At 38.5% G+C, this 476,076-nt stretch overlaps 2 protein-coding genes, 1 long non-coding RNA gene, 1 other non-coding gene and 1 pseudogene across 33 annotated transcripts; 3 read left to right on the top strand and 2 right to left on the bottom strand.

The window, feature by feature from the left end:
- Positions 1–18,895: 18,895 nt before the first annotated feature.
- On the bottom strand, positions 18,896–22,206 carry LOC101699060 (F-box/LRR-repeat protein 17 pseudogene; annotated as a pseudogene).
- Positions 22,207–47,500: 25,294 nt separating this feature from the next.
- On the top strand, positions 47,501–431,634 carry Plcb4 (phospholipase C beta 4). Of its 30 annotated transcripts, XM_087188655.1 has the most exons (40): positions 47,632–47,754; positions 74,466–74,520; positions 196,114–196,187; positions 277,585–277,689; positions 303,577–303,657; positions 304,467–304,526; positions 305,821–305,964; positions 329,171–329,250; positions 331,111–331,164; positions 337,532–337,613; positions 338,497–338,597; positions 339,228–339,285; positions 346,168–346,276; positions 351,064–351,274; positions 352,719–352,812; positions 354,990–355,069; positions 355,577–355,661; positions 358,025–358,115; positions 358,954–359,049; positions 362,566–362,666; positions 368,319–368,354; positions 370,942–371,095; positions 372,041–372,125; positions 372,479–372,603; positions 374,383–374,434; positions 375,849–375,951; positions 377,508–377,672; positions 382,552–382,756; positions 396,880–396,968; positions 397,631–397,781; positions 402,587–402,636; positions 402,774–402,839; positions 410,920–411,035; positions 415,039–415,114; positions 419,647–419,822; positions 422,050–422,151; positions 424,172–424,229; positions 424,662–424,748; positions 427,959–427,995; positions 430,087–431,634. In XM_087188655.1, exons 4-40 carry the CDS (start codon positions 277,606–277,608, stop codon positions 430,173–430,175), a joined length of 3,633 nt encoding a protein of 1,210 aa, XP_087044781.1. In that variant the 5' UTR covers positions 47,632–47,754; positions 74,466–74,520; positions 196,114–196,187; positions 277,585–277,605; the 3' UTR covers positions 430,176–431,634. The 30 variants fall into 30 exon arrangements, with proteins under 30 accessions (XP_087044776.1, XP_087044778.1, XP_087044779.1 ...); XM_021255055.2 differs by lacking the exon at positions 74,466–74,520 and having other exon boundaries at positions 47,558–47,754; positions 370,942–371,083; XM_087188665.1 differs by lacking the exon at positions 368,319–368,354 and having other exon boundaries at positions 47,562–47,754; positions 370,942–371,083.
- LOC147824653 (uncharacterized) lies at positions 48,003–133,180 on the top strand. The gene is made up of 2 exons (XR_015441967.1): positions 48,003–92,440; positions 104,473–133,180. It is a non-coding gene; the product is annotated as an uncharacterized LOC147824653 (long non-coding RNA).
- Positions 235,628–235,734, bottom strand: LOC147824652 (U6 spliceosomal RNA). Its single transcript, XR_015442124.1, has one exon. It is a non-coding gene; the product is annotated as a U6 spliceosomal RNA (small nuclear RNA).
- A 22,376-nt stretch (positions 431,635–454,010) lies between the features above and the next one.
- Lamp5 (lysosome associated membrane protein 5) lies at positions 454,011–468,514 on the top strand. The gene is made up of 6 exons (XM_013070730.3): positions 454,011–454,378; positions 454,892–455,064; positions 455,439–455,570; positions 455,701–455,806; positions 457,188–457,376; positions 467,655–468,514. The coding sequence occupies exons 1-6, from the start codon at positions 454,315–454,317 to the stop codon at positions 467,831–467,833; spliced, it is 843 nt and encodes a 280-aa protein (XP_012926184.1). The 5' UTR covers positions 454,011–454,314; the 3' UTR covers positions 467,834–468,514.
- The last annotated feature ends 7,562 nt before the right edge of the window (positions 468,515–476,076 follow it).

The raw sequence follows: 476,076 nt of genomic DNA, 5'->3' as shown, positions 1-476,076 counted from the left end.
GTTAATCAGCTTTTCATCACTGATCAAATACCTGAGAAAACAACCAATTGGAGGAAAGATTTACTTGGGCTCACAGTTTCAGGGTTGCAGTGGCTCCATTTCTTTAGGTTTTCAGTGAAGTAGATCAAGATGGAAAGGCCTGGCAAAGGAAAACTGTTCGCTTCATAGCATCCATGAAGTAGGAAAGTGAAAAAGATCCAGAAAGGAAGAGGCTGAGGACCAGATTAGTACAGTCACCAGCATCACACCCCAAAGAACACTCCTTTCAAATAGGCCCCACTTAGGCTTAGGGTCCATCACTTCCCAATAATGCCTTCAAATTATGGTCTTGTCAATGGATTAATCCATTGATGATGTTAGAGCCCTTATGATCCAATCCTTTCCAAAAGTACCGTCTCGGGAACACATGAGACTTCAGGAGACATCTTAGATCCAAATGATTACAGGAGGTGATTGGGTCATGGGGTTTTTGCTTTTATGAATTGATTAATCTATTAGTTGATTAACATATTAATGGATTTTTAATTTTTGTTTTTTGTTCTTTTGTTCTTGAGATAAAGCCTTATTATATAGTCCAGACTGCCCTCAAACTCAAGATCCTCCTGTCTCAGCCTCCCAAGTGCTACATTATGGGCATGCACCACCATGCCCAGGTATTAATAGGTCATTAAGGAGTAGCTTTGTTATAAAAGCACATATCTCTGGCACAAGGGTTCTGCCTCACCATGCAGTGCTCTTTGCTGTATGTATTACAATCCATCAAAATGGACAACACACGAAGCAGCACCTTAGTAGGCCCACCTCCAAAACTGAGCTAAGTAAAATTTTATTTCATATGAATTACACAGTCTATGGTATTCAATCATATTAACAAAAAAATAAATTAAAAGATTAGGGATGTAGCTTAGTGATAGAGCACATTCTTAGTATTCTTTTGAGGCCTCATGTTGGATCCCACCACCACAAAAAATAAAACAAAATTTAAAAAGCAAAGAAAATGGATTGATCCATCATCTTCCCTGTTACTGTAGTCCAAGTGACCACCATCCCTTGCCTGTATTATTAGGATATCTCCCTACATGTTCCTTTTACCTCTGCCCTTGGCGCACAACACTTCCAACAGCAACAAGAGTGATTCTTTGAAGATGCAAAAGATGTCTGTCTTGTTTCTCTTTTAGAAATTCTCCAGTGATCCTATCTCACTTGTTATGGTTTGAATGTCACTCAGAGAAAAACAGAAGGCTTTAAAAACTACCAAACAAATGAACAAATAAACCCTACCATGCCCTACAGAGCACCCTCCCCCATGCACATATACCACATTACCCTTTTAACTTATTTATCTATCATCCCTCCCAACATACGCATCTCATTGTTTCTGGAACATTCCAGACATGAGTCTATCTTGGGATCTTTTTTGGGGGGAACAATATTCCCTATCAGTGGGGCTAACTCCCATGCCTCAGGCAAGTCTTTACTCAAATATCACTGTTCTATTACAAGATCTCCCTGTGTAAATAACGATCCCCAACCCTAACACTCATACTCCGTATTATCCTCTTGATTTGGTTTTCTCCATTAATTCTTACCATCAAACATACTGAAAATTTTACTCTAATGTTCTTTGTGTAGTTCCCTTAAGAGAACATAAGCACTAGGAGAACAGTGATTTGTACCTGCTGTGTTCATATGTTGATGCCCAGTATCGAGCACAGTGCCTGGTAAATTAGTGACCAGAAAATACTTACAGGAATCTTGCAACCTACCAGCACTAAGCCAGATGCATATTAGGCCCTGAGAGTAGATAATCAGCAAGGTAAACACGGCTCCTGCTTTTACAAGCCTTATAATCAAGAGTTTCACTGTTTAATACAACAGTCACAAGTCACATGGGCTATTTAAATTCATTAAAATTAAGTAGAATTGGAGATTCCATTTTTCAATCACATCAGCCTCATTACAAATACTTAACCATCTCTTTGGTTAGTGATCTTTTGGTTGGACATCACAGATGAAGAACACTTCCAACCCCATAGATAATTCTATCAGGGAGTGTAGATAGAGATTTTGTTTCTTTATAAATAATTTAGGCTTCATCTGTTCCAATTCCCTCATGTTACCAGTGAAGAAACTGAAGTTCAAGAAAACAGTAATTTGACTAAGTTCACACAGCTGATCAATAACAAATCCAGTATCAAACCCAGTACAACTCTTGTGATTCCACAGATCAATGTGTATGTAAACACAGTACTGACGTGCTATCCTCTTTTTTAAGATCAATCAAAATATGAAATAAGCACACAAAACAAAAAAAGCTCCCCCTTTGACTTATAGTGTAAATATACCCAATTATAAAGATGCTCAAATCTAGTGGGCATATGTCTTTTTCCCTGTTAATGCCTGCAATCAATTCCTGTCTAGGAAGTGCTTCTTGCTGCATAAAGCTTGGTGAAATGTACAGCTTAACTTCTTTTGAGAACCTCAAAAAATATAATGGATATTTTCCTCTCCTCTATCTACTGACTAGGACATGGATTTGTGAACAGCTTTGGTTAATCTGATGTTCCTACACAGGAATTTTCATGGGAAACTACAGAGACAAAAGAGATGTGGCAAACTGGCTGGGCAAATGGGTGTGACACATCAGTCATAGAGATCCAGGTGGCCTGTTTTCAACTGCTGCATCTGGATCCAATCAGAAAGTGCTATATTCAGTTCTTTTCACAAGAAATCAAGCAGGTTTTTGATAGGATGGTCTAGATCTAACGTTAGCGTGAGGAATGGACAATACAAAAGACGGCTGCCATTAAGCTCACAGCCACTGTGCTCTCTTTCACAGCAGTCTGTTCTCACTCTGTAGAGTGTACTTCTCCTACTTTTAATTGGCACATACTCACTTCACCCAGCATGTTTCTTTTCTGACCTTTAGTAAATGTAAAACCTCGCTACCTTTTGTGCTTGTTCTGTCCAGTTATTCATTTAGGACAAGAACCTAGGAAGAATCTCTAGGAGTCCCCAGAACTTCAGAACCCAGTAACAGAAGTACGTGAGCCACTGCAACTGTGGTGTGGTAGAATAATGCCCAATCCCAGGCTTCCCTTGCTCTTGTCCCTTATTAAATCCCAGTTGTCTATCCTTCCTGCCATTTTTGCATGAACTCTCTCTCTCTCTCTCTCTCTCTCTCTCTGTCTGCTATCCTAAATGGCTTTTTTTCAGCTCAGATCATCCAGAGTTCATCTGTGTTTCTTGCAGCTAAAAATCTTGCCTACTAAAATGTGTCAATCAAATTAAATTTCATTTGATTTTGTAAAGGAGGAAAACAAAATCTTTTCTTCTGTGCCCTTTTAGAGTGTTTGGCTGGGGCCCTGTAAAGTAGACTGACAAAGGTCAGGTTAACAAGAGAAACAGTTTATTTATATATGCATTGAACATGTATGTGGGAATGGCCCCAGCGGTCCCCTAAATAGGGATGGGGACCTTAACTTGCCCTGGCTTTCAGGACACACCAGTGAGAGACAGACATGCTTGTTAGGCAGAATCAAAAAACAAACACTCAGAGAAAAGGGATTGTGAGTGTTGGAAGTGCAAGCACAATAAGTAAGGGCTGTGGTTGGGGGTTTTTATGTAGTTTTAGATCATCCTTAAGACAGATGATCTGGGATCCTTATCGATCAAGTTATTTATTATTTTCCTAGTCTCTGTTTCCTTAACATAATGTTGCTCATTAGTGAGCTAAAGCAAAACTGGCTTTATCAACTAGATTAAAATGCAAACTCTGTGTATGGAGAGAAATGGTACCCAGTTAGGATTACTGTTTCTTTGAGAGTGGAAGTCCTTGGAATTTATGAATTTAAATAGGGAGGAAAAAAACAGAGGTTAACTTTACGACTATATTATAACTTTAAGACTTAGGAATTTAGGAGTAAGGACCTGGAGGAAAAACAGGCCTAGTGGTAGAAAAGGCATTGTAACCTTGGGTAGCTTTCATTGTGACTTTAAGCTGCAGTTTTTAAAAAGTACAGTTTTTTTTAATTACTTAAATTATTTTATTGGTACATTTTAGATATGCAACACATTTACATTTCTCATTGGGAACTTGTACCTTTACATGATGCATTTTGGCTCTTATTTTTTCCCCATTCCTAGCCCTCCCTTCACGCCCTCCACCCTTCCCTATTTACAAAGACTTTATTTCCACTTTTTCCATTTCTCATCATTTTTCCTTTCCCTTCTTTCCTTTCCCTTGCCCCTCCCACTACCCCTACCCCTTTGGACCTTTTCTTCCTATTTTGCATTATCAATTATTCTTTATAATCATTGGTACATTTTAGGTATACAATATAATGACATTCATCATTGGAAATTTGCACCTTTCCATAGTCTCTCTTGGTTCTTATTTTTCACCCTTCCCCAGCCCTCCCTTCAACCCCTCCAGTCCTCCCTATTTACAAAGATTTTGTTCCTATTTTTCCATTTCCTCATATTAATTCGATTCCCTTCTTTCATTTCCCCTACCCCTCATACTTCCCCTTCCCCTTTGCCCCTTTTCTTCCTATTTCACATTATCTATTATACCTTTTAGTCCTTATTTACACTTTCAGTTTCTCACATCAGAGAAACTATTCAGAATTTACACATGTGTGTCCTATTTATTTCACTTAAGAGTATTCCCTCAATGTGCATCCATTTAGCTATAAATGTCTCTAATTTCTCATTTTTTATGGCTGAGTAGTACTTCATTTTATAAAAAACCCACATTTTCTTGATCCAGTCTCCACTTGATGGGCATTTGGGCTGTTTCCAAGTTTTAGCTACTACAAATTGTGCTGCTATGAACATGGGTGCACATATATCACTGTGGTATGATTCTTTTAATTCTTTCGGGAAGATACCCAGCAGGGGAATATCTGGGTCAAATGGGACTTCCAGTCCTAGTTCTTTGAGATCTCTCCATACAGATTTCCACAGTGGTTGCACCAGTCTACAGTCCCACCAACAGTGGAGCAGGGTTCCTCTTTCCCCACAGCCCCACCAGCATTTGTTATTGGCTGATTTCATATTAGCAGCCATTCTTTCTGGAGTGAAGTGGAATCTCAGCCTTGTTTTCATTTGCATCTCTCGAATGACCAGTGATGCTGAACATTTTTTCATGTATTTATTTGCTATTTCTACTTCTTTGTCTGAGAAATGTCTGTTCATTTCAGATGCCCATTTTTTGATTGGGTCTTTAAATTTGGGAGGTCTGATCTTTTTAAGTTACTTATAGATTTGAGATAGTAGACCTTTGTCTGAGGAACAGCAGGTGAAGATTTTTTCCCACATTGTGGGTTGACTCTTCACACTGCTGGTGGTTTCTCTTGCTGTGCAGAAGCCTTTTAATGAGAAGAGATCCCACTTGTTGATTGTTTGTGCTAGTTCATGGGCAACTGAGGTTTTGTTCATAAAATCTTTTCCTACACCAATATCTTCAAGAGTTCTACCTAACCTCTGTTCCAGCTGGTTCAGTGTTTCTATTTTAATATTTAGATCTTTAATCCATTTTGATTTTAGTTTAGTGCATGGTGAGGGATATAGGTCTAGTTTTAATCTTTGGCATGATGAAATCCAATTTTTACAATACCATTTATTAAAGAGGCTATCTTTCCTCCAGTGAGGGTGTTTGGCTCCTTTATTGAAGATGACATGGCTGAGTGTGTCTGGCATTGTTTCTGCATCTTCTAATCTGTCCCACTGGTCCTCAGGTCTGTTTCTTTGCCAGTACCATGCTGTTTTTATGACCATAGCTTTGCAATATAGTTTCAAGTTGGGGGTTGTGACACCCCCTGCCATGTCTCTGTTACCTAGAATTGCTTTTGTTATTCTGGGTCTCTTCTTGTTCCAAATGAATTTGTGGATTGTTTTCTCAAGGTCCGTGAAGTATGCTGCTGGAATTTCAATTGGGATTGCATTGAATCTATATAGTAATTTTGGAAGTATGACCAATTTCACTATGTTTATCCTTCCTAACCAGGAGCAAGGGATGTCTGTCCATTTTCTGATATCATCTTCAATCTGTCTTTTTAGAGTGCTATAGTTTTCAGAGAAGAGGTCTTTGATTTCTTTCATTAGGTTGATTCCTAGGTATTTCAGTTTTTTGGATGCTATTGTGAAAGGAATTATTTGCCCTAGTTCTCTCTCAGTGAGTCTGTTATTCGTGTGGAGGAAAGCTACTGATTTTTGTGTGTTGACCTTGTAACCAGCTACTTGACTGAATTTGGTTATTAAGTCTAGAAGACTTTTAGTGGAGTTCTTAGGGTCTTCTATATAGAGTATCATGTCATCTGCAAATAATGACAATTTGACTTTTTCATTTCCTCTCTTTATTCCTTTTATTTCTTTCTCTTGTCTAATTGCCGTGGCTAATGTTTCCAAAACTATATTGAACAGGAGTGGTGATAGTGGACATCCTTGTCTTGTTCCTGATTTTAGTGTGAAGGATTTCAGTTTTTGACCATTTAGTATGATACTGTTGGTTATTTATAGATGGCTTTTATCAGTTTGATGTAGAGACCATCTATTCCAATATTTTGTAGGGTATTCATCATAAATGAATGTTGGATTTTGTCAAATGCTTTATCTGCATTTATGGAGATAATCATATGGTTTTTGTCCTTGGCTCTGTTGATATAGTGTATTGCATTGATTGATTTGCATATGTTGAGCCATCCCTGCATACCTGGGATGAATCCCACTTGATCAGGATGTATGATCTTCTTGATGATCTTCTCCATTCTATTTGCCAGTATTTTATTAAGGATTTTTGCATCTATGTTCACTAATGAGGTTGGCCTATAGTTCTCCTTTTCAGTTAGGTCTTTCCCAGCTTTGGGAATCAAGGTGATGCTTGCTTCCAGGAATGAATTTGGGAGTATTGCTTTCCTTTCAATTTCATTGAAGAGTTTAAATAGTAGTGGCAGTAGTTCCTCTCTAAATGTCTTGTAGAATTCAGCAGTGAAGCCATCAGGGCCCGGGCTTTTCTTAGTTGATAAGTTCTTAATTACATTTTCAATTTCATTGGTGGATATTGGGTAGTTTAAAATTTTTAGGTCTTCTTCATTCAACTTTGATAATTCATATGTATCTAGTAATCTGTCCATTTCTTCTGTGTTTTCCATCTTATCGGCATACAAGTTCTGGAAGTAGGTATTGGTGATCATCTGTATTTCTGCTGGGCCTGTTGTAATTTTACCCTTTTCATTCCTAATTGCATGGATTTGGGCCCTTTTTTTCCCTTTTTCTGACAAGGTTGGCTAAGGGTTTGTCAATTTTTTTGATTCTTATGAAAAACTAACTCTTAGCTTCATTGATTTTTTGTATCATTCTCTTAGTCTCTATTGCATTGATTTCTCCTCTGATCTTTATAATTTCCTCCCTTGTATGAGCTTTGGGGTTGTCCTGCTCTTCTTTTTCTAGAAGCTTGAGGTCCAGCATCAGGTTGTTTAATTGTGCTCATTCTGTTTTCCTAATATGTGTATTCACTGCTACGAATTTCCCTTGTAAGACTGCTTTCATTGTGTCCCATAGATTCCGATATGTTGTATTGTCATTGTCATTTAATTGAAGGAACTGTCTGATTTCTTCTTTAATTTCCTCTGTGACCCATTGGTTATTCAGAAGTGTGTTGTTCATTCCACGTGTTTATGAAATTTTTCCAGTTTCTTTTGCTATGGGTCTCCAATTTCATTGCACTATGGTCTGATAATATACAGGGGATAACTTCAATTCCTTTGCACTTACTTAAACATGTTGTATTTGTGAGTATGTGGTCTATTTTGGAGAATGACCCATGTGCAGCTGAGAAGAATGTGTATTCTGATTTTGTGGGGTGGAACACTCTGTAAACATCTGTTAAGTTTATTTGTTCAAGAGTTGGATTGGGTTCTAGTATTTCATTACTTATTTTTAGTCTAGTTGATCTATCTATGTGTGACAGTGGGGTGTTGAGGTCCCCCACTACAATTGTATTAGTGCATATATGACTTTTCATGTCCATTAGTATTTGTTTTATATAGTTGGGCACACTAGTGTTTGGTGCATAGATATTTATGATTGTCATCTCTTCCTCTTGGATTGTTCCCTTTACAAGGACGTAGCGTCCTTCTTCATCTCCCTTAATCAGTGTTGGTTTGAAATCTACTTGATCTGCTAAGAGGATAGCTCCTCCTGCTTTTTGGGGGGTTCCTGTCGCACGGAGTACTGTTTTCCACCCTTTAACTTTCAGTCTATGAGTTTCCTTTTGAATTAAGTGTGTTTCTTGTATGCAGCATATTGTTGGATTTTGCTTCTTGACCCATTCTGCCAGTCTATTTCTTTTGATTGGTGAATTGAGACCATTAACATTGATGGTTATAATTGAAACGTATTGACTTGTTATTGCCATGACTTTTTCTTTTTGTTGTGTTCTCCTCCTTTACATTTAATTTCTTGTCATGCCAGATGGGTTCATTCTGCTTTTCTTCCTGGGGTTGTGATCCTCAGTGTCTGTTCCTAGGATATTGTGTAAAATTTTTTGGAGTGCTGGTTTGGTATTCATGAAGTTCCTAAGGTACTCTTTGTCATGATAGTATCTTATTTCTCCATCAATTTTGAAAGATAGTTTTGCAGGGTACACCAATCTGGGTTGGAGACTGTTTTCTTTTAGGGCTTGAAATATGTCACTCCAAGCTCTTCTTGCCTTGATGGTTTGTGTTGAGAAGTCTGCTGTGATTCTGATGGGCTTTCCTTTGTACGTGATTTGTTTCTTTTCTCTAACTTCTTGTAGAACTTTGTTCTTCTGTTGAGTTTCTGGAATCTTAACAATTATATGCCTATGTGTAGATTTTTTTTATCAAGGCTATTTGGAGTCCTATATACCTCACTTATCTGTATGTCAAGTTCTTTTTCCTGCTTGGGAAGTTTTCTGCCATTACTTCTGTGAAGAGTCTTGCACTCTCTCCTGTTGCTTCTTTGACTCCAATCAGTCTTATGTTATTCTTCTTTGCATCATCTAGCAGCTGCTGGATTGATTTCTCATGTTCCCTTACAATTTTGAAGCAATTTTTCTTTTCCTGGTCACTAATTGCAATCTTATCTTCTATATCTGAAATTCTGGCCTCACATTGGCTCATTCTGCTGTGTAGACTTTCAATGGAGTTTTTCATCTCTTGGAAATCTATTTGCATCTGTTTTATGGATTCCATTTGTTTCCTATGTTGGGATTCCATCATGTTCCTCAGCTACTCTCTAGGTTTATTAATCATGTCTGCACTAGGAGCACAATCTCTGCTGTTATGTAAGAAATTATTTCTGATTTCATTTTTTCCAGATCCTCTTTTGTTGCCAGTTCAGGGGGTCCAGGTTGTTGAGTATCAGAGTGTTCCATCTCATTTCCCTTTGGGGTTGCTGTAGGTGATCTGGAAGTCTGGTTTTGAGACTTATTTATGTGTCTTCTCATTTCGACCTGGGCTGGAGGGGTGGTGTGGTGCTGTTGGCGCCCATGCAGCTCACCTCCTCTGAGCTGGGAGAGGTGGGACAGTGGCTCAGAAGCCCATTCCTCTGGACCAGGAGCAGTGGGATGGATGGAGGCCCAAAAGCCCTTTCCTCTGGGCTGGGAGTGGCGGGCTGGTTGGTGGCCCAGAAACCCCTTCCTCTGGGCTGGGAGAGGCAGGATGGATGGCGGCCCAAAAGCCCTTTCAGAAGTACAATTTTTTAAAAATAGTAGTAGTTTTAAAAGTACAATTTCTAAATTATAATCTCCTTGTCTCTTTTCTACCTACCTGTATTCCTTCTACCTCAGGATCATTCATTGATGAGTGGTCCAAAGGAGTGGTCAGAACTTGAGTTTGTAGGTCATCTTAACTAAAGAACAATAAATGTATAAAGAAGTAACAAGAATAAGAAAAAGACTTTGAGCCTTCAGGGGTGGCAAACCGTGGGACTGCAAATTTATGGGGGAAATAAATGGAGATAAGAGCTAGTTTTCACAAGGTTAGTTATGTATATCCCTTGTGCCTCTCTGGTTGATACAGGTCTGGAGTTGTATCTGGTCGTTAACTTCTGTTCTTCCTGGTACAAAAGAGGGGCACTTTTGCAAACTTAAGTCATGTTTTTAGGCAAATAGAGGGAGGGTAAATATATTTTCTTGTATTTGCTTTTCCTTAACTGCCTTCAGCTCAAAATAATCCTTATGCCAAACTGACGTATTTTGGGGAGGCATATTCTGCTGCATTTCAATTATAAATACATTTTTCCTGGTGTTTGTGTTTATACTGAGTGTGACCGTCAGACACTCATATTCTGTCCTATGTGGAAAATGTAACTCAAACGTGAATGTCACAGCAGTAGAAAATAGACTGCTCAGACCCCGTGGCTTCTTGTTTGTCTAGAGGAATTAGCTGATTGAATAGATTATGCTTTTCAATAATTAGGAAGGGAAAAATGTAAGCATTTCCAAATTCATAGGTCACTCAAGCTTAAATAGGCCTTCAAGAAAATTCTAGGAAAGCTGAAGCTTAAGGTGTTGTGACATTTTAAGAGTTTTGATAATAAATATTTCTTTGTGTTTTGTACAAACATAGGCATTAATAACTGTATCTAGCCATTCTCATCCACTCAGGAACAGGTTCTGAAAGGGGGTTGTGAAAATGAGCTATGTGGAGCTAATGAGAGCATTTCCCGTTTGAAAAAGTCAACAAAGTAAAATTGTTCATGAGTACTCAGCAATAAAATAGCCTTGTCTATGAATTTACCATATTTAATTTCTATTCCCCAAATGATTAGGCATTTAATTTTTTCTAAAACTAAAGAGTCTGTATCAACCACCTTGACCCAGTTGATATTTATAGATCATCTTACCCAATAACTGCAAAATATGTTCTTTTCAGTATAAACTGTAAGTTCACGAAGATAGATCAAATTCTGTGGTATTAAAAAAACAACTTTTGATAAATTTCAAATGACTGAAATTCTACAGAATGTATCCTCTACCCATGATGGAATTATATTAATAATGTAACATTAAAATTCAAGTATTTCTAACTGAATTATGGAAATAGACTTTAAAGGAATTCACATGGAGAAATCTTCTAACATCATACCTCAAGATAACAGTGAAAAACATACCTAGGGTTTATATGGTGATTTACAGTTTACATATAGGCTTTTTGCCATAACCAGTGTGGAGAAGATATTAATACAATAGATGTTATTATATACTGAGAACAGCACATTGAACATTTCTATGCTTTTGAGGAATGGTAAAGAGGCCTGTCAAACTTCGGTCAACCCCAAGGGAGGATGACCTTGTTCTTCTGTCCTGGATCCCAGCCTTGGCACAAGCAAGCTCTGCTCTTCCCAAATAACCCCCCACCTTTCTGCACTGAGCCTGTTCTGTTGATTCCTTTTCAATACATAATAGTACTCAAGAATCTGTATGCACGAACTGTACTTGTGTGTTGGGGAGTCCAAAGTTAGCTGTGATTTACCCTCCACTCCTCAGTTAATGGGCAAACACATGTCCAGGCCTTTTCAGTCCAAGTACAGCGCTTGTTCACAATAGGAGAACCTGCAATTCAAACACATGCGGTACTGAAAATTTTCATCTTGCTAAACGTAATGACCAACATTTCCTAAGAAGTAGTGAAAAAAGGTTTGATGACAAAGTAAGCCTAATAAATGAAAGATAAAAAAAATCACTAAAAAAAAATCAAAAAACAAACAAACAAAAACAAACAAACAAACAAAAAATCACTAACTTGCTTTTTTAATTTATATTTAGGTAAAAATAATAGTTTTGTACTAGCTATTAGATCAGATAGTGAATAGTTCAAATGTCACCTTTTATGTACATGTATTATATGTTGAGTTATCTGTGATATACCTCTCTTCCAATTGCATCTGACTTTTGTAGGATGATCATGAAAAGATAAATTAAATAATAAAATTGAGGGCACCACCGACTTTCTCAATGCTATCCCTTAACCTTTGATATTTTAATTATTCATCTAAAGTATATATCTAGCAAAACCCTGTCTCATTTCTCTTCTTCACTTGTTAATGCTATCAACTTCCCTTTATCAGATCGGCAGGAGAGGACTGAGAGTCAAAAGTTCAATACCATGTTTATTGATAGCATAAAATCTAGCACCTTCTGCAAAATTTGTAATTCTCTTTGGCAACTATTTGCAGTATGTTATAGTATTGAAACATTCCATTAGATGACTGAGAATGAAAAATAGTATGAAGTAAGGAGAAATGTGTGACTCAGAATTAATTTTATATGTGGTCATAGTGATCTCTGTAACTATAGGAAAGTGAATCCTAGTATTCAGACAGCAAAGATCTCTGTCCATTCCTTCCTACAACTTTCTCAGTAAGAAACATTCAACACAGAAGAAAGACATGTTTTAATTAAATATAATATTACTAAATGAGTACCTTCTCAAAAGTTATGCATGAGACCACATTATGGCTGAAATTGTACGTACTCACTAATTTCCATATTCTTTTCTACATAGCCACACAGCTAGACCACCCTTCTCAAACCTTCCCCATCAGGTGGAGCCATATAAGAAGTTCTTCCAATGGAACATAAGCAAAGTGATATGGGTCACTTCCGGCCTAAGGTAATGAAGAGGTGGTGAATGCTGACCATGTCATCTTGCTTCTCTATCTACCAGCTAAATGCAAAGGGGCACTGAAGTGGGCACTGAAGACTCTATGCCCCAAGAAAATGGTAGTTCTCTCAATAAATCTTTATTGGGTCAAGACACAAAGATTTTAGAATTTTCTTGTTATAATAATTAGTCTACCTTGAATAGTATCCTGAGTAAATTTATATGCTGAATTACCGTATCTATGTGGAATTACTTTTAATGGAGTAAATTTGTCACTGAATCTGGCAAACTTTGAACAGTTATAGAGATTCCATTGAACAAGAATACATTAAGTATATGCTTAGAAGTACAGTGGATCCTTGAGTTACAACTGGCCTGACATATGACCAACTTGGGTTACAACTAGAATTTACTTTTTAACTTAGACCAAAGTCTTGAGTTACAGCCTGAATTCTGTCTGCTTATGCTTCCTGGTGGTCTCAGATACAGATTTAATCCTTAAAGAGTTCTGGAAGGAACATTACAACATCCTTTCCTGGGTGGGAGATTGAGAAATCCTGGGCCAATGTCTCTCTCTAAGGACACTGAGATCTGCCTGTATTCAGGAGAGAGACTTTGAAGGCTGTGTAGAGAAGCCTGAGCCTTCAGTTGACCAACTTGAATTACAACCAGCCCTCAGGAACAAATTGAGTTTGTAAGTCAAGGGTCCACTATACATTGTAGGAACTATATCTAGAGAGGAGAAGTTAGAAGTACAGGAGAAATCATTATTGAGTTCCCTTCTTACCTGCTCACCCACTATCATCTCTTTCCTAGGTCACTGCTAGTTCCCATTCACTGTTCTTCCTGAGACCACGCTGATCTAACTCTATACTATAAAGTACTGCACAGTGACTTTTCCAAAGCTTCGATATGGTCATATCTTACTCAGTAGACAACCTTTCCAAAGTGCTCTCTACTGATCTGGTGTCTCTTCAGCCCTCCAGCCTCATGTCTTGTGAGTCTCCAACCCATTCACTCTATCTACTCCAGTTCCATCTGGAGCCATTTGTAGTTCTTAGTAGAAAGCATGGTTGTGAGAACATCTACAGCTTTGCACATTCTACTCATCCTGTCCATATCATTTCTCACTCCCTGTGTTGTGTCTTCATTCATTTTTTGTTGTTATAAATGAATACCACAGGCTAGGCCATTTATAAAGAATTGAAGTTTTGCTGGGGATGTGGCTTTTGCCTACCATGCATGAGGCTATGAATTTGATCTCCAGCACTATAAATAAAAGAATAGTGGTTTATAAGTTTATTTAATTCATAGTTCCACAGTTCTGGAGGCTAGGAAGTCCAAGAGCAAAGGGCTGGTGTCTTGTTTGGGCATTTCAGTTGCAATCTAACATGAGAGAGGTCATCATGTGATAAGACAGAGCAAGTATGCTAGCTCAGGTTCCTCCTCTTATAAATCCACTAATGCCATTATGGGGGCCTCACACTCAGGATCTCATCTACTCCTAATTACTTCTCAAAGGTCCCACTTCCAATTACCATTAACACACGAATCTGGAGAAAGTTTCCAACACATCACTTCTAGGGGACATATTCAATCCATAATACCCCTTTACCAGAGGACTCCTTTCAGGTCTAACTTATCTTTCCCACTTACCCCACTACATATTGTACCTCTCAGTCACTCTCTTGAGAGTGATGTGGCCAATCCCCAGGGCCATATCTGGGGAGTGTATTAAACAGTATTCCTTCCCTGGGGGATACACAGCTTTCATAGCCAGATTCTACCTGTAAGTTTTAGATCTCTGGAAGATGTATTTTTGTGGGATTTTCCCCCTCAGTATATATTTATTAAGTTTATACTCTACATGAGCGTCTGAGTGCAGTGGATAGGAGCAAAAAGGTCCTTTTCTCATGCATCTTACATTCTAGTGCAAGAGACAGGTTGGAGATTGTTACAATGTTGGAACAACGCAAAGTACATCAGCCATGGCTCACAGTTTCTTTGGCAATGCAAGTACTTCAAAATGTACTATGCTCATGTTATTACATAGTTCTGAGCCTAAACATAGTTCTTATATCTGTTTTTGTCAGTTTGTGTTCTAGCCCAATGTCTTTCTTTTTAGCTAAGGCCGGTCACTTTGTAGACATGGGAGAATAGGAGCAGGTGGGAAGAAGCCAGGGCCATTGATCTAACTTTTGTCTCCAGCTGAATCATTCTGTTTAAATATGAAGATTTCCTGGAACTATTCCAATCAAAGCTTTTTTAGCTCTATCTATTACTATGGAAGGTCCAGTCTTGTACAGAGGATTCTTTCGATTTCCTGTGATATTTGCTTTAAAACAAGCCACTTCTTGTTTAAGCCTGTTGTGACCTTCTAATACCTTTCTAAAAGCCATCCGTAGTTGCCAACACACAAGCATGCTGACTTTTCCATCCACTTTCCCCAGAGCAATGCTTCTTAGAATTTGTTTGCTAGGCCAGAAGCAACTGCATCATATTAAAAGCTGTTAGAAGTACAAATTCTCAGCCCAGACCTACTGAATCCGAAACTACAGGGGTGGCACCCAGGAACTCATGTTTTCACAATTCCCCCAGGGCAGTCTGATGAACACTGCTCCGGAGTGACAGGAACTGGCCATTTTGAGACAGGTGGAAGCACATCGGATTGGAATCAAGAGTATATGTTGGCAGGTAGAGAAACACAAAAATCATCCCAAAGAATGAGAGACAACCCACTTCTAGGTCAAGGTGATTATTTTCAGACATTAAGAAAGTCAACATGGGGGCTGGGGATTTAGCTCAGTGGTTTCGTTGCCTGCTGTGCAAGTGCAAGGACCAGAGTTCGATCCCCGGTACCAAAAAAATAAATAAATAAAATAAAAAAGAAAGTCAACATGGGGCCAGAGATTTAGCTCAGTGGGACTGCCGCCTGCCTCTAAAGTGCAAGTTCATGAGTTCAATCCTTGGTACCAAAAACAAACAAAAGAAAAGTCAACATGGTTTTTCCTGACCCACAATTTTAAAGCACAAATTCCAGCCTCCTTGAAGACGCCTTCTGCTTCTGTGCATGTGATCAGCATCAAGGGTTACACGTTAGGTGATGTCATTGCATTGTGCCTTTGTCTGCAGAGCAGTTCCTTCTCCATTCTGTGTGGCCTCAGGGGTGCCATCAATCATGGAGTCCATGTGTTTGGTTATAAGAGAAGGTGCATGATTAAGGCCCAGCAGAATCTGATAATCTATCCCTGTGACATAAACAGTTTTTATGGGCAAAGAAGTATGACTCAAGCACAATCAAAATCCAATCAGAGCCAGTAACTAAGCTACACTTGGCACCAAAGCCCACAGTTTTCTTTACACCTGTGCACAAGGCTGGGCACAAACCCCACGTAAGTTGCAGCAAGAAATACTAGCTGTTGTAATACCCACCCACCCAAATTCAAGGCCTTAACAGAGGCAAACTTTATTTTATGCCCATGTTAGAGCCAAGATGTTTGTTTCTGGACAAGAGGCAGTCTTTCATACATGCATCTGAGGATCTAGACTCCTTCCATCTTTTCCCTATATCATGTCCTCAACCTCAGGATCTTTGCCTGGTCCTCTGCATCTGTCCAGTCCACAAGGAAGAGTACGTGAAAGAGTTCACATTCCATTGGCAGGAACACAGTCACTTGGCCATATCATGTGGAAAAGGAAGTCTGGATCTGTCCTAGGAGGCAAGGTAAAGCTGTATTTGTCAATCCAGACCACATACCCTCCTTATAGTGGCTGACATGTGACACAAGCAGCTAATAAGAGTTCTTCCTTGGGATTTACCTATGCCGCAATGGAGTATAAGAAGGCCTGTCACAACTGTGTGGTCTTTAGTTACCATAAGCCTGGAGTTCTCTGCTCAACATTGTTCCCTTCCATCCTATACACACAGTTAAAGAAAGAGACAAACACATAAAGAACAAGTGCCAAGCTACTGAGCAAGTCTTGACCACTTTGTTTTGGGTCTCACATCAATTACAGGTTAGGTCCAAACTCACTCTTTCCAGTGACCTGAGCTAATAGATCTCTCTTTTCAAGCAAGTTTAAATTTGAGGACTAACACAGAAATTCAGGATTTGGTGAAATGCAGGACTTCTCTGACATAGCTTATAAAGTCCTACAATTCTGTATCTTACCTGGAGAGGAGAGATAGAGGGAAGACAGTTTTGGCATATATATTTGAAACAAGTAAATCACTCCCATTCTCTGCTTTATAATATGTTGCCTTATAGTTTAAAAACACATACATCTGTAGTATACAGAAATAAAAACAGAACATGGAACCAAATTGAGAAAATCATTTCAAAAACCATCATCTAATGTCTCTGAATTTTATAAAAATTCTTTTCCTAGTGATGATGAGACACCTGGATGATTAAAGTGTTGCTGCACCTAGTACAGAGCCGTATCCTTCATTGGAGAGTCGCCCTGACTTATGGGAGCTAGCTTACCTGGAAGGTCTGGGAAGCTATGTCTTGTTCTAGGGCAGCCCCGAGTCAGTGGTCTATAAGAGTATGAAAAGTTCACCTTCTTAATTTAAGGGAAAACAGCTGTGGTGCTGGTCATTCTCCATGCTCCCTGTAGGATCAGACTAGGGCCAGACTTTAGCTGAAACTGACCCTATTTTCCATCTCCCCTGGTGCCTTGCTGAATGTTTCTGCTGAGGACGTGTGTTTCTGCTTCTAGGAAATCTAACCAAAAGCATCATCTTTGACCTCTTAGTACTTCTTACTCATCTCTTTCTTTTGATTTTTATTGAAACTACCCTAACTTCCCCCTCCAAAGTGTCTAACTTTAGTCTTTCCCATGTAAAATAGTCAGTTTTAGTATATCAGCCCCCTACTAAAAATGCTTTGGAAGAACCTGGCTCTATTTAAAGACTTTTTAAAGCCTTTTTGAATACTCATTCCTATTCCCTGCCCTAACCAGGTTTATAAAGCATTCTGCTTTGACCTTACTGTGTTCTGCATTTAGCTGAGTAGATATTTGAGTTTCTCTCTTACTTAAGAGATAATGTATATGCTCCATCCTTCAAGTCTCTTTTGTAACGTTCCCCTCAGGATTCACACCAATAACATGCACCAGCAAGGGTGCCTTCTCTACAGCTTCCAATCCCTTAATATTTCCCTGGCTACTGGCAGGGCTGGCACAAGAGCCCAGACCAGAGCCCAGATAGAGCAGAAGAACTGAGTGACGTCAATTCACCATGGTGGTATTGAGCTTGTGAGGGCAAAGAAAATAGGGGGCGGGATAAATTGGAAAGAGACAGTAATTTGCATGAGCCTAACAGTATGTTCCTGGACAGCAAAGGCTTTGCTTGTGTGTGAAGAAAGGCTCTATATCTCATCCTGGGTCAATCAGATAGCAATAGTTTCGGCTGCCTTTGTGCTTATGTGTAAGTGTGATACACTCATGACCTGGCCAGTGTTAGGTTGTATGTGGTAGGCACCATGGTCTATAGGAAGCTGAGACCAGGAGGGGCAGCAAGAACTGGCAGGGCTCTCTGCTTATTTCACCAAACATTTTTTTTTCTCCTGGTACTGGGAATTGAACTCAGGACCTTGTGCTTTTGAGGCAGGCTCCGTGCCGCTGAGCTAAATCCCCATCCCTGCCCACACATTTTTAAGGTACAGTACAGGGGAAGAGATAACTTCCAATGAGGGTGTCTCTATGGGTTTAAACTCAAAAGGAAGAATATGTCACTAGAGTATTCAACCATGATTTGTGCCTAGTCTTGCCCCTTGCTTCATCAACCAGGAGCAAGAGCAACCCGAAGAGGGTCTTTCCACTGGTATTTTGGATACATGGGCTGGATAAACTGGTTATCACATTTTAAAATCCTACTTTAACCTGGAAGTCTAATACTTCATCCCAGCTATGCCTTTGATTCTAAGACACATTATTTTGTGTACCTTTAAGGGAAAAGAAAGGCTGGCAGAGAAATAATAAAACATGATTGTTGTTCCTTGCTTTCTAATTTAGAGATATTAAAATGTGAAAAGGTATTAACTAACAATCAAGAGAATGATAGAATAGCTAGACTTTGGTGAAGAACTCTTGCTTTGGAACTCAATTTTTTTAATTCGTTAAGTTTATTGATACATTTTAGGTATACAATATGATGATATTCATCATTGGGAATTTGCACCTTCACATGATATATCTTTTTTTTTTTTTGAAGTGGGACCAAATGCAATTTACTGCATGTGTCTAGATTTCAGTATTTCTCAGAACCACAGGATCACAGAACATGAGTTCAGGAACACACACACCCCACAGTCCTGTCCCTCCCCAGAGCAGGGATAACACTGACAAGATTCTTGATTGGGGGTTAACTGTGTAGTTGCTGAGTGCTTCTGCTCCTCCACTGGCTCCAGTTTATCACATCTTATCAGCCCCACATATCTCAGAGATTTGCTGCTTTGTGCAATCAGAGTGGCTCCTTGATCTGTAATTTCTTTACACCATTCAACATCCACTGTCTCTATTGTCATACTGTATCACCCAATGGCTATCAGTGCATAATCTGTGATTTTACAGGACACCAAATACAGCTCTTTCAGGTTCCGTCCTTCCTTTGCAATGACCTCCACACACCTGTCATTTATGATCCAATTCAGACAGAGATTGAGAGAGCTAAGATTTTTGCACCTCTTGACAATTTCCATCACTGTTTCATTGTCCAATTCAGAGATGTGACGTAGGTCTAACCTGGAAAGATTTCTTAGCTTGGTTAGGTGGATGAGTCCTTTAGAAGTCACTGAACAACCCATGAAGCCAACATACTGAAGTTCAGGACAGTGTTCAGCAAATGCTTTCACTGACTGATCTGTCACTAATTTGTTTTCCTCGATATATATTCTTTGTAGTTTCAGGCAGCCCTTAGCTATGATGATCATGCCTTCATCTGAGATCTTGTAACACTGGCCAAAATGAATATCTTTGAGTTCTCTGCATTTTGATCCCAGCTGTTTGAGTCCGTCATCAGTAAGTTTGCCCTGGTTGCCTACATGTACTTTCTGAAGTAAAGGGCAGTGAGAGGCAACAGCAATAATAGAGGTGTCAGAAAGCTGTTTACACCTGTAGGCTGTATACCTAAGTAGTCCAGGACACTTAAATGCTAGAACACATATGCCGGTATCAGACATACTGCGACAATCAGAAATGTTGATTTCTATTATATTCTGACTTCTTGATGCAATTTTTTCCAATAATTCACCAGTGACCTGTTGTTGACTACTGAGATCCAACTGCTTCCAAAACTGGCAATCTGAACAAAGGTCACCCCAGTACTTGCAAACTAATGATGCAGAAAGGCAACGTTCATCCAGGGATAAATTCGAAAATATCTTAAGCAGGATGGACGGCGGTAGCTGGTTGATGTTTGGGGTTTCGGGGGGCGGCTCCCTCTGAGAATCGCAAGGGTTTTGGGGGGGCTCCTGACCATTCATGTCGCCGCATTCAGGTTGCTGCTTGGCAGACGAGGGGGCGGTGCCCCCGGCCCTGACCGAGTCCCCTCCGGCCTCGATGGAGGCGCTTTCGGAAGGTGGGGACGAGGGCTGAGAGCAGAGCGGCTGCGGCTTGGGCTGCTCGGGGCCTGGCAACAGCCGGCCTCGGGGGGTCGCGGCGGAGAGGCCCATGTGATACATCTTGATTCTATTATTTTTCCTCATTCCCCTGCCCTCCCTTCAGCCCCTCCACCCCTCCCTATTTACAAAGACTTTGTTCCCAGTTTTTCCTTTTATCATATTTCTTTCTTTCCCTTCTTTCCTTTCCCCTACCCCTCCCACTTCCCCTTCCCCTTCCCCTTTGGCCCTTTCCTTCCTATTTCACATGACCTATTATACATTTTGATCCTTGTTTACACTTTCATTTTCTCACACCAGAGAAACTATTTGGTATTTACACATGTGTGTTCTATTTATTTCACTTAAAAGTATGGCCTCAATGTGTATTCATTTAGCTTTAAATGTCTCTAGTTTCTTGTTCTTTATGGCTGAGTAGTACTCCGTTTTATAAAAAAAAAAAAACCCACATCTCCTTTATCCAGTCTCCAGTCGATGGGCAATTGGGCTGTTTCTGCACAGCAAGAGAAACCACCAACAGAGTGAAGAGACAACCCATGATGTAGAAAAACATTTTTACTAGCTGTTCCTCAGACAAAAGTCTACTATCTAGAATATATAAAGAACTTTAAATAATCAGACCTCTGAAATGAATAGATATTTCTCAAAGAAGTAGAAATAGCAAATAAACATATGAAAAAATGTTCAACATCACTGGTCATTGAAGAGATGCAAATGAAAACAACGCTCAGATTCCACCTCACCCCAGAAAGAATGGCTGCTACCAAGAAATCAACCAAAAACAAATGCTGGTGATGGGGCTGGGGATTTAGTTCAGTGGTTTCATCGCCTGCTGCACAAGCGCAAGGACCCAAGTTTGATCCCTGGTACCAAAAAAAACCCCCAACAAATGCTGTTGAGGCTGTGGGGAAAAAGGAACCCTTCACTGTTGGTGGGAGTGTAGACTGGTGCAACCACTGTGGAAATCAATATGGAGATAATCTCAAAAAACTAGAATTGGAGGTCCCATTTGACCCCACTATTCCCCTCCTGGGTATCTTCCCAAAAGAATTAAAGGAATCATACCACAACAATATATGTGCACCCATGTTTATACAGGCACAGTTTGTAATAGCTAAAACTTGGAAACAGGCCAATTGCCCATCAGCTGGAGACTGGATAAAGAACTCTTGTTTTGGAACTCAATTTTGATTCAGAACTCAAATTTTGGCTCTATAATTTATTAGCTGAATGATTCTGGAGAATTTACTTCAACTTTCAGAGAGAAATCTACAATGTGAGCCTCATAACAACCTTTAAAAAGAGCAGTCATTGGACATATTTGATAACAGGATGCCCAGTACAACAGCAGACACAAAGTAAGAGATGCCAATAGGCATTTTAGTTGCCTTCCCAGCCTTTCTTCTTCACAGAACCTTGATTTTATTTACCTGTTTCAGAGAACCTTGTCTGTTAGGAAGGCTTCCCCCAACCCTACAGAGGTGAATCATAATCATGTCTAGGTCAATCTGAGTGTTTTACCTCTTGTTCACTGATTGGTTTAGTCTTAAATATGTGATGTGATTCTGGCCAATGAGTTATGAGAAGTATGTCAATGAGATATGTGATAGGAATGCTTTTGATGTTGTCATCTGCATGAAGCCTGGAATTGTTGTAGCCATTTTGGCACCATGAGAGTGGAATACCAATATGCTAAGGAAAATAGGACAGAAACAAGGAAGCTCTTGGGTATTTGGGGATAATAACGAACCACTGGGATCCAAACCTGACATCTCCTTGCTCTACACTTCTTGAACAGTAAGTAATGACATCATTAAAGCAACTTTAGTTCAATTATCTATTATTTCTAGCTAAAAGGCCTAAAATTGCAGTATGCAGTAACTATAAACTCTTGTAACACTGAACATTTTTGCCATTGTTGGTACTTACTTGAAATCTCTGTTCAATGCCATCATCTATGAAGCAGGAAATAAAAAGACATTTATCTTGAAAGTTGTCAATAGGGTAGATGAGTATTTGGTCCATTAGCTAGCCCAAAGAAAGCACAAGTGTTCTGCTTCCAGGCTGCCATGAATTGAACAGCTTTCCTCTGCAAGACCTTTCTGCCATAATGTTTCTGCTTTTAGCCTTGGACTGAAACCATAAGTAAAAATAAACCTTTCTTCCTTTAAGTTGTGTATATCTGGTATTCGGTCACCGTGATGAAAAGCTGACTATTACACCATTTCTTGATTACTCTGAATGGAAAGTATATGGGAAGTGAGTGTGAGAAGCTAGAACCAGAGCCAGAGGTAGAGAATAGAAGGAAGTCAACTGGTGAAAAATAGAAATGGACTAGGACAGGGACTAAAGGTGGGAACCTGGGAAGGATGGTGAGAAGATCAATGATCAAAATGTTCCAATATCACACACTGAAGAAACTTAGAACAAAGAGCTGAATGTAGATAGGCAAATAGACAATCAAGGTTATGTGCACATCAAATTTGTGGCCCACTTACTCTAAACTGTTTGGGTGGGATACTACCATTCTTGAGTAAGCAGTGGGACCAAAAAGTTGGAAAGTTCCATCACTAAAGTCCCAGGTGTCACTTTGGCTTCTGGCTAGATGCCCAGGCCTCTGAGATTCAGCTTAGAATTTCTACCCTGGTTCTCTGAAAAACTAAACCTCAAAAACCCTCACCAGAAACCATACTTCCTGGCACTGCTGCTCCTTGTCTGGATGTCTACCGATTGCCTGTTGCCAGACTTCCCCGTGTCTGCCAAGGCTGCTGCTGGCTTTTCCCTTGCTAGGCCTGCCCTGCACTGACCTTTGGAGGAGCTGGATCACTGGCTTCTACCTGCCACCAAGCCTGCTTATTCTGTGTTCTGCCTCCCTCTTTGCTCTAGCTTACCCAGGGGATCCACAGTATTCTGCCTAGTCCCAATTTCCTGGCTCTTCCTCCAGACCTTACTGTGTGCCAATGCCCAGCACCTGACAAATATATAAGGTTGAAAAGTGCCTACAGCCTCCTTGAGTGACCTTTTCTACTTAACTTTCGATCCTTGAAATTATGCTTTTATAGATGTGGTCCTTTGGTTCACATTAAAATATCAATTCCCCTTGGGAGAGACCCTATTAAGACTTGCAGGGAATTACTAATTTACATCTTAATGTGAATGAGGTTATTGGTCCCCATCCCCCGCCCCTTGTGCTTAAAGCAATCTTTGATGGGAAGGAAGGAAAGACAGATAGAATGATTACCAGATGGTGATGTAAGAGGGTCACAGGGAAAAGACACAAGAGGAGAAATTTTGGAGGACTAGTTTGTGTGGGGCATTTAGTGTGAATAATTTTTCTAGTTGTTTCTTGTAACCTTAAAGGATAAAGTATTTTGCTTTGCTTTGTTTTATTTGAAATTTCACTAAATAAAATTTCAGTAGTGCTGTGTTGTAAAGCATTTTGAAAGCAAAAGAATTAATGGTGTCTTAGTCATTTTCTGCTGCTATAACAGAACACTACCAACAGGATAAATTATAAACGATAGAAGGTTATTTGCCACACAGTTTGAAGACTGGGGAGTCCATGACAGAAAGATCATACCTGGTAAAGACCTGCTTGCTGTAAAATAACATGGCAGAAGGGATCATCACGCAAGGGAAGTACAGAGATTGAGGGCTTAACTTGAGCTTTCATTTAGGAACCAACTCCTGTGATAAAGGCATTAATCCATTAATGAGTGCAGAATCTGCATGACCTAATCATCTCTTAAAGTCTTAAAGGCTGATTTCTTTAGTAAGATAATACAGTAAGTATCTTATTTAATATTCTACTTGGGGGGCTGATCCTAGATGTGCATTTTCAAAACTGAATTTTGCTGGTGAATGCACTAGATCAGCCTCAAAAAACTGACTCATGTTTTTCAAACTCACAAGAGTATGATGAGAGACAGACCTTACTAGTGTGTGTAATATTTTATACACTGTCAGACACCTGCTTCCTGGAACCAAGATGGTTGGGAAACCAAAGCAGCAGCAAGATGGTAGCCGGTGAAAATGAATGCTATTGAAAGGCTCATCCCCAAAGCTCCTGCCAGGCAGGAACCATGCTGAACACTTTATTTCTTATTTAATTTTCAAAATAACCCATAAGCAAGTTCTTTTATTATCTTCTTTACATATAAGTAAGTGCACCTCCAAGAATTTCAATCTTTACTCCAGGTCACAGAGCTAGAAAGAGTCTTTGTTAGCTTTTCAGTGCTGTGACAAATACCAGGCAGGCACAATGCCATTGAGCTACATCCCAGCCCTGTTGTGACAAATACCTAAAAAAAAGAACTTAAGGGAAAAAAAATCAATGGAATATATATAATATTCAATTTGTTATACTATATATTGAATGCATATTGTAATATACAAATGATGTGGCCCCGGTCTGACCCTGAAGGCCTGTATATCCCCTGGAGAGCCACCGGTATGAGTCTGCCTTAAAAAGTAGAAAAAGCTGAAGTCTAGGGACACCAGTAATGGTGGCATCAAGAGATGCACTGCTCTAACAGAACTGAGCTCACAAGTGCAAGCTGACTTCCTCTTCCTGCTTTTGTTCCATCCAGACTGGCGGCTCATTGGATGGATGGTGCTGCCCACAATCAGCAAGAGGGGCAGGGATCATTTCCTCCTCAGTTCACTGGCCTACGTGACAGTCATCTCTGGAAACACCCTTACTGACACACACACCCAGAAGTGTGCCTTCCACATCTCCTAGATGTCTTTCAATCCAATCAAGTTGACAATGTAGCTTTAGTCAGTAAAAACGTGCCTGCTTAATGAAAACCAAAAGTGGAGATTTTTTTTTTAATATAAAAGCCTTTGACATATAATATCCATGAACCTTAGACATTGTTGTTCCCATTTTTCAGATGATAAGACTGATATTAAGAGAGAGTAAATATTTTGCCAAAGGTTTTACAGCTAGGATGTCAATTAGGAGTGGAATATGAAAAGCTCATCATTTTCTAAGTGTCTGGCTGGTGTGTAAGGCATGTAATTAAGCTTCTATTGTTGGAATTTATGTTGGCTTCACTTTTTTATAGTTCAGAACTCATATTCATTGAAGTAAATATTTTAGAATATAAGTTACTGTCTATACAATTACATATTTTAAAGATACTACTATGAATGTATTCATAATAGAAAATAGAAGTATTACAAGTTATTTTCAAGATATTGTTTACTTTTTATTAGTATATATTCACAATACATAATAAACACATGCATCCTGGGAAACTGGCCTATCTGTCTATCTATCTATCTAACCCATCTTTGTCCTTTTAACTTCCTCTTCCCCTCCTTTCCCTCCATCCCTATCTCTCCTTCCCATCTCCATAAAATCTGGCTCCCAATTTTCAGGAATGCTTATAGTCCCACCGGCCAGATCACAGAGTGTTTCATCCACCGTGTGGCCCTTTAAGGATGTGTATGCTAGTTCAAAGACTGAAAGATATCTCATTTAGGATTTTGTGTTTATTCAATTACCAAAGCGAGACTGAACATCGTTTTATCTATTTCTTCTGTAAGTTGTCTATTCCTATCCCTTTTTGAAACCGTAATATTTTCCCTCCTGAGGCCTCCTAGGTTGTGTATCTTCAGAAGCTACAAACTGCTGGAAATGTATTTAAGAAAAGCCAACCTTTTACTTTCTTCATAAGGCTGTTTGAATTCAGAGGCATAACTATTAAACTTTGGCGAGTTCTATGGACAGCTGCCTAAATGTTTAGGAACCATCACCAATTTTTCTGTTCCTGGAATTCTAAGAACAAGGAAACTTTTATTTTATTTTATATTTTTTGGTGCTAGGAATTGAACCCAAGGCTTCACCGTACTAAGCATGTGCTCTACCAAGAGCTACAACCCCAGCTACTAGCAGAAGAAGAAGCTTGTTGATATACAACCAGAAAGCTAAATAATAATAGAGAAGAATAAAAAATCAGCAATTGACAGTGATTCTACTACATAATAATTAAAAATTAACTATATTAGTATATTTAAATGTTTACTTAGATTCTTAACTCCTTGATGGGTTAACTTAGGGACAGGAAAATGTATCAGTTCCAGTTATGTTGACATATGAATAAGGGAGAAAATAAACAGCACTAAAACATAATTTTCCAGCAAAATAATACAATTTTATAAAATATCAGAAATATATGACTGAATAAAGTGAGTTTCATCTATGGGTTGGAATTCAGCAATGATGACAGAGGACCACTTCATCCTGGGGCTGATCACTAATTAGTGAATTTCAAGTCATAATTCCTATGAGATGAAAACAACATGACACTGAGAAAATCAGCCCTCATCCCCTGGCTTCTCAATCATCTCAACAGGAAATGATATATTGGGTCACTGCTCATCACCTTGCTCAAACTAAGGTTCCTGAAGAGAGAAAATATATTTTGAAACAAATTAAAAGGCTTATATTTGATATTACCTCATCTGATTTATTCAGAAGGAAACCTTACTGCATGAGAGTGTTGTGGTTCCCAAGGAAAATCCATCTTCTAGATTCTCCGGTTAATGCTTCAGCATCATTGTATTTTTTAAACAACATTTTGTAAGAAGTATAAATGTTCATTTTTAGAAAATTTTTCTTTTGGATTTCTTAAAATTTTATACATAGAAAACAGGAACTCTTGTTCATTGCTAGAGTGGGCACAAAATTGTCCAACCACTTTGGAAGACAGTTTGGCAGTTTCTTAGAAAAGTAAACAAACTCTAACCAGCAGTGTTTCTTGGTTTTCATCCAACAAAGCTGAAAACATATTTTTACACAAAAATCTGCACTTGGATGTTTATAGCAGCTCTATCCTTAATTGCCATGTCTTATAAGAAACTAAGATATCCTTTGATAGGTGAGCAGAAAAATAAACAGTGGTGCATCCAGACAATGGAATATGAATCATCACTACAAAGAAATGAACTATCAGGCCACGAAAAGACATGAAGAAATCACAAATGCATAATATTAAGTGAAGAAAACAATATAAAAGACTACAATATATGACTCCAACTATGCGATATTCTGAAAAAGATCAGAGGTTGATTGCTAGGGGTTAGGATAGTCAAGACTTGCATGGAGCAGAGAGGATTTCTAAGGTAGTTAAAATGCACTATATGAAACCATAGTGGTGATACATGTCACTGTCCCATTGAATGTACAACTCTCAGAGTGAATTGTCATGTGAGCCATGGGCTTTGGGTAATGACTATGATGTGTGTAGATTTATTAACTGTACTCACGGGGTATTTTGGTGGAAGGTGTTGATAAACATGTATGGGGCAAAGGGTAGATGGGAAATCTCTGTATTTTCCTTTCAACTTTGTGATGAACTTTAACTGCTATAAAGATACAGTGAAAAAATATTCATAAATGATATAAATATATATCTTCTTATTAGCTATACTACATGTTTGTAGTACATAGTATTTACATTCCTCGTGGGAAATTGGTACATGTACACAGCATATATTAATTTCTTTTTTTCCACCCCTTTTCTTTCCTTCTCTCCCCTCTGCCTCATCTCTTGATTCCTTTTTCCTTTGAGAAAGATCTATCTCATTACTTCCTATTAACTATCTTTTATCTCTCTATTTATAGTTTCGGTTTCTCATGTAAGAGAAACCATGTGATATTAAGCTTGTATGTCTGATTTATTTCACATACTATTATGGTCTCAAGGTGCATCTATTTTCCTACATGTGACTTAAATTTATCTTTTTTCTTTTCTTTTCTTTTCTGTTTTTTTTTTTTTGGTGCTGGAGATCAAATCTGGGACCTTGCACTTATCAGGCAGGCAGGGGAACCACTAAGCTAAATCCCTGGCTCAAGGTTATCTTTCTTTATGGCAAAGTCCTATTCCATTGTGTGTAAATACCACATCTTTATCTAGTCATCTGTTGATGGACAAATAGGCCATTCCCAAAATTTGGCTATTATGAATTGTGTTGCTATGAACATGGGTATGCACATATCCCTGCAGTATGATGACTTTAACTCTTTTGAGAAGATACCTAGAAAGGGAATATCTGAGTCAAATGGAATTTCTAGTTTTAAGTTTTTGAGAAATCTCCCTACTGATTTCCTCTTCTGGTAGATACTCTCAAATAGAAGTACAAACGACATGATTTCCATTTTTTCTGGTCTCACCATTCAATGTTCTGGGCCAATTTGCTCCTGGCATCCTGGATGGATTCTAAAATCATCAGCCACCTTCTGATTAGTCAGCATAGGCTGAGCTAGGCCAGAATAACAGATGAAACTTACAATATCGGTGACTTAGCACATCAAAGGTGCATGTTTCCCTTGCGCATGGTCTGTTAAAAGAAGGTGATAGTCAAGAGGGCACCCGTCCCAGTGTTGGCTGGAGAGTCTGCCTGCTTCCACACCGGCGTTCTAGCTTTTGACATAGGGTCTGCAACAAACAGGGCCGAGAGACCTGCATGGCTCTGTGCTACCCTAGGAGTTCTGTCTTTATTTCAAATGTTTATATTTTATTTATCATGGGTTTCTTTGCATTGATTTTTATTTTATAAAATATTGCATTAAAATATTTATTATTCAGATTAGAGAGGTTTTTTCTTCATAGTCCCATAAACTTTGTGCCTTAGGCAAATGCCTCCCTTGTCTCTCCCTGGTCCAGGCCCTGCATTGAATAGAAACACTCTTATCAGCAACCTGTGGCCACTGGCTCTGACAACTAGAGCTTCTTCCTATTCCACATTCTTTTCAGCCACATTTGAAACTGACATTTGGGAGAGACCTTCCTTAGGTTGCTTCATATCTGAAGCAGTCCCAGGCTTATGCTTTCTTGGCTTTGAATTTCTTCCCTAAACCTAGCTGGCTTACGATCTAGTCACAATTGGTTATTTTCATGTGACCAATGACCACAATCCAGATCTTTCTTGATAGTGCTTCTTAAACCCTATTTTACTTTGCCCACTAGTGTGCCCCACCCCATTTTCAACTTCATGGGGCTTAGGCAAAGAGTACAGGCAGTCCAGAAGAAGGAAACCACTCTCACTTATCTTTGCTTTGAGTTGTTTTATCCAACTGAAAAGTTTTGTGGAGCACCAGATACTTTATCATTGTTTTTGTCTTAAAGGTCCTTTAATTAATGGAAAGTTTGTTCTGCTGGGCACATTAGTGCACACCTATAATCCTGAGTATTCAGGAGGATAAGGCAGGAGAATCACAAGGTTGAGGTCAGCTTGGACAATTTAGCATTTAAATTTAGCAATTTAAATGGTCTAGGAGTGTAGCTCAGTAGTAGTGCACCTGCCTAGCATGCATGAAACCTTGGCTTCATTTCTTAGTACTGGAAAAAAAAAAGAAAAAAATGAATGTGAAAAAGAAAATGTATCCTAAATTTGTTGTAAAATGCCTTATTTATTCAAATTTCATCTCTTTCTTTGAGCACTGAAAACAGAGGGCTTTCTCAAACCTGCAGGGCTCTGAATTTCTAGAACATCTCTATTTCCTTTCATTTCTACTTGCAAATTGTCATGTTTTCTGAGCTCATGCCTTTTGTGGAAAACCTTTCGCTAACATCAATCAACTCATAAGGTTCTATTTTCCAGTTCTTCTGGAATTATAAATCCATCTGGCTGGTATGGCACCTGTGTTAGGCACACTAACAGCTTTGAGAAATGTCCACATCCTAATCCCCAGAAACTGTGAATGTGTTATTTTATATGGCAAAGGAAATCAAGGTAGCAGATGGAAAAAGATTGTTAATGAGGTAACCTTTGTGGTGTCATGATATTTATTTTTTGGGTTTTACCCATGTTTCCTGGCTTATAATGCCCTCCCCAAAGGAGGAAATCAAAACTAGAATTCCTCTTCCTCAAAGCAAGTCATACATAGATCCTTGAATCTTCCCATCTTTTTGTCTTAGAGCTGGCTCTAAAGAAATTTTCTGACCTACCCTTGTCCAATAGTCTAAGTCCCTCTCTATTCCTGAGGGGTTTTGCCCAATACCCTGGAGGTAGGAATGCTGTAGAAAGAAGCTAAGAATCTGACCAGACAGGCCTGCCTGGCTTCCTCATTCAGTCTGTTAGCATCAGACCATGCTCTTTTTGTTCAATCACATTTCAACATTCTTATTCATCCTTCAATCAGCTATGCAAAGAAGTCTCCATCAAATCTCCATAGGGTTTGGAGCGACTCCAGAGAGCTGACCGCGGGAGGTTCCTGAAACGTGGTACCTGGAGAGGACATGGAAGCTCTGCAGCCCTCTTCTAGCCTCCCCTTGCCTATCTTTTGATCTATACCTTTATGATATTTTCAGAATAAACCAATGAACATGTTTCCCTGAGTTCTGTAAGCCACTTGGGAGAAATTAATTTAATATGAGGGCACAGTTGTAAGAACTCCCAATTTGTAGCCTATGGGGCAGAAGCACAAGTAAAACAAGTGGGGATTGTAATTGGCATCTAAGTGTGGGGAGGAGCAGTCTTGGTGACTGAGTCTTCAATCTGTGGGATCCATCACTCACTGGTAGAGAGTGTCAGAACTAAATTGGAGTAAAGGACACACAGCTGGCATCCACTGCAGAATTGTTTGCTGGTGCCCTTTTGAGGTCCCAGAAATCTGTGCCAAAATAAATAAATAAAAGGGAAACATGTAGGAAAGGATGAAGTCAAAGTACTATTATTTGCAGGTGACATGATCCTCTACTTATAAGACCCAGAAAATTCTGCCAAAAGATTCCTAGATTTAATAATGAAACTCAGCAAGATAGCAGGATACAAAATAAAGACCCCCAAAACAATAGTGTCCCTATACACCAATAATGATACCTGAGAAAGAAAGGAAAACAATACCATTTACAATAACAATGGCAACTAGAAAAATTATACACTTAGGAGTTAACCTAAGCAAGGAAGTGAAAGATCTCTACAATGAAAATTACACCACCCTGAAAAAGGAAATCAAGGAGGATATCAGAAAAATGGAAAGATATCCCCTGTTCCTGGATAAGCAAAACTAATGTAATCAAAATGGTTATATTTACAAAATTGGTATATGGATTTAATGCAATCTCAATTAAAATACCAACAGCATTTCTCACAGATCTAGAGAAAACAATCCTAAAATTTCTGTGGATCCAAAAGAGACCCAGAATAGGAAAAGCCATCCTGGATAACAAAGCAAAGCAGGAGGCATCACAGTCCCAGATTTGAAGTTATACTACAAAGCTACTACAATTGAAACAGCATGGTACTGGCACAAATGACCAGTAAATACATGAAAAAATGTTCAACTGCCCTTGTCTTTACAGAAACACAAATTAAAACAACATTGATATACCATCTTACTCCAGAAAGAATCGCTATCATCGAAAAAAATCAAATAATAACAAATGCTGGAGAGGATGTGGGGCAAAACAAATTCTTCTACCTTGTTGGTGGGAATGTAAACTAGTACAACCACTATGGAAATCAGTGTAGAGATTTCTCAAAAAACTAAAAATAGAAATTCTATTTGACCCAGCTATTCCCCTTCTATGTACCTTCCTGAAAGAGTTTAAGTCAAGGATAAAGAGTTAAAGGATATCTGCATACCAATGTTCATAGCAGCACATTTTGTAATAGCTAAATCTTGCAGATAGACTATATGGCCATCAATAGATGAATGGATGAGAAAAATGTGATATTTATACACAACAGAGTACTACTCTTCCATAAAGAAAAATAAACTTTAGGAGTTTATAGCTAAATGGATGCAACTTGAGACCATAATATTAAGTGAAATCAGTCAGACATATATGCTTAAGTATCACATGGTTTCTCTTATATGAGAAAATCATATATATATTATATATATATTTTATACATATATATATGATGAATGACAGATACATAGGAAAATAGCAAGTAGGGAGATCTCTTTCAAAGAGATGGGGGAATAAGAGATGGAGGAAGAGTAAGAGAGGGGAGGGACAGGAAATGAGAACAAAAGAACTGAAGGGGGAAAATGATGAAAATAGAGCTTTTACAAATGGGAAAGAGACCAAGAGTTGAAAAGAGCATGGAGGGAAGGGAAGGGTAGGGGATTAAAAAAAAAAGAATTACGATGTGTTATGTACATGTATCAACTCCCCAAATATGTACTAATAAAAAGATCCAGGAGACAGAGAGATACATATGAAACATGCTTGAGCTGGGTGTGGTGGTGCACACCTGTAATCCCACCACCTGGGAGGCTGAGGCAGAAGGCCTATAGCAAGTTGGAGGCCATCCTAAATTATACAGTGTGATCTTGTCTCAAAAATCAAAGTAGAAAAAAGAGAAAGAAAGAAGGAAGGAAGGAAGGAAGGAAGGAAAGAAAGAAAGAAGGAAAGAAAGAAAGAAAGAAAGAAAGAAAGAAAGAAAGAAAGAAAGAAAGAAAGAAAGAAAGGAAGAAAGAAAGAAAGAAGAGAGAGAGAAGAAAGAAGCTTGAGCCATGGCTCGATCAGAGTTGAAGCTGGGTGATGGGTACATGCCATACATTACACTATTCTCTCCCTTTCTGCAAATGTTTGAGACTTTCAAGGACAAAAAGAGTTAGCAATTGAAAATATGAACATTAAAAAAAGAAATCTTCTGTGCTGACTAAGATGTTAAAACAGAGGCCAAACATGACAAGACACTTTGTGTTTCTTCATGACATACAAATTTAAATAGGGAAATGACCCTGCATTATTTAGGTGGCTGAGATCTAATCCTATGAGTTACTAAAGAGGGAGGCAGAAGATGAGTCAGAGAGATGCAACATGTAAACCTGGTCTCTGCTGTGCTGGGTTGGTGGAAAGAATGCCATGGCCACTGGAAGCCAGCAGAGCTCAGTGCTGAGTTAACAGTCACTAAGGAAATGTAGCTCTCATCTGCAAGGAACTGGATTCTGCCAACAACTTAACTGAAAAGAAGATGCTTTCTCTCCAGACCCTACAGGAGAAAATGCAGCCCACTGACACCAGGTAAGACTCATATAGGATTTTTGCTCTAAAGCACTTTAATTAATTTGTATTGTTTTAAGGCTAAGTTTGTTGTAATTCCGTTAGCAATAATAGAAATCCAGTGATTTCTTCTACTTCTGCCAGGTGTTTTAGGTTTCTGTTTTGGCAGCATCCCCCCTGTCCCCACTATCAATTCCTACATTAGTCAGAATAGGTCAAATTACCCTGTGGTTATGAATTAACTGAGAATTCCAGTGACTCTACCAAGGTTTATTTCTTACTCATGGAAAACCTGGACTGGCTGCTGCCTTTGAAGGGGTGACTGGGAGAGGCACCCTGCTAACATCTTCTGACTCTGTTTAGAGTAGACATTTTCAGGGGTCCACAGCATGGGGAGAAAACCCTGGAGGAACTTTCATCTCTAAAGTGACATTGCCACTCCTGCTCATATCTGTTAGTGCACAGCCCTGCCCAACTCCAAGGGGGATAAGATGTGTAGTTTTTTTGTGTTCTCAGAGGATAGAATTAGATATTTGACATTGCTGTTACTGTCTTTGTGTGTTTTGTTATTTTAAAATAGTCAAGACTGGTCCAATATATAATTCCAGTTTAAATTGGTTTTAACTTGAACCTAGTGAAGAGCTCTTTTCACCTCTTGACTTGGAAACTCTGAGACTTAGAGAGAGAGAAGCATTTTAACTTTTGCTCCTGCATTAGCACCATAAGTGGAGGAATGAAAATTAATAGTCTTTTGGGGAAATGTTTCCTTCCCCTCTACCCAGGTTCCAAATCCTTTGTTTTATGGGCATGAAGAGGGATGGGGGAAAAATGGAAAGAGAAATGGCTGTCTTTTGGTGGTGAAATGTGTCCCTGTCTCCCTCACAATGGGGATGCTGCTGACAGCCTGTTTGAGGTGATCTGCTCAGAATGGAGACAGTTGTTTGTTGGAGGAATGTCAAGCATTATTCTGCTCTGCCCACTGGGGACCCCCTGGAGAGGAGCAGCCAAGAGTCCACTGGTCTCTAATTTGTTCTGTGGGTTAGGTATTGCAATGCTTGAAGTGGCTGGTGGCTTTCTTTCTTTTCTTTTCTTTTTTTTTTTATCTTTCATCCTTCTTCAAGAGTGGGATTACCGAAACCTTTTTTTTGCGCCCTCTCAGAGTCTCAAAGGAGTGGGATATAGTGCAGATTGCTGCCATCTTCTTACGAGCACACTACAGTCCCTTCCTATCTGTCCTCAAAGCTCTTCCTACCTGCCCCCTCAGCTCTTGTGCTTGGTGCCTATTTCTATGAGATAAGTAGGCTTTATACATAATGTCTAACCTACCCCCCAACTCTGGGGCAGGCTACCTCTCAGGCTCTCCTAAGAACTTGTTCCCAAACTACAGTTAGCTATAATGGCACAAACTGGGCCAACCAGTTATATAGCCTAGCGATCTTCCAACTAGATGTTCAACAAGATACCAATCTTCCTCACTAATGGACAAACTCAGATCTTTAGGAATGGTTTACTCAGAGCATCTTCCTTTCTTTGGCATGATGTGGGACAAGATCCCTTTCCTTTTTCTAATGACCAGGAAGGGAAAAGCCAGGGTTCGCCTAACTAATTTGGCTATTAATGATGCCAATGATTTTCTTTTTTTCTTCCTAATCTTTGGGAAAACAAACTGGACATAAACAATCAATAAAATGCATTGTGCTGCCTTAAGTGCTATGTAAATTCATTCCTTTACGATACCACAGTTAAGACATTAGAAAAGTTTAAAGAAAGAAAGAGATTAATGAGACCTGTAAAGGTGCAAATTTCCAATGATGAATGTCATTATATTGTATGCCTAAAATGTATCAATGATTAAAATGAATAATAGATAATGTGAAATCAGAAGAAAAGGTCCAAAGGGGTAGGGGAAGTGGGAGGGGCAGGGGAAAGGAAAGAAGGAAAAGGAAAAATTATGAGAAATGGAAAAAGTGGAAACAAAGTCTCTGTAAATAGGGAAAGGTGGAGGGGGTAAAGGGAGGGCTGGGAATGGGGAGAAAATAAGAACCAAGATACATCATGTAAAGGTACAAGTTCCCAGTGAGAAATGTAAATGTATTGTATACCTAAAATGTACCAATAGATGAATTAAAAAAAAAAAAAAGAAATAGTCTGAAAAGGCCCTTGCATTAGCATCCACTCAATTCTTAAAAGTATCAGGTAAAATGCTAAGATCTTGTGATTGTTAATGGGATATCCAGACATTTGGCCAAACGCTATTGTGGTAGTGTCTGTGAGAGTGTTTCTGAATGCAATAATATTGGGATTAGTGTACTAAATAAAGCAAATTTCTCTCCTAAATTCTAATTTGAGTGGGCCTCACCCAATCAGTTGAAAACCTGAATAGAACAAAGAGCAGAGTAAGGGAAAACTCATCCTGTCTGACTGCTGAGCTGGGATACTGGTCTATTTCAACTTTCAACATCAGCTGTTCTTGGGTCTCCAGCTGGCCAACTTTCACACTGGAAGTTACACCATCAGCTCTCCTGGTTCTCAGGTCTTCTGGCTTGGACTGGAAAAACAACAATGGCCCTCTTGGGTCTTCAGGTTGCTGGTGGCTGATCTTGGGATTTCTCAACCTCTGTAGTCATGTGAGCCAACTCCTTATCTGTCTCCCATCTCTTTGTCTGTCTGTCTGTCTCTGTGTTCACATTTCTCTGGAAAATGCTGTCTAATAGAGTACTTTGTCTCATTTCATCCTTAGACAAACCTGATGAAGAAGATAATTTGATTATCCCTTTGTTTTACAAATGAGAAAATGGATCTTTCTACATACCGGTAGAAAAGCCCTCCACAAGTTGATCTCTAGAGCCTCCTGGCCATCAATCCCTGGGTGTATGAAAAGGGAAGAAAGGGCCAGGGATTTAGTTCAGTGGTTTCACTGCCTGCTGCGCAAGAGCAAGGACCTGAGTTCGATCCCAGTACCAAAAAAAAAGAAAAGAAAAGGGAAGAAAGTCCCAGAGGCGATGTGAACTAGGGTGGGAAGGGAGGTAAAGCTTTCCTGGTTCAAGGATTCTAGGATAATGCCCTTCCAGAGAGGTTCCCATGGAACTCATAATGATGCCTACTGGGAGAAAACTTGTGTAAAGGGGAAAAACACACTTTATAATAATTTGCTGTAGAATTACAAGAAGAAAAAATTAATCAAGCAATATTATATGAAAATGAATGTTCTTTTGAGGATAAAACTTTGTTAAGACATGATCTGTATGATCTTCATAGAGCATAGGTCTGGGCATATAATTAAAGGACCACTATTTTTCCTGACATTAAGAAAATTTTGGATAAGCAGAAGTGAAAGAAGCCACCTTGATGATCCTTACCTAGATTCATTAAAGCTGAACCTAGAAAACGCTGTTGCACTAGCGAGTGGCTCATCTGCTCCTACATTAAACGCTACTTAACTCATTTCTGCTTCTATTTATTTTTATTTTTCTAAATTTAGCCCAAAGGCTGAGTCAACCCAGCCTTAATGCCCATAATCAGTTGGGCCTGGCTCCTTGAAAAAATACTGCTGTGTCCTCATGGAAATGGCATTAAAGTAGGCAAAAGGAAAATGTGCCTAAAGCCATAAACCTGATGAAACTAGAGTCATGCTTCCTTGGAAAAGCATCAGGGGTGCAGTGTTAAACAATAGTGAGGCACAGTGGGTAATAGATGCCATCCAGATGCCACCTTCAAGGTCCTAGATCTGCATTTGGGGCTGGAAGCAATAGAACCCCCTTTAGGAGCATCACAGAAGCTATTGACATTTTGAATAGGACTTTAAAAAGAAAAACCTTTCCCACCTTCTGTCCTATGCAGTTTCAAAGACATAATTTGCCTTGAGATTTTCATCATTTAATCTACATAATTCATCATAATTTCATCATTTAATCTACATAATTCTCAGAGCTATGAATTTATTTCTTCAAAGTGTCAGCTAATCCAAGTTTTAACCAGTTGTTTACCTCTTCACAGACTATTTACAACTAGTTTTTAGATGTTTCAATTTTCATAAATTCTGAATGTCACTTTTATTAACTTCATATTTTCTATAAAGTCTCAGTTATCAAAAGCTTTCCACATCTCATAAATTTGAGTTTCAAAAGATAATTTTAGAAATGTCTCACTCATCATCATAAATTTTAAATATTTCCTTCTTTATTCTCAAGACTTAGTGTTTATCATTTTTATATCATGTGCCTTTCCATCTACTGTAGCATAATATTTTTACATATTTATATCTATATTTAGCTTTTATATCCACATATGTACCTTTTCATCTACTATATAGTATATTTGAATTTATACTTTATATTTAAACTATATATTATTTTATTTTTATACTTATATTTATACCTAATCTCATACTACTTATTAGATTGACAATTATTATATTTTGGAAATTCTTAATAGACATTTCAAATGATGTTTTATGTTATGTATTTTATTCTTCTTAAAAAAGAGAATTAGTCATGGAATCTATCTATTTATATGAGCCATTAATGTCATTTCAGCCTCACTTTGTAAGGGACAAGATTTTCACTTATCTCACCCATAGACCAAATACTTGAGTACTGTGGAAATCTAAAACTTTTATTAATATAAAATAGAATCTTACTACTGCAGTATAGAATTCAGCTGGAATAAGAACAAGTAACATATGGTAGATGGAATAATACTCCAAACCACCCACATTCTGATTTCCAGAATCTATGAATCTTCCTTCTAAGTCAAGAGGGACTTTGTAGATGTGATTAAACTGAAGTTTCTGTGATGTTGGAGATTATCTTGGACTATCTTTGTGGGCCAAATATAATTACATGTTTCCTTGGAAGTGTTAGAGAAGGAAGAAAAGGAGTCCAGAGTGAGGCCATGTAGAGTATTGGCCCTGTAACCAGGGTTCCTGGCTTTGATCCAAGGTGTGTAAACTGCCTAGAAGGTGGAGAGACCGTTGGAGTAAACTCTCATCCAGCAAGTCCAGAAGGTGATGCTCCCCTGCTGGCACCCAGGGAGGCACGTTTTGATCTTCTAACCTATGGGATAGTGAGATAGTAAATGGATGTTGTTTTATAAGAAATTTGTTACAGCAGTAAATGGAAAACTGATACAATTTTATTTCTTTTCACAAATATTTATTAAGTGCATACCATCCTAGATCTCAATGATTAATAGAAAAAGGAAAAAGAAGGTAGAATTTCTTTCTTTTGTTTGAAAACTTCCTAGTTAAGAAATATATCCCTTCTCCTCTTGCAAATCCCTCTATCACACATAAGAAAATGAGAATAAGAAATTTGATGCCCTAACCCTTAACAAATGCATAAGCAGGGGCTGCAAGTCAATAAAGATCAAATAATGGTCCAGGAAGATGCTGAAATGAAATACTGCATTGCAACAGATCTAAGACTGTGATAGCACAGGTCTCTAAAGAGATTAGAGTTTACACTTGATTTTATTTTGACCAATAGGAAGAAGGGTTATCAAAGGTAGTGTGAGCTTCCCTACACAAATTTGTTCCTAAGCATCAGGGTCAAGGAAGACTCACACTGACCAAATTTGTAAGAAGCTGGCTCTCATTGTAGCAGAGAGAGATTTTGCTTTGAGAATAAGCTGAAGCTGCCTTTTGTGGACTGGGGAGAGAAATGCAATCCTGTTTCACAAAGACCTCAGAGAAGAGCTCAGGAGACTGAACTAAGACCTGAGTTGGCATTGGTAAGGGAAAATGATGGCAGGACAAAAAAAATCACAAAAATGAAGGCCTTTATGGGAAGTACAAAAAGAAAAATATATTCATCACTGACACCATGGTGGACCTGGAAGATAAGACTAAGAGAAGCAAAATAAAATAGAGAAGAACAAAGACACAACAAGGTTTAGAAAGAAAATGATAAATGCATGGCCAACAAAGTCAATCTAATGGCCATGAAATTCATCTCTGAAATAGAAAATGGAAATAACAAAACAAAACATTTAAATATATATTCTGCCTAAATGTTAGTCTTATAATAACTTCGAATTTAAAATTTGAAAAGGTATGCTATCTCTCATCATTAAATATTACGCTGAATGTAAAAATAATCCCTTAAAATTATGTAGCTTCAGAGACAAAGAAAGAATTTTTTGGGAATCTTAATAAAAGAATTCCTCATAGCAGCATTACATGCTAGAAACAATGCCTATAGTGTCCTCAGGGAAAGAAAAGAAAAGGAAAAGGAAAGCTAAAACAAACATTTTTTACAAAGCCAAGCCATTGTCTAAGCATACAATGAACAGACAGACATCTTGACATAAAATCTTTAAGAACTATGGATCTCATAGTCAGTCCTCTTAAAAAGAAATTATAGGCCAAATGTCAGCAAACCAACATACGAATGGAGAAAATACAGTAGATGAACTGTCAGTGAAACCATTTAACTGTAAGACTAAGACTAATTCAGATGCCAATTAAACTCAGAAAATGTAGGAATAGTATAAGTAATATTTAGGAAAGGAAGGAGAAGAAAAGTGGAAAATAACAGAGTATATTGATGATATTTAGAGCTAGATGTCAAATATATTATCAAAATCAAATAAAGCAAGTAATAAAAATGCAGAAATATTTAAATTCACAAAGATAAATACTAAAAAAAATAATATCACCAACTAAAATTTTGGAAGAGAAGTGAAGAGGAAGTGAAAATATATTACTTTCATTATTGTTTATAATAAGGAGGTGCTGTTAATCCCACAGATATAATAAATTATGGAACATCTAAAAGCCAGAGGTGATGGCACATGCCTGCAGTCCTAGCAACTCAAGAGGCTGAGGCAGAACAATCACTTGAGCCCACAAGTTCAAGATCAGCCTGGCCAACATAGCAAGGCTGTGTCTCAAAAAAAAAAAAGTCGGGCTGGGGATTTAGCTCAGTGGTTCCACCGCCTGCCTCGCAAGCTGAGGACCTGGGTTCGATCTCCGGTACCAAAAAAACACAAAAATAGCATATCCTTGCAATGGAGTAATAGGAAGATATTAAAAAGATTGAGGTTGCTGTATATGCATAGATATAATTTATAGACTATATTAAATTTAAAAAGAATAATGTATATGAAGAATAATATATATAGTATTGTATATTATATATATGTATATATATATTATATCCCACAGACACACAGACATGCCAAATAAAGCACAGGAATAAAGCAATTTTATTTCTGTACTTGAACGCTTGGAGAGAGGTAATTCTTTTCATTGTATACCTTGGTTTTGCCTTTTGAATTTTGTACCTAGTGCAAGTATTGCCTATTTTAACATATACACTGTTAATTCTTCTCTAAAAAATGGTGAGTTAGAATTCTGATTTTAGGTTCCAAAGTTTTACACTCCTTTGAGTGGAGATAAATGGATAACTCTAAAACAATGAAGCAACTGCTATAAAATAGGAATATATCTAGTGCTTTGGAGAAACATTTAAGAGGCTAAGTTTCTCCTAAAGGGTTACAGAAGCTGACTTTTGAATGGAAAGAATGATTTAAGAGATATTTATAAAATGATGTCAATCAATACTACTTATTGACGGACTGGAGGTGTAATGGGAGACTGCAGAAGAAGTTGAAAATGACTCACCACTTTAGTTCAGCAAACACTTATTAGCACCTCAATAAATTCAAGCCCTACATTGAGGCCTGGGCATTAGAAGTTAAATAAGCAATGGTACCTGTCTTCAAGGAAAGTAGAGTCTAATAATGTGGCTGGTAGATGTCAACGATGACATCAATTATTCATGGCTTTCTATATCCATATCCTACACAGCACTCTTCTACCATGGGAAATCTTTTACTGAATATATATATAACAAAAGTTGATTTTTTTTTTTACTTTTCCCTGTACCTAAACAGTGAGTGACCTGCTTTGGGCAATGAGATGTCAGTAGACGTGACATAGACCAGGGGAGGCATGAAACAGGCTTCTGCCATTATATGAACTAGAGATAGGATAAAGCCCTTTATGAAAGAGCCCAAATGAACACTCATTTCTGGTTGTATTAACATGATTTTGAAAGGGAGATACAACACACAGACCCTTTGCTGTTCATTACTTGCAAATCTGCTCTCATGAACAGATAACTATATCTATGAAGGAAGAATGATAGCTGCAGCTGTTCCCTAGAGTCACCCTTAGGCCATGGGTTTCAGAAAAAATTGTCCTGGAAAAAGGCTTGGCAAGAGGACCATCTCAGTCAGCCTCCTTGGCTGATATCCTTGTGCAGTGGGCAAGATGTCCCTAATCCTATGTAGGACTTTATTTAGTGTCAAAATCTTGTGTGGATGCTAAAAACACAGTCTTCTCATAGTTAAATGATAGAGAACTTATGGGTTCATCTTGTAAAGCTAGGAAAAGAAACTTTTTGAAGACCTATATAATGCAAAGAGGGATCATCTCTCCCTCCACCCCTCCCTCCCTCCCTTGGTTCTTTTCCATCCTTTCCCCCTTTCCATGAGCTAAAATATAAGCTGTATAGAATTTGGTTATTATTCAATTAATCTTGTCTTCCTTGTTCCAGATTGTGTTAGCCTGAAGAGACTACAGCTTCTGGAGAGGAAGTTGAAGTCCCAGGATGATATCCATGAGACAGGCAACCTGAGCAAGTTATCAGGGGTTGAGTGATGGGTTCCCATGATCCTCTAAGTCATTGCTTGGAGGAAAGCTGTAAAAATTTACTATTTTATCTTGGTCATTATAAATTACAAGTATAAAAATGACTGAAAAAGGAAGGTCAAGAAATTATTTTTGCGTGGGTGAAAATTTCAGGTTTTCTGATGCACAGAGGAAGAATAAATTTCACTGAATTGTGGTTTTGTTGTGATTCCAACCACACAGAGTCAATGAAGGAAAGCAAAGAACATTGAATCTTGTGGAGTGTGCAATTGATATTTATATTGTAAGTTAATGTATTTTTCTAACCTTATTGCAGCATAAATGAAATGGCAGGAACAAGTCATTGTATTTACAAAACTGATTTGTTCACATTTGAAGAATGCAGAGAAACATAAAATTGTGCAATTAGGCCAGCAGTTGAGCAGCCTCATTAAATAGTGTGTATATTTCCCATATGGTCCCATTTCTTTTTATGTAATCTTGTCATAAACATCAGGTAAGAAGGAACAGTGCACTCATTTAAAAATCATGTCCCATAAGTTAAATGTGACATCCACATTTGAGGCTTTCTAATATAAATGAACACCACATATCCCTCTCATTTCAAGGGCCTGAGTACAGATACTTTGGCATTAGAAAGATAACTTAACTGCCCCCTGATATATTTGGGAAAAACCTTTTATATTTTATCCAGAAATATGCCATCATGTTATTTGTGCTTTTTTCATAAAACACAGGAATTCACTTCACATGACACAGAGTAATCTTTCTTCTCGCAGAACAAATCCATTAACAGGAGTATTGGGTACGTAGTGTACTATATTGTGCAAGTCAGAGGGAAAATATGAAGAAGTAAAATATTTGGATAGTAACAGCTTTCATGGACTTTACAGTGGATTTAAAAAACTCACAATTTTTTTCCACCACAACAAATTGGATAAATTCATTTTATTATATTCAAACAATGCTATACTAGACAATAAAAAAGGAAGAAACCACAGACGCAAGATGCAACTTGGATGAATCTCTCAGACATAATAATGAAGGAAAAAAGCCAGACACAAAAGACCATTTTCTACATGATTTCATTTATAAGAAGTTCAAAAACAAGAGAAAGTAATTCTAGCTGTTAGAATGGTGATTACTGGTGCTGGGTTGGCGATAGTGTGGGTGGACATGGGAAGGGTACTGCCTGTGAAAGAACAGAAGAGAACTTTGTAGAGTGTTCAAAGTATTTTACAACTTGATCTGGAATTTGTCCACAAAAATATTTTGTAGAAGTGACGATTCCCTGGGCTCCTATTTAAGATTGTACACATTTTATGTCTTCATAATAACAATCACCATTACCAACACTGCCATAGTACATTTGAATCTCAGCAGTCATATCGTAGGCCAGGCTCACATATAGAAAATTCTATTTTTAAGCCAGTAGTTTGGAATGCAATAAAACTATCTTCTCCATTTTATTTTTCTTTCAACTCTCCCTTCATACTTTCATAGACAATTGATTTCATAGAAAGTATAGTGTTTTGTTTTGTTTTTCCTGACTGCCATTACATTGTGCATAGGTTCAATCCTTGGGCAATTTTCTTTATCATCATTTTCTTTGGATCTCAGTGCCTCCAGCAAGTTGTTTTAGTTTCTCAGCATCCAGTGGAACAAGACACAAGGGTTGGGAGGGATACCCTGGGGGCAAGGCAGCTCATGTCAGGCCTGTCAGTGAGCCACCCACTTATCAAAGGTATATATCTCTAATTAAGACAAATTGGACAAATGGGCCAGTGGTGACCTCTTCATAGCGAAAGGACAGCACGTAAAGGACTAGGTGGAAGCTGTGACTAATGAGTCCCTCTAAATCGGGACAAGAGATGTACTGCTCATCCTCTAAGTAGGATACAATGTGGTCTTTTGCCAATACAGCCCAGACTTTTGACCCAAGAGTCCTTGTTGTCATCATCTTTTCCTATTCTGCAAATAATAACAAATAAGGCTTTGAAATAAGGAGCTGGTTGCACTGGTAAATGCTTTCACCCTGCTCCCTTGGTCAGGTTTCTCTGTGCTGGGACATAATACCTGACGCCCACAATTTAAAGGAGGACAGGTTTATTTTGGTTTATGTTTCAGAAATTCCAGTTCATGTTTGGCAGGCTTAAACACAGAAACAGCATGGCCCAGAGCCTGGGCAGAGGAAAGCTGCTCAGTTTATGGTGTCCAGGAAGCAGAGAGTGAGGGAGGAATGGGGAGGGAGATAAACTCTTCTAGGCTACACCCTAGTGACCCCTCTCTTCCGATCAGCCCAGACCTCCTAAAAGCAAGTCAGGCAAAACCCCCCATAATCCAGTCACCTTCAAAAGCTCCACCTATAAGCACATGTGGCCGTGGGGGACATGTAGGTATAAGCCATAACATTCATCTAAGAAGATGTTGCCAGGGAACTGGTAACTGGAGTTTGCAGCTGAACACAAAGAGCTGTTCAGGAATCTGTATTCTAGAGAAAGCTTCATAATTGCATCCAGGAAGCTTCCTACAGCAGGAACAGCTCCATTTTACCTGCCTTTCACCTGGCTGCTTTCTCCATGCATCCCATGGACACTTTGAAAGGCTGCTGGGCTTAACTTTTGGGGGGATGCCACATCTGACAGGGTAGTCTATCTGGCATGTGAGCTCCAGCACTGAGTTACTGTGGAACTTAGAAAAAAAGGGGGGGGGGGCAGAACCCAATGGTGGAGTTGCAGGAGGACCTTCTTAAGGGCTTCCTTGAGTTTTCTATGGGAGACAGCTGGCATTAGACACTTGCTAGAGAGCTGAGCCAACCTCCTGTCACAGAGGGGACCATTTACTCCTTTCCTTGTCCTTAAAGAGTCTGCCCCTGCTCCTTCCATGAGCCCAATTCTGCTCAGTCCTTGCCTTGCTCGGCCGCTCTGGCCTCCTTTCTCTTACTTGAATGTGCCAAGCACATTCTTGTCTTGGAGCATTTGCTGTTCCCTCTGCTGGAAACACTGCTTCCTGGATATTTGCATCTCTCTCTTCATTTGAGTTCCACTAAATTGTCATGTCCTTAGAGAGGCCCTATCCAAAGTAGCAGCCCACCATCCCACATCAGGAAGCCTTCTCCTTCTTCCTATGGCTCTCAGCTCTACTCTGTGTTTCGTGTTTCAAATAAGCCATTGCCTATCTCCTCTGACAGTACCTAAGCTTCACAGGGGCAGTGGTTTTGTCTTTAGTTTATCTTAGTGTCCTGGGCAGAAAATGGTGCCCACCTCATTAAAGATTTCAAACATATTTACTAAATGAATGACTAAGATCTCATTAAAGGGAGGGAAAGAGGCCTTCACTGATCTTTATATTCCACTAAGTAGATATTCATTTATTAACTCAATATTAGATCAAAGACCTAACATAACAAAAGATTTCTGTGATTTGGCTTACCAATATATAAAATGTGAGGCTTACCCCAACAAGCTTTTCATGAACTCTAAGGTAAAGGGTTAGTTTTGTGGAAGCTGACGCATGTGGTAGATTTTTTAAAAGATCCTTCTATTTTGCAACTGCTCCCATCAAAGGTGAAGTTTATTTTTCCATGCTTTGAAACTGGACATGGGCATGTGGCTTTCTTTGACCAACAAAATATGAAGGTAAGAAATGATATTTTTAACTGTGACTTGTCCTTTTTGCTGCTGGGAAACATAATCTCACCATATGAAGTAGCCATATAAAAACACTGTCATGCTGGCCCTCAAGTTGAGGCTCCAAGCTACATTTGTGGATTCATGAGTGGGCCCAGGTGAAACAGAAACAGAACTGCTTAATTGATTCCAGCCCAAATTGCTAATTCACAGAACTATGAGCTAATTGATAACTGTTTTTTGAAGCTACTAAGCTACTGAATTTTTGGTGTGTTTCTTACACAACGAAGACTAACTGATTCAGTATGCCATATGTACTAAGCCAGGTTTTACCACTAAAAGCTATAAAGACATAGATGACAGCTTCCAGCTTCTCTGTCTACAAGGAAACATAGGAACATACAAAAGGAAGCCCAAAGAGCTGGGTTAGAACCTAGCTACACTATTTACTGGTCATGGAACCTGGGGGAATTGCTTAGCCTTTCTGAACCTCAATTTTCTCATATATAAAATAGAGAATAGGGCTAAACTACTACTGCCTTTCATCTCTTGCTACTCGAAGTTTCATCTAAAGCCCAGCGGCATCAGCATGATATATGGAGACTTGTCAGAAGTGGAGAATCTCAGGCTCTAACTGCTGAATCAAGTCTGCACTTTAACAAGATGCCATGCAATCTGTGAGTCCACTCCAGCGTGAGAAGCACTGACTTATCACCCTGACAAGGATCACAACCACCATCTCTCACAGACCCCTGCAGAGTAAAGAATAGGTTTTCTCTGGGATCTGTTTTTGCTTTCCAATCTTCTGGGGAAACTTGATCTAGTATATTTTTCTTGGCTTCCTCAAAGGCAGACCGGCTCAGCTGCTGAGGAGCTGTTTTTCAGAGCACAGCTAAAACCCTAGCTTAGTAGTGGTCAGTGGGCCCTCAGGCCCCTCCTGCTTAAGGATGCCCAGCCGGTAACGTTTGATGATGATCACCCTGTCTTAGCCCTGCCTGGAAGAGACCAGGCAGTGAGCCTTTTGCTGCTCCAACCCCTAGGAACCTTGACCAGTGCTTGCACGCACATCCCCCTCCCGCAATTCTTAAGCTACCCGCGCAGGCAGGCTCTTTGCTTCCTCCTGACCAGCCTGACCTGTTCAGGCGGCTGAGCATGCCCAGTTCATCTGCGAGGGTGGCCCCAGTCCCCAATGCGCAGGTGCCACGTCTCCGGGTTTTGGTGGCCGCCGGCCTGGAGAAGGAGGCGGCAGAGCGCTTGGGGAGGAGGGAGCCCTCTGGGAGTCCTGGAGCAGCTCTCCGAGGGTCCACACAAAGGGCGAAGATACACCAAACCCCGTTAGGGCCTGAGTGTGAGTGTGACTCCGAGGCAGCTGGGGTCCGGTGTAGGGCGAGGAAGAGGTGGAAATTGGCTGGAGCAGCCCTCAGCGTCTTAGAGACCAAGATTATTGGGGGGCCGGGGGGTATGTTTCAGGTTGCGCTTGGGGGAAGACTTTTGGGAATCACTTTTTCTTTCGGTGGCTCAGGGAAGCCTTGATTAAGAGAGATCCTAGTAGTACTTGCTTTGGAAGATTGTTTTACGGATTAAATGAATAAAAAGCATTTAGAACAGTGCCTGGAGCAGTGTTTATTAAACAAAATAGAAACAAATCACCCACCCGCTGGCCCTCATCCGGAACAGCGGGTCTGGGCATTTTCCTTCAGTCCTGACCCCTTGGCCCACTGCCAGCCCCCCGTCTGAGGAGGGATCCTCCACTCCCAGTCTAGCGAGCAAGTATGCACCCCGACCCTCAGGCACCGGGCAGGTGCTGCGGGGGGCCGCCGGTGGGACCCCAGGAGCGCGCGGCTGGGCGGCCCATTCGACGCCCCACCCACCTCCAGCGCGGCCCGCCTCGGCCCCGGCCGGCCCGGCCCGGCCCGCCTGGCCCTCCTGGCCCGCCCGGCGCCCCCTCCCCGCCCTGCGGCTCCCGGCAGCCGGAGGCCGGCCCGGCCCTTGCCCACCCCCAGCCCAGCCGGGCGCGCCGCACTGGGCATGCTCCGTAGCCCTGGCAGGTTGGGGCTGCGAGGCAGGCGACAGCTCGGGCTCCGGAGCCGGGCAGCGAGAGCAAGGAGGGATACTCGGGGGCCAGGGAGGAGGAGCGGCGGGCCCGGGGCCGGGGCGCGCAGAGCCCGGCTGGCTGCGTATCGGGCCGGCGCTGCCCCGTGGGCTCCGGGAGGCTACTGCGGGGACCCCCCGCCTGGGGAGGAGGTAAGGACCTCGCTGCTGGGAGGCGGGAGGCCGGGCGGGGGGCGGAGGCAGGCGGAGGGCGGGGCTGGGCGCCGGAGGGGCTCAGCGGCTCTCTCGATGGCGGGGAGGGGGTTGGTGGCGCTGGGAGCAATAAGTGAGCTTCACGGCCAACAAGAGCTCGCACACGCGCGCGCACACACTGGCTCTCCAGGCAGCGGGCCGCGGCCGCATCCCGGCGGCAGCTCCAGGCAAAGTGACAGGTAGGAAAAGGCATTCCGGATCGCGCCCGAGGATGCTCCCGTGCGCCCCGGCCCGTGGGCTGGGTTCGCTCTCGGCGGGTGCGTCCGGGACGCGCGCGCGCACCCGGATGCCCTGCCGGGGACTCGGTGCAGGTGCGGGGTGCCAGGCTCCCTGCGCGCGCGGAAGGCAGGGGACCCCGGCGCCACCCCCTTCCCTTGTAGTCATCGCCTGCTGGGTTTCCTCAGACCATCCAGACATTCACCCACTTTGGGGCTCGGAATAGCTTGGCTCGACGTGTATATGATTATTTTGGTTGGAAATAGTTGGCGCCGTGCAACGCATGTAAATGTGTACGCGAGTGAATATTCTTAACCTCTCCCGGGGAAATCGGAAACGATGGACCATTTCCACTTAAAACAACATTGATAGCCTTGGCATTCCTTGGGGACAGTATTTGGGCCTTCTAAAAGCATATAGATGAAGAAGAATAAAGGTTGCCTTAAATTTACAATTTTAAAGTTGCTTTTTTCCTTAACCAATTAGATCCCGTCTTTATAGTACAGTACTTCTGAGCGTAGACTTTGTAGACAACTGAGCAGAAGTATGAAAATGTGAAATTCTCCAGTTTCCAAGTGTGTCTAAGTGCAGCCTTATCTAGAATTTAGAAACTATCGTTTTTCTAGAAACAAAGGTAAAATGCCTGTTATATTTCCATCGATATGCATGTAGCAGAGAAATGACTTTTTAAAAAACTCCTGTACTGATTCAAGCTCTTGTTGTAAAGCACAGTGTTTGAGATTTAATTTTCGGCAAAGCATTCATGGATGGTCACTATATATATATATATATATATATTAATCGTGAATGCGATAGTCTGTAAATTTAACTTACAGATATGTGGAGATAGCTGTTTAACAATTTTGTTGGATTAGCAATACTGTCGCCCAAACAGACAGCTATAATAACGTCTCAAAACGGAATTTACATTTTCTCTTTCAAGAGAAATCAGATTCATAAAGTATGCATGACCAAGAAAAGCAACTGGTGACTTTACCTGGGCATTCTCCAAAGAGGCTAAGAAAGTGTCAGAGGACACTCTGCTCTTTAAATAGAATTGCATGTTGTGCATAAAAATTTAACTTTTAAAAAAATTGTTTATGCCACCTGCTGCGTAAGCACAAGGACCCAAGTTCGATTCCCGGTACCAAAACAAAACAAAACAAAACAAAAAACAAAATTGTTTACAAGATTGTTGGTTTCAAAACTATGTGGTTGAACTGAGAACCTAATATTTTGTATTCTTCAAACTTCAGTGGCCTAAGTTACAGAATCATACAGAAAATCAAAAATCTAACCCAGCAGGAGTGTGTGGTGTAATCCCTGAATATCTGTGTTATGTAATCTAGAATGCTGTTTTTCATAGGACTGTCTTGCATGGTTTTCAGCTGGTGTATTGCTCTATTATGTCATCCTTTTAACTGTAGAAGTTTAACAAATGACTGCTGTCTTGAGAGAACACCTGTTTTCATAAAAATTCACTTTTTAAATGGAATAGCATTTTGATTAGCATTTTTGTGTAGATGAGACTTTTGCTGCTATAACTGGTAACCTTTTGAAGGTAATGTATTAAAACATATCTCAAGGCATCGTATATTAGATAACTGATTATGGTTCCCTCCAATGATATTATTCAGCCATCAGAATTTAGTTTTGATTTAGCTTTGATGATATCACTACTCAGCTCTGACTTAATCGGAGTGGAAATGCTGTTCTACAAGTAACTGTCAAAACAGAAATTCAAAGATTTCATTTGATCACTAGGTGCACATTTACATCTGTTGGAATAATTGTACCTTTATTTTTACAAATGCACACCCATGCAGAAGAGCTTTGCTCTAAAATACGCTTTTGGAAGTTTTATATTTGTGTGCCTGAAAATATGAGTGATGTTAAACTACCCACATGATCTGGAACCCTGGGCAGTGTGTTTTTGTCTTATGAAATAGTGAAATAGGAGAGTTTAAAAAGTGATAAGGGTTACCAAAAAGCTTTTGCAGAATGGATTTTTAGGTCTGTGTCACCTTTGAAATATTTTGTCCCCAGCAGAGACCAGACTTTTCCAAGAACATATCCAACCTCCCTTTAGGTTAATGTATACTGCTGATTTTGGCAACAGGGGATAGTTTTCTTTGGCAATCTCAGTGAATGTGGCATTTTCCTAGGATTCTCCTCTGTCTGTTTTAGGGTTTGATCCATTAAGAATAGAGATGATGGAAAAAAAAAAAAGAATTGAGATGATGACTAACTGCTTGCCTTACATGCGTCTTCTATTCAGCCATGCGAGTGAAATTGAGATGGCCCTGAGCTGTGGCACTGCTGTACTGTTTCAGCTGAACTCATCACAGGGCCGTGCTAATTTGTGAAAGGTCCTGTTGTAAGGGAAGTTAGCTTCTGTGTTTAGGGTATTCGCATCTCCAGTTTTTCGTATGCAGCTGGAGAGCTCAAATATCAGAATGAATGAACAATTTTTGCAGATTATTTGCTAAAAGTTAGCAATTTGCTGTCACCTTTGATCTTTTAATTTTAAAAATTTGCGCTGAGATTCAGTTGCATCTTTTTGGGATCCGAACACCTAGGGAATATAATCATGGGAAGGAAAGAGTATAGGTATTTCTTGTGTTTTCCACAAATGTCCTTAATAGTGAATGCAGATATTTTTGCAGAAGCACACATATTCTTTGAAATGTAAACTTATTTAGCAAATTGGGATCAAATTATTGTCATTTATGACCCCCTTCTAAAGTCAGGATGAACCAGATGTTTATTAGCACTGATGATGCAAGTTTTTAATAAACCATCTTATCACTGTGAGTCCTTCTAAAATCAAGAACTTGTGTGTTTACTATGTGGAATGAGGTCAAGGACTGATGGAAACACTTTAATGAAGTTGGTATTTCATGTCCAGACTGAAATTTCTAAAATAGTTTCTTTTCACTTTATAATATGAACTTGTAGGCATATTCATGTTTGTCAGAAAGACTAATCCACCTATTGTGAAATAAATATGGCTTTCCAGCCCTGATGGGCATCAGCAGTGGCTGTCTGATTTTGCTGTTGGTGTTTAAATGTTAGCTGTGATTGCAGGTATACTGTTAATTCTCAGGGCTGTCCATTTCACAGTCTCCTCTTTCTGTCACACACAGGAAATAGTATAACCTTGCTTGTATTCCTTAGTGTTTGTTTTTCTGTTTAATAGTTTTTCTTTTGATAAAGACTCCCTCTCTAAAATAGAAATACTTTCAAGTTGTAATATTATTTATCCAGCTATTCCTTAGAACGATATAAAGGTTTTGCCGGTTACAGGCTGTGATTCTTTAGTTTACCAAATATGAAAGCGGGTGTACTTAGCCCACTGTGGAGATAGACCCAGGAAATAATAGATTACTGAGTGGGTGAGTCAGAAGTTTGCATGATCTTTGTTAGAATTAAGCCTGCTGTCAAAAAATCACCCCACAGTTTCACTGGATTGCAACAACCACCTCCATACTCCACTTTCTAAAACCTGGCTGGATGCTCAGGCCTTTGGATTCTTTTGCTGTGCTGAAGGTATCTCCCAAGTTCCTAGAGGAGATGAAAGTAAAATGCCCTACCTGTTAAATCTCAGCTAGGAGAACATTATGTTCAAGGGAATGAATGACCGGCTGAATTTTGTTTTCCCTTCTCTCTACTTTCTCTTTCCTGTACTCTATGGAATCAAAGGAGTTGCAAGGGTCATAAATCAGGAAGTTTTTCTCTGAAGACTTCTCTGTCTACTATGTATAAAACCTTCAATGAGGATGTCATACCCCATGTGACCGCAAGATAGTGTTATCTTCTCCCCCTGACTTGGAGTTTCTTTCACAGTCCTCCTGTGATCCTTTGGGAAACTGCACCTGTAGAGACTGAAACACCCTTGGGCCAGGCATCATTGCTTGAGAATACATTACCCTTCTCAAGGTCCTTTTCCTCCAGAACAATTAGAAGATGACTGTGGCTTTCTTGACTATATAGGAATTTGAAGTAGCCATTTCCTTAGAAACAAGAAAACAATTAACTTACATTAATTACGAGGAGCTCTTCTGGAAGGACACCACAGACCACTCATTTTACATTTACCATCTCCCTTTCTCTCCAAAATCAGGAATTTCTCTCCTCAGGTCCATCCCACCAAATTCTGTGGATGTGCTTTAGTGGGTCCATAAATACAGCTGGCAAATTTTACCTCCAGGTAAGAATTAGGGCAAGAGCCACTTCTAGACCTCGACATTTAATAGGTTGAAAAGAAACACATGTATTGCTATGCAAGTTTAAGAATTATTACCTTGCTTTGTTTATTTCAATATGATTAGTTTTTATTGCACTTTTAATTATTTAACATCATGTATTAAAATATGGTGGGAGGGATTTAGAAGATTCACCAGGTTGCAAACTGTGTCCGTGACCCGTAGAAGGTACAAAACATCTCCTCTAGAAAAACTCTCTTTTGAAGCAGCTGGTGAGTGGCTGGGGGATGCTGCTATGGTTGCTTTTAGAAGTGTAAAGTTGCTGAGACCTCCAGGCATTTGGGTCTGACAGACCTGAGGTTGAATCCTGACAATGTCCTGTGATCCTGGGCATCTGCTCACAACATCAGTGCTTGTCATTAAAAGGTGAGAATAACCCTATGGACTAATGTGCCCACTATTATGTGCTGCCCTGTGAATGACTTAGGGTACCATGCCACTGCTGCTGCTGCTCCTCCTACTAATGCTGCTAATATTATTGCTCACCCTCTTCATTTGCTTCCATAAGGCAAATGACATTCATCTATCCACACAAACTGGGTGGAGGAGATTGTTTTAAAACTTCTAAAGAACACTTTTATATTGTCATCCTGTGTATACAGAAAGTTCTGGTTACCCCTAGGACAACCGTGAAGTACCAGATCTTCTCTTGGACTCACCTAACCCTATAACTGCATTTGAATTCAGGGATCCAACATTAGCTCAGCCCTCACAGCCTCAAGATTCTGTGACTGTGAGTTTTGAAACTATAACTGTTCCCAGGGCATATGTGTCTCCCAGCCAAGAGTTTAGAAAGACCACATCAACAAGCTATTTAGGCCTAGAAGGAAAGAAACATCCTTTAGAAGAATATGGGGATCACTGGTGTTTAAGAAGAGGCAGCACCAGTGTGGCTCCTGTTTTCCTCCTGGGCTTCAGTGAGAACACTCAGAATCTCTGCTTTGCATTTAAATAATGACACAAAACAAACCCACCCACCGATATTTATCAAACACTTGATAAGTGCTACTTTACTTATCTTCCCAACAGTCTGTTTTGGTGAGTCCTAACAGTCTCTGCAGTTTATGTTTGGGGAAGCTTAGGTTTGAGGAGGTTAAGTCAGGCACCCAAGGAAGATAAAGTTAGCGATGTGCCCAAGTGTGGCCAAGCAGGTGGCAGGGACCATAGGGAGTACAGGACTTGTGTCTGTTGAGGAACTATGTTGGGCCCCTTCCCAGAGAGCAGCTGCCACTCAGAGCCGCCAGATTCCTACCAGGTGGGCCTGGGGCTCAGGGTTGCTAGTGCCTATATATTTTCAAGAGAAGAGTGAAATCCAGACTTATCTGGAGTGTGAAATCTCATTTAAAAAATGTTTGGAAATAATTAAAATAAACACAAACCATGGCCAAACCCAACACATTTGTGGAATGAATTCAGCCTAAGAACTTTCATTTTGAGCCTTTTGTCAAATGTAAGTACTTGGAAACATAGTGTACTAGAAAATGTCAGTGGTTTTGTTTTGCCTTTTTTATTTTTGGGTTGATAGATTTCTTACAAAGGTTATTATTGTTATTTACTTTAAGCGTACATGGAATTCAGATCCTTAATTTCTGCCTGATTTTTTTCTCTCTTCCATTTTTCCAAGATGTTAGTAAATATACAAAGTTGAGAGGGGGAAGATCTGGTTTTCTCTATTTTATGGTGCTCCTTTAAAATAAGAGCAACCTAGCATGGAGAAACAGGTGAATTCCTTTATGGGGACATGGAAATTCTCTTTTCTGTGTCACTGATTTGAGCTCTAACCAGTCACAAGATGTCCCTTCTGCTGTTTGATAGTTGCTATATTTGTCCTGAATGTATAGAATGTAGATCCATTTCTGCAGGTCAGTGTTTCAAGGCCCAATCCACTTAACAGCCCTCATTTTCTTCATTTCTCTTAAATGGGGGGACCTGCTGGATCAAGTGAATGTGTGTGCTTCTAGATGGCTTTTCTTCACGTCTACTGATGCGCTATCCTTGGACAAATCACCCAAGTCTTCTCTGGAATTTAAAGTTTTGTTTTCAGTGGTTTTTAAAATGATGTGATACACTAATATGTTCCAGTTAAAAAAGACAATGTAGAAATACAGAAGAAAAATGTAAAGTACTCTTTCCCGCCTACACTTATCCCCAGTCCCCAGATATAACCATGGGAACAGTTTAGACTGCCTCTTCCTACCCCTTTTCTGTGCATTTACATATATAAATACATATATATGTCTTTTCTTATTACATAAACTGGATCATACTGTATATATATTTCCATGGCTTGCTTTTTTCCACTTAACTGTACATTGTGGATATGTAATCATGTTGGTATAGTAATTACCTCGGTCTTTCTAACATTGCATAAAATTTGGGAGTGTGCATATACCATACTTTACTTAATCATTTCTCTGTTTCCACTATTGCAAACTGAAAGATTAGAAAGTTCTTTCTTCATAGGTCTTTATGTATTTGTGACGGTTTTTTTAAAACTAGATTCCAAGAAACAGAACTATTTGATCAAAAGGATATGCACATTTTAAATTTTGAGAGGGTGCAGCCAAAAAAGTCCCCACAAAATTTCTATCTTGGGGATCCTTGATTTATGCACCTGTATGTGTCATCTAAGTGAAGCATGGCCCACATGATTACACTGCTTTACTAATTCACTAAGATACCAGTTGCATACAGTATCCTAGGGAATGACTTTAGAAATAGACTATGTCCTTAAAATGGCTCAAAAATACAATACTTAAAAAGAATATATCAGGTAATAGGCTAGTATAAAAGCCATTTAATAAAGAGCTGTCTTGTACAATCAGAATTGAAAATCTGTTGTCTGATCAGCTTGGTATCTGTGACTCTCTAAAGCCCTTCTAGCAGAGACAGGGCATGACCAGCAATGCCCTGTGCAGCCAACACACAACAGAGGTTGATATTGACCCAGAGACAGCTAAGTTTGTTTCACTGCAAACGCCTGTCCAGGTGTATTTGTAGCTCTAGACTTTCTGATACAATCAGCCCTCCAATCCAAATGTTCTACATTAGTTGGTTAAAATAACCACAGATTGAAAATAATTGGAAAAAACTGTGTCTGCTATTGAACGTGTTTAGATTTTTTCCTTATCATTACTCTCTAAACAATACAATATAACCATGACTTATATTTTATTAGATATTGTAGACAATGGGGAGATGATTTAAGGTTTAGGGGAGGATGTGGAACAGTTATATGTAAGTACTACAGCATTTATATCAAAGACTTGAGTATCTGTGGATTTTGATATCTGTGGAGCATCCTGGAACCAAACACTTGTCACTGAGGGAAAACTGCACTTAATTATATAAGGGCCCCTTTTACCTTCCACTTAGAGAATCAAGAGATTCCAAAACAATGCTGTTTTACTGGGTTTTCTATAATAGATACCTGGTTAATTATGATTTTTTAGAAATGATTTTTAGATAAAGAACTATATAAATTAGGAATTACACTATATTTTCATTTTAAAAGATAGTGAGAAAAATACAGAAAATCTAGGTTATCAGTTTAAAACTTTCTTCAGAACCGACTCCTTTGATAACCATAATTGTTATCAATAATATAAAATTAGAGAATGCTTTTCAGAATTTTATGACATTCACTACAGTGGTTGGAATCACCTTAAAGTATTACAGTATCAGGGTTAGTAAATCTTGATGTGGAAAAATGGCAGGAAAATAAAATCATGTTTCTGTTTTCCGGAGACAAATTTGCTTCTTTCATCTGTCTCTCTAGATACCCACTTGTTAAGAAAAATTCTGGTTAGGTTGGCAGTGACATTCAGATTCTGGTGTGTGCCTTCTCCATGTTTATTTTTACAGCACACTGTGAATTGTAGAAATATGATCGGATGCAGCCATATTTCCTTGGCATGGAAACCTTGCATAGTCCAGAAAGTCTCCACTTGGTGTGCTCAGGAAGGTGTTAGTGTTTCACAGTTTACAGTCACTTTCCTTTGATAATGTTGGTGAAAGTGCAGGGAAGGGCACCACCTGGTCACTCTTTAAACCCTTATCCTACAGAGGCACCTGGAGGGGAAGAGATGGCCCTGCAAACCAAGATCTCTGAGGAGGGCACAATAAAGGGATTGTTTAAAAGATGTGTGGGCTGATGTAGGGAACCAATCGAGGTAAGTGCCATGATGGGATGCTATTCCAGCTCCAAAGGACTGTCTCATTAGAGCTGTGTCCCTCTGTGGAGGACACAGTCTACCTGTAATATCTCAGCAGGGAGAGTGGGAAATGAGTACACCTACCTTTCTCGGCGCCTGACCCCCAGATTCCATGGATGCTTTCCAATAGCTGAACCTGGATAGAAACTGTAGGGCAAAGGTGAGAGTGGGAAGGGTTGGTGAGTGGGCCTGGGAAGGCAAATGACAGGTCCCACACCTGTGCCCTCACAGAGCAGATGTGTGCATAGGTGACAGACCAGGCTAGAAAGTTTGTTCCCTGGTTTGTGGGAAAGAAAACTGCAGCCACAATCGTTACTTTGAAAGTTGAAAATGTTCCATAGTGCCACAAGGTTGGTATCCGTAAGATTTGTGGTGAGATTTAGAGTAACATTTCAAAGAAATTGAGTGTCATTTGGAATGGATTGTGTTTCTTAGGAAATGCATAAAATGGGAAACTTTATGTATTTATCCAATGAGCCAAAAATGTAGCTTAGAGGTAGAGGGATTCATAAAATCTGTCACCATGGAGTTGGATACGGAAGATATAATTCCTTTGCTTTTAATATTTTATGAAAATATTTTGTCTAAAATGTCAGGTACCTGAGGGAAGAGACTAGGAGGAAATTAAGGTTATTAACAGTAATTTTCCTTCAAAGAAGTCAATTTAATTGAATCATTAGCATGACTGAGAAGAAACGAACAAGCTGTGTTTCCATTTGTTTGGCATGACAGTCAGAGTCTGAGGCTGCGGGCTCATCTCTTCTCTTGCTTCCTTGGTCCTGCCGATTGAAAAGGTGACGACTGCTCTGTTTGGTTTGTGTACTTGTTCTGAGTGAATGAGCAGTGAAACTTGGTGGAGATCATAAAATCAGAAGGCCAGAAGGAGTTCATCTCTTCTTACATCCAAACTTTATGACATAAGATACCAAGACTCCAGACATTAGCAGGTACTACTGTGCAAATTCCCAGAGCTGGTAACTTTGGGGAAGTCACATCAGCACTGCAACCTGAAGGAACTGCATTAGGTTAATTCATTTCTTTGGCTATCATTGGAGACATCTGAAGTTCCTGATTCTAAGGGTTTGCTTGTCTCCTACGCACACAATTATTTTCATATATTAGGGGAGAGCCTCGTAAGCATGACTTTTACCTTCCAGCATTTAGAATAGTGTTCTCTGGAGGTCTCCAGGTTGCTCTTGACCCTTTCTTTCTTTTTCTTTTTTTGTACTGGCGATCCAACTCGGGACCTTCTGCTTGTGAGACAGGCTGCAGAACCACTGAGCTAAATCTCCTCCAGCCCTATTGACCCTTTCTATTTCATAAACTTTCTGTAGGAGACGACTCATCACTTGTACCATTCTTATACCCACCTAGTCACTGAACATTCCTGTATCCCTGACTTCCTATCTGAGCTGCAGATATATCCTGTTTTCTGATAAAGATCTTACCCTTAAAGTCTTATGAGTGCTTCCAAATCAAAGTCTTCAGAACAGAGGTTCTCAACTTCACTCTAAATATGTGTCATCCTGGGTTCCAAATCTCTATGAAACAAGTCACTCACCTGTTCATTTAACCTATTAATGTCTCACATTTCTGTGTATTTTTTCCACCATCCTTGCTGCCACCTATGTTTATATCTTTATCCTTTCATGTCTTGGTTGTTCCGAGGACCTTTCAGTTGACCTTCATATCTCTTTCATTCATTCCATTATGCATTCTTTTGGCTGTTAAGTGAGCATCAAGTATCCTAACAGTGATGCAGTTGCAGCTCTTGACCTTGGGTTTATACTTTACTAGAGGAGACAGATGAATGAAAAGCTCCTTTGTAAGTTTATATCTTTGCCCCTTGACTACATCTTCCACACTCAGCTAAAGTACTTTGTACAAAACAAATCTTATTGTAGCATTACCTCTGAAATACTTGAACAATTCCCTGTTGCTATTAGGATTAGTTTTTTTCCTTAGTTTACCAAATGCAAGGCATCCATGGCTGACTTCTACAATGAAGTTTCAACTCCTTTTATTTGCATCATCTACACTAAGCTTTATCAAAATACAAGAACACAAAAGCCATGACCACTGTGCCTCTGGTGACTTGGTACTCAATCCCTCTCTTCAGCTGACTGAATCCTGTATAGGTCTTTGTAGACTCTGCGCAATTGCCTTTGTCTCTGCAAAGCCATCCTTGATTTCAACTCCAGTAAAGGTGGCGGTCCCACCTCAGTGCTCAGGTTGAATGGATGCAAATTTTAGCCACAACATAACTCTCTTGGAGAATGGAAAAATCTGGTGTATACTGCAAACTAAGTCATTGTGTCTTAAATGAACAAATAAGTGCCATTACTGCAAATTCTGCAGAGTGGGTAAAATAGAAAAGCAATGAATGAGTAAGCAAAAGAAGTGCCATATTTAATAGAATGAAGCCAGTATTCATTCCATGATTATTTATACTAGTGGCTGCAAAGTAGCAGAATGATCACTTTGGAAAAACAATAACTTGAAAACTCTGTATTTATTATTTCTTTTAACAGAGATGCTCATATTGTAATATATTAGTATACTACATTCAGAGGAGGTATTTCTCTGAAGACAGTTTATCATTTATCCCTGGTGGGTACACATTCATGCTGTTTTTTTCTATTTTATGTGTTCCATTTTAATGAAGTTATGCTTATTTTTTTGGTGTGTTAAGGCTTTGAATCAGAGAAATTTCTTTCATTCAAATTTGGTTCAAAATTTTGGGCAAAAAAGAATTTATTTAATCAGATTATTCTCTTGGTAATCTAAAATGCTTTGTATTTATTTTCTTGTAGCACTTTATTTTCAAAATGGCCTATGAATATAGCGGTGCCAAATAGAGAAAGCTATTAATTAATTGAAGTGAAATATTCCACTGAATATTGGTTTTGAAAGAGCATCTTTTAGAATTCCAAAATCAGGAGGGAGCATTCTATTTATAATAGTTTGAATTGTGTGAAAAGACTGGCTTTGAAAGTCTTAACTACCCCACCTCCAAGCTTGAAGTGTTAATAGTGTTTAAGAGGTTTTTCTTCGCAATTGGCATCTTTTTGATTTAGCAAATTTCTTTTAGTTTGTGTTGAAAAAGTGCTAGTTGGCTATGTTGATTCTTAAATATGTTATTATTCAAATTTCAATGGAGACAGCATTTAGGAGGATTACAGTTTAGTTATTGCAGCTGCTCAGAAAATACTTCATGATAGCACTTGGAGACACAGAGAATATTTCCTTTTATTTAGAGCATTTCTGGACCTGTGAGGCCCTCTGAGAATCATAAGCCTGGCCTCATTCTGTCCATTTTTCATTCCCTTTGAAAGAATTTCAAAGTCACTGGTTAAAGTTTCTCTCCATCTGTTACAAGTAACATACACGGATTTCTTGTGAAGCTACAAGAGGAAAGGAGAAAATTTAAACCTGTAGAGAGTTTGGGTATTAATACATATTCTGAAAGTGACTTTGCTAGAACCAGGCATTCTGAATTGTTCATTTACATATTAATTTTTATTTTCTGAGCTTGAGTTTTAAAAACAGAACAGACCAACATGTTTTCCAGTATGATTGATGACCAAGAGGAATCCAAGATCCCTAGATGTCTTTTCACTGAACCAAGGTGCTCTTAGTGTTGTTGGAGAGCATTAATTATCTGTAGAATTTCTGGTCTAGAATATTTCATGATAAATTTGTGCCCATTTCCTCCTAGAAGTGGGAACAGGTTTTTTATTGCAGAAGGGACAAGATGCCAGGAACACAAGTGCTGGTGAATCACGACTTCCTACCTTCCAAAAGGTCTGAATCCCACAGAATCGATCTCTCTCTCTCTGTCTCTCTGTCTCTCTGTCTCTCTCTGTCTCTCTCTCTCTCTCCACACACACACACACATGCACACACACACACACATACACACACACACACACACACATGCAAGCAAGCAACACTTGGATGTGGTAGGCACTTGAGCCACCCTGTGGAATGGGAGACATGAAAAGGCACACTGAAGGAAGAAATGGAGTCAGTTCTTTGATGTAGTTGTCTTTACACAGTAGCTTTGCAGTTTTTTAGAATGTTGTGATTTCCCAAGATACTTCTAAAATCAAGCCCAAACTCTACTGTTCTTTAGTCTTAGGTCATGTGCTGTGAGCCTTGTGAATGCAACCCTATTTCATTCTCTCAGCAATGTTGCAGTTTAGGTATAGTAATTAGCATTTGATACTAGGAAAACCGAGTGATTGAAGCATTTATTCAAGCTTACCTGGTTGATCAGTGGTACAGATTGGCTGCAAAATAAGGCTGACCTGAATTTATACAGCTCATCTGTGGCTGTCTGTGTACAGAGGAAAGGCCACACGAGGACACAATGAGAAGGTGAGAGTCCTCAAGCCAAAGAGAGAGGCCTCAGGACAAACCAAACCTAATGGCACCTTGGTCTTGGGATTCCAGCCTCCACAACTGTGAGAAAATAAATTTTCTGTTGTTTAAAACCCTCCCATTTTTGGTATTTTTATTATGACAGTAACAGGGAGCTGATACAGTAGGCGTTTATTTTATATGCATCTGAAAGCAGTCATCCTACTGAAATAGCAACAAAATAAATTACAGAATAAGATAAATAAATGATTTATTTATTTGTTTTACTTTTTCTTTTTAATCATTTTTTGAATGTTGTCTCTATGGTAGTACATGGTTTTTGTTTGTTTGTTTGTTTACTTGCTTTTATCCCATCCCTGTACACACACACACACACACACACACACACACACACACAATCACTCACATACACACTGAGCTTTCCCAGGCTAAGATTGCTGAGTTTTGTTTCCCCATTTATCTAGCACAACATTTAACACAGAGCAGGCACTTTATACTTGCTTGTTGAATAAGTTATTTAAGGAGTATAATTGGTACTTTAGGAAAACAGAATGGTCAAAGTAGATTATTGATAAATAATAAAAATCATATATACTCCGCCATTTCAAAATAAGAATTTTGGTATTTCAACATTATTCCTAATTTCAAAAGCCGATCATTGTCTCCAGTTGGCTTAGATGATAGAGTATTAGCTTTCACTGAGTTTTGATAAGAGTTAATTTGCTTTCAGGTAGAGATTAGGTAAGTCATGTATTTCTTTTAGTCTTTTATTTTTCTGTTGTGAGTTTCACACTCTTCCTTTAAGAAGTCTTAAAGGAGGTACATGAGCTTAAATCTTTTTCTATAGTTAGGAACTTGATTTCTTGCCTAATTTATAATTTGATAAATAATGTGTCCTAGTTGGATTTCTCTATCAACCTAAGTCCTAGGATAGTTTTCTAAAATGAAATAAGGATGTTTTTGACTCTTCTTTCTTAACATTTTAACAGTACTCCAGAAAATATTTTAATTTTTCTTTAGTCAGTTGATACTTTTCCTTTGTCGATTTTTTTGTGTGCAGAAGAAATTAGCATAATAATTTCATTAAATATAATACATTGTTTTGCTTGATTTGGTGCCTGTCAGGGGGAAAACCTAACAGCACAATTGAGGTGCCATGAGTTATTTTATTAATTCATAAGTAAGTTGCTGATCTAGAAATAAAATATTTGTGGAACTGAGGTTATAAAATAGTGAACATACCAGCCAATTTCTATTTATTACATTCTTGAAAATAAAGACTGGATATAGAGATATCTTAAACAGGAAGAATTACATTATATGCTTTAGTCAGCAAAAGAATACATTAATTTTTCTTTTTCGCAATAGTATTTGAGTGAGCTTTTTAAATGCTATAGTGCTATTTTGTTAGTTAATTCATGTAGGAATTTGATTGTGTAGGTATATGCTTTGTTTAAAATATCACCCAGAACCTGACATAGCTACAGTATAGAATGAGGTCAAGGTAGTAGGACATCTAGTTCTCTTTATGTATGTGGATAGAATGTCAGTGATTCACATACACTGATATGGTGATTTGAATGTATTGAATAAATTATTAGTTGTGTGTGGCTTTTTCAAACAGCTCTAACTTCTCAGTTTTTAAGTTAGATCTGTACAGTAGCTAGTACATAGTAGACTATAAAATATATTCTAAAATTAATATGTAAGATGAGGACACTGGCCACATCATGTTCTTCTACTTATGTTCCTGATTTCATGTTTTTTTACATCCTATTTTGGATTTGTATGCATTCTGCTGTTTCTAAAACTGGTATCTAAGCAATGCATTTTTTAACATTAATTATCAGGTTTTGTCTTACTCTTAAATTTCATATGATTATGTAAGGCAGCATAAATGGGCATTATCTACCTTGCTGACACATCCTTTCCTCAGTTGAAAATATATATTGACCTTGACTGTAACTTTGACATTTAAGATAATTGACTAGGTTCTGAAATGATAAAGCCGAATGTGATTGTAAATGCCTATTGCTATAAAATTCTCAATTACATAACAAAAATAATCCAAAAATTGTCAAAAGTTTTGATCAAGCATTGGCCTTAGCATAAACTGAGCCATGGGAAATAGTTTATTATCTGAAGAATCTTTCACCATGCTGAAGTTTGGGCATGCAATTCTAAGGATGTGACTCTTGGTTGTTATAACCACAAGACACAGGAATAGCTTTTTATTCCTTTGAACAAAATGCTATTTCTAACTTTTTAATTGATTAAATTAATTTTTATTATTACATGTTTGCAATACATGATTACAATTACCAGGAAGAGTTTGTACATGCATATAACACATCTTAATTCTTTTTTCTCTTTTTTTAGAAGAATATTGAAAAATATGTCCATTGCATGACTCAGTTTGGCACATAAGGGGAAATGAGGATGAAATTACCAATGACATTTTTACCTTGCCTGCATTGCTTCCTTGGACCTTTCAACCCTAAAAAGAGTGAGGCAAAGTCTTCAGGAATGATCCTGGCCAAGATACTGATTTCCTTCTCTTTAGCATCACTGTTTACATCTGTCCTGCAAGACAGGTGGTAATGTCCTCATTCTTTAGATAAGGAAACTGAGGCTCATGTAAGTAACTTGTTTAGGGCTACACAACTGGCACATTGCAGAGCTTGAGTCTGGAGTCAGATGCTACTCAAGACACCATCCTCTGTTTCCCATCTCCTTGTGGCTTTCTCCAAGGCTGTCTTTCCTCAACTGATTATTTTAACCTAATATCATTGTTGCTTTCCTGTTGAATCATTTCAGATTGGGGTCTTTATAATATAAAAGGCCCTGAAAAGACAATTGGGAGACGTGACTTGTGACTGGTCATCACCCTTGGTGACTGTGTGTACTTGAATAAGTCATGTCATTTCACCTGAATGTCTTTATCTAATAAGTAAAAGATGTAGGCTTGTACATCTCTTTTTCCAAATTATCCTTTTATGACACTGAAGTTTTCCTCTCCATCTATGGTAATACTCTGTGTTGAAGTCTATTTTGTCTTATTATTAATATAGCCAGCCAGATTGGCTTTCTTTTATTTAGTGTTTGCATGGTATAACTTTTCTGTCTTTGCAACTGTTTGTGTGTTTCTGTTTAAAAGGTGTCTCTTTGGAGAAAGCATAGTTAGGATTTCTACTTTTTAAATCTATTCTGATAGTCTTTGCTGTTTGAATGGAGTGTTTAGTCCATTTACATTTAAGGTCATTATTAATAATGGTTGTATCAGAAGTTAAAGTTTATTAGGCATGTTAAATATGAACTTTGATGATCTATATCTTCTGTTTGTTTTCATCTTAACTGTATGAAAAAAAAGCCTTTTATAGATTGGATAATTATACCAACCACTATAACTAGTCTGTTGAATAGGTCACATTTAGCAAGATACAAACAGAAATAGCTTTATTCTTCTCCCTCCTCTACTTTGGATGATATTTTTGACACATCTCATAGGTTTTTAGTCATTTTAAAATATTGCAACAACTTAATTTTTAAATATTAAAAAACTGTAGGAGAATATAATTAAAACACCCATTCTCTGATTCACTTTATGGCTTCTCTCCTTTTCAGTCTTCAGGCCTAATCCCAGCCTTGGTGATTAGTAGTAAGGAAGAAAGGTAATTCCTAGTTTAACTCTCGCATTGTCTCTTACTCACTGTCTCCAGCTTCTCCAGAGTTGGCAGGGGTGCAAAAGAGGCCAAGGCTGTTGAACTTAGCAGGTGCCGTTTGTATTACGGCCTGGCCATTCTTTCACATTCACACCTTGATGGATTCTTTGGAGATCCACTGAAAGGTCCACTGGCGCTATGACATTACTTGATATGGGCAATGCCATCCCTGAATGACTACTTGTGGCCTTCAGCTCCTTTTCTTTACTGATACATTATTGAAGTGTCCGTGTACCCTGTCCAGGCAGCCCACTTGGGTGAAAACCTTTCAATCAGACTTGACTACTCCCATGGTATTCACTTGGTCCAGGGAAACTCACAGCACCACTGGCTTTTGAAGCCCACATTGTTCCCATTGCCACTGAGCCTCTGTGGCATTGTTCTGTTATTGCAGGAAGCTTCAGCCAGGCTTGGAGACTCCATCATTACTCATGTCCCATGGAGCAGGCTATGAACTCCTACACTGAGGCAAACATTCAAGCAGGGAGTGGAATAGCAGTCTCCCTCATTACCTACAGCCTGTTGATGAAGGTTGCTTTGGCACTTGGACTACACTGGTAGAGAGGGGAGAAAAAGTAACTGTAAATGTTTTTTTTGAAGAATCATCTTTTGCAAAGTTCTTGTCATATATACATGCTGGGGGTGAGCTTTGGCCTGGGTTGGTCCCACGTAGCAACCAAGCCCTGTGGTTCTGTGACCAGAACTCACATGATTATCTGGAGCAATGAGATGTTAGCTGAAAATCTGAAACAACAATAGGTGAGTTCCTATTATACTTCTCTTTTAAAGAATTTGAGTTATTGGCTTAATAGCAGGGTACACAAATAAATGTTAAACCTTGAGCTACAGTTGTAGTTTGTAAACTGCTGCACTCTATAATTTCTGTTTGTAGTAACATGAAACATTAACCATCAATTAAATGCTTAATAAATAAACTCATGGTAAATATTGGATATTAGTTTCTGGGGAAGATAAGGATGGCTGATAAATAAAAGGAATGAGGTTTTTAATTTGTAGCTTTCTTTACTAATTTGGTTAAATAATTGGTCACTGAAGTGGAAAAACAACAATACAAAGTTATTGTTAGCTCAGTCAAACTAGTTGGCCAGGTTGGTCAAGGTAGATAATACCTGACACTAGATTGATAGCCATGTTTGGTGGAAATCTTTAAACAATGCAGAGATTTGTATTTATTTATGTTTCTTTTAAATCATATATATGCATTTTATCTTATACAGAGTCTGCCAAAAAGTATACACACTTCAGGAAAAGAAAAACTTGCATAAATATTTTAATACTAAATTTATTGAGACATCATGGGATTAACACAAATTTTCTTTGGCCTCTACAATTACAAGACGTGCTCAAAGTGGTGGCTATTAGCTTCCAGACTTTTATTAATATGGTGAACTTCTGCTTGGGTATCCTTGGTCATTGAGATTGCTGCACATACATTTTCAATTTCTTCTCTAAGGGCTAGCAATGTAATGGGCTTTCTGCAATATACAACATCCTGTAGGGTTTTCCATACAAGGGCAACACCATTTGTTGAAAAACCATCATACTATTTTTCTTTTCTCAAAGTGTGTATACATTTTGTACTGGACTGTATATATTCATATCTTTTATTTATATCTTTTCTATGTCATATAACTATGCATATATCAATGTGTACATACATATGCATGTTTATATGATGAATATGTATATGTCCTTCTGTGCAGATGTAGTCATAATATCTACATCTATATACACAATATATGCAATGTGTATAGACATAAATACATAAATGCTATAGTCCCATTACAGCTATTAGCGATGATATAGAATGTAATATATAATATATAAAATATAACAAGTATATTTTTATATTTGGCAAAGTTGGCACAGATGAAGGAGAATTTGGAACAAAACCCAGGTATTTGCCTTCATTTTTGAAACAGATATGGAAGTAAAATGTATATATCTGTTTGTTAGTTAGCTTATTTTAAATTAGAAAATAACTTCAAAACTTTTAATATATGTAATTTGTACCAGAGTCTGGTACAATATGATGACAGTAGTAGAAGTCATAAGTTGATTAGACTTAGTTAACAGTATATTTAAAAATGCATTAAAATGTAACATACAATAGTACTTTCTGTGAGCGAAAAGGAGACTACATCTCAGTAGTGTCTAAGAGTTTTTAAAATAACCCTGGAGCATGTAAAAGTGTTGCATAACCACTCTACAAACATTGGAGAATAACTGAAAACACAAAGAAGGTAAAAGTATCCTTAATCTAATCCTAATAGATAATCATTGTAGGCCAAAATGAGAAACACCATATTCTTTTTTATTTATTGATAGTTTTTCCCATGAGTGATAAAAATTGGTCTTTTCATAGTGGAAATTTTTTTAATCTAAATCCGTTCTCTTTTTTTCTTTTAAAGCTAATAAGAATTCCTTTTATGTCTAGACTTTTTATGTAGGAAGCTGTACCAAGATTGTGTCCAATATAATCAAAAACTGCTAAATATAACTCCTCAAACTTTATTTGTAGACTAGGTTTTTGTATAATTTGTTAAGCCTTAGTCGGTTGTTAAGAATTACTGTAAGATGCAGAAAAAGAAATAAGGAAAGTTAGCTGGTGCATAGAAAAGCATTATTTTAACACTTAAAGCTGTTTTTAGGTCTAGCCCTGGAATTGGTTGTGGCAGTTGATTTAACATGGACCTCAATATTTCATTTTGTAAATGGGGCAGTGTTTTTCTGATTGTGGGGTCAAATGCAAACTGGAATATCAATGCTTTTGGCATATTTTTTAAGGTACACTTTAGACAAGGAAAGCATTCATAAACCAGCCCTAATTTGCTAAGATGCTTGGAGAGTTGAGTCTAGGTTTTTAAAAAGTAAAATTGAGTACAGAATTCTTTACTGCCAGATGCTGTCTTTGTGAAAATACTTTCCTCCTCTTTCTTCTTCTTTTCCTTTTCCTTTCTTCTTTTCCTCCTCTTTTTTTCTCTGTGAAGGCCGATTTTTAAAATCATTGCCCTTTGGTGAAGATTGAATATACTGCAAAATAACTTCATAGAAGAAAAATTATGAGTGCTATTTAATTTAAAATCCTATTTTATTTGTATCACGGGGAAGTATTGAAACAGATTAGCAAAAAAAAAAAAAAAAAAAAAAGAATATGTTTACCTTCCAAAAGGAAATTGAGTCATTAATTGGAAATAGATTCAACATTAAATTATGATTGTTTTTGAAGATCTGCAAGTAAGAAATCCAAATAGATAAAATGAATTATCTTAAAATAATAATAAGATAATCAGTAGGAAAGAAAATGGAAACATGCTTTATTACCTAATAACTATCCCAAAGTAAGTTTGACTTCTAATACATTTTCAATCTACTTCCCCAAAGGGGGCTTGATAGCTTTTGCTACAGAAATGATGACTACTAAAATATGCTGAGTTGCTGTAGAGTTGCTGTATAGGTTAGACTGAAGTGGCAGAGCAATCATGTATAGGCTAACACACTACAGTTAATTTTTCCATCTATACACATACGTCATAAACTGTGCACATATTGTGTAAAAATAATTACCAAATGTTTCGGGGGTGGTGAGTCTATTTTTTCTCCATGAGAATTGATGAAGTTGTTAAATTATGTTTCTTTGGAGCCATAACAGTTTATTTCATTAAGTTATTTACTGGATAAATATTTTCACTAAGATTTTCATCAACTTGAAAGAGGTATTATTTATTCAATGAAAAGTGTTAGGAGTCTATTGCAGTCCGTGTCCAATTTTTTTTCTTTCTGCGTTAGATTTTCCCTCTTTTGGTTAACATGAGTAATCATTTGGGTAAAATGAGTACATATTTTAAGCTGCTTCAATTGATTTGATATCTAACATGTAAATAGAAGCAGGAAGTTATATTTTTAAGCCCACCCAGGGACCAACTATCTCTAAGCATGACAGGAGAGTTGTGATGTTGTATCATACATGGAGAAGGGACTGTGTTAGTCAGCTTTCCATCCCTCTGACAAAATAATTGAGATAATCAACTGACAAAGAGGAAAGGTTTATTTTGGTTGATGGCTTCAGTTCATGGTGGGAAGTGGCACATCATGATGGAAGTGAGTAACATAATGGAAGAAATTTATTCTTCTCATGATCAGGGGACAGAGACAAAAGAGAAAGAGGAGAGAGGGAGAGGGAGGAAGGGAGAGAGAGAGAAAGAGAGAGAGAGGGGGGAATGGATGGGTTCTCACTACCCTCTTTAAGGGTGTGCTTCCAGTGACCTAACTTTCTCCCACTGGGTTCTACCTCTTAAAGGTTTGACCACCTCCCAGTAGTGCTATTGTCTGGAGACCAAGCCTTCATTCAAAACATGAGCCTTTGGGGGACATTTAAGATCCAAACTATAGCATAGGTTGATTTCTGATAGTCTGAAACCAGATTCAGGTTTATTTTCATCATTTCTAGGTCATGGAAGCACATGGTAGCTTTTTCAAAAACATGCATAAATATGTAGAACCTTTGCAATTCCTTACAGCTGTAAGATAAGCTAGAGCAAATCCATGTCCATGTTATGTGGAACAATGTCTGGTTTATGATATGGGCAAGAGAGCAAGTGGGGAAGAGATTAAATGGGAAACTCTTCCTGCTCTGCTTTTGAAGCCATACATTGTGAATGTTCCCTGAGCTAATATCTGTGTGTAGTTTGTAAATAATATTTTAATAAAAACTAAAGTGAGGGGGCAACGTGATGAAATAGAAGAACAAAGGCTGACCTGCCTAGATTTGAATATCCAGTCTGCCTTGCCCCAAATGTGTGACCTTAGGTGACCTCTGTGTCTCCCTCTGAACTTGTCGTCACAGGAAGGGGACACATTAGTGATTAACTAGAGAGTTGTAAAGACTAAATGAAACATGAGGTGTAAAGTGCCTCACACATCAATTTACTTACAATAGCTACTCTTCTTTTCATTCTATAGGCATTTGACAATTAATATGCCATCATGGTTCACTTCAACTATTCATGCAACTCATTTTATATTTTTAGAAATGAAGACTATACTTTTCGTGAAGTCTCTTGGAAGAGTGATCTATAGGTTGTTTTGTTCATTCAGTCAGTGCTTGTCAATACTTACATGCCAGCTTCCGGAGCTTTAGAAGTTTGAGCTGTATCAGAGAGATGAGGAGATAAGAACAAAATTGCTGTAGAATTTTACATTTTGCACAAGGTACATTCCTGAGGACTTGAAGAAGTATAGTAGTAGCTTTTTAAATCAGGTCAATCTTAATTCCCTCCAAAGGGGTATCTTTGCGTTCTTGCTTTTGTTTTTCAGTGATGTTTCACTTCTTGTGTTCAATCTAGCCATACTTCCAGATAATAACTTTTCTTTGTGGAGACATACAGGTTTTGAAGACCATCTTAAATCAGAAGTTTCTCCATTTCTTTGTCCATTGGACTAGCTTTGCTCTTTTACTTTCCATCCTTGATAGGAGGGGACAGTGTAGCTAGGTAGAATGGCCTGGCCTTTTGTTTCTGAGGATTTTCCAACAATTCTTCACCCTGTTGGCTTTTAGTGTAAGACATGCTCTTCTGATGAATGGAAACTGTTGATGAGGTCAGTGATGTTGATGTAACTGTTATTACACAGGTGCATGGGAGCAAATTCTGAGCACACAGCAGGGGAGAAGATAAACTATTCCTGACATGTTCTGGAATAATTTTTGCTATGAATTATTGAAAACAGCAGCTTAAACTCACAGAAATTTGTCACTCCTAACATGAAATGCAGGCTCAAGAAAGCTAAGGATTTGGGGCCGATGTAGCATTTCCAAAATGCCATCAGAGTATCAGATTCTTTCTTTATACTCTTTGTGTTTTGACTTTTGTCTTCATGGATGTGAGGCAGCTCTGAACCTCCCAGAGATGAGAGAAGGGAATATTATGAGAAGAAGAAACTTTCTCAGAGCCCTCTCTCCAGCATCTTTTTGGTAAAAACTGTGTCACATGGATGCCCTTAGCTGCAAGAAGAGTCTGGGAAACAAGTCATGTTAGCTTGGTGTATTGCTTCTTAGAAGAAAACCAAGGTGGTGAATGCTGGATAGACAAATAATCATAATGTCATAAGTTGTGTATTTTATTTTTGTCACTTCTGATGGCTTTAGTCTTGGATTTCATAATTTGGTGAATAGTAGTTGCTACTTCATTCTCTTGTTTATGCGACAAATATTTACTAAATATATAAGACCCTGTGATATATCATTCTCAGTGTAATAAAATGAGACTTAAGTTATGGATAAATGAATGAAAAACATCTAAGTACGTATTTAAACTAATAGAAGTTTGTCTTAGCTCATGTTGTAAATTGGTGGAACTGTGATTTTTCAAATTGAAAACAACTGAATTTTGTTTAGCTGACCTCTGCCATGTAACTCGTTCATAATTATTACCCACACACTCCCTTCTCTGACCCTCGATCGTTTCACCAATAAATTTGGAAGTCTGCCTCAGAAGGCTGAGCTACTCTGGTTTTCCCATAATACTTCCCTTCCATCTAGCTTTTATATGCTTACCCATTAAGTCAGACAAATTTCCTTTTCAGAGTTTGGAATTTTTTTTTTTTTTTTTGGAAAGAAAACAGATTGTTTAGGTTAGGAAAACTTGGAAAAGAAAATAGAAAACCATGAACTTTTTTCTTTCTTTTTAAAATATCATATCTCATATTAGGATTCCTTGTTGGGTCTTAGGCATATTCTGATCAAAGGGAACCTGAGTTTGTTCTCATAATGGTATAGGAGTAGGCTATACACACGGTCTTTCCCCAAACCGCACCATAAGTCGTGATTGTTGTATATCCATGGTCAGTTTCCAGGAGTGGTGTCTGCCAGGGTCAGTAAGTCAAATTCTGAGCCTGGGAGGATGATTTTACGTGGAGCATGACTTTCCTTGCTTGTTGTGAAAGCTGAGCTCTAGCCTTGTATGACCTCTTCTTGTCTCTTGCAAATTTTAGCCAAAATTAGTGGTACAATCCATGTTGTACCCATCTTTTGGCTGTTTTCCAGGTACAGATTACTTAGCTAGTGCAAGCAGGGTGCAAATCTTACATTTCATAACTGTGGTTCAAAAGCTTGTGCCAATAAAGGATTTTTTAAATTTTTAAAATGGTTTCCTTTGTTATTTACAAAGATTTTGTTCATAAAATAGTTCACACTGACAGTAATTATGTCATCCATTTCCCCATCTATATTAATCAAAGGCATATTTAACTACCAGCAATTTCTCATAAACCTGAGATCACCAGTGCTTCTGTGTTGATATCACTATTAAAAGCAGATACTTGAAATAGTAAGAGAAGCTTTATTATAAGTAACCATATACTTGTTATTTTGCTTTTGGAATACTGAAATGAAGCTTTAAAGCCATTGTTATGATGTTTGTGAAACCATGACTGCAAGCTGTTCAATTTTCCCAGTGTGATACTTGATTTTTAAATTTTTTGCTTAGAGTATTTCCTTATTTTTTTCCTTTTTGGCTAGGGGTGTTTGAAAAATAGAAAAGTTGTGATATTTATGATCTGCGGATTTCTTTTCCTGTGTTTTCTTTGGAGGACTCTTTTAAAATTTCTTATTATGGAAAAATTTAAGTATACATAAAAGTAGTATAAATATTACAATGAATTTTCATGTATCTATCATTAAACTATAATAAACACATGGCCACTTTTATTTCATCTTTTACTGTCCTCACCAGCGACTCTAGGTGAATTGTTTTGAAGCAAATCCTAGATATCACACTATTTCTTGTTGAGTAGTTTTGAACTGAAGATCTGCAAGTGGCCTCCTTACATTTATAACCATACCATAGATTATAGTTAGGCTAATAGTACGCACAATGACCTTGTGTCCCTGTTCATCATCAATTTGTCTTATCTTTCTTTTGTTATCAGAGGTTGCCTGCAGCTATGATTTCAGGAAGTAGAATCAGCAGCTCATTATATTATACCCTCACCATATTATATACATTATGATTGAAAAATACGGTAAATGTTTAACTTTTAAAAATTCATTATAGTAGAAGACCATATTGCCATTAATCCCTCTCAAGATACTCCCCCTTTCTTCAAACGCTTATCCCATTGTTCCTGACACCTTCTGAAGCGGTTCTAGATGTTTAGTCTCTTGAGTATCTTTGGCTGAGTATCTTTGGCTGCCTCAATGGCCTTTATGGATTCAAAATGTTTAAGTTTCATGATGATTTTTGACTTTGGGAAAGAGCCAGAAGTTGCGAGGTACCAAATTGGGGAAATAAGGTGATGAGGACACACTGCAATGTTTTTACCAACCTGCTTTATGTTGGATGGCACTTGGAAGCAGCAGTCACTCTATTCTTGATCTATTCCTCTCAAGATACTCAGGAAAGAGGATAAATGGGTTCAAAGTTATGGGGAGTATTTTGAAGGGGATTATTGGCAACTTGCTTTTTCTATAATAAATTTTTAAAAATTTGTTCATTCAGTGTATATTTTGATCACCCCTTGTATTGGCAATGAGGAGGCCCAAGGAATGCTGGCTGACATCTTAAGTGATAAAAAGAAGAGAGGAAAGGCCTCAGATGCCCACTTTCTCTGAGGAGTCCATGTGCAGCACTATGTTGCTTGGAAATAAAGAGATTCTGGAGTTAAGTGTGAACAAGTTGGGTGGAAATCAAACTTGGTTATTTGCAGATGTGGAAGTGGTTTCATGTTCAGTAAGATGTTGTCCGAATTTCTTGTTTAAAGTTATCTTTGTCATCCAAAACTAAGGTGGTAGCAGAAAGAACCAAGAACAAGTTCAGATAGGAGTCACCATTTGATGTGTGTGTGTGTTGGGAGTGTGATTCTTCTGGAGTGTGGTCCCCTGAAATTGATGACTTGGAAGTCAGTTTAGATCCTGGGAGCTCATTGGGTCAGAATTCCAGACTTGTTTCAGAATCTGTACAGAATTATTTTCATCAAATGTTAAATGGCTTTCTTATGGATTGTAAGTGTCAGGTTCGGGCAGAGTCAGAATTACATGCTTATGGCATTATTCCATTGGCCAGTTTAATTAGACTTGAAACAGCGTACAGATGTGGATGGTGAACTTATGTTAAACTAAGGTAGTTATTTCCTTGTTTGGGTTTGAGTATTTAGATTTAAAATATTAAAAATTAACCTACATCCACAAGTAATTTTTAATAGAAAAGTCATTTACTCATATTTATTAGTATCTAGAGATTTCTCTATCATTTGTTTATTATAAGTAAAATTGGAGTAAAATTGGAGGTATCCTATAATAGTTTAATTTCCTTTACATAATTTTCTTGATTCAGAAGTATTAGCTAAGAAAAATAGACTCATGGAGTTCATTGGCTTGGACAGTTAAAAAAAATTCAACACAAGAAGCTAGCAGCTTATAGTTCTGCTCCTTTCTGTACCTACACCACCCATTCCAGCCTCTTCATCTCATCTTTGACTGGAAAAGTAGAAATAGGAGTGGAATTTCAAACATTTACTTCTTCATTTAAATTGAACAAGACCTTTGAAAACATGTTGTTGGGATAGATGTAAAGAAAATGCTTTAATACTGATTTTGGGGGGATTTCTACTTATTTTTACCCATTTCTCTTTGATTTTATCCTTTGCTTCTTAGAAATCAAACCACTGGAATTGAAAACTTTAAAATATTTCATTTATATAGAAATGAAGAAATACTTTAAAGTCTAATTTAAAGAATTCCATTTGCTTAATATTGTACGTGAAGCCACTAAAAATTAATCTTTGCTGCTTTCTGCTACTAGTGGATAGTCTTTCTTTTATTTTTTTCCTCACAGGAAGAGATGGTTTCTTTATGATCTGGAATCCTGAAATGTGATCTTTTTTGAAAAGGTAGGTGCATGTGCTTTTAAAATTTAATTTGTGACTTAAACATTTTTTGTTATTTAAAAATTATGTTATCTTGAATAAATTCTATCCCAGATTGTTTGAGAAGCAATTTTTATGACCCTAACACTATATGCCATTGTGAATTGAATTAAAACCTCGTATTTCTCAATTCAATATTTGAATTTTCCAGGCTTCTTAAGGAATAACTGTTTTGCCAGAATAGTTGATATTCACAGCTGTCAGCGCATGTAATGTGTAATAAGTGAATGCCTCTCTGTAGTAGATTTTTTCTTGGAATAGATTCATTTTGGCCTCTGTTGATGAAATGTGTTCCTCTTTTTAGTGGGTAACATCTTTCTAGGAAGCCCAGAGTATGGATGTATAAAATGACCTGTGTCCAGTACAAGTTGTTATAGCTTTCTTTTTTTCCTATGGGATTTCTTTTTCAGAGTGTGGATTGTGATTTGCTTCATACTTCATCAGCTGTAACAAGATTGTGAATAATTCTTGGGCATATTGTATTTTTCTGAGCTCCTGTTCGTTAGGCCAGCAGTTGCTTTTGTTTTCATATGATATATTTTACTCTCTAGTATCTGCTGGCTGCCCTGTCTGGAAAGGTGTATTTGGGGACTTTGATTCTGATAAGAGTGTGTATTTAAGGAAGTACCTATGGAGACTGGGAAAGCCATAGGCATGGATCTCATTGTATATCTGATGAAACTGATACTCCAAGCCACAGGATCCCCTCATATTTGGGGGCTGTTCCAAAATCATAGTGGTCGGAGGTAACCTGGTGCCATTATTCCTTAGTGTTACCCTCTAATTTGCTTTTAGATGGTAAGATTTTGAGCTCTTCAATCATTTTGAGGCAGAGAAGTTATGATGTGGAAACATTTTTTCCCCATTTTATTTATAATCACATATTTGTGATGCTGATGGGGGTCTTTTCTTATTCTTCTCTCATCTTCACAAAATTGACTTTCTGCTTATGCAGCTTCCAGACATCCTCATTCTGGGAATGGCTTCATTTTCCTTTTGGACAACTCTGAAAGTAGGTGCTCTCATATTATTTATTTATAAATCACCTGTCCACCTCTAGGTAGGAAAAAGAAAAGTTATGCACTAGATCTTTGGAAATATAGTGTGGAGCCGCATATGCATTCTAATTTCTGAATTGAAAATAGAGGAGTTAAAGCTGAGATGAAGTAAGGTAAATTGAATCATCAGTTTAACTCACCTTTGGATAGAAACACTGCCAGAGTGTGCTACAAAAGTGTACTTATTGAGACACCAGACGGGAGAGATTGTCACTTATTTGCTTCAAAATTGGACCTCAAAAATTTGCTACATGTAGATTACTCACAGTGAAATGACTATAAAATTATTAAGTGAATGTTTGCTTTTTTCCCCCCACAAATTATTTCTTTAGACTTTGGCTTCACAGATTACATGCAGAAAGGTGAATTATTCACAGGCAGAGAGTAAGGATAATTTTTGGCAAAATAATGATCAGAATAAAGCTGATAAGTATGATACAAACATCGAGTTACAAAAATGATATAAACACTGAGTTAAAAAATACACTTTTAAGAAATCCAAATTTTTAGACCTTTATCTTTGTTGAATCTAGAATGATAATTAGGCTTAACTGCAAAATAAATAATTCATGTTATGTATTAGCTACCAGATATACATTGAAAAAATATGATTATCAGGCACTAGCTTCGATCACTATGGTTCTTTTGCATTTCTCTATCTCCAGTCCAAACCTCCTCTTGGGAACAAAGAGTTACATATTTACAAGAGAGCTGAATATTTAGAGGCATGGCCTTCAGAAGAAGGCTCACCGTGAGTCATCATAACAAAATAGCTCAGAAAATAAGCTTTAGAAGAGAAAAGGTTTATTTTGGCTCATAGTTTTGGAAGTTTCAGTCCATGGTCAGTTGGCCTCCTTGGCTTTGGGCCTGTGACAAGGCAGTAATTAGATCATGGCAAGAGCCTATGCTGGTGGAAGCTGCTTACCTGCTTGCAGTGTCTCCATAAATGGTATATACCCCAGTGGCTGGAAAAAAGTCCCACTGGGCTCCACCTCTTTTGTCACCTCCCAAGAACACCATGAGTTGGAAAGCATACCTTTAACACATGGGCCTTTGAGAGACACTATCCAAACTAAAGGGGCCCCTGTGTAGGTCACAGAGCCCATGAGGCCATGGAATACTGGAGTCCATGGCAATACCAAGGATTCTCAGATATTAAATAAATAAAATCTCCTACACTTGTGTATTTGACACTTTAAAATTTTAAATAGCTGCTTGTATGAGGAAGCATATGTAAATGTAAAGGGTTACTGAATTAAGAGGCATTTTCTATTACAGTGTATTTTATTAATCAACAGGAATGAAAGCACCATTGTTGTAAGTGGTTAATAGTTCTTATTGACATTAAATAGGTTCTCGTAATTGAACAAATGGAGAATGATTGCTCTAGTTTAGAACATAGAAAAGGTGTCTAAATCAGGTTAGAATTGAATCAAGTCAGAGCTAGAGTTTTTAAACAGTTGAACAACCACATTTTTTTTTTTTTTTTTTTACATATTTGTGACTCTAGGGAAAACAAAATGCAATTGTTTTACTCTGTAGTCTCACACCACAGTTAACACAGACTTCTGGCATCACACATGTGGGGATTTCTCCCCACCATCTTGTAAGAAGTAAGTTCTGCAGAGGACTCTGGCCTAGGTGTCCTTTAACCCAGCTCAGTTCTGTTGCTATCTGCTGTACCTCTCAGCTTGAGCTCAGTCCTCAAGGTGCCCCTCACCATTTTGAATGCCAGTTGTGAGCCCCAAGTTGTTTTATTTGTGCTTCTGACCCACTCGCTAGAAGTTTCTCCTGAGTTTGATTAATCTGGTGGATCTCAGGGAATTTATTAAAGTGTACTTTTTATTACAAAGAATATTACCAAGGATACAGACAAAGCTGTGCCTAGGGCAAGACATGAGGAAAGGTCTGGGGCTTCCATGCTCTCTCTAGGTGTGCTATGCACCAGGTGGTCCATGCTGTGTGGAGGGTCTCTGAGCCCTGAAGGCTTGGGTTTTTATGGATAATTCATTGCATAGTCATGACTTCTGGGGAGTTCAGCAAGTCCTGTGTATTCAGACTCTTCTTGACCTCTCTATGCAGCTTTCCTTTCTCCATGGTATGGGACAGGACCCTTCTGGAATAAGAAGGAATGTATGACCTACTATTGGACAAGAGTACGTCAGAAAATTTCTTTAAGGACAGCTCCAAGACAGAAGGACAGTGGCAGATTACAGTTTCTATGACTTGCCTTGGGGAAGAGAAATTATAGTTTCTATGGCTGGCCTTGGGGAGGACATTTTGAGCAAGGAAGTGTGGCTGGAAACCAAACTATGTATGTCATGATATCACAGACCACACCCTGCTTTTAGAACAAGGGTCTCTTTGCAGCAAGCAGATATACAACTCAAGAGATGCTTCCACGTCACTAGAATTCCATTTAGTCATTAATAATTAGTCCAGTCTGTTATTGTACTGAATGAATATGTCTCTCAGGGAGAGGCCAGTCAGGTTTACAGACTTTCACTCAATCTCAGGTTCCAGAAAGCAAGAGATGTCTTGGTAAACATATGGCTTCTCTATCTCAGGCATCTACTATAATTGAGCTAAGAGACAATGTCATCTCTTGCTCTGAGCCTCTTTCCAGGTGTTAATGTAATATTGAATTTTCCTTCATTCATAACCCATTTATTCCTTCCTTTACCCAAATCACCTATTGTTCTTCTGTCACTTTATCAGTGCCGAAATCTTTCCACCTTTGGAATGGACATCAGGGTGGGCCACTTGGCTAGAAGGAACTGCAGGCAATGATACGAGTCTAACAGATGTCTCCCCTCAATCCATTCCCATTCAAATGGGGTGAGATTACACAGGGGCAGAACTAGTGGACCGTTGTTACCATGAGGCAGTAGAGCTTCATTCACTCTCAGCCCCATTTTTGCCAGATGGTGTGAAGGTTCCTCATCCCCCATCATCTTGTCCTTTCTCTTCCCAACCTGCGTATTCCTTGAACCAGAGCCACTCTAGCAAATCCCACCTTGCTGATTGTCAGGAAAACCAAAGTATTTTAGATTGAGTTTTTGGGGCACCGGGGAGGAGGAATGCTTTTCTGAATAACTTTGGACAGTCCATCTCTTATATGCTACAAGGGTTAGATGTAGTCATCAGGACAAAAGCCAGTAGCAATGTGTGGTTGTTTAAATTTACATTAAGAATTTTGTCAGTTGGCTGTGTCTAAGTGGCAGAATACTTACCTAGCAAGGGTTAGAGTCCAGCCCTGGAGAAAAACAGCAACAACAGCGACAGCAGCAGCAGTAGCAGCAGCAGCAGCAACAACAACAACAACAACAACAACAACAATGGAGTTCCTGCACACAGGAAATCCATCCTTGTATGCAGCTGGGTGGAGAGAATGCCTTATTCCTCTTCACTTCCTAAATGGAAGTGCTCACTTTTGTGTTTTTCCTGACCTCTGCCAGCTGGCGGGAACACTAACAGGACCTCAGGTTTGCCAGCCTGGTATTGTGGAATGATGACTTAGAGAGACAGATGGTGGCTTACAATTCTGTTCCTTGCTGGTGCAGGCAGCACCATGGTGGTCTTGTCCAGAACCAGCTGCGCTGACCAGTGCCAATGGCAATAGTAAACTGTTGAGAACAAAGCAGAAACACTAAGAAAAACAGCTTTTCTGTGTATGTAAGGAGGCCAGCCTAGCTTTCCTTATCCAACACACATCTCCTTCTATGTGGAATATGAACAGGATAATTTTATAAGCATTAAGAGAATCCACCTATCAGTGGTTCCTTAAATCAGTTATAGCATAAATAAGGTATCCTGACCTTCTGTAATGGAAAGGAATATCCATAATGAAAAAATATGTACATTAGAAATTCAGTCAACCCACATTGGTTTGGTAATGGAACAACTCTTGTGGCACGGAGTCATGTTTATAATTTTGTTTTTTATACTTAGAACCTAGTAAAAACTGTTGCCTGTGAATAATCACTCTGTTTCTGATTCCCACCAGCGAGGTTGATCTGCCTGTTAGATTTGTTTTCCAGAACAAATAAACTCACATATTGTTTTACGGTATGTTTTGAGTCCTCGAGCATATTGTCTGTTCTTCCCACTTGCTGAATCCCCACTGTGGCACACACAGCAGCTGTGTGACCGTCTGTGTTGTCTATAGTGCTGCAGTTTCCTCTGTGGAGTGCCGCATGTGTGGCCATTGGGGATTCCTCATCCCAAGTGCGATTTTGACATGGTGAGGCTGGCCACCTGTGAGGTGAAATCTCTTGTGGCTTATCTCTTCACATTCTGTGAGAAGTGTCAAAGACCTGCGTGGCAGTAGGACCATCACCCCAGGAACTGATTGCCAGCTGTCCATCATGGCTTATGCTCAGTCTCTTACAGAAAAGAGTTACTAGTGTGCATAGCTGCGCAACTGGGGGGCTGGTGAGCAGCCTCCGTTTAAATCTAGTGAGCCATGTGTGTTCTTTTACCAACAGAATATGAACAGAGTAGTATGTATCAACTCTGGGACAAGGATTCTAACCTCCATTCTCTCTTCTTTTTCCTTTTTTAGTTGGATATAGCTCACTATGAGGCCTTAGAGGATGATGGGAAACAGGATTGAGGGGATGTGGGTCTAAATCCTTGTATGACAGAGGGCCCTTCAATAAATATGAATACTCTATGTTTTTGTAGTGCTGGGGATCCAACCCAGGGCCCTGTGCATGCTAGGTAAGTCCTCTACTTTTTAGCTGTACCACTGACCCCTGAATAAAAAATATTTGATGGTTATATTTATAGTCTTTTCCACTAACAACTCTATACAGTGGGAGAGAGAGTATAAATTATGTGAGCAAGACAGAAACAAGTGAACTGTTATGTTGACTATATATTTTCAGATCTGTATATTACAGAAGCTGACATTATGCTTATATATACAATTTAGCATTTGGAGTGAATTTCTAGTTATCTGGGATCACCATGAAGATTGTGCCACCTGATCATCCAGGTTCGGTGACTAATTTTACTTCATAAGGTATAGAAAATGTTTGATAGTCTTACTATAAAACATTCCATGTGGTTAAGGGGTTTATCTATAAAATAGAGGCAGCCAGTGAAGATGGAAAAAGGAAATGATTACTTCATTTGAAGCCATTTTGTATTAAAACATGGAGAAAGTATTTGACATTCATCCCACAGTGTCAAATGTGGTGGTTCAAGATATTATCTGTTTTGCTTTTGGTATAATGTGTAAATGATTGTTTGGCAGAGGTGAGGAATTAGGAGTTTAAGGTTTTGCCTTCTCGTTTCCTGTGTATTAACATTTTCCTCTCGTAAAATGTGGAAATGACAACTATGTAGCTGTGAGATTAGTAATGGAGGTTTTACGTATGCTGATGTATTTGAAATGTTTTGGGTCCTTTGAGGGAAAATGTTCATAATAAACACAAATAACTGCTTATGGTAACAGTTTATTTCTGTTGTTGTACTTAGTAGACCTCCTTTTTTTTGGTTAATTACATAAAGGGTATGTAGCAATTTGAACACAAATAAAACATTTTAGTGTCATCATTATATACTTTGAGCTAGAAGATTTAATCTTCCCTCACATATTCTCTACCAATTGAAGGAGTTATTCAGCAAGACTATGATGAACAGAGTAAAAAGTTTGCACAAAAGACCTGGATGGCTCTGACATCCCCCTAGATTATGAAGGTGATGATGTTTAAGTATAAGACTTGCTCTCATAGGAACCTGCCAGTTATTCCTCCAAGTGTTTTAACCTCTACTCTTCCATTGTACTTTTTAACACACTGGCGTACTCTGTGCCACATTGTAAAATGTACCTCAAACCTTGTGGTCTCAGACCCTTCTATAGTCTTTTAAAAAGTTCAGGGTCCTAAACATAAATCTTTGCCACACTAGAAAGTAAAAGGAGGACATTAAAATATTAATTAATTATTTTTGTGGTTCTGAGTGTTGAACACATGGCCTTTGGACTGAGCTATACCCTCAATCCCTTTAAAGAATTTTTATTTTGAGATAGGGTCTTCCAAGCATGCAAAGTTGCCTAGGATGGGCTCAGACTTGCAATCCTGCTGCATTTCCTAGTGTGCTGGAATTATAGGAGTGCAACATTGTATCCAACTTAATTAATTCATTTAAAATGGCAGTAATATACCCATACATGTTAACACAGTTTTTTTACTGAGCAATCACAACATTTTTTCAGAGAGGTACCATTTTATGTTGTGCAAATCTCTTTAATGTCAACTCTATACCTTTTAAAGACCTTATAATTTCTGTTGTATACAATAATTTATATATGTATATGTTTTATATATGCTACTAGATTATGGGTGGGGATCCATATTTTAAATATAACTTAATTTTTACTTGTATGATATCTTGAGATACATGTGACAAGTGATTTCTTTTCAAATTAATGAATGGCGTTATGAATGGAGTTAATGGAGTATGTTTACACTCACCTGAGAGGTTATTAGGAATATTATGATTGTTGAGTAAGGCTGTGGTTGTTTATTAACTAAATAAGTAAAAATTAATTGATTATTTAACCACCAACATATTGTTAGAAAATATTAAAAAGATAATATACAATAACAATACATTGCAATGGTATAAAAATTGGAAGTAATTTACCTAGAAATATATAGGAATCAAGTGAAGGTAGCTATAAACTTAATTGCAGGATATACAATAAACTTCAAGTCAGTAGAGAGCCAGGGATTTAGCTCAGTGGTTCCACCATCTGCCTTGCAAGCCCAAGGTCCCGAGTTCGATCCCCAGTACAAAACAAACAAACAAAAAATCAGTAGAGAGACATAATTTGTTCTTAGAAAGACAGATGCAGTCGAGTAATGAAAAGATACCAATGTGTTCAAATGAATAGTATTCTCAATTCAACTCCTATCAAAACTGGAGAATTTGACAAAGTGATTCTGAATTTTATCTCCAAGAATGAGCCTATGAGGTCTCAGATTTATAAGAAATATTTATCTGGGACAGTTAGCATCTCAAGTATTAAAGAAGTCAATAATGACTGAACAGTGGTATTGATACAAGGTCACAATAATGAATAAAATATGGAGAATCTATTTTTGCACTCATATGTATGCTGATTTCTTAAGTGTTAAGGTTGGTATTTCAGATTGGTAGGAAAAAAGATGAATTATTCAATAAAAGGTGTTGGGACACCTGTCTAGTCATCTGGAAAAATAAAGCAGAATACCTACCAAAGCACTCATGGAAAAATAATTCTAGGGAATCAAAGTTGAAAATATTACTATGTAAATTATCAATATGAATAAATTATATAAATAGATATTTTGGTGGTGTTAGAGGGAAAGCATTTCTAAATAGAAACCATAAAGAAAAAAAATGTTTAAAAATGTGACTACAGACAACGTTTAAAAAATTTAAATTTTTAAACATTTTGGTATAGTGGAAAGCCATCACAAACTTGTCTGAGAGATATACACTATACCAGGAAGTATTTACAAACTGTATAATCAATAAAGGGCTGATTTCTATAAGATTCCAAGAGCTTTTAAAATAAGCTCTTATGTTCTTATCCATAAGATGAATCTCTTAATAGAGCCATGCAGAAAATATAAACAGGTAATTCAGAAAATAATGAATATGGGGTCAGCAACATATGAGAAGATGGGTAAACCTACTAGCAATTCAAAGTGCAAATTCACTGGGCATGATGGCACATGGCTTTAATCCTAGGAGCAAGACTGTGACAGGAGGATTACAAGTTCCAGTCTCTCCTGGGAGGCATAGAAAGACCTTGTCTCAAAATAAAAAATACAAAGGGTTAGGGATGTAGCTCAGAGCAAAGGCCCTTCAACAGTGTTATCTTTTTGCCCAGTAACTGAAATGATTGATAAAACAAAAAACAAAAATATTTTGCGGTTGGTAATGGGATAGGTAAACAAATAATGTATTTTTTTTCCCTCAAAGTATGGTGAAGGGTCACTTTTCCTAGTTTCTGACTGGTATGCTTGTAAAAAATACAGTAAAAATAAGGTAGAGAAAGAAAATGAAACATATACAAAATAAAATCTCAATCCATATGCATACAAATGTGTGCACACATATGTCTTCGTCATTTTCCTCATTGCTGAGACATAATACCAACACCTCCCATTTAAAGGAGGAGAGCTTTATTTTGAGACACAGTTTGTTGAGGTTTCAGTCTATAGTCCAGTGGCTCTAAGGCAGGACATCATGGTGGAGGGATGCAGCAGAGGAACAGTGCTCTCAGCATGGCATTCAAGAAGCAAAGGGAGTCAAAGGAAGACCAGGAAGGGAAATATAACTTTCTTGGCCAGTCACATCCGCAGTGACCCACCTCTCCCTTCCCACCAGGCCCTACCTCCACACACTAAGCCAGCTGTAAGTTCCCATAATCCAGTCACCGTTCAGAAGTCCCACTTCTGATCATGAGACTTGTGGGGTCATCTAGATGTAAGCCATAACAACATATAAAATGTCCACTAGTTCAGTAGATATAAAATTACCTTGCCAGATTGCTGTGAATGTTTCTAAATGTTTACTCTCCATTTCTGCGTCCTTCTCACTGTGGCCCCGTAGTGAGTGAATTGCAATTCAGCGCTATTCTCTGAACCACTCCTGGAATATACTGCTTTGATGTGCACATGGGAACATACATTGGTTCAGAATTTCTGAAGAAAAATTGGCAGTATGTGTAAAATTTTCAATGTTCAAACTTCTTTCTCCATATTCAGATAGTTGTATAAGAAGATTTATTTCTAGTACTTTTGATGATAGTGCAAAAGATGGAAGCCAAATATCTTACAGTAAGATAATGATTCCATAGTTATATATAACAGAATCAGAATGTAGATTTTTAATGTTGTCATTACAAATTCTTAAGCCAGTGCATATTCTATTTTTATTATAGAAAATTTTAAACATACACAAAGTAGAAAGATTAATATAATGAAGAATCTCTATATAAACATCATCCAGCTTCAACTGTTATTGTCTTGTTCACTGTTTTATCCTTGTGCTTTTCATTAGATGTCCATCAATTTACATGGGAAGATGACCATGACTATTTATAAATAAAAAAGAACAGAACATAGAGGAGCTGTCATTCAACAGTTAAGGTCTGTACTCCTGCCTCACTCTTCTAGGAGCTGGGGCTTCAGAATCGAATAAGTGTATTAAAAATCAGCTTGACATGACATTCTAGTGGGGAAGTCAGCCCACTAAAAATATCATAATTGTAGTAGATAATCACTGATAATTATTGCACAGGAAAACAGGACTAGAGAGCCTAGGGCATATTACAGTTTTACAAAAGATGGACAGGGAAGCCTCCCTGAAATGAAGGTCTTTGAGTCTAGGCCAAGTTGCTAAGCTAGAAGCCTGTGTCACACGGGAGAGGCCTCCCCAGGTTGCTGGGTGTGAGGGATGCCAGATGCAAACTCCCCAAGGTGAAGTGAGCCTGATGAGTATGAAGAGCAAGGAGGCCAGAGTGACTGGAGTAATCAGGCAGAGAAATTGGGGCAAACATGGGGGGTCTTAGAGACTTTGATTCCTACTCTAAGTGAAATGGGGAGCCACTGGGGATTAGAGCTTGAGAATAATATGATGTTGTTAGTTTTGAGAAGATTCATCTTGGCTGCTTTCCTCATCATAGACTGTGTGGCAAATTCAGATGAAGGAAAATCAGATAGGGTATTGCAACAGCAAAGAAGACCTAAGTGATAACAAGGGCCGGGAGGTGGTTTGAAAGGCTTGTAGACTCAGTCTGTTTTGAAGGTTGACCCCACTGGATTTTCTCATGAATTCTATGTAGGGTATGAGAAAGGGAGAGGTGCTGAGGTGGATTACAAGGTGTATGGCCTAAGCAACCAAAAAGATGGAGCTGTACTGATATTTACCACGATGGGGGAAGACTGCGTGACAAGAGGTTTGGATGGGAAAGCCCAGGAGTTGGCCTTTGGTCTGTAAGATTGGTGATTTTCCTTAGATGTCCAAAGGAAGAAAAAGAAAACTGATAGGTAGTTGGATATCAGAGTCTGGAATTCAGAGAGAGGTCAGGGCTAATGATGTGTAAATGTGGGAGTTTATCATCTGGGTGAGATCTCCAAACAAGTGAATGCAGGAGCCAGATGTGGTGGCACAGTCCTGTAATTCCAATGCTCTCGGAGGGTGAGGCAGGAGGATTATTAAGTTCTTTGTGGCCAGCCTGGCCAATATAGTGAGACTCTGTCCAAAACAAAACAAAACAAAACAAAACAAAAAAACCCCAAACCAAACCAAAACAAAACAAGATGCAAAGGCCCTGGGTTTAATTTCAAGTCAGTTTCTCTGTCTCTCTGTCTCTGTCCCCTGGCTCTCTCACACATGCCCTTTTTCTCTCTCTCCCTCAGCACAAAATGAATGCAGACCGAAAGCTAAGAAGTCTGAGGACAGACTCTAAGGGGACTTACTGTTGGAGGGCAGGGAGATTAGGTAGAATCAATATTAAAGATGAGAGATAAAAGAAAAATAATGAAGTAGGAAGAAAACCAAGGGCACAGTGTGTCTTGGAAACTTGACAAGTGCTTTAAGGAGACAGGAGAAATAAGAGGGCTGTCAAAGGTGCAGACTGAGACTTGACCAATTAAGATGGTGGTACAGAAATTGCCTTAACACAGCACATAAGCATGAGTTTTTTTGTTGGTATGTGAGTTTTGAAGCATGGAGATGATGGTGATGATGATGATGGGATTAATTACTATTATTTTAAGAATTCAAAAGAAACACTGTCTTCTTATCTTGTTATCAGGAGTGACAAAGGCACACCCTACCATTAAAATTGAATGTATCAGCCAAAAAAAGAAAGAAAGTAAAAGATAAAATTACTGAAAGGCAATTTTGGTGTATTCTGTGACATAGTTTAATTTAATTATAAACTTGGTTGATGCACCTGCCTAAGCTTGGTACCATGAGAAAGTAGTCAATTGAAGGAGGGGGTGGGGAGAGGAGAAAGGGAGGAAAAAAGTGAGACAGAGAGAGGAGAGGGGAATGGAAATAACAGAAGGAGGAGGGGAGAGGAGAAGAAAAGGCTACTGGGAATAGTTGTATAGGAAAAACTGGGTAAATGGCAAACTTTATTGAATCCCAGAAATGTAAGATGTCCCCCACCCGATTAGCTACATTCAACAATAGCCTTCTGCCACACAGGCTTGAAAATGTTTGCATTCTTTGTATGCATTTGTATCTCTAGGTTTGAAGGCATAAATGGTGATACTGTAGGAGTGCAGTTATGCCAGAATTTCTTCTCTGGACAGTTGATTTGATAAAAAAAAAAAAAAGAACTATTAAAAGCCAAGGGTAGCACATGCCTATAATTCTAGCACTGTGCAAGGCTGAGGTAGGAGGATAGAAGTTTTGAGGTCACCCTGGGCAATTTAGTGACTTAGTGATACTCTGTCTCAAAATAAAAAATAAAAGTGAGTGGGGGATGTAGCTCAGTGTGAAGGACCTGTATTCAATCCCCAGTGCTGCAGAAACCCAAAATATAAAAAGCTAACCCTCCCCTACCAAATATTTTCTCTAGGAAATATTAATAAATACATTAAAATAAAATTTTAGAATATACTTTCAACAGTTCTCCAGTTTGGAAGGAAAGAGCTTGCCATCTTTGCTGGTAGAGAATTCATGTGGAGTCTTAATGCACAATTTTGGGAAATAAAATAATTGTTTTTCTTTGGCAATGGGGAAAAATGATTGCTTCTTGATTTAATAAACCTTGCCCTTTCCCCATACATACACACAATACACATATTATAGTTCTTATCAAATTAAGAAAGCTGGGCTCAGATAGAATAACAAGAGGCTTCTTTTTCTGGCATCAGCCAAGGGTTGTTTGGAAAACAGGGGGAACAAGTTGAAGTGCATGCCTAATACAGTGCAGGGGAAGATTCGTGTGCTAGGCACAGATGGAGTAAGTTCCTTCCCACATAAATATTATCTCTTTGTTCTTGCCAGGGCTGAAACACACTCTTTGTCTTAATTAACTCAGGGAGTTTTCAGTTATGGCTCCAAAATCTTAGTCTTCTGGAAATTGTCAGCTGGCTTTATGTTGTCCCTAAGTAACACTGTGACCTTGAGTCGGCCACTTAACCAATTTAGGCCTGAGCATTGGTAGTGATGGGTGTAGAGGGCAAGTTCAGCTTATTCTTAGAACACTAACGTTCTGTGACTCCAGTATTCCAGTTTATGTATAAGTTTTAATGGAGAAGGTTACCAGCTTTTCTATGATTAATAAAGGGGCATTTCACTGAACAGTATTCAACTACTTTTTGTAGTGTGAGAATTTGTAGAACACTTTAACACTCAACATAGAAAGTAAATGCAGTGTTCAAGGTTGACATATAGCCTGACAATATTGTGTGTTAGTGTAGTGTTCAAAAAATATATATGTATAACTAAAATTATAGCTGAAGGATGTATGCAAATATATTTTTGTTTGGAAGAACATTTAAATTGATCAGTATTTATTTAAGTGAAACTCAGAAATCATTTAAAATATGATTTAGACATCTTTCAGATATATACATTATTGTCTCAGATACATAGAAATCCATTATTAGCCTTGTTGTATTCTTCGTTTACACCATCTCTTGTGGGGGGAAAACAAAGAGACTAAACAGTGTTTAGAGTATCTGTACACATTTAAAAGCTCTCCCAAAAGCTGCTGTGTAAGGGCTGGACTCAGAAAATAAACAGGAAATTAGCGAGGCTGAGTTTCCCTTCATCTTTTGCCAGGGCTGATCTCCTTACTTCATTTGTTTTCAAAGGACAATAGAAATCTGAGAATGGTATTTAAGCTGCCTACATGTCTTTGATAGAAGGTCTACATGTGGCAGACAGTAGGTTGGCAGATCTTTCTACTTTTCTGTAACCTACCATCTTGGCATTTCAACTCCTGAATGAACTTTTCATCAATGAATGGTTTAAAGTAAAGAAAGTCAAGTAGTGTGTCACTTTCATCGTCCTGAAACACTACTACTCCCCTTTTCCCTCAAATGATGAAAGTAATATGTTTTTTGTAGAAAATTTGGAAAAAAGTAATGTAATCTGCAATCTTACAACCAACAGATCACTCCTTTTGATATTTTATGGGCATTTTCTGTTTTTTTTTTAATCAATCTTTGGATCTATCTGTATCCATTAGGCAATTATGAAGATTGTTCTTAGGTAGTTTTGGAGGAAAAATCCCATCAAAACTTTCCATGTTTGGAAAATGACAGATTGAACAGTGTGGCCTTGGTTTTGTCATGGACACATCTTCAGCATCTTCAGGGCTAAACCTCTTCAGAGTGCTTTTCCTCTAGTCGAGGTATTTAGGGCACAGGCCCGTAAGTACTGGACACAGCGATAACTAATATTGTTTTGCTCAGGCCAATGTTTCATTCATATTTGTTTGTTTTATAAAATTGAGAGCTTTTGCTTTCTCTGCTTAATATACGGTGGATGTTTTCCACTGTAAAACCTATTTTGCAAAAAAAAAATTGCTTTCTCTCATTGTTATTTTTGGAAATATTCCATTTATAAAAATTCCATGTATAAAGCTGGGGCCCAACCTAGGTGATAGATCATTTCAGTCCTCAAGGACCATCTTGAAAGGTCTCCAAAGTATAAAATGTTTACACTTAGTTGGTTTCCAACTTGCACCCACCCATTCTGAAAAATCTTTAATTTTGGACAACTGTGGTCTGGATGTGGATTCACACTTTCCAAAACCATTGCTAACTTGTTTGCTTTGGAAAGATATTACAAAAATAGAACTCTTTTAATGTAAATAGATAATTTTCTCCTATTGGAGGGCAGTTTATTTAAGAATACTGTATTTATTTTAAGAGTAGCCTGTTTGGGAAAAATGATCTGCTACCGATAACTTTAATTGAACTTAGAGATTTCATTCTGTATAGAAATAATTGATTTAGAATGCTATATTGTCTTTTCAAAGCAGTTTTCCATTATGAAATAGACAAAAATGTTTATGTAATGTTTCTTAAAGTACATTAATGGAGAGAATTGTTATCACCTTTCCTTCAACGTTTATTGTCTAAAATATTTTTTCTATAATTAAAAGCAAACACTTACTTGTTTCACATTTAGATCAAATTAAAAGTTACCCTTATTTTGAATTCCCTTTTACATATTCTTTATTTCTGGTATCACGAGAATATTCTTGAATCTTAACATTTCACCATGAATTGTGGCCAATTTTCATTATCTAGTTGGAAATGTTAAGAAAGGCTTTTAAAAATGTATTTATAAACAAGGGTTTACATATATTTTGGAGACCCATTGAAACAAATGCTTAGCTCTTTCTCTGTTGTTTCAACCTGACTGGTAACTATCAGCTCCTCTGAGAAAGGCGATGCACTTTTTAAATATTATGAAATATTTCATAGAGCTCTTTATTTTATAAGTAGCATATCTGGGTCAGGCCTGTTGCTTGTTCATAGACTGTTCCTTGTATAATTCCTGAGCAAGTGCATTTCTTTAAAGATGAGCCGAAAAGCATAATTTGTACTTTTGGTCTGCCTGGGGATTCCTTATAGAGAATATGCAGATTTCCCCAAGGAAAACTGAATTTGCATGCAAAAGCTTTCACTATAATTATAACAATCCCCCCCCCCCTTTAAAAAAATTCAGCTACTCAGTGTGTTAAGTATAAGGTTTTTCCCTTTCCACAAAGGCAGGGCTTGCTGAAGGAATTGACTGCTGAACAACCTCATACCAGCTCCATGAACCAGCAACAATGAGATATTATAAGACCTGAATTGCACCGTGAGTGTGTGTGTGTGTGTGTGGTGGGGAGAGGACACTGGTCTGGTATGCCTTGATACAAATTCATGTAACATGCACATCAGCATGTGACAGCTTATACTTAGAAGAAAAATTAATGGACTCATTAAAGAAAATGTAGAGCTTAGTAAGGAAGTTTTCTTTTTTTCTAACGGCTGTGGTCCCACGGTTTAAATTGTAATAAAAATTGAAGTGCCTGAAATGTTTCTGAGTTGGAATTCTCTGCTGTTTTAGCTCCTGGGCCCCTCCCAGAATGCTTCCCCAGATACCAGCACAAAGCACTGGCAGCCCCCCAAAGGACATTCTTTCAGAACCTCACTGGCAGCAGGGAGAGGAAACTTCACATTCCTGTTGGGCAAAGTGCAGACAGGATGCATAGTCTATGTTTTAAGGTCTCTTCTTGTCCTCCATCGCTAGTGTTAGCATTTTATTTTTTATTTTGAGGTATGTTATAGATGGGACTATCCAAATAAACAGCTTTTTATCTTGATCAGGGAAAACGTCGGGGAAATCGCATATAACTGAGACACTTTAATTACTTTTGTGGATTATAGATTCTCTAGTAATCATAATTTTCAAAATGATTTATTTTATTTGTTTTTTAATAATCCAAATTGCTAAGTATTCTAATATACTTGATTGCTAAAATAATATCAAACATAGTTAAACTTCCATCTGATTCTGAACAGCTTTCAGTGTCCCCGGGTCATTCTCACTATTGCTGTAACATGAAATTCTAGTACTTTGGTGTCCCTGTTAATAGAATGCCAAGCACTCTGAGCTGGCACATCTACTTTGCATTGTGTTGTCTGCAGCAGAGTGGAAACAGAAGTCCCTGTGTCAAGGTCCCAGTGTGATTGCCTGAGTTGCTCCTGTTGAGGAGGATTTCTAATGAGGTAATTTGGGATTGGCAGAAGAAAATGTAATAAGGCATCTGGATGGGTGATACAGATTGGAAGATCAGAGAAGAGAGAGGAAGACAATGAAGATGTTTTGAGTTGGGCAGTGGCCTCATTACTGTGACCTTTGGAAGAGAAGTTAGAAGTGGAAAGAAACAGCATGGGTAGTGGCTTAGTGGTGTGTGTGAATGTTGAGTTTGTCAGGGAGGGTAATTACAGTCTGAGCTCACTGTATTGAGAGGAAGTGTTAAAAACTATTGTTGACTTCTATATATTCAAGATCACACTCCTTCCTTCTTCTCTTGAGTGATCCTCTAATGTAGGATTAACCAAAGAAGGAAGACTATCAAGTTTTTTTTGTGCATCCAGGGGAGAAGCCTCACAGAGCAGTGGACAGTTGTTGTCACTCCTCCAATCCCCCTTCAAGGCAGCTTTCTGGAAACATCTTGCAGCAGACGTGGAGTTTAACATAGATTCCTAAGATTCCTGTGCAAAGACATATCTTCCTGTCCAAGCATGCTGGACAGAGATGATGCTTCTTGCTGGCCTTGGTTGACCTTGTGTTTCCTGGCCTATGCATTCTCCTGTTGCCAGAAGGTGTGCTGTGACCTTTGGTAGCTAATGTTTGGCTACGAATCCACCCTGATGACTGTGAATGTCACAGGGCAACTGGTTACCACTTCCCCTCCCTGATTGTCATACCTGCTGAGGCATTAGTTGTGTACATAGTATCCTTTGTGGATCTTAGTTTGCTTGAACAAAGGTGGAGGACTTTGTGACAGTGAAGCTTGACTGTGTCAATCAGATTGGCTTGGGCCACCCATTGGATTGGTGGAGCTCACTTCTGGGTATTTCTGGGTGGATTATGGAGGTGTGACATTGGGAGTCTATATCTGGTCCCCGGCCCTTTCCTCTTTGGCACTGTTCCCTGGCTGTGTTTTTCAGACATCATGGACTGAGCAGCTCCTCCCAACCCTTCTGCCATGATGTTTTTGCCTTGGAGCCAGCATATCATGGACTAAATCCCTTGAAACTATAACGTAAATTAAACTTCTCCTCCTTTAAATAGTGAGTATCTGGAATTGTGTCCCAGTGTTGTGACAGCTGACCAAAACAGCCTATTTTATATATTCTCTCTAGATACTTTCTTATTTTAAGAAATAAGGGTCACAGAGGAAAGTAAAGAAGAAATCTGACAGTTCCTTCAATTAAATGACAATGACAATACAATATATCCGAATCTATGGGATACAATGAAATTCATAGCAGTGAAAACTCATATTAGGAAAACAGAGCGAGTCCAATTAAACAACCTGATGCTGAACCTCAAGCTTCTAGAAAAAGAAGAGCAGGACAAACCCAAAGCTCATACAAGGGGGGAAATTATAAAGATCAGAGCAGAAATCATTGCAACAGAAACTAAGAGAATGATACAAAAAAATCAATGAAGCCAAGAGTTGGTTCTTCGAAACAATAAACAATATTGACAAACCCTTAGCCAACCTTATCAGAAAAAGGAAAGAAAAGGCCCAAATCCATGCGATTAGGAATGAAAAGAATGAAATTACAACAGATCCAGCAGAAATCCAGAGGATCATCAATACCTACTTTGAGAAACTATATGCCAATAAGATGGAAAGCACAGAAGAAATGGACAGATTCCTAGATATGTATGAATTACCAAAGTTGAATGAAGAAGACCTAAAAATTCTAAACAACCTAACATCAATCAATGAAATTGAAAACGTAGTTAAAAACTTACAAACTAAGAAAAGCCCGGGTTCTGATGGCTTCACTGCTGAATTCTACAAGATATTTAGAGAGGAACTACTGCCACTACTGTTTAAACTCATCAATGAAATTGAAAGGAAAGCAGTACCCCAGAATTCATTCCTGGAAACAAGCATCACCTTGATTCCCAAAGCAGAGAAAGACCCAACCAAAAAAGAGAACTATAGGCCAAGCTCACTAATGAACATAGATGCAAAAACCCTTAATAAGATACTGGCAAATAGAATGCAGAAGATCATCAAGAAGATCATACACCCTGACCAAGTAGGATTCATCCCAGGGATGCAGGGATGGTTCAACATACACAAATCAATAAATGTAATACACTATATTAATAGAACCAAGACAAACACCATGTAATCATCTTAATAGGTGCAGAAAAAGCATTTAACAAAATCCAACACACATTTATGATAAAAACCCTACACAAAATTGGACTAGACTGTCTCTACCTCAATCTGACAAAACCAATCTATGAAAAAACCAACAGCCAATATTATACTAAATGTTCACTAAGTGAAATCCTTCAAACTAAAATCAGGAACAAGACAAGGATGTCCACTATCACCACTCCTGGTCAACATAGTTTTGGAAACATCAGCTATGATAATTAGACAAAAGAAAGAAATAAAAGGAATAAAGATAGGAAATGAAGAAGTCAAATTGTCATTATTTGCAGATGACATGATACTCTATATAGAAGACTCTACGAACTCCACCAAAAGTCTTCTAGATTTAATAACCAAATTCAGTAAAGTAGATAGATACAAGCTCAACACACAAAAATCAATAGCTTTCCTCTGCATGAACAACAGACTCACTTAGAGAGAAATAGGGCAAACAATTCCTTTCACAATAGCATCCAAAAAACTGAAATACCTAGGAATCAACCTAACAAAAAAAATCAAAGACCTCTTCTCTGAAAACTATAGCACTCTGAAAAGAGAGATTGAACACCATATCAGAAAATGGAAGGACATCCGTTGCTCCTGGGTAGGAAGGATCAACATAGTGAAAGTGGCCATACTTCCAAAATTACTATGTAGATTCAATGCAATCCCAATTGAAATCCTAGCAGCATACTTTATGGACCTTGAGAAAACAATCCACAAATTCATTTGGAACAAGAAGAGACCCAGAATAGCAAAAACAATTCTAGGTAACAGAGACATGGCAGGGGGTGTCACAACCCCCAACTTGAAACTATATTACAAAGCTATGGTCATAAAAACAGCATGGTACTGGCAAAAAACAGACCCGAGGACCAGTGGAACAGATTAGAAGATGAAGAAACAACTCCAGACACACTCAGCCAGCTCATCTTTGACAAAGGAACCAAACACCCTCACTGGAGGAAAGATAGCCTCTTTAATAAATGGTGCTGGAAAAATTGGATTTCATCTTGCCAAAGATTAAAACTAGCCCTATATCTCTCACCATGCTCTAAACTAAAATTGAAATGGGTTAAAGATCTAAATATTAAAATAGAAACACTGAACTAGCTGGAACAGAGGTTAGGTAGAACTCTTGAAGACATTGGGGTAGGAAAAGATTTTATGAACAAAACCTCAGTTGCCCATGAACTAGCACAAACAATCAACAAGTGGGATCTCTTCTTACTAAAAAGCTTCTGCACAGCAAGAGAAACCACCAACAGAGTGAAGAGACAACCTACAATGTGGAAACAAATTTTCACCAGCGGTCCCTCAGACAAAGGTCTACTCTCTGTAATCTATAAAGAATTTAAAAAAGTCAGACCTCCCAAATTTAAATACTCAGTCCAAAAATGGACATCTGAAATGGACAGACAAAGAAGTAGAAATAGCAAATAAACACATGAAAAAATGTTCAACCTCACTGGTCCTTGGAGAGATGCAAATGAAAACAACACTGAGATTGCACCTCATCCCAGAAAGAATGACTGCTATCATGAAATCAACCAATAACAAATGCTGGTGGGGCTGTGGGGAAAAGAGGAACCCTGCTCCACTGCTGGTGGGAATGTAGATTGGTGCAATCACTGTGGAAATCAGTATGGAGGAACCTCAAAGAACTAGGACTGGAAGTCCCATTTGACCCAGCTATTCCCCTGCTGGTTATCTTTCCCAAAGAATTAAAAGTATCATACCACAGTGATATATGTGTGCCCATATTCATAGCAGCACAATTTGTAATAGCTAAAACTTAGAACAGCCCAAATGCCCATCAACTGAAGACTGGATAAAGAAAATGTGGGTTTTTTATAAAATGGAGTACTACTCAGCCATAAAAAATGAGAAATTAGAGACATTTATAGCTAAATGGATGCACATTTCATTTAAGAGAAATAAATAGGACATACATGTTTAAATACGAAATAGTTTCTCTAGTATGAGAATCTGAAAGTGTAAATAAGGATTAAAAGGTATCATAGATAATGTGAAATAGGAAGAAAAGGGGCAAAGGGGAAGAGGAAGTGGGAGGAGTAGGGGAAAGGAGAGAAGGGAATGGAATTAATATAAGAAAATGAAAAAATGGAAAGAAAGTCTTTGTAAATAAGGAGGGATGGAGGCCTTCAAGGAAGGGCAGGAGAAGGGGGAAAAATAAGAACCAGGAGAAATTAGGTAAAGGTGTAAATTTCCAGTGATGAATTTCATTATACTGTATACCTAAAATGTACCAATAAAATTAAATTTAAACAATAAACATTATTCTAAGGCTTAGTTCATGTACTGTGAACACTGTGTCTATAGACTACATCAAAATTTCCAGGAATAATATTTTATTAAGTTTGTAAATCCTCAGGTAATAAATTGAAATCAACAGTCTTGATGGTTCTCCTGAAAATTGAAGTGAAGTATGAATAAATTTTTATTTAGGTAAATGAGGTAGTATATCTTATTTAATCATGAAAATCCCTCCATATTCCAGTGTTCTTTGAATAATAGAATATTTTAAAACTGCATATAGTACAATTAAGATGTAAGTTTAGTATAATGAATTCGGAGTTACTCATTTAATTTGAATTACTGGTGGACCTGGGCCTCCATCTTAGTGAATATTTGTGGGCAAGAATTTGTTTAGCTTTAATAAAGCTCATTGCATATTACATTAATTTAAGTATAATTTTTAGGCTCTTAATTTGTTCTTTTTCAGTTTATAATATGCTTTCTTTACCAAATATTTAATATCACTTTTGAAATAGTTAAAATGTGAATATACACAAAATTTTGTGTCATTCTTCACATATGATCACTAAATTAGTGCTTATGATGTTGTTCTACAGATGCACATGTATTCATGAATCGGTGTGTATGATTTTAAATCTTTTATGAAAGAAAATTATAAAATTACAAATATATGGTGCCCAATTCAGTTCTCTTCACTCCCCTCCATTTCTCATCCCCTAGAAGAAACTACTTAGTGTTCTGTTTTTATTTCTGTTTGTTTTTATATTTTGCCTCATATATTTGCTCATTGTATATATATATATAGGACATGTGTGTATACACATGCAAGAGTATTGTATAGTGCAAAAACTTACATATCGGAGATCATTTTGGCTGCCCAGTTCTGTTCCTTTAGTTAAGACTTGGAGGAGGCAGGCAGGGCCCAGGGCACCGAATTGGTGCTGGTATCTGTCCTCTGCCTTCTCTTTTCTTAGCCCATGATAGAACTTTATAGAAACCCCTGGTATTTGTTAGATTAAAGTCTTGGGATCTTTTCTCATCAAGTGAATTCTAAAAACAAAAAAACAAAAAACAAAAAAACCCAAACTTGCCAAGTTCTATGAGTAATGTGAAAAAATAGAAATAGAAATATGACATGACTTAAATGGAATTTATAGATCAAATGGTAGGGAGTGGACATCTTTAACACATTGAGTTTGCCCATCTATAAATATTTGAGCTCTAAGTATTTAACTATTGATTTAGGTTGCCATTGAAGAATTCCCATTGAAGAAATTGTTTTCTTTTCCCAATGATGTCAAGCATGCTTTTCATCCAACTTATTTCTGTGTGCCTTAAAGGTCTTGTTGTTGTGAATGTGATTTGTTTTAAAAATTATATTTTCTAATTGGTTGTAGTTGGTGTATATGAAACTGCTGATTTTTGAGCATTTTGTCTGTTTCTGCAACTTGCAGGACTCTCCTGACAATTCCAACTTGTACTTGTAATTTAATAGTTAGATGGTATTTCATCTATCATGTAGTTTAATGTTGAACACATGGGAAGTTGCTGGTATCTTCTGTTTCAAGTATAATTACAGTACACCTATTCATACATAGTGATTTTTCTTCTTTCTGAGTATTTTATCAGAATAGTTTCTGTAATTTCTGTTAAAGGGTGTGAACATGGATTTATAGCACAGGCTTTGTGTCACCAAATTGCTTTGCAGATAGTGTTGAATCCTTTCACATTGCCACCAGGAGTATAGGAGACCATCACTAATTCTGAATTCTGGGAATATTGCCTGAAACCTTGAGGAGTCTCCTGGTTGACTCTCAGTGTTTGCTATTACCCTGTTTAATCCTCCCCAGGCAGTGAGACTGATCCTCAAATATCAGATTGTACAATTCCTTTGCTGTCAGTTCTCTAATGGATTTCCTTTAGATGTAGATTTAACCTAAACTTCTTGCCAGGACTTATGTATTCTGGTCCTTTTCTGCCTTCTAATCTTCTCTCCTTCTGTTTCCTGTGTCTCAGCCATATTGTTTTGTTTGGTTTTTTTTTTTGGTACCAGGCATCGAACTCGGGTCCTTGCACTTGTGCAGCAGGCAGCGAAACCGCTGAGCTAAATCCCTGGCCCATATTCATTTTTTGCTTTTGCCCAGACTTGCTGACCTCAATCCTGCCTCAGGATCTTTGCACTGCAGTTCCACCTGCCTAAAACACACTCTATGTTCTTATATGACTGCCTCTTCTCATTGTTCTTGTTTCTTGCTCTGTTATTCTCTCCCCAGAGGAGAATTTCATGTCTACCCTACTTAAAATACTTCCCTTTGGGCACTCTCTTTTTATTTTACTTATTTTCTTTATGTAATTTCCATTATCTGAAATTATTATGTATCCCTTATTACTTGTTTGTTTTCTCTTAGTCTTCCAGCAGACTATTAAGGTCCTTGAAAAACTGGCTTTGTCTAAATTCTTTATTTTCACACTATATTGAAAAATTTGGCAGCATATTAAGAATGTAAAGTGAAAAGGAACAAATTAATACTAACAATGTTTTAAATCCATTACATCTAAAATATTATTTTCACATGGAATCATTGTAAACATTATAGATGAAATATTTTACCTTCCTTTTTTTCAGTTCAAGTCTTCAGAAGTGTTGTGTAATTTACATGTATAGCACACCTCAGTTTGGGGGAGCCACGTTTCCATGCTCAGTAGCCACACATGACCAGTAGCCATTTGGGAGAGTGGAGGGGTAGAACAATGGCTGAGTCATTGAAAGAAATCAACAGATACTTGCTGAATGGATGAAAAACTGAATGCACTAATGAATTTGCTGTTGCAGAGCCAGATGCTTTGTGACCTAAAATTGGTTTACTTCCTGAAAAACCCATCCTGAGTTGAAAATGTCATCCTTGGAAAATGCATTTAATACACCTAACCGATGAGAAATCACTGCCTACCAGCACAGTGCACCGGAGTGTGGGTTGTTTTTTCTGATCTCATGGCTAACAGGGGGCTACCCTTTGCTGCTGTTCTGCATCTGGAGAGAGTGTGGCACAGTGTGTAGAAAAAGGTAAAAAGGTAAAAAGTTGAAGTTTCAAAGTGCAGCTTCTGCTTTACAGTGGTGAATGCACCACCGTAAAGTTGAACCATTGTAAGTCGGGGACTACATAAGTAATGAAAACCTGAGTCCAATTAAGAGTAAAATTAAGATCTCTGAAAGAGTGACTTAGTATTGGAGGAAAGCAAGGCATTAGCACATATCCCTTATGAAACACTGTTGTGGGGTCTCGATGGTTTCAGTTACGAGTCATTTTTATTAAGATCCTCTTACACACTTTAGGGCCAGGCATGTAGCTCAGTGCCTGCCTGCCTCGCAAGCGCAAGGTCTGGAGTTTGATCCCCAGTACCAAAAAAAAAAAAAGATCCTTTTACACACTTTAGTAATACCCCTATATTAGGCACTGAAAACATGAGACCAACAAGACAAAGTCCTCAAGATGTCTCAAGTCTGGTGAGCCTATAAGAACTTGTTGCTTTGATGTCTTGTAGTTATGTGTTATTGAATAGTTGTGTGTATTATGGCTTAATTTTCCACAGTCTAAATTTTATTAATAATGCAAAACATATTCAGACAAATAGTTATGAGTGCAATTGTGCAAATAGTTATGAGTGCAACCACTTTTTATTAAACATACTTTATGGAAACTTATCATACTGCTCCAGTCCTAGCAGGAGCACATATGTGCCTATACTCTTATCAGATGTTTCTCTGGGTTACATTTTCAACTCACCTGATATATCCTTCAAGCATGAGTCTTAAAATCTTTTCAGCTGTATTGTAGGTGCATTGAAATTCTAAATGATATCCAATATGGTCTTTTCTTCGTTTTCACCTTATAATTGGCAAGATCCCATAGGAAAAAATCATTATTGGTGCTATAAAAGCACTTCTTGTCTGTCACAGTTGGGAAATGAAAGTTTCGTAAAGGTCAAAAGAAACTGCGCCCCCAATTATGGTGATGACTTGTACATCACAAATAGTTTAATAGCTTGGAACCTGTCTTGGTCTCCCTCACAGTGTAAAAAGGGAAAGGAAAAAGGAAAAAAAACCTCATCACTCTATAATGATTTTACTGTATAGTTTTAAGAAGCATGAAAAGGAGCTTATTTAAAAATGATTTGATCAACATCTATGTATATTGTCTGTGATTTGGAACTCTTTAAATTATATAAACCCCCAAGTTTATTAGTTCACCTTTATTAATTTGTCAAGGTTAATGTCTGCATAATGAGTTGAGGATAATTAAAGATTTGTTGGCAGCCATCTGCTAGTGTTTATGCAGGATAGTAAGTTTTATAACTCATCTTCGAATATTTCCTAAGGAGATTGTATGGCCACTGAACCAATTTTAAAAACACAAACCACGTCTTAGGTGAGCTAAGAATCTGTCAGCACATGCCAGCCTATTGGCAGGTCTGCTGATGGAGCTCCAAGGAGCATAGTGTGTGTTTGCAGACACTGTTGGTAGTGGATGATGCCAGCCAGCCCAACTCACGACCTAGCAGTTCCTTTTCCCAGCAATCTGCTTTGGCAGGCAGTCTGCTGCCAGCATCTGTGCTCCTTATTCTGCCCTAAGAAGGGCACCCTCCTTGTTCTCCTTATTCTGATCTGCATGACTGAAGGGAGCAAGCTGACTGAGCATGGTACTTTTCTGAGCACCTACTGTGTGTAGTTTCTCAATTGATGGATCATGCAGATGACCATGTCAAAGTTAAAGACAGGTTTGGTATAATGCAAGTGTTTCTGGGGTTATCTTACACAAATTCCCATTTCCTCTGCTCTCCTTTGACACACTTCTTTCCTAACTTTTCTTTCTTGCTCTGTCTCAGTGATGACTTGCCATCTCCTGCTTGAATAGCCGGTAATTACCAGCTGCACTCCATTCCAGTTTTAAAATCTCTCTCACCTCCAACCTCTTCGCTTTGTTTTCAGGGATTATATTACTCCTCCCCTGAATATATTTATTTGCCTCCTCCTGTGTTTTCCCCATATTCTCCTGCTTTCCCTGTCCCAAGCTCACCTCTGTTTAGCCATTTTCTAGGGGCACTGATCTGATGCCAGAGCCTCGTGTTGAAGCTTTTCATGGTATACTGTTGCCTGACAAATAACCAAAAATCCCCAAATTCCTTAACACTAAAGAAAAGGAAAATTAAAAAACCAAAAGTCCTTAATTGGGCTGTCAAGAAATTTCTCCTCCATGCCCTGAGGCTTCCACTTCCCTCATAGCTTTATTTACCTTCTTCAAATTGAATGGTCCCTAAACAGCATCAGCTGCTCTGCCACTGTGCATTTCCCCAATCTAAACTGCTTTTTGTCCCACCTGTGTGCACCCAACCTTCTCTGGATGTAATGTGGTCTCCCTGACCAGGGGGCTCACATCAAACCCTTGCCTGGATGATCTTCTTGTCTTAACAGTCTCCTGGCTCTTCAGACCTCTTCTGAAGTTCTCAAAGCTTTGCCCTTTGAAAGGCTTTATCCATTCACTGTCAGAAACTCTGCCCACTGTCCTGGGTCCTCTTGGTAGGCTGCCACACCCTGGCATTCTCAAAAGGCATGGGCAAATGCTTCTTGGACTTCTCCCTGCTATGGAACATTTCCACTTCTCTGTTCTTTTCCCGCTATTGTTTGCTCTGTAGCCACCACCCTCAGTGGTGATCTTGTCTTTTCCCTGCTGGCTTCTCCCAGGCTCTGGGCTCCTCTTTCATGTTGCTCCACCTGTTCCCCTAATTTTTGTTGTAATTTCTCATCACTTCCTCAAACTATTTATTCTGAGCTGCCTGTTTTCTTCCTTTTAATTTCATCAATATTGGTCCTGAATACTTAGTCTCCAGGCCTAGACCAACTTATGTCTGTTCTAAATCTAGGAACTGGTGAGTTTATAATTTCCTAGCACAAGTAGGCCAGTAATTGAATGCACAGTTATGAAGTATGCCGCTAGAATGTTCTGACAGTATTTAGGGAGTGTTGTTTTGCTTTCCTGTGAAAGACAAAAATGAGTCCTCATCAGAAAGAGCACTCTCATGCTGTGTTTTGAATCAAATATGTACAACACAGGCCACTCTGACCAATATGCGTAAACAACATCAGTCTCAGAAGTGTGATGTTTGTGATTATGGAAATTATTTTGGTGTTTTCCATTTATTTATATTAAAGTGATCATGCTTAATATTTCTGACATCAGATTTATGTCTTTTGGTCTAAAATTTGATAGTATTAGATGTGAAATCTTATAGCTTTCTATTTGAATTATCATTGACAGTGTTCCTCTCAATTTGTTTTTCCAAGAACTTTTGAACAGTAATGTTGCTTATTTAAGTATTTTCTTATGTCAGTGTTGGCACTGAAAGATAAAGTTTAAACATAAAATATGTTCTTTGGATTCTCTTTTTGTAGATAGACTGACATTTTAGTATTCAATGATTATTTTCTAATATAAATAGAGAATAGAGATGAAAGAACATTATTATATTTAACATTTTTTTCTGGTTAGAAAAATCATGCTTACTGTAGATAACTGAAAATTCAGGGAAATAGTAAAATGAGGATCATTGTTGTTTCAACATGCATACTATGAATCACTACTTTTTGTTACATACATCATATATAATACATTTTGTAATTTGTAAATAAAGTTGAGATGATAATGCACATGTACTTTTTAATCTTGCTTTTTCTGGTGATATTGTCTTGTGATTACTCCCTAGATAACTTTGTTTATATAATTTAGTTAAACATGGCTTTTAGCGCATGCATACTTTTAAATCATGAAGGATTGTAACTTATTTCAAGAATCTTCTGTTACTAGATAGTTAGATAATTTTTGTTTTATTCTTTAAAATCACTTCTGCTCCTTCCTCTTCAAGGTATGGATATTTAAAAATCATCACGTCACAGTATATTTCACAAGAAAACATAGATTAATTAAATATACACCTTTGATTTAAATAATGTAGCATCAAGACACCAGAAACAAAGGGATTAATTTTGTTTGATGAAGGAATATAACAATCAGATTCATGTAAGTAAAGGACCAGCTTCATGTGCCTTGATATTGGCCCAAGTTTGGAGAGTAACGTATTTACAGACCATTAGCTTTAATACTTTACTCTTGAGACCACTTGTCGTAGTGAATTGTCAGTTATTGTGCACCTAAGTGTTGATAAAGAGACCATTGGACTTGCAGTTTGAAAGCCAACATTTATAAATGTGCAGGAATTGAATTATACATGTGATAGTTCCATGAGGAACTACTGCATCATCCCCTGTCTGGACACAGTGTCTGGTCTTTGAAAGATTTTAGTGCCTATAAAAAATAAGAAATAATAAAAATGTACACTTGAGTAAATGAGTACACAATTTTATGTTTCTACAATGTAAACTGGGAAAAATGTTTCTTTTAAAAAACCCCCAAGAACTATGGACCTATATTTCTTTATTAGGCACGCACTGAATTAATTTATCTAATACCTTGGATTAAGAAGGACAGAAATTGGAGCTATATAAATATACTTACCTGAGTATTGTGGCACGAACCTGTAGTCCCAGGTGGGAGGCTGAACCAGGAGAACTGAGAGTATGAGGCCAGCCTAGGCAACATAGTGAGACTGCCTGTCTCAAGAAAAAGGGCCTTCTCTTTATATGCAACTGTGCTAGTCAGCTTTCTTGTTGCTGAGAAAGAATACCTGATGCCCACAACTTCAAGAAGAAAAGGATTTATTTTGGCTTACAGTTTCAGAGGTTATAATCCATGGTCAGCCGGCTCCAAGGCATAAACATTATGATACAGGGGGATGGCAGAGGAAATCTGCTCACCTCATGGCTGTTGAAGGGGGAGGGAGGGGAGAGGAGGGGAGGGGAGGGGAGGAGAAGAGAGGAGAGATCCAGAACAAGAGTACAGGTTACAGTCCCAGTAACTCACCTCCTCCAACCAGGCCCCACCGTGTAGCACCACATTCAGTTATGAACTGAGAATAGCATCTCCATGACCCAATCACCATGCAAAAGCATCAACTATGCACACATAAGACTTTTCTAAACCATAAGAGTGACTTAGTGAATGTATCAAAAACATGTATTCTTCATTGCTTATTTACCACTAATTTATAAACAATGTTTGCTATTTCAAAATCTGTGTACTTTAAAAAAAATCTTTTATTAGTACATTTTAGGTATACAATATGTTTACATTTATCATTGGGTGCTTGTACCTGTACATGATGTATCTTGGTTCTTATTTTTTTCCGCATTACCTGTGCATCTTTCACCCCCCGCCCACCCTTCCCTATTTACATAGATTTCGTTTCCATTTTTTCTTTTCTCCTAATTTTTCCTTTCCCTTCTTTCCTTTCCCCTTCCTTGTGTACTTTTAAAATACATATTACTATTCCATGACTAAGCAATATTTCCCATTTTATTGTAAAGATGCCTTTTGCTTTAAATATGCCTATTCTAAATAATCACTCTGAGAAACCCCTGGGAATCTTTTGTTTTCTTCGTTCCAACTGTTTAATTTTATATTGAACAGAAAGGTCAATATTTGTTACATGAAAAGTCCCCCTTAAATTTTATTTCTTCTTTTTTTTAAGCACAAAAGTAATACTTGCTTGCTGGAAGAAAAAAAATACAGATGACCAGAAGGTAAAGAGTTTATTTATTTTACCCTCTCTTTTCATTTCATATTCTTCCCAAGAGGCAAGTCATAAATAAAGTTCAGTGAGTGTTCTTCCAGACTTTTCATAAAAACTTTTACACAGGTAGGTAGGTAAATAGGTAGATGTTGTTAGGCAGATGATAGATTTTCCTAGATTAATTAACTCAGTTCTGTCAAATAGTATACTATTTGCAGTATAATACAGAATCTACAAGTCTGAATTGAGTGAAGTTGTCACATTGCATGTAGCTATTATGAGCAGGAATTGACAGACGTTTTCAGCAGAAGGCCAGAAAGTAAGGATTTTTGGCTTGGTGGGGTATATTGTTTCTGTCAAGACAATTCAGTGCTGTAAACCCTAAGGCAGCTGTAAACAATCCCCAAATGAATGGGTGTGTCTGAGTTCCAACAAACCTCTGAATTTTGAATTTCATATAATTATCGTGTGTCATGAAGTGTCATTCTTCTCTGGATTTTTTCACAGCTATTTACATGTGTAGAAGTCAGTCTTAGCTCATGGTCTCTACAAAAGCAGATGGCAAGCCTGATTTGTTTGTTGAGGGTAGCTTGCCAACCTCTGGTCTAGATATTTATTTTAGAATCATTTACGAAATTAAATCATACATTTTAAAGAGGTAAATGGCACAGAAGGATTGGTGAACTAAGGCAAATCAGTAAGAACAGCAAACCAAATATCTCTTTTCTGGAATAGTCACTTGATAATTTTGGACAGTGAAGAAAAAAGAACACATGTAAGAAAACTGCAACGAGAACAAAGAGGAAGAGAGTGAGTTGATGTAGAGTCAAGGGCTGGAGGACTAAAGGGTGTCTTGATGTTACTGCCAGTCCATCAACTCCTGTGCCCATTATCCAGCAAAAAACAGTCCTGATTCTTTTTAACATTCTGCTGCATGTGGAGACCTCTCTTAGCATCTATCATCTTCTATGAACTTTGCTTTACTGAGTTAGCTGAAAGTGTCATCTTTGTAATCAATGATTTTGTATGTCCTTTGAATTGAATTTTTAAAAGTTTATTAGTCATGAAATTTTTCTAATTATTAGAAGATAAAATGGCAATATTGAAGGTAGCTTAGGAGGCACATTTCATTTTAAACCTCCCCTGAATAAATGCTTTCTATGTTAATGCTGGCCCCATTAACTTATTTCAAGGGATGTTCTCTGAATGCTTCTGACCATCTTGACTTGATCAGTTCATTCGCTCAGTGTGTCTCTTGGTGGCAATTCTGTTTTCAGACTGGTGAGAACACTGTGATCCAGTTTTGTTCTCTTCTGGAGCAATTGTTTGTTTTATAATAGTAAAACAATAGGGAATGAATTGAGGTACCTGTGAAATTGTTGTTTTCCACCATAATTTAGGTAATGCAACATAAAACAAAAAAATTATTTTTCCTGCAAGAACTATCTGATTTTATGCTTTCTATGTGATTTAAAGTGTGTATGCTAAGTTTGTTGTGCTTTTTCAAAAACTCATTTGTCCCACATTTCGCTTTGCTTACGTGAAGTGGAGAATAAGATAGCATTGTATTTTTTCCAACATTTCAGTTGGCAGTTTTGGAGATTGAGGTATATTTTTATTAGAGAGTCAGAGTAAATGTTTATATATACATGTATAACATAAATATTTAAGTATATAAATGTATAAATATTTAAATATATTAAATATACACATTTAACAAATATATGTACATAAGTATATAAAATATAAATACACAAATATAATACATGCATATATACATACACACATGCACACATATGAAAAGAGATTATAACTTTTATTCTCTGAAGAAGTTTATAGTATAAAACTTAGAAACTGTAGACCAACTAAGAAGTAAATGAAAAAAGTAGATGTTTACCATGAGGCTCTAACCACTAGTGATATTTTGGGAAATAACCTTCTAGTCTCGTGTCTGTCTCTGTATGCATATGCTACATGAGGTGTGATCAAACAATGCAGTAAATGTTTTAATAAAGAATTATTCTACCAAAAGACATATTGTAATTAATTACCCTCAAAATACTCCCCCCTTGCTTTGAACACATTTACCCCATTTTTCTTGTCATTCCTGAAACAGTTCTAGAAGTCTTTTTTTTGTGAGTATTTTTAGTTGTACTGTCATCGCTGCCTTGATTGTGTGAAATGATTCAAAACTTTTACCATTTGTGGACATTTTGACTTTAGGGAAGAGCCAGAAGTCACATAAGGCCAGACTCAGTGACTAAGGCAAACGAGGATGTACTGTTATGTTTTTGTTTGACAGAAATTGCTGTAAATATTTTGAATTGATTCAGGACATCGAGGCAGCCATGAAAAGACACCCATGAAAGAGAACTTCCAGAGTGGCTGCAGAAAATGGCAAGAATGATGGGATAAGGTGTTCAAATCAAGAATTAACAGCAATGTGTCTTTTACTGGAATGTATTTTAAAACTTTTAATTAAAACATTCAGCATATCTTTTGATCACACATCATATGCACACTTACAAGATCCATTTTTTCCTTTATTTCCCAGACCATATTTGTTACTTGGCTTATGTGTGCCAGGCACAGTGTAAGGTGCTGGTGCAGAGCAGCGAACAGAGCAATCCCCTCTCTCCTGAAGTTTACTTTGTTCTAGTGTGAAATACACAGTAGCTCACAGGTCACTGTATATCTGGTGGTGGTGAAGGCTGTGAAGAAAATGAAACAAAGGAAAGGGACAGAAAGGGTCTGGAACGTGTGTGTGTGTGTGTGTGTGTGTGTGTGTGTGTAAAGGTAAGGATAGTGCTAGGATTGTACTATCCACATTCTTGACTAGCCTGCATTTCTAAAATGAAAAATATAGCATGCACATTTTCCATGTTTTTAAACATTCTTCTAAGCAAGCTTTATTTTGAATGGCATACTCTATTTAAATGAATAAATAAGTTTTCTTTAACTAGTTTTCTGGTATTAAAAACGATATCATTCTTTAAAAATTCCTATTATGGCTAAAGCGGTTAGAAATATCATTCACTGAAGATGCACTTTTGGCACATCTTTAGGATAAATTCCTTAGCATAAAATTATTAGATCAAAGAGTAATCCTGTTGAGCCAGGTGTGACGGTGGACGCTTGTAATTCCAGCACTAGAGGGGCTGAGCCAGGAGCATGATGGCAGGTTCGAATCACCTTGAGCTGCATAGTGAGTTCAAGGCCAGCTTGAACTGCAAAGGAACCCGATCTTCAAAAAGCAAACAAGCTAACAAAAACAAACAGAGGAATCATATTAAAGCTCTCAATATGCGCCCATAAAATTAAATAGATATAGCTATCTCATAACTGTTTTCCTTTCCTTAGACCCCTTTGCTCTTCCCTTCATATCTTCAAAGTTTCAAATCCAAGCAAAAGTAGGCAGTATTCTCACATTTAAAGAACTCTGCTGTGGTAACAAACAACTTTAGTGGCCAGTTTTATTTTTTTGTTTCTGAAGTCAGGTTCTTATTGTGGGTGAGCAAGCTAATACACTTACAACTGCATTATTTCACCAGCTAACAAAGCCCTATTGTTGCTCACAAAGTTGGTATGAAATGAAGAAAAAAGAAATTGAGCACAACAAACCAGCAGCCTTGGAGATGTGAGAGGGTCAGAGCAAGTTTCAACATGTCATTTCATTTGGGTTTTTTTAAGTCTGAAAAAAGTCTGAGAATATTGAACTGCAGTACAAAAGAAGCATTCAGTCTAGGAAGAAAATAATTTTATTCTTTTTAGCTTACCTTATGACAGATTTTTTAATTCTAGCCAAAACATGAAATTTATTATGTTTAGGTTAAAATTTCCTACTTTACTGTCACCTTTCACTGGTTTTCTTTCAGTTGACATTACATGTAATATTAATATGTATTAACAATATTGACGCACATGCTCGTACAGTATTTCTCTGTGCAGATAGTACTGCATTTCTTCATTTGAAAGCTGTATAGGGTAGAGGTCGGCACATAAAAATTAGTGGCTACTGCAAGTGCACAGGCCCTGAGGTAGGAATGAGGTTAGACCAGTTTGAAGAACAGCAAGGAGGCCAGTGTAGCTGAGGTGCAGCTTGGAGAAAAGGAGAAAGTGGAAGATTTGGCACCAAGGAATTAGTAATTTAGCAGCTTTAACCCTTTTCAGAAATCAAAGGCAAAAGTAGATGGTCTATGTTGAGACAGACCTCAAAATCTTGGGTGCACGGAAATCGTATCACATGGGATTCTGAGTAAGCAGGTCCAGGCTGGGGTGTGAGACTGCACCTCCCTAACAAGGCCCTGGGGAATATGCCTTACTACAGATAAAAGATGAATCACACTGCCTTCTTTTTACTTTTGTACATTTTCAGTGGTGATCATACATTAGTAACAGAAAAAAAGTAAATAAATCTAGTTTTTCGGTAGTATAGCCTTTACCTAGTGATGATTTTCCTTGTGTCTCCTTTGCCTAACCTGATCCTTTTGAAGATCTTTGAGTGAGATGTTAGAGAAGATAATCTAGTCACATTGTTTTGGGCATTTCTTCTTTAAAACTGATGGTTAAATACTCATCATCTTTCATGTTAGCTATTTTAAGTGAATAGATCAGTGGTATCAAGCACATTCACATTGTTGTGCAAACATCACCACCCTTCATCTGCAGGGTTTTTCCATTTGCAAAATGAAAACTATATCCATTGACCAATAACTTCCCATTCCTCTCCTTGGTCCCTGGAAACCACTGTTCTATATTCTACTTCATTGAAATTGGCTCAATCTTCATATAAGTGGACTCACAGTGTGTTTGACCTTTTGTAACGGGCTTACTTCACTTACATTATATCCTCAGAGTTCATTTCATCCATGTGGTTGGGCATGTGTCATAATTTCCTTGCTTTTTAAGGCTGAATAATATCCTATGTTATACATAAGCCACATGTTGTTCATTCATTCAGCTATTATGGACACTGGTTTGCTTCTAGTTTTTGGCTATTGCTGTGATCATGGATGTACAATAACACAGCTCTGGAAATGGGTGTGCAAATATCTCTAGGCATCCTTGCTTCGAACTACCTACATTTGTGTCTCATTGCTTTCTCTGGTCACCCACTCCACTCTTATTTGAGCTGAGAAATCTATGTCTCCCTCCATGTTTGAGGTAAGCATTGGTGTATGTATGACTACCTCAGCTCCCTTGCCTCTGGGGTGGGTTAACTGGAGAAGAGTATTCTGCACCATCTCCTAGGACTGATCAGTAAGGTCAACCAATCACCATGGTGATAATTTGCTGGATATCACACTTCATCTAGGACTCTTTCCCTGGCTCTTTCCCACACTCTCCTACTAGTGCTTCCTGGAGCCACCTCTCAAATAAACTTGTTCTCTGATCTTGATTTAGGCTATGCTTCAGGAAAACTCAAACTAAGAGTGCTGAGAAGGTACGCAGTGAATGCCTGATTATACTTAGGAGTATTTTAGTGCTGGCAAGCAGCAGTGAGATGTGGATATTTGTGGTGGATTCTTAGTTGTCTACATTTGCCTTTCTAACTCATTCAGCCACATGTTCAAGAAGACAAACCTGTTCACATTAGCATTTGAGCCTTGTGACTTTTTTTTTTGTATTAAATTCTTTTATTGGTACATTGCAGGTATACAACACAATTACATTTCTCATTGGGAATTGTACCTTTACATAATGCATCTTGGTTCTTATTTTTTCCCCATTCCTAGCCCTCCCTTCATGCCCTCCACCCTTCCCTATTTACAAAGACTTTATTTCCATTTTTTCCATTTCTCATCATTTTTTCCTTTCCCTTCTTTCCTTTCCCCTGCCCCTCCCACTACCCCTACCCCTTTGGACCTTTTCTTCCTACTTTACATTATCAATTATTCATTCTAATCATTGGTACATTTTAGGTATACAACATAATGACATTCATCATTGGAAATTTGCACCTTTCCATAGTCTCTCTTGGTTCTTATTTTTCACCCTTGCCCAGCCCTCCCTTTAACCCCTCCAGTCCTCCCTATTTACAAAGATTTTGTTCCTATTTTTCCATTTTTCTCATATTAATCCCATTCCGTTCTATCCTTTCCCCTAGCCCTCCCACTTCCTTCCCCTTTGCCCCTTTACTTCCTATTTCACATTACTTATTATACATTTAGTCCTTATTTACACTTTCATTTTCTCACACCAGAGAAACTATTCGGTATTTACACATGTGTGTCCTATTTATTTCACTTAAGAGTATTGCCTCAATGTGCATCCACTTAGCTATAAATGTCTCTAATTTTCTCATTTTTTATGGCTGAGTAGTACTCCATTTTATAAAAATCCCACATTTTCTTTATCCAGTCTCCAGTTGATGGGCATTTGGGCTGTTTCCAAGTTTTAGCTATTACAAACTGCGCTGCTATGAACATGGGTGCACATATATCACTGTGGTATGATTCTTTTAATTCTTTGGGGAAGAGCCCCAGCAGTGGAATAGCAGGGTCAAATGGGACTTCCAGTCCTAGTTCTTTGAGGTATCTCCATACTGATTTCCACAGTGGTTGCACCAGTCTACACTCCCAGCAGCAGTGGAGCAGGGTTCCTCTTTCCCCACAGCCCCGCCAACATTTGTTATTGGTTGATTTCATGATAGCAGCCATTCTTTCTGGAGTGAAGTGGAATTTCAGCATTGTTTTCATTTGCATCTCTCCAATGACCAGTGATGTTGAGCATTTTTTCATGTATTTATTTGCTATTTCTACTTCTTTGTGTGAGAAATGTCTGTTCATTTCAGATGCCCATTTTTTGATTGGGTCTTTAAATTTGAGAGGTCTGATCTTTTTAAGTTCTTTATAGATTAGAGATAGAAGTCAGGAAGAAGACAAGGATGTCCACTATCACCACTCTTGTTCAATATAGTTTTGGAAACATTAGCCACAGCAATTAGACAAGAGAAAGAAATAAAAGGAATAAAGATAGGAAATGAAGAAGTCAAATTGTCATTATTTGCAGATGACATGATACTCTATATAGAAGACCCCAAGAACTCCACCAAAAGTCTTCTAGACTTAATAACCAAATTCAGTCAAGTAGCTGGCTACAAGGTCAACACACAAAAATCAATAGCTTTCCTCTACACCAATGACAGACTCACTGAGAGAGAAATAGGGCAAATAATTCCTTTCACAATAGCATCCAAAAAACTGAAATACCTAGGAATCAGCCTAACAAAAGAAATCAAAGACCTCTTCTCTGAAAACTATGGCACTCTGAAAAGAGAGATTGAAGATGATATCAGTAAATGGACAGACATCCCCTGCTCCTGGGTAGGCAGGATTAATATAGTAAAAATGACCATACTTCCAAAACTGCTATATAGATTTAATGCAATTCCAATTGAGATCCCAGCAGCATACTTCATAGACCTTGAGAAAACAATCCACAAATTCATTTGGAACAAGAAGAGACCCAGAATAGCAAAAGCAATTCTAGGTAACAGAGACATGGCAGGGGGTATCACAATCCCCAACCTGCAACTAAACTACAAAGCTACTGTGATAAAAACAGCATGGTACTGGCAAAGAAACAGACCTGAGGACCAGTGGAACAGATGAGAAGATGCAGAAACAATGCCAGACACACTCAGCCATCTCATCTTTGACAAAGGAGCCAAACACCCTCACTGGAGAAAAGATAGCCTCTTTAATAAATGGTGGTGGAAAAAGTGGGCTTCAACTTGCCAAAGATTAAAACTAGACCTATATCTCTCACCATGCACTAAACTAAAATCAAAATGGATTAAAGATCTAAATATTAAAATAGAAAGTCTGAACCAGTTGGAACAGAGGTTAGGTAGAACCCTTGAAGACATCGGTGTAGGAAAAGATTTTATGAACAAAACCTCAGTTGCCTGTGAACTAGCACAAACAATCAACAAATGGGATCTCTTCTTATTAAAACACTTCTGCACAGCAAGAGAAACCACCAGCAGTGTGAAGAGACAACCCACAATGTGGGAAAAAATCTTCACCTGCTCTTCCTCAGACAAAGATCTATTATTTCGAATATATAAAGAACTTGTGACTTTTTATACCATGAAATATATTTTGAAAGCTCTTTTTGCCTCTCAACTATCTCAACAACACATTTTCCTAATTTAGTTGCCATACATGGAGCTATATCCCAAAGAAAGAAAAAGAGTTTTACAAACAAGTAGGTTTCCTGTTGGTTAAGACAGTCATTTTCTATATATAGATGCTTGTTTCTGGCTTTTGCTACCATATGTAGCCTCTGGGGCTCATGTTGATTGTATCTGGTTTGTTGTTCTTGGCCCCTTTAGACATTATCTGTGTATTGTATATTTAATATAAAATTTTGTCTTTTGCAATGAGCTTGGAAGCAGACTTAGTTTCTTTTACCAGAGGTGCTACTCAAAATGAAAATGCTGTGCAGTCAGCAGTGTAACTCAGAGCTGTGCTTCAGTGTCTTTGAAGGAGTTTGACTTCTAGTGAGGTGTGAACTTTCATTGATCTTTGAGGTTTTTGAATGTAGTTTCTAGTTAGCCTTTATGAGCCAGCTCTCTATAAAGGTAGTTACTGCAAAGCCAGAGTAAGCCCCAGTCTTGTGATTTCAACGAGAAAATGTGTATGTCTTTGAAGACTGCAGCTATCACCCTCCCTACACCAGAAATAAATCTTTAACTGTCTGTATGGCAAAACAGTAGACTTATGCAAAGCCCAGAATGTCTGCTTACATCTTCCTCTTTGGGGTTTAAAAGATAAATTGCTTTAATTGACATGTTATCTGGCTGGCTTATAGGAAATAAATAATTTTCACAGTAGAAAGCAGTTTCAGTTACAAAAAAATAGGCAGTAATGCCACTCTAAGTGTTTCCCTCTTAATGTTGTAATAATATCGCAGCTGATGTTTTCTTTTTGGATTGTTTTTCCATGGAACCCCAAGTGAACTTATCTGATTTTCTGTGTTAGAGGTTGGAAATCTTCTTTGTTGAATTTGCATGAAGGTAACTATTTGGAAAAAAAGAAATTAACCTGTTTCTCAGTAGGCTATATTGAAACTGTGAGATCAGATAAGCAAGAAATTAATATGAAACCCAAGCAAAGTAAAAGTCTCCATTGATTATCTGAATTGATACAGAACATAATATTCACTATGCCCATCAAAATGTAGGAGGGCTGATTTAGGATGAGAAAATAAAGGCAACACTTTGTGAAAGGAATCTCTCAGGGATTCCTGGAAAGGCAGCTCACTCTCTTGCTTTCAACTGTGTGCCTTCTAGCTGTCACACAACATGTATGAAATTACTCAAATTAGAGGACACTTAGGGATGATATTAATAGGATGTCTTGAGGATTTTTTCATGGTTCGAGGAGCAGTAACTAATTTCTGCTTTGAGCCTGATCTGCTTTGCTGGAGATCCCTGAGCATGATCAGTTATTTCTGTCTAGCTGTTAGTCTTTCTCATTGCTGAAACAAAATATCCAACATTCACAAGTTAAAGGAGAAAAGGTTTATTTTTAGTTCACAGTTTGCAGAGGTTTCAGTCTATAGTTGGCTGTCTCCAAAGCAAGGCGGCAAGGCACAGCACATAGACATGGTGAAACAGTCCATGGAGTGCAGGCAGGAGGCAGTGAAGCAGCAGCAGAGAGCCTTCCTTTATCCTTTTATTCCATCCAGGCTACCAGCCTATTGTTTGGTGCCACCCACACCCAGGGTGGGCTTTCCCATTATCCTCACCCAGAACTATGAACCAATCAGTGGACTAATCCAATTACCACACCTTCATTGGAGTATCACATACCTTAGATCCAGCCATCTCTCAAAAGCACAAGAGGCTTTGGAGGGACATCTAAATATAAGTCATAACAACATCCATTGACCAAACAATTGATTTATCAACCAATTGAATAACTGATCTGTCAATCTGTCCTCCCAGTTCCTCTCTGCTCTCCTCCCTTTTCAAAGCTCCTAGATGTTGAGCTCTGATTTCTAATCTTATCTTGGAACCTCACTAGTAAGAGAACAGAATCTCAGTGACCCATATCTTTTTTCACTTGTTGAATGAAAGAATGAGATTGGCCCACTCCAGTACAGGGAGTGACTACATACATAGGCTCTGGATCAGGTGCTTTAGTTTAGATCCCAGCTCCACCACTTCCTGTCTGTAGGACTGTGGGAAGATTAACCTCACTGTGTCTCTATTCATTTCTGAAACAAGATTCATCATCATACCTATCAGGTATTCAGAAGATTCCTGGAACATGCTAAGTGCTCACTAAACATTAACTTCATTATTATTCCTTTCATTATCTATCAATATAGATATATCAATATAGACCGTCATTTCTCTGTCCCTTTCCTATTTCCCTGCCTGTGTTCATAAAGCTCACAGTCTAGTGTCAAGGCAAGCTTAATTACTTTGCAGAAAAGAGGAAGAAGGTGACTAATATATACTGGGTATGAGAAGATAAAATTGTGTTTGCCAGGGAGAGCAGGCAGAAGGGCCATGATCACTCCAGGGAACTGCAATAGGAGGCAGGAAGGAGCTTGGCATTCCAGGCCTGGGTTGGCTTCTAACTGGTGGCATGCTGGGTCAACAGCAGTTAATGTGTTGTGTAGTGTGTAGGATACTTGCCATGTAATAGAGAGTCATGGTGATTCTATGCCTTTGTTTGCACTGACACATTTGAATGATACATATTCTCACCAGAGGTTCTGGCTGTCCACCATAGTGATTCCTCTCCATGTGTACTGGGATAACTGCAGTTCCCCAAGGAGTGAGGCTGAAATCTTGCAAGGGTATGAGAGACTTATGTATGCATTGTAAAATCTTCATCACTTTCCCCCCAGGGATATATACCCCTCCCTTTCCTTTATATTGGTTTTATTTAACCTCAGGGCTGCATATCAAGCCATGATATTGAAATACAGACTTGAAAGTAATCAATGAATTTGTCCCACAATAATGCATGTAGACCTCATTAACATATGAAATGATACATTAATAATGCTTGTAACTTTGAATTATAGACAGGCACAATGTTATCTTGTAATCTCTGCAACAATTCTAATGTGATATGAAAATACTTGAAATTTCCATGGAAAACAAATCATAGGCACTGCAAATCTTATTGTGATTGGTGATTTATATTCATAACTGGAGGAGATGCTAAACCTCAATTAGAGTTAGTGAAAATGATCACATGCTTACTCTTTCCATCCAAGTTTATGGAACCTTTGATATATTCATGGACCTCTTTGGTGATCTATGAAACTCAGGTTTTATTAATCCTTGGTCTAAGTGATTTCTATGATTTTTTTCCTTTCCTAATACTATGGCTATCAAATTAGGTAACATTTCCATAATGCTAAAAGATTTTCAAGCAAATTAAAAATGTTAAAATGCCTCTGTAATTGGTAAAGCTTATGTTGTTGACTATGAGAAAAATGAAGGTGTTTAAGGAATATGGTAGAGACTTTTAGCTTAGGTATTTAAGTCAAGTGTTTTCTCTTTAAGCTATTTCACAGTCACCTTGCAAGTTGGGACACCAGTCAGGACTTCAACACTAATCTTAGAAGCCATTTTAAACAGCAAAACCACTGTAAAAAAGCACTTATTAGGTTGGTGGGTTGGTGTACAACTCAATGGTAGAGTACTTCCCCAGAATGTGTGTAAGGCCCTGTGTTTGATAACCACAACAACAGCAACTAAAAAAAAAAAAAAAAAAAAAAAATTAAAGCAACACAAAATTGTGAAAAGCTTCACACTGAATAGACATCAAGAAGGACAGTTGTTTACAGCATGAGAGCTAAAATAGGAAGGCAAAGCGGTGCTTGTTTGACCTCAGCTGAGAACCCATGCAGCAGGCAACTTGAATTTCTGGCCTTTCTGTGCCTGTCTGCCAAAGACTGTGAGAATCCTGTATTGTTTTTTTTTTTGCTGTGTTTTTTTTTAAATAAGAAATAAATTCAGGCAAGTAGGGGAATATGCAAAACTGGGAATCATGAATAATATCAATTGACTGTATATATATGCTAATATTTCTCTGTGGCCCTGAGATCTAGTTGTGACATTGCCACTTTTGCTCTATGGTATTAGTTTTTTATTCAAAAAGGGAAGGTATTAGAATAGATCAGTAGCAATAGATTTAGAAAAAGTACCAGAAGGACATTTTATGTGAAAGTACAAATTATAAAGCAGTTGTTGGCTCCCCACCTCCACCTCCTCTGTACAGTTTGCTCTCTCATCTTTTATTTTTAGTTTTTCAATGCTGGCTATTGAACCCAGGACCTTACTATGCAAGACAAGTGCTTTACTACTGACTTACATCCCAACATTTTGTTTAACTTTGAGATAAGGTCTTCCTAACTTGCCCAGGTTGTTTCAGACTTATGATCCTCCTGCCTCAGCTTCTCCAGTAGCTGTTATTGCAGGCATGTACCACCACACCTGGCTCCTCCACCATTTTTACCAGAACACAAAAAAATCATTGGGTTTGATCTCCATAGCCACTTTCCCTTGGTCAATCAGATTATATTTTATTCATTTGACAAATATTTATTGAGTATGACACAATTCTAGATGCTGTTAGTACCTATGATCTTTCAGAAAAGTTTATTGAAGCTGTTTTGAAAAAGTGAACAACAAATACATTTTATTTGTAATTCTTAGTTTTTTAAAAGCCCTCTGCTAGTTCTGAGTCTTCTTTCTGCTCTCTGAATATTTATTGACCTAAATTAAAATTTCTGAAACTCATGAAACATGTCAGATTCATTTAGGAGGTCACCTGAGGCTTAGTTCTCCCTGATCTGGACATCCTTTGTCTCTGAAATTGGGACCAGGAATGCCCTCCTCATTGGTCATATCTGAGGATAGGCTGGTTGGAAAACAGTGTACCCGCCCATGAAACAAACCAATCAAATGGACTCTCAGTATTTTCGTGGGCATCCTTATCACCCTGAGGTTTGTGCCTACTACCCTGTGAAAAGGTTGCTGTAATCGAGATGCCTTTCCTTCTGGAGAATTCATATCGTATTCCACATGTACAGAAATAGTAAAATAGTTACATTGTCACTATATGTAAAAACATTCTTAAAAGATCTTCTGTTAGTTTAACTAATGAAAATTGGAACTTTTTTACATATGATAATTGGTGTGCAGTTTTTTATAGTCTTCACTGCATTAAAACTAAAAGCAAAATTTAAGATTGTGCCTTCAAAGGAGAGTTGTTCCTATAAGAAGAAAATTAGGAAGGGAAGTAAGAGATTTAGATAAGTTTTTCTAATCCCATGAGTGTGCATTTTAATCATAAAAGTCTTTAGATTTAACGAATTAATAGTATTTAATCTTTTGTGAGTAAATCTTTCATTGGTACTTCTATCCTTTGGGGAAAAAAAGGTTTTGCCTTTTCCTTAGTGTGACAGTTAAAGTGAACTGCCAGTTTGATTGGCTTGGGCTTCTCCCAGAGGATTAGTAAAGTCTACTTCCAGGTGTTCCTTAGTGGGTCATGGAGGTTTGACTACGGGGTATATATTTGGCATGATTCCCCTGCTCTGCTTCCTGCCCACCATGAACTAAGCAGTTTTTCTCTGCCATGCACTTCCTCCATGATATTTCTCCCTTGGAGGCAGCTTTCCATGGATTGAATCCCTAGAAACCATAAGCCAAATTAATCCTCTCTTTGTTTTAAATTGTGAGTGTTGGGTAGTTTGTTCCCAGCAATGGCAAAGCTGAGTGAATTTTTTGTGTGTACTGCGAACTACGTTAGGGAAGGCACTAAAGTTTTGCAATAACTTCAGTTTAATTTGGTATGGATTGTTTCAGGCCTGCAGTTGCTGGCTTCTAAAAAATAGCTTGATGCCTACTTCAGGAGGTCTGGTATACAAGGAAACCTAGTCCCAACTGTGGTGGACTATTTCAATTGGTGACCCCAGTGAACTCTGCCTCCCAACTCTTATGGTCTTATATCCGTTCTTCTTGTTGACTCTAGACTTGGGTGTATGACTTGATTTGGTTAATAGAACATTAACACACCTCATGCAAGCAGAGACTTGGTAAGTGCTTGGGCTGGCTCTCTTGGAGTGCGCTTCTTTGGAAGCCAACTTTGTGTCAAAGCTTAGAGTAGACTATTAAATCATGAGTGGAAAGAGACCTTGGGGGATGAGAGGCTGTTTTGAATGGTACAGCTCCATGCAAGCTCCCTGCTGAATACAGCCTGTTGAATGACCTCAGCTTCACCATGTGGATCAAAAAACTTCCCAGTTGAGGCCAGCCAGTGAATTTTGACGAAGTTGTTAAGTCACTAAATTGTACAGTGGTTAGTTACACAACAATAGACAACTAGAACTGGGTCATACTTAAGAGATCTGTGCCAAAGGATATATTCTGCAAGGAGACCTTGTGGATATTTTGGTTCATAGAAGATTATAGTTCAAAATGGTGTAATGCTATTAAAAACACAACAAGCAAGGGGATAATGTGCATGTTTGTGTTAAATTGTGGGACTATTTCTTCCATCTTTGCAACTGAGTGTCACTCATGCAATATTTTTATTTTCACAAAGGCTATACCTAATGAAGATACGTTGAAAAAAATTGTGCTTTATTCATTCAGATTGTAGTAGATACTGAAAAGTACAAGGAAAAGAGAAGTGACCCAAAATCTCACCATTGAAAAGTTAACTTTGGGAAATTTTAAAATTGTAAATTCATTTAATAAAAAGCTTTACTTGGTTCTTTGAAAACCTAGGTATACATTAGTAAATTAGACCCAAGTGAGAATGTAGACTCTGATATCCTTATAAAAGTGGTTATAAATGATTGTATAGTTCCCTGTATTAGATGTAGAGTTTATGATGCTCTACAACTCCATTTCATTCTCCACACTGCTTTTTCTGAAAGAGAAATCTCTCACTTAGTTTCTGCCTATGCAGTAGCTCCACACTGCCTCCAGGCCAGTGCTTCTCACCTAGGGACAGTTAGGTTCCCAGCTGCATTTGGCAATGTTTGGAGACATTATTGACAGAGGTGAAGAAAGTGTGTGTGTGTGTGTGTGTGTGTGTGTGTGTGGTGTACCGCTGTACTATACTATGAAGTGTGATCAAATAATGTTTAAATTTTTAAAAGATATTACCATAAATGACAAGTTGTTATTAATCCTCATCAAAATACAGCCCCTTATTTTGAACACACTTATCTCATCATTCTTGCCACTTTCTGAAGCAGTTCTGGAAATTCTTTGTCATAAGTGTCTTTAGTTTGGTGCACTGTCATGGCTACCTCGATGTCCTGAATCCATTTAAAATGTTTACTTTTTATGGCCATTTTGACTTTGGGGAAGAGCCAGAAGTGGCTCAGTGGCAGACCCAGTGAATAAAGTGGATAGGAACACACCGTTGTTTTTATTTAACAGAATTGTGGTAAACATTTGATCACTGATGGATGATAAAAAACATGGCGAATGTTTAAATTTTAAAAATGTATTACACTAAACGACATAGAATACCCTTCCTCCTCTTCAAACACACTTATCCTATTGTTCTTGGCAATGTGTCTTTTACTGTGATAAGTTCTTTTAAAAAAATTAAGCCTTCACCATATTGTTCAATCACCCCTATCTACTGACTGTAAAAGGTGTGCTGCCATTTTGTAAGTATAGAGTCCAGGAAAGGACCGCACATACTGCAATGTCCAGGACAAACTCCTACAACAAGACGTTATCCAGCCCATGCTAGTAACGCCACTTCTGAGAAATCTCACTGTAGGACAAAGAGCATGCTTTACCTATTGTTGCCCTTTCTGATCTCACACCTCTGACGTCCTGCCTCTCATGCATGCTCCTTTTGCAGTGCCAGGCGGTTTCCTGTTTTCATACCTTTTCTTTTTTTGTGGGTCTTCACTCATGTTGTTTCTAGAGTCTGGAGTACTTTTGCCCAGAGGTAATTCTTCCCTGTGATAGATTTATTACCTTGTTTTTTTTTGTTGTTGTTTTTTTTTTGCGTGCTTCCGTTTTTCTTATTGCATCAAATTACAATTATTTTTAAAAATCTTTTGTGCCTACCAACTTGTAAGTTCAAGGTGAGCCAGAACCAAGCCTCATGGCTAGTAAATATGTAAGTGAATGGATGAATGTTTGAATGAGTCCAGGACTGGTAAAGGAGCTGAAGCTGTTAGTGTTGTTGGCAGTGTGTGGCCTACCTTCAGCCAGTTTGTTTTCTAATGGAGGAATCAGTTATGCATAGACCCTGTGTGGACCACTTTTCCCTCTGCACATGTCACTGACTTCACAGTTACTCTTCCTCTGTCTTATTTATCCCATAGCAACCATTGGTTTTTGCTTCTAGGTGGGCTTGAAAGAGTAGAGAAAAAGCTTAAGACACACAAGGAGATTGTGCCCCAGGTGGCCAGCTGCAAGAATGAACAAAAGAGCAGTTACTTTTCAAGGTACTTCCTTAGCTAGACCTTTTATGAAATGATAGTATTTCTTACATGATAATGAAATTAAAAGATGGAAGCAATGATCCCACAATTTAATGGAACTGCACATACATTGTGCCTTTGCCACTGTGCTGAGAATAACATTACTGCATTATAAACAGCAGTGCTCCTGGGTAGGGGGAGTTTTAGAGAAGTGAAGGACTGTCTTTTGTCTCAAGTCACATTAATTAACTATAATATAGACCAGTTGATACCAGTCTTGTCTGCACCTTAATAGCACCCCAGTGGCACCTCAGAAAAAAAATACTGTTGTTGGTGGCCAGTCCCCAAAGATTTTGTACTAATTGGTCTTGGGTATGCCCTGGGCTTTGGAATTTTAAGTTTCCCAGATATTTTTATTATGCATCCAACTTTGAGAACCATTGATGTAGATAATTAGCTTGATTATAGTCATTCATGTTAACATTGCCAAAGTAATTTTAAAAAGTATTTTCTTTTTGGTAATGTAATAGTTCTTAACAATTTTATAATTTTAGTATACGTAATAAATTAGCACTTACAACTTTATGCAAATTTGTAATTCCAATAAGATAATTTAAAATCTGACCTTTTGGTAAATGACATCACATCACCTCATTTTTTTCTGTCCTTCACTCCCTGAAACTCAGGAGAAATATCATAGAAAAGCAGCTGACCATTGTTCCTGTTAGAGGGAGTTGGAGGGAAATCATTTTTTAAAAGATAATGTACCCATAAAGACACAGAATTATAACTGTTTTTCTTAGTTTCCATTCTGCCTCTCCTGGTTCCAGCATCCACAGATCTTTTTTTTTTTTTTTTTTTTTTTTGGTACCAGGGATCGAACTTGGGACCATATGCTTGCAAGGCAGGCAGCGGAACCACTGAGCTAAATCCCCAGCCCAACCACAGATCTTTTTGCCTAAGAGAATAAGTAGGACAGCCCCTGGTCTCAAATTGTCCTTTCAGGATATTTATTGTTCCTTTTAGTTTTTTTTATTACAGATGGTACATTTATTATTTATGTGTTGGTTAAGAAGAAAAGTAAAAGTTTTGAACCCCTTCTGATTATCTCCACCCCTCCCCACCTTCCCCATTCCTCTACATGCCTTTGCTTTGCTTGTCACATCACTGAGAAGAGGTCTTGACCACCTGTCCGAATGATCATGCTCATGACTGGTGGTTACAATGATTTTTGTCATTTTTTAAGATATGAGAGTAGAAATAGGAGTCTTATTCATTCCTTGGTACTGCGTGCTAGCAACAATTTTTTTAAAAAATCAATTTAGGAAAGTTTGGGATCTAATAACTTTTGCCAGTGGGTAGATAAGCACTACTATTGATTGGCTGCTTTTGAAGAAGACAGTAGCTTCTGAGTCTGAAATTTAATCATTTTAAGCTGTAGAATCTTAGGTTTCTGTATTCTGTTTTATTTTAAAAGGAAATATTACAGTAGGAAGAAACTGTCAAAATGATGTAGATAGCATAAATCTCCCATTTCTTCACAGTATGCATATATTGAATCATTTGGGTTGGACATACAGCTCAGTGGTAGCACCTGCTTAGCAAGTAGGAGGCTCTGGGTTCAATCCCCAGCACTACAAAAGACAAAACAAAGTAAAACAGTCAAACCAAACATCATGTGTATATTTTAAAAAGACAATTAAGGCTCATGGGGGTTCTTTAATTTGTCAATTGATAATATTCATGGAATGCCTCAGGTTCACCCCTCCTGGAGGTGTCCTGCTGGGTGTGGGGAATAGAAAGTGAAATGATTTGTCTAAAGAGATGTATAATGGATCCCATAATGGTTCACCATGGTTGTCGTTAGATGTTTTTGTGTGATTTACCAATTTGAAAGTAATTGATTATATTTATGGTGTCAAATCAAAGAAATTTGGTTAAAAATCTAATTGTCATTTGGTTGCTAGGTTAAATTCTTAATTTCTAAAAGTTATGATTTTTTTTTACTGTGATACAAAAAAACTTTTGCTTTTTTGAATAACTTAAGTTTTGGAAACTACTGTAAAGAAGGGAATTTTAAGTCCTAGGATTGGGGCCATGAGATTTATATTCCTTTAATAAATTTTAGTAAACTTTACAGCTGGAAGAGAACTTAGAGGTCATTCAGTTGACAGATGAGAAAATTGAGTCTCAAGCAAGTTGGCTTCTTTGCTGGTGTTCACTGAGCCAGTTCAAAGCCAAGCTGGTGACAAAAGTCAAACTTTTTTACTTGGTTTGAATATGTTTTTACTTTGGTTCAGACTAAAATCTGTAGGCATTGGTTTAGGTGGCTTTCTTCCAAAGCTGGTTTGAGACAGGGTTTGGGGTCCAGTTGTTTGTCTGGAAGGTGACCTAAGAAGCACTGGTGGGAGACTTGGGGAGATGAGAAAAAGGAAGGCAAGGTGGGCAATATAGCATGTGCCGACAAGCAGATCCCATCACCGGCAGTTGAGGCTCCTGTGTGCCAGGGACCTTTACAGTATGTGTGGGAGTTGCTCCACTGAGGAGGTAAGGAGTTGGGCTATTTATTTATCACTGTTTGTCACTGTTTGAGGGCATCTCTTAGAAGCCTCGCTCCTTGCTCCTAGCTCCTGTAGCTGAAAATGTACTGTCAAGAGAGTCTTGGATCCCAGAATAAGACTTCACTGTGCTTGGGAACTGAGTCAGTGGGAATGTGGAGGTGTCTGGCAGATCGCTGGCCGCAACTGTAAGCACTCACTCAGAAAGAAATAAAAAGGGATGCAGGTGGAGTTGCTCTGCACAGTGCTACCCTGACATGACAAAAGCTTTGTCTTGGCTCTTCCTTATTCTTCCCATCTGTATGTCTAGTGCTCTCCTGTGGGAAGGATGGGGCTGAGAAATAAGGAATGAACTGAGACCATCAGTGTGAGATCTTATCTGTTTGCCCCTCTTAAGCCACAATCCATGTTTCTCCAGCTTGCTCTTGTCCCAGGCTGGGTGTTAGTAGCTGCATCCATGGACTTCCTGGCCTCTTAGATCCTGGCAGCGTTCAAGCAATGGGAGGTTCTAGAGGAGATTGGAGGGAGGAGAGGAGTGAGCACAGGGTGTTCTTTCCCTGAGTTCTCTTCTTGCCAGCACGCTGGTGGTGGTCTTTGTCCTCCTTCTGGAAGCTACAGTCTGTCAAGTGGCCCTCTGCCAGCTGTTTTTTCTGGGTTCTTATAGTACTGTCCTCTTGCTCCTTCTTGTAGGATACTTCATGTTCTCTTGTTGATTTCCCTAAGCCCTGCCACGCCAGGTAAATATCCCCTTATTAAACTCCTTCGTCCCAGCATCCCAGCTGGGACCCTGACTGTGGTACTATCTTCGAGGCATTTGCTCTCTAGGTATAACTGGGTGAAATGGAGCAGCTAGAGGTATGAAGTATAAGATAATGGAGCATAAATTATACTTGAACCCTAAGGACACTTTGTATGTAGGATGCATTAACATAACAAGGGGTATTTACTGAAGAAGATATTTTTTGAGCTGCCTTATGTTGTAATTGATAATGTTTTCTTTTCTGCTCTGAGTAGTCCTCTTTGAGTATTGAATTGAAAATTAGAAGCTCTGCTTTATTATAACCATGAATGCAGTTAATTATAAAATATTTAACTCTGCAAGATGTAATAATATGTAATTCAGTGAAACAGAGGGCACAATGGATCTGTCCATCTGGAAATGTCAAAGATTTGTCTCAGGTATTCTAATGTTAGATAAGTGCTTTCCTCTTAACTCCTTGTATTTCTCATCTCTCTAGTGGGTTATAATTGACTTTTGGGGGAAGTTTTTTTAAAAAATAATCATTGTGAAAGGCATTTCAGACTGCTTAAAAGGCACTATAGCAACAGAAAATACTCCTTCTCCACATATTTACACAGGGCCTGTTGTGACTCAAGCACTGTTCTGAGCACCATGGACTCAATAATGAATAGTATTTGCTCATTGCTTTTCAGGAAATCACAATGTAGTTAGGAAAATAGAAGTTTGAACAAGTAATTATGATAAATATTTTAAAGCATTATTGGTAGATAGTGAGTTTTATGTGTATCTAAATGAGGGTGTAGTTAAGTCTATATTAAAAAAAAAAAAAGGCACAGAGGTTGGTGAGTGACAGAAAATGCTTCTTAGAGTAAGTGACCCTGAGTTGGTTCCTGAAGGATGATAATGAGCTTATCAGGGAGGTGAAGTAAGGGAGGATGCCATGAAAAGAAGTGCGGAGTTTCTTGATTGTTTGGAGATTCAGTGAGGCATGTGATTTAGTCAAGTTCTGGTGGCCTTTGGAGCAATGCCTGGACTTAAGTTTGAAGATACAATGGTAACTTAATCCTTAATGCTCACTGTCACCTAAAATAATGCTGATAATGCACATGCTCTAAAAATACTAGAGGAATGTGAACAAAGCAAAGACAAGTTTTTAAAGAATCGTTAGACTTTTAAGGGAAATATATTACTAGACCTCTTGTAGTTAATTCTTAAGTATGAAGCAATGCATGTTTTTGATTGATGAACATCTCAAAGGAGGGAGACAGACTTATCGTTATCTTTCTTAAGTATGTGCCTTTGCTCAGATTTGTAGGCCCTTTAAGTATACAATTACTCTCTATCACTATAAATTTTCCTCATATATGGAATTATGGTTTTCTTTGAAAATATGGTGGACTACCTTTGCAATCACCAGTGATTATGCTAGCATCCATATTTTAGTCTCCTCTCTAGCAGAATGTATCTGATACACATCATAAGAGATATGTGTTTCTCTTTTGTTCTAATTAGGCTAGTGCCTAAAACTTCAGGGTTCAGTAATCTTATTATTCTAAAGCAAGTTAATTGATGAAGACTGTTTTATCCATATTGCAGTTGTGGACAGATTGAACTTCTGAGTGCTGGCTTCCTCAGTAGCACACTGATAAATAAGAATTATGCTTCACAGGCATGATCAAAATGGTGACTAGACTGCATGAACATTAAAACCAAAGCCTTTGTGGAAAGGAACCCTTAAGCCTGGTGGCACCACAGGGCTATGGTTTACCTACATGGGAGGCTGAAATAAGAGAATCCCTTGAGCTTAGAAGTTTGATGCCAGGCTGGGCAACATAATGAGACTTTGTCTCAAGAAAAACAAAATCCTTAAACTTAAGCTGTATTGAAGGGTATCTTATTATCAGTAAACTTGGGGTTTCATAAATTTTAAGGACAGGGACAAAGTCCAGTCAGGTCTCATAGAACTCATGTGCCAAAGTCCAGATTTAAGCTCACATTCCCTGTCATAAGGGAGTTCCCGTCTCTTTGTTTATCAACTTATCTTTTCCTTCTCCTATTTGCTACTCTACTCTTTCTGTTTTGGCTCTCTTTTGCTTTGTAAAAAGCCATTCTAGAACTTATTAGCTTGACACAGCCATTATCGTTCAGAGTCCTTCATGAGTATATGCCTCATGGCTCAGCTAGACAGTTCTGCTCCTGTGAGATAGATTAGCCTGAATTGCAGTTCTCTGGGGTTCAGAGGAGCTGGAATGCTCACACCAACTAATGATATGATAAGCAGTTGCATTCAGCTAGAATGTCAAGTAGAGCACTTCTACTCTGTCCCATGGAGGACCTCTACATGTGCCTTGAGATTCTCCCAGCACGAGGGCTGGCTTCCAAGAGGGAGCATTACAAATGTGCAAAGGCAGAAAGAAGTTGCCACTTTTTAAAAATCAGGCAGGGCTTAGGAGACCTGGATGACCACCCCCAGTGCAATCTACAGGTCAGAGCTGTCACAAGACTAGACTTGTCATTTCAACAGCAAGAGTGACACATGATTTATAAGAACTTTTTTTGCACATGGGTCAACATGTGCAAGATGTCTCTCAGCTTCCACTGTTCATGGAAACATTTAGTTATGTATTCATGGCCTCTGTGGCTCTTAGTTCAAATGCCCCCAGGAGACGCTTGTGTTGGTTGGTGGCTGTGCAGTCATCTGTGGTTGAACAGGGTACATCTTATGCTACTAAGGATTTTCTTAGAGAAGTTAAGGTAGGATGAGTTGTCTCAGAGCAAACATTCTTCATGTTGGCAAAGGCAGATGCACAGAGACCATTAATGCACTACCATTTGTAGGAACTCTCAGCTCCTACCCACTCCATTGACACTTAAGATAACTTCCCTTTCATTGGTCCAGAAAGCTCTGCCTAACTTAACTTCTGCTTTGTCACTTTTTCTTGAGCCATTCTTTTTTTTGTTCTCCTGCATCATTTTTACTGTTTTTTACATTTTCTCCAGTGCACCTCTCCCTTTTTGCTCTGTGTCCTTCTATGTCCCTTAATCAAGAAGATTGTCTTCTTTCCCTGAGCCCTATTTGTCAGTTGAAGTCTGCCTTTTCAGATTTCAGCTCCAGTGTCACTTCCTGAGGGAGCATGGCACCCTCTGGATGGAGTGTCATCCCTCATTCCATCTCTGTTTCCTGCATCATTCTCATCACGCTTTGTAACTTTATGAGTGTGTGGCTACTTGACAACTCTGTGACTCTCCTTGTAGGATCTAGGAGGCAAAGGAAAGCTTCGGTCCTCCTCAGGAGTGCAGTGCTAGGTGAAGTATGTGTGAGATGAGGGCTTGTATTTGTCATTTACATCAGTTAAACATTGGAAATAGTCACCTTGAAAAAGAAAAGATTAAGGGAGAGATTATTTATTTTAATAAGAGAAGAGTAGTCCTGTCTTAAGGAATATCAGAGCATAGTTTCATGGGGACTCTCCCCTCTCCCAGTGGTAGATACCTTATGAGTCTGTCACCTCCTGCTGTGAAGAACATAATGATAGAAGCTATGTGATGCTTTGAAATATAGCATGAATCCTGCTTGGAGATAGACTGGAAGTGCCTGATTAAAATCTGACACATTTTTTTCTTTTTGCTTCCACAATCCTGTGGCCCCTGCTCTATACCCCGGGATCTTAGTGATGGGCACACTTTGTGAACATCAGGTCAGAACAACTCATTCCATTCCCACTTACTGTCCCATGATGCCAGTATCATGTTGGACTGTAGCCAAAGATTGGTTAGATTACAGTTTGAAATGTGATGCACCTATGAGCATAGTCTCCATGAGATAACTTCCTGTCCAGCTCTTTTGTGAAATCTTATCAAAATAGAAAGTTAGTAGAAGAATCACAGTGGCAGCAGGGACAAAGAAAGATGGCATAAGTAATTACTGAGATTCTGTTATTTAAAGATTTTTGAATTCTAAGATTTTTTTCTTAAATTCCAGCTTTCAGCCTGATATAAGATGTGAGGTAATATTATCTCAGTGTATTTATTCCACTGAAATTAATTCAGTAAATTTTTATTGACTACTCTATGTGTGTCTTCAAAGAAAGTATAAAAATGTATAGCAGTTGGCATATGATCATGAAGTTTATATCTTCTCAGCAAATACAGCATACATGGCATGAAGTCCTAATGAAAAAGTCACATCAAAGAGACATAATAGGACTAGAACTAGATCAGTCAGGGATATTTTTACAATGGGACCTGAATGTGAGCTGAGTCTCTGTGAATGAGCAGACTTAGGAAAAGTTGGAGAGAGAAAAAAGGGGAGAAGTGGGGAGGGAAGAGGAGGGAGAAGACAGTGAAAAAGACAGAGAGACAGGCATAAAGAGATGAGAGAGAGAGAGAGAGAGAGAGATTGATTTTAGGCTAGCAGAGCCCCATGCATGAAAGTTGAAGTGTCATAGTGAGCAAGAATGTTCTTTCACACCCTAAAGGCAGTGAAAGCCTAATCGGTAGGGATGGGAGGTTGTAAGGTGGAGGGCTATAAGCAAACCATTGGATGCAATCTTTGCTGGACAGGGTAGGGATTAGATGCTTGCAAGCAGAGGGCAGAACTTCAAAGACCTGTGATATGGGACATTATTTCTTCTATGGTTGGCAAGGTAGTTCTGATGAGGCAGAAGTTGCAGCAAGTGAGACTGTCTGCAAAATTATTGTGTCCACCCCCAAGGGGTGGCAGAAAGAATACAGAGAGAGGCGAATACACAGAACAGGGTTCCTGAAAAAAATATACCTCAATTCACAGTGGGAAAAACAGAGAAAGAAGAGATAAAGTGATCTTGAATCTGGATACATGGAAAATTATTTCTAATATCACCAATATCAAGGTTTGTAATCCAATGGTCATGCTAAGATTGAGTGGATCAGAGTGATAAGTATCTTAGAAACAATAGCAGATAACTGTGGGTTGATTGAAAAATAGAAGCTGAAAGAATAAATTGTTGGTATATCATCAGAAGTTATTGAACTAAATAAACCCAATGCAATCAAATTTGGAGTTGTATTTAGCATTGGTATTAGCTTTCCATCACTATGACAAAATACCTGAGATAATCAATTTAAAAGAAAGAAAAGCTTATTTTGGCTCACAGTTTCAGAGGTTCTGGTTTATGGTCACTAGATCCCAATGCCTTTGGGTATGGCTAGTCAGAACTTCATGGTGGGACTGCTTGGCAGAGCAAGCTCCTCACCTCCTGGTGGCCAGGAAGCAAAGAGAGAATCAGGAAGGAGCCAGGGTCTCAATATCCGGTCCAACAGTACATCTCCAATGACCTACCATCCTCCCCCTAAATCCCACCTCTCAAAGGTTCCACCCCCTCCCAATAGTGCCAAATTGAAGACCAGGCCTTTAACACATGAGCCTTTGAGGGATATTCCAGGTCTAAACTATGAAAGGATTTAAAGTAGGGAATTAAAAACCAGAATGTCTATCTTCAAATACTGACATCTAATTCATTTGTAAATTCTATTTGTTCTACATCCAAAGCATAACCCAAAATTAGCTAGTTTGGATTACCTGTGTCATCACCTGTTGGTCTGACATCCATCTTCCTTTGCTTAGATTCTGCAATACCTTCTAGCTGCCCCCTTCCATGCCCTTACCCACCTGCAATCTGTTCTTAACACAGCAGTCAGAGTGAGCGTTTTAAATATATCAGATTCTGCTCCAAGCCTACAGTAGTTTTCTACCTCACTTCAAACATAAGCCAGAACCCTTACAAGTGCCTCGGGGCCTGGCAAGATCCCTTCCTTGTTATCTGTGACTTCATCTGTTGCTACTGTCCTCCTTGTTCTCTCCATGTTGCCTGTCCTGGCCAGCTGCTATTCCTCACACATCATGCATGCCTCCTCCCCGGGCCTTTGCTTGTCTTCCCTCTAACTGCAAAGCTTTCTTTCCAATATCTGTAAGACTTGTTTCCTCCTCTCCTTGAAATCTTCACCACTTTGGGCCTGCTTTTACCTTTCTGTTTTAACACTGTCATCCCTATGACTTGTACTCCTGTATCCTTTTTCTTCCACAGCCTTTAATGTCTTTTAGTATCCAGAACAGTGTCTTATCTGTGTGCTATCAATCTCCCCCTCCAGGGTGGAAGTTTCATGAGAAAGGAGATTTCTGTCCATATCATGCACTAAGGGATCCCCAATGCCTAGAATATGGCCAGGTATTCAGTAAACATTTGCCGAGTGAATGGAACAAATTTTGCCTGAAATTTCTTTTGTGGTGGACTTGTGAGTTCTTTGAGAGCTTCTGTCAATGAATTTTATATTCAGGCATAGTGAGTGCTCAATATTGGATAAGTGAATAGAACACAAGTGTATAATCCTAACCTTTTACAGGATCTAGTTCCAGAAAGTTTCTTTACTGAATGGAACATTTAAGACATGATAGAGGGAAGGGCAGTGAAAGAATGGTTTATTAAAATAGCCAAGCTTCCACTTTTGACTTTAGCATACACATAGCAGTTTGGTAATTTTTTCATTATTCTTATTGTTATTAATTAGATGCTATTTAAAAATTTGCATGTTAAACGCCCAGCTGATGGTTTGGAGATCTTACTATACAGGGTGCAGAAATTGCTGAGGTTAACTGTAACTGTTCATGGCCAATTAGGGAAGAGCATTGGCAAGAGGCACAGGGTTAGGGTTGTCATGCTCTGAGGGAGTCCTGGTGGCTGTGCTTCACATGTGGGGGATTAGCTGGCTCTGCTTCCTTCCCTAAAGAGATCTCAATTTGGTTACACAGTGGGCACTTGTCTAAAGGAGAAGAATAAACAACCTCCAGGGGCTTAACTTCTTAAGGGAGCTAGGGAGGCAAAGGGAAGAATGAAAGTGAAGAAATAACTCTTTATTTGGGAGCATCTACTTGAAAATCCCTCTGAAATTTGGTTATCTTACTTGGTATCAGTTTTATTTCTTCCTAGGAGATGCAGATGTCTTTTGAAAGTATACATTCAGGAAAATAGTCCATAAGAGGCAAAAACAAATTGCAGAAAGTTTAAAAACTTTCCCAAGAACAGAACTGACCAGAGGAGCTGGGCTGGCCTGCACGCATCTTTAAGCGTGACATCTGGGAGTACTGACTGCTGTCTTCCTTGCTCTTCCCATTAGTATGTGTGCAGGTAAACAACTAATGGGCAGGTTCTTATTTATTTTTTGAGGTGAGACTTTTAAAAAGCTTTCAAACAGAAAGGAAATAAGACACAAAGGGAACTTGAAAAACAAGCAGCAGATTGTGTTTGATTCATTTAGGGTTAAAACAATCTGTAGGAAATTGTTTGGGACTTTTCTAGCTTGTGAAAATACTGTACAGCCCTTGTTTTGGGATGCAGTGTCTAAGGGTCAGAAGAAAGTTCAAATAAAATTAAATCTCAGAGAACAAGGCTGTACACATACACAGCCAAAAGTTCAACCATGTGACATTTCCTAAGGCTATGACATGTCAGTTGGAAAGATGTCTAAAGTCAATGACAGAGCTGCTAGGTCTGCCTAAAAGTGCTTGAGGTATATTGTGTACTGAGTTTGGGGTCAAAAGGCACATGAGAGGAACCATCAGAGCTGATCAGTCTTTATTGGTTTTAAAACATCTTAGCTGTATTTGCATTCATGTCTGTCCTCTCTAGAGAAAGTAATTCATGGGGTAACTGAAACTGAACTTGGTGTGCAAGGTGGATGAGAACAAAGTATTTCTCTGGTGAGTCACATGATGGGAACCAAGAAATCTGAACCACTGAGTTCTGAAAAATAATTTTGGCATGTCTCCTGCTTCAGAGGGTGCTTTCATTACATAGCACGAATCTTGGAGTGAATCCTCCACTCTCAACAAATAACCTAAAATGTTTATCTCTGGAAAATAAAAGACACTTCTCTAGAAAATAATTTTTTTCTCATTAGGAAAAGAAAGACACTACTATGTCCTCCTTTTCCCCCTTGGTAGTGTTTTATATTTTTGACAAGTGCTTTTGCATTAAAAAATATGAGTTTACATTATTTTCAAATTCATAAGCATCACTGTTATCCATCTGATACATTTATCTAGGTTGATTTTTTTTGTTTAATTTTTCTTTTTCCTGGTTGTTGCCTAGCATTTGTAATTATCTTTCCTTGAGGTTGGGAGGGGGGATAAGGAGAAAATTCACAGCAAAAATCAGCAGTGTTGTACTGAGTGGTCCATCCTATCTGTTCATTTGACCTTCCATGTATCCATTTACCCTTCTATTCATGTACCTACTTGTCCAGTATTCATTAATCTTCTACTATAAACTGCCTAAAATGAAACAAGCAGGAATATGTACTATCAGAGTCTAGACAAAATGATAAACATTTGTAATGAGAAAATGTTAGTACCAGGTGAATTATATCACGGGGATCTTGCATCCTGTTCTCAGGGGTTCCAGAGAGGAATACTGTGTCAATTGATACAGGAGGGATCAATGACATTAGGTGATGAACTTAGTGTGTATTTGGGCTTGTATGTGGCCAAGGGGTAAGGAAGAGTTTTCAGAACAAACCCCATATTTTAGAAGCTGCATTTTGTGTTAGAGTATTTCTGAAGTGCTTGAAAGTGTAGAATACCCACAATTTGAAGAATAATTCTATCCAAAGATGGTGGATATTTACATTTACCAGCTAATGTGGTGCCACCGTGTGGCCACTCTGCAAACACAGTTTAGAATTGAGGCCTTAACATTGATTCAAATGAATGAGACTATATTGATGACTTTATAACGTATTATTTTTCACAGTTGAATAATTCATGGCTCCATGACCAAACTCTGAAGAGTTTCAGAGGAGTGGCTCCCAGAAGACCCCTTTTATTTTTGCGACCCAGATGCCCAAACCCTTAATTTTTTTTTTTTTTTTTGACAGGTTCTTTCTAAGTCAGTAATCACTAAGTTGTCCAGGCTGGGCTTGAACTTGTGATCCTCCAGACCATTTGATTGAACTGACAGTAGTTCAGGCTATCAAGCACGGACACATGGGAGTAGGAGTAGGGTAGAAAGGAGGTGAAGCCGATAAGATCGTCTGAGGCTTATAAACCGTGTTAAAGACAAGCTTAGGCACATTACAATTTTAAAGACCTTATCTGAGCAGAAAAAGGCAGAAATTACACTGTATGGGGATTTCAGATATTTGTGGGACTTTCATCCTTCATTTTCAAGTAGCTTTTGCTTATAAACAATATAAGCTTTTATGGTGTCAGAGTGATTTTAAGTTCTTTTGTTGGTTTTTGAAAAGCTCACTAACCTTACCTTGAAAAGAAAAGAAAATATGTGCCCAAACTAGCAAGGAGGTTGGATAGAGGCTCAAGCCATACATGGGGTATAAGACTGGGGAAAATTTCATTAGGATCATACTTGGGGGTCTGTGGTGAAGTAAGTTGTGGGAAACATGGGCTCAGCAAGTTTAAATGAAGTTCCTTATTACGGGTCTTCTAGAGTCTTAGAAGCACTAGTATATGTTTAGTTTGAAGGGCATCCTAGACCTGTTTTACCACTTAGGAACTTGTGTTCTAGAAACAGTCTTTATAGTTGTCTGAGGACTACTTGTCCGAGGAATGTTATCTGTTCTCTTTTGCCACAATAATGGTGTGGAACCAGCAACCACAAAACTTTAGTGGTGTATGACAGTAAAAATGTATTTAGCTTAGAAGTTTGGGAGGCTCAGCTGATCTTAATTGGGGTGTGGTGGATTTCATCTGACTTGTGTCTGTAGTCCTCTTTTGGTGATCTCAGTTGTATTTGCCCACATGTCCAGGAACTCAACTGGCTTTTAGCTGACCTAGGATGGCTTGAGCAGGGAAGACTGAAATGACCCATCTTTGCTGTATGTTTCTCTCCTCTTCAAGGATGCTAGGCTTAGAATGTTCTCTTGAGTATGGCAGAGGAGCTGCAATGGGAGCAAGCTCCACCGTGTAAGCCATTTTAAAGCCTTTACTTGCATCATATTTACTAATATCACATTGGCTAAAGCTGGTTATAGCCAGTGGCCAGGTAGGAGGGCATTCAGAGGGCATTACAGGGAGGGAGAAGAATATAGCTCTTCCTGGAACCTGAAGAATCCTAGAACCCAAAGTAGGAGTTGCTGGTGAGATCAGAGTCAACTCAGCAAGGAATGAGTTCAGACTTTTTTTCTGCCCCAGCCACAGACTATACTTTTAATTCTGATAAGAATCCATACAAATAGATGTCTGGGCCATGTCAAGGAAGAAAGAATTCATCTGATTTTGCAAAGGGCTTTCACTGTTTCTCTGCGTGATCATTCCATTCATTTTTGGAAGGATTGTGAACCTGAGCTGGTTCCGGTTGCATCATATCCAAAATGAGAACACAGAGGCCCAGAGAAGATGATTGGCCTACTTAATCCCAACATCTACAAGCAAAGCTGGGGTTCAAACCTAGATCCTCTCTCAAGACATTTGAGTTTTATTGACCTCAAGAAAGCTTTGTTGGAAGGTGCAAGGCACTGAAATATATTTTCAATCTTTATTTGTGAGCAAATCACATTAGTCTTAGAAGAACTGTATTATAAGTAATTTTTTAATAGGGAGGTTAGAGTTGTCATGCCTTCCTGGGAGTCTTTGGAAGGACAAAGGGCAATGTCAGTTAAATATCTAGTGCTTGCTGAATAATGTGACTGGAGTTCTTTGGTGATATAGTTTTGTTTTCAGAATTTTTATCTTTTATTCCTTCCATTCTCCAAAGAATTTCTGCTGCACATTAAAGTCCACAGAAGTCCTTCTGAGAAGAGAGGAAAGAATTTGTACTCTAGCACCTACCTTGTTAAAAAGAAGATAAAATCACAAAGGCAGATCTAGTCTAGTCTTCTGGACTAGCAGGTACATTAACATCTAATTTAGTTGACAATGGTGGGGAACAGTCTGTTCCAGACAAGTAAAATTTTGTTACTGACCTTTTTCCTATTTAAGCACTATCAAATAAATTAGCTATTTTTACAATGGAAATACTTTTGGAGTATTAAATATATTTTGCTGACTCACTAAGCAGAATAATTGAAACCTTTCAGGCTCATCCTTTTAAATATCAATTATTAAACGGTGGCACCACACCATGTCTCATAAGGAGCCATGTAAATGTAAGGCATTATGCCTGTTATTATTTGCTTTGAACTGCTGGAGTATGTAGGGCTACTTGCCACTAAACCAATTGCTTTAGATCTGCTTTTTTAATTCTTGTATTTTATTCTCAGAGTGTTTTTCTGCATTTCTTCATTGTCAGTTACTAGCTGCTCAATTTCTGGGCTGCTTAAGTACAGATTCATTCTTAGATGTGTTCCACAACCTTCTCCTGCTCTACTGCATATTAGGAGACATTATGTTTTCCAGAGCCCCTTATCTCCTGGCCTCTTATTGGCCAGCAGATTACTGGTAGAAGGCTAGAGGGTAAGGCCAATTATGTGTGTCTCTCCCTCCCTGCTTTCTTGGGTATCTCCGGGAGTAGCTGTGCTTCTTCACTGGCTTCCCATCACCTCCACAGTAGCATGAGCGTTGCATCTCTAGTGCATCAGTTGACCCAGCCTCTGGGCTCTGGTAACACTGCATGCTCTGTCATCCTTCCTAGTAGGCAAACTAGCAGCTCTGCAGTTTCTGGCCTTTATATTGCCTCTGTACGCTTTGGTTTCTCACCTGTTTGGTTACCTTTATCACCAGGCCTTGGTGTGAGAGACCTAGAGTAGTTTCTATTTTCTGGTTGACTTTGGCTGTAACAGTGTATTGACTTTTGTAACTCTTTTTTTTCTCTCTCAGATTTGCTCTTTGAAGTCCACTGTGAGGATGACATCTAGGTTACCTAGTTTATTTTATTGGTCATATCTGTGGAAATGGCAGTGATGAGTAGAGCAGAGTGGCTTATGATGTGGGGTTCCAGTCCTAACTGCACCACTTATTAGTTAGGTAACTTGGGCCAAGTCTCTCTGAGACTTGCTTATTTCATGTAAAAAATGAAAGAAATTATAGCTCCTGGGTTTCCTGGGAAGCAGACCTCAAATTGCAAATGAGCATGCCCAGGTTATTCTGAGTACTTTTCAGATGAACACCTTGGAAGGGATGATTGGACTTAGCACCAGGTCGAAGGAGAAGCCCAGTGAGGTGCCTTGGCTGCCCCATGGAGCTCCAAGCAGGTTGGGCTTTTACTCACTGGTGCTGACCTTCAGAGGTGCATGACCTTGGGGGAGCAGCTTGTTTTCTAGAAGGAGCTGACAGTGTAAGTTGAGTGCCTGCACCTGTCATAGCAACAGAGAAGCCAGTTCTCCAGTCTGGAAGTGGGGTTTGAGCATTGTATCCCAGGGGTCCCACACACCTCCGGTGTGAAATGCTTAGTCTGTGAGAAGTGCATCCACTGGGGCTTGGCATTTGGTTAGTGCTCAACAGCATAGGGTTCAGGAATGAATAAAATATACGTGTTCCGGTTAATGAGTTTTATGGTGTCTAGCTTAGTTATTTGGAGAGGCTTTACTGTCTTTGTCTCTATAACCCTGTCCCAAAGAGTTGAGGAAAAGCAAAGTAAGTGGTTCGTAACTAAATAGGCCAGTATGTTCTAGCCACAGAGTGTGGAGCACATTTGAACTTTTATATTACTGTGAATGTGGTGTCTTGAAACACAGCCTACCCTTAAGTTCTTAGCTCTTCATTCCCTAAGGTATTCAGGGCACTTAGCATTAGTTTGATAAAAAATCAGTATAGCCCCTGTTTTTTGAACTCCTGTCATGTAACCACAGTGACAAACATGCACCACCTCATCATTTCACAGGGTGGCTCTTGTGGGTGCTGCAATTTCTGTTTGAAGATAAGGCCTGAGGTCAGTCAGGTTAAATGACCTGCTCTAGATCACCAAGCCCAGGAATGACGGAGAATTCCCATCGGGGCTGCCATCCTCAGGAAGTCTGTGCTTTTAACCACACATTTGAACGATTTAAATGGCAGTGAGGGAAACTTTCTCCTCTGAAAATAACTAGCAAAGCGTAGGTGTTGTTTTGGTAGAAACAGTTCAGCTGTTGCCATAAAAATCTTCCCCCAAATGGCTTTGCGAGAGTAAAGCTGTGCAGGCTCTGCTTGTGTTTATGACGGGAGCCGTATGGCTCAGCCTTGTTCCCTGGCCTTGTTGGCAAAGTGATTTAATTTCTGATTTCCTCAAGGAGGAGAAATCTGAATGCATAAATTTCTTTATAATTAGATGTTGAACAAGGAGCCATGAGGAAGACTCAAAATGGGAGGCCAGGTATGTTTCCATTCTGTGGGTGACACAGCCAGGCCTGGAAGGTACAGAGAGAATTCACCCTGTGTTTCCTCCTCTTAACGTTTTAGTTCTCAGAGCTTGACCAGGAAAGAGTACTATAGACAGCTGAAGCCCCCTGAGCAAGGCAGGTGTGTAAGTAGGTGTTCATGACTAATTTTGCAGGACCGAGCAAAGCCAGTCACATTTCTTTTTAGCTAAATTAAAGTCATACCACCTTTTCTATAGGAAAAAGTAAATTTTCAAAATCAGCTAATGATCTTGATGAGAGGTCTAGGGACCTGTAAGGTCAGGCATGGATTGAGTTTTAAAAGTGTGCTCTAAGGAATCCCAGTTCTTTCTTGAACTGTGGCTAGCTTTGGCTGTTCATAACAGAAAAATAAAATGTAAAATAAGAGTGACTTAAACAAGAGGGAGGTTCCTGGTAAGGTAATTCAGAGTAAGGCAGTCTATGATTTCACAGTGAAATCAAGAGCCAGTGTTCCCATCTTTCCAGCTACCCTCCAGATCGTGTAGTTTTATTTTCCACTGGTCTCTCGGGTCAGTTCAGTTTCGGCCATTGTGTCCACAGTCCAGATGTGCAGTGAAAGGATCAGACAGAGGAAAACGCCCCTCTTAGGTGAGGCAGCTCCTCACTTTCACTCTTCTTGGAGGTTCCATTTAACACTCTATTTTTAATTCATTGGCCAGTGTTTGGTCCCATGGTCAGACCTAGCTTCAAGAGAGCCTGGGAAATGTAGTGTTTAGGGGAGCACTCCTGAACAAGACTGAGGCTCTCTTACTGATGGAGAGGCAAGTGGATACTGGGTGGCAATTTTGGCTGCTTTTGGAATTGTAATACTAATGCCATAACTGGAGTTTTAGAAATGTTGGAGTTACCATGAAAAGCTGAATTATGATGGTCTGTGTTTCTCTGATAATTCTGAGTCTTTGATGGGCTAATGTGCATGATGAACTTGCATAGTTTCACTCCAGCCTCCTTTAAATTGGAGGAATGATGTTTGGAGAAGCTCACTTTCTTCATTTCCCTCAACAAATACTAATCAACTACCATGTGCCTTACACTGTGCCAGGTCTTAGCAGAATCAAAGCTCCAGAGAAGCATTTCTCATGTTTATTTGATCCACCCTCTTCCTCTACCCATGTAAAGGCTATTATTATTAAGAATAGTCTCAGCTTCCCAAGTGCAGCACCATCCTCAGCTCTAAAGCCTGTTAACATTCAGGGAAGTTGTGTGTAGTGTCTTAGCAACCTAGTGTGGAATGCTAACTTGCTGGTGCTCATCAGAAGGGATCGAGAGAGCAAGTGTCTATATTAGTTATGTACTATTGTATAAAAACTATAAGCTTTTAGTATTGCACACAAACCCATGGGTTGTCTGGGTGGTTTGTTTTAGCCTTGTCAGGGGTCACTCTGGCCACATCTGCAGTCAGTGGTGAGAGGTGCCCTTGCTTATTTTGGTTGTGTGTGCTCACTTGTTTGTATGTAGGGTGCTGGCCAGCCTGAGAAGACACCAGTTGAGTCTCTGGAATTTTCTCCATGTGGTTTCTCATCCTCCAGCAGGCCAGCCTGGGCTTTTCATGGGGGCTGAATGGTCCAAAAGAAAGAGAAAGTGAAGCTATGCAAGCTCGTCATGTACATTAGTCCAATGAAGACGCTGAGAATACTTGAGGCCCCTTCAGGCCAAGGCCTAGCTTCTGCTGGGGATTCTAATTGGGGAGGCAGACTTAATAAGACTAACCACTAGCCAACGTCATAAATGGAGACTGTTCATAAGTCAGTTTCCCTTGGTCTGTTAAATTATTTGGTTCATACATACTACAGAATAGCAGAATAACTTTATCAATACTTTTAACAATTGTGATAATCCTTAGGAAGGCCTTTCTCTATGTACTTTCAGTTTTCTGTGATGTATACTTTTGCTCTTAACCTCCAGTTTGTTTCAGGCACTGCAGATAGGCAGAACTAATACTGCACATTGGTTGATAAGGTCTGTAGGTCTGTAATTTTTGGCAAATGATGATTGTCCAAAATGTGCAGTCTACTCTACCATAAAATGGGCACATAGCAATGCCTCTCAGTGTACTCAAGAAATCATGTAAAGGACACATGACCATTACTCAGGATACCTAACACTTGCATGGCACAAACTGTGTGTTGGGTACAGTTCTCAACAGTCCTCCAAGTCAGGGACTGTTACAGTCCCCTGCTTAGCAGATGGAACCCAGAAAAGATGGAGTGAGTTGCCAGTGTTGCACAGACCCAAAGCCTGCCTGGTCTACAGTCGTGTCTCATGCCTCTGCTGAAGAATGGCCCCTTGGGTGCAAGCATGGTCCTCTGGATCATGAGAAAAGCAAAGGTCTAGTTTTGACAGAATTGAAAGAAGGTGGGGACAATGGCTTAGATTTTAGAAATTAACTTCAGACTTTTAGTACAGAGGCTGCCATGGCAATTACAGAGCTGTTTCTTGCAGGTACATTTGACATTCAAAAGCAATCAGATCATATTATCTGTTCTTTGAGGGATTACCGGGCTCTGGGCATCTTGAAGGTTACATTTGCAATCGGCGTTAATTTTATTGTTAACTTATCCTTCAGGTTAGTTTTCTCTTGTCCATTTTTTCTCCCTTTTTTGAGGGGTCTAGTTGGGTTCCATTGAGGTTGATAACTAAGGGGACGAGATGGATCAAGTCAGGTTTATTATTCAGGAAGTTATACTAGCCCACAGAGAGTGGATGTGGAATTTGGCTGAACCTTGTGGGTCACTGGTTCATGTCATCACACAATATCACCCTTCTGTCCTTCCTAGTTTGGGTCCAAAATGCCCATCAAATCGAGTGGAGTGAAGAAAGCACACACATTAATCTGAAGTGACTTTTCCAGTGCAGTTTATGATTCATTCAAGATGGTCATGTAAGCTAAGTGAACAAATGGAGGAATTTCCCTGGAAGCCAAGGATGGAGAAAAATCATCTAAAGAGAAGATAAATAAGAGATGCCCATTTTCCTTTTATATTCCAGCAGAATTTTAGACAGTCATTGCATGTGAGGTGGCTGTATTTTACTTGAAAAGCATTTACTATGGAAACATTTGAGAAAACAACAGTTCTCAGGATGCTGCTGGAACTAGGGAGAATGTTCAAATGCTGGAGGAACTGTATGCTGGATTATAAATACATGTTGGTTGGTGTCAGTGGATCAAGAATGACAGCTTCATTTTCAAATCTTAGTATTTAAACTATTGGAACCTAAAAGTAGAGAGTGGAAGAAATTATAATATGGGCTTCAAGTAGTACAGTTGATTTTTCTGCTTGGAGGGAGTATCACTTGGGTTTTAAACACTCCTCAATTGTTTGAATTTTAATTTAAAAAACCAAAACAAAACAGAAAAAGATTTCCTATGATTCACAGGCCATAGCATCAAGTTTGAAAATATAATTAGTTATCTAGACATGTTTATAAAATGCTAGTAATTTTACTGGTAATAATTATACTGAATTCTTTCTGAAGGCTAGGTACTATTTTAGCATTCTAAGAGTAATAACCTGTTTAACCTCAAAATAACCCTTTGAAGTAAGGATTGTGTTAATCTCCATTTTACAAATGAGGAAACCAAGGCAGAGATCTCTAGTAACTTACCAAAAGTCACATAGCAAGGAACCCAGGCTGCTTTAATCACTTTCCTGCAAGGGATTTTGAATAGTGTTTTCCAGTGTTGACCATTCACATTCCATGCACATGCTTTCTGCCATGATTGTATTCCAATTCTATCATCATGTCATGTTTCTCACTTTTTAAAACCACAAATAAATGTACTTAAAAAAGGAAACCTTACATCATTGCTACCTTAAATGGAAAACTATAATGTGCCACAAATAGTATATAGCCAATAAAAATTAAAAAATGAAAAGTAAGTAAAGCCACTGCCTGCCAAAAATCCTGAGTCAGAGAGGCCTGTCTGAGAGAGAGGGGAGGATGGAGGGGAGAGAGAGAGAGAGAGAGAGAGAGAGAGAGAGAGAGAGAGAGAGAGAGAGAGAGAGAGAGAGAGTTAAAGACCTGCTCTTGCTCTCACCAAGTTGAGACTGATGTAATCTGGTCAAGAGTCTGGCTTTCCTACTTGGGTGTTTTTAGGTTATTCTGTGCTGAATATGTGAACCCCTAATACCACATTGCAGTTCCTCAGTGGCTCCTATAGTTTGGAAATCAGTTGTCCAAAATATGAGAATGTTGTCATATCTACTCATATATGTTCTTTGAACCATGAGCACCTTCTGCACTTTCAAATATTGAGAAGGCAGAGATCATTGGGAATAAGGTTCCTTTCTCTTTTATCAGTATGATAGTCTCTGTACATATCTGATATCTATGATTAATACATGATTATTATATATTGTTTATGGTGCAAAAGTAAAAAGTGTCTTTCTGTCTCCCAGTTTAAAATAAATGATCAAAGGGGAAGGGGAAGTGGGAGGGGTAGGGGAAAGGAAAGAAGGGAATGAAATTAATATGAGAAAATGAAAAAAGGAAACAAAGTCTTTGTAAATAGGGAGGGATGGAGGGGTTGAGGGGGACGGCAGGGAAGGGGGGAAAAGATAAGAACCCAAGGGAGGGGGCCGGGGATTTAGCTCAGTGGTTCCAGCGCCTGCCTCGCAAGCGCAAGGTCCCGAGTTCAATCCCTGGTACCAAAAAAGAAAAAGAACCAAGGGAGATTACGTAAAGGTGCAAATTTCCAATGATGAATGTCATTATATTGTATACCTAAAATGTACCAATATAATTGATTAAAAAATAAAATAAATGATGAGATTTAGTTTATTTTCATTTGGAGACAGGGATCTTCCTCTTAAGTCCTGAGCCTTAGTAACAGTCCTTTGTGGACATAGAGAAGACTCATCAATCTAAACAATAAATTAATCTGTATCTGAAGAGTTCTCTGATTATCAGCTCACATAATTCATGTATTCTGATCATTTTTCTGATGCTTTTAATAGTGTATGAATTATTTGATTCATGTGATTCATATGAATTCACATTTAGATGATCTGGTTAGCAGTGGCTCCTGTAAACACAATGAGCCCAAGAATGAAGAGAGCTCAGCTTGATGAAAGTTCTTTTTTTACTTTTTTGAAGTAGGTTCTTGCTAAATTGCCCAGGCTGGCCTTGAATTCATGATTTTCCTGCCTCAGCCTCCTGAATAGCTGGGGTTTATAAGCATGGCATGGCCCACTGTACTTGGCTTTTGATGAAAGTTTTAACAGACTTAAAAATGATGAATGAAACTGACTTTATCTTACTCAGTATCCCTATTTCTATTTTTAAATATTATAGTTAAATATTAGACATTAATATTGTAGCTGTGAATAAGCAGAAAGACATTAGATGTGGCTTGCATTGCGGGTAAATGATCTCATCCATCTACCATCACTGTTCCACATGCTGGTGAGTTTCAGGAAACTTCAGACAGAGTTTAGGCCCTCTGAGTTGCCCCTGGTTAGGGAGAAGCGATGGGCATAATGCAGGAAGATAAGTTAAATGTGTCTGTGTGCCAAAGCTGCTGCAGGTTCTGGAACGGGCTGCCTTTCCATTCTAGCCTTGAAGCATGGTGAACTGGAGCTGCTGCTCTTTGGTGGCATGGTGGAGACCATTTTGTTTGCCAGTTTCATCTGGTGGTGCTAAGGTGGAGAACTGTGGCCAGGGTGGGTCTCTAACAGCCTCTCTGTGGCTTATCAGAGTCACCTTGTAGTTATCTTACTCTGCTTTGTGGTGGGTATTGGAAAACAGAATGAGCAGAGAGTATGTCCTGGCTTAGGGGATAAGATTAGAGATGGTCAGGGTAGCTAAATTATGGAGGGCCTGGTCTTTGCTTACTCATCAATATACACCTGGCACCTGGCATATATTGGTGCCTGGTGGGAATTCAGTGAATATGTTGTCTTAGTTCATTTTCATGTTGCTGGACACAATACTGAGCACCTACAAATTAAAGGAGAGATTTTTGTCTCATGATTTCAGTACATGGTTGGCTGGCTCAAGGCAGAAACAGCATGGTGGAAAGGCTGGGCAGAAGACAGCTGCTCATCCCACGGCAGCCAGGAAGCAGAAAGAAGGGAGGAACTGGAGAGGGAGTTATACTCCGGCAGCTCACAACTCCAGTGACCACTTCCAATCAGATCCCATCTCCTAAGAGCACATCCAGCTCTTAACTCATCAGGGGATTAGTGCACTGACCCATCACCTTCCACGTGCATGAGAATTTGGGGGGACATTTTAGATTTAAATCATAAGATATGTGTTGAATGAATTGGACAACTGATGTTTTTTGGCATTTTATAATTTTTGTGGCAAGAAAAACCACAATAAAATCTGTGTGGAAGTGTGTACATGCGTGTGTGTGTGTGTGTGTGTGTGTATGTGTGTGTGTGTGTGTGTTAGTACATACATGTTATAGTTTCCTTAAGAAGTAGAATCCATTTTGGTTCTTGGAAGTAAGAAAGAACACAAAAAGTTATCTTGGAGTCAGTGGCTACTTCCTTATAACAGCAACTTCCATGCTTGAAAGACAGTTCCAGGCTCTTTTAGAAAGAGACAGATACAGAGACAGAGACAGAAATGACTGCTACGCTTTTCCCCTTTGCATCTGGGTGCAAAGGGCAGACCTGGAAGAGTGTAGCATGGAGAGAAGCCATGTGAGAAACAGGTAGTTTTCTTTCAGACCTTGGATGTTCAGGATTAGAACATACTATAAAATAAGGTTCTTTCTCTAGTGGTGGCAGTTTGAAATAGCATGAAAACAAATGTAGTTTGCTGAGAGAAATGCCTCTGAATTGAGGGAAAGCAGTAAGCCAGACTTCTATTAACAAGTAATTAAAACAGGCCCATCCAAGGCAGAAAGGCATCTGTGACCTGCTAGGCATTTAGTGTGTGTCAAGCCTGGTATACAAATCTTAATTATTTTTGAGATAGCTGTTATTTATGATCTCTTGAATTTTTAGATCTATACTGTGATGCCCATTTTACAAATACGGAAACTAAAGTTTATTAGATTTGTAATTAATCTAAAGCCACCTGAATAACTAGTACATTATGGGACTAAGGTTTGAACCCAAGTCTACTTGATTCCAAAACTAGAGTTCTTTCCACAGGTTAAGCATTTCCTCCCATTTCTTATAATTATGTTTTGTATTTAGCAGTTACCCTGAGTGGATCATAGTTTCTACTGTTTCTACAGAAAGAGTTTAAATTTTACAGGGGAGGCCATGGTGGATTGCGGACTAAATGTTTCCAAGTTTACCTTTGGTGGTCATGGTGGAAAGACCCGAATGATCCAGATCCTTCAGAGTATGATTCTTGGTCCAGCAGCATCAGCTGCCTGGAAACTTGTTAGAAATTCAGATCCTCAGACCTCAGCGTAAGCCTGAATCACAGTCTGCAGGTTTTAACAATATCCCCAGGTGGTTTGTGTGCAGAATAAAGTTGAGACTCTTTAAATTAATGTGACTATAAGACACCACCAGTGACCTCATTGAGTGTCTGAGCTGAACGGTTGCCATAGTGTCCAAAAGCAGTAACACCTCACACTGGCAGTAAGTTACTGTCCCTCTTTCTTGAGTACTTACTAGGTAATAGATTACAATTCTAAATGTTTTACATAGATTTTCTTAATATTCTCAGTAACTCTATGAAGTGGCTACTTTTTTTCCCATTTTACAGATGAGAAAACTGAACCGTGGAAGGTTAAAAAATTTATCTAAAATAAAATAATTCTGATGCCAACCTAGTTATGTCTGATTCCAGTTTGACACACTTAACTGGCATGCAATGCTATTGGCTTGTATTTCAAGAGTTCACAAATTATATTCTGTGAAATAATTTTTTATTATTGACTCTGAATGAAGACACAAAAATAAAATTATATTTTCTGAACAGTACCCAGCATTGCTTATGTTGCACTTTGTGTATTCCTTGGAGTACAATAAGATGTTTGGATAAAAGAACTCAGGAAAGATTTTTATTGTTCTATGACTTATCTTCTAACTTTAAAAATACTGTAACCACCCTTTTTTACTCATAATTATTAATAAAATTTAATTAAATAATAATGATAATATTGTAGGATATATTAACATTGGTATCAAGTGATGCAATAAAGGACAGTTAATTCGGGCAGTGTGGAGAATTAGGGGAACATTGATGAGCACTTAATTTTTTGTTTATTCTTTGGTGTGTTCCTTTTCTTTTTTATATTTTTGTTTCTAATTCATTAGTGAATGGCTTAGGAAGATTGAATTGGCTGTGTTTATTAGACTGCCTTTTCTAGGCTTTAAAACCATGTTCTTTGCTGATTTGGTTTTTCTGTTCCTTGGAACAATGAGTTGATTTTACTCTGCCTATACTGGATAGTCAGCTTTAAAATTTATCTTTTGCAAGGTCGAAAGGATCAAGGATACTATTAAATAATTGTTTTGGACTTTAGTCCATAGATGTTTGGAAGCTAGGGAAGCAAAAAGTATGTTAATTTTGTACATTTTGGGGGTTGAGGGGAGAGGAAGGAGAAGAGAAGGAAACAGAGATCTGACCATACCCAAAGGGTTTTCTTGTTTGTCATGTCTCTTTGAATGAATATTCTTAAATTCCTTGTTATTAAGAGTCAACAGATAGATAAGATATACTATGTAGTGACTCTCAGGAAGGATGTTGCATGAATACACTGAGAATTAGAAAAGACAGTATTTGTTCTGAAAACAGCCTCATTCATGTTCACTGGCTCTGTAATATTTAACTATAGGAATACCAGTGTATATTGCAGAGGTGCAAGGTCAAGTATATGTGGTGTAATAAAAAAATACAGCTAATGTTGAAATAAAAAATTTGTTACAGTAAAAGACATATTGCATTAATCTACCTCAAGAAGCTCTCTCACAATTATTCTATCATTCTTTGTGATGTGTCTTCTACTGTATTAGACTTAAAAATAATTTTTAAAATTTCACTATTTTTTATCACATCTTGAATGAAGCCTTCTGATTCACTGAGTTTTTAAAAAGGCCTTTCTTGTTCTCAGTAAAAAAAAAATTATGTCCTTGCTTTATTCACATCTGTAAAAAGCTGTTCTTTGTTATTTTTTAATTCAAAGCTCTTTCCAGTTGTGTACTGCTAAATATTTAAGAGCTGGCTGTGGAAGTGAGGAAGAGAGCCCTGGTTTGTGTTGTCTGCCAATTGCTGTGGTGTAAATAGTCCCACTATACCCACTTTTAAGCACCATCTTGACAACAAGATGGACCTGGAGATGGAGAGATGCCCAGAGTTGTTTTTTGCAGGCTGTGCAAGCTGGCATAGCAGGTGTCATCCCACTGCTTTTAGCACCAAGAAATTATACAGGGAGAGGGTGCCAGAGGGAGGGAGCAAAGAGATAAGAAAACTAAGGAAAGTAAAAACTATAAAAACAGAAAATTTGAGGAGGGGATTTCTGTTAAGGGAATTTGAGTAAAAATGCCTGCTCTTCCCTGAAACTGCTGAAATAATGATAACTAAAAGTGGGACAAAGATCTTTATTAAATGTAAGAGTAAATGGCTCAACTTAAAATATTAAACTTCTGAAAAGTGCTGGCAACTTTGTTGATATTTGCAGCAAATTTGGGAAAACTCAGTGTCTCTCCTAGGGCATGAGCAGGAGGAGGTTTTGCAGGGTCAAGGTTAAGGTACAAAATCCTTGTTTATAACGGAGGTTGAAGATGAAGTGGGTCCCCAAAGAAGCAGAACTTGCTCCTAATTTGATGTTTTGTTTTATAGATGAGGCAATAATCTCCATGTTTTTTCCTTTTTTTCCTATCGTTTAGGTTATATTGTGTTTTGTACTTTTTGTGGTAATAAATTATTGTAAATGTGAACAGTAGTGAAACCCTTTATAGATTTTATTAACTTTAGAGAGTATGTTGACTTTAAGATATGAAAAAAATTAAAAAATCACATTCCCACTTCTATCTTCTCCAGTCTCTTAGTTACATTACTTATTTTCATATTTATAATGTTTTCATTACATTCTGTATACCATAAATGTTAGGCTTCTCCTTCATATGTAAATAAATTATGTTGCAAAAGCCAGAACAAAAGAAAATATCAGACCAGGAAACATAACAAAATGCAATAACAGAATTAAGAAGAGCCTCTTGGTTGTTAGAGACCATAATATAGATGGGGTAAACTCATTTATTAGAAGCAAACTATATTGAATGACTCATCTAAAACAAAACAATTACAGGCAAATGTAAACTAAAATTCAAGAATGGTTGTAATTGTGAAAGATAAAGGAAGCTTTTACTTTAAACTTTGGGTCTTCAGTGGTCTGAACTTTTTTCAATAAACTTCGGTTATTTTAACAATGAATCTTTAATACACCCTGGGCTACATCCACTCATTCTAATAAGACAGCTGTATCTTTGCTCTCTGTTGTTTTAACTATTTGCTCATTTGTTTTTTTATTTTTTTTTTGCCACATGCGAACCCTTAGTAAATAGTGGCTGAAAAGACATCTCCTCAAGATATTATACCATTATGATAATGATGTGTGTCTTATATCTGCCCCAACCTTTGAGTGTGCATTTTTCTTTTGATTTTTATATGCCTTTGTGAGGGAATTGATTTCTATCACTGCTTTACAGAGGAAAAAACAGGATCAGGGAAATTAAACTGCTGGTCTAACATCACACCATCTATGTCTTCTGAACCATTTTAAAAGTATTTCTTCAATAGAATGTTGTATTTATGATCCTATTTATTTATTGGACTCAATATTTATGAAATGCAGAAATTCTTTAAAAATTATGTTAGATATTTTATAATTGACTCATAAGAAAAATATACTAGTATAATTCAGTTTAGAAGGATTTCAATCTTTTATTATTATTTTTTAAACCTTAAAAATGTTTTTTGGGTGTTGGGGATTGAACTTTGGACCTTGTGTATGCTAAGCACATGCTCTACCACTCAGCTACACCTCCAGCCCTTAAAGACTTCAGTCCTTAAGGGCATATGATCTGGTGGAATAACTCACGTGGAGTACTTTGTTCTTGAGAAGGTGGCTGAACAGAGATGCAGTGTTGACTTAATTATTTCAGTAGAGCAGCTGTGAACTACCAGTCTCTTCTGCTGGGTCCATACTTCAAACTCACATCTTCATATCAGTGAAAGCAATGGACTATCGGGAGATTGCTTAAGATGTACAGGGATTGCTGGGGATGTCTGAGAACTGTAGAACACTAGGGCTCAAGGTAAATGGAATATTCGAGGTCATATTTTACATGTGGTTTCCTGGAGGTCCATGACTCAGTTTTTTCCTCTTGAGTCCATGGGTGTTAAAAATGGTCAACATGAGCACTTATAGTTGATGATGGTATTGTGCTTAGGTGTTGTTTTTAATGATTACCTCTGTCCTGGCATCAGTATTTTGTATTGGATGCCCATTCTGAAAGATACATTGGCTTAGTGTAGGTCCCTGAGATCTGATGATCAGCTTTTGTGGGCAAATGGTGACCACACTACAGTCACACGCCACCATGGCAACTTCAGAGATGCAGAAGAGCATGTCCAGCCCTTTGAGGGTGGGCACTGTGCTTACATCCTAAGGCAAGGTCTGATAGATCTCCACGGACTACCTGTATATTTTGCTTCCATTCCAGTTGTTTATATCTGAAACCTGGGTTTGAAAAACCCAGGTTTAACTTTATAAAATTGAGAAATCAAGAAATTGATCACACTGTTACTTCAGAGATATTAGTGCAAGTTGGGACAGATGGAGAGCCTAGTAATTTAGTGGGTTTTCCAAGTCTTTGAAAACTTACCACAATGTCAGGTTGGTGAAATAAAAGTTAGCAAATGAAATCTAGAATTATTATCATTTTCCCAAGTCGATCTCATGAAATAAAAGAATTCTTTGTGAATGCCTCTCAAATAAAGATTTCATGATTAAATAGAGTTCAGAAACAAAGCATAAAATATTTTTTCTAGTAGGTTCATGATGAACACTAGCATATTAAAAACTCAGAGAAATTTTGCTCAATAGAATTCTGGTTACATTAGTGTAGGTTGACTGTTCTAAAATTTGACCCTGCAATTTTGTTTTGCAGAACATTTTAATTCTCTGGCACATGTTGAGAAATGCTGAATTCTTTTTTTTATTATAATGCTAGCACTTGTGGATGGGTATATCTGGGGACTCAAGCACAAGTGTGTGTGTTAGTATGTGTATTGGATATAGAATTAAAATTCTCTTGAGGTATATTTATAGAACAACAGTCTCAACATTTTACTATTTATCCAGAGGAGATAATCTTCAGACCTTCCTTTAAATATGAGTGCTTATTTATTTTTTCTTTATATCAGTGCTACTAGTAACATAAGTTTAAAAAGTTGAAAACTTTTAACGTTTCCCTTCTTGGACTCTGAAAGTATTCTACGGGAGGAAAATGGATAGAAGATTGGAGAGATTAGAGAGGTTGAAGTAAAGATTGTGAACAGTTTAGAGCCAAGCTATTATATTTCCTGAATTGTTGGCAGTCAGTTGTGCTTTCCTTGCGGTGTTGATCTTGAATTTATTTATAGTCCTCAATATGAAAAAGAAACAGATTTATTTTGAGGAACAATTTATTTTGAGGTAGCTTTCAAATTTTACTTTTCATCTTATAGCCTTTGATTAGTGACACTTGTTAGGTTTAGGGTCTCTTACTCATTCCTAGGCAGTGTTACTAGGCTACCTGCCTGTTCTGCTTAGAAGAGCTTCAGTCTCTCTGCTACTCTGTCTGGATATTTTGTTGTGGCTTTGGGCACTGTTTGTCCAGCCTCTCATTTGATGGCAGCGGGGTGGGACTTTGCCTGAGAGCCCCAGTGTTCAGTCACTGGCTGCCGGGCTTGTCCATCCTGAGCCTCTTGCCCCCTCCTCCTTTCTGGGACTAGTGAGCTTGCCCAGAACTGTGACTACCCCAGGTGTGCTCTTAGAAGCTTGTCACTGTCTGGTGAAGTTTAAATCCTGCTCAGGTAAGAAAGCATATTGAAAATGACTTTGTAAGTAGAAGTTAAGATTTGCAAGGGGGAGCAATTTTGACAAATTTGTGGGTTTTTAATAACTTGTACAAAAGCTATCACAGTTTTATACTTGTGGTGCCTGAAGGTAAGCAGGTGTAGGTATATACAGTGGTAGCAAAGAAAATACTTCTCTATCTTTGCATGGACCATCAAAATTTTTTATGAAGATTATTTTATTTATTGATCATTAATTTTTCTTTGGATTTTCTAATAAGAGGAAATTCTGACATAAATGTGTATTAAACACTATCATTCTATGGTAATTCTGGCATTATTTCAATATAGATTTATTTTAATGTCTCTCACTATAAAATTTCCCTAAACCTAACCATGACTCAAATAGATTTTTCAGTTAGACACTTATGGACAGGATTTGTTAGGGTGATAGAATTTTTGTGTGTCACTTACCACTTCTCATGCATTAAAAATTAACTGCATGTTGGGGACATATGAAAAAAATCTGTATTTTGTACTTAATTTTGCTGTGAATATAAAGCCACTCTAAGAAATACAGTCTATTTAGAATTAAACAGTCCTTTCATGATGCATTCTGTGAAGATATAAGTATAATCCAATAAAGCACAAATGATGTTAAAAATTTTTATCATGCGTGAATTATTATAAAAACCTGATTCAGTTTTGTTTATTTTTCATACTTAATAATGAAAATATCAGGCAGATTTCAATAATTTGTTTTGATTGCCATTTTTTGGTTCAGCTGTATTAAGAAAGGCAAATAGTTACTATTTAAAAGTTCCTTTTTCTAAAAAAGAAGTGAGAATGAAAATATACTTTATATTTATTGACTTAGCAATGTATTTATTCGTTGGCTTGGAAAGTTTATTAGCCATTATGTATAATTCCTTCCTGAAATACAGAGTAGAAATTAATAACTTTGTGTATTTGTAATCATGTTTCTAAAAGCTGTTTTCATATAATTTGTACATATTCATCAACAAAGAAGTAATGCTGAAGTAGGAAACTTCTAGTTTTTACAGAACTGTATTCGAGTGATATTAGAAAAATATTTCATATTTGTGTACTTTGTTTTTTTTCAGTTAGGAATATACTGGCATTTTTAAAAAACATGTAAAATTATGAAAAAAAGTAAAACCTTAATTTTGTATGAGTCATGATTAGCCACAGCAATTTGAACATAAGACAGTCTTTATTATAATGACTGATGCAAACAAAAGATGATCACCAAAATATATTTTAGATAGATTGTACATGAATAAAATGCAACCTTTTGTGGGCTATTTTTAAGGGCAAATGAAAAATTTTCACAACTGTTAAAGCTGAAATGGGGATTGTAGCCTTTGAGAATTCCTTTGATAATGACCTGTTGGAGAAAACATTTTATACACTTTTTATTAAAGAGCCATTACAGGCACAATGATCCACTCTCCATAGATACATGGAATATTACCAGACACATTCAAGTATATGAAACTTTCCAAAATTTTCAGAGCAGATTCGGCTGTATTTTCCTTTCATGGATTTCTCCAGGGGCTTTGGGCTAAGTTCTCTTTAACACAGGTGGAGGCCAGGACTGAAGAGGAGTAGTCAGGGCCAGGGTCCTCAGAGGAGACACAGTGGATCTGGTTCGTGTCCCTTACCTGAGAGCCTGTGCCTGTTCTTTCTGTCTGAAGACCAAGCTGCCGTAATAGAAGCCTTGTTGCTGATGCTTCATCTACAGGTGCTGTGCCTTACACTTCAGCCTGATGCTCCTGTCTGCCTGACATAACAGGTGTTGGGGCCCGAAATGCTGCGTCTCTAACAACACCCAGGTGCAGCAGCTGCTGGCTCAGGGACCACACTGACCATGGAGGAGACACAGCATGAAATATCAAATAACTGGTCCTTGTCCACTCCAAACCAGGATATCAGTTTGTGAGTGAATGACTGAGAACATCATTGAGGTGAACTGACTGCTTTTGGCGCTGGCCTCTGTGGGGACCATGTAGCTGAAGAGGTGCAACCTGCTGCTTTTTCGGCGTTTTAACAGCAGTCTTGTCCAGTCTCATTATGCTTGATGCTTGCCTCTTACTGTCAGCACAAGTCCCCCTTTGTCATCACCAAGGACTCACCCACTTCTTCCGCCTCCCATCCTGTCCTCGAGGTGGGGGCCCCTTTGTGTATATCGGGTTTGATATGTATTCTGCACCTGAGTCTTCTTTATGACATCTTCTGCCCAACCTGTCTTGCAGGTGCCCTGCTTCAGCTCGCTTCAAATTTAAATATAGAAACTTTACCTGTGGGAAGCTCATTCTTTCCTCTCACTTAACACACTTTTTCCCTGTAATCAACCAGTTTTGGGCAATTGACTTATAAAAACCTGTAAGTCTCAGCTTGTTAGATTTGTGGCTCGAGTTTTCTACTCAAGTACTCCGCCATGTTCTAGATAGCTGTGGACTCTCGAAGTGGCTGGCAGTGTGATACTCCACATACTCCAGTAATTTCTTTCTCCTGTTTTCTACCTTGGCATGGTTGATAAAAATTTCAAGCACACCATAGTTTGAAGGAGTTTTGCAGAGAACAGCTATGTATTCCCTATGTAGGTTTCATCACTGATACTTGAATTTCCTTTATCACTTGCTTTCCCAACCACCTAACTATTTTTTCATCTATTACCATCTTATTTTTGATGTAATTAAAAACTGACTCCCAGCATTGGCTTGCATTCAGCATGATGATTATTAGCTAGACTTGTCTTTGTTGACAGTTTCAGTGTAAACTTTACCTGTACAGAAGTTGGAACTGTGGCGAACGTGGGCAACTGTGCAAATCAGTCCCCAGCAAGATGCAGAACATTGCTATCACTGGGGAAAGTGCCTGCATCCCCTTTCCAGCCTTCAGGCTCTTCTGTGAGTCTCCCCCCTCCAAAGAATGACTCACTGATCACAATAAGTGACTTGAGACCAGTTTATTTCTTCAGGGTCCATGCTTTGATCACTTTCATTTTATGCAAGTTATTTTCATACTTGGGAATACATATCGTACAAACTCTAACACATTAACATTTAATTTGGACCAATTTGTGGTGTTCTTATTTCTGAAAATATTAAGATCTTAACAGTAGCTTTTTTTCGGTTTTATTTTTTTTTAAACTTGGTTCATGTACCTGCCAGTGGTCTTATTGGTTCTCATGACATTATACTGGATGGTTAGTGAGGTAATAATATGAATAGAGATGTGGAGAACTGGGGGTAACCATGTTCTCTTATGAGGTTTTTGGGGTTGCCACTTGGTTTCTTTGGATACAGAGAAAAATCACTCAGACTCAGCTCTTTCCTGAGAAGATAGTATTAGAAGCTGCATTCACCACCTGTGTAGTCAACAATGATAAATTGGGTCACACTGCTTTTTTCAGAAACAGAATCTGTGTTCCTGTGGCAATCTTAATTCATGCCACTCCATGTTTGTGGGCTGTGGTTTCTGTGAACTTCGCCTTCAGGTGCTTGGCAGCGTGATTTAGATCCACTCTGCTGTGGATGCATGAGCCTTGTAAAACCTTGACTGTCCAGAAAGCAACTTGCTAGAAATGCCAGGCTCTCAGAATGACCTGCGCTTACAAAGTTAGAATGCCCCACAGTGTCTGTGGTCAGAAAGAAACAGTGTTTGAATATCTAGCACCATGTCTAGCCCAGAAAGGATGTGGTCAAAATGGATGTTTTACTAGCACTGTAAAGTTGTCTGAGGGCTGTAAAGTGTTTGAATTAAGTTCTGCGAATGTGCCATAACAACCGTTTTTAGGTTTTCTCTGGTTCACAAGTTACTTTAACTTACTTTAATGGAATATGAGTGTCATCTTCAGAAAACTTATACAGCCTCTTTAAATGAAATTTAGAGAGGCATATTCTGCTTTGCTAGTGAATACTGATTTATGAACAATTTATTTCAGTGAGAAAAATACATGATAGAGATAGATATTACATGTAAAGTTTTCAGAATCTTCTTTTACAGTCTTCCTTTGGAATATTACATAGAAGTTTATAGTGACTTTAAAAGGTACATCATTTCCTAGAAAGTTTACATTTTCTTACTTGGGAATACAAGCAAATAACCCACTGATTTTAGAAAGCAGAATATGAGGTTGGTAGAACCAAACTGAACAAATATTCAACAGTTATCTATTTTTTGAAAATACTTTTAAAACTAGAGACTGACTGTATTTTGTTAGAGCTAATGTATACTTAATTACCTATAGATAAGAAAAAAGAAATCTCTACATGCATGATTACTCTACTTTTCCAAGCCACCTAATTTATGGTTGCTTGTCTCTGGGAGAAAGGATAGAGCAATTTTTACTAATACTTGCTGAAATCAGGACTGAAAAAATGATACTGAGAACCATGTTTTAAGAAAAACAAATTTCAGTGATAAAACAGCTTTCTACTGCATTATAGCAATATCTGAGGCTTCTGTTTATTTAAATATTTCATCTGATGACATCATGGGGGTATATATCTGTATTTAGATATATACAATTGTGTATTTTATCCCATGAAGTATAGCACTATGGGAAATGGTGATTGTTTTCCTCCTTTCTTGATTTCTAGTCCCAATGAAATAGAGATATTAATCAATCTTCTCCCATATGTTGTGAAGTGCTTACATTGGTGATACAATCATCCTATAACAAAAGGCTACCATTTAGGCATGCTTCATCATATTTTCAGCCTCAACTGAAAATTTAAGATTTTAGGACTGGATAAAAGTCATCAAGCCAATTATATGTCGAGTGTACATCTTTTTTTTAATGTACATCCTACCTGTCTTTGAAGGTTTTGTGTAAAACCTAAACTTCCTGAAGCTTTCCTGATTGCTCTAAGACAAATCCCTGTTGATCTCTCCAGGTATTATATTGGCTTATATATGTTTTGATATCATTCTTCACTGCAGATAATGTCTGTTGATTACTCTGTAATTATATTATATATTAGCCTTTCCATGTCATCTCAGGGACATTGTAAAATCATCTCTGAAAGAACCCTATCTTCCACATTTTTTTCATTTTCTAATCTTTTCTTGGTTAGTGTTTTGCAGAGTCTTCTATCAATAAAAATTGTTGGCTGATTGCTTTAATATTGAGAGAGGCCATTTGTCTCTGCAAATATGCTAAACCTAATTTTCCCCTTTTTCTATCAACTTGTCCTAAGAATAGAATTGACAGAAGGATCATGTTAAGGTAAAAATATTTTGGAGTTGTCTGTTTATTTTGTTTTTGTTTTTAAAAGTTATTTCCAAGTGTCTGGCCATATTTTAATAATAGTCTAAACATTTAGCACTTTAATAATTCCTTTCATCTGCAAAGAGAAAATTGTTTTTCTAAAAAATTTCATTTTCCAGAATGACTCTGTAAAGCAGATTGGCCTCATTGATGATCTAGGATGTAAGAAAAATGTAACATGCTAAAGTGTAGCCTCCAAATGACTTGGGAATAGATGATAGACCATACTTGCTTGAATGCATTCTGGCTAAAAATACAAGATCTCTGCCAACAACTGAGCTCTTAGCTTCAGAAGTTTAATGTAGCCAATGGTCTAGGGTAGGACACTCATCCTGAGATAACCATTCCATTGATTTATTTATCTTTTGTCTCTTATTCCAGATGAGTCATATGATTGGACCTACCTAATAAAGAAAATAAAAAGCAGCAGTCAATGTTGTGGTCATATTTTGTTAGTCCTGCACAGTTTTACTAGTTACCAACTTTATCCAAGTAGATTTACCTTATGTACACATCAGAGATCTGGCAAACTACAATCTCACGTTCTCCATTAGAGGAGGCACATGATTCTTTCCAGTTCAATCCAGTATTTCCAAGATCCCTATATTAGTCTCTGGTTGCTATTATAACAAATTGCTATAAATGTAGTCACTTAAAACAACATAAATTTATTATATACATGTACAGAGTTTGGTAGTCTGAAAGAGGTCTTCAAGGGCTGTATCTTTCTTTCTTTTTTCCCTCTAGTCTTTCCCTCACAATTCTCTTATCTCTGTCTTTGTCATCTGACAATAGAAAATGATGTACATTTTGAACTTGTGGCTCTGTCATTTATCAGCAGAACACAGTATATTGCTCAGTTTTGATAAAAGAGTCCCAAATTAATGTCAGAAACAGAAGCTACTTAGTAACCTAAGAATTGGGATAAACTCATCTATACACAAAGTTATCTGAAGAAATAATTTATCCATCTTATTTTCTGAAAAGCATTAACATTTTCTTGATATTTTTATTGTTATTAATACTGAGACTATATGTAGGGTAGTAAATTAGACTTCTTTTTACTTAATTCACGGGTAAGGCCATTGCAGAGCTAGGACACTAGTGCAGAATTCTAGGCTTTACTGCAGTGGTTCTCTAAGTGTCACTCTCAGACTAGGGACATCCGTGCCACTTACAGACTTGCTAGAAGTGCCAATTATCAGGCTTTACCTAGGCCTGTGGGATGAGGAGTTTTGGGGATAAGGCGCAAAGGCTATGTTCCAACAAGCTCCCCAGGGGACGCTCATGCCTGACGATGTTGAAGAACCATGGGTGCATTTATTTTATTGTCACACAATGAGGCTGAGGAAAAGGGCTAACTCTTCTCAGATCAATGGCATAGTCACTAGCCCTCATCTCCAGAGGTGTCACTCCTGATAAACTGTATTCTCCAGGTATTTTCAATTCCAACTTAGTGTCAAGAGTTACCTTATTTCACCTGGGAAATAGCAATTTGTGGATAGTCATGAGCAAGAACTAGTCCTTCAGTGGCTGAAGAGTGTAACCTCAGGACTTGAAGCCCAAGTTGTACTAAAGGAATACAGATCTAATTCAGGAACCCAGCAATTTATTCCCATCTCTGAAAGACCCAGGTCCTATTCATAAAATTAGAGCACTTTCAGTAAATGTTAGTGGATCAACTCACTGGAATCTAAGATAAAACCCTAACTTACTCCATATGGAATGAATGATTATACTCCTGCCCCCACCTCCCTTCTGCAGAATCATTCAAATTAAATTTCATGTCTAGCCTGTAAGATTGTATTTACAGCAAATCAGATCAGCCCTAACGTTATCTCCAAATTTGGTGAAAAATTCTGTGGGCCACTTAGAACACATTAATGTTATTGAACTGAAATTGACATGCATAATATATATCCACTTTTAGTGTTCATATTACACTGCATACATCTCATCACATGTACACCGGTCTCACCACTGCCACTCTGACAATGTAGAACCTTTCTGCCACCCCCAACAGTCCCCTTGGCATCCATCCTTCCCAGTGTCTTGGTTGTAGATGGCTGCCAGTCTGCTTTTTTAGATTCTTTTCACTTTTGATGAGATTTCACACAAATAGAGCCAAGTATTCTTTTTGTTTGGATTTTCTTCTTTCAGCTTTATGTTTGTGAGGTTCCTCTGGATTGCCATATGTTTCATAGTTTGTTTTTTTTTAAATAAAATTGCTGTGCAATACTCATTTGTATGCATCAGTTTGCTTACCTATTGATAGACATGTGTGTATTTCCAGCTTCAGGTTATTGAGAGTAAAATTCCTATGAACATTTGAGTACATTTGTGTATATATCCTTTTTTAATTTCTCTCACATAAATATCTCAGATTGGAATGGTTGGGTCATATCCTAGTGCATGTTTAGGTAGATAAGAAATGCCAAACTGGATACTGAAATGGTTGAACTATTTTGCATTCTCTCCAGCAATCTCTGAATACTTTCACTGAAGGCCATTTTTACATGATTTGCTATCAGACAAATACCAATACATTTTATTTAACGTTTGTATAATGTATATATATTGTCAATGCATGCACAGATGTAAGATATATATGTATATACACATATATAGAGAGAGAGATGTAGAGGGAGACAGAGAAAGAGAAATGTGAGTATATTTCAGTATATCATATGAAGAAGCACAACATCTAGTAAATCACAAGATCTTATTTTGTATATAATATAAAACTCCAATCCTTAAGCATATACACAAAACATTAAAGCTAACATAAAAGCCTATGATTTTCATTAATACTTACTTTAGTCTTTTGTTAGCAATTACTAATACTCAAGTAGCAATCCGCTAAGAAAAATATAAAACAAGGAAATTGCTATTAAGTGTTTTCCCTCTGATAGGGAAAAGACAGCATTGCAGTTTTCTGTTTTGTTTTGTTTTTGCCTGTAATCTCTAGTATTGCACCATGCAAAGTTTAAGAAAGTTCGAGACCAACAGTGGGCAAAATGGAATGCACATAAAGGAAACTGATGACGAATGATCATACAGGAGCAACAGAGATGGACTGGCGAGATGGAGGAGAGGGTTTCAAAATGGAGTGGTTGGGACAGGGGTTTTAGAAAAAGAATCAAATGAAGACAGAACCAGTAGATGTGGCCTCCTGGAGTCAGCAAGCCCAGACTCTCATGTATGTGGCAAGCATATCCCACAGAAGTAGAAAGAACATTCTGTAGGAGAAGAGAGTGATTCATTCCATCCCTGGGATGGGAGTAGAAAATTGGGAGAAAAGTTCAGAAACATCAGCTAGTCAGGGACAGGAGAGCAGGATAATAAAAGCCTCATCTATTATAGGAAATGATGGCACTGTTGAACAGTGCTGCTGGAGATTGGGAATGAAACATGTGGCCAGGAGGTTTGTTTTACTGATTTTATCCTAAAGGTATGATGATTAGTTAAACTTGCTAATTTATGTCATATAGCAAGCAGAGCCCCTGGGATTGGTCCGAGCCAGGGGCAAGGTGCTGGTATAAATTTCAGTGACTCATCGCTTGGTTCTAAAATAGCAGCAGGCTGGGTCAAAGTGTCTTCCAGAGAGGAAGTCTTTTTGACACATGTTCTCCTTGAATGCAATCTGAGAACCAGTGTATGTAATTCAGCTTGTCTCATGCTGGTGTAAGGAATGGAGCAAGGGGATGAAGCTGGGAAATCGGAAATGAGTTTGCATCACATCATGAGGGGCATTGTATTATCTGCAAAGAAATTTTAATCTTATTCTATAGGTTTTCAGAATAGCTTTCAGCTTACCCCTCAAAGATGTTCTTTTTAAACTTTTTATTATTAGTATATGTTTCTTTTTTAGTACATAATGATTGCATTCATCATGGGAGTTGGTACATGTACTTAACACTGGGATACTTGGAAGAGCTCAGAACTCAGAGGCTATAAACAGATAAACTTTCCACCAAATTTTCAACTTAGTATGTGTATGGGGGGGCGCTGGGGATTGAACCCAAGGCCTTCACACTAAACTGCATCCTCACTCCCCTCCCCCTTTTATTTTGAGACAAGGTTTCACAAGTCATTAAGTTGCCCAGGCTGGACTAGAACTTGCTATCCTCATTTCTCAACCTCCCAGAGTACTGGGATTATACGCATGTGCCACCATGCCTGGCTCAACCTTTGAATACAATTGGTCTGCCCAAGAATACACCTGCCCCTTTATTCTCCTATTTTTACAGAAGGAAAGTATTCTTTCCAAAATCCTAATATGGTACGTTGTCCTATAGTGCAAACAATATTCCATATGTTAAACAGAAGGATACTGTGCTTATAACAAAACTGAAGACATATTTGGTTCAGCAGTTGATAAATTAGTATAATAAAAAGAATTTTGATGTTAGATCACTGCTTATGGGCATGAAATTCAAAAGACCAGATGTAGGGAATAAATAAAATGAATTCAGGGATTTCTCCCAGGTTTCTGATTTGGTCACTAGGTGAATTATAAGGCCATTTAATGAGGTGAGGATCAGCAGAGGATGAGTAGGCAGAGTACATAGCCCTCTAAAGATACACAAATACTGATCTGTAGAATTTGTAAATGTTACCTGAAAGGGCAAAAGGACTTTGCAGATGTGATGAAGGATCTTGAGATGGGAGATTATCCTGGATAATATTCATGAACTATCCCTTATCATGAATCTTTTAACAGTGGAATGCTTTAACTGATTTTTGTCAAGGAAGGAAATAGGGATGAGAGAGAGAGAGAGAGAGAGAGAGAGAGAGAGAGAGAGAGAGAGAGAGAGAGAGAGAACACACAAGTGAGCTGGGATATGGGAAAATGGCAGGAGAGATCCAAAACATACAAAAGACCTGAAGATTTGACTCCTCACTGCTGGCTTGGAGGAAGGAAGAGGCCAGAAGCCAAGGACTGTGGGCTGCCTGTAGAAGCTGGGAACAACGAGGAAGCAGATTACCTCCTGGGGCTCTAGGGAGAAAGGAAGCCCTGCTGATACCTTGATTTTAGCCTGGTAAGACCTGGATTGCACTGCTTACAGGACTGGATTGCACTGCTTACAGGACTGTAAGAGAAAGAAAGAATTTATGTTGTTTAAGCTACTAGTGAGTGGTTTGGTTACAGCAGCAACAGAAAACTGAGGAACAGATTTGCACAGCTTATTATTTTAGGTGATGGGATTGAACCCAGGGTCAGGCCTCACTCATACTAAGCATGTGCTCTACCGCTGAGCTCCCTTCCCAGCCCCAGATTTGTCCAGGTTTTTCAATGAGGAGTGAGATGGAATACTTGATATTATTAAATGTGCCAAAGGTTAGCTGCTTGGTGGTGTGGGCATTTTAATCTCTTTGAGTATATATACTTTCTGTATTGAATGACAGAAAATCATTAAGAAAGAATATTTTATTTAAAGCTTGCTTGTTTTCAATTCTTTCCACTCCATTGTCTTCTTCCTTAAAATTTGGGGTTAAAATAGGTGATTTCAGGTTCTCCTCAGCTTGAAAATCATGACAATGTTGCTTTAGATAAAACAGAAGAAACAAAACATTCTACTAACTAATTTAGTCTCTTCTCTGATGAGGATGAGGAAAATAAAGAGAACCATGTAGAATAATTATGGATAAACATACAAATGTGGCATTCACTGTAAAACATGACTGCATGTGCTGTGTTTCAAGTACCTTGTTTAGAAATATAACATCCTAAACACTTGGCATAAATTAGCATGTGCTCTGGAATTCCCATACCCAAATATCTCACCTGCATCAATATAAACAAAACAGAAGGTTCTGAATAGAAGCACAGATTGGCCTAAAAATCTTGTGGCCTAAATATTCATCATAATAAAATCTCTATCTTGATATCACCATGAATTATTACCAGACTGATCTATGGTGTTGCTGAAGGCATTCTTTTCATGAGCACCAGGAACTCATTGTTCTGAGATTTAAATCTCACAGGTAGAATCAACCCCTGGATGAAAATTTTTTTTTCCATTAAGAAGCTGACACTGCTTTGAATTCTATACATTGGGTACTTGTTAGGTAATAGTTGTATGTGATTACTGTGTAGAAGAAAGCATGCTACAGTTAATTATTTAGGGCTGTCTCTCGCCTAGAATCCATTCAACATGAATAGGGCTCCAACTGAAAATCTCCTTCTACAGAAGGGAAAAAGTATAATTTCTAGTGTAACTGATGGCCTTTAACACAGAGGGGGTCAACTCTAGCACATCTGAGGGATAGACTGCAGGGAATGCTGCCACGCAGATCAGTTTTGTCAACTCACCCCCTAGCAGAGGTAACCTTCAACCTCATTCTCACCCACTTGTGGATTCTAAGTGCAAATTCTGTAGGAAACCAATTTCTACTGATTTCCCAAGTATTATCTCATTAAAAGAGAATTTAGAATGTGGTTCTGTGTGGATCAGCTGTATCTAATGTCCTGGAATTCCTTGTTCCAACCAAATTAGGCCTTTGGGCAATAATTGAACAAGTGCCCTTGAACTTGTTGTGCTGACATGTGCTTGCCAAATTCTATCGTGAAATTTGTGGAGATAATAAGTCTACTGTGAGTGAGCCACTTAAGCTGCAGGGGGCCGTATGTTGTCTGATTATGGTGCTGGAAAAGCTCGTAGGAAATTATGACCTTGGACATGCTTAGAATGGTTGACCAACATGAGAGCGCTAGAGCTGTCCAAGTGGTGGCTTCCTGCAGACCGCCGTCATTTGTCTCTGGCCTCATGCACCACATGCAGCAGTCTTGTGCTAACATTCCATATACTACTTTGGCCTTTTCAAGAGGTGCTGATGCTGATCCTGTTAATTTCTACAAACAAACTGCAGATGCCCTAGGGTCTTAAGAGACTCAAGGTGCATCATTTTTTTTATCTTGGTATAGTATCTTGCTATAATATCTTGCTATATTGATTACCATTCGAAGTATATCTCAGACTAAGTCTTGATGATGCCCAGCAATGAAGCGTTTCCTTGAGAACTGTTTGGTTATGTGTTTTTTCCTACACCTCTGAGTCTCTTTCTTAGTCAGTTTGAGATTCTATGACATATACTTAACACTGGGTGGTTTAAACAACACACCTTTCTGTCTTATAGTTCCAGAGGTCAAGGTGTTTCAGATTTGGTGTGTCGTAAGGGCTTTCTTCTAGGTTTGCAGAGAGATGTCTTCTTTTACTGGAGTGGGTGGTGATGCAGTTGTATTTGTTTCTCTACCTTTTTTTTTTTTGGTACCAGGGATCGAACTTGTGATTGTGAGGCAGGCGGCAGAACCACTGAGCTAAATCCCTGGCCCTTCTCTACCTTTTTTTAAAGGGCATTAATTCCATCATAATTCTCCATCCTCATGACCTAATCTAGCCCTAATTACCTCTCTAGTACCATCACATTGGGGATTAGGGCTTCAACATAAGAATTTTCAGGGAACACAAACATTTAATTCATAGCAGTATCCCTTGGCCAACAAAATGAGATAAATAATAATCATTTTGTACAGTTTCTTAGAATAATGCTAATATTGTATCCCAAACAATACCTATTCTTTTTTTTCTTTAAGAAAGTAGATCAGTATTATGAGGAATTGAGAATCATTTTCAGATCTTGGGATAACTTCCTGAAATGATTTTGAGGAAAGAAAGGGCAGAATGAGTGACAGATTTTAACAACTGGTAATGGACACAGCAGTGGGAGTGTCCTTGTCGGTTTTGTTGTTGTCCTTTTCCCACATGATCTCACCTGTAGCTTGGCCTGTGGAAGATATTCAGAAATTGAGTTCTGTATAAGTTTATTTATCATTAGCGGGAGTATTTTTACAGCAATAAAAATTACTTTGTTGAAGAGTCGGTTCTTCTTTGCCTTGAAAATTCACTCAGCTTTGGGCTCTGTGCCCATAGCTAGCTGCAAGCTCTTGCTTTACCCATTTAATGTGCATAATGGGTTTTGAGTTCTTTTTCTTATTTAGGATATCAATCACCTGCATTCAGGACTCTTACAATTAAAGTAAGTCTTTTAAGTTGGTTGGCCTGGAAACCACCCATGATACCAGGCTGAAGTGCCTAGGGTAGGCTTAATTTTCCTGCTTGTGTGTACGTGAAGGCTGTAACAATTTGCCCAGTCATCTCCAGGCCTAATCCAAGCAGCAGAAACCTGGGCATCCATGGACTATTACAGAATATGCACCTGTGATACTCACCGGGTGCAGAATGGGCAGTTTACTGGCTTCTCTAGTGGCCAGATATTTCTGACAGTGATAAAGATAAACTTCGTCCCTGGGACTATAGATAACAGAAAAGAAAGAAATATTCTTGACACTTTCATGCCAGGGCCAAAATTTGTATGTCTCGCTGCCAGGTGGCTTGAACCAGCAGTAGTACATGCATGATTGTTTCATTGGGCAGATTTTTATTAATTTTCTTAGTAAAAAAAAATATATAAATTTTTAGATCCACTTGTACCAACATTGATGCAAGCCACCAATGAGACAGTCATGCATATATCACTGGTGGTTCAAGCTGGTGAGAACGTGTTAAAATTATTTGTTTGAGCAGTATCAAAATGGACTATCAAGTTAGAGATACTTAGTTAGATATAAATGCTGGTCTAATTGAATTTATCATTATTTTTAACTTCCCTTGTTTGTAATTGCACTTAGAAAGTGATGACTAATGTTTTAAGTGTTTTTTAATGGTTTTTGGAAATGTTATATATAGATATTTAAAGTTGTAGACAAATTGAATTAGGGAAAGTGGAATCTCATTTTCTTGTTCATTAAAAAACATTATTTTCATTTCAAATGAGATGCTCTGATACATTACTGGTAAATCTTAGGTAAAACCATATGAAATTTCTATTTTTTTCTGGATAAAATGATTGGATATTAATTTTGTGGCTCATTGTCATATTTATACCCCTGGTCTTACCAATTAAACTATGAAGCTGTTAAAAATATTAACCAAACCCAAACCTGTTGTAAATATATTTGCAGACTGAAGAATCAGCTTCCATATGAACTACCGTTCCCTCTTTTGATACTTTTGGAAGTTCAAGATTTTCTATTTCTGTATTTCCCTTGGAAGAGGAAAATTAATGTTTAAAAACATTTAAAGCAACTGAGGATGGTGGCACACACCTATAATCCTAGCACTAGGGTGGCTGAAGCAGGAGGATAACTGAGAGTTCCAGGCCAGCCCGAGCTCCATAGTAAATTCAAGACCAACCTGGAATACGTGTCAAGACTCTGTCAAAAAAAAAACACCCCAAAATCCATAACAACAACAACAAAACAACAAAAACAAAGCAGAAAAAATCATCTAAAGCCACTAGAGAGCACCAAAATATGGGAAGTTTTGAGGAAGCAATGAAATTGAAGATAGGAGACATCCCATTCCTACAGTGACTCCTAAACTCCCTTCTGCAGTGGTTCTGAAGACAATCATTCACCCAAGATGGTCACAGTGTTGTGGTGATGGAAAAAAATGGAAAAAGATGTTTTTGGTGGTTTTACTATAGTTGAGTTTTCATATTTCACTGGAGTAGTTTGCTTTCTTTAGGTCACACTGAGCTCAAGGTGGGTTTTAGGTAAATGCTTTCTTCACCGTAGAAAGGAATTCCTTTAAAGTTGTAAGAGAAATGGTCCCAGTATGGTAGACAGTGGGTGGTGGTCTCAGTGAAAGGGCTGCATTTGGGAAGCAACCAATGGTTTCTTTAGTCCAAAAATTGATTCTAATCAATAATATTACTGTGTCCATGAATTTCATGGTGGGCTCTGAAATTTAAATTTGTACCAAAGGAAACTATTTGAGGGTCAAGATCTAGCACCCTGCCAAGGAAAAATCATAAAGATAAAAACAAAAGAAAAAAACTATGATAGTTTTATAATTAGAAGACAGTGGCGTATGCAACTCATTACTTGGGAATAAACATTGCCACCATCATCTGATTTATGGGCTGTCAGGTGAATTCATGTGTTTGTTGTATACATGTAACAGACAACTCTAAGCCCTGTTTTCATTAGCAAAAAACACCTTGACAGTTGCTCATGTTAGTTTATATAATCCTTGCCCTACTATAATGCACTCTAGTTTTCCTAGTGTGACAGAACCACATTTGGGTGAAACTTGCAAACTATGATCAGTTGACATGTTTTGTAGACAGACTCTTCTATTAAATAGCAGGTGCTAAACAGAAGCCTGATGTTTGACTAAGTGATAACATTTTCTAGAATTTTTTGTATTTATTTTGAAATTCAGAAAATGTGTACATAATATTTAGTCTCCTCCTTAGAATCATTTTGGCTCCTGTCTTTCCCTCATACCCACACATGGTATGTTGGCAAATCCCGCCTGCTCTGCCTTCAAAATGTACCCACCTTATGTTGCTACCACCCCAGTCCCAGCAATGTTCCCTTTCACCTGGATTAGGGACTCTTTTCTCCCAGGCTCCCTCAAGCATCCCCATAGATGGCTGTCTTACCCACAGTGACCTGCCAAGCAAAAGTGCCTCCCTGCTGCAAACCTTCTAGAGGGTCCCCATACTCTCTGAGTGAAAGCTGAAATCTTTTTCCTGGCCTCCTAACACTGCATGATCAGACTCTTCATTGCCTCCCTGCCCTTATCTCAGGCTCACTCTTCCACTTTCTGTAATGCTGGCTTCCTTCTTGTCATCCTGGGCTCATCCTCTCCCCAGAACATTCTCTCCTCACCAACATGTCTAATTTCTTCACCTCTTAAGTTTTTGCTTATTTATAAGCCTCACCTTTTTAAAATACACCTGCCCTATCCTCTATTTTTAAAATTTTTCCCATAGTACTTCCTATCTTTCAACTTAGTATGTAATAGTTATTGTGTTTAGGGTTTACTCTCTCACCCCTCTCAAGAATGTTAACACCATATAATGATATGGTAGCGGTTTTGTTTTACTTCCCGGTGTATTCAGAGCTCCTAGAATAGTAATAGTGCCTGACACCTAGTAGAAACTCAATAAATATTTGCTGAGTAAATGACTGCTCACAGAAGGGTGATGGGTGGACCCTAATCATCCCTTCACCACAAGGAACAAATTTAATGAAGCTTAAAGCCATTTTACAATCATAGGTTCAGATCTCATATTTTACATGTCCTCTTATAAGAGTCAAAAGAAAGTATAAAAATACTATCCTTCATAACCCATTTATCATTCTGTTCTGTTCTGTTAATGACAGATTAGCCTCTGCCAACCTATTCCAGAAAATTCCTTCTGATTTTTAAAGGTTTTTAATTGTGGTGAAGCTCTTTTTCAGGAAAGGGCCACTCTAGCACTTGTGGAAATATAATTGTGTACCATAATATTTTTTGGGAAAATAATTGGGTGCCTTTGATTCCACTTCTCTGATACCAACTGATAAGCCAAATGAAAATGTTAGGCATTGTAGTTTTTTGGAGTAGTTCAAGTAGTACTAGGAGTCATGGCATTCTTGGAACTCAGTTTTCTGGGCTCGCTGTCTGGCTATTTTTGTGCATTCTAGATGTTGAAAAAGTGAGGTAGTTTTGCCAGGCTGCCACCTCTCTAATGTTTCCCAGGAGTTGATCCTAGCCCTTTTTGCCAGTGGGCTCCTGTTGTATCTTGGCCAGATCCCTTCTACCTCTAGTTAGAATTATGGTGTTACCTTATGCTTCTTTTCCCAGCATGCTTAGCTAAATCAATTCCTTTACCCACACTCCTTAGAAAGATTCAGGAAGATCAGAAAAATCCAACTGTCTTAGTTACCTTACTCATTGCTGAGATAAAATACTTGACACCCAAAGTTAAAGGGTGAAAGATTTACTGTAGCTCACAGTTTGTAGAGGATCCAGTCAGTAATTGGCTGGCTCCAAGGCAGGATGGCATGGCAAGGGCATCCCAGAAGAGAAACAGTTCATGGTAGTCAGAAGGCAGAAAAGCAGCAAGCAGCAAGCTACAAGCAATAAGCAACAACCACAGCAGTTCTTTCTGTCCCTTATATCTTATCCAGGGTATGGCAGGTAGCACTCACACTCTCAGTCCTAGTATCACACTGTGAATCAATACCAGCCTCATATCCTTGATCCCAGCAGCACACAGGCTCTATCCAGTCATCTCTGAAAAGCCCCACCTATAACTTCATAAGGCTTTGGCGGGACATTTAGATATAAGCCATAACAACAACCATAACTGCTGCCTGCCTCTGTCCTGCATGTTCTAACCTGTGAGCCTCAGGCACTCAGAACCCTATTCCCTGGCCACAAGGATCCTGTTATAGGACTCTTGCCACTTCTCTATCCTTGCCCATGTTACAGGCAAATTAGAAGACTATTCCCTTCCAAAATACAGCCAGCCCCCTTCCCATGTTTCCTCTTTAAAAAACATGAAGGTTGCCTCCCACTTTGAAACTTCTCCATCCTTCTGCTGAGTACTCCATTTACACTTTCTGTGTCCTCTAACACTGAAACTCATTTGTGTTCTGATCAGGTCAATAATACAACTGTCTCAACCTCCATGTTAGACTGTTAACCCTCTGGAGGCAAGCATGAATGTTTTTTATTGTTAACATCTGACCCACTGTGTAAACTGTTGCTGGGTATGGTTTCAGAGCATTTAATAGACCAATCCAATGCTACTGGGTTGAGGGGACATGAAAATAAAATAGTTGCAGAGCCCAGAGCTTTTAAAATGGTCCTGAGTTTGAAATTCTTTGTCCTCATCTCTTCTGAAAATTATAGTTGTATTTTTTCCAACAATACATAGTGGGTTTTAGTTTGGAAAAATAGTTACCATCAACAGTTATGATCCACTGTGCAAGCGCAAGGACCTGAGTTCGATCTCTGTTACCAAAAACCCAAAAAAACCCAGTTATGATCCAGTAATTTAACTTTTCTCCTGCATGACTTTGGATTGAAAGACATTTTAAGTGGTGATACAAGGGTGATCTAAGTTAAAGATCTTCTTAAAATGCTCACTCCTGCATTTTTCATGATAGCATCAGGAGTTCATTTAGGAGTTACTCTTACATCATTCTGTTTTGACATGTTATAGCCACATGCTTGGTAATAAATCTATGTACAGATTTTTTACACTCAATCTAGAAGCTTTCTGCCAGATATGATTCAGGTACATGTAGAAGATAATATTTGTATATTTATGCCTTTATTTTAGTAAATATTTATAGAGTGCCTTCAATGTGCCAGGTGAATATGAATATGAATAAATCAGATAAAAGCTCCAACCTTTGAGCCAGGTATAGTGCCATATACCTGTAATCCCAAGGCTCTGGGAAGGAGAGGCAAGAGGATTGCAAATTTGAGCATAGCCTGCATACCTTAGCAACTTACTGAGACCCTGTCCCAAAATAAGAAATATAAAAAGGACTGGGGATGTAGCTCAGTGTGAAGACCCTGGGATTGATCTCTAGTAATACAAAATAGAAAATGTTCTGCACCATCACGGAGCTTACATTCCAAGAGTGGAGACAGGTGAAAAACAAAGTGACAAGTGTGCTATTTAGTGATAACTGTGATGGGAAAACTTAAGCAGAAGAAGGGAGATAGAGATTGTTGGGGGCAGGAGTGAGGGGATTTGGAATTTACAATAAGATGATTGGCAGAAACCCAAAGGCAATGAAATAATGAACCCTGCAGATATCTAAGGGGAAGAACTTTGTAGTCAGAGGGAATTATATCTCTGTGTGGGAGTGGCTTGTCATTGTGAGGAACCTCTTTACAACCTGGAGAGGATTGCAGAATAGTACTTGAGTTCAGAGAGCTAATCACCCTCACCTTCTCTACCTCAGCACTACTGACATGTTGGCCTGGGTAATTGTTCCCAGTAGGTGTCTGATCTGTGTGTAGCAGCATCCTTGGACTCTATGCACTATATACTGGTAGCAGGGTCTTTGTCCAGTCATGCTACTATCCAACAACATACCATGAGCCAGGAAATTTATAAAGAACAAAAATTAATTTTTTATAGTTGAGGAGGCTGGGGAGTCCAAGATCAAGGCAGGCAGCTGATTAAATATCTGGTTAAGACTCTCTGTTTCCAAGATGGCACCTTGTTGCTGCGTTCTCCTATGGCAGAAAGTAAAGGGCAAAATGGATTGTAGTAGTCTTTATTCTGTTGCTCATAACACAATATCACAGATTGGGCAATGAACAGGATTTATTTTGGCCCACAGTAATGGAGGTGCAAGGTTGAATGACCACATCTCCTGATGACTTTCTTGTTGTCAGAGTCCCAAGGTGATTCAGGGTATCACATGGTGAGAGGCAGGAAGTGGGTTTGTGTGTGTGTGTGTGTTTGTGTTTGTGTGATGTGTGTGTGGTCTCCCTCTTTTTATAAATTACCAGCATTCAGTTTTGGGGGTACACCCTAATGACCTTATCCTAATCACTTCCCAAAGACTCCAACTCTAAACATCATAGTTGAATTAAGTTTTCACTCACTTAATACCTCGCAGTGGGGATTAAATTTCAATGCATGAAGCCTTGGATAACACACTCAGATCATGTCTAAACCACAGCAGGGACAGAAATGCAAAAGGATGAGGTAATTCTGCTTAACTCTTATATAAAGCTCTTATCCCTTCCATGAGGACAAAGCTCCCATAGTCTATTTACCTCCCAATGACCCCATCTGTCAGGATGGTTTAATTGAGATTAAATTTTAACACAAGCTATGGAGGGAACACAAGCATTCAAACCATGGCACACACCTACCCCCTCCCCCTTTCTTCAGTTGTGACAACTAAAAATGTCTCCAGACATTTCCAGATGTCAGCTGAGGTGCAAAATTACACTAGGTTGAAAAACAGTAATTTAGATCAAAGTAATGACTTTGTTATTTGAGGTGTTTTTTTTCATTTTAATTCATTTCATTTTCTGTTGAGAATAATTTGAAATGGAAAGGGATGAAGGCAGGAACAAAGAAGATCATTAGCAAAAGTCCAGGTGCCTAAGAACAGACTCAGAGTGATGAGTGATCAGATTTTGGATTTATGTTGAAGCCATTGGGATTTGCTGACAAACTAGATATCTGGTATACTAGAAAAGTAAAAAATAGCAATGAAGATTTTGAGCAGGGAAGATTCAGGAGAGGTGCATGTTTGAGGGTATCAAGTTTAGTTTGAATATGTTGTATTTGAGAACTGTGACTATGCTGTATTCTCCCTCAAAGCCATCTTGAGAAATAGTCCTGTTTTCTTCTACAGTAAGAGGCACAGAAGCTCAAGGAAGTTAGTTAATTGCTCAATATCGCACAACTTATGAAGAGCAGAACCTATGAAGACCAGAAACATCTGACTACTGATGATGGCTTCTTGGTATACTTTAAAGTGATTTTTGATGGTTCTGGAAGCCCCCCAAAAGAAAAACTACCATGGCATTTTATACCTTGTAGATTTTAATTTATAGTACAGTAACCTTGGATTGCAACTTGTTCTGCAAGCATTCTGCAAGATGAACAAACATTTCTAATGAATTTTAACTTGATAGATGGATGATGTCTTTCAATAAGAATAGGACATAATACTAAATGTGATATGATCACAACTGAGCCAGTGGTTCTTCCCTCTTTCATGCTGTGGCATTCTGGGTGATCATCTTCCAACAGCAAGAGGTTATAGAGGAGATCTCATCTGTAGAGGAGGAGGAGAAAAAGGCAGAGGGGTCCCTCACCTCAAATGAGATTAGAGAGATGTGTAAATTGTGGGAAACAGAGCAAAATTTTGTAGAAAAGAAAATTTTATGAATAAGGCTGCAGCAGGGAGAGCAGTGAATCTCTTCAATGACAATGCAGTGTCACTTTTCTGCAAAACCTTCTAAAGGAGTCAAAAGCAAGTGTCATTGGATAGGTTTCTTGTTAAAGTTGCATGAAAAGAAAATGACTCCATTGAGCCAATAGATAGCAGTGATTCTGTTAGAGATAGTGAAAGTTGTCCTACACAATAACTCTCCTCTCTCTGCTCTCCCTCACACCAGCCATGAAGTTTTTCAAAGGAAAGTGCAGGTTAATTTTTCTTTATGTTTTTTACTTTCTTTATTATTTGGAATTATATTACAGTATTATAATCATTTTTAGATGAATATTTTTAGGTTGTGGAATGAAATCAGCTGAGTTTCCGTTATTTCTTAAATTTGCTTTGATATACAAGTGTTTTGGATTACAAGTGTATTTCTGGAACAAATTATGCCCACAAACCAAGGTTTTACGGTAATTTTTCATGAAATACAATTCTCCTAATTACTAATATTTCAAATAGATAGTAATTTCTTTTGCATTTAATAGCAGAATTGGAAATAAACATAAACCTTAGCAAGGATTCTGTATAGTTCTTTTTTTTTTTTTTGGTACCAGGGATCCAACTTGGGTCCTTGTGCTTGTGCAGCAGGCGGCAAAACCACTGAGCTAAATCCCTGGCCCTAAGGATTCTGTATAGCAAAACAAACCACCTGGAATATCAGTGCTGTGGTGTACTTATCCTTCCAAAATTCATATGCTGGAACTTAAACTCCAATGTATGAGTGTAAAGAGAGGAGGCCTTTAGGAGCTGATCAAGTCCTGAGGGCTCTGGGACTACAGACTTTATAAAACGGTTGCAGGGAACTGGCTAGCCTCCTTTTGGCCCTTCTGCCATGTGTGAACACACTGTTCAAGGGATCATTTGGAAGCAGAGATTGTTCCTTTGCTAGACACTAAATTTGCTCGCACTTTGATCTTGAATTGCCCAGCCTCCAGAACTGTGAGAAGCAATCTTCTGTTACTTATAAATTACCCAGTCTGTGTTATTTTGTTACAGCAGCATAAATAAACAACCAGTAAATAGCATTTGTGTTTAGTTGGATTTTAGGGGAACTCTGAGTTGCTACTTCTCAAAGTCTGTCTTGTAGATAACTAGCTGTACCAGTTGCCTGGAAAATTAGTGCTTATTTTGTCAATTCTCTTTGGAAACCTATCCTAGGTTCCTTTCTTGGGGATCTATAAAATATATTTGCAAACAGATTCTCCTCATCTGTTATGGCTTGTATCTAGATGTCCCTTCAAAGCCACATGTGCTGATAGGTAGGTGGGCTTTTGAGAGGTGCCTGGATCATGGCTGTGTGATACTGGATTAAGGGTGTGTGATAACTGGATTAGCACACTAGTTGCATTAGCATGGTTCTGAATGCAGCTGAATAGATTTACTAAAGACAAAACTCCTATGCTAGGTGTGGGTGGAACAAACCAATAGGCTTGTAGCCTGGATAGAACATGAAAGGAGGTCTGCTGCTGCTGTAGCTTGCTGCCTCCTGTCTGTCCTGCCATGGACTGTTTCTCCTCTGTCAGGTCTCTGCTGTGCTGCCCTGCCTTGAAGCCAGCCCACTAGGAACTGAGACCTCTACGTACTGTGTGGTAAAATAAACCTTTCTTTCTTTAACTTGCTGGTGTTCAGTATTTGATCCCACCAATGAGAAAGTAACTAAGATATTATCCTCCCAAAATAGATTAAGCATCTCATAAGTACAGGTTGCACTAAACCATTGTCCCATCTTGGACATATTTCTATAGGTCTGCTGTGTTCAAAGCTCTGTGGATGAATAATTTCTATCTATATGTTTCTTCACATGTACATGTTTGGAGCTTAGATATGATACTTGCAGGACATTTTCTTCCTCTTTCTAAAGTCTTCTGATTTTTTAGCTATGCCTTCACCAAATCCCTGAACACTAATGAATTTTCTTGAAATAGATCTGGAGACCTTTTGCATCCTTTGGCATAAAAGCACATTATCTGTCTCTTCTAGTTTCATAATTGTGTGTTTAAACTGTGGGACCCAATAAGGTAATTGTACCCATGAAATTGTTAGCAGAGTAGAGGGGCCATGGGGAACCCTGTGCCATGACTGATCGTGTGGGCAGTTGGAAATGTGAAGGGGTTGTGAGCTGGGCAACTCTGACGAGCTTCCTCGGGCCTCTCTGCTCTTAAACCTTGTGTAATCTCATGGTTGCTTAACCTAAAAGAAAACAGAACACTACCATTTCTCTTTCTTTGCTGAAAATAACCAATGCCAAGGAAAGTATATAACGAGGTATTTGGAACTTTATCCTCAATGACTATTTGGAATGACCAGCTTGATGGGTATGTGATCTGTCTTTAACTTAGTGCTTTGCTATCACCACCTTGAAATTTTCAATAACAAGGTGCTCTATATTTTCCTTTGTCATTGGATCCTGTGAATTAGCTGGCCCTGATCATAGGAGATGTTCCTAGAACTTCACAGTATCTTGGGGATTTTGCATCTGGAGGCTGTATAGGAGCAACTTTTAATGATATGCTCCAGTTTAGGTTTAGAACTACATTTATTTACTTCCACGGCAGAGTGTATTTCTCAATGGAGGACCCATTCTTGGGCATTAGCAGAGGAATGATTCTGGTAACTAACTTTGGAATCTGTGTTCTTGTTAAAGACAAGGGCTACTCATCTGCATGTAAAACAAGCCTTCAGGTGAGACACAAACTACTCTTGATGGGCAGCATTTCTGAGGTTAAAATTATCTCTGAAGTTTCCTTTATTTTTTCAATAAATTTTTACTGACTGCTTACTATGTTCTGGGCAGTGTGCTAGGAACTGGAGAAGGCAGTATTTAATTTGGGTCCCAGTGAAGCAGACATGAAAATAGATTTAACAATGGACAGGAAGCATCATTCAAGAGAAACAGAATTCTAAAGTCATATAGAGAGCATTCCAGACAATAGATAGAGATACATTATAGTCTTTGGAAATGATATTTATATTTGTGGAAATATTATAATTTAGAAATAGTATTTGATCATTTGGTAGCTGGTGCTTTTGACAGTGTCTTTGAATGCTGTGACATCCTTTTATCTAAACTCTAGATTTTCTCAGTTAAAGATCTTTACTACTCAGCACATTAAAATTTTCAAAACGAAAATTGTTATCTTTTTTTTAAAGTATGGAAAACAGGGTCTTTAATCGTGAACTGCTTTTTTTAAGAAAAGGAGGGGGCAAGATATTTATTGCACTTGTTTTTCTTTTTGTGGTACTGAGTATGAAAACCAGGACCTCTTGCATGCTATGCAACCATTTCTACGGTAGAGCAACACCTCTAGCCCTTTGTTATGCTCTTTATGTATGTTTGTTGTTAACTTGACCTTTCTTCATGTTTGCAAATAACTGAATAAATAAAATAAACAGCTGCCTTAAGTAGGACTGTGAAATAGTGTAGAAATTTTCACATTAGAAAAAATACGATTCTCACTCATTGGGATAGCAACATGAGGAATGTTGTTTATGATAAAACAAGATAAGAATGCTCACTTGTCTAGTCAATATATAGGCATTACTATTAAAATGTTTATAGTTCACAAATACATTTTCTAGCAAAAAACCACTAAAGGATGAATTCAGAAAATCTTAGGTACATTTTTCAATAAAACATAATTTCAGAAAGCTTTAAAATCAACTTGTTTTCTCATTTCCTTACTTTAATTCAAGTTGATGCAGTTATTTAATAAAAGTGTACCTCTCATAAATCATTCTAAATCATTTGGAGTGATCATAAAAGGAAAATACACAGGGCTTATTAATTATGAGAAGATGCTTGTTTGCTTGCTTGTTGGGTGGTTTTCTCCTGCATGGCTTTGTGGTCCTTTGCAAAGTCATTTAAAAGTCAGTGTCCCTCGTGTCCTTCGTCCCCCCGCCCCATCTCTCTGTGCTGTATGCAAAGGGTCATGGAGTATAAACTTGTACTTCACTGAGTGAAGAGATGGTAGGATTCTAGGGCCTCACTAAGAGAGTTTGGTTTTCTTTAGGAAGCACATTGCTTTTAGTTTAGTTTTAGGGTAGAAAAATAGACATCAAAATAAAACCCAACAATGCCTAGCATAAGAGTTAAATGAAAAATTGCAATTTGCATTTACTGCCTGCTTATTTCTTTAAGTTCTGTTAGATTCTTTTCAGCATCTCTCAGTGGGGCTTGTTCCATGTCAGCATGGCTGTGTGTCCTCTGCATACACTGTTATGTTCAGATTCTGCATTTCACATGATGTCCATACTGTGGATCCATGAACCCACTTCTCCTTTTGAAGAGCAAGATCTTTGTGATGGTTGAACCTGACTGGACTAAGGGATGCCCAGAGAGCTGGTAAAGCACCATTTCTTGGTGTTTGTGAGGGTGTTTTGGAGATTAGCATGTGAGTTGATACACTGAGTCCCACCTTCAGGGCCCTCACCAGTACAGGTGGGTGTGATCAGCAATCCTTTGAGAAACTTAAAAGAACAGGAAAGTGGAGGAAAGGTGAATCATCTCCCTGCTTGAACTGAGACATCTATCTCCTCCCCTTGGACTTCTGGAGCTCCTAGTTCTTGGACTTTCTGATTCTGACAGAGATTTATACCATGCTTCCCCCTGGTTCTCAGACCTTTGAGACTTTATGGCCTCCATAACCATGTAAAACAATTCTTATATTGGTCCTTCTGTGCATATCTGTGTGTATATCCCATTGGCTCAGTTTCTCCAGAGAACCTTGGCTAATCATAATTTTGGACAACTTGCTTGAAGACCCATCCTGCTTGATTATAGGTACAGAACTACCTGGGAAGAAGGACTGACTGCTTTGGAAACAAGATTTTTATAGGTAAAGTGAACCTGAACATTTTGTGATGCAGATAGCCATTTTCATACTAACGTGAGTATTGGGAGGCTATTTTCCTAGAATCCCATGAAATGAGAGTTGTGGAGAAGTTCTGATTTGAGGACATCTAACCTGTTGCCTCTTTATCCAAACCCACATTCACTCAGAGACAGTTTTCTCAAAGTCTAGAGGCTCCTGAAAACCAGAATGTTGAGTTGTAACAGAGGCCATCCATTGTTTCTGACTTCAAGTGAAAGGCCAGGCTCAGGGGTACAAAAAGAAGAAAGTTCAGTTTTGAGCAGTAAGGGGCTCCTTGGTGTTCAGGAAGGGACTGGTGGAAATTACCAAGGCAGGCAGAGCTCTCTTCTCCTTAGCAACAGCCTGTATGAAGGGCACAGAAACCTGGAATAGCAAGAGTCCCTACAGAGAAATCTGTGTGTAGGCAGAGTCAAAATGCAATTGAAACAAGTTTGCACTAATGACTTTGGGGACCATTGTGCCCCATGAATAGAATAGGAGGGCCAATATTATCAGGAGTGACCTCTAATTTGCAATTAAAATGACTTTTGGCTATGTAAATGGATACCTAGGTGGGAGGATTGTATAATGTGGGTGGTACTCAGTGAAAGTCTTTATCTTGGACTTTGGGTGGAGAAAAGCTTTTCCTCTGCTCCTTGCAGGCTCAATACTGACAGAAAATTGTTGCTTTTTCTTTGGTGTCTATTTCCAGAGGAATAAAGTAGCAATTGGTGTTCAGAATTTAGCCTATGCAAAGAAGCTGACATATGGTTGGGCAATATAGGAATAAGAGGATGTTGGCAGATGTTATTCAACCAAGGCAAAGAAGGGCTATGAAAAGTCATGGAGATTAGTCAGCACTAACTAGTTCATTGACCTTGAGTAGGTTAATGACCTCTTCTGGCACCAGTTTAATTCATTACTCACTAATGTTCACTACTCAGTTAGGTACATCATGCTGTAATGAGGTAGCTAGTGCTCACCTTTGGTGGATTTGTAATTCCTGAAGTGTTTGGTAGAATGTTTAGTACGTAAGTTCTCAGTAAGTGTGGGATAGGAAAAATACAACTCCTGACCTGTTAGATGTCAGATGTGCAGAGTTGGTGGCTTCACAACATGGAGCCAAAGGAGGAAGTTAGGAGAATTTTATTGGAAATAAAGGGAAAAAGAATAGCCCTAAATTTCCCGGAGAGGTTCTGAATGGGTGGCCACTGAGGCTCTTTGTCAGGGGCAGTTTATATAGCAAAGTCACAAATGGGTACAATATGAGTCAAACTACAATCAACCTTGAAGATTACAAGTACAGCCACTTAGCTAACATTGATCCAGTAAGGAAATGAATCTTGTAGCAAGGGTGCATGGAAAGAACAAAGGCATTTTTGGGGAAAGGATGGTGGTATGGGTCTGGATGTTCTGGTCACCCATCTATGCATTTGATACCCATCTGGGTTCCCTGGACCAGGTGGTGCTAATTATAGTGTAATCTAAAGTTGTCTGTCTCCAGGGAGATATCCATGCCTGACTATTACTTTTTGATCCCGAGGCCTGGCTTTCTTCAGATTTGCCTCTAGCCACAATTTTGATATCTTTGTTTATTTATTTTTTGTGCTGACTTCCTTGAGGACCCAGTGCCTCTCTGGCTGCATATGAATTTCTATCTAACATAGCTTCCTATAATAAGTGGAGCTGTCATTTGAAAAGAGATCTTGACATGTAGCTCATGGTTAGATATCAAGATGAGAGCTACAGTTCTGAACTGAACTTAAACTGAATTTCATCATTTGAGTGTAGCTACAAAGCTCTGGGGTTGTACAGAATACAACATGCTAAGAAAGCAAGATGCTCAACTAGTAATAAAACTGGTACGTTAATATGTTCCAAAATGTGACAGAATAAGAATTCATTTACAGAGCTCTTGGCACATTGAGGGGATGGACTTAACAGAATTCCTAGGTGCTTCCAGGACAAGGACTATGTGGGTCTTTCCAATTCACTTTCCTTCATTCACCTGATAACACAGAGACTTTGCTATTAAAAAAAAAAAAATAGCTCATGGACTACCCATTAATCAGGTCCACAGATTCTCTCTAGGACCTGTACCTGGATCTGTACTGCTCAGTACTGGAGCCACTTGCTACATGTGCTTGTTCAGCACTCACCATGGGGCCAGTCCAGCCTGAGATGTGCCTGCAAGTGTAACACATACACCAGATTTCACAGACTTGAAATGAGTAAAGGAATGTAAAATAATGTCTCAATAAGTTTTTATATGGAATATTTGTTGAAATAATATTTTGGATATACTGGGTTAACTGAAAATACCAAAACTGATTTATTTGTTTTCACTTTTTCTAATGTAGCAACTACAAAATTTAAAGTTGTACACATGGTTCACATTTTATTTCTGTTAGGCAGCACTCATCTATACAATCCTGGGAAACCTATAACAATTTCCTGGAGAGGTTTAAATTATCAAACTCCCCTGCCAGCAAGCAGAAAACAAAACCTTGTACTGGTTTAGGAGAGTGAGCTGATTTGAGATCTCTTGTCTTTTCTCAGCAGAAGAACCTTGCCTGAGTAAGTTAACTGAATCCCTGTGGCAAACAGGTCTCTCCAGGTACAGTTTCAGGGTCATAACTAAAATGAAAATTTTATATCATTTATGCTCATCTTTCTCTTAACTTTGTTCCAAGTCAGCACCTGCAGACTGTTGTTTAATCTGAGAAGTATCTGACTCTAAACTGCAATTCACTCTCTCAAAACAAATACAATAAAAAGAACATTGAAACAAAAGAAAAATCATAGAATCCACCTTTAGTCAACATTTGCCTTGCTGTAAAAAATAAAAGAGAAGAAGGTAGCACCAATTAATCAGGATCACAATTACTGGCTCTCTTTCTTTGCAAATGCTGGGAATCAACAAAGTTGATTTACTTTTTCTGGTTCTGAGTTGTCAGAGAGTTATTGAAAGGAAACTGCAATCCTATTTCTGCAGCAGAACTAATATGAAAGGAAAATGGTAAATTAAATAAGGTCAAGATGATTTAGCCAGCTGCTTCAGTCTCCTGAATGAACCCTTGTACGATGCAAATAAATATAGGGCTTTGTGTTATTAAGTAGAGTTATGGTTTTCAACTCAGAATGAATACTGTGATGTGGCTGAGTAGTCATATTAATGAGATATTTTTAGTCACACATTTGTCTTTAGATTATCTCAGCTCTAAAGATGAGAATGATTAACACTGCACTCTATTAATGAGAAAGAAAGGGCCTCTCGTGTCAATAAATCAAAATTGAAAAACAGACTGTGAATATTTCCACCACGATATTACTGTGTTCCCAAATTTTGATTTAACATTTTATTTCTGTTTCTTGAAGGCAATCTGAAAACTGTAGAGGGGACTTTTGAAATCTATTCAGCCTTTAAGCAAATCCTCTAAATTGAGATGGGCATCCTGTGGCCTATGATTGCATGGGAAAGCTTTAGGATTTCAAAGATGGTTAGGCACTGTTGATCTGTATTCTTAATGTGGTGTGTGGGGTGAGAAGATGTGGCAGAATGGGATTCTATTTGTGAGTGTACTTCATGTTTAAGTATTTCAGTTTTCTTAAATTCTAAAATAGCCCTTTTAAAAAAATTTATTTGATTGTTTCTCTGGAAAATACAGTTTTCAGTATTATAACACTAGCACTTTGACAAGCTCTCAGAACCGTAACTAGGGAAGTACCTTGGGCCTTTCTTGGGAAAAGAGGGATGTAAAACTGGAGATTGTGTTTACCTTCATATTCTGCCCCATCCCAAAAGTAGTGAAGTTTCATTCATCCATTCATTAAATATCTACTAAACACTCAAGATATAGAACACTATGAAAGGTATCTTTGGGAATAAACCTGAAGGACAATATGTTGAGTGCTTGATTTCAAATTGGCCTCTCTCTTGGAGTCCTGCGAACCAGGTTAGCAGACCACATGGTTTCTCACACCTCGGACCTCGGATGGCAGGGGCACAGAAATCTAAAGGAAAATTGTCCAGCACCATTTACGATTCCTATCTATCTGGTTCTTCTAAATGATCCTGAATTTCTTGGAAATCATTATTCGCTGTCTTGAAGGTTATCTTCATAACAAATGGTTTTGATCTTGACAGCATCCTTAACTTTCTGAGAGAAATGAACAAGACAAATCTGTATTCTGAGCTCCAAGTCTTCCACATTTTGATTACTTCAGACAATTGATAAAGTATATGAAACTTTTGAAATTATAATTATTTACTTATTTTGAGTCTTATCTTTTCCTGCGTGGTGGCTCCTGCTCTTCACTGCATTAATCTTCATCTATTTACACTTCAATCAGCCTGTTTACCTGTTGTTGATCCATTCATCTGAATGATTCCTGTCAAACTCAGCCTACAATAGCAGATAGGGAATACATTACATGAAAGTCATTAAGGGCAGGAGAGAGAGAATGGTATTCTGATTTGGATCTTTATTCAGAATTCTCGATGGCTCTACCTTTGTAATGGTAGCAAATGTTCTGAGGAAACAGCATCTCAAGTTTTCTATCTTCAGTCTTGACTCACAAAAATTAGATACCACATAGTAAAGGCAGATCCTGTGTTTCAGCATCCTAAAGATCTTTGTTAAAATAAGCTACTTGTTGTTTTTCAGACTGTTATTTCTTTAACCTTTTGGTGTTAATTTTCCATGTTGAAGTCATTTCTTTTTCTTATACTCTAAAGGTAATCCATGAGCCAATCCTGTTTTGATGTTCAGAATGTGTGCTGAATCTGTCAGTTTTTACCACGTGAACTGTGACCGGCACTGACCCAAATAATGTCGTCACTCATCTGGACTCTGGTAGTAGTCTGTTAATTGATTTCTCTGCTTTGTTTTTGCTATCAGTCAAACAGTTCTCAAAGAGCAAAGTATTCCTTTAAAACCTAGGTCAGACCGTGCAGCTGTGCTGTGGAGAACACTAATTGCTTCCTATCTAACTGAAAGTCAGATCTAATCGGTATCTTTCTTTCCATGATCTGGCTTCCTGGTTTCATCTCCTGTGTTCCCCTTGTTTACTCTGCTGTGCCTCAGGTGCATTTGTCTTGTCCTTCTGACAAGACACCCACTTGCTCAGGAGTTTGCATTTGCCATGATCTCTTCCTGGAAGCCCTTTCTTCTGGAGTTCCATAAGGGTTACTCCTCACTTCTCTCAGGTCTTTGCTCTTATGTCGTCTTATTAGTGACATCCTTCCTGAGGCCCCCATCTAAAATAGTAGCCACCACCCAACTCCCCGAGCCTGCTAGGAATGCAATGAATATCTGTTGGGTGAGTGAAATAGCTATTTTTTCATGAAAAAGCATTTAATTTCCTGTTTCATCTATGGGAATAGATAAGAAATGCCTAAAATGATCCCCAGCAGCAGAAAGTAGGTGACTGTGACAACAAAATGGTAAGAAATCAGACATGGTAAAAATTCCAAACTGCGCACTTGGTTTTCTTAATTTAAAGTACAAACAATAATAGACAAAGAGTCAGTAAGTTGTTGAAAATCAGAGATCTTCCTTGGAACAGCTAATATTTATAATCAAATCATTAATTTATAGCAATATAATGAGGCTAGTATAATTTAGTATAATCTTTTCATGAAATACTAGGTGATCCTTTGTGACAAAATGTCAATTGTCAATATGCTTGACTAACTGACTTTTATCGTATTTATGTGTGTGTGTGTGGGGGTGTGTGTGTGTGTGTGTGTGTATGGTGTGATCTAAAGATATGGCAAATGTTTAAATGAAAACTAATGCATCACAGCAAAAAGCACATTGTCATTAATCCCCCTGTAAATACTCCTCACTTTGAACAAACTTATTCTGTTGGTCTTGCCACTTTTTGAAGCAGTTCTGGGAGTTCTCTTCTGTGCGTATCTTTTTCTGGGTGTCTCAATGTCCTGAATCCATTTGAAATGTTTACAGCAATTTCTAAAAACATTATAGTGTGTCCTTGTTTCCCTTATTGACACCAGTCTGGTACTGTATGATTTCTGGCTCTTCCTCAAAGTCAAAATGACCAGGAAGGTAAACATTTTGAATCCATTGAGGACACTGAGGCAACCACTATAGTGCAACTAAAGACACTCATGAAAGAGGACTTCCAGAACTGCTTCAGAAAGTGGCTACAATGATGGGATAAGTGCTGGAAGCAAGGGGGAGTATTTTGAGGGGATTAAGACATTGTATCTTTTATTGCAATAATTTTTTTATATTTAAACATTCAATGTATTTTTGAATAGGACTAATATTTGGATTTGTTGTCTAATCTTCAAAAAGGAAATGATAATATATTATTAATTTAATGGTAGAAATAATATAGTACTCTGAAATCTGAAAGATCTCAATAATATAGACTCTGAAATCTGAAAAATCTCAAAGATTTATAATTATTAAATTTTAATGAGATGCCATTACATCTATGAATGTTACTAAAACAAGAAGAAAAAAACACAAGCACTACCAAGTAGGTGAAGTTGTAGAACAACTGGGATTCTCATATGTTGTGGATGGGAATGCAAAATATTGCTATGGCTTTGGAAGACAGTATGGTGGTTTCTTATGGTATTACACATACACTAACATATAGCCCTGAAGTATCACTCGGGATTTTTTAAAGTGAAATAGAAACTTAAATTAACCAAAATCTGTACAATAATATTTATAGTAGTTCTTTTTGTAATTACCAGAAAGTTAAATCCATCTAAATGTCTTTCAACTAGGAATGAAAAAATGCAATAAAATACTACTCAGCAGTGAAAAGGAATGAACTATTGATGCATCCATCAACATAATGCTAAGTGAAAGAAGCCAGTGTTAGACCTGAAAGGCTAATGATTCCACACAGAAAGAGCAATATCATGGAACAAATAATAGACCAGTAGTTATGTGGAGATGGAGAGAAGCACATGCCTCTAATGGGGCAGCAAAAGGGGGTTTGGGTGCAACAGAATTGTATTATGTCTTGATTATGTGGTGCCGAGACAACTGTGCATTTTTCCAAAACAGATCTGTACCAGAAATAGTAATTTTTATTATATGTGGTATGATCAAAATTACTGTGAACATTTGAATTTTTAAAATTTTAATTAGAATTTTAAAATTATAATTTTAAAAATTATAGTAAAAGTCACATTTCCATTAATCTCCTTTAAAATACTCCCTCTCCTTTTAAGCACACTTACCCCCTTGTTCTTGTCATTTTCAGAAGCAGTTATGGTGTCCTTTTTTGTGACTTTAGTCATACTGTTGTGGCTGCTTCAAGGTACCAAATTGATTCAAAAATTACCTTTCATGGTCATTTTGACTTTGCAGGTGAGGCAGTAGTCACACTGTGCCATATTTGGTGAATAAAGTGGACAAAGACACACTATAATGATTTTATAACCCTGCCTTTCCATTGGATGGCACTCAACAGCATCATTCAACTTATTTTTGATCATATCTCCTAAGGACACTCATGAAAAAGGTCTTTCAGAACTGCTGCAGAAAGTGACAAAGGCAAAGGGATAAATGTGCTCCTAGCAAAGAGGAATATTTTGAGGAGGATTAATGTTAATATGTCTTTTACTATAATAAATTTTCAAAATTTAAACATGTACCATATTTTTTGATCAATCTTTGTATGTGGATTAAAAATAATTAATGTCTTTGTCACTTTCCTGTTGCTGGGACACAATGGGCTAGGTGGAAGAAAAGGTGCTGAACCCCTGGTACCAAGGAAGCAAAGAGAGCAGAGAGGAGCTGGGGAGAGGAATACACCCTTCCTGGTCATGCCCCAGTGGCCCACTTTCTAACTACACACTTAGCTACTGAACTCATCAGTGGATAAGTCCACTGATAAGCAGAGCACCCCCATGATCTAATCACCTTCCACACACTTCAGAATTTTTGAGGACATTCCAGATACAAACAATAACAATAATGGGTTTTCTTAATCATGAAAACTAGCTATGCTTCTGAACCTAGGCATTGATGAGGACTGAGTGTCCCAGGTGGTTAAGCACATCCCTTTAAATTCTCCATTCTGTTTTACTTCAGCTGCTATGGTTTCCTGTGTGACTTTGTCCTGCTGTGGGTATTACTTTGTCACATGATGGACTTGGACTCTGAAGTCAGGAGCGAGAATGACAGAGATCCTTCCCATGTTCTCTCATAAGCTGTTTCACATCCTCAGAAGGACTTTTCCAGCTCGTCGGCCTAGTTCCAGTGGTATTGATGCTGATGAAGACTGGGAATTTGTCTATATTTGAATCATAGATAAATCTCCTGCTTAAATTCCTTCATAAAGCCAAATATAAGTGAATAAGAAACACAATCAGAGCAGATTGTTTTCCATACGTATCACCCTTGGCTATGCTTTTGGGGTGCTTCTTTTCAATATGATACCTGTCCCAGTGCTCTGTGATCAGTAAATGTCTCCCAGGCCTTGAACGGTTTGCAAAGTTCAACTCTATCAAGAAAAACCAAGTTATCACTATACCCTAGTGTGTTTGGCTCCAGGGAGCCAGCTCATTATGTGAGGTGGAACTGACAAGTTGACCAGTTGCCTGTGACACAAAAATGCCAAAACAATTGTAAAACCTAATAAACATAAATATCAATCCAAATTTAAATAATTCTTAACAAAAAAACTTTAGTCACGGGGAGGTCCTTTTAAATTGTGCCATACTCTTTTCTATTTTCCCTTGCTAGGTGGAAGATACATTTTATTTTCATGAAAAATGTGAATATGTAAACTTTCTTGAGGTTATGATTCTCTGATGAAATCAGCCCTCTTTCAATTTTTTCTGCACTATTTTGTGTCCTCTGCCTTAGGTGTAGCACTCCTTCTTTTTTATAGCTGTCTTGAGATGCTATAAACCTGGACTGACCATGAAACCAGCTTTCTACTGGCAGATTATAAATGAATCACTACAAATTAAAATGAAATATTTTTCTCTCAGGCATTATTCTAGAGCAGTGGTGGTGAACCTATGGCATGCATGCCACAATGAGTTGTGTGTATCATTGAGAGCCCTGAAAGGTTCACCATCACTTTTCTAGAGCAACAGCTCTTGAGTATTCCATGTGATTCTTCTTAGTTGAACTTGCACAGATCATTTTCTCTGTATGCATAGTGATGTGAGTCCAGAAATAAAGGGGTGGCAGAGGACTGTAATTGAACTCCCACTCTGGGTTGCAGGAATGCGATAGGCACTTTTGTGCATTTTTCCATTTAACTTCAAAACAGTGAGTGAGGTAGACAATTTTTGGTGCTTTGCAAACAAGGAAACTAGGTCCAGGAGAGGTTAATTGACTTGTGTTCTCAAAGATAGGTCTCTCTCACTCCCAAACCAGCTCTCTTTATACTCCTCAATGCTCCATTTGGGAATAGTGTTTTCTCATCTCATTCTTTTCTCATCTCGTTCTCACTTGCAATAGGGGATGGAGATTGTGCTGGTCTTTTGAGATTGAGCCCTGAAGCTTCTTCTTGGACTTGGTTGCTCCTTGTTTTACTTTTCAGAGTCACAAGAGACTTGGCCTAATTCTATATATTTTTCAAATCTGTGATCACATAGTTGATCCCTTGTTTCTTTCTCCCCCATGACTGCCTGTAGAGGAAAATTGTTTCTTACCATTCCACAACTCTGAACAGCAAACCCAGAAGTCTATTTTATTTTAATAATTCTACTTCTAATCACCACAGGGAACTAGGAAAACAAAGAAAAAAATCTCAGAAAAAATTGCAAAGTTTCAAAAACTATCAAGATCTTAGTCCTGGAACCCAGTTTATGTACTGTACTTACTGAAATTCTACCCAAGTGTTATTTCTTCAAAGACACCAGAATTTTGTTTTTCTGTTTTTATCACTGAAACTCTAGTCCAAAGGAGATTCACATTGGTACTACTGATGAAATGCTCTTGACGCCAGATCATATTTTCTGTTGACCGTCCAAGCTCTAAGGCTTTCATCATGAACTGCTTCTGTAAGAGACTTCCAGAAAGTGGTGTCATATTAGAAACAATGTGCTACTAAAGGGGTTTGAAGAATGAATGTTGTACTGGTCTGATACTGTCTGATACTGGGAACCCAGTCACATGTGACCATTATGTGACCAGGGAATTCTTGAAGTGTGACCATGAAATGAAGTGTAAACTATACACTGAATTCCAAAGACTTAGAATGAAAAAACAAGTAAAATATTTCAATAATTTTTGTATTAGTTACACGCACACTGATTATGTGAAAACATTAACTGACTTTATTGATATTTTTCAGTTTTACATCCACTCAATTATATGTATGTTTGTGTGTGTTTTCTGTGTAATTTAAACTCCTATGTAAATTTATATGCCACTACCACAGACAAGGTAGAGAAAATTTCCATTGTAAGTATTGTAGGCAGCTACAAATTGGGAATTATATTTTTCCTATATCACAAGGATCTCCTATATTACTTTCCTGTAGCCCTAGCCATCATCTTTTCTCTTCTTTCTACCCCCTGACTAATCTAGTCTCTGCCTGGATAATTTTGTCACTTTAAGCAGTTCATATACATGGACTGGAATCATATAGTATGTATCGTTTTGAGAGTAACGTCACTAAACAAAATTCCATTGAGATTCATCTAGGTTGTTGTGGTATCAATAACTCTTTTCCTTGTATTGTTGAGTAGTAGTCCATGTTTCTTTTTACCTTCATAACTGCACTACTAGAAAATACAGTATTATATATGTAACTTGCTTTTGTGGCTTTCATTGTGTCTACCAGATAGCATTATTTCAGAGCATCTTTGTTAAATGTCATCAAAAAGCATATTCCTTTCATATTTTCTACGAATTTTAGATAATCCTATATTAGATGGAGCATTTTGTTCCTCAAACTTTAGATCAGGTTGTTTGGGAATGAACTAAGGGACAATGCCTTTTAAAAAATCATTTCAGGAGAGTAAAATCATTGGTGTCTCTCCCTTCCCTTTCTCCTGCCTCTGTGTGTGTGTGTTGTATGTGACTCTTTCAGTAAAAAAAACCTTTGTATTTCAGTACACAAAAGAAACATTTCATTTGTACGGTTAGACAGCAAGAAGGAATATCTTGCAACCATTGCCAGTGGTATTCAGCACACTGGCTTGAGACTAATTAAATGGCTCCTGTTTATCTGATATTTTTCCCTTTGGGAGCTTCAGAAACTTTTTTTCTTTCTGACTTAAGCTTCAAAAAGAAATCAGCTCAGTAGCTTATGATGAAAGCAAGAAGCAGGACACAGGACACTTCAGAGCAGATTAGAGCTGAGGTACAGGATAATACTGTTTTCAATTAAAATTGCCTGGGGAAATTAGGTGGGCAGAGAGTAATTACCTGGGTTGGCATATATCCAGGTTTCTGAAACTGAGACTTGGACATTCAGAGGGATCATTGACAGCCATAAGCAGCCAAGGACCTTGAGGTTTATGTGTATCTCACACATATTTGGATAACCTGACTACAATGGGTGGTTGTTTTAAGTCAAATTATTTAGCATGAGATGTTTTAACAAATAAAACGTTATAAAAACCAAGATCCAAAACAAGAGATACCACAAAAACATCAGATTAAAAAGAAGTTTCTATGATAAAATAAATTTACCTTTCTTTGATGTCTGGTATGTTACCATCAGGACTTTGGAGATCAGATTGAATCTAGGAGGAAAAAATGAGGACTGATTAAAGTTTAGTTTTTCTCTCCCATCTTAGGCCAATGGCCCTGTTGTGCTAGCAGTCCCTGCTAGTTGGTACCTTTCAGGTACCAGGACAGATCTGAGAAAATGTCATCTGACATGTGCCCTTGTCCAGCCTCGTTGTGGAGATGAGTCATTGGAAGCAAGTCTGCTTTTAATGCAAATGTCAAGATTTATATTGCTCTCCTTACCCCAACTCCACCTCCAGTGACTCATTACTATGGCTGCCAACCGGGGGTTTCTTGGGCTCTGTGGTGCCTCGGCTGGTGACACCTGGGGTTATGCTGTCCCTGCTGTGGCTGGGTGCAGTGAATGGAAAAGTTAGCAGGGTCTTTCCTTTTTTCATTACCCAGAGGAGGGCCACTTTCTTCTCTACAATGGGACAGGGATGAGGTGACTTGTTTTCTTTGCTTCTGATATTAGTTTTTGCTATGTCTCCATTTTTTTCATAATCTGTCAATTTCAAAATGAAACATGATGGGAAAGGTTTGGTTGGAGCAAAAGTGAAAGAGAAGGATTCAATTACATTTTTCCTCTCCTTCCTTCCAAAAGAAGACATGTGGGTTAGAAGAAGGCCAACATTATTGTTTCTGCTGTTGTTGTGGAAGATTTCATAGATGTCCTTGAACAAGACTGCTGCTAGTACATAGGGTAATTATATGTAGTTACCTTACATGTACCCTAGTGTGTGGGCTGCAGTTCCCATTCACCTTCAGCTGTGCTCAGGAGCTACATCTGCTTGAGCGCAAACCATAAATGCTTGGCCACCACCTGGTGTCATAGAACAGCTGCAGAAATCACCCGCATTCACAATGTAGAACCACCAGTAGGCACACAAGAAGTTGCTGCTCTTAAGAGTTATTGGTCAGGTTTGGAATTCGTGGTCCTTTGTTTACTATAAGTGTCACATGACTGGATAAGTGATGTGACTGTTCTATGCCTCAGTCTCCTCATTTAGAAAAGATTTGGTGAGACATAATGAGTTTATGTATGCGACATGCTGAGAGTAGTACGTGGACATAGCAATTGCTCACTAATTGGTAGCTACTGTTATTACTACACCTGATGAAGAGTTCTACTCTGACCAAATATGTCTCTGAAGAGAAGTTTCTTAAAGGCTCTCATTTTTTTCTTAAAGACTGTCAGGGCCAGGGATTTAGCTCAGTGTGCCACTGCCTGTCTTGCCAGCACAAGATCCTGAGTTTGATCCCCGGTACCCCACCCCCAAAAAAAACAGACCGTCAGTGATGTAGACCTGTAGTTTCATAAGGTTTGATTTAAGGTAAAGAAAAGCAATGTCCTGTGAAGATTTAGAATTTAGCTTAATATTTAAAGTGGAGCGTATGAATCTAGGGATGAGTGGGAGAATTGTTAAAAATCTATTCTCTGGTTTTGACTTTAATGCATCCTCTCTGCTGGCCAGTTAGCTGTTCTCCTGAATAATATTAGACCCCAAACCAAGGCACGCAGGTGACAAATGCAGACTGGCAGTTAGGTGTAGAAGGCAGAATTCTACGATGCCTGCAAGACTTCTGGCCCTGGTATACACATCCTGTGTAATGCAGAAAGCCATGACTATGTCATCTCTGGGATCAGGGTATGTTACACGGCACAGTTGACTTTAAGAGTTTATCCTCTGTGGACCCTAAAAGGAACTGAAGAGACACATGGAATGAAAGAGAGTCCTTTCGAGGGAGATTCTCCATGGCTTGCTTTAAAGATGATGGGGACTACATGACCAAGAATGGTATATGGGCTCTGGGCTCTGAGAGTAGCTGTCAGGTGACAACCAGCAAGGAAATGAGTCCTTATTTGATAACTATGAGTGAAATTGGCCAACAGCTAGACTGAGCTCAGAAAGGATTACTCCTCAGAGCTCCCAGCAAGCAATGACACTTACACTTAGATTTACAATTTATAACAAGATACTGAACAGAGAACCCAGCAACAGCGAGTTAATAAACATGTGTGAAGTCACTGTATTTGTGGCATTTTGTTATACATCTACAGAAAATAAATACATGAGGGAAACTTGGCAAAAGAATGTAGGTTGATAATTACAATGCCATTACCATTATTTGGAGAAAAATATACCCAATGAGCTCCTCTAAGGAACTCCCAGTTTTACATTTTAGTGCTGGTTAGCCACCATAAGTGACATACACAGGAGCTATAACTTTCCTGTGCAGAATTTAGAATGTTTTCTAAACAGAGAGGGGCAAATGAATGGCTGAACAGCTCCCTTGGTGGGCATTTGTTGATGACAGCAAATCAGAATATGTGGAATGGGAAGGTGAGATTCTCTTCCTTCCCCACTGACAGGCTTGCCGAGTAGGCCTTTCTTTTAGGGCTCACTAACTCAAGGAGTGGGTGAGAGGAGACCATGGGGAAGGAATTGGCTGTGTGGGAAATGCCCCAGAGGGTAGGGGCCATGGATACCTAGAGAAGCAGGTTCTCTGAAAGGACAGTTGCCTCTCTGCTGTTGGCTGAGTTGTCTGTAGCATTCTGGCTCCAGTATTGCAAAATCACCTAAACAAAATCATCTGACATGGCAGGTATATATGTCAGATCCACCAATCAAAACTGGTACAGGTAGTTCAAACATTATATTCACCATGAAGATTAGCCCACAGGCATTCTGTGCCTCCCTGAACCCTGGAGGAGTGAGGGACATGAGCAGTTAAAGGCGGACAGGAAATTGGAGGATAGGAACACTGTGAGGCCCTGGACTTGTGTTCATTTAGTGTGCTACTGTATTTCCAAAGGGCAGAGCCTGGCACACAGTGAATGCTCAATAAGTATTTGTAGAATGCCTCTGAGGAGACATAAACCTATTGATACTGTATATGAACATATCAAATATGATTGCATTGATGAAAGTAGTCTCTAAGATTTGGTTCCTTGTAGAGATGCAATTTGGTATTATTTGGGCTCCCAGGATGGCTTTGGCCCATCTGTTTCCATTTTTTAAATTCAATTCCATTCAAGGGTCTTTTTGGAAGTCATTAACTGTGAACAAGAATGGAGCAGCAATTCATCCCTTCTGTGCTCTCTGGCGGCATTACACCCCCAAATATTTGTAAAGGTTATATTTTATGTGTTTTGTTTACCTCTACACTGACTTAAAACTTCACCATTGTCTAAAATTCCTTGTTGCTTTGAAATATGACTATGTGTAACTATGGCATTGTGAGTGGAGGTTTGCAGTAAGATACTGGTGTTTCTTATGGTTTGGAGGTGACCTCCTACATGCGCTTTTTTGTAAGAGTAAACTGCAGTGTGTACACCATATTTCCCACCACAAGGAATAGCATGGAAAATTACAAGGCTAAGTTTTCTTTTAAATGTAAATACTTACCATTTCCTGTGTTTTTTGAAGAATTTGTCATTTTAAAAAGTCAATTAATATTGACTGGCAGATTTACTGAAATGTAGCTTTTTTGAACAAAGGCTTTAATGAAATATAGTTTGCACAACATAAAATTCACCCACAAAACATGCTCAATCCAGTGGTTTCCAGTATAGTTAGAGCACTGTGCAACTATTGCCACAATCTAATCTGTTATCCTGGAAGTTTTATTGCTAAATAGGATTTCATTGTGTGGAGAGACCCCATTTTGTTAATATGCTCATTATTTGGTGGACATTCAGATTGTTTCCACTTTGCCCATTATGTGTAGTGTTGTTTTGAAATTTTTTTGCAATTTTTTTGTATGGATATGTTTTATTTCTCTTGGGTACATCTTTGGGGGTGAGACTGCTGGTCACAGGGTGATTTATTTAACCACTTGGCAAACTGCCATTCAATACTGTTTTCCAAAGTGGCTTCATGATCGTGCATACACACATGCAGTCTGTGAGGGCTGTGATTGGCTTCTTCTTATCTGTCTTCTGATAATAATTTTCCTAGTGGTTGTAAGGTAGTATCTCATTGTGGTTTTGATTTATGTTGCCCCGCTGGTTGAATATCCTCCGTGTGTGTGTGTGTCTGTGTGTGTGTGTGTGTGTGTGTGTGTGTGTGTGTTATAAAGGTCCATCCAGGTCGTTTGCCCATTTTTAAATTGTATTGTCTTTTTTGGTTGTTGTTGTTGAGGTGTAAGAAGTCTTAGATTCTGGATAAAAGCCTTTTTATCAGATAAATGGTTTGCAAAAATTGTCTCCTATTCTGCAGGTTGTCTTTTCACTTTTCTTGATAGGAGTCTTTGAAGCACAAAAGTTTTTAAAGAGATGTAATGTATCTATTTTCTCCTTTCATTGCTTGTGCTTTTAATGTCAGATAAGAAACCATTGCCTAACCCAAGGCTCAAAGGTTTCTTCAGTTTACTTTTAGGAATTTTATTCGGCAATGAGCTCTTATTCATGGAGAATCATTGCAACTAAACTAGCTAGTACCAAACATTTGTTTTGCTTTGTTTGTTCCTAAACATACACATCTGTAATAAAGTATGATTTATAAGATTAACAATAATAACTGATAAGAAAATAGTATAATTACAACAAACACTATAATAAAAGTTATTTGAATATGGTGCCTTCTTCAAAATTCCTCATTGTACTGTACTCATTCTTCTTATTGCTGATCATGAGTGACTGAAACCATGGGATCTGAAACCCAGGATAAGTGGTGGGAGGAGGACTGTCCTTTTATATCTGTGATCCACTGGGAGCTAATTTTTTGCATATGATGTGAGGTTAGGAGTCCACCTGGTTGATTGATTTGCGACATTGGGGGTCAAACCTAGGGTCTTGCACCTGCTAAGCAGGCACTCTGCCACTAAGCTGCATCCTCAGTCCTGCCTTCTTTTGCTTGTGGCTGCCTGCTTGTTGCAGCACCGTTTGTGGAGTTGATGTCTTTAAATGAACTTCGTACCCTTACTGGATGCAAAACAGCATTTATTTTCACTAAGTCCGGTATGATGTTAGGATTTGAGTGTTTCATTTAACTATTAGGTTTCCTTCTATATTGTGGAAAACCATCTTTCTTCTTTTTAAAGACCAAAACACATAAACACCCTCAGATATATCCCCTACATAATGTCATGCATGCACACATGAGCCCCTCCTTTACTAAGACTCAAAAACTTGAGTACTAATATTTAATATTAATAATATTTAAATGAAAAAGTAGTTAGGTTGGGGTTTTCTTTTGCATAAGACTGCCATACAAGTCAGCTGCTGTAGTTAGTCTATGACATTCCAGTAGCTAAATAGCCCGTGACTTCTTATAGTGCTTTAATTCTTTGTAAGGTATTAATAGCACTGTTTTCCCCAAATGCTGTGCTATCTTAAGTATGTGCAGAATTAGGGAGTTTATAGAACAATCTGGCTGTTTATGCTGGGTGGTCACTAGGGAAGGAATAATATGTCTTTAATCTTTAACTCTTTGATTGCAAAGAGACTTGAGATTTAAGAGGTTTCTCAAAAGAAGGAGCAATATATGGCAGGGTTATTAATCAATGAACTTTATTGGACCTCAGCCTGTTTTATATCCCTAAAAGGCATAAGAAAATTTAGCTTCCCAGTTCTAGGTAAGACACTTAATTATTAATCCATTGTGGAAGTTGGTTGATTAATGGTTAACTGGAGTGGAGTGGGAATGCCCACCTGAATTGAGTTAGTGTGGTTCTGGGGAATGGTATAAAATGAGAACAAGAGGAGAGGATTTTATGCTGATTTCCCTCAGAGAGGCTTAGGCTGAGCTCTGCCTTCACCAAGGATAGCTGTTGTTTGGGTCTTCACCTTGGCCTTGAGCGTCATCTCCTGGCCATTGGCACAGACACAGGGCTGGGAGCTCTGGGCTAGGCAGATCCTTTGACTTCCAGTTTGGCCTTTCAGCCTATGGGTGTAGACTCTCTAGCCTTTAGTGCTGGCCCTTGGTCTTTCCGGCCTGGACCCTCTAGTATTCCATTGCAGACTCCTCGGCCTCCTGATATGGACTTGTGAGGGTCATTGCCATGTGCTCTAGTGAGATCTAGGCCCTTGGCTGGATTCCTTGGATCTCTAGCACGTTCAGATCTCTTGTACTCTTCTACATTTGACTCTGTGGGCAAATATTGTAGGCTACTCTTGTAAATTTTGGAGTCCTGCATTAAACCTGTTTTCTTGTGAACAATAATACATCCATTAAAGAAGGGTTTACTGAGCTCCTCATAATGCTAGGCACTGTGGTAGGTGCTCAAGATATACATGCTAGTTTTCAGTGTACATATGATCCCTGTCCTCATAGCATTTATATTCTTGTATTCGTATCTAATTACAGCAGGCACTGTACCACTGAGCTGCATCTCTGGCTATTCATATCTAATTACAAATATCAATGTAATATAGAAAATATGGCAAATACCATAGAGCAAGCAGTATTGCAGGGGCTGAACACCAGGGTGCATGCCAGCTCTGTGTGATTTTTGAATACTCCTCCAACTCCTCAGATTCATTGTCTATAAAGTGAGAATAATCACATCTTAGAGTTTTTATGTGGATTATTTGTAATGATGCAATTTTTGCTTAGACCCCAGAGCATAGTAAATTATTTACTAAACCAGTAAATTCAGTGTATATTTTCTAATTCTGTTTACTGTTTTTAAAGTGGCATGGTTTTTATTTTTTCTATGGGGAATTTGGAATGAACTGAATTTATTTTCCAGTTTCACTTTTAAAGGCAATATGTTTCACAGTGAAATATTGCATAATGGTTAAAGGTTAAAGTAAAATCAAAAGCTCTCCCTCTCCTTTTTAACCTCCCTTGAATTCCAGCTCCTTAGGGGCCTGCAGAGTTTAGCTTCTTGTTACCCATCTAGTTAGGTTATTTGCATATAGCAATGTTTGTGTCTGTGTGTTTACATTCAGATAGTGAGATTAATTGTAGCACAGTGGGGTCATGGCACCCATATTATTACATTACCTTATTTTTTAAAAAAAATGTATATTATGGCCTGAGAATTTGTTGCTATGATTGTCCATTTACATCCAGATTTGCCCATTTGTTTTTGTGGGGAACAGTCTTGCTTTCTATAGATGTACACCCTGCCTGGGACCTTTCACATATAGAAGAAGACTTTCACAAAGTTTCACAAAAGTCCAAGTTCACTTTTGCAGATATCATTTTCCTCGGTGTTTGATTGCTAGTTTTTATGCCTCTACCTTCTTCTAAGTGTAAATGGGCTTGCATTTACCTCTACGTACTTCTGACTGTACCTCAGACTTTTTCTTCCTGCTACATCTTGGGAAGATCTTAAAATCTAAAGTGCATCTAGACCAGAAATCAAATGTCAAATCCAGAATCAATGTGAACAGTGTATTAACAAGAAAATACAAACACACACACACACACACACACACACACACACACACATAAAGACTTTTTGTGCATAGATGCAATTCCATTGGAAACCTTCCTTCTCAACACTGTGCCTGTTGGAAAGATTTTTTTTTTCCTGTTACAGTTCATCTAAGGACGTTTGAAAGATTTCTTGCAATTACAGTTCATCTAAGGATGTTTTACTATTAATCAGGAGAAGACAATTATATTTACTGTAAGAAGATTTTAGATAGCATTGATGTTCAATTGCTGCTTAATTATTTTGCTAGATTAAGAGGCTAAGTAGGAGATCAGCAGCATTGTAGAGAGGATTATTACCCTCTTGCGTGGGTGTAGTGGTAAATATTTCTGATTTGATGACTATATGTCTTTGTTTCTTAAAACTATAGTTCTGATTTTTTAATGTGTCATCTGATATATTTGAAAAATGTATTATAGGCTCTGATTTTGAAGTGCAAAGGTTCTTTCTCTGCATGAAAACTCTGAGTCTTGACGCTGGTTTTTCTCCTTTGTGCCTGCTTAGTTTATAGGGGACTGTGCTGGGAGTTTGGCCAAGTGGACAGTGAGCATCACTTGCTGTTGGTCCAGAGCTGCCTGGTGAGTACTCTGCAGCTGGTGGAGAAAAGTTGTTAATGGTGGGGTCCTAGAGCTTTCAGTCTGCAGAATGACTCTCTTCTTGAATGCTGCTACCCCATCTGGAGCCTCTCAAAATTTACTCACAGACATTTTCCTTGACACAGTGGAGCAGCAAGCAGAGTTGCCCAGGATGTTCTGGGTTCTGATTTACTAATTCCACTATTGACTTGGCCAGTGCCTCTTTTGCTAGATTTTCTACTCCTCATCTGTGGAAGTACTGCCTGCATTTAGGAAGCACTAGATCCTATTGCAGGTTTTGTTCCCTGCAGTTCTTGGAGGAGGCATGTTCTCTGCAGTTTTACTAAGGATCCCACTGACATAAAGAGTCACAGCTGTGCTCCTTTGCAGCTAGAAACCACCATTTGGGGGCAACTGCCTGTGGAGATGATATAAATAAATCATTCCAATGTTCCCTTAGTGTTCCGTTTTGCAACCTTTCATGAAATGCCAAAATGGGAACTGGATATATCTTTATGTAGATTTTTTTATTTTATTAAAAAGCCAATGCTTTGTGTTAATACCAGATTTCTAGTGAGTATGACAATCTACTCTTTTCTGACTCCTTAATCAATTGCAATTTTCTCATTGCTGTTTTATAGAACAAATTTTGTATTGCCTATCCTTTCTTCCTTTGAGGCACAGAAAGTCATTTTATAGTGATGATGTCACCTAGCAACTTTACTGTTCCTTCTGGTAGGTGGACTCTGTTCCAGGCATTTAGCATCAGTGTTTTATTCTTTACCCGGTTGCATGTCATGTCAGGTGTTTCATTATCTTCTGGCAGTGCCTATGGCTGATTTTTTCCCGGCCTTTCTCCAAGGGAGGGAAAGAATCTCATAACCCAACACTTCACCAAGTGATCAGTATTTAATGATGACACGATGATATCCAAAAAGTAAATTTATTAGTGAATGTTCCTACCTATTTTTAGTTGAGTACACTATATTTTACTACTCTCTGAGGATGACTCATAAGCCTTCTCTTCATAGGCAAAGCAGAGTTGAAGGGTGTTGAATAATTTTAGGGCCTTAAATCACTGTAGACACATTATCTGCTTTTTACTGGGTTTTCAGTACATTTTTCTAGATTATTCTCTTTCCATGTATAATAGTTGTATTATCCTTAAATCAGTCACTTTTCATCAGCTGTACTATAAGTGGTTCACAAGAAGAATCATGTGTTTAATGAATATAAACATTTGATTCAAGAATCAAAAAAAGAAAGAAACAAAGAAAGAAAGAAACAGAGCTCAGGAACTGCATGTTAAATATTTTAAGAAATATTTAACTTCTCATATTAAAGAAGAATTTTCTGTGTATTAAGTGTACAATTGCTGTGCATTTGATTTTACAAAGGCCTTGGATGGCAGCAGACGCTAGGATAACAGACATCCTACACTGAGTCCTGTCTCATCTCACATCTCCAGAGGACCTGATTGAACGTGCTGTCACCTATTGCTGCTTGCTATCTTGTGTTAGTCTTGCCTTCCTCCACAAAAGAAAATTCTTCTATTTTCCCCTCTATCCTCTCCTAAAAATAAAGGCATTGCATCTCTACTTGAGCGCCATTCAAATTTAGACATCTTGAATTACGAATTGTTGTTTTTTTGTTTTTTGGTACCGGGGATCGAACTGGGGTCCTTGTGCTTGCGCAGCAGGCAGCAAAACCATTGAGCTAAATCCCTGGCCCACAAGTTTTTTAAAAAATATTGAACGGAAATCTGATTCCTTTTATAATTCTTCTTTTTATAAATTTTCCCACACTTGAAATTGAAAATATCTAGACCCTGGAATCTGGACTTTCCTAGCTTTATCTTGAAATCCTTGGTTTATTTCCTCATATTTCGAACAGAGAGAAATTCTGACCTTATGTTAGTCCTAAATGTTTTCAGGCCTGTTATATCCACAGTGGGCATTCAGGATATGAATTAATCCCTGTGCTGTTATATTTTAGATCTTGCTTGTTTGTGTCATATTGAGCTCAGCTTATTATTAGTGTTATTCAAAAAAATCTAAGGTTCATATCAATACCAAATGACTCTTTTTGGATGAATTATTCTTACTTGCATTGCTATCAACAGAGTGACTTTTTAATTTTTTTATTTTATAAAAAACACAAAATTTCATAATCAAATAATAAGAGAATAACATTAATTATTACACTATATATCATTATCTTCAAAGTAGTTACTCAGAATAGGACATAAATCAAAAATATTCTTACAATAAACAGATAATATGACTTTTAGTAAAGAAGAATTTATTAGTCGAAGCAAACCAAAGGCCACCCTAAAGTTTGATGAAAAGAAAGAAAACAACACTTGATCACTTTTTTCCCGCTGTATTTTAGTTTGGAAGACATGTGTACTACTCTTTTTAATAATCAACCTAATATTTATGGTACTTTGTTCCATTCTGAATGATTTTTAAACTGTTATTAAATATGGATTATATATAAAGCTTATTATATCTCACTCTACTTTGGTGTTGACTTCTGTTTCTTTACACCTCTACTTTGGAGCCTTACATGCTATCTCGACTTCTCTCAGACCTGTAGACACATACGTGTTATGTCAGCTATTACCATCTCTTCTCTAGATCTAAGAGCAGTGTTCTAGGGCTGCTACCCTAGTCCTTAGGAACAAAGATACAGCTAGTTTATTAAACTGTAGATATTGAATTTCTTTTTAAACTCTTGAGAATTTTAGACCCTCTTACTCATGGCACAACAGCAGCTCCAGAGTCCTGTGTTTTCACATTTTCTTAGAACACTTTCATACATGCCAGGCGTCTCCAGTGGAGCTCTCCAGAAGCAGACCCAAGGTGAGAATTTCTGTACCAGTGCTTGCGAAGTCAGTGCCCCCAGAGGAAACAGTGAGTGTGGAAGGGGAGTGAGACGGAAGAAACCAGTGGAGGGGATTCAAACAGAATACCTGCTTCAGACTGATCCCTAGGAGAGCTCTAGAACACAGTGGCTCCAGAGAGTTGGTTCTACTTCCAGGCAGTGGAACTGGGCTGTCCCATTCCCCTGTCAGTCACTGGCTATGGGCAGTTGGGCAAGGAGTGGTAGGCTTCCAAGGACTTCCACTCTGTCCTGTGCAGGTGAAACAGCTTCACTGGTGGAAGGGGGTTCCACAAAAGGCATTTCAGAAGCCGTGGGGCATCAGAAGGTGGGCACATGGGTTACATCTCACTTGCCTCCTCCCTGCTGTGGGCATATTTTTCATCTCTTTGGCCATTTCTTGGTATAAGTTAAGCACCTTCAGAAATTGCATAAGATTCATTTTCTTCCATTGAGAATTCAGTAAACTACTGTTTTTAAAATCTAAGCCCTCGAGCCGGGGATTTAGCTCAGTGGTTCCACTGTCTACCTCGAAAGCACCAGGTCCTGAGTTCGACCCCTGGTACCAAAAAAAAAAAAACAAAAACCTAAGCCCTCAATGAGTACACTGTTGAGAGATACCTAGATCATTTTCAGTGAGTAGAATTTCTGCATATATTAAGTTAGAAAAGTAAAATCTGAAATTTATAAAGCTTTCTTTAAATGAATATCACCATAAATAATGATCCTATGCCCTGTCAAAAGAGACAAAGTTACCATGTGATTATAAGGGTGCCAATTATTCTTGCTAGAAACATACCCAAGAATATTCACTTTATTATTTTTTTCTGGTTCTCATTTAACCATTCTTTATATTATTTCCTATAGTTCATGTGTGAAAAGTGTTTTCACAAACTTCTTAGGGAAGAATATGTCATTTCCTTGGGTTATTAAGTATAGCACAAAAGTTCATGCTTATCCATTTGATCTCTGAAACCAGTGCTGTCCAAAAGAATGATCATATGAACAACATATCACACTTTACATTTTCTTGTTGCTTCATTAAAAAAATGAATAACTTATAGCAACCCAAGCTGGAAGCTGAAAAACTCAAGATCATAGGTAAAATTAATTGAATAATGTAGTTATCCCTGAACATCTAAATTATTTTCATTTCAGCATTTAATCAATAGAAATGTAGTGAAATGTTGCACTTTTTTCATCTATTTTGTATTCATAACAAGTCTCAATTTAGACTAGTGATATTTCAAGTGCAAAAACAAACAAAAGACCAAAACAATGTTTGATCAGTGGCACTGATTGGCTTGTGCAACTTTAAAATATTGTACAAAAACTCTGGTAACAATTTTGCTGCCCTAGGGCTGGGGATTTAGCTCAGTTGTTCCACTGCCTGCCTTGAAAGCACAAGGTCCCAAGTTCAATCCCCAGTACCAAAAAAAAAAAGAGAGAGAAAAGAAAATTAAAAAAAAAAACAAAAAAAACAATTTTGCTGCCCTGTAGGTAAGACTCTTTGAATGTTTTAGAGTCACCCAGATTAAACCCCTACCCAGTAAAGAAATGAGGCAGAACAATTGTCCAGAGAAAGACAGTTGATCTATCCTAGATGAGCCATTGCTAGACTGGCCTCCCTGTTAGCAAGAATTAAGGTTAAAACATTTGTGTTTAGGGGCTCTGATGTTACTGATAACCTTTAGGATTGAAGATTTCTAGAGTCATTTTTGGAAGAATATGTGTCTTTAGTGGAGGGTAGAATAAAGAAAGGTTTTAAAGAGGAAAGAATGTTTTTTTCTGTTAATGTTAAAAAATGTGTGTGTGTGTGTGTGTGTGTGTGTGTGTAAGATTCTAGAAAAGTTTGGGTAGTTGCATGTGAAGACTGCAGAGAAAGGTAGGTAATGGCCAAATTGGGAGCAGGCTCAAAGACTGGGATTTTCAGTATTTGAAGTGATCCAGTCTATACATTAGGATTTGTTCTGATTATTGAATATTGTATGAGAAACTACTTGAAAATGCGGTGATTTGACAACAGCAGTCTCCTTTTCAATGCTTCCTTCCTTCTGCTTTCTTCTGCAGTAGGTTGGGAGATTGGGAAGGGCTTGGCTGTGTTTCCTGTGTGGTATCTCTTCATGCAGTTGGAGTCAGATGGCAGCTGACACTGGAAGAACAAAAAGCTGGAGCAGCCAGGGCTGGCTGGGCATTTCTCTTTCTTTATGTAGTCCCAGGATTTTCATATGAGGTCTTTTTTTGAACTTAGGAGAGTTTTTATTGGAAATAATAAGAAGAAAAAATGGTTCCGGGTTTCTCTAGGAGGTAAATCCAAATAGTGGAATTTCCTGGGGTCTCTTTTAAAGGACAACTTGTGGCCTCGCTTACAGCCTGGTGGCTTCAAGGCTGGTGGACTGCTGACATGGCCCCCAATGTGATTGTTCCTGCTGATGAGGTAGAAGAAACATTGATTTATGACTGGAGCTCAAAGTCATGCCTCATCATTTCCATCACATTCTTTTGGGTCCAGATGAGTCACAAGCCTGACTCTTTCAAGCAGAGGAGACTTAAGGGTCCACCTTTTAGTAAGAGGAGTGTTAAAGTCGTACGAGATAAAGAGACTGTTGCAGAGAAGAGAAGCATTAACCAAAAATTGTGACAGGCTACACTGAAAACAAAATGTCAGTTTTCTACTCTAGCAAATGCTTAAGGCTTGCTTTGTCCTGTTTTTCAGTTCAACTTTTAAAAGGTTGAATTAGCATTATTGTTTATTTGTTCCAGCGTCTGTTTCCTCTCAAGGTTTGAGAAAACTGGAAAATGGCTGAGAGCCTGATATAGAAAAGCAGTCTAAAACTTCAGCTGTTGCCCTTATATTTTGTATTTTCACTTTCCTGTGTCTTGAGAAGTGTGCAATTGTTGAGGTCCTTATGATAGAAAGGCCCAAGGGCCATTGTGGTGGCAACAGTAAGAATGTCTAATTCCAAAGACCATATTTCTTATCCCCTCATCTAGTCTTGCTGCTCCCATTTTAAATTGAATATCCTGAATCTTTTCAACTTGAAATATGAATCCCTCCCCAACAATGGAAATAGTTCATTTGTTTAGTTTAGCTTCCTAAATCTCTTTTGTGGGGTAGGTATATCACCAAAATGGTTAAATTCCATGGGACCTGTTGAATTGAAAGAGTCCTTTGCATTTCTGAAATGAAAAGAGGAGCAGGCTTCTTGCCTTGACTGTCCTCAGGGGAAAAAGGCAGCTTGTGGAGGATGAGTACTAAAATTAACTCTCCCCGGAAAGGAACCAGTTAGTTACCTTGGGCTGCAGCCACCTCACAGATCAGCTGCTTCATACCTTTCCGTATTTTGTGGCCTGTAGGGTGGGATGGGGGTGGGGATCAAGTGTCACCAAAGCAGGAAGAGAGCAGTTTGAGGAGACTCCAGTGGCTCTGCTGGTAACAGTGCTGACATGATCTACTGACCTTCCCGGATGGCAGAGGACTTTGATTTTACAGTGAAGGGTCAAGTATCTGGGAGAAAGCAATCATTTTGTAAAGACTAAGCTGAAAGATATGGATGAAATGTGATTTTTCAGCCTCCCCAAATAACAATACAGTGGCCTAGAGAATTCAAACTTGCTTCTCTCAAGCAATCGGAAGTTAACTGGAAAACTGGTAACTTCTTATATTGTGGGGATCATGACGTGTAGGGAAAATGTGATCTCTGAAGGCTGGAGCCTTCATGTCCCCAGGTGTAAAATGGGCACAGTATCACCTATTTCCCTGGGTTGGGGAAGTACTGGCAAAAGGATGGTACCCGTAAGACCTGTCTTATTGTAATTCCTAGTACTATCTTCTTTCTCATCTCCCTTCCATCTCCCCTACTTTCTTTTCTGTAGGCTTCTCTACAAATGTAAAAATAAATAAATAAATAAATAAATAAATAAATAAATACATGATCTGTGAAGGACTGATGTACCACACTGTCCTCACTTTGGGGCCCTTCTCTTACCTATGGATGCTCTCTCCTTTGGGGCTCTATAAAGTGACATTTCTGTGGATTCTGGACTTCTCACTTCTTCCCTCCTTCCATATTCACCAACAATCATGCCCTGCCTAGTGCTCATTTTTGCCACTCCCAGGGGCTTCAGCATTGTTGGAAAACCCAAGTTGCTTTGCTTTGTGTTTTTTCTTTTCTGATTTATTTTTTAATTGAAGTGAAATGCACATAATCAAAGTTAGTCATTTTAAAGTAAAGAATTCAATATAATTTAGCACATTCACAATCTTATATTACTTCTATCTAGTTCTGAAATATTTCATCACTCTGAAATACCCCTAAATGCATAAAGCACTCTTTACCCCTCACTTTCCTTTTCCCAGCCCCTGGCAATCACAGTTCAAATTGTGTCTTTATGGATTTACCTATTTTAAATATTTTATAAAAATTGAGTTATACAGTATGTGATATTTTATGTCTAGCTTCTCTTACTAGGCATTATGTTTTAAAAGTTCATTCACACATTAGCATTTATCAGTATTCCATTCCTTCCTATGTCTGAATTACATTGTCTACGTGTGTCTATACCATAGGTTGTTTATTCATATATTGATGAGAAATCGTCTTTTCCGTCTCTTGACTACTGTGAATAGTACTGCTATGAGCATGTGTGTACATACATGTATTTGAGTTTCTATTTTCAGTTCTTTGGGGTATGTACCTAGGAGTAGAATTGTTGGATTGTGTGGTAGTTATATACTCTTTGAGGAGCTACAAATCTTTCACAGTGTTTGAGCCATTTTACATTCCTACCAGAAATCATGAGAATACCAATCCAGTTTCTTCCCATCCTTGCCAACAGTTGTTATATTCCTTTTCTTTTATTCTTTTCTTAGATTATAGCCTTCCTAGCTGGTACAAAATGGTACTGCATGGTAGTTTTTATTTATATTTCCTAGTGACTAATGATATTGTATATTTTTTCATTTACTTATTGTCTATTTTTATTTTCCTTGGAAAAATATTCTATTCATGTGCATTGTCCATTTTTAAGTGAATTTTTGTCCTTTTAATGTTGAATTTGTTGCAGTTTTTTGTATGTTCTGGATACTTGATCCAGATTTGTAGATATTTTCTCCCATTCTGTAGGCAATATTTTTACTTCTTGAAAGCATATTTTTGATGCACAAAATTTTAATCTTAATAAAGTGAAATTTTTCTTTTGTGTTCCCTCTTTCATTGTCATGTTTAAAATCTATTCCTATTTCATTTTCATGTTTAAAAATCCAACGTCATGAGGATTTAGCCTTATATTTTCTTCTGAGAATTTTATGGTTTTAGCTCTCATATTTAGGTCACTGATCCATTTTGAATATGATCAGAAATAGGGTTCAACTTTATTCATTTACTTTTGGATAATCCACTTGTCCCAAGACTATTGATTAAAGAAACTATTTTTTCTTCATTGAATGATCTTGAGACCCTTGTCAAGAATCCGTTGATCATGGATGATAGATGTATGGATTTCTTTCCTTCTCTTTTTTCTTTTTAAAATATTTATTTATTTATTTATTTATTTATTTATTTATTGTACAATACTGGGGATTTTCACTGAGTTACATCTGCAGCCCTTTTTATATGTTGATACAGGCTCTCTCTTTGTTGTTAAGCTGCCTAGGCTGGGCTCATATTTGTGATTCTCCTGCCTTGCCCTCCCAGAATGCTGGGATATAGGCATGCACCCCCATCCCCAGCTTTGAGTTTATTTCTTGACTTTCAGTTCTGTTCTAGTGTTCTATTCGCCTATCTTTTGATTACTTTTTGTAGTAAGTACTATGTTAAGAAAATGTGAGCCATCCAGCTTTGTGTTTTTTAGTATTATTTTGCCTATCTGGGACTCCTCTTTCTGCTTTTATTATTGTTTTGTCCTGTAACGATTCTTGAACTGTGGTATTGTGCTTCAGGAAAAGCAACAACCCCAGGGAATAGTCATTTGGTGTATGTGGGGTTGTTCTAGGTACACTAGAATCCAGAAGCCCCTGTCCTTTAAGATAACTGCCTACAGAGTTTGAGAACTGCACTGATGGTTTTCAAAGAAACACCAGCTCAGGCTGCTATGTTTAAACTGCTCATTAGAATTCCAAAGGACCACGTTCCAGGAGCCTTTTGGAAAAGAATGGATAGGCAACCTTCCTACTTGCAGTGATAACTAGACATTGTTCTATCTATTTATAATGTTCAACTGTATTAGTTGTCATCTTCAATTGCATACATAATTTCTTAAAAACACTCATACAGAAAAAAGCTGTGCTCCAGGCATTAAAATCAGGAAGAAGTCAGATTGTGCTGAGAGAGAGCAAGAAGGAGGGCAAGTGATTTTGCTGGGATCAGTTGCTGGAATGAGTCACATTTCTTTCCAGTATATTTGACCTCTGGCCTATTCCTTTGAGAGACCTGGGGACAATGTGGGATTTTCTTTTTGGAAAGAACTCTTCACTGTGACTTCTTAGCAATTACTCTTTAAGCATTTCCAGATGGTCCTGAAAGTCCTCATCTGATGGAAGTTGAGCTGTTGCTGCTTATAGTGGGAGAAAACTGCTTTAAGTCCTGGACACCTGACAATGGAAGGGTATGAAAAAGAGACACATTTTCCCACTGATCTTCGTTAGAAGATAGTTAGAAGCAGGTTGTGTAGGTGAGTGTGTGTGTGAGCACTGAGTGAAAAACTCAAATTACAGGGCAGGGAGAACCGTTTGTATTAAACAAATATAGCAGGGTAGGAAAGTTGTTAGAGTAAAAGACCCAGGTCCATCCACAAGGACACAGAAGGTTAACTTCTGGGCCCATCCACAAGTGCTTCTTTGTGTGCAGGGGAGAAAGGAGATATCCTGCCCAGGGTGAAGGTTAGGGGAAGAGGTTTGGAAGAACAGTTAGACCGGAGCTCCTCAGGCCCCTGCCCTGGCACATTTGGGCTGGAACATTTGTAAGTAGAGTTCACCCTGGAACTCCATCCACAAGATACTGAGACAGCTCCAAGAAGCAGATCCCTGAAGGGCAACAGATGGTAGATACCAGGTCTGACCCAAGGACCAGCTCACCTCTAAGGTCAGAATAACTTGATCTTCAAGGCTTGGTGGATGCTTATGATATCATTGCAAGAATAAAATTCCCATCTGATGCAAGCAACATAAAATAGATCTGAGAGTTTTTAGTGAGCCCCCAAAACATATGAAGTGCTCAATAAATGGTAGCTGTTATTTTAGTTAAATGAACCCCAAGTGTGGTTCTTGACAGTTGACCCTTTTTCTAGGATTCCCAGGGGAGGTTCAGACTATTACCTTCAATCTAATTCATCCACCATAATATTTTATTTCCTTAAAGGAGTGGAAGGACTATCAAAAGTAAAATCTCACTCGGTAGGTCCAGAAAGAACCTCTTCTCTGTGGATGTGTACTTTCAAGTCAATTACAGGTCAGAAATTCCTCAAAGGAAGAGGTTTTGTGATCTGTACAACCAATGAAAGAGCGCATCTTCTCTATACATACCCATGCCTGTTACAGTGGCTGCCGTGGAGTGGGAAGGCCCATAACTAAAGAGCATAGTGCAAAGAGACATCATAAATTGTTAACAGAGATTTCCTCTCAGGGTGGAATTGGACATGGAATTTATTTATTTATTTTATAAGTATTCACAAAAAGTAGCAAGGTTTTTATTTTGGTACTTTTGATACTGTAAAAAAAAATTTTAGATAAGCACAGTGGCATACATAATCTATAATCCCACCTACTTAGGAGGCTGAGGCAGGAGGATCAAAGTTTCAAGGCCAGCCTGGACAGCATAGCAAGACAAATACAGAATAAAAACTTCTAAGAATCTATCTCAGTGGCACAGTGCTTGTCTAGCATGTACAAGATCCCAATTTAACCCTTAGTACCAGCAAAAACATTTTAAAAACAGCAAATATGATCATTTTTGTATTTAAAGATTTTTGAATCCACGTTTCCTCTTCCTATAAGTACATTTAGTAGGTTGGCTGAGGACCCATCCTAACAGCTGCATTCTAACCTAATCACCTCTGTAAAGGCCCTGTTTCCAAATGCAGTCACATTCTGTGTCCTGACCTTAAGGAATTGGGGATGGGGTGTATAATTCAGTGTATAACAGGCAGCGTATAGGAAGGACCAGAAAAGCGGGCCATGAGGATAAGGAAAAGTTATGGGAGGGGATGTTCTAGCTGGCTGGTTTGGCATGGCCTCAGTTGGGATGGTTCATTTCTTCTCCATGTATCTCTTGTCTTCTATGGTAGTTTAGGCTCCTTAAAATGACAGTCACAATAAAAAAGCACTCAGATCTAGAGGTCCAAAACCCACACCTGCCTTTCTGCCACATTCTACACACCAACGTAAGTTATAGAGCAGCTTAGATTCAAAAGGTGGGGAAATAGACTCTTTCAGATGAGTAACTTTGGAGACAAGGATTATTTAACTGTAAAAGTTCTGGGGCCATTCGGACATCTTGGCCTGTGCCTGTAATCCCAGCACTGAAGGGATCACACATTTCAGTCAGCAACTTAGTGAGAGCCTACCTCAAAATCAAAAATAAACAGATTTGAAATGGAGCTCAGGGGTAGGGTAGCACACCCCTAGATTCAATCCTCAGCACCATGAAAGAAAGAAAGAAAGAAAGAAAGAAAGAAAGAAAGAAAGAAAGAAAGAAAGAGAAAAGAAAGAAAAGAAAATCAGTCCTGGGCCCTGTTATATTTTATATTCATTACAGATCTTGCTTTTACTCATGAATTAGAAAATAACAGCCAGGAAAAGAATTACAAGTGCATTTGTTTATGCATGGGCATTCTTATTCCCAAACCAGGCTATATGTTTTAAGCAGACTATTTCTTACACTCCTGGATGTCTTACTTTCTTTTATGGTTTGATCTACAAGGATCCTTGGGAGAGATTTTCTTCCTTTATTCTACTTAGTATGTAGCTCCTGGGGGTCAAATAGCTGAATGGAGCCCTCTAGCTATTACCTCATGAATTGGAAGCTCTGATAAAAGAGGATCAGTGGGGATTTATGCCAGGAGGGTGGCTTGAAAAGACTTCAGCCACAGCACCATAAGTGAAACAATATGTTATGATAAAACTCTCAGAGAAAATTCCTTCCTTCTCACCAAATTTCCTAGTCCTTGTTACTCATGTGGGGCTCTGTTAAGGGAACTCTTCCACTAATTGGTTCAATATGTCAATTAAAAAATGCTGTGTACAGCAGTGCTTCATCCTGTTGTAAACTACATTTTCATGGAGATGGGGAAGAATATACTAGTGTCTCATTGGGTAGAGAGGACACTAATGTATAGATTCTGAAAATAGAACTATTTCAATATTGAAGTTTAATATTGGGAAAGCAAAAATAGATTTTTGTTTTACTTTTACTAATATGTGTTTGCAGTCCATAATGATTATATTCAGGGAATTGGTACATGTACATACACATTTCAGTTCCCCTCTTTTTCCCCTCTCCTTCCATTCCTCGTTTACTTTTCCAACATCAGATTAATTTATTTATGAGACCTTATAAAGTTAATTATCATGTATACAAAGATTGAAAACCAGACTCATAGGCCAAAGAACATATAAAACAGGTGAGACAATTGTACTAAGTCAATGTACACTGTTTTTTGTTCTGTGCTGGGTTACAATAACTTTTTTCTCTTTTCTATTATCTTTCTTTTATTTCATAATATATATAGATACATATCTACACATATACATATATTTACATATATACACATATATATTCACACACATATAGGTGTGTGGAGATATATATATATATAGTTTTTCATATAAGAGAAACTATGCGATATTTAAGCTTGTATGTCTGAGTTACTTCACTTAATATTATGGTCTAAAGGTGCATCCATTTTCCTACAAATAGTACTATTTTTTTAGTACAGCCATCTAGAATAATCATTTGATACATTCTTATGAAATTGAATATATACTCACCATATGATTTCAGCAATTTCATTCCTAGTATTTTTCCCCAAAGAATGAAAATACATGTCTACACAAAGATGTATACTGTACAGAACATAAATATTCTTGGCAGCTTTAGTCATAATGGCAAAAACTAGGAACAACCCAATATCCACCAACAGGGGCTGGATAAATAAATCATGATGCATGCCTGCAGTGAGGTTCTGCTTTGCAATAAAAAGAGAAGATTGTTGATACAGATGATTTGAATAAACCTCAGAAACATTCTGCAGAGTGAAAGAGGCCCTGTGTAAAACTTATAAAGGCTCTATCACTTTATTTATAATGTCCTAGAAGGGATAAATCTAATCTTCAATAACAGCAGATCTGTGGTGTGCGTGTGTGCGTGCGTGCGTGCGTGTGTGTGTGTATGTGTGTGTGTGAGGGGTGATGGCAATGGGGCCCTGAAGGAACTTCTAGACTTATCTACAGGACTCTAATATCTTGGTTGTACTCCTGATTACTTGAGTGATTTTTATGGAACATAATATGTTCCTCAGTGAATTTGGCAACTTTAGAGGAATGATCCACGTTCCTCATAATACAAAATGCTACCTTAGGGCTATGTAAAATTCTTATGATTATCCAAAGGGGATTTGGATGTTAACAGAGTAAATATTAAAGCTCTCTAAAAGTCACTTTTAGGCTGAAGACTGCTTATTTCTCTCTCCATTGTCCGTTGTTCAAAATAGCGGGCAAGATTAAGCAAGAAAACCATTTAGAGTCTCATCACTCTGTAGACAGGTTTATGTGATTTCGCCAACTTTTTTTTAATTAAAACCAAATTAGGGAGATTCTTCAACAGAAATGTGGAAGCTTTCCTTATATAATTGATCTATGGTAGCTTCAGGTGAGTCAAATTAATAGGTCATTTTCAACATTTGATGCAATGCAAAGGAGTTAATATCAGATCTTTGGTTTCATGGCTCAAATATTGCTGCCAATTAATACTATCCTTTAGAAAAACCAGAGTGATAAATGTGGGTAAATGTTTTATGTGTATTGTGTGAGTTCTGGAGGGGGCAAAAGTAAATAATAACAGGAGAAAAGCAGTCCCTTAAAATTACTAGGAGGTGTCTAATCTAATTGTCTAGAAATTATTGATAAAATACTGCTTTGGCTTCTTGACTTACATTGTTCAAAAGATAAAACTGAGAGAAAGTATGTCTGTCCTATGCTTATTTGGGTTTGATGCTGGATGTACCTTAGTAAAAACAACTTCTTTTCTTTTCTTTTACAATCAAATAGCTTATTAATTCTCAAATGTAATTTATACCCCCAGAGTGCTAGAGACAGTGATTATATTATGAAAATCTGGTGGTGCTAAAATGGAAAGCAGATTTTGTTTTAGTTCTTAGCCAAATAAAAATCAACTTGAAATGACCAAAGTGCATCTGATTTTAATTTTATTTTTCTCAGCCAGAAATGAGTTTCAGAATTTATCTTCATGTTTTAACATTAAACATAATGATGCTCACCTGGAAAAAAATTTTACTTCCCCTTTCATTAATGTTTTCTAAATGGTAACCTTTTGTATTTTATGTATATTGTATATTCATTCGTTTAGCAAGTATTTGTTGACTACCATGTACCAAGCAAGATTCTAAGCACTTGGAAGAGAACAAAGAACAAGACATATCCTTGCTCATAGAGAGGAATACAGATAGAGGAATAATTTCTGTGGTGGGAGCTAGATGATCAAGAAGTAAGCAAATGTAAAAACAAGATAATTTCATGTAGAGGTAAGCATTAAGAAAATAACTTGAGGTGATATAATAGTAGCTGACTATTGCAGGGTAAGTGATTCATCTGGATGTGTGGTCAAGCAAGATTGTACCACAAAAATGATCTGTAAACTGAGACCTAATAATGAAAAGCCAAGTATATGAAGAACTAGAGGCAGTACTTTATGGACAGAGGGAAGAGCAAGTGCAAAGATCCTAAGGTTCTCAGAAAAATAAGTACAAATGACCACTAAGTAACTGGAAAAATGCTCAACATCGCTGGCCATTAAAGAAATGGAAATTAAAACAAAACTGAGTTTCCATCTTACTCCAGAAAGAATGGTCATCATCAAAAAATCAAATAATAACGTGAGAATGGTGAGAATGTGGGGAAAAAGAAATCTTTCTACATTGTTGATGGGAATGTAAACTAGTACAACCACCATTGAAATCAGCATGGAGATTCCTCAAAAAAAGTGAAAATATAAATTCCTTTCAACCCAGCTATCTCCTTGCTAGGTATCTTCCTAAAAGAGCTGAAGGAGTCATATTACAGTGATACATCCATACCCATGTTTATAGCAGCACGACTCGAAATAACTAGCTCTTGGAAGCAGCCTGTATGTCCATCAACAGATGAATGGATAAAGAAAATGTGATATTTTCACACAATGGAGTACTACTGTGTTATAAAGAAGGATAAATTTCAGTCATTGGTAGGACAATGGATGTTTCTTGAGACCATATGATAAGTGAAATAAATCAGACACAGAAGGTCAAGTATCTCACGGATTCTTTTATGAGAATCCCAATGTATAAATAAAGAGAAAAATAAAAGACAGTCAATAGTAAATGGGGAGATAGATCTTTGGTAAATGAGGAGGGAGATCAAGAGATAGAGGGAAGGAGAGAGGTAAATGGGACATAAAAGAATTAAGATGTTTCACACACATCTACCAACTCACCGCAGTGAATGCAATCATTAAGTATTGCAAAAATGTGATAATAAGAATTAAAAGAAAGCAAAAACAAAAGATCCTAAGATAGGGATAAACTCAGTGTGTTTGAATTACAGTGGCCACTGGGAAGCAGGTGGGGAATACAAAGTAGGTAGCATCAGAGGGCTGGTTGACAGCTTGGTGCATAATCCTCTTTAGACTTAGATAAAGAGTATTTTTTATTTCTGATGTCTTTTGTCTGTTTGTTTGAAAAGGAACGAGAATTCTTTAGCAGGCGTGATCTGATTTCTATTTTAGTAAATCACTCTTGCAGTAGAAAATGAATTGGGGATATGGACCTGGATATAAGCATGGAAGCAGAAAAGCCCATTAAGAGGAAACTATTTTGAAAGTCATAGCAGAAGCAGACAAACTAGACTGGGAAGGTAAGGGAAAAAGAGGCACTAGATCTGACTCCCAGGCTGCCAGATAGAACAATGGGGGAGAAATGTATGGAGATGGGACAGGATAGAAGTGTGGTGAGAGCCCTATGGTACGTGTGCCACAGTGGGCTGTTTGTTTTGTCAAGTGTTCCAGCAGGCTCACCATCAGTAGCATAGAAGGAAAATGTGGATTGAAAAAAGAATCAAGTGTTGTGCTTTAAAGTTTAATATGTTTATTAAGTATTGAAGTGGAAATGTCATGTAAGCAGTTGGATATATGAGTCTGGAGCCGTTGGATATATGAGAGCTAGGGCGGAGATGTGAGTAATGGAAACAGATTTAAAGCTCTGGGATCCTATATGATCACCTAGGAGGAGAAATACACAGAGAGGGGTATTTTGAACAAGCAGAAGTTAAGAAAACTGAAATAGGACAGAATTGACAAAAGGCAATAAAGAGAGGAAAAAAACAGGAAAATATGCAATCACTACCATCAAGAAAGTCCTTCGAGGAGAGAGTGATTCATTGACTCACAGGCCATCACATTGGTTGATGGCAACAATGAGGTGGCTGTAGAATTTCAGAACACGGAGGGCACTGATGTTCTTGTCAAGCAGAAAGTAGTCTAAGGGAAAAGAGAGGAATGCAGCCTGAATATATTCACATTTTAAAGGAGTAAGTTTAGGGGCAGTCTTATCACAAGAAGGAAAGACAGGAGGTTTGAAGTTACCATAGGAAGCAGTCATTTTAGGGCAAAGAGTCAACATATTGAAGAAAGATTATTGGACAGTGTTTGAGTTTCCACCTCTGTGACCACAGTTGCTCAGTCTGGGAAGAATTAGGTGAGACCATATTTGGGGAGTTAGATAAATGAGCATGATGAACAGAGAGTGAGGCAAGGGCATCAAGAATTTTGTAAAGCTAGTAAACAGCAGAATTTGAGGTGGGTAAGAAGGGAAAGGGACTTGAGGACTATACTAGGTAATGAAAGGGTGATGAGGCCTGTAGAATGTGGATGTCAGTGAGATGTGTGATTGTTGGCCTTGGAATTCTAGAACTCTTGAGTCTCCCTAATATAAAAACCCCAAATCTGAAATGCTGCAAAATCTGAGACTTCTTGTGCACTGACATGACACCATAACTGAGGATCTCTACACCTGACTTCATGTGAAAGCTCACAATCCAGATGCAGGCACACTAGAAATATTGTATAGAATTACTCTCAGACTATGTGTATAAAATATATATGAAACATACATGAATTTCATGTTTTGGACTTGGGGTCCATCCTAAAGATGTCTCATTATGTATATGCAAAATTCCAAAATCTTCTCCCACCAAAATCTGAAACATTTATGGTCCCAAGTATTTTGAATAAGGAACAATTAATCTGAAATAGAGAGGGTGGTGATAAATGGACAGCAAAAGGGATGCTTGCATGTGATTTTGAAAGAGACTAGTTGGTGGCAATGACAACATCAGGCAAATGTGCACAGGCATGGGTGACAAAGTAGGGTGGACAAAGGTACCACAGAAGTTTAAATCTTGACCTCACCTTTACTTCTTTAGGACAGCTATTGTAAAATAGAATGATCCATAACATTAAAGAAAAACACAAAACAGTTTCTAAGATCTCATTGACTATACAAATATACACTGACTATTTCTGCAGAATAGACTTCTCATTGTAGAGGAAAACCCATTGCTAAAAGCCAACAAACTGTACATGTAATAGCCTTCAGCATCCAAAAAGACTGGTCTCTTTCCAAGTGTACTATAGGCCTGTGCTTCCTCCAAGCCTTGAGTTTCTTGCTGCTATTCTCTTCATTCTCCCAGAAAAAAGAAGATAAACCTTCCAGCATAGACAACCACAGTATCCTTGAAGGCTGCTGGTAATAACATAATAATATAAACTGACAGGATACAGGGTACCTTTTTCATATCCAGGCTTTTTCTTTTGTGTTCATTTTGTGTTTATTTTTTTCAAATACGAATCACAGAACATTTAAACAAGAGTCCTGCACGGAGCAGCCTACTTAGAGGAGAACTAATTGTGCCAGGCAGTGTTTAATCTTTCATTTGTGTATCTGTAATGGAGACGGCCCTTCTGGGTAAAGGTAACAGATGCTGACTTAAGTGCTCTTCTGTCCCCTGTGACAGAGCAGGGCTGGGAGATGTCAGGCACCAGGCAGGGCTTTCCTGGACTCATTAGGAATTGATGGGAGAGGCACTTACTCCAGACAAGCGGGAGCATTCTATGGGAGTTTCTATGGAAACTAATGATGTCAGATGAGATCAAGGGTGAATGCGTTTTCTTCCAAAGGCAGCTTAGGTTATATGATTTGGAATAAAAGTTAACCTGGAAGAAACAAAAGAATAAGATCATTTCTTTTATGGAAACAAACAATGGAAATCTATTGTATTGATCCAAAAGCATACATATTGCTGTTAACTGTCAGCCCATAATGTATCATCATGGCACCCATATGATAGCTTTTTTAAGGAGCATCCCTAAATAATATGTTAATAATGTGTTTACTATGTCCCAGAAAGACAGATTATGGAATAACATGGGATTGTCCTATGGCTCTGAAGGAAGAACAAATGAAGAGACTAAATACAAATTTTAAAACATGGGCTTTTCTATATATACTTTATTTCTCTTCACTTTTCTGTATAGTGTTTTATGTACAGGGACATAGTTTCCACATGAGAAAGATCTACAAATGCTAATTCAAGATTCCTTATGTGTATGTATGTAGCCATAGAATCACTTCTCAGATGAAGATGTATCTGAGTATGTGTGTGTCTGTGTTTAAATGGTTCTGTGCCTGTGAGACACAGTCTCATATACTCTAATCTTTATTAGCTTCTCATAGTTTGGGATCACTTTTTCATATTTTTAGCCAGGCTCCCATGTGCAACTTCTCATGTGATGCAGTAAACAACCTGCAAAACCATTTGAAACAATCTTGTTTCTGAGTCCTCAAGGGTGCTTAGTAGATTTAGTTCAGAACCGAACTGAGCAGAGTTCATTTAATCAGAGGTTTGTGCATGCATCTTGCACTGTTCTGTTAGCAAGTAGGTCAGCTGCTTCCGCTAGCCATGTACTCATTTACTCATCAAATGTTTATTGAACCCTTACTATTTATAAAGCATTCTGCCAGATATTGTCATCTACAGACATCAATCAGGGACAGACTATGCCATCCTGCAGCCTCTAGACTATAGTAGAAGTTAAACAATACAACTACACAGTTAAAAATCAGGATAGCAAGTTTTCATGTCTGTAAGGAAATAAAGGCATTGAGATGGCCAAGTACTGGTGTTGGATCTTGAAGGTGGAAGGGTTTGGGGAGAGAAGATAATGGAGACAGGAAAGGGCTGCTAGGTTATAGGAAAAAGAAGAAAGTTCTTTGGGTTGCAGTATAAGATAATGAAAGAGAAGTTCTGGGGGAAAAAGTGGGTAACAATGACTTTATTAAATAAGAAGGACCTGAGTGTAAGGCCAAGGAGTTTAGACTTTTTCTGGGCCTTGCTCCCCGCTAAAAGGCGTAATCCCTGGACCTGTAGTGTCACATAAGAGCTTGTTAGCAATGCACCCCTGGCCACTGCCAGAGATTCTCTAGGGTGTGGCTCAGCACTCCAGGTTTTCACAAGCTCTCCAGGTGACTCTTAATACTCAAGTTTGAGAAGCATAACACTAGACCACAGTCCCTGAGAACACAAACCAGTGGTGTTGCCAGAATTTGCTCAATGAGAAAGGAATTCTAAGCGGTGATAATGAATGTTTTGCACAGAAGTGAAAAGCTGAACTAAGCATGGTTAGATATTTGGCATTACCATGGGATTCCCAGCATGCAAAGTAGTTGATGTAGACTGTGAACCTCTGGGTTGCAGTATGCAAAATTTTCCTAATTGTTTTTCCATGGAATCCTTTCTTTCCTATTATTTCTTAGCGGTAGCTGTTGTTTTTATAAGAACTAGTGGAGAAATTGTCCAGCTCATGGCCCACAAGGATACTTTCGGGACGTAGAAATGGTCTTTTGCCAACAGCATGAGGTTACTACCTGGTTGGAGGAAGCAGGCTGCTGCTGGGTCTGTATGAGGAGGAGGCAGCAGAATCAACACCACAGAGCGACACCTCATCCCTTTGTGTCCCGCATCTTTGTCCCTCAGTGCAGAGCTGGAGTGCTGGTGGATAGCATGGTCTTTGGCTTTCAGATCAGATCCATTCCAGTCCTTTGTACAGATGACAGTGTTCCTAGGCAATGCTTCATTTTTGGGCAGCTTCTGCCCTGACTGAGTTTTTATACCACAATATCTATCTCCGTGCTTTCCCAGAGCATAAAAGTGGAAGTTGTTAGCAGTTCTTCATTACTGAGGCTTTTGGTGCAGTTTTCTATGCTATAAATGATGGTACTCGAAGTCAATCAGATTATATTTGAAGGACTTTCTGATTTGTCTCAGAAAGTGCCCTCTTGTGCCTGTGGATAACAAACTTGGTCTTTCATGTTGAATAATTTTTTGGTAGTAAAGTGTATCTCTCAGTCTCTCACTCTCCCTCCCCCTCCTCCTCTCCCCCTTCATTCATTTTTTCAGGTACTGGGGGTTAAATTCAGGGCCTTTTCACACTGAGCTTCACCCACAGGTCTGTTTGTTTGTTTGTTTGTTTATTTATTTATTTATTTTGAGACAGAGTCTTATTAAGTCAGTAAGTTGCCCAGGCTGGGCTCAAAGTTAGATCCTTCTCCCTCAGCCTGGATCTGCCTCACGCATGCATCATCATGCTCAGCAACATTTTCATTTTTATCAAGAGTAACATATGCACATGTTAAAAGACAGAGTGAAGGAAAACATAAATGAAGTGGTCAATTCCCACACCCCTGCTCAAATCCTTGGAGGGTATCACTGCCACTATTTCTGTTTTTAAATCTTCTAGTTGGTTGTTGTCGTAATACATGTTACACCTTCAGTCTCCTGATTCTTAACTGATCAGCTTTGGACATTGGCTACTGACCTGTTTAATGAGTAAATATTTAACTCATATAAGCTATAACCATGATTTTGATACTTACTATTTATAGTTCTTCAGTTAGTCACCGATTTTAGTTTAAATAGCGTTCTTCAGCTTGTGTTTCTTACTCTCTCATGGTTTGAAGGTCTGTCTTGACTCCCCACTGTGTTGGATCTACTTCCCTTTCCTTGAATGTCTTCCTTTCATTTCCACTTCTTTTTTAACAGTCACCTTGCTTTTACATTGTCAGGTACTCTAGCATTACCTTTGCTTTCTTTTTTATATCTTATGTCATGACAGTTTCCCCATGTCATTTTGTATTCCCTGCAAACTGGGCTTTAATGGATGCAGAGTATATGTACCAGAGAAAAAGTTCAAGGTTCTGCTTTACAAATGAACAAGAGAATAGCATATCAAATTTATTTAACTAAAGTTTTTGTGGTATGGAAAAACTTCAAAAATGAAGACCTGAGACCCAGGGAAACTATCTTTATGGACAAAGGACAAACAGGTGCAATCTAATGGTAATAAACTGGGAGGAAAATCATCAAAGCCTGTTCTCCTTGGCCTTTAGGCACATGGGAGGATCCCCTATGGGTGACGATCTCATGAATTTTTAGGGGACATAGGTCAGAAAAGTTTTATGAGTATCCTTTTGGGGAGAAAAGTGGAAGAAGGCCAGCGTGAGATTCAAGGTGACGTATCTTAGGGTAGCTTGTTCTGAGACCTGACAATAGCATTGAATGTTATGTGTGTCTCAGAATTTCCTTAATCATCTTCTTTCGCTTTTCGCCCATTCTACCCAGTTGGACCTTCACTCTCTCTGCAACCCCAGGGTAAGCTAAATAACTTTATCTTCTCAGTTTTTTAGCATTTGGATTTTTGTGACCATTATTAAGTATTCCCAGGGCTGGGCTTAAACTCTGATTCTCTTTCTACTCCCTGGGCCAGCCAGTTCCAAGCCACATCCACCTACTGTGACCTTGATGAATTCTAGTCAGCAGCTTTGTCTGCTTTAATCTCTGTGAAGCATTCCCATCTCTGCTTTTTTGTATTTATCTTTTATTCTTGTTTGCCATTCACCCTTTCTCTTTTCTTAGATTAGTGATGGTCAACTTCTAGAACTTTCAATGATATAAACAGCCTGCTGGAGCACCTGAGGCATAGGTTTGCCACCATTGTCTTAGATTATCTGTCAATTTTTTCTTTATTCCTTTTATTTTATTTCCCTGAAGTCCCTGGGAGACTGGAAGAAAAGGAGAGGGAGTAAAAATTAACGAAAGTTCACTAAGCTGGCCACTAAGGTTCACCTCCATAGTCTGCTCCAATGGCCTTTATAACATACCAGGACTTCGTTATTACTTTGTTACTTTGTTATAGAGACCCCACTTGTTAAAATGCTGTCTAATTTACAATTATCTGGATCAGTTACATTTCTTCCTCCATTTCCCTTTTTTTAAGGTTATGGAGTGAAAGATAATACCTGGGGAAGAAATATTTAGGCTTAGCTCTTTGACATATAAGCAAAATGGGAAGAGAGTGAAAAATTAAATAGGAAAATTTTTTCTGGTGGGTTTAGGTTTATTGTTTAGCTACAAAGGAATTGCTTCCATGAATGAAAGCATCTCTGATTTCTTTGATACCAGTAATGATTTTATGGCTACAGTAAATACTGTTACCTCTCTCCCCTCTTCCCTTTTTGTTTTACTCATCCACATACACTTTTCGTATTTTCCATTGTCAGAGAAGCTGGGATTGGCAAATCAGTCTGTCAGTCATTCTTTTATTCCTCTCATGGCAAATCAGTAACAACACACACACACACACACACACACACACACCATATCCTTTTAGAGAAATCTCTGAGCCAAAAGCAAAATGAAAAACAAAGTTGGCTGAACATGAAAGAAAAGGAAATGAGAGGACTGTGATGAGTGTTGACCAACATTGGAAATGACTTCCTGTGCAGGATACTTGTGGGATGAATGAACAGGTACTTGCAGGGACTGTGGTGCTGGGAGTAGCCATGGAGATGGGAGGCTTTAAGCCAAGGGCATAGCCTGGAGGAGCCAAAATGGGATGGCTCCTTCCCTAGAAAGGAGCTTGGGCAGGAGGAAGGAAGGCAGGAGCCTTAACAAAGGACATAGAATCAGAGTTTAACATTTATTTTTTGGTCACTGATTTGTGGGTCAGCTGGGCATTGTTACTACATTGGCTGCCCTCCTTTGGGGTTCCTCCTGCATTTGAGGTCGGCTAGTGGGTCACTGGGGGCTGGCCATTTTGGACAGCTTCTGTAGGATGACTCAGCCTTGTTACATGTGGCTTCTCCTGCCCCATCACGTTAGTCTGGACTTGCTTATGACATCTGAGCAAGGTTCCAAGAGAAGGGACAGAAACTTGCAAAGAACCTTCCTCATACTGGTGGCTAAAATATGTCCCACATGGCAAGAGACTTCAAGGTTCCAAGAACAAAGGGCAAGGATGCAAGGGGTTATTAACTGGAGGAATCAAAGCCATCTGCTATAGGGTCTTGTATTCAGTATTGTGCCTGGGAAACAGCAGTTTTATAGTCACATTCATGAATCTCGGATCTGTGAGACTTACCAGGGATCACAGGTTGGAAAAAATTGTCTGAATATCTGAATAGTTATTTGAAGAGAGCAGCTCTGAAGAAAGGTATTTGGATTAAGGCTTCTCCTTAAGAAACAGGGGTGAATTGGAAAAAGGGTGGCTGCTATGACAGGCCTGCCCCAAGGTGATGATTCATTGGCTTCTTTTTAAAGGGGATGGCTCCATCTGGGGGAATCTAATCTGGTATAAACAATGACTGAACCTTTTTTTTTTTCCCTTCTTCAGTACTGAGGATTGATCTCAGGGTCTTTGCACTAAACTATGTCTCCAACTTTTAGGATCTTGCACTATGCTGCCCAGGCTGGGATTGAACTTGAGATCCTGCTGCCTCCTCCTGGAGTGCTGAGATTAAAGGCATGTGTCACCACAACAAGTCCAGATCTCCTTAAATGTAGGCATTTTTCTATTCACTAGTAGGGTTTAAATCTGGGGATGTGAGCATCCAGTGGGCAGAAATGGGCTCTCAATGCTCTCCTTTGGGCTTGAGGAATTGAGCTGAGGCTTTTACAAACCTGGAAGCTTCTTTCACATGTCCTGTCTAAATCAGTGGATTAGCATAGTGGTTCTCAAAGTATGGTCCCCAGACAACCAGCATCTCCATCATCTGGCAGCCTGTCAGGAATACAGGTTCTCAAGCCCATCCCAGGTGCACAGAATCAGAAACTCTAGGGGCAGAATCCAGGTGTCTGGTTGGTTGTTTATTTATTTGTTTTGTCTGTCTGTTTGTTTAATTTTCTGTTGTTTTTTGGGGGGGTGGCAATACTGGGGATTGAACCTAGGGCCTTTGCACTGAGCTACCTGAACAGCCCTTTTCTTAATTTTTCTTTTTTTTTGAAGCAGAATCTCTCTTAAGTTCACAAATTCCCAGGCTAAGATGGAACATGTGATCCTCTTGCTTCAAACTACCATAATTCTGGAATTATAGGCATCCACTCCTATGCTTGGCTCAGGAGTCTGTTTTACACAGGTGATTCTGATACATGCTTGATTTTGAGATAGTTGAATTAAAATTGTGTGTGATTTTTAGAGGGGTAAAGTGGGTAGACTAGCTAGACACATGTAGCAAATAAAAATACAGGGTATCAGTTATATTTGAATTTCAGATCATCAATGAGGGAAAAAAAACATCAGTGAGGTGTAAGTATGTCCTGTGTAATATTTGAGATATACTAAAACATTTATTGTTGATCTGAAAATCAGACTTAACTAGATATCATGTATTTTATTTGGCAAGAAGAGGTGAAAAAATTTTAGAAGGTTCAAAGAAAAATTAAGATCATTAACATAATAGAAATTCCAGAAAGAAAGGTTAAAAATTGACAGAGAGGAGAACCGTGGTGGGATTAACAGGATGGTGGGTTTTTTTTTTAAAGGAAAGCTGCTGAGCTTTCCTTCAGGCTGCTCAAATCGACCTGGAAGAAATTTCTCTGAGAACAAGGCAAGACTTCCTGCCAGTAAATGGCTTCAGTAGGGGTTCTCGGTGATTTTGTGATTCTCAAAGGTTGTCAGATCCATTTAGAAATTTCATATGATTGTAATGCAGCCAGTCCTCCAAGTCCTGTTTTTGGAGAAGCAATTTAGAGAGGCATTTGCCAATGGGAGGTTGGAGCAGATGATTTCTTAAAGCTCTTTATGACATCTCTAAGATTATTTGCAATTTTTCCATCCTTGATTTTGTAAAAATTTGTAGTCTTCTCACTATTTGTGAAGAATGATTTCATCTGGAAAGTTGGCTTTTAAAAGTAGAGTTATTAATGGGCTGCATTAGAACTGAGCTACATGAGTTCAAAATTTCAGCTATGTTATTTCCAAGCTGTGAGACTACAGGCAAGTTTGTGCCTCAACTTTGTCATCTGTAAAACAGAAGTTTTTAAGCAGTGATTATTATTACATTGACTGTTGTAAGTTTATACATGTGAAATATAAAGACTGTGCCTGGGACTTATAACCTTCATTAACTATTATTTGATATTATCAAGGACTTGAATTGCTATATGTATCTGGGCATATAGAGGTCATTATAGCCAAAAGCCAGTGACCACTGGGGTTTATTGTCATGTATGGGAGAAGAGTTGTCCCTTGTGAGCAGTAATGATGTGTCCTTCTCTGTGACCCCTCACCTTGAGGCACTGGCTGCAGCTCCCAAGGAGCTTACTTGGTGGCATAACTTCATCTGACTCATGAATCATTTCTCTTTCTCTACCCAGATGAACTCTCCCACATCTTCCAGAAACCCCCAAGAGAACTGGGTCTCATTTCCCCTTGCAAATTGAATTAAAATGCTGTAAAAGAATGCCACATAATGTCACAGAGAGCATAATGACATTTCCAAAATAATTTTAAGAAACATGAACTCTGAATCAGTTTAGTTCTGCTAGGAAGGACAAAGATTTAGCTATGGAAAAATTTTAATCAGATAACTAGTTTTGATCAGATTTATGGATCCAGTTGAGATCAGTCACTTTTAGAAACTTAAAGTTTGAAAATGAAAAGCAGGTGATCTTCCTTCTTAATTATGGTAGGAGGAAAAGGTAGTGCTCGCTTCATTCAATGCATAATTCCATCTACACGTAGTTGAAGCCTCAGATGATAAATCCTAAGCTCCTGGTGAAACAATTCAGGACTCTACTGAATTTAATGATTATTAACAAAACAGAGAGTGTTTAGGCAAACGTGCTGTCATTTTGCTAAAAAAATTAAATTTGTTCTTTAGGTGGAGTTCCTCACTGAATTTCCAAAATCATATGCACTCAGTCTTGCACTCTTGAATTCTGACAGTAAGTGGTGATGGTTGTTATTTTTCTTCCAATGAAAAAAATGCACTGTATTGCCTCATCGTTGATTTCAAGCATATCATATTCTGCATGAGCCCATGGGAGCATCGAGCAGTGCTGAGGAAGTAGAGAGGCTTGATCACTCCAGATAGTCTCACATCTATATCTGTGTGATGCTTTGGTTGGTGGCTGCCTGCTCAAGGCCAGCTTTCTCATTCCACCTTGGAAGTTGGCCAGCTGTAGGTTGGAGATGGGGTACCTGGTCCACGTACCTGTCATCATCCCTAAAGCTAGTTCAAGCCTGTCCATGTGCTGGAGGCAGGATTTCAAGAGAGAAAGAATATGGAAATAAACATAACATCTTTAGAAAAGGCCAAGAATTGGCACAGGGTCACTTTTCCTGCATTCTCTTGGCCAAAGCAAGTCCCAAGGTCACTCCAGATTTTGTGGGTAAGGTAAAAGACATCACTTCTTAATGGGAAGAGCCATGGAAGTAAGTTACGGGAAGTGTTGTGAGAAGCAAAAAAAAAAAAAAAAAAATGGTGCCCAAAATCCACATCAGCTCCTTGGAACCTGTGATTGTTGCCTTGTATGGAAAATCATGTAAGTGAAGGATTTTAAAAGTAAGGGCTTTTTCTGGATTATCCAGATGGGCCTTAAGTACACTTATTTGTAGCCATATAAGACAAAAGCAGAGGAGATTGAGAGACCCACAGAAGAAAAGAAGGTCATGTGAAGAGAGAGACAGAGGCCAAGGTGATGTGACCTCAAGCCAAGGAACATTTGCCCAAATCAAAGCCAGAGCAAGCAGGAAATGGAATTGGCCCCAGAGCCTCTGCTAAGCATTTCTGGCAGCTAACACTGAGAAAGAATAATTTTCTGTCATTTCTAAGCTATGCACTTTGTGATAATTTGTTATGGGAACCCCAGAAAATTAGCACAGGTGTGGATCTAGGAAGGGATAAAGATAGAAGACATTGCAACCAACCACAAGTAAACTTATATAATTTTGTGTGATGCTTTTTCTATTAATCTGACAGAACATTTTCATATGCTATTACAATGCTGTTGAAAACACTAATGCATTTCTTCAGCTTGGGTTTATTTACTAATATATTTTTGCAGTTCATAAAGATTAATTATTTGGAAAACACAATTTTAAATAGTTGCATAACACTTCATATATCAAGTTATTCTCGATAAACATTTTCTTGTTGTGAGCAGTTCTCTTGATTTTTCAGGTGAAGGTGTCTGTACGAGGCCACATAGCTCTGTGTCCTGGATCACATTCAATTTCTCCTTTACTTCTGGCTGAGAACTTTCAGTGATGTTCAATTGCAACTGTTAGTCCTTTAACATTCAATACTTCTGTAGTAAAGTTGCTCAGTTCAGTTGCCTGTAAAGTTTTTTTTTTGCTATGAGACTTTGGTCTCTTGAGGACAGTTTTACTTTCTGTATCTTTGTATCTTCTACATAATCTGCCATGATGCTTTGAAGGTATGGTTTACTCTAGTACCTGCTGCATAAATAAGTGAATGAGTTATAAAGGGGAAATCCTTCTAGTCACCTTGTCATATATGATCACATTTATTCACTTGAGAACTTAGACTAATTCTTAAATATCTACTCAAATCAGATTGTCATAGTTTAAATGGAGAATGTCCTCCTAAATGCTTATTAGCTCATCTAGAGCTTTTGGAAAGTGACTAAATCATGGAAACTCTATAGCTGACTTGTTGTTAGGAGATGGGGCCTGGCTGGGGGAGTCAGGAGGGTTTATCTCCCTCCCTAGCTCCTCCCTTCCCTCTCTGCTTTCTGGCTGCCATGATATGAGCAGCTTTCCTCCACTGTGCCTCTTTGCTCTGCTGCTCTGCCTTGGAGCCAGCCAACTGTGGAATAAACATGAGCCAAATCAAACCTCTCCTCCTTTAAGTTGTAAATGTTGGGTATTGTATTCCAGCAGTGAGAAAGTGACTAAGTCACGGGCTGATGTAACCCATGCAATATTGTAGTAGAAGCCAGGAGAAGTAACCAGCGTGGTTTCCAGACCTGCTTCTCTGTCTTCTGTAGGCCTTTCCAGAAGGAAAATGGTCTCATATGGATCTGCTGTGTTTGCCGGAGTCCCACTTGGTCTCTCCACTCACTCTGTGGCCAACTCCTCCTTTCACTTTCCTGACAGCGGTTTCTCCATTGCTCACCTTCTTTATTCCCCCAGGTGGCTGACAGGGAGGAGCTCCTGCTCCTGATCTGGAAGGCCATCTAAGACTGCCATCTTCTAGTTTCTCATCCCCATTCTAGCCCCAGTGAAAATTCATGTCCTTTCTCTGCTGTTGACTCGGCATCAGTCTGTCACAGGCTGTGGGCTTTTCTTAGTGCTTCCCCTTCCAGGTGGCAAGTTGCAAATTTCCAGAATGAATTTCATTCCAGTGCTTATAATTCTGCAGTGGTTTTTCACTATGTTTTACCTCTCCCTTGATGATGAACTCAGGTGATGTGGGCATGAATGAAGTCTGCCTGTTTAAAACAATTCCGACTCTATGAAACTTGGACTTTATCTTATGACCATATGCACTTCTCTGGGCACTTGGAGATGCAGACTGGGCATGGAACTTGGAAGACAAGCCTGCAAACTTACACACTTCTGTTCTGGACTAGATTGGCTAGGTTTTTTCTGAGGAAGAAGGAACTTTAGAAGGTTGTATTTGAAAACAGAGCTACTCCTCTGTTGGGAACCCTCAACTGAGATCTTCTTTTCTGTGTCATCAAAGCCATTAGAACAAAAACGTGTTGCTGTCTCCTGGACTCCAGAACAAAGCGACTAGCCTATGGAAATCTACCCCATTTCTTGGTAGAGAGACTTTTATACTAAATACATTTTCATCATGAGTAATGGCTGTTGAACCTAAGGAAAGAACTTTTCTAAAATGAAATAACTATATAGTAGTCTGTATTTATTTGAAAAGAATTTGAAGAATCCTATTGTTTTCTGGAAACCATTTGACTTAGCTTCTTTTCTCTCATTGCTGAGACAAAATATTCAACCCCCCAAGTTAAAGGAGGAAAGTTTATTTAGCTTATAGTTTGTAGACATTTCAGTCCATAATCACTGGCTCCAGTGCAGGGTGGCATGGCAGACAGGCTTTGCAGAGGAGAACAGTGCATGGTGGGCAGAAGGTAGCAAAACAAGCAAGGGAGGATCACAGCTCTTTCTATCCTTTGTATTTTTTCCTGGCTACCTGCTCTAAGGGTAGTACTCTTAAACTTTTTTTTTTTTTGGTACCAGGGATTGAACTTGGGACCTTGTGCTTGTGAGGCAGGTGGCAGAACCACTGAGCTAAATCCCCGGCCCCTAGGGTAGTACTCTTAATCACATCCTTAAACCTACTATCCTTGATCCTACCATTGCACCATAATCAATCCCAGTGTCACACACTCTAGACCCAGCCACCTCTGAAAAAGCCCTACCCGTACCACGTGAGGCTTTGGGGGAACATCTAGATACAAAGCATAAAACCATTATTACTGTATAAGTGATTTTATTCTAAATTGTATAAAAAGAAAATAAGGACTGAGCACTTAGAGAATATTGAAGTTAGCAAATGAAATCAGTTCTTCAGCTTACATTTGGAAATTTAGTGGATATTTGAAATCTTGTGACTAAAAGAAACAAAGAGTTTGACTGGCAACTAAAATTCATGAAATTGAAATTTGTGATATGGGACTTAAAATATTCTTATTAAAATTTATCAAATTTACATGATTCTCTAATATTGATTTTGCAGTAAAAAGTAAATATGGAAAATTTCCAAAGAAATTTTTCACAAGGGTATCACAAGTGGTACACAGCCTATTCAGAAGAGTTTCAAGAAATGTGATTCATAAACCCAAATTATATTAGAAGAGCTAAAGAGTAACTGTCAACTTTCTAATAGTAGAATTAAGAAGTATATGAACTACCTTACATTTTAAAAGACGAGAGAAATTTTGACTCATCTGCGATCAATTGCTGTACTCAGTAAATGGGAAAGCCATTAAATACACATTATACCTAATAAAAGAATATATTTGTGTCTGAAATAGAATATATCTGATTTATCCAATAATATCCATCATGTGGGGATGTGTTGTATATTGCTGAGTTCATAGTGCTTTCACATACATTCTCATCATCCTCTGTAGTCCTAGGCACATACGTTGGCCCAATTTCACAGATTACTGAGTGTGGTCAGTAAACAGCATTTTTTAAGCATGCAAGGATGACAGTAGAGAACTGGCCAGCAAGATGAAAACTCCGCGGTGGATTAGACCAGCCCAAAGGACTCCTCCATCCTCCTCTCTAGTACAGATCTTTGGTTAGTTTTGCCATAATTGTAGAGGCACTAAAAACTTTGAAAACTTAGGTTTTTAATGACTTTGCCATAAATTTAGGGGCAAAATCATGTTTGATATAACCAGAGTTTACATGTAATGTCTATTTATCTCACTTAAGAGGGAACAGACATAGGATTCTCTGTTTAAGTAATTACCTACATGATACTCTGCAATCTTTTTCTATAAATGGTCATATAATAAATATTTTATATTTGATTGACTATATTGTCTCTGTTGCAGCAATTCAGCTCTACCATCACAGCACAAAAGGGACAATATGTAAATGAAGATGCACCTGAGTTCCAATGAAACTTTATTTATAAAGATAGGTGGTGGCTGGGCCGGGGACTTAGCTCAATGGTTCCGCTGCCTGCCTTGCAAGCCCAAGGACCCAAGTTCGATCCCCAATACCAAAAAAAAAAAAAAAGATAGATGGTGGCTTGGGATTGGACCACTGAACAGTGAGTCAACCCATGGATTAAAGAGTGATGCCCAGTTGGGTTATTGCATAATGTATGGTATATGTACCATATTACCTTCTGCATTCCAAAATGCGTCAGACCTCAAGGGTTTTTGTTAAGGGATCATGGATTTATTTCTAAGATTTGAGAAAAAAGATTTTGTAAAGGAGAAAGTCATCTCTATTATGTCCAACCATTAAAGTCCTTGTATACAAATGACTGGAGAAGCAACTAAGGTTAGATATTACTAATGCTTTAAGCAGGAGTGAGTTCTGTGAACCACAAAGTGTTTAAGTATATAGACTCACATTTGTCCCTTGTAACAAGGTCAGAGGTAGGTAAACCAACATCTGTTTCAAGACGTATGGGTTTCATTCAGGTATCCAGCCTTTATCCATATTTATTCTCCAACATCCTTTGTTGATAAACCTTCATCCTGATGCTCATTGCCTCCTGGTTGTAAGACAAGTGTCACACTTCCAGGCCTAACATGCAAGCTCCCAGTAGAAAGAAAAAGAAGGAAGCATAGCAATTTGTATTTATTAGAAAATTAGAAAACTACCCACCAAATCTCAACATTCCTTGTGTTGGATTAAACAGTGTCACAAGGCTCCCTTAATTGTAAGGAAGCTTTAAGTAGCAAATATTTTTAGTTGGGATCATTTCGTCACCCTCCAAATTCAAGAGAGAGCCTGTGGGGTGAGCAAGTTGCAAACCATCTGCTGAGGCATCTGTTCTTATTTTGGTGGCTTTTATATTTCATTACAGATATTTAACATCGCATCATCTTCTCCCCTGGGCAACATAGCTTTGTAAGTATCTCCAGCCTTAGCAGCTTGTTTTCCATCTTAGTTGGAAAATTAAATAACATCATTCATATTTTTTATGTAAATGTTATATAATACACATATACAATCACTCAAGAATGATCTTTTTCAGAAATAAACTTTCTTGCATATTTTAGTTTTGGAGAACTTTGTTTTGTTTAGCTGTGACCCTTAGCATGTTGGTTAGCAAGGTTTGAGGAAAGAAAAAAAGGTTGAAATAAATAGAAGGCAACTTTCCCCTTGGGCTTTGAGAGCAGATCTGTTATCATGGAGGAAGACTGCATAGTTTTATGAACTCAGAGTACTTTAAAAAAGAACAATTACTCAGTAAAATTCTCAAAATATGGATCTGAGAGAAGTTTGAGAGAAAGCAATTAAATAGTCACATAGTGACTATTTTAGTTCTTACTTGATTATCTTGGGATTCTTGTCTTTCCTTCTGAGGCAGTACTCTCTTTGGTTGACATACACTACCATAATAAGGAAGATTTTAATTGTGTCTTTGCTTTAACAAGATGTCCTAAAATGGCACAAGTGGTAATATATGAAAATACATGCATTTATTGTTCAGATTTTAAATACAGAGTCCACCAAAAAAATGCATACATACTTTAGGAAAAGAAAAACTTGTGTAAATATTTTAATACTAAATTTATTAAGACATCATGAGATTCATGCAAGTTACGTTTGGGCTTTACAATTGCAAGAGATGCTCAAAATGGTAGCTATTTGCTTCTAGACATTTATTAGTATGGTGAACTGCTGCTTGGGTAACCTTGGTCATTGAGATTGCTGCACATACAATTTCAATTTCTTCTCTAAGGGCCCACAGTGTAGTGGGCTTTCTGCAATATACAACATCCTCTAGGGTCTTACATGTGAGGGTAACACCATCTGTTGAAAAACCATCACACTATTTGTGAAAATATGCATATGTGAGAATTTCCGACTAAGTTCTGTAATACTGAATTAATTCTATAATCTTTTTAAATAAAGCTTTATGATTAAATATAACTGTGACTCTTTATTGGTCAGATAAATTCTTATCCTTAGTAATTCACATTAAACCCTCATCTGCCATACTCTTGAAAACTTGGATAAGAAAGCCCAATCTTTAATCCAACTGGCTTATAGTTTTTAGGGTGCTAGAATTAAGAGATCAATACAATTTATTTCTGAGGTGATCAAAAATGATCCTCCTTTTTATTTTTAAAGTTTTTTCTTTTTTATATTTTATTTGTGGTGCTGGGGATTGAATTTAGGGCCCTGTGCATACTAAGCAAACATTCTGCCATTGAGCTATACCACTAGACCCATGATCAACCATGAAAATAATTCTGAATTTCATTACCAGGAAGTTAAAACAGATTCTTTTGGAAAGGAGCAGTCCTTCAATAACAAGGAGGACTTACTAGAGATTAAAATTATGATTGCTGACTTGAAAAAGAATTTAAAAGTGAAATGGCTAAAAGAAATGATTCAGGAACTTTTCAGAAAACACAGGAAAGGAACAGAATTGGAATATATGAGTGAAAAGTTGAGACATTAAGGAATCCTTTTACATGACCCTACATCTTCTAATAGAGAGAGAGAAACTGAAAAAACAGTGGAAGAAATGAAGACATACAGACAAAGACATACAAATCTTTCAATTCTCTAAGAACACAAGATCCCTCAAAATACAGAATTAAAGGGCCGGGGATTTAGCTCAGTGGTTCCACCGCCTAACCCAAAAGTGCAAGGACCCGAGTTTGATCCCCGGTAGAAAAAACAAAAAACAGAATAAAATAAGGAAGAATAAGAATACGAATGAAGCAATAACTGAATCCATTCTCATGATATTTAAGGACACCAAGGAAAAGGAGAAGGTAATAAAAGAGTCCAGAAATGGAAGTAAGGTGAGGAGTTGCCCACAGTGATAATTTCTAGAGGACAAGAAAACATCCTTCCTGATTCAGAGGGACATTTGTTCTGAACCAGTAGTTCTGTTCCCAGCCAAACTACAAATTTAGTAGGAAAGGAAAATGAAAGCATTTCCAGACAAATAACAATGAAAACATTTGTTCACCTTGTTCTTATTTTAAAGGAATTAATGCAGCCTTAATTCAGCAAAACAGAAGAGGCAAATACAGGTTATAAGAAAGGAAGATAAACTAAGCCAAGGCATACCATTAAGGGAAAAGGTCCAAGGCAGTAGTTATTTGGCTAACCTTTTTTTTTTAAGCTGTCAAAATTAGAATAGATTTTTTTAGGGAGCTCTAAAATCCTAGAATCAAATGAAATTTCTGTAGCAGAGAATGTGTAAAACAGAGTGTTCTCAATGAACAGATATAGTTACAGTATTTAAGTAAGACACTTCTTCACTCATGTTTTTCTCAGTCAGTGTTCCTTGAGCCACAGAAGTTTGGCAACAGTCTTTCTATGGCCTTCTCTCTGCCTTCTTACTACTTATTTCTGCAAGGAATTATTATATACTTTTCATATCATGAATGTTATTTTCCAATTTCAAAAATTCATTTGTAAAAAAAAAAGTTTAACTTTGACCTTGTAAAAGTAATAGCTTGCTAGAGAAGGGTTGAGAGGTAAAATGGGAAAGAGAAGTTAGAGAAGTGCAGAGAGAGGAGATCAGAAACAGAAGGAAGACTATCTAGTCAGTGTGTTGAGAAAGAGATGTAAATACAAGGATATGAAAGTGACTTGAAAAGCATAGTACTGAAATAACACCAGCAGAGAGGCATCAGAAAAGGAGGTGATCATGCAGTGTGGAATCAAAGAATAATTTTTAAGATGACATTTCAAAAAAGAAGCATCTGAGCTTATTTTCTAGAGGTTCATTTTCCTACCTAGTAGTCACTAATCACATGTGGCTACTGAACCACTGACATGTATTAATGCAAATGAAGATGTGTTAGAAGTGTAAAATATCTACTAAACATGAAAAACAGCATGAACAAAAAATGGAACATATCTATAATTTTATATTGGTTACATATTTTATTGATAATACCTAGAATACATTTGGTTAGATAATATATATTGCTAACATTAATTTTACCTTTTTTTCCCTGTGCTGGGCATCAAATGGAAGGAGGGCCTTGAGAATGCTAAACATGCACTATGCCACTGAACTAAACCAGTCCTTATTGCTTTTAATGTGACCACCTTATAATTAAAAATTACATTTATGGCCCATATTTTACCTCTGCTGAACAATCCCCGATCTAAAGAGATAGGAGTACATTAGAAGAACTGAAGTGAGACATTATTGTTATACCATGACAGAGCAGACTGGGACAAGATGAGAAAAGCTTTTTGTTTTATACCTTTTGCAACTCTTAGAAAATTATTGTTTATTAAATTTTGAAAAAGTTCGAAAGAACATTTGTAAAATATGTGAAAAGCAAGAGGAGTTACAAGATGACAAACACTCTTAATCACCTTCCAGTCTAAGAAAAAAGAATGTTTAATGCTTGAATCCATTTCCCCACTCACCTCAAGCTACTGCACTGTTTCAATTTTAATAATGAAATAGCACTCTTTTTAAGAAAGTTTCTAAGTCGAGTATATCTCCAATAGGTTTTTTAAAAAAAAATTTGGGTAGACAGTCTCAAATATTGAAATGTGTATATCATTTGATTTCACATTTCTTTTTGAGAAATGTGCTCTGTGTTCTGAAAAATGTGAACTGCAAAGAATCATGTAAGTTTAATATCACTTTAAGCAGCTGATGTTAACATACATTTGCATGATATAAGCATGTGTATACATATATGTGTACAATGACTGCTCATCATGCTAACCTCTTAGAAACCTAGAAGAGCAGAAGGAGATTACTTCATACATTTGTTTTATAAATTTTCATAGAAAGATGATCAGAAGGTTATTTTACTTACTTAGATTCAATCGTTTTCTGTGTTTTCCAAGTAGAAATTCCTTAAGAAAAGAAAATAAATGTGAAAATATGTTCCAACAGTCAGGACTTCGTCAGACCAGAACACATTGCCTTAGAAGGTACAAGGCAATACTTGACTGTTTTTAAAAATATAAAAGAGGATAAGTTGCAGGAAAAGTATTAAAGCCATCATTTTAAATCTCCTCTAAGCCAAATATATTAGTTGAAGAGGCAAGTGTTATAACTTGCAAACCAACTTTAAATCAGTTCCTTATTCGTCACCCCATCCTTTCAATCTTAGGCACTTAGAGAATTCAGCCATCTTTCTGTAGTAGGCTTCATTTCCAGCACATGGGTTAAAGAGCATGCAAACAAATCAGATTAATGTAATGAACTGTGCTTCCAGCAGAACAATCAAAGCAAGGAGGGGAATGAATCATTTTTTATTTACTAACTCTAGTCTATGTATCCATTTTGGTAATAGGTACTTCACTAATCATATAGAAACATGTTCAATGAAAATATTTTAGAAAACTCAAAGTAACAAAGAAGAAATTAAATACATACTGTAACTCTGTCATCTACATCCAAGCACTAATTATATTTTGTTGTACTTATTTCTAGTATTTCTAGACATATGCATGTTACTATTTTGTTGTTGTTGTTGTTGTTGTTGTTGTTACTGGGGATTGAACTCCAGACCTTGCACTTCCGAGGCAGGCGGCAGAAACACTGAGCTAAATCCCTGGCCCTGCATGTTACTATTTTAAAAGCTTAGGTTATATCCTGTGTATATGTATTCTGTATTTTTTCCAGGGTACAATGTATTGTGAATGCTTTTTATGATTTTGAATATTCTTCATAAGCAAAGTTGTAATGACGCTGAAGTAGATCATTATGGGGAAAACAAAAATATTCCAACAGTTTAAATTGGAAGTTTATTGTGGTTAAGATTGAAACCATTTATTTCTCTACTTGATTGTGAATGTATAATTGATCTTGTAAGTAAAAAGATAATGAAATGTTTACTTTGTCATAAACAATAGCAATTTCCTAAACTGTTAATATTAGGTGAACAGAAGTCCTCCCAGGGAATGTGGAAACATGTCCAAGGCCACTTCTTTAATGAAAACAGTTGGACTATGTACCTGTGTACCCAGCAGTAGGTATAAAAGTAGAAACTTCATTAATGCAAACTGACATGGAGCTGCAATCTTGTATCTTAGAACAGAAATAAATCTACATTCTGACTTTGTTTCAAGGAGGCAGAAGGTTGCAGGTTCCTCTTTGTGTTTACCTTTAAGGAATCATTTGGTATAAACCAGCCTTAATGAAGTAAATTCCACTGATGCCTGGTCTCATATCATGAAAGATTGGATATGGTGGTCCTTCTGAGAAGAGAGGGTTCATATTTGTGAATTCTGTAGCCAAGTTGATAAACAGGTATGGTGTGTAGGGCGAAGGAATGATCCATGTGGGCTTCGGGAATATAGGAGCTGATGCCATTTCCAAAGAGAACCATTCCATTTTTTTGAAAAGTGAAAGATATTGAAATAGAAGCCTAGACTTTCTCAATGATTAAAACAATAAAAAGTATGTAAAGCAAGGTGGGAATGTCAAGGCAGATAGGTGAATGAGTGAAGAGGGAAGAATTTGCCAAAATCCTAATAGCCACTTCCTGGACCACTGTGGGTCAGGCACTTGTCTCCCATGAAGTGATGGTAGGAAGACAAGGAAGGGTCCTTTTTATTTGGCAATAAGAATAATACAACTAAAGGAGGTGGGCAGGAAAAAGGTTAAAGTAAATAGAGTCTTATTATTAGAGAAATTTGAATAGTTGACATGGTCTTACATTCCTTGAGGACATGAAGGCTCTTTTTGAAATGACTTGCAGAAAATCACACAGTTTTCACTGGAAGTTCCAGGGAGCTTCTGCCACCATTGGATGTGGACATGAACTATATATTCTTCTAAGGTCGTAGCAACTGGGGATAAAACCTGGATATTTTCTAGAACTTCTAGGCTGACATAGCAACATATTTCTTGATGAAAAATAAAACTACATTTCCTTTGCACTGGGATTTGCAGGTACATTTTAAAGTCAGAGAGAGAGAGATTTACTGAAAGAATTTAAGGTTGTCTTCACAAATATCAGGATTAGAATGGGAGGATCTTAAACTATGAACTAGGAAAGTTTCAAGAAACCAGACAACAGTTGATTTCAGGTACTCTCTAATCTCTGCTCATTTGATGGTATTTTTCTCTGTCCCTGTTTCTCTTTTCACTTGAAGTAGGGTGAATTCCTCAGATACTTATGTCCCCTGCTTCTAGCAACTCATAACAAATAACCCTGAAGTCCAGTCCCAGACCCTCAAGAAAGAAGCTGATTGGCTCAGCTTGGGTACATTTCCAGCTTTGATCTAATCACTTTAACTAGTGACATTCCCCCCACAAATATGAAGTCACTGAAATGTTTGTGGGTAGGTACCTGTGTGAGTCAGCTTTGTGTTATTACAACAAAATACCTGATATAATGAACTTAAAAAGAAGATTCATTTGACTCAAAGTTCTAGAGGTTTCAGTTAATGGTTGGTTGGCCCTATTGCTTTTGGTTGAGAGCACACACAGTAGAGGAAACTACTCACCTCATGGCAGCCAGAGAGAGAGAAAGACAGAAGCAGAGACAAAGAGAGAGACAGAGATACAGAGAGAGAGAGAGACAGAGAGAGAGACTGGCATCCCACAGTCCCCTTCAAGGGTATGCCCTCAGTGACCAAAAACAAATTTCCTTTCTTTTTTTTTTTATTAAGTTTGTTGGTACATTTTAGGTATACAATAAAGCTACATTCATCATTGGGAGCTTGTACCTTTACATGATGTATCTTGGTTCTTATTTTTTTCCCAATTCCCCTGCCCTCCCTTCACCCCCTCCACCCTTCCCTATTTACAAAGACTTTGTTTCTATTTTTTCCTTTTCTCATATTTTTTCTTTTCCCTTCTTTCCTTTCCCCTACCCCTCCCACTTCCCCTACTCCTTTAGACCTTTTCTTCCTATTTCACATTATCAATTATACATTTTGATCCTTATTTACACTTTTAGTTTTTCACACCAGAGAAACTATTCGGTATTTGCACGTGTGTCCTATTTATTTCCCTTAAGAGTATGGCCTCAATGTTCATTCATTTAGCTATAAATGTTTCTAGTTTCTCATTCTTTATGGCTGAGTAGGTCTCCATTTTATATAAAAAAAAACAGCCACATCTTTTTTATCTAGTCTCCAGTTGATGAGCAATTGGGCTGTTTCCAAGTTTTAGCTATTACAAACTGTGCCGCTATAAACATGGGTGCGCATATATCACTGTGGTATGATTCTTTTAATTCTTTTGGGAAGACACCCAGCAGAGGAACATCTGGGTCAAATGGGACCTCTAATCCTAGTTTTTTGAGGTATCTCTATGTTGATTTCAAAAATATGGAACACTTCACGAATTTGCCTGTCATCTTTGCACAGGGGCCATGCTAATCTTCTCTGTATTGTTCCAATTTTAGTATATGTGCTGCCAAAGTGAGCACCCAAAAACAAATTTCCACCACCTCCCAATAACTCCAAGCTGAAGACAAGCTTTGTAACACATGGGTTTTGGGAGATAGTCCACATCCCAACTATAGAAGGATCTAGTAATATGTGTCAAAGAGGGAAATTGCAGGTTTGAGGAATTCTTCAAACTTGGCCCCTACCCTTGGTATCTTAGCCAGTCTGGAACAGAGGATAGCTTTTCATCATCAGTGTGTTTTCTTTTTCATCAAGAATAGTGTGTAGGTCCTTGATATTGAAAGTGTGGTCCGTAGACTGGCAGCATTAGCTTCACTTAGAAGCTTGGTGGAAATGCAACATCTCGGGCTTTGCCCCAGACCTTTTGAATCAGAGATTAGTAGTTCACAAGACACCCAGTAATGATATAAATTTGAGCACTTGAGAAATGCTGATTAGATGAAGAGAGAGTTAGGAATCTGACACAGATTCAGGCTGCTGAAGTGGTTTCTTCCACATTTGCTTTAATCTTTCCCTTTGCCAGGTAACTGACCTGGTGAAGCCTCAGCCAAGGCTTTCTCTTGTCCTCACTGAGATCTCTTTTGATGCTATTTCTGCTGGAAACTTCAGATCCAAGGTGAGGTTAAAGAAAGCTGCTTGTTCTTGAGAGAAAGCCACTTCTTGAATCTTGTGTAGGAAGCATAATGAATCCTATTCTGGGTTGGCACAGAACAGTGACCAGTGGGGTGGAAAGAAGAAAGAGAAAAGCAATAAGGCGTTGATATTGTCAAAATACAAGTACCAGTAAACTCACCTGTTGTTGGACAGTCATTTTCTCGAAGCTACTTATGTATTAAATCACCAGTGTTATCATGTTATCTCCATGTTCATATCCAGCTGTACAGGTTTTTGCAGTCATTAGAATTGTTTTTTAAACCAAGCTTTAGCTCTCTGTAAGATAACACGCCAATTCTCAGTTATGGACAAATTACTAGATAATCATTTTTAGAATACTGACTCTTTCAAGAAACTCACCAGATAGTACATTCTTGTCAGCAATTCAGAAATTGACATCATTAGTGTTTTGGATTTTGAAGCTGAAAAAGATACATTTCTGACACTCCAGTTTGCAGGAATTCTGTCTTCTTGCAATTTCTCTTTACTCCCTAAAGAACCCTGGGAACATCTCTATAAACTGCTATTACTCCTAAATAAATCTGTTCATTTTGCAGAAAAGCTTTTACTATTTAGTAACTTGACTGGAATACCCATAAAATTTTTCTTATAATAATTCTTCCTTTGTAACAATCAGAAGTGACAAGTTGGAAATAACAAGTATTTCTAATTTTCTAGATAAGCAGGAGGCCCCAGCTCAGTGGGATTCTCTCACACAAATTCAGAACTCTCATCAGTGGATATTTTGTTGGAAGAGAAATGTGTGACCTTGTTGGATCAGTTTGGAAATGGTGACACCACCTGCTGAAATGCCCTTCGTATTCTATGTGACCCAATTTCTATATTTGTTAAAATATATTTTTTTCTGGACATGCAAAATCCTTTCATCAAAAAGAAGTTTGGAAATATTTGAAATTCTGTTTACCAATAATGACTCTACATTGGAATAACCTGGGGTGCTTTGAAAGTTGATGCTTGCAACCTCTGTCCAGAGATTCCAATGTTATTGTTCTGGTTATGGCACAGATATGCAGATTTCTAAGCCCTTCCCCATTCTGTAGGATGCCAATGGATAGCCAACGTTGAGAACCATCATCTTGTTGACCTCTTCTCAAACAGTTATACAGAGCAGAATAGGTTGGTATGCTTGTCAGAATGTAAGTTCTCAGATAACACCCCAAGAGAACAAATTCAGTTGTTGGGATGACTTAAAGTAGATGAATTTAAGAAGCTGACTAACAAGCCCAAACACCATTGTGATGATGACAGAAAATCTTTGAGCCACACTCAGGAACACTTTCTAGCAGATCATTTCTAAAAATCACATTAACTGTCAATACTAACATGTATTCAGTGTTAGATAATTGGAAACTCATAGGTACGTACCTGAAGCACACTTGAAAAAGATGACAAACAGTTATGTGTGTAGGGATGTATTAGTCAACTTTCCTATTGGTGGGGAAAAAATACCCACCACTCTAATGTAAAGGAAGAGAGATTTATTTTGGCTTACAATTTCCAGAGTGTTCATTCCATGGTAGGATGGCTCCAAGACAGAAATGGCATGGTGGAAGGACATGCAGAAGAACAGAACACGGCTCACCCCATGGCAGCCAGGAAGCAGAAGGAGAGCCTGGTGGAATGAGTGACAAGAATAAACCATTCCAGGCCACTCCCCAGTGACCCACATCCAACAGCACATCCTGCTACTGAATCCACTGATGAACATAGCACTTCTATGTTCAATTACTTTCCAAGTATTTGAGTCTTTCAGGGGACATTTTAGATCCAAACTAGAACATGGCTCAAGACTCCTAAAGTAGCAACAAATGAGCAGAGGCCTGGTCCTCACTTTGTTCTGTGGCCTTAGGTAAGATACCCAATCTGTCTGGTCCCCAAGCACTTCATCTCTAAAATGAGAGGTTTGAAAGATTAATCTTTGGTCTGATGCTGCAGTCCTTACTGATTCTCAGTAGTGAATTCTTTTTTCTTTTGACAGAAAGAATTCTGAAAAAATTCAATCAATTCCTACAGAAACTTACAATAGGGATCTTGATAAATTCACTAAAACGGAGCCAGCAAGTATGACTCTGGACAACCTCACCAGCACCTTGTTAGGAAAGCAGGTTCTCAAGCCCTATCACAAAGATTCAGGCCCTGAATCTTTGGTAGCAAGACTCAGTAATATGTTCTAACCAGCCCTCCACAAAACTGATGCATTTTCAAATTTGAGCACCACTGTCCTAAAAATACAATTGTGGGAGAAAGTTGAGCAGTGTACTTTGTACCTGTAATAAAGAGGAAATCACTTGCTAAATATATGAAGTTTTAACACGATTAGAAAGAAATAAGGCTACAGATATGTTGGGGAGCTGATTCAAATGGAAGGGAAATCAGTTTCTAAAAAGTACTGAAATCAACAGCCTTGCTACACAAGATAGGGTCTCTTAAGCTTTCCCTTAGTTTTATAATATGTACTTGTAGGCAATTGGGTTCACTCTGCACCTCTATAATCTAATCTGATAATTTGTTCTGTGCTTATTAGAATTTAATATCTTAATAATTAGTAGCTGTTTTATTATATTTTATCTGAGGATTTTAAGATTCTTACTGAAAATGGTTCAATTCTTTCACTTCTTTCTGTTTTGAAAACTTCATCTCAGACTGACTATGGTACTTGAACAAGTTTTAGTGTAATATTTGTTTGTCTTTTGTTTTTTTTTTCAGTTTTCTTGGTGTCTGACCCACTTGTCTAAAGTGAAGAGTGCGTTGAGTATTGGTGGGCTGTTTTCTGAGTTCTGTTTTTTTTTTTTTTCCATTCTTGGCTACATCCATGGATCTATATGAGTTGCAATATAATAAAAATTAGAAGACTAACAGTAAAATGCAACAAAATAGGTTAATATTAAATTGCAAACTTTCCTTTTAAAAGCCAAAGATTCTTTAATACATTAATTCTAGCATTAGAATCTTCTAAATTAACAGTGCAGAAGAGCTAGCCCTATGCAACGATGACCTTAAGGAGGCATAGGCAATCAGATATTTCACAAAAGGAGCGGGGCAGATTTTTTTTGTTTTGTTTTGTTTTGGTTTTTGGTACCGGGGATCAAACTCGGGTCCTTATGGGGCAGATTTTTAATAAGTAAGTGGATAATGGATCACAGCATGCTATATGAATATTGTTATATGGTAGCTTTGAAAATAACACTTTTAAATTCTTTATCCCTTAGATCTCTATTTATAGGAGTTTTCAGACTTCTCTACAAAATGAGTTCTGAACAAAATTTACTGGCTGTAACATCTGAGAAGAAAAGCACAACATTAAAATGACTCAGTGTTTCATTAAACGTATGTGAAATATGACATTCCATCAGCTATTTTGATGATTGCAGCACTATGTCATCGTGTAATTTGTATCATCCTGTGACTTACATATAAAATACATTTACTGTGGGTGCCAACCAAGTCTCAGAATTACGCTCTCTAATTCTGATTGGTCAGATCTTGGTGTTCTGTTCTTTTCTGGACTCAGGGCATTTCATGCTGGCTGTGGCAGGCCATGGTCCAGGTCACATATTTCCCTTCAGGAGTCAGTAGGATGAGAACCTCAGCAAATGAGAGGAGGAGAGGAAGGATTTCAAAAGGAACATAAAGAAATTCATTCAAAGAAGGGGGACTGATGTTAAGAAAACCAACCACCAGGAGCGGCCCCTGCTGTAGAGGTAAAGAAACTCAGCTCAGTCCAACCCTATTCCACTTAAAGAACCAAACTACATGCAAGCCTAATGTATCTTTAAGGGGAACGCACTGGGCCCCTGCTGTGCCAGGCTTTTTCAGCAGTGCACCCATGACCTTGATCTTTACTGGTGCATTTCTCCTTTGAACCCTGACGTCGTGCACCTTGTCCAAAATGGTCTGCTTGTCTTAGCTTGTGCACAAGATGGGAAAGTGTATTGAATTTTCTCACATAGCTTCTCAGGGGATGGAATAGTGCAGTCAGTTCAGTCCCTAGGCATCTAAAAATGAGGCTTATTCCTAATACTTCGGGCTACATTTACCAAGTCTCATGGGAAGTTTTTCTTTAAACAAGTCTGCAGCACATATTTTAGGTTTAACTAAGCTTGTTACTTGTTAACAGAGAAGGGAAGATATATTTGAAATCTGTGTGTAATGAACAACAGAAAACCTATGAATAACACCTGGACAGTAGATCGGTGGGTGATAGGTTTTATGTTCTGTCTTCATTTGTCAGTCATGGGAGGAAACTGGGCTGTGACCTCTGACAGCTAAGAGATGGGGAACGTTCTTGGGTCAGGAATAGACAGAATATCAGATTTGACCAACCAGGATAAACTAGCTCATTTCTGAGATTTTATTGAGATACCCGGGAACTAGTCTTTCTTGTGCTAGGGGTGATCCTATTGGTATATGAGCCTGGAGCTGTCAACCATAGCGATTGTTTGTTACATTAGTATACATTGCCATTCCTCGATAATGAGCAAGGACTGTGTGACCCTGGAAAATTCAGTCAAATTAGAAGATAGTCAACTTCAGCCATGGATTGCTGAATTTAAATTGAACATTTCTAGAACTTCTCTGGGGACCATTACACAGGACATTTTATTAATAAACTCGCTTTTATATCAACAGAGATCAAGACAAGGAAAAGAAACCCTTCAAGGTGTTTAAAACAGAAAGGATTTAGTAGAGGGCCTGGGTGTATACAAAATGACTTGAAAAGCTAGAGAATGAGGACTAGTGTTGCCACTTTGGATCATGGTGACACCACTGTTGCCAGTGCTACAGCAACTTCCCCTGAACCTGAAACTCTAAAACCCCAATTTCTCAGAGTAGTAGCAGCAGAAATATGGCCATTGTCCTTCAGATATTTAGGTGCTTTTAATTAGCAGAACCCAGATGCAAAGGAGTCATAGAAATGTAGTGTTTAACTTTCTGGCCTTGCTAACCAGAGAAAGGGTGGAGCAGAGTTATATGGAGGCAATCTACAAGATCCACTACAGATTTTAAAAATGAGTTTTCCTAGAATTTTATTAATGAAGTCTCTTTCTGTTGAAGAGAAGCCACTTGTCTATGACAGATTGAAATTCTCTAAAAATGAATTGCATGTTTTCATTTTAAAATTTTATTTATAAACTTATAGACAATAAAATTCCTATTTTTGGTATAAGTTACATAAGTTTTGAAAAGTGCACCATATTGTGTGCTGGCATACTTAGGATACAGAATAGTTCCATTACTCCAAAAAATACCTGTCTGCTGCTTCTTTGTAGTCAAAGCCTTTTCCTGTCTGTGCCCCCTGGTAACCACTGATCTGTTCTCTGTCACTACTAGCTTCACTTTTTCCAGATTGTCATATAAATGAATTACATGGTATTTATTGAATACGACATTAGTAGAAAGCACTTGAATTTCATCTGTTATGTGTATAGATAATTCGTATCTTTTCATTGCTGAACAGTATGTCATTGTATGTGTCTGCTGTTCATGACTTGCATTTTGAGAGTAACACATATTTTCTTCTATTGGAAGTCTCCATTTTTTAATTTTTGATTTTTGCTATGCTGGGGATTGAACTCAGGATCCCACACATGCTATGTAAGAGCTTTACCACTGAGCTACATCCCTGCTCTTCCCTATATATTTTTTAAATACATGGATATTATGAATACCACTTTGTCTCCTGCTCATGATTTAAAACAAAACCAAGCCAAACAAAAAGAAGGTAACTGTCTTCATTTTCCTGAGTGACTTCAAACTAAGTATTCTTAAGTTAATTAAGGTTTTTAGTCTGATTATGACTCCTGAAGAGAACCAGGATAATTAGACTAATCTCAAGGGACGAAACTCTTTCCATCCTGATATTTAGACCAGTTGTGCTACCTAGAGTGTAATAAGTGCCTGTGTATACTACCTCAATGAGTTTTCCAAAAGATTGAAATGCTTTCTAAATGAATATTTGTTGATTAGTTCCAAACTAGAACTGAAAACCCAGGGAAGGCCACCCCAATTTTCATTTGAAAATATGGAATCATTTTTTGGCCCTATTCACAGAAAAAGCCTTCCTCTAGACAAATTTCAGCATATTTTGATGACTCATTGTAGAAATTGGTTTATCCTTTAAAGTAGGAGAAAACACTATTTTCTTAGCCAACAGCTAAGAAAAATAGTTACATCGTCCAGCCTCCAGTTCCTAAAGGCTGCTGTGGGCAGGATGTAATTATCCAACTTTGGATCCCTATAGCCTTGAAGACTTAGCTTCTATCTCTTTTCTGAAGTTTCTATGATTACTCATTATCTTGTGTTTCTTGGTTGTCTACTTTAAATCTTATTAGAAAGCAGTACCCTGACAGGTGTGCTGAACTGTTAGGGAGAAAGGAACTAAGAAGTTTGTTTCTGCCTCTTTTACCCTAGACATTCTGAGTATTACATTTTTTAATCTCCCAACCTTATCAGGTGACTAGTATTATTATCAATATGTAGCAGTTAAGGAACCTGAGAACAAAAGAAGTTAGATTCCTTCCTAAGATCAGCAAAGTTCTTCCAGAAGAATGTTTAAACCTGGTGCTATGTGGTAACAAATCTATGCTTAACCACTACCCAGAGCTTTTCCTTTGCGTTTATGCTTGATGTCATTCAGGAGACACTGAATGACAGTGCTATTTTGCATACATATAATTATGTACATACATGATTAAGTGCTTCTATAATTAAGACAATACGTGCTTATCTAATTACTTACCTCCATAAATTGTTCTAGAACAATGTGAGTCATGAGTCAATAACACTTCCTGCATAAAATGCTTTGTGGACCAGTGAGATTGCTTCTCAGAAACATTGAGCTTCTGCCAAGAAGGGTCACCCAAATGGCAAATGGAGTGGAGTTCTTTGTATTGCTTGTACCTAGAGTCAGAAGTCACACTGAACATTCAGGCTAACTTGATTACTTGGGGCTTTTTAGAATGTGGGCTTACTGGATTTTTGGAAGGACACGATTTGACCTGATGACTGCCAGTCACTTAACACAGAACTTTGTTGCAATGGGTTGTACTATATCATTTGAAAATAATTTGATAAATTAAATCAGACTAAGGCCCTGTACCTAAAACCTTACAACAAGTGCTTTAGAAGACAATTAAAAAATGTTGAACTAATGAGGATACTGACTAGCAGTCAGACATCCATGGTGCAGCTTTACTAACATTTGACCTGCTGTCATGGTTGTCACAGCAGCTGCCAGTCTCCGTCTTGGACTCTCAAGAGTCTGTCTCTCTCCCTCATCATCTCTCCTCTTACTAACTAACCCAACACTGCATTCAGTGTAAGCCTGGACAACACTGTTTTAGCACTGTCTAAACACATTTCATTGTGGTAGGTCATGTACTTGATAGGTCAATTTGTGCAGCGCAAATGAGCTGTAGGAATTCTTGTTTGGGTGCCATTAATTAAATTGGTTTTGAGTGTGTTCTGCCCTGAAATGAGTAGTTGTGACAAATTTTACAGACAGCATACTCTTAAAATAGGAAGATGGTCTTAAGATATCAGGCGAGATAACTTGTCCCTGGCTTAATGGAAAGACACTCATACTTCATTCACTGTCAGTAGTGAACTTGACTTGCCTAAAAAATTCTGATTATACTAATTATTTTTTCTTTTAATGATGTACCTACTTTTGCAAAGCATTTAATCAAGGACAAAAAACCCTACAAAATGAGTACAGAATGGTGCCACTACTCCTTTTATTATTGCTCCTGCCTAACATTTATTGAGCAATGACTAAATGTCAGACTTTCGTCTTGGTTATTTGTGCATCAACTCTTTTATTTCTCAAAACAAACCTTTTGAAATAGGCACTGTGATTATTCTCATTTTACAAATGTGAAAACTGAAACACAGAAGTTGGGACACCTGTTGAAAACCACATGGCTCTAAATGTGAGAGAGCCATGGCTCTCCCTGGCATTTGAATCCAGAGAGTCAACTGTAGAGCCCCTACTTTTCTATACTGGTCTCCTGGTTAGATGGGAGAAATGAGATCTCAAATGAGCCCCACATCCTGAGTTGTTGGTTGGATATCCTTTCTCTGAGTTAATGGCATCTGTGTGAAGTCATAGATGATTTGTAGAAATTAGCCAAGTGAAAAAAGTAGAAGACAAGGGTGTAAGAATGTTTTCTTTGGATGAAACATCATACACACAAATAGTCATTGTGTTTGGAAAGAGAGAGAGAGAGAGAGAGAGAGAGAGAGACAGAGAGAGAGAGAGAGAGAGGGAGCAGGGAGGGGAAGAGGGTTGGGGTGGGCTGATAAGTGTGATGCAAGAGCCATATTATGTCTTGGTTAACCTGTGTTACTAAATGTGGGTTTTTAATCTTGTGGATAATGTTGAGCCAGTGCAGGACTTTATCAGGTGACATGATAAAACCTACATTTTTAGAAAATGTGTTGAGATTCTGGATAGAGATTTGAGGAAAGGATCAGGAGAAGTCTCCAGGCTGAAAACTTAACTCAGAGGTGATACAAACTCAACCCAGGTTGGGGTGAAAACCAAGCAAATTCCAGGCATCCAGGGGGTAGAATGGGTGTGTTGGGGGGGGCTTCTTAAGAGATTGGGTACACGGGAGAGTGAAGTGAGAAGGAGGACTCCCATTTAGAATATTTTGAAGAATAAAATTCTAATTTCACAGTTTCTGTTGTAGGTCAACATTTTATTATTCTTACAGTTTATTCCTTTATAGAAAGGAAACTGCAAGGTAAATGATAGAGAAATAGGTATACACGTTTTCTGTGGCACCCCAGTCCACTTGACTTTCTTTTGTAATGCTGTACTTTGTTGAGGGCGTGCTACTTGTGTTGTCAGAGACTTTAAGTCAACTTTTTGTGCATGTAGGCTCCTAAGAATAGCAGTGCTGGGCCAGGGATTTAGCTCAGTGGCACTGTGCCTGCCTCAAAAGCACAAAGTCCTGAGTTCAATCCCTGATACCGAAAGAAAAACAAAACAAAACAAAAAAACAGTGCTAATCCCTCTAGTTTGCCATCAGAAAGGGAGTGAAATAAAACAACAGGATTAAAGAATTTTGCTAGTCTTCTTTAGCATAAAGGATATAATACTCCTGAGCTGTTAAGACTGAATAGGACTTTCACCTCCCAAATGATCATATTCTGACTTTGTTCTCCCTATAGATATATGCACATGTTTGAAATGGGAAGTATATGTGAACCCTCATGTGTATGATTGGGAGCAGCAAAAGTTATTTCTGCTGGTCTTGGGTAATATGTATTTACAATGGGAAATTCTATACCAGAGTGTTCAGGAAGAAACTTAATATTCTGTCCTATGAAAACCAGGCCTTGTGTTTTTCCTCTCCTGTTTGATTCTGCCATGGAATACCTGGGCAACAGAAATTGGGTATCTTTTTAGGGCAACAGAAACTGTGTTTCTTTTTAGGGCTTCTGTCTTTACTGAAGATTTTATCTGTGGTATCAAGGAGCAAATAAATAGATCCTATAAACATGCCTCATTATATTATGAGGCATTGGCCTTTTCTAGACAATCCAGGCTTTCACATGAAAAAATTTCTATTTAAGACTTTAAAAAGTCTGTACTAATAACCTGATCCCTTTCCTCTTTCCCCCTTTTAATTTTGTAATGTTTATTCACTCAAGTGTACAGAAGATATAGCCATACTTAAGATGCTTGAAGAAATTCTTTCACTTTGGAACTCTTTTAATGTAATAAAGGCTGTCTAGAATTTACCACATGGGGAAAATCCTGATTTTTACATCTTACATTTTACACAAATAATGATTTATATTTCTTATGAAACAGCATTACATGGCAGGGAAGAAACAGGTGGCATATTATTAAATGAGAAGCTATTGATTTGAGGACCATAGAATGGAGGGAAGAGTTTGTGGCATGCTTACTGCCTGCACGCATTACCTCATGACTTTCCCAAGAGGTAAGCAACGATAGGATCCTTTTTGCCATACACAAAGAATTTTAAGCATACTTGTCCAGTGTTGTACCAGGAAAATCTGGGGGTGTGTTTGTACCTAACCATTTTGATTTCAAAGTTTATAAGGATGCCTGTGGGGATGTTTCAGGAGAGAGTGCAGTAGGGAGGCAGGGAGGATAATTGAGAAAAGGAAAGAGAGGAAAAGTGTTGCATGGGTAAGTTAGCTGCTGAACAAAGCAGGATATATATAATCCAATATGGTTCAAGCTTATTTTTTCCCCATCTAAATATACTGGGCAAGTGCGAGAGTTGGTGGGCCTGCCACATGTTCTTCTCTGATGAGGAATCCAGACTGATGAGAGCTTTTTCTTCTTAGACATGTCACTACCAAGTTCAACTGGAGATGACCTCAAGCTGAAAGGAGTGAATCACCAATAGGAATGAATGTGTTGGGGAGGATTTTCTCAGCCCTGCCTACATGAACATAAATCACTTCCATTTGCATTTCATAGGCCAGCACTCAGATGTAGACCTCAGAAGAGGAGGGATAATAGATGGACTTAGTTGAGCTGTAAAGAAACAGTAAGTCATGAGTCCCCATTAGAATCATGTCTCTGTGTACACGTTTATATTTTATTCTCTTGCCAGAGGGTGATTATTATCACATTTTACAAAGCAAAGAATTGAGATCTGAAGATGTGCTCAAGGTCGTGTGGCTGGTAGGGTGGTAGAGCCCAAACTCTAGTTGGTTGTGTTCCATTCTTCAGCCTTGCTCTTTCTTCCTATCCTTCTATGCACATTGTTTCTCAGCTCACTGCCATAGTCTAGTCCTTTAATAATAAGCAATCCTACAAAGTAAGAGTCAAACACCAATAAATTCCACTTTACTCAGAATATGGCCCATGGACTGGAAGCTTTGAGCTCACCAATGAGCATGTCAGAAATACACAGCTTCCATCCCCAGCCCAGACCTGCTGAATCAAGCTGTAATTTTAACAAGATTCCCCAGTAATCTGATCACGTAGTAAGGTCTGAGAGGCCCTGCACCAGGCACCTAGAAGCCAACTTCTCAACCTGATGTGCTGTGTGATGGTCACCTTCATTCCAGACATGAGAAGAAAAGAATTTGCTTTGTGCTGGCCACACAGAGCTATAACCACTCCAGTAAAATTTCAGCCTTTAGGAAGAGTAAACATATTTAACCTAGAAAGGACTACTTAGCAAGGTAATATTGAAAGAGTTTTCAGTTCTCTCTCTGCTTTTTTTTTTTTTTTTTTTTGAAAAGTGTGAGCTGTTTCCATAGATAAACCAAACAGGCCTGAGCAAAACATAATGAAGAGAGAACTTTGCTGCTTTGATTTGCAGTTAGTGATTTGATTTTCAGAAAAGAGCAGCTTTGTTTCTTTCCCTGAGAACATAAGAATACTGAGTTCTTAGCTTTAGCCCATGCAGTCTCCCTTCTGTAGTACAAAGTTAGTGCAAAACCAGAAAAGACGCACACTGTCAAAACCATCTGACCTCCAGTTGAAAATTCCCTTCAGTAGACCAATTACCAGCCTATCATCTGTTAACCTTGCACTGTAACTAAAAAGGGCAGCTGCTAGTTACAGTCTTAATAGTTACGAGTGTCAAGGAGGGTCTTTCTTCTGGTGCAACCAGATCTCTTGTGAGTCACATGAAGATAATTTGTTTCAGAGCACTATTCTCTTTAGAAAGGAGCAGGAAGTGAGGATAATTACCAAAGGGCTCCAAATGTCAAGGCAGATGACATGGACACTCTTCCTGTCTCAATGGTATGGAGCCTGAAGCCTCTGCTCAAGGGGCACACATACCAAGAAATACTGTTTTAGAGTAAGGTAACCATCCTCCAAAATTTTTGCTCTCTTGATCATTTCACTCTGTGATTTCCTTAAAATAAATTAAAAACAACACCTCCAATCTAGTGTATAACCCTGTGCACCTACAACATCCCTATTGCCTTAGAAGATAACTGTGTGCTATTTCTGTTCAATTAAATGTCATAAGCCACTCAGAACGAATGTTTCCCTCTTGCTTTGTTGGAGACTTGAACACCGAGAACAGAAAGTCTCTTAAAGTCAGAGCAAACAAAATTCCATCTGCATGAAATCTTGCAATTGCGATGCTGTTCTTCAACCTGTGCAGGGTGGGAGGGTGACTTATGTCTGCAAGACTGTAATACAAGTCAGTGACCTACTATAAACTTAAATGCTCTGTAAGTCAAGGAATGGATTTGCCGTTTTCATGCTTGTGTATTTCATTACAGTCAAATTGAAAAAGATTTGATATTGATGTACCACAGGTAGGGTTTCCAGGCAGGATTTGATTTATAAGAACAGCGTCTCATACCAGGTTATACACTGCTTAGGCATGACATTGAGAAGATAATTTTTCAAGTATTTTTATTCAAGAGATGCACACAATATCTTTTTATTTATAAAGTTATAATTTGAGAAAAGGTTCAAGCAAAGGTGTATGCATATACATTTACTCATGACTACCTAGCTGGCTTTCATGACAAGACTTGCTCACTGCTGGGCACTGTGGTCTGCCCTCAGCATGCATGTGTCTAATAGCACCCTCACAAGTACTTATCAGGTAGGTATCATTATATCCTGTTTACAGCTTCTGGGACCAGCCTAGGATCTCAGAGCCAGCAAATCTGAGTGCTAGGCTTCCAGTGCTGTCCTCTGCAATCACCGAGTAATCACTGCGAGGACCAGATGGCAGCTGACATGCGAAATGAGCATTATTACCCTTATGTGTCCTGACTATCACTGGCTGTAATGCTCACACAATGGCTATTAAGCAAGATGGGTGATAACTTTATGAATCTGTGGGAAAATTTGGGGCATGTTATGTGGTTAGAAGCTAGGAAATCTCTAAAGAGAGATTTCAAAATTAAACCTAGAATTAAATAATTCTCTTGTAAATTTATACTTCTGTATTTATGTTTTGTCAGCAATCTTTTATCTGTAAGTATGTATTCAGTGCTTCCTATGTGCATGGTAAGGTTCAGGGAAACAAAAACAAATTCACATTCCTGAGCATCTGAAATTATAGTGCTTGATGGAAATGTTCATTGCCTTGAAGAGGTATATATAAAGTGCTGTGGGATTCAAGGGAAGAGAGGATTAGAAAACTTTCAAGGACAAGTGATCAAAGGATAAATAAGATTGTAGGATGGGGAGATGGCTAGGGTGAGGGATTCATTTTAGGCATCAAGGACAGTAACAAAAATTGACGAGAGTACAGTAACAATAAATTCAGCTAAAATTTGAGATAAGAAATATAGAGGTATCAGCAACTGATTTTATAAGCAATTTCTGATGAGTTCATCATCATTTTGATAATCTCTTAAGAAAAGAATACTTTTAAATCCAAGTAAAAACCATTTAAAATTATATATGAATCCAAACATCACATCACACCTCATAAATATATGCAAATAATACAAGTCAATAAAAACAATACATTTTTTTTTAATTCAGAAACTACAAAAAAGAGTCAAAAGAAACAACTTTTCAAGAGGCTGACATCCAGATGAAACCCATGGCTTTTTTCCTTCAGATCTCATGCATTTTGTGTCTGTTCCTCCTTTTGAATAGTTGAGCTTGTGTACTACATTGTATCTTTTTATTTAAAATAATATGACCCACATTTACCCACAGTATGAAAAGCTCTTTAAAACCATTGGATCTAATGGCCTTGCCCTGTTCTCATCTTGTGGCTTTGTCATAGTTGGCTCTAGCTCACCCTTGTGTTTCAGGTTTAGAGTATTTCATGTTTCTGCTGCTACAATGAGATTGGCTGTTGGCCAGCTTTGTATTTGCAGACAGTACAACCAAGGCACTTTAACAAAGCTGACATGAGGGGACTGGCTTGTTCATCTGCTGGGAGCCAGAAAGAGCCAAGAGGCTTTTGTGTACAAAAAAAAAAAAAGTAATGGGACTAGAAGAGGGGACTGTGGAACTTCTCGGGGTAAAAATTCATTAGCAATTTAGGTCATGTCCCCTGAGCAGTTTGATCTGAATGAGCCACTGACCTTCTGGCCCTCAGGAGAGATTTATTGCATTTCAAAGCCCTGTAGGACCTTCTTCCGTTTCCTGAGGAAGTTTGGATTATTAGTGAAGCACCTAAAAGCTGGCTGTTCACATTGAATTACTTAGTTGAGAAGAAGAGGCCAGGAAGACCTATCAAAGGGCAAAGATATTCTTCTCCCTCATTGACCTGAAAGGCGGGATAAGCAAGGGCTAAGAGATGATGGAAAGCAGAAAAGGAGGAAAGAGTCCCTGTTTTATTATCAGTGGATTTCTCATCCCACTCTAATTTGACATCACCAGCCAGGAAGACATTCTTCCTGGGAGGAAAAAATGACTCAAAAAGTCACACCTGCCCTGCTTGTATTTTTTTTGGTGTTGTCAAACACACTTGCTTGTGACTTATTCCTTGTATACCCTGAACTGGCACTGCTTTTCATTCATTCTTGTCTTTAGTCCTGTCTTTCCTTCATGGCATTTCACCCTGAGAAAAGGTAATGGAATTATCTGAGGTCCTCTCTGATCATGCTGTGCATCTGTCATCAACCCCCGCAGGAGGTGAGGGTCTCAGCAGTGTGGGTCCATGTGTGGAACATGTGTTCCTAATAACAGAGCCTCGAGGCACACTTGTGTTAGGGTTCAGCAAAGGAAGGAGACAGGAAGGAGACTCGTAGTTTAGGGCAAAGAAACATCTGCTCCGGGAGAACAAAAAAAAAAGTTTTTAAACAAGTATACCACATTTTATATACTAAATGCTGTTTTGAACATTTCTCATATTAAATCATGTTTAAGGCTTTCTTAGTAACTTCACTTTTTTAAAAGACTTGCTATGTTTTCGAGAGAAAGCAGAAGTTCATAACAGTTTGGTTTTCTGACTCTGGGATGAGGCTGCCTTTGTTTAAATATTGGCTTTACCATTCAGTAGCTTTGTGACTTTGGACAAGTGATATAATTCCTTGAGGCCTTAGTTCCTCTCTCTGCAAAACTAACCCAATAATAACACTTACCAAGAAAAGAAATCTTTGTACAGATAAGATGTGAGAGAATATTTTAGAATACAATATTGGAAATTAAACCCTTGAACATGATACTATTCATAATCTGCAAAACAGCAAGTGATATTGTGCGTGTAAAAAATATTTAGAATAGTATTTTTCTTGCTATGATCCAGTTCTGTAAAACTAGGTACATTAACATATTTAAAACATTCATAGTTGATTAGGTAAAAAATGATAGTATGAAAATGCCCCAGATTAGGAAAGTGTCAAACTAATTGGACTGAACTGTAAAGCTAAACAAATGTATAAATACAACTGATTTCTAAAGTGTTTTATTATTATGTTTATCATATAATATTTTATTACCTGTATTTCCCCCCAAAAGGTAGGCAATGTTCTTATATTTAGAATGATAGTCTGTAGTTAGTCTGAAACGTGGAGCTGAATGTTTTGCAAAATTAAAATTGAGAATGAGTTAAATTCTAGGTTCCCTGGAAAATTGTCTATGATTATTAATGTGTTTTATTATTGTTTAAATTTAAAAAATGACATTTATGCCTTAATCATACTTTGAATACATGGTACATGATTACATTATTTATCTAGATGTCAATTTACTAATAGCATCAGGCACCCAAGTTAAATAAAAAGTAAAACATCCAGAAGTGAACAACATAGCCAAGTGCTGTAATGACTATTATATATTCCTTGCTATAAAATGCTTTATAAAACCCAGAGGCCCTCACTCAATGACTTAGTCATTCTTATTCATCCACATAGTCTTGGCATTACTCATTTTTCTGAAGATAATAGAAGCCATAAATAAGAACAATTCGGAAGAAAGCAAAGCAAGCCTGGCATCCGGAGGGATCTAGAATAAAATGTAGACACACAGCTTTATCACGCAGCATAGTAACCGTCATCCTTTCCTCGTTCAATTATTCACTCCTTCCTTAAAATTTTCTAGTCATCTTTTAAAGTACCTGTCAGTCTGGTAGGCACAAGATTTGGAGAAGCAAGTAGAAGAGATTCAAAGACAAATAAGATATAAATCTGTCTCAGTCACCTTGCTAACAGTAAAGTCAACATTTTTGTGTTTATAATTAGTATCATACAAAAAAGTGATGTTACAGTTTTATGTTCTTGCTTGAAAAAAATCACAGATAATTGACTATTTGTGGATAGTGATAGTCCCACCCTGGACTGCTTTACTTGTTTCCAATTTCTATGTCTATTTTTTCCCTGAATTTCCTTTCTTTTTCCCTAGATCTTTTTAATATTCTTCAATGGTAGCATTTATATATCATAATGAGAATGGCTGCTTATTCACTAGAACCATGCAGAGAACTCCCACTCCACTCTTTAATATCTCAACAACTGTGTCGGTTAACTTTTGCTGTGTAACAAACCACACAAAAATTTTGTGTATTTAAAAAGCAATCATGTTTTATTTTTCACACTTTCATGTGTGTGTTGGTTGACTTGAGGGATGTGCATGGTTCATTGAGGGATGGGTGATCTAGGGTGGCGTGGCCTCACTCAAGTATTTGGGGCCTCAGCTGGGATGGCTGAATGACTGAATCTTCTGCTCATGTGGCCTGTCATCTTCCATAGGCCTTTTAAACCTTGTGGTCTCAGGGCTCCAAAGACAAGCAAGAAAGCTCCAGTGTGCTAGTGCTTTTCAAGCCTCTTATTTGCATGAGGCCTAAACCCATGTCTGAAATCCATATAAAGAAATAGTTACCATGCCTTGATCATAAAAGCTGCAGAGTCACATTGCAAAGAAGCATGAGACAGGTTGAAGAGGACTTTGTGACCCTTTTTGGGAATGTTCTACTATGCCAGGGGAAGAGGCAATTAAGTGAAAAGATACATCTTGCCCATTGAGTGGAACTCCCTGGGGAGGGGTGTGTGTGTGTGGGTGTGTGTGTGTGTGTGTGTTGTGTATGTGTGCACCTGCAAAAGAGGATAGTAAGTAAAGCATTCTACACAATTAGGTATTTTATCTGTCTCAAATGAAAAAGTCATCTCATTTATTTTCCCTTAACAAAATTCATTCAGGCTTTTGAGAGCTAGTCATATTGAGACACTGTGAGTTTCTGTCTTTAACACTTCCTGCCTGGGTCTTCCCTGGCTAGGGCTCATCTCTCCTGTGTTAGATTGTTTGTGCTGAATAGTCTGTCTGGCTCTACCACTTTGCTGAATTTGAGTTCCTTAGATGGGGGTCTATGCCTTACCCACTAATGCGTTCTTTATAGTGTATTGTCTAGAAGGGACACAGTGAAATCATTAATAAATAATCCCTTGGCAAAGAAGGAAGAGGCTATATTTAACGCCATTGTTTTAGTCCATTCCTTTGTGTTATATATTTTAATGTTCTACTTAGCTGTGTTTTTCTTAGTACTTCAGGCCACTGTTGTATATATGTGTGGTTTGCTCTGTGAATTCCTGCATTACAAAACTTGAGGCAGAATTGTGAATGGGCTCTGTAAGGTGCAGAAAAAAGTCCCTGTGGGTGGAGTCCCTTGAGGATGGGAAAGGAAGAGGAGATGAAAGGGAGAGGCATATGAGGCTAGGTAATGTGAGCCCTGTGCTTCATCATATACACTGGTTTAGGTCCCAAGGGAAAAGAGGAATCATGTAAGTAAAGATAAAATTCTAAAGTACAGAGGATTATATGGGTTTGAGAAGAGAGATAGGAAAGGGGGAAGGGTGTATCTCTGTCCTCTTTGTTCTTTTTCTTCCCACATTAAATAGGTCTTTTGCCTGGTTCCCCCCCACTCCCAAAATTGACTCTATGTTAGAAAATCATCAATATCTATGAAAATACACAGTGTTATTCCAATTTGTGAGAAATGTCTTCTTCCACAGAAAATAGACAACTAATCAAAACCAATAGCTTTTACTGGCAGCTCTTGCTATTCTACCAGATATAATTATTTAAAGAATGTATCCCCTATTTATATATTGCTTTTATGGTAAGTTCAATTCTCAAAAAAGATCAGTCTCTAGATCAGATCTAGATAGCTTTGCTTAAGCTGTTTTGGTAAAGCCCAAGGAACTTTATGTTGTAAGTGAAAAGGTGTGGTAGCTATTTGATTATAATGGCTTTAATGTCACAAGGCTTTAAGTAGGACAAGCAAAGAAAAAGGCTTTGATTTCTAGCAGGATATACAAAGATATTTTCTTTTTCATGAATTCATTTTCCACAAAAAAAGCTATCAGGAACTAGTAGCTTTGTGTGTATGTGTGTGTGCAAGGAATAATTTTTTAAAAAATTATTTCAAAAGTAACATACTGTAATAAATATAAGCAATTTAGAAAATGTTAGTGTTTTTAAAAATGTAATTAGAAGTTTAATAATGACATTACTTTTAACCAAGCCAAACTAGACTTACTATGAACATATTTCTTTATTGTCATGATTATTTGGTTATAGATAATTTACTGGTTTCAAGTGACTAATACTGGTCTATAGTATGCATTGATGAGTCAAAGAAAAAAGTGAGCTATTTATTTCACTTGCTTTGGCCTTTAGTAAATAAAGCCTGATTCCCACTCTTTGGCATAATATAGTCCTCCTAGTACTAGATTTCATAGGAAATCTTGAAGTCCATTTAGGGAGTCTTTTTATAATCAGTTGTATGTTTGGGTACATGGTCCTTTATTATTACAGTATAGATCTGATTTTTTAGGTCCCCTTCTGTCTTTTAAGTAGTTAAATAAATAAATAAATAAGTAGATAAAGATCACAGAAGACATTTGCCTCTTTATGTCACCCACTAGATAGTTATGGTCAAACGCCTGAAATTAGTATGATCAACAAATATATTTAGTTTTAGATGCTAGGAGAACATTACAAAGTATCTCTTCTAGTCAATTTCACAGGCTGGGAAGTGGAAGACTCAAGTAAGCATGGGTCTGTGGAGCTGAGTGGGTAGATGATCCTATGATGGGCCCGGCCACAGTCAAGGGCAAGCCCAGTGTTTTTCTGCAAAGGTTAGAAAACTCTGCTGCTCCTAAAATAGCCCCAATATCTATGTGAAATAAAATAGTTCCATAAACATGGAGGGAACTATCTTGTTCTGAGAATATTCAACATCCATCGTCTCTTCTACCTTGGAACCTTGTTCCAAAGTGACATTACAGGCATGTCTGTTTTCAGATGTGGAGACTTGTTGAATACAGTTTGTGGAGTTCACTTCTGGCTTCATAGTAAGTGGTTGAACCAGGCCTTGAAGTTAGTTCTTCCAACTCAGAGTGCATTTTTTGGCACTAAATTGCACCCATGGGTCCCATGGAATTATGAGATTTCTTATGTAACTATGTGCATTGGTGGGTATTTGAAATTAGCTTGGAGATTAGGGTATTTGTTTTTCATTTATTTCTTAGTTCTTGAACATAGATGCTTTCATTTGGGTAATTTATCAATAATCAAATAGGTTGGAAATATAATTAATACATTTGGGGTAAGTTACCATTCATTAATCTTCACACCTTCTTTATGAAAGTTGGACTAAGGAAGTGAGTCCTAATTTAGCATCTGAGGATATTATGATGAGTATAGTGGAAGAGGCAGATTTAAGTGTGGAAGGTACCAATTAGGAAAGGTTCTTCTGCTCCTGGTTTTATATCCTTATCATCCATTTCTTTGGGTGTGAAACCTTCATGTTCTATTGGCTAAGAATAATTGAGGACCGGGCTTTTATTCCATGTGGCCAAGAAAGGAAATGCTAGTTCCTTGGCCGATTACTTAAGCTTTGAGATGTGACATACTACTTTGCAAAGAAGTAATAATGCATCTCCAGGTACTGCATTATCTTTGAAACATAACCACACAATGCAATGAGAGCCAAAGTCTTAAAACCTTGTCATTGAGGTCACCGAGGGTCATAACTTCAGGGGCAAGGATTTCTGGTGGAGTGTTAAAATCTACAGAGAAGTAAATAGGAAAAGTGGGCTTGAGATCTAGCAGAATTGAATTTTCAAGTCTATAGATAGACTATCTATCTATAGACTTTCTCTCGCCTGGGATCTGTATGTCATCTAACAGGGAAGGCATCTGTGGTCATCTTCTTGGACACCTGGCTGTGGGCTTCTTACCCGGTCTCCAGTCTGTGAGTCAAAGATTGCCTGAATAGAGGTCTGTTGAGATTCTGAGTGCTCCCTGAACTTCAGGTAGTATCTTTCTTTCACCAGTGAGCATCAAAGAATTCTACCATATTTGCTAAAAATTACATTTTTGTTTTTGAAAACTCTCTTCAGAATAACTTCACACATTACCAACTAACAGGCTTCTGTTGTCTGATTATATCAGACAATCTACCCCTTTCCTGTAATTTATGGCTTAGAAAACTTAACATAGCAGACACATTGGACCCAGGGATGTATGCCCTAGGCACTTCTCTATTTGAATCATCATTCAACTCCTCCATGAAGAGACAGAAGAGATTGGGAAGATAACTAAAGTTATTATTAGTACTTGAATAAGAATTTATCTTAAGACTATTAGTTTTCTTCAAAACTGCTAAGACCTTAACCATGTTTCTGTCTGATTGCTTTGTGAAATGAAAGTGCCAATACAAAGCAAGCTGTTTTCATATGCTGGCTCCTGATTTTAATGTATATTTAAAGCTAATCTCTGAGAACTAATATGCAGTGATGCTGTTTTCCTGATTTTATTTTTATGAGCCACAGTTTTATCTCCCACTGCTTATCTAATTTGAAAATGGTTATAATATTTGGAGAAAGTTAATATTGAATCATGCCAAAACCTTAATAAGCTTAGTTTTGAACTAATATTTCAGGGTCATGGGGGATTTCTGTATGCTAAGATAGATTTTAATATTATAGAAATGCAATAGTGACCTTGCCATAGAACCTTAATAAAACTACTTTGAAAATAAACCACTGGATAGATGGGAACATTCTTAAATGAGAGTATGCGTGATTTATCTGCATCTTTTGCTTTATCTTATATCTCATTTCTTCAAATCTCTTGTGTTTTTCTTTCCCTGAAGCCAAATGGCAGTGATTTCCATATTTTTAAACTAAAGAAGAGGAAGAAGTTTTCAAAGATGTATTTTCCTAACGCATAACTTCATTGGATTGCTGCTGGTGGTGGCTGTTGCCTTGATAATTCTAATAGCTTCCAAGCTGTTAAAAAAGGGGTAACAAGATAAAAAATGTCAGAAGCAAGTTTCAGGTATTTAATTTTGAAATACCATTTTAGGAAGGGGGAAGTGTGAAGCAGCTGTGGAGCAGCAAAGCTGTGTATAATGGATTATGACAAGTGTTGACTCAGGATACCATATCCAGTTTATAAAATAAAATGATGACTATTTGGCAAACCAACAGCAACTTCCCAAAATTAACATTGTTGGCCAGTATCCTGAAATTGAAATTCTTTGTTTCCCAGAGACTGGCAACAGATGACCAAAAATGACCAAAATCTGAAGCTCATCGCTTTGATTTCGTATTTGTTGTCAGTTCTAGTTGAGGTTGGAAACAAGGCTTGGGAAGTGCAGTCAGTCAGTGTGAATCACTGTTTTCTCAACCACCCTTTGTGGTCTCCTTGATGGCTTGACTGTGTCAAAAGTCCTTTTCAAGTCCACAAAACAAGAAGAAGATGGTGGCTGTTTAAGAGAACAAAGTTGTCCTTTTTATCAGGTCCAAGATGGAAACAGATGGAAAATTAGACAGGCATTTCCCAAACAATAGGTCATTCTGCATCTATTTACCACTTAACTGTAATTAATATTCTTTTACAGAATGAGCATTAAAACACTTTGCATCACATATTCACAGTGAGAGAATGTTTAGACATAGCTTCAAAGGAATTTGCAAAGAGACTAATAATGTTTTAGTGATAGGCACCTTTATTTTCTGGAAAGACATTAGTGAGGCATTTAACCCCATTTCTCACCCAGCACTGAAATCCCTCAGTGTCTTCCAAGAATGGAGGAACATCAAAATCCTTAAGTGATTTGAAGGGTCTGCTCTTTGAAACAGCATACTTTGTTATAAAAAGAATTCTTATTTTTCTGGTGTCCACTAAGATCTGAATTCCAGAACCCACTCATCTTCAGTATGAACTGAAGAACTCCCACTGGGCCTCACGTCTTAAAACTGCCACTACCTCCTAAAACACTCTGGCTGGGAACCAAGCTGTTCATACACAGATCTTTGGGGACATTTATCCAAGCCATACCAACCTCCATGGAGACCCTTGCATCTCTCACTGGTACATGGATCTTTTAAATTGGATCCATTCTGCCAAGCAGCCCCCTTGGAGCAGTAGGCTCATTTGAGGACACATCTGGGTCTGAAGTCCTGGAAAGAGCATTGGTGGAGGTATCTCAGGAGGCTGCTGAAGGTGAGACAATAATTACTATTCCACTGCCATGGAAGGGGGAATACTGAGAGCCAAAAGGACAAGGGATAGCAGGTGGGGGAGCAGCATCATATGGAAAGAGGATCCAGAGGATAAACTGAGGGTGGGAGGTGAATTCTAGAGCAGTTAAGAAAGATCAAAACCAAGGTAAGGATAGCATTTAAAGACTAAAACTTCTAGCTTCTTACAAAAACATATTGTACCGAATATTTGAGGTAGATTCCATAATTTAAGATATTTATAACATGTCAGTCGTTAGGAAATAGTGACATCAAAAGCAACTTTTTAAAAAAAGAAATTTGGCCAGGCACAGTGGCAAGCGCCTGCCCTGTAAGTCCAACACTAAGGGAGGCTGAGGCAGGGGGATAGGAAGTTTGCTTGGACAACTTAGCAAAACTGTATCTCAAAATATAAAAGGTCTCTGCGTATGTAGCTCTTTTCAAAAGACCTGGGTTCAATCCTTAGTACAAAAAAAAGGGAAGTAAAAAAAAAGGAAAGGAAGGAAGAAAGAAAGAGAAAGAGAGAGGAAGGAAGGAAGGGAGGGAGGGAGGGAGGGAGGAAGGAAAAAATTGACTATGGAAGAATGTGACATAGGTAAAACATCCCTTAATTGTAAGTCTTCTTCTCTTTAAAACTTCAGTACACAACAATGAAATTTGTAAGTACACAAAAGTGTTCTGTCCACAAAACCTGATTTGCTCACACTTAAATATCATCTGTTTTCCCATTTCTCTTTAGAGGTTAGTTTCAAGTAGAACAGAATAGAAATACATATAATGGCTTAGTCACACTTGTGATTTTATCAATATTAAATATAAACAGCTACATTAATTGTGTTAAATTGTCCACTACAGATATTCCCAAAATAGTATTATAGGCCAAATAATGTCAGGAACAAATGGCTAGATCCTGATTATTTTTTGACAAAACAATTTTTCTCTATCACTTTTAGAGTACTCTGAAAACAAAGCAAAGAATAAAAGATGTTGATTTTTTAAAGTGAACAGTTATTTTATGAGGTCATTTAAGGAATAAAAGGAACTTCCTTTTTCTTTTGCATATCATAAACTCTTTTCTGATTTTGATGGTAAGGTTATTTTGAGGTCATTTTGAGGTAGGACACTGGAAAGTGATAGTAATAGGGGCATTTCCTTTATTGAGGCATTATTTAGTTTTGGTTTACCTACACCTCATTAAAACACCTTTAGTACAGTCACAGGAAAAGATAACTTTTTCCCTGGTTTTGGTTGGAGGCCGGATCTTCAGAATATCCTACTGACTTTAAGGAATTTTTGTCTTGAGAACTGCAGTCACACAGTGAGGGTGTGGATTCACTGATTTAAGCTGTAGTTGTACCAGATTTGAGAGTCTATAGGTTTTTTTGATCTTTACTTTCCAAACACAGCATCCTTGTTGGATGTCCCAGCAGGAAGCGCTCTGAGAAGGGTGATGACTCAGTGGTCAGTGCCTCTGGCAGGAGCATTTAGAAGCCCTAAGTGGTGCTTCTTCTTCAGAACTGCAGGAAAGTCAGCTTCTCTTGCCTAATGAATTGCCATCCTTCTCATCTGCCAATCAGGCTCTTGACTTCCTTCTGCAGTGTCTTAGAAACATGCCTGCAGTCTTGCATCATTTTAGGGTACTCCAGGTCAAACTATTTCAACCGAAGAAAAACAATAATTGATTGCAGACTCAAGACCAAAGAAATTCTCAGCAACGTTGCTTATTAGTACTGACACTTAGGGAAGCCGAGCACTTGCCTAACAAGGGGCAGGAAGTTTAGTCAAAGAAGTGCAGTTTTGCTCTTTTTTCCCATCCTGGCTTGAATGACAAGTTAGAGACATTTGCTAAAATAACACAGGATGTGAACTCTTTGAAAGTCGCCTGGCTTTGGATTCTGTGACCCCTGTTATCCTTCCCATTGTCTCCGGGCCTTGTTAGTGTGAGGGATGTTTTTCAGTTTCTATATAAGTCATGGAAGCAAACACACTTTAAAATAATCCAAGGAAAGCACACATCTTATGAAAGCTGCAATTATTTGAAAGTTGTTGACCTTACAAGCACTGGGCAAGAGGTTGGCATCTTGAAAGTGTGCTTTGATACAGAAGAGTTGTTCTAGAAATGCTACCATGGCATTACTCTGTTGTTCCCTCTTCAATACACAATACCAACACATTGTTTGCCATCTTACTTGGACCCACATTCATGTGGCTTTCATTTCTGAAATAAAATATATTTCAGGAAGGATGTACATTGTCCTTAAATAACGTGTACATTTATAGACAACACCCCATTAATATCATTGTCCAAATAATGTTTAATCAAAGTAATCTAAGCCTTCTAGAAGAGAACAGAAATGACTATTATCTATATTTTACAGACAAGGACCCTAAGGCTCAAAGAGGTTAAGGGGCTTACCTCAAAGTCACCCAGCTAGTCGAGACAGAGCTAGGACTGGAATCCAGGTCATCTATCTCCAATGGCCCCTTTGTTTCCATTCAAGCAGGCTGAACAGGTCATATTAATTTAATATTAATTGTGGAAACAGTGTAATGTATAATTAAAATCAGACTTGTTTTTTAAAGAAGTGTAGCCAAATTAGAATCACAAAATGTGTATCTTTCAAATTTACTTTTCTAATATTATATTACATTTAGCTCAAATTGTGTGAAAATGAGTTCTGCCAGTCTGAAGTGAGTGAAATGGGCTCAGCTTCAGTTGCCTTCTGGATATCAGGCAAAGCCAGACATCCTGTGCTGTATACAGCTAGTTTTCATGTGGACTGTCAAGGAGAAGCAGACCCCTTCACTCCCTCTTGGATTCTATGTGAGCTCTGGCAGAACCTAGAAATCAAATAAATACACAGCTGATTAACAAGAGAAACACATACAAGTTTTAATAGTTTAAGAGGTACATGAGGATCTTCACAAGAGAGTGAAGTCAGAAGGAATGACCAGGCAAGATATTTTTATACCTTCTAGACAAAAAACAATAAAGTTTTGAATGGATGACAGGACAAATGGATTTCTGGACTAGGGAAATTAATTCAAACTATGTCACTAAAAGATATATGAGGCAGGGCGTAAACACTAGTGGAAGATAAGGGTTATTCTGCTGAGTTAATTTATTCAGGTTCATTAGAGCCCCAGTTAATAATCTCTGGTGATTAAGACTCTTTTCCAAGGGAGACACTTTTACTCAAAGAATTTTTATGTATTACTGTATGTAGGAAAACACAAGCCAAATGGCCCTTTCTGAAGTTCCGCTTCATTAAATGATTTTGGCTTGAAATAATCAGTAGACCAATTCAGCATATTTTGAGATGGCACATCCTTAACTCCTTCACTCACTCATGTAAGCTAGTTTACAGAGCAAGTTCCCCCTGCATTAGGAATAATAGTTAATTAAAATGCCAAGTCTGGGGGGAAGAAATCTGTAAAGGTAATCTTTCTTCCAGAAAGTAACTGAGTGAAAGGGTTTTTGCATTTTTTCCCATTCAGACTGATTGTATTTTTGTGCATTAGGAAAAAAAAAAGGAGGAAGAAAATTTTGCAGACTTTTTACAAAATAACTTGCATCTACTAAAAGGATGAAATGAACCTCCCCAAATTTTAAACTCCATGTAATTTTTTTTCTCATGGACTCGATTTTATTAGTTCCATGTTTGTCCTTAGTATAAGCTTTTGAGGACTTCAGTTAGAACTTTTCTTTCTTTCTTTTTCTGATGGACCCCAGGGCCTTCTGCATGCGAGGCAAGCTCTCCATCTCAGGGCTACAACTGCACCCCAAGAGTGGAACTATTTTAACACATAAAGAGATAACTGACTTCTATGAGATTTGAGATTTATTTAGGTTATATTTCTTTGATTAAAAGTTGTTTTCAGGCCATATGGTAGTACCCTTGTGTGTATGAACATATGGAAACTATTTTTTTAACTGTATATCCTTTTATTGGTACAGTTTAGATATACAATACAATGACATGACATTCATCATTGGAAATTGCACCTTTACGTAGTCGCTTGGTTCTTATTTTATCCCCCTTCCCCTGCCCTCCCCCCAACCCCTCCATCCCTCTCTATTTACAATGACTTTGTTGTCTTTTTTCATTTTCTCATATTAATTCCATTCCCTTCTTTCCTTTCCCCACCCCCCCCCATATCCCCTTCCCCTTTGCCCCTTTTCTTCCGATTTCACATTATTTATTATACCTTTTAGTCCTTATTTACTCTTTCGGTTTCTCACCTAGAGAAACTATTCGGCATTTACACATGTGTGTCCTGTTTATTTCACTTAAGAGTATGGCCTCAATGTGCATCCTTTAGCAATAAATGTCTCTAATTTCTTATTTTGTATGGCTGAGTAGTACTCCATTTTATTAAAAAAAACACATTTTGTTTTATGCAGTCTCCAGTTGATGGGCATTTGGGATGTTTCCAAGTTTTAGCTATTACAAACCGTGCTGCTACATGGGTACACATATATCACTGTGGTATGATTCTTTCAATTCTTTGGGGAAGATCCCCAGCAGGGGAATAGCTGGGTCAAATGGGACTTCCAGTCCGAGTTATTTGAGGTATCTCCATACTGATTCCCACAGTGGTTGCACCAGTCTACACTCCCACCAGCAGTGGAGAAGGGTTCCTCTTTCCCCACAGCCCCACCAGCATTTGTTATTGGTTGATTTCATGATAGCAGCCATTCTTTCTGGGGTGAGGTGGAATCTCAGCTTTGTTTTCATTTGCATCTCTCGAATGACCAGTGATGTTAAACATTTTTTCATATTTTTTTTGCCATTTCTGCTTCTTTGTGTGAGAAATGTCTGTTCGTTTCAGATGCTCATTTTTGGATTGGGTCTTTAAATTTGGGGGATCTGATTTTTTTAAGTTTGTTATAGATTCTAGATAGTAGACCTTTGTCTGAGGAATAGCAGGTGAAAATTTTTTTCCCACATTGTGGGTTGTCTCTTCACACTGCTGGTGGTTCCTCTTGCTGTGCTGAAGCTTTTTAATAAGAAGAGATCCCACTTGTTGATTGTTTGTGCTAGTTCACAGGCAACTGAGGTTTTGTTCATAAACTCTTTTCCTACACCAATGTCTTCAAGAGTTCTGCCTAACATCTGTTCCAGCCAGTTCAGCATTTCTGTTTTAATATTTAGATCTTTAATCCATTTTGATTTTAGTTTAGTGCATGGTGAGATATATAGGTCTAGTTTTAATCTTTGGTAAGTTGAAACCCAATTTTTCCAGCACCATTTATTAAAGAGGCTATCTTTCCTCCAGTGAGGGTATTTGGTTCCTTTGTAAAAGATGAGGTGGCTGAGTATGTCTGGAGTTGTTTGTTCATCTTCTAATCTGTTCCATTGGTCCTCAGGTCTGTTTCTTTGCCAGTACCATGCTGTTTTTATTACAGTAGCTTTGTAGTATAGTTTCAAGTTGGCAGTTATAATACCTCCTGCCATGTCTCTGTTACCTAGAATTGCTTTTGCTATTCTGGGTTTCTTCTTATTCCAAATGAATTTTTGGATTGTTTTCTCAAGATCCATGAAGTATGTGGCTGGGATTTCAATTGAGATTGCATTGAATCTATATAGTAGTTTTGGAAGTATGGCCATTTTCACTATGTTGATCCTTCCTACACATGAGCAAGGGATGTCCTTCCATTTCTGATATTGTCTTCAATCTCTCTTTTCAAAGTGTTATAGTTTTCAGAGAAGAGGTCTTTGATTCCTTTTGTTAGGTTGATTCCTAGGTATTTCAGTTTTTTGGATGCTATTGTGAAAGGAATTCTTTGCCCTATTCTCTCTCAGTGAGTCTGTCATTCATGTAGAGGAAAGCTATTGATTTTTGTGTGTTGACCTTGTATCTAGATACTTTACTGAATTTGGTTAAGTCTAGAAGACGTTTGGTGGAGGTCTTGGGGTCTTCTATATAGAGTATCATGTCATCTGCAAATAATGACAATTTGACTTCTTCATTTCCTATCTTTATTCCTTTTATTTCTTTCTCTTGTCTAATTGCCATGGCTATTGTTTCCAAAACTATATTGACCAGGAGTGGTGATAGTGGACATCCTTGTCTTGTTCCTGATTTTAGTGTGAAGGAGTTCAGTTTTTGATCATTTATTATGATATTGGCTGTTGGTTTTTCATAGATGGCTTTCATCAGATTGAGGTAGAGATAGCCTATTCCAATTTTTTGTAGGGTTTTTATCATAAATGTGTGTTGGATTTTGTGAAATGCTTTTTCTGCATCTACTGAGATGATCATATGGCTTTTGTCCTTGGCTCTATTGATATATTTATTACATTTATTAATCTGCATATGTTGATCCATCCCTGAACCCCTGGAATGAATCCCGCTTGGTCAGGGTATATGATCTTCTTGATGATCTTCTGCATTCTCTTTGCCAGTATCTTATTAAGGATTTTTGCATCTATGTTCACTAGTATGATAGGCCTATAGTTCTCTTTTTCGGTTGGGTCTTTCTCTGCTTTGATGATCAAGGTTATTCTTGCTTCCAGAAATGAATTTGGGAGTATTGCTTCCCTTTCAATTTCACTGAAGAGTTTAAACAGTAGTGGCAGTAGTTCCTCTCTAAATGTCTTGTAGAATTCAGAGGTGAAGCCATCAGGACCTGGGCTTTTCTTAGTTGGTAAGTTTTTAATTATGTTTTCAATTTCATTGATTGATATTTGGTTGTTTAGAATTTTTAGGTCTTCTTTATTCAACTTTGGTAATTCATACATATCTAGGAATTTCTCCATTTCTTCTGTGTTTTCCATCTTATTTGCGTATACGTTCTCGAAGTAGGTATCAATGATCCTCTGAATTTCTGCTGGGTCCATTGTAATTTCATCCTTTTCATTCCTAAATGCATGGATTTGGGCCTTTCCTTTCCCTTTTTGGATAAGGTTCGCTAAGGGTTTGTCCGTTTTATTTATTCTTTCCAAGAACCACCTCTTGGCTTCATTGATTTTTGTATTGTTCTCTTAGTGTCCATTGCATTGATTTCTCCTCTGATCTTTACAATTTCCTCCCTTGTATGAGCTTTGGGATTGTCCTGCTCTTCTTTTTCTAGAAGCTTGAGGTTCAGCATCGGGTTGTTTAATTAGGCTTGCTCTTTTTTCCTCATGTGAGTATTCACTGGTATGAATTTCAGTTTTCATTGTGTCCCATAGATTCTGATATGTTGTATTGTCATTGTCATTTAATTGAAGTAACTCTCTGATTTCTTCTTTAATTTCCTCTGTGACCCATTGGTTATTCAGAAGTGTGTTCTTCATTTTCCATGTGTTTATGAAGTTTTTGCAGTTTCTTTTGCTGTGGATCTCCAATTTCATCACACTATGATCTGATAATATACAGGGGATAACTTCAATTGCTTTGCACTTACCTAAATATATTCTATGAGCGAGTATGTGGTCTATTTTGGAGAATGACCCATGTGCAGCTGAAAAGAATGTGTATTCTGATTTTGTGGAGTGGAACACTCTGTAAACACCTGTTATGTTCATTTGTTCAAGAGTTGGACTGAGTTTTCATTGCTTGTTTTTTTCTAGTTTATCTGTCTATTTGTGACAATGGGGTATTGAGGTCCCCCACTACTATTGTATTAGTGCTTATATGATTTTTCATGTCCATTAGTATTTGTTTTATATATTTGGGTGCACCAGTGTTTGGTTCATAGATATTTATGATTGTCATCTCTTCCTCTTGGATTGTTCTCTTTACAAGGATGTAGTGTCCTTCTTTTTCTCTCTTAATCAGTATGGGTTTGAAATCCACTTGATCTGCAAAGAGGATAGGTACTCCTGCTTTTTTTCAGGTTCCTGTCCCATGAAGTATTGTTTTCCACCCTTTAACTTTCAGTCTCTGAGTTTCTTTTTGAATTGAGTGTGTTTCCTGTATGCAGAATATTGTTGGATCTTGCTTCTTGACCCATTTTGCCAGTGTGTTTCTTTTGATTGGTGAATTGAGACCATTAACATTGATGGTTATAACTGATATGTATTGAGTTATCATTGTCATGACTTTTTCTTTCTGTTGGATTCTCCCCCTTAGCTTTTAATTTCTTGTCATGCCTGGTGGATTCATTCTTCTGGGTTTCCTGGGGTTGTGATCCTCATTGTCTTTTCCTAGGACATTGTTTAAAATTTTTTGGAGTGCTGGTTTGGTATTCATGAAGTTCCTAAAGTGCTCTTTGTCATGAAAGTATTTTATTTCAACACGAATTTTGAAAGATAATTTTGCAGGGTACATCAATCTGGGTTGGAGGCCGTTTTCCTTTAGGGCTTGAAATACATCATTCCAACCTCCTCTTGCCTTGAGGGTTTGCATTGAGAAGTCTGCTGTGATTCTGATGGGCTTTCCTTTGTATGTGATTAGTTTCTTTTCTCCAACTGCTTGTAGAACTTTGTTCTTCTGTTGAGTTTCTGGAATCTTAACAATTATATTCCTACGCGTAGATTTTTTGTTTTGATCAAGGCTAGCTGGAGTCCTATATGCCTCACTTATCTGTATGTCAAGTTCTTTTCCTCTCCTTGGGAAGTTTTCTGCTATCACTTCTGTGAACAGTTTTTTTTTTTATCTCATCTGCACTCTCTCCTCTTTCTTCATTGACTTCAATCAGTCTTATGTTATTCTTCTTTGCATCATCTAGCAGCTGCTGGATTGATTTCTCGTGGTCCCTTACAATTTTGAAGCAATTTTTCTTTTTCTGGTCACTAATTACAATCTTATCTTCTATATCTGAAATTCTGTCCTCACTTTGGCTCATTCTGCTGAATAGACTTTCAATGGAGTTTTTAATCTCCTGGAAATCTGTTTGCATCTGTTTTATGGATTCCGTTTGTTTCCTATGTTTTGATTCCATCATGTTCCTCAGCTACTCTCTATTTTTTTTTAACTGTGTCCTCCCTAGATTTATTAATCATGTCTTTCACTATGGGCACAATCTCTGCTGTTATATGAGAAATTATTTCTGATTTCATTTTTTCCAGATCCTCTTTCATTGCTAGTTCAGAGAGTCCAGGGGTTTGAGTATCAGCGTGTTCCATCTCATTGCCCTTTGGGATTGCTGTAGGTGATCTGGAAGTCTGGTTTTGATGCTTGTTTATATGCCTTCTCATTTCGACAGGTTTGGGGTAGTGGTCCTGTTGACACCTGTGCAGCTCACCTCCTCTGAGCTGAAAGAGGTGGTAAGTTGGCCTGGAAGCCTCCTACTCTGCACTGGGAGCTCTGGCACATTGACCTGGAAGCTTCCTCTGCACTGGGAGCTGTGGCAGGTTGGCCTGGAACCCTCCTACTCTCCACTGGGAGCTGTAACATGTTGACCTGGAAGCCTCCTCTGCACTGGGAGCTGTGCCCTAGTATGGATTTTTTTTTTTCTGGTACTGGGTATTGAACTCGGGTCCTTGCCTTTGTGGGGCAGGCAGCGGAACCGCTAATCTAAATCCCCACCCCATTTTTTTTTTTTTTTTGAACTGGGCATCAAACTTGGGACCTTGTGCTTTCAAGGAACATGCTGGAACCACTGAGCTAAATCCCCAGCTCCATGAAAACTATTAATTTCAGATGCCTTTTAGCTCAAAAATCTAGAGAAAAATATTTTTATTTTCCCCTTAAATGGTTTGGACTCAGTTTTAATATCCATAGTCTTACACTGTATCCTCGTCTTCAGACTCCTGTATAATAATAACAATAACATTTATAAAATAGCTTGGGGAATGTTTACAGAGAATCTTGACTAAATTTAATAGCCCATTTTGTGTGTGTGTATGTGTGCATGCACGTGTGTGTGTTTATTTTAATAAGAAAAGAGCTTTTAGCATAAAGGATCCTTTGAGTCATTGAGTTTGCACTTGCTCCCTCCAAAGCAGGTTCCCTGATTTTGTGAAGTCCTACCTTGCAGTCCTTGGACTTACAACCTCCTTATGCCTGAGGCAAACTTCACAAAAATTATTCATGAGAAGATAAAGTGAAAATCTTTCTTTTGAAATAGTGAAATAATTAAGGCAAAAAATCAAATCGAGCCTTTAAAGAGAGCTTTTTCTCTAGACAAGCATGATTCTTGTTGGTGATGTTTTGCTTAACAGTTGTACCTGAGCCAGTCCAAAGGCAAATAAAGGGCAAAGTTATGAGGGCTGGGTGGTGTAAGAGAGTGGAGGATCTTAGGAACAGCCTAAGAGGTCACCTCTAAAAAGGACAAGAAAATGACACGTCCCATGAGGACGAGAGCAGTACACAGCCCCACCTGGGTCCCAGTCAGGCTGCAGGACATGTAAGGAATGGAAAATTTTCTATAGGCTGGGTCCAGGCTGCAGCAGGTTTGTTCTTTTGGGAACAAAACAATGGGAATTGCATTTTGAGATTCTGGAAAGAAGAGCAGTATGCACATACACCACAACATGGTGCTGAAATGTGCCCTGGCAGAAAGCAGAAGCATTTATTGTCCTCTGGTCTGTTTATAGGATTGGTTGGGAGCTCCTCCACACAGTGTGCTTTTATTCATTCATCCTTCCTTCATTCAATGTATACTAGGTCCCTGCTCTATGGACACGGTAATAGTAACTGCGGTCCAGCACTTTACAGAGTTGTTCGTTGTACAGAAAAGACACAGATAAGCAAATAGCTGCTCACAACACATAGTGTTGAGTTCTAGTGAGAGGGAAGCACAAAAAATCAAGTCAGAAAAGTGGAGGGGGGGAAGAGAAAGGGAAAATATTGAGCATTGATGCTATTTTCTCGTGCATCTGTGGGCATGATTCTTCCAGAATTCTCCTGTTTTGTACTCTTTCTTTTCAGCTCATTTGTCAATTGCGGCCCCTGAAACTTAAGGCAGTTTGCTGGTTGAATCTTGATTGACCCAATATTTTCTTCCTGAGTTCTTAAGAGAAATATTCGCATTCATAACCGAACAGGATCCAGAAAGATCTAAGTCAAAAGGAGGGACTGTTTGAAGTTACTTGTTAAGTGACTGCAGTGTCTACCTTGAAGATTAAGTAGAGATTGTACTGGCTGCGCTCTGTCTTCCCTTATTTGCTCTGCTCACATCCCCTGTCACATATAACTGGTTTCTTCACACTTAACCCTTAAGCATGAATCTTGAAAGAAATGGTTGGGGAAGTTACCCATTTACTTCAGGGCCTCAATAATGATTCTTGGTATTGATGGGAGAGCAAGTACCAGCACCCAGGGTCTCTGTATGTTCAGTTTTCCAAGCTGAAAGAAATGTGCATTTTAGGTTTGTGGACCATCTTTATTACTTACCTGAGCTTTAGTCCCAAATGTCTAGCAGGTTTCTTTCCCTGACAAACAGGCCTGGGCCACAGATGAAGACTAAAAGATACCACCCTTCTTTTTTCTTCTCTTCTCTTCTCTCTTCTCTTTAGCTTTGCTTTGCTTTTTCTGGCACTGTGTATTGAATCCAAAGCCTTTATTCCCTGCTGTTTTTATTAATTTTATTTTTCTGAGACAAGGTCTTTATAGCTCACTAAGTTGCTCAGGGTAGGCTCATACTTGGCATCCTCCTGCCTCAGCCTCCCGGATTGCTGGGATTACAGGCATGTGCCAACACACCCAGATCTCCCTCTTTTCCTTTTCACTAAAGACTCTAAGGTATTGTCCTCATGTTTTAGCTTATATCAGAATCACCTGACTGCCTATATATACCACAGATTCCTGGGCCCCACTTTTAGATTTTCAGATTTTATCAGATTTTCTGATTTAGAAGGTGTATCTGTGAAGCCTGAGATTTTACATCTATAAGAAGTACCCAGGTGATGTTTGCTGCCTGAGTACCACACTTTGAGAACCATCAGCTTAAGGCAAGTCCATGCTACCTAAACCTTCTCTGGTCTTTCCCCTAGCTCCCTGGCTTGAATCCCCACCTTGACTATCCAGAACCTTCTACCAATAACTCAAAGAGCATTCTATTAAAGAGGAAACTGAAGCTGAGGAGAGGTTAACCCCAGCTCCCATTCTCATGGTCCCCAGCCTGGTGTCCCTGGGCTTTCCAAGGATGAAGGCTCTTTTGTAGTTAGGAGGCCCTGGGTTAAGAACGCCTTGAAACAGAAATCCCCAAGGGACTCCTATGTGTTCTGTTTATATCCTCTTCCCAAGACCACAGTTAATCTGTGCATGTGACCATTTTATTTCCCAGACCCTATCAGAATTCCTGCATGATGTGTGTGGCTACCACCTGCCACCAGCAAGAAGTCATTTAGTCCATGATGAACTGTAGACATCCACCATGTATTCCCTTTGTCCTTGAGGATGGTGACATGTTCTACTATTGAAGGAAGGTGAAAAAATTGCCATCTGAGCCAGTTGTTTTTACTCTGCAAAACATTTATATTACATAAAAAATCGTACTATAACAAATTTGTTATTCATGAAATCAGAGAAAAACCCAGTTAAATTATATACTCCTTTCCTTGTCCTCCTACCACACACTCATTCTTTCTCCCTCTACACACACACACACACACACACACACACACACACACACACTGCATCCCAAGAATATATCTTCAGGCGATGTCGCTGTGCAAACTCGGGAGTGTGCTTACACGAACCGAGGTGGTGTGGGTCGGTCACTCTACATTGCCTCTTGCTGCAATAGAGAGAGTCAGTAAACATGAGATCTATGAGGCTGCCAACAAAGCAGGACACACTCCTTTACAATAACCATTTCTTTCCAGTTTTGTTTTTTCAGTAAGTAGCAGGCAAACAATCTAAAACAACAATTTAAAAGTACAGTAAAAACATAAACCAACAACATGTAGCTTACTATCATTACCAAGTATGTACTATACATAGTTTTATGTATTACATTATCCTACTGCCCTTGCAGTAGGTTTCCCCCAGCATCACAAACATGTGAGTGATGTCTTGTGCCCTGTTAGTATGGCTATGATGTCATTACACAGTATCATTATAATCTTAGGGGACCACTGCCATATATGTGGTCCATCTTTGACCAAAATATCATTATGCAGTACATGACTGTATATTTTAAATGTTTATGGATCATATGTTTAGCAAACATCACAGGACTGGATTTTGAACTCAAATGTCATTTCTAAGGGAATTGCTATAGGCAACTAAACAGCACCCAAACAACCTTTGGAAACAAATCAGTTCTTCTCTTGGGAAGTAATTGTACCTCATTGTATTCTAATTTCTTTGCAAAGTTGTCATGCAGACTGAATTATATTATTCAGGGTCAAACACGGTGTCCCAAAATGTGGCATGTTGGTGTAGTGAGTATTTTAAGCTAAAGGAAAGAGAAAAATTGCTGAAGCTGGAAGGGTGCCCTCTTTCTGTTCCCTCTTCCCTGAGAGACTCCTGTGACAGGTGTCTGTCCCTGGTTCCAAAGGAACAAACAGGCTTTGCCAAGCACATTACTATGAGATCACACCCCTGTTGTCCAGTCTAGCTTTTACCAAACTGTTTCTTCTCCTACTTCAAGGCTAAGTGTACAAATGCTCGTGTCTCCCATTTCTTTGGACTTCATTTCTGCAGGCTCCCATGTCACCTAAAATTGATTAAGTACCTTGTTATGCTTTAAATACAATCTGTCTTCAGTTATAGGGATGTCAGCCACAAACTTTATGATCAATGAGGAACATTAACACATTTTTCATCCCTACACTGTATTCAGTTATGCATTACGTTCAGATGAAGCTGATTCCCCAAATAACCAATAACTAAGTATGTTTTAGACATGTTTTATAAAATCTTTATGAAATGAAGCCTATGATATGATCATAAATATCACCTCATTAATTCATAAAAGCAATTCTTTTAAATATTTTTATCCATCTATTTTAAAAAATTACTAGATTTAAAGAAAGGTTCAATTTCCTCTTAATTGCAATGAATACTGAGGTGGGCGAGCGAGATAGAGACACATAGTGGATGTCTGCTTTCTATTCTCAGCTATGGCTGTGCGCTTTGTATATTTTAATAAACTCTGAGAAATTATTTTGAATCAGGTGGTGCTTCCGTAGGTTGCTTGTAGTCCAAAATTCACAGAAGATAAATTCATGTAAGCAGTATTATTTCCAAATATAAGAACAGCAGAAGCTTTGGAGTTAGCATGCAAGTTTTAATCAGTATTACTAAGGAGCTCCTCATCAAGTAGTGAATAAGAATCAGTCATATGTGGTACATGTGAAGACTCCCAACATGAAGTCGAGGTTTTAAATTCAGGAAGGGGAAAGATAACATTTTACAGCTTTATTAGCCTCTTCCTGGTATTTGTTCTTGCCAGGAATTCTAGTGGAAAACATAGACATAATTTAAAAACTGATTTTTATAAATAGAAATGTTTTTAATTTCATCTTCCTAATACTTTAGAGGGCATTTTTCCTGAATATAAAAATTATGGTCATTGTAATTTTCTGTATTTTAAACTATGGAAATGTATTAAACAAAATAAAAATCACCTAAACTCTCATTACCAAATTACTGTCTTTTGATGTCTTACTAGTCTTTTTCCCCTGTAAAAAAAAGTAGGAATATGCCTGTGTGTATACTCAATATCTGTATCTGTATAACACAAAACAATTGAATCATAATTGTTTTTTTTGTTTGCTTAGCAACATGTTGAGAATATTTGTATTTGCTTGACAAAAGCTGTGAATGTTTAGTAACTCTTCTAAATTTGCTATTGTTAAGCTAATAACTATTCCTTTATAGCATTGCTTCTAATGAGCCCAGAGTACAGAGAACTTAAATAGTAGACTGTACTTAACCAATTGCTTAGTTATGTTTCTATGAAGCCCTCATTTTTCTATCATAAGTAGCACAACAGTATCTTTGTACACTGACTTTGCATCCACTTACTTTGGATAAATCCTACTGGTACAATTACTAAGTCAGAATCTGGGCCTTTCAAGGCTATAGAAATGTACTGCAAAATTCTCACTGAAGTCTAAAAACATCCTTACCCCTGGCCCTTGATGATCATTTTCTTAGTCCTATACTCATTATGTACTTTTTGAAAAGGTCATTTAATGGCTTGATGAAAATGGAGCTATTTTTAGAAAGTGGGGAAAATTATGATTAATGATGCAATATATCAGTGTCAAATTAGATTCTTACTTGAAGTAAAGCCATTTATTTAAAGGCACCATATGATCTGATGATAGGCTGTTGATCTGTTTTTAGTAATATAAGATACTGAATTTAAAGATTGAAGGGCAAGACACTGCAATATTTGATGGATTCAACTAATTTACTTTTTTAGTCAGTGGAAATTTTATTCCAATTCTGTCTGCTTTAAAAAACTATTTTGGTTGCCCTTATTGTGGGGTCACTTAAAGTCATGGCTTATTTAGTTTGATGGGATTTGTATGGTGGATGGGGAAAGCATTAATTTGTTATGGAACTTTGTCAAAAAGTTGAAGGTAAACAATAAAAGTTACACTTAATAAAATTCCAGTGACAGGGTACATTTTTATTCACTTAAAAGCTAGATATTAGCAAGTAGAAGCAAATGCTTTTTCAAATAAATTAATTTGTTCACAAATAGAAATAAAAAAGTGAGAATGTCTTAGATGGCTTGGCAAAAGTTACAGTTTATGTAAATTTTGTATTTATTGATGAGATCTAAAGTTGTTAATGTTACACCTAGCGAGAGAGAACCAACCAGAGACCGATATTAAATCCACACAGGAGTTTATTACCGGCTGGAGTTTATTACCGAGCACTGGACACCTTTGAGGCCAACAGTTTCTAGCCCCCGCTATGGGATAGAACTAGTAAAGCAAGCAAAAGGTACAGAAGCGGAATGTCCTGCTTTTAGAACACTTGTAAAACAATAGTAGATTAATTGTTGTTTCTAAGAGACTCTCTAAGGGGAGGAGGTTTCTAAGCTTCCTCCTTCTGAGTTCATCTAAAGGGCAGGCAGGTGGGTCAAGCAGCAATATGGAGCCTGTCTTGCTAACAAGGGTCCTTCAGTTAAAAGACATTGGGAACCCAGCAAAGGATATACTGCAAATGAATCTTTTTCTTTTTTCAGTACTGAGGATTAAACCCAAAGCCTTCTCACTAAGCTACATCCCCAGAGCCTTTTTATTTTTTATTTTGAGATAGGGTCTCTCAAAGTAATCTTAACTGTTCCATGGGACTTTGGAATAGAAGGATGGGGTTATCTGAATTCATTTCTAGATTCCACTTTATCTTGCACTTTTATTTCCTTCTTTTTTATTCTAGTGAGCACTGATGTATGTTAAATGACTGTTCCCTTCAAGTTAGAGCAGTCTTAACTGCAGACCAAATAGATGTGGCAACTTTCTAGGTACTTTAGGAAAGATGTCCAGCTTCAGTGAGCCCAGTTCATATGCTTCCTAGAGCTACTGAAAATATCGTCATAAACTACAAGCTCACAGCAACAGAGATTTGTTCTTTCACAGTTTTAGGGGCCAGGAATTGGAAATCAAGGTGCCTTCATGACCGTGTTCTCTCCAAGCTCTAGGAAAGAATCCGTTTCTGGCCTTGTCCACATTCTGGTGACAGCCAACACAAGGGACCTGTTTTTACTACTCCAGTTTTTCCCCGCTGTGGTTCTCTGCCTCTTCTTCTTCTGTCCCTATCCAATCTCCTTCTGCTCCCTTTTTATAAGGACATTTGTGATTTATTTAGGGTCCGTTTAGATGATTCAAGATCATCTCCCCTTCTCAAGATGTGTAACTTAATCACAGCTGCAAAGTACTTCTTTTCCCTGTAAGGTAGTGGCAACATTCACAGCAGTCAGGATGTATTTTGGGGGACCATATTCAAGGTACCATACCTAAGTACCTCAGAAATGCCTGATTTTGCATACTCCTCTCTGTTCACTCTGTACTAGAAAAGGAGGCATGTGTCCAGAAATAACAACAAAAGTGTTGTTTGCCAACATTTTGATGGGAAGCCCTCTTTGTGGGTGATACAAGACCCTGAACAGCCCAGCTGGCTTCCTGTATTCCCCCTACTAATTCTCCCAATGTCTCATCATCATCTTTAGAAGGAGCTTTATGTCCCATATCATGGGTGAAAAGCCACCTAGGACTCCCTTCCTCTCTCTTCCCCTTCCTTTAAAACTCTCTGTAATCCAGGGTGTTTTTCTTGTGGAGCCAAGAGCATTTCACAAGAATCTAGAAACAATGAGACTGTTTAAGGGCCTGCTGGCCTCCATCCAGGGGCTGCCCAAGGTGTTTACACTGGAGAAGGTGCTGGGCTATCTGTCAGTTCTTTGGCTGTGTAAATTCCCTTCTCCTCACCATCTCCTCCTCAGGGAGCAAGAGCTCCTTTCCTGCAGGTTCCGTGTGGTGAGGTGGTGCCTTCTAGGAGGGAAGAGGCAGTGAAATCTCTCCTGTCTTCTAAGTGAGACCTCACCACAGGGTAAGCTGGAACACTCGAGAAGACAGACCTTGGGCCTGGCACAGTGAAAGCATTTTGTAGGCAGTTAGCTAAGGATAGGCATTTGATATGATTGCAAAGAGGGTGTAGTGGCTGGTTCCGCCCTCCATGCCCTTAAAAAGAAGTGACCATTTGTTTTGTTAACTTTGTCTGTAGTCACTTGGATAGGAAAATAAGCCTTCTTTTTTTCCCATTTTAAAATCAATTACCTGGGTCAAACTTGTGTTAAATACAGTGTTAACTGGGTCAATATTTTCTAATCTGTAGGTCACAGTTCTACCACCCTTGTAAAATAAGCCAGCCACTTGTCTCTAAGGCACGCCCTGGGAAGTATTCCAGAGACAGCACAAAAACCGGCGCTCCATTCCTCTGAATATAAAATTAGGAAAATTTGGAATAATTCAGCATCATTTTCCCAAGTGCCTGTTTTTTTTGTTCTGAACCTCAAGCAACAAAGTGGTTCCCACCTCCACTGCAGGTCTGCATTAGTGATTACAGTCAATATCCATCATCCTCCAAATCCCATATCCTCCCATTATCCTCCCCAAACTCGGAAGCATTTGATCAAATTAGTGCCGAAGGGGGAGGTGAATATTTTAGTAATTGGATAGTCATGAGGTCAGAGAAGCATCATATACGTACTGTGTACTAATATTAGTCCTGGAGAGCCAAAGTTAAGCCAGTGGAAGAATATGATACAAATAGATCAAAGGCTCTCTTTTCATCTTTGATATGAACTTTTAAAACCAGATGCTTTGTGTTGCTATTTTTTTTAAATGAAAGAAAGAAAAACATGAAAGGGATGGTTAGCAAGAGTGAGAAGATCAGAGAACATGTAAAGATCCACTGAAGACAGATGTTTTGCTGTCTTTCTCTGCAGTCCGGCAAATCATGGAGGCCACCGCATTGTTTTCAATTGGGGTGCTGGGGATTGAATCCAGGACCTCTACACCTGTGCTCAACCAATAAGCTGCACCTCCAATCTTCAGCATATTGTTTTTTAATCGTACTAACACTGTAGTTGGTTACTGAGGGGTCTTCAGGTCTGTTCTTCTCTGCAGACCTGTTTTACAGTGTAGAAGGAGTGAATGATGATGTGTTTCCAGGTTTAGAGACAGGGAGAAGGAAAGTTGGGCCAGATGAAGGGAAGAAGAAAAGATTCATTTCATATATAAAGGGAATAGTTTTGCAAACACATGAACATAAAGCAGCTAACCTCGGACCCAGTAACCTTGGCCACTTGCTTTGGTTTTTGTTTTGTTTTGTTTTTTTGGTACAGGGGATCGAACTCGGGTCCTTGCACTTTCGCAGCAAGCGGTGAAACCACTGAGCTAAATCCCCAGCCCACTTGTTTTTAATTTCATACAGTAATATGACTTCTTTTTCAGTTTCAGGTCTCGAATATCATCATGGCCAAACCTTATGAATTTAACTGGCAGAAGGAAGTTCCTTCCTTTCTGCAAGAAGGAGCAGTTTTTGACAGATACGAAGAGGTAAAGAAACATTGTAAATCTTTTCTCTCAAAATAGTCTAAGAATTATTTAATTTTCATTGCATTATTGTGTAAATATTCTTTGACACAGTGAGAATATGTTTGAGGTTTATAATTTGGAGTAGTTGAAAAGAGGTTAGTTATGAGATATAAAAATAATGATAGTATAATTTATTGAGTGCTCGCCATTTGTCAGATATAATAGCAATGCTACTATAATTTATAGAGAGGGCACCATATGCCAAGATACATTCTGAGCACTTTGTTGTACTATTTGTTTAATTTCTCACTATAATCTTGTAAGATTGTCACTATTGTTATTCTGGTTTTACAATTAGGTTTCACGTAGTAACAGTTTTTGGTTAATGAATTGCACTTGGCAACCTTTTCATATAAACCTTCCCATTTGTTATAAATGACATAGTGGATTGACTTTGGGGCTAGTCCTTTGCCATTGCTCTTCAACTGACCACAGCTTTGCATACCTCTGCTGCTGTCATTTCTGTGTGGTGCCCTTGCATGGTGGGATGCTCAGGACTTTTTATAGAGCAAGGCTTTTGGGTCACCTGTCCGGGAATACCCAGTGGGTGACTTGAGGTCTCATTTGCATAGTAAAATTTTTCTTAGATTGTCTTGTGAGATGACTTGGGGAGAGTGTGTGACAAAATTGGTATTGGTATGGGCTCTAAGACAGAGTAAAAGGTAAAACTCATTAAAATTGCATTTAGAGTCCTGGAGTTGGTTCCTTTCAAAGTCAGTGAAAAGTGTTTGGGGTTGATTGGAAAGTTGGCTCTGAGGTTCTCAGATGCAGAAACTACAGGGGCTTTTGTGGGTGGACTTGACTTAATTATTGACTAAATAATTTTTTAGTGTATGATAGTCACTTTTTAAACAGAATTGAAAAGGCAAAGGATGGACTAAAATGTGGTCACTGTTCCTGTCTCATTGACATATCTAAGTGACAGGTGTTCATCTGTCTGAAATATTATCCCTACCAAGAAATAGCAGTCAACTGCATTTTGCTATAAGAATAAACAAAATAATATTATGCCACCTAGAGGCATGTTGTTCTTCCTCTGCTTAACATGCTTCTGTGACTCCTCACTGTAGGAGAGAGAGAAATCCTCAGAATAAAATAAAAGGTTTTTCCTAATTTGGCTCCTTCCTAATTACTACAAACTCGTTTACCTCCAGTTTCCTACACATATCCTCCCCATTAGCCATGGCAAACACTTCTAGTTTCCCCCAAACTACTCAATTTGATGCTTTGAGTATGCTACCCTCTTTTTCTGAGATGCACTTCTTTCTACATATTTGATGTTTCTGCATATTTGACTGTGAACTCCTATTTGTTCTTTAGAACCCAGATGAGAAATCTTTACTTCTGTCATGCCTTGGACCACCCATGCACTAAGGAATGACGCCTTTGCGCCACCGCTAACCTACCCTTGCACATGTTACACTGCCTTTACATTGATTTCATGTATCTGTCTCTGCTATTCTTCTCTTCATTTCTTGAAGTCAAGGAATGCATTTTACTTGTCTCTTTTGGTCAGAAACTAGCTGAATGCCTGTAACTTCCAAACACTATGCATGTCTAGCATTAAAAAGATTTTGCATACAATTGATTCCTTCTCAGTCTGGTTTTGTTATAATTTGATTTCCTTCCTTCCTTTCTTCTACCTTCCCTCCCTCCTTCCTTCCCTTCTTCCATCCCTCCCTCCCTTTTACACTGGGTCTTGAAGCCAGGGCCCTGTGCATTCTCTGCACACACACTGCCATTGAGCTAGACCCCCAGCTGTTTGTAAGAGAACTTGATAGTCCTTGAGACACATGTAAAGGTCTGAGTTTCAACAAATTCAAACACTAGGTAAACCATTTGAAAAAATTTATCTTTTAAATAAATTATCACTATCATCCATTTTGTAGAGTTCAAACTGAATACAAAGTAAGTTATTGCAGCTGGCTATCTATATTCACTTTACACAGCTTGACAAAGAAGGTCAAGGACTTACATGGAAGCATAGTCAAATATTTCTCTCAGCTGCACTGGGTCAAGTTTGATGGTGTAGGAGAGAAAAAGTATTATCATTTCTCACCTATTGCTAAGCAATAGCTGAAACCACTTAACAAAAAGGTTACTAAGAAAAAAAGCATAGAGCTTTTATTTAGTATGTTTTACCTAACATGGAAGCCTTCAGAAATGAAGACTCAAAGAAGCAGGGAAACCTGGGTATTCTTTTTTATTAGTACATTTTTGGAATACACAATAAATACATGCACCATGGGCTATTGATACACATACATATTGCATCTTAATCCCTTTTCTTTCCTTTCCCCTTTCCTCCCTCCCATCACTCCCCATCCCTTGATCCCCTTCCCATCTCCACAAAGTCTACCTCCCTGTGAAACCTGTGCATTCTTAAGCTCAGGGTTGATGGAGATTGGACAGCCATGCAGAAGTGTGAATGGACAAAGAGGGTGTGGTTGAACTGTGATAAACTGGGGGAAACTTAGCAAGTGAGGCTATTTGTTCAGATTTTTCTTTGTGCTCTTCTGTCTTCAGAAATAAGGATATTGTTTTCTTCTGAATATGGGGAGAATCCCTCTGGAATGAGAGTGTTATATTTCGTTATGAAATGCTCCCTTCCTCAAAGGCCATGTGGTTTTGGCCAGTTGATGGTAAATGGGGAGAGGTGGAGGAACCGTTAGAAAGTGGGGCCTGTCTGGAGGAAGTGAGTCATTGAGGACGTGCTTTTGAGGAGTATGTCCGGGCCCTCACCCACCCTTCCCTCCCTCTCTGCCTCCCAGCCACTGTGAACTGAGCACGTTTGCTCCACCATACACTCCCTGCATGCTGCTCTGCCTCACCACAGGCCCAGGAACAGTGGAGCAACATATGTGCCTGTGGCCAAAATAAATCTTTTCTCCTTTCAACTGACTGTCTTGGCTATTTTTTCATAGCAATAGAAAACTGACAAACACAAAGGGTCTTGTGATGGAAGTTATCCAGGTGGTAGGGCCTGTTTCTGGAGAGAGGGGGTGAGGGGAAGGTGAGTGAGACCTTCCTGCTTCTGCTATTGTCTCAAAGGCCAGAGTGTCATATTTGGGGTGATGTGCCCTGAACACCATCAACGTCCATTGTGCTTTAGTATGAACTGTTGTGAGACATCTCTCCCTGAATCTTCTATAGTGACCTAAAATATTTGCAGCTATCTAGGATCTGGAGAGCTACAGAATAGTTAATTTTTTTTGTTGTTAAATTCTTTTATTGGTACATTTTAGGTATACAACACAATTACATTCATCACTGGGAATTGTACCTTTACATAATGCATCTTGGTTCTTATTTTTTCCCCATTCCTAGCCCTCCCTTCACCTCCTTCACACTTCCCTATTCACAAAGACTTTATTTCCATTTTTTCCATTTCTTATCATTTTTCCTTTCCCTTCTTTCCTTTTCCCTGCCCCTCCCACTACCCCTACCCCTTTGGACCTTTTCTTCCTATTTTACATTATCGATTATTCATTCTAATCATTGGTACATTTTAGGTATACAATATAATGACATTCATCATTGGAAATTTGCACCTTTACATAGTCTCTCTTGGTTCTTATTTTTCACCCTTGCCCAGCCCTCCCTTCAACCCCTCCAGTCCTCCCTATTTACAAAGATTTTGTTCCTATTTTTCCATTTTCTCATATTAATCCCATTCCCTTCTATCCTTTCCCCTAGCCCTCCCACTTCCTTTCCCTTTGCCCCTTTTCTTCCTATTTCACATTACCTTAGAATAGTTAATTTGTACTACATAATTCAGAGAAGGTCACTTGAAACAAATTAAATGTACTCACTGGCTGAATGTCTTTCCTACTGTCCTGTAAGAAAAAAAAAATGCAAAAAAAAAAACAAAAGAAAAAAAATGCATTAGAGGAAATAACTTTTCTTGGTAAAGAAAGCAAACATAATTTAATGAATTGGAGTTTCCTCCATTTAAATCCATTTTATTTCTTGTGATGATAGTGTTTTGGTCGGTTTTGTATTGCTCTGATGAAATACCAGCATTGTTTACTTAAAAGGAGGGAAGGTTTATTTTGGTTCAGTTTCAGATGTTTCGTTACTTGGGATTATTGTCTTTGGAGCTGTAATCAGGCTAACATCATGGCAGGGAGTGCATGGCAGCAGAATCTCATCTCAGGGCAACTAGCAAGCAAACAGACAAGGGGCTGGAGGTCCCAAGGTCCCCTCAAGGACAGGCCCCCAGCGACCTCACTTCCTTCCACTAGTCTCCACCGGCTAAAGATTCCACCACCTTCCAATAGGTGACCAATAGATTGGTGACCAAATCCTTAGTATTTGGGGCTTTGTAGACATTGAAATCCAAACCATAACAATGATTCTCTTAGAGAATCTAAGCTCACACTTAGAACTTACTAGTCACTCGTGCTTCTAAAAGTTTTTATTCTTTCAAGTTCCTCTGAAAAAAAGGTAAAGCCAGAAGGAAAAGAAACTTGACAAATAATAAATACAGCTTAGCTAAATACAACTTTTAGCTTTCTGGGATGCTAGTATTGCACTAAGATTTAAAGCAAAAAAAGTTTTAACTTTATACAGAAAACACATGTCTTCCTAACAGTATATGAACTGGAAAGCCAAATAGTATTTCAGGCTGGATGACAGCCACTTTTTATTATCATTTCCCAGTTCTATAAAATGCAGTTCATTGGAGCTACAACCATTAAAATATTTGCAAAAATGTAAGTAGATGAGGTTTGTTTCTACAATTTGCACATGAATAGCACTGAAAGATGATAGCTAATAACCAATGGGAAGACTGGGAATTAGAGAAAACAAAACCCATCGCAGAAGTGGCATAGCAAAGAGACTATCTCAGGAAGGTGCACAAATGTCCTCAGCCTCTTATGATGACTAATATATCACTGTAACCTGAAGTAGCAGGTGAACATTAAACAATGTGCCATGTACTCATTTAAAGAAAGCGTGGAAGTAATTTAAGTGGTGAATGATCATTCAAAAGATCATGAAAAAAAAATGTTCAATAGCTGTTGTTTTTTCAAAAAGTTTCTATATCTATAGCGGAAGCAGTATTTTGTTATTTCTGCATTACTGAGGTATTCTTTTGAGGCAGCCAAATTTTCAGAAACAACACATCACAGCAGCTCGTGAGGCAGCATTTCATTGTGTTGTCATGCCACTTTCAAGTTTGTGTGTCCCTAACTCTACCTGACTTCAAAGTTACTTAAATGCAAAATGTTTTGCTTTCTGAGTGATACTTAATACTGGTTCTTCAGATAATTCTTTCATGCAGAAAGGAGAGACAGTAAAGCTTTTGGAAACACATGCAACCCAAATATCTCACTCAGCCATTTTCCTGACTTTCCTTTAATATTCATGTGAAAAGACTGATAAGAGGACAAGCGTGTTGGCACACACATGTAGTCCCAGCTACTGGGGAGGCGGAGGCAGGAGAATCACAAGTTGGAAGCTAGCCTGGGCAACTTAGGAAACCCTGTCTCAAAATAAGTAAGAGGACCCAGTGCTAGCTGTTCTGCTCTTCCTGGAGGCCCTAGATACTCACACTCCCTCAGTGTTTCTTGTTGTCCTCCGAAGCCTTTTTACCACCCAGTTTCCTGGTCTGCTGCTGAATCCAAGCTGTTCCACTCCTGAAACCCATTATATCATCAAATCCCAGAAACCCAAGGATTTTGTGTGAAACAGATTTTTACTCATGATTTGGTGGCTGCTGAGGAGAATTGCAGCACACAGCAGGAACACATTAAGATTAAAAATCAGAAGCTGAGCATGGTGGTGCACACCTCCAATCCCAGCTACCTAGGGCACTGAGCCAGAAGGATCGCCAAGTCCAAGGCCAGCCTGGACAATATAGCATGACCCTGTTTCAAAATACAATTTAAAGCCAGGGATTTAGCTCAGTGCTTCTGCTGCCTGCCTCGGAAGCCCAAGGTCCTGAGTTTGATCCCCTGTACCAAAACAAAACAAAACAAAACAAAACAAAACAACAGAAAAAGCAATTTAAAAAATTCAAGGGATATAGCCTTTGACAGAGTGCTAGCCTAGCATGCACGAGGCCCTGGGTTCCATACTAGTACTGACAAAAAAAAAAGATTAGAAATCAGAAATCTCACTGAATAAATTCCACTAGCCACTTTGGTATCTAATGCTGTCTCTGTGTTCTTTTGTCCCAGTCCTTCATCAAGAACTATGTTTTTGTTTCTTTATTTTCCTATCTTGCTCACTCCCCGACCCTGTCCTTTTCCAATTCACTCTCTCCTTTGTTCCAGATGCACTATTTTTAAAACTCAAATTTTTCCTTTCAAATCAAGGAGGAAAATTCTAGTTCCTTCTCCTTCTGAGCCTTTGTCCTCCTTGGACCTCAGACTCTTTTCTCCAGACTCTTTTGAGCTCTGCCCTCTTGCATAAACTTGTAAGGAAATATATGTACTTAAATAAGCAAACAAAACCAGAAAGCAAATTTATCCTTTATCTTATTTTCAAGCTTTGGGTAATTTACTTTGTATCTACAGAATATGTATACTGGGCTGAAAGAGCAAAGCCTAGAATTGTAACGGGTTGTATTTATATTGGAAAGTACTTACAAACCATTATGATGATGATAATACTTAATAGTTTTTTAACTTTTAGAATCAAACTATTATTGACCAAACAGAACACAAAAACTACTAACTTTATGTGGAAACTAAGGGTGAAGACAACTGTTGGAAAGGCACTGGGAAAGCACAAAAGAAACAGGAGGGCTTGTATGCTCAGTGAGAGTTCCTGCAGAAAATAGAGCTTATGTCTACTACTTAAAGTGTAAAAAGAGCTAAAAGCAAAGCACAAAACAAAAAATATGAAAATTTAAACTTGAAGTAGGAGGAAAGCAGGAAAAATGAGCCGAACTGAGTTCACTGTCTACTTTTATCCCAAGGAATTTAGGAATTCATGTACCTGGTTCAGTTGCAGGCTGTCTTGACATTAGTTCTGCTTTTCTCCAGCTCCAGCCCCTACCATAATTGAACATTTAAAACAAAACTGAAAGGTTGAGAAGCCGCTTTATTATCCACCAAAGGACATTCAGGCTTCTCAATCTGAAACTCCAGGCCAATAGCATTTGACCCCTGGTGCCCTTCCACCTTCTACTTTCTGCCTTCCCCCATTCTGTTGTGATGCAGAAGGTGATGGAATGTGTCCCTCCTTTTAGAAAAGAAGGGGCCCACAGTTCCTGGCCCACAACTGGCCCAGGCAACCTAAGAGAGGAGGTCTTCCTCCCGCTGTCTTGACTGAGAAGTCAGCCAGCCAATCAGAGCACAGCCCGGATGAGGCTTGAGGCTCAAGCTTGTGCAAGGGCCTGGGTACCACAGTACATTATGCTGGGAAAGTGGCTTGTCCAGCGTGCGTGGAGAGTAGGATCGTGGAGACTTGAGGCTGAAGCCACAGATACATGCACCCGCCACACCTTAAATGGCTTTACTCTCAAGCCCAAGGCCTTGGTGTTAAATCCTGACAACTACAAGGAACCTTTACTGGGTTTTCAGCCGGGTCTGAAAGGAGATGAAAAGGAGATGTGCCTGGATTCCCCGTTCCGTAGTGGGAGGGTAGGGAATGGACCCGAGGGCCTGTTGGTCAGACGCATGGAAAATAGGGGCGGTTTTGAGTTTGGGAAGGAACAGAGAATTTTCTAACCTATTCATTGTAGAAAATGAGAGAAAACAAGTGTGAAATGAGGATGGGGTTTCCCACACAAGACAGGCAGCTCCCATGCCAAGCAAAGTGAAGGCAGGGTGGGGGTGTTACCTTGCTGGATGACATTTCAGTTGTTTTTTCACCTGAGGTGGAGAAACTAAAACCAAAAATGGTGCTTATCTAATATTAAATCTTCCGTATTATCGAAGAAACACTTTGTGTATCATAAAGTTCACAAGAAGTATTAAAAATAATTAAGCGGACAGGGATTATTCACAAAAAATTCTAAGAAATAAGCAAATGGGTACTTTTTCCTCTCAGTCCTCCACTCCCAGGGCAACTCTTGGCACCTGGTAAACAATGGGGTCCTCACAACCACCACCACCACCCCCTGCCCCCAGGCTCTGCAGTGGGTGACACTGCAGTCCTCCAGGAAGAGAATGATTTTAAAGCTGAAGTACTCTGTTTTAGGAAGAGATGTTTTATGCTAATCAGTTCTTCTAGACTTACAGCAAGGTTTGGCAGTGGGTCTCCCTACCATGGGAATGATGCAAGATTAACTCAGGACTCTGAAGGCTGCTGTTTGGACCTCAGCCAGCACCCTAAAGCTCAGCCTCCAGTCTGTCTGTTTGAGAATCACCTGGATAGCTTTCCTCAAATACTTCTGTTGCTCGCTCTGTCCTACATGTTACTGAGTTGGTTTGGTTTGGAGCTCAGGAATTATTGTTTCTTAGGAATAGGTGAAGATAAATATAATATCCAGCTAAGGTTGAGAACCACTGTTTTAGAGGATTATCATGTGCAATATCATTGATGCTGTGTATGTTGCATGGTAAGTGGAGCATGAGTGGATCAAATGTGGGTAGAAGGTGATATTGTGGATTCATCAGGCTGGCCTAAAAGCCTGTTTATGCAGACAGATTTGTGGGGGAGCTTTCACAATCAGAATAATTATAATTAAAGGTAAGAATGTAAATGTACATAGTTATATGTATAGATTACAAATTCTGTATATTGTGCAGAAATCATTTCACTAAAGTCATTATGCTACAACAACAACCTGTGTTACAGGTTAATAATGTTAAATAATATTGACTATCTCTGACCTTAAGTGATTCAGAAATATACTTTATTTTACCAGAGCCATCATTACTTATACCATTTATATTATAAGGTATTGAAGAAACAAATGAGAAAGCATTTTCTTAGATGAAATTTGGAGTAGATTGGAAAATATAGAAGATATTTTTCATAAAGTCATTGCCAGTTACAGCTTCAATAAGTATGTTCACTTAATCAATAGTGCCGGCCATGGTTCTGTGGGACTGAGATAAGCTAGTGAACAAGACAAAGTCTCAGGCTTTGAGGATTTTTTAGTCCAGTAGCAGGAGATGGGCAGTAAACCCGTGAGCATAGAAGTGAGCAATAAGTTTCTGGTAGTGTTGGATATAATTATACTAATAAAGGAATGATCAGAGAGGCGGACACTGAAGAGTTGGGAGTGGGCAGTGGTGTGGGTTCAGTGTTAAGGGACAGCTCTACTCAGGAGGTGACACTTGATTCGACAGCTGAATGATAAGAAGGAACCAGTTTGACCAAGAACTAAGGTAAAAGCTGGGCGACAGTGGCAGGGAGTATGTGGTGGAGCAAACTCCTTTATTTAGCTCAAGGCTGGGAAGCAGAACAAGGACAGAAGGGACCAGGGTCCCACAACCCTCCTCAAGTGCCCACCCCAAGGACCCTAGGGCCTCCCACTAGATCCCACCTTTCAGAAGGTCCTTCACCTCGCAGTAGTGCCACCCTGAGGACCAAGCCTTTAACACCTGGGTGTTTGAGGACAGTTAAGATCCAAACCATAGCAGAGCCCCAAAACTTGGGGAACATTAGGACTTTAAGAAGATTAATTTATTTTTAATCCTTCCTCTTTCTAGCTATGTCTCCATAGACAATTTTCATTCTTACTTATGTTTTGAGATAGTGTCTTGCTATGTTGCCTAAACTGGCCTCAAAATGGTGGGCTCGAGTGAGACTACTGCCTCAGCCTCCCTGGTAGCTGGGACTGCAGATAGTCCCACTACACCCAGCTCCACAAAATAAAAGGTTGTGGGTTATTGTTATGGCTGTTTTGGAGTACTGAGGATTGAACCTAGGGCCATGCACATGGTACTGAAGCACCCTACCACTGAGCTATGTCTCTGGGGCTCACAAGCCATTTTCTTAACATCTCTGCCCTAGAATCTAGGAGATGTGGAGGCAGACATGTCCAAAGAGCTTCAGTGTTGTACTTAATGATTCTGATTCTATAGCCACCTGCCTTTGGTCACTTTTCTTGTCATTAGAGTCCTGTGACTTCTTCCTCTGGTGATACAGTTGTGGCTAGGCCCCTGAACACTGCATCAATTGGCCCAAACGCTGAAACAGCCCAAAGCAGTGAGAGTTGGCATCTGCCAGGTGCTTTTGCAAAAGCATCCAGACCAATTACTTTCTCTAAGCCAGCCTTTAAAATAACAGTATTGCCAATGTTATCTGGGCTTTCATGCCCCCAGTTTAGAGCTCTTTGTCATCTAAGTGTGACATGTTTAAGGAAAGGCATGTGTGGTTTGGAGAGTTCCAGAAAGTAAGTGGACTTGAAGACAAAAGACTTTGGTTTGAGCCATGACCCTGACATTTTCAAGTTATGACCTTAAGCAAGTGCCTTACTTGTTTGAGTGAACAATGATCTTCTCTCAAATGGAAACAATATACCTATGACAGAGGTTCCCCGTAGGAGAGTGTGAGACACCCTGTGTGTGAAGGCCTCTTCTGAGAGAAGGTCCCACCACTACTGAGATCATACTTGTTTCGTTGTGTTCCAAATGCTTAACCAGAGTGAATATAAAGTTCAGCCACTAACTCAAAGAGCACTGTTGCGTATTGTAAAGAGCTGTTATACATCAGTTCTGATAATCAGTAATCAGTCAGGCTCCTAATTATCAACTTCTAAAGTTTCTGGTAGTAAAATGGCTTTTGGTTTCTCATACTTTTTATTCTCTGCCTCCGATTAGGGGGAGAAGTTAGATCATTAGCAGAGGTTGAGGATGATCTTGGGTTTTTGCCGTGTGGATCTCTGATACCCATGTGCTCCTTTATTTGTGGATGAGCTTAGAAGAGCAATTTCAGATCAAGTTTACAGACCCACTCTATATCCTTATATGCTTCTTAGTGTGTAAGGTAGAGGAAGAAAGAGCCACTTTTGGGGCCCTTGGTGGGAACAATGCATGTTAAATATGAGGCCCAACAAAGGATGCTAAGTTGCACAGACAGATCTAGAAATCGATGCATGAAAGAATCTAAAAGTCCTGGAATGAGCTTTAGGAGTGGGATACAGCAGTCTGTGCTTCAGGAACTCTTCCAGGGATTCTGATGATCAGCTCAGATTTGAAAACTGCTAAGCCCAGGGAAAGGTACGATGCTTTAGACTCCTTTCCTGGGAGGAGTTACCACACCTCAGGCTTGACTGACTGCAAGGCAGAGTTACAGGGAGGCACAGAGGACATGTCTGAGCCAGGTTTAAGTCCCCCCTGAGAGGCATGACCTCAAGTCTGGAAAGAAGCAATGAGAAAGGGAGGAAAGGGCATGTGTTGAGAATATGGAGAAATAAGGGTTTAAAAAGGACTCAGTTATTGTTAATAAGCACATCAAGTTTTGCTGCTTAATAACTTACTCTAAAGCTCAGAGATTCAAGACAGTGACCGTGTGGTCCAAGAATTGTGATGTCAATACAATGGAATGGGTGCATGGACAGATATTAAAGTTTGCTGGGTCAACTAGGAGCTGTTTCATTTCCATCCTACCTGGTTTGTCGTCCTCTTCCAGGCAGATGGAGCTAGCTGTTTCTTGGCTGTAACCAATTTGTGCCACCTCTTGTAGGGCACAGCAAGTCACAAACTCGGTGTGGAGGCACACTCCATTCTTTCACGGGAGAAGATGAAAAGTCCCTTTGCACAGGGTGTAGATGCAGGGAGGGTGGAGGATTGTGACCTTTCTGTAAATAACCTTAGTTACCTTAGGTCCTCCCTATGCAGCAGTATATCTCATGTTGACAAGGCATCAAGCAAACTTTAACACATTTTTTTCTATGCAGAACCAGATACGATGTGCTTTAGGTCTTGTTAGCCATGCAGTTACAGCTACTTCACTTTGCCACTGCAGCACAAAAGCAGCCCTAGAACATAACTTGAGTGTGAATAAGTGAATGGGCTGTGTTTCCATGAAGTTGTGTTTGCAGAAACAGGAAGCAGACTAGCTTTGACCCGAAGGCAGGAGTTTACAGACATCTACCATAAGGACGAATGACGCCATATAAACATGATGACAAATTAGTTTTAATGCTAATGATGAAGTAATTTTAATTTCAAGTAATCACTTTGTCTAGCTCCTCATTTTCTCTTATGACCTTGTTGTTATATTTTTAATTCAGTCATCCTTCATTCCTTTTCCTTTCCTCAAAAGATCATTGTTTCAGCTTTCGACACAAAACAGAATCCCCTTGTCTTTCTTTGCTTTGCTTGCTCTTCTTGTTTTTGCATTCCTTCCCTCTCTGCAAAGTTCCTTTGGGATTGCTTTTCTTCATTTCTTCATAAAGGTAGAAAATAATTCTATTTCCCAGAGGAAGAGAAGCATCTCACCCATGAAATAGTGTCTGAGTCAGTCTGGTGGAAAACTCTTAAGAGTTGAGATCCCTGCTTCAAGGTTGCAGGAAGGACAGATTGTTGTTGGGAAGACGTGAGATGCATCCATTAGGAAGCTAGGAAAGGAAGTCTGGGGTGGCATTAGATTTACAAGGTGCTCATGAGAACAAAACAAACAATGAGTCAATAACATTAAAATAGAAGGTACTGGCTGAGCTACTTAGCATCTAAATATTACTGTAGTATGCTGAAGCATTTAGTTAAATCTCCAATGGTAAACTGAAAGTGCTGGATTCTGTATGGTGTCTTTTCAGCCTGCAATCTAAATGAGAAAATATGTGATATCAGTTACTTCAAACCACACTTCTATGCTGCCAGTGACCAGGATGCTAGTGGCCAGGACATCCTTTTAATTAGAGTTGATGAGTACAGCCTCATGGGTCTCCAGGCTGAGTGGTGCTGAGGCCCAAAATTCTCCCTGGCTTTATTCTTTTTGCATATTCTCTTTGGAATTGTACTCTGTAAATGCATGTGGTGCAGCCATTGAATTAATAGAGTTCATTCAAGTGTGAACAAACCAACAGTCGGATGAACTATGTAGCATATTTTAAAGTGAATAATTTTGAAATTGCTTCTTGAGTAATAAGATTGCATTTTTAAACTTGTGCAACTTCATGTGAGTTAATTCTGTTCCTCAAAATTATGAGCAACTATTTTTATTATTGTTGTTTTGGTACTTTTAGACATGGTACTGTAGTAGCATTCTCCAGACAGAACTAACAAAATATACGAATATCCAGGAAGAGGTTTTGTATGAGGGATTAGCTCACATGATTATGGTGACAGAATTCCCAGGAAATTCTGCCTATCAGTTGGAGGTCCAGGAAAGCCAGGGATGAAGTTCCCCTCCCAACCTGAAGGAATGAAAGCCAGGGGAGTCAGTAGTGTGTTGCATTCCAGTCCAAGTCTGCAAGCCTGAGAACCAGGAGCAGCAGTGTCTGGGAGCGGAAAAAGATGGATGTCCCAGCTCAAATAGAGAAAGTGAATTCACCCTTCCTCCACCATTCTGTTCTATTTAGGCCTCAACAGGTTAGGTGGTGCCTATCTGCAAGGCTGAGCACAGATTGTCTCTCTCCTAGAAACACTCTCACAGTTACACCCCAAAATAATGTTTTGCCAGCTCTCTGGGCATCCCTTAGCCCAGTCAAGCTGATACATAAATTAGCCATCACAGAATGTTTTCAGTCCTCACAGAAGAAATATCTACCATGATGTGCTCCTTCCAGGTGCTGGACTTTATGCTTGGGGAACTGTGCACAAATATTGTTTCATTTAAGCCTTATAACAACTCAGTTGTTAAGCAGGTCCTTATTGTATGCTCACCCTCCAATCTACAAAACTAGGGTTAAAATGCTTAAGCACATTGCTCAAGGTTCATTAGGCTAGGGACAGGCTGAGCACAAAGCTTCCCCACCAGCCGGGCTACCTTGTTTCTGCAAGCATGGTCCCCAATGGCAGTATCAGCTGCACCTCTGAACTTATGAGAAATGCACAGTATCAGACCCCAGAGAATGGGAGAGTCTGGGGTGGGGCCCAGCAGTCTGTGCTTCGGGAGCTCTCTCGGGGATTCTAGTGATGCAGCTCAAGTGTGAGAACTGCTAGGCACAGATCGAGGAAGGTGTTTTAGATTTATTACTTAGAAGGAACAAAAATTAAATCCATTTAAAGTTCTTTAGACCAAATCTCCTTTAGCCAGGGAGTGCTGATAAAAGGATGAAAAACTATTTAATAAAAGAGTTTTATTCTTCTAGGTCGGGCATGGTAGATTCTGTTGAGCTCTTCCCTGGGCCAGACACAGGGCAAAGTGCCGACATCAGTCTCTTCAAATGCTCAGGTGATTGGGAGGATTAAGTGAGATTCTTTTCCAGAGTTTACAGATGAGGAGAGAGAAGCTTAGACTCCTTAAAAAATTGCCTCCTGACATCCTGAGTGATGAGCCCATCTCCAGAACTGGTGTACTGATAAAGAGCACACCTACGTTTTTTATGATAGAATGCCTGCCAAGCAAAAAAAAACACTTTTTGAAGATATATATGAATGTAAAAACAGTATAATTAAAAGCAGTGTTTCTCCAATTCAACAATGGAAGCTAGAACCAAAGATCTGTTTAATTATCTTACTCGCCATTTACTATATTTGTTTTAGAGCATAATGATTGCACAGCTAAAGTTTTAATCTAATTCTTTTGGAAATATAAGAATGGAAGAGTTATTTGTATATAATTGCCCCTAAGTGCAATTGCCTAAAGAGCTCCAATACCTCTCCATTATGATCACTAAAACTCAGTCACTAAACCTCTGAGAGGGTGCACTGGCAAAAGCATTTCTTGAAGCTACAGAGAAGAGCTGGTGTATCTTCCCAGGTGTCCTGACCCCACCACACTCTTCCCACTGCAGTCATGGGCTTCAAGGGCACTTCCCTGCCATCCTGCTTCAGCCTGCTTTTCCCAAATACCTAGGGCAAGTGACCCTTGGCACTTTGGTGGGATGCATAAAAGAGCCAAGTTTTTGAATGCTCATCAGCCAAGTTGCCAGGATATTGTTTGAAATAAAAGAAAGGGTTTTTTTTGCACTAAGTAATAATTAGCATAAAACCTTTGCCAAAGAGCTCTTTGTGAAAGCTTAAAATATACAGACTTGGTAAGGGCATGGGCACAAACAGAAATAGTTCAAATTTTGGCTTTGCTTCTTAGAAATATGACCTTGACTTAGTCTTTGATCCACTAAGCACTAAACCATAGCTTGCTTTTTTTTTTTTTTTTTTTTTTTTTTGAGACAGGGTCTTCCTATGTAGTTCAGGTTGGCCTTGAACTCACTATATAGCCTAGGCTGGGTTCATACTCATGGCCATCCTTCTACCTCAGCCTTCCAAGTGTTGGGATTACTGCCCTGCACCACTACACCCAACATAACTTTCTTTTCAACAAATGGGAGTAGTCCTAGTTTCCATAGCCATTGAAAGAGATAAGATGGATCTTTGTTAGGAGATGAATCAGAGTACACTCCTCTTCTGGTTTAAACCTGTAATCATTTCCTATCTCTTGAGGATAATTGCCTGCATCCTTTGTGTGGTCTACAAGTCTTCTACATGATCTGTCAGTCACTTCAGTGTCCCATGGACATTCCCTCAACACACCAGGCACACTGTGGCTGCAGGGCCTTTGTACTTGTTTCTCTCTCTCTCTCTCACATCATCATTCATTTTAGTTCACTTCACTCTCCCCTCACTCTCCTTCAGACTCTGCTTAAATGATACTTCCTGCACAAAGCCTCCTTGATCATCTTACTCTCCCTCATACACTAGCCCTTCGCTCTCTGGGATTACTTTTTATCTTCAGATCTATTATTACCCAATATTTATTTTTTTATTGTTCATCACCAAAATCCCCCTAGAAAATAAGCCTTTTATTCACTGTTATGTCCAGTAGGGAATTCATTCATCCCTGTTACTTTTCTCTCATTGCTGAGTCAAAATACCCAACACCCAAAGTTAAAGTGGAAGGGGTTTATTTGGCTCACAGTTCATAGAGGTTTCAGCCCATAATCAGCTGGCTCCAAGGCTGGGATAGCAAACAAGCATTGCAGAGGAGAAACAACATGGCACACATAAGACAGCAAAGGTAACAAGAGGTTTTAACAGCATCAGCATCTCCCTGCCTTTTTTTAATCTTGTTCAGACTACTTAGGGTGGGTAGCACTCACACCCTTAATCCTAGTGCCCTTGAGCTTAGCATTGCATCATCAATCAGTTACAGCTTCACACACTGTAGCTAGGGCCTATGACCACGTGAAGCTTGGGGGGACATCTAGACCCAAACCATAACAATCACAAAGTAAGTATTTCATGAGGACCTCCTAAGATCCACCAGTTACATATCTAAGACTAAAATATATTGCTGCTTAAATAGTTCCTAATTTTTAAAGAAAACAAGGAACTGGAGCTGAAGATGCTCTTTCCAGGCCTGGAGAAAGTTTTATCAAAAGCCACCACCCACTTTAGCCATAGAAGTATATGGTTTAAATCTCCCAAGGGATGCTTGCCAGGAGGCCTGCACTCAGCCTCCTGCTGTGGCAGAATCCACCCTTACCTGGTTCCTGCTCTGAGCATGGCAGATACTGGAGCCGTCTTTCAAGCCCAAGTGAGGCTCCTCCAGATGGTGCTCTTTGTTCCCTGCTCCTAGGCAGAGCTGTCCATAAAGCTGTACTGCAGTCCCAAATGCTTTGTCCCCAGTCCTCTGTCCTATCTTCTTGCAGGTGCCTGCAGCATGATTTAGAGACTCTCCCTGCCTTCTCCTGATTCTGCTTCCCTTTGTTTTCTCCCCTCATCTCTCATGCTTCCAGCTCTGCCTTGGAGTGGGTGTCTCAGTGGCCCTGGGGATGAGTGTCCCCTTCTTCCAGTGGGAGGGCTGCACACTAAGCCTACAGGACAATGCTGCCATGATCTGAGGGCTGGCTGTGCTCCCTACAGATTTCCTGAGGCAGTAGCAGTGGTCCTGAATGATGTGCCAGAATTGCTGCATTTCTTTTAGACAGAGCAAAACGCGAGCCTTGGCCTTAAGTGCCAGTGGGGACTGTGTATCTTTGAGACCCAAATATAAGCCATTCTGGAAGACAGAAATGTAAAGGGATCACCTTATCATGAACTGTTGTGAAGAAAGCATTTTTCCAAAGCTGCATTGTTTAAGTGGGAAATGAATGCATGGAAAGAGAAATTTCATGAAAGCCATTGAGATTCCTTTCCTTTCAATGATTCTATTCAACATAGGGATGTCCATATGGCAATAAAGTGTTCCTTCCTAGACCTGCCTTTTCAGATGTATGTCCTCTGTAAATTACTGGGTTTAATTTATTTTTCAGGAACAAACTATTTTAATTAGAAATGCTTTGCTTAAAACAAGGGTTTATCAGCTTGCAGTCATGTTTCAAGTGTGTCTACAAAGTGCAAAAATTCTTAGAATTTTTTTGGAGGAAATGTGGGAGAGGTGCCAAATGTGATTTTAATATTTGTTGTATGTGTTTACTACAAATCCTGTTTATCTGCCTGCGTAGTTCTGAATAATTTGGTCCCCTTCAATTTGTCCTATTTTATTTACTAAGGCAACTATTTTGACAACTGTGACAGTTTTCCTGACAAAAAAATTTTCTTTTTGTTTTTCCATTTAGTTTATTGGTCCATTTTAGGTATACAATACAGTTATGTTCATCACTGGGATCTTGTACCTTTACATGATGTATCTTGGTTCTTGTTTTTTCCTATTCCCTGACCTCCTTTCACCCCCTCCACCGTTCCCTATTTATTTTTCCTTCTCCTATATTTTTTCTTTTCCCTTTCCTTTCCCCTACTCCTCCCACTTCCCCTACTCCTTTAGACATTTTCTTCCTATTTCACAATATCAGTTATACAAAAAAGTTTCTTTGAGTGAGTCTACCTCCGCCCCTTGAAGACATATTTTGTTAACTTTCATTTTCCTTCTGCAAGATGAAAGGAAGTTATTGAATATTTTAGGAATCATCTCTTCAAGTGTTCTATGGCAAGAACCAAGGACTCCACCTCATGATCCTTTACAGTGCACAATGTCTCTGTTAATCAGTCAGGTTTTATTTCAAGATAACCACATAGGGGATGCTTCGGGGAGAGAGAAGGACAAAGAAACAGTTACCAAGAGTTTAGCATCTTAAAATTTAACCTTACAAACTAAGTACCAGTGATTTATCATCTTTACTTTAAAGTAAAAGAGAAAGCAGAAATTCATGGCCTGAGTGTCTGCTGAGGCTGGCTTGGGTGGAGAGAGATGGCTAAGGTGGGAGAAGAACAGATCCAAGTTGAACAGACCCAACTTTCAGTGAGTCCAATTCAGTGAAATTGTACCAACTCTGGGTTTTCCTTGTGCCCAGATTTGATTTCTGGATCAGTGGAAATAGACACACACTAGGCCCATTGTTCTTTGTTATGATGCATAGAACAGAAATGGATTCCCTGTGAAAATACAAATGCTCCTCTGCCCCACGTTATATATTATATCTGTCCTCCTAGATGACTTGCCTTAACTCAGTTAAGATTGATTTTCCCATCTGTACAACAGGGATGGTGGTATTTACCTTATTTATTTATTTGATGATTAATAATATTAGCAACACTAATAATATCACTGCCATTATATTAACAATCAATAATAATTTACTTGGTTCAGATTTTTATGAAGCTCATTAATACCTAGAGACAACCTATGAAGTAGGTATTATCTAGTCTGACTTAAACAGTTAATAAGAGTTTGTGCTTCCCAGGTCTATGAGGTCTCTTTTGAAGGTAGTAGATTACATTGCAATTTGTGTTAGACAAGATCCCCTAAGATACCTTCCAAACTCAGACTTCTCTTGTTTTCCTCCAACCTTGTCAAGGTCTTTTTTGCTTCCTTGTAGTTCATATCAAACCAGGAAACAAGGAGGGTAAACCTCATGTATACCCAGAGGTGATATCTACCTAGGCATGTTCATTTATTGATCATCTGATGGTCATTTGGTGAAAAGCCAGAGGGGTTAAGGTTGACCTGATTGGTCAAGGTTGGCAGAGTAAAATGGGCATGGTCTTTGAAATAAGCAAAATTGGTTCAAATCCAGTTCTCTCTCCTGTGAATGTTTTTTTTCCCCTTCTCTCTAAAACTGCATTATCCAATATGGTGACAACTAACCGTAAGTGGCTACTGAAAGGAAAATTAATTAAAACTAAAAATACTGCATCTCTGTTGTGTACCCCACATTTTAAGTGCTTCATAGCTCCATGTGGCTCATGATGACCATGCTAGGCAGTGCACATTTGGCACAGTGCCATCATCAAGAGAATCTATTGGACAGTGTTAGTCTAGTCTTAACCTGACGGAAGTTAAAGCGTCAGTGAAGCAAGATGGTTATTTGTGATGTGCTGTGTGCAAGAGCCATAAGTTCAACAGTAGCTGTTTTCTCACAATTGCAACCATTGGTATTTTTAACATCATTCACCTTGACCCAGGTACTTAAATGTTCTCAACTTTAATTCTTTGGGAACCCTCTAAGATTGATATCCCAATTTCAGACAGAGAAAGTGAAGCTTGGCGAGGTTAATCAGCATTGTTACTACGATTCTCCTTGTGGTACTTTGTAAGGAGGCATCCAGGAACTTCTGGCTATGAGGCCAGAGCCCCAGAGCCATTGTGTAGCGCCACGTCCTGTGAAGGTTCTGTTTCTCCAAAGGCTCAAGAATCCGCCACCAACAAGATGCAATGCAAAAGCCATCGCTTTTCTCTGTGTCCCAATCAACCCCATGCAGTTACAAATATGAAAGAGCAACTTCTAAAACACTAAGGTTTAAATAAGGTGGAGTTAAAACTTTTTTTTTTTTGATACCGGGGATCAAACTCGGGCCCTAGCGCTTGTGCATAAAACTTTTATAAAAAAAAAAATTCCAAAATAGCTGTCCCTGGCTGGTAGTAAGGCTTGACTATACCCTATTTGTTCATGCAAACCCCATATTATAAAGATAGAGATTTGCAATTAGTGAAGGGTAATGAAGGTGGGAGAAAGGACAGGACAGAAAGGTAAGAAATAACCACAATCCACAACTAAAATGAAAGAAAATCAACTACCTTACCAAACACGATCCTCAGTCAGTGTTCAGCCTGCTGATTTCTCTGCCATTCCTTCAAAGAAGAAAGGGGATTAATTTTTTTAATAGAATAACTTTTAAAATCAAAACAAAATATATTTTTACGTTAAGTCAATTTGCAACTAATGTGAATATTTGAAAGATAGATTGTGATATCAAATAATGTAGAAACAGCTCATGTCAGGGGAAAATTTACACTAAAAATAATACACAGCTTAAATATATACTTGCTGAGATGGGAGGTGTCTCCATAAGCCTGTAGTAGCACAAGCTCCTCAGAGTAGGGATTCCAGGGCCAAAAATAACTTCTTACAAGAGTAATCCCAGCAAAAGTAATGCTTCTTGCCTCAAATTGAATGCCCTCTGGCCAGCATTTGTTCAATATTTTTTATAAAGTGAGTTCCTGGTCTTTCCAGTCCTGTCTTCCTGTGGCCTGAGGAAAGAGTTGGGAGAGATAAGGTAAGAGGTCCTCAAGCTCTTAGGAGTGACGTTATGAATTTTAACTGAGTTCTGCAAGAACTGAAATTCTGGGCCCCCTAGAAGAGACTCTATTATGGTTTATTTCTTTACCGGAAAGTTCTGTTACCATTTATTAACTGCAAAGCAAAGTGATTCGGAAAACAGAAGGAACCTAGCTTTGTTTTACCATCTTCCCTGCAGTGCCCAGGGAAGGAGGAGAATGTTCCTGACCATGGGATTTTACAATATTACTGCTTTGATCTGATCAGGGAGCCATAGCCAAGCCTTGATCAAGAGATATCCGTGTGAAGTTTAAAATGGCTGTTCGGGAAAAAAGAAAAAAGATTAGAGATCTTATGCCTTCCCTTTCAGGGGGTCAGGTAGGGCTTTGTGTTTGTTAGTGGGAGGAGGAGAGAAATCTAAATAGGTCAAGTTCTAGTTCTTTTCAGCTGATTGTCGCATAGCTCTCAGATATGCCCTTTGATTTTTCATGGGTAGTTTGAACACATTTTGTCTGAAGCTTTTCAGCTACACTTGATGAGCTTATTGTGGGCTTTGTTTTACCCCTTGTCTTTAGCGTCAAACATGACCTTTTGGTGAGGAACTCCTGGAGAATTTCTGTTCTAGCCTTTCTCCTAACAACTGATATGTTGTGATGTTGTGAACTGGATGGGCACCTGGTAAATATTTGGCCTCCCTTTTGCTTTTGTTGTTAGGGAGTCCAAAGCCAAATTGGCATCCTGTTCTGTGTGAGGCCTTATGCAAGTGCCTTTTCCTTATTTTACTATTCTATTTATTTTCTTCTCCTTGCTCAAATTTCTTATCCTGTTTTGAAAATCATTTCTTTGCAAGGGCAGTGATGCTCCTGGTTCAAAAGGATTCCCACGAAGTGTCGAGGTGTCTCAAAGCTCCCCTTCCACTGATCCCTACAATGAGTTTTCATGAATTAGAAAAAAAGTGGCCGTTCATCCAGGAAGGCAGCCTGAATGCAGGACTCTTGCATTTGTAATTCTCTCCACACGCCCTGGAAGGACCAACCCTGAAGGGTTCTTGCCTAGTGTAATCACCTCCATTCCAGCAATTTCTTACTTGTCTGTTTTATACATTGACCTTCTGCAAAATATTTTATTTGAAAAAAATGTATTCATTCATTCATTCATTCATTTTTTTTTTTTAGTCACAGAATTAGTTTTAGTATGGTTTAGGATGGTTTTGAGCTAGGAACACAAAAGTAAACAAGACTGCTTTAAGGACTCTGCTCTCATAAAGGTTCCATTCTAGAATGGGAGCCAATCTATAAACTAATAAAGAAATAGGATAACTACACACTGGTTCTAATCCTAGCAAGGAATTATCAAGATACTGCAACAGAAAATAAAATGAGACTCATATTGTGGAGATGGAGGAAGCCTTTGTGAAGAGGCAATAAAAAAGCAAAGCCTGAAGGATGAAGAGGAGTCACCTACCAAGGAAGGAGGAAGATATTTTTGAGCAGGACTGGCTGCAAGTGCAAAGGTCCTTTGGCTAGAAAGTTCGAGAGGTTCAAGGAAAAGAGTTCTGATGATAGTGGAAAAGCAGAAGAATGAGGAACTGAGCATGGCCTGAAATGTGATCTGAAAAATCCAGGTTATCTAGGTTCTTTTAGGCCACCACTAAGGATTTGAGATTGTAACTTAAATATTATGGGAATCCATTTGTTTATGATTTGAAGGAATTGACTGAAATTTCAAAGTGTCAATATGGCTGTTGTGGGAAGAAAGATTAGAAGTGGAAAGATTAATCCCTAAGAGAGATGATGATTGTTTAGACCAAGGTCCTGCTGGTAGAGGTGGAGTAAAGTGAAAATATGTGGAAAGTGCTATGAAGTAGACTTAATAATGGAGGGGAGAGGCAGGGATGAGGAAAAGTCAAAGTTGATTCAGTTTCACTAGCAAGTATGCTAGTGACATTTATTGCACTAAAGAAGTCTTGTGATGGAGAGGCTTGGAAAGGGTAGGAAATAAATAACTCAAACATGAATATGTTAACTTTGAGATAAACAAGTGGAAACATCCAGGAGAGCATTAAATATCTGAGTTGGAACTCAGAGTGGATTGAATTGGCCTTTTAAATTTGGGAGTCATCAATAAATAAATGAAATTGAAACCATGAGACTCAATGAGATCTAGGAACATAGTGGAAATGACAATTTCCAGAACCAAGTTCTGGGGCACATGTACAGGTTGGGTGCACAAGGGAAAGGAAGGAAATGTTCAGGGAATGGAACACAACCAGAATTTCAAGAGTGGAGAGTATTTCAAGAAAAATAGCCAGGTGCTCAGAGATCAAATCACATGTGTGCATTGCATTTGGCAGCATGGTAAAGTAGCCAGAGAAGTTTTAGAGGATAATAGAAATTAAAACCAAATTAAGTCAGTCATAGTCTGCAAAAGAGGTTCAGAGACAATGGATATTGACAGTTCAAGGTACTATGCTTTGAAGGGAATCAAAGACATGGAATAGTTAAATGAGAACGGAACATACTTATGTGCTGATGGGTATGATGTAATGAAAAAACAAAACCTAATATGTATTAGGTGGAGATAAAAAAAGTTCTGAAGTCCTTGTGTGGCTTGAATAGGACTGGATCCAGAGCAGAAATGAGGGAGATGACCTTTGGTAGGAGAAACCACATAGTGTTAGGAAGGAAGAAGCCAAGGGGTGTCCATTTGGTGGCGTCTTCTGACTCCATGAAGTACTGTAATTGGCTGGAACTGACCAAGTTTTTTTAAAAAGCAGTGAAACAGTCTCCTCAAAGAGTGGATTACCAATTAAGAAAGACATGTACCATTGAAAGTAGTGGTTGAGTATCTATTTGAGGTAGATTGTCCTGAATTTAAACTAAAGCAACACAATTCAATTTATCCAGTTCAGTGATACAATATGAACAGGATGGGAACCATGTTTATTGGTCAATAAGACATAAAATGAGATGGAAGTTGAGAGCATCTGAGAATGAGTGATTATAATATCGGGGTTATGGCGATAAAGTTAGAAAAGATGAAAGGAAAAGGAGGAAGAGTCTAATGGATGTGAGAAATTATCAGGAAGAATGAACAGAAAGTTGCAAAGAAGTCAAATACTCAGTGCATGCATGAGCATGTGCATGCACGGATACACACACACACACACAGAATAGTAATAGTAGTAGTGGTAATAATAGTAATAATAATAATAAAAGAGAGAAGGGAGAAGAAAGGAAAAGAAAGAAAAGAGGTAGAGGAAGATGTAAAAGGAGCAGAAGAAGAAGTCAAATAAATATAAAAGAAAATGAAGAACTCCAGAGCTAGGGCCTACATGACCAGATCAAAAGGTTCAAAAACGATGTTAGAAATCAACATTTCCAGGTGAACACAATAAGTTCTGGCACCCAGAGGGAAAGGAAGAAAAAAATCATTGTACTTGAGATCAAGGAACTGAAAGTTCAGCCTCCCCCCCGAAAAAAAGCTGAAAAAAAAAATTCTTATTTGTTATATATATATTCCATGGATTGTTTCAAATCCTTATTTGGGATTAGGTGACAGGTTGCTCATAAAAAATAATGGCAGCTGATTCATTGTGGGTCTGTTCTGTGAACACCATTCACCTTAGGCTGTACTTTTGAACATTCTGCACTGAAATTCCTCATTACCATAAGAATGTTGCTTGGGAAATATTCTAAAATGTATTAATTCTCATATATCAATTAGTTGATAATTCTCATTTATTAGTAATAATATGACTCCCATGGCCTTTTTGGTAATGTCTAATGCATTTTGTGTGGTATAGAAGACCCTTCCAATGATCTTGCTCTTATTTGTGTGTCCTTCATTATTTGTGTGTCCTGAGGTATCCTAGCCAGACTGCTCAAAAGTGCCTAACCAGTGTCAGGTCAAGACTGTGTATCTGCAAATCCTGTGCTCTTTGCCTGGCAGAGATATGCATCTAAAGAATTGAGTTCTGGGTTGAGATTTTTAAAACAGGTTGAACTGTCCAAAAGTACCATTTTGAGGGCCAAAAATGTCACATATTAACATTTCATATTTGTAGTAATTTGCTACCCTTGTTGCAGATTTAAACCATACACTATTGATGAGAGCTACCACTTACTGAATTGGAACTTGGATATATAGATAGATAGATAGATAGATAGATAGATAGATAGATAGATAGATTCCTTGTCTCATTTAATTCCCGTGACAAATCCAAAAGGTGAGAAGGGAAGTGTAAATACTTCTATTCATTAGACAAGGATTCTGAGACTTAGAAAGGGTTCATCTAGGAGAAGCTAAATAAAAAAATGGCAGAACTGGGTTTTGATTCTGAAGGCAGAGGTCATACCATCCCCTTGCCTTTGTTTTATTCATTGCTAGAAGACTGGTATCTTGACATTGGATTTACTTTGATGAATGTTGCTATTTCCTTGGAATTTAGAGAGATAAATTTCATGGTTGAAATGAAGAGTCTGAAGATCCTTAGAGTCTTAAGCTTGTAAGTGCTATTTATTTGTTTTTAAATCACTGTCTTGATCCATGTTTGCCAGACAGGTTCCTAATTGTTATTACTGAAGTTATCTAGGAGACCGGTTCCTAAGTTCATGAGAAGAGCACGCAGATTTACTGAAGCACTGGTGCCAAGTCTTAGTGTAACGGAGGGCTCATGTGCTGAACCTACTTTTTCTCTCATTCACATAAAATTTTCCTGGAATTCCTAAACATAGTAGTGCTCTTTTTCTAATGAGAAGAAATCCATTGGCAAATACAGCACAATTGTGTTGCTGTCCTGAGGTTGGCTGATATCCTTTTGCAATTAAAATTTTGATTCTGCAGTTTTCACTGAGTTTCTGGTATTAAAGTCCACAGTGCTGGTTTCAGGCTTCATCAGATTGACCTGGAGGGCCTGTGAGAACATATTGCTACCATATTGCTACTAATTTTTCATATTTGTTACATACAGGGCAGAATTTCTCTTGCATGGGCCAGGTCAGGAGGCTGAACTGGGAAGTCCTTCCTCCTAGGAATGCTTCTTCCAAGACCTTAGGGAAACTTTCTTCTGTATGACTGTTAGAACATCAGTATTGTTTCTTTGTATATTTGTTCTAGAGGAAGATCCCATATTAAATTGACCTGTCTTTCATTGAAAAAAAATACAAAGAGTTTTCAAAATGAAACATTCCATAATATCGTAAGAAATGTTATTAAAATCTGGATGCAAAGGTGTGATTTCTCATTTTTCTTTGTTTAGACGTTCAGAGATATTTGAATTTTTATTGGATTCAAAATGTGTGAGTCATGAACAACAACACGTTTCTTTTTAACAGGAATCCTACGTGTTTGAACCCAATTGCCTCTTCAAAGTGGATGAGTTCGGCTTCTTTCTGACCTGGAAAAGTGAAGGCAAGGTACGGCACAGAGCAGTGAGCTGTCTTTTGGTTTAAGCCATTTCATTTCTCAAGAGATAGACCAAGGGCCTCTCAAGGGCATTGAACCCCTCACTTTTCATTCATTCAGAATTTTTCAAATCTGCTTTCATGTGCCCTGCACTGGAGATAGAAGGGATTCAAGGACATTGTTCTACTCCTCATAGCTTCTAGTATAGGAGCAAAGTTGGGCATTTAAAAAAGGTAGCTACAAGTCATCAAGTGTTGTGAAAGAGAAATGTAGATTGTTAGATAAGTCTACAACAGGCAGATATGATTTAATCTCAGGAGTTAGGAAGATTTCCCAGTAAAAGATATTCAAGCTGAAATGTAAAAGGGATATTAAAATGGTGTTTATTTCCTTATACTCTGGGACTTAATTAATGCATAGGATAATATATGCATTTAATGAACATTTGAGAGTAATTTAAGAAAAGTAAAATTGAAGTTATATATGTTAGCATTATTTTCACTTAGTAGCTTATATGTTATATTTAATCATATACAGACATTGTTATTAACATTATTGTATATAAAAGTAACAGTATTCTATAAACATTTTATAAATAATTACCCAGAGTTACATTTTTATAAATATTTGAAATACTGATAAGTTTAGAGTCTTAATTATTTCTGCTCATTTGAAATAATTATTGTTGGTCTTTGGTTTTTACTCCCTCTTTTACCTAATGCTAATCATTGTTTCCTTCATCATCAGAAATGTTTGCCAAGTGTTTTGTGCTATAGGTCTGGCAGAATTTAAACTCACCACTGTATGTTCTCTCTCTCAGGAAGGACAAGTGTTAGAATGTTCTCTCATCAACAGTATTCGGCTGGGAGCCATTCCTAAGGTACCTGTGATGGGTGTTTGTTGTCCTTCTAAACACACGTTTACATAGATTGGAAATGCTGCCCAGTATATTGTTTAATCTGTTTCTGCCCTAAAGTCATCAGCTGGGAATTAAGAATAGACACAGTGTAGAAATGTTCTCCTTCACAGCTGTTGGGTGATTTAGACTGTATTGTCCTTAGTTATATTCGAAGTTGGGATTGCAAAGAGCCTTGCATAAAACCAAAGAAACAGTTCCTTCTACTTGGAAATTAATTGTATAAGCTCGCTTCTTTTTAGCACACAGCGGTTCACTTTTCATCTGTGGTCGAAGGGGACATTTATGTGGCTCAGGTACTTCCCTGTTTGTGCACCTGTGCACGCAGACATTGACTCACCTGGAGGGGAAAAACCAAAACAAACACAGCACATAAATCAGTCTTCTACACAGTGATTGATTTGTTTGAACAAGGAGCTATTTGCATAGTTGTGCTAGGAATTTCAAAGATGTTTCTTCAGAGAATATTCTAGCACAGAATTTATTTCCTTTTCCATAATACCCCTGCAGGTTTTTAGCCATTCAAAACAAAGTTACATTCCTCACTTTGTTGTTTTGTTTTGTTTTGGTTTTTAAGCTGTCCTCTTTTATGTCAGGTAAATTTTTTGTGTATCTATATGTTGGCGTTTCCTCCTGAGTTCTTTTGGAGAACAAAGGCACAATTTTTCTTATGAATTAAGGTAAACTTTCACAGCTTTCATTCCAATTGAGGATGCCATGCACTTGTGGAGATGAAAATATTCACTCTTTGTATGCAGGCTATTTGAGTGATTAGTCTCGTTTTTTTTTTAGAATAACCTGAGGTAGCTGGCTGTGGCAGTGCCATGTCTGTTCATGGGAAACCTCTGTGACTGTCCTCTGGTGAGAGGCTCCATGGCTCTTTGTGGACACAAGCACATCCCAAGCATAGTCCTTCCCATCCCATCTCCCAATTCAGGGGCCTGCAGTAATGACAAACAAAAATCTAAATGAAGACCCCCACACCCAGTTTTCTAAATCAGAAATTTTATAGTTCTTCTCATTTATTTATGTGCTTATTTAATTTTTTGATGGTACTGAGAATTGAAACCAAAGCTTTCACATTGAGCTTTTTTATTTTTTATTTTTTTAGGTGAGACCGAGCATTTTAGATGGGGGAGAAAAAAACCTTTTCCCTTATGTATATTTTTTACATCAAAAGTAGGTTTCTTTTACTGTACTCCCCTCCATGTTTTGGGAACTGACATATTTTTTATCCTATTTGTCTACTTCTTTATAGGATCCCAAAATCCTGGCTGCTCTGGAAGCTGTTGGAAGATCTGAAAATGATCTGGAAGGGCGGATAGTCTGTGTCTGCAGTGGTACAGATCTGGTGAACATCAGCTTCACTTACATGGTGGCAGAAAATCCAGAAGTCACTAAGGTAGCCTCAAAGCAGCCTCCTCCCATCCATATGTGTGTGTGTGACTTTTTTTTTGTTTAGTGTAATTTTAATATATATTTTAAAATTGTGAATCACTTAAAAGTTTTTAAAGTTTTCATTGCTTTGCTGGCACAGTCATGTAGAAAATCCAGCAGGCACAATACCCTTTTAGCATGTCAGCCATGTAGACCAGCAACCTAACACACCTGCTGTGATGTGTGGCAGGAAAACCTGGCCTGGACTTCTCACTTGAATGTGCATCAGGACTCCCTGAGCCTTTGTTAAGATATAGATTCTGATTATATAATTCAGAAAGGGAGGTGAAAGTCTCCTTTTCTGACTAGCTCCTAGCCAATATCAGTACTACTGGCCTGGGAACTATGCTTTGAGTAGCAAGTCTGGGCCTGTACTGCCCAGTCATCATAGGATGAGCTACATCACTCCAGAAAGAATGGCTGCTATCATGAAATCAACCAATAACAAATGCTGGCGGGGCTGTGGGGAAAGAGGAACCCTGCTCCACTGCTGGTGGGAGTGTAGACTGGTGCAACCACTGTGGAAACATGTATAACATTTTCTAGTAGCCACATTTTAGAAGTAAAAAAGAAAGCTAGGGGTGTAGATCAGTGCTAGAATGCATACATAAGGCCATGGGTTCCATCCTCCGTATCCATAGATAAAAATAAAAACAAAAAATAAGTTGATAATAGCTTAGTAGTAGAGTCCTTGCCTAGCATGTACATGGTCTTGCTTCTATCTTCAGCCCTCCTCAAAGGGCAGAGACAGAGACAGATAGAGACACAGGGAGAGACAGATAAAAAGGAGGAGAGTTGGTGAAATTATTTTATTTAACCCAAACATACACAAAATATTGTTACTTTAACAAATCAATACAAAATTTATTAGTGACATATTTTACACTATTTTGTTCACACTGACTTTGAAGTCTGTGTATTTTCAAATCAGACCAGGCACATTTCAAGTGCTTAATAGCTATATATGGCTAATGCCTACCATATTGGTCAGCACAAGTCTAGATGGCTAGGAAATACAACTCAAACTCCTCTCTTCAATAAATTGTTGAATTACTGGGTTAAGATTCATCCTTTAATACCATTGCTCTGTCAAACTAGTCTTAAAGGTATTTTTGCCAAAGAAATAATAAGAGCTTCAAACTCAAATCTTTTTCCTGAAATAATTAATTTTCACGGTGATTTTATCTCTGAGCAGAGCTCCAGTTATCTTTCTGTAATATGTAAAGACTAAGCCTTTACTTCTCTCATTGCAGAGACTTGGGTTTGGGGAAAAGGGAAGTATTTCATTGTCCCATTAATTTTACAAATATAAGCTCAGTATAGGGTCTAATGAGAAAGGTATCATTAGAGATACTGAATTGTGGAGCTAGTAGGAAGTGCCCAGGTAAGATTATTTGGAGAAACAGATTAATGACATAACCACAGACCCAGATTTACTTTGTGGCAGAAGTGAATTTTTCTGGCTTCAAAACAATAAGGGCTCTTTTACTGTCACTTGCAAAGTGAGCTCCCCATTTCAACAGCAGTACCCCCATTCCTGCCTCAGGGTACTTTAGTCTCAGACCCTCCCAGAAGTACTGATCCAGAATCTGCACTTCTAACAGAACCCTCCAGTTAATTATGGATGGTAAAGTTTGAGAAACTCTTCACCTTGTGACTTTGGAGATAGGAATGATTGTTCTGTGTCACATAAGATCCTCTGGTTTTCTGACCTTCTGGTGGTTTTATTGGTTTTGTTGTGCTATTCCATGTCACCTCCCTTGGGGAGAACAGATTTTGCAGAGCCTTCAAGTTTTTATTACTTTGATCAGATCAACACCTAGTTTGAATGGGTTCTTTCACCTTGATCTAAACAGTGTTCCTGCTTCTTATAGTTCAAACCCGTATGTTTGGTACAAAGGTCGGTTTAATTTCCATTTGCAATAAAAAACATTCGATTCTGAAAATCCATGCTGGCTATATATGAAGAAAAAGATTTGCTAACCAGAGAGAGATACTTAGTCACCTGCAAATTGCAAAAAATAGTCTTATGAACTTGTGTTTCTTGGCTTTTGTCAGCTGGTCTTCAATTCACGCTGGAAGGAACTAACTGTATGATGCAGCCTGAGCTCAAGAATCTGGTCCTGATTGCCTGGCTGTGAATCCTTGCTTTTCCACTTAGCAGCTGTGTGAAGAAGACCGTCACTTATCTCTCTGTGCCTCATTTTCTTCTTCTGTAAAATGAGAATTGCAAAAAAATATATCTGCTTTTAAGATTGCTGTGAGGGTTACATGAGTTATTGCCTAGAAAGTGCTTAGTGCCTTTCTCATGTCACAGAATGTTAGAGCAGGAACTGGAACTTGGAGAGGGCTTTCTACCTCCTCATTTCTCAGATGAGGAGGATGAAGCCAGGTAAACAAATATCAACTGAGACCACACAGCACTCAGGCCTTCTGATTTTCTGTCTGACAAGGCTTTCCCTACCTCATGCCCTGAGTAAGCACAGTCCAAGGAAGATGGGTCAAACCAATTAACCCCAAAATGTGTTTGCTTTCATAATTTCATTGCTATCGATCTTTTCAGTGATTAATGTTTAAGAACCATGTTCTGAATCATATACTCATGAAAATTTTTATAATGTTTATATTTAAGGTGCAGGGTGGGAAGCATATAAAGATAAAACTGAGATTTTTTATTCCCATACTAGCATTTCCATTAAAATTGCAGAATAGCTAGCCAACATGTAAAGACTATAAAATAATTCTGCACTGTATTTTCAACTCAGATTTGATACTATTTAAATTTGCTCCCACTAGAGAGAATAAGTATTTCAGCTTCCCAGAACTATTAGACATTTCTATTTCATTAATGGTATGGTATATAAATATGAATTCCATTGTCTAAACTGGATAATACATAATTATTTGAGCATGTCCTTTTGGTTGATCAACACTTGGAAAAGCTATCAAGCACTAAACTTTACCTAAATTAATGAAATTTTTCTCACTATGTGTGAACATTATTTTCAATAAATATACAGGTATGTAGATAATCTTGCCTACTTCCTGGTTTCAAAACATAAAATAACTATATTTTGCATCATGGTAGTCATTGCCTCTAGTACTGACAGCATCTTCTCTATCACCATTTTATTTCTAATCCTGTATATGTTATGATCCCTCACAGAACACTCAGGCCAATAAAGTGAGAGGATTTATATGAAATGCATGCATATGCAATTACCTTAGGTCAAAATGATAACGGAATTCATAAATTACATCAGATTTATGACAAAGTTAGAGATCTCCCAATGTACCTGCCAAGGTGTTTGACTTAGTGGTACCACTCAAAGGTAAGTACAGCCTAGGAGCCTAGACTCCTGGGGCCATGAAATATTCTAACAACTGTCTTAGCCCATGTAAAAGGAAGCTGCATTCCAGGTCAGTTGATCTCATAAAAGTCAATTAGAGAAAGTAATCATTTCAAGTAAGCCATATATATATATATATATATATATATATATATATATATATATATATATATATATATAATTAATTTTATAATTGTTAGGCCCAATGCCCTTCTTTTATGGGTTTGCTCAATGTGGGTGATGTATTTTTTGTCTGCACCTCATCCCTAATGCCTTGTCACAGTTTTCCTGTTTGTTTTCTTTAATGTGGAACTGAGACAGTAAGAACTCATGTGGAGCAGAGTGCAGCTAAGTACAAAAAATTGTACCATTAGATGACTTCTTTCCCTAATCTTTTAGTTGTCATGTCTATTCAGAGTTTGAGAACCTTTTTTGTTGCTGCTGTTAGCTAATTGCCTTTAAGGGAGTCTTTCCAAAATATTCAGCTAGAGAAACTCTTTCTTTACACTACAATATTTTATTCATTTATGTAAATTTTTTTATCACAACCAACATAAACAGGTCTGGAAACAAGCATATGGAATTCATGGTGAGCCCGAAAGGCAGCAGCAGAAGGAAACTGTATATTGGCAAGTAACTTCCTAAATGAGAGATCAGTGCTCCTCTGGCAGTCAGTGTGTTTTGTTTGTTTTCGAGCATCAGATGAATCTTGGTCTGACGACTGGAGTATGATGTAAGAAAGATTCTGGTATAGCATTTATTTCTGAGTACTTAGCCTATGAAATACTTAACTCTATTCTTAATTTCTGGTCTATTATTACATTTAAAATCCGACTCTTCTGAAGAATTCACTTCACCATTCATTTAGTCCAGGTGTTATGGCTTGTATCTAGATGTTCCCCAAAGCTTCATTTGGTCATAGGTGGGGCTTTCTGGAGGTGGCTAGAGTGTGTAATGCTAGGATCAAGGATGTGAAACAGAGGTTGATTAATGGTGCAATGCTAAGATTAAGGGTGTTCCACCCTGAGTGTGAGTGCTACCTGCCCTAAGGGTAGGTATCCTGATAGATTATAAGGGACAGAAACAGTGTTGCTGCTTGCTGCTTGTCAGTTTCTGCTTACTCCTTTTGCTGCCTTCTGCCTGCCATGAACTGTTTCTCCTCTGTGATGCCCCTCTGCCATGTGCCACCCTGCCTTGCAGCCAGCCAGTTATGGTCTGAAACCTCTACAACTGTGAGCCAAAATAAACTTTTCCTCCTTTAACTTTGGGTGTCAGGTACTTTGTCTCAGCAGGGAGAACAATAACTGAGATACCAGGAAAAGGGACTAACTTTCATCTTAATGGATGCTACATGGAGGACCAACTTTCACATAGAAGAAAATTCCTGATATTGAGCAAACCATTTTATCTTCCTTATGCTACTTCTCAAAAATGGTCTTGGATTTTTTTTTTTTAAGTTGGTATTTTAAGAGTCAAGGAAACTCTAGGTGAAACCTAAGTTTCTTGAAGTTTTAAGTCAATACAAAATATGTTCTAGTTTTAGAACTTTGAAAACAGGATCATACTTCTCTCAAAGATGAAGGCATTAAGAAGACGTCTCTGCAGATCGATTTGTACCTTCTTCAGCTGCCCCTATCTACTGGAGGACATACACTTGCCTTGCCATTTAGAAGATTTGGACTCGACTCTGTATACATTTCTCTCTTACTAAATGGTGTCTTGAATTGAAGCCCCACACAAACCTTTCACCCTCCTTTCTGGTTCTCCCACAGTCAGCTTCAACTTCATCTCACTGGCTCACTGCACTCAGCTGCTGAGGCCAGGAGCACCTCTTCTCACCTCCTACATCCATCCATTGCACACTCAGATGTACCTGGCCACACCTTTGCTATGCATCTAGAATCCACCTGCTTCCCACCACCATCACTAGGTAGTGGTCCAGACCAAAATCATCCTCCCTGTTCTGCTCCAAGGCTTTGCCTTGGCCTTGTCTATGTGATCAGTTCTTAAAATAGCAACTAGAGGATTTTAAACTTGTGATTCAGATCACATGTCTCCACTGCTCAGAGCCCTCCAAGGTCCAGATACCCAACAGAGCACCAGCCTCACCTTCCCACCACCTGCTGTTCTGCCTTCATCTCCTTCTCTTCTCTGTGTTTCTTTCCAGCCTCAGCAACTTTGCATTTGTTGTTCCTTCTGCTGGAAACACTTTGCCATTGCATGCAGAGCTTTCTCTCTCATATTCTTCAGGTCTCTGCTGAAATATTCTTAGCAGGAGCTCCCCACTATTGCCACCTTTCAGCACTCCCTAACTCCTTATCCTGCTTTATTTTCTTCTTTTCATACTATATATTCATGGATTCCCTTCCTGTGTCCACAGGAGGCAGTATTCTGTTCACTTTTATACCCCCAACATCTAGAACAGTTAATGCCCATTGTTTAATAAGTGCTCAATAAAGACTAGTTTTCTTGAAATATTTATGTTGACTAAATCCATACGTTCCAACCCAGGACATAAAAATGTATGGTGGCACTGCCTTATTCACTTGGAATAGGTTCCAAGACCGGCAATCCTATATATACCAACCTTTTTCCTTACATACCTAAGATGATGTTTAATTTATAAATTAAGTACAGTAAATGATTAACAAAAAGTAGGAATAAAATTGAACAGTTATAACAGTATACTATAATAAAATTGCCAGCATCAGTACTTTTGAGTTTGAGAATCATTATTATGTAACATAAGGGCTGCTTAAACACAAGCTTGCAGTACTATGTTGATCTCATAACTGAAATGACTGCTAAATGCCTCATAGGAGGGTAGTGTATACAATATGGATACACTGGATAAAGGGATGATTCACGTTCCAGGCAGGATGGACCAGATTGTGTGAAATTGCATTCTACTACTCAGAATAGAATTCAACTAAAAACTTATGAAAACTGAAAACTTAGTTATTTCTGGAGTTTTCCACTTAATATTTTCAAAGTCTAAGTAAAACCATAGATAAAGGGGGATTACTGTATCACTCTAGGGCTGTCCCCTTAATGGTGTACAGATCATTTGACAAGAGGACTTCAAAAATGTGATTCAATGATAGTCTAAAAGGAACAAAAATATCTGGTATCCTAAGATGTTATTTTTAGTCATTTTTCTGGATATAATGGGACTACTGTGGCTAAGAATCCATGGCAAGACTGAAGGTTTTGACCCGTGTTTTGGCCTCTTTCCAGTTTGGAACATTATCTCCTGCTTATCTAAACCCTTCCTGTTGCTCCAGCTAGAAAATGTGCCTTTCATTTCCTCTCCTAAAAAGCCTTCTGTTAAGAAGAATTGCTGAGAAATTGCTGCCTCTTTTACCCCAAACCTAGCATCCAGTAAGGTAGTAGATGTGTCTTACATATTGTGTAGCTTAAAAATACTTACAAGTCAAAGCAGCCACAAGTAAGGCATTTCTCTGTTTTTTTCTAAATTTGTAATAAAGCTCTTTTTCTTCCTCCTGAATCACTCTAATCTTCGGATCCACTCTTTTACTATGAATTATACAAATAATTTAATACAAGTTATTATAATGACTTTAGTTAAAAAAGCAACAAAAATTTCTCTCGTATTTTTTTTCCCTCTCTCTCAGAATGCAACTAGCTTGGGAGGATTTCAGTCTCTCACAAGTTGAAGGGAGTTCAGATGTCTTTCATTAAATTACAGCTGGCGCTGCAGAGCAAACTGAAATCACAGAGTCACTGTACTGTACACAAGATTGAAATGCAACCCACATTTAAAACTTCCACAAATAAGCCTGTTATTTTATAACAAGTTGAATTTTCCTTTGATTACAAAAATAAGCTGTTATTATGAGGTTCAAAAATGCAAAGATTGGGACTGAGTTTAGACAATTTCCAGACTGCTCATTATACTTTTTGCAGGTTGTAAATATTTGGCAAACTCCATAAATTATGCCTTATGGCTAAGTTATCAAATAAGCACATGAGTAACTACTGTAGAAATTAAAATATAAAAATATATGTTTTTTTATACAAAGATGACAAAGTTGAGTGATCTATTACAGGTGTTTGTTCTTTTAACAAATTGAGTTGAATACAAAATCACTTTGCTGCACTTGAATCGTGTTGAAGAAAAAGCCTTATGTAATAGTTCCTGGAGAGCTTTTTTTTTTTAGGGGGGTTGGTTCATGCACTTAGTTCCTCCTATGGCTCTGAAAACATCTCACAAAGCTTCCAAGTTCCCAGCTAAATTCCTTTACTGACTCTGAAACAGCTACCCCTGGGGATAAGACCTCAGGCTTCAGCCTCACTTGGGGCTTCTTAGAAATTCCAACTCTCAGGCCTTAGGTAGAAGATTCTGAAACTCTGGGGGTGGAGCCCAGTGATGATTTAACAGGGTTCCCAGGGAACTCAGATGGCAGGCAAAGTTTGAGACCTATTGGTTCAGGGTACAAATTGACTTAGCCCAAAATGACCAGTTTTAAACCCAAACAAGGTTTTATTAAATTGAATAGATCATAGAGGTACAGTTATGTGTTCCACTAGCCCAGCCATGGGTTGGAATTTATTAAGGAAGAATAAGAAAGAGCACATTGAAGTGAACCAGTTTCTCTGACTCTAGAAATACATTTTTTTCCCATAGAACCCTATATTAATATGCTAAATTTTTTTCTTTGTGGTGATATGGATTGAACCCAGAGCCTCAGGCATGGCATGGTAGCACTCTGCTACTGAGCTATACCCTCTGCTGACAAAGTGCCATTGCTTAAAGTGCAGTTTTAACTGTATTATGCAGGCTCATGGTTCTTAGACCACTACCATTCCCATCAGTTCCTAGGAACTTGGTGGGGGGCAGTGCAGATTCTTAGTTCTAGCCCCAGCTCTACTATATCAGAAAGTTCTGACCAGTCCTTCAGGTGATCTTGATGCACACTCAGGTCTACAAATCATTGCCATGTGGAAAAGTTCAGTCACTAGCACTTGTGTCTTGCTTTTCTTGGGAAATCTTGGAAGAACTTACATTAACTTGCCAGGGTCAGCTGTCCAGCCATGCAAGCTGCATGAAAGTCTCATTCACCACATTGGCACACAGTTTTTGAAGCTCAAGTGCAGGATGATGTGTTTCTGTGTTAGTTCTTTTATCATGTTTCCAAGACGGAAAGTTGGCATTTTCTTGCTCATTTTGTTTTCCTTTGGGAACAGATCAATAAGGAGCATACAAAGCTTTCTACAGGGCAGGGCTGTGAATCAGAGCAAATGAGTGGGTACCTATTCTTAACCTTTAAATTCCCCCATCCCACCTAGGCATTTCCTTCTTGCCAAATAAAAACAATGGGGTTGATTGTTGGTTTTATCACTGGGTTGAATTTAGATCGCTCATGTTCTAATTCCCATCTGCACAGTTAGGACATGAGCAAAGATCTAAAGGCAGGAAAATGTTTTAATCACAATGTTGAGTCCAATGAGAACACTGATGTGAACACTTTTTATTGGGAAATTGGAACTTTTGGCCAAGATTGTGTCCTGTTCTGAGTGCCAAGCTAAGTTTCTTGTCCAGTGTATCCTGAAGATGCTGTGCAGATGTGAGAAGGCCATAACTTGAATTGGACGAGGGACACCACACAAGCTTTGTGTTCCAAGAAGAGTACTATATGGCCACAGTGTGTGAGTGAGAGTCCTGCTACTCCAGTATGGTGAGGAACCAGTAGGGTCATAGTCACCAAGAGCCCAACCCCAGACCTATTGAATCAGAATCTGCATTTGAACAAAGTCCTTCCTATGCACAGTAAAGTCTGAGAAGCATTGAGATAGAATACAAGAAAAACAATTTTTCTTGGCTTCAACTAGTTTCACAAGTGAAATACCTGAGACTTTTGAACGTGGAGTCCAGAGGGTTTGTTCCTGGATGAAGTTAGAGAACAGATGTAGCACTGGACTAACAGGGTAGTCCTAACCCTGATACCTGGTGACACTTTAACCTCAAGAATTATAATTTCTCCAAGAAAGGACAGGTTCTTTAATCTTTAATCAAATGAAAAATGAATTGAAAGGGAGATAGTTTCTGAATTAATTTATTGGAATGCATGCAAAACACAATAAGCAACAGGAATATATGAAAATATAGGCACAAAAATGCCAGAATATTACTTAACCACCGAACTACAATACCAAATCACATACCATACTTTTTAGAAGAAATTGTACAAATGACCTTGGAGACCAGTCTCTAAGATGACACTCGAATAGATCCAGATTACAGCAAAGTAAAGGATTTTTTCACTCTGGCAGAGCCTCCAATGGCAGATGCCAATTCAGAGATATGCTGGAAGAATGATATCACAGTGAGGCGTATCTCAAATGGCAGTCCAGGCCACTGGTATTTATAGCTCCAGAAATTGTATTATCTCAGCTTCCAGGTATCAATTTTGGAGAGACACCAGCTATCTTATTTGCATATTGGTATGCTGTTATCAGGGTGACTATTGATCAGCCAGTTGTTAGGGTGACAGCAAGCACTTGGGTCAGTTATATAGCTTGTGTTGTAAGAAAAAGCTCAAAGTGGAGTTACTGCTGCATAGTCACATTAATCATAATTAAAATACCAATTTACTTGGAAGCACAGGAATCATAACATAGCAAAACACACATCACAACGTTAAGTCAAAATAAAGACTAGATTTTAAATCTGACTAACTGGAAGTATGATGATACAGTTCATCAGAAATTGCAAGCCTGATTACTTTGGGACAGAAAGGAGAAAGGACAGTGAATTTGTTTAAAGTATGTTCTCCCAGGAATCTGTTGATCATGTGACCTGCTATGGACTGAATAATGTGAACAAGATCAGTTTTTATTCTGGGGTTCGTCTGTGGAACCAGCTCTGAACTCACTGTCCCTGTATTCTGCATCTCTAGCCCCTTGACATTCTGAAAATGTCCACCACTGTTTTCTTCTGAAACTCCTTGACTGTCATTTTTCTTCCTGCTTGACTTACATGCCAAAATGTGTGCTCAGGAGGATGGACACTGAAGCAGGGAGGCTCCCTGTCGTTTTCAGGAGTTTTGTCTCATGAATCAGTAAGGTTTCCCTGAAGCAGTGAGAACAGCAAAGAGAGAAAGAAACCTGAGCCTCAGCTTAGCTATCTGGCTGTCCATCTGCAGCTACACTGAGTCCAGTGTGGTCATTTTTTTTTTTTTGGTACCAGGGATCGAACATGGGTCCTTGCGCTTGCACAGCAGGTGGCAAAACCACTGAGCTAAATCCCTGGCCCTGAAGTCATTTTAACTGTTTGTAAAGACACTATGTCTTGCCTGTTGTTTCCTGAAGGCAAAAGGTGTGTTGCTCCTGGCACAGCAAATTCATGGGCTACCTTCAAGACAGGACGTGCAGAAAAGTAAAAAGAAAATAAAATCCCTTAGAGTGCATTACCTTTGCTCCTATCTCTCTCTCCTTCTTTTTTGTAATTGCAGTGAAATTCACATGATATAAAACTAACCATTTTAAAGTAGATAATTAAGTGCCATTTTAGTATGTCAAAATGTGTGCAGCCACCATCTCTAATTCCCAAACATTTAAAAAACCTTATGGCACCTAACACAACCCCTAGCAACCTTGGTGGTGTGTCTTTTTAATGCAAACACAATTATCTTTTATACAGTTATATTTCTGTTTAGTATATTTTGCTTCATCTCTTAAAATTTTTTATCCTGTGCATTTTCTTCTTTACATTCGTCATAGACTTTCACACCATTGTAAATCCTTACGATCTTTGAGGTGTACTTTTTTTTTTTTGGTACCGGGGATTGAACTTGGGTCCTTACGCTTGCGCAGCAGGTGAGGTGTATTTTCTTGATGGTCTCAGCTTCTGGGCTCTGGAGAACTTCTGTTTAAAAGGCTCTAGGCCTCACTGCAGATGTGTTCTTCATTTCTGAGGTTTTGCCCACCCTTGTGCTCTTGAACTCAGTGGTTTCAGAAGAGACTCTAGGCCCAGTCCAGGGCAGCTTGTTTTCCCCTTATTGGGAGCCTTTTCAAGTGACTTCCCCAAGGGAATGCAGAATGAAGTTCTCCAATTGCATCAGCATAATATGAGGTTTGGATTTCACATTTTTGACTCCTTGGACAGAAAAATTGTCACTAACTTGAAATTGCTTCTCTGTCTTCCACATATCTCCAGTTTTTTACTGCTAGCAAAAATTGCTATTGTCAGCATAATGCATAAGTAATAGGAGTCTGAATGTATTTCTATGTTTTCCAGTCTTTGAGTTAAATTAAAAAGCAGACTGTATTAGGAGGGCAGGACACCTCATTAAAGGTGAGATTCAGTTGCCTCTGAGCTACAGGGCCTGGAGCAGGTAATTTAATCATTGCCAGGTGTGGCCCTTGGTGTGGCCTATGAGCCAAGAAGGACAGTCACAGTTTTGAAGTGTCATTAAAGTGTACAAACAAACAAACAAACAGGAAAACTGTGCAGCAGAGAACCACATGTGGTTCCCAAAGCAGAAAATACTACCTGGAACTTTATAAAAAAAGTTTACTGGTTCCTAATAATACAACCAAGCATCTTTAATTCAAAAACCCCAAATTCACCGTAATTTTAGCACAGACATGAAGGCCAAGAAGTGGAAAATTCTACACCTGACCTCCTGGGATAAGTGGCAGTAAAAACACAGGTGAACTAAAAACATTATATAAAAGCATCTTTGAGCTACATGAATAAGGTCTGTGTAAAACACAAATGAAATTTGTGTTTTGACATGGGTCCTATCCATAAGATATCTCATTATGTAATGCAAATATTTCAAACTCTGAAGAGACCCCAGACTTTCCAGTCCTGAGCATTTACACGAAGGGACACCCAATCTGTAATGATGAAGCCTCAGAGTCGAGGTTTTTAAATTCATATTGTGCGTCAGACACTTTTCAAAGTACTTGCATGTATCATTTAATTCTCACAACTCTATGGGATAAGAGTTGTGATTATGCTCATTTTACATAGGAAAAAATAATCTCAGAGAGGATGAGCAATTTGCCCAATATCATACAGCCAATAAGCAACTCTTTTTCATTTTTTTGTTTTTTTGTGATACAAAGGTATAACCTAAGGCCTTGGTACTGAGCTACATCCGAAGTTCTTTTTGTTTTGAGACAGGGTCTTGCTAAGTTATTCAACCTGGACTCGAACTTGCAGTACTCTTGGCTCAGCCTTACAGAGTGCTGGGATCGTGAGTGTGCATGAGAGGTGTTTTGAACCCTGACAGTGGCTCAAAACACTGCTACAGCATACAAATTGGCTCATTTTTGTCACCTGTATAAAAATTGGGGCAGGGCTAGCTCTTTGCATCTCTAACACAGTATAATTTTAATGTACTTTTGAAAGTAAATGCTTTAGTGTAATTATCAGTGTGAGATATAGTCTGCGAGAAGCACATATCAAATTGGTGATCTGTGAAAGACTCCTGATGAAAGCTCAAACGAGCAGGAGAAAGCCTGTCTAGATGATTTCTTCAGTGCAGCATACTCAGAAGTGTTATTATTCTCATGTGACTCACAGCAAGGAGGTGGCTTTTCAGCTATGTCCCAAACCCTTCTTTTTCCTATTGAAGGGACACCTATTAAAATCATTCAAAACTACTGCTGAACAAAAAAAAAGACAGCAAATGTTTATGTCAGAGGGGCATTATTTTCCAGGAGTATCCAAACACTAGGGCAATCTTGGTGTATTATTAAATATTCTATTTATTATCCCTATTTTCCTGTTACTTTTTCCCTCTACTTGGGGTGTGTGTGTGTGTGTGTGTATGTGTGTGTCTGTGTGTGTCTGTGTATGGTGACCTTTCTTTAAAAGATAGAAAGTTAGATAATGAAACTCAAGCCTACTGGTTTAGATTCTTCATACCTTTTGTGTCTTGCTTAGCTTAGAGGATTACCTGTAGATTTGATTGGTTTGAACTAAATGGGTTGATGCTGCTTAGACAAGAGCTATCCAGAGACTCATTGACTGATTACAGATACAGTATTCCTCATTTAATGACTCACCTATTTAATGACTCTTCAGACTTATGTCCCATCACTTGGACATACACCTTGTCTTTTCTTTTTATACAGTTCTGTACATCTTGTTAATAGAATCTCAGTGTCTTTTTTTGGTGCAGTACACCATGTTTATACCATACTGTAATTTTTGCTGATGGTATCACACAGTACAGTACCATAGTTTTATGTCCTGCTATATATGACAGTAGTGCATGTAAGTTATGAAAATAAAAGCGAAGTCATCAAGTTGGAGTTTTGTTGGACCATTTCTTTGTTCTGAATATTGTAATGTGCATACTACATACATTTCCTTATTTAACAACCCATTCATTTAACAGTTCATTTAACAAACCAGCCACAGGAATAGAAAGTTGGCCATTAAATGAGGAATCCATATCTGTGTCACAGAGCCTCAGCAGGTAGCTCTATCTACAAGTTGAAATATTATTTACTTTGGCATGTCTTAATTTTCCAACATTGTCAACTGGCATGTGTCACAAGGAGTGTGAGCTTGGAGATTCTAAATGCAACCAAAGAAACAACTTCCCAGACACCTTTAAATTCATCCACAGTGTACTCATCTCTAAACACCAGGGATTTGCAGATTTGACAGAGTTGCGACCTCCCCCCCTTTTTAAAGAAAAGCTCTAAAAAAACTGATGGTTTTGGACTGGCATAGGATGATTGATGCTTTTGGTGTTCTCAAATCTTAAAATTTATCAGTAATTTTAGCACTTTCCATGTGGATGCTAAATAAGTGTTAAATAAAGTAAACTGAATATCTTTTTCTTTTTGAATGACTGCTGGGGTTTGTATGAATGTAGAGCTCTGTGAACTCTGAGGCACCAAAAAATGTCATATATTTCTTATCCAAAGTCAGCACAACCATAAGGCATACAGTGTACTGAATGTATTTATGTTTTCCTCCTCCTGGTTACTATATATATATATATATAGTGGAAAATACATGTGGTCACAGGGGGCAAGACTGTAGGTCTGACAGGACATTAGCATAGGGCGTTACAGAATCAGGCTCAGGAGATGCTAAGATTTTCACTTAGGAATGCTAAGGAACAGAAACCCAGATGGTATGGGGATTTGACACTTCTGCCGCTGAGTCATTACCAAGAACAGCACAGTGTCCTCTCAGCACATTTGTCCCTTCAGTGACTGTGTGGAGGTCCTTTGTGACCTAACTGCCCACTGTTGTCAAGATAACCAGCTGGGCTGACAGCCTGTTTTGACTCTCTGTGAGTGACTGAACTAATTGGCACTAGGAATGTGTAAATATTATCGAGACGTATCCAATTCTGTCTTTCAAACACAGCCACCCATACCCACAGCTGGCAGCTTATTTTCTGCCTAAACACTCATTCACCCTGCTAGGAAAGTGATTTAAGAACCAGATGGCACTTCATACATTCTTCCCTTAACTTTCATCATCTTCACTCTGTGGACAGAGCATAGCAGATGAAAAATTCTATCACTGGGAACACATTCAGGTTGTGTCACGAAGAAGTCCCCAGTTATCCAGTTATCGTGCTCTTTTCCTCTTGCGTCCTCTCTTTTGGAATTTGAAGAATTTATTTATGAGCATTATTATTGACCTCCCACAGACTTCTGGCTTACTATTTGTTTGACTTGCTACTGAATTTTGGCAAAACTTCCCTGATGCTTGGCCACCAGTTTCAAAAGTCGATTGCTGTTGGCTGTTATCACAGGCTGGTGAACTTCACCTTCCATCCTGGGTTCCTCAGTTGGACTTGCCTAGGGTGGTAGCTTAGCTTCATTATCACATGTAAAATTCTTCGCCAACTGTTATCTTGCATTCTCCTTCCTTGTGGCAGTGGGTTACCAACAATTTCACACATCTTGGACTAATTTCTTGTGGTCCCCACTGTCATGATCTCCCTGTTTGCATCTTATCTCTTGTATTACCTTGTTAGACATACACTCAGTACCAGCTCTTTTGTACTTGGTAGATTCAGGAGAAAGTAGTTGATGTGAAAAGAGAGAAATTGTTTTACTTTCTCTTCTTAATGGGTTTAGAAGTTGGTCTGTTATTTGCAAACTTTGGTGGTCAGCTCCCATTTATTAGGATGCATTCAGCATCTTAGATGAGCATACTCCAAGCATAAAATGTTAATGTATCTGTCAAGTTCTGCCAGTATTATGTCTTTCCTTCTTCTACCTCTAGTCCTGGGCTTCATAATTTCTGGGCCTTAGTCCTGGACCAGATGCCATGGGACTCAAGATGTTGGGAGCACTGGCCTCAACCTCCATTTTCTGCCACTGCTGTGCTGGCTGTAGCCTTGGTCTTCAAGTTGCTGATTGGGCATTTGGTGGTCCAAGTCATGTTCTGATCATATATTCCCCATTCTGGGGAATGGACCTCTGCCTGGTCCTTTACTTCTGGCAGGCTTCCTCTGGGCCATCTCCCTGCTGCCTGGTGGAATCCTGGAAGTCAGTAGTACCTGGATTTTCCAGGGCTGTGTTGCATCCTTTTACCTCATACTCCCTATGGCTACCTGCACTGCTTTTATAATGCCTGTAACTTTCTTTAAAATATTTCAGCCATATAGTGGTAGTGTTGATGGTAGCAGCATAACGTATGTATGAAAATTTTACTCCAAAATGAGAGAATGAGGATTTAAATTTTGAAATTCCTCAATTGGTAGTACTCATCCAAACACTCAGATCAAAAGCCTAAAGGTCATTCACTATATAGAAATTATACCTCCATAAAACATTAAAAACAAAACAAGACAAGCTCATTCTCCAAAGTCCACTGACACATCCTCTGATTATCCTTGTCACTCATTAGCACCAGATGCTCTGATGCCAGCACACTGTAAAGATTGTGGCAGAGTCACTTGCAGGGTTTGTTAAAGTACAAATGAATAGGCCCCGATTCTTGCTGATTCTTTAGGTTGGGATGGAGCCTGAGAATTAGCATATCAGAAGCTCCTGATAAACTGTGCATGGCTGGGGGCGGGACGGGGGCCCCTTCTTGAGAATCACTAGCACACTGGAGATGGAACTGCTTTTTCCTTGGTGGACTTCTTGGTGGAACTCAAGATGTGTAATTTATCTAGAGACAATGTACAAGTCCTACTACTCCTGCATGAACAAGGCACAGGAATCAAGAGGGCCCAAATGCCACATATGACATTTCTTGGAAACTTGTTAGAAAATGCACAATGCCAGTGCAAGTGCCAGACTTGTAGAATCCAAACCTATACTTTCACGAAATCTCCAAGTGCCCCTAACTAATGCATGTTAAAATTTGAGAAGCACTCACCTAACCCAAATTTAGCTCACATTATCTAGTTCAATGGTGCTTAATCATAGGTTCACATTAGAATTATCTGCAGCATTTAAAAAGTATATTGATGGACCAAACACACTCCAGTGGTTCATGAGAACCTCTAAAGTAAGGTCCTGGCTTCCAGAAAGGCTCATAAGCTCCCCAAGTGATTGTAATGTACAGAAAGCCCTGGGAACTACTAATTTTGTTTCTTTAGTGTTATCCACAGTTTCCTTTTAACAATGTACCTGCTGGATATCTTTTCTGCTTAACCTGCCCTCAAAATTAAATACTGACAATTTCATGCCAACTAGCACCTTCTGCTATTTGAAATGAAGCAATTTCATTAGCCGTGCTTTTACAGACCCATAAGAATCACATGTTGGCATTCTGGCTATAGTGTGTATTTATGTAAATATATGAGTCCCTGGCTACCTTTCATGGCAGCCAAAATCTCAATGCCTGCCTCAAACTAAACTGCTAGTTTAATGTAAGGGTGTAGCTCTTCTACCAATAGTATTCATCAAGAAGCTGGTGAAATGTGATTTTACATCATGAACACTTTATAGAGAATCTTATCTAGGAGAAGATGAGATCCTATGGGGATCTTTATTCATATCTTTGTAGTTGGCACCACATGCACAAAAGCAGGTCTTGTTTCCCTTCTTCAGTGAGTTCACACCAGAACTCACAGGGCAAAGGGGACCAATTTCCAATTCCTGACATATTATTTGAGGAGATAATAGCTAGTTAAAATCAGGCACATAGAGAATAGCCAGTTGAAATATGGCCTTACTTTTTCTTATCTCCATTTACTTAAATACAAACAAAAAAATGTGTATGAATCAAAGTTTATGAGTTATGGTACAAAAATTTCCCAGGTTTTATATTTTTATTTTATTTTTTGCAAGCAAAAAATTAATGTTTATTTAAAACATGAAAAGTAATGTTAAGATATTGTTCAAAAATTGTGTTCAGTTTAACAAGTATAAAACAAGATTTCTGAAAAAAGCTTATAATTAGGTACAAAATACTTAAGAATACACTTTGATATTCATAGTGGATATGTTTGAAAAAATACATTTTACTGATGTAGCTTAGAAATAAAAATATATTTACAAACTCAGTTAAATAAACAAGCCCTCAAATGAGGAGCAGTGCACTCCCTCCAATAGACAGTCAGCATTTTCAAATATGATGTGCACAAGCCGTATGAAAATAATTATAAATGTGCTTCATAATATAGGAGATCCCCGAAAAACACTATCCATTTCTTATATTTCAGTTGTCCCTATCTAAAAATTACTCTTACAGCTCAGACAGAGGGAAGGTGACATCTCTACCGGTGGCATCTTGACTTCTCTTGCATCCACAAACATGAAATACGAAAATATGAACTTCAGTCCCCTACCTGTGCAAGGGAATCTGAACAAAGATTTGTTCAGGCCAGGTGTGGTAGGACAAACCAAAAATAAGAGCCTGTCTCAAAATAAAAAATAAGGAAAGGGCTGGGGATGTAGCTCAGCGCAGAGGCCCTAGGAACCAGGCATTGTTCGCTTTCTCCCATGTGATGATGTAGCTCAAAGGTGGCATCTATAAACCAGAAAATGGACACTCACCCAACCCTTGATTTGTTGGTGTCTTGATCCTGGATTTCCCAGCTTCCAAACTTTCTCTAAAAAATAAATTTCTTTGTTTAGTTTGTTCTTTTAGCAGGCTGAGCAGACTAAGACAGAAGCCACACCCAGACTTTCCTAGGTGGGCAAAGGAAGGAAACCTCCAAGTTGGGAAAAGCTTCTCTTGTAGACTTGTGCTTTTCAAACTAATATGCCCATGAGTCACCTGGGATCTTGTTAAACTGAAATTTCTGTCTAGTGCATCTGGGCTAGGATTGCATTTCTAACAAGCATCCAGGGTGCATTGTTGTTCTTGGTCTGAGAAGCATCTCTTTGAGTTGTATAGGTTTACAATAGCAAGGCTCAAATATGAGTTTGCAAAAGTACCACCTGGGAAGCTCATTAAAAACTGGGTTCCTGTTCAACATCCCTGGACACTGAATCACTAGGTCTGACCATGTCATTTGCCTCTGAATAATTCCCAGGTGTTTCTGATGTCATTGGTCACTGGAATACTTTAAATAGCAGATCTCTAGTTAACTTTAAAGCAGACTTGATGTAGATGCCTCCAGTACATCTTCTGCCAGTAGCCTCATCTTTAAAAGCAGAGCCAAATACCAGAAGATTAAGGAGGATACTGCCAAGTCATCTGTTTGGAGAAAATTACATGGCAAATTCCGAGAGTGCCACAGAGTCTGTTCTTATTTGCCTTGACAATATGCTTTGGCCAAAGACTAACAGGAATGAATCTAGGGGAAAAAATCTGCAGATAAAATTGAGATGAAACAAGAATTGTGCCTGAAGTGGAGCTAAGTAAATAATAATGAGAATAGTTATCCAACTTGAAAGGATAAACTATTTGTACATAGATAAAGGCTAGAAGAACAAAGAGCAAAATGTTTATATAAATAATGAGATTTCAGGTGGTGTTCACATTTTTGCTGTATTTAGTTCTTCCTTTACATTTTTCTACAAAGCACATTTAAGTATTATTTCCATTACCAAGAAGAAAGAAACCTAAGTAATGATTTTACAGTAAAAAAAAGTGAGCTTTAAAAAAGTGAGCTTTAACTCTGGCTTGGTTTTGTTATATGTATATTTCTCCTATTCTTTTCATGGGATTCTTTAGAGCTGTGACAGTTCTCTTGTTCTGACAGCAAAGAGGATAGGTAAGGGCAAGGCCTAGGCAACTGCCTGCCTGGGAAAACAAATTTAAGGAGTCTCAGAGGAGAGCTTTAAAGTTCCCATGAATTAGAGTCTGCTCCTATCCCTTCCCCTCTTCCAAATTGACTCCACCTCACATAAGCCCTTTAAAATCTCTGAAAGGATCCCCCGTGTATTCTTAGAACAGTTGAAATAAGGATTAAACTAATGCAGAAAAAGTTGGAAAACAAAAGTGAGAGAAAAAGAAGAGTATAGCTCAGTGGTAATGCACATACTTAGCATGCAGAAGGCCTTGGGTCCATTGCAAGGAAGGAAGGAGGGGAGGGAGGGAGAGAAGGAATGGGAGAGAAAGGCAAAAAGGAAGGAGAAGGGAAGGGAAGAAGGAGGAAGGATGGGAGGGAGGAAAGAAAGAAAGAGAAAAGAAAAAAGAGTAATAATTACAGCCAGCTGGGGAAGAAGGAAGCCATGCCATGCCCATCTGGAAGGGAGATTGGACTCCCTGCCTGGTGTTCACCTGTCTCCCAGGGTGCTTGCATCCACTCAAGAGTGCTGGACCAGAAGGAAGATGTCTTGTGTAGCGAGAATCATCTCAAGAGCCTGACTGCATTGCGTCAATGTACATGTTCAAAGGGCTTGAAGTTGTGCCTCCTGGGCCTTAAAGTAGGTGATAATCATACCTACTTATTTTCAGGATTAAAAAAAAAAAACATATCTGAGTTATCACCTTTTTGGTTCAGCTAATCCGATCACAGAAGTTGATAGGCACCTTGATCACTGCCAGTGAAACATTTTAAGGAAATTCCAGGACTCTACTGACACCTGCTGGCACTTTATCTATCTTATTTTTTAAAAGAACAACAAAACAAGACAAAGAAACATTAACATTTTCCTAAAATCCTTTGGCTTTATTATGCTAAGTGTACTTGACCTGAACAACAAGAGAGAAAAAAGAAAGGTCTGAAGCCCTCTTTTTCATGTTGTAAGAGGGAGAAATGTGGACAAGCCACTGGGTGAAAGTATCCCCAACGGAAAACATAAAGAGTTTATTAGCCCAGCAGTTCTTCACTCTGCCTTGCACCTTTACCTTGGTAAAGACCTTTGACCTTGGTTTCATCATCCTGAAGAGAAAGAAGCAGCAACTTCCCCTCCCCTGCCCTGTACTGCCTCTGAGGACTTGTGGCATTTGCTACTAACTAAAGCCTGGGCCCTGTCCCTGGAGCGAGGACCTCACAGGTCTGTTGTAATAAACAAGATTCTTCCCCAGAGTTACATTTTCAAAAGGTAGATGAACGTTATTTAAACCTTGTCAAAGTCCACCATCTCTGGAATTTATTTCTAGAAACTTCTCAATAAGTGAACCTTCCCACTGAATTGTCAGGTTTTTTGCCCTAGGAAACGATGGATTTTGTTTTGTGTTTTAGAATATGTCAAAAACCTTCAGGTTGAGAAAATACTTCTGTGTTAATGGCAACCAAATTATTTGTGCTTTTTTGGTCTGCTCTTGGGAAACTTGTGTGGGCCTGTGGTTTCTTAGGCCAATAACAGGATATTTTATAATCTACAGGGAGTTGTTGTCCATATTTAGTCTGACAGAGGAAGAGAGGTCTGCAGATGAAAAATAAGCAATGAATGCTTATTTTGAATGCTACTATTTTGTTTCTTCCTCCTCCCTCAGAATCCCGACTTCACCATCATGTTTGCTGAGGCTTTTGATGCTATTTACAGTTCTCATAAAATGGCCTTTGATAGTTGCAAAATGAAATTTACTTCTTTGAGCTTCATGGTCTTCCCTTAGAAAGCTGTTAGGAATGACTGACGCATAGAGTTGGTAACAACCAAGTCATACCCACCAGAACGGCTCCTATCAACAAACACAGAAAACAGCAAGTGTTGGTGAGCATATGGAAAAATTAGAAACCTCTTACACTGTTGTTGCAAATATAAAGTGGCACAACTGATGTAAAAACAGAATGGTGGTTCCACAAAAAGTTAGAAATAGAATTACCATATGATTCTGCAATTCCATTTTAAATTATGTATCCAAAAGAATTTGAAACAGGAACTAGGGATTATTTATATATCAATGTTTATAGCATCATCACTCATAATAGCATCAATTACTTCAGAGAATAGAAGCAGCCAAAATTTTCATTTTAAGAAGAATGGATGAACAAAATGTAGAATATACATACAATGGAATATTATTCAGCCTTTAACAGGAAAGGAATTCTGAAACATGCTAAAACATAGGTGAATCTCGAGGACAGTGTACTAAGAGAAATAAGCCAGTTGCAGAATGATTCTCCTCATTTCAGGTATTTAGAGTTCAAAATCCTAGTTCAGAACATGGAATGGTGATTACCAAAGGCTGAGGGGAGAGAGAAATGGGGAGATTCTTTTTAATGGTACAAAGTTTTAGATTTGCAAGATGAAAATAGCTGTGGAGATGGATGGTGGTAATGATTTTACAACAAGCTGAATGTACTTAATGCCACTAGACTGCTGATTTAAAAATGGTTGAGATGGTAAATTTAGTGTTAAATGTACTTTACCAATATTAAAAGAAAGCAAAGGCAAACACTCACAGTTCATTTGTCACCTTGTAAGCATTAGATTGCTTGACTATGTTAAGTCCGGTAATATTGCACAGCACTATATTCTGTGATGATGAAAACTTTTGTGATGATGGAAGTACTTCTTATTTCACTCTCCAGTATGATAGTTGCCAGCCCCATGCTGACTTTTGAGCACTTGATATGTGACTACTACAACTAACACACTGAAGTTTTTATTTACACAATTTAATTACCTATATATGAACAGTGTTAATACCGAAGTATTTTCCCTTTCTCAGCATTGAGCCAGAAACCTAAGCAGTCAGGCTATAAATCTAAGAAGATAAGGAATCAGCTTGTGTGTGGTCACAGTTCTGTTTGCAACAAACCATTTTACCAAGAGTGTGTTCTCTTATGGCATTCATTGGCACTGGTAAATGCATCCAAGAGCAGAATTGGCCTTGGTCCATGGGTTAGCCTTTTCTAGTAAAATGTCCTTTTACTATCATGCTCAATCATCCTTCACTTTTCCTTGTAAATCCATGGAGTGATGGCATGAGCTCCTGAGGTCCAAGTCCTTATGCAGAAATTATCTGAACACATCACTGCTTGCTCTGGGTACCCTGGAGATCAAGGAATCTTTCACTTTTTAAGGCTTTACTAGAAATCACAGACAGGTGAAATATATAAAAAACCCAGATGGAAAGAATCACACAGTACAATTGAAGAATCCATTATGCATTCATCCTCTAAAATGGGAATGGATAGGCTGTATCATCATGCATTGTATAATGTTGCTAAGAAGGAATTGGAGATTGCCAGTAATTGAAACAGGGCTTATATTTAAACCAGCTGCAAATAGAAGGCTTAACAAGTCGATCAGTGGACAGCATTCCTTTGTGGCAACCTAGTATTTTATGGTACTATACATGCCACATTTATCTTCATGGAAAGGATGAAAGCTGTTTATTAAAGTATAAAATATGAGAATGCATAAAGTGGATGGCTGTGTGGCAGGAAGGAGATAAAAAAAGAGTTAATATTTTCATTACACAAAATGGATACAGGCTGTCTAATAAAAATCACCATATTTGGCTACAGCATACTGGTTCACTGAGAACATTTTTTCTTCCTCTTTCAGCAATGGGTAGAAGGCCTGAGATCGATCATACACAACTTCAGGGCCAACAACGTCAGTCCAATGACATGCCTCAAGAAACAGTGAGTTTTGTTTGTGTCACCTTTTGTTCTTGGGAACTGTCAAGCGCATGGTCAAGTGAGGAGATGGATGCTCCATGTATAGTTGGCCAATACCTGGCTACGTTTCCTCTCACACCCCTAACCCTGGAGAATGAGTTCACCAGCACATACCTGCATTCTTTACACCATCTAAGCATGCATAATGTCAAGGGCTACAGCTAGAACCCATGTGAGACAAGAGGGCAATGGCTAAAAGCTACCACTCTTAGTTACTCAGTATCCTGCGGTCTGTGAACACTGGCTTTTGTGTCCCCAAACTGAGTCTTCTGAGAGGTAGCTCTGCAGACTTAGGACAAATAGCTGGGTGCTGGGGTATCTCTAGCCTGTCCTACATGAAAGTGAAAAATGGGGAGTCAAGAGAAGCACTCAGCAGGGACTTAAGAGTGGACTGAGGATCCCAATTTAGCCACATCAGACGAATTCTCAGCCTCTCTGTCCCCATTTGTGAATGAAAATTATCATGTAGCTAAAACAGGAAAGCACCTCACGGGTCCTCAGAAAAAAAGCTAGCTGCTGTCGCATCATGACTCCCACTTCACTTTATGAAATACCAGTTATTTTAATTTTAAAGTGTCCCTCTGATTTTCTCACCATCCTTTTTGGGAAGGAAAGTTATTTAGGCTTGTAAATTCCTGCTTGTTGTGGAGCTGCTTTGACTTTTCCTCAGCAATTGCTGTGGCATAATTTGTGAAAGAGGAACCTATTGGGTGTTTTCAATGTTAAGACTTCAGGCACCGAAAGTCCCAGAGAATCAAAGACTTTTACAAGGCTCGGTTATACTTGCATGACCCAAACATCCATATTCAGACTCCAGATCTTATGGCGCCCTGTCCAGGTCCCTCTGTGGAGCTCCCATTCACTCAACCACCTGCTGCTCACCAGGGGCTCAGCTCTGTCCATTTCTCCAGAGAACTGCCATCTGTGGAATGGGAAAGGATATGCCTCTCTCCTCCATGGGGAAATCCCACAGCAAATGACAGGCTGAAATGGTTCAGAAGGCCAGTGCCCTGTCATACAAGACAACGTTAAAGCTTTAGCTGAGATCACAAGCTTGCTTAACCATTTTCCCTGCCCTCTGTACTCCTTTCACTCACTTTGTCCCCTAAACATACTTGTAAGTAGTCACTTTTTCTTCTAGGAAACTTGACTTAAGACAGAAACTCTACTAACTCATCATGTTTTCCAAATTGTTAGATTGTTACTGGCTGTTACTGGCTGGAAACGTTGAGCATGAGACTAATTGGCTAAGAACTCCAAAGTACAATGAATGTTCTTTGAGCTCATGTGTCCTGAAAGCCCCAGGAAAGCAGAGTTACCCAATGGCTTTCTCTTACCATTAGAGGTTAAGGAAGGTGCCCCTTTGGTCTACACAGTAGCACTGAGAGCTGGGAGGGCTGAGTGCTCATGGGTCCTTAGGAGATGGCTGGCTGATGTTGTACAACTGCATTTGCTGTCACCTTAGTATGTTAATAAATAGGAATAATCAAGGCAAGGGCCCATTTTTAATTCATCTAGAATCGACAGATAAAATATAAGACTTTCAGTTTAGTTTGAATTTCAGAGAAGTAACAGATGATATTTTATTATATGTTCTAAATATTTACATAGGGCATTTTTGTACAAAAATATTATGGTACTATTTTGAAATTCACCTTAAACAGAGAGTCCTGTATTTTTATTTGCTAAATCTGATAGCTCTGAATTCATTCCAAACCACATCATTGTCTCTGATTTTTAGAATAGATGTTTGTTTGAATAAACTTTCTTTTAAAGATGCTCTTCCGAAGATATTAAAACAACATTGTTGCTGTTGTTTTCCAGCTGGATGAAATTGGCATTTATGACCAACCCCAGTAGTAAAATTCCAGTTAGGAGGTAAGTCAGCCAATGTTGGCCACTCACCATGCCCTGAATCAACCTTCATTATTCCAAACCAAAGACAGGGGCCTCTATAAGTATTGTTTGATAATTGCCTTTAAAATGTTTCTGGAAGCTTAGTTTGACTCTCTTGGTCAAATGCTGTGTTTGGCTTGTAAAAATCATGTATAGAAGTTAAATTTTGCCTCTGATCAGGTAACATTCACTCTGATAATATCTGAAAAAGTAGGGTTTTAAAAAAGATTTTTCAAAAAATGGGTTTTTTAAGATTTAAATTTCTCTTGCTGATTTACCTGAGCAGCCACCAGCTAAAATTTCAGACAATGCCACTGTGCATTGACGTGGCATTGTGGGGAATGTCCTCGGAAGGGGGCTGTCCCTGGATTATGCCTTCTGATCATGGCTTTGCTGGGCATCTGAAGCTCAGGGCAGGTAGTGCTGTCTCAGTTTGGGTACTGAGGCAAAGTACTGCAGACTGGATGGCTTAGAAACAACAAAAGTTTATTGTCTCTGATTTGGAGGCTGGAAATCCCAGATCCAAGCATGGCTTATTCTGCTGAGGGCCTTCTTCCAAGATACAGACTGCTTTCTCTGGCTGTACCCTCACATTGCAGAAAGACGGGTGGAAAGCTTTTTGAGGCCCATTTTGTAAAGGCACTAATTCCATTCATGAGAGCTCCGCTCCCATGCCTAACCCCTCAAAGGTCTCACCCCCTAATACCATCCCATAAGGATTAGGTTAGGATTTCAACACCACACATCCTTCAGAGCTGCTGCTTCTTCCCTCACCTTGGCAAGTTACCAGTGACCAAAAAGGGGGAAAAAAAAAGCAGCAAGGTTCAGGTGGAGTCAAAAAAAGAAGAGGCTGGGCCGGGGATTTAGCTCAGTGGTTCTGGCGCCTGCCTTGCAAGCGCAAGGTCCCGAGTTCGATCCCGATACCAAAAAAAAAAAAAGAAGAAGAGGCCATGAGCCAGATACATCCTCCACATATGTTATTCAAAATTCAACAGCTGGCCTACCACATTTTACTCTGAGGGTTCCCCATGCCTCCCTCTTTTCTGATTCACAATTTCCTTCCAAGACTTAGTTAGGGTTTCCTAATGGTCTGTGTATAATAGTTGGAAGGTCTTGTTATAGTAGCACTGGGATTCCTTTGCCAAACTCTCCAGGATCATTTTGTGTGGTGTTTGTTTAAGCATTTGTGGAAATCCCAGATGCTGGGCTGGGCCCTCGAGCCTCAGCTGACCACATGCAAACAGGAGGGTATTGGATTCATGAACCTAAGCACCCAGCATCAATTAAACAGGGGCTTCCAGATACCAACCCACTCTTCCGGGATTCTCCAGAATTGGGTTCATGCTGATGCCATGTTCTCTGGACATCACTTAAACAAAGAAGCAAACTGACACAGCCTAGAGCCACTGGTAGAATCCTGTCTTGGAAGTGATCCATCAAGGTCACCAAGTGCAGAGCATTTAAGCAGACACAGCAGAGCAGTGGCATGCCGGTCCCCTTTGACACTTCCAGCTTCTTTTCCTGTCTCCTGCCTAGCAGCTTCCTTCTGTTCTGAAACTTCCATCTTGCTTTCCCTGTGTCCCTGGGTCCCTGGACACCACTCTTGCCACATTGAACAGAATTTTTCTAGAATCATTTGTCTTAATTCTATAAGTTATAAGAATCATGAACTTAAGTATGCATGTGGCATGACTGAAATAATTATGAGAAAAGAGAAAATATAAAAATCATGAAAAAGAGCCCTTTTATGCAGTGTTCTTTTTATTAAACCTTGTGTGAGAACTTACCAGGCCACATACACAATATGTTAGTTGTAGTCTTTACTAATCCATACATAGCATTCTCCAATTTCTTATTTAATAACTTACTAGCAAGTCAATTGTATGTCTAATTTAGAAGTTTAAAAAGAGCCCTGTTAACACCCTTGCCTGATGGTTGTTGGCAAAGAGACTTTGTACTTTAAAACTCTTTGTTCAGTTATCACTAACAGGGAAATTATTTTAATACATCACAACATCCTACATCTATTGCTGTACATAAAGCATTTTTATTTAAAATCAAATTGAAGTAATAAGTCCAAATTTTAGAGAGTACAGATAGCAATATGATGAACAGAAATATAAGTTGGATCTGTTCATCATATCTTACTATCCTACCTTTACTGCCAAGATAAGGTTCAGGAAATAGACAAAATAGAAACACATAGATTGTGTCCAAAGCACTTCTAAGGAGCAGGTCTGATTTCATTTGTATGCATCCTAACAATAAAGCCATAGATATACAACCTTGGAAGCCTCTTCTGATTGTATCAGTCTTTGTCTATCATGTTCACATACAAAACTGTTACCCTCTTTTTGATAGAAATAGCCTAGATATTTTGGCATGTTCTTTAGCTCTCTTTGACCTGCACTCTGGTATTTGGCAGTATTTACAGGTGTCTGACATAAGGCATCTGTGACTTGTGGCAGTTTGTGAAGAGCTAATGGAGAGTTGATACCAAGCCAATAGAAAGTAGATAACTCTCCTGGTAGAGGAGCTGCCAAGGGTGAGGTGAAAATTGTTCTGAATGTTTTAATGAAGAGTAAACACTTTTAAAATGTCCTTTCATCACTATCATTGTGGGGTTTTAAAAATGGAAGCTCTTAATATAGTGTACATCATGTTAAAAGGGATCTTATTTCATAATCATGACGTAGCTTGGGGAATAGGCCCTGCTTTTTAGCAGTAAACTGAAATGTAATGTCCAGGAAATAGTAGGAATGAGAAATGAGGGAAAGTCTCACTTCTTATTTTCTGCTTTCCTTTTTTATGTTGTGATCAAAAAGTAAGGTGAATGTTTATTTATTTTTTAGACTTTTACAGTAAAAGACACATTGGTGTGAATCACACTCAAAACACTCCCTTGCAATTCAGACATAGTTACTGCATTCTTCTTTCCACTTCCTGAAGCAGTTTGGAACATACCCTTTTATGTCTATAAATTGTGATAAAAGATATAGTAAATGCTGCTACCCAGGGCCACCTAACAGAAAGGCAGGCTCATAAAAATATTATGATGTGTTCTCATCCACTTTATCCACTGGATCTGGCACCCTGCAACTTCTATGTCTTCTTCAAAGTCAAAATGGCCATGAGAGGTAAACATTTTGAATTAATCCAGGACATCAAGGAGGCTAACATGAAAGAAGTCTTCAAGAACTACTTCAGAAAGTGTCAAGAATGATAGGAGAAATGTGTCTGAAGCAAAGGGGAATATTTTGAGGGGGATTCATGGCAATGTGTCTTTCATTGTAATAAACATTGTTCTTTTCAAACATTGACAATATTTTTTCATCGCATCCCATAAATAGTCGTAAAGCGGTCTGATTTTCTCTCAGAATTACAGACTTACCCTCAGGTTATTCTCCCACTCAGATCAAAGCTTTGAAAATATCCCCCTTTTTTTACTATCTCTCGTCTCTTGTAACTTGAGGTGGGATCCAATGGCTGGAGTTAGGTAATGGGGGAGCCCAATAGTGGCCATGGATAGTGTCTGCAGCAGACCCTGAAGGACACAGTAGTGTGAACCTAGGCCAGGAGCCTCATCCTGTGTAATTTGTCCATGTTCCAAAGGCCTGAAGGCCTGGCTGACCACAGGAGTATCTGATTCTGCAAGCAGTAACTCCGCAGTTTCTTTTCAATCTTCTGTGGCTTGTTACAAGATTAATCATTGGTTAAATAATGTTAAATATTGAAACCCCCCCAACACTTCCCCACCAAAAAAATCATGTGAAATTAAAGGGGCAGTTGAGGTAAGGAGTAGTGATAGGTGAATGATTAAGAAATGCTATATGTGTGTACAGTTCTGCCAAAATGAGATTCATTAATTTATATAATCATAGGCACTAATAAAAATGTGGGGGAAAAGAAAGTAGTGTTAGAACCCTTGTATATACTGCAGTCCTTATGCAGGCAAGCAAAGAGTGGGACTCCCTTAGTTTCTAGGATCATTGCTCCCTTAGTCTCTTGAAAGGTCCCCTGGGATACAGAGTTTAACCAGAACTCTAGCAGGACTGGACACAACTGAAGAGCATTTGCTCTGGTAACATTCCTTTTGGGGAAGGGATGGTGGTTTATTTTGGTTCAACAAAGTCTCTTTGAGCTCGGGTTACCTGTGGTTTGAAACACTGAGACATACTCAGTGGGCATGGGGCTGCCTAAGGAGCTGAATACATCACCAGCCCTACTTCATAGATATAGTACAGTAGTTGTGTACAATGTCCTTAGACTGTGATAAGTGTGTTTCCCTAAGGACCTTGGTTAAAGGGCATCTTTCTGGAAATCTAAATAATTCACCTTCATGCCCCAGACCTCCCCTCCCCCTGCCCCACATTCCCAAGACTTAAGAATGATTCAGAAAGGTTCCTCAGATAAAGGAAACAGACAGAATGTAGAGAAATGGTCTACCTGACTTGTTCTCTTTTTCCATCCTGGGTGTGGACGGTCTCTTTTAGAATAAGGTAAGTAAATATGTGGTATGGTTGCCCAGCCCAAGCCCCTGCATGAAAAGATGGGGCTGAAAAGTGAGCCACCTTGTCTTTGATGTAACATGGAGCAATGAAACTTTGAATGAAATGTAATAACTCGTTTACCTAAAGCTACTTCCGATCTATATGGGGAAGTTGTACTCTGCAGTTAAAGTGGTACTTTCTCCCACTCATCAAGATTAACTGGCTGTCAGTGCTTACATTTGGAGCCTGCCTTCCATTTAACATGAATGGCACAATACATGAAAAGCCTGGGCATAAGATGCTGCTAAGAACCCACTGGTGCTCAGAAGACATTCCAAAGCCAAGCTTTACAGATGGAAGTAAGTGCCATCTTCAAGTCAAAGCTGGACCTCCAAATTTAATCTTCAAGTTCATGGTGACACATTACCTGGGCTTCCAATCAGGGAGTAAACAAAGGCTCGTTTGGTGGCTAAGGCACAGTTGAGAGCCAAATGCTGGGTTCTAGGGTACGAATACTCCCTCTGATATCTTTTATGCTAAGTGTCATCAATACATTTATAATGAAACTCTCTATATATCAACACCAGAAGATAGGCTTGTTAAAGTGTCATGTATTAGACTAGCCATGTTGCTCACTGTACCAGTTAAAAGGCCATTTGGAAATAGCATGCCTCAGGATATTACCAAGATTCTGTTAGATTACTGAATAATTATCCCCACCCCATGCTAGTCAGCTTTCTGTTCTTGTTGCAAACTACGTGGGGATAACAATTTGGGAAGAAGGGGTTTATTTTGTCTCATGTTCAGAGTTTTCAGCCCTTGGTCAGCTGGCCCCGTTGTTGCTTGGCCTGTTGTGTGCAGCAGAAAGAATGTGATGGAAGGATGTTGCAAGGGAAAGCTGCTGAACTCACAGTGGCAGGAAGGAGAGACTCAGAGCTTGCACTAATGGACCTCCTTCTTCTTTGCTTTTGTTCCATCTAGACTCCCACCCAGGAGATAGGACCACTCGTGCTCAGGACAGGTCTTCCCACTCAGTATGCTGTTCTAGATGCCGATGGTTCTAGAAACACCCTCAGGACATACCCAGAATATGCTTTACCAATTCCCTAGGCATTTCTTAATCCAATCAACCAGACAATCAAGATTAACTGTCATATCCCCCAACCCATCACTTTCATAATGAAGTCTCTACTCCTTGAGGCAGCTGGTGTTAAACAGAGTGGCTCAAAAGTGCTTAGCATGGGGCTGGGAACTTAGCTCAGTGGTGCTACTGCCCGAATAGAAAGCACAAGGTCCCAAGTTCAATCCCTGGTACAAAAAAAAAAAAAAAAAAAAAGAATGCTTAGCATGAAGACAAAATCAAAATCTGTCTGATGACATGTCTCAACTGTAGTCAGCATGAAAACTAGGACAGCAGCCACCAGAGCCCAAGCTCTGGTCTCCAGCCTACTTCTTTCTCCAAGTCCAGATATTGTCAACCTGACATTTTCTTTTACAGTTACTGTAGTATCTGATACATTATGGTTTCCTAAGGAAATAATTTCTTAGGGCCAAATGCATCCATTTTTGCCCAACACAGTGTACCCTTCTGCCCCTTTATGTTCACCAACACCAAAGGGACAGCTTGTCTTAGAAGCAGGTTCATCGGTAAACAGAATCAGTACTGATAACCAGAAGGACATGGAAAGAGCTCATGTGGGCCATGAAGAGCCTCTACAAAGGAAAAGTAGTTTTACTCTCCTTTTTCTTTCCCCCAGTCCCACCATGCTTAGGAGTACTTGGATCTTTGCATCAAAGAAATCAGAATGAGCAGTAACTTGAATTTTTCTTTCTTTCTTTCTTTTTCTTTCTTGCCCTAGTATTACTAGAACGTTTGCATCGGGGAAAACAGAAAAAGTGATCTTTCAAGCGCTCAAGGAGTTAGGTCTTCCAAGTGGAAAGGTATTCATTGGCTGAATGTGTTTCTAAAACCGATTTATTTGTGCTCTCATGTATGATAAGCTGAATTATTTATATTATACTGATCTTAATTAGACTCAGAAGTAGATTCAACTATATAAAGTTAATTTTCTCTTCTCCATCTTCCCTCTCTCTGAGCAGTTTAACCCACGTGTTTAAAAATTCAATTAGTTTACTTCAAAATTATTTGTGTCAACTTTATTATGATAGCAAATAAAAGCCAGGCCATTCTTTGCACAGCTTATGGAACTTATTTTAGAGAAGGCCAGTCATATTGCCTTAACCATTCACATGTCAACATGAATAATTAACTAATAAATTCATTTATTTAAGGTGGCCTTGCAGTATTTTATGAAGCATTTCCTCAACCAATCATTTGTGTGCATGACTGTTCAGATTTAAATAATTAAAATTAATTTATGTGCTGGAAAAAATATTTGAGACGGTGACTTCTTTAACAAGTCCTATTTGAAATACACATTTTAGTATAACTCAGATCTTATATATTCATTCTAAGCTCCTTTCTTTAGTTTTTTGAAAGTTCATGAAATAAGCATAATTAAAAACTAGGCATGATTGATTCAGCATCCACTATACAAACACTTTCTTTCCCCACTCAAGGAGAAATGGGAAAAATGTCTCTCTATATTTGTTCTCTGGATGTTGCCTAGAGAAGCCCAGCTGTAGCCAGATGTTGTGATAACTAGAAGTGTTTGTTTACACATGCTGTGACAGAACAAGGTGGCCCAGAGATTGGCCTCCTGGTTTCCAGGGTTCCATAAAGACTTTGCTTTATGCCCTTGAGAAGTCTTACCTCCAAGGAAGAAAAAAGTTCTATGATTTTTGACACTCTTATTCTTTACAGAACGATGAAATTGAGCCTGCTGCATTTACTTACGAAAAGTTCTATGAACTTACACAAAAGATTTGTCCTCGGACAGATATAGAAGACCTTTTTAAAAAAATGTAAGTTCCAATTATGAGAAAGTGTTGTATAAATATTTCTCTTGTCCTTTTAGATATTTAAAACATCTACTTGCCATTACATTTTAATTCAATGTTGGTAGTAGTAGAAATATGTAGTCAGGGTTACATTTTCACTCCTTAAATTGATCGATGTAAAAGTTCACTCAGGTTTTAAGAGACTTTAACATAAATTAATTGTAGCACCTGGAACTTTCCCCCTGGCATTGGCTTTACTAACTACCTATAATTTTAACCTGCTCCTTTAGGTATTAACCCATTATGTGAACTAACTAGATTCAATTTGGAATGTTAATATGTTGTTGAAAAGTTCATTCATTCCAATTATTTCAAATGGATGACTTACATGTTGTTTTTTAAAAACATCTTTTGATAATGTTAAATAATTGCAGACATTTTTCTGTGACCTAGTGGGAGTGTTTTCTTTCTTTTGTCATTATTGTTGTTGGGCTTTTCTTCCTTACCAACAGTCTCTGTCCATTTAAGAATTCAGCACTGTTTTAAGATTAGAAAATAAGTTTAGAATTATCATCAACAAATGTCAACATGTAAATCGTACCTACTGTAGCATCATGTACAAAAACTTACTTTTTCTAATAAATTTCTTTTCAGCAATGGAGACAAAACTGATTATTTAACGGTAGACCAATTAGTGAGCTTTCTAAATGAAGTAAGCTTTTTCATACATTAACTCCATACAGTCTGTGTGCAGTGGCTCGCCTCCTTTTGCTTCCTCATTGCATGCTCGCATCCCACACCCTTATTCGCTTTGCTTCTCACCTGCTGATCTTTCCATGATGGCCTTACCAGGTACAAAAATCAGCTGCTCCCCCTGTGTCCATATGCTTCCTTCACGCTGGCTTTGCCCACGGCTTTTTGTTGGTTTTTCGCTATGATGTGTAGCTCTGGTTCTGTGTGTTTGTGTGATATTTATAATATATTTATTTAATTAAATGTGTCTATATTTTTGCAAGATGATATTTAAGGTATTCTTTTCTATCAATCTCAATAAATAGAGAATGGATTGAGTTTACCACACTGTAGTTGGGTTCTCCATTGCTAACTTTAACTCATACTTTTGCATGGACCAGAAAGCTTTATTTTTGTCTTTTAATTGATTGCATGTTAGAGAAATATGTAGGTTCAAATAGAATATTTCGACAACAAACACAACACTTGATTTCCTGGGTGAAAATATAATATCAGACCAATTGAATTGCAGGTTAAAATATTACTTTTTATTTTTATAACAAGCTTAGAGCTAATTTTAGAACATGATTCACTTAACAACCAAAACTGGCTGAAAAATTTCACTTAAGCACAAGAGAAAAATATTTTGGAAGGAGTAAAGGTTGCGATTTTTATTATAACTAAAATGAGCGTGTTCTTTTCCTTACACATACAAAAAATTATTTTCTTTTCAGCAAAACCTATCAAAGATCTTATTAATCCAAAAAGGAAAATTCACATTTTTTCCCAACAAATAAATAAGAAAATTTTGAGTGAGGGATGGACAATATATTTTTGTTTCAAAATAATTCAAGGTAATCATCATACCATAAAGAGAAAATATCATAATAGACAGCATTAAGGCTAGCTCAGTGTAGCTCAGTGATACAGCACATGCTTAGCATGTGCAAGGCCCTGAATTTGATGTTAGCACTGCAAAAAAGAAAGAGACCGAGAGAGAGAGAGAGAGAGAGAGAGAGAAGACAGCATCATACCACATGTGAGATACTGCTTTAAAAAAATACAGCAGGGAGTTTGTGATTTGCCACTTCATAGAAACAAATCAATCTTTGTCAAAGGTCTTCTGGTTTTATTCCTTATGAAGGCTCAGGGGCTTCTAATTCACAGAGTTGCACTTTAGAAATAGTGTTAACCAAAGCCTAAGTGCATCCATGCAAAAAAGAAAAAAGACTCCATATATCTGCACAGATCCCTCTACTGGTAAATAATCCCTTCAGTCCAATACAATATTTATTTTACTTGAAAACATTTCAAGTTTTTCTGCTCCACTAGTTTTTAGTCATGTGAATACTATGTTCATAATCTTTACCCAGACACTATTCACATTCTTATGCCACAGTTCCTCAGAAGTTAAACTATCTTGCTTTATTTCCTTGCCTCCCTCTCCTTCTTCCTCCTTTTGTTGTTTTATTTCCCTCAGCTTCTTCGTGCATTGGTTCATTGGCCATCTTAAATTTGTTGAGATGGGCAGGAATCCAGCTTCTTACTAAAGAGGGAAGATAGTTTCGTAGAGAGGAGAAAACCTACCACTCATGAATTTGTCACTTGCTGAAATAAAGCCTCTTGTGTGCATTGGGATGAAGCTGGCACGCAGCCATCTATTAAGCAGAGACCATCACACTGCATCTTTTGTTTGAATACCGAAACAATTGCTCTCATCAGCTCTTATCTGACACACTTTCTTTTATGGATTCTTTTCATTGGTCTACCCAATAATCACTCTTGTAATTCCTGTGTTTTTAGACTTTTATTTTAAAATTTTTTCAAACTTTTACCTTTAAGAACTATTGAAATCTTTATATTTACTTTCATGAGCATTTGAAACCCAACCCCCAGTGCTTTCTTGCTTTCCCGTCTTTGACAAGTGTTTATCCATCACTGTTACTGTGGGGAGTTTGTATTCTTTTGTTTTATGTTTCCTTCTATTAGGCTTCTCCTTAACAGTATGAGACACTTTGAATTTTGGAGTGGGACAGATGGAACCAGTGTGATTCTAGATTTCTTTAGGTTATAGAAACTATAAGACACTTCAGGAAAGTTTACAGCCTTTATTTTTTATCAAATTGTCCACCCTGAGTCCATACCTTCCTGTCCTCTCCTAGTGAATGCAACAGGAAGATAGGCAAAAATATGAGAGTCTTCTTGAAGAAGTTGTTGAATCCAGGGAATGTTCTGTTAGTTCCTTGCACTCCTTTAGGCTCCTACCCTTCCCCCTTAGGTCTCCCCAGAACCAAAAACTCCCCTTACAGTGAGCAACTTCAAAGCACATAAAGAAAGGAGACAGAAATCACTCAAGAAAGGAACAAGCGTTAGAATGTAAGGGCCTATGATCCAAAAGATGAGACCTTAACATTTTCAAAATGCCTTACCTGTATCATCTCAACAAGCCAATATTCACCATTTCAGTGGAGGTCTGAAGTCATGCAGTAAGACGAGGAAGAAGAAGAAACACTGGAAAGAGAAGGCCCTAGTCTTTGTATTTGCTGATGTCCATGGTCCACCCCATACCAATAACAATCCTCCATAAAACTCTTTGAATTAATAAGATAATTCAGCAAAGTAACTAGAGAACCAATGAGCAAAACAAAAGGCAGTAGACTTGAGTACACCAGCATTGTCCAATTGGAATAGATAATAATGGAAGAAATTCTCTTTGTATTAGCAATGCCATGTTCACTCACCACCTTCCAGGCTGTAATTCTCTTACTCTTTCTACAAAATTTTCTGTTCCGTGTATAAATGTTGTTTCCAAGAGGTAGGAAGGAGACCAGAGACTGTCATCATTCACTTATTGCCCTGGTAGCTCTGTGGGCTTGTGTGCCACCTTCCGCCCCTCTACAGGCCATGAGCACTTCCTGGCTTGTCAGTGGTAGCTTTAGAGCAGCCTCCTCACCTGCTTCTCAGTATCTCCATGGTCAGTGCTCCCCACAGTGTGATGTGTGAACAAGCAGCATTGGCATCGCCTGGAACAGGTTAGAAATGAAGAATCCTGAGTCTCACCCAGAGCTGCTGAGTCAGAATGAGCACTGACCAAGATCTCCAGTTGATTTATCTGTATATTAAAGTTTTGTCCAGCACTGTCTAATGGATTACTGGATTCCTCCTTGCAATGCTTAGTGTAAGTAGAAAGCATACAAGGACAGTATATATTTTCTTGTGTTCTTCATAAAGAATTTATTCATAGAAATCCACCATTCACATCTAAAATTTTGCCACAGCTCTCTCAGAGTCCCAGTCTATGGACAGAAGGAAACTTTCTTTGCTGAAATTATGAAAATCCCATATCAGAATCCAGGAGAGCTAGCGAGCACCACCTGGCTAGATCTACTACCATCTCAACTGCATATGTGTGGTAGGACTAGTTAAAATCTCTGTGCTTCAGTTTCACCTTCTTTTTCCTGAACCTGATGAGAAACTAAATTGATTTCAGTGTCACCTTCATTTTCTATTTGATTTTTTACAGAGATAACAACTAGAGACCTACAGAATTGAAGGATGAAAAGGGCAGGAGAAAGGCATGAAAATAAAAAAAGAAAAAGTCTCAGATGGTCACGAATCAGGAATTAACTTTTTTTTCTCATCACTGGTTATCTTCACTCTGCCTCCCATGTATCACATGATAATATTAAGGCTTAGCTGGATTTATTTTTATTTTTGCAGTTGGAATATGAAAGGACCCCAAATCTCTTTTCCTTTTACAATATCTTTGTTCTTTAATGCACAGGCAAAGAAGAAAGAGGAGGTATTTGTCTTATGAGTAAGCTTATCCTTGCTAATTATTCATTTCTCTTTTTATACCTTTTTTGAATATTTATATCAACATTTATTTCTCCCAGTGCTACTTGGATTGAAGTCAGTTGATTCTTTTATCAGTAAGGACCAAGTAATGGGGGCCTGTCCATTATCTCCTCATTTGCTTGGGTACAGTTTTATGACATATTTTTGGAAGCTTCATGAATATTATCTTATAAAGCACTGAGAATCATGAGGCCGATATCCTGGGCACATTGTTTATCCAACTAAATCTAAAGGTCCCTCCTCTGAGCTGTGAAGAATTTACCCCACTGTGCTGTGTCTGAGTGGAGTTGTACTGCAACTTTATCCCTCTGTGATTACCTGGACATGATTTTCTCATTGTCTTTTTCCCATAAAAATTATAGTCTTGTGATTCAAATGCAAACCTTAACATTTGTTTTCTTGCACCTGGTTTATCCAGATTGTGCTGTCCTGGGTTATTAAAATGTGAAATTTTTAGGGAAAGCAACAGATTGTGTTATCTGGTGGAACAAATACAAAGACAAACACTTTCATACTGTCTGCACTTAATGCTTATTTGTGGTGAGTGTGGTTTTTAGAAGAGAGGATTATGATGCATCCACTGTAGGGCTTGGTTTTCCTGCATTTTGCTTCTGATTGATGGCCAAATGAATTGTTACGTCCTCTAACTACATTTTAATGGTGTTTAAGTGGGAGGGCATTTCAAATGATTAATGATTCAAATGATTAGTTCTTGTTGGAGTTAGGTACTTATTTTTCCCACAGATTTGCAAATGTGTTAAATGCATACCATTACAGATTAAAGCAGTGCTTCTTAAACTTGAGCATCAGCTATTAAAACATGATCCTTGGGTTCTACCCTGAGGATCAGAATCAGCAAATCTGGGTGAGGGGAGGACCAAGACTCTGCTTTTCTAACAGCCCCCAACTAATGGTAATGCTGCTGCTGTCATCCACAAACCACACTTCAAATAGCCTTGTGTTTGAACACACATGTGCATGTAAAAATACGTAAACATTAGAATTTCCTGTCCTCTTTTCCCCAACTTTTTTCTCTTCCCTGTAGCTGAATCCCTTCTTTCATTCATTTTTTAATTTATATGGATTGGCCACATCATCTCCATGAGTCCAGAAACCAAGTACAGTTTTAAATTTTAAAAAAAAACTTAATTTTAATATAGAGGGAAATATAGTGGCCAACTGTAAACATAACTCTTACTGGGGTCTAAAAATAACCTTTTTCATCATACATCCATTTTCTTCCATGGTATTGTTTATGGGAAAAGGAATGTGCCTAGCAAGAGAGTTTTTGTTTTTTTATCTATTTGCTTTTAAAACTACATTTTCAGCCTGGGTGGAACTCATCATTTTCTTGAATAGGGGGCTCTCCTGCATGATGGCGACACTTTCCTGAATGAGTGTGGCATGCCTTCACTTGCCTCGTGTTCGTTCCATGGTCCACCCCACAGTTTCTCTTCCTGTGCATATCCCACACTTTTGTTCTGTATGATCTCATGGCCTGTTATGAATATAACAGTTTCTGCTCTGGCACATGCATGGATGTGAGCTGTAATTTCTGAGATTACAACAGAAGCATGCTTCATTGGGATAAATTGCCAAAAGATGTTAATTCCTTATAAGTTAACATCCTTAACTCGGTGTTGGGAGGAGGTGGGGAAACTAGAAAAGCCTAGGGACACCCATGCTTTAGTAAATGACATCATGTGTTCTATTTGCCAAAGGCGTTTGTTCTATATAATCTGCCTTTTCAAATGATTGTCCCAAAACAAATGGGGAGGAAATCCATATGAACTTTTAAGAATTGTTTCTTAAAGGACTTTCCAGTGTTTTTCAAAATCTGTGCCTATATTTGGGCAAAGAGTTGTTGATAAGTTCCTCCTACTTATTGACCCAGTCTTTTTCACATCTGCTTATTGGTCTTCACTCCATGGAACTTTGCCTTATTTATTTACTTGAGGGGTGAGCGGGAACACAGTACAATCGTGGAATCCCCAGTAAACAATAAAGAAATTGGATGAACCCACTACCTCCAGTTCTCTCCTCTCTCTCTCTCTCTCCCTCTCTCAGTGTACCTGAGTCAGGTAGTAAATAGACTTCCCATGAAGTAAAAAGACAACACTGTAGGAAGCACATGGCTCTTGGGGCCGCCTGCCCCTACCAGGAGCATCTTAGTTGTCACTTTGAAAGGATGATGTCACTAGCCTCCTAAATGCCATTACCATTCATATACTCTCTGCCTGGAAAATTTTCTCAGGGCAATGGGACTTAAATTTTATAGTGAAAAAGATGTTTTTGAACTCCTGATATTTATATACAGATTTTTTTATGGTTTATAACTTATAGATGCCTTTGTGTTAATTAATTTTCATTATTACAATTGGTTCATTTTGAAGACTTGAGAAAATGTAGTTTGCAGAGTGCCCAGGAAATCTCTTATTGATATAGAAAGATAAAATGCTGTTCACTTATGAAACATGAAAGTTCTTGCTCTTAGTGTGTTCTTTTTTGTTTTTTAACTTAAATTAGTATATGATCTATTTACTTGAGCTAGAGTTTTTTGCTTTTTAAAATTATTTTTAATTAAATTTTCCATATTTTAAAAAATATTTTGACTCACATTTTAAAGACATTCATGTTAATTTCTTACCGGTGGTATAGGAAATAGAAGACAATACAATTGACATACACACTATGTTATATATCCTTCAACTTTAAGGGAGGAAAAATCCCATATTCATTCTCTCTCTCTCTCTCTCTCTCTCTCTCTCTCTGTCTCTCTCTATCTCTCTGTCATGCAGCAAGGGGAACCAACAAAATAGTCTCAAATTTGAAGTTTTCAAGATATGTTTTAGGAAGAAAGACAGGAAGACAGTGAAATCCAATCTTTATAATTATAAACATGATAGTCTTGATATGTCTTGTTTTAGAAATTATATACTTAGAAATGTGAAATGCTTCATGGGAAAGAAACGTCAACCTAAATGGAGTTATTTTCTCATCATAGCATCAACGAGATCCTCGACTGAATGAAATTTTATTCCCATTTTACGATGTTAAAAGGGCAATGCAAATCATTGAGAAGTATGAGCCTGACGAAGATTTGAAGAAAAAAGGTAATAAAACATTTCTAGAAATTTGTTTTTTAAAACAAGAAAATATGCAATTTTGAAAAGCCTAGTATTTTTAATTAAAGGTATATGTAAAAGCTTTGGTGCTCCCCAGAGCCAAGTTACATTACCCACATTACTAATGTATTGATTTATTTTCCCTACTCTTCAGTGTAAAATTTAGCTTACAAAAATTAGACCATACTGAATGAAGTATACTGTTCAATTTATTGAACTACTAAACATATTACAGTTGTATTTTCCCCATGCACTTTCTTATATTATTTTAATACTGCATATTGCTTAAGATAAAAATGTCATTATACTCTATTTACAGTCGTTGGAAAGAGTTTTTGTCACATAAAAATTTGTACCTTCTTTTTTCCTTTTTGTTTTGCCAAGCCAAATAATTTAACACATGATTTGAAATGGCCTCTCACCCCTCATGTGACCCCTGGAATGGAAGAGAAAACAACTGATATGAAATTAAATAGTCAGGAATCACTTTAGCAAAGTGTTGGCATTTCTAGACCTTTGGCCCTGTTAGTGAAACTTTAGAAACAATGTGTGGTTCAAATATTTGCCAAAGGAAAGACTCAGAGGAGAGTTTGAAGGTCAGTCCCAGTGCAGTGGGAAACACCCAGGAAGGGCGGGAGGAATGATGCCAATGTGACAGACAGGAGGCACTGGCAGTGTGGACTGATGGTTAGGAGATCAAGGTGGAGGATCTGTCTGTCCTGTATGCTTAGAAATCGCTGGGCTTCAGTTGCCTCCTCTTTAGAATGGATTCTTTGTTCTGTGTATCAAATGCCAGGGAATGTAGTGGAAAGGTTTATACATTCTCTGGATCCACACAGGACCTGTTTATAAGTAGGCCTGGCACAGACAAACCTCTCCCTTGGATGGCGCTGAATAGTCACACTTTCAGATCGAGCTGCAGGTTCCTATTTGCATTACTTGCCTCTCCATCGATATTCTGAATATCGCCATTTATTCCACATTGTATCTGATTAAAGCAGACCAAGTATTGGGTGGCGATGTGATTCTAGGTCACCTTGAGCAAGGAAATAGCCTCTTGCAGCTCTGTTTCCCTGATTGTAAAACGGAAGGGCTCATGTTGTCATTCACTATTTGTCTTCTCTGTCGTTATTTTTGTTTTTCTTTTATGGTGGTGGTGGGGCTTAAGCCCAGGACCTTGAGTCTACCAGTGAGCTACACCCTCAGGCCCTATTGTACTGTCCTTTTGTAAAATTTGTAGAAAGCTGAGTGAGTGCCAGGCACTGTGCTAGGTGCCGAGAATTCAAAACAGAGTAAGAAATGCTTCCTGCCTGGAAGGCAATTGTGATTTGTTCAAAGGGAAAGACAAGTGACTCAATAATTCCTTCGCAATATGATAAATGTTACAATAGATATGTGCTATTGGTTTTTTTTTTTTTTTTTTTTTTTTTGGTTTGGGGGATAGAACTCAGGACCTTGCACTTGCGGGGCAGGCACAGTGCCACTGAGCTAAATTCCTGGTCATTGGCAATTTCTAAAGTCCTTCCAAGTCCTAAAAGTCTACAAGATTGCTATGGACACCTAAAAAGAGTAGCTTCACTGTTTCACAAATGACAGGAACTTTCCAGTCTGCCATTATCCAGTGTGGGTGAGAATGTGCTGTAAATGACATCTTCAGAAACTTCTGGTGGGAGTGTAAATAGGTCAATGACCTTGGTAGTTTGGCAATAGTACATTAAATAGAAAATATGCCTGGCATACAGCCCAGCATCTCCTCTGCTAGATGTTCACCCTAGAAAATCTCTTGTGCATTTACCAAACCCTGGATGCCAGAGTGGCACAGAGTTTAGGGCTTAGACCTTGGCTCCATCCATGGCTTGCCCTTGGGTGAGTTCAGGGAGGGCAGTGGCCTCAGGTTCCTTCTGACTTAGGACTTTCAGACTGAACTCTTCAGTCTTCACCTCTAACCTAAACTGCAGACCTGTAGTAAAACTATTCATTTGGATGTTGAATGGGCAGGGCCAATGTATATTAGAAATCTAGTGCTTTGATTCTGCCTTGCCCCGGCTCTGTCTGTTCTTTTCCTAGCTGATAAAACAGTCCCATTATTCCCTCTGCTTTTCAGGTCAAACCTTTGGAATCATATTGGACTTGTCTCATTTTTTTTCACATCACATCAGCACAATCTGTAAGATCCAACCTCAAATTGACTTAAGTGACTCCCAACCTGTTAGATGTCAGATGTGCCCAGTTTGTGTTTCCTGATACCTGAAGAATGGATACAAAGACAAAGGAGATTAACAGTGGGAAAAGTTTACTAAGAAAAAGATCCTAAGACACAGGAGGGATCCCAAAAGTGGGTAGCCCCTGAGGCTCTTTGTTAAGGGCATTTTATACAGCAAAAATTACAACTTGGGTAACTCTGGATTATACTGCAATTAGCCTATGTAACATTACAAGCATAGTAGTTTAGCTAGTATTGGTCCAATAGGGAATCAAGACACATAACAAGGGTATGTGATGAGCATCATTAACTTCAGCTTATCTGTAACTTTTAATAGAGAAAGAACACAGGCATTCCAGGAAAGGGATGGGAGTGTGGGTCAAGGTGTTCTAGTCACCCACCTATGAATCTGACACCTTCTCTGGCTTACTGGACCAGGTCGTGCTAACTATAGTACGATCACAAGCTGCTGTCTCTGGGGAGGCTTGCAGGCCTGGCTCTCAGGTCTCCAGCCACAATTTTGATGGTCTCATCTTCTGCACTGACTCTCTCGAGGGCCCAATCCCTCTCTGACTATCTATGAGTTTCTATTTAACTTAGCTGTCTATAATAAAATCACTTCTCAACATCTCCACTGTACCAGACCATGGGAGCCAACATCATCTCTCTCTGGGCCATGTCAGTTGACTTTTAGCTAGTTTGCCCTTCTACTCAGTGCTCCATACAGCAGCCAGAATAAACATTTTAAAACCAAATCTAATGATGCTATCCTACTCTTCAAGCACCATCCCCTTCTTGCCCCCAAGCTTTACAACACACTTAGAGTAAAATCCAAAGTACTTAGTGAGGATTAAAGCCCAGCTGATACAGCCCTCGGCTACATCTCCAATCTGAATTCCAGCCACTTCCATCCTTGGCCGCTCTGTCTCACTCATTGAATGAACTTGGCACACAAACTCCTTTATCAAGATCTTTCCCATGCTGATTTTTCTGCCTGGAATGAGGATCCCCCACCCTAACATGTACATATGGCTTGCTACCCATGCCTGTGACCTTCTCAGAAGGGCTTTCACTGGTCACATACCTTAATACAGCATTCTGCCATTCTTTATCACCTCTCTGCCCACTTGTCTTCAGCATTCTTGTGACATATCTATTTGTTTATTCATTTATTTATTTCATCGGTAATATGGGAGTTTCATGAAGGGAGGATGTCTGGTTGGTTTGTTTGTTTGTTTTCCCCCATCATTGCATCTACCCCAGTGCCTCGCAAGTACCTACTTTTAGAATGGATGAACATGCAGAGAGAGAGAGGCATAGAAGCTTCCATTACAATACCTTCAGTTGTAATTATAAATTATATAAATGTCCATCAGCAAAATAATGGAAAATAGATTATAGTATACTCATATATGGACCCATACATTCAGTGAACAATTAATGAACAAGAGCTGTACATGTAGATAAGACTCAAGAAAATATATAGTAAAAATATCAGCTTCAAATCTATAAAGTGGAATAGTTTCTCTATATATTTGAAAGCACTCAAAATGACCTATTGTTTGGATAAATGAATATGTAATCAAACTGTAAAACCATTTTGGGACTCTACACGTAAAATCTAAGGTAGCGGTTACTACATGTAGTAGAAAGAAGGCACTAAATAGAATTGAGGTAGAGTACCTAGGGCTCTGCAAAAGCATTTGTAATTATATATTCATTTAAAAAATATAAAGCAAAAGGTTAAGATCAGACAGCGTTGTGGTATAGATCAGTGGCTGTTTTTTATGCTATCATCTATACTTTTATGTAAACTTAAAATTAGTTACTAACTTCCAAATGCCTGAGCAAAACAGTAAAAATTGAGGCCGCTAATAGATGATAGGGTAGGAGAAGATACAAAAATACATCGGTATCCTGTAGCTACTGTATATCCTGCCTCATGTCAGAGACATATGATTGAAATGAGCAGAGGCTCTCGGGGCAGGTTTTAGTGGCCCTTGCACACTCTCCTTACCAGCCCTGTACTCTTTTAGATAAAGCAGGGAAGTTAAATTGTTTAAGTTCAGAAAGGCCACTGTCTCCATGAAAAGCCCCTTCTGCAGTCCAATTCGAGCAATGCTGACCTACCACTCTTATGTTTTCCATTTGTTAAAGTGCATCTCTCACACATACTCTCGTGAGCCTAGTGAGCCTGGAAAGCCAATGGGGCCAGTATTTTCTCCCACTGGGGAGAAGAGGAAGCTGAGACCCAGGAGCATAAGGAGAATTTGGCAAAAGCTAGAGAAAGTCACCTTGAGCACTTATCACCATGGAACTGTTTCTGAATGTGGGAGACTGTGTCCTTCTGGCATCACAGATATAAAGGGACACCGCCACCTATTGTAGAACACCTTATGTTGCTTAAAATGTGCAATTCTATTTTATTCAAGTCTTGAAAAATGAGGGTTCTTGAGAAACACTGAAGAAGCGCTTACTGTTGCTGTGTAAGCTGCCTCAGTTCCCCTGAATAAAACACAAGATGGGCATGTTCAGAGCTTCAAGTGCTACTAAGATGTTCTTTTTCCCCTAGGCCTCATATCAAGTGATGGGTTTTGCAGATATCTGATGTCAGATGAAAATGCCCCAGTCTTCCTAGATCGCTTAGAACTTTACCAAGAAATGGACCATCCTCTGGCTCACTACTTCATCAGTTCTTCCCATAACACCTATCTCACTGGCCGACAGTTTGGTGGGAAATCTTCGGTAGAGATGTACAGACAAGTTCTCCTGGCTGGTTGCAGGTCAGAAACTCAAGATGACAATTAGTTTGTTGTACATGCTGCCTTCCAGCTTACAGTCACCCCCTTATCCATGGGCCACGTGTTCCAGGGCCCCCACTAATGCCCCAAACCAGAAATTGTGCCTGATTGTATATATACTGTTTTTTCCTGTACTGTATATACTGATGATAAAGTTTAATTTGAGATTAACAAAAATTACTAATGATACAATACAACAATTATAATTATATACATTAACAAAACTGTCCATATGCCTACCCATGTGGTTTGGGGTCATTACTAAGCATAATGAGCGTTGCTTGAATACAAGCACTGCAGTACCTTGAGAATTGATCTCATAACCAATAATGCTCCTAAGTGGCCAGTGAGCAGGTAGTGTATAAGGTGTATCTTGGACCATGAGATTACTCCGATCCTGGGTTGGACGATGGAATGGAAGAGATTTCATCATGCCTGTTTATATCTGGTATTTTCCATTTAATATTTCCAAGACTACTATTGACCACAAGTAACTGAACCACAGCTATGGGAAAACTACTATAATTTACCTTTTTCTGAAATAGGAACTAGAATGAAAAGGACATTTGTCCTTGTCTTTAATGAGTTATGATGGTCATTTAACCTTAAGAAAGAAAGGATAATATTACTTCCAAAAAGTCTAGCATTGTCCTTTTGGTCAAAATATATTGTTCTTACTATATATTTACAATAGGCTTCAAAAATTACAAAAACATACATATTTTAAAAAGTCATATTGAGTTTTCTACTGGGTGTAGTTATTTGCAAACTTAGCATTATTTAATGTTAAAATTTAGAAGTTTACTTCTGTGAGAATAGAGAAGACTGAAAACAGTTCTTACAGGTTTAAAATATGGCAAAAATGCTGAAAGTAAAAAATAAAAAATATCCTTACATTATTAGTTTTCTCTCGGTTTTCATTTGAGCAATCCTTTTAAACTGTTTTTGTATATGTAAATGCTTTAAAAGAAATTAACTACATCCCTACTTCTATCCACATACTTCCTCTGAATACCTGAGTATGAATCAATAAGACATGAAAACATGTTCTAATATGGTGATGGTTATCATTATTCCACCTAACACAAAAATACTCTAACCCAGGCTGTACATAAATTTCCCCACTCTTCCTCAAACTCTTCCTCATTGCAGCTTTGTCACAAGGAAGATTTTATCTGGAAGTAGGCTGCTTGTTATCTGCAGTTGCTTAGTCTTCCTGGGCCCCTTTCGATGATACCAACCTGCTGGAGTTTAATGGGACAGTAACGAGGCTTTAACCTGCATGTACCATAAAGTAACCATGTTACTTGATTCATTCCATTGTCTGCTCTGTAAGAAAACAACTTATTTGAATGTCTTTCTTTGAATTTGTACACACAATGTTTTGTGCTACAGGTTCAATAATGTATTTTTACTGTGTTCCTAGGTGTGTTGAACTTGATTGTTGGGATGGAAAAGGTGAAGATCAAGAACCGATAATAACTCATGGAAAAGCAATGTGCACAGATATCCTTTTTAAGGCACGTTTTAAAATCACACAGTCTCACTTTTTCCAAAGAATTGTGAAAGTGCAGGAAATAAAAGTGCAGACAAGAAAACAAATTACCATTTTCTCAAGCATTGTACTTTCTTATTTTCTTCCCATTTTGAAGAGAAATACAAGACAACTGTTGTCTCCACTTGTTGTTCCCATCATGCTATTTTTCCTGATTTCAAGTGACGGACTCTGTTACATAATGAAGTTTTTCTAACAGAGTCTGCCTACTATTGCTTATTCCTTAAAAACAGTCCTTTATGTCCTAATCTACTAATTGGCTTATATACGTCAAGATGGCATGAAAAGATAAATAGAAGGAAAAATACATTATAAATAAGGCCTATCCAAATAAGAGAACAGGTGATGAGGTCAAAGTTTATAACATATAACTTTAGAGGTACTAATTTATAAAATGAATTAACAATGCTTGTCAAGAAATCTCATAAATTTGCAAGTCACACCACCAATTGGGCTTTGCACTTTCTAGAATTCAATTCGAGGAGAACAACATGTGATGCACTGGATCAAGAAATCAGAAACACAGTTATTCCCAGAACTGACAGCACTGAGACATTTTCTCTCCAGGATCTTCATCAAGAAGAATCTAGATTTACAAAAAGACATCTCCATAATGGCCTTTTGGCATTAGATTTGAAGGCTAAGTTTTAAAAGCATCCCTTCAATATGCCCATGATATCTTTCCAAAAGACAAGTATAAAAGAAAAAAGAAATTATGTAGTTGGTCAGTGAATCAGATGCATCAATCTCCATTGGCTTAGTGCAGCTCTGGATAGATACTAAAACATTTTGAGCAATGGTTTTCAATACTACCTGTGAAAAATCACCAGGGATGTTTTCCAAAGCATAGATGCCTAGGCTTATACCCATAACACTCCATGAATATCATTTCTGTCCAACAAGGAATGATTCAAGAGTATGCTTTCTGACAAAAACCGGGAGTATATTCAAGGGGGAAGCCATCAATCTGCACAGCAGCCTAAGAGATAGGAAGGGTGATGTCTGCTTTGTATTGTCCTGGAGCTGGGTCTTGATATGTTGCTCAGGTTGGTCTCAAGCCTCCCGGACTCCAGTGCCTGTCTCCCTCAGCCTTAGGAATGTTGGAATTGCAAGTACAGGACATGTCCCTGTGCCTGGATAGGTGATGTCCTATTTAGAGAATTAAGGAGCCTAATTAGGAGGCACAGCTGAAAAGGAGGTTATTCCCTCTTTGTTTAGGGTAAGCAAAGGCGAACCCAAGGGCAGAGACAAGGTTTCCTTAGGGAGTTATTCTTGGTCAACTCGTGGAAAATCAAAGGTCTCAAGCATTTTCACCTGGGAAGAAAATTAAAGGCTAGAATAACTCAATGAGTAACACATGCCTGTAATCCCAGCCACTTAGGAGGCTGAGGCAGGAGGATTGCAAGATCAAGGTCAGCCTGGGCAATTAATGGACTCCTCTAGGTAATAATTGTAAAACATTTTCCTCATTCACTGGATAATGAGACATGCCTGTGTTTAGCTACAAATCAATAACAACTTGGAAATTTTTATCAAATATGATGCTATGATGCTCTGGTTGTAGAAGAATGGAAGTCTTTTTTTTTTTTTTTTTTCCTAAAGCTAAGTAGAAACTAGGGCCAACCATCTGTTAAGACCTCACCTGTCTCATAGAGATAGGAGGGAATTTGTTCAACTCATTCGAAAGTACTTTCAAGGACAAGAGGGTTCCAGAGCACACCCCTGTTTTACCTCACATTTCTCTTCACCAGAGAAAACCCCCTCCCCGTGACCTCCTTTTTGCCAGGTTAATATAAAACAAAGAATATTACAAATGTCACATCAGTAGACAAGGAGATATGTGGAATTAATGAATTATCAAATAAGGAACTGGCAGGTCACCAAGATGAAATTTCTTATAAGTTGATAGCACTATTAATTCTCAAGAGGTAAAAGATAGCTTTGAAAAAAATTGTCATTATGCATTAACTGCAGCCTGTGTCTAACCCCTGGGACTTGAAGCGGTATTAGGTAGATGAGTTTTCCTGGTCAGAATTGCTAAAATTGACTCTCTGAAAGGTTCAATTAGTGTTCTCTGAATAGTTACATGTGCTGTAATTTTTTTTGGTTCTTTTTCCTCATTAACACTCTTTACCTTTAAAGGATGTAATTCAAGCCATCAAGGAAACTGCATTTGTCACATCGGAATATCCTGTAATTCTCTCCTTTGAAAATCACTGCAGGTATAATGATTTGTTCTACTCCAAGTCTCTTAAGTGGTGTTGTTTTCTAACCCCTGGTCCTCTACTGCTGTTCTGCATCTTGTTAAATAACTTAGTGGTTTGTTTTATGAAGTACTAAGTGCAAATGATCCTCCAGTAAGGACACTGAGCCTTATGCAAGCCCTCTTCCCCAAGAAAGTTATGTTTATGTGCTTTAGAAATGCTTGCTCTAAAAGAGTGTTCAGAGATCTGCACACCTTCCTTAAAGTTCCACTGAGTAGGAAGATTGGCAATAATTTGAAAGACATTTTTGTAACCTTCTTACCTATTTTAGTTTGGAGGCTTTTTAAAAAAAATGCACTAGTCAAGAGTTTATGGTCTTTGGAAGCATGTCTTGTGTTAAGGTTAGGAGGACAAGCGTGCTTCTTTGCAGAGTAGGAGACATTAATCGAGTAGGAATGGGTGTTTCTTATTTTTGGATGGTTAATGGATGTTTGAATTTACAAAATGCCACTTCTTTCTCTCAAGCAAATATCAACAGTACAAGATGTCCAAATATTGTGAAGATCTATTCGGGGATCTCCTGTTGAAACAAGCACTTGAATCACATCCAGTATGTATTTTTAGCAAACCATATTTCTAGCATGAATGGATTTGTTTTGAAATTCATTTTTGAAGGGTCAAGTAGCACTGGAAGACTAATGTGAAAGATCTTCCTATTTATTTAAATTTTTTGGTATAAAACGCTTTTATCATGCTTCGGAGGGATGTAGAGAGGCACATAAAATAAACATGTGGTACAATTTAATCCAGAAGATTTGGGATCTCATGGTTTAAATTTCACAAGGCCTATGGTCCAGATTCTGCAGTGGTTCTCAATGTTAGTTAGATGTTAGAATCACCTTGGAGAACTGTAAGAAACGTCTACACCGGGGCCCCATCCATAGATTGATTTCACTGATCCAAGGCTGAGCTCCAGCCTGATGTATTTTAAAAGTTTTCCAGGTGGACAAAGATTTGGCCAGGGTTCAAAACCCCAGGAAACTGTTGCTGTGGAAAGTGCCTTAGGCTGATGTCACAGTGTCCTGAAGTTCAGGCTACCAACTCCGAAACAAATCTTTGGGCACTGTTTTAGGACCATTCTGAACTGAATTTTACACCTGTTAAGTTTCTTCATAAAACAGAGAACATTAACTCATGCCCCATAGATGGATTTTGTGGGGTTCTTGAATTTATTCTGATTGCTTACAGTTTTTTAATACATAATCATTCCAGAGAGTTTATTACATTTTTATAAGGATTAATGACCTCTAAGAGGTGGGGATCCATTTTCACAAGATGTTATGAGTTGCAAGACAGACAATAAAATTAAAGTGAGGTACTAGAACCCTCCTACTGACAGGCAGCTCCTGATGAGCCCACACACAGTAGCATGAGGTGGTAGGAGAGATGACAATAAGAAGGTGCTTTCTGCTAAGTCAGTACTTTGGCTGGTTTAACAATGAGGGTTTTTTCCCCCGGGAAGTGTATGGGAACTAAAAATGCGCAGGTGACAAGCATCCTTTGCTCCTTTCTCCAGCCTGCTAAAGCAGTCATTGTAGCTGCCCTTACCCTCGCACCACTTCCTGTTTACCTGCACGCAGCCCTGATTTTTGGCCACCAACACCTGCAGCCTTTTAGCTGAGTGTGAGCTGTGATCCCTGGATCCTGCTCTGTCCACACATGAGAGACAGGTCAGAAATGCTGGAGAATTAACACCTCCACTCCATGCTCCAGTGCTCCCAAGGTGTGCCAACTGAGCATCTATTCTACTCTGTCTCCCAGGGTCCCTCAGCAGGATAGAGCTCCATTTTCTCAGTGATAACTTGCTTGGTAACACACCATGGATTGGCTGCCTGTTTCTTTTTCTTGCTTTCCCACTCCTTTGTTGCAGTCTCCTGGGGCCACCTCCAAATAAACTACTAGTGCATAAATCTTGTCCCAGAGCTTAATTCCTAGGTAACCCAAACTAAGAAACATCTCCAATTTGTTGAATGATTATTATTTTAAACATGAGCCTCCCACTTATCTTCCTGGCTAAGGTAAGATGCTTGCCTTTCTGGAAAGACTAGTATTCTCAATGAAATGTTTTGCACGTCCTTGAAAGGAGTTATGGGAATCACAAGTGGCATAAATGGGAGTAAACCTGCTCTCTTAACTAAAGAGTTTGAGGGCTGGGACAAGGGAGGGAAGAGTTTCACTTGAAGCAAGACAGACAAAGCAAGGCACAGCACCTTGTCAAAAATAGGATAAAAATGAATTTTTAAATTGAACAGATACATGGAAGGTGGGCAGGTGAGGGTATAAGTGGATGAGTGGAAAATAGGGAATAGATGACTAGATATGGGACAGTTTGGGGGTAGTAGCCTAAAAAGACACCTTTGGAGGTGGAAACCTAAGCAAATAAAGTCATAGTGGCATTTATTTCCAATAATTAAGACCCTTCCTCCTTAATTCCCTTATTAAACACACCAAGCTACAGTCCCAGGCATTGAGTTAAATCAGTCTTCTGAGCAGACAGGCGTACTGCACTCAGCACCTGGGGGATATCTAGGAAGCTTCTCACCTGAGAAAATCATTTCTGGCCCCAGCAACTGCAGTGATCCCTTGTGCTTTACTAGAAACCTAAACATTGAGCAGTCTGAGATGGACCAGGACCCTCTCCCCCAATAGCACCTGCATCAGACCCCAGCTCCACTGGGCTCTGACTGGTCAGGCTCCGCACACCTCTGGAGACTATGGATTCCCAGTTTGAGGTCACCCTAAGGCAAGAGGATGCAGTGGGCCAATTTGGCTGGGAATGAACATGTACAACTGCTGCCTGCCATCTAGTGGATGTTGGACTGTATGACTCCAGGCCACCGGTGCTCATCACGGGTGGGAGTGAACATGGAGAAGCACAACTCATCACTAACTCAGGTTTTTCTGTATCTCTAGCTCGAGCCAGGCAGGCCTTTGCCTTCCCCCAATGACCTCAAAAGAAAAATACTCATCAAAAATAAACGTCTGAAACCCGAAGTTGAAAAAAGTGAGTCATATATGCTGCTGTCTAAAATGAAATTTATTTTAAAACCACCAGTTTGGGGGGAAAGACAGCAGTAGTGATATTATGTTTACTTTTCAGAGCACAGTTGTCTCATTTCCATTTAAATTTACTTTTCATATCAACTCATTCATACAGTGGAAAAGTATATTCATACACTGGAATTTTAAAGAGTCTGAAGGAAGAATAAGAAGAAAATAAAAGCAGCATTTTGGTGATGATGTATCTTGGTGTACTTTCTTTCAGAAAAGTTGTGCCAATATACAAGAATGCCTATTGATTGCTAGTTTCTTTGTACATTATGGGTTGTGACTTGTCCCTACATGTTTTCCCATTTTGTAAAAATCATTTCATTTGTCTCTATCTTACTGATTTATAACAGTTGTTTATGTATTAGGAAAATAAGCCTAGCCACATTAGCTGGAAATACTTTCCCTGGAGTTTTGTTAATCTCCAATATCCATGTATCTTCTTTCACTTCTTCAGAATTATTCTTAAATCTGGATCTGTACCAGATTCTCCAATTTGTTATTTTTTATCTGGCTCTAAATCCTGGGCCTTCCTCTCAAACTTAGCGACCAGCATTTAGGGCAGTTCCCCTATGCTGCAGGAGGTCTTCTGCATGCTTGTTTGATGTTCCCTACGAAGCCAGGACCAGCAGAAATAGGTGAGACAGGAACACCTGGAACCTTAGGAACATGGCCAGCAGGTGCCTAACCAACAGATTTCCTATCCCTCTTCATTCCCTTCTTCTCAGTATTGATTTTTAAGGCCCACGTTTTTGTGTGATCTACCATCTCCTTGTTTTTATTCTTCATAACAGAACAGCTGGAAGCTTTGAAAAGCATGATGGAAGCTGGAGAATCCGCTGCTCCAGCTAACATCTTAGAGGATGATAATGAAGAGGAAATAGAAAGTGGTGAGTTGTTCTTTCAAGTTATGTGCTCTATATTTCAAGTTATGTGTTATGTTGTAAAATAAGGGAAACATGAATTTCTCATTAGATCATTTTGTATAGTGATGACAGGTTAATTCCTAATAATCAGGTGCATATTTATGGATCAACTTTAGTCTTTTGGATTTTTTTCTTCAAATATTACTTTCAGTTTCTCTAGGCATTGGACTTCAGTGGCTTAGTCATCTCCCTTCCTGCTGTGCATTCAGTTGTTCCACAGAAATTCAGAGACTTGGCCTTGAAGCACTTGCTGTAGCAGGCAGGGGCTGGAATAAGAAGTACACTTTGTAATCTCATCCTGTAAACAAATCTTGAACCTCAGAGTTGTTAGTGATGTGATTGGCAAGGCAAGGAGCACAGAGTGAGAGAAACTTAAGTAAATAAAGAATTGGTTTACAAGGAGAATCAGCAACGCAAAGTCAGAATTAAAATTTCAAGTTCAGGCTAGAGGTGCCAGGCACAGTGATTCACTGGAAGAGTGAATACTTAGCATGCTAGAGGCTCTGGTTTCAATTTCCAGAACCACCAAAAAAAAAAAATTCCTCCAAATTACCAGCTCACCAGAATTATCTATAAAGGTAGATAATCTTGGCAAAGGCAGCCTTGCTTAAAACATTTGAATATTTGCTATTTTGCATTGGCCATGTAGCCACAACCATAATATTTTGTTTGAAATCGGGAGTGAGGGTGTAACTCAGTGGTAGAACATTTGCTTAGCAATATGAGGCCCAGGGTTTGACATCAGCACCACCTACCTAAAAAGTAAAAATAAAATGAAATGGGTCATTTGAAAGTTTAGGGATGTTCTCAGAAAACTACCTATTTGCTATGTCTTGTGAGAATTGACTAGCAAAATGACTTGGACTTGCACTGGTTATACAGTACCTTGGATGTATGTAATGGCTTTGGGCTAAATAATTTAGAAATTCTTGTGGAAACTTTCTTCACTTATTATCCAAACATCTAAGATAGGATTTTAAGAAAGCCAGATACATAGCTTAAAAACCTGAAAGCTGTGAGAACTAATCCTATTAACAACCCTTTAATAAATTCTTACTGTCACCAACATCACAAATGGATCAGCTGCATATCTAAACTATGAGATTGTCTCCATTCACAGAGAAAAGTCACGATGATTTACCTTCATAGATTTATGTGTCAGGGAAGATCTGGGAGGCCAGAGATACCTGGTATTACTCAATTGATGCTGGTAATGATGACCTGTTACCGCAAAATAAACCATCCCCAGATTTAGAGACTTACAATGATCTCTTATCATTGTGTGGATCACCTGGAGGTTGCTGGTTCTCCCTGGGTATTTCGTGCAGTTGCTGGCAGATGAGATCTGGGGCTGGCTTCACCAGAAGGTTCTGTTGAACTGGTTATCCAGTGTGGCTGGCAGTTAGTGCTGGCTGTCCTTTGGGAGCTCAGCCAGGCCTACTGAACAGAGCACTCTCTGGTGGCCTCCATGTATGGCTTGGGCATCTCACAGCATAGTGGCTTAAGTTCCCTGATGTCATATATAAGAGCCTGTATCCCAAAAGGCAGGATATGGGAGCTGCTAAATTATTTTAAAGCTATGGCTAGAACTGGCATCACTCTCTTTCTCTTTTATTCATCAAAGTAGTCTTAGGGCTGCACAAGTTCAAGGGAGCAAGTGAGTGACAAGGACTTATTGTGGATGAAACATAGAGGACAGAAATCAACACAGCTGTCTTTGAAAAACACAATAAGTAACAATGCCTATTATGTAATTTCTCAGTTTTGCAAACAACAAACCTAAGCAAGATTGAAGAAATAAAGCACTGAAAAAAATGTATTTTAAAAGATCAACAAAATACCCCCAAAATGCAAAGGATGAATATTAAGCAAAATTGGTTCCTGAACTTAGTTTATGTTTCATACATTACTACCAAAACATGTAAGGCATTATTGATATTACAATTCAGTAAAACAAATTGTAGAAATCATTGAATAAATTAACAAGAAAAATATTGCTAATAATAATAACAGTACCAACCATAGACCAGGCAGGTTATACAGTATCTCTGACTTTTCTCTTCTTCATGCAGCCTAGCAAAATAGGTATTCTAGTATATGTGCTGCCAAAGTGAGCAGGGAAAATATGTATTGTTATATCCATCAGAGGAGGAAGCTGCAGCTTAGAGAGCTGGACTGTTTTACACAGAGTGGCACAGTTGCAAAGCAGTGGCACTAAGACTCAACTCCAGAATTGTCTGACTGTGATGTCACAACCTTTTGTATCTTGCATTATTGCCTTTGTAATATAGAGACACTGAAGAGTACACAAATATGCAAAATGGCTTGTAAAATATTTTCAAAAGAATGAAGAATATAACTGGTCAAAGTCAAAAGTGATATTTCCTGAACACACGCAATAATCTAAAATAAGGGTCAATATGACTCTACTATCATCCTCATCAGCACTTTCCCATCTTCTAACACACATATTTTAATTATTCTTCCAAGTAGAAAAATATTTGCCTCTAGTGACTCCTGGATTAGCACAAAATATATTGGAGGTTTTGCACAAAAACAACCACAATAAATTGTAGGAAAACACATGAAAAGACAGAGTCATTCACTGAATTTCTCTGTAAGGGCACAGAGGCCCCTTCTGTCCCAGATACGCATATGATTCTGAGGTTCCCTCCATCATACTGTACTTGGCTTCAGTTCTTGTCAACTGGTTGGCTGTAATTACCTTGCTATCACAATATGATGGTACTATGTATCGGTAGCTAGCATCTCTAGTTTAAACACATCAACACCTCAGGAAAGAGGAAACCCAGCAAGGTTCAAGAGGGCAGGCCTACCCTGTGGCTGTAGAAAAAAAGGAAAGGCTCTTAGTGAAATCATGTGTTTGTCCATGATTATGAGGCAAACAATGGAGAATACAAATTTGTATATGGCTGGCATGTGTCTCTGCATGCAGGTATATGCAGGGAATAATAACATGAATTTATGTACTCTTTCAAAGTGGTAGTTATTAAGTGCTAAGCACCTGGATAGGGAACATTCCTTGGCTTCAAGTAGTTTACATCTGGCTCAGCAAGTGAAGTAAGCATACAGGCTCAGTATCTCTCACCTAAAATGCTTGGGACTAGAAGTGTCTCCGATTTTAGAGTTTTTTAGGTTTTGAAATAATTGCATAGAAGCTACTAGTTCAGTGTTCTAATTCAAAAATATCAAATCTGATATTCAATACAGTGTTGATGTAACGCTCAAAAAAATTAGGTTTTAGAGCATTTCAGAGTTCAGATTTCACATTTTCAGATTAATGATGCTCAACCTATATACATAATGGAAATTTAATAGTGATGGTGAGAAGTTTCCAAATCTTGTTGACAGATTGTGAAGTGGAGAAACCTTGTGACATGTTCTACATAGGTTATAGGCAACGACTGAGTGCTTGGTTGTTATTTGGCTTCATGGATTTTCGTGTTGTCTTTCCCACAGCTGACCAGGAGGAGGAAGCTCACCCCGAATTCAAATTTGGAAGTGAACTTTCTGCAGATGACTTGGGTCATAAAGAAGCTGTTGTCAATAGCGTCAAGAAGGTCAGAGTCTTCATGTCCCTTTTCTTTCATGGCTTTCAAGGGGTAGCAGCTGTTGGGAAACTGTGAACATGTAACAGTCTTGAGAGAATGAAGTGAATGAAGTCGCCGATCATGCTCTTTCTAACTGCTCAGGATGTAAGCATCTACTAGTGACCAGAATTTGACACGAACACAGTACTAATTCTAAAGAGCCATTTCAGTTGCTTATTAGTCATGCCCACTATTGACCGCTACCCATTTGGGCAGTCTCCTGGAAATATTACCACTCAGTGCACTATGGTAGGTGGATAGGAGGACAACAGCTGCATCCCAGGGACAGAGATTGGCCTGTTGGAATCACCAGGCAGATGACTCCTGGACATCCCAAGCTAAATCTTTATTAGAGAACTAGGTCTACTAAATAAATGTGTCCCTCCTAAAGGCGAGGAAACATAAGAACAATTCCAGATGCTGACCGCGGAAAATGTGATCAGAGAGTGTCAGGATTCACAATGTAGGGAGGATCTCAGGATGGCTCCCCCCCAGCCTCCATGGGTCAGAGCAGAGATTGTCCCTTGACCCATAGCCTAGTGCTGGGAGGGAGTTTCCCCAGGTAACAGCTGCATCTGGCCCCCGGCAAAACCTTAGCAACCTTATCTTCCAGTCCAGACAGACCCACCAGCAGCCTAACAGTGGCTGTGGACCTTGTCCCCACACCTGTCCAAAGATAAGACCCGCAGTCCCAGCCCCCATCTGGGCGGTATCTCCTGTTCTCCTTCGAGAGAAGTGGGTCTCCCCAGACCCCGAAGTGTGGTGGAGGGGACTGTACAATGCAGAATTGGCCTGACACTCACCCCTCCATGGCGACTGCATGGGTGGCGACAGTGGCACCTTGCACGTGCTGTCAGGCCCACTCCACTGTGACAGGTGGTACAAGGCTTCACCAGCATCCCTCATTCCCTGGGGACTTGCCTCTGTCTTGCCCTCTCCTGGAAGTCAGTTTCCTCACTCCTCCCAGTACTTCCACAGAGCAACTTAAGGGGCTGTCACCTTATGGGCTCCTCTTCCTGCAGGGCTGGGTCTCACCTCTGTGCATCTCTCCCTAAACTTAAACTCCTTGTGGGGGCAGGGGTCTCCTTGCCTGGGCTCCGCCTTGCAGACACAGACTTCCTCCTCTGAGAAAGGTTGGGGGGCGGGCTCCTGGCTCTTGTCCCCTCCCTTGTGGGGGAAGCGTCCATAGAGCCCCCAGGCCTTGGCAGAGATGAGTCATCCGTCTCCTTTTGCGGCTGCCTCCTCTCTGAGTTGGGTTAACTCTCAGACTTACTCAGCCCCATTTTCACACTATTTAACTGAAGATCTGGCACAAAGAGGGAAAGAATCCTGACTTCCTCTTCCAGGAAGCCCTATTCCTCTGTTCCCCACTTGTCAAGAGGGGCTGGACCCCAGGGATGTGAGAGCCCAGGACCAGCACTCCCAGGCCACGTGCCCTTGGACCAGTAGTTTCCCTGCTCTCAGCTCAAGTTTCCTCCTTCAGATGGAAAGAACAGAAATGTGCAGGAGACTTGTAGCACCTCCCAGGGCTGGGTGCAGAGTAGTTCAGCCCCATTTCTGCCTAATCTAGCTGTGTGCCCTGTGGCCAGTGACTTAAGCTCTCTGAGCCTCACTTTCTTCATCTGAATGAGAAGATCATAAATCCTTGCCTCCTAAGACAGACAGAATAGCACCCAGGATTGGGAATAGCCTCTGGATCCTCAATGTCCCTGCCTCAGCCCCAGATCTGCCTCTCTCCAGATGTATGGCCACAGTCAAACTACAGAGTCTCCCTGGGCCTGAGATTGCACATGTCATTGGGGTGACAAGACCTCTTCCCTCACAGGGGAGATAAGAGAGTAAGATGAGAAAAAATAATTCCCAACCATTCAGCAAAGAAAAATAGTAATTAAGTAATTACTATTTTTCAGGCATAGCCTAGGCCATAATGACTTTAAAGGTCAAAACACACTTGCTTCTTGCCTTTAGGTGGTTTATAGTCTACTATAGTTCAGGGAAAACAGACAGTGAACAAATAAATAGTCAAAAAAACGAACAGTTCAATTTGTGCTACGTGCTATTATAGAAATAAAAATGAGTGCTAAAATGGAGAATAGTGAGGTGGCAGGAGAAAGGCAACCAGACCCCAAAGGAGAAAAAGGAATTGTCATACACAGAAGTAGAAGAATAACTTTCTGTGTAGAGGAACCACAACAGTAACAGCACACTCAGCGTGAGTACAGTAGACTGAATAAGGGTTGAAACCAAATTAATAGAGTATAGGCAGGAACTAGATGATGAAAGACTTGAAAGGATAGTATAAGAAATTAAAAATATAAGTGAATTGTAAAGCCATTGAAAAACTTCTCAGAAAGGGGCAGTGTAGCTGAGTTTTAGAAGACTATGATGATTTCCATGAGGATACTAGTTCAGAAGGAAATGAGAGTGGAAGCAGGAAGAGCATTTAGGCTATGCTGTCACTAGACTAGAAAGAGCCCCTGGTGGGGAATCTGGATGGTAGAAACAGAGGGGACTGAATGGTTCCAAGATGTGTTGAGGAAGCTGAGATGGACCCATTTACTGATGGATTTCATCTGGGAGTTGAGGGAGAGAGAAGCAGCAAGTTGACCCTCTAGAATTCTTGTTTGAGAAACTGGGTGCTATTTCCTGGAGTGGAGAAGACTGGATGAAAAAGAGCTCAGGAGTTTCAAATAAGACAGGTGATCTGATATGCCAAGGAGGTGCCAAGTACTGAGACATCTGTCTCTCTGGGCTCCTTTCCTGTCTAATCTTGGGTAAGTTACTCAACCTCTCTGTTCCTCCATTTCCTATCTGCAAAATGAAGATAGTAACACATACTTCATTGGGTCACTATGGACAGTAAATGAACTTAAAATAGTGCCTGGCACATGGTAGCACCTATAAAAGTCTCAGTTGCTGATTTATTACCATCCTTTTCATCTTTGTTTTCATTTTTATCAGTAGCATCACCATCACCTATATCTAGAAGAGAGGTTGAGCTAGAGATATAAGTTGGGAGTTCAAGAGATCACATTTTTGGCCATAGAACTAATAGGATTATCGGTAGGGAGAAGGTACATAAGAAGGTTGTTTGGAGCCCTAGTTACAAGTGAGTTGCAAGTGAGGGACAGAAAAGAAGCACAAAATATTGCCAGAGAAGTAGGAGGTAAATCGTGCACCAAGGAAATCAGAACAGTGTTAAGAGAAGGCCTGTGTGGTCAAGTGCTATCAAATGCTATTGAGTGACTAAGACTCAGGAGTGACCATTAGATTAGTAGTGTGGTCACTGGTGCCTCGAAGAAAAGCTTCAGTGAGGTGCTGAGGGCTAGAGGGGCACTGGACCAGACATGAATAAGTAGAGGCTATGTTTTTGAGAAGTTTTGTTGTGAAAGGGAGCAAGAAGTGGGCTGGTGGCTACAGGAAACTTGAAGACTCAAGGGAGTATTCTTTTTAGGGTGACTGAATCTGGAGGTGGTTTGGAAACTGTTGGGAATGTTACAGTAGAGAGGGAGAGATTGGACTTGCAGATGGGAGAGGGAGAGTGACTCTTTTCAAAAAGATGACAATAGATGAGATCATGGTGACGTGAAGGTGTGGTCTTTGATGGGAGCAGGGATATTTGCTCTCTGAAAAAAGTGGACAAAGAGGTAGGTAGATGGAGGTTTTAGTGGTAGGAAAGTCAGAGAGTATTTGTCTGATAAGCAAAGTCAAAGAAATGTTGCCACTGTGCCCTCTCTTACATGGAATTATGATTTCTGGAGAATCTGAATTGGCTACTAAGATTCAAAGAATGTTGCTGTACTATATGATATCTGCATTAACATTGTCTTAGTTTGTGCTGCTATACCAAAAATATAAGAGACCAATTGACTTAAAGAGAAATTTACTTCTCAGAGTTCTGGATACTGGGAAATCCAAGTTCAAGATGGTGGCCAGTCAGTTTCTGACGAGGTCTCTCTTCCCAATTGTATCTTCATGTGGTAGAGAGAGAATGAGGAAGCAACCTTTCACTCTGTCTTCTTAGGAGAACACTACTCCCACATGAGGGCTCTACTCCCATGACCCAGTTACCTCCCAAAGGCCTCATCCCCAAATACAGATGCCTCATGACTTATGATAGGGTTATAATAAACCCATTATAAGTAGAAAATATAATAAGTTGAAAATGCATTTTATACACTTACGCTGTCAAACACAGCTTAGCCACACAGTTTGAGGTGTGCTTTAAAAAATACAGTATATATTTAAAGCTTTTATTACAGTAAAACATACATTGTCATTAATCCCCCTCAAAATATGCCCCCTTGCTTCAAGAACACTTACTTCATCATTCATTCCACTTTCTGGAGCAGTTCTGAAAGTCCTCTTTCATGAGTGTCTTTAGTTGCGTTGTCCTGGCTGCCTCAGTGTCCTGAATGAATTCAAAATGTTTGTCTTTCATATTCATTTTGACTTTGAGGAAGAGCCAGCAACCACACAGTGCCAGATCACGTGAATAAGGTGGATGAGGACACACTGTACTGTTTTTAAAGGCCTGCCTTTCCATTAGATGACACTCAACATTCAGCAGTAACATTCACTATATTTTTTAATCACACTTCATAAAAACATTCACAGAGGGCTTCTAGAACTACTTCAGAAAGTGACAAGGACTAAGGGATAAGTGTGTTTAAAGTGAGGGTAAGTATTTTGAGGGAGATAATGGCAACGTGTCTTTTACCGCAATAATTTTCTTAATCTAAACAGTCCAAATTTTGATTCTGTGGCTGAGTAGGAGCTATAACTCCCTGCCATAGCCCAGCATTGCAAGCGAGCTTCACACCACATATAGTGAGTCCAGAGTTCAGACAAAATTGAGTACAGTTTTTACTGAATACAAATCACTCTTGTAACACTATAAAAATCAAAAGATTGTAAGTCAAACTGTCATGAAGTTGGGAATTGTCTGCTCTATCACTTTGGGGATTAGGTTCCATCCTTTGAGTTTGGTAGGGACATAGATATTGGGTCCACAGCAAGTGTGCAGAAGTGAACTTTGGATGAGTGAAGATTGACCATGCTGCCTTTTGTATCAGGGGAGATGGCCACATTGATTGCCCATTTCCCAAGCCCCCAAACTAAGTCACTAATTAAATTATCACAGTGAAGCAGCTAAGTCAGTGAAAACTGGAAGCAAAGGAGGGAAACAGCTTTAAGATGAGCTCTTCTGGAATAGAGTGGTGAGGTCATCATATCTTTTCCACCCCACCCACCCCCCACCATGGCACTTGGGCTTGAAGCCAGGGCCTTCACACTGACACATCCACAACCCTTTTTTCATTTTTTATGTTGAGACTGGGTCTCACTAAGTCATTAAATTGCTAGGCTCCAACTCCCAGCCCTCCTGCGTCAACCTCGCAAGAGTGCTGAGATTACAGGCATATGCCACCATACCAGGTTAATCTTTTCAGTTCTTGTTCTTTTTGCCCACAGCTTTATGTCATCAATAATTTCCCATATTAACAAATAAACAGAATGATACATATAAATATATTTATTTAAATATTCACATACGCTTGGCTCATAAATCTGGAACATTGCCCTTTAGAGAAGTAAACAAATCATTTTCTTTTTCTAATTTAGACTTCAGATGACCTTGAACATGAAAACAACAAAAAGGTAACAAAACAATTCTCTTGAGGATTTTGCTTTCATTAGGAGACACCCTATGTGGCCCTCCGAAATCAAACATTTTGTACCAAGTGTTATTGTCACTCTATTCCCCGCCCGCAGTGGGACATCAGGCTTAGTGCTTAGGTAGTATGTTTGCATACTTGATTCACCTGATTGCATGTAAGTATTCAAAGGAAAGGATTAATCACAGTGATAAAACAATTAAATCCTGATGAAAGCACAAAAATAGAGCAGGTGAAAAATGTTAAAATATCTAATGCACTAAGGCATTTTCTTGCTTGGAATTAGAGATTGTAGCCCTAGCACAGGGCTACATAATCATCCATATATTGAGTTTGAAATTTAAAATGACCTAATAGGTCATTAGATCCTTATTATGTGAAATAGAAAGGTGATCTTGGTTCTGACACACTGGCATCGTGAAAGAGATCGTTAATTAACTTTACACTGCTTACCTTCAGGGTTTTTCTTTTTATTTGTTAGACATTAGTCTTGTAATTCTTTACAAGGTAAAGTTACCTTTTCACTTTCTTTTATCCTCTTTAAAGTTCTTCAGGATGATCACAGTGTCCTAGATAAATGTGTATGGTTCATTGTTCACTGGTGAGACTGACCAGTCTCTAGCAGAAATGTGCCTTTTCCTTGGAGTCTTATGCTTCAGAAAATATGGGAAGGGAAGTAAAATGGATCAAGATGTGATAAGTGTATGTACCAACTCCCCACAATGAATGTATTTGTTATGTGTTGCAAACAGGTTAATAAAAAAGGGGGAAAAGAAGGAAAATACAGCCTTCTGTCAAGGGAGCCTTAATCATATTTGGAGTGAGACTCAATCTTCTTACTATCTGAATGTTCAATTCAAAGGAATTATGGATAAATCTGACCGCTTCCTCTCTCAAAATATTTATTAAAACGTTCTTCTCATGGACTAGAATTTCATAATTAGTGGAGCCACAGTGTACAGCCTGACTGACCCTGCTCATTGCTATCTGTTTGAACCCTTGCAGCTGAGGCTTCTCATGTGATGAGTGGGTAGTGCTGTGACCCTCACATCCGGACAGTGATATGGTTGCTCATGCAGCGGTGTGTCTTGGTGCCCAGCACCTAGCGCTGGTGTTTTTTATTATATCCTTCAATACCTAAGAAGGAACAGAAGTGCTCCCTGCCCTTGTTTGAGGGTAGGTGGTGGGGGTTGGGACATACAAAGAAAATGATAACAACAAAACCAAGTTACATGACTTGGTTATTTATCTTATGTTTTCATTGATGAAATCAGTGTGATTGTTTAGAACACTCAGAATATTAAGTCATCAAAGTAAAACAAATGTCTGCCCATTTGTTCGCTTGAGGGTTGCCTGATGTGACTAAGCAATTTATTCACTTAGTTTCAATTTGTGCAGGAAATGGAGCTTTCCGAAGTTCTCAAAGATATATTCTGAAGATCTTGTTTTGTTGCTGTAGTTGTTGTTGTAGGTTTTGTTAATTTTGCTCTGATTTCTCAAGAAATCAGTAAAATCATGTGTTGTTTCCTCCATCCAAAGTAACACAGTTTCCAGATGGTCTGTGTAGCAAGTGATCAGATTATTTTAAGAATAAGTGCTTTAAAAAAATGCCGAAAGTCACTATTTTTGGTTTTCTTTGTTTGTTTGTTTTGTTTTTGGCACAGGGTCTGGCTATGCACTTCAGGCTGTCCTTGAACTCATTATGTAGCTCAAGCTGGCCTCAAACTTGCAGTGATCCTCCTGCCTCACCCTCCCAAGAGCTGGGATTATGGTCCTGTACCACCACACCTGGCTTCCACAAACCACCATATATGTGGCTGAAATTCTAGAGCAGTGGTCCTAGAAAGTGTGGTCCCCAGCCCAGCCCATCATTGGCACCTGAGAACTACATATACAGCTACAAATATGAGGACCTCATCCAGACCCATTTTAGCAGAAAATCCAAGGGCAGGACACAGGGATCTTCTTTTAGGGGGAGGGAGGGATGCTGGGGATTGAACTGAGGGCTTTTGCACTGAGCTATAGCCCAGCCCCCCCTTTTGAGAGGGTCTCCCTAAGTTGCTAAGTCGCCCAGACTTGGCTCAAATTTATGACCCTCCTGCCTCAGCGCCCCACAGTGCTGTAATTATATGCATACATCACGATGTGTGGCTCTCAGAAATATTTTAACATACCCTCCTGGTGATTCTGATGCACACTGAAACTTGAGGGTCACTGTTTTTAATTACTTGCCTCAACTTGTGAAATGTGAATGCTTGTATTACTTTATGTGTCTCATAGCATTGCTGTGAGGCCCCAGTATAGTTTCCTCAGCATTTTAAAGTCTATTGGAAATCTAACAATGTCCTAAACATGTAAGATAAGCTGAATATTTTCTGATTACCTCCTCTTGCTTCAATTGGAGCTATCATAGACATTAAGTTTTAAAATTTTCTTTCAGCATAATTGAGGCATGAAAAGGTCTTTTATCTTCGAATCAGTGTGTGTGCAAATTATCCTTAGTAAGGAAGTCTGAAGCTTGAGTCCTCTTGAAGCCCTTAGCTCATCTGTCCTCTGCCTTGTGCTCCCAGGGCCTGGTTACTGTGGAAGACGAGCAGGCATGGATGGCGTCCTATAAATACGTAGGTGCTACCACTAATATCCATCCGTATTTATCCACAATGATCAACTACGCACAGCCCGTAAAGTTTCAAGGTTTCCATGTGGCAGAAGGTAACACCAAAGGTTAAATGCAGTCGTCTTTTTTGTCTGCTTCTCTTTTGCTATACTGCTGAGCTCTGATCTGACTTGTTGCCGTTTTTCCTTGTAGGCGTGAGGATCATTCCACCTAGTTTCATTTTTAAATTATATTTATGCATAATCATTGTGTAGATTAATGGTTTTCACTGTGGCATTTCCGTGCCTGTATATATGGTGCTTTGATCATGCTGACTCTCCTTCTCCTTCTCTGAACCTCCACTTTATTTTTGATTCATAAACTTTACAGCCACAGGACCTTGGCATCCAGTGGGATTGTGTTGTCATTTTCCATATTGTCCACACGGTGGCGCTGAGAGGCTGTGGACTCAGCCTTTTGCGCTTCACAGCTTTCAGATTTTTTTTCTTTTCCAAAAATTAATTTGTTTTTTGATTACCACATACTTGTGCATGTTTATGAGATATACTGTAATATGATGTTGGGAATCACGCATACGTTTGGCAATTAGTGGTTACCAGAGACCTAGGAGTGTAGGGCTAGAGCGAGAGAAGGAGGTGGGTCAGTGGGGGCAATGTTACAGTGAAGTGGGAGCAGTGAGCCCTGGTGTTCTATGACACAAAAGTTCCTTTGGACCAGAAGTCGGTCTCTAAAAATATAAGAAGTATTTTAAGAGTTTTCAAAATCTTTTCTGTGCTGGAGAGATCATCGTCAAATTCATACTTCATGATTGGCTGTAGCAATCAGAGTGCACGTAATTTGTTCGAGGACTCCAGTTTAATTCAGCACACTGATTATTTTAAGTCAGCTGTCTCTATCTATAGGATGTTAGTGAAACTAGGAGCGACTAACATGACCCGGAAACACTAGCCACTAATGCCTTGTGATTCCAGATGTAATTATATTTATTGCCTGCCCTTCTGGGAGGATTTGGTGGCGGGATTTCTGAGTGCATCTTTGGTTTTCTCTTGCAGAACGGAATATTCATTATAACATGTCATCTTTTAATGAATCAGTCGGTCTTGGCTACTTGAAGACACATGCAATTGAATTTGTAAAGTATCCTTATGCATTAAGTAGAACGAGACATTGGTGCAATTTGGCTTGGCAGGAATCTGAAATAGATCAGTGGCTAATACATAATATTGGTCGTAGAGGTAATAAAATAATATATGTGAAAGACCACGGCAGCGGTACCAGTCTTCCCAGATGTGCATTGTTTATAGAATTCACAGGGTGAACTGTGATTTTTCTCCTAAGCATCAATGATAAATGTGAAATTTGTTCTGTGTTGTCTACATATTTGTCATTGTTGGCCTACACCTCTGTTATTTTACTTCTTTGTTGCTTATTTATCTCAGCTGTGGTACTCTTCTTTTTGTTTTTCCTGATTTCCTTAATAAGTTACACAGTTATAACAAACGGCAAATGAGTCGCATTTACCCCAAGGGAGGCCGAGTTGATTCCAGTAATTACATGCCTCAAATTTTCTGGAATGCTGGCTGCCAGATGGTTTCCCTGAACTATCAAACCCCAGGTAGGAGCCGATGTCCAGTGACCCTGAATTTCATGAGAACTCTTGGACAGGGTGGTGCTGGCAGCTCCCATCAGTTGGCTTTAGGCATCTTTTTAAAAAGAAAGCAGACATATGGCTAGCAAAACGTTGCATTTATGTGATGGTGATAAATAAAAATCCCAAAATAGAGCAATAAAACAGTGGTAGAAGATAATACATCTTGATGTAAGTTAAAGTTCCGTTCATAAATGCCATGACTAGTCTACTAAACATTACCTCCTATTCCAAAGTAGTCCTAAGTTTTCTTCTTTTTGGATCCAACTTATTATCTTTCTTTCCAGATGTAGAATTGAGTGAGAAGTATTTGAGCATCTTTGTATAATATCTATGACTTATTCCTCCTTTGGAAATTGCCCAGGCCAGAGTGAACATTCAGCAAATATCAATGACATAGTAGCACCTCATTATAAAAGGAGAGAATATTATCCAGTAAGGTCCCCTAAAATGGCCTGTGAGGAGTTATATTGTTTTTGAGGTAATAATCTATAAGTTGATCCTCCAAAGTATACTCCGAGACAGGTTTCCAATGTATAATTTTTTTTCTTAGAAAGACCAGTAAATTTTTATTGATGCATAACCAAGCTTTTAAAAGTTTTCAACATTTGTTTAAGAGCCTTAGACCACAATAGTTAGATTAGAGATAGCAAAATAGAATAGATAGAAATATGTCACATGAACTTTTTACTTTATGTGATTAATTTTACATCATGGTTCTTAAAATTGGTAACACAAAACCCAAAAACAAACAAAAAAACCCCTTTTTTCTTCTTCAGTTCTTTGAAATATGAATGTACCTCCCATATTTCCCAATTTGGGGGCCTACTCCTTTTCTAGGGCATCGACCATAGTATGGGAATCCCCATCCATCCCATTCACTGTTATCTAAAAGCCTTTGACTATTATCCCTTAGGCTTGAGCATCAGCTGACTTTAGGTCCCACCTCTTGGGGAGCCTTCTTCCTGACCAGAAGCTCCCCCTACAGGGTCACTATTGTGCATGGTGTCCCACAGTGCTGGCTACATTAGATGTGACCAGGTACCAGTACATCCCAAGTGTTTCTAACAACACAACAAAAAGTGCTGTTTTTACTTATGGAGGGATCCAGTTATGTTCTTAGTTGTCGGTGAATCTATCATAGGAATGACAGGATCCTAAAGCCATTTAATCACTAGGGAAGCTTGTATTTTATTTTAGAATGTCAAGATTAACCACATTTTGAAGAAGAAAAAAAATCCATCTGTTTACCCATTTATTTTGCTGATGAGAAGAAAGAAAAATTTTAGCCACCTGCAAGAGAAAAGTTGTAAGTCAGGCCTAGCCAGTGTCGACTCCACTAGAAGGTTCCCCTAAGTCTCACACTGGGAATAAGTCACCAGTTCTTTTATGATCCTTACCTCATTCATTTGTAAGTCTTTTGGAGTTTTGTGGGTATCTCCAGCAAAGGCATATACATACTCTTCTAAGGCTAGCAGAGTCTCTACCCTCAACATTAAATGAACAGTCATGACTTGTATATTGAATCTACTCTTTAAAGCAATTCTAGGATGATATTTATGAAAGCACATTTTAATTTAATTTAAATTAAACACGAGGTCATTTCTACATGGAAGAGAATCTTGTAGTGTTAAAGGAGGACCTTTGGGCCGAGTAACAATCTCATTTCCATTGTTTAAAATCACCCTGTCTGGGTCTTCTTTGTTCAGGAAGATGATATGCTGAATTATTTTTGTCTTTTGACAGATTTAGCGATGCAATTGAATCAGGGAAAATTTGAGTATAATGGATCATGCGGGTGAGTAATGTGATTTAAACTGTTGTCACCTAGTTTCGTCTCCATGCTACAGTGATAATGAAATTGTGTCATTTTTAATTAGGGGCTGCTGAATGTAAGCTGGGTTTGAGAGATGGGATAGAAATAAATAAAACCTCTAGAGAGACTATATTTGCAAATATACATTCTTCTTCTGCCCCATTTTTACCTAAACAGATTTTCTTTTCTTTTAACAAGTTAGCAGTCCATCATACACATGCTGTACTTTAATTGTCTCTTTATTTAATAGGAGAGGTTTTTATATCTAGGATAGGTAATGATACTTGCTCATTTGGACATTAACTGAAGACATAGATGTTAAATATGTCTATCTTTACTGACACCAAATATAGGAATGAAGTTTGTTTCATATAAAATGAAATTGTAAGTATCACACTGAATTTAATTTAGTTCAGTTGGGAATAAAACTTTCTCCTCTCTTGATTCTTTTCCATGATTTGTAAATAGCCATTATCAACAAATAATGCTATGAATGTTCTAGTTTATTTAAATACTTCTGTTAAAACCTGTGAGTCCAGAAGTGAAATAGGAAATATCAATTCCACTGAAATGCTGATAAGTCAAAGGAAAATGTAAAGTTAGAATTCTGTAGAGATTTAAACAAAAAACCTCTATGGCCATTTTTTCCCAAGTTTCTTCCCCAAGCAGCATATAAATAAATAACCCTAGACCACAGCCCAAAGCCGCTAGACTCATTCTGTAGAAGATTATAGTCAGGAGGCTTTTGAAGGTGGCTCACCTGATTGGTTACCTTAATTTTTATCACCCAAAACCACCAGTCAAAATACAGTTTTTTAGCAGTTGTGAGCTAGGAATGGCTCTTCAAAATGCACACTTTGTACCTCTGCCTACCTGACAGATGGTTCTCTGCCAGTGTGCCCATGCCCCCCACATGCAAGCAAGAGCCCTTTCTCCTCAGTCACCCACCAGGAACGTAGCTGGAGCATGTACTACCATTTCTTCTGTTGTGTGCTTTGAAAGAAATAAAAATTATGTAGTTTGGAAGAAAAGGGTAAGTACATATTAACCAATGGACTCTGCAGGATTCTTTCTCAAACTGGATTCTGCCAGGATAGAGAAGGAAGCCCGTGATTGGCTAAGTCAGAAAGGACTCGGGCCTGCCTAACACTTTGGTCAAAAGAGGGATCTTCTTCAGTCCCCCATTGCATTCTTCTTGTCTTTGAATACAACATACCTTCAGGGGCAGATGTAACTGATCATTGCTCTTGAGGACTGTTCAAAAGGGGAAATCACTCTCTAGGATCCTTAGGGCCCTCGACCTACCTCTAGCTGCTAAGTTACAGATGCTGACCAGGCTGTATTCAGATAGTGTCGGAGTCTTTATAAAGCTCCTTCTGTGCTTCTGTGCTACCAGGTATCTTCTCAAACCAGACTTCATGAGGAGGCCAGATAGAACATTTGATCCCTTCTCAGAAACCCCAGTGGACGGGGTCATTGCAGCCACGTGTTCAGTACAGGTGAGGCCTTTGCTCATCAGATTGTGCACACAAGTATGCAAGTGATCCTGGAAAGTGATGACTGCTCCGATGTTTAATGTCAGGTTGCAAGAGCTGTATGTTGTTTTCAGCTCTGTCTTAAAATTCCCCATTTTTTCTGAGACTTTTTTTTCACAGGTAAAACTATGAAAGACTTTGGAAATACTCTATCAAAAAGTATGTACTATATGATTGTTGCATATAAAGTTGTAGAAAAATGTAAATTAGTTCTGGTAAGTCAGTGATTGCCTCTGGACAGAGATGATTATAAAAGGGTCTAAAGAATCCCTTAGAGGTTATGGAAATGTTTATTATCTTAATGGCAGTGATGTTTCACAGATGTGTCAATGTGTCAAGACTGATTCAATTGTACAGCTTAAATATGTACAGTTTATTGTATGTCAATTTTATCTCAAAAAAAGGTATTTCAAAAATTATTAGCTGTTTGGTGTTGTAAAAAAAAAAACCTATTAGCTATAGTCATTTGGAAAATAAGTGAAAAATAGTTACTCTGTAGCTTTATAGTAGATAGAATTTAACACTGGTCTTTACAAAAAATACTGTTACCTGACTAATTTCAATATCAGCAAAGAAAAACAGGCAAGTTTTAACTTTGCTTTTCTATGTGTCCCTTCTCAATGTGTCCCTTTTAGAATTCAGTAATAAGTACAGCATGATAGAATTCCAGAACTATACAGGGATCTTACGTAATCTCAATCTTTCACTGTATTCTACAGATATGGACACTTTTAGGTGGGATGAAGACACACACTGTGGACACTTTATATTACTATGACTCATGTATTTGCTTCATTGTTTTAGACAGCTTTAGAAGGTAGTATTACAGAGAAATGTGACAGCCCAGCATTACAGCCAAGTGTTACAGCTCAGCATTACAGCCAAGTGCTACAGCTATCCAAAGGTCTCTGGAGTTAAAACTGAGGGCATTCAGAGAGATGGAGGGAATCTTTTATTACATGGGAGGGCCCAGAGGAGTTTGCACTCCAAAGTCTGAGCCCTGAACAGAAATGGGAGCAATTTATATAGAGAGTTCTATGGGGTAGGAGGGTTGGGTTCACGTGCCAGGCAAGCATGTTTACAGAAACGGAAGGGTGGAGTTAACAGAACATTTTGAAACATCAGGCAGGAACATCTTGCAGCTTGTACAGTTACATTTGCAGTTAAGACACTGGATCAGTTACATTACTTGAACCATTACATTTGTAGTGCAGGTAGCTTTAACAAAACATCTTATGATTCCTGGCAAAAACATCAAGGGGGAATTGGAAATAGACAAAGGGCTGCTATGTTGCACATTATTTCTTTATCAGTAGAACTCCTGACTAGAACTATTTTTGTCTTTACGTATAGTAGTTGCCCAATAATGTACTGGTTTGATAAGTATGGAATACAGTATTTTCATTGTTAATTGAAATCCCCCTCAGAGAAACCAAAATTTGTTATTTCCTGATTATTCTTTGCCAATGATACTTACACAGAGTTCACATTTGCTTCATTCTCTGTCTGTGTTACTACAGGTCATATCAGGGCAATTCTTATCAGATAAGAAAATTGGCACATATGTAGAAGTAGATATGTATGGATTGCCAACCGACACCATACGCAAGGAATTCCGAACTCGCATGGTCATGAACAATGGATTAAATCCAGTTTACAATGAAGAATCATTTGTATTTCGGAAGGTAGGACCTTATCAACCTGTCAAACCCACTCTAACTTAGTACATAGACATGACATGATACCAGAACAGTTATTCAACTCAATGACTTTTTATCCCTTTCTTCCAATGGACAAGTTCTGTACCTATCATAATTTTTTGGCCCTGTTCTGGCTTCTTATCCCCCTGGAGATACCCATCTTCCAGGTGGCACAAACTAGGCTATAGGATTGCAGCTACCACTTTGGATATCTCCTCCCAGGTAGACACCAGCATAGAAAAGTTCTTTTCTGCCCTGGAACTAACTGGCAACTTGCACCGCTTCTTTAGCCAAGAGGGCAAGAAATCTACTGCACTCAAAGGTGAGGTCCATAAATGTCATCACGTGGGTCAGCTGATGCACCTGTGTCCCTTTGAGAAGTGTGTCACCTGTTGCTACTCACTGGTTTTGTTCTTTGTGTACAGATTCAGTGTCTTACTTTGTTCTGCCAATACTGTTGGCTGGTCCCATGAATAAGCATAGTCGTCCCCTTTAACAGTCACTTTTAATCATTTTCCCTTTGTTTCTCTTGTCAATTTAAGAGACTTTGAAAAATCTACAAGTTGGCAGTCCTGTCTCCATGAATGCCCATTTTTCTTTATTTCCTGTTCTGTCATCTTGACCAAAATAATTTATTGCTTCTTCTTTAGGCCAGGTTTACCAGGTGGTTCTGCTCCATGCATATGTCATGCAACACAGATAATTGGCTTCTTGTCTTAATGAAATAGGGATTAGCCATTTCAGAATAGTGTAGATGACTTAAAGAAACCAAATTCAGGAAGATCAATGTAGAGTGAATAAAATAGGCCATTTTAAAATTTAGGTCCATGAATACCATGATCCATGCAAGGCTTATCATCACCCTCTCCACTCCTGTCAGAATATGGTGTAAGTTAATCATGATTTGTCTCTTTTGCTTCCTGATTTTTCCAATTTGTTGTACCTGGACCTATAGTTTGGTATAGTGTTCTTTGACAGAATGAATAATCCCTATAGACATTTCAGAATGTTGCAGTTCAGAAAGAAATTCAGAATGTTGAATCAAGCATTCTTTATTTTTGATACATAAAGAAATATCAAACTTGGGTTTTTTGTATAATAGTTCTGGGTCCAGAAACAAGACACCAATTCTGGTTCCTTCACTATTGTTGAAAATAACCTTTTACTGATATTGATTACTTTAGGTGTATCTTCTTTGTTGTTGTGTTTGTTTTTCTGCACTAATATCAGAAGGCAAGAGTGGCAAAGCCCAAACTACCTATTCACCACCTGAAGAACAGAAGTGAGGAAAGGTGGCTGGATTTTAATTAGACTTCTTTTCCTCTATGTGAGGTTGCAGTTAAATTATTACTTCCAGCTGCAAATGGGCAAGCAAGCATTGTCTAGCTTTAGACACAGTTCTCAGATCAGCCACCATTTCCTGGTTGCTTTCAGCCAATAAAAATGCATTCCTGATTAAACATACTGGATTTTCTTTTGTCATATTTCTACTTTGAATAGGTATTTTACCATTTGAACTCAAATATTATGTTGATTTATTTAATTAGGGCATGGCAAGAGTGGAAGTCTATTAATGTATATTAATATTTCAAAGTATATCAATGTTTCTTGAGATCAAATCATAGTGATATTTCTGATGAGGTTTTTATTAATATCCTCTTCTGTTTAATATTCCAAAATGTGTCAGGAACTTGTGAGTGCAAGAAATAAGGAAAATCCAAACTTATTTATAATTTTCTTTTATACATGAAGCATTTCTTCAAAGACACTTTTCTTATTATTAAAAACAGGTACAGCCAGATGTCATAAGCAGCCTGGGTAGTAGACTGATCACAGGTTTAGAAGTCAAGGACTCCGATTCCCAGGCCCTATTCTGTCACTGACAATCTCTGCGTTTAAGAAAATTATTCCATTTCTCACGGTCTCCTTTTTCTTACCCATAGCCTGGGTGGCAATGGGGGAAAGTGACAAGGGTTGAAGTCAAATTCTTTTTTGGGCGAGGCAGTATGTAGAAAGTGGCTTTATTATAGGGATGGCAGTGTTGGTTCAGCATTGGAAGATCCACCCACAAAAGTCATCATTTTAACAGAAGAAAGGAAAAAGCCATATGATCCTGTCACTAGTTGGAGAAAAAGTATTGGACTAAATTCTACAGCTGTTCATGGTAAAAGCTATCAGGAGACTAGAAGTAGAACAGAACCTTCTCAACAGATTAAAGACATGCACTCCATACTTCCAGCAAAAATGCCTTATATGAATGAAGAAGATACAGTGCTTTCTCTGTAAGGTGGGGAACAAGGGCAGATATGCCTACTCTTCATCTGTCCATTAAACTTTGAAACATAGGCCCAAACCAAAATAGTCTGGCAATAAAATGACACAATTAGGATAGGATTGGCAAGGTAGAAGCAAAATCTTTATATGTAGATGAAGTGATCATCTACAGAGAAAATATTAAGAAATCTCTAGGAGCCCCTAGAACTTGTATTTGAATTTAGCAGGATTGGAAAACACAAGGTATATATAAAAATTCAGGTCTATGTATACTTGCTATAAATGAAGAATTGGATATTGAAATTTATAAGTTAAGTAGGAGTACAAAGGACCTAGAGAAGTAAAAAGAGAAAGAAAAGAAAAGGAAAAAAAACAGTGTTGGAAGATGTTTAGTACCTAACTTTAAAACTTCCTCTAAAGCTACAGTAATCAAGGCAGTGTTGGTGTAAAAAAATATAGATCATTGGAATAAAACAGAGAATCTAGAAATAGAACCACACATATATGGTCCATTGAGTTTTGAAAGATTATTTAACATTAACATTTTATAGAATATAAACTCAATTCAAGAGCAGAGGAAAAGATAGTGTTTTCAGCAAATGGCACTAGAACACCTGGTATCCGTATATAAAAACTTAACCTCAACCCTTTATTTCCATACATAAAAATAATTTGAAAGGATCTATGAACCTAAATATGAAAGCCTAAAAGTATAAAACTTTAAGAAGAAATTATAAGGGAAAATGTTTATGAATTTAGGGAAGGCAAGAACTTCCTAGGATACCAAAAGCGTGATGTACAAAAGAAAAAAATTGATAAATGAGATTCCATCAAATTTTAGAACTTTAAATGACATCGTTAAAATGAAAAGTAGTCCTTAAACTGATCATATTTACAATGGATATAACCTGTGACCAGAATATATGAAGAACTCTTACAACTCATTAATAGACAACCCAATTAAAAAGTAAACACAAGAAGATGATAAATAGCCAATACAGTACAAGGAACGGTGTGCAACACTAGAATCAGAAAAATACCAATCAGTACAATAGCAGGACTGAATTATACACTCATTAGGGAGATAAAGTTTAAAGTTTTAAAAGCCTTGTCATGACTTTTTCTTTTTGTTGGATTCTCCCCCTTTGCATTTAATTTGTCACGCCCAAGGGATTCATTCTGCTGGACTTCCTGGGGTTGTGATCCTCATTTTCTTTTCCTAGGATATTGTCTAAAATTTTTTGGAGTGTTGGTTTGGTATTCATGAAGATCCTAAGGTTCTCTTTATCATGAAAGTATCTTATTTCTCCATCAATTTTGAAAAATAGTTTTGCAGGGTACATCAGTCTGGGTTGGAGGCTGTTTTCCTTTAGGGCTTGAAATACATCACTCCAAGCTCTTCTTGCCTTGAGGGGTGGATTGAAAAGTCTTATGTGATTCTGATGGGCTTTCCTTTGTATGTGACTTGTTTCTTGTCTCTCACTGCTTGTAGAATTTTGTTCTTCTGTTGGATTTCTGGAATCCTAACTATTATATGCCTATGTGTAGATTTTTTTTGATATAAGGCTAGCTGGAGTCCTGTATACCTCACCTATCTGTATGTCAGGTTCTTTTCGCCTGCTTGGGAAGTTTTCTGCCATCACTTCTTTGAACAGTTGTTTTTTTTTTTTATGTCATCTGCACTCTGTCCTGTTTCTTCATTGACTCCAATCAGTCTTATGTTATTCTTCTCTGCATCGTCTAGCAGCTGCTGGATTGATTTCTCATGGTCCCTTACAATTTTAAAGCAATTTTTCTTTTCCTAGTCACTAATTGCAATCTTATCTTCTATATCTGAAATTCCATCCTCACATGCACTCATTCTGCTGTGTGGACTTTCAGTGGAGTTTTTAATCTCCTGGAAATCTGTTTGCATCTGTTTTGTGGATTCCATTTGTTTTCTATGCTGGAATTCCATCATGTTCCTCAGCTCCTCTATTTTTTTTATCTATGTCCTCTCTAGACTTATTAATCACGTCTTGCACTATGGGCACAATCTCTGCTGTTATCTGAGAAATTATTTCTGATTTCACTTTTTCCAGATCTTGTTTTCTTGCCAGTTCAGGGAGTCCAGGTGTTTGAGTATCAGAGTGTTCCATCTCTTTTCCCTTTGGGGTTGCTATGGGTGATCTGAAAGTCTGTTTTTGAGGCTTGTTTATGTGTCTTTTCATTTTCGCAGGGGAGGGAGGTGCTGCCGGCACCTGCATGGCTCACCTCCTCTGCTCTAGGAGCGAGCAGTGGAATGGCAGTGGGGAGCCTCCTCCAGGGCACTGGAATTGGCTCACCTCCTCTGCTCTGTGAAGTCAAATTCTTTAACATCCATTCCATGTAACATTTCTAATGAAATGAAACCTCTTCTGATTGTCTTTCTCTACATTTTGGGTGTTGTAGTTTGCACTTTACTCTAAAGGAATGCAAATGGATCATGGATTTATTTTCACCATAAAAAGGTATTTAAGGGTAGCATTGATTTGGTCCAGGTTCCTAGAGTACTGGTTCTTGGAAGCAGAATTACAAAGACCAACAAAAAAGTCTCATTCCTTGTTTACAGGTGATCCTGCCCGACCTTGCTGTCTTAAGAATAGCAGTGTATGATGATAACAACAAGCTGATTGGCCAGAGGATCCTTCCACTGGATGGCCTCCAAGCAGGATACCGACATATTTCCCTTCGAAATGAGGGAAATAAACCTTTGTCACTGCCAACAATTTTCTGCAATATTGTTCTTAAAACATATGTGCCTGATGGATTTGGAGGTAAGATAGACACTTAGGTTCAGAAAATGATACAGATAAGATACTGAATTACAAGATTCTAAAACATTTTGCCTGTGCTTTAAAAGTAATAATAATGATATTTATTCCTCCCTGTGTTGTAAACCTATGCTTGTAAAGGCTTGTAGCTTTGAAGAAATTAAAAATAAATAACCTCAGATCTCAGAGGTAGAAATGAAAGGGCAAGGCTAGATTAACTTTAATGTCTGTTCTTATTTTAAAACATTTTAATTCTGTTATTAACAAGTTTTACAAGTACATTTTTATGAAGGATATATTTATACCTCTAATCAAAGTGAGAAAATAATACAAAACCATATTGTATCAACTGATATCACTAAAATATTTAAATTAAACTCAATTACCAACATGCCTGAATTTTGTTCCAAATTCACAAAGAAGTTTAATTTATTTAAAAATTCCCAATCATCATCCACATTGACTTTGCTAAACCAATCAATGGGAAGAACCCACTAGACCAAGTTTTAAGATTTTGCTTACACCCAAATAGATTATTAACTCTTGATAGACTCCAATAAGCCATGAATGTTAAAAGTGCTCTAAATTCTCAAGATTCTGTTGAACCATTAGGAAACAGTATGGCAGAGTGACTATTAGCCAAGGGTTCAAATCCTAACTCTCCGTTACTGGCTGGTGGCCTTGGGAACATGCTGTAACCCTCAAACCCTCATTTCTTCACCTGTAAAATAAAGATCATGGTATTGCCTCCCTCTTAGTATTCTGGGTAAGTACTCACCCGTATGTTACACAACACAGCAAGACTCAAGAATATGTGTGCACATGGGTATCTATATGTAGAGAATGGTACACTTTCTATACTATTTTGTTAGGGGAATATGGTGCTGTGGCTGATGGTTTTTAGTAATGTATGCTTCTCTGGAGAGTAGCTTGTCAGAAACTAATCTTCACCTTTAACAATTTGATTGCAGGTTCAAAAAATAAACTAAGCCGTAAGGGCTTTTCAGTCTCACAATCCATAGTAATGACTTCTCCTTCCCCTTTGTTTTTCAAAAAGCAGAAGCACATTAGAAGTTACAGCATACAGGAACAGATAGAGAACTCATTAAAGGAGTCTAGGAGAGGTATTGTGGGGCTGAGTAAGTGGATGAAAAGAGACAGGAGGCCTTGTGTGTTTAGGAGCTGCAGCCCAGCCCATGGAAACCTCAGAAACCTGCCTTCAGGGTAGCACAGCAGTGATTCAGAGGCATCAGCAGATGAATGAAATCACCTTCCACATATCTGAGCTTAAAGAGCAGGGACCCTGTGATAAATACCTAATGCACTTTAGAAAGAGCTGCATAAGCCCATATAGGAAAAATTTTTTAAAGTTTTGCTTCTGTATGAGTTAAGTTTCAAATGAAATTAATTCCTTCCTGGGAAATGAGCCATTTGATGAGAAAAGAGAAAAAAATGGTTTGTTAGGTTCCTATTTTGTGCCAAGCACTTTCCATAAAGTCCAAAAATGTGAAATTGTTCAGGATGGAAGTGGGCATACATAGATCTGTGCTGAAAAAAATACCTGCATTCATAATGTAACTCATTGCCAGAGTGGATGTTTAAATACTGATCCCAGTTCATCTCATTCATAATAGACCTGTGAGGATTCTTCCCTAACATGTCATAGCTGCTTCCTTTTTATCAGTAGTTGGATTTCTGCACTATGTCACCACTGATGCAACCCTGCAGTTGAAGTCTTACCCTCAGATTTGACATCCAAACACAGTGGATTTAGAATTCTAAGGTCCTCTCTTTTATTTAGGAAGAAGCTGAGGGGAGATGTTAAAAGATAAGGGATATAACATCAACTTTGCCATAAAGGCACAGAAACGTTGGTGTATAATACCCACATTTATTATTTAGAATATTTCTAGTGATAGATTATTAACTTTATGAGTTTAATTATATTAAACAATGAGTACTTAACAGGAAAAAATGTCAAAAAATAAAGTATTGAATTTGTAATAATTATTGAGTGTTCATATCAAATCATCAAAATTTTCAACATCAATTTTTTTGGTGTACGTCTAAAAAATAACAATAGAAATAAATTCCTATATGAACTACAATGAAAATACCAATAGCACTCTATACAAAAATAATCTTTTCTTCAATTATCACACCTAAGGCAGTGTTCACATGTGACAACAGCATGCTCCATACACATGTATTGCTTACACAGACAGCATGTGTGTTTTGCTTTCCTGGCCTTTTTGTAGGACATACTTGACATCTCACTGCTCTTGCTGTTCTGTCAGGATATCCCTATTATATACAATGAGTAGTTAAGAGAAACAAAAAATATCAATGAAGTATTAAATTATTAAATTGTATCGTATATTTAGAATAAACATCAACACTTTCACATCAGCTATGTACTTGGTTACAAAACCCAAAAGATAACATCAGAAATAAATTTCTATGTGAACTCCAATGAAAATACCAATAGAACTCTTCAACAAAAATAACCTTTGCTTCAGTTGTCACACTGAAGGCGGTCTTCACACACAACTGCATGTTCCATGCACACATCTCACACAGCCAGCACTTGTGCTTAGCTTTCCTTTCCTGCATGGCAGGCCATTCTTGTTACCTCTCTTCTCTTCCTGTTTTGTCAGGAGCTTCCCACTATATTGTACAATGTGAACTTATTAGGAAAATAAGATATCAATAAAATAACCTATCAAACATATAATGAGTATTTAGATTAGACATTAACATTTTCACATCAACTGTTTATTTGCTCACAAACTCTAAAATATAGCATGAGAAATAAAAACCTATGTGAACCACAATGTAAATACAAACTAAAGTCTACCACAGAAACCATCTTTGCTTCAACTGTCACACACATGAAAACGTCATGTTTTATACACACATAACAAAACGTATGTTTTATTTTCCTGTCCTTTCTTGTAGGGCACAGCTGACATCTTTTTGGGTTTTCTGTTGTCATAGTAGGTCTTTGTGGTGCTGCACCTGCCTGTTTACCTGTCAGCTCCCCAGTGTGCTCCACAGAGTTTTTGTGTAGTTCCCTGGGCAAAAACATTTTACTTTTCTTCTGCTATAAATGATATCTTATAAGTTCCAGTCCCGATCCTCTAAGAAAATTTCTCCATGATATTTTGCACTTGTTATTTTCTTTGTAAACTGTCAAACTATGCCATGCATGTTTAAAATCGAGTAAAACACAGCCACTAGCTAATGCTTTGTGTTTTGTTACATCATAGTTGCTGCATAACTCATCAACAGCATCTACTCCGCTTTTGTTTCTCAGCCTTCTGTTTTATAGAGGTTTATTTTCAGTTGCATCATGTTGCAATGTTGACATCAGCAGTACTAGTTTGTTTTTCTTTTCCATATACAAGGCCAATGTAAATCTTTCTGAAATCCAAAGATTGTACTATATAATTCACTACTTTGAAATTGCAGCATTTCATTTGGAATTTCTGCTTTGTTCCTGCGTACAGCTCCCACACTGGTCAACTTATGCTCTGTTAGCAAATGTAACATCGATTGGAAACTGGTAAACCAATCGTCAAATATCACATCCTCATTAGTTTGGGAGATGGGAGCAACAAGTCTGTTCACAACATTATCTGGTTTATTACTATATGAATAAGGACCTGGTGGCTGAGTTCCAGGATAAATTTCCAAATTGAAAGCATAGTAAGTCTTCACATCTACAAGGGCATATTTTGACCCATCACTTTTCTATAAGTCTTGTACATTCCTGAGATTACCATGAGAAATCTCTGGTAAGTAAAGCAGACCTAGGAATTCTTTCAGTTCAGCTAGTGAGATGTCATGATAAATATATTTTTAATATGGCTATTGGTATATACAGAATGTTTCATTTATATTTAAGCCTTTCTTTGTGTATTTCACAACATCTTATAGCATTTCATCTGTTACAATTTCCAACGTTGAATGGCAGTGCTGGCATTCTGTATAATAGATTTCACCCCTGCCAAGATCATCACTATATTTTCAGACCTAGTTCCAACACTGGATCATTCTATTTTATTGTGTGACCATTTTATAATATTTCAATTAGACAAATATGCATTCACATTGCTATTTTGTTCACCATCTGAATCAAGGTGGTATGCATTCCCTGTGTCTGTGTCAGTCGATTCTTGCTCCATTTCACTGTCACAGGAACTTTGGCTCACATGTCCAATGTCAAAATCATTATCACCCCTACAAGTGAATCTGATGATTCACTTTTGACTCCCCAAACTTGCAAATAGGATTTTTCATATGCCATTGTACTGAGTTGGACTATTTCTACCAGAACAATCAAAAGAAAACTTTAAAAAAAAAAAACAAATCCTAAATGCACAGAAATTTAGCAAGGAGTGTTTCATGAGTAAAGCTCAACTGTTGCTGCTTTGGAGCTCCTGTACACACCTTGACATTCCTCTACCAAATAGGTGAATGTACAGATGGGTTTTTGCTTTCCCCAGGTGCAGCAACTGAGTCACACCCACCATTCCATTATGATAAAATACATGTTTTCGCAACAGAAGAGTGATGTGGGTGTATTTTACCCATGTGATGGTCAGGTAAACATACACAAAACTTATAGGAGCATTATGTGGATAAAAATCCCAGTTTGACACTTTTGCACACATGCACATACTTTGTTATTCATTGTACCAAGTGGGCAAACACAAAGATTGCTTCCTGTATCTCCCAAGTGCAGCTATTGAGATGCATGCCTGGCTACTATTATGCTAAAGTACAAATTTTTAGTAGAAAAGTATGGGATAGGTTGTTGTAACCCAAAGCTTTCCCCTTAAGGATCTTATCTGAAGATACGGAAAGAATAAAAAACTGGCTTTTCCTAAATTTCTGACCATCTTCACAGCTTCTTAATTTATTTGTTCCTATTTCATCTACTAAGCTCACCTCCCACCTTCAGACCTAAGTGTTTATGTACTGAACCAGTGAAGTAGGAAATTTATATTCCCTGAAATATTGATGTTCTCTGTTGATTCTGCAGGAACAAGTTCAAAATGAAACTGCACTATCACATTCCAACATATTCTAAGGAAAAAAAAAAAGTTGTCAGTATATATCATCACATTTTTATTTGGCTAAAGAAAGATAATGTGTATTCAGTACTTCATTCTACAAACATGCATGGGATGTTTAGTCCATAAAATATAGGGCAGCTGAAATATGTATCAAAAAAAGATTCTGACAGCACAAAGAATAGATTGAGTCACTCATAAATCCACTGCCCAGAGTGAACTAATGTTTAATTCCAATTTCATTTCTTTTTCTATTTTACTTTTAATAAAATTGGATCTTACTCGTGTGGAACCCTAATTTCTTTCCTTTAACGGAGACTATTTTCTTGTATCATGAAATATTTTTATATTCTTATCAGCTGCACTTGATTCCACTTTATGCTTGCTTTTTTAGTTATTGACAGGCTCTGAAGTCATTTCCATTCTTATTTCTTATAAATAACATTGTTCCTGAGAACCCTAAATGTACAATTTTGGAAATATATGTGAACATTTCCTGAAGATGGATTTCTTGAAGTATATTTGGTACACTTAAAGTGTATATATAAAGCTTTAGATTTTCAAAGCCAGTACAATACAGAGCTTTTAAAAAACATTTACTAGTTTAATCAGTAAAAATATTTCATTGAGGTGTTTCATTTGAAAAATGTTTCTCAAAAGAAAAGATGTATATTTCTTGTTTAGTACCTACTCTTTGAATGACCTAAGTAAGAAATATAAAGTTGAAAAACTCTAATACACTTAATCTCAAGATTTTCCAGCTAAGTAAACATATATGTAAAAACAAGTGCATGACCCATTATGTGGTGTGTCAGAAAGGTAGGAAAGCCCTGGTGCATTAGGAACACTGAATTCAGGGGTGATTACCCAGAACTTTTTGGTCTTGGAGAGATATTCCATTTCAAATTCAAGAACCTGAAATCCAAAATGCCCTGACCAAACCTTTTTGAACAGCATGTGGGTGCTTAGAAAGTTCTGAATTTCGGGCCAGAGATTTTGCTCAGTTGTTCTGGTACCTGCCTTGCAAGTGAAAGATCCTGAGTTCGATCCCTGGTACCAAAAAAATAGAAAGTTCTGAATTTCAGAGCATTTGGATTTCACATTAGAAATACTTACTGTGCATTCCTTTATATGGCTATGCTATTATCACTTTCCAGCCCTTTGAATTGGATCAATGTGTACTCCCACACATTATGTATAAAGCTGCCTGTTCTCATTCACCATACCCAATTCTGAATGATTAAAAAGTTCTTAATTTTTCCAGTAATGGTGGTAACAGTGATGTCTCATTATCGCAGCTTGCATATTTATGAATCAAACTGAATGTATTTTTATGTTTTTTGGTTATTTCTATTCCTTTTCTTAAAATTCCCTCTCTAGTACTCTTTGGTTTTTGTTTGTTCTTTTTAATTCCTATTTTTCTTCAATTGTTTAAATTAAAATTTGATTTATTCAAAAAAATCTCCTAATCTGTCTCTCTCTGCCTGGCTCCCCCCCCCCCCATAATTTCTAGAGTGGTCTGAAATACATGTCAGTATCATGATAAAGTTCTGTGAGTACAGTGGGTAGGGATCCAAAGACTGTCTATTTTTTTGGCTAATAGAATGCTGTTTTGTTGAAGTCAACAGCACATACTAGGAATGCTAGCTGTTGGCTATGTGACCTCGTATGAACTTTGCATAATACTTTATGTCTTTATGTTCTTGTTGCAGCACAGGGATTACAGTAGTCCCCATCTCATAAGTAAAGATGAAACAAATTCTTCAAACAATGTTGGCCATACCAGCTCCCCTATTGATTTTTTTTCATTTTTATCTATTTTAACAAGCTAAAGAAAAATCTGCTGGTTGTATTTTCTTCACATTAATTTAAGTTTTAATTTTTGTAAATTGCAACAGTAAATTACTGTACCATAAACAATTAATCATCCTAGGGTAATCTCTTAAACCCATGCTTGCTAAGTTTCAGAATTCTAATATTGGTAATGTTACATGGATGTTACTTTAAGCAGCAGCAGCTCTACATTCTATGTTAATTTTAAATGTATTTTAAATCTCAGTAATGTCAAGAGGGTGGCATAATTTTGCAGAAACATGAAAAGTGCTCTTAAGGCTTTTCCAAGTTAGGACAATTCCTTAGGAAAGACGTGGACATTTACAGGAACTTCTGGCCATCTATTTATTGAAGTTCTGTTCTAGGGGGGTCACCATATGGTGATAAATCCCCACAGATGAGAAGCTTTGCCACATTTGCAATTGATCACAATTAATTCTGCACTCCTGCACCTGGTGCTCTTTAAAGACTTTGAACTCTGGCTGCCCCAACTCCCTCTCAACATGAGATAGGTCTTGAGCCCATTTTTCCAACCTGCCCCTCTTCTACTCCCAGAGGGTACCGATTTTCCCTCCTTTCCCACTCCAGAAACAGGCAAGGACTTTAGTGCACTGCTTATCATTATCATTGCAGCATAATTCCTGAAACACACAAATATGATGTCTCAGTTTATTTTTGTTGCTGTAACAGACTGGCTGAAACTGGGTAATTTACAAAGAAAGGAGGTATTATAGGTCACAGTTCTGGAGACTAAAAGTCTAAGACAAGGCAGCTGCATCTGCCTGGCTTCTGGCAAGGTCTTCATCCTTCTCCATGGATGGCAGAGAAGCAGAAGGACTGGTGGGAGATAAGACGAGGGGGCAATGGGAGCAGGACACTTTACAACAACCTATTCTCAAGATAACTCACCCATCCTTGTGGGAACTACATTAATCCTTTCTCCCTCCCTACACACCCAAATACCTTGTAAAGACCTCACTACCTCTTAGTACCGTTACACTGGCAACTAAATTTCAATGAGTTTTTATGGAGAGAACCCACATTGAAACCACAGTGGATGGGTACCATGTGCTTCTGAACTTTCATAGAGTTTTGTTTTTAAGCAGCTCAGTTGTAAAATATCTCTGGGCTAAAGAATAGCAATGGAGTCTCTTTGTGATCAGAAACTAAATTTTGATATAAAGAAAATATTAACATTTAGAAGAGAGACGACTCAGAGCTAGTCAAGAAGCCTTGGTTGAATTCTTTCAATATTACTTTGTTACTAAACATAAGGACAGACAAACAGCTGTGTGTTTTATTTTCATAATCACACACAAAAGAGGATACTAGATTGGGAGCTATGGTCCATTCCTCCTTTGTCAAATCCAGTGGAACTGGGAGCGCTGAGGCTCTCTTTTCTGCTTTGTGGGTGTCCATACTACTGGCAGGGCCATTTGTTTTGTGCAGCATTATTGCCATTAGCGTTGCTGTTGGTGACAAGCAAAAGCTCCCAGACTAATAACAATTAGACAGCAATATTTTTCATTTACCATCCAATATTGCCTTGAGGGGGTTTTATCACTTGTGTTTCTTTTGTCACTAAGCTATGGAAGGGCAGACAGGCTTCCAGACTGTGGAGCATCGCCATTATATTTCAGTGTCGCTCAGAGCTGAGTATCGTGAGGCTGTCGGCACTGATCATTCCTTGCCAGTGCTCATCATTAATTCTGCCACTCTAGACTTTGCCTCTTCTCCTGCAACCAGACTATTTTGCCTAAGTGAGGATGAAGTGACCATTTGTTTATTTTCTCATTTTCCCTTTTTGCCTTTTTTATGATTAAATATATCTGGCAGATAAAAGAATGTTTCTCATTCACCCTGCTCAGATCTTCACAGAATTGCTTTCCAAAGATAGCTGACTGTTTGTTACATCAGGTGTTTCTGGAGGAAGAACATCCTTAATAATGAAGGTGCCATTCCCGGAGAGGAAGTCTCAGGACTTTCTAAAGCAATTGAAAGTTGTTCTACTTTGTCCTCTCCTTTGTGGAGACAAAATTTTGTGTTCTTTCTATTAAATATTTATTGGAAAATCAATTTGCATTCTAGCAGTGATATCCTGGAGGGTATTGGGGTTGAGCTTAGAGCCTCATGCATGAGATATTCATGTTTATGACCTTTTTAAAAAGATTATGGACATTAGCAAAACTCTAAGAAGAAAGGCTCTGGGGTGAAAGGATGCAGGATGGGTTATGAGAAAACACATTGGAAACTGCTAAGTTAAGCAAATTGAAACAAGCTCCTAATTACACAGTGCCCTGAGATGTCCCATGAATGCCAGAGAAGGGAGGGAGATTGAATCTTTCCCATTCCTTTTGAAAACCAAATCCTATTTCCCTGAGCACCTGTTGTGCAATCTAGGCTTCTAAGTGATGCAGTTTGGGAAATCCTCCCTCCCTTGGGAGAAACTGAAAGAGCTAATCCAAAGTCATAGTTGATCTTTATTTGCACAATTTGATAGCTAATAGAGGAACATGTATTTTTTTCTTCTGCCTCTGTATGTTGATAATAGGACAAAAAAGAGTGGGGAAGCTGAGGGAACCTGGGCCAGTAACACTTTCATAGGGATGACAAGCAGGAGATTAGGTGCCCTGATTTGTGCTCAGCACCCAGATGCTTCAAAATGTAGTGGATAAACAACAAATTGAATGCTCCTGAAAAGTCAGTAAGTAGCTGGAAATCTGTACTAATGAATTGTTATCATCTCTTTAATTCTTAGGGACAACTAAATCAATGCTTTCAACTTTGTATAAGTGAAGTTTGGGCAGGATGGAGAGAGGTGAAATGTATATGCGGAATCTTCACTAGGAGAGAACTTTTTGGAAATGGCACTAAACTCAGAAATAGATGATTTTTTAAAGATATAGATATGTAAAGCTTTGGTTAAATTTGAAGAAAAACAAATGGGATGTACAAACTCTTTTCTTTTTAGTGTATGTGCTGCCGAAGTGAGCACAACTGGTTTCTTTTTAAAAAGGAAAGTTCCAGGGCCCCTGCTGTAGCCTCTGAGTACCCAGGACATTTCAGCCCACCCTGCAGGTTCTGCAGTCAGAACTTTGTGTGTGTGCCTCTGCACCCTATTAGATGTACAGCGTCTGTTGCTGAGTGTAGTCACCTGCCCAGTGAAGGCTGATCACCATTTAAAATTGGTTCTTGGCACAGTGGTTTGTCCTGAGGTGCACTGAGCCGACTGAGATGTACTCAGCCATAATGTATCCACAAAAAAGGAACGAAGCCCACTGCAATGTCATCTTGGCACAGATAAAGATGCCAGATTTACTTGAATATGCAAAACGTTGGCCAAGAATATGCAAGATTTATTTAACCTCTTCCTCAAATAATTTTTCTGTGTTAAAGCAAGGAAAAAATAAATGACATTTGCAAATAGAATTACACAAGTATATAGGTATTAGATATTTGATGTATAGCTTCTCATTCCCTAGTTACACATGATTTTAAATGTGGTTATTAAAAACCAATTTTCTTTTTAGATTTATAGACTCTATTTATCTATCTATTGATCTATCTGTCTGTCTACCTCTCTCTGTGTCTCAGATGTATATGCCTCTGGCCAGAGGAGAAATTGAGTTGCAAAGAGAAAAATAATCCAACAGTCCAAGATATACCTTGGCTCACTAATACTGAGCCTTTGCCCTTTGCTGAGAAATGTGATAGGAACTGCCCTGAGTATTCAGTTTCTGTCCTTCTACCCTTATCTATAATTTTAGCAGGATGAGCATCTGCTACCATGTGACAAAATTAGGCATCCTACAAGTATTTGTTGTTTGTAATTGCCAGGAAGGAAGCACCAGTTTTAAATAACCTGGTAACTTTACCCTTGTCCAGGGCCTTTAGTTCTTTTACAATCTCCTTTTTATCTCCTCTGAGTTAATTTGAACAAACTTTATTTACACTTTGTATATTTTTGTTGCAATTTTGTCAAGAATGTTACTATACTGCATGGCTATTGTGTTTTATTTCATAATGTAAACATTTTTAAAGGCAATATATAACTATATAAATGCAAATAAGACATCCCAAATAAGTCATTTAAAATAAGACTCAAATCAGGCAAGATTTCAGGATCTAGTAGTGTAGGCTTCCATAGTTTCTAGAATTGTTAGTATTGATAATTTGCAAACATTCAGTAATTATATTTATTCAACAAATGGATAAGTCTTCAGCATCTTGAGTCTTTTGTGGAATTTAGGCAATAAGTACATAATCCAACAGCAGATGGCTGACAGAAACATCTCAGTCCACTTAACTGTGGGGTATTAAGCAGTATGTGGAGTCAACTAGATTATAATTGTGTAAAATCATCCCTGGAAGATGGTTGTGTAAAATCATCTCTCGGTAGTAACCAGGGGGAACACCACTGAGCTTCTAGGTCAGGTTCCCCCAAGATCCAACCATGACAGGACCCAGGGCAGTCTTCAGAGGATGGTCGATCCTTCCCTGTTCACAGAGACAAAGTCTGCCTTGTCCTTAAGCATATGACTTTGTACGAAAGATGCATACCAGAATTTAAGCAACAACATTATTTTCTCAGTCATTATCAGTAATCAAGTTTATAGTTGTCTGATTTGTCCTTTATATTACTGTCCTAAAGCTACTATATCAAGTTACCACTCATTAGCTGACTTGAAATAACAGCTTTTTATTCCTCAGAGTTCTGGAGGCCAAAAGTCTGAAACCAAGGGGTAAGCCAGGCTGTGCTTGCTGTAAGGGCTCTTGGAGAACATCCTTCCTTGCCTCTTCCTAGCTCTAGGTGTATCCCAACAGTCCTTGGCTTGTAGCTGCACCACTTCAATCTCTGCCTTCATTGTCAAATGGCCTTCTTTGCTTTGTCTCTGTGATTCCTCTCCTCTTCTTATGAGGACACTGTTCACTATATTTAGGGCTCACACTAATCCAGGGTTTTCTCAATTCAACCTTAACTGAAACATACAGAGACTGTATTTATACAGAAGGTCATATTCTGAAGTTCTGGGTAAACAAGAATTTGGGGGTAGGAAAATATTCAACCCAGTACACCCTCTTAATTCTGGCTTACTTTCTAAGTACTAATTTTTTTAAAATAAATCATTCTTCAATAACTATCTTAAAGCTTATTAAAATAAACTTTGTTAGGAATGCCCTGTGGGCGTGAAAGTTGCAGTATTATGCAGCTGAACTGTTAGTTTTCTGGAAATCAGATGACAAAGAAGTAACCTTTTGCAATATATTCCAAAAAAAGTGATCAATTATAGAAAAATTGAAAGCCTATCTAAATATCTACCAGTGGCAAGTCATTTGATACATGAAACCAATGGGACATTGTCCATTCATCAACGATCACTATTGGATGAACTTAGTGGCACAACAAGTGGGACACCGGTCTTTCTATCCTTCACTGTCACACATACACAGTCCCAGCATGTCCTGTGAAATAGTCTCACAAAAAGAGAAAGTCTGGCCTTAGAGCTAGATAGCAAAAGAAAGGACTAAGATGAATTCAGAATGCGGAACATTTCACAGGACATTTGATGTCTCTTCAACAAATATTGCATTCTGAAGATTCAATAGTAGAAGTACTATTCTGGGTTAAAGTTTAAAAACACACTTATCAGAGACATAAAATGGACATCAAATCTTGGTTCAAATAAAATAACTACAGTTTAAGATATATAGGGATATATAATATATAGGGGAAAATATATGCAGGGAAAGTATTAAAATGGGCTATGCATTATATCATAGTAAGGAATTACTGCCAATTTTGTTGGGTCAAATATTGACATGGTCAATTCTAAAACAAGATGACCTTCTCTAGATATGCACAGAGAAGTAATTAAGACTGAAGTGATATGGTGCATGGAATTTTCCTTAAAATATTTCAGCAGACAGAATAAAGAAAGAATAGATAAAGAAAACATAGTAAGCAAACTATAATTATTAGGTCTTCATCATCAGTATGTGAGTGAATATTTTAATTTTATCTCTACTTTAGTGTACACTTGAAAATTTCCATAACTATAAGTTAAAATAGATAAATCTTAGACTATTAATTCAAAAAACAATTATTTTTTTTTCTGAGCAAGGTTTAAAAACTCCTTTGTCCATATCCATTATCAAGAGACTAAATAGTCTTAGGGACCACCAGTAATGACCAGAAGCAGGCCTTCTTATGTACTGCTGGAAGGATAATAAATTGGTGCAGCATGTTTGGGGGGCAATTTGGGAATAGCTTCCACGGGACAAACACTCTTACCCATCATTCTAACTTCTAGGAATTTAACCCATGAACATATGCACAGGAATGCTGTGAAATGTTCCTGGGCATTCACAACAATATTTTAATACTAAAGAACAGGAAGGACTCCACATGTCATCAGCTGAGACTGGATAAAGAAATTATTGCCATTAAGAAAATGGAATATTTAAGCAGCTCTCACAATTAATAAAGTTGATTTATACTGACAATGTGGAAATTTTTCCATGATACATGAAATTTCAAAAGTGCAGAAAACTAAGAATCCACTTGGAGTTTTAAAAATATCTAAAAGGATAGAAGAAATGAATAACACTAGTTACCTTCAAGGTGTAGAATTGTAGCAAAGTAGGCTTTAGCTTTCTATTTTATGTATTTGAATACTTACCATGTTAGTTCTGTGTTGTGACAAAATACCTGAGAAAATCAATGTAAAGGAGGCATGGTTTATTTTGGCTCACAGTTTCAGAGGTTCAGTCTGTAGTCACTTGGCTCTATCTCTGTGGTGAGGTAGAAACACCATGGTAGAAAGGAATGGTGGAGGAAAGCTGCTTACCTTGTGGAAGCCAGGAAGCAGAGAAAGTATGTACTCTCAGGCCTCCTCATTCTTTATTGTTTATTTTACCTGTGCCTCTGCCCTATTGGATGGAGTCTCATATGTTCAGAAAGAGTCTCTCCCCTGTTTGCTAGCCCACATGCCAATCATGGGAAAAAAAGAAAATCATCTGATCTTTGACTTTCACCTTTACTCATTTCCTATTTTCTGTAACTAACTGTACTTTCCTAACTAGATCTTATGTCCTAAGAGAAGATATTTAATAGAAAGCATGATAGTTGTGCAGGATTATGAAGAATTTATTAGATTAATTTTCTTTGTATTCTCACTGAAACAGAATTAACACCTCCTTCATTTTTTCCCCCAGACATTGTGGATGCTTTATCAGATCCAAAGAAATTTCTTTCAATTACTGAAAAGAGAGCAGACCAAATGAGAGCTATGGGCATTGAAACGGTAAGTAGAAATGGTTAAGGATAGCCAAATTGGGAAAGTATGCTTATCTGACAGTAGTTTAAAAAAACAAAATAAACCAGTAAGTATTACAAGTTTGAATAGTTTTCAATTCAATAATAATTTCAGGGGTCTACAGGAATATAGCATGTTTAATAAAATGTGGCCACCATCAGAAAGTCACTGAATCACCAATGGCTTAGTCTCACTAATCTGTAATGTTTTGAGAAAGTTCAAAATATAGGATGCTTTTGTAATATGCTGAAATAATGATTAATACATCTCAATGAATTAATGAAAGTGGCATTTATGACAGATTGTACATTTTTTTACCTTTGTGTTACAACCTTCTCCCATACCAGTGGACACCTGTATTGTTGGTTTCTTTATTTTCAAATGTTCCCTTTACCAAACTACTCAGTTTGGAGTAGAAGCAGGAGTCTCTTCAGTAGCTAGAAAAAGAGAAGGCATATCCTTCTCTTTCTTGGCTTGATCATTTGCCTGCAGCCTAAGGAAGCTACATGATCTTTTACGAGAGTAAAAGTCTAGGAGGGGGAAATGGGAAAACCTGAGAGGTTCAGACTAGACATTGTGAGATAGAGATGTGCAACATATTTGGCCTTCAGTGAAATTCATTTGGGTCAATATGAATATTTCTTTTCCAGAGTGACATAGCTGATGTACCCAGTGACACTTCCAAGAATGACAAGAAAGGAAAGGCCAACACAGCCAAAGCAAATGTGACCCCTCAGAGCAGCTCTGAGCTCAGACCAACAACCACAGCCACCATAGGCTCTGGCATGGAAGGCAAAAAAGGTAAGGGAAAGTTGGTGGGCGCTCATCTCTTCTGCAATCTCAGCCTTTCTAAAGTGTTAAGTAAAAGTAGGTATTTAGAATTCTAGTAATTTTGCCAATTTTCCTGTGCCCTAAAACTCAAAAGCAACATGTTTGCTTCTGGATTTGACAAATTGTTTAATTTCTCTGGGTGTTTAGTAGAGAATCAACATTCATATTTCATCTTCTAGAGTCTCTGAACTTAGTTTTGTGAGGTATAATCTCCACAGACTTAGAAAATATTTAAATTCAGTGTCTTCTCTAGAAGAAAACCTTTCACCTAGTGATGTTAGTAGCTAACTCATCCCCACTCTCTTCGAAACACTGTCATAAGGACTATCACTATCTGGACAGGCAGAGGGCTGGGAAACCAACCGTCATGACCATTTGAATATTCCTAAATTCTTGTTGTGGCAATTACTCATAATTCCCTGCTATACATAAATACTTAGTATCAATGATACTTTATACAATGATTTGTTTATTTGCAAAACTTTAAGATAGGCAGTTGAAGGCCATTCATTGCTTGTGGGTGAAACAGGAGATCGTAGAGATGTCATAACAGAATGGTGTGTCCCATATGCTAGTATTCTGCCGAAATGTACAGAAACAATTGTGCTTCTTGTTTAAAGTTGGCTTTCATTCTCATTGGCCAGGCATACATCCTGATTGAGTGGCACCTGTCCCATACTGATAATTCAATATTTTTAAAATCTTCCTTGATCTTGAATCATGCATTCTTCTAACTTTAATAAGAATTTCTTTTTCTCCTGATGGGTTATCACTCCATATACATCACTTTCTATTTATATATGAGTTCAGTGTCTTGGCTAGAAGCAAAATAAGTTGTTCATTCCCTTAAGTACACAAAGGGCTACAGTTTAAGGTAAGAAATGACAAGCTTTCCCAAATCAGAGCAGCACAGTAATTTAGCAGGAAACTAAGTGTGCTTTGTTGAGCACACTTTGAGCTTTGTGAAACAAATTACATAATTAGACTACATAAAAGTAGCCCTACTAGTACTGGTCCTGCAGCTGTTTGTCTGTTCCTTCCTGAAAAGAACATGGAGTGAGGACATGACACCGACTTCGAGCATTCCACACCAGTTCTGGTCATTATTAACATTAGCTCTTAGACAAAGATGGACAGTGGAAAACAAGAGAATAGTGTTAAGGTTCTTGTCTCACACCCACTGGTACATAAAGACAGTAGTAACTAGAGTATGTTAAGTGGCCTGAAAACACTGCAGTGTGACAATGTACAGAGGACAAGTGCAGTCCTAGTTCTAGAAGGAAACATGCTTCACCGTTGGTTCCAAACAAGGCTGCATTTGAAGAAGCCAAGCAGCTGTGACTTCCCCTCTATTCTTTCCACAGAGGCCATATCAAAGATGATGACCTATACCTGATTTTTTGGCATTTATTCAGGATACCACAAGCATACTTAAAGTCACAGTTGTAGGTTCTACTGTACTAGGACATTCCTAGGTGCCTTCCTGGGCTTTATAGGATGGGGCTGAGGGAAAAGGACAGGATCCCACAAGCAAACACTCATGCAGAATGCAGTGGGGGCCAACTACTCATGATGCAGGAGAGGGCTGCCTTCCAGCAGGGTCCCAGAGAAGACTCAAGAGTAAGATCCTAATTGATCTGGCCTGGCCTGACTGAGAGAAGAGGAGTGCTGAGGTCCAGAAAGGCAGCCTAGGAGGAAGCATCGTGAGAAGCACCTAGGTGTAGGGAGAGGATCTGGAGGCCTGACTGGGAGTGTCTAACACTGCACTTTCCCTGGAAAGGATTCAGAGATCAACCCAAAAAGGTGGTGCGAAGCAGCGATCAATGAAGAGTTTTAAGAAGGGAGAGATGCTAAAGGTCATTAAAGATCATGGCATTCATGCTTCTATTATAGCACTTACTGCTTTATATTTATAGTGTTAACAAGAGGCAGAGGTCTCTGCAGGTGAGACTGTACCTCATCCTCAGTGTACCTCAGAACTGTGTCTAGTAGGGAGCTAGCAGTCTCCTTTCTTAGGAAGCAAATGGTTAATGGGTGAATAACAATGGCAAAAAGGGTCTAGGAAGCTGAAAGTAGTCAACTGGAGAAAGAGAAGGAAGACTAGAAATAATTGGTAACTTGGATAGGGGTTTGGGGGGACAAAGGCTCGGGGCTAACTCAGAAATATCAAGGTTAGGTCCCAGAGATGGGTGGTGAGGGAAAGAGAGGAGTCAAGAGGAGGAACTGCTTTGGAAAAAAAGATGAATCTGGTCTTGGTCATCTTAGAGGTCAAGCTGTCATTGATATATCTGGCGGAAACATGTGACAGAAATCTGTGGTAGGTCTACAGGAGGAAGGAGGGACGGAAAGAAGTTGAAGGTGGATGAGGATACTTAGGTAGAATAAATGGAAAAAGAAGGAAAGAAGTGAAATCTGTATAATAAAAATTAGTTTTGAGAAGGAATTCATCCTGAGAACTTATGACTACAAAAGTACTTGCATGGATAATAAGGGTGGAAACCTGGCTGGAAAAATGTGGTGACTTAAGACATAAAATATTTGTTCAGGTGGACAGTAGCATGTCTGTAGGAAATACTGAGGAGAAACAGAAGAAAGATGCAAGAGGGGGACCTGGTGAGATGGCTCCGAGGAAGTGGTGGTGGGGAGAGACTTGGTGTGTAGATGGAGTGGACAGTGCTTGCTGCAGACAACTCTGAAGGTGAGCAGTTGGGAAGTTCTCAACTGCCTCTCCTAGACATGCAGTGACTGTACTGGGAACAATAGATTAAGAAAACTCAGCTCCTAATTAGTTTCCAAATTAGAGTCTGAAAGAAGTCAAATTATTTTTAAAGAGTCATGTTGATGAGAACAAAAATTTTATGTAGTGAAATTTCAACTGGCCAGAATCTTTGGAGCCCAAAATGTGCTGCTCGACCTATAGGGGAATCCTATAGGCTTGCCCCATGTAAGAGAGAAGCCTGGAGTCATATGTGGCTTTTCAAATGTATTAGATAAATTAAGCTTTCAAATTTAGCCTGAGTTCCTTAGTCATCTTAGATTTTCAAGAGCCACATGTAGCTGGTGGCTCTCCATTGCCACCTCACACAGAAGGCATTTCCATTATCATCAAAAGTTTTATTGGTCAGGCTACTCCAGGCACATAGATGGAACTGAGTAGGTATCAACTCTTGTTCTGTAGAATGTGGATATCTTCCCTAATTTAATCACCTGTGGGGATTGAAGTGTTTGCAGGAAATTTGTATCTTTCTCTGACAATGCAAAATGTGGCCGAAAGAGCTATATGTTTGAGCAAGTTCCTGTTTATCACATTTTAGTTGAACCAAGACCAAAACAAAAAACAAAAAACAAAAGTCTCATCAGTTTGGATCAAGCTCTTAGTATTTGGATCAAACTCCCCTGTCCTGTGTCCCCAGATCCTGTGTGTTCATTTTACAGACTGAAGAACTGAGATCTGGACAGGGAGCTCTTAGGGAAGCCAAGATTTAATCCCTTGCTATATGCTGCCTCTTGTTAGTGGTCTGCCATTAAGCAGAGAGGTAGCTTGTAACATGAGTCTCAAAAGATCAGGCAAAGAAACCAACATTCCCATCACACCCCAACCTAAAATGTTATAGATTACATGGGTCATTTCTCTTGGCCAAAACTCCTTTTGTGGCCTTCCCATCCTTACACTGTATAATGTGAATCTTGTTCAAATGAGTCAAACTGGAACAGAAAAATCTGAGACCTGATGCTGGTTTCTTGAATGCACCATACCTGGCCTTTGGGATTCTAATGGAAATCAGTTCTAGTACAGAGTGCACATTCTTTTTGTTTGCCTAAGATGAAAATCTGCCAACAGAACCCGTTAGAGATTCTTCTGCAGCTATGGTTGCCATGACGACAACTGGCCTAGCCTCGCTCAGATAGCAGGATGACTTAGTATATTACTCTAGGTTCCCATGCCAGCATCCTCTTCTACCATGGTTTGATGTCATTATTTCCTGTATATTAAAGGCATGCTGCACTCAACAGCATATTGCTTAAGTGTTAAGATTCATTTTGGTAAAAGAAGTTTTTTAAAAAAAATGTTGTTTTGTGATGATTAAGTTGGGAATAGAGTTGGGATTTAGTTGACTAATATAATAAGTGGTGAAAAACAAAGATAAAAGTCTCTGTAGTCAAATCTGTTGTGCTAAATCAGATCCCCATTATGGGGTCCTTTAGCTCATCCCCCAGCTGCTAAGAGTGTTGGCTGATTGGGAATTATAGCTATTCCTTCTCCAGAAAATTGTCCTGAGCCCATGGGATTCCCTTGCCTGGAAATGCCTGGAAGGTTTTGTAAAACCTCTGAAGCTCCCAACTAACTTATGTGAGTCACAACAGCCCAGGCTCCTTGACTCCTGGTAGAGGACTCCTGAGTGCATTTAGATTAAAAAGAACTCCCATAGGATCAGGCTGAGGCCGGATTTCAGCTAGAGATGCCGCCTGCCTTCTCCCTGTGCCCTGTCCTGCTTACCCTTCTCCCTTAGAGATTTCTCCTGAGTGTCTGCCCTCAATAACTCATGTGTACATGAATCTCCTTCTCAGACTTTGCTGGTAGGGAACCTAAGACCCTAAGCATTTCGGTGGTCTAGTTAAAGCTTTGTAATAGAATTTAAGGTGTTTATATTGATAACATTCCACTAAGGCTGGATCAAAAATTTTAAGTAAGATTTCAAAACAATGGATTTTATGTGATCAGCTATTCTTTAAGTTTTCATATACACAGTGACTTTTCTGTGACTTTTTTAAAGGTATTGAACTTATCCCTCAAGTGAGGATAGAAGATTTAAAGCAGATGAAGGTAAAATTGCTTGGTCATTTTGCAAATGCTCTTATACTATGCGTACTGGTAAAACCAATATGGTTTTGTTTCTCACCAAGTGTAATCATTCTGACTACAAAAAAAACTTATTTCCAATCTTCTTTTTCCTCCCACAGGCTTACTTAAAGCATTTAAAGAAACAACAGAAAGAGCTCAATTCTTTAAAGAAGAAGCATGCAAAGGTAGTGTCTTGTGTGTATGTGTGCTTCATTTTATTGGTTCATTCATTATTTGTTTTCAGATCTCTGGTGAAAACCAACAGCTCCTGTTTTGTGTTATGTACAGATGAATCATTCAAAGCCATTTAACTGGTTAGCAATGAATTAAAATATAGAATCCATTTGGGATCAGTCATCACTACTTCTAACAGTTATTTCAAAAGCAGAATAAAGCTTCACCCATTTAAAAATTCTTCCACTAGCAGTATGACTTTATATAAAATATTGAGCAATAGCCTATTGAAGAGCAGCTCACAGTCTTAAGTGCTGGTCACCTAAGTTCCATGGGTCACTGTCTCATAGTTTGCCACACACAGTGCATGGAGGAGATGTTAGCAAGTTGAAACTTCCCATTCATGACATCTGAGAAGAGAATACTTCTTCCCTCGCCTCCCAGGGTAATGTAAACCCTGTTTGGTAGCCTACTGCTGAAATATATTTATTTTTTCCTATTGTCATAAGAAGTCTTTATGGCAGTGATTCAAAATATTTTTAAGAACTAGTTGCAATATTAAGAGAACAGTAGTATATGGCCCAGGAATTCTCCAATAGGTTGAAAATCTTTCCAGCACTCAAACAAGATCCTTCATTCTAATGTTTCTTCACAGGAAAAGGAAGGAAATGTAGCAACTCTTTTTCCTTCTTAAGAGATATAGCAATGGATGCTACTGCTGCTGGAACGTATGTGTCTTCTTCCATGAAGGGCAATGAGAACAAGAGGAACTTCATGCCTTAGTTGAAAGGACACTTCACACCCTGACCCGGATCTCACACCAAGATCTGTCCAGCAGTGCTGGAGGCTTGCATAGTGAGGCTTTGAATCCCTTCATCAAAGATGTGAAGAACATGGCCCAGAAACATGTCACCCTTTGAGAGTTTGTGCTCCCTTAAGAGGTTCAGCTTAATCTTGGCCTATTAATGTTCCCTGTATTACTGAGTTGATTGTTCAGCACATGTGCGATACAGAAGTCACTTCAAAGACTGTTTATTCCTAAGTTTCATGAGTAATTCCTCATTTAACAGGATTCCTTTAATTTCCCAATAGAGAAATGCTTCAGATTATTATAAGCATGTATCTACTGGAGACAGATATTTAGAGTAGGAATTCAATTTTGATGCTTATTTGCAATAAGATGGAATACAGAAATGCAACCGAGAGAGGGAAAAAGAAACAACATAGAATGCAATTTAAAGGAGTTAGATTATTGGGAGTGGAGTTGTTGGCCACATGCCACAGTATTATGTAACAGATTATCCTCACATTTAAATTGGATCTCTGTCTCTGAGCCGGTCTTCAGTGACCTTTAGGCTAGTTGGAAACATACATGTTTTGGACTCATTTACTATTTCCTTGCGGCATGACTAGGAAATATACTGTGACCAGTAATAACAACAATAACAGCTGCTAGAATTTTTGCATGCTCCATATTTCCCAGAAGCCATGCTCAGCACTTCATGTACATTCTCTCATTTAATACTCTCTACCCTGTAAGGTAAATTCCACTGAACCCCCCATTTTTCACATGAGCAAATTAAGGATTAATAAGGTTAGGCAATTTAATATCCCAGAGTTAAGGAGCAGCAAAGTTTGGTAATTGAATCAAAATCATCAGAGTCCAAAACCCATACCCTTATTGTGTCATTCTGTATAGCGTGCCGGATGCTTCGCTGAGTAAACAAGTCCCTCCTCACTGGGCCAAATGCAGTGAAAGCACATGGGATGTTAAGAAAATTCCCCATCTACTTTGAAGGGTCAGTATAGTTACTTGGACAGTTACTGGGGAAGAATGTGCCACTATTTCTCAAACTAGACCTACATCTCATGTAGAGTTGTCTGTTGGTTCTCTCACTCAGAGGGCAGACTCATTCGTGCCAGTTAACAGGTCTACCTGCTTAGTGAGAAAAGTGGTGAAGATGGGAAATTATTTTTCTGTGAGGCAGTTCAGAAGTAACACTGGCAGACCTTGCCCTCTAACTCAAAGCCTTGGGGTTCATTCCATGCATTTTCTTCTCTCTGGTTAGCAGGGAAATATTTGTATCATGTAACAACTTATAAATATCAAACAGCTGGACCGATCCAAGTTGCCCTCATTTTTATAAAATAACCTTGAATTTCTTGAAATCCTGGTGATATTATAGGCAGTAAAAGAAGATTTTAAATCTCTGTAAATGCTAAGTATAATTTATGAAATCTGAATTCTAGAGTCCTTTGTACAAAATCACTATGACTAATAAAACTAACATTTATCTACTGGCACTTATTTTATATACATTCTCAAATCCTCACAATGTCCTTCAAACCCAAGCAACACTCTCCACATTCTAGATGCAAAAAAAAGAAAGAAAGAAAGAAAAGAAAAGAAATTCAGAGAAGAGGGAATCCCCAGAGTATTTAACTGGTTAAATGATGGTTGTAAGCCCTGCTTGCCTATTTCTAACACTTACCTGCATCATTTACCACCTAGAACATTGTCTACTTAGGAGTTTTTTTGTTTTGTTTTGTTTTGGGGTTTTTTTTTTGGTACTGGGGATCCAAGTTGGAATCTTGCTCTTGCGAGGCAGGTGGTGGAACCACTGAGCTAAATCCCCAGTCCTCTACTTACATTTTTAAAAAGCTTTTGGTCTATTTTAATTGTTCAAGGGCTTTGGAAATAATTATTTTCTAATAAATAGATCTTTCTGTCTATAGACAGTCTACAAATTTTAGTCTATAATATTTTCTTAATATTTCCCACTGTCCCATCTAAGCTAATGTCTAAGGTGATGAGTACATATGAATATTTACTTGTTTATATATATTGAGACCAACTCTGCTAACATGCTTGTTTTTAACACAGAAAAAGGAAACACTCGTGAAGGGCAGTGGAAGGATGTACTGAATCGGTTGCTGCTGGCCACACTTGCCACCTGATCCCCATTTGACTGTGTTTAACTTAACACTGATTTTTCCACCCACATTGCAAAGTAGGGTAAATATAAAGAGGGAAATAATGGAGACCATTTTTGCAGACAGTCAGTCACCCACTGGACAGACGAGATCGTGTATGCTTGAAAAGAAACACAGCTTGACCTAATCACTTTGTTTTTAAATCCAGTCTGACTCAAGAATGTGGGCTCCAAACCAATATACTATGAGTTTTCTCACACTAGTTTTTCTTTGCATATATTATCTTGATGGTCTCAGTAACAGATTTTTTTAAAGAAATCATGAAACTGTCAGGGTGCAAGTATCTTGGCTTCTTTCTAGACTGCTTTATCAGCATGTGATTTTGGGGCCAAGAGCCAACACTTTTGTAAAAATGCATCTTCTTGTGCCCAGTTGAGACTTAGTTACAACCTCCAAGATAAGATCCATGAAAATACATTAAAGTTTCTCTCCTATGTAAAATTTGTTTTTAGAAATATTTCCTTAGGAACGCTATTCACCACTGTCTACCTTCTCTGGCCCCGTATTGGAACTCTATTAATTGCCTGCAAGATATAGATCAGATTTGCTTAAAGAAAGACTTTACCCTGTTGTCAAGCAGTATTAGAGTCAAATCTCCCAACCTTTCTGTGAAAGATAATCTACAACTCTTTTGTAACAATTCTGAAGCTACCTAAGATGAGGTTAAGGTTTGTTACCCCCAAAGCTTGGTTATACAATTACCTCCTGAGGAAAGAAGGTAGCCCATCCTCTCCCCTTCCAATACTGTTTGTGTCCCACCTTGGCACTCATTAACTAAGAAAAAGGAACCTATACTTAGCCTATATCAGTGACTTTATGGAGATCTTATCTCTTATGCATATCAACCTACATAAGTAATTCTATTCTTCTCAGACCTAACAGGAAGTAGAGTATCCATGAACTGAATCCCAGTGGTTTAAGAAATGAATATATAGTCATTGTCTTTAACCTCAGGTCCAAGGGAACAAAGAGAGGGATACTGGGGAGGAGAAGGGGAAATGAGAGGAATAAAGATATGCCAAGTACAAGGAACCTAATACCCAAATCAGTGTAACATTATAAGCCATAACTTGTGCCAAAACAAATAGTATCAACAAGTACAAAAAGATGATAGGGGAACCAGAGGAGGGGTGGGGGTTTAAAAAAAACAAGCTGTAATATGTATATGTAATCATTCCCCCAAGATGACTGTAAATTACATGAATTACAAACATGTACTAATAAAGAAAACAAAAGAAAAAAGGAAATGAATGTATAACCCAACAGAAAGCTTATTTCTAATTCAATTTCTTCTTGAAATACCATGTAGGTCTAAAAAATTGCCCTAAAACTACATCTGCAGGTGGAATGCAAACTTTGAGCCACCAGTGTGCAGTATCAGCATCAAATGAGTAAAATAAAATGCCTGATAAATCTACTAAGATCTATATTTTGGTGAAGCTACTGGTGGAAGTTTTACTCTTTGCTATACAAGCAGCGTAGTTGCTAATACTGAGACTGCTGCTAAATTCATCAATTATGGTTCACACTAAAACCTCGAGAATAGTCCCTATAACTCTGTCAGGAAGTTGAAATGGGCAAAGACTTAGCAGCCACCCACAGAGTGAGCCTCTCTGTAATCTCCAGATTGCATGCCAAGCAAACATGCTTTACTCTGACTTTTCAGCCCCGTCTGTGGTGTGATAATTTACACCCAGAGTCACTTCGTCTCATGGATGAATCACAGCAACAGTTTTCCCCAAAGAACCTGTGTTTACTTTTCTTAACTTGGATGAGAAACATATATGAATTCTGCTCAAAGCAGTACACTAATTTTCTCCAAAAATGTCCCAATTAAGATTGATTTTAAGTCAATACATTTAATTTTGCTACTTTTGACCAAAATGATAAATTTCATGTTACATTGATGGTGTCTCACTATTTCATTAAGCCATTTCTTAGTTCCTTCATCTTCTAGAACAAGAAGCTGAATCTTCACCAGTCAAAAGGCAATTACACTAGGGTTCCTTTCTGTTCCTTTCCAAAAGAATTAGTGTTTTTGAACAAGTAGCCCTGAAATATTTCAGTGATCACCAACTTCCACACAGCAGTAGAGTTTTGAGCACAAAGAGAAGCAGAGACACTTTTTCAGGACCTGCCTTCTTAGTTGTACTAACTGTAATTTTAATTCAATGGGCTTTGAATTTTTTCAAATTATTTCCACATATATTTGATAACTTTGCTGCTCCTGCAACCCATGAATTAGGTCAGGCCAAGGTATCTCAGTTACTTTTCTAATACAGACATCAAGGCCTGGAAAGATTTGTATGTGTTACATAAGACCATTTTGCTAATTATTAATGGAGCTGAGACCAGAATCCAAGTCTTCTTGCTACCCTCCCATAATTTTTTGTCTACAGTTTATTTGCATATTCATTGAGCATCTACTTTGTACCTGCCCTTGTGCCAGGTACTGTTGGATACAGGTAAAAAAAGACAACTTGCCCTGCCTTTGTGGAACATTAATCCACAGAGTTAAATCCATCATGAACAACTTTATGGTACAAACAGCCTCTGCCCTCACATTTAACTAAGTTTCTTCAGAAGATTCACCTCCAGCCTCACATCCTCCATTTTTCCTCTGCCACACTAGAATATTTAAACAGTGTTCTCCACCCTAATTTGAATAATATTTGCAAGAGACATAGGAAGATGGGACCTCCAATGTATTTTAATTGAGTCTCATAGAAAGTCCTATATGTATTTACCTAGGAAAATTAACACATGTGCTAACCAAGCATGATAACTTCTAAATCTTAGAAAGATTAGGGGTAGGACATTTTAATAGGTATAAATATATTCTAGGATATATCAGTGTGCTACTCTGTTCCTGGGGCAGCAGATTAAGCTTAAAGGAAAGGTTTCTGTTTTAATTAGTCTGATTGACATCCCATATCTCCAGTCACTGCTCGTATATCATCATGGCTATTGGATAGTATGAGTCAATTTGTATGTTATCATATTTGCAAAAAGGGATATGAGACAGTTTTAATTTTTAAAATTATTCAGTAAAAGACACACTTCCTTTGCTCACCTGCAAAATATTCCCTTCCCTTCGAACACATCCCGTTATTCTTGCCACTTTCTGAAGCAGTTCTGGAAGTTCCTTTTCATGAGTCTCTTTAGCTGGACTATCATAGTTGTCTTGATGTCCTGAATTAATTCAAAATGTTTGCCTTTCAAGGTTATTTTGACTTTGGGGAAGAGCCAGAAGTCACACAGGGCCAGATCCAGTGAATAAATGCATGAGGACACACTGTAATGTTTTTATTTGATAGAAATTGCTGTAATCAGTTGACCAATGAGGTGTGATCAGAAAATACAGGGAATATTTAAATTTTAAAATTTATTATAGTAAAAGACACATTGCCCTTAGTCCCCTTCAAAGCACTCAGAATACTCCATCTTTCTTCCAGCACTTATCTCATCATTCTTGGCAATGTGTCTTTTACTGTAGTAAGTTTTTTTTTTAAATTTAGACATTTAACCATATGTTTCAGTCACCTCATATAGGTATCATTATGCCAATTATAAAAGTGAACAGACTCGCTGATGACTGCAGACTGAGGAACTTAGGTCCTACACCCAGTACCGCACTACAGAAGTTCTGACTGTGCATATCACACAAAGGTGCACCCATTGAAAATATGGCTATGTGTATTCCAACTACAAATTAAACATTCCCAGTTACACATAACTCCTTGGTCCTAAATCCATAGCAAGATCACTACATCTTTATCCCCATTGTCAGCTCCTATTCTGGGGATCGTCCCACCCAGCACAGTGTTCCTGTTTCAGAGACAGGAATGTGGAGGCCTAGTATATCAGTGCATTCTGAAGAGGTTACACGAGATCAAGTTGGCCAACAAGTCTTGTGAGCTCACTAGTGAAGCCGAAAAAGGAAGGAAACCTTGCTATAATTAAAAATCCCTTCCACTTTTATCTGTCATGAAATCTTTCAAGGACAAGTATGAATTAGGTTTGCTTAAAGGGAATTCTACTTTGGAAATTAAAATTTCATTTTTAAATTAAGTCACTCAATTTTTCAAAAATTTAACAAAAAGAAATATGACTGTGAGAGTAGTTATCAAAACTGAGCAGCATCGACCTACCCCAGTTATCACCTACCCCAGTTAGTTATTACCTACCCCAGTTATTACCGGCCCATTCTCTAAATTTCTTGAGAGAGAGACTAGGCTATAACATTAAGTACCATTTAGAGGTAGGTGTTCATGATTATACTCATTTCATCTTTGGTAGACTGAGAACCCAGAGAAATCTTATTTTTTAGTAGCACTTGCTGTAACGAAATGTCTTTCTTATTGTCCAGGAGGATATAATATTTATGGTGAAATATTCACTGTTTCCCAAGCCTCGCAGCCTTAATTTCATCAGTTAAGTGAAGCAGATCATAAAACCTTTTAAAATCTGGAAAACTGAAAGTCAGAGCTCCTGAACTCTAATCACTCTCATGACCATATCTAGATAAAAAATTCAGTGAATATGTATAGTGATGTAGATTCAGATTCAGCTGATAGTGACACCCACAGTGGCATGCTCATTGTGTACTGATGGCATTCAAGACACCCCAAAATGTGCCAGGTGTTTAGAAACCATGTCTCACATAATGGACAGTTGTATTTAGCAAAAGAAGAAATATAGTGGCTAAACTTGGAGGTTAGAGGACCAGTTTGTGGAAGGGACACAGGCCATGTGTGTGAGACAAAAAAAAAAAGAAATCAATACAAAAGAAATTACCTGGAGACATGTGTAGAAGGGACGTGAAGTGATTTGCACTGCCCATCCATGAGCAGGACTGCTTTTGGAGGTTGGCGTGTTCTTTAGACTGAGGCTGGGGGCTCCCTCGTTGAAATGCTCTTGAACAGGAAACTGTCATGTTGGATGGGGAGGTCTGCATAATTCTTACACTTGATTACTGCTTGACCTTCCAAACCAAGGCTCTGGTGAAGCTTATGAAAAATGATACCATCCCAACAGTGTGAAGCTTCTCAACTTCACCAGAAGCCCACGGTGTAACTGCAGGCCTTTCTCTTACAGGAGCACAGTACCATGCAGAAGTTACATTGCACACAAGTTGACAAAATCGTGGCACAGTACGACAAGGAGAAGTCGACTCATGAGAAAATCCTAGAGAAGGCTATGAAAAAGAAGGGGTAATATTGTTTATTTCCTTCTGACAACTTTCCTGCTTTTTATATCTTGTCTTATCTCACAGTTCAACTGCCTGTTTGGGCCCCAGAAGAACTTAGTGTTGCCTCTATTTTTATCATTTCAAATTACCCCTTGAGAATAAGAGACTTGCTGGCATCAGAACAGGGCCAGCATCAGTCACCTTAGCTATGTTCTAGGGAAGGTTCTCAGCAGAGGTCCTGAAAAAAATCTTAGCCACAAATAGTTGGAAAAAATACTTTTCCACCCCTGACAATTGGATGTAACTTTTAAATTTTGAATAATTTTAAACTTACAGAAAAACTGCAAAAATATAGTTGGCCCCACCTTACCTGAGGCTTCACTTTCAGTGGTTTGAGTTAACTATGATCAACTACAGTACAAAAAAATTAAATGGAAAGTTGTAGAAATAAACCATTCATCAACTTTGAATAATTTTGATTACAGTATATTATTATTGTTCCATTTTACTATTGTTGTAGCTAATATCTTATTGTGCCTTGTGTATAAATTAAACTTTATCATAGGTATGTATGTGTGGGAAAACAAACAGGTAGGATCTTACTACCCGTGGTTTCAGGCCACTGCTAGGGGGCTGAGCACATAGGCCCTATGGAAAAGGGGAAACTGCTCCAGTAGAGAGAGTTCTCACATGTCTTTAACTCAGCTTTGCTAAATGCTAACAACCCCCAAACCACAGTAGAATGATCAGACTGGGAAATTGACATCAGAACAATATTTTTTCATTGTATGGCAGTGGTTTTTCAGCTTTCACCATTTTCCCCCTACTGTCCCCTCTCTCCTCTGGGATCTACTCTAGAACTGCACCATGCATTCATTTTCTTCTCATTCTTCTTCAGCCTCTCCCTGACTTTCATGACTTTTTCACTTTGAAAGAATACTGCTCATTTATTTTGTTGAATGTCTCTCCATTCGGTTTATCTGGTAGTTTCTCACGAGTAAAGGGAGGTTGTGTGTGTGTGACAAGCTCATCCTGGAGGCCATGATACTTCCTTCTCAGCCCATGATGCCGGGAGAAGGTACTATGTCTCACCAAGGGCGATGCTGGTCTGGAACATTTGGCTAAGGTGATCTCTGACCATTTTTGGATTATAATGTTAGCTGCTTTCCCATTATGATTAGTACCTTGGGGAAGATGCTGTGAGACCATGCATACATTTTATTTATCTGAGAAATTTCTTTGTCTTCTTCAGTGAATTTTCTCTGACTTTTAATCTCCTTTCTTGAATCCATGCTGGTATCTTCTAGCCTCTCACAGAGAAAAAAGTAGAAAACAATGATTTTTTTTCTACCTACTTTTTATTTTTGACATTCACTCAAGATAACAGGACTGATTAAGTTTGTTACAATTTCTGGTCCCAAAGACCGAACCTTATGACATGAAAATAGTGTAGTTTACTTGAGGAGTAAAGGGTAGGTAATTACGTGCACCTGCCCTGATATCAGGCTTCAAAATTTTAAGGATGCTTTTATTCTTATTACAGTTATATTTTCTAGAGAAACACAAATCAGGTACTAACTGTGGAACAACATTACTATGCAGAGTCTACCTTTTGTTTTCCCAGTGATTTCACTGTATATCTCAGAAGCAAATTCATGGCCTGTTACTTTGAAAAGTTTTTGATATGCATTTTGAGTCAGGCAAAGCTGACCAACTCATCTCAAGGGTCACATGACCATATTGGGGTTAAATATAAGTTTGAGGGAGCTATGACTCCTCTAGACTTCTGAGCACCTCAGCAACTTAGATTGATTTTAAGTTACTTTCTTATTTTCAGTGAAATTTTAGACCAAAATGTTGAAAAGTAAGTAGAGACCCTAACATCTTTAAGGAACAAAAGTTTGACAATTTTATAGTACTTCCCAAGAATAAATTCATTTTTATTCAAAAGTCATCTTTTCAAAAATTAGTTTACTTATTCTTGTGCATGGCTGTATTGAAATTTTCTTTCCATATTTTTAAATCAGAATCTTTGTTTAGGAGATTTCAGACTCAAGCAACATATAGTGTTTTCGTTGAAAAAAAGATACTCATTTTCAACATCAGTAAGTCAATGATACTGCCTCTAGAAACCAAAGAATGGATGAAATATATATTTACTCATTATTATTTTTTATATTCAAAGGTAAAGTGGTGTCAGCATAACATTTATTATAAGTTGTTCCTGGTCAATTTGCCCGCTAGGCAGCCTATTGAGCAGCCTTGGTGGCCTCTCAACAAGTAAAGTCCTATTTCACAGTAGTGTAGGTGTTATTGGAAAAGTTCATCATCACATTTCTCCCCGGACATTTACTGCCAATTCAGCACCACTTCAGAGCTTTTTGTACTGAGCATTTTCCATATACTTGACACAGTAGACATCTCAACAACACAATAAAAGTTAACTTCCAAATCAGACATCAGATAAGTTCCTCCCGAGAGCCACAGCTGAAGAGTTTCCCACTGTGACTGAACACAGTATTAAAATGGATCAGACTCTATCTACTACAGCGAAGTGGCTAAAATGTACTGAACTAAATCTTTCAAAATTTCTTAAGTGGGATCTATTTCTAAAAGAAGCACAGACCACCTTTGATGTAAAGTATTTCCATTTAGGACTTTCTGACTTTAGAGTGGTGCAGAAGTAACATGGATTCTGTAGAAACTGTACTTCAAATTTTGAATTTGTATCTTTTCCTGGGCTTGTTAAACTCTCTAGCAATGCTGGGCAGTGGCTCCCAGTCAGCCAGAGCACCATGAGGGGAAACAGCTGATCCTCTACAGAGCACTACATTGCTAAGCCTGGATGTATTAGGCTAGGTGGATTTGATGCGTTTTTGACTTAGCAGTATTTTCAACTTATAATGTGTTCATCGGCCATGATACCATTGTAAGTTAAGAAGCACCTGTAATAGGTTTCTGTACCCGTCCTACTCACATGAAAGGAATGATTGAGATGGCAAAAAGGAGCCTCCTGCACGTGCTCTACAGCTGTGGCCTAATGAGAGGATAACTATGTCTCTCATGTGTTTTCTGCTGCTCAGTGTCTTTAAAAGACAGGGAGAGGATGAACCGGGGAGAGGGACAAGGTAAAGTTAGGAAAATTCAAACTACATAAATTGATTTTGCATAGACATCAAATAATAAGGTGATACAAAAGGGCGGTTTTTGACCTTGATTTTTAATGATATAGAAATTCTTTGTTTATGCCAATAGTTAAGACTATTGAATAAGACCTATCATTTCATTTACTGTGAAGTAACATATTCAGTTCCAGCCATCAAAAAGATTTAGTTTGATGAGAGACTTTGCACTTCTAGTGTAATGCCTCTCTCAGGGGAATGCTAAATTAATACTGTAATGAAGCATTCTGACTTGGAGTGTACATGCTGAAGACAGACGCTGAGGACCTGTCCTTGTTTAAGCAGTGATATGGAAAGGAAAACATAATCACTGAAATGAGTGCTGATGCTTTCTGGGCAATTACCTAGCATATATTTCCTATTCACAATAGATTCAGAAGGAGAAATTACTCTATGATGCCAAGAAATGCTATTTTCTTCCTCATTGGCATGTTTAAAAGACAAAAGTCTGGCTTTACAACCAAAATGAAAAAATTAGAAACTCACTTCAGAGCTGAAGACCTATTTTCCAGTTTTCATTCCCAATAATATTTTATTGAATAAATGAAAAATAGCTTGAAGAAAAAGAGGAACCAAAATGGAAACTCTGACAACAGACCCGTAACAATGAAATAATTGTTGGGTCTGAAGTTCCTCTTTGTGTAGTGGTTGAATTGAGTAATCATGATCAGATAATATTTTGCAAAGTATGAATCTATTACTAGAAAAACTCATGCTGCCCAATGAGCCAGGCATCCCACATTTGATGAATATATTGTTTTCGTCAGAAAGCTTTGTCACAAAGGTTCAAGGGAATTGGAAGATATCTAATTTCTGATATGCATTGTAATTTTCTATTTTCAGGGGAAGCAATTGTCTTGAAATGAAAAAAGAAACAGAAATTAAAATTCAGACACTGACATCAGATCACAAATCTAAGGTAAGAAAAATGCCCATTTTTTTTTTTGCTTAAATTCTTTATTGGTACATTTTAGGTATACAATACATTTACATTTATCATTGGGTGTTTATACCTGTACATGATGTATCTTGGTTCTTATTTTTTCCCCATCTCCTATGTGCCCTTCACACCCTCCCACCCTTCCCTATTTACATAGACTTTCTTTCCATTTTTTTCTTTTCTCATAATTTTTCCTTTCCCTTCTTTCCTTTCCCCTTCCCCTTCCCCTCCCACTTCCCCTACCCCTTTGGACTTTTTCTTCCTATTTCAAATTATCAATTATTCATTTTAGTCATTTTAATCCTTATTTACACTTTCAGTTTCTCACACTAGAGAAACTATTTGGTATTTACACATGTGTCCTATTTATTTCAGTTAAGAGTATGGCCTCAATATGCATCCATTTAGCAATAAATGTCTCTAGTTTCTCATTCTTTATGGTGAGTAGTACTCCATTTTATTAAAAAACCACATCTTCTTTATCCAGTTTCCAGTCGATGGGCACTTGGGCTGTTTCCAAGCTTTAGCTATTACGAACTGTGCCTCTATAAACATGAGTCCACATATGTCTCTGTGGTATGAGTCTTTAATTCTTTTGGGAAGATACCCAGCAGGGGAATAGCTGGGTCAAATGGAACCTCTACCCCTAGTTCTTTGAGGTATCTCCATACTGATTTCCACAGTGGTTGCACCAGTCTGCACTCCCACCAAAAATGGAGAAGGGTTCCTCTTTCCACAAAGCCCCACCAGCATTTGTTATTGGTTGATTTCTTGATAGCAGCCATTCTTTCTGAGGTGAGGTGGAATCTCAGTGTTGTTTTCATGTACATCTCTCCAATGACCAGTGATGTTGAACATTTTTTCGTATATTTATTTTCTGCTTTTACTTCTTTGTCTGAGAAATGTCTGTTCATTTCAGATGCCCATTTTTGAGTTGGGTCTTTGAATTTGGGGGGTCTGATTTTTTCAGTTCTTTATATATTCTAGATAGTAGTCCTCTGAGGTACAGCTGCTAAAAAATTTTTCCCACATTGTAGGTTGTCTCTTACCTCTGTTGGTGGTATCTCATGCAGTGCAGAAGCTTTGTAATAAGTTGATATCCCAGTTGTTGATTCTTTGCGCTAGTTCTCATGCTACTGAGGTTTTGTTCATAGTCGTTTCCAATGCCAGTGTCTTCAAGAATTCTACCTAACTTATATTCCAGCAAGTTCAGAGTTTCTGTCTTAATATTTAGATCTTTAATCCACTTTGATCTTAGTTTAGTGCATGGTGATAGATATGGGTCTAGTTTTAATCTTTGGCAGGTTGAAATCCAGTTTTTCCAACACCGTTTATTAAATAGGCTATCTTTCCTCCAATGAGGGTGGTTGGCTCCTTTGTCAAAGATGAGGTGGCTGAGTGTGTCTGGAGTTGTTTCTTCATCTTCTGATCTATTCCACTGATCCTCGGGTCTGTTTCTTTGCCAGTACCATGCTGTTTTTATCGCAGTAGCTTTGTAGTACAGTTTCAAGTTGGGGATTGTGATACCCCCAGCCATGTCTCTGTTGCCTAGAATTGCTTTTGCTATTCTAGGCCTCTTCTTGTTCCACATAAATTTTTGGATGTTTTCTCTAGTTCTGTGAAGTATATTATTGCAATTTCAGTCAGCATTGCATTAAATCTATATAACAGTTTTGGAAGTATGGCCATTTTCACTATATTGGTTCTTCCTACCCAGGAACAAGGGACGTCTTTCTATTTTCTTATATCCTTGTCAATCTCTTTATTCAGTGTAGAGATCTTTTGCTTCTTTTATTAGATTGATTCCTAGATATTTCATTTTTTTGTATGCTATTGTAAAAGGAATTATTTCCCTAATTTCCCTCTCAGTGAGTCTGTTATTTGTGTATAAGAAGGCTATTGTTTTTTGAGTGTTGACTTTGTGTCCAGCTACTCTACTGAATCTGTCAATTAAGTCTAGGAGTCTTTTGGCAGAGTTTTTTGGGTCTTCTGTGTAAAGTATCATATTGTCAGCCAATAATGACAGTTTAACTTCTTCCTTTCCTATCTTTATTCCTTTTGTTTCTTTCTCTTTTCTAATTGCTGTGGCTAATGTTTTCAGAACTATATTGAACAGGAGTGGTGATAGTGGGGATCCCTGTCTTGTTCCTGATTTTAGCTTGAAAGTTTTCAGTTTTTGACCATTTAGTATGATGTTGACTGTTGGTTTTTCATAGATAGATTGAGATAATCAGATTGAGATAAAGACCTTGTATTCCAATTTTCTGTAGACTTTTTATCATGAATGGGTGTTGGATTTTGTTGAATGCTTTTTCTGCATCTATTGAGAAGACCATAAGTTTTTTGTCCTTGACTCTGTTAACATAGTGTATTACATTTATTGATTTATGGATGTTGAGCCATCCTTGCATCCCTCGGATAAATCCGACTTGGTCAGGGTGTATGATCTTCTTGATGACCCTCTGTCTTTTGTTTGCCAGTATCTTGTTGAGGATTTTTGCATGTATGTTCATGAGGGAGGTTGGCCTGTAGTTCTCTTTTCTGGTTGAGTCTTTCCCTGGTTTTGGAATCAAAGTAACACTTGCTTCCAGAAATGAATTTGGAAGCCTTGCTTCCTTTTCAATTTCCTTGATGAATTTAAAGAGTAGTGGCAATAGTTCTTCTTTAAATGTCTTGTAAAATTCAGCATTGAAGCCATCAGGACCTGGGCTTTTCTTTGTTGGTAAATTTTTTATTACATTTTCAATTTCCCTCATTGTAATTGGGGTGTTTAGAATTCCTATATCTTCTTTATTTAGCTTTGGAAAATGCCCATTTTTATAGCAGTGACCTGCAGAAGACAACTTTGTAGTCTTTTGGAGGAGCACCTGGTGTTAATCAGAAATAAGATAGCTTGGGGCTTGTCTGGGAGGACAGGGGACCTGGGTTCATGTTTGCCTGCAGATTAACCGGCTTTGAAAAGAGCCACTTCATGGATAATCTCTTTTGTTTATGAAAATATGCTGACTATATTTATGCTGTTCAACTCCAAGACATCAAGTGAAACAATAAATGAAGAGAAACAGAGGAAATACTGTGTAAAATACTGAATATATATCCTTATAGAAGTAAAAAATATGCATAAGACAGAAAACTATCTGTCTTGGGGTTTGAGTCCCTGTTTGATACTTACTCCATCTTAACTTTTCTTGGGAAGTTTGGGATAAGAAAAACTGAAAGCCAACATTCTAAGAGAGACTAATTAGTTGAATTTCCCCTAAGATGGGAGAAAATAAGAACCTCGAAGGCCATAATTAAGATTGTGGCCATTTGAGGACCTAAATGCTAGAACCTAAGGAAGAACACAAAGAGTTCTTACAATAATAGTAGATTTAAAAGAAAATGATTAAAGAAAGCTGTAAATCTGAGCATTTGGTTAAACAAGCTGGCTTTCATTTGTCCATATACAGCAGTTACATTGGACACAATGGCCTGACTGTGTGCACAAACCAGCCACGCTGTTCAGATAGAGTCATCCTTGGTGCACTGTGGCCTCATCTAGCATGCACTGTTTAGAGGCAACAAGCCATGTGTCCTTGAAAGCTGTTCCCCATGCTCCTCTTCTCTGGAATACTTAGTCAACATGCCATGATTGTTAGACGCTTTCCCTAAACAGAAAACAACAAACCTTGGCAACAGTGTCAGTTTGCTTTTATTGCATAATGGTATTAAAGTTTAGTCCCTTAAAACAACTATTATTTATTAGGTCACAGTTCAGTAGTTCAAAACATTTGAGACGGTTCTTCTGGTTTTTCTGGGCTCACTCATGTGCCACAGTCACTTGTATATCTGGTGGGTGACTGGCTGCTGGTTGTCTTTCCTTACATGATGAGGCCACCAGCACAGGCTCAGTCACAGGATACCAAGCATAGCAAAGGGGTAAGCACTTTACAGCTTACATTTCATTTGCCATTGTCTTGTTGGCTAAAGGAAACCACAAGTTCAGACATATTCAAGGAGGTGGAGAAATAGATTCTAATTGCTGACAAGAGTACTATGTGCAAAACCACATTGCAAAGTACATAGATATGGAAAGGCAAAGATTTTCTACACGGAGTCTATAGGGATGATGCAGTAAGTCAGAGTCCAGGAATAAAGAGTGCACAATTCTCTTTTGACCTTTGGGCTGACTGAAATGAAGGTGGAAGAGTATGAGGCGATAAAGAGAATTCTGATAAAGGAAGAATTGATAAAGGATCCATGATCCAAACAAATCAGAGTTTGAACACGTAAGGCAGTAAAATAATGGGTCATGATTAAATATTTAGAGCTGAAGTGATTGATTTATTTTAATAATTAATGATTTTCTGATCCCATTGATTTATACATTTTTTTATAGCTTATAGGCATCCACTCTTGGCCAAACAAATGCATTTCAGGGTGGGATCTGAAGTATGTGAATAATATTGTGTTTCACTTCATACCTAACCCAAGAAGATTCCAGGTGACTTCATCCATTTTCCCCCAAACAGGTCAAAGAGATTGTGGCACAGCACACAAAGGAATGGTCAGAAATGATCAACACCCACAGTGCTGAGGAGCAAGAAATCCGAGACCTGCACCTTAACCAGCAGTGTGAGTTGCTGAAGAAGCTACTGATCAATGCTCATGAGCAGCAAACCCAGCAGCTGAAACTGTCCCATGACAGGTAGGAGTAAACTCCTAGTTTTCACAAAGGATGCATATGTGTGTGACTGTGTGTGCATATATACACATGCATACCAAGGTAGTAAGTGAAATCAACCTGACATAATATGCAGCTCTTATCTATATCATATCACACAGTTGATATGAACAAGGGGAACTATAAGAAATAGCCTCTGCCCCATCCGAGGGTTTACAAGGGGTGGCAAGATACTACTCACATGAAAAGTTAAATCAAATTACAAGAAGCATGTGATACTAAGAAATGTCACAGACACCAAGGAACATCCTACCCAATGGAGCGCTGTCTCTTCTAAGTGGTCCTGGAGGCTGTGCAGAAAGGTAGTGCTAGAACTGCACTTTGGAAAGTGATCTGGGGCCTCTTAGGAAGAGAAGATACAGAGAAAGAAGAGATCAACCCGTAGAGCTTCTAGACTGATTCTGATCGCCCAATGACAAGCTGTGGAGGGGATCTCCTTCCCCCTTTCTTTTGTTTATTAGGACTTTGATGAATTTTAGGAAGACAAACCTGATTGAGAAACAGCAGCAAAGTATCAGTTTATTTGACCAGTCCCCACTACTGCAGAGTAAACATTGCTCTGGAATTACTGCAGAGTAGGAATTGGACTCCCCTGAGTAGAGAGTGTTTACATCAATGACGTTCTTTATCACAGTGTGGCTGCAGCTTGCTTGCTTCTTACTCAGCACCTCTCATGTGCCACAGTTATGGTGCACTGATATACACTGAAGAATAGAAAACAGAAGCATTGTACAAGTAAGCCAAAAAACTTTTTTAGAATGCCTAGAGATAGAAGTTCTTTTCTTTTTTCCATTAGAGATGTTGTTGATCCAATATGCAAAAAGAAAATAACCCTACTCATTATTCTGCATTTGACTGTTAGCTGCAATACCAGATTTTAGGTATCTGTAGCAATTCAAAGACACTTCAGCACAAGGCATCTTTCTAATAATTATTTTATTAGAAAAGCTCCAGATGGTAGGCATTGTCTGAAAGAAATATAGTAAAGTAATACTTGCAATACTGAGGAAGTCATTTGAAGAAACCATAAACTAGGTACAAATTTATGTAAAAAAACAAATCCATGCCAGGAACATCTTTCAAAACAACAGCAGTGTTTCAGTCTTTCCTCAAGTACCTGGTTGTTTCCCTCTTGCCACCACAGCTGTTGTTCTTGGTTAAAATCCTGGCTTTCTTAACATGTGTCAGCAACATTTGGTCATTAATAGATGTTTGTTGAACAAAATGAATGGATGAGTGAATAAACAACTGAACAAATGAATGAAGAAGTGATCAGTTTACTAAAACTCACAGAAAAAAATTTGGGAGCAATTTCTTGGGGTCCAGAGTTTCCAGAGTTCCTATACGTCTTTCTGCTGCTGTGCGCTAAGGTTGCTGATTGAGGCAGTCTTCACTTTGGCACTGTCCATCTGTTTGACGCAAAGCAAACCTCTGTATGTAGGTCCGGGAGCTCCTTGCTGCTAGATTCCAGGGAGAGCTTCCAGAAATCGCTATAGGTTCCAGGAAACACTTGTTTCTAATCACATTCATTTTAGTATTCTAAGATGTATCTATGTATTGTGCACATACATTATTTAAATATATGCAAGCCATGCATGAGCTTGAACTCACACACAGAGGCTTTCGTTGCCTATAAACGTGAGTTTTTGCAATTTCCTCTGCTTACTTGAAGCCATGTTGTCCCTTTCATCCCCATGATCTGTCACCAGCAGGAAGGTTAACACCCTCTTTCTTTTTCAGCCCATCTGGTCACAAATACTGTGGGGCACAGCCTGAAATGCTTGTGTTTTACAGAAAAAATGTCTCTTCATATGACACCATTGCCACTTCACCACTAGGTGGCCCACTGATACTCAGGGACCCATATCCACATGAGCTACGTTCATTCCTTCCTTTTCCAAAATGCAAAATAATTCAATGAGCTCAATAATGGCTTGGGAGTGGGGGTGAACCTAATCTGACTGCTACACATAGAATTGGTGTTTTGGATGTTTTTCATCAGTTAAATACACATCACATAAAATGTACCACTGTGATCATTTTTAAGTGTATGGCATTAGATACATACATATTGTCATGTAGCCACCCCTGCCACCCACTTCCAGGATATTTTCATCAGTTTCAAGTGAAACTCTAAACCTATGAAACACTAACTCCATCCATATCCCATTTGTTTATTTCTAATACATAGGGAAAGCAAGGAAATGCGAGCCCACCAGGCTAAGATTTCTATGGAAAATAGCAAAGCTATCAGCCAAGATAAGTCTATCAAGAATAAAGCAGAACGGGAAAGGTAAGGTTTAGCATGCTCATTGCATGAATTTGTCATTGATTTGAAGACATGGTCTCAGTGACATTGATTTATGTGTGGACACGTGTCATACCTGAGATATAAAACACTTGTGAAGTTTGACTAAAGATTCTGCTATTATAACTGCTATGGAGATATATTATTATTGCTTTAAAGTTCTCTGAAGTCTCTAAATTTGAAAGTCTTTAAAGTTCTGATTGTTTACTACCACCGGCAAAATAAATTTGCATTCAATGTATATATGCTTGTTTACAAACAAAAATAATAACTTCATACAATAATCAATGTAATTCTAAAATAGTCTTTTGTCCTATTGGGTCATCCTGCAAGCATTGCCCCTGCTCAGGTATAAGCACATTCTGGATAGTACTGTACCTTTCTACAGCAGGAGAACAGCCTTTGCCCCTTGATTAGCCTCGAGAAGCCCTTGATACCAAGGATCTTCTTAAATACTGTTTTCTTGGTTTGTCCTTGTGTCAGTTGGGTTTTTCTGGAAAGAGAAACCAAGGCAGAATTCCAGATGTTTGTGACTTAATGAAGCTCTTCAGTGAAGAAGCCTGGGGAAGCCGGGTGCAGGCAGGGCAGGCTCTGAGTGAAGCTGTGGTTTCAGTCGGGGTCCCTCTGTGGTCCAGTTCCAAAATCTAGCATATACTGGGCATGATCAAAAACTACAGTAAGTGTTTAAGAAAATTTTATTATAGTTAAAGACATATTCCTCCCCCTCAGAATACCCCCTCTCTCCTCAAACACACTTATTCCATCCTTGCCATTTTCTGAAGCAGTTGTGTAAGTATTCTTTTCTATCTTTAATTTTTGAAAAAGTAAAAAAAAAAATGCTAAAATAGAAGAAAAAGCAATAGAGAACATCCACAAAACCAAAAGTTTGCTATCTGAAAAAAGTTAACAAACTTAGTAAGTTTTCAGCAAGACTGATCAACAAGAAAAAGAGAAAGCAGAAATTACCAGTATTAGGATTAAAAAAGAGAAGTTACTCAGAGACAATAAATATTTATTTGAACAAGGCTATTACAAACAATACTAAAAAATAAATTTGAAAACTTAGAGTGGAGAATTACCTAAAAAGAAAAATACCCTAAACTAATTGAAAATGAAGAAAACCTGAACAGATTTACTACTGTTACCCAAGTTCAGTGAGTTGTAGATCCATTTAGTCATGAGACCCACTCCACTCACTGGTAATCAGAGAGTTGCAAGTTAAAACAACAGCACAACACTACTGACAAGACCAATGGATTGACAAGAATGTCAATGTCTAGTGGGTCCAGGATTGGGCACAGACATGCGAGAAGTGTAACGCCAGACACTGCCAGATTGAAGTGCAAATTAGGACAACTACTTTGGAGTAAAGATGAAGCTGTCCATATCCTACCAACTGGCAAGTCTAGAGTCTTGCCTACATACACCAGAAGATATGTACTAATTTCACTTACTTATTCAACAGACATTTACTGTGCTGAGTACTACAGGGCCCTTTGCACCAGATCATTGTGGTATTGTTTGGAAATAACCTGCTTTTCATTAATGGTAGCTGAAAAATAATTTAGTCTGTTCATCAATAGAAAAAATCTTTACAGGAGATAAAATAATGGAATAGTTTGAAACAGATACAACTATGAAACTAAATGATGAGTTATAAAAAGAAATTCTCAATATATTAATATTTGGGTAAATTTTGAAAACACACAAAGCAATATTGGTGCATCAGCATTACTTGGTCACTTGGTAGAAATGCAGAATTCCAGGGCCACTGGGTCAAACTCAGAAGGATCTTAAGGGTGGATCCAGCAGTCTATTTGGATAGCAGCTCCAAGTGATTCCTATGCACAGGAAAGTGTGAGAAGCACTTGCGCATATCACATATGGACAAATTAAGAAAAAGAGTAATCCTATCCAGATAACTAGAGTAAAACAGGTTCTTAGTGATATAATATTAATTCCATTCAATATCATGCCAACTGTCATTTATCTTCTTTGTTTTTAGGCGAGTCAGGGAGTTAAACAGCAGTAACACCAAAAAGTTTCTAGAAGAAAGAAAGAGAGTAAGTATTTTCTCAATTTCTTGGTACTTTTCTTTGAAAAAACTATAAACCATAGACTATGCTTAGATAGCAACCTCTAGCTAATTTGCTTAATTTCATATTTTTCTGTGCACTAAACATTCCAACTTCTCTGCTCCCTAAAAAGTAAAGTAATTGCTTGCCAAAATCTTTGAAGTAATTATATGACACCATATTTATAGAAAATGAAACCAATTATTTCCTAAGATTTTAGCAGGAAAGATCTTTTCAATAAGAGTAGTAAGTTTAAGCTCTCCCAGGTTTCAGTCTATTTTTCTTTCTTTTTTCAAAAATTATTTCCCTCACTTATAAACTTATGAACTGTTCCTCATCCATAAGTTTTAAGATTACAACCCCAAAAGTTGATAAGAATTCAGAATTCTTTTTTTCATTTCTTTTATTCTTTTCTTTTAGCTCGCAGTGAAGCAGTCCAAAGAAATGGATCAGTTGAAAAAAGTCCAACTTGAACACCTTGAATTCCTAGAGAAACAGAATGAGCAGGTATTGTGCCTAAAATACATAAAAAGTTATGGGCACCTAGCAGCTTCAGCGTGTACATGCTGTGGCCACAGGGACCCTTCTGCTAAAGCCAGGAGTCTGCATAGTGTAATGGGAAAGTGTCAAGAGGAACTTACTATAGATTTTACTGTATTTTCTCCATTTCATCTAAAAAAAACCCAGAAAGCAGTTTTTTTGGAAGAGGAAAGTGGCTGTGGGAAAAAGAGAAGTTTAATATATTAGAGGATTCCATGAGTGACATTGCTAAAAGTAAATAGACAAGAAAATGGGGATTACAAATCATGTCTCCATTTGCATCTAGAGTTTTATAATTTGTAACCTACAGGCAAGTGATATTATATTTATTTATTATTTATTTATTTGGTACCGGGGATTGAACTTGGGTCCTTGCACTTGAGAGGCAAGCAGCAGAACCACTGAGCTAAATCCCTGGCCCAAGTGATAATTATATTTAAAAGCAAATACGAGAAACCATTTATTTTCAACTTCTGTCTAAAAATGAAGTTATAAAACCTTCCTAGTGCTCACACTTGGGATCTAATGATGCCTTCATAACTTTACAAACCACCCAACATGAGTGGACACCATTCTTTTGGGGATGAACCATGTCTTATGGGACACTATTCTCCCAGTGAAGCAAAACAGTAAATTAAAAAGTACAAATAAAGTGTTATGTATACTCCAACTGTTTCATTAGTTATCAATGCCAAGATAACTGTATTTTTACCTTGATTGTAGTACAGGTAGGCCACAGCTCAGCAGCTTTCCACCATGCCAATCCAACCTGGCGGCAACTCTTCTAGCTGATAAGACAAACTGACATTCAGTGAAGGTTTTTAAATTCATTCTTCTCAGGGAAAATTTCACACTTGAAGTATAGTTCATTTGAAAGTTATTCTTTCTAGATAATTTCCTTCAATTTAGAGACTACAAAGATGTTCTCTTAAAGTGTATGCACTACACTGTTGTTCTCTATTTCCTCGCTTCTACCAGACAATCCTATTTAAGATATTTTTAATATAAAATTTTAATTTTAATTTAATTTTAATTTAAAATATCTTTTAAGGTTTTTTTTAGAGTAAATGACTCCCATTGAAGAGTATTTGACTAGGCATGCCATTCAAAAAGTCCCTTAAAGAAATTGATAGCAAGCCATAATTTACTGATTTATTCATTTAGTTTTTGGATTGCAACTGGGTAACAAATCCAACTTCTACTTTCAAAGATCCTTTGGAGAGAAGTTTTATTCATCTGCATACTTCTGAGTTATTTTTCACATTTCCTTTTCAATGAAGTGTGTCTAGTCGTGAATTGTGCACTAATCCCCAAGGAGGACAGAGGTGTTTATTGTCCTTTAAGACTAATTCATTTGACCCAGTTATAGATACACCATGCTCTGGTACAAGCCATGTTTTTTCTCTTAAAGTGCTTGCCAGAAAGTGTTCCTGGAGACACATGGGACTTGATTAAGTCTAAAGCCACCATCTCTAAAGTTTTAGAGCCTACTTCAGTAATTCAGGGAGAGGTGCCTTTGACAAGGCTTATTTTAAAATCCTCCTTAGAGGAACGGCACAATGAAAGGTAAGGTACAGTTGTTTTAACTATCTAAATTAAGAAACTAAGAAATTATGGTGTCGCTTAGCAACAAGTTTGACTAAAGAAGGTAAAGGTGCTAAAAATTACTCATCACTGCAATAGTGGTGTAGATCAGAGGTAGAGAATACAGTTTTCTAGTGTTGCTAGTTTCAGAACCTAAGTACATAATAAAGAAATTGTTTTGAGCTTTTATAATAATATATAGATAATCCAACCATATTAGTGTTCCTGCATTAAAATACTGCATTAGTGATAGTTGTATTGATTGGAGCATACTGGGAAGAGTCTAACTTTTTTTTCCTAAAATTCATATAATGCCTTTTAAGATGTCATAAATAATGTCTCCCACCCACAGCTGATACTTTGAATCATAGAAGCTTAGGAAAACACAGAACATGAAAAAGCTGCAGACTTGAAGATTTAATTAGATTCAAGGAAAAGGAATTCAAAATATCTTATCGATGCTCTCCGCAGTATAGAATTGGGACTTGAATTTTTGTGTTAAGCTTTGCATTATAAATATTGACCTATCCTATAGCTGACTCGATCCCAGGTCTTTTTAGTGTGTGTGTGTGTGTGTGTGTGTGTGCGCATGTGTGTGCGCGCTTTAATTTAAAGATCAAGAAGCTCTCAATTCTGTATGGTAAAGCACTGTCCTGGGCACAATGCAGAAGATGCAGGGACCTCATTTCTTCCTTCACAAAAGGCAAGGTCTGAAACTATGTAGTGAGGCTCCCTTCATCACCAAATGAACATGTCATTAGCAAAAACAGTTCCCTGTCTCCAGACAAGTCCAAACTTGTAGGACAATTTCTCAAACCATTGTTTAGCCCCAAGACTTTTTTTTTTCTGTTTTTAGTCCAAAGGTAAATTAATATGAACACTTCTCATGTTTCCCTTTGTGGTTTTTTTATTGCTTCCCTGTGACATTTTTACTATATGTTCTTGCAGCTGACACCCATCAACCCCTAAGTAAAGCACAGATGAATCTACTTAATCACTAGACCAATGTTGAAGGCATGTGTTGAAGGGAGAAACAAACCAACCAGTTATATGGTCCTGATTCAGGATCCTAACCTTGTATGCCCCTGCCTTAGCCACTTTCTGGCCTTGCCTACTTAGTCAGCCAGTTATTCACTTAAAACTCCAAAGGCTAGGGGTTTTTTCCCCTGCTCAGGATTTCCCATCGACCGCCTAGCCACAATGTCTCATCCATCTTGACATGTGCATTTCGAACATTAACGACTCCATGACTGTCACACTCAAGTCTTAAAATTGATTTTTGTCATCAATCCTATCATTTAATAAAGTGGGAAAAAAGGCTGGGTGAAAGGTCAGTTCTCCACTTCCTGCCACAGAAGAGAGGCGCAGTCTGGGCTAATAGGCATCGATTGTTTGTTTTGTTCTTTTTTTTTTTCTGTTGATATCAACTGGGAAAAGTGTGTCACTAATAGGTGTGTACATGTTTTATTCTTAGCCTTTTGCTTTTCTGTATATGGTTTTGCATTCATTTCTCAAACTCACTTCAATATTCATTTATTTTCTTTGTTTTATATGTATGACTCAATTTTGACATTACTATTTTTGTACAAACAGCTTTTGAAATCCTGTCATGCAGTGTCCCAAACGCAAGGTAGGACTGAAACTCTGATAAGCAAAATATTGCTTTCCTTCTCAACTACCTTAGTATTTTCTGTGTGATCTCCATGTACGATTCACATCTGGTCATAACTAATATCTGAAGGGTTTGGACTTAAAAAGCTTCACTATGTCATGCTTGGATTTCTGATGTAACATTTAATCTGAAATGCCCAAAATCTTTAGAAAATTCTTTCTGAAAGTGCTTCAGCCAGCATTTCCAATTGCAAACCTGGGAAACAGGCCATTGTATAAAGATAACCCAGACATCAAGAACCTTGATATGCACTTTTTATATAGACCTCCAAGCCTGGCTCACAGAGTCCGATCATTCACAAATGCTAACATGAATCCAATTCATTTTGAATGCACCCTACTGAGAGTCTGTTGTTGGTTTATAATGACAGAGAGTTATGCTATATGTGCAGAAGGTTATACAATGCCTTTTTGTCATGCTTTCTGCTAAGTGTGGTCCACCAATGACTCTATTCACCCCTCATAAGATGACCATGTAATTTATTGTTTGAATTGAGACATTTTGGTAAAAGGAGCATTGTTCGTAATAGCCAGGTATATGCTGAAAATGTCCCAGGCAAATAGAAATGAATGGTCACCCTGCTCCTACAAGAACTTAGCTCTTGAAATAATCTTTTAATATCATACGATTCTTCCTTCTAAACTATGTTTAATATTGTCTTTAAATGCTAAAGGGAGAAAAGTGTAGGGAATCTTTTATTACTATTAACTGAACATCAAATTATTTAATGTTCCACTGTCATCTCTTATGAATACTGTTTGTGTCATAGTTTCATGTTTGTACATTTTTCTCCATTTATTCATTTTACTAGAGTGTTAATATATATCAGGCATAAATAATATCTGGGTAGAGGGGATAATTCATCCCAAATTTATGCAGATAGGTATAATTCCTTGGTGTTGTTATAGCCATCCTTGCCAAAGTGAAATTGAAACTCACAATATAAAAAAAGAAAAAAATCACTGTTCGGTCTGTGGGTTAAATTCATTTTGTTATAGAATGTCATTTGGGAGATTTAGATTTCTACTGTGATTCTTTGGCCAACCTTTCCTTCTGAACTTCCATTTAGCTGGAATACCAAAGCAGACTTTAATAGTAACATCAGAGTACTTCAGAGTTTTCCTCTGACTTATCTCTTTATATGCCCATGTTCCCATTCTTACATGTCCTTTATTTCAAAGTGATGTGTCACAGATAGACAAAAAGGGTGGCTCCTTGTCTCTCCAAAAGGTACAAGTATATGGGTTGGGCCAAAGCATCTAGGCTGTCAGTTGGAAAGTAAAAGTTGAAATGACCCATTTGAGTTTACCTACATTGCCAAGATTTTTACCTCTATCTGACCCTTTTCCACTTCTTGAATCAGCCCTTTGTCTTAAAATGGCCCTAATTCATGAGACTGAATTCATCATGGCTTACTTCATGGCAATCCATAAAAAATGAGTGACCCCAGAGAAGTAAAAACCCCCAGCCATAGAGTTTGGGCAATAAGATTTCTGGAACCCTATATATTCTTGTCAGGTTCTAGTCAGTGGACACCCCAGCCAAATCAATGTAACTGCTATTACTTGACTTTCTCCATCATTTAGATTCCTGGGGAATTTAAAGTTTAGGTTATTGTGAAAACAAATTGTACAAAAGCAATGCTTATTCTAAAAATTATAATATTATCTATCAATAGTCCAAAGCAACATGTCAAGCTGCAGAAACTAAATCAAACAGTTTGATATGACATAGTCTAAATATCTGGCTCATTGTCTTTTCAAGTGGTTTTACTGGTACTACATGGACCAATCCTCAAACTTTAATGTGCATAGAAATTTCCTGAGGATCTGTTAAAATGTAGACCCAGATTCAGTAGATCTTGGGCAAACCCCAAGATTTTGCATTTCTGAGATGGTCCCAGGCAATGTGATGCTGGTGATCCATGGACCGCACTTTGAGTAACAAGAATGTAATGCCAGCATCAAATTTAGAAGCAGAGAGATCAGAGTTGTTAAGTGTCTTCAGGAGAGGATTTCAACATGTAAGGCCATGTTTCTGATGTTATAGGCGAAGGAGATGCAGCAGATGGTGAAATTGGAAGCCGAGATGGACCGCAGACCAGCAACAGTAGTTTAAAACTCCAAAACGCAAACTGAAGCAGCAGAATCGCCACACATCAAAAGATCACTCCTAGCTTCTGAACACACAGTCCACGGACAAAAGCTGTTTCTCTTGTGTTTCCTTCATGCATAAACAAGACGTTACCTGAGACCACAGAGACTGGGGATGACTTTTGTACTTTGATTTAACAATTTGAATATTAAATTTCCTTGCCCAAACAAAAGTAGCTGCAAAACCACACCAGTGAGGCAGAGTTTAACCATTGATGATACAACTTAAACATGTTTGTTATAAGAAACCATCACAAGTAAATGAGCTTGGTGTTAACAACTCTGCTTTGTGATGCATTAGAACATGTTTGAGGTGCAGCAAAAATAGTGCATTAGCAATTTAATAGCAAGTGCATGCACTAGAAGAAAAAACAAAATTCTGTCTAAAGATTCCTTAACAGAAGTGGTGGTCTGCTAGACAAATAATCTTGCAGAATTTTTCTACATCTAAGTTACCTCATCAATAAGTGCCATGTCTTTACCATGCCATAGCAAGCTAATTTCCTGTAAAACTTATGGAAATTAGTAGAACAATAAAAAAATACAATAGAAAAGTGTACCTGTGCCAAAACTCATCAGCGCTCAAAGGGGAACTCTGTTAGGGTCATTTAAGAAAGTTTACATCTGACACTGCTTTATAGGAATTGCTTCTGCATATTCCAGATATTGTAATTCACTGTTACACCATAAAGATTGTGGTTATTGGCAAATGTTTGTAAATGTGACCATGTATAAAGTATTTATACTCCTTAACTCACATTGTTATAGAGCAGAATCATCTACATATTGCCACATGACAAAGATTAGTAAACAGGAATATTAGAACTGTGTTTTGCATGATACACACGCACCAGTTAAGACTAATCTGTTCAGACATAGTTAACCTAATGGCAGATACATACTGGTTAAATAAATGTATGGCACAGAATATAATTTGAACTATCCAGACTTTTAGCATAATGAAAAAGTCTCTATATATATGTGTATATGAATTATGTGGGCATTCTTGATACTTCAAGTTCTAGTTTAAAAAAATACATAACTAATTTAATTTTACACAAAAAATATTTATGCAGATTTTCAGAATTTCATATCAGGAAATAACCTTTTTATGTCTATTAAATATCCAAACAATTTGCTACAGTGTTAATCTGCATGATCTTTAAGCCTGCTGTTGTCCTGTTGCAGACAGTGCATGAAGAAGTATAACGCCGGGAATTGAGCCATGCCGCCAAAGCCAGGAGCTGGAAGCAGTGCATGGAGGCCTGGTAGCCTAGAACTAATCAGATTACTGATTTTAGGACACAAAACGCCAACTGAATTGTTGTATATGCTTGTACAAATTGATTCTGTGTGTTCCTCTGAACAAAACAGAGAAATTATGATACCGTCAATATTGAAATTCAACTTCCAACTTCTCTAATAAAAAATGAAAACACACTTAGCATTCGTCAGAGAATTTGCTCCCAAGTTGTTTGCTCATAAGCTTTTTGCCTTTTACATAAATGATCTCTTCATAATTTTCAAAAGGTGCTTATTTCATGCCCCAACTGTATTTTCTCCCAAATGACACGAAATACGTGGATCCTATTTATCTTTCAATTGTAATGGCCGTGTTTTTCTGTTCCTCATATTTATTTGTAAAATTTCTCAGATACCCTACTTTTCTTGTTTGTAAAATAATATATCTTTCACACTACATATCATGAAAAAGCATGGTTAACAAAGTGTTGCCACATTTGGATTGCCTGTTTTCAAAAAGTCCGAATGGCTACTCTTCATCATGTCAAATGGCCTGTTCTGAGAGCTCAGCAGACCTCACCATTCTGTAACCTATGACTAAATTCATCTCTTGCCTCTGCTTTTGAGAAGTACTACTAGTTTTGCATTTTCCTGGCAATTTCTTCTCTGGTTTTTCATCCCTTTATGCCACCATAAATAGTTATATTTTCCAGTGTTATATAATAAACCAGTATTTTCCTTTAGCCCCAATTACTTTCAGTATTTAAGACATCTTAACTCTTTCAAAGGAGCCATTATAGTAGGATTAAAATACACATGGCACAATCTGTAATAAAGATGTGCTTCACTTGCTATTATATGTTCAAGTTGCACCCAGATCCTCCATTATCACTTACTAGAAAAACAAAGTCTTGCTAATTAAAGTAACTCAGTCTCTTCCAGCTTTTAAAAAGGAAAACTTTATTTCAGGAACATATTCAATTACTTTAATATCAAATTCTCTTTTAGAGGTCCTTTCTCATTCAGGAGGTCTCTCACGTGTTTGCCCAAACAGCTCCTGGCTGCAAAGGGAAGCTCATGTGTCCTCATGACAGCTGGGAGCAGCCTCTGGCCTTGTGCTGCTGGCCTAGCCCAGCTGTGCAAAGTATGCCTTTCCACACAGGCGTTCAAGGTCAAAGCCCCTGCTCAGCCACATTCTCATTCTGAGCTCAGTTATTCTGGCATTTTTCTGAGCTGTGCAGAAATTCTGGATCTTTGGAGGCTGTGGAAGAACTGGAGGTGCTAGCGCACATCCACCTATCAAAACACCTCTTGGACTGTCAACTACTTACATCGTGTGTTTGATACCATGGAGACTTCAAAATCCAAGAGGCATGGTGTCCCCTAGAACTATGTCCCCAGAAACAAGGAGCAAGGCTGTTTACACTGGGCCCCAAGATTGTCAGGGCTGCTACTATATTTTGCTTTTCACACACCCAGGACTTCTTCCAATTTGGAAACCAGGGCAATTCTCACCTTTCTTCTTCCTCTCAGCCCAGAGAGGATACGCAATGCCCATTTCTAACTGGGATAAGCATGTAGTATTACGTTTTCCCAAATCACTTGTTCAACCCTTTTTGGAGAGATAAAAGCCTTCATGAGAAAGAAGCCCACTTGCCAAGGTAATACACCCCATCAGGAAGTACCATATTTCATAAAATGTAAGGCACCAATGGCTTATAACATGCGTTATTTTATATATCTCACAGAGTGAAAACATTTTGCCAATTAAACAATTGACACACTCTCCAATGATTAAGATAACCTCAGTTTCAGAGATTAAAAAATATAAAGAGTACGTGCATCGGAGAATCCATGAAATATAGTATAGTAGTTCAAAACTATACAAGTTCTTCAAACTACAAGCCTCAAAGAAGGGAACAAAAGAGAATCTTTTCATTAGAAAAGCTAAAGTAAGGAACAGTTCTGAAACTGGGTTTCAGGTTTGTTTGTTTGTTTGTTTACTTTTATGTATGTTGAGACAGGCCTTTGCTGTGTAGTTCATGCTGGCCTTGAACTCACTGTGTAGCCCAGCACTCACAGGGATCCTCCTGCCTCAGCCTCCTGAAAGCCGGGATCACAGGCATATGCCACCATACCCAGCTGGTTTTCAGATTTAACAATGAACTTCCTTCTAAACGATTCAAAAAGGGAAACAAATCTATCTCATCATCATTTCAGAAATTTTTTCTATATGTTCTCCTTTAATTTTTTCATTTGATCACACACCTTCAGTTTATACTTCTTTGCATATAATTCTCAAATCTCTAACTTTAACCTTGCTCTTTTTTCCCCTAAATTCTGATCCTTCCTTTCAGATTGTCAAGAGTTAAACAGCCCATGTGCACATTTTATGTAATTAACAACAACGACAACAAAAAAATCAAGTTCCTTTGTTCTTCTATTCTCCCTGCTTATTTCAATAGTTCATAACCAGTGCTGAACCTTGGGCCAATTTTGTTCTGCTCCATCTCCTTTGCTCCCACACCCAATCTGTTGATAAATCCTATGAATTCTCTCCTTACTCTCTTGGAAGTCTCCCTCTCCTCCCTTACAACATCTCTCATTCCTTAACAGCCAAAATTGTAACCTTCCTATTCATGTTCTTTACCTTTAAAATCTTTTCTACACAGATTAATCTCCTGAAATGTTTTTGCTTTTAAATATAGGATTCCTATCCACTATCTAAAGAACAATATTAAAATTATTGATACCAACATTCAGTTTCTAGACCTACCCTGCTTCCTCAGCCAGCCAATTTGAACTCATCACTCTCCACTCACAAACACATTGCACACGTCTTTTCCAGCCACGTTACAGAATGATGTCTTATCAACCCTTAACAACCACTGCAAAGCTCCCTCGTTCTCTCCAGCAAGAAATATTCTACCCTTCTCAATGCATCTATTTATACTGTGAAGAATATAGTAAATGTAAGACATTTCCAACATCGCCAACTAGCTCTAGCTTTGCTCCTTTACTTTTCAAAGAACAAATAGTCAATAACCATAAAATAACTTCCTAAATTATTTTCTGTGAAATAAAATGTAAGATGTGTGACTCTGTGTCCTTATACAGGAAATATCTTTAAAAACTGAATGAAAGTCTAAGCTTTTATCTTGTATCATCTCAATTTTGAGAAAACCAATTTTCCTCAATTCTGTTAGCATCCTTTTAAAATAGTCCAACTATCACAATGACCATCAGGCACTTAACCAGTGGACTCAGCAACGTTTGCAATGGGGAGTGGGAGGAATACCTGTATCACTTCAGTGTTGAGATTGTTTGAGGGACACCAAATTTCAAACTCTAAAAGGTTGCTTCATCCTAATCCCTTCTGTAAGTCTAGCAGGATCACACCTCTTTCAACTTTGCTTTGATGCTTGATGTTTAACAGAATTCCAAGCACACAACTTTAATAATTACATGTATAATGTCATAATAAATCCAACATGGTACCTCGAATGAATATGGATGAGCTTTGTTTAATAATATTTTATCAAATATGTTGTACTCCGTATGTTAGAATAACGAAAACATATTAGAGGAGGGAGGAAGGAAATGGTTTTAAATAGCAACATCATTACTTTTACATTAAAAGAAAAAATAAGTGTCTGCAAGTATCTTCATAAATGGCAAAAAACTTCTTTGCTCCTCAAGCTATTTACTGGGAAATTTGGAGTGAGGAACAGTACTTGAGCTGTTTAACTCTTGAAATTTTTGAGTTTTCACCACCACCACACAATCATATTTGGAAAAATTGTCCAAAGGAGGTCACTTTAATCCTCTACATCCAGTCACTCACATCACGGCCCAAAAGCTGGAATGAACTCATACACCAGAAACATAACAGGAGGAGGAGAATTTGACTGTTGGTCACTTCTGAACTTTGATATTGTATGAGAGAATGTTATACAGATTCATCAATATGCTTATTATTTACCCTCGTCAAGTGATGGGTTTAATGTTATCAAGATTCACCCACAGCTTTTTACATTTTAATCTTTTGCTTTTTCTTAGAAAAGAAACTTGATATTTCTGTTAAGGTGTGGTGTTCAGAACAGCATACGGAAACCTACAATACACTGTATTATAGGCTTATTTGTATTACCTTAAAGAGTCACATTCAAACTATTATATTGGGCATGTCTTAATCAGTTGAATTCACTTTATTCATTGATCAAATATTCATTTATTAAGTATACACTCTTGTCCTCAATATTTTCAACTTTTTTTCCTACTACTGCACTATGTTTAAAAATTATCTGTGATTACAGCGTTAGACCATATCCACGTGGTAGATGGGTTTTTTTAATAGACCTATGTTTTCATGTCTTCCTATTCCATGGTATCGTCTTCCTGCACTGACTTTGAACTTGACCATGTAATTTATTTTGTTTAATGACATAGTGACCTAAAGGTGTTTCCCTCACACAAGCAGAGGCACATTTTCATCTCTTCCTTTTGCATCTCTTCCATTTCCATGGAGACTGGCCTGCTGGTAGATGTGTAAGACCCATGGAGAGTGGAGTCATCTCGTCCAGCCCACCAGCGGACTTCTGGTGCAGGCAGCTGAGAGCAGCTAAGCCTTTTCCACACTATACAGCCACCCAGCCAACCCATAAACACAAGAAATAGGAAATGAAAGTTTCTTTAAACTCTGAGTTTTAAGATGGTTTGTTACACAGCAATAAAAGATGTAGCTATCTTGGGAATAGGAGGTTGATAAAGCTGTCTCATCCCAGAGCCCCAGAGACTGCACTTAAAAAAAGAGAAGAAAAATAAAAACAATGTACTCACAGATATGAGTGAGACATGACTTCCTCTTTCATTGAGTTCTGTTGAATTACTAAGCTCTGTGCTCAAGCCTCTTGTATCTCCTTGTGCCCAAATTGTCTCCTGTCATAACCTTCGGAAGGTCTGTTGTTTTCTTCCTCTAACCTGTACTGCTGATGCCTTCAACTAACTTTGTCATTTAACAAACACTTCCTTCTTTGACTCCCTTAATCTACCTTTAAAAAAAAAAAAATCTTTGCTCTCCTACATGAATCAGATTACATGTCACAACCTTGGCTATTAATATTTGTTCAATGCTTTGGATTTGTTTGCTTTGGATTGTGGGTCCTACACTAAAGTGCTCAGAAAAATGGAAGGCAGTCAGATAGATGGGGAATGACTTTACCACATCACTTTGTCAGACTGCATAAAGTACAGGACACAGGGTTATGGTTATTTATTATTTAACAATGGAAATAAATGATATTTAGAATTATGCTGATTTTAAAGTAACATTTTATATTTTTTAGATTTTTAAAATTAATTTTACTGGTACATTTTAGGTATACAATATAATGACACTCATCATTGGAAATTTCTACCTTTCCATAATCTCTCTTGATTCTTATTTTTTCCCCATTCCCCTGCCCTCCCTTCAACCCCTCCACCCCTCCCTATTTACAAAGACTTTGTTTCTATTTTTTCATTTTCTCCTATTAATTCCATTAAAGTAACATTTTAATGAGAAAAATGTACAGGCATATATTAGCTCTTAAGAAGAGAAATATTAAATAATTAAGCTAAGTAATACATGGAATAAAATTCAGCAAATAAAAATAATTTCCAAGGCTTGGAAATTTATTTAGCTAAACATCCTACTTGTCTTATATCCAAGCAATTTTATTCCTCCCAAAAAATGAGAGTATGTGTATGTATGTGTTTACCAAAAGTCATCTTCTTCATTCATAACATTAAATAAACTAGAAATAAAGGTGGATTCAAAAGAAATAAATCAATGAAATAAAATATTATATTTGCACCATGGAATGCACAAAAGTTGTTACCTAATGACTCCAAGTAAATGAAGATCAACAGAAGGTAACGCTAACCTTGGAGATCAAAAAAGAAATTGTCACAGAACCTTCTGGATTATGGGAATATTCTGTAGACGTGGGTCTCAATGTGTGCACCAAGAGCCTGATGATTGGCCATGTGTTCCCAAGAGCCTGTGAGAGAGTCTATGAGGTCCTCTTCTTTTCAAATCTGCATCCGTAGGAGGCCAAATTTCATATACACAGTGCAAATGACATGCCACAACAGATTAAAAGAGGAAAAAGATATCAGAACTCAGATGACTTCTGTGAAGCCAGACTTTAGAGATTCAAAATGATGTGAAACAATGCCACTCTTCTCACTAATTTTTAGAAAATAGTTATTTTTCATTAAATTATGTTCATTGAATAGTATATTAGTTACATATGAACATGTGATGGACATATTATTTTTATTGAATTGATATTTTGAAATTTGCTTCAGTTTGTTCAGTGATAATGTTTAGAGATAGAATTCACATAAACCAAAATTTATTGAGTTCTTAAAAATGTAAGTGTGAAGCAGACCTGAGACCAAAGATTTTGAGAACTACTGGTCTATAACTTGAGCTGGGTGAAGGTTGCATGGGTGTTTCTATAGGTAAGCATTGATCAGGGGACACATTTAAGATTTGTGCACTTCATTGCATGTGTATCTCTGGTTAAACATTTTAAAATATATGAAAAAATAAATATGCTTAGACGTGAAGAAAATTGGAGGAAAATGAAATATAATTAAGTATATACACATTCAAAAGATCAGTAGTAATTAGACCAAATCAACAAATTTCCTCTGAAGCCTATTGACAAGTGAGAATCAGCTGAACAGTTTAATTATCTAGAAAAATATTGGGCAAAAAAGTTAAGTCAGCAAGCTTTGATCCTTTATGGTAAGGTTACTCTATATCTCTCATAGAAAGAATGAGAAAGCCAGATATGAGAGAGATAAGCAGAGGGTTGGATGCAGAACATGTTCTTTCAATTCCTTCCTTCCAGCTTCACCCCGTGCTAGCTCTCCAAGTGTGCAACGGAAAGCACATTGGGTTACAGAAGAAACTAAGAGACTGACAAAGGATGAGAAATGATAGGTGAGGAAAGAGCAGAAAGATCCACTTGGAAAAGATGCCAGCTGTTAGACTAAAGAGAAACTGGAAGGTTCGTTGACATGAATAGTTCCAAGGGGATCTTGAAGTAATATTAAGGTCCAAAATGGCCCAATTCTTTTTGACCAAGAATTCTCATAGTAAGTCACAACTTATAGAAAACCTGTTAGGAAAGTTAAAATCATATAATTGCTTTATTTTTGCATAGCTTATAAGACCTAATTTTAAGTTTTTGAAAAAAATAGGTTGATATGTTATTAATGATTGATTGCCAAAATTCATTTCAATAAATGTTTAATAATATTTATTAGACATTTTTAGAGAGATGAATTTCATCTTTACAATATAATGAGCTTTAAAGGAAGATACACTTTATTTATCTGTCTATCGATTATCAGAGATCTGAATTCTATTCCAATGAATAGAGCTGCTGTGAACATTCTTCACAAGATTTTGTATGGACATGTGGTTTTTATTTCTTTTTGGTAGATAACATAGAAGTAGAATTGCTGGATCATATAGTAAATCTATATTGAACTCTTTGGAAATTGATAAACTGTTTTCCAAAATGATTGCATCACTTTATATTTGCACCAGCAATCTATGAGGATTCTGATTTCTCTGCATCTTTTCCAATAATACTTTTTAATATCTATCTTTCTTGTATTATTATAGCTGGGAGAGAATTTCATTCAAGATTTTATTTGCATTATTCTTATAATTAATGCTACTGGACATCTTTTCATATGTTTAGTGGCCATTTGTGTATCTTTTTTAAGAAGATATTTATTCATGGACATATTACAAAACCCATTTATGAACTCACAACTCTGTAGGTAAGAAGTCTCTGCACCATGTGGGTATATTCCCTGGTCGGAAACTATAGAGGGCATATTTACAAGGAGCAGAAACACTGATGACCATCTCAGATATTGGGACTTACACACACACACACACACACACACACACGCATGCACACTCCTACCACAGACCTCAAATGTTAAAGTTACATCTACCAAATTATAGCATTTATCAGTCTTTCATAAATTTCTATGTAACAGACAAATCAAGCACATTATCACCATATGCAGATGTTAAATCACACGGCAACACAGTGGGAGATTAAAGAATAGATTCCACATATTCTCCAGAATCCAAATTAATCTTCTCTATAAAACCCCCACACTGTGATAGAGATCATCAACCAAGATTACAATACCACCTGGCATGTTACAATTAAACATAACAGAGAGCATTTTTAAAGACACAATGTCATTTAATTGTCATGGCAACCTATTAGTGAAAGTTTATCATTTCTTCTTCAAATGAGGAAATTATTTGAGTGAGTCCCACAGCACAGTAAAGAATAAATAAAAATCTCCTTGCTTTTGGTGCTATCATAATTAATTTATGTATACCACCACACTTGGAAAAGGCAAAGGGATATTACCCCTGTGCTAGAGGGATTTGTATGTTGATAATGCATCAGAACTTGGTAAATCCCACGCATTCCTCACATTAGGTTTTGTTCAAATAATAGCAATCAAAGTGGAGTTTATCTGAACAATAAAATCTAAATAGCCTATAGGCAAACTATGGCCCAGTGCCCACATCCAACCTATCTCTTTCTTCATTATGGGCCACGAGCTCAGGCTCAGAATTGAGAAAAAACTTAAAAATATTTTGTCCATCTCATAAAAAACATTATGAAATTCATATTCTAGTGTCCATACACTTATATTGGAACACAGCCACACTGAGCCACTTATGTATGACCTCTGTTCACTTTCATGTCACAACAGCAGGGTTAAACAGTGTGACAGAGACTGTGTGGCCTGCAAAGTCCTAAATATTTGCTATCTTGCCCTGTTCAGAGAAAGCTTGCAAACTCTTGGTCTACATCACTTAAACTAGAGTACAGTAGAGAGAAGGATATGGTGGTTGAAGGCTGAGTGGAGAGAGCCCAGCTCTGTGGCTTCTGGAAAAGAGAAGCAATACAAGGTCCTTGGAATCCTCAAAGGCACAGGCTTCTGACACCTAGGATGCCAAGAAAGGTATGGGCTCGGATGGGAAAGCTATTGACCACATACAAGCCTTGGTTTCTGCTGCTTTGTGAGCCTTTATAGAAGAAAGGGAGCTGCAGGGCCAGGGATTTAGCTCAGTGCTGCCATGCCTGCCTCGAAGTGAAAGGTCCTGAGTTCAATCCCTGGTACCAGAAAAAAAAACAAAAGGGAACTGCTAAGAGAGCTCTTGTCCCTGATGTCTTGGACTAGGGACAGGGCAGCAGTGACCTTTGAAACTGAAGCATGTTGTATCTCCCTGCTCCTCAGAATTTCACAAGCCCCAGTGTTACTGTACAGTTCTGAAGAGGAAGAAGACAATCAAGTGACATTGAACACTAGGTGTTCTCAAAAAAGACTCTCAGACAAGAATTTGAGTACAAGTATTTTATTTGGGAGGTGACCCCAGAAAACATAGTAAGGGCTGTGGAGGTATGAGTGAACAATAAAGATATAATTACAGAGTGTGTTCCACTGAGGGCTCAGTCCCTCTGGGGACTTTGTGAGAGGCAGTACAGCATGCACCTCAAAATTGTCCTAAGGGTGGAGACAGGGGTCTTTTCTCTTCTCTTTAGAGGAGAGTCACTCTTGATGATAATAATCCCCTAGCACTTATAGCCTGCCCCCTGTTTGCTTAGCAAGCTCCTGGGACCAGAAAAATCCTGCTAGGAAGCCAAAGACATGGCAAGGATAGTACACTAAAGCCCAGGGAGGGGACAGTGGGCTATGAGAGAGGTACTATGAGTATCTGCCACACAGGGATGTCCTTCAATCTTGAAGAGTTAGCAGTATTAGGGGAAGACATTCAAATTACTTATTTTGCTCTTTAAAAAATAAGGAAATGGTCCCTCCAGCTGCCAGACGTCTCTACATGTGTCTCAGCATCCCTTTTAGATGACTGACATCTCAGTACCATGTGAAAAGTAAGCCTTGAAGTTTGTTTAGGGAATTATTAAATCAGGAAGAGTGTTAATAATACCAATTAATTAATTAATAATATTCTCTTTCACTTCATATACTCTGGTAGGGATGACATTGGCAAGAAAAGTAAACAACAATAATAACAAAATTCCTGAGTAATCCACGGCAAGTTACTCTTAATTAATCAAAATTGATTGATGAAGTAGATAAGAGCTAATCATGACTGGAACCTTATTTTCCATTGGGAAATTTTTAGCAAACAGTAATGAGAACATGAAAAATACACAAACACTCCATTGTGTGCTATATTTTTGTAATAACAAAATCTAGAAGTGACTGAGTTGTGAGTTCTGTTTTATTTTGTGTTATGATTTTGAAAAAATTATAGCAGTGTTTCCAGTTGAAATGGAATCCAGCCAGACTTACAGATTTTAAAGAGTTTATAATGAAATAGCCCATAAGTGGGTCATGAACAATCTAGTCCATTAATCATCCCTTGTCCACTAGATACACATGCTGGGTGCCAAGAAAGCCATGAGACTCTGTCAAAGGCAATGCACTTTTCTAAATTTACTTCTCCCTGTGAAAGTCTAATATATGGGTTCGTGGATATTTTGCATTTGTGTGAGAAAGTGGAGCAGGACAAAACAACACAGCCCTAACTTGAAGTAGAAAAAGCATCCTAAAACAATCAGATTCTCCAGTTTGTACATCCAGCAATGTCTCGTTCACTGATCTGTAAATACAGCTGCCGTTAGATATATCATACACATTTCAAATTTAATATATTCAAAATAGAATTCCTGGGGGTTTGCCTATGCTCCCACATTTTCCTTATTTATGACATTACCATCTTCCCAGCCTCAGGTTAAATTTCTAAAAATCATTTTTCATTACTCCTTTCTCTCACCATTTTGGTATAATCAATATATAAGTAGTATTGGTTCTTCCTCCAAAATATGTCTGTAATGGAACCACTTCTCAATACTACCTTAATAACTACCCTGGATATAGCCACTGTCATCTCTCATACTGGCCACTCTAAACAACTCCTGGTCTCATTTCCATTTGTTCTTGAGTTCCCAAAATCCTTTCTCCACACAGTAGCAGAGTGCTTTTCTTGGAGTTTAAATCAGATTGTGCTACTCTTCTGTTTAACATTCTGAAATACTTCCCTCTGCATTAAAAATAAAGACTAGACTCCTTTCCCAAACCTGTAAACTTTTACATAATCTGGCCCTGCATTTCATTTGTCTGTTGTTGAATAACTAAAAAACCTGAAACAACAAAAATGTATGAATTCTCATGATGCCCTGGGTCAGCTACTCAGCCGGCCACATTTTCTGCTCTATTTGGGATTGGCTAGGGTTGCTTGTATGACTTCATTTGGTTAGGAATCCAGCTGGGGCTGGAATACTCAAACTGGCTTTACTTACGTGCCTGGTCCCTCAGCTAGAATAGCTGCCTGGGTCCCTGCCTCTTCACATGGCCTCTCACTATTCAGAGGTCAATTTCAAGCTTTTTTGTCTGGAAACTAAACTTCAAGAAGACACAAAGAAAGCTGCCAGGACCCTTAAAGCCTAGGCCAGTGGTGGCAAACCTATGATACATGTGCCATAGAGGGCAGTTTGTTATCATGGAAAGCTCTAAAAGGTTTGCCATCACTGACTGGCCTAGACCAAAATGCATAGGATCAGGTTCACTACCTTATATTGGTCAAAGCAAGCCACAAAGCTAGCCCAGACTCAAGAGGAGAGAAAAGAGACCTGGATCTTGATTGCAGGAGATGTATCCTGATCTCAAGTGAGATCCAGGTCTGAGTCTGAGCAGGCAGGTCAGGGAAATTTTCAGAGTAGACATTGAGCACTTAGGGAATTCGGCTGAAGATTGATCATGAGTTTAAGAAGATGGGAGAGTGTGAAAGGACATTATGACAGATATTTCCAGAGCTGTAGATGGAAGACTCTGGGCCTTTGGTTCCCTGGAGTCCTAACAAAGATAGGGATAAAGGACACCTGAGGGTAGTCTGGTTAGTTTCCAAATCTAGTGGTGAGACTGTGAACATGGAGGAATAAGTAAGGGTATCAGGCATCTTGCCAATGGCACAGTGAGTTGTGGGCCTGTTTCACTTTTCTTGATGAGGTATGAAAATTGGAATTAGGATACTACATCCAACACTATCCCTCCAACTTCATTTTCCTCATTGGAATAATAATTGGGCTCCAGAATTTCTCTCTCAGCTCCTTCCCATTACACCATTCCCAATTCTAAATCAGTCTTTTAAATAGTTATATGCCTATTTGTTTGCCATCAACTTTTGATTTTCAGAAAATTCACTTTTTGCAACTTTCTGGTCTTAACCAAAACCACTCTTTACCCTTTCTTGGCCTCTTTCCATCACAAGACTGAAAGAAAACACACTACATTTCATCTACACCAGGTTCCTCTAAAGGATAAAAAGGCAACCTTGGGCATAAGAAAAGATTCTTGCTTTCTTTTGGATTTAGAAAGTTATAGAAAATCCTCTATACCATGTGTGTTCCACTACGTTTTGAGGAAATCAAATGCCTTTCCTCAGTCATCTCCATGTCTTATTACAGTGTATGCACCAAGGCTGTGCGTGTGCCTTGAATATGAGTTGAAACAATTGAGTACCTCTCTAACCATCCAGCCTCTTCCCAGTAAACCAATGGCCCTTGAACTATGAACCTGACATCAGCATCACCTAGGAGTCTTTAGAAATCCATATTCTTGTGTTGTACCCCAATCCTACGGTATCAAAATCTCTGTGGGTGAAGCCCAAACACCTGGTTTAACAAGTCCTTTAGGTGACTCTGATGCTCTCTCAAGAGTGAGAATCACTGCTTTAGGCAGACACACTTTAGGCACATTACACATTTTGGTTGTATGGAATAACCTCCTTCTGCTGCTTGAAATTCCTCCCAGCAGTGTATGCCTCTCATGCCTTTCAGACCAGCTTGGTCCTCACCTCCCTAGGAGGCCCAGCACAGATGTAAGAGACCTGTAAGAGACCTGCTTTTCTTGCCAGCTTCTACTTGGTAACTTATTATATTGTTTCATAACTGTGTACTTGCTCCATGGCCTCCTTTCCAAAGACCTGGATTTTTTTTGTGTGTGTTTGTTTTTTGGGTGCTGGTGGGGATTGAACCAAGGACCTCCTGCATGCTGGATAAGCACTCCACTGAGTTACACCTCCAGCAAGACATAGATTTTATTCTCCCACAATTAACAAAAAATTTAAATGCCTATTATGTTTCAAAGCACTGGAGAATTGTAAGTTAAAAAAGAGATTGCAATCTTTATTCTAATGAGAGAGCTAGATAATAAATAATGTAAATGAGTGCATCTCATTGATTTTAAGCCACAAATTTTTAATACTCTGAATCTTAATCAATGACATGCCTCTGTTTAATTAGTGGCATGTTTTACTTTCTTAAAAGACATAAACTGATATGTTTTCCAATAATATGGCATCTTAGATTTGATGCAATATCCTATGAGGAATTGTAGGGAAACCTGTAAAAAAATGGAGACCCTGGCTATAGGTAAAGAAGACATCTTTTGAAACAAGATGCGCATGAGTCTCACCAAGAAGGTGACATTTAAAGACAGATATGAGGAAGAGGAGTGATGGAATCGTGGGTCTGTGGAGCAGAGAGTGTGGGATGAACTTTCCAGGTAGAAGGACCAGGCAGGGCAAAGGTCCAAAGGCAAAGAAAATGCCTAGTGTTTTGTGGATTGATTCAGAACAGAGCTTAGGACAGCATCTGATAAATACCCTTCAGTGTTTAATGGACCTCATCCATTGGTAATACAGCAATACTTTTAGAATATGATGATTACAAAGTATTTTAACTTTATGCACATGCTGGCATGGGGGACTCCTGACATTAAAAAAAAAAAGACAAGTATAAATTGAAGAAACATTATTTTATAACTCTGGCATTCCAGACCTTAGGGTAGGTGTTGCAGATAGAGATGAATTAAATATGGTCTTTAATGAGTTCTTAGCTAGCAGAGAAAATAGAAAAATAACCATGTCATAATTCAATGAAGGTACAGTCACAGGTATGTGAAATTCATTATCATAGCTACTTAAGAAAGAGCAGTATCTGTGTTTATTTAGTCACCCATGAAAGCCTAGTTCAAATTTTATTCTCTTGGAGCAAAGTAATGAGTAACCTTTCTTAATTGGGTTGAATTATTTAGCTGTGAAAAATGCAGCTACCATGTTGTTTTCAGATCTTAATCTTTTATCAAATCTTCAATTGTCAAGGTCCTTTAGATTTCAGGGCAAATACAGGACTTTTTTATTTTTTACTTTGGTGTTACTGGGGATTGAGCTCAATGCCTTCATACTGAGCTCCATCCTCTGCCCTTTTTATTTTATTTAGATTAAATAAAAGTATTCAAATTAATCTTACCTATTTATATTTTAGGCTTTTAATGTGTACTACCATAACACTGTACTTAAAATTACACCTGTGGTTTGCATTACATTTTTGTTGGGTAGTAAAGATATTCCTCATGTAATGACCTGCCTGTATACAACTGTTCAGACTTATGATCTGCCACCTAGACTTACAACTCACATACAGACTTACTAAGCAGGAATGAGAGCAGCAATGTGGCTTTACAGTGGTCCTTCTACAGTACAGTGGTTTTATGTTCTGTTATTCATTACAGTACTGCATATAAGAGTTATATAAATAAAAGCAAAGCCATTCCTTTGATCATTTCTTTGTTCTGAATACTGTAACATGCATACTATGTACAATTCCTCATATAGTGACCAATTCATTTAACAACCTCATCGCAGGAATGCAGCACAGTCATTAAACCAGGACTGTCTGTACTGCTGTTAAGATTTCTGAGATGCAGCAGAGGATGTAGCTCAGAGTTAATGACATATTTAGCATGACTTGCTTATCAAATACTCAGCCCCACCCCAAATCCACCTCTCTGGACAGGGCCTTCCCATATGACTCCCCTGGTAAGGAATTAAATTAAAAGCACACTTGGCACCAGTGCTTCTAAAATGGAAAGACAAGGACTGCATTTTCTGCAGGTAACAAAATCATCCCATGTGCAGAATCAGGTTTACTGAGTTGCAAATTGGTTTAAAATCTTGTTTCTTATGCTAAAAATGTTTTTAAATGGATGTAAATACTGAAGTTAAAAAAAAGCTATTGTGCTCTGGAAGAGGACTACTTGAGTGAATGGAAGATAGAATGCAATAAATGAATAGTTCCCTTTGCCATTTTGGTCTAAAAAGAGAACATGTTAGTCCATTTCATTTTGCTATAAACAAAACCAGAAGCTGAGGGATTTACAAAGAAGAGGTATTTACTTAGCTCACAATTCTGGAAGTCCATGAACATTGCACCAACATCTGCTAGGCTTCTGGAGAGGCCTCCTGCAGTGAAAAAAAAACCAACAGAAAGGAAAAGCAGGCACATGGAGAAGAACTCATGTGCAAGAGACAGCAAGGGAAGGAGCTGGGCTCACTTTGTAACCACTACTCTTTGGGGAACTACTTTAATCCTTGAGACAGCAGATTCCTCTTGGTCTCAAACACCTCCTAAAGCTCCATCATCTCTCATATGTTACAGTGGGGACAAACAATGTGTAAACCACACAGCAGAGATACAGAGTCAGGCTGTAGAATGGAGTGGCCTTCACCACTGTATATATTGTCTCACACAGGGCTTGTGTCTTATCTCAGTGCTGCGTGGGGGTGGGGGGGCTGTGGATGAGGTTTCTGACAGCTTTCACGCCTCCTGGTGGCTCTTCCCTGACATTCGAAGGGCGACTGCAGCCCCACCTAGGCCTCCTCCTCGGGAGAGGATGCCAAGCGGCCCTGAGCGGACTGATGCCCAGGCTGGAAGCACAGAGGCGAGGGGGCCCCATCTCTGCTGCACTCCTCCCTGCCTTCCTTGGCAGCAGGGAAGCGGCGCCTGGGCACCTAGACAGAAGACTGAAGAAGAGATGACCTCGTATTCGGGTGCACTCAAGGTTTATTTTAAGGCCGGCAGCTGGGTCCCTGAGCCCACCCTAACTCCGCAGGCCCAGCCCTCCCTGGTTCCGGTTTATCAACTCTGCTAACAGGAGGATCCCTCAGCACCGGCTCGCTGGAACCTCATCTGGCCCTGAGTGCGCAGCCAGAGGCGCGCGCCCTGTGTGCGCCCCGCAGAGTCGCCAGGGAATAAGAGCATAGAGGGAGGGCCGGAGAGCGCGTGGCTTGCAGCGCCCTGGCTGATCTGAGGGCTGTTGTCTTGGGTCGAGAGTGTCGAGATTGTGGGTGGCTCACAACCTCCACAGACCCGGAGGGTTGACATGGATAGCCTTTGGAAATTAGAAAGTCCTGGGGACCCTTAGATTTGGGCCTAGAGGCTCCGTGGGGCCTACTGGGCCGGGACACCTCCACCGGACAGAGCCAGGGCGGCAAGTTGGAACACCCCAAGTTTGCATTTGAATTCTACTTAAAAAAGAAAAAAAGCTCTAATGATCCCCACGGAGGAAAAATAAAAATCGAAATATGATTTCATACCTTTATATTGAAATATATATTTTTATTTTGGAGGGAGCATAGGGAGCGACTAGATGTTTTGCAGGTGTAGGCCCCCCATTATTCCTACCTGCCCCCTCCACTAGAAAAGGGAGTGACAGGGAAGGGCCACCCCCAGGCGCCTGCAGACACCAGACCGGTGCAGACATCAGGTCCGACCCTGGGCTGCTGGGGCGCCCGAGACAGGCCTAGCGCTCCGGGCTCGCTAGCGGCCTTTGGGGCGGAGACTTTGCGCTGCACAAAGGGCTTGTCCCTGGAGACTTCCACTAAAGAGGAAGCTTCCACCTACCATGCAGAATGCCTTCAGCTCCCGCTGCACCCCCAGATTGCCAGGGGAGATTGGGTGAAGGAGAACAAAACCCCAGCCTCACAGCTGGAGCTTTTGCAGCCCTGGGCGTCCTCAGAGGGTGGAGGTAGGAGATAGGAATTTTCGTCCCTCTTCGCTCTTCTTGGAACTTCCTTAGCCTGACGACTCCAGCCTAGGGGCACTGCTAAGTCAGTCCACCTCCTCCTCCCTTGGTCGCAGGGCCTGAACCTGCTCGGGCCCATAAAGGGCGCCTGCTTCCAGGTGTGGAGCGCCCCTGGAGCTCGTAGGCAGTCTCTGCTGCCCTCTCCCTGAACCGCCTCTGTCCCTTCAGAAAACCTCTCAGGGGCCCAGCGGTCGTCAGACCCAGCTGCCGTGAGCATCCCTGGCCCTAGCATGCAGTCTCCTCCCCTCCTTACCTGAGGAAGGACCGCGGGACGCTTCGGGGAATTTCCCTGGAGCTAGGATGCCGGGCTGACAGGGAAGGGGGTAAAAGAAAAAGAAACAAAAGAGAGTGCTGAACCCTTTGTAGCAGGCCTCCTTCCTCTCTGCTCCTTAAAACTACCTTTACTGTTCCATCTCCCTCAACCTCTTACCTTTTCCCAGAACTGGGAGGGACCTAGAGGACCCAGGCCAGATAGCACCAAGATCTCTCTGCCCTTTCTCCCAGCCTCGCGCATGATTTATGAAGTCTTCCCAGGGTATAAGAGCGCTGAAGAGGGTCGCTGAGGGTCGCTGAGGAGCCAAAACCCAAGCTCTCTGCCAGAAACTTTCTTTCTCCTTTTCCTAGACATAATTCCCCTTGACACCCAACACGAAGACTCCGCAGTTCATGTTGCCCAGGCTCGTAGTTGCTCACGTCCAGCACCTACAGAAGGGACCTCTCTCTCCTGTTGTTGGAGAAGACGTGGACCTCACATTTGAAACTGGACAGTGGTTTTCTATCCCATCTCTGCACATGAAACAGCTGCACGAATGAACGACGGAGCCCAGGCAAGTGCTGGGGTGCTGATGTCTTTTCCAGGCTGAGGACTTGGAGCTCAGGATGCCGGCAGGCAGCTAGTCACCAGGCAGGAGCGTTGTCACCCCTCCCTTGGGCGAAAGCTGTCAGGCCTGGGATTCCAGAAGGCACCTGGGTGGGGTGAGGGCCCTGTGGGGACTCTGAGCCCAAGGACACTGAGCGCTGAGCATCAGGGCCCACCTAGCACCCTGCAGTCCCCAGGTAATGCTGTAGCCTATGAACACAACAGGCTCCCAGGGCCGCTCCCCCTCTCCCGCCATTACTATGTACTTTCCTTAGTGCCAAACATCTTCAAAGCAATATATAAATTACACAGATACACAATTAAAATAATAACAAAGTGGACAAGGGACTGCTGGGACACATCATAAAAGAGATTTTAAAGATTTGCATTATCTAAGAATTCAGGTAGCAAACTATTTTATATGAACCTCAACTTGTCTAACTGTAGGTCCATAGTGTAGTTATTTCTTAGAGAGAAAATTAAATAATTTTTAAAAACAAAAATCCTCACCTGCCCCCATTTAACAAGGCCTTCCTCACTGCTAAGAGTAAGAGTGTATTATTCTAAAACTTTAGAGTTTGAAGCCAGTGACAACTGAATCCTTAAAACTGACAGAAACAGTTACCAAGTCACTGGTTCAAATTACAAAAATGATTTCTTAGCTATTGAACTTGTGATGAAAGACTACCTGGCCTCTCACTATCCACTTATCAGGGATTTACTAAAAGGGTCTCTTCCCCTACATTCCTCTGTGTTTAAATTATTTGTTTTAAATGAATTCATACTGGACTTTTCTTCAGTACTTGGTAAGAATGTAGCCAATGAAAGGCCCATTGTTCTCATGTCTTTTTTCCTCCACTGATTACGCTTTTTGCAAAGACAGCCCTTATTTCATTGAATGAAATATGGAGGAAACCAAAGAAATAATAAGATAAAAGAAATTACCCCTGGGTCATACCAGCTGAGTGCATCAGAAGTCCACACTCAATTCTTAGAAATTTTCCCAATATTTTAGCATTTGACAATATGCACAAAATATTTTAGTGTATAGTTTTAAATTCCTATCTCCAAACTGTTTCTATCTTAAAAATGATTTCAAAGGTACTCAAAGAGAATGGTGAAATGGAATAGTTGTTTCATAGTAACCTGAACTCAAGGAAAGATTTTTGGTAACTAGTAATTCTGGCTTAACAACTGTGGGCATCTTCTTTATTTCAGTAGACTGACTTCTGCTTCTATTATTTATGTATACCTCTCTCTCTCTCTCTCTCTCTCTCTCTCTCTCTCTCTCTCTCTCTATCTCTATCTATCTGGTGAGGTGGCTTTGGTGATGGTGGGGACAGATGGCTGAGAGAGTACATTTTTACACTACACAAATAAGGTAGATTCAAACTCCAGGAATCAAATTTCAACTGTGACAAAGCCTACCCTTCTCCTTTTGAAGCCCACAAATATGCTTTCCTAATTAGTATTTGTTTCTTGATTTTCATACTTTTTCTCTTGATTCTACAAATACCAACCAATTGTATAAAGAGGGGTACCAAACTTGAAGTTTAATTTTATTTAGAATAAGTTTTGCATATGCCATTCTTTTGCTATGCCATATGTGATTACACTACCAAAGAAAGAAATCATGTAGAGATTATTAGTATATAAAATATTGTGCATTTTGAGACCTAATTCCTACTTTATTGCAAACTGATAAACATGAAAAGGTGACGAATTATATCTTTGCATTGATTCCTCTATTCAAAAGATATTTCTTCTATCTGTGTTGCCTTTCCTTGTCTTCTGTCCCAGGTTAATTTAATTTGTTCCCTTCTTTCAAGACCCATCATTTCCAAGAGACCATCTTTGTCAACTTTACTTGCCCTTCTGGGATGGCTGGCTTACTTTTCTCCCCTAAATATCTATGTGCACATTGTACCAGGTTACACCACATATTCATGTATGTTCTTTTTTTTCTCCCATCCAAACTGGAAATTCTGTGCTTGGGCCTTTTCTTTCACTTGTATAAAATAGCAATTGTCTGATGGCATGAGATTCATAAAGGTGAATTCAATAAGTGAACGTATGAGTTGAAGAGCATCCTTTGAAGGACATAGAAGATCTACAGGAGATTCCAAATCCAATGTGTCTGGGTCACACTTATACTTGACATATTATAGGAACCCCAACAATAATGATGAAAATTGACACAGCCCGCATCCACAAAAATGTGTACATTTATATCAACTTCTCCTACCTTCTCACACCTGAGAAATTAGGGCTGCATCAAATTCTGGGGCACTTTGTTCATACGCCAAAGTATGATTTATTAGTAAGGTTTCTTTTTCTTTTATCACCACTTTTCCTTAAGGAAAAGAGTATTTTTTTCAGAATGATTCATAAATTAATACAGTTGTAGATTTAATGATCCAATTACAATTGCAAATAAGAATAACTGTGATAAGATTAATAAATATTTATAAAAGTGTAAAGCAAGTTTCAAATTAAAAACTAAAAATGACATTGAATTAATTATGCTCTGAAGATAATCTTCCCGGACAGAAAGGGTTAAAAGCATTCCATATTTTCTTTCAACTCATTTGAATACTCTCTAGTGTCAACAAAGAAGCATTTATACCAGGCATGAAAATAAACTATTCTCAAAGAAACCACCATATAATTTATAAACCAACTACAGCATGTTAAGATCAGTGATCAGTGATACTTCATAACTAACCTTTCATTAAAGTAGATGAATTAAATCAGTTAATCTATTAACAACTTAAAAGGTAAGGATGTTTGCAATAACATCACAAAAGCAATAGTCACACTCTTTCACAAGAATCTCTCTTACTTGCATAAGGGTATTGGTTTATCAAAGCATTAAGCATAATGCAAGTAGTATATATTCAGTTAATGTTTATGACTACATTAATTTGTATTTTGTTTTGAATGTTTTTATATTTATTGCCTCATTTGACCTAACTATCCATTCCTTACACAATATCCCATTTTTAGACAAAGAAAATTAAAATATGTACAATTCACAAAATTGATAAATATTGAATTGTAGACTGAAATCTACCCATTTCTTTCTTTATTAAAGTTGTGGGGGTGGAGAGAAAAAGAGTGAGAGATTTATTTTATAAATATATCTATGTCTTTATAATTTTTACAGTACTACATGAAAATGAAATCTTCATTGCTAACCTGACAAGATGTGAAGCATAGAAATTTTACAATTTTTCACTCTTAGTTTATATGAATTGACCATGTATCAGTTACAGTTTTGCCTCAATTCTTTCATATATAATTATTGATGCAACGTTTTGGAGAAATTTTTGGATGAAATACTGAAATATAGTCATAAAAGTAAAGATGTAAATATATTTAAATATTGCTTCATAGTTTGAATTGTTAATATCTAGTTATTGATACACCAATATATTTGAAAGGCAAAAAATTATACAGACATATTGAAGCAAATATATGATAACATAAATTTCAGGAATGTGAATTATTGATAGAGATTTTAGACTTCAGCATGTCATTTGGTCATTGAAAAAAAGGTTTTAAAGAAGTTAAAATATGATATATTTTAGTCAAAATATTATATAAGGAGGAGTAAGATAATCTGTACAAAGTGAAAGCATGTGATTTTTCTGTTTTAATTCTAAATGGCCATGTGACATTTGGGAAGGTCATTTAATTTCTCAGAGCCTCAGTATGGGTATATGTATAAACACAAAAATGTATATCTTCCTTGCCTTCTAAAGTTGTGAGGAGGATCAAATTAAACAATGAAAATGAAAATACTTTGCGATTTGCCCTTTAACATGACATTGTTTTATGACATTATGTTACCAAAGCAATGGTCATTTATTCACACAATGAAATGTCCTCTAAGAAAATAAATATTTAGAATAACCACAATTAATAAGGACATCATATCTATTCCTGAAAGAAGTGTATTCTGATTCATAGAGCAAGAATAAAAAATAAGCAAACCAAAAATATAACTGTGGGAATTATCCCAGTAATATTTGTTTTTCTGTTTCGCTAGAGGCTTTAGAATAATATCAGTGTGTATTTTTCTTATATAACTCTGTGACATTACTTCTAAAATTCCTACCCTAAAAGACTGGACAACCTTGTAAATTTCAAGTTCATTTACATCCCTCCTGGCAGAGTGATCACAATATAATGAGGGAGGCTAGATGGCCCCAGAGTTAAAGTCCTCACTCAGAGCAGAACTTTCAGGACAATAATTCCGAACGGATACACTGGATTGTCTGGCGACCCCGTATGAGGAGGCACCAATTTAACTATAAACCCAGGAGCTCATGGAGAGCAGAACAGAGCTGAGAAGGGGATGCCTCCAAATGCAGGAAACTGTTGCCATAGCATTTTCCTTCTCTGTTCTGCCAACCCCTCCTCCTCCTCCAAAGCAGGCACAAATCATGCTCTATCCTTTTTTTGTTTTTGTTTTTGTTTTTGTTTCTTCAGGAACCCGATGCATTTTTAGAATTCAGGACTCCGGTGATGTGATATCTACACCACAGAATAGCTGGTCTCAGGTGCCCTTAAGTTTCTCAGGACAGATTCATCTTTGCAGATACAATTGCAGAACACAAAACAGACCCAGGCAGAATTTAAGCTCCCCCAAATCTCATTGGCCCTCCGCACAAGCCAAGTCGCAACCACGCCTGCAACACAACCGGGTTCCTTTTAGCACTCGCAGTTGCGGACAGCTCCCTTGCCGCTAGCCCCCTTTCTCCGCAGTGAGCTGACTCTTGGGGCCAGCGGCGCCGGTGCGGCACCAACACCAGTCCCAGCCCGCGCGCACCGGACACGCGCTCCCTCCGGCTCCCGCCCCGGCCCCCGCCCTGCGCTCACTCTGGCCCACTCCAGCGGCGTATTTGAGGGATTCCCTCCAGGGCGGCCTCTGCAGCATCACTTCTGGTTCCACTGGCTGCAAGTGCGAGCATGGATCTCCGAGGAAAAGCCTTTCCCCATGTCCGCAGATTTCGAGTTCTCCTCGTGCTGTTCAGTGAGTAGCGTTTTGGCGACTCGGAGGGAGGCATGCACTCTTCGCAGAGAGTAAGATTGGCATGCAAATCCAGTAGTTTAAGATTTAAGAAACGGTCTTTGTCTTCATGTTTTGCAGGGTTCCCCCCTTTTGGAGGCGGGGGGAAGTTTTCCCCACTGATGACAAGGAAGTCCCCGGAGAGCCACACACCTGTGTGGCATATCCCAGGCAGCGGAGACGGGCAGGCTGGGGCTGGGGGTGGGGGGCCACAGCACCGGCAGTAAAGATTTGGTTTTGAATCCCCCAGGACATAGACTTACAAATAAGGACGGCTTTTAAATTTTGTTTCCATTATAAATCAACAGCAAAGGAGTTGAGTTTGATAGCGCTGGTTTAGCGAAATGGTTTGCGGAGCACACAGCTGCTAGCGTGAAACTTTGTCACTCCGAAGCCAGAAGACCACGGGCTCTTGTGTCCTGGATGCGGGGGCTCCCTGAGTCCCAAACTGATGCGATTGTTTTGTTTATTCCGCAGACACAATGGCTCAAATCATGGCAGAACAAGAAGTGGAAAATCTATCAGGCCTTTCCACTAACCCTGAAAAAGATATATTTGTGGTGCGGGAAAACGGGACGACGTGTCTCATGGCAGAGTTTGCAGCCAAATTTATTGTACCTTATGATGTGTGGGCCAGCAATTACGTCGATGTAAGGAATCTCTCCCCTCCCCCAGCTTGCTCCTAGGGCTCCATGGTGCAAAGGCACCCTCCCTCAGGGCCTTGCGAAGACCTCGGGTCACCTGCCTTCTCCCCCACACGCCTGCAGGCTGCTCCTGAATGCTGCATGGGGGTTCGGCTTGTCAGGTCTCCTGCTCGCCCTGCCTGCTTTGAAAATAAACCCCCCTCTCTCTGCTTCCCTACCTACGGGGTCTGCACATAGACAGTCTAACTGCACGTTCCTGGACCGGGGAGAGTGCGCGCGCGCAAAGGAGCGCCCAAACACGAAACCCAGAGTTTGGACGCGCGGCCCTAAGCCTCGCGGGGCCCGGCGCGCTGAGGGGTTTCGGGCGTCTGTGTTCCCAGCTGATCACAGAACAGGCTGAGATCGCGCTGACCCGGGGAGCCGAGGTGAAGGGCCATTGTGGCCACAATGAGTCGGAGCTGCAGGTGTTCTGGGTGGATCGCGCCTACGCACTCAAAATGCTCTTTGTAAAGGTAACTCCCAGACTGTAGAGCTCAAGAGCGGAGGGGCCTTGGACCCAGGGTGGATGAGGGAAGTAGTGGCCACTGAGTTTACAGACCTAGAAGACATTGGAGAGGCTAACAAGCCTCCTGCTCTTGGCAGGAAAGCCACAACATATCCAAGGGACCCGAGGCCACGTGGAGGCTGAGCAAGGTGCAGTTTGTTTACGACTCCTCTGAGAAGACTCACTTTAAAGATGCAGTCAGTGGTGAGTGGAGTCCTGCAGGGGTAGGGAGGGAGGGAAGCCCAGGAGCTGGGGGCAGTTCCTCTGGGGTTTGGAAATCAATCTGAGCTTGGGCTCCTAGGCCAGTTGATCGAACGTTGGCCTGCTTGCCTTGCCCTCTGGAGTGGAGGAGGCAGAAAACCTCTGAGCCCTAAGGTCTCAAGCCTTGTAGATGCAAGAAATCCCTGCCTAGGCCTAGAATGAGTCAGTCACCTAGGGCTTGATCCCACATGAGACATCCTGAGGGCCTGTCTTCCCCTGGCTCTTCAAAAGGACCTCAGAATTTGGCCTTGGAAGGAACACAGAGAAGGGCAAAGCTTTTATAAAATTTTCCTCTGCTCCATAGGTTTTCTGTCCAGGTGCTAAAAATACAATGGGACAATGTGACTTTCCTTTTGTGTTGGAATCGGATGGCCTTTGGTATTTTTTGCGTAAAGCAATATGGTTCATCTGTATCTCCAGTCATGGACTGCAGCCACCTCAGAGCAAATCCTATACCCTGTGTTGATGATTAACTTTTCCTGCCCATCCCTCCATCAACTCACCCAGACCTTTCACAAATATCCAAAAATATTGTGGCAAGAGGAATGTCCATCCCATACCTAAAACCATGCTTTTCTTGAAGCAATATCAAAGGCCATATTTCACTTTTTTTGTTGTTGTTTTGGTCTAAACTGTCTCACTTAAAATGAGGACTTCTGTCATCCAGGCAGGCACCCAGGTGAATTGGGAGAGAATTTTTATTAACAACATCAAGGAATACATGTGTCATCTCTCCTTTTTCATCCTTTTTTTTTTTTTTTTTTGCTGTAGTTAAAAGAGCATTTTCTCTTTGTAGTCAAGCATTTCTCCTAGATTAGTTAAAACAAAGGAGAGGAGAAAACGAACTTGGGCCAGACAAAGAGAAAAGGGGGTAGAAGTTCAAAATGTGTGTATTTGTGCAAGGACATTCGCCAGAGCACCAGCAAGCAGCCATGTTTTGTTGAGGAAGATGTTTTATTTTTTGTTGCTCCAATGTTAAAGGTAGAAAACCAAGTTCCTGTCCTTCAGTGTCTTTCAAATCTCAATTGTCAGATTTTGTATAGTAAAAAAGTTTAAGGTTTTTGCGTGCCATTCTCTTATTCCAAAAAGAAATCCCAAAGTAATATTTAAGGAGCTCTGGCTCAGAGAGATTGGATGTGTTTGTCCTTCATGACTGCCACTTGATTCCATTTGCAGGGGCCCAGCTCTGGCCTAGCTACAGGGGATGGGAAGGGTGGGGTAGGTGTCTGAGCTGAGCTGAACCTTGTGAGGCACAGGGGGTTAGGAGAAGGGACGGTTCTACCAGCAAGAAGAGCCTAACCACTGCCCTGGGCCTTTGCTGCAGCTGGGAAGCACACCGCCAACTCCCATCGCCTCTCTGCATTGGTGACCCCAGCTGGGAAGTCCTATGAATGTCAAGCTCAGCAAACCATCTCTCTGGCCTCCAGCGATCCCCAGAAGACTGTCACTATGATCCTGTCTGCGGTCCACATTCAACCCTTTGACATTATCTCAGATTTTGTCTTCAGCGAAGGTAAGTTGGGCAGGGGGGAGGAAGGGAGAAGGAATGGCTGATTGTAAGGATGGGGAGAGGATTCGGCCAGCATCCCAGGATGTTACTGCTTGGATTTCCCCTGGCTTAAGTGATATTGTCTCCCTCTGTAACAATTTTCAAAGGCTAAAATAAAGCACTAAACTGAATGTATCAACTTTCCTCAGTGGCTTACTCTTTCTTCCCTCCTTTCTTCCTTTATCCCATTCCTATCTTCTCTGTCTCTCCTCCCTTTTCCTCACTCCCCTGTTCAGGGAAATTATTAAAGACAGTTTGATAGTCTGTGTATTTCTCATGAAAAGATCCTGATTGCTTTGTATGTGCCTGCTTTTGGGTTGGCGATCCCAGGTGAATACAACTATCTGAACATATAAACGTCAGAAAGTCCCTATCTGTGCCACACACCACTGTTTCCCAAGGTTTCCAGCTTTCATAAGCTACAGCTTCTACTCAACCTCTTTCAAATATAGCATAGCTGTTACCATCCTGTGATTATCCCAAAGGCATTTGAGAATCCTTAGTTTTAATTGTCCTTAAGAAACAGGCCTGGTTCTTTTTTAACCTTCGTATTATTAGCACCTAACACAAGGCCAGGCCTGATGCAGATACAGGGTTACCTTTAGCTAAACTGATATTCTGAAACTGTAGATTCAATGAATAGAGACTTGCAAGTGCTTGTATGCCAGACAAATCAGAATGTAATGTACTTAGTAAAACAATGACACACTTACCTGTTTTCAAGGAAAGATAGGGTGTTCCATTTTGATGCTTTTTTTTTCTCTCAATACTGAGGACTGGGATATTGAATGCAGGGCCTTTGCAGTCAGCTACATCCTTAGCTTCTGCTTTTTAAAATCTTTTATTTTGAAATATTTTTAGTATCTATAAAGCTTAACAATCAGTGTCTTTCTTAAACTGAAAATATTAAATGTATTTAAATATGATTTCATTATGACTTTTGATGTTCATGAATTCATAATGAAAATATCAAACTGTGTAGTTGTATCAGTTCCCAGGGTCCCTACCACAAATGCTTTTTATTTATGTGTATTTTAATGTTCTTTGTGCTTTTGGTGACCAGCTCTTATTAGAAATTTCTTTACATTTTGGTACTACTAGTGTTATAATTGATGCTTTTACTTGTTCCTTACCCCACCGTAACCCATTCTGGACTATTTCTAAGTCATTACTTATAGTTGTCTCTGGAGTGAGAAATCAGATCTCATGGATACTTAAAATTGTGTACAAAGAGTAAATAAGTACTAAATTAGGACCATTGGTAAAAATTGGTGAAATTTACCATGTAAAGTTAATGATCTCTTGTTTTAAAAGCAATTTTTATCTATCTAGGGGTGCTACTTAGTGAAATTGCTGGTGAACATAGGGTGTTTGCAGACATGTATAATTTCCTAAATGCAAGATCTAACAAGCATAAGCAAATTGCACTTGTGTTACCCTAGCTTTTCTGGCTGATAAGTGGGATGTTCTCTTCTGTGTGGTGCCCCAGGGCCCAAGCCTGCACACTCCTGGGAGGAGGCTGGCTTCATTTAAAATCACTCATTGAATCATCTGCCTTTGCTGGAAGTGGTTCCTTTGTTGCTGGCTCCTCCTGCCTGTGCCTCACAGCACCTGCCTCCTATTATGTTTTGTAAAAGATCTTTATATTCCATTTACTGGAATCTGATCCCATTTGGGATATCTTTTCTCGTTCCAACCCTGAAACCCCATTCTCCAGAATAGGAATTTAGGGAGCTTTCGGTGTGTTGCAGATGCATTTGTGGATGTGACTGGAGCAGACCTGCTTGAGGGGCAGGCATCTGAAGGTTATGTATCTGTACGTCTACTGCACTCTGTGTGTGTGTGTGTGTGTGTGTGTGTGGCCATAGTCCAGCACAGCATAAGGGTTTTTTTGTGCATGAGGAGGTTATACCTGGCAGCCTTCACAGCTGCCTACTTAATACTCCATGAGAAAAGCAGGAAAGAATCAGTGAAATGGATTGGTAGCCACTCATAGGGGCTGAAAGCAGCACGAATGTGGCTTAAAGTCTCCATCACGTGAGTCCCTTCAAATGCCTTGTGCTCAGCTACCATAGGGATTCCCAGATGAAAGTCTCATAGCCTAGTGCTTCTCTAGTTGCAGTATGCACATGAGTCTTGCACTGCAGTGTGAAAACTGTGGTGACCTTAACATGCAGTCTGCTTCAGTAGATCTGGGGGTGGGGCCCAACATGCTCCATTGCTAAACAGTTTCTAGTAGAGCAGTGATGGGAAACCTTTTAGAGCTTTTAGTGGTAACAAGTAGCCTGCTGCAGCGTGGGAGCTGTAGGTTCACCACCACTGCTATTGGGTTTGAAGGCTACAACAACAAGCTTTATTAGGTGGGAATCATCCCACATTATATGAGAAAGGAAACCCTTCAGTGTGTGAGACTGTCCGGGTGGAGGCTCATAGCACAGAGGCCACTCAGCAGGAGAGGAGGGCAAGGAACTCCTGGGGAGGGAGGGTGTATGTGTCTAGGTGATATTCAGTAGCACAAGAGTGGGAGGATTGAGGGAGTCTGGCTTCAGAGAGCATTTAGAGGCTGCATGCTCCTGGGTCTTATAACCACAAGGCCTGATCTTATCAGTGGGTAGCAGCTATTAGGTAAGCTTTCAAGCAAAACAGGCAGGCTCTAAATGGCTAAGCATTTGCTTGTTTGGGCTATTTAAAAATAATTGGATGTGCAAAATTGTGAGTTTCACAGCCTTTTGAGCTAAGAGATCTCAGCCTACAGTAAAGAAATACATAAGCAATACATAGAGGCCACTTCTGGCTCATTTATTTACCAAACACACTTTGTATAGCAACTGCTTTGTTGTCCCTGCAGTTGATGGACCCTATGTTCCTCAGTTGAGGTTAATTAACTTGCCCTTCTGCAGTTAATTCATAGTGTGTCCCTTTAGGGGCCCAGGAGATTTCTGGCTGTGATGGGATGCGAGATTCCTCACTGGGAGGCAGTGAACCAGCCCAAACATTTTGATGGCTTGAATTAAAGGAAACTTGCATATCTCATGTCAGAAAAAGCATAAAAGTGCATGAAAGCTGCTTCTGTTCACTTTTATTTAGGATTTAGTTTTAACAGACATTTAAAATGTACTACAACTATGCTGACCCCCTTCCTTTTTTTTTTTTTTTTTTTGGTACCCGAGATCAAACTCAGGACCTTGCGCTTGTGAGGCAGGCATCAGGAGCACTGAGCTAAATCTCCAGCCCTAGGCTGGGCCCTTTTTAATTCTCAGGAAAAAAAAAAAGAAACAAACTGTTGAGAAAGATACTATGATCTCCCTTTTCAAAGCAGCAATTGAAGCCCAGGGAGGTGAAGTTGCCTGGCAAAGCATGCAGTCCCAGGTCTTTTGTTCACAGCGTCTCAGAGCTTCAGCTCCTGCCCAGAAGGTATAATAAATGTTTCAAGGCAATGGCAGAATCACCTTCGGGACCCTGAGTTCATGAGCCTTTTTTTTTTAATTTTGGCAGTTCTGGGGATTGAACCCAAGGCCTTATGTAGTCTAGGCAAGTGTTCTACCCCTGAGTTAAACCACTGAGTTACCCCTATAACTTTTTTTGTTCCTAGAAGCATAATTGGGAGATGCCACCAATGGGAGATTGTTTTTTAGGGGAAATGAATATGTCTTACCTTTTTCTGGACACCACTCCCCAGGAGAAGCCCCCTTGGTAAGCAGCCTTGTCACAAACACATGGAAGTTTTGTTTTGTTTTTTGGTACCGGAGATTGAACTCGGGTCCTTGCGCTTGCGCAGCAAGCGGCGAAACCACTGAGCTAAATCCTTGCCCCTGAAGTTTTGTTGATTTAGAGAATTTGTGTAGTTTTGTGACTTGCCTGGCACTTTCCAATCAAGAAACATGCCACCCAGGATAGTTGCTTCCCAGGGCCTTCAAATTAAGCAGCCTAAGGGTGCATAACAGTCTGGTTAGTAACACAGCTGAGAACTGTATTAAGGGCTTCAGTATGGAGCTCAGCTTCGGGCTCTGTAATGAGGCAGTCACAGAATTTTGTTCCAGGCACTGTCCTCTGGAGACAGCATAGAGCACACTTCAGAACTGCCCCACTGAGGGAGTAAGGAAATCGTGGCACTTAACTGCCATCATCAGAGAGATACTTTAGGGCATTACCTCTGGGATTCTGACCTGCCTTCTAGTTAGAGCCCACTGGAATATGTGGGAATGGTGGATGCCCAGAGAAAAAAGGACACTGTCAATGTCTACTACACTGTGAATGAGTGGAATTTACAGTCTGGTGCAGAAGGGTATATAAAACAGTAATTATTTTAATCACTTTTCATCTCCAATGTTTATATCTTGATAAGAGTATCTGCTATATATTTTAATAGTTTCTCAGTATACAAAATATGTCTTGCTGAGGTTACAAGAGTCCAGAGCCAGCTCAGAGACAACACGGAAAGAGGGTCAAACCTCTTTCTGCAGCTGCCCTGTCAGATTACAAAGGGATGCAAGGTCAGCAAAACACTGCCTCCATATTCATACAGGAAGAGTCCTGGTGTTAGAAGAGCTCTAGAAAGCAGACAGCCTGGCCCTTTGCCCACCCCAACGCTGTTTATTTGGAATACATGAAGAGCTCTTGTAGGGAGTTAATACATCTTTAAAATGCTATGGTCATCAAACAATACAATAAAATCTATATCCAACAACTGGAACCTAAGATACATCATGATTTTGCTGGGTGCACTGGGTTTATAGTGATGGGACCTTAGTTGATACCAGGTAACTTACAACAGATGAGCTGTTTGCTGTCTCATATGTCTTCATCTATTTTCTCAATGACGGAACTGCTTGTCATCTTTTCCAGCTATAGGACACTTATCCATGTCCCTGTTTTGTGTACTCTAGCTGTGTCTAGCCAGAGCAGAGGCATGAGCAACTCTAAATACTCAGAAAGTGAATAAGAATTCAGAGATCGCAGGACATCCAAAATCTGGGGTAAGCCAAAGGATGCATTTCTCTTTGGCAGAGACCTGGACCCTTTCTTACTGTATAATCTATATGTTGTATAATTAGGTCTTGCACAGGATTTTAACTCAGGAATTCATAGGGATTGTGAATAGAATTCAGAGGGCTGTAAATGTCAATGGAAACTCTTATTTTCTGTTTTCATTAATTATAATTAATATTTAATAGTCACTTTTATCATAAATAAAGGTAATAACTGATAGTAACATTAGCAGTACCTGTGACTTTAGAAATCAGATATATTTTATCTCACAGTAGTTTATACAGATCTTATAAAATAACATTTATGCTTCTCACTGCTTTGCAATCACAGTCAAGATATACATGTGTCAGTAAAGAGGGTACATACATTGCTGTATCTCAAATTCTTTAAAAAATATTTTGATATCTAAATTTCAGTTTTCTTTATATTCATAGGTATCTTATACTTTGAATTTAGAAAAATTATTCTGAGTGGTCATCTGCATATCTGACCCCAAAAGGTTACCATCTATGCTTTAGTGGATTATAAATAGCATTAGGTGAAAGAGGATAGAAGTATAAATTAGTAGAGGATAGAGTATAAATTACTATGTGTGAGTCAGTTTTCCATTACTGTGACAAAATATTTGAGGTAATCAACTTAAAAAAAGAAAAGGTTGGACTCATAGTTTTTGTCTATGAGTTGCTTGGCTGTGTTGCTTTGGGTCTTTTGCAGCACAGTAATCATGCAGGAGCATGTGACAGAGGAAGTTGTTTCACTTCATGGTAGCCAGGAAGCAATGAAATGGCTGAGGTCCCAATATCCCCTTCAAGAGCATGCCCCCAGTGACCCAACTTCCTCCTACTTGGCCCTACCTCCTAAAATTTTCAGCATCTCCCACTAGCATCATGGCACGAGGACCATGTCGTCAATGGCCAATGGGGGCCATTCAGAATCTAGACTGTAACATATTAGGAGCACAAATTAAGGACAACTATTTATAAAACTTATGTTCAAATTATATGTGTGTATATATCTTAAATTGTAGTATAAAATATTGTTTTTCCTATGGGTCATAGGCAGAATTTGAAAGCACTGGGTTAAACCTGTAGGAATGCATGTCCTGCTTCTATTGGTTCATCACACCAAACTTGTCTAAAGCTCTTGGGGCTACTTGTTTTGCAGAATTCAGAATATTTCACATTGTAGGGAGGCAATACAGTACATACTCCACATGTTATATAAGACCCCAGGAGAGTTATGATAGTGCCCTGTAATATAACATACAATATCTGTTTCCTGAAACATGTGAATCTTTCATGAATGAAAGCTACAAGTAGCCTCATATGAATTGAAGTTAGGTTTTGTTGCCAAATGAACAATATGAAGTGTTTTTGGTTTTTAGAGCTTTGTGGATTTTAGAATGGTAGAAAGGGAGAGTGGGCTTAGGAATTACCTTTAATTTGACTACTCAGAGGGTGAGGGATTTGGTATTTCCTCACCCCCACCACCACTAGGAATCAAACCTAGAGTCCCATGCATTCCAGGCAAGTACCCTACCCCTGTGCTACACCCTTAGACACTTTTTTCCATCTTTCTTCTGAAGACTTTCAAACTTAAAAGGAGTATATAAAGATTTAGATGTGTGAGAATTCTCTTTATAGATAACAATGACAGAAGGCTACTATGCTTGGCCCTCTGTATTATTATGTTTGACTGTGAAAACAATCCTATAATGTAGGTGTATCTCTACTTTATAGGTAACTGAGGCTGCTCAGGGTTACTCATCATGCAAATGGAATATCTGAGAATTAAGCCTGCTTTCATCTGTCTTACTATCAGTGCTCCATTACATCTTTTCCCTCTTACTACGAGATTGTGGACCCATGGAGACCACTGAAAGTTTATCTATAATTATATCTACATCTGTATTTCTTTCTTTTTTTCTGTGCCAGGAACTCTGTGCTTGTATATGCTAAGCATGTATTCTTTGCTCTACCACTGAGCTACTTCCTCAGTCCCTACATCAATATTTTTATAGATATATATGTTTGTATATGTTTTTATTCACTGGTAGATACACGGCACAAAAAAGAGAATCACGACTTTACAAATTTTTCAGTGTAGCTTAGAGGCCTATTCTAGATTCTTCCCAGCCACTGAAACCCCTTCTTCACCAAGTTATCCTAGACTCTAGACTGTCTGACCACTTCCCTGTCACGAGCATATGGAGTTGAGGTTACATTGCCTCAGAGAAAGCCACTTGGCTATGTTCTCCATTGCTTTAGCTACATAAGCTCTGCTCCCTGACACAACTCTGATTTCTTTTCTATCTCTCACACCAAGGAGGGCATGGGCTATATTTGAGACTTCTGGTTGCTTGGATAATTAAAGGTCAAGCAAAAACAAATGAGTTAAAACCAGTGTTTAACAGGTTGGTCTAATCAGCTACCTGCTCTGTGGGCAGGAGAATAGAGACAGAGGCCAGAGCTAGAAGGCTAAGTTTGCAAAGATCCCTGAGCATACTTGAGCAGCAATGTGGAGTGAGGCAGAGATAAGAGCTAATATGGTACCCTTGGGAAAGACTTGCATTCTGGTATCATGGAGTTTTAGGCCCACATTGTCCCTGATGATCTCTCAACTCTCAGCAAGTCTATTTCCTGGGAAGACAGGGCACTTGGACCATAGTCTGATCTTCAGAGGGTTGGAACTCATTAGAGTTAAATCAGATACAGAACAAAAAAATCCTCTACTAATTCATTTCTGACATTCTGGTTGTTATGACAAAGGTTTACTGTAGTGTTTTGTTTTGTTTTGTTTTGATTTTGGTACCGGGGATCAAACTGGGCTCCTTGCGCTTGCAAGGCAGGCGGCGAAACCACTGAGCTAAATCCCCGGCTACTGTAGTGTTAATAGGCTCTTAATACGTCTCTACCATTTAGCAGATTCTTTTTTTTAACTGTTTTCAGAAAAAAATATTGTTTTAGTTGAGATAAATACATAGAATGAAAAGTTTTATTTAAGAATAATCGACATATAAGAAACTGTATACATTTAAGGGAACAATTTCATAAATAGTGACTTATGAATCCACTTTAAAACCATTACCACAAGCAAGAAAAGCACCATATCCATGAGGAAAGTTTCCTCATGTCTTTCACAATAAGCATCAAGCTCCCTGGATCTTCGGAACCTGCATGTACTTCTGTGGCTGATGTTCAGATCAACAGAAAGTCCACAAGCCCTCCTTCCTGCTCCTCTTTGGGATTCTGCATCCTCATGGTGGCAGAATTTCGGTCAGCTAAGCACTTTCATAGTGAAGAGCTAAGCTATTGAGGTCAGGTGTGGCTTGGGCATATGACTCTGCCTCTTCATGCCTCAATTACTTTATTGTAAAATGGGTAGAATCATGTTATTTACACGTTATTGTAAAATGGGTATGGGCATCTTTGTGCTTAAAACAGAATGCTAATTCAAGAACTGGCAATATTAAGTATACAGCTTTTTTGTATATTTTCATTAATTTTCCCATGAATTCTTATTACTAGAGGGGAAATATTCCTGGGCTTCGGGCTCATCCTTCTTCTTTCTGCTGATCTCACAGGTGGTAGGAGGAAGAAGTGAGGCCACAGGGATAATGGATGAGGTCTGGCACACAGTAGGTGCTTAATACATGTTGGCTTGAAAACATGGTCTCCTTGAAGAGATATCTAAAGTCTGTTTTCTGTATTGTGGCCCATACATTTGGTAAGAAGGCCACCAGTTACTCACAAGCAGCAAATGAGGCTGAGGAAATGTGTTCTGGTTTCTGGGACTACAGTTCTGGTCAGCCATACAAACTATTCGGCTACCAGAAAGTCTCCCAAGAATTTCGTTGTTGTTGTTCTAATAAGACTGGAGACACAGGGCTGTTAAACTATCTTAAATTTTAAGATGGTAAAATTGAATCAACCCAGGTGTGCTGCTCACATTTTCCTTTTCCATCTAGATGTTGTTTTCATGGAGTGTTCACTTGTAAGTATTCATCAGGTTCTACATTTCTTTTTAAAAATTGTAGTTTAATTTACATATATTAAAAATGCACAAATTTTAAAGTATGTGTACTTTTAAAGTATTATATTTAAAGTGTAAAGTTTCAAAAGCGTATAATTTTTGCCCTTTTTATCTATACTTGCAACCACATAAACTTCATCTAAATCAAGACACAGAACATTTCCACATCAACCAAAACTTATCTCCTGTCACTTTTCCTGGAAATAAGCACCTTTCTGATTTCTATTCCCACAGCTTTAGCTTTATCTACTCTTTTTATTCTCTTTTTTCCTTGTGGAATTGAACACAGGGGCTTCATATTAAACTATATCCTCAGCCTTTTTTTAATTTTGAGATTTTTGAGGTAGCGTCTTTCTAAATTACTAAATTGTTCAGGCTGGGCTTGAACTTGCAATCCTCCTGCTTCAGCTTTCCAGATTGTTGGGATTACAGGCACGCACTACACCATGCCCAGTTTTGGCTCCTGTTTTTGAGCTTCATTAAATGAGATCATACAATATGTGCTTTTTTGTGTCTGACAATTTTCACTCAATATGATTTTGAGATTATTGTAAGACTATACTACAGTTCATTCCACTTTGATAGGCATCTTGATTATTTCCAATTGCTGGCTATTTTCAAGAAATCTATGAACATGTAGGTTGAAGTCTTTTTGTGTCCATATATTTTCATTTTTCTTGGCTGGATACTTAGGAATGGATTCTGGGTTATAAGGTAGGTATATATTTGTCTTATAAGAAATTACCAAACAGCTTTACTAAGTGGTCATACCATTTTACATCAAGAGTGTTGAGTTCCATTTGCTCAGTATTATTGCCAACACTTGGATTTTCAGTCTTTTTGAAGGTAGTATTTTTATATACAATTTTCTATGCTTCATGTATATGCTATACTTTCTTTAAAAGTTAAAAAAGATATATGTATTATCAAAGCACTGGAAATTTAAATAAATCACCTGAATGTTTTGTTATCCTCCAGGAAACCAGGAACTGAATATTGTTCTATTTAATTGATGTATATTTATTGTAATTATGTAGAAATACTTAGTGGCAAGGCCTTTGGGTTTGTTGCGGAAGTATTATTTCTGGAAAAAAATAAAATCTCCTCAAAGCTTCCTTGAGAGATCTTTTCATCTCCATTTCTGTCTTAGTTTAGATAGGGGGACTCAAGACTTGGAAATTTTTGACTGAAGCTCATTGTTTTTTCTCTTTCCTGTTTCAGAGCATAAATGCCCAGTGGATGAGCGGGAGCAGTTGGAGGAAACCTTGCCCCTGATTTTGGGGCTGATCTTGGGCCTTATTATTGTGGTAACACTAGTGATTTACCACATCCACCACAAAATGACTGCCAACCAGGTTCAGATTCCTAGGGACCGATCCCAGTACAAACACATGGGCTAGAGTACATTAGAAAGGCATCCTCAAGTCCTGTCCCCAACTGGATCAGGTAGAACAAAAGAAACACTTTTCACCTTGTACATGGGATATACCAGCATAGCTACAATCCAGCAGGCCTGGTATCTGGGGCTTGCTTGGCCTGCGTCCATGCTTTAACCCAGGGATGGCAGTTCCTTGGATTCATGGGGTGAATGGCAGCTGTTCTCCCAATGCTGGGGAATAAGGAGGCAGGGGGTCAGCCAGCTTTCATGCTCATGATGGCTTGGCTTTGACTCTCCAAGGAACAAGAAACCCTATTGGAGAGGTTTCTGGTCCCAGTGTTTAGGGACTTCCCTTGGGAGGAAACCTCTTTAAGTTCAGAGGAAGAGGGGGTGCTTTGCCCCTTAGCCTCAGCTGGCTTACCTACACAGTTTTCAATGCTCACTAAATACAACCTCATGCTCCCTGCAGCAAGACCCCTGAAAGTGATCCATGCTTCTGGCTGGCATTCTGCATGTCTAGTGATTGTCTGGGGAATGTTTCACTGCTCCCTGCGCCCAGTGACTCTGCAGTACAAGAATCTGTTTAATGTAACTATGCACAGTTGTTTGGGATTCATAATGTGTCAGGTTCAAATGAGAGGACCTGAACAATCAATCCATGTGAGTTTGTTTTTGAAAATGAATTAAAACACAGTACTCTCTGGTCATTGGCTGCTTTCTTAAAACAAAGAAACAAAATTAAGTTGTAGAAGCATTCAGAGGAAAAAGAAGGAAGGATGAAGATGGGATTAGTTTTTTCCTTTCTGGAAAAGTAAAAGCAAAGAAGGGATAGGGATGAAATGAAAGTTTCCCTAGCTTTCTGTCACTGTGACAAATACTTGAGACAAGCATTTTATAAGAGGGAAAGCTTGCCACATGTAGTAGCACATCCCTGTATTTCCACCACTCTGGGAGTTTGAGGCAGAAAGACTGAAAGTTTGAACCCAACTTGGGCAACTTACTGACTTAGTGAGACCAATCTGTCTCAAAAAATTGAAAAAAAATATAAGGCACTAGGGAAGTAGCTCTGTGCAAAAGTCTTGGATTCGATCCCTAGTATCTCAAAAAGATAAAAGAAAAAAACAAAGGTTTGTTTTGGCTCATGATTTCAGAGCTTTCAGTCCGTGGCTGCCTGGCCCTGTAGCTTTGCACTTGGTACATCGTGAAGGGAGCATGTTGTAGAGATGTGTTCATCTCATGGTGCAAACAATGACAATGAGATCAGAAGGTTCTGGGGTCCAATAGTCTCTTCGAGGGGACTTGCCAAGAGACCTAACTTCTTTCCACAGATCCCACCTTCTGAAGGTTCCACCATCTCCCAAGAGTGCCCCCAAAGGCCCACGTGTGAAAAGTTTGGGACCAAGCCTTTGGGGGAACATTTGAGATACAACTTGACTTTCTCATGGATTTATTTTGGCAAATATAAGTAGGTTTAATAATGAGACCTCTTGAATAATGGGACTAATGTTGCTTCTGATGCTTCTCAGTCTTGAGTTTGGCATTTTGCTTTGGATTAAAAACCTAGCCTGGACACAGTGGTCAAATTGAGTTTTGTTTGCAGTAAAATGTAATATAGTGAAACCTCCTAGAGGAATACACATAGTTTGAATTATATTAAGTTTCTAAATAATCACTTTTTAAAGAATAGAGTGAGGATGGAGGAAATCCTTTTCTCTCCCTTTAAGAGGGACTCTTCTCTAACCTCCATTATTATAGTTTCCACAAAAACAGAGGCAGCTCATCCTGCTCCATAGAGGAGGAATGCCAGCAGAAATGTTCCTTCTTTTTTTTTTGGTACTGGGGATCGAACTCAGGTCCTTGTGCTTGCGAGGCAGGCAGCACAACCACTGAGCTAAATCCCCGGCCCAGAAATGTTCCTTCTTAACATCTGTTCCCTCATTTCTCTGGTGTCTCCCATACCCATGCAGCTTTGCCAAGTCTTTATTAATGGAAAGATTGGATAAGTAGCAAAAAGAAAGTGGTTATAGTTTGGAGATCTCTCTCACTAAGTATCAGTCAGTCATTGTTTTAATACCCATTTGTTTCTTGCTCAGGCAACCTGAGTCTATCCCTCGCATGATCTCTCTTCAGCATGTGCCTGGTACCAGCAAGAGAAAATTGCTGAGTCTTCATATAAGCTTCCCAGGGAAAGGGGACATCTTTGGTGTCAGCCGATGTCTCCAAGGATGGTTGACTCCACTCTTATTCATCTAATGCCTTCTAATCCCTGTGTCCCAGACTTCACAAGCTTTTTGCATTCGGTAACTGATGTATTTTTAAATAAACTCTGTATTCTTTATTTAGAACCATCTAAGGATTTGAGGAGAAGTGGACACTTGGGCCTTCATAATGATGCACCTTTCCTTTTGGTAAATCCTGCAGAAAAAACTTAAAACTTTTCTGAATCTGAGAAAGTCTTTTGTTAAAGGGGCTTTTCACTTCTCATATTTCTGACCATGCCCTTGTGTTAGTTTTATTTTTTTTTAAATTATACTCCAAAAATGTATGCTTATTATTAGTTTTGGGATAGTCGTTCATTCACATATTCAAAGTCATTCAATCACATACTGGATCTGAGCACCTACTGAATGCAGACTCAATGCAGGGCATACAGTAGTAAGTTTGACAACTTAAAGCCTATATAGGGACAATTGGCAAAATAACAATAACACATACAAACATGTCATTCTAGAAAGAGAGAGTTCCTGTTTCTTCAAAATGTGGACATGTAGCTGCATCCCTGTGTTTAAACTCACAACTTAAATCTTTCTGGAATCCAAATTTATTAATTCTCAAAACTAGAGGAGTTTCTCCCTTTAATATGCGGCACAAAAATGTCATTATTGCTATTCACCAATATTGTCATTATTACCATTATTTACGATGTCACTTTTATCTAGCTGTCCTAAAATTAGATCTTAAACTTACCCTAATTTCTTTTGAATCTGGATTTATTTCTCTCAGCTCTGTCTTTATCTTCATTATGAACTGAACAAGATAAAAGGAAGCCCTGGGAAAGAGGAGCCCTGGAATGTAGTGCCCAGTGCCGAGCAGCTCTCTCTCCCATGTAGGTGCCCAATATCCCCCAGGTCCAGGTGCCCGGAATTACCCGCCCATTCTGGCCCAGCTCTGAGTTTCTTTCATTCCTGCTGCCATTGTCTTTCACTTTGTGGCTTCTCCTGGAGCATAAACATGCAGGGGTGGTGGCTCCAGAAGCTGCATTTTTTTCCCATGCTCAGAAACAGGAAAGTAAGTAAACAGATAAACCACAGTTGTTCATTTACCCCTTTTACCATTGTTTCTTTTGTTTTGTTTTGTTTTGTTTTTTGTTTTCACTGGGACTTCAAACACAAATACCGCTGGGCACAGAAGGATGCTGAATGTGGTTGCTGGGTCTGCCTGACTGGAGATGCCAGGCCAAATCAACCATGTGCAGATTTCTTTTGCGGGGAGAATGAGTTTGCTTTAAACTCTGAACATGGTTCTTTGAAGCTATGTTCTGTTACCAGGAAATAGCCCATAGCGAAGTTGCCTTAGAGGGTATGAGACTTCTCACCAGGACCCTGAGAAAGGCCACCAAACTATAACCACTTTCTTTTTGCTAGTTGTCCAGTCTGTCCATTAACAAAGGCTTGACAAAGCTGTGTGGGTATTGAAGACACCATAGAAATGAGAATAGAGAAATGAGAGGAAAAATGTTAAGACTGATCATTTTTGATGGAATTCCACATCTGTGGAACAGGATTTTTAGCACTGGGCACAGACACTTCCCCAGAAAGCCAACCTGAAAAGCCAACTTCCCATCACGGCAAACAGCTAATGCTCTGATCCAGACAGACAACTTTGAATTATCTTGTCTCAAAATGGAATTTGAGGGTAACTTCCACGGAATCATCTTGGGAGACCACTGGAAAATATCAGTTCTAGGGTGTTATGCCAGACTGATGGAGAAACTCCATGGTGAGAGCCTAATCCGCAGGTTTACTATGCTCCCCAGGTAATTTTACTGGAGAAATATGAAAATTTGTGGTTAAAAAGTAAAGGTCAGTATATGTGCAACCTTTCCCAAATTATTAGGCTTCCTTGTGTTTTCGCATTTGAAAGTGGAGCTCACACTTCCATCCTTGCAGTTGTGTGAGGATTCAGGAAAGTGCATTTAGGTCCCCAAAACACTGTCTTGCACACTGGAGATGCACACAAAAGACCTTATTAATTGCATTTTTCTAGCATATGTCTTAATGTATTTATTCCAGCATTATTTAACAGATAAGAGTTTATGAATGATCATAAGGGACTAACTCAGGGGATTCTTCACCTGGCAGGCACAGTTTTCTGTGTCCATTCATTGTGAGTCTAGAGTATGGTTCTAAGTAAGGATTTCTCCCACTCTCATCCCAGTAAACCATTCAAGATTATCAATTTGGAAGTGAGGGGGCTTTTGGAGTCTGTCAACTTGGATAGGAAAAAAATATGTCATTAGTGTTTAATAAGCTCAAGTGAAAGATGATTTCCTTTAATTATGAACATAGGTGTTAAACAACTAAAGGATCCATGAATTTTTCATTAATACAAATCACTACATTATACTTTATGGTGATGGCTCAAAAAAATCACTTATACTCATTAGTTTGAAATGGTGATAATTACTAGACCCATCCTAAGGTCATGTTATCTAATGCATAACAGCCACAATATTTTCAATAACTGCAATTTAAGTGGTTTTTTGGGTAAACCCATGTATATTTTACTTTATGCATTTAAACACATTTTTTTTTCTGAGAAGGAGTTCAACATTTTCAATAGCCAAGAGGGTACAGGTACTAACAGACCCAGCGTTAAAGGCTTCTTCAGCTGTCTGCTACAGAAGAATTCACAGAGGCCTACATGAAAAATAAGATCACAAGTATTTACTAGCACTGATCATGTACTTTCCAAACCCAGTTCTTGGTGTTGGGGACACATCAATGAACAAATGGGTAAAAATCTCCACCCTCATGGAAACTAAATTTGTGTATGTGTATGTATACATGTAAGTGCCTGTGTGTGTGTTTGTGTATAGTATATGTGGGTATTATGATTAATGTGCCTTGGTTTGGGGCCTTCATTATCTTAGTTAAGGTGGGTCATAAAAGGTCCTGTAGTCCTTTCTAGCTTTAAGTTTTTAAAAATTCTAACAATGAAGGATAGGATTTGGCTACTGAGTAAACCTTTTAGGATAAGGAATCTTTTTGCATTTAAAACAGCAGGTTTTGATGCAGAAAACAGCAACCCATACACTTTCTCAAGTTCTCTATTTGTCCTTCATTAGATCTGTTATGGCTTATATCTAGACGTTGCCCCAATGCCTCATATGCTCACAGGTGGGGCTTATCAAAGGTGGCTGGATCTAGGGTATGTGAATATAAATTAAGGATGTGTGATAAGGAAATCAGTCCACTAATTGGTTCTGGGTGTGGATAATGGGAAGGCCCTCCCTGGGTGTGGGTGGCACCAACCAATAGACTTGTAGTCTGAATGGAATAAAAGGGAAAGGGAGGCTTGCTGCTTGCTGCTTGCTGTTTCAGGCCTGCCACACCATGGACTGTTTTTCTTCTCTACCATGCTTCTCTACCATGTCACCCTCCCTTGTAGATGGCTGTCTATGGACTGAAACCTCTATAAACTGGGAGCTAAAATAAACCTTTCCTCCTTCAACTTTTGAGTGTTGGGTATTTTGTCCAGCAATAAGAAAAATAATGAAGACAGATTACTTATGTAGGAGATGCTGCCAGAGTCTCACCTAGGTCCCCTTGCTCTTCCTGAGTGGCATTTCCATTTCGACAGCTTCCTGTACCTACCTGCAGGACAATCTGGAAGTTCTGGGACTGATGCTCTAGGAATAGCTCATAACCAATGAGCCATAGAGATGGTGGATCAATACCCCAGAATCCTCACTCTAGAAGGACAATTCTGAAGTGTCTCTCAGAAAGTCTCCAAAGGACTCAGCACAGTGCCCACAGTGCTCATCAATTCACTGAAACACTTTTTGTCCTGCTCTTTTTTGTCTCCTTTCTTCACTTTGTCATGAGGAGCTTCCCAGGACCATCTCTTAAACAGTCTTGGTCTTAGGTTTGTCTTTTGGTTGAACATACACTAAGAAAATATAAACTCAAAATGCACACAAATTTTCCTGCACAAAAATTTCCTGTGTGAATTTGTTCTATATTATGTTGTAACTGGCATGGAAGTTTAAAAGTTATTTTTTCCCCTTTGGAGAGAAGTTGTTTCTTCAAATTTCCCCTGGCCTAGGGGGTAAACCCCCACCTCTGCTCAGCCCAGATGAATGGACAGAATATGCACATGCTGGCACCAGGAGGTCAGAATCCAGTTTCATTCCCACAGGGAAGGGAGGGAGATGATGGGATCTAGGAGTATTGGAACAAGTCTATTGTCTCCTTGTATCCTCTCTCTCACTGTCCCTTGACTCTGACCTCTAACATACTGTACTCAGGGATATGGTGATACTGATATGGGTGGTGAGGCTCCCTCATCTCTTTGGATATTGTTTCAAATAAATTCTTTTGTCTTTTTACGAAAATAAATGGCCACCCTTAATTTGGTCAGCAATGAGCAAATTAACTCAACCATACAGACCTAAGTAGCTGGTAGCAATATCACTTTTACAAAATTTCTTCTGCTTGTACATTTTGTCTCTTTTTCAGATCAAACTGATCTTTCTTCCCTCTTCCTGAAATCTCATTACAATTTCTTTGATGACACAGCTCTGTTCCTTTGATTGGTTTGACCAAGGAGTCTGAACTTGTTGAGTTGTTAACTTCATGGAATGATTTGTTTCTCCAGTAATTGCTACTGAGTGTATTCTTTCCAGCAGATAATAGGGATACAACCATAACTGGGTTTGAATCCATTCATCTAATCTAGTTTTAAAAAATCAATCTCCTTCTAAAAAATAACACACCTCTCCTTTTCTCTGATTGAACTTGTAGCAGAGAGATAGGTAGCAGCAAGGAGATAGTGGCAAGATATATTATGCTCTCTTCTTTCTTCTTTCTTCTAAGCTTCCTTAAATCATGGGGTTTCATGCAGACACATGGCCCAAGTCTAGGGAAGAAAAGTTCTGGAAACCTTGGTGGTTTTAGTCAGCTACCTTGAGATGCTACTGGAATGAAGTAGAGATGCTTCAACCTCATTTTGATTTCACATGATAACTATCACCTCTGCTGTTTAGAATGGTCTTGGTGTATATCAGGGGTCCCCAACCCCCCACAACATGGATCATGGACCAGCACTGGTCTGAGGTCTGTTAGGAACTGGGCTGCACAGCAGGAGGGAAGCAGTGGGTGAGCTAGAGAAGTTTCACTTGTATTTACAGCTTAGTGCATTACTGAATGAGCTTCACCTGTTGTCAAATTAGCACTGGCATTAGAGTCTCATAAGAGTGCTAACACTACTGTGAACTGTGCATGCAAGGGACCTAAGTTGCACGCTCCTTTGAATTATCCCAAAGGCATTTCCCTGAGCCCCTGCCTCAAATGGTCTTTGTGAAACAAATTCCTGGAGAAAAAAGGTTTAGGAACTGGTGGTTGTTATATGTGGATTCCAGAGTTTCAGCTGCACTCAGCCATGCCTCCCTGTCATTCCTCCATGGCGCAGGCCTCCAGTGCACTCTGAGGCTGGGTACCTCATTAATTAAGTGGTTGGACATATTCTCTGCTTCTTCTCCATGCATCATCAAACAAAGTCAAGAGAACTTGATGTTTTCTTTCATCCCACCACAGGCCAGGGGTTGATCTGGGGAAGGTTGCCTCCATCTTCCTCTTCCTTGGCACAGGATAGACAATGGCCTTGTCTATCCTTCTATCTCAGGTTACTTCCTGAGGGGTTTCACTATTCTAAATTTCCAGAAACAAGTTGTGCTTTTTACACGTAAGTATCCCCCTCAACTGCACAGGATCAGTGTTAATGTCTCCCTTGACAGCCAAAGAGGAAGAGGGGAACTGACACTCTCTTTCAGGCTGACAGCTCTCACTACCTTATTTAATCGAATTCCTTTTCATATCTTTCATTGGTGAAGCTGACAAATCAGTCCAGCATCTTTGAATCAGAGAGGTGGAGTGACTCTTTAGATCTGAATCTGGTTTTCTTTGAACTTGGCCATCCAGAATTTAATAACTTTTTCTTAGTAGTGGTATCTACATCACAATCTTACATTATTGATAACCTCTG

Source organism: Heterocephalus glaber, unplaced genomic scaffold, assembly GCF_053883595.1.
Source record: "Heterocephalus glaber isolate CG9 unplaced genomic scaffold, H.glaber_assembly_v1.0 deba00001532, whole genome shotgun sequence".
Taxonomy (NCBI): domain Eukaryota; kingdom Metazoa; phylum Chordata; class Mammalia; order Rodentia; family Bathyergidae; genus Heterocephalus; species Heterocephalus glaber.
The sequence above is the reverse complement of the archived record's forward strand: the minus strand, read 5'-3'. Positions and strand labels throughout refer to the sequence as shown.

Excerpts from the sequence above, each read along its gene's own strand:
- Lamp5 (XM_013070730.3), top strand. The coding sequence starts at position 454,315 with ATGGATCTCCGAGGAAAAGCCTTTCCCCATGTCCGCAGATTTCGAGTT. Across the intron at positions 454,379-454,891 it reads AGTTCTCCTCGTGCTGTTCA|ACACAATGGCTCAAATCATG; the intron begins GTGAGTAGCGTT and ends TTTATTCCGCAG. Across the intron at positions 455,807-457,187 it reads CTTTAAAGATGCAGTCAGTG|CTGGGAAGCACACCGCCAAC; the intron begins GTGAGTGGAGTC and ends CCTTTGCTGCAG.
- Plcb4 (XM_087188650.1), top strand. The coding sequence starts at position 47,539 with ATGCTCCGTAGCCCTGGCAGGTTGGGGCTGCGAGGCAGGCGACAGCTC. Across the intron at positions 303,658-304,466 it reads CCTGGAAAAGTGAAGGCAAG|GAAGGACAAGTGTTAGAATG; the intron begins GTACGGCACAGA and ends TCTCTCTCTCAG. Across the intron at positions 424,749-427,958 it reads TAGAGAAACAGAATGAGCAG|CTTTTGAAATCCTGTCATGC; the intron begins GTATTGTGCCTA and ends TTGTACAAACAG.